Here is a 494,948-nt window from a genome sequence, read left to right as displayed (position 1 = left end):
ATCCACTTTGTGAAATGATGGTGTAGGATATTCTTCACAGACCGCCCCTTATTCTCTGAAGACGCATCTTGTATCTAGACTTAGTATACTTAAAAGTAGGGAGGAAATAGGAATCCTTAGAGCTGCTATAACTCACATTATTTTCATGCTAAGTTTAAGCCGTGTTCTCTTTGCAGATCTGTATTGATTTTTCTGAATGTTACACTTCCCTTAGCTAAACAGCTCCCTGGTGGTATTTGTCATCTTCCTTTTAAGCTGAATTAAAAGAGAATGAACAAGTTTGTGGATGGCATGAATAAAATACTCTTTGGTAGATATACTGCTTGTCTTCTGAACAAAGAGGAGTACATCCAGCTCTTTGTACTAAGGAAGAAATATTTTCCCTAATCTGCCTCTGTACAAATTCCTCATTTAAGCCTAAATGGAAATCTCTCAGAAAAGGAAAGGATATTTGTGAAACTTACTTCTACATTTACCACTGCAGTATCTTTTTCATGTTGGATTTAGGATTCAGTGGGGTGCTTTCTTTTTGGGATTTGAAAAGACACAAAAATCCCAAAGGAGTCAGTAGGAGGTTACGCTTGATTTTGAGCCTAAAACAGGCCAAACATTAGATTCTGTTGTTTGTTTTCTTTCTACTTAAAGCTATAAATCATCCCAGATTCATCAAACTGTTTGCAAATCTAATCCAAGCTGGAGCAAGTTACAGACTGGACCAAGATGTACGTTTATAGTAATGCCCGAAAACAGGAAAGACTTTAGATCAGAAAGGAAAAACTATCTGGTTTCATTACATGTGGCTTCAAGTTTCATTACAAAAGGTTTTACATGGCTTTGATCCCCTAATTTGGCTAAAATCAAAAAAACCCCAACAACAAAACACCCCCAAAAAAGAGAAGTGATCTCCATGTGCACACAGCTATTTTAGTGCATGCATGTGACTAAAACAGATATGCTGTGCCCCAGTAAATTACAGTGTGTACCACGCAGACATGCTGTGTTTGAAAGTATAGAGAACGAAGTCAAGATATATTAGGTCAAACTTCCTCGCTGCCAGCTACCTTGAATTCTTAATCATACCTGCTGTTGTTCGGAGCTGCTCAGGGGAACCGAAAAGCATAGATAAGTTCACATCCTGAAAAACAAAAAAACAGAAGGTATGTACTTTCTGCCCTTATATATGTGTGTATATATATACATGCGCACTAAAGATTGTGCAAGAGTCTGTTTTCCATAATGCTTTCTTATGGAGCCACAATTAAGTGGGTCTTTAAAAGTGAGTATTAAAGAAATAATGACTTCACTAGAAGCGGTTTTACTACAATAGTACTCCTTTTTTCTTTTTCTTTTTTTTCTTTTTTTTTTTTTTTTTGGTTAAAGACCTCTTGTCGTCCATTTTTGATTGCTATTGCAGAAAATGATTTGCCAATTCTCTTCAATCCTCTGTAGTCTGGAGAGCAGCACTGGTAAGCAAGCAAGCTCCTTTCCCACAAATCCTCGGCACTGCTTACATGAGAAAAAGGGGCAGAGCCGAGCGAGAGGGGCACAAAAGGCTTTTCCAAAGTAACACAAATGATGGCTCCTGTAGTCAACACGCTGGAGCGTGGACTGCAGTTGCAAACCCAGGTTTGGTGCACTGAAATCATTAACTCCTTTTTCCAGCAGATAGATGTAGTGGCTCCAGGCCAGCTGCGCTGGGTTTACAGCTGCTTTGCATCACTGAAACAGCATGAAGCAGCATAAGCCTACAGTGAATCTGGCCCTAGATGTCTTAAAACTGTAATATTTTCTTCTCTGTGCTCTAATACCGTTGTTTTTCTGCATTTTACAAGCCTGTTCATTACCATGTGAAATTCAGATGGACTGTGATCACTTCTGCTCAAAGAAGTTATTCCCAAACGGTTCTTTCATGTCAGCATGAATTAACAGTAGGATGGCTTGTGGCTGGCCCCTACTTTCTGGGCTATAAGTTCCCTTTCTACAGAATTTTGGAAATACATGGCTGTACTTGTTACCCATGAGGAATTACAGGTGTTAATTCCCTTGTGTGTTCACTGCCCAGCATTTTGATGTAGCCAGAGATGGTTCATTTTTAGCATTCTTATTTCCCAGGCACTTGTACCTTACCTATTTGATTGTTTGTTCTTTGTTCTCTTAGTTAAAACAAAACAAAACAAAACAAAAAAAACCCCCACAAAACAAACTGGGGCATAATTTTTGTTTGTTTATAGCTTTTGACTGTGGTTGCTGAGCACATTTTCAGTTAGTGCTCAGTCTCTTTCTCCTTCCTTCCAATTAACCCGAAGTTACACATGCTTTTCAGAATGAAAACGAAGAGGCTGCGTTCTCCGCGTCACACACAGAATGGGAGTTCTATTACTTACACCAGCCACCATTCCTGCTGACTTGTACGAACACATTGCTGTTACAGTTTAATAAATAACACTGGATTTTTATATGCTCAAACATTAATTAGACAGAGACCGTTCTTTCCATCACCAGTGTGGTGTTTTGCCCCCGCCAGATGCCTCCAGTTACCTCAGTGAACGCACATGCAGGAAGGGGATTGCTGTGACTTACTGGGAAGGGAAGGAAGAAGTGTCTCATCAGGGATGGCTGTGGGAATGGCAGGCACAGCCGGGTCTGGAGCCTGGTGGGTGAGAAGCAAGGAGTGTCTGGAGTGCCTGGAGCTTTGGGGAAGGGGTGAATGCCAAAGGCTGGTCCGTGCTTTGTGATAATGGATGATGAGCGCTGCTTTAATCAAGCCAGACTTAACAAACCTTCTGCTTCTTGTTTTTAAGCTGCTTTGTAAAGTTTCTCATTAGTTTATTTTTTTATTTATTTAGGGTAATTGTAAACATTTTTCTGCAGTGGAGTCTATGCAGTGCCACATGGGCTCACCGTGGATATTCAGACCCAGAAATATGCCCAAACCTCCCTCTCCACAAAAGGTGTACCAGAATTAGATAACTCTTAGGCCCCTTTTTCTTCCTTCTCCAGCCCTGGACACACTGCATTGATTATTTCTAGGAGTGTACTTGGAGGTTGCTTAATGTCTTTGTTCACTAATCATATAACAGTTTGTTCAGCAAAAACAAAGGTAACAATTAATGAATAGTAACTTGTGATCTCAGTTTAGAAACTATTTTTTTTTGGTAGATCAATGTATCTTCTGCGGTCGGTTTTATTACTGTTGACAATTCATGTTTTACCTTTCCTTTACAGAATAATCATAAAACTGCACAAAAATGGGTGAACTGATATGGAAGGCAATCCAATTGCAAAAAAAAAAAAAAAAGAAAAAAAAGAAAAAAAAGAAAAAGGAGAGAGAACAGGCAAATATAAACCTCTTTAAACTTGCTATTTCAAAACAGCAACCAACTTCTAAAGCAGAGGTCAGCTGGTACTGCTCTTATTGCTGTTACCATAGCAGAAACACAGAAATGTGATTAAATAAATAAAGCTAATCAGAAGCAAAAAACCCAAATTTGCAGTCAAAACAGCTCAAGTTAACTTATTCTCAGAGGACTTTGAAAGAAACATACTTCTGAAGATGTGCTGTGAGAGATTTTAGGCACAGCTGCAGGAAAAAAAAGGTATCCTTTCTCTCTCTTTAGAAGGATTAAATCTGTCCTGGAAATTAAACAAAGTGGACAAAGTTTCATACAGAAACAACACACTGAAGCCCAGAATATGAAAAACTATGAGAAAGAATAAAAATGTCCTGGAAAAAGGGCTACTGGATCTTTTTAAAGAACTTCAATGACAGAGTAAAGCAACCCAGGCACATTAATTCTATCTTTACTTGTCTCTTATGATACGGAAAAGTATCCTAAAAAGAATGAAGACAAAAAAAAAAAGTTATAGCTGACAAAAACAGATAACAATTCCCCTTGTCTGAGTCTATAAATCCACAAAATATTAAGTTTATATCAATCTGTGGATGTCAGACTGCTCCGGGGGCGGGGGGTGGGGGTGGGGAGGGCGGTGTATGTAACATTTTCCAAATTATAAAGGACATGAAAATATCTGATCTCTGTAACTGGATGTATAACCTCTCTCTTCTTCTTTAAGGCAGGTCTTCTGATCCCTCTACCAAAGTTAACGAATACCTAAAAAAGGAACAGAAAAGAAGTCTTAACCTCCTGTATGTAGTATAGGGCAGCAACTGAGAGTACTGAGGCTTGACGTTCAGAATTAAAGGAATTTACCTCTGAACTGGAATGAAATAAAAGGATGGAGTTGTAAAGATCAGAAAGCATTACCAAGATCAACATTTTGAAATTAAGCTGTGGATCTGGGAGGCAGTTTTAAAGTCTGTTCCCATGGCTGAGCAAAATTCCTGCAGCATGGGTGTCATGCTGTAGAGCTGGAGCGTATTTGCTGGGACCGTGGATAGCCAGAAGTCTTGCTGTTCAGTGAGACTGTTTTTTCTCAGCTTGACAAATGACATGCAGCACTGACAGAATACTTCTTTGCTGGCCATCACCCCTACGGACACTGGCCAGAACAGCAGCAGCAGGAACATACCCTCCAACTCTGATTTAATCACATGGAGCCCAGGAGACTAGTGAATAGAGCTGTTAACTCTGTGTTTGGTTTGCTTTTCCCATCTGTGTTTTATTAAACTGAGAGCAAAACTTACTCACTTTTTTAACGTCATGAACTGTTGGTGTCCAGGATGATGGCTGATATTAAGGTATACATACACAGTTTAACCTGGCTGAGGGCCAAAGAGGCCTATGATTTCCAGCCTAGACAATTTATTTGCAAAAGGACACAAAATCCCTCTACTCTCAGACATTTCTGAAAGGATGAGCACAATGACTTCCCGCTCTCCCAGGAACACAATACATAAAGAACACAGTAAAACAGTAGGCTCTCCAGGCTGAGCCAGGCTCTCCAGGCGTGCAGGCAAACACTTCAGTTTTACTTTACTCCTGACAGCCCCTACATAGTCACAACTACCAACAATTTTCTGATTTCCACTCTAGGAATCTTAAATAGATTGGAGATACCAGCTCAGTGCATAGGTATTTCTTCTAAAAGCCAAGAATCCTGAATGGCTCAAATGGGGATTTGCACTTTATGGGAACTGAAATTATGTGCCAGGCTCTCCACTGTAAGGTGGCATAGCTGAAGCACAGACACTTGCATGTCTAATGAGCTACTGCAAGAATTAACACTGGCTTCTAAAGGCAAACAAAAAGGAACCAAAAGATGGGATTCTGAATTGCTTTCAAAAGATAAAACTTTTCCTCAGACAATAGGGTTAACTCCAGATAGAAAGATCAAGTGCACATTTTTCAGAACTGTAAAGAGGTTTCTTTTAAAGACATAAGTTTCAAGCAGTAACAGATAAGGCTCCCAAAATAGAGCTTCAATGCAAACAGCCACCAACACTCTGACACTTTTCCAAAACTTCTGGGCATTTTCTTCTTAACAGCAAGCTCCTTTCCAAAACATACCACTCTCCCCCGCATCTCTTAATCATCACTCATCTCATAAAAATTAAATGGTGACATCCACTTTCTCCATTGCCTTGCTACTACCCTGCAAGTACATTCATTCCACAGATCACCAGGTCTGCCAGATTTTTGTCATCTATAAAGCCTCTGCATTCCGGTCTTTCCAGGCAAATACCTTTGTAACACTATATGAATATCATATTGACTGTGGCATCTACAGAAAGCATCATCATATTACCATGATTCTTGTAATACAGAAGCTCATAATATCCCCATATGGCAATGCAAAGTATTCTGGATACAAGACAAAACTGTTACTACAATAGAGCTTAGAAAATAAACTGTATTTCTCAAAGCTTGTTCAAAGCCCATCATTTGTTTGCTTAAACCAGTATTTCTACAACTCACATATCCATCTCCCCCCGAAGCTTTAATGCAGACTGCAGAATCTGGTTCCATGTGTGATAGTGCCTATTCTGAATTGACTTTCAATGTTAACAAAAAAGCAGTGACTTGTTACTATTTAATTTGAGTGGTCTTTTTTTCATGCTTTTTCACATTTTTGTCATCTGTGAGATGACAGTATGAATTGTGCATGAACCAGTACAAATTAAGCACTATTCATGTGCTTTCTCTTTTACAGCTTTTAAGAATATTGGCAGAAAATGACGGCATTGTCAAGTTTCAGTTTTCTTGGTTCCTAATTAAAAAAGAATTTGAATTGTACGTAGTGCTAACTCAAAGGGAGCAACTTGGTCACCGTACTGATTTGTATCCTTCAGACCCAATGGTTTTTATGCATTCGATTCAATACATTCAAAGCAGACTGCATGAGTGATTCCTCTCATACATTCTCTCCTCTGACCCTAGGAGAGAAACCTAATCCCCGAGCGCTGTGTTAAAAGGTGTATAACATGTTTTTGAATGAAGACCTACGTGTCTGGAGTGTTCTGCACTGAACTAAATTCTCCACTGGTTAGCTATGTTTAAAGCTACAGTTCCCTCAGATCCCCATTTCTCTTTTGGCGAATGTAAGCAGAAGGCAGCCTATTACAGCAATATAACGAGAAACTTGATTTAGGCAAAAAGGTTTCAGGGTGACTCATCTCACTGAGAAAAGTTCTCTCGTCATGCAGAGTAACACACCTTGTTGGTGCTGAAGGACTTCCAGTGGTGAGAATACAGGGCTGCTCGGGTTTTTAAGGTGTGAGCTGAGTCACTGTTTTATGTAGGTGCCTTATATTCCTCCAGAGGGGTAGGTGCCAAAGTTGTTTTTTGTTGGGGTTTGGGTTTTTTTTTGGTTTGGTTTGGTTTGTTTGTTGGGGTTTTTCTGTTGTTTTGTTTTCTTTTTTGTTTGCTGGGGTTTTCTTTTTTTGTTTGTTTGTTTTTTGTTTTAAGTTTTTGCTTGGTTCTGCTTAAAGACCACAAAAAGGCCCTGTCTTGCTGGCCTCAGGATCCCCAGTAGCTGCTAGCATTGCCTGAATACAGCGCAAAATTCCTTTTTCTCTGTCAGTATGAGGACAGAGCAGTCCAACTCCAGATACTTGGTACAGGGATTTTGATCATACACAGAAAAATAATACTGTTTCACCAAGAATGCTATGTAAGTACTGTTATGCAAAAATGCCTTTTTTTTCCTCAAAGCTACCCGTATTTACAGAAGAATATTTAGAAGTCATACAAACTGCAAAGGTGGCCTCACGCCAAAGGCTGTTTCATTGCACATTCAGACAAATTCTAAAGCAGACTAAGTAAAATAAATACAGAATTTTCTGTAAAAATTATATTACAGAAGAGAAACCTGCTTAAGTATCATCCCATCCAATTGCTTAAATTTCAAATACTTAGTCCAAGATTAGTGACAATTAATCCCTCTGAAGAATCAAATTACTTGCTAAAAGAGCTGTCAAATTGTCGTTTGGATAACCATTAAAATATTAGGAGAGATTCAGTTTGCCTTTTCATGCAGTGTACTTATAAGAAGCCTTTCGTTAATTTTGGTATGAGTTCAGCTGTGTTTGTAATGAGCCAACATTTTCAGATGTCACCGCCTGTAGGTGTAATAATCCCAAGTTAATTCCTTCTTCAGATTTTCAGCAATGAATACACTAGATCTAGGGTTGGGTTTTATTCTGGTTTTTACCAAATATTCTATGCAACTACAAATGTTTAATTAAAGGCTGATAGACAATTTAAACTTCTCAGAAGAATACAAATAAAAGATGTTAATGAAGTAAATATCTGTTTAATTTACAAACATCAGTAGCATTACTGATATCAGTCCAAATAAGACAAAGCACACTGCATTACACATGTACATCTAACTTTTTTGTAAAAAAAATAATAAAATAAAATTGAAAAACATCTGCATTTTTACAGGGTACCCTGGGTTTTACTGAAAGAAGAACACAACCCACTATTGATTACCAATTCTACATTATAATTTAGCAGCAACATGTTAACGTGGGGAACATTAGGGCAGTGAAGTAGTTTTATTATTTGGGGAAAGTCACAGTTCTTGATAGCACAGCCTTTTTTTTTTTTTCTTTTTTATAAAAAAGGTAAAGAGCTCCATGGGAATATTAATTTATAAAGATCTACCTTCTAATGTCATTTTCTACATGCCACCTTATTTTCTGTAAGTACTGTATATAGGGAAAATCAACTTCTCTACAATTGCCACCTAGTGTAAAAACATTTTCTGTCATACATTATGGGTTCTTGGAAGGTGTCCTGAATATCTGCTGTACGTGAAAACTGCAGATTGTCATCACTTTCAGATTCAGTGACACCAAGTGGTCAGATTCTAAGGAAAAGAAAAAAGGAAGGGGAAGGAGAGGAAAAAGACCGAAAACATTTACCCCAAGACGACATGCTACGTTAGTTCTATTGCAAAAAATCCTGATTTTTAAGTCCTTTAAAAAAAAATACAAAAATACTGGGACAAATATAAATTAATATATATTAAAGCATTGAAAAACAGTAAAAGGGATCGCCTAAAGGGGTTAAGTACAATGTACTTTGATACAATAAATATTTCTCAATGAAACTGAATACTGTATAGAGTTGTTTAGAACTCATAGAAACAGAAATCCATATTATTACTAATTTATCCATCAATAATCTATTTTTATCATCCCCAAACATTTATATTACAAAAAATTAATACTGGAAAAGGGTAGATAAACACTTTTTTATGCTTCTTTTCCTAACATGCTGACATAAAAGTATACATCATCAGGAGATTTCAGGATTATAGTATATTCTCATATCTCCCATTTCCCATCCGTTAAATGGGACCCCATCTTCTCAAGATGCTTAATAATTCCAAAAGATAAAACGTATTTCATACAATTGTTATTTCTGCATAATCTGATTCTTTTCACTTGTAATGCTTCCTCATCCATAGGTAAGTGATTGGTATGGTCTGCCAAGCCAATAAAATATACCGATACGAAAGTGAAAAAACAAGCCTTATGTTCTGGTCAATATTTCACCTCTGAGCTGTTAAGCTGAAAGTCACATGTGTATAGTGTCAGTGTATCTTCAGCATGTTATAAAGAAGAATCCATGTTAAAAGCAGTTAAAAGTTTCCCATCTCTGTTGCAATGTTACCAGGTCTTTTTTTTTTTTTTTTTTTTTTTTCTTCAAAGCTCCTCTTGGTTATGAGAAGTCTCAGTTCAAGCACTTGAATCTTTTCAAATGAAGAAAAAGTCTTTATTCTCATAATAAAAATAAGTCTGTTCTGTATTTTACAATATATTTCAAATATTTCCACTATGAAGCATTAATTAGTCCGACACGGTCAATAAGTATACAACATTTTCAAAAGACAAGTGTGACAGGGACACTTAGGAGAGACAATTTGTACAGCCACACTTCACCACTTTTTCAACCTCGTCCACAAATGATGACCCATCAGTGCATTCAAAAGAGTATTTCCGTCTCTTGCTTCTTAGTGGTCCACAGCACTGCCCGGTTGAACATCCTCCTTTACATTCTAGTCTCGATACCTTCTTGGTCGTCTGGCACGCAGCATACCCTTGCTGCTTTTGGTAGTAATCTCGGATTCGTTCCCCTCGACAAGAGATTTCTGCAGAAAACAGTATTTAAAATAAGAGATGCACTTTTGAGACACAGGTCAAAGAATCGTTGATGTCGCTAAGGAAGATGCTGTGTTTCTAATTGCAGTTGGGATTGGTGTTTTAAAGTTTGACTCGGCCTCTCTATTAGAAACTAGTGGTTCTACGAAACATAATTTGATTAATGCTGAGCTTTATTTCCTATACCTCCTATTCTCAGTAAAGGTTGTATTATGTGTAGTAAACCATAAATACAAGGCTATTACAATGACAAGAAAATTGGAAGCTTAAATCTTTTCCTGTTTTATAAAAATACACATCTTCTATTCCTACATTGCTTGCAGCTGGTTCTATTTACCATAGTGAAATGTTTCAGAGAGCATGCAATTTAATTTATTAGACCTGGAGTTTAATATTATTCAAACTCTTATTTAAAACAAGTTACAGTCCACTAACTTCATAAATTACTAAGGTATAAAACCAGCTAAAAATAAGACATCTGTTAGAAGTTCCACAACCATATTCTTCTATTCTATTCACATCTATGTACAATACAAAATAAATGCCATCTGGGGTAAGGGAAAGAGAGGGAGGGGGAGAGCTTTGATAGGCAAAGGACAAAGAAAAAGGTAGGGGGAAAAGTCATCCTGTTTTCATCCATCTCACCTGCATAATTCGCTGTGATAAATCAGTTGAAGCTGAGAGGTCAAAAGTAGAGTTTGTGATAAAACTAGGAGCAGAATCATTGGATTTGGCTTCTCAGTTGCAGAAGGCAGAGAAACAATAAATACAGAAAGATACAGCAGGTAAAAGGTAACAGTTAAATATAGTAAAAATGTGTTTTTGAATAAAGGTAAAAAAGAGAAATGTTTTCAAAGCAAAACATTTGATGAAAAAATCCTCAAAATGTAAACAAATTCATGGGAAAAGTTTGATTTTTCTCTCACTGAGATAAATTCTTATGGTAAAAAAAAAAGCAACAAATGTGTGTGTTGTGGGGAAAAAAAATTGGTAATGTTTTTGGCTGTTCATGTTTTAATAAAAAAACCCTCTTTTCTAAGACCAAAACAACAACATTAACATATTTTTTTTACCTTTATCACAGCTGTCCCCCGTGTATCCACTGCTGCATTCGCAATATGGTTTCCCAAGTCCTGAAAGCCTGCATTTGCCATGTTTACACCTGATGGATTGGCAGGGGTTAAACAGCATTTCCTCTTCATCACAGAGGACTCCCCCATGTCCCTGCAGGCATTTACAACTGTATGAAAATGCATTGATCGGCAAGCAGGTACCATGCACACATCTACAGGGGAAACAAGCCCAAGAGAATAAAAATAAATTATTCATCAAAGTTCAGGCTAAGCAACATTAACTACAAATACTTTGGACTGTACTCAGAAGAAATTGCTTTTGTTTCTAATGGACTTTTTCAGTGAGATGCAGTGAAGTGGTTTATAATTGGTATGCAGGTTTACACAGAACAAGCTGCAGTACAGAGCTCTATCTCACCAGAAAACAGCCACTGTAGATGTGTTATGGAAGACTTTTATAGGCCAGTTATTAAACCCAACATTTCCTGGCTACCGAAATTTTCAGCATGCTTTTGAGAAGAATACAGCAAAATCAAGCCCAAATGTAACCCAGTGGAATTAAGTAGAGAAAAAGGATACTCCACCTGAAATTCTGGTTCTTGTATCATTTGAAAAAAAACATATTGTTACTCATGAAGTATGAGGCTCCCAGCACAAAGACAGGTCAGGCACTTCCTAACTGACACTTTATGACCAAAGCAATAGCAGTTTCAAAACTGAAGACATGCTCCCCCTTCAAACATATTAGTCTGCATTACCAACTGCTAGTAGTGTGGTCATAGAATCTGTGAGGCAGGTCTTCACGTCACTGAAAGCCATCTGCATTCATCTGGTACCCATGCAGAAACTCACACTAAATAAGGTTACTTATTATCAGGTCTCACCCAAGTGATTAAACTAGCTGCTCTCAGTTGATCTTTGGTAAACATTTATGGTAGGCTCAAATCTTGCTGTTACGACAAAAAAGGCTGTGAGTTAAGCTGCATCTGCTAAGTTCTGATGTACAGTAGTATGGGAACACCTAGCTGGTCTTCCCTTGAGAGAGAGGTGGTGTTTCCCAAAAGGAGGATATTTAATTATTCCTAGGTGGAAGCTGAAGATTAGGGCAATTCGTCTTCTGAAAACATCACCAATGACTTGGAATAAAATCACTTCCTTTTGTTCATTTATTTGGTGGCTCAGGGTCAGTAACTTTCTTCCTAGAAATAATGTTATTAACTGTTGTCTTGATAGACAAGTATCCTATCTATGTAGTGTTTCCTAGGGAGACCACAGTGAAGATTACCCTGTAGGGAGGAATGCAATCCTGATGTTCAAGGTCTCCCTTCCTAATGTTTCTCCTGTCTGTGTTGTAAGACCTCTGAGCCCACAACCTCCTTAGTAGGTTACAGCAGCCACCTAAATAAATATATAAGTAAATGAATAGCTTTAGATTAAAAAAAATATATATAATCCCCATTCTATCTAAAATAAAATCCTTTGTTTCGATGCCGTCAGTTTCAATTTCAGTTCCATCCCTGGAAGTGTTCAAGGCCAGGCTGGACGGGGCTTTGAGCAACCTGGTCTAGTGGAAGGTGTCCCTGCCCATGGCAGGGGGGTTGGAACTAGGTGATGTTTAAGTTCCCTTTTCACCCAAACTATGATCCTATGAATTTGAAGATAGCAAAAATTCATATAAAACTGCATTTCATAGTAAAAGAAGAGTTCTGTTAAGAACAACATCTCATTTTGAAATTTTTTTAGAGAACAAAGTCTGTATTTCTGGAAACTTTGCTTTTTACTCTACTCCTTCAGTGGAGTAAGATATTTGATAAAACTGAAAAGAATGCATAACAGTTTTTAACTTTGGCAAACTTGCATCAACTATTTAAAACTGTTTCATTTCATATATATCACCAAATTCCACTCATCAATGAAATCTACATTACGCTTCTCCATCTGTACCATTAATTCTGTGCAAATGCCTTAGGCATGATGTAACTTGGAAGAAAAACAGTGCAGGAAGTCAGTCTCATCACAGGATATTTAAATGGAAGGCACAACACATAGCCTCCATTCACAAACCCAGTTTGAGATTAAAAACTACAAATATAAAACTTAAATAATAGTTTAAGCACCTCCAAGTTCCCTGTTATGCAAGAGTCTTTATTTCTGAAGCAACTATGTTCCCTAAAAAATTTCATCTTGTTCCTGTGGTTGAAGTCTGATATTCCAAGACTGTTAGATTAAGCAACTCAAAATTGAAGGCTTAGACAGCATCACAGGGCAGATGGCTTTTGTTTCTTTTATGTTCAGCATTTGATCTATTCTCCATTTACAAAAACCTAGTTTTAGGACATCTGATCTATGAAGTTACTCAGGTGACGCTGACATCACGTCATACCCTATACAGGCTGTTTTAGATATCAAAGCAGTCTGTGTCAGGGTCTTTGGTAAAGTTCTGCTTGACTTAGAAGATAATTAAATCTTAGATTATGCCAACTCTTATACTTTTGCTCCCACTCATTCTTTGAAGCCCTAAATTTCATCTTCAGACTGTACTGAAAGGAACATCAGGCTAAGTGCAAACTTGGGCACAGTTTCATCTTATCTAATTTTAGGTACCTATGTCAGGCACTCAAGTTAGATGTGTAACTGCCATAAGCTCCCCACAAAGTCATGGAGAGAAATGAGCTCTTCCAGAGGGTAATTAGACCACTTGAGGTCTAATTTACTCTTTAGAAATTTTTAGAAATTTACTGACTATACAGCAGACTTTGGTCACTAAGTTCCTAAGTCAAGCACCTGGATTTAGGTAAAATAAATGTAAGCCTTATGCCTTTTCACAGTGTGCAGGGATTGCTGAAAGATCCCCTGCATTTTCAAAACAGAGATCATGACTACTCTGCTTCTCAGATAAAAGTGGAATGTTATACTGTATTAGATGGGCAAAATGCATCTATTCAATAGACTGATTTTAGAGATTAATCAAGAAATACAGAATCAAAATACCCAGGAACTAAAGAACAAAAACCCCCACCTTCACTCCAGATAAACAATTTTGATTTGGTTTTCTTTCCTAAAAGCTCACAGCACTGTCTACAGCTGAAACAAACCCAATACTTTCAAGAGCTTACAAAATACTAATGTTGTGCTCACTTAATTCTCCCTCCGATATGCCTGTATCTGATACTTGCCAAGTTTTCTAATCTACTGCAAAAAGCACTCTGTTTGGGTGCTGATGTGTGTAGTTATGAGAACCTATACAGAATCTAATTTTTCAAGGACACTTCAAAGAAATTCTTTGGCTTTTCTTATTATAGAACTTGGTGGTTCAGTTCCATGTTATTTTTGACTCCTCAAGTATAGACCTCACATTTGTATTTTTTAATCTGCTGTGACCTCCTTTATGTCTTAACTTACTGTGAAAAGAGGACAGGATAAGAAAAAGACCCACAAACAATGAAATGCTATAATGATATTCCTCAAAAATTCACTGCTGTAGCTTTGGGAAGAGTTCAAAACTTAATAGTACTGAGAGTCCATAGCCAATGTAAAGAATGCTAACTGCACTGTAAGACATGGTAACTGGTGTATAAAGCTGTAAAGGGTCAGACTCTACACCCACACTATGTGAAAAGATCACTTAAACATCATTTTATATGTGAATTGAAAATCATCTTATTAGAATCTCTTAAGCAAACTCAGGCCACTGATCCTCAAAAGTCACACCAGAGCCCTGAAAAAGCAGCAGCCAAAAGATCCAAGCAGGCTTTCTTTACTCTTAAAAAAAAAAAAAAATACATATATATACACACACACATTTGCCGAACTGTAGAACTGTAGTAAGGACAGTGGTAAGGGCAAACAGAATGACATTTTGTTGCCCATGACCAATAAATTCTGGAAAACTTTGAACTTCTGAAGTTTCTGACCTTCTTGTGCTGGGAGAACATGAGACAAAAAATTGAATCTGTCTCTATAGTAGATTTTAAAGATGAATACATATAGATATTGATACTCTCATATATACATATCTTTTGCTGTCCCTCTACACTTATACAAATGACCCTCTCTAAAACCATACATAAAATGTCCAACCTAAAATGTTCTAGTCAAATCAGCAAAAAGAATTAATACACAGAGACTTAAACAGAAGTTTACCATAAAGGTAGAAATCTGTTTTCCTGCTAAAACCTGGGGTACTGTAAAAATATAAAAATATTACATATATGTATTGTATCAAGTTTTTAAAACACAATAGAGAATAAGAATTGTATTTTGTCATTTTATACAATTATAAATAAGCAAACAGATTTTTTTCCATTTGCAACTTCTTTTAAATGATTTTTGTACCAAGTGTCATACCAACACTTGCATCAATATAACTCATTACAGACCCATACAGAGTGTGTAAGAGCACTTCCCAGGCTTGAGGCAGAACTTCAGTGAGATGTGTGTATCTGCTCCCCTGAACTGGGGCTTTTTAGTCATTAAGAATATACTTTAACCTGGACACTGTTTTCACTTTTACATGCCCAGGATATTTTGTTTCTTGCTGAAAAAAGTGTGAACTTCTATGAAAAAATACACAACAGGGGATGTATATGCATATTATACTACTGTTCTGTTTTGAGGAAGGACATACTTATTTCCAAGACATGGGTCATTAGTTTGTTGATCACAGAGGGGTCCAGTCCATCCTCCTTCGCACTCACAGGAAAAGCCTGACTGGCTGGTAGCATGGCATGTTCCATGCACGCAAACTTTCTTATGACAAGGCTCGCAGCCTGGCAGAATTCCCACTTGTAGTGGCACATTTCTGAAGTCCTGGAGTTCGCTGTTGATATATAGATTACGGATGCAACCATGGAAGCTGGTGCCGTTCTGTCCTGGAGACTGGCGTAAAGCTGCTATGTTATTTTTCACAGGCATACCTAGGAAATTAATAATAGCAAATAATCAGTGTAATCTTTGGTAAAACTTTCTGCACCATTTTATCTATTTTTAAAACATTTTTAAAGAAATATTTCTTCTTCATCAATTTTTCTTAGCTATTCAGCCTACAACCATGAGCAATGATCTAGTATTTGAAAATTATTCTGGTTGCCAAGCATGCATGTAAAACAGCTCCAAACCCTTAAGTCTCTAGGTCCAGCTAAAGAGATGTATATAGGACTTCACATAGGAAGGTCACAATGTGAAGAGGTTCAGACACACGCCTGGTTTTGACCTAATGCAAAGTCCAGTACTTTCTGAATCTTGGTAACACAAAAGCTGTTGAAATTTTGCAGCTGACAGATGATTTTTTGTAAGCTGCTAAGGTACGCAAATGCAGAACATTTAGCAGGACCAGCTCATCAATTTGGAGTTGGAATACATATTTCAAATATGAAAATTTGCTAGTGAAAATACTTGGAAAGATAAGCTCAACAGAATGAAGATCCATTAAAAAAAAAACCACATTAATAAAAAAGCCACTCAGAGTTTGCCATTATAATGTAAAACAAAGGTAGTAAATAATAATTCAACATTAACGTACTTATGTGTAGATATTTCTAGATAGTGCAAATGCCCCTGATGTTGACCATTTTCAAAATAATTCCTCTGTTGTAGTCTATAATTGTTACAAGTGTAATTAGGTATAAGTGATGCAGTTATCCTGCTGTGATCAGTTAATCATTTAAGACTAATTCAGACAAACATTACTATTAAATATTGTTTTCATGTAAAAATAAGTTTCTTCTACTCCTACCTCATGCTTTTCTTTTTCTTAACTTATTGCCAACATATTGGTTTATATTAGTTAGTTCTTAAGATATTACATTCAAATAATGAATACAAAAATGCCTAAATACCTCCTGAGACTACTAAATAAAGGAAATCAAAGCATACTGAGCATTAGAAAAGGATCTGTTTACTTGAAAATATATATGCTTATTAGCTGTACAGGTTTATTCCCAGGCAAAATTAACAATTTTCATTCTGGTACTTAGATAGCAACAGAAAGGAGTAATGTTCTGCATAGTTGCTCCTTAACCATGTAAGTTGATACTTGTAATGGTTTTATATAGTTACTCTGACCAGTTAAGTGTAATGCAGAAGTGCTATGCATCCTAATGAAGTAGACCTGTCTTTCATGTAGAGGTTATTGTAATTTCATTTGTGCTAAGCTTCAGTGATTATAGAAACGAACAATACTGCACCCACACTGCTGAAGAGCATAATCGTCGTTGATCCTATCAGCTAAGTATAGGACTATTATATTAAAGGATTCAGACAGCAAACAATCATTATTTTCAATTTCCTCAAAAATATTTGCCATATTCTCAAAATCCAGAGACAAGGAACAGTCATCAGAACCTCTTCACCATGATTTCTCCCTTGAAAGCAACACTCAGCAAAAAACGTTTAGGCAATGTGGCTTAAGATCTCTAATAGCAGAATAGATCCACTGCAAAAATAAAAGCTGAATAAAACTAAGTACACCAATGCAACACTAAACTAGATGTTATACTTGTAAAGGTCAGCAAATTTATAGATATGATTTCTGGGAACCGTATAAGCATGTATGAAATCAGATAATATAATATATCTCCCATATGATTTGGGGAATTTTTGCCTATAATCTCTAATATGGAAGACATTTGGAAACACAATGCAAGCATATAAATAAGCTTTTACCCTATCCACTTTTTGCTGCTTCTAGCAAGTTACCAAATGTTACAAGACTTAGTGTGTGCAAAACCTGCTTATATTCTTTAGCAATATTTCTTAGATAATTATTAGATAAAGGTTCTTTATCAGTTAAGAAAGAACTGCTATAGAAATGATGCAGACAAATATTTCAGCTCTGTTTTCAGGAAGGTAAGAAAGTTCCCACTCTGCTTTAAGCTTTTGGTCACTGAACTTGACTGCAGGTAAATTAACAAATTACTACTCAAGGAGGTAAATGGTAGGACACCTATTAAATAACGGTCATACAATAAAACTGGCAAAATTAATATCTCATTCTAGAAGCTGCTACAACAGAGCAGGCACAAATGAAAAGCAGCTGATGTCCTACCTGTCTCAGAAATAGTGACTTCCATGAAACAAGGTGCCACTCAGCTAGTAAAATATGCTCTACAATTTCTGAGAGAAGAGTGTGAGGTATCAGTGTATGACCCCTTTGAAGAGTTGTTGAGAAGAAACAGACTGTGCCTTAAGACTTATAGAAAGCCATGGTCTTTCAATAAGTCTCACTGAAATCTGTTATAGAAAGACTGAATATCTAGAGTGTGTTTTCTGACCACACAAGAGAGCCATACAGTTGGGAAAAGGTCAAAAACAACAACAAAAGGAGTATTAATCAATTAGGGCAATTTCTATAAAAATAAAGTTAAATTTCCTGTTTCAGATCAACGCAAATATTGTGAGCCAAGAATAACTTTGTTTTAAATAAAAAGGTGGGGGTGGGGCGGGGTGGGGGAGTTGGGGGGAAGCAGAGAGAGAGGGAGAACACCATACAAGGGCTTACTGTCAAGTCTGAATTTCATTCTGCCAGCTGAGGTGATGCTTACCAGAAATGCCATTTTAGCAGGAAGGTGATAAGAGTAAGTGTAAGCTACATGATGATATAGGTGTCAAAGTAAGACTCTGGCAAAGATAAAAATACTACATAAAATCCTAGTGAGAATTTGAGTTCTTAACTGATGAAAATGTGTGATCAAATTCTAGATACAGCTGGATAAGAAAAAATTGAATGAATCTCAAAAAGATGGGTAATATAAAGCTACAAGAGTGGAAGTGTCTCAAGGGTTTTAAAGATCATAAATAGATAAACATAGACAAAGAACAGAAAAGTTTAAGACCTGAATATCAACCTACTGGTTTCTTTACTTTGTTTTGTAATAACGTGTTTCTAATAATGGTTTTCATTCTGTTTTAGACAACATTTTCTATGACAGCAGAAACAATTGTCTGCTTGGAGCCTGAATGTGAAGAGTTGACATAGACGGAACACAGGATCTATCTAAAAAGACTCCTGTTCTTCGGAATCAAATCACTAAAGGAAAGGATTATTTCCAAAAAATATTTCTTCTGATACTTCAAAATGAGGATGCAGGTTAGGATGATTCTCCTAATGGAGACACAGATCTGCAAGGTGAAGCAGCAAGGATATGTCACAAATCAACAGGTATTAGTACTGCATAGAATAAATGATTATAGTTAGCAGTCTAGGCTCATTTTATCAAAAGATGCCCATTACAGACAGAGGGATCATTCTGCACTAAGCTTAGGTTTCAAGTAGCAAAATTGGCCTTAGCAGCCATTAAATAACAAACTGATGTTGGCAAGATAAGTAAGCTAGTAGACAGTGTCTTATTAGAATCTATAATCTAAAAAAGCCCATCATTCCTTCCAGAAAATGTGGCATAGGACACTATGGAAACGACAGAAGTGACACACATGAAAAAATGTAGATAGGCTTCCAAAAGGCAATCCTCCTTTGAAGATTCATGATATGAAGCAATTTTAAAGGCAGCTCATACATTTCATAATTTTAATTCTTTTCTCTGCTGGTATGGGGCTGATGACTAATGTTGAATACTATCTTGTACTTCCTCCCATCTTAGATGGGAGATGGCAACGACAAAATCTGAAATGATCTGACAAAAAAACTTTGGTGTTTCAAGGGAATACATTGGGGATTTTCAGAGACAAAAGTCAACTTACCCCACACCACTTGTAACTGAGGCACTTGTTATACTAGTTTTGTAGGAGAAATAGACTATTCTTGATCAGTATCAGAGAGGCTTCCTGATTTTTTTCCCATTAGAGACATATCTAAGCAACTACCCTGAGCTTTTCTGTATATTTAGAAAGAGGATAAATAGCAACCTAACTAGAGAAAATAGGCATCTCATGAACGTGCTACTGGTAGCATAGTTTTTTGCAAGGTAGCAAGATGCTCAAGTCTGAAAAACTTAGACAAAAAAACAGTTCTTAAGAATTTGTTGAAAAAGAAAGTAGATATTTTTACAGAAAGAACAGATCAGAAGGGGACTCTTTACATGCCTCCTATAAGACTATAAGGTTAAACTAAGTAGAAGATGAAGACGCGTAGAAGATCAGTAGTATTTAAAAACCATGATGAATCTCTGACCACTAAGAAATTAGACTTGCTACCAAGGACAGTAAGAAGGCACAAAATGGTGGCTGGTTTCTTACTTTTACCTACATTATGTGGGCCCATCAGATATTCAACAGAAACTGCTGATTGAAACAATGGGCTTGAATCCGTAGTTCTACAGAATAAACTGCAGCAAATAATCAAAAATTTTTCACATAGTTTATCTCCACAGTTACCTACTACTGGTTTTACTGAAACATTTTTTTCTTCTTAAAACAAACAAGAAACCCCAACAACACTGCCACATACTGTGAGGCAACTGTCCAGCTGGTTGCCTTCTTACCTAATGTCATAAATTCTATTAGCCTTAAGTAATAAGATCTCCAGACATAAATTATACTTCATGGTTTTATACCTTGCTATCATTTCCTGCAGATACCTGTACAGTGAAATAGAGAGATAAAACAGGATCGAAACAGAATGCTGTAATTCTACACTTTCCAAATAGGCATTACTGAATCTTCAAATAGCTAAACAATTGTAAACACACTTTTCAGTATAATAAAAAGCTTCATAACAGTAGAAAATTACAGAATTTTACAGTAGCCATCAAATATCCATTCTGATAAAAAAGCAACAGGTATAGTTTAAGGATATAGTATTTGTTAGAATTTAATCTACTGAGATTAACTGCTGGAGTTTCATCTAAAGGTATTGTCTCAATAAATGAGTCTTTTACCATGCGCTCATTAGCACGTTACCAGAGTAAATTAGCTATGAAACCATTAGTAAGTAAGAAGCAGTAAGATCCTCTTACCTCCTACATAGAGCGGAGAATCAAAATTCAGAGTGGATTGCTTGGACAAATTGGTAATTATCTTGGGGCTTCCTCCATCAATGGATAAGGACAGAATTTGATCCATAGCTAGGAGCTCCACAATGTGGAAATTGCCATCATTAATAGTTTCCACACTGCAAAATAAATATTAATATTAATTTTAGAAGGTTGATGGTCTGGTTAGAACAGTTTTTGAACTTCTTCCCATTTAAGAGTTCACGCAGCTTCAGAACAGAACTTCTCCAGGAGTGCAGTCTCCTGAAAAGTAGATTTTAAGGAAGGACATGCATGTACGCTTAATGGCTAACACAATATAATACCCCTTCAGTAACACTTGATTAATAATATCTATTGTAAATTAATAGCCCTTTTTCAACCAATGTTATTCCTCATCAAATAATGAACTGTATAAATATAGATGATATTCTAAACATCAATTGATGTTTACTAGATGATTGTTGACTAGGCAGGAAGCTGAACACAAAAATGTTTGTAGTTCTGCAACAATGATTACAGGGCTGGAGCACCTCTCCTATGAAGACAGGCTGAGAGAGTTGGGGTTGTTCAGCCTGGAGAAGAGAGGGCTCCAGGGAGATCCTATAGAGGCCTTCCAGTACCTGAAGGGGGCCTACAAGAAAGATGGAGAGGGACTTTTTACCAGGGCCTGTAGTGATAGGACAAGAGGTAACTTTTAAACCAAAAGAGGGTAGATTTAGATTAGATTGAATCTATAAAGAATAAAAATTAGATAAATCTATGAAGACTAAAATTAGAATCTATAAAGTAAAAGATGATGACATAAAGAAAATCTTTAATATGAGGGTGGTGAAACACTGGGACAGGTTGCAAGAGAAGTTGTAGTTGCCCCATCATTGGAAATATTCAAGGTCAGGCTGGATGGGGCTTTGCGCAACCTAATCTAGTGGAAGATGTCCCTGCCCACAGCAAAGTGAGTGGAACTAGATTATCATTAAAGGTCCCTTCCAACGTAAACTATTCTATGATTCTAATGTTATTTCAAGATCTTACTTGCATATGTGTGTGTGTGGGGGTGTCTCCTACATGTTGCATAGTATTGGGTTTACATATTTTGCAAATGTGAAGGCCTGAGTTGACTCCAGTGATATAGAAACCTACTATTTAATTGAATATGGAACTGCACCTAACCTTAGTTCTAGCAGACAAAATCACATCATTGGTCCAGATAGCTCTACTTATACTAGCAATAAAGTAATTTGTTATGTTTATTAGGCATGGTTATTTCTGTGTGTTCAGCTTCTGGATAGTACAATAAATACTGTATGCTTCCCCACCCCTCCCCCTACCTATATATACTATTTCCTTCTAACTTCCCTTACTAATAAGATATGAACCTACTAGAAGGAGAATGCCTAAAGGGTGTCATGCAGAAAAGGCTTGTTTCAAGCATGGTGCTTTTGCTGTGTAAGGACAAGCCTACACATGCTACTAAGTACAACAAATGGTTGCCTGTGCTTACCACCAGCCTTAGTGGCTACAGAGCAAATGTTTAAGTGCAGAGTAAACAGCCTGCACTTGAACACAGTTTAAGTACGTAAGAGAAAGAAGAATATTATTATTCAGTTCTGGGACTGAATATATCATTGTACTTAAATTACTTCTACCCTGTTTTCCACTGGAGAATTAAGAGCTGAATGTATGGCTGCACGGATGTTATGACAATGAGATGTAGTCCAGAGACCAGACATTATAACCATACCCATGAGAGCCTTTATTTGCTTCAGGGCACCATCAAATAAGTGAGCTTAAGCCTTTGCAAAAAGTTATTTAAATGAAGTGATTGTATGATAGCCTGAGATGGACTGAACAGTCATACAGTCAGTTATGTCTTCTCATTAGGAAAGCAGTATAGCTGAAAGGGATTAGTTTCCTAAATCTCAAGGCAAAAATCAAGCAAATTACCTTATAACATCCTTAGCAATGCTTTAATTAACCTAACTGCTTTTCTCCTGAAACAGACCAGAAGCATTCACATGGTCAGTTATAGCTGTGACACGTTAAATAGCTTCTCAGCTATTTATTACTAACTCTAACTATGTGGACAGGCTCAGCTCAATATGGATAAAAGATCTGAATAGCAGCACGCATGCTTAACATACTCAGCTATGTGAAAGCGCAGACACTGGCAGAATAAACACTTTGTGGGAGTGGGCAGGAGAGGGATCGCAAGGTTGTATGGGGAGGAAGGAAAAGGTCATCATTCCCAACGAGTAAGGTCTAATCAAGGTATTAAGAGGTTTGTTTGCTGTGATCAAGCAATCAGACTAGTGCCAGGATTCACTTGACACATTTCAACAAATCCTGTATCAAAATGCATATGACTTCTTGACTTGAGTAAGCAAGAAAACGTAATATTATGTTCTTGTTCCAAGGAAACTTGCATTATTTTACAATTTTTCAGCCTTTCACAGAATAGTATTTAAATTTATGACAGCAACACAGAACATGCATTTTCATAGCAAGAGGTCATTCCAGGGATGAATGAAACATAATGCGTAAAGGGAATGTGTCTTTTTTAAGGGTGATTATTAAAAGCTTCTAGTTTAAACTGGTTTACTGGTAAAAATTTACTGCAGAGAGAGGAGCCTTCCTAGGTAAGGGTGATTTAAATTAAAGGGGAAACAAACAGAAGGCATATATGTGCAGTATTTCCTGCCAATGCACTTACATTACTTCTAGCCCATTTCCCATTGGGAGAAATGAGAGCGGAATGCATAGATCCTAATGAAAAGCTGTAAGGAAAACTAATTCAAGGCTTTTCAAACTCTGTAGAAGAAAAATGATTTGGGAAGGAATATTCCCGTATTTCCAATAAATATATGATGAAAACTAGTTTAAAGAATGAAAAAGTTTGGGGTATTTTTGTGTAAACATCATTTAACTTTTAAAAATGGATGTCCCGACAGAACAAACTCAAGTGGATCAACTTTTCCCAAATAACTTTCTCCAATGAATTAATTTTCTTTATTGGTATTGGCACTGCCAGCATCACATCTTGTTACTCAGATTGACTGATGAGTGGTTTTGGGATGATGGTTCTTTTGGAAGCCAGTTCCTATTGGTAAATCAGTTCTCATTCACTCCACAGCTAGAATGCCGTTGCTTTTGAGTCTCCATATTTATCATGATTAAATCATATGTTTGTAACTTTGTTTTGTTGCTACTGCAAGCACCTCTGTAGGCTTTACAGCTCCCATTTGACTCCTTTTCAACATACCATTTCTTGACTGCCATTTTTATTATAAAACTTCTTTTTGAATCTCTCTATTGGAGTTTTGTTTTAAGTATTGGCCTCTTTTTCAGGCACCTCATCACTGTTTTGTGGAGCACAACTTGTCTTGCTTTTCTTCCTACACTATCCATGAATCTTCACTTCCTTAATGAAATCTGTAAATGTCTTGATAAACTTCTCCGTTTTTTTAATTTCCTTTCTGTCCTTCTCACTGTAAGCAACTTCCCACCTTAGTTTTCAAACTATCTACCCTGCTACCAAATCGTTATTAACCTCATTGTTAAAAATTATGAGTTAAAAACGCTCTTTTGTCTTCCTGATATCTCCCTGATAAAACAAAACACATTAACTTGTTTGATTATATAATTCATTACGTTTTTTTCCTGGATCTGGCTCGGATGGAGTTAATATTCTTCATAATAGCTGATATGGTGCTGTGTTTTAGATTTGTGACCAAACCAATGCTGATAATACACCAATGTTTTAGCTGTTGCTGAATAACATTTGCATGCTGTCAAGGCCTCTGTTTCTCACTCTGCCCCTGCAGTGAATAGATTAGTGGTGTGCATGAGGTTAGGAGAGGACACAACCGGGCAGATGACCCACAACAACCAAAGAGATGTTCCATATCATATAATATTATGCTCAGTAGCAAAATGGAGAGGAGGGGGGAGTTTTGGTAGGTTAGCCATCTTTTCCTTGGGAACTGGCTAAGCATTGGTCTACCTATGTGAGATAGGGAGTGACTGCAATTGCAGCATTTGTTTTGTTTTCTTTCTTCCTCCACTTTTCCTTTGGTTATTAAACTAGTTTTATCTCATCCCATGATTTTTTGACTTTTACTCTTCCCTTTCTCTTTCCTTGTCCCACTGCAGGTGGAAGGGGAGGTGAATGAGTGTCAGTGTGGTGCTTAGCCGCCTACTGGGGTTAACCCACAACACTATTTCACAATATTATTTTAGCTGTTTAGAATTCTAGTAAGCTTCAACTGTTCCTTTTAAAATTTTCCACACCAAATGGTTCCTGAAATGGATTTTTATTTTTCTAAACAGACCAGATAGTTTCGCAAGTGAACACACACACTCCTATCTCTTATGCTTCTATTAACTCTGCTTTGCAGGTCATGAGATTTGGCAGTGAGCTGGCACCATGTCTACCCATTTCTCATCCTGAAAATCGACTAAGGCAAGGTGTTAAAATCTTGAAAACATGGAAGTCTGCAGAAACTGGAGGGCTAGATCCCTAAATTCTTTATCCATGCTGACTATATTTCAACATGCAGATGATCAGCACCTTTCCTCCAGCTGTGCTTTTGGGCTGCAGTAGTATCTGCTCAATCTGGGCCTGCCCACCCATTCAAAGGGAAGGTATTGCCTTAGCTAGCTCAAGGTTACATGGACAGGGAAAGCAACTGTGTGGTTCTCATTCAGAAGAAGCAAAAGTTAGGCCTACAGAAAAAAAAGAGAAAGAGGTAGGACTGAGTAAGGTATATTTAGAATACAGCAAGACTCAGAGTAATGGATGGCAGTGGATTGTCAGGACAACAGGACTGGAAATTGAGTCAAGGAGGAGACTGAGAAGGACAAAATAGGAAAGAGGAAAAGTGAATCAGTAGGTTAATTTAGTTTATATCTGTGAGCAGTTTTTGAGCAAAGATGACCAGATCTAGCTGGCTTAAGAAAAAATGAAGGGAGGGAAGGGAGGAAAGAAACAAAATGGAAGGACTGAAAGAAGGACAGGAAACATGACAGGAAACAGCTTTAATAGGTAACAAAGGTACAGAAAGACAGCATGCAATAAATAGGTGAAAAGGTAAAAAGACCTTAAAAAGCACAGAAAATGTCACAAAGATCCTAGGAAGGTAAAACAGTAAGAACTGGAAACAGGGATGGCTGGAAACATGTTAGAAAAATTAGAATAGGTTGGAAAGGATGAAGGAATTAGAGTATAATGTGTAAAAGATCTTGTCCTACAACATACTTCTTTCTAGAACTTGAAAGAAAAATGAAATAATATCTAACTTGTACAGTGATCACTAGATGCACAAACATAGATACAAATGCGGAAATGTACACATGGCTTCCAACGTACGCACTTCTCTCAAGGGCAAAAGACTTGATTACATTGATGTCATACCATTACATGACAATTTTCAAATATCTCCTATAAAATTACCATCATGTTTATTTGAAATGAAAGGAATGATGATGATGATGATAATAATAATAACAATAATACAAGTGTGTATCTGCTTGACTAAACAACTGTGTCACCCTGTAACACTTCACTACATGACCCATCCCTTTCTTCATTGCGCCTGCATTCTCCACTTGTCACATAATTCAAAAGAACAGATCAACCATGTAGGGAAGATGCTTCTATTGTTCTGTAACACTAACCTAATTGGGACTGTTTGTTAATTGCTTATTTTGTTATTAATTCCATCTACATTTCTGGTTTTTAATTTTACCTATACAAGTATTGTTTTCCAATCAAATAAAATGGACAAGAGTGAATTACCAGTATCTGTTATATTCTAATAATATTGGAGAAAGCATTAAATTTATGAGAATGCATAAATGAATGGGAAGAAGTATTCCTGATAGTTTAAACAAATGGGAGTGAAAATAACTTGAAATTACATATGATCCTAATTCCTATTGCTTCCTATTCTGACAGCTGTACCTATCAAAATAAATATCAACAAAAATAAATGCCTGACAAAATAATCTAACTTCTTCTTTAGCACTATTCCAGATAGAAAATTAAAATAATCTTATTTTGAATTGTAGTTATCAACAAAAGTGAATATTTCATGCAATTTAAAATTTGTGGTAAATACTTTAATCTGTAAAGTAAAATCCTATTTTTAATATATGAAAATTTATAACATTAAAACCCATATACAATTTCCACATGTTAAACCATTTCATGCAATATTAAAAACGCCCTTATGAAATACATAATGGATCAGAAAATAAAAGCAACCTTAAAATGCTTATTGCAAAAGGCTATGTTTTTACTAAACAAATTTATATTGTACTTTATAGGCATGTGGTTTTTCTGTGGAATGCTTTTAGTAATCTACTAAAACCACATTTCCCTTAGTGTTATTACCTAACAAAGTTTAATATTGTTTCACTGCTATATAAACTCAAGCTTTTGATTTTATATTGCTATTTGTGTGCAATCATTTCTAAAAATCATTTTCAATGAAATGTCCCTAATAGAATGCAGAAGGTCAGCTGCTACAAACTCCAGCAAGTAGATAAAATTTTACAACACAAAAAGTGTAAATACAGCAAAAAGGAGATTCAAGAAAAACTCATTATCACTTCCCCTTTACTTCTGAATGTATTTATAGCAACAGTAGGGCAAATCAAGGCCAAAAAGTGATGCCTGTTGTCTTTTTGATCACTCTTGCAATGTCTGTCTGCAAATTCTTGAAATGTAACATAAAACCTCCCCAGAAATTCAGGTGGCATTTTTTCAGAGAACCAGAGAAATTTGACTGAAAAAACCATGAAAAATTAAGCTCCAGAAGCATATGTGGATTCTGTCTCTTAATGACTTTGGAAGCAAAAAACATTTATTTTTCAAGGGTAGTGCCTTTTTTTCAGAATCAAGTTTTTAGCTTTCTCTTCACTTGCCAGGGAAAAGTCCCACATTATATGACTGCCTAACACAGAAGAGAAGAGAAACATCCATTTGATTTCTGCTTATGCAGTATATTTCTGTACTTTACCCTGAACACTAGGAAATTATTTGGCAGTAATGACATGGAAAAAACACTACTTCCACACGTGAGCTTTACACAAATGTATAAATATTCTGCTGAAAGCTAACTTACTCAGTTTTAGTGGATCAAATAATATATTGTCTTTCAGACATATCTGCATTAGAGTTATTTTCCAAGCCAAATCATGTATTTTGGTAATAGGTTTTAGATGTCTGACAATATGTTCATTTGCATCTATTTCTTTTAAACATATATTTAAAAAATATGACTTTGATATAAGGAATTAATACATGTTTTGTTTCAGTTAAAAATTTGTTTCATCTGGGTTCACCTGTAAATAGCAGAGGCTGGATAAGATCCTGTGTCATAACTGACCCTCACTCTACCCCGGTAGAGCTCTACTGCTATACGATCCTTATCGCCTTTGTAGAGCAGGATCCCACTGTCTTCATCTGTAGCAATCTAGGTAAAAGAAAGAAACACTTAGAAAGAACTAAAAATAAATATTAAATGAAAATGCTGTATGAAATGAATCTCTGAATTTACTGCCATAGTATACGACTTCACTGTGAAATTCGTCCTTGATGGACAACCTGGAAAATATCTTTCTCTTCCTCTCAGTAAGCCCATCTACTTCAATATGAATACAGAGTTATTCCAGAGACTCTTCTAGATTTTTAGCTCAAACTGTGAAAAGCTCTTTAAGTGAGCCAATGACAACTTTGATTTTTCTTACAGCTTAATTTTTCACACCATGAAAAGTAATTTACACTCTTTTCCAGATCTGAATCTGCAACACAAACAATCTTACCTGTAGAGTGATATTGGTTTGGGGGTGTATCTTAGCTGAAGGGATTTGTAGATAGGATTCTTTGTTGACGAAGTTTATACTGATCAGCTTTTCACATTTCTCACCCTGGTAGCCTGATAAACACTGACAGATTGGTTCACTTTCTTTTATGATACACTGGGCTCCATTTTGACATTCATAATTATCGCAAGGGCTGGTGCGAGGTAGAACCATTGGTGGTGAAAACTCACAAAACAAGCCACTAAATACAAACAGGAAAAATTAGTTTCCTTTTTAAAAAAGCAGCTTTGACAGAAGGCATACATGTCTGTACTGTTCTTCAGATCTTTCTCACCTGTATCCTTCTGGGCAAACACATGTATATCCATTAACTGCATCAGTGCACTGTGCTCCATTTTTACATTTGTTGTCCTGGCAGTCATCAAAGTCAGTATCGCAATGCTCACCTACATATCCAGGTGTGCAATCACATCTATCAAACAGGAAAGCAAGTGAGATAGCACAGTGCCTTTTAACAATACAGTGTGCCTATGACAAAGCTAAGGAACTACTGATGTATAAAACTCAAGAAAAAAAATGAGTTGCTGTGACTTTGTGTGTAAACACCACAGAGTTTATTCTTGTTATTATATGGGGTACCTATATATGCAATGAAAACAGATTTGCTAGTTACACATGCTTACTCATCTTCCATTACATTGAAGAATTGTTTAAAATAGAGAGCCCTCATTAATAATTTTGACAGTCTAACAATTTATGAGTAATGTAGAGTGTTACTGGATGTTGTAAGTGGTTGCAAACACTAAAAATAATCAATATGCTTAATTGCTGAAACCGAGACAAATAATCCAAGGTTTGTATTATACTGATGGATATTTTCCTTGTCAACTGAACAGCTATAAGTGGACCAATGGTCCATTTATACAGTTTAGAGGTTGTGCATAAAGTTTTCCCTCTTGACTTTTCACTAGCCTGATGTACTATAAATACTCCATGGTTAGTGAACGGAAGTCTCCAAACACATCCTCTGCCCTCCCTGAGCCCCCACTGAACTAGAAACCACATATCCTCAAGACAGTGTGTAATGGGTTTTTTGGGGTTTTTTCCTCCCCCCCCCTCCACCCCCCACCCCACAAATGTCATCGTTAATGCCAGTGGCATTTCTTAAGGGAATTCTCATAAATTAGACTGACTGAACATCCAGAACTCTGTGAAAAATGAATGGAAAATATTACAAGTTCATGCATCCACATGATTTTATTCTTTTTAAAATTAAGGTTTATGTAATCAGTTGCATCGATCCTGTGATTCCCTCCCTGGTGTTGTTTCTTTTAGTATTCAAAATTTGCTCTAAAGTGGCAAGAGTGATTTTAAATAGCTGTGTAACTTTAAGTACTTCAATCAAGTATGTCTCAATTTTTATTCAACAACATATACAAGTAAGTGAAGTGAAAAAAGAATATAAAGCATGCTATTAAAAAGCTAAGTGAAATACATTCTTGAAGTTGCCGCATGTGCTATTTTATGATTTTAAATCTCATAAATTAACATGGAAGATTAATGAACTAGGCAGTAAAGTATAAGATGCCAAACTAGCTTTACTGAAGTGGCACGAAGAAAATAAACACAGCACACAATAACTGAAATCCAACAAGTTTTCTATTTTCCAGTTGAAAACTATCAACTTAATGTTCATTTGAATATTTAATATATTTGAATATTTTTCATGTTTTAAATAAAATGGTATTTCATAAGTAGTAGGAATGGTAATAAATAATCTGATTTTAGTACAGGAGCCTACTGTGCATAAAACAGGTGCTTATTACAACAGTTGAAAGCTGCAGGCTTCCTGTATTGACCTAAAGCCTATTAAAAACACTTTAAATTGTGCATACTAATTAATTATGATAAGGATATGATGCAATTAAAGATTAGTTTTCCTGGGGATGGACTTCTTTAGTTTATACCTTTCAGTGTATGTTCCTAATAATTTCTTTCACAATCACTTCTCAGAAAGCAGTATAATTATTCCACTTCAATTAAATGCAATTATCTTCCTACTGTCCAAGCTACTAAAAGGGTTTTGTATAGACTGTCACAAAGACTAACCGCTCTACTCTGCATTCCTATTTAAAATCTGACTGGAATTAGAACTGTTAAGGATCAGTAAAATCCAGTAAAACATATTTAAGATAATAATGTAGACCTACATGAAAATAATGGCCTATTCTTCTGTAATGCTTAGTAATAACTGAAATTATTATTTTGAAAATAGAACTTGCTTCCACTAAAACAAAAGGAAAAGCAGTTAGGCAGGAGAAAAAAAAATAGAAAATTAGATCCAGTTGGACTGGATATTTTAGACTTACTTGTATCCTTTGGGTGTCAAGATACACTTTGAGTCATGCTGGCAAGGGTTCAGGTTTTGAGCACAGAAATCTAGTTTCTCCTCACAGAGCTCACCTGAAATACAATGTATGCTATCAATTCAATGAAAATCTCACATTGATCTGAAAGTAGCCATTTCTAGAGTAAAAGTAACTCAGTTTTTTTGTTAACACGGAAATATACATACTTCATGATATAATAATAAATACTATCTTTATAATAAACACAAATAAATAAATACGATTACATAAATAATAATGATAAATACTAATCTTTCTGATAACTCCTTTTTAAAAAAATAGTTCAATCTCAATCATCTGTCCATGGATATAAATGATAATTTTGTGAAAAAAATACTTTTTTGTTTACAATATTTATCTAGCTCTGCTGTATAGCAAAACACTAGTGATTGAATCTCTTTTCACCAGGATACACAAGGCATAAATATGCTTTTCTTTTACTTATTTCTAAGCACATTACACACAGAAATGCAAAGATTTGCACTGTAAGTAATTTATTACCTGAAAAAAGCCTGTTAATATCACTGCATGTCAATACAATTCCAGTAACTCTAAAATTTGCTTTCTACTTTTTTTTTAAATATGACTCTCCAATTTTTGCATTTGTTAATGTACCAAAATTATCTGTAATCTGTTCTGTGAAAAGAAAAAAAACCCATCTGTCAAATGTCCACTCTTCCCTGCTGCTAGAAGCAGTGACTCTAAAAGTATCTGTCAAATGTCTACCCCTCCCTCCTGCTAGAAGCAGCGGCTCTAATTTCCAGCATGGGTTGTATAATCTATAAAATATTTTAATATGGCTAAAATACAATTTTATTTACAATTTTATGACAGGGAAACACTTACAGGTGTGTAAAACTGATCAGCAATGTCTTGTTCCCTGTTTAACTGATGAGAAGATACCATAAATGGTGCACTTGCAAAATTTATCCCTGGTTTGTAAGATAGCTATACTTATTCCAGCATCCATATGAAGAATACATGTCTAATCAACAGGTATAAACCCTGTGCCTGCTGAATTCAGGGACTCACAGGTCTGTCAGACCCTAAAATTATGGAAGGAGTAGGGTTACCCCTTTCATTTGCCAAGTAATAAAACATAAGCTAGTGAGCCAAGAGAACTGTACACCAAAATAATGAAGAAAGGAGATGATACTTTCACTGCTTAAGCTGAACTTTCCTTCAAAGAGGCACAATATTTGGTGTCCCTCAGTTTTACTTATCTGAGTGTGGTAGTGTCCTGCATTGTAGTTAGCTGAAGAATCAGTATCTGCTGGAGGACAGCCTGAGGTTAAAATAACATATAATGGCTTCACCTCTTTCTTGCGACTGTTAACACAGTACTGAGGATGACAGAACCACCAGTAATATGGTATGGAGAAAGAAGGACAGACCATTTAGTGACACAATTTGGGTAGGATCAGGAACAGGTAGACTGGAAAAAGGGAGAAAGGTATAGGATAACAACATTGGGATGAAGATTTTGGGGAGAGTATATGAATGAAGATATCTTCCAGAATACACACACGTGTGTGTATGTATTAGTTCATCAGCTACTACCGTCATTAAGTAATAAGGTTTCTGCATTTTACACTGCTTCTTGCCAAGTATGTAGCACAACACAGAAGCTGTCTTGTGGCCTGCATGGGCTTCTCTGAAATTACAGAATTACACATCATAATAAATGGAAAGCAACAGTAGATGGTTAAAAGTCTATTTATCTGGTGTTTTGCTTTACAGGTTTAACAGATCCTCCAGATAAATTTGTCCTTTCCACAGCAAGTGTACTTACATACAAGTGTTTAAAACTGCATGTCCTGAACATGAAAACTGACTACCCAGGATCTGAGACATTATTTCCAGGACTTATATCTTAAGGCATGTAGAACTTATTTCAAATGATGGACAAATAAACTGAAAGAGTTTGAGAACAGTCTACATTAAAGCAAGGATAGAGAGAAAGGCAAAACTGAACTAGAGCCAGAGATGGTTATGCTGGATAAAAACACATCTGAAACATGTAAGCTAAGTCTGATAAGACATGCAACTTCTACATCTTCAAAAAGGAGAGAAGCCAAAACCAGCTAGACAAGTACTTTGCAGACATCCAAAAGATCCAGACTACTTCTACACAACTAATAAAAAAAGAAAATTGATAGCACATTACCAATTTGCCAGTAGTGCATTTTCCCTACAAAACCAAATAAAGCTTTGAGTTAACACAAGAAAATGGCCTTCAAGCACAGGCTACTTAACAGTCCTCAGGAAAACTGTCAGTACCAATGTGACTGAATGAAGATCAAATGCAGGCCACTGAAGATGACTAATACAAAGGATTTTAATTCTATCCTCAAAGCCTCTTCAAACTCTCAATGGACTTATTAGTCTGGAAATGTGCAACTGTTATGACTAGGTCAGTGCACAAAGAATCCTGAAATACCAGGGATTCTTTGCATCCCACAAGATATCAAACAAAAACCAGATCCCTTTCTCTTTTCAAAGGGTTTTGCTCAAACAAATACATCTATAAGAGGTAGTAATTCTTCACATAGCATTTAGTCACTTTGCAGAACTTGCTGTAATAGCTGAAATCTGTTTAAAGACCAGCGATGTTCAAGAGTGAGATATAAATATGGGAACAGAGAATCCAAATTTTCAGGAACATGGAGTGGAATAAGCAAAAATCACTGTTGGTTTTTTTTTTTTTTAAACCTAGTTTGTACAGATTCGTATGGCTTAGAAATGTATAGATGTGCCTACACATATGTATATATATACACACACGTAGAAGTATCTTATTATGGCACATATTCTATATTAAATTAAATGCAGAACTTCAAAATATATGACACAACAATCACAAATAATGCTAATATGGCTGTTCAGTATTTAAAAGACTTGGACAAAACCACCTCTAAACATTCCCAAGACCGTTAATTCTAACAGTATATTAGAGTCTATCTGAAAGTGACATATCGAGCCTGTTTTTCAAGCAGGGCTGGAGGTTTGCTCTCTCTAGATAGAGTCTCACTAAAAGTTCCATTGAAAACCCCCAAAATACCTAGAAAAAGGCAAATTAGGACTAGCATAATAGGAGCAATTTCACTATTGCTGTCAACTTTACTCAACTGGCATTGATTTTGCTACAGGGTAGTAATTGGGACATGGCTTAGATTATTACCAGCACAAAACTCTGAAATTTGTTGTGTGGCAAACAGCTTTACTGAGTAGTGTCTAATCCTGCCCATCTTACATTTATTTTTTCCCCACCATCCAGGTACTTATAAAATACAGGATTTCTTAGTTAGAGTACCATGCATTTTTGTAGTCATAGGTTGATAGCCCTGATATCTTCTGAACTACACTGAAAGCTGTATCACCTCATGAAAGGCACATAAAAAGTCTTAATTTCCAAGTCATAGCTATGAATTGTGAACAGAGACTGAGGGTCAACTGGAAGTTTAAGTTTGAAACAGGCTTACAGTTTTGAAAAATGTCCACTTCAAATCATAAGATCAATGTTACAATGTTACCAGGCCTACTGCAGCTAAAAGACTTGCAAACATCATGAGGTATTTTTGAGATTATGGCCAGACTTTGATCTAAGTACTCTGTAGAAAAGTGCACAGACTGAAAAAGAAGAGAAACAATGATTCAAAATCCCACCTGTCTTTAAAAGACAGTACTTTCTGTGCTGTGACAGCATAAAAGGAAGGAAACTTTCCCCTTGCATTTGCGAATTATATGCACTGTCAAATAAGTTAGAATCATATCACTGGAGGGAGCTTTCCGGTAAACAGTCTGTTAGCAACTAGTCTAGGGAAGGAAACAGGAATCAAGGAAAGGACCTGGTAAACATGGCAGTCCATGTAGTGTAATTATAATGCAAAAAACCCTATGAACAAATAAGTCAGTTTTATATAAAATATAAAATTTTGTTATAAGGAGTAGCAATTCATGACAGACTTGCACACAGAATCAGTAAAAAGAAAAACAAGAAAAAATCAAGTTGGAATACAAAATATGTACATCAGACACTGAATTTCTGAACGAAATTGTAAATCCTAGAAGAAGAAGAAACCAAAATAACCCAAGTACAAGGTCTTAATTGGTACTGTTAACAGATTTATATTCTGAATGGAGTGTTCCCATCACCAAAATCTAACTGTTTGTGAAAAAAGTTACTAGAAAAGTAAATAAAAGTATGTCACATGGAATCTGAACCAATGAAGAATAGTTTTCCTGGTAAAGCAACATCTCTTTTAGAGTACTGAATAACCAACGTGTTATTCAGAATTTATCTGAGACAAGGTGAAGGGGAGAAACTAATTTTGTCAAAATGAAAAGATAGTGATGAAAGTGCAACACGCATTGAAGGAAATATCAGATTTACCAAGTTAGGCTCCTTGGCTTTACTGGAAGGAAATCTTAGAGAGTTCCCTGATTTGGGACATATAATACAATCTTTCACAAAGCATACTTCAAAATAATGAAAAAAGATTGTGAAACAAAATGTCTCAATTCAAGGAAGCTTGACACCGATGTGTGTGTACATTCTTTTATTCATCTAATATTATTGTAACTGAGTCTTCTGCAAGAGCTTTGCTAAGTAATTATGGTTTTGAAAGATGGGAACATTTTTGTATGTAGGAAAATAAGCAACAGACCAGTTTGTTTAAAAATAAGCAGTTGATAAAGTGTCAAAAATCCTAAGAAAATCTTCCGAAGTTTAATTAGAACCAGCAATAACTTTTCATAAGACGTCTTGCTTAAGTAATCTAGGGAATCCAGATTTTGGTATGGAGTAGCACTGCAGCCAGTGGAACTCTGCATGGTCAGCACAGTCCAAATGAGCACAACCCTCCAAGGTCAAGACTGGACTATATACTGACACTTTGCAGGTAGATATAGAGGATGATGCAGACAAACAGCACAACACTATTAAATACTGATGATGAATTGTGTGTAATCCTTGATTAACCAACCAAAGGTGTAAATTTGCTAGATTGACAGGTCAGTTTGTGTTTCCTCTGTGTATGTTAACTCACTCTTATGACTTGATGAGATTATAAATCACAGGATAACTTAATTGCATAATCATAGAATACCAGGTTGGAAGGGACCTCAAGGATCATCAGGTCCAACCTTTCTTGGCAAAAGGATGGTCTCGACAAGATGGTGCAGCACTGTCCAGCTGAATCTTAAAAGTGTCCAATATTGGGGAATCTACCACTTCCCTGGGGAGATTATTCCAGCGTCTGATTGTTCTCATTGTGAAAATTTTTCCTCTTCTGTCCAATTGGAATCTCCCCAGCAGTAACTTGTACCCATTACCACTCATCTTTTCCATGTGACTCCTTGTAAAAATGGAATCTCTATTTTCTTTGTAGCCACCCTTATAAAATACTGGAACATGGTGATAAGGTGTCCCCTATGCCTTCTTTTCTCAAGGCTGAACAGACCCTTAACTCTGGATTTTCCAATAGATAAATACACGTACTACAACAAATAATGAGAAACAATGCAATGAAGTGAAAAAGGATTTACATCATTGTTATTTTGAATATTTGGGCAATAAATTCAAAATACAGTCAAATAAAACTATGTCAGCCACTATATTTCTGAATGAAGAGGAGAGCTTCAACACAACTGGACATGGGCTTTTGAATATAATGTCACATTGCTAATTACAGGCAACCTTACTGAAGAAACAAGCTTAAAATCACTAGCGTATTAGCAAAACTGAGTATGATACTGGAATAAAAATTAGAGACAGAATGCAAAGGAAAGAATGGTCAGTTTTAATTATAAAAATCATGTGTTTACTTGTTTGACGTATTAACTGTTCCAAACTTAAAATAACAGATACATATTATAGGCTTACTGGTAATTGCTAGAATAGCAGGATTTTATATGTGTACATATATGTCCTTTCCAGCTTCTGAGCTTGATTGCGCTATATTGTGAGTCAACTTCTGCAGTATTTATGTTTTATCAATTAGGTGTTATTATCTGATTCTTTGACTAGAGGTCTCTGTTTAATTACTTCTGACTCAAAGAGCCAGTAGAGTGTAGGAGGGGTTGGAAAATGTCTGCCATTTAACAAACATATACAGAAAAAGGCTGCATTTTTATGATGTCTTGATTTTGATGAACAGTAGACAACATCAATTATTTAAAGTCTTGAGGTTATTATTCAGAAAAGAGAAATAAAAATATCTACTACATAAGGGACAAAGTTTCCAGCAATCAAAAAAAGTTCATAGTCATAGTAGGATGCAGCTTATAACCACAAACCTCAACATTTTTTTGGAATTTGATATTAAAGTCAAACTCCAGATCTGATTCATGGATGGACTGCTTCTATCTTTCACCATTCCTTAACTCTGTTCATCTATCCCACACACTGTGGATTTCAGTGTAAGATGGGGCTTATTTAGTTTAACATTTCTTGTGGTTTTACACCTGCTATTTGACAACAACAAAGAAATAGTAACTTTAAGGCAGGTAAGTTTTAAGACAATTAAGGAAAACAAAAGATAAGAAATAGACCAGAATCAGTAATGGCAGTGATCAAACTAGTAGCAGGTAGCTCAGCTTGCCAAGGGTGCCACGTATATTCTCCCTTTATGAAAATGCATTAAAATTACTTTTAAAGTTGAACTTCTAATATAGATTAGTCATTTGAAGTATATTAAGCTAGATGAAACAAAGTTTTACAATGAGTGATGAAAAGCAAGAGTGGCAAAAGTATCTCTTTGTTCTAAGAAGCTGTAACACTTACGTGTAGGTCTTACAAGAATGAGGATTATGATCCTGATTTAATGAAATAATTAAACTTTTAATCAAGTTTGATATGACATGATTTGCATTTGATTAGTTGCATGCTTAAATTTTAGGCAAACTTACTTGATTACTAAGAATTGAAAGTAACTCAACTCCTTTCTTGGAGTATCAGGGCAGCCATGTAGTAATGTTTTGAAACACATAAAAAAAATTAAAATCTATATCTGTCTGTGTCTATGGCTTGCCTAAACTGAGATAATTACTTAAACTATGCCCCCCTCCCCCCCTCCTTTCCCCCCCCCCACTACTACTATCACAGTTCAAAAGATATCTGGCATGATGAAATTGACTGATCCTTCAAGTGACATAGAGACCATTATTAACTTTACTGTTCAGCTGGCAAGCTAATACAAGTATGTATCACATACACATCTGCTTAATTTTGGTGCTGAACTTATTTCACATCCCCTGGGTAATTTGTTTGTGAGGAATTTGTTCTTGATATAATCAGTAATTTTAATATATTATAGTTCACACTTGTATAATACATTTACAGTCACTATAGCTCTGTTTAGGATTCATTGCCTTTCTTCCTTTAATCACATTTAGAGACATTTAAACTATCAGCAAGACTAATTATACACAGGTAACAGCTGCTTCAACTTGAAATGCAGACTTGAGTTTCTTCATAGTAGCATCTACCCTTTATATTCCATTTGAAAAACTGTTTTTCATGAACAGAGAAATTAAGTTTTTCTTTTAATTTTTGGAAGTAAAACCTAAAATACTTTCATTTACGCTACTAGAAACCAGTGACAAAGCAGCATTTTATCCATGAATCACAGATTTCAAACTAGTTACTGTAATCTGCTTGGTTTGGGGGTTGGTTTGGTTGTGGGGGTTTTTGGTTTGTTTTTTTTTGTTTGTTTGTTTTTTAGATTAAAACCAAGAATAACAAAGAACTCAACTTTTATCTATCTTTATTTATACTAGGCTTGTACTTTTCCTAGTTTTTCTATAGACAAGTACTCTTTATAAAATCAACCAGTTTCATACTGGGATAGTAACACAACAATGTAGAAAAAATAACTTAGGAAGTGAAAAGGGCAAAGAAAATCAGGAGGCTATCTTTGCTGTCCAGATAAGTAATAGTAAAATGTAAATATGGCAACATGTCCAAACAGAATACCACATAAGCACGAAACACCTTTGGATGGAATAATTTTCTGGAAATGTCTTGTTCTCTCCATCAGTTACAGAGGGAATTTAGGCTCTGAGTTTAAGCTATAAGAATTATTCATCAGATACCTAAATTAATCAACATAGATAGCACAACTGAAGCCTTACTCAACATGTTATTTCATGGATAATGAACATATTTTTATAGAATCATAAAATGTTTGGTTTGGAAGGGACCTTAAAGATCATCTAGTTCCAACCCCCCTCCCATGGGCAGGGACACCTTCCACTAGACCAGGTTGCTCAAAGCCCCATCCAGCCTGGCCTTGAACACTTCCAGGGATGGGGCACCCACAGCTTCTCTGGGCAACCTGTGCCAGTGCCTCACCACCCTCACAGTAAATTATTACTAGTGAAATATCATATTGCTTTATAGATGGCACAATATAATTATCAAATTAAATTAATGGCAAATACACTACAAGATGATTAATTTGCTTTTAAAACCAAATATTTAACTTCATAAATACGTTGTCACTCCCTATGTTAGCTATCAGATTGCCTAGGCGATCAGACTGTATAGAAGATAGTTTATCTCCATTAGTGAGATAGTTTTTAGGCAGAAACTTAAAAAAAATGTAAAAATCAGGAACACCCAAAGTTAGTGTCATAAATCTCTCCACTGTTACCTTTCTTGTACCACAGCCTCAGTTTAATGTAGTTATTTCAGTTTCTTTAGATATTTACAGCAAGAAAAGGCCAGAGAAATGATGAGTAAGATTGCCATTTTATACTCCAGCATATTTTCTAGTACCATAATCTAACGAAGAAATGAAGGCAAAACAGTGCTATAAAACATAGAATACATTAGAATGGAACCAAGGTATGTCTTTAAGGTGATGAGAATAAAGATTTGAGAAGATCACCACGTAAACTTTTTTGTTAGTCCTATCAGTGGCTGCACAACTTTTTAATACATCTCAAAAAAAAAAAAAAAAAAAAAAAAAAGACAATGAAACTAGTATTAAAGTACTCCTGCACAGTGATCTGCATCTTCAACAACATTCTTCTGACATGTAATCACAGCAAGAGCCAAGTGCCTAATTTGAAGATTTGCTGTGAGCTTTCTAAATCATATCTATATACGATTTATTTGATCATTTGTAAGAACTGAAATCCATGCACCTTTAAGGAAAGGAAAGTGAGAAACCAAAGTAAGTGAAAATAGGCTTAAAAGACAACTGACCTTTTTCCACTTCATTCAGATTAGCAGCTTGCAGTGACAAAGACAGAAGAGACAAGAGACTTTTTACATTGTAATACAACAGCATAGCACATTAAGCTAATGCACAACTATAGCAGCAGGGGGGTTGGTATAGCAAAATGAAGCAAGCTTCAGTGTCTCACCTACAGCAGAGCAAAACAAACAGAAAAGGTAAGAAGTACATGCCACCGGTGGCATAAGAAAGGTTTTACTTCTGGATCAGTTAGATTTGTGATCTAATGACTGATGATAATGAGTAAGAGAAATGATTTGTAATCTATAGAATGTACATAAAATGACCTGAAGTTTACTAGACTGAGCTTAAAATAAAGGAGATGGTAATGTTAAAAGAATAGTGAGGTTAAAGAGTGCAGGACATAGTGAGGTATTTAAAATGCTTTTATTTCTCAGGGTTTCATCAGACACCCTGAGTGTTCACTGATTTCATTTGCTTACTGTGTTTTAGTTACAGTCTATGATCTTAAGAAAGCTCATAGTATAGTACGAATACCATTCTATGCCTTTCCACCTGTAACTGTGGATGTATTTCTAAAACTTAACTGAGCTACAGAGAAATGGATTCCTGATTCTTAAGTAACAACATCATAAGCTTTTTTAATTCTTTGTTTTTTAAAATCAAGACTACATACATGAGAAGTATCAGTTCTCAAGGGATTGTATAGAAAAGTCAGAATGTGACTGTTTTTACACTGCACCATTCTTTACAACATTTTATTTAGGTTTTGTATGTATTTTCAGAGTTAATTTGAGTTCTAACGAGCCCTCCACCTGAAGATAAAGCTTTACAGAAGAATGATTTGCGTTTTATACCAGCAGGTTTCAGCTGACTTCTTCATTATACTGTGCTGCCGAAACGTAAAGCATATTCGTAGATAACCATTCACCCAGAAAAGTATCCTGGGCCGGTGCACTTCCACATTCAGTACATATATGCTGTGACATCTTGAACACAGACAATTCGAAGTATTGCCAACAGAATTAAAAGAGAACAGGACAAGCCTACAGTGGTATTTTCCTGGTATGTATACTGCCTCAATCTCCAGCAACTTACAGTTCAGGGACTTTCTGAACTAGAAATAAGTATCTCTGAATTTAAAAATACTTTCATCTACGAATATATAGCCTGTTTTCCTCACTATTAACCTACTTTTGCCCAGCTAGTACATGAACTCATATAGCGAAAAATACCTGTCATAAAAAAACCACATTAGCAACATGCATATCCGATTTTAACCTGTTAAAACAGATACCAAAATCCATATGTTACAAAGTTCCTCATGAAAAATCACTGTATCCGTACTGGACGGGGATTCTGTTATTTATCTTCCAAATCAGGCTATAGGCCAGAGCGGGAAAAAATAAATAAATCCTATAAATAATTTGGTACCTCATACACACTTGAGGCAACTGTAAGATTATATTCTGAACACTACCATTTCTAGATCCTGATGTGTCCAGACTACTGTCAGTCTAATTCTTAGCACTGAAGGTTATTTAATTATTACGCGATATCAAGGATGACAGATGTGAAGACCCCTTGCCTAGCTCAACGTTTTATATCTTCTCCTTTCAATTAATCTCAAAAATGACTTAGGGTCTCACAAATTGTGTCCTATCCTCAGATGCTTTGTCAGATAGATAGTATATTATAGAATTCTGTACTGTATCCTGTGGAATGAAAAACCTGAACTTTCGCTTCAATTTTTGCCAGACCTATCTATAAAATGAGTTGAGGCTCTAACGTTGTATGTTAAAAAAAATACATGTGTCTTTGTTTTTGTTAAGGTGTTGACAAAAATCAGATGAGATAGTGTAAATTCTCAATATTTTTTGAAAAACAAAACAGCTGAACTTATTGATTACAAGTAGATTGTTTTGATTTATTTTAGAGCTGGTGAGAAGATTCTCACCTACTCACATGACCTACTGACTTCAGTAGTGATTATGAGTAGGCATTGTGTCTGTAAAAGCAAAGCTCTTTTCCTGAAAGAATTACAGTTAGCAAACAAAAACACTTGCCATGTAAACTGATTGTATTTTCCTTTCAGAATTATGCACAACTATGAATTAAATATAAAAAACACACTTTCTTGTATAAACTAAAGCACACCTACAATAGAAACATCAACAACATTAGCATTGTTTGTTCTCTCCTTTTTGCTCTAACCATATTGATGCATACAGAAATGCTGTAATTGCTGTTTCAATTGTAAATTAAAATGTACATTTCAATTACAATACTACAGAAATGCAACAGGCACACTTAATCAAAGTTTTAGGCAGGCTAGCACTTATAAACAAGCCTTTGTATCCACTCCACAGATATTTAATACAGAACAGTACTTCCTATGGCGTACTGTGAATACAGAAAGCTATTGACTCTTAGCAATTAAATGCACCTAGAGCAATGTTTAAAATGAAGACATGAATGACACAGGTAAAAAACACCTGCAAAGCTGCAGAGGAGGAATGTATTTGCAGCTGAAGGGTCTACTACCCAATAGATAAATGAAACCTCTTAGCATGAAGCCACTGAACAGGAATACTGGACTGATGTAATTTCAGTTTTATTTCTTTTAGCCTACACACTAGAATATCTGATCCCATTTTTAAAGCAGATAGTAATTGATCCCAGGGGAGCTGAAGCTTGATTCACATATACCTGAAATATTAATTATAGGGGAAATAGCAAACACTGTCTCTACTTATTGACGCTGTTAGCTGTTATTTGTTTCTAAGGCTTGAACTTTCATTTGCTCTTGGGTATTAAGGTATCAGTACCTGGCAAAACAGTATTTTTCCTAAGCAGAAAGTATGTCTGTTCTTCCAGATGTGGACTATCAACTGATTATTAAATACCTTATTCTGGTCACTTGTACTTTCAACTTGTATTGCTATAGGTATTGTAGCTTATTCTGTATGGAGAAATTTCTGCCACACATTTACCCAGCGTAAGTACTGGATGAATACACGTATTATATTATGAAGTTATATTTCTTATACTTGCATTCAGTCATCTTCACTCACTGTGGGTTTCCAAGATTTAAATATTGACTTTAAATTTGAATACCCTAAAACATGTGAGCAATCCAATAGCCTGTAGAACTACCGATGGAAATATCTTGGATTAAAAAGGAGTTGGCTGTGTTTTCAATAAATGAAATTGATTAATGAGTTCACTTCTCCTCCCAGTTTTCCAGAATTCAAATTTGATTGATTAATGTAAAGATATAGGATGACTGAGTAGAGTTAATTCCCAACTTATGGTGGATTTTGCATTTATAAGCATTTCAAATCATAGTTTTGTGAAATTAAGCTCTGTGTTCTCCCAGTGGTAGACTAACTGACAGAAAATAGATGTCTCATTAGAAAAACTATAAAACAGATCAATGTAAAAAATAGATCCTACTTATGCTCCAGTGTTGCTGTTCTAACTACATTGCATTCCCACAGAGATGATGACAGCAAGCAAGAGACCCTCTGTCTCAAAAAGAGGGGAATGCTTTGACCTGGATCTCAACTGATAGAAAGAAATAACTAGACACTAATGAGTTGTGGGGTTTTTTTACCCCTTTTCTTTCTTTTTCCTGTGCTAGAACAGAAAGCGTCACACTCTGCATTAATGTTTCTAACGGCAGGTGGGAAAGCATCCAGGGGTGCCAAATTCAGTTCCCTACTGTCACAGATCCTTTTCTGCCCTGTTAGTAACATAACGTACACAGGATAAAAGCAGAATCTTTTTTAGCTACAGAGGTTCTTCATTGAGTGTCTGGGTGAAGACTAGGGAGGGACATATTTTGAATGATCTTTTAAACATCAAATTACTGTAATTTCAAAACTAACAGAGGAATTAATGAGCGAGTATTGTCTGTTTTTGACTAAAAACCACATAGGAGAAAAATATGGAGGGAAACCTGGCTTTAAGACAGTTGTAGAGTTGTAGAGACTAATTCACCTACAAACTCAAAAATATTACTATTCTGCTAGGAATTCTTGAATTACCTGTACTTTCTCTTATACTCCTACCTGTATATTCAGGTGGACAAAGGCAAGTATAGTTATTAATTCCATCCACACAGGTAGAATTATTTTCACAGTCATTGTCCTCACAGTCATCAACATTTATTTCACAGTTTTCACCTTCAAATCCATCTGCACAAGTGCACCTGTAATACAGAAGACAAAACTAACCACATGGACATTTTAGCTGGGGAGTCCAGACAGGAAGATCTGCAATTAATAGGTACAATAATTAATAATCATTATCCATAAAGAACATGTCTGATATAAAGTAAAAAAAAAAAAAATAATAAAAGTTACCAAATTTTTTTTAAATGTATTTTAAACTACAGAAAAAAAGACTTCTAAATTCGTGCCTTAATCTTTAGCTTAAGGAACTTAAATTAAATCACTGAGGAATCCTTCTGAAAAGTGTGCTACCTTTATATTACAAGATTAGATTATATTTTTTTATGGAAAGTGACTCCTTTGTTTTTTTAAAGCTAAACACATGGAAAAGACTATGGAATCAGGGAGTAGTAGTAAGTAGTATTCCACTATCATTCAATTAAATGTACCAATATTTAACATTCAATGCACAACACATGTATATTTTTTACAAAGCCTCTTATTAATTATTATTAATATGTATAAAACAAAAATATATATAAACAAAAACTCTTCAAAGCAGTAATTTGTTTTGCTTTTAAGCATGTTTACACAAAACAAATACACCAAAATATTAAATGTAAAAGATCACTCAAACATGACTACACATACATTTTCATGTAATATGCACTATCTATAATTTCTGCATCTTTCATGATAATTGCTTTGATTTTCAAAGTCTGTAGTGTTTAAAAGAAATAAATGAAAAAGGTCAAGTTCTGAGACATGACTGTCACTTTAAATTCTAGAGGCATAGTATTAAGATGTATACACTTAATTTTTAATAGAAAACTATTCAATCTTTGGGCAGAATTTGGATTAAAAAATAAGAATAATGTCATAATGAATTGCAAGATAATGAATAGTATCTTTTTGAAGTGTCACTTCTAACAAGCTTGAGGTGTAGATTATTAAATGACTAATAATTTCACGTAAGAATGCTAAAGAACTTTATTTCATAATTCATGAAGTACATCTGGAGTAATTGTACTGTGTGATTAAATAACCCAAGATTAAAAATGCTCACAGCATGTTTATCTGCTGCATAGTGAGTTTCAAATGAATCATTAATTTTCTGTTTCATTGGGATTTACATTTTATCATTTACATGCTGTCTGTTGAAGTAATACACACGACAACAGATGAATTGTGAGATTTTTTCAGCAGGGATCTAGCTAGCTATTAATTAGCATAATGGAGTCAATACTATGTTGTCTTGACCTGATATGCCTCAACTAATCACAATCATTTGTTATTGTCTTTAACAGTTTCAAAGCTTTAGAAGCTTTCCAAGGATGGCAACATGTTCTGAAAACTTCAGAAGCACTGAAAATCTGCCTTTGCAGTGCTCTTACCAGCAAACACAGAGAATGCAAAATTTAACACCAAAATCTATTCGCATATAAAACTCAGTAGTTTTCCATCCCACTGTTACAATTAAAAACAACCTACCAGAAACCATCTTTTTCTCCTTCTTTCAGATGACAAGTTCCGCCATGGTGGCATGGGTTACTAATGCAAGCATGGATGGGAATATCACAGTCTTGACCCTACACAGGGAACAACAATTATAATTTAATAATAAAATAAAAAAGTAGTGGAAAGGAGCCAAATAAAACTTAACGGTTGTTTAGGAGAAGCTTGCCTTTCAATAAGCTTTTGCTCTTCGTTCAGTACCTACCTTGAAACCATATGGGCAAGTGCATCTATAGAAGTCGACTGGATCATTGTTGCAGGTTCCATCATTTTTACATGGATTTGATAAACAAGGGTTACACTTAGCAAGAATATTAACATCCACAGGCCCTTAAAAATACAAATTGGATAGTCAGAAACAAACAACTATTACTTTATATTTGACAGGATACATCTTCCATGTTGCTTTAAATTTTAAAATGAAATTTATATTCTAGACTTTGTGGTGTTTCTGTATGAATGGAATGCTTGACTCTCCTTGATTCTTTTGACAAGACCATTTGGATTTTTGGTTTAATCATCACTTTTTTTTTTTTTTTTTTTTTAAATCCACAACAAAAAAACTAACCCCAAAGTGATTTCCATATCCTCATTCTCTGAAATCTGTCCAGTTCTGATCAATGATAACGACTTTCCCTTTGTATTAACAAAATGAAGAATACAGTTTCATCTTTTGTCTCCATAGGGGGTAAAAATTGCCTATGAGAAGAAGTGCTAAGTTTGCAATCCTGCCCTTGATGGTGTTAACTGAGAATGCTATTTTTAATGTGGTTTTGTTTAATTTATTTTTTATCTGCAGGATCACAGAGATGGTAAAATGAACCAGTAAAACGGACCTGTAAATTGGTTGAACATCTGTGAATGGTAATGAAATTGCATTGTCCAAGTTATCTCACTGTAAATATCTCTGTATTGTGCTTTGCTCCCTTATGGAGTCAGCCACAGCTCTGTGCGTTACTGCATTAGTTGAGCCCAGAGATAATGCAGACTGTACCATGAATCGATATGTAAATGAGGGCTGCAATCCATGCTTGCAGTCCAGTTTCTTATATTAATGATTATAATGACAGAATTCAGAAATGAATATTGACAAAATCTGACGTTGCAGAAGCCAGACTTAGAGCTTTGGCCTACGTATACCTTATCCCTATTATATAAATATTTTATATGCTTATTTATTTTCCTGTTGTTTTACAATTTTAATAAAGGCTTTTCATGGTGAATTTTCAAGTTAAGAACCATCAATTTCTAATTTTTTTTTCCAAGCAACCCAAGAAATCACTTGTTATTTGTTAAAAATTAGAAATCACCTGTGTATAAATGTGATTAATTTTCATATACTTTGTGACAGAAAAATGTTTGATTACTGTAACAGAAAATGGGTGACTTGGCCAAATGCTTATTAGGAGAATGAATATGCATTCTCTACTATCTCCAGATCTAGTGTCTGATGACATATTGCCTCCAGCTTGATTTTGGATTTCACCTATGGAAAAAACTCCTTCAGTTATCCACAGGTGATTTATATTTTTTAAGGTATAATCTGTGATTTCTTCTAATTAAATGCAAACCCCAAACTCCTGAGCCTGGTGGAACTGTCTGATTGCTCCATAACAAGCTTTGTTCAAAATGAGCCAGACTGCAAAGTCTTCCAAGCTAACAGGACATTTTTACTGAGATAGGGAGTTTTGGGTTTTTTTAAACTTAGATTCCGTAACTTACTTTCTTTTTCTTTGCAAAACTAATCTCAGATAAGTCATTGTAAAGGAGCTGGCATGGAAAGAAGACTTGATTATAAGGATTCAGTAGGGGCTGTTAGATATGGAGAGCTTGACTTTTTAAAAATTGTTTCTTTTAAATCTGCAGTTGTTGGTATCCTTCTGTGTCAAAGCTTGCAGACAAATCCAAAGGGAGGAACACAGTGATCTGTGATAAGATGCTTATTGGCATAGCCACAATCTATACGGATCATTGACTATTCTTGCTTTCATTCCATTATTTTGAAAGAGAAATCTATACCTGATTAAAGTTTCTGTTAGACCAGCAAACAGCAGAGGTAGAAGAACTGAAACAAACACAGCAGAAGCAACATCTAGAAAGTTCTGCCTGTGTACTCCAAACTATTGCTGATTATTGCTAGAGTACATTAAGAGGCTCTGTGAAAATAGGCACATATTTAAAAAAAAGAAAAAAAAAAATAACACTTTGCTGAAGCCTGGAAGTCTTTGCTTTCTTGCCTCAACTGATATTCTGAACATCGTATCCTCTTTTCTACTTCTCATGCAATAACATGCTATTTATCTGGCATGAATTAAAAAACATTCAGTAACTAAGGTTATTTTCCCTACCAGATTAGCAATCTAAATTTCATTTCCAAACCAGAGCCAGAAAATGGGAACCTAAGTCTCAACAAGATAGTAAACAACACTGTATCTGCTTTTATGCTGTAACTATTATATTTGTAGTAGCCAACAAAAACTAATATTTTGATTTATCATTCTTCAGTTGTAAGATCAAAGAATGGAAACGTTTCAGACACTTTTACTGAAGTCTAATGGAAAGGCAGTTCTGGAACCTATTTTCATTTGCACTGTACCATTCCTTTCCTTTTTCTGCTTGCATGTGTTAAAAGACTTGCATACAAGAAAGAATTGAGTTCGTAACCTATTGTTTAGTTTTGCATATTGTAGATATGTATATTCTTGAATAAGCCATAACTGGAAAGAAATCCGTAACATAAAAGATAAAAAAAGCAGTATTCTTTTGTAAACAGAGAAAAACTAATGACATTTTATTGACAAACATACAAACACACGTAGATATCTAACATTTTGGAAGAAAAACACGACACAAACTCTCTCAAAACCAGCTTCTAGAGAAACCTGTTATGAGGAAAACTTTTGAGCTCTGACATTTCATGACTCATATTCTGTCTTGCATATGGCCTCACAATCAGTACCTACACTGATTCACCTATACTAAAGCTGCTAATGAGATCAATGATTTTAGTTTGATGTAGTGGAAACAATCATTTCCTCAAGCCCAGGCTTTTAAAATAACAAAATTGTTCATACAATATATTAAATGATATATCGTGAAGAGTCAGCTGTGAATACATCAAAGGGGAAAACAGACAGTAAACATGCATGTCTTAGGAAAGAAGTCTGCTTGAGGTACACAAAAGGAAGGGCAGAAGGTCCGTTCTTATTCAGATCAGCCATTCCAGATTACTTATAACCTTACCTGGTATCAGAAAACCACACGGCCCTGGAATCTCTAGAAGCAGGGCATGGATGATAAAGGGGTAAAAGTAAAAGATCGAGAATCTGTTAGAGGCCACATCAAAAAAAAGGAAAAACCACCCATAAAAGTAGAAAAAACCCTGAAAGACGAAAATACTAAGGGATGAATCCTGGAGTAAAGGAATTCATAAAATTAGAGTAAGGTACAGTGATTTTATGGAGTTTTACAACTGAGATTTTATTTCAAAATGCTCATTTTCACTGGGAGCTATTCATTACGTAAGCGAAATTCAAGCACCCATTTCGCTTGCAATTGAATCCAGAGACTGTTAAGAGGGAATTACACACTATTCTTCCTGTAAATATACACACAACGGCAAGGCCATAAACAGACATTCCAAAACCAGTCCTGTCACTCATAGTGTAAAATTTTAGTTTTATTAGTAAAATAGCATCTTCCTAATTTCTATTCAGCAGTTCATTTTTAAGCAAAGATAAAATTACTTATCTTTGAGTAACAGACACATACTGTCTTACAGGGCCATCATGTCATTGAAAAAGCTGCTGATTTGCAATCTGTAATTATGAGCATCTTCATAAGACAGTGGCAGGAAAATTATTTTCTCTCAAAGGTATCCATAATACCAGATTTCCACTCTTGGAAGTGAAACAAATACAGTTCTTACCCTGCATAATAATATAAAGGATATTTTCTGATGGGCAAGATGGAGTAGGATACTTTTTGGATTGTCTGACAGAAACATAATGATCGCAGGCAGGGGTGATACAGTTTCTAAAACTGACAGATTTGGAAAACAACCAAACAGGCCCGTCATGTCCATGCAAATATTCTTTCGGTTATATCCCTAGAACAGTGTGTAATACGAGCATATCTGCAATAATGTTCAGTGGATGCTTGTAGAGAAAAAGATCAGACTGGCCAGCAAACATCCTACCTAAAATCAGACTAAGGTATCTTGCAACAGATGAGTGTCCTATGCAATGAACACTGGCATGACCTCAGAGATGCTGTTAAAAAATTACAAGAAGGATTTGGAGGGAGAGGCAATTCATTGACATCACAAGTAACAAAATGGGTTCCAGTGTTTTTTTCTTTACAAAAGTTTTTTGACAGAAAGCCCAAGGAGAGAAAACTAAATAGGATGAATACACAGTAAAGAACAACCTTGGTGATGCGAACTCCGACAAAGTCCCATTGCTTTTTTAAGAAAGAAATTACAAAGGGATTAAGCTCACCTTTGAAGATACATTAACAGATGAATAAATCAAAATAGCTTGAAGATTACCTAACTGTGAGAATAAGTTACTTTGACAAGACTTAAGATCATATGGCCTCAAGTTGCAGTAGAGCAGGTTTAGATTGGATATTAGGAAAACTTTCTTCACTGAAAGGGTGGCCAAGTAATGGAACAGGCTGGCCAGGGAGGTGGTGGAATCACCATCCCTGGAAGTGTTTAAAAAACGTCTAGATGTGGTGCTTGAGGGCATGGTTTAGTCGTGGACTCGGCAGTCCTGGGTTAATGCTTGGGCTTGATGATCTCAAAGGTCTTTTCCAACCTAAACAATTCTACAATCCTATGATTCTATATTTATCTGATGCCTCAGAAAAAAACTATAAGCTTAGTAATGTCTTACAAGTATAAGCACACATAAATTCTGGGGGCTTTGTTGTTTTAGTTTTGGTTTTTTTTTCAGTTGGGGATTTCAATGTTTCTAGATCAGGACCATTAAAAATTAAGCTACAGCAAAAGTCTTATGTGGTTTCAAAATATTTAAGAAGGGAGACGTGGATGGAATTGAGGATGACTGAACAGTAAAACAAACCAAGTTCTCTCTCCATGTGAGTAAAAAATATTTTTCCAAACCAGAAAAATAGTAAGTTTCAGAAAAAGAACTTAGGAATTTATAAGTTGCGATGTAAATGCCATCAATGTTGGTACCAACATGGACATAAATATTATTGGCCCAAACCCTGAGAAATGTCCCGATATAATGTTTTAGAATGAGACCTCTATAGAGGTAATCTACGGATTTTCTTGGGTTTGGGTTTGCTTCTTTTTTATGCCGTCTTCTGAAGTATCAGAGGAAGTGTTTGGGACATATTGATGCAACTAATTGCAGACTGCAAGGATTATGGATGTACTTTTTACTGTAAATAGTCTGAAAGAAAAAGATGTTCTTTGGCTAAGGGAAGTGTAGATATTTAAACTGTAGTTCATGACTGAGAGAGTACCAAGTACCTATGTACATCTGTGTACTAAGGAATACTGTACTGCAAGTCGGAAGACATTTTCCCCCCATAGATTTGAAAAGAAATAGGCATTGAAGTCTTTTTAAAGATAAAATAAATACAGTTCCTGAATGGAACCAATGGCTACATTCCTAAGCATGAGGAAGAGTGATGAAAAGGTTGAGTGAAGGTGCTATAATAAATGTATTTAGAGCACACGGGACTCTTATTTTACAGCTCAACTGTTTGTGAGAGTGCAAAACTGACACTTCAAAGAGAAAAAAACAACAGTACCTTGGCAAGTAAATTTTTTAGAAGGAGTTGTGAGAAGAAGTTTATCTGCCATTTCTCCAGGACCAGCACAACGTGCAATACCAGGTTCTTTGTATTCTGATTTTACCCAGTCAGATAGCCACTGCATGTTACAATCACAATAAAGAGGATTTGCTCCAATAGCCCTATGGAAAACAGACAAACAAAAAGGGAATAAATGATTTAAATGATTGCTTTTAAAAAGAGAAGCCAGAAAACCTTCAAACCACAAACCTGCTCTCCCTCCATAAAACTGACTGTAAGAGCATGAAATGTTTGGATTTGGGTTCTAAAACAAGAAGTGATAGTTTTAGCAGTAAACTTGGTCCAGAAACCTAGCTATTCTTATCTGCATGATGTGTGAACTTTGGAGAGCCAATACTAACTAGCTCTATTTTGCCATTGGTACGTAATGGCCAAGATCAGCTGCATCAGCAGAATGAAACTGATACTGGGAAGCTAAGTTAGCAAGAATAAAGTACTTCTTCTGAAGCAGCCAAGGCAACCCCACGGAGTTCCACCCTGGTATTTTTACTTTTCAGTTTATGGCTCCCAGGCTAGTATAAACCATCTGCTTCTAAGCTTCCAAATTTGATTTAATTATTTCCTCTTTGGAGCTCTCCCACTGAACTCACAGCTATGTGCAGAATTCTGCAAGAGGTCTGTTGCACAAGTAAATAAAACTACACTATCCTAGCTTTGTGATAGGTACATAAGAATTGCCTCGTTATGAAAGCAAAACCATTTCTTCAAATAAATTTGATTTTTTTAAAATTAAAGATTAATTTAGCTAGAATTAATTTCTATATAGGCCTTTTAAGTGTCTATTTTCTCTGCTAGAAACTATAAATACTCCTAAAACTCTTAGGACAATTATATGTTTTGTAGGTAATTTGGAGGACAGAAGCATCTATATAGATGTACTCACATTCCTTTTAAGAAATACAATAAGCATAGAATGTTCAACAGATAATCTTGACATGTGCACACACTGTTAAATAGCAGTATTAGAACATTCTCCTCCTCCAGATGTTTCAATACTTTTTTTCAAATTGTTCCACAACTTTGGATCAGTGGGTGTTCTAGAGATGCAAGGAAATCTTTGGCAGACAAGGATGGTAGAAACTACCACTGCTGGAACACTCTTTTCTGCTACGCTGAAGCAGGAAGCCCTCTCTTAATTATTGCTATATACTTCTAGCCAAACACAAGAAAATATATATACTTTTTCAGTCAGGCTTAAGTCAGAGCAGTAACAAAAATGACACCTAGTGACAGGGAACTTCTCATGCAAGGAGAAACACCCAGAAAGTGTCCACTCCGTATCTGCAAGGGTGAATGCCAAACTGAACTGAGATAACACAGTTGCTCTGCTAAAATCAGAATGTTAGTGACAATAACTGGTAGCCATTAAGAAAAAAATGACAGCAACAACAATCAAATCTGTGTAAGTTTTACTGATATTTCATGCATGTAAGCTAGTTTAATAGTAGCATTTGAATGAATTATCAATGACTTAAAGCTTAATCAGTATCAGTAAATTTCTGAGAAACGGCAAATTAAATGTAAATGTTCAATACTGAACTAGAAACAGATAATTAAGTTTTTTAACTACTGCAGCTGTTCAGAAACATAAAACCCAGATACATCTAAAGGCACTAGTCAACTTACTCCTCAATTGCAAGCAAAGATTTAATAACTATCCATAAACCCAACAGGGTGTACAGATATGTAACTTGCTCTATCTAGGTTCTCACTGAAAATTAAAAACAGGAAAAGAATGGCCTCAAATTAAGTTCTGAAATCAGATGGCATGTATTTAATGTCAACTTAACAGACACTGACACAGAATCATAGGATAATTTAGGGCACTCTGCAGGTCATCTAGTCTCACCTCCTACACAAAGCAGGGCTCGCTTCAGTCAGAGCAGGCTTGCTCAAGGCTGTGTCCAGCTGAGCTCTGAAAATCTCCAGGGATAGAGATTCTTCTGCTTCTTTGGGCAACCTGTTCCAAACCTGAACGACCCTCACAGTAAAGAATTTTTCTTTGTGTTCAATCAAACTTTCCTTGCAGCTTGTGACAGTTGACTTACTCTTCACTGTGCACGTCTGAGAAAATTCTGTCTCTACCATTGCTATAACCTCCTCAGAGGCTTAAAGACTATTGGGTCCCTCCTTAGCATCTCCCCCAAACTAAACAAGCCCAGTTCCTTTAGCCTCTCCCTACAGCTCATATGATCCAGCCATCTCCCCACCTTGCTTGCCCCTATCCTGAATTTGCTCTGTTTCATACACATCTGCTTTGTACCTGAGAAACTGAACACATATTCCAGATGTGGCTTTAGGAGGGCCAAGCAGAAGGGAGTGCCCACTATCCTCAGTCACCTGGCTGCTCACTTTCTAATTCAGCCCAGAGCATCTTTAGGCTTCATTGCCATAAGGGCACATGGCAGACATGTTCAGTCTGCTGCCCACCAGGAGGCCCAGGAATTTTTACTGAGCTGCTAGCTCTCTGGCCAGTCCCCAGCCTGTACTGATGCATGAGCTTGCTCCAGAGCAGTCCTTTGCAATTTGTCTTTGTTCAACTACATGAAATTTGCTGAATGTAAAATAAAAAATATAGTTATCATCTGAATACTCACAGGTGTGATAATGCTGAAAGATCATTAAAAGCTCCTTCAGGAACAACAGATATATCATTGCCATGTAAAGACCTTAAAAAGAAAATAGACAGAATAATACATATGAATAAAAATCTGGTAAACGTTGCAAATGTCATCTGATCTAAACAGTTTTCAGCTTTTAACTTTGGTTTTTTTTTTGTTTCAGTTCCTCAATGTTTCCACCATTTCCATTTTTTTTTAAGATCTAACTGGCAGCCTACTCATAATTTGACTTTTTTTTATTCCTGAATTTTCTGAAGAAATGTTAATAATATGATTCTTTTTAAAATGAAAGAATAATTGTCAGTACAAGTAGGCACACTTCTGCAAAGTACTGGGTTGGATTTAGGAATAGCAGAAGAGTTAGTATTTCTGACATTTTCAGCAATTCCCTAAAATTCCCATTAATTATGTTCATACTTTTTTCTAATCTTTCATGGATTTGTGGAAAATACAAGCATCAACTGTTTGTTAAGATAAGTATCAGAGTTACTGCCCTAATTTGATAGCAAAGTTAAAGAATGAAGATCTTATTAAACATCAATACAGGGAATAGGGTTCTCTCTTCTATAGCCAACCTGCATCTCTCCTTTTCTATAAATTCATTCAGTTACATGTATATCTAACACATATAGAATTACAGTTCTTGAAACTATCCATAGTTATTTAAAATAACTGAAGTTATATGAGCACACTTAAATAATGCCATACGTGAGAGATTTAATCCAACTAAGCTATTAAATCGTTATAAACTACCCAAATGGAGGCAAAAATTACATGTTCTGTTGTGGACTTCTGAGAAAGAATTTTTGCACGTTTTTTTCTTAATGACAAACTGAAGCTGTAAACTAGATTGACTGTTCTTTATTTTCCTTCCGCCCTTTTTGTGCCCATTCAACCATGTTTTTCCTAGTGGTAAAATGGAAAGGTTTCTTGGAACAAAGAAGTAGTTTTATTGATTTTTCAATAGTTAGCCATGATGTAATGTTTTTGGAATTACTCCCATATAAATGAAACAAGAAAGAAATAAATTTATTATTGGAATTAAAATATTCAAAATTCAACTGCAAACCCCCCTCATATATACTGAAGAATTCATGCATATGGCATTTTTGTTAGACTTTAACGCTTATAACAAGGAAGAACATAATACAAAAATGAAATACAGCTAAGATTAAAAAGCAGAAAAGTAAAAAGTGTATGTCTGCATATACGATGTTGTCCAGGGTCACATAACCTCTTGTGCAGCATTTTGAGGGTATACTTCCCCAGAATGAAGCCACTTAAATTTTTAAGGCTATGTAATTATCACTTCTTAAATACCTGATAGGGTTTACAATCAAGTAACTTCCTACAAATTTGTTATCTGCTGTACAAAAATAAAAATTCTGGAAAATAGCAATAGTTAAAAAATAATACTTACAACAACCTAAGTGATTTCAACCCATCAAAAGTCCTTGCAGGAATACACCTCAGGCGGTTATAACTAAGGATTCTGAAAATATATAAAATATTGTCAGCAAGTGTATCAGCCATTCAGTAAACAATGCAGAGCATGACTAAAACCAGCTTTTGCACACATAGTAGTTAGGAAACAAGTTATTTTACAGCGTCCACAACAAGCAAGCTTTAATATCAACTAAATGCCCTTTCCTTCCAAGACAAAAAACCCCACACTGTAATGCTTCCAAACAGTTACTGTTACATGTTTAAACTTACAAGGTGAGCAGCTGAGTCATGTTGCTGAAGCTCTGATTAGAAAGAGTGCTGATTCTGTTGTTACTTAAATCTCTATAAAAAATAAATTCAGAAATTCAGACCTTAAAATGACTGCCCCATTCCTGAAACAATGTAAGTCAAACTGACAGACACATTATTTTTATTAGTAGGAGTAGTATCATCATTGGTATCAAAATTTAAAGCAGCACATATTTTTATTTCCACATGCCATATAGAAGCCCAGCAAGTGTTTAGCTTGATCAATGAAAAGCATTTTCATTTCAACACAGATGAAAAAGCAGCACAATGCAGTCTTATACAACAGCAATGCCCATCATGCTACTGAGTTAATAATGCAATCCTACATGAACCCAAGTACAGAAATGAAAGTGATGTTTTAAAGTGGAAATCATTCTAGTCATTTCCCTAATAACACCTAAATAAATATCATCTAATACTCTACTTAACACTCATGCTGAAAACATCAAAGCCCAGAGCTATTATTATAAAGAATACTATCTAAGATTTACAGAGAAAGCCTTAACATCTTTCTTGGTGTTCAATATTCTAATGAATAAAATCTTAAATGCAAGTATGATGGAAGCTGGAGTGGTATGCTGGTAGCTTCAAAGAAGCTTTGAAGAAGCTATGTTAAATGTGAACAGTGCTTGCTCTTTAGTCTCACATTTTGCTGTAGTTTTCATTTTATGTTGACTGTTTCACTATTTCTTACCATATTTTATGGTGAAATAGAGTATTTCTGAGGGGACCTTGATATTTTAACTAAAAGTACTGTTGAACAGCTGTACAATATACATATTTCTCCACTTGAAATTTCATGAAAGCATGTAAGAAAACTAACTCATAATAATAAACATATTAGGCAAGTATAACAGAGCAATATATTAAAAAAAGAAATAAAAAGTTATAAATAAACGTTTTCCCTTGTTAATCTGGAACTTGGGAGACTTGTATGTAATTCCTTGTTTGGCCACAGAAGAACTATGTTTAGTGTTTTGGTTTTCCGAACACATCTGAGGAACATTTTCAATTCATAACAGCAGTATAAGGATACATTCAGAGGAGATTACAATAATGTGCTCCACAGGTCTGATAAATTGAGACTGTTAAAATTAATCTTATTTGCATTGTATTTACTATTTATCTATAATTTATTTTATTACATTTGTCTGCTAAATTGTTTGTGTGTGTTTTCTGAGTAGGAGGTAAAGTTACACGATTTCTGGCTGTGTTTGTCAAAAATAGACCATGAGTACCTCATCTCTGTGATGGAAGCCTTGTCACTATGCCTCTAATTAACCCCAGCTCTAGACATATATCCAGTGTCCACTGATACCGTTACTGCACACAATGCATTCTATACACTTGCTTCTTGTACTGTCATTCCAAAGTTTAGATGTATACATTTGAGAATATTGCAAGGGTTTTTCCCCTGTTATTTGCAAGATACAAAAACTTCTGGAAACATGTTTTTTCTAAATTTGTGACCATGACCACTTTTGTCTAGCATGAGGTAGAGGAAATCAAGTTCTTGTTTTTGAATGCAAACCGTTTTCAATTTTTGCAGCAAAGCTCTAAACCCAGTCAAAAAGAAATTTAAGGGATTTTGTTACTCCCCTCCACTTTTTATTCTGATTATAATGAAACCACAAACTGCTTTCAGAATGTTAGGCAGTTCAACTTCAGCTGGTATGAATTTTTATAGTCCTAACAAAGGCCAAGGAATTACAGCCACTTACATCAACGGTTTTCCTGTTTCTCTCCCTGTACTCTTACAAGGTACAGAAATCTTATTTAAATAATTCATGAAGTAGGGGCAATAAATTTTAGAGCAGCTAGTGATTTGCCTCAAATAACAGAGTGAGTCAGCAACAGAGTTGGGAATAAGGTGTTCTAGACAAGCTCTCTTTTTGAGTCATTAAACCATATATTGTGGGAGAAGGAGAAGGGTGTTCAAGTGTCACAACAGCTGTATGTGCTATTCTTATGTGAGGCACACCATGGAGTGAAGTGTATCACAGAATGTTTCCTTTGTCAGTGAAATAATTCTTTTTGGCATAAAAGCCTTTATGGAACTGCATAACAAAATGCTGTATTACTCTTAATACCTTACCCTAATTTCTCTAACTTTTTAAGATCTTACAGATTTCTTCAAGTTAACTGTATTTTCTGCATATTTACTTTGTGAGGTAATCACTGGAATGAAATACCCCTGTTTATAAAACATGACCAAGTATATTATACATAGGATGTGGTAAGTAGAATAAAATATCCAACATTATAAAATGTGGTTGGGTATTATATTTGCTAAAAGATACGATACGTTTTATGTTTGGGGTTTTTTTTCTTATAACGAAAACAAGGTATAACAGAGTATTTTTGTTTTTTGGTTTTATTTATTTATTTAATTATTATTATTATTCATTCCAGTAAAGAATGTTTCTCTAAAACTACTTACATGAGTGTTAAATGCTTGTAGTTGGAAAGCTCTTTAGGAACAAGAGTAAATTGATTTCCATCCAAATAACTAAAACAAAAAAAATAAAACATAGAGCATTATTTTTTTCATTAAAATAGTAGCATCTTCATCCACTAATTTTAGAATCCAACAGTAAAGTTAACAACAAATTAATACATACTACTTCCTTTTTATAAGAAATCTTGCTTACAAATCTTGGTTTTTAGAGACACAACCGACGACCTGTACCCTGAAATCCACATGCTATTGTATCCAATATTATGAATATTATAAAGTAACAGTAATAACAACCAACACTTTTTAAAAATAATAAAAAGTACTATGTAAGACTCTGCAAAATGAGGTCTCTTTTATCTCCATTTCACACACATCTACAGGTGAAAAGTAAATCTGACTTCTTCACATTAAGCATGGGCTTTGAGCTGTTGTAAATAGAAACAGATCCTGGCATTGCAGAGGCAGCCCTTTACAGTAGAAACAGCAAGGGCTGGTCCCAGCTCTAACAGCAAATTCATTTGTCATGCCTGCAGTTCAGGTCACCTTCCCTAATTTCTCCCTGTATATTTCATGATATATCAGGCATGACATACTGCAAGACTGTTCCTTTGGAGTATGTTAGGGCCTAAAGACAGTAATCAATTACCCTTCGCTAGAAAAGTTACATCATTTTTTTCCTCTTTGTAGGTTTACAGCTCCTGTATTATATTGCTTGCTCTTTTTCCATGCTCATAATTCTCAATAACAGACTTGTTCATCCTTGGAGTTAACAGGTACAGAGCCATCAAACTGTATCAGCACCTGAGTTACGGGCAAAGGAAGGTAACAAGCCTTGCCTAAAAAGTTTCCAGTGTGCAGCCAGTCATTACAAAGTGCAAGTGGAGGTGCTCTTCATGTAACCAGGGCAAGTAGTTTAGAGATTATAAAAAGTGCTGAATTTACCCAATTCTCCAAAATGGAGTAGACAGTGGCAGGAAGATTAAAGGTTTTTAGTTTCTCAACTGGGGCAAGTGACTCGCTGATGGTAGTATGGTGGTATTGTGTGTCCTGGAACCCAAGTAAAAACTACAGCCTCATTATCCCTATACAAAGATATTTTAGCCATCCAAATAGCTGGAACACACTTGAGTTAAAAAGTAGACTCTGGCAGACACATTCTCAGACCAGTTTTGAGCTTAATGTCTTTAACTATGCTGCAGCATCTTTGGAAACTTTTGTCTTGGCTAAACGGATGGGATGAAACACAGTTAAACTTAGTGAAATAACTATCTAATGAAAAAGCTTTTTCATTCTCTCTCTCCCCGGCCCAACCGCCCCCCCCTCCCCGCCGCCCCCCCCCGCCCCTTGGACTATGCCATCCTTAGGGCTGCTTGCCAAACGCAAAATATATGTCTCAATAAGTTTTATGCTTACACTATGTTAATGGCATTACATAAATGGTGGTGAATGGAGCATGGGCTCATATGCTTAATTATTAAAAAAAAAACCAACAACATTTAAACTTTTTGAAGAACTAAGTAACCTTATTCTGAGAAAAATTTTTTTTGACAGATAAATTAGGATATATTGCTTTAGCTTCATTAGAACTGAAGTACAAGTATCCACGTGGCTGATAAAAATTCCTCCTTGTTCAAATGAAGCAACTATTAAGATATTTTATAAAACACGTGAAGAGTACATCTTGGAAGGCTTATGCATGCTAATGAACAAGAAGAATCAATCAGCATGCAACTGCTAACAGGAACCACCTCTATTATGCTTTTGAAAAATATGCTAAATTGCATGCTAGACACTAATTAAAGCATACAGAATTGTACACAAATGAGTTTCCAGTCACAGTCAGGGTTCCACTTACAATTCCAAAAGTCTCTTTCTTTAGCTGCTTAATTTTACATTGCATCGATGCCCTTACACTGTCAAATTGTATTTATTAGGCCAGACTATATTTAATTAAGTTATCTTTTATTTGAGAAAAAAAACCAACACCAAAACCTAATGAAGTAAGTTATAGGTTTATATAGCTGTGTGCTAATTTGAGATCTTAGTAATTTCTCTTCATTAATGACTAAAGCCTTTTGGATGCTACTAAGCACCAAACTAGTGGTGGGCATTTCAGAATCTTCTATATAATACCAAATGTTAAAACAATAAAACTGTTTTAGTGACTTAAGAACACAGTTATGATGTCTTCTGAAAAAGCATTACATTAATCACTCATTATGAGGCATTTTATATATAGTATTAAATATTTGTCATATAGAACAGAAACTCCTTTTCTTGTCAATAATTTCTATTTATTTCTTTCAATCTTGTGACCTATCTGATCAAATGTTTACGTTTATTTTTTCCCCTTCATAATGCACAAAAATTGCCTCATCTAGTCCCGAGTAGCTTATTCAGTTGTTATCTTCAAACAATACGTGAATTAGCAAGCTCTTTTTTATATCAATGTTACTGTCCATCTGCATATTAAAATATATATCTTTTCATAAAATGCAATCTTATCACTTTTTCTCATATAAAAATGTGTCAAGAGATTAATAAACTATTCCACATTGCATAAGACTGTCTATATGAAAAGACTTTCTATTAAAAGCAGTCTTTTTGAAATATCACAAATCCATGTTCACTATGAAAATATGTAAACACATTAATAGATTGTTTTATTTTTGCTTTTTCACGTAACTGAACTTCTTCATTCCTTCCTAAACAGTGATCATAGATTAATCATATTCACCGTTGCCTGTAATTTAACCCATTGTAACATGATATCCACGTTCAGTTACATGACAGTTTAGTGTTGGGGTTATAAATTCTGAGTGTGATTACAGTTTTATATACATCTAGTTTTAAAGCTTTTCAGTAACAGATAGTTCTCTTAGAGTGTTTTGGGGCTTACAGAGCATTGCTAGCTCAAACTTAACCTCAAATTTATCAAGGTACTGGGCAAGTCTTTATAAAGTAGTATATCAATAAATTTCAACTGATCTACTGAATCCAATTCTTCATTTTCTTCTCCTCTCATTCTTGAACCTGACAATATAAGTCTGACGCTTATTTTCATAGAATGGAAAAAATGTGCCACTTACAGTTCAGTTACATCTTTCGGGATGCCTTTAGGCAAAGCTTTTAGGCCTTTGTTGCTGCAGCGAACTACTGTGTCTAGACAAGTACATTCTGCAGGACAGCGGGACAGTGGAGAGCAGCTATTGTCATCATTTCCTGATTAATAAAAATAAACAGATGTTAAGGTTACTATACAAATGTTACTTTAGTATTTGCAATAATATCCCACCTAGAATTCCTGTAAGCACACATGATATTTCTACATTATGATATCTCTAGGTAGGGAAAACATTAAGTCATCTCTGTAAACCATCACTCTTACATCGAACTTACATTTCAAGTTCATTTAGTACAATGCTGTTTTACTAGATAAAATTACTATTATACGGGGGGGTAGGGCTGGGGGGAGATCATTAAAGAAAGAGCAAAACTTAAAATGAAAGATGAAGCAAAATATATGTGGATTCTCCAAATTAATAAATTATTTTAAAAAAACAGTCTCTTTGTGGAAAAGTTACAGCCTTGAAAATTGACAAACTAATAATGCAATAAATGGAAGCATGTGTAAGAGAGATTCAAGATAGCAGCTTTTTTAAAATATATATCAAGCATCAAATAAGTCACAAACTAAGAAAAATGGCATGTTATTTGCTCAAGTAACCTGAAAGAGTGCTTGATTCAAGCACCAGCATTTGCAAATATTCTCATCTGAATTACATTTGATCAATTTATTTTATTTATATATTATCTCTAAATTCTGATTTACAGTCCTGAACATAGGCAAGAAAAACTTTTGAAAGCATATATACAATAGTCATGTGCTTGCTGATCACCCAGAAATGGGTGGAAGATTTTTAAAGTGATGGCAAAACTGAGTATGAATCACAGATGAAGTTATTTAAGGCATAAAACTTTGGGATCTGTGGGAATCATGCAGCCATACATATAAAAGCTGAAAACGTAAAAAGTTCAAATATTAATTTTCTTACCATCATCACATGTAAAATCCTGAATTGCCACATCCTGGATGGGAATCTCTTTGAGGAAGTAGGGTTTTTGGCAGCGAGGGTTCCCTGTCACAATGCGTTTCTTCCTTAGCCAGTCTCCAAGCCATGCAAGATGGCAGTTGCAGTTGAAGGGATTGGCCAAGAGGTTTCTGAAAAGCACGGGAAAGTTGACTTCGGATGACACCATTTTTTCATCCTATGTATTCAATTTCTATTTTCCAAAGCTAAGCTTAAATACGTTTCTTCAAACAATACTATGTACAAACCATAGGTGAAAGCTATAATTTAAGCTCTATGTGGTGAATCTTGATAAAACTCGTTTAGAAATAATTTAAAACTGTCAAAGACCTAACTTGTTGTCAAGCCACTCTGTACTGATAACACAATAATTTCATATAGAGATGATGGCAGATTACTTTACATTATTAGCTTTAACCTGACAACAGCTATTCCATTAATTTGTCATCTCAAGATTTCCATCTTTTATTTGCTCCAGAGAATAAGTTTCCTACCTGAAGTGACAGCTAAGTTGATTACATGCCAGTTATAAAAATGAATTTACTTCCAGAAGTCTCAGTACTTTTGGCATCTCCTTACTTCAGCACAAACCTATCGACAATTCCATTATTTATAAACATGTCATCCTTAATATGCACAAATTAGTCACTTTGTGCTAAGTGTCACTTTTGATATAAAAAGTGGATTAAGTACTTTCTTGAATGATGCTACCTACAAAAAACATTTCTTCATTAAACTGAGTGGCAGCTTTGCTCACCGTTTTCCCTTCCCTTAAATTACATATTTAAATATGTAATTCCATCATTTATCAACAGTCCTTAAGGACACGGTTTAGTGGTGGAATTGGCAGTCCTGGGTTAACAGTTGGACTTGATGATATCAAAGGTCTTTTCCAACGTAAATGATTCTATGGTTCTACTGTTCTAAATAAAAAAAAAGGATGCTTTTGATAGGAAATGAGACTAAAGCTTCATTATAAAACATGTGTGAATTAAGATCCTAAGTAGGCTGAGGAAATTTAAGATAATAATTGGCCAGCACAGGGCAGAAAGACAGAAAACACGGTGATTCAGCCAGTTGTGATCAGTGGGCTTCTGGGCTGGGGCAGGGCTGGGGGCGACACGGACATGAGCAGGACTTTTTTCCTGCCTTCTCAGGCACTTCTGGAAGGCAGTCCAATGCTGAATCAAAGGGCACCATGAAAACATAGTCTTCATGTGTCCAAGAGTCCAAAAATAAACTTTCTCAAAAATCTGCCTACAAACTCTTTTTTCCCTTATCTTTACCTCATGTTGTGAAACTATATATTAAACCATCAACAGAAATGTCATCAGGTCTAAATTTGGAGATTAGATGTTTAAATTTAGTTATGGTAAAACATGAACGTGACTTACAATGTAGAGAGGGAATGCAGTGTATCGAAGGAGCCAGGTGCCACGGTGGTGATCTGGTTGTCATACAGTGAGAGCAGGCGGACTGAGCTTAGGCCTGTGAAGCTGTCGTTTCCCACACAGCTCACACGGTTGCTCCTCAGCATCCTGAGAAAGGAAGGATCAGAATTTCTTAGCTTAGCCCAAGCAGGGGTTGGAGCTGAAGTGGCAACCCAAGCAAGGGCCCAGAGGTATGACTCCAAAGGGACTGCATCTGGTGGAGGGACCACGTGCAGTGATCCTGTGCCGCCTGTCCCCTCACTGAGGGGACTGAGCGCGATGTGTGTGGAGGAGACTGGAAAACAGAAGGATGGGTAGGGTAGGGTTCACAGAGGCAAGGGGTGTTTACTTTAAGTATTTGTGCATTGTTTTTTTTTTCTTTCAATACTAGAATCAGTGATTATGAGTCTTTTAATTGACAAATAAATTGATTGAAATTCCTCAAATCGGAGACACAGTGCAGCCCCTCCTCATGTTTCCATGCCTAATGACCTCAGAACTGCTATTTACATGGAGCAGAAGGTTGTACCAGCTGACCTCCTCCTCCTCCTGAGCTCCCTCTGACCTGAATTTTCTTAAGATAAATTCTAGAAACCACTTCTACTACATTCTCAAGCATTTCAGTTAAATGAAATCGGGCTATCCTGACTCCTCATCAGCATGCCTCTTAGGTTTAGTAAAAATTTCAGAATACTAAGCATGAAGCACCTATTCTAAAATCTCATATTTCTGTAAAGCTTACAAGCTTTGAAGTTTGCTGTTCTCCTATCTGTCAATCAATAAATTAATATTTTTCCCCTAGCTCTTGTCTAAGAATAGCTGCTTCTAAAAATTTTAGCAGCTTTAAATACAAAGTTAGAAATTATAGGCCTGGTTCATTAAAAATACTTAATATCTATGGACAGCTGAGACCCCAAAGACCATTTAATCTTTGCTGGGCTTTGCTGATCAGAAAGACAGGTTCCCTGAAGAAGGCTAAAAAGCTGCAGATTGTATAAACATCTTTTTTTGAGTGGAAAGAGCTAAAATGCCTTCATGGAAAGAATTAAATGAGTTCAAGCTATAGTGCTTTTACTCCTCCCTTTACTGTTGAAATAACATTAAAATACTTAGGAGAGAATAATTTCCTACATCTCAATATCCACCAGAATCCCTTTTCCTCTAGCAAAATTCCCAGCAATGGTTGACCTGAACTGAATCAGACTCCATTATGTAAAAAGTGTAATTTCTGTGCACAATTCAGTTACTTTGAAACAGACTATTATTCCCATTTCTGTTTCTGTACTTGGATGTTTACCTATTCTCAACCGCTTCATCATTTTAGAGGATTCGTAATTTCTGTAGTCAAGTAACCACAACGAAAAAAATTCAGCTACATTATATCCGTAATTAATAATTAATGAATTCATAAAATGTGTTATCACTTTTTGTAAAATAGGAACAAAACCTAAGATATACTTGAATAATCCATACCTAATCTTCCAAAAAGAAAATATTTTAGGACAGACACAATGTTACGTTTAAAAATACCTGCCAGAAATAAAGAATAAAAATACCAAAACAATTATACTTACAGTGTTTTAAGACTCTCTAGTCCTTTGAACATTTTGTGTCGAACACTTTCCAAGCGGTTGCTAGTGAGCAATAGTTCATTCACACCAGAGGCTCCATCAAATGCTCCTTCTTCAATATCTGTAATCTTGTTATTGCTCAGGTTTCTATTACACAGTAACAGAAACAGAGAAAACCATGTTTACATTTTTAGATACCCAAATTATCTGTTAAATGCTGTAGACTGCATAGATTTCAAGATACTGAGTTATTGTGTAAAAGCAACAAGTATGTTATTCAACTTCAAACCAATAAAAGCAAAATTTAATGCCTTGCAAAGAACTAAGGATTTTTAAAGCAATCTTTGGAGATATTTTAAAATAACGGCAATTTCCCAGTCCATGCTGGCTGCCACAAAAGAACAACTTTTCATAATTTTGAATATTGTCAGTGACTACATTTTTTTTCATGTCTCCAGTCCTTGTAGTATTATTAGATGAATTAATAAAAAATGATACTGTATGAGTACCAGCACAACTAACCACTCCAATGTCTTTATTTCATCTTGGTAGACACAAATATAAGAAAAAAGTATAAACAGCAGCATATGTAAATGAAACGTGTGAATGTAAACAGTACATGAAATGTTAATCATTTATGACACTACTTAAAAAGAAAGGTTTACAAGTAACATAGTGTATTTATCTGCAATTTGCATGCAAAGCAGATCAAAATGTGGGGAAATGACCTAAAATACTGCCAAAATATGTAGTGTTTATGGATTTTAGTTGGAACACAGAAATTACATCCCAAATGTGTAGTATCTGTACGACGTATACAAAAGCATATATACACAACACACATTTTCTTAAAAGATTTTTCATGGTATTCTTGCCTTGTTTTGTTTGTTTCATAAAAATATATATATTACAGAAATACAAACCTACACACTAACCAGTGTAATAATACACTAGTGATTTTTCAAAAGCTCTTAAAAATGCACTGAGACAAAATGAAGTGAAGCTAAAACCATTTTATTTGATGGAATTAATTGTGTTGAGAAGAAAATCAAACATTATTTAATGTAACTTCTAGAAAAGCATTTTAATGGTTCAAATCAAGAAAGATACTCTTTGTTAGAATAAAAATTCATACACTTGCCAGAATGAACAGTTGCCTTTATCTAAGATACAGAAACCAAGGAGTTGTGGCTTAATCTTGAGTGCTGATCACTCATCTCTAGACTAGCTGTAATTTAATGTACACCTCGCCTGTGATGAAGGATACAATCACAGAATCATAGAATCATTTAGGTTGGAAAGGACCTTTAAGATCATCCAGTCCAACCATTAACCTAGTAGTGCCAAGTCCACCACTAAACCATGTCCCTAAGCACCACAACTAGCCATCTTATAAATATCTCCAGCGATGGCGACTTCACTACTTCCCTGGACAGTCTGTTTCAGTGCTTGATAACCCTTCAGGTGAAGAAATTTTTTCTAATATCCAATCTAAACCTCCCCTGGCCGTTTCCTCTTGTCCTATTGCTTGTTACTTCAGAGAAGAGATCTACCCCCACCTGCCTGCAACAACTTTCAGGTAGTTGCAGAAAGCAGTAAGATCTCAGGGGAGCCTCCTTTTCTCCAGGCTAACCAACCCCAGTTCCCTCAGCTGCTCCTCATAAGACTTGTGCTTCAGACCCTTTGCCAGCCCCATTGCCCTTCTCTGCACATGCTCCAGCACCTCTACATCCCTCTTGAAGTGAGGGGCCCGAAACTGAACAAAGTACTCGAGGAGCGGTCTCACTGGTGCCGAGTACAGGGGGACGATCACTTCCCATGTCCTGCTGGCCACACTGTTTTGGATACAAGCCAGGATGCTGTTGGTCTTCTTGGCCACCCAAGCACACTGCTGGCTCAAGTCCAGCAACACTCTCAGGTTCTTTCCCACCAGGCAGCTTTCCAGTCACTCTGCCCCCAGTCTGTAGCGCTGCGTGGGGCTGTTGTGACCCAAGTGCAGAACCTGGCACTTCTTGTTGAACCTCATACAATTGGCCTTGGCACATCAATCCACCCTGTCCAGATCCCTCTGCAGAGCCAGCCTACCCTCAAGCAGATCAACACTCTCCCTGTACTTAGTGTCATCTGCAAACTTACTGAGGGTGTACTCAATCCCAGATTGCTGATAAAGATATTAAACAGAACTGGTCCCAGTACTGAGCCCTGGGGAACACCACTTGTGACCGGCCCACCAACTGGTTGTAACTCCATTAACCACCACTCTTTGGGCTTGGCCATCCAGCCAGTTCTTTATCCAGTAAAGCATACACCTATCTAGGCCATGGGTAGCCAGTTTCTGTAGGAAATACCGTGGGAAACGGTGTTAAAGGCTTTACTAAAATCTAGGTAGACAACATCCACAATCATAACTGTCACTTAGTTTCACAGTGGAGCTGCTCAGTCTGCTGTAAGGTGCTGCAGAAGACTAGAAGCAAGAAACTCATTATCTCTCATCTCAGCTGGCTTATCCATGTGAAGCCCTTAGTTTCCTAAAATCTTATCTGTTCCTGGCGTAACATGCATACTGCTTCACCTGCTTCTCAGGGATATTTTGAAAATTAATGTTGCATAGCTAATCAATGATGTAGTGCATACACATGCTTTATTACTGATGAACCATCAAATCAATTAAATATTTAGGCCCCAATTTTTCAGTGTTGTCTTTGCAGAAAGTCCTTTGCACCTATTTGAACCTCCAGAAAGAAACATGAGCTCCACAGAAATACAGAATTAATTCGCATTGGTTTCTCTGTAACATCACTACCTCACTGCTTTCCAGTCACGCTTAACCAGTCACTGTATTATTCTCTGAACTGAAGAAAGTTGTAACAATTGATAACTATATTAGGAAGTTATAGAGCTGTATTATTAAAAGCATTAACTTCTCATTAACATTTTCTCAATTTTGTCCCTCCTCAATTATCCAGATTTCAAAGCTCTTGGGAATTCTAGCAGACAGCTACACTGAGACTGATTAATATACTTCCTTTTCTTTCTTTCATCCTGAACACTCCCTCAACTAAAAAGTGGCAAACTAAACTTAGATGACATGGAATGTTTATTAAGTTACCTTTATAGCCTGAAAATATATAATTAATGACATTATATTCCCTTTTACCCATTTTTCCCTAAATATGAAGAGCTGCTGTATGTGTGTGCACACGTGTAAGTATGGAACATCAAGTATCCTATTTATTTCAGAGGTGCTTTGTAGCTGTAAAACGTGCTAATGTGGGATACTTGAGGAATGCAGAAAACTGGGTATCTACCATAGAGCAGCACAGCACTGCTGTGCCAGACACTTCTACATTCTTTCATTAAGTATCTCAGCCCAATTTGAAGTGTCAAGGTGTAGTCAAGTGGATAGGTCAAAAGCAGTTAATTTTTGGTGGTTTTTTGTGTGTTATGTTTTGGTTTTTTAAAAAAATCTTTATCTATTAACTAAAAAAAATAATGGCAATGACTATTTAAGTAATTGTGATCTTGACAGCTGCCATTAAAGATCCAGATAAGGCTAACAATAGTTTAAGTAATACTAATACTCCCCTTGAGATTTTGGTCACTAGTAACATAGACTGATATTTTACAAATGATACTAACTTGGTGACTACAAAGCAGTGTGTCATTTTCACTAATCTTACCTATTTTTACTTGTATTTTTCTTCACTTACTATTTATGTTTGGATGTATCCTGAAAAGACTGAGTCACTAAGTCTAAATGATCTACCCTTAAAAATGCCTTTTATATAGGCAAAAGAAAAGCTTTTCACAGATTTATTTTTAGTAACAACTGCAACTGGTAAGAATTATAAACTCCTGTTAGAACACGAACGGTGAACATGGACTTACATGGATGAGCTATCAAACCATTTTTTTCTCAGTCATTTAATCTTGGTATTTCCCTCATCTAATGACAATTTAATGAAGCACAGAATCAAAGCCATGTCTTGAATGTGCTGAAAAAGGTAAAATTGCTTCGTTAGGGAGTAGTACAGGAAGTTAAAAAAGATTACTGGAACCTTTTTTTGAGCAGCTTACACTGTGAGCTCCCTGCTGTGGCTGAATAACAGGCCAGCTGGCTGGACACTGCAGTGAAGGTGCCTGAGCTATAATACCATGAGAAGTTGTTGCTGACATGCCTAGTCCCACAGAGAAGAGCTGCCAACTCTGACCTACCTCAGTGATTAATTTAAACCCATTCTTGATTTTCATTAGAATATACTGAATCTTTTATAGGTAAGAACTAAAAAAGGTGGAGAAACACAGCAAGGACCTAACACGCTATCTGAATAGACAAGGTCACGGAAGTTGCACTTACATTTTACGCAGCTGAGGAAGTTTCTTAAAGATTCCAGTAGCTTCCAGGACTGAAAATTCATTGTTATTTAATCGCCTACAAGAAATGACATCAATTTCAGAAAACCATACTCAGGCACTGGTACAGAATGTTGCACACTAAGTCAACTTTTCACACTGATTTAACTGAATTGCTGGTGCTTAACTGGTAATTGAAGAACAATTCCATATATCTACTGACATTTCTAATTCTGATAATATCTGGGAGTGAACATTCTCATTAGTTAAACTTAGGCATACATAGAACATACAAAATCAAAACCAGATCAAAAAATATCATCTAACTCAAGTTGCAGAGGAATATAAGAAGATGTTTTTAATTTTTCTTTTAAGGGAAGAAAAACAAAAATGTAACTAAAGAAGGATTCCATGGCAACTTATAAATAAAAATCTTTAAGTAGTATGTATAAACCACTGAAGATTAGTTCACTGTTCTTTAAAGGATATCAGGTGGGGTCTGCCAGACATCTGGAGATGCTCACAGAACACTATTTACAGGAATGAAATAATTACTTTATGCTCAATGCTTCTTTTTAATAGAGACTAAAAAACACTGCATAGGTCTTCCCAAGAATTTAAAAACACTTCTCTGATCATAGTTTATCTTCAGACCACAACAACACAAATATATTAGGTAAGGAAGCATTAAATGCTGATTTTTAACACTACAAGAAGATACACAATAAGCAACAAATACTAGCTGGATAGTGATCTTTCCTGCCCAGGTATCAAGGCTGTTACAGGACAGTATATCTCTAGCAACTGCTAGGTTAGGGGACCATCTGTATTTCAAAAAATGTCTGCGCTGACCCAGTATTCCCTATTTCCTTTCTTGAAAAGAAAACATAAATTACAATTCTTAGATTCTTTGTATGTTTTTATGGAGTCATCTTACTAGGGAAGGGAGTCTGTCCTGCTTTTATTTAGAGATTTTCAATAGGAAGGAAAAGAGATGACTGACAAGATCACTGTGAAATGAAATTCACCGTAATTCTAACTCAGAATGCTTTTCAGGATAGCCTTATTGCAAGACAAGATTAAAAAAAAAACTAGAAAAGAAAGCTTCTTATTTCTGCATGGTAGCCAGAAGGGAAATTAAGGTTGTAAATTTGAAGGTATGGCTGTATGACAGATTCAGCACAGAACCAAACTAAGAGAAAAGAGGAGGATTTTTTTGGATATACAAGGAACATTTGTATATCACACTGAAATAAAAGCAACATGAATTTCAAAAGATGTTACTACTTTTGAAAAACAGCTCAATGACTTAGTATGATTTTTAGCGGGACCATATAAAATGAATTTTTGCACAGTGTCAATTAACAAAGTTACTTTTAATTGCAAACAGCCTTTTTTCCCTGTCCATCAACAACAGAAGCACCAAGTGTTCTATAAATGCTGACATTTTGAAATACTTTTCAAGTGCTATATCATCTAGTAGAATGACTTGTTTATGAAAACATGTATTGATTCCAATAATACTTCCTTGCTGTGCTTTACTGCAAACATTTCTAACCCCATAGAAAAAGGCAAACAATTTGATCCTTTCCTCTTTGCCAGAACCTTGTACATATTAAAAATAATTTACTTTGTCTCTCTCTCAAGTTTCTGTCACACAAATGCATTCAATCTTTTCAGTTTTTCCTTTGAATCTTCTTTTCTAGATGATTCTTTTGTTTCTTAATTTTTTTCAAGTGATCCGTATCCATCTTGAAAAGTAAAGTCCTTGACACAGTATTCCAGCTGATATTTTACTAGTTACATACAGTAAAACAGTTATTTCATATAGCTTATATACTACACTCCTGTACATACAGCCTAGAGTTAACTTTGTAGCAGTGCCCACTGGAACTCCTACATATTTAAAATGTATGATAACACCACTTTTATCTTGAACTACTTGCTGGTTATTCCTCAATTTTGTATTTCTGATGCTTATTAGTCCTACCTAATGTCATATGTAGCATATGAATTTTTATTTTATTTAAAATAGTCCTAGTCTACTATTAATATTACAGAACAATTGTAAGAATTTTCCATGTGTTTCCATTTTCAATGTTTGAGAAGTTTCTCCATACTTCTTTCTGATGGAAAAGAAGCATGGGTTAATCACTGTACTGTATTTTGTTAAAACTGTAGCACCAATCACATCTTCTATCTAATTTTGTGTATATGGTGGTATCACAAATCATGCACCATCATAAGGGCACATCCACAAATAAAGGGACATCAAGAGTTACAAATTATGGGTTTGTGGTCAGAGGAATGACCACATGGATCACATGGCATTTCTATGGCTGGAGATTGCTGGCTTTAGACCTAGAATTGTTAATTGTGCAAGAAGTTTTCATTCTATTATCATAAGTAAGTGATGCCACACACAATGGAATGAAAATTATTACAGACGACTGGAAAATTTACAGATGTGGTGGCATCTTCCTTCTGGATCTTAACAATAATGGTTTTTTAGCCCAGTGCTTTTTACTGATAAAGACAATAATGACAGTTATTAACTGTCAATCACTAGATCAATCTCTCACTACAACTACCTGGAAGCAGGTTGCAGGCAGGTGGTGGTCAGTCTCTTCTCCCAGATAACAAGCGACAGAACAAGAAACAGCCTCAAGCTACACCAGGGGAGGTTTAGACTGGATATCAGGAAGGGTGGTGGTCAAGCATTCAACCGGCTGCCCAGGGAGGTGGAGGAATCACCTTCCCTGGAGATGTTTAAAGAATGTGTAGATGTGGTGCTTAGGGACATGGTTTTGTCATGGACTTGGCAGCCCTGGGTTAATGGTTGGACTGGATGACCTCAAAGGTCTTTTCCAACCTAAATGATGATTCTACGATTAAAAATACTTGTGCCTGGTTTATTCAAAGAAAAGTACTGAAATCATAGAATCATAAAATGTCATTCCTAAAACAAAAAGATAAGGCAACATTATATGTTGATGTGTAAATATTGCTTCTGTTTTATTTGATGATTTTTCATGCTTTGTTAACACAATGGGTAAGATATTTGCATGTTTTGGTACAATAGCTGAACCCTCCTGGAAGGCTACGTACTGCAGTGATATTCATGCTTTTGAAAACTATCTTGTTAGGATCTGGTATTATAACAGCTATTGTGTAATCATTACAAAAACTGAACATATAAGACTGAAATTGGTTTTATTTAGCGTTCTTCCTGGACACTCTGGCTTTAAGTGATTTATCAAATAGTTCCTGATTTTTCCTATATATTAGAATGCTGCCCCAAAAATATTTTATTTCTGGGGTGCATCTACAGGGTCATACTTTATCTCAAGTACTTCAGTGGCAAATTAGGACTTTCACTGGTTTTCTGGAAGACTGTAAGCAAGTGACAAAACAGAAACAGAACAGCACTTGGCTTATTTATAAATTTGTTCACCTTTTACAATTAAGTGTCTATCTCTAATTGTATTATTATTATTTTCAGTTTTTTTTAAAAAAAAAAACAAAACCACTCTGAAGAATTTTTTCTAATGTGATATTACTGTTGCAATCTACACAAGCAATAATCTTTTTCCTCACTTTTGATCATTTCCAAGCTGTGTCTCAGCTCCAGACACCACCCTGCAGAAAATAATCTAGCCTTCCTCATCACTGCAATAGAAGCATCAATGTAATTTGATGCTAACAAGTACCTTTATCTGAAACGTGGTGGGTAAAAGAAAAAGGCTAACTAGCTGCTCTCGGATATGCCAGTAAACGTTGTGAACTGGAAATCACAAGAGTGGCACTAGAGCTAGACTGGGAAGTCCCAAGAGGAGTAACAAAGGCAGTGCATCAAAGACCAGGAATAACAGGAGGAAACAAGAGAAAGGGCTGTAACTTTTGCATCAGTGAGGCAAATACCAGAAAAAGTGTATTTAGCTAGAGCAATTGGATTTTTCGAGAAAGTAAAAAAAAAAAAATGTAGAAATAATTCCTCTATCCCCTTTAGAATACTTGCAAGGCTATTACATTTTTTTATTACATCCAAAGACTTGAAGAACAATCTGTACAGCTCATCAAGAAGGTTGAATAGTGACTTTGTCACAGTTTAAGACCATCTTACTTGGACAAACGCTGGACAGAAAAGGACTCTAACAGCAAAATTATAAAAGAAGCAATGATAGAAACCAAAGAGGCAGATTCCATCTGAAAGTAAAAAATCCCATTGTACAAGATTTTAACAGAAGTGAAGAGAGATGATTAACTTTTGTAACACTTTCAGGGAAATGGTGGAATTTTAATCCACTGATATGTGCAAGGAAGACTGGATGTTTTCTGCAAGAAGCACTGTAACCAAACACGAATCACATAGTCAAACACAATTTTTTTGTTGATCCAATTAGGATACACAGCAGATGAGACTTTGTCACAGCACTCTCCAAACTAGCTGGCTGCAACAAGGTCTTTTACCATCACATGCCAACATACTCTTCATGCTAGTCCCTCTGCTCTTTCTCCTAGTCTCTCCTCATGCAGGACATGCTCTCTCTCTTTTCTTTCTGCTTCTTCCTCCTCTCTCTTCCTCGGCTGCTGCCTCTTTGTTGGCTCTCAACCACTTAACAGAACCAGCCACAGCTGCACCTTTATCTACATAGGCCAACCCACCACCCCTAAGACAGCCCACAGTTGTATATTATCAATGCTAATTAACCCAGCTTCATTCCTCGACAAGACTTAATGATTTAGTTTCTTCTGAATTTAATATGTATGAATCATAATTATAGAAAGAAAACATTTGATAGTTTAACTTCCACATGTAAATAAATGAATATGAAACCGAACAATTAAAATACTAAATTAAGATTATTACTTCTTCAGAGCAGAGAGAATTAAACATGAATCCTGCTAAAAATCAAAACAATTCATGCTTGTCACTTCAACAACTCCATTTCTCACCTCGTGGTTCAGTTACTATGATTCTTACAACTATTACTTTATGATCTCTTCCTCCACTTTAACCTGTTACCAATTCCATCAGTTTTTATTCTTCAAGTAATTTCACCTCAAAATATAGCATAACAAAAAATTTATTTCTCCACTGAAATATCTCTTTTTACCCAAGACTGTGTATCAATTTTTACTTCTCTGACACTACTTTATGAATCAACAACATGAGGATGGCCAAAAGCTGAGCTTAGCTTTTGCCACATATGCCACTTTTTCAACTGAATTTGCCATCATTCTTGGCACAACTAGAATTACCACTTCTAATTAGAACTTCACTAAGATCAACTCCTTCTCTCAGCTCATAAACAGGCAAAAATCTACATCTCTATTTACACAATGTTTCAGTTTCAAATCCCTATTCCTGTCCAGCTATTTGAAATCCTTAACCATGGTCTCATTATTTCATACCTTCACTGCTGTACTGTGGCTTTGATGCAGACTGACTGTCTTTTAAGAGATGTGCCATACTGTTGCTCATCTCACCCCTGTGGGTCACAACTTGATCACAGTACACCTGTCTCCACATCTCTGTCTCTGCTTTACTACATAAAATCAAAGTCCCTCTCTTTTGTCCCACAACATTCTGCCTTGTTCTTTAAAATGAATCTCCTAGGAAAAACAGCTATTTCCTCCTGCTTTTGCTCTGCCAGTGGTGGCCACTTTCATCTGCCTTTCTGCTGATCCTTCAAGCATCTCTGCATTCCCTTTCATACTATGCTTTGCACATGGGAAAATCTTGTAAAGCTGTCTTAATTTTATCTTTCAATCCCTCCTTGAAGACCACTTCAGTTGTAATGCCTACAAATCATTCCCTTATGGCACTTATTAAGCAAGTAATAACCTGTGACTTCTCTGCTCATCTCTGTTCATTACATTATTATCTCCTTAACTCAGCTCTGTCTTGTTTGTCTGCTTTATCTTCCTTTGGTCTCTTCCCTGACACACATAATGTGTGTTTTGCATAAGAAGAATCAGCTCTGTTTCATTAAACACCTAGATAGCACTTTTTAAGACAGACCTCTGGCTACTGGATGTCCTATTTGCTCTTATAGTTAAAAAACAAAATAAACCCCATTACTTTTCAAAAAAATCCAAGTGGACAGCTCAAACTGGAGAACTAGAAACATAGAATTGTTACCTTATTTACTTAACCTACGTTTTTAAGGCTACACAGTACTGAAGTAACACATATATGATTTTTATTAATATCCTGTCCTTTGAAGTGCACCATGGAGGTTACATTTAATTTTTGTTGTTCAAAAAAGTAAAGTTGTGATTTTATATTTGAAAATTTTAGTTAGTTTTTCCATAAGCAAATAATGCTTTATTATCAATTCAACTTACAACTCTGCTGTGTACTGGGGGATGTGATCAGGAATTTTGTTGAGTTTCTGATTGGAGCAGTCCACTGTGGTCCCTTCACAGCGACATTTCTCAGGGCAAGCCAAATCTGCAAAGCAGTCTCCACTTAATTTGGATCTGTAATCTTCAGTGCCTGTGGAAGAGCCAAGTCAAAATACAGATACTGAGTCAATAAAGTATAAGATTTGATTCTTGTGAGAAGGTTGAAAAGATGTCTGCAATGCAGATAACGGGTGGGCAACTTGGGAAATGTATGATAAATTTTGTGATACTGAACAGACACAAGGGCTTCAAGAGAGGGTTAAATATAGGGGCTTAAGATATGCTGGAAAAAGAAACTGTGACCAACTTCACATAACAGGATAACATTAACTTGAGCTTTTCACAGCTGTACTTTCTGCTGAATATGTTGTCAGCCAATCTCGTCTTGTTTACAGCTAATCACACAAATGCCACCGATTCTTTTAGAATTTGTTTTCTTTCTCTGTATCAAGAATAAATAGATCCTGAATGCCACCTTTTCTCTTTCTCTTGTTACAAATTTGTGTTGTTGACTGGACTTCATTAACCTCTGTGATTTTTATTTTTTTTTATAGTCCTGATACTCCACATCATCTCAAACACATAAGATTGAAAGCCCTGTTTTCAGCTTTAATTTAAAAAATGTGTGATCCTGACTTAAGCCTCAGCAGCTTGCCATGCTGTAGAAAGCTGCGTGACGTTCCATGGTGCTTGACAGAACCATGTTTTACTCATACCTCACAACCACATGGTTAGATCAAGCACAACAGAAAATCTCGCTACATTACCAAAACTGCATCCATTAGGCCAAGGATAAGAGCAAGGGAAAAGAGGAAGGAGTAGGTATAAGTTACAGAAGCATTTGAAATTTAATACTTGCTTACATGACATGGCATTCTTATTACTGAATGTCCAGTGCCACAGTAACAGTATTACTGTCACAGATTAAATAAGTATAAAAAAGATGAACCACATTGAAAGTTTCCTCCACCATTTCCCAGAGTCAGTCAAAGAAAACATCCTAAACATATCAGGAGAAAACATCCAGTAAGGAACTGAGGGTGGGTGATAAAAAAACAAAGAGAAGCTGAAAGGACCTGTGGGTTCTTCTTGGACAAAGGTGAAAAGACTGAGACTAGCAGAAGGTGCATCAGGGCTGGGAGGTACATTGTGATTTAGCTCAGACACTGAACTTTACTTACAGCCAAAATGGTGAACTCCTGCAAAAGTAAAGATAGCCAAGAAGGAAAGAAAGACAGAGTAATCCCAATTAAGACAAAAAAAGAACTAAGCTCTCATTTTCTCAACTTTAGTTTGATTAGATGTTGTTAAAGGTGACCCATCTTCAGCAGAGAGAAAGAATATATCATTTTAAGTGGCATTAAAAAATGAAGAAAAGACTGGTGTTAATTACAGATTTTGTATAGGATGATAATGCCTCCCATGCATTATTCTTGTGATTCGAATGTATTCTTTAAAAGCTACTCCCTTGAACATATATACATGCTATGCCACTTAAAACCTTAATAAACCAAAGCAGCACAGGAGAAGCAGATTCCTCAAGGGAGGTGAAAAAAGCCCCAACAGTCATCACATATTATGTTATCTAGTGTTTGTAAATGTCTAAGTAACACATATGATATAACTACATGGTCTATTTCTGTGAGCTAGCAGACAAAAGATGTTTTTCCAAATTATTGATTTAACATAATGAAATTCTGAAACTTCCTGGTGTCTGCAGAGCAAGATCTCCCAATGACATATTTTAAATAAATATTAAAAAAATTTACGTTTTTAAAGAAAAGCTACCATTATTACAGTATTTAATGAAGCGTAAAGAAGTGTCTTTATCACCTTAAAATACCCAGTAAGTGAGGCTACAAATACATTTGTTTTCCTGCTGTGTCCAGAATAAATCACTGCTGGCAGTGTAAAGTAAACAACTAAAATATTCAGGGCCAAGTTCTTCAACAACTAAAATAATTTTATGCAGCATCTCCCTGACAACCTGATAGGAAGAGAAAGCACAGAAGCTGTATTTCAAGAAGCAAGTCTGTAGCACTGTTTAATTTTTTAATACTCTAATTTAAATTTTTTTTCCCCTCCCTTCCCCCACCCCCCCCCCGCCCCCCGCCCCCAGGAACAGCATTTTTCAAAGGGTACATAAACAAACCTAAACTGCATGTGTGGCCGTATTATAAACAGGCTGTGGAGACATTTGCTGGCAAGGAAACACTTCTAACTCAGAGACAAAAGTTGTGCTGGCAAGGTTGAGTAGAAGTCACTCTGTGGCAGGAATACAGCTGTTCTACTCATTAAGGAATTGTGTAGTACTACAGGTTTGAGAAATTGAATCCCCCTCTGTTTTATGCCACTTAAAAACACATTTTTGCGGCTGCCAACGCTGACAAGTTGCTGCCTTATTTTGAATTTCGTTTTGTCTTTTCTTCATATTCAAACTAACATATACTAATAAGTATAAGGGCATCAAGAACTTCGCATGATGGCTGCAAATTTAAGTGATACATCACACAGCATTAGTAGGACTGTTAAACATACCAGCTTAAAAGACAAAGATTAAGATCACTGCAGAATGACAATATACCTGTAGTACTTGAAAGAACAAGTGCACTGGTGTCATAATCAATTATTGTAGATATTTTTCAGATATTAAAGTATGGTAGAAAACCCTACTTGCAAATCACACACTGTAATTCATCAACAGATTAATTATTCCCCTGTTTATTTTGCCAATCAATAATTCATAATCTGTTATGAACATAATGGAAGTGCATTTTTTCTTTTCATGATTATTAAGAAATCAGTGCACACACCTGACAAGCAAGGTAAAATAAATAAAGAAACATATTTCAAAGAGCTAGGGCCAACATCAGTAAATCTTTTTGAAAATATTATAGACTTATTACAGCTTAAAGCAGTGTGTAAATTGCTGTTTGAATCCAACTCTAAAGTTGTATTTTCTTTAATGGAAAGCATTTCTGATTCATTGTATGTGTGTGAGCACAGAATGCCTTTAATGAAGAATATCAGCTTTCTTTTCCAAGCATTCCACTGTGATTTCGTAAACACAAGGAGGGTGAGCAAGCAGTAACTGCAGCCAGTGTAGAGCAAGAAAGCAAGGCAAGAAAACATTCATTTGTAAAATGTTTATTTTTTTAAAGTTGTACTAGCTCTTTGATGGTAGTATGGTTTCCTGTGTTTAAAAGCAGCTCAGGAGCTACATTTTAAAAACAGTAGCAGCAGAAAGGCAAGGTACGAGGTAAGTAAAGGTGTCAATTGAAATATGAACTAGCAGGTGCAACCTTCTAAATAATTTAAGTAAAGATAAAATTTTGGTAGATTGTGTTGAAATTTGTGAGACAAAAAAAAAGTAAATGGAGCTGCATGCTAAGCTCTTATATTCAGAAAAAAACTACTAGTAATCTACAAAGGAAAACTATGTCTTGCTACAGGTATTGACTAATGTTAAAACACATGCATCAGTTTCCTAAAAGGTATAACTTTGCTTTTTCGGGGAAAGGGAGAGAGTATCTGCAGTTAGTCAATCTTACTGCAGAGCCAAACCTACCTGGAATGAAATACTGTTCTTTAGCTAAATAAAGAGAAAAAAATAGAAGATGCACCTGAATGTCAGCAAGCAAAGAATGAGTTTTATTAGATTAAGTATGGACTACAGTTAACTACAGATAATTAAGTGAAAAAGTGTGTATTCACAATGAGAGCTGATAAACAACAAAGTGTGAATAGTCATAAATGTATCCGGAACACGGATAACAGTTCTCATTTGGCTTTTGCACTTGAGACTGAATAAATTGTAGAATGTAAAATGCACCTGGAACAGCTGGATACCATATGACAAAAGTTAGGATTTAGAAAAATGTAAGAAGGAAATGGATTAAGATTAGAAAAAGAAAAAGTAAATTTCAGTATGAGGTAAGCTCCCTGTATAAAATGAATATGTCATGTTTCCATATTTAGCTAGAAATTTGCAGATCTTTTACATACTCCAGAGCCTTGTGGAAATTTTACAAAATTATTTATGTTGGTGATACTTATAGTGAATAACTTTAGCATTTCATTCTGAAGTATTATATATTGCATTTCTTTTGTTAGATTTTATTCTACTCAGAAATAGTGCCAAATGTGTTAACTATAGTAATGCTCTGTGATCCATTAGCCCATGACCTCCATGATTTCCCCCCCTTCAGTCAAAGAACTAAAAAAGATTCTGCAATGTTTAATAATTCCGTAGAGAGCCAGGTGCCTTCATTAGAACTTCTATAACCACTAGTTTTGCCAATAAAAGAAAAATAGCAGCCAAATTAAGAAAATTACCTGAGCAGCGGAATTTCTTGCTTTTGATCTGGCCGATCCTTTTGTTTGCCAGACGGCGGGGGCTGGTGCAACGGGCACCACTGGTCTCAATGGGGTTTGTATGAAGATAATCCGCCAGCCACTTCAGATGGCAGTCACAGATAAATGGGTTCTGAGCCAAATGTCTTTCATAAAGAAAAAAATGATAATTTCACACATTATTTCCCTTTGGTCTCAGCAGTTCCTGTTATTTTTAGTACATTGCAGAATATGAAGTCATACTGAAGACAACCATAAACAAGAGCATACATACAAGGTCTGAATTGCACGCAGGGGTGAGAAGGTGCCTTTTGCAATGGTCTGAAGCTTGTTGTCATACAAAGAAAGAAGATTCAAGTTATGCAGATCTTGAAAAGCATCAACTCGCAGGCAATTGATCTTGTTGGCATTCAATAATCTGTTTAATGGAAGACAATTACAAAATTGAAAAAATTCTCCTACTGTCCCTGCAGCTTCAGCATTTTTCACAGATAACTCTCTGTGTGCATTTGTAACCAGAACTAGAGATGTAGTAACAAATATTAATTGACAGTGACATTACACATTTCAGTGAAATATCTTATTTAGGTGATCTGAAATTATTCCTAAATATTTGCACCTTGGAGTTAAATATGTGGGTTTATTCAGCTAAAATCACATTTCTTGTATGCACTGGTAGAACGTGTGTGTGTGTGTGGTATTTGCCTGTGCAAAGAAACAAGCTTAAAAAATCAAATATCTTCAAGGAAAACTAGTTCTTTGCCAAATAAATAAACAAACAAAAAGGGAACTGAACACTGTGTTCATTAGCTGGAAGAGATGTGCAGTGGCACTTTTAATTATATGTTACTAATCAGCATGCTGCCGCATTAACAGAGTTGTAGTAAAAACTGGTGGCATGGAATATATCCAAATTTGTCTTGGATCTTTTTTGGTCTCCATCTTCAAAGGGAACCTTTTCTTCCCTGTACCTCCCAGACTTTTACAGTTAAAACAAACAAGCCAATCTAAACCAATTCCTTCATGCTTTTCAAGAGAAAAAAAAAATAAAATAAAAATGTCATTCAACTAGATACATTTTTATAATAAAGTGTGGGTTTTTTCCATTTCCAGCCAGAAAAGGAATGGAATGGTGGATTTGAAAACCAGTGTTCTGATAAAAAGTTTCACTACGCAAGTAGAAATTTACTTAGACTGAAATGTATTGGCTATGCAAAGTATATCGAACTATGGACTTTTTAAAATACAGAATAAACAGAAGTTCAGAAATGTCTCTTTTTTTTAACTGAAAATCTGAAATATGTTTTTATAATTAAAATCTCTTTAAAGGAAAACAGGAATGCATACCTCCCACTACTATATTAGTTACTAAAATCAAAATGTAAACCTCTAGGTGGTGCTAGAACTTACATTTTCTTTGTATTTACTTACTGTTTTGCCACCTTCGTTGAATTAATAAGAGATTTTGCCAATCACTGCACTGTGAAATCTGGACATTAAATACTTCTAATAAGTGGGAAGATGGTTTAAATTCTTTCAGAAAAAGTTTTAAATCAACAAGTCAGTTATTGTGGGACAATTTCTTCCAAAAACATCACTGTTGCTTTATGGCCTATTTCACAAATTTCTTTTCACAGTACAACAAGTGCCCAGCCTTTTCTGCTAAATATCGACAATATTTGATAAACATATTACCATGAAATCCTTCTTTATACCCAGTATTAAATCTAAATATAAATGTTTTATAAGACAACATATGGAAATTTCCAAAGTGTTAAATGAAATAGCAGCTGGAGTTCACAGAGTCAAAGAATTGTACAGTCAGAAATTGTATGTCAGAAAATATTAAAAGTCATCCATGAAACTATACTGCAACTTTGTTCTTCCATGGGTACAACTAGAAAGAGAATTACATAGTATTTCTACTACATATTTTCTCTGTATAAAACTCACAAGTTTTCCTTCTATTGTTCCCACACAACTTTATATCTAGTATTTGTTGTACACAGGGCAAGGCAGTATCATATCTTGTGTTTTACACTTATAAATTCCACACAAAAGAACAGTTTCATTTTAATCATTTTAGGCTGAGACATTGACCAAGATATGATCAAATTTGTGGATGAATGGCAAGCTGGCCTACAACAGCCTTAACTCCTTTGGCTTTAACATAATTTGTTTTTATTATGCTCTGATCTTACACATGGGATTTCCTGCCAGTTCTCCAAGCATAAATCTCTCATAATGTTTACCCTTCTGAGTTATCCCAAAATAGAATAAATATTAAAAAAATACTCACAGCAATTGCAGAGAAAAGAGTCCTTCAAATAGACCCTTTGGAAGTTCTGTAATTTTATTGCCATAGAGGACACTGCACCAGGAAACAACAAAGCAAACAAAGCCGTCGTTATCAAAGGCATATACTGTGTGATTTTGGCTTGAAAAATAAAGAATTTTCCATTTTCCTGAGGGAATTTAACAGCAACAACATACCTGCAAGATCCTTGTGGTCCTGTGAGGTACCAGGATCACAGGTTTTCCCCAAAGGCTTGTTGCCCAAAGAGCTGCCAAAGAGCTCTCAGCAAAATCAGTACCTCGCTGTTTACAGCCTTAACAAGGACCTTGGTAAGTGTATTTGCTGTTTGTAAGAACAGCTAACTGGGAAATAAATTATTTTGTTCAACTTTTTGCCATGAACATATTTATGACCATGTGTCCAGCTGTGATACAATATTGAATTATCACTCTAATGTTCTGAAATTCTTTTTACAGCTTTCATAATTGATCAAATTTATGTGAAAATTCTTCAGGGAGCCAAAAATTCAAAAGAATTTCACCATAAGAATATGAGAAATTTGCTTCTGTTTTTACAGGTCAAACAGATACCTACAGTGAATTGAGTGAACGTAAGCCCTGGAAAGCATCTGGAGCTGCTTCAGAGATCTGGTTATTGCTGAGGTCACTGAAATAAATACAATTTGATTCAAGTAATTCAAACTATTTTCAAAATAGCAAACATTTAAATAATACATAATTAGAATTAGGCATGGAAAGGAGAGAGAAATTACAATATTAATATGGATGTTGCCAAAGAATTTTAATATAAAACTACTAAAATTGCCAGTACACTGAAACAAAATGCATGGTTAAGAATAGACCTTTCAAATGCTTGAAAAATTATGAAAAAACATTTACTTTTCCTAAGTGGTTAAGTACATTTTATAAAGAATTCTCTGTTTGCTATGGCCACAGAACTCTACAACCTCAAAGATGGCTTATCCCCATTAATTAATTGTTTTTATAGGGTGTTCACTGCACTAACATATTGCTTCTATGCAGAACCATATGAAATAATGTCAATACTTGGTAAAAAACAATTATTATTAGTGTGACAAAGATACTATACGGTCTTAATAATCAGGCTGACATATCAGTTAATATTCCAGCAGTCAAACTTTCTTAGATAATCAGTCATTGACTGCAGTTCCTCTGTATGACCTTGACTTGTTTTTTATTTTTATATATAAATATATATATATATGCATATATATATATGAAAAAAATAATCTATATTATTGGGTACGTACATTCTTCGAAGCTTTTTATATGGTGAGAATGCTCCAGGAGGTATGACCTTGATTGAATTTTGTTCTAACCGTCTGCAAAAGAACAGCATCATCATAAAAATACAAAACCCAAACCACAACAACAACCTAAAGCCATAACAATCTAGAAGGGACAGACTTTAACAAAGGCTGCTTTTGCTTTCTTTTTCAGTATAATTTCGATCTTGAAAGACAAGGTCATTTTCCTCTCAGTTTTCATTTAAAAACCCCTCATTTTTGTCTGTAAACTCAAACCTTTTAACCTATAGAGCGTAATGTTGTAAATTAAAACCCAATCTTGATTTTATATCATTTAATTAACATTTAAGCTAGAATTGTCATTAAAAAATTCAAAAGGATTGTTGTTAATTGACTCCCAACGTATTATTCACATACAGCAATTATTACACTAAGTTTTATTTAGAAATGTCTAAAGAATTCTGTGAGTTAAACACTGAAATATGCAAACCATAAGAAAGGGCAAAGGAATGTTCCTACAGAACAAATAACGTATGTTGCTACCTGCAATAAGGCAAATGCCGTATTTTTAAATATGCACACATGATTTATTTAGATACAGTACATAATACATTTTCTTTAAGATATAATAATAGGATTGCACAGCCACACTTCTAACTTCTTTAAACAAGTATTTTATTCTAAAAATTGTAGTTTATGTTACTGGCTATCTTTGCTTTGTATATATAATGACTGTGACTGAAACTTGCCATTCTGCAAAATGTGAATTTGCTAATGGACAGAGTTTTCCAACAATTTTTTTAACTTTCAGAGCTTTGCATATGGGAAATCTATGCTGATACAGACCTGTGGCCCACTTGCCAACAAGTCAAAACAGGTTCAGCAATAAATACATTTAAAAGATACGTCTTTACACACCACTGTATTTCATGGCTATGGCAGTGCAAAATTTGTTATGTAGACATAAGGATTGAAACTATTTGTACTAAAAAGTACAACCGGAAAAGGCAGTATTATTCAAACTACACATCATACCTACCTAATAAGCTTTCTATTTCCCTCCTTCATGCACTTAGTATAATCTACATAGATAAAGACAATGCCAAAAACCTATTTCATATAAGGAATCAAAATTCTGTAGAATTTACTGCACTATTTTAAATTACACATAAATTACATTGACTCAGAATCTAAGGTCAAAAAGCCTTTTTAAATCCAGATGTAGGGATATTAGCCTGTTTTCTTCCTTTTACCCGTGTCCTATTAACTCTCTTCTGGTTTACTTTTGCTCTGATAAAGAGACATGAGTCCCTGTGTGTGCAGTGTAACTAATAAGCTCATATATTCACTTTGAGTAAGTCTTTCCAAGAAACAGTTCTTACAATTGTTTCTTTTTGTTAAGTTTCTCCAGAGATCACAGTATAACTGAATTGAAAAAAGATTTTTTCCTGCCTTTGTGACGTTTTGTTCAGATGGAGATACTTATACATTTAATACTCAAAATCTCTTAAGTGTGACCATACTTTACCTTAGCAGAATTTGTTCTTGAATGGCTTATAAAGAAGCCGGGGGAAAAAAAAAAAAAAAAAAAAAAGTGCCTCAAAAAGTCTTCCTGACACAAAAAATCTCACTTCATCAGAACTGTTTTAGACAGGGTTCATGCTTTAAAAAGTCCTTAGTAAGCAAAATGTTGCTACCTTGCTACAGTTTTCAGGTATATTTTAAACACTGCAGGGGATCCTATGGCACAAGACTGTTAATTTTTTCCTTAAACAGGGTATTCTTTCATATGCTTTCTTTGCCTTCGCTGAGCCTTCTGGACCCATGAAACACATTTTGCATCAGACCAGGAGTACTGATTAGGCTATAAAGGAACAAGGTCTCTCTTCTCCAGTACACTTGAGTAGATGCAGAAGGCGAATATCTGAATAAGTAAAAACTTGCTTAAGTTAAAAGGCAACACCTAAATAGACCAAACTGAGGTATTTACATTTTTAGCTTTTTCCCCAGAAAATAAAATTATGCATGCTTATCATCTAGATAGGTTTCTATTCAGCTGGCTAGGTCAAAGAGAGTTAAAACCTTAAGATAATAAATTTCTAAAAATTGTCATACTTTAGCAATGGGAAGGAGCTGAGAAATCAAATCAACCCAGCCATGAAGTGAATGGCTGCCATCCATCCATTCCTGTTACACACTCTATTTGGCAGCAACCAACTGCCTAACCACCAGGGATAGCCTGACCAGACATTTATCAGATGTGTAGCTTTGAGAACCACCCAAAGAATATCTTGCACAGGGAAACACATAGGACATACACAGAGGTGTCGAAAGGGGAGGGAGGGTGAAGATGAGAGGGCCGTAAGGCCATATTACAGAAGAGGACTTGAACTTCTGAAGAGACACACAACTGGGGAAAAACGTGTATATGGGAAAGACAGAAATTGCAGTGGCAATGCTCCCACGTGAGGCTGTTACAAGCCTCATTACAAATGCTGCTTATTAGCCTATGATGTAGAGATTTGTAACCTAGTGCTGGAGGGGCTCCAGTCTATGTTCACCTATCTTTAAACATATAATGCTCTTCACTAGGCTTGATATAGCATGTAACTCAAGAAAGACAAGGTCTAGTGTTAAATTAAGACACAAAGTATTTTCCAGTTTATTCTTTTAATTTAAAAATATGTTAGTTCTGTAAACTGAAGTACCTTACAGGATACATGCATGCCATTTTTTATGAAACAACGGAATAGCAGATTTAATTTACTGCTGTCCAATTTGTCTACAAATTATATGTGTCCAAAACCTGAAGAAGTCTTACTGCAGTATATCTCTGAAACCTAATTTTCTAGCAGTTCTAATAGAGTGAACAACCAATTCACTTGTGGATAAGAAAATGAACTCCATGTCAACTTTACCTAACATTTCCTTTTAGTGAGAAATATATAGTCTAATAGACAGACTGTAGTGCTGGGTTAAATTTACAAGCTCTTCTGGATAAATGATTTGTTATAGTAGCATCATCTAAATATGTCTTTTCTTAACTCATGCCAAAGTGTAGGCACTAAAACACGTCACATTTCAAAGAATGATTAGCATAAGAAAGGAAAAATAAGATTATATAAATACAGAAGAAAAATCTTTATATCCCACTTTGTCTGTAAAGAAAGTAAATCAAATTCACATTTTCAAGCTTTGTTATCCTCTAATCTTCTCTTTATCTTCCTAGAATCAGCTGAATTTTACAGAATGCAAATTTGCATCCACTATTCCAGAGAAAATCTAATTAGATATATTCCAGGGTCACAAAGCACAGATAGACTAATATCTAAAGGAAATTTGCATTCTACTGATAAAACCCATAGTAATTAAAAACTCTTTTATATTAATTCCTCATATTAAATGAAACATTTTTAATTCTGGAATAGGATGGGTTGTAGTTATCTATTACTGAAAAAATCAACTATTAAGTGCTCACAAATGACATGGCCAGAAGCACTATTATATTACAGAAGAACAAAAAGCTAGTATCAGTATTTTTCCATGGAACTTGTATTAAATTTTGTGCACAACATCTCCTTTCAAAGTCATCCCAGAAGTCAGTCTTTATTATAAACGATGATCTATGTATCATAAACAGTGTCTTGGTGGTTTCTTTTTCAAAAGCCATAGTCAATTTCAGTAGCATATTTAATAAGATAAGATAATGGAGGAAGACAGTTAAGTACATGCTTCATCAAAGCCTGCACTGTCTCATATATAAGTAGTACTCTGCCCATCACCACACAAACGCTAATTAATGCTCTTAGTATTAAGTCTCCTGCTCCATTTCGTGTTTCACTTCAAAGAAGTCCTGCATTAATACATAAGTGTTTTACTCTTTTACACAGCCAAAGCAGCTGAAACCTTTCTTGAAGACTATTCCCTAATCTTTCCTATCTAGGAAATATACTGTGGACATTTCTTTTCTAAATCTTTTCCCCCTGCTTATCACTGAAGACACCATAATGTACAAACACCTACTATTCTAAGAAACAAAGGTGCTTTCTGCAGTTGTTTCCAACTTCCAACCTAATCAAATCAAATCAAAGGTCCCCAGACAGTAGATAGAGTCTTCCCACCCTGTCCCCAAAGAGCCCTGTGACATGTAAATCACTTGACACTTTCCAGGAGGATGCTGTTCTCTACTATAAGCCTGCAGCACACCATTACTGATTACTACTTCCGCACTTACAGAGACAGACAACATGCTTATTTATACTGACACTTTTAAACTAGCTGATTTTCCCACTACAAAAAGTCATTTCTGTGAAAGATTTCTGCACCAGGAAAGAGGGCAGACTAGGAATGAAGAACACCCTGTTCTCTACAGAATTATTTTTATTTTAAATCATGCAGATGGGTATAATATACTAAGCCTGCTTTGTAGAGAAAGGTAAAAAATACTGCACAGAGATGTGCTGCACCTAAATGCATGTTAATGGATCAGAGATATATCTAAAAAAAAATTAAGTATTTTGTAACAATAAAATAAAACATCTTCCTTAAGAACACACAGATTTGAATATGGAGCAGCAAATTACCCATATACTTAAACAATCAGAACATAACATCTCAATTAAGTAAATTTGGTCAATACAATAATGGCTTTAGCAGTTAATTAATCTATACTTTTACTTTCAGCATCTCCTAATTTACAAAAAGACTGCAAGAAGCTTATCAAGAAATCCCAGAAGAATTTTTACTACAGAGAAGAAAGTGTAAGCTGTGCAATGAGTCTGATGTACTGCACAGATGCTGATTATACATGGTAATAAAATTGACAGTTCTTCTTTGCATTTTCCCCATCTGCTTTTAAAGTAAATGGCAAAAACAGCTGTCAGAAAACAAAAAATAGATTTCAGTGATGGGATTCAGCACAGCTCCTGAATCCGAAGAACTGCAATACACAGCCAATACATCTCTCATCATATGTAACATCTGCCAGGTTTGAGAAGGGGTGTGTGTGTGTGTTATGGGGTTTTTTTGGTGTTTGTTTTTTTTGTTGGGTTTTTTTTGTTGTTTTTCAAATAAGGAAAATGTAATGGTCTCGCTTTGCTACAGAAATCCTTGAGGCTATTAAACAAAGTACCTTTTTTTCTTTCTCAACAACTGCACCTCCAGAGTGCTTATATCCACTAAATGTCACTTCTAACTTTAGCAGCAAGAGAATTCTGTTGAAATCTGTGATAACATCCATGTCTAACAAAACAAAGGATGTATTTTGAATGACTATATTACTTGCACTTTAGAATTTCAGGCTTTAATTCTGTGTATTAATAAATCTGTTTGACAGTTTCCTAAATAGTTGCATATAAAGAATCACTGTCAATGTTGCCCTAAAGCTTGCCAAATTGTTAACAACCAGTCTAATTGTTGTATCACATATTTCCTCATGGGTTTGATTGTAAATGACAGATGACTCCTTAGTCTGCATTACATCAAAAAAGTAACAAGAATTGTAATTCTAAAGCTATTAAACAATTCATCACATTTACTCAAAAGCAAGTCCCAAACCTGCATTTGTTTAATTTTTCATCACAGAAAGGGCCATCTCATGCTCTGAAGCTTACAGCACCATTAATGATGATAGGCTTTACATTCCTTAATTGTTACAGATTCGGGTTGTAGGGAAAATTCACCACTTCTTTAAAGAATTATTTGCTCAGTGCTTTGGCATCTGTCAGAGAACAGCTCCAGTGCAATTAGCCTGAGTCACCTAGAGTCAAGTTAAAGCCCCTCTAATTAGCCTATTTTTGATGAGAGCTGTTATACTACAAAAACTACTTGAGCTGTTCAGAGTAACTGTGTTAAGTTCACAACAAAATAGATGTAATCCTGCTACTCTTGGCTCACCACAAGCAGTGACTTGTCACCTGCTCTCATTGAGCAGACACACTTGCTTGAGAATCGCACTATTATGAGTCCAACAGTGTGGCAGGAGTACTTAGTACCTGTTAAACAATACATTGATTTACACCCATAAATTTGCCACTAAAATCTAAGTGAAGGTTTTTAACTAAGAATACTTTTCACAGGTGGTTACTGCTTACTAGACATGTATTTAGCAACAGTAGTAGTAAATAATGAAGAAAGCATTCAATTGACAAAGAATCACCAAATAGTGAAAAGTCAGTAGCCATAGTTTCGTTTACAGTAACTTCACTCACATCATTGCTGAGGGAAAACTATCAGCAGTGAAAAGCCATATGTGAAAATAAAATGTAAGAGTAACACCACCTTTGGAGTGTGGCACAGCTGTCAGAGATCTATGAGGGTTTTTCTGGAAGAGCTACATGGGCCTTCTCCAGCTTCCCTTCATGCTGTATGAAATATTCATTTATTCCATGCCTGAGTTATTTTCTTTCCCTTGGCAGAGTCACAGAGGTCCCTCAAGGTGCCTCTTCTACTTCAATACCCACCAGAAACTTGTACAAAACCCCAGAGGTGGAATGGTGTTCATTTGGGCCAGTATCTACTTCCAGTGTCTCTGGAAACCAGCACTGGTTTCACACATTTTTTGTCCAGTTGTTTTCTGTATCTCTACATCCTCTTGACTGTTGAAATTGTCCTTTGTCCTCTGAATTTAATTAGTTTTTAAAGACAGGACACAAGGGCATGAAGAAAGCCAAAGATGTCAACAATGGCAGCACAGAACACATACTAATAAAGAACAGATTAAATATTCTACCTACTGTCTGACAACTAAAATAAGAAAGAACAAAAAAAAAGAAAAAAAAAAGGCATAAAGCCACATGATTTACCAGTCATTTTCAGATTAGGAAGATACTTGAGTAGGAGCATGACAAATCATTTCGCTTGCGTATTAAGCAGACGGGATTAGCTATCAAATTAGCAAAACCATCTATTTTTGAGGCAGTCAAAAGGAATATCTTTCAAGTTTTGCCTGAGAAATATTAAGGTAGGAATCCCCAATATAAGTTAACTGTAATTCAGTGAAATCTGCATTGGGAAATTAAATATATTAAGGTAAAGAAGTTAATACCTCAATAGAATACCCTTTACCCATTTTTAATTTGTTTCGCATTTATTCAATACATTGCCTCACAGATAATGCATTTTTCATTATTCACATGTAATTATCATGTGTTTATATGTATATATCATATGAAATAAGATTTTAGCAAATTTCTATATTTTTGATAAAGCAAACCATTCGGTTTTATATTGCAATGGACATACAGTTTTTGCTAAGAAATAATGACCTTCCCAAAGAAAAGTATATGGAGAGAATTGTATTCACATCATTGTTGCCACAGCTGAACAGTCTAAACTCACTGTCACTTACAACATGGAGCAGCGAGTCATAAAACCTTTCTAGTAAAATTATGAAATAGTATTAGGATTATTTTCATGCAAAGATTTTCAAAGTTAACAGCTATATTTGCATTAACAGACTCAGCAGGGCCGGGGATGGCATTTAAAATTAGGTGCTGCAGAATGTGGGAAAGTTCAGTCACAGTGTATATTGATACAACAATTTTAGTTTCACGTCAGCTATTTTGCACCGGATATTTCCATTTCATTAGGAACCTTTTTTGGTCCTCCTCCCTATGTAAAGCCATACTCTTATGAATTCTTTTGAACAAACTTCTAGGGAAAAGATAAGCATATAACTAATACATTATAACTAATAATAATGTATATAAAAGTCAGGTAGTCTTATTTGAGGTATATATTTCTGGACATAAAAGTGCAGTAACTTTTAAGCAAAACAGAAGCAAGAGCTCTATATTTCACTGAAAAATCAGAATGCCTCTCCAGTCTACTGGTAAATAAATAAATAAATTTGAATATCAAGTCCAGTGCGTTAGTCAGGAATGGCCTTATAAACCTTTGGAAAGGGAAGAACATATGAGAAGATTTGAAGAAAAGTGTTCATGAAGTACAGTCGAAGAGAAGCATATAAGAGAAGAGTTAATTTTAAAAACATGGCAGCTATATGAAGTTGCTCAGAAGCTTGGAATGTTAGATTAAGAGCTGAGAAAACATTAGCCAGATCATGGAAATTTATCAAAGAGGCATTTAGGAAACAGCAATATCTCTACAAGGTACTTACTTATGTATCTTTACTGCACTATATTTCAATCCACCAGTTTCTGAAAATTCAAAAACTGGCACATTTTTCTGGATTAATACTGACCAAAATATGTATCAGTATTCATAAGCAACTGAATACTAAAATAATTATTTTAATTTTTTATCCATAAGTAGACATCATCTTTTCACTTGACACCTCCATACACTGGCAGTATTGCATGTTGGGAATTAAAAAAAGATTTTGATCAATCAGAAAGGTTTCCAAAAGAGCCATAAGAATAATTAAATGGCTGTGAAACATTTTATAGTGAGACTAAAGAGATCTATTTAGGGTAGCATCAGAAGTTTAACATGTCTTTTCTGGAAAAAAAAAAGATAGATACAGTTATAGAGGATTCTTGCAGCCTACTAAAAATCTTAACAATACGTACTGAAACAAGACCAGTGACTACATATGTATACGTATAAATAGAAATCAACTTGACAAAACCTTTCCAGAACTTCACTGGATGTGCAAGACTTCTGGCTAACACCCTAACTGCTTAAGAGGTAAACTATATTTATGAGCTGACATTCTGTCTAAGTCCTAAAAAGACCAACATTTTGATTTAAACTAGAGAGCAGGAACAAGCACAGACCCTGGAAAACAATTACCAGTTTAGTCTTGTAACTTATTGTATCCTCCCCTCAGCATTCGGACCCATTCCTTACAAGCTGTGAAGACGCAGCGTTTGCTGTCATTTCCGTCAGGCTACCTTAGATAGCCAAATCACACTTCGAGCTGCTAAAAATAGAGAAAGCTGCCTTATCTCTGACATTTCAGAGATTTGCTGCTATATGAGTCTTTGAAGCGTCTTCAATAAATGTGTCTAAATCCTTCTCAGGTTACTTTTCTCTGTAAAGGGTCATTCTTAGAAGCATCTTTGCATCTCAGTGTAAGAATCTCTCTGTTCAAAAGCTATTTATTTGAGGCTGTACTTTCAAATTTTAGCTAAGGATGAATCCTAAAAGACAACAGAAATAGTGAAACTGTACACATGCCAAGCTTAGCTTGGAAAGATACATACATGAGCTCCCAGTTCTCAATTAAAATTCTGCATTTATGCAAATCACTTCCCCAGTTTCTGCAGTGTGATCAGGTCACTTGTCACTCTATCTTGGTTAAGTCCATCTATTAAGTTCAGTTCTCTCAGATCTAATTTTGTTTCCACTCTTTGCCTTCTTCTTTTCCCCTTTGCTTTGCTTTCCCTTTCATTTGTTCCCCTTTCTCCTTTACTATAATTTGAGTGTTACTGTGAGAGGCGGTCTCAGGAATTTTTAATCCTGCTCGGTATCACATGGCTCACAAAGTTGTAGTCGAGAGCTTGGCATAATACACAATCACTAATCAACAGACTTATGAAAACAAAGTATGAGGGAGAATGAGATGGAGGAAGATGAAAACATGAAGAAAAATAGTAGAAACTAGGAAGGTAAGATCAGACGGGTCTGAGGGGACAAATTAGAAAACTCAGGGGAAATGTAAATAAAGTCAACATGAAACAACCATACAGGTTCTAATTTTGGCATTCCAACATTAGAAATCTCCATTTGCAAGAAAGAACAATTTTATCTTGAAGGCCACAGTAATTAAGAAGTCAGTGACTTTTCACTACACTGGATTATGAAGGTGTACTGTTAAAATTCCTTACTCCTGTATGGCTTTTTCATTTCATGTATTACATGAGGGTCTTTTCTGCCCCTTACAAAGACTAAAATGATTTATACAACTGTTGCTTAGTTAACAGTGGCAACCCTCCAGTTACCCTCCCCTCCAACAAACCTTTCCCCTCCCCAAAATGGCATCATAGTGACTGTTATCCTTCAAAAAAAGAAGGAAATGTAATTAAGTCCTTCCTTTGATTACTTAAATGTTTTTAATATGAACAAAAACAGAGGAAAAACAATCACTTTAATTCCATGCATTTTTGCTTAAATAGTCATTTATACAAAGCTGTGGTCATCACAGCAAGTAATTCTATCCGTGCCCCCCTCCCCTTTAGAAGCATTTTTGCAATCATTTACTGCAATTGTATTTTGCAGTTGTATTTATTTTCTTTTATTCATAATACTACAGTAAGGAAAGAGGTTTTAGAACCACTTTGACCGGTAGTTCAAGCCACAGAAGAGAAGAGAAAAATCAGAAGAATGTAAGAGCAGCATTTTCACGAGGTAGTCTAGCTCATTAATGGCTTTTTGGCCTCTTCTTTTGAAATAAAAGCCTGTCACTTACTCACACCATTCTGAGAGAAGGTACCAGTACAATTAACAGAATTGCTGCTCGGTCGCTATTTGTAAGGTTCCTGATAGTCTGTTTGAACACGTGCCAAAAAAGTCTCTATTCAAAGGGACCCAGAGTTATTTCTGCCAATCATTCAAAGAATTTTCACACAGAAGGTGAATTCTAAAATGCAACCAAGTGAAAAGAGATTAATGGTGCTGAAAAACTAAAATGTGGAAGGAATGCCTGCATAGAGGCTGATAAATGCTATCGCCATTAGAAAGGCTATACTTTCTAAAACCAATTAAAGTAATAGTTTTGAACCTTAAGAATGACCTTTAATGCTTTTAATATATGAGCTGTATGACAAAGGAGGAAAGCACTAGGTGCATTAGACCACTGCAGTTGGTTAAGCTCAATAGACTGAACATGCCAATGAAAGAGCATCCCATAAAAATTTCTGGAAAGGGGAGAGGTTTAAACAACAAATCTAAATCAATTTAAATTATGATGTTTCTAATGAATGAATAATGTGTCATGCTTTGCTTAAGTCAATGGAAAAAGGCTAAAGGAAGGCACACTAAATAACAAAAGTTGGAAGACAGTTAATACATAACATTTATTGGCAAAGTATTTTACCTCCTGTTTACAATAGAGACATTACAATAATAGAGCTATAGGAATTTTTTTTAAGTTGCCGAAATGTTTCCTACAGGTCACTAATGGTATGAAAACTTTCCATTTGGCCCAGAGGCAAAGGTGCAGCTACGCACCTTATTAATTCTGTGCTTCCTGCATAATTAGTAGGTACACTAAAACTGGGGAAGTCTTCGTGCTCAACCAATTATTTTGTTTTTTAAAGTATTTATGTATATGAGGTATTTTTTTCTCAAATAATATCAAATTGATTGGACAGATCTTAAAAAAAAAAGCGTAGGTATTCTTATTTAGCTGTGTGTGAATTTATAAGAGGAGAATTAATTTTGCAGGAAGGGTGTAACTGGTACAGATACAATTGTACTAAGTCAATAAAGATCAAGCACTACATTTACTGAGATGCCGAATACTTAATTTTGCTCTGAGTTTATCACACCAGAAAGGAAAAAGAGAGGACACCACAGGCTTTATTCTCCTTCCATTTTCACTGGCAGTTACTTGGAGATAAGCAGTCCTGCTACTGAAGGCATCTCCCCAAGAGGCTCTTGGCAGACAGTGCGTTGCCTGCTAATTGACTTCACACAACAGGAACTGCTAGTTTTAGCCAACTGACTTCTGTACCAATTGAGAAGTCAGACAGAGCAGTATGACAAGACCCTCTCAGCAACACCCTGATGGTTACCAGTAAATCCAAATGCACTGGAATGAAGTAGCATTTTGGCAACAAGCTCTGCTTCCTCCTGCTCCCACCATCACAGAACATTCCTTAACCACTTCAGCTTCCAGTGCAGACTCATTTTTCTCAGTGGTTTAGGCTATCAAACCAAACTCAAGAGACAGGAAGGCCGCAGTACAGTGCAAGCACATACCTCTCCTTGCCAGCTCTGCTACAGAAGCAGTATCCATCAGCAGAGAAGACAGCTCCTATTGTCTTAAATTTTCATCCCAAAACAATTGTCCAGCAGAGCTATCAAGGTGATGCAAAGTCGCAATATCAGTATTAGGCTCTAAACAGAAAGCCTTTTCTTTTACTTTTCCCTAAAAAGCTAACCAGGAGCTTTAACATGCAAAATTTTACTTAATTGAAACTGCCAATAATTAATATTTAAGAAATCCAATATTCCATTTAAAGGGGTTTTTAGCACATTATTTAGATACAGGGTAATTTATCAACCCCCTTGGGGGGGGAGGGGCTGTGTGAAGCATAGAATTGTCAACATGGAATATGCACTTTAAACCTGCAGTTTAATTATATACACCAGAAGGACAGACATTAATGCCACTTAGATTTTATGCAGCATTGTCCCACATGGACTGACAATGTAATGGATACAAAGTATTTTCATGCGGAAACAGGTCAGCCTGCGTTTTATTTAAAGGAAGTTTCTGTTGAGCAAAGAGAACGAAATCAGCACTTCATAAGGTACTGAGGAGCTGAATGAGGTCAGGCTTTCCACTGAGAGAAAGCATGGAAGAAATGAATGGAGAACATGGCAAAACATCACAAAACCATAAGCATGTGTTGAAGGCAAATGGAAGAATCTCAAGAAAAAAATAATGGATTATGTACCTTCAAAAACTAAATATGGATTCTATTCTTATTAAAAGTAACTTTCTATCCATATGAACAAATAGGAGGCAGAAATGGATTGAAAAATGAAATCTCACAAAAATAAGTTGTCAAATTTCAAGCAACTCTGTAAAGGATGGCTGACAAAGTTTGATGTCAGCTTCATGGAAAAAAGTTATTCACATGAGATACAATAAAACAAAGACAAATGGCAGGAGAGATGTAAGCACCAGAGGTGTTTGTGAAACATGAAGTCGGCTGAAGTACATGACAGGCTGGTAGTATTCAGAACTGGATTCTGCAAATACAGCCTATAAACAAGTGACAACATTGTAGGGCAGATAAGTCCAAAGTAAGGGAATTGGAAAATATGGATCTTTCAAATGTTCCTGTCAATGAAGTATGTTTAGAAAATCAGACAACATTCAGTTGAGAACGCAGAAAAAGATTGGCAAATACGGAAAATTACTGAAAAGATTGGACATCATCTGGCACATGTAAAACAGAAATATAATGCCAATTTTCTGTTGGTGTGCACAAGACTCTGGTGATGGTAGTATTATAAAGATGAGTGAATAATTAATAATATGGATATTAAAGCCGGTACATCCTTCAGAAAACAACAGGGAACCAGCACATTTCTTTTTCCCTCTCTCCCTGAGAACTGGCGAGCTCCTGCCAAAGCATGTGCTTAAAATGCTGATTACGATAATAAACTCATGTGTGTGTGAACTGTGTAATGGTGGTGGAAATGCAGTGCTCACTGTGACATTCTGCCTTGCATTCAGCAGCTCCTTGGCATTCTTAATGCTGCTGTGACAGCATGGTCTCATCTCTTCAAATATTTAGTCAGCTACCATTTTGGCATACTGACAACATTATCACATAAGGAGTAACTGAAAAACCAGATTATTTTATGGGATACAATCATTCTTTCTAATCTAATCTCAAGGGGCTGCTATAAGCAACTGTTGTAAAGTACTTCTTTAAAAATGAAGCTTTAAAACACTGTTTATTATATGATAACAATATAGGAATGTCAAAATCTTTCTGCATGTTGAAGTTAGTTGAAAGCAGAGAAGACTAAGAATTTCACAGAGCAGCTTTAAAAAATAACATAGATTCAATGTTCAGAAATGTCTGTGGATGGAATAATAAGATTATGTCTATGAACTTCTGGTTCCTGACAAAACTGTAAGAGCTAAGAAAAAAGGCCCAGGACTCTTCATGGATAATTCAATGGAAAACACGGTGCAACATGTACTGGCAGTTAAAGAAAGCAAGTAAGGATTAGGTTGCAAAACACAAAGGAAAGAAAACTAAAATTCCATTAATATAAAGTGATGGTTCACTACCATCTGGAATATTACATTCAAGTCTGGTCATTGCAGGCCAAAAAAAAATTAAAAAAAAAACAGTTCAGAGAAAAAGGAGGAGATTAATTAAAACATGGAAGGTTTGGAATCCAAAAAGATCGAATGCACTTGGAACAGTTAGTTTAGAGAAGAGATGAATCACAGTGGCATGCAAAACAGAAGATGGCAGGACGAATTATGAACCTGAATGCATTTTCCCTCCCTCCACAAAAACAAAGGAAAATTAATGAAATTTTAAAAGACTATATTTTAAACTGAAAGGTTTTGAGCACAACCCCCTCAATCAAAAAAATTCTTAGCTTAAAATAACATGAAGATTAAGAACACAGTAGCATTTAAAGCAGACGATGTTTCAAAGAAAACCTTTTTTTCCTGAAAGCTATGCAGATTTTCAGGTTTCAGAAAATGAACCAACACACACGTTGGGAGCAAGGAAAATATTTGTCCTATTGGTGTTTTACTTCTGAAGTTGTATACTGCTGTTCCCAAAACATTCTTCAGGGACAACTGATGTGGCCAGGGTGGACTTCTGGTTTGATCCAGTCTCGTAGGCTTCCCTCATTTCAATAATGGTAAAATCTTTTTTATTCCATAAACCACTCATTCTCTTATCTATCTATCATTCTTTTTGATGCTAAGACGGTGAATATACCTGCCACCCATAACAATAATAAAAGAACTATCACTCATTATTTTCCTCACATCAAAGCAGCCAGTACAGTGTAAAGCTTTCCCCATACAACCATTAAAATATACTTATTTGTCAAACTGCAACTCCTCTTCAAACTATTGACAAGGAAGCAGCAAAGATCACGCGATTCTCATAAAATACTCACAGAATCCTGTACTCTAATTCTTCGACTCAGTTTTTCCATGATTTTCAGAGCCTTTCATGTGTCTTACTTTATTTCTTTATTTTCCTGTACCTTTCTCTCCTTACCTTCCACTCAGCTGGAAATTTTTGTTCTCACTGTACAGTAAGTGCAGCCTACCACTGGCTCAAATCACATCTCAGCCCTTCTGTCTGCTTTACTCAAAATGTCAGTCAAACACTAAAGTTCCGTTTTCTGGTCACACTGGCATTCACTGGTATGTGTCTGTTTAATATAAACTAATTAGTAAAGTTTGGCTTTCTAATGTTTTATCTCTTCTTGCACCCACTTTTGAATAAATGTACGTTCACATGTCTTATGGCATCAGTGTTGTTATTTAAGTGTGCAAAATACTGTGATCTGCATTATATTTAGCCAACATTACAAACTAGATAAAATACAGAGAGATAACAGGTAGTTTGCGCTGTATCACTATCAACTATATACACTGTAGCATAGTATAGATACTGTACATATTTATATGAGCACACACATACATATTTATCTATATTAATGTATCAGAGATCTCAGAATGTGAAAAGGCCTCACTCTGGAATTTGAACACTGCCTAGCCTAGCAGGAATCACTGAGCTTCAGTTTGCAATCTGTCAAATGCTTAAAACTCAACAGCATTTCTTACATAGAAAGTACAGTGGACCAATTAGCGGAAAGCATCTTTCCTTTCTGTAAATTCCCATTTGCCTTTGCCTTATGCTCACTTCCTTTAACAATGGATTAAGTCAGCTAGTAACTACCACATCCTATCATTTCTTTGGGAGTGATGACCTTTAATAAAAATTTAGAAACACCCTTGCTATCACTGAATTTCTCAAGGAAGTACAGATGTTAACAGCATGTATCCCTACTAAACTGCATAGGTCTAGAAGATGATGATGTAAGAATTGGTCTTCCAGTATCTGTAATCACCATTCAGTGGTTAACTCCAGTGGTTAGCAGCAGAAATATTCTGGGGAATGTTTGAGATGCACTCCCTCTTCTTTCCTGCAGTATTTTTCCTCCTCTATGCACACAGAAGTACATATGCAACTAAAAAAGACAGTATACAAGCAATTAAATACTGAAAACAGACTGTGCAGCCTTCCTAGGCACTATGTATGGATTTTCTGAAGTAGTCACTTTATTTGCAAGCAGAGGGATTTTTCTGAGAGGGGTGAAATGTAGAAGAGGTGTTTGTATTATATAGCAGAATGACTGAATTGGATCAGGTAGGGTCAGCCAGGTCAGTATTAACAACAGTAATAATGAACTGACAGATTATTACTCACATCCTAAGAAGCAACCACAGTAGTTCCAATTCTGTGAAGTTCAAAAACACAGGTCAGGTATCAACAAGCCATGAGATTGCCTTAAAATTGTTAAGTTCTACTTCCTCTTGTAAAATCTCATTGTGGAGGCCTGTTTTCAAACTTTCAAGAAAATGTACATCCTTATGTACAACAGGATGTATGTTCAGGACACCTCTTCCCTTTCACTTCAGGCATCTGTTCCCCTCACCATCCTTATTGCAAATCCTTAACATAATCTTTTATCACCAACGTGCTCACAACCTTTTTATTCTGAATACTCTCTCCAAGTAATTTACTTCTAGCCAGACCCTTCTCACCAGGTTGTTGGCACAGCTACTCTCCCACTGTTTCCCTAAAGGGAACTCCCAGCCTCCCTTCCTGAACACTGTCTCCACCGTCCCCAGCACAGAGAGATCCTCATGTTGCCAAGTCCTGCTCGTCTTGTCAGAAAGTTGACCTTTTGTTTTAGTTCCTCCCCTGCCCTGCAGACCAGGCAGCAGTAACTTTCCTTCTGTGCTCACACAACCTCTCAGCCACATTGCCCTTGAGGCCTGCAGGTCCTATTGCACCACTGATACAACCCTGCTCTACAGTTATGACATGGTTGTACTTTTTGTCAATGTTTCTGCTGTTTATGTCATGTCACACAACCTTACCAGCATGCATGCTCTTCTGTCCACAGATATATGGTATCAACACAGTGACAATACCACAGATCCCATTCAACCACCTTACTTTTGCCTTCTCAGATTGCCCTCTGAGGGTAACATTTTAGCAGGACACTTATTATGGGTGGTATAGGTTGCTGATCTTTCATGCAAAGATATGCTTCTCTAATAGGGAGTCTGATGAATAGTGACTGAAGGTGGGTGTCATGGTTTAATCCCAGCCAGCAGCTCAGCCCCCCACCAGCCGCTCAGTCACCATCCCCACAGTGGGATGGAGCAAAGAATCAGAAGAGTAAAAGTAAGAAAACTCGTGGGCTAAGACAGTTTAATAGGTAAAGCAAAAGCCACCCATGCAACCAAAGCAAATGAGGGGGATTCATTCCCCCCTTCCCACTGGAAGCAGGTCCATCCACCCCCAGGAGAGCAGGGCTCCAGCACAGGTAACCGTGACTGGGGAAGACAAACGCCATCACGCCCAACGTGCCCCCTTCCTCCTCCTTCCCCAGCTCTACCCGCTGAGCATGGCGCCATACGGTACGGAATGTCCCTTTGGCCAGCCGGGGTCAGCTGTCCCGGCCGTGCCCCCTCCCAGCTGCTGGTGCCCCCCAGCCTGCTCGCTGCTGGGGGGTGAGGGGCAGACACGGCCTCGGCTCTGGGTCAGCGCTGCTCAGCAGCCACCGGCACCTCCCTGAGCCACCAGTGCTGGCTCCTGCACAGATCCAGAACATGGCCTCGAACTGGCCACTCACTGGGAAGAAAATTAACTCTAACCCAGCCAAAACCAGCACAGTGAGCAACCCTGAAGCAATGGAGTTTATAGCCTGCAGTGAAACTCCACTCACTTGCAGAAAAGCAAGAATTTCCAAACTCTTGTAAAACCAACTCAGAATGCAATTTTAACTATGGATTTTGAGTAGCGCATACAAAACTAACCGATAAGAGAACATAAATGTCTTAAATATTTTCATATACCTTCAAATTCCTTTATTACTGTATTGGAATGTATATTCCAAAATTCATACCCTACATAATGCATGAACTTATGATATAAATGAATGTTATATTTATGATATAAATAAAAATGAATACATAGAAAAAACCTGTTTTCTGCAAGTTCATAAAAAAAAAAAAGTCAGATTACGCACATTTCAGTAATAGTTTCTGGAAGGTTCGTTGGGATCTCAGTGAGGCCTTTCCCACGACAGTCCACAATGTTGTTACTACAGGTGCACGCCGCAGGGCAATGCAAGACACTGCAGGATGGAGCCATGAAGGACTGGTGACCTGCAAAAGAAAAGTTTCTCCTAAAATTGCACAACACAGTCAAACAGTAGTTCAGTCTACCTCAACAGTAAAACATCACATTTTACACTTCCTTAAAAAATTTAGGGCAGAACTGCTAAAATAAACATTGTATCCTACCAGTACTTTTGTATTGCATTAATTTAAATACCCATATAATAGCAACATGTCGATACAATACTGAGAGATGAAAGACAAATGCTCAGTTACTGTGCTAGAATTACATCATTCTTCAACTTCTTCAGCAACTTGCAAAGTCTTATTAAAGAAGACAGTGTCTTCGCCATTTTTCAGGTATATTTTATTTATTCTGTGGTTTTAAAAGTCAATTATTTATTTAATTTTCATAATCTTGTGTACTATTAAAAATGCATGTCAACAGAAATGAATGAACTTTGTTACAAAAACTGAAGGTGTCCTGCTAGTTATGATCTGTTCTGCAATTACTTATTTGAGTACAGTCCTTCAGTTACATATTGGTTACAGATACTTTTGGAATTATGACATTTTTATTTAAAAATAAATCCAACGTTGACTTCACAGCTCATACTCTCACTATCTGTGTTAGCTCAGCAGACTTCTTGCTCCCACACTCTAGCATTCTTATTAACTCAGGTGTCTAATTTACACGACTTCCCTGCTCCCCTCCCCCCAAGCTCTTGTGCTATATGTCAAACTTGGCATTTATAATTGTATTTAAAAATAATCTTATCATATTTAGGTATGTTTTAGAAAGTAAACAACTTATTATATTTTCCTGCAAATAGAAAGATTGCACATTTTATAATATATGAATGCACTCTTTCTTGTATCAATTTAATGATACAGAATTGCTGTTTTGTAATGATACAGAAAGGCACAAAGAGATGAGAAAGGCATGAAGCCTTTTTTCTTCTTTTTTTTTTTTGTTAAGGTAAAAAAAGCTGCTGACTGTTTTGAAATTCTCAGGGGAATACAACCTTCTTGACTGTGAAACCACAACTTAATCTCTCTCTCATTACGTTTAATGTCATATATTAACATAGGAAGGTTGCATTGACAATGTAAGTTGCAGCCAGTGCTGTTCGTTCTTACAACTTCAAATAACTGCTCATGTTTTAAATTACTGAAAAGGTTAGTCTTTTGAGATAGTAGTTTACAATATAATAACTTGATTTCACATTTATGTATTTGTTACAAAATACAAACAGCTGACAAAAAGTAATAACACATACTACTTTTTCTGTATTAATGGGCAGGAAATACTTCACCTACTTTTGTTTAATAAAAGTACAGCGATCCAGGGAGAAAACATGATTATTCCCCTTCCTCAAAATCAGGGTTATAATGACCAAGTTATAAAACTGTTCTTGATCCTTGGGCTCTGCAGCCATGCCATTTACAAATAAGATACATGAGGTGATCTTGTTAGGAGCCCTTTTAAGTGTTCATAAAGGCAGAATTAATGGTAAGAATACTGTTAGCATTTGCTATGCAAAGATGCAAGTGCCTTACACTTTGATGTCAGAGGCTGTTTAACAAGGACAAAACATTGTGCTCCCCATAAAACTCTTTTAAAAGCACAGATCTGTGAAAATTTTGGGATACTTGGCAATAGGCTTCTGGGGTTCTGCAGAATATCAGTCAGTAGAAACGACCCTGCTGAATCACTGAAAAGATAGAGAGCTGTATTCCAGCTGTTTTTTAATGGTTTTGAGGAAACTTGAAACAGTAGACAAAGTTTACAGAAAATTTTCAATCTGAGTCTAAAAATATTTAAATAAGAAAGATAAACTTGCCTTCTTCCTCATCTAGAAGATACAAATAAAGGAAAAAAAAATTGAATAGAGAAAATGTGATTAGTAACGAACTGTTAGTCATTTCATTATTTCATATCAGAAAATAACCTGATGCACTAATAAAGCATGCCAATAACATTCAGAAAGTTACTTAGCGATTCAGATTATTTAAACTGCAGAAAATAACAAGAAAAAGCAACAACCTGTAAAGTTAAAAAATAATAATCCCTTATTACTAAAGGCCCTATGTTCTCAGACAGTACACCTTTTATTTCATTTTCTGTATGTCCCCCCCATAATTATACTTTTAGAAGGTTATATAATCTATGTGAATGCATCATTTACACAAATTTTGTAAGGACAGAAGCACACACACACACTCCCCCCAAGATACAAATCACAATAAAAATGATTAGTTTATTTTTTTAATAAACATTAATGCTTGGGTTATGCAAAAGCTAGCAGAACTCAATATGCAGCACTAGCTATCACTGATGAGCTGTTGGTAGGTGTGTTGTAAAACAGGACTTGGTGCATGAATCTGTTTCCCTTACCGCTGCAGACAAACTCCCGTTTTTGGACCTCGGCTACGTTGTGTCCCCGTAGGTGGGACGGCCCCATGCACTGGGTGTAGAGGCCGACCCGTGGCCGCTGCCGCAGCCAGTCGGACAGCCAGGCCAGGTGGCAATCACAGTAGAGGTTGTTGGAGTGAAGACGACTGCATGGAAAGAAACACATCAGTACCTTTAAGCTAGGAAGAACGAACAGAAAAGCAACTAGTTTCCCCAGCCGCCACTTCAGCAAGCAGCTATACCAATCTATTAATAAAAATTGTTAAGTGGGGAATTAATTTTTCGCATCTTTCATTGCAAGTCTGGGAGTTAAATGCTAATACTTAAAACTATACAAGCAACAAAATTACTTTTTATTTGTGGTCTAATTAATCAGAAGGAAAAAGAGGACTTCCTAGTAAAGCAAGCTATCTGTAGTTTCTTTTCTCTTGTCTAAAAGCAAGAAGTAAATATACAAGAGCTTGAAAGCTGCCGTGGGAGCCTTTAGTCCAGATCTGTACAAATAGTGAATAAGACAAAAATGTCTCAAGTAAATTGCCCTATAGTGATAATATACTGTCAGAAAAAAAGACTTAATAAAAGATTTTGTTTCCAATTAGATATATCTGTAAGTCTGGCCATTATTAGTCTCTATAGAAACAGCCTGCAAAATCCCTTTAACAAGTCATATTCATTTTCTGCTAATCAAGACAGAGTAATAACTCAATATAAAACACCTTCTTCCACATCCTTTTTCTGATTTCCTCTCTTTTTGTTTAATCACAGAAAGGGGGATTAGCTGCTTTTGGCTCCTAGGGACCTACATTCTAAGCAATGCCTGAAATTAAAAGACCAAATGGCAGCAAGCAATGGAATTAAGTAAGTTGCCTCTCTGTTGGCAGGCTCCGAGACAAGAGCCTTGCCAAATGGCAAAAAGCACTTTGCCATTGACAAAATATCAGACAAATGCATTCACTAAATTAGGTAAATTACTTTCCTCTGACTCTTACTTTTCTCTGGCTCTTACATTTTCTCAAACTACAGAAAAGGATGCCCACAGCTATAAATCAAATCCTTACTCAGAATCATGCATAACATAGTAATGTAATTTTGGTCCTTTTTAGCTGATGCGCTCTACCCTAACCAAATAACTGGAACGGAAGTGCAAGAAAATCAGCGTTTAGACAAGGAGTCGAATTAATCCATTAAAAAAATATCTGTAAAGCAACATGAAATGTGTAACCAACATAAAGAAATGATTTTATTTAACTCACTTCCCGCACCCCCCACCCCCCCATAAACAACTAGAAATTAAAGGCAATGTATTTTCTGTACCAGTTCTTGGGTAGGTGCTTTGCAAATATAGCTCACAATACAGCACACTCATTCAGTACAATCTGTGGCCAGCTGTAGGCAAGAACACCATTGCAAATCAGAACTAATGCCACTGAAATCAATATGGTTATACAAGCATATTCTGACTGCAAATGGGATGTTACAGCTATAATCTAGGACTCTATGTGTCCATTTTCTTTTGTTGCTAATTTGATTCACTGTAATTCGTGGTTCAGAATATAAACTGTATTTGAAAGAGTTACGGACATTCATGTTTTCAAGTCTCAGACCTGAAAAACTGGAATGAAATTCTATTATCAAAATATAACCAAGGACACCAAAAGCCCATGGCCAGCACTGTTTAAGTACCCTTGCGTTTGTCCAAATAAGAATAGTTACAATTCTGTTATGAAATCAGCAGGACTACTCACCTGCATGAAGTTTCTTCAGTTATGAAAGGTATGCTATATTGAATAGCCCTACTGATATCAAAACAGTTGTGTAACCCAACATGCTTAAAAGAAAATGGGCAGGCTCTTTGTAAAAGTAATTTCTGAACAGTAAGAGCTACTCTTGAACTCTGATAGAAACACCCTGTTCATTTTTGATTCCCACTTCACTGGAAAATCTGTTTGAACGAGAGTCTCCAGACTAAACCTTGATATATTCTGGTTTTGCCAGTCAACACAATATACATTTATTCTTAGTTCAGTATAAACATACAAAAGAAATAACAGCACACTCTATCACTAGCATACACACTCTTTTGACTGTGTTTTGTTTCAGAATGGTGAAGTGTTCTTCTGTGAAAGTCATAACCTCTAAAAATGGGGACCTTATTGTAAATGCTGACACAACTTTAATTATAATAGCACTACCGGATGATGCTATAATTTTATGTTACAAAGAATGTTGGAGAGCCAGTTTAGTTTAATTAGGTCTGCTAGCAATACAGTAATAAAAGCATAAAGATTTCCCATTTATCACATCTGACATCCAATCAAAGATTCTTCCATGTTCCTAAATGAAATGTGACCCATTCAATTGCTCAAAGTAAAACAAATTTTTGACTTTCAAAACCCATGTATTTCCTTCTCTATAGAGCTGTAATATATAACAGAGAATCCCCCCTGCCTTCATCTTCTTTGCTAGAAGGTGATGCTTTTCTGTGACTGAATACAGCACTGTGGAAAATCCAGCTGGGAAAAGGCCATGGAACCATTTTCATAGGCTTATTCATCCCAAATCCTAAAAAAGCTAATGGAAAAGGATGCAACTGCTTCTTTATCACCCGAGCCCGAAGTATCAGCCTTGGGGTCACTTGTTAGCTTTACCTTTCAGAATTAGCCGCCATACATGCACACACAGATTTCATGCTCGTCAGCCTCATGATACCTCAATATTTTTTTTTTAATTGAGCTTATGCTTTTTTTTTGCCTATATACGTGTCTGTAGACCACTGAAAAAAATTGGTAGAGATAAAAATTATATACTGGACCGACAAAATGGCAGCCAGTTTCAGTGGGACTACTTACAATGTTCTGAGTTTGGGCATATGGTTGAAACTTGCCACCGACAGTCGAGTGATGTTGTTATTGTTGAGAGTGCTGCAAATACAGGAAGAAGCATATCAACATGTTACAGTTATATCATACCTACTACACTTTTAAAAAGGTATAGGTAGTGAAGACCTTGGTGTACTGTGTTTAGGGATAGGTATCAGGAAAAAGAACAAGCTTTTAGATATGCTTTTCCTCCCTGTTCAATGCCTGGTAAAACACTATGGTTTGACTGTTTTAATAAACCTAAGTAATATGAGGTCCCAGTAACCTATGATTCACTCAAATGGAGCTTCCACCAATGTTGAGAACATCTAGCAGGGGTCCTCAAACTTTTTAAACAGGGGGCCGGCGCGCGGATGAAGTGGCAGGCAGTCATCTGCGGCTGCTTGGTTGGCGGGGGGGGTCTGTAAATACCAGGGGCCGGATTGAGGACCCTGGGGGGCCGTATCTGGCCCACGGGCCGTAGTTTGAGGACTCCTGATCTAGGGCATTCAAGCTAAGCTTGTCATCCCAATGTAAAAGCGAGAGTTCTTGGAGAAAATTACTTGATTCTAGGACTCAGTTTTCCCTTTCTAGCTTTTGAGAGTCCATATTTGTTGACAGAGGATACAAATAACAAGATCTGCCTGTTTTTTCAAGATTTTTAGGAAAACAACTATGGGATGCAATTAGGTTTTATATGGAACAGGATTCCTATAGATGATCCAGAGCTGCATGAACAATAGGGAGAGTTTCTGCTCTACAATGGAAGGAGTCACGAATTTTAATATTTCAGCAAACTAATAATTTAAATTTTAGACAAGATCCCTGGAACTTGATAGCAACTGGGAATAAATCTTAGCCAATTTTTGGTTAGCACAGACCAGTCATACTCCTTAAGTGTAATTTGTAAAGATAATAAGATTTATGAACAATCCTACAGCTAAATATTGCCTTTAGGCGGCAAATAAAACACATACAAGCTTGACTCCAGAACAAGTGATACAATTTACAGTTTTGACTTAGAACTTACTCATTTGAGTAAAAAAGAGTATGTGCTCTGAGATTTTAAGAATATAACTATGACACTAATAAGTAAGTCCTACTGCCCAAACCTTTTTTCCCTTTTGAAACAGTGTTTTACATTTTCCTTTTTTTTTTTTCTTTTTTTTTTCTTTAAAGTGTGATTTATGCTTATTTGGAAGAAACTTTTTAGTACTTTCTGATCCTGAAACACAGAAAGGTAAATTCACAGCACCCCGAGCAGGATTGGTCTATACACCTCCACATTAACCAAGCAGTTAATTACTGCTGTAATGTACTGCATTTCACCTTTGTGTGCTTACTCATTCCATGTCCTAAATGTTTTCTTCACTGTGCATAAGGGATCTCCCCTGTGTGCTCTTAGGGCTACATAAAGAAAGAAGAGAAAAATAAAAAGAAGAAGAAAAAGGGAGAATCATGCCCTTTTTCAAAACAGAACAAAAATGAAGCAAAAAAAATGGCCAAGTGGGTATATCTGCAAAAGGTGTCTTAATGAATAAATGACAATCGGTAAATCTTGGCGGGATTTTCTTACAGTGTCCACATAGTATATGACAGCTCCCACAGTTCTTCTTGCACAACTTCTTACAAGGTTTTAAATCATGTCTCTTCAGTGAAGGGAATGGAAATTAGTACATATTTCCATAGCTGTTAGCTGTTTAAAGAAGGTGTATCTACAAATGGTTTAATTCTCTATTTCAGATGTTTGATGTTTGCCTTGCTATTTTTTATATGTGAGCTATTACTTTACTTTTTGCAAGGGTACAGAAAACTATCAGTAGATGTAAGGGATACATAAGGAATTAAATAATTTTCTTAACTATTTCTGTCTAATGATGAAAATGCTTGACATCAATGGAGAGATATAATTAAAAAAAATTAGCTCGTTTTCTCTATGAGTTACATATGATTGCAAAGAATGTGATGACTGAAAGACTTTTTTTTCATTTGTTAGATACTTTATTTGTTCTAATGTCCCACGGTTTGTTTCCCCACTATAGCAGATTTTCTGTTCAAAAAAAAAAAAAAAAAAGAGAGAAAAAGGGTAAATAAAATTTCACAGAAATTCATAGGGAGGATCATATCTATAATTGCTTTCATCTTTCAGAACTGTCCAGAACTCAGGTTGATTTTGTAATCTTTAACACTAACAGCCTCTAAGATTCTGCAATTATTTAACCAATATATAAGACCTATTACTTTGGTAAACATTTCAAACTGTCACTAAACAGTATACTTGTAGTTTGAAGTAATATACACATTCTGTGCTTAGATGGAATCATTAAGTCCAAATGAAAACAAAATAAGTAGTTTTATTTACTACTCAGTGAATATAGTATGGTCTAAAATACATATCTTTTATTCTTTAAGCCAAATTGGAAAGGAAGCTGAATTAGATACAAAATCTTCAGTACTGTTTGAAATATATGTCTCCATTTTTAAAAAACTTAATCTTTACATCATTGCTTATCACATAACATAACTGAAGATAGCAAACATTTATATATTTGAACACGCTAATAGTCTATGTATATTCATTCAGAAAATTCTAATTACCTGCTTTTTCAGTAGACTATTATTTTAACATTTTTTTTTCCCTTTTTTTCATTCATTGAAATAGATGTGAAAATTTTACCACTGACTTCAAATACCAAGGATTACCTTTTTAGAACACTAAAAATTACAACCATTAACAATGCAGAAAATACTTATTTTTTAAATAGACATTTAACACTTTCACTTGTAAAGAAGATCTTATATTAAAACCCATAATAACTAGACTAAACCATCACTGGGAAAGTTATTTTGTCGTATTTATGAGTTCCGAAGATAAAAATCTCACAGAACATCAGGTTTACTGACAGACCACCAACAATTGATCAACTTCGCAATTAGATGCAATATTGAACCTACAGTACATTTAACATGGATTTATACCAGAAAGTTAACAATAGGCTTGTTATTCTATGATTATGGAGTAAAAAAAATTAAAAAAACAAATTTAGCTGTCAGATTCATTCACTCATAAGTAAAACCAATTATTGCTTAATAACAAAAAACTCTACCAGCAGTAGTTCACATATTCTTTAGTTTCTTGGACATACAGACACTATCTATTGCCAAAGAAGCTTCTTCAGAGTCTTAAAAAAACCCACAAAACCAAAAGCAACAAAAACCTGTCCCTCACCCCTCCCAAGTGATTTACCAACTGTGATTCAAAGTAACATGAGGTAACTCACTGATACACAGTCTTTCACTTCTCTTAATGTAGAAAGCCCAGCAAAAATATGACATTTGACTGACAGAGCAGATACTTTAGGAATGTGTCCTGTGCCTCAGATTCTTTGGGAACTGAGACACTTTGCTCATTACAGTAACTATTTTCAGGTCAGGGGTCACTAATGATAATTTTGTTACCTTTTACCTCATTGATGGCTACTCTAAGACGGTGAGAAAAAGTATGCAAAGGAGTATTGCAGTACTAACCTTCAGTGACATAAAGACATTTTTCTAGACATATATATATGTATCTTTTTATTCACATAAAATTTAAAATGTTTTAAAAAAAGCAATTTATGTGGACATGTTAAATATCTTAACACATAACGGTAATATTTGCTAGAAAAATGCCTCTTTGAAACCATCCAGATTGTCAAATATATATATATATATAATATTGTTCTTTAAACGGCATCTGAAAGATTAAATTGATGTCAGAGTATACAACAAAGGCAATCCTGAAAATGTCCAGCATTTCTACAGTGATGGATAATTTACAAAATTCATTGGATTCATTAATACTGCCCCCCCCATTTTGAAAGGAAATATATTTTTTTCTTACAGTATCTGCCACCTGCTTTTTTTTTTTTTGTTTTGTTTTGTTTTGGTTTTTTTAAATTTTGTTTAATGGCTGTCTTGCAGAGTAAAGGAATATCTCTGCCTCTCCACATCTTTTTGCCATTGTATAGCATATCACAGTGGATTATTTTAAGACATCTTTTCACTAGACCAACCTGACACCAGGCTGCAGCTCCTAGATAAGCTTTTACATTAGCACTCCCCAGATACCGAGCTCCCGCTACAAGTAAGAGATACAAGGAATACTTACAGCACTTCCAGGTCACGCAGAGCCCTAAATGCCCCGTCTTCAATACAGCTGATCTGGTTGTAATCCAGTTGTCTGTTAAAGAGATTAGGAAGGTATTCTTAAGGGAGATGAGCGCTGGCAGCGCTGGGTGCAAAGCCAGCCTGCTGAAGGGCCAGCAGAGCTAGGCCAGGCAAGCTGAAACACCCTCGCAAAGACGCTGGTAAGCTTGAGACTGTCACACGGCATGCTGGCCTGGGTGCTGCCACAGAAATCCCTTTTTGTTCTGAACTGTCTGCGCAAAACAGCAGCGCTGGGAAAGCTCCAGTAAATAATAACTGCACCTTATATTAAATGCCAAAGGAATGCAATTTCATTACATCAAGAAAAGCTATCCATTAAAAGCTCTCAGCGTCATCTTGCTGAAACAATTTCATTAAGGTAAAGGACGGTAAATCACTTAATGTCACACACATCCCCTCAGTGACCTAACAGAATCCATTTATCAGAGCAGCCCAGCTGCATGTTAATTCCACCTGCCGTGGCAGTGGCCGGCAGGAGACACAACTTTTCGGGGTCTCTCTGCATGCCTGCATGCCTGGACCAGGTGGAGGTGCAGGGGCACTGCGGGGGTGGTGTGTGTGTGTGGATTTAGAAGAATTGCTTTCTAGAATATTTCTGTATGTAGACAAAATAGTGCCCAAGGTATTTACATACTTGGTTATGTATCTCCTTTAATTCTGCTCCAAATTAAACTAGTATTTCTGTTGTAACCTTCAGTACATGGTTTTCTACATACTCTGTGCTCTCCACAATTATATGCAGATAGGATGTTGGAATGGAGCACTTGAATTCTGGACATAAAACTCAGCAATCCATCCCATACATTATAAATCTTTAAGTATTAAGTTATGAAAAATTTACATGCTTTTCTGTAAAGAATGTTGTTACCTTTTCAATTCAAAAATTGATACAGTACACACTGCCCAATTAAAAAAGTCTGCTGAAACTAAGAACCATGCAAATAGAAAATCCCAGTTTCTCTGCTGACAAAAGCTTTTCCTATAAATACTGCCACACATCATCTGCATTTCAGTGCATGACTTGCAAAGCAAAAATGATACAACCTCACTTCAAACAACCAGATCTTCTCCAAGCCGATAACTTGTCAGTGTCAGACAATATATATGAGTAAATGTGTGTGAACAACACTAAGAAAATGAACAAAATACAAATGAACTCTGCCCTTCTGTCTTCAATTATATATTAGCTAGCAGGGCTAATGAGGCTTTTACTAAAACATTTTCTGCGATTCTTCTGAATCTATGATAACGTTTTACTTTATTAATAAATCATCACACCCACTGTTGAATGTAATGTACCAACTTCTATAAAGTTCTTTAGTTTCATCCATATTTTTCATCTGAATTAATACTATGCAAGAATAAAATATTGTCATAACTGTAACAGTGTCTGTGCTTCTGTGTACTGAAATCTAAATGCAAACTATCATTTCCTGAATATGATATTTAATCATTTTGATGCAATGTTACAGCACCAGTGCTGCAGTGTTACTTTCTCAGGCTCCTTCAATTTTTATTAATGAATTTCATTTAACAATTAAGTTAATAGCCTTTTTTATTTTAAAGAGGTAAAATACATACACAGTAACACTCTCTAACCTCTTGAACAATTTATCAAAGCTATTTAAATTAGTACAATGGCATGAAATGTTACCCTTGACACAATACAAAAGAGAAATTGTTTCCAGACAAATTGGAAAAATCTTTTAATGCCATCAAATTTGCCTAATGCAGTCTGCAGGTTAATCTGTAAAAGGGTGAGCTGTATGTTTGCCCATATCTTATTATCCTTAGCTGTCAATGTATAAATCAGTGCTGACACAGCTTCTTCTAAATCATCCATATTATACACAAAGGAAAATCTTTTAACAGTAGAGAAAGCACTTGAGCAAATCTTGTCCTACACAAACTGAAAGGCAGATTTCTTCCACTAGACTGGCAGCAGTCGTGGTGTACCTGAAAACTTTTGGACTTCTTCCCTTAATGAGTCACCATGACCACTACCTTAGTGAAGGGTGAGTTGTTTTAATTTAATCTTCTTACCAGAAAGGTTACTTCGTTTGCACTGAATTAATTAGTTGGGTTTAGTTTGGGGGAAGGGAATTTTGCTGGTGGGAAAAGAGAAATATGTCCTAGTTTTATAAATTATTGTCTTTGAAAGATACTACCATCTTTATGTTTTAGATGATCTTCCATCCGTTATGACCATGATATAAACCGATCAGACACACACCGTGAAGAACAATTGGCATGATATATGGTTTTTATGCTATGAACGGTACACGACTTTGAAGATTGTGTGTCTGGCTTGAATAGCAATTTATGATATTTGTGTTAGGGTAAAGATATCCAATGCATATATAATCCAAACAGAAAGTTAGACAGTATTTCACATTAACTTATGATGTCCCTCTAATAGATATACTGAAGCAGTATGAATATTTTTGGATAAGGCTGGTTCCTGATAGCAAATTGTGTGAGTGCTATGATTTAAGACATAAGTAAGAATACTAGAGAAAAAAAGCACATACTGCTCTAAATTTAAGTTATGTTTTATAATTTGGTTTTAGCATATCGGCTTTCAAACCACACATAAAAACCTACAATCCTATAATGAAACTTTTCTCATCACTAAGTTATTGAGCATACCAGTAATTCTAAATCCACTTTAGAAAGCTTTCTTTTTTTTCCCTCCCTAAGAGTTTCTTTTATTCTTTTCAAACTATTAAAGCACCCCGAGAACTGAAAGTGATCAGACATGGACCAGCAACTCTGGCCCATCCTCATCCTTCCCCTATCCCCAATTTCTTTATCATCTATCCCCCCGCCCCATCTCCATTTTGGGTGTTTTCTATGTGGGATCTCTCCATCCTTTTGGAAAGTCACTATTTGCTCCTGCCTCCCCTTCCACAAAGCAGTTGATTACCTTCAGCAGTGCCATTCCTGTGGAGCTTATAAAATGCCAAACAGCAGCGGTCACAATCAAAATCTTTCCATTGTCACAGAGAATTAATTGGGTTTTGCACCTATATCTGCTGCATTCTCTGGGTATTTCATATACTTATTAATCTACTGCTATTTAAAATGTTAATGTTTATGTGAGTTCAGCTATAAGAACTAGTAAAACCTAAATAAAAAGCATTCAACTAACAAGAAAATGCCCGCTTTAAAGTATTTTTTATTTATTGTTTTTGCTGATACATCTTACACTGTAGAAACATGTTGCTAACTTGTATTTTCTTCCCTTTTAGCATATGTTGTCTACCAGGCAATGATAAATAAATATCTAAAAATAAACCTTGTCATCCCACAAGAAGAGCATTTAATGACTAACAAGATGTTGCATACATTTGAAAACTACTGCCCTCATACAGGAAAAACCCTGTTAAACTGACTCTGACAGAGAAAACTTTCTTCACTCATTCCTAGAGGCTATGTTAAAAGTTGGGGCAGTTTCAGTCAATCTGCCTGCTTCACTCTCCTGTTCTTCATGGCTTGACAACACTTTGTGACCCTGTGCAAGAGAGGTACTGTGCAGCTTTACCACCTTCTCCTGTGTTGAGAAACAATTACATTCTCCACTTGTATCACCTTAATAGTAAACATTTTTTAAGAAGTCATCAGGAAAAGTCAGAAGCCTTTCTAGATCCCTACAGGAGCTTCCTCCCCAGTAAAACATCTAGAAAATGTTTCTAGTTTTAGCACTGTATGCTGGATTTCATATCATTAAAATTTCACCCTGGGAAAAGAACAGAGTGCATGATATTTATCACTGCAACACAACTTTTGGGAACAGTCACTGTTTTTAGTGTCACTTTGTATTTTTTACAACAGAACTGAGTTTCCTATTTCTCAATTCACTTTTCAATTTTAAGAGGAATCAATAATTTCAGAGGCATTAGTTGAGAAAGATGTAACAAAATAATGTAAGAATTTATTCAAAGGTTTTTATCAAACTTCAAAGAACTGCTTGTTTCCCATGACTTACTATTTATTCTGATTATTCTTTCCTCTGGAAGTCAAGTGCTTTTTTTATACTTGTTCGTATTTAAAAAATGAAGTTCATTTTGTTCTTTATTAAATTTTCCCTGTAAAACATTTTCAATGAATAATATTTTTCCTAATATACATAATATAGCAAATGATTAACCACCTTCTTTTATCCCAAAATTAAAAAGCAGGACTTGCAATAACTCCAGCTACGGCATACTTGCTGAATAAACTAGAAAAAAAGGGAGAACAGATCTACAGTTCACTTGCTCCATTCCCTCAAAATTGTTTAGCACTCTACTTGGCTCAACTCATTAGTATCTTCCATGAGCAAAGTAATAATAATAAAAAAAATCAAAATTCAACAGAAGAATGCTGTGAAAAGGGGGATGAACACAGAATGAAAAATCTGTAAGTTACTGATGTAAGTCACATCAGTATGACTTCACAGCAACAACACAATTTAGCAATTAGAAGACAAACAGTATCAAGACCATAATAACATGAAAAATACACCAAGTCTAAATTATTAAAGCATGGGTTTGACAAGCAATGCATTTGGATAGCACTTTTACAGATGAGCAGAAAAATATACTTCCAGCTGTAGTGGAATTTTGTGCATGATCCGAGAAGAAATCAGCAACTAGAACATCTTCAGCAGGACTCTGTGTTTTTTGACTGCTAACAAAATTGAACTTCAGAAAAAGTCCAATCATTGCCAACAAAGATTAACACAAAATTCAGTCACGCCTTCAGTGACAACACCAGTTCTAATTCCTTCACAATCAGCACAAAAGAGGCATCAAGGCAACATCAAGTAATACTAATGAAGGTTTTGGACATAGTTTAGCGTAATGGGATGGTCTTTGATTGGATGTTGGTGTCTGCCTCTCTCTTCACTAATTTTCCATTTTCCCAGCCAATTTGATCTGTGAAGCTACTACGCTGCCCTGCAGCCTTCATCCTTTGGGTGACAGCTAGAGTGTCCACCACTTGTTGGGAAAAAGCGAAACCAAATGAACACAAAGGCACCGAGGAAGACACGATTTGAAAGTAAGGCTACACTGTGGCAAGACAAACGGCATAAGATACTTGCAAGAGATACAATTAAAAAGTTTCTTGGTATTTTTGGTATCATTTGATGTTGCATATATTTAGCATCTTAATTCTGCCATGATGTTGGTGTATTCCCTTCCATCCTCTGCCAAATACTGATTACGTAGTGGAAGAGAGTTGGAATCTTAGAAAATTTTACATACTTCAAATGGAAATGTCATATTATAATTCGATAAAAATCATCAAACTGAAGCCAAAACCTACTTCTCAAAAATTGAGCATAGCACTATTGTTCTTTCAGTGGTGTTTCACATTTGTTTGCTTGTTATTTCCAGTTATTTTTCTTCCTAGTAACCAGATTCAAACAACAATCCATCCAAATTTATAATTTTGGCCGCTAAACATTTTCTTACTATCTTAAATACAAATAAAATTCCTGAGGTTGGTGAGATTTTAAATAAATTTCATATCCAGTGTGAGTACTTGCATCACCAGGAAGGGTTATGAAGCCATCATTAACATGTATATTAGAAACCCTGTGTTTAATTTCCAACTTATATGATAATTTCTATTTATTTTTTTTAAAAAGTGGGTGCCACTGTGTCCTTGGAAGAAACTAACTTCTTATTTTTCTCCTTGAAAAAGTAGCAAGCTAGGAGTAACTATCAGAATTATATTTCCAGAATTTCCACCTTAATTTTTGTCAAGTTCCAGATCAGCAGCTATACTAAGTGTGAATTATTCTTCAAGTCATTGCCCTTAAACAGGAAAATCAAGATTTCAAGGCAGAGCAGCCAGGTTTTTTTCCTACATGTGAACTGCTAAAATACTGGACACCGGGCTTCCAGACTGGGGAACCTGCACAAAATAAGCTTCCCTGTTTTTTTGTTGCTTTTTCTGAACCAGTTTATCAACAATTGGGCTGTATTGGTGAGAGTGAATCCAGAATGCTCTGTCTGGGATTTGTGAGATGACATCCAGGCACTGCATCCAGTTTCAGCCTCCCCAGTAGAAGACAAGACACTGACTGTGCTGAGTCCAACCAGGGCCACCAAGATGGGAGGCCTGGAGTAGGTGACCGCTGGGGAGAGTCTGCAAGAACTGTCTTTGTTCAGCCTTAAGAAGAGAGGGAAAAGGGGCTATCTTATTATTGCTGCCTACAATGGCCTGAAGGGAGGGTGTAGGCAGAGCCAGACTCTTCTCTGTTGTAGTATGAGAGGCAAGAAACAAGTTGGAAAATGGGAAATTCCAATTAGATATAAAGTAGGTTTGTGGGGCCTAATGGTTTTTCAGGGTTTTTTTATTCTTCTGATTATGAGAGTGTGGCAGATAGCCTGGGTTATTAATTCTTGTAATGCCTTCCCTATTTTGCTTTTGTCTTCTACAGAATCTATCCTGTGAACATTACTAAGAAGATGTCCAGGAAGGAAATACCATGGCCATGTTTTATGGAAACTAGACCAGTTCTGAGAAACACCAAGAGGACTCTAGAGCTAACATATTAGCAGGAAATCAAAAGATCATAGGGGTATCATCAACCTTAAAGGAAGCAATTTCCTTTAGATAATCTGAGTTAATACCTAATTCCTTTTTGCTCTGCAAAGACTACCAGAATATACAATAAGATGTTTTGCAAAATATTCCAACTCTTGATTCAGAAGGGGAGTGAAAGAATGGTGAGTCTCCATTCAGGAACGTAAACTATGTAATGAGGTCAAGTTCTGTAGGACTTGTTAAATGTCTTTGAAACGGTTTACTAAAGCTACTGTATGGCATGGGTATAAATCATTGCATTTTATTTTAAAGTCTAATTTATATTGAAATTGATGTAATTAATGTTGTTACACAAAGCAAATCTTGACTTTATAGTGTGTTCTAATACAAGTTTCTTTACTCTTTGTGCCTTCACCTATCTCTTCCATAAGTTTGGTTAACATTTTTAACATTATGCATTAACTGGGCAATTACAGAAGAAATGTGGAAATTAGAACAAATATTGAATTCTGTTCATGACAGTTCTCCTTAACTATATACAAATATTTGGTTCCTGAATGTTAGGTTAATCCCCTAATAGATGGCAAATTCTTTCATAGAATCATAGAATTATTTAGGTTGGAAAAGATGTTTAAGATCATCGAGTCCAATGGTTAGCCTAACACTGCCAAGTCCACCACTAAACCATCTCCCTAAGTGCCACATCTACACATCTTTTAAATACCTCCAGGGATAGTGACTCAACAGCTTCCCTAGGCAGCCTGTTCCAATGCTTGATAACCCTTTCAGTGAAGAAATTTTTGTTAATATCCAATCTAAACCTCTCCTGGCACAATTTGAGGCCATTCCCTCTCATCCTATCACTTGCTACTTGGTAGAAGAGACCAACACCCACCTTGCTACAACCTCCTTACAGGTAGTTCACTTGATAGTTTCCTTTGTTTGTAAAGTGATGTTTTCTATACCTATCACTTATAAACTGTCTCCTTAATTTTCTTTAACAAAAAATAAAAATAGCAAAATTCTTGCCATCACCCTTCTCTAAGTGTAATGTCCAAGGTGAGATGGAAGGCTAGGGTTCACATCTCATTCTTGTCTAAGCTTCTGGGAAGGCAAACCAGCCTGATCTAGTTACATAAATGTGTGCTAGAATCCACTCAACTCACCCCACAAACTCACTCATCATTCTGATCCTCACGCCTATACCTCACAAAATATAAGGTGCTCTTCCTTGTAGGAATTTAAGTAACATTTACAAGACCGAGAAATATATTTCTTAGTATTTTCAACTGCAGTTGGATCATAAAGATTTCAGTTTAGGGGTCTGGTGGGTTTTTTTCCTCTTTTTTCATTCTCTGGGATCACCAATAAAGGATATCTGTAGCATATATGCTATCACGATAAAATATATACCACAGATATGATTTGGACTTCATGACAATGCTATGGCTTTTATGATTTTTTTTAAAATTATGTCCCAAAAGAGAGAGGTTTTAAAGAGTAGATTTAAAATACTGCTCTGCCACTAGAATACTCTCAATGATGCTGTTATTTTTACTATCAAATTTCCTTTCTGAAGCTGTATCAATTTTCCAATATAAAAGATCATGCAGAAAAATGCAGGCTTCTCCTTGTAGCCAAGTCTCTGTTAGGCCATGAGAAATGATGGGAGCAGTTCTGAGTAGAAACTCATAAAACATCCATTAAACAAAGTAACAAAGCTACTTTGAGTAGTGCTTGCATGTTTTAAAACACAATAGATTTGAACATAATAGTTTTTCCACTGAGATGTGGTAGGATTTCACTGTGGGGAAGAACTGTATCACAAACATGTTTAAATAAGAAAAAACAACCCATTCTTTTTAAGTATCATATCAAGTAGAACAAACTCTTGGGCATTCTGTTATATCTTCAAAAAAGAGTCCCCCTAACCAATTTGTTTGCAGTGCTGCGGGCAGTAGAATGGAGTCCACCATAGGAATACAGAAATGCAAAGGGTTTCCCCTCCAGTTGCCTCCTCCTGGGGAAACAACAGCGTGTCATCCCCTTTGTAATCACTGAGCACTCCATTTTCAAAGTAGTACAACTAAAAAGTTCATCTTTCTCGTGACACTGGCAGCTTCAAGTAATAAAAAGCATTTCAATAGAAATTACATTAAAACCTCATATAATGCCCTAATACTTCCCTATTTTTGTTGATGCCACATAGAATAGCAATTATATTTTTTCACAGCTGCGTCACACTGGCAGCTCCATAGTCTTTCTGGAACCCACAAGTGTATGTCCTCTCTTTGTTGGTTGTTTATAAAAGATGAGCCCTCAGCCTACAGCAGGGGTTACAGCTTCTTAGTGTATGACCTAAACATTTTGTACTATACAACTTCATCACAGTTTTCAAGTCATTCCAGCTCTTTCAGTCCACTAAACTGATCTATCACTCTAAACAGAGAGTCGAAAAGTCACTGCTTTCCTTTGTCTTGGAACTCACATATTTTCACATTTAGAAGCCATAAGAATTCAAAACCTGCCCATGAACTTCAGGGTTACTATCTCCAGGAAAGTAAGTAACTGTCTTTTCATAAAATACTTACTTTACCATAGAAGAAAACTGTGTAAGAAAAGTAGTCACACAAGTACAAATACAAACACTAGCAAAACTAGTTAACAGCATGATTTTTTTCTTTCTTTTATACAAAGGGCAAACTTAGAACCAAGGCAAAATGATTTTTCCACATGAAAACAAAATGTTTAAAATAGCCTGACATTCAAATATTAAACTCTGGTTACCATAAACAAATAGTTATAATGCCTCGTTGCACTTAACTTCATTTCAAAGTTTTAGATTTCATATAAGGCAATTTTAGGATGCTTAAGATTCTTTAAAGTATTTTGACAAAACAAATGGTAAGCATTGGTTTTATGCAGATTCCTTGAGCAGCTATAAAAGTGCTCAGGAAAAACATATCTGATACAACAAAAAGACACTGTACTGACAAAGCCTTATCATCAGAATATATAGAAGATGAAGGAAAATACTTACAGATTTTTTATGTCTACTGCTCCTCGGAATGCCTTCCTTGGTATCGCTTGAATCTGATTTTCACTAAGATCACTAAAAAAAAAAAAACAAACCAAAAAACCAAAACTTAAAGTCTGCCATATATATTTAGTTCTGTGTATAACAGAAGAACATACAAGAAAATAATTTAAACCATTACAGTTCAGTCAATTTCCAATGAAGCTTATTTTATTAGCTTAACTGATTTGTAATTGAAGAAAAAGACGCAGCAATAATAGTCAAATAAGTTTATCTATGTTGCACTAAGTAGGTCTTTTACAAAACAATATATGCCAAAGAAAACCCAGAAGCCTTACATAGTTTAACAATGAAGGCCAAACAGATTTAGTTTTTACCTAAGTGATTTCATTTTCCAACCCATTCCAAACCCATAACATCAAATGTTTGACAGTATGTCCAGCTTTGTGCAAGGAAGACTGAAACTGGCAAAAAGAGCAAGTAGTGAGCTCTTGAGAAACAACTATCAGGCTGTATAACATCTGAGATCAATATATTTGTGAATTTTGTTTCAGATTGGCAAGCAACATATATTTTTAAAAGCAGTAAAAAACATCCTGTAGCAGATATCTAATGCTCCTTCCCCAAATCCCCACATAACCAGCTGTACTGCTCTATCTCAAACTAGCATCTTTTCCAAAAGAGAAATTCAATTAAGATTCTTTCAAAATTCTTAATCAGCAGTATTTTTTGCTATCAGTATAAACAAAAAATTTTTTTTCCTGAAATTTAGAAATATTTTTGGCCTTTACAGTTCCATACTGGAAATAAAATCAGGAGAACTGAAGTAAAGGCAGCAGCAGAAGAGACAGGAAAAAACCCAAAACAACCCCCAAACCAAAACCCAAAAACTAACCAAAACCCCAAACTAGAATCCAGGGCTTTTCATTCATGCTATACTCCATTAATAAGTAATGCAGCGCAATAGGAGATGATCAATATTGTAAGTTGGTTTTGCTTTATCCACACCATGTAGTTTGGAAACTTCCCTTCAGACAATAGTTTTATACCCTGGACCAAACACACCTACAACACACATGGTTCATAATTGTCTGAAAGCCTTCAAAGGGACATATCTACTTTGGTGTCTTAAAATTACAAAATCAGACCTTCTTTTAGAAGCCTTCAGAGATGCATGTATCTATAGACAACGTGGGGTACACAAGAAGTTACATGAAGAGGCTTGCTTGAGCACCTGAATAAAAGTTAGAAAAAAATCAGATGCATAGAGGCTGTTCTCTACACCGGGATTTTCAGCCCACTTGCAGAGCAGTTTTGTTGTGGCTAACCAGATTTCATTTTGCTAAAACCAAATCAGGAGCTTCAATCCAAAAGCACATTGAATGTAATCCAACCCCTAACAGGAAAAGTAAAGTTTTGCCATGTCTTACTTTTTAGAGACAACTTTAGATGGCCTTTTCAGAGACAGCTTTTGGAAGAAACATTGCAAAAGGGTGCGTAGAAATAAGAGATCTAGCTCCAATGATGTGAATAACCAAGAATCATTTAGTTGATTAGACATAAACAGTCCTTTCCCTAAAATGTAATCTAGCATAAGCTCATATTTCCAATTAGTAATCTCTCCTGAAGATCTCTTTCAGTTTTATGAATTTTAAATAATTTGAGGACTTTACAACATCCCACACTGCCTGACTTTAAAAAAAAATAAATATCAAATCTCTTTTTTTAAGATAATTCTTCATACATTGACAGAAACTTTGTTTTATCCAACTCATTGTTAATTTATGGAAAATCACGTTCTGTTTACTAAATCGTTCATAGTTTGTGCATCTAACTGCATTGCAGTATCTTGCAAAGTATATTTAAAACTGGACCCAATTTTACTATTATTAACCGTGTGTGAAAAAAGAGAATCTATGAGCTGTGATTTAATTTTCAAGCCTCCTAAGTAATCTTGAAATGGGATATGACTGCACTGCTCTGACAATAAATTCAATGGCAATGAATGAAAAAGCCGTCTTCAGCATTTGTTACAGAAACATGATTTAACAGCCTACTTCCTTTAAAAAAATTTCCATTATAAGTATAAACAGCAAACATCTATATTTACACTTCTGTTTGACCAATACATTTTACCTATATAACAACTGTGTATAAATTAGTTAAGTTAGCAGTAGTAATTTATATCATGATCAATGATTAGTTTATAATACAGATATAGGTATATATCTATGTAAACCACTGCCATGCTCATAAATATATAGTGCAGGAGGTAATGGGTAATGGTGCATGATGTTTTTTATGACAGTTAATAAATTATCGTCATTCACCTTTTTACATAATTAAAAAAAAGTGGAAGATGAACTAGACTGAGACAGAATGTAGATTATTTTCTAAAATCTAGTAAAAAAATATCAATGGTCAAAATCTTTCTTTCCTTCACTAAATGCAAATCTTGGCACAAATGCAGGGACTTACATGTAACAGCTATTAAGCCAGGTTCCTCAATAAACAATGCAGCGGTTGTATGTGTGCATATGTACGTCTGTGTGTATGCGTGTGCAAAAGGCAGCAGACTAACTAACTGCATGTTGGATTTACCGCTGGGTCCACACAGTCAACACCATTTCCAGGTTGCACAGGCTCATGTAGACTAAAGTGTTCCCTGCTAATTTTAGCACATTTCAAATGTAAATTACTTGACTGCAAAGGTTCCCCACCTTGCTGTGCAAGGCACTGTTTAAAGCATCCCTCTAAACATGAAGAGCTAAGTAAGGCTGGCACATGTAATTTTCCAAAAGAAATTTTTTTGCAATGCATCTGTTGGTTTGCAAAACTTTCTTGTAACTGTTTATATAACAAAAGTGTAAGTTACTCATTCATGTCTTCACTGCAAAATTCTATGTCTCATAAAAAAAAAATAAGATTTTCAACACACAATTTATACCTACTTCACCACTACAGGTTTTTAGTAATTATTTATTGATTGCATCAAGTTTTCATCTGCTCATGTTAAAAATGTTTCCTTATAAAAACCTTGAGGGGCTTAAACAAACAGTGAACTTTTTCTGTTTGCATAAATTACACCTACATTTCACACTGCAGACTTAGGACTCAGAAGTTGCTGTGTGGTCTTTTTTTATGATGTTTTAACTCATTCACTACAATTCTTAGACTGCTTGCTAAAGAAGGCCCCAAGCAGCACAGGGTGCCTTGTGACTTTTTGGGGAAAAGATCTATTTTATAGATAAACCCAGACAATTTTGTAGACCATTATGTTACATTGATTTGACTTTGCAGCTTACATTCTGCAATTAATTAAGGTGTAAACCTCCTTTTAAGCCTGATTGTCATTGTTTTCCTGCACTAACAACTGTGTGAACTTTACCTCCCATTTCAAAACCAGGCAGCATTTGAATACCAAGTATAATTTATGATGTCACTATTTATAATGAAGGAGGCTCAAAGCATTTCAATACAATTTAAGCCACTAAACAACAGAACATCCTACTCTTACAAGAACAAATCTGTATTTTTGAAATAAAAAGCATAAGCCTATCTTCACATTTGAAACAAGCAATGCTTTCACTGGAACAAATTATTCTCTATTATTATTACAGCCCAAGATCTTACATCAAAATCCAGCATACCTCTGGAACAGTAGAACTGACTAAAAAATGTTTTGTACACAGTTAGAGTGAAAAAGCCAAGGCTCTCCTAGAGATATTTTACTTTTTTTTAATAAATCACAGCAGTCTTGTAAGATGTTTTGAATTCATCTTTATGTAGATTCTAGTCATCCTACAGGTCTCTTTCAACTAAATTATTCTTGACTCTATTATAACATTCCTAGAGAGATATATTCTAAATGATTAAGTCTCTAGTAGAGTACCTTAGACATTGACCCTTCAAGAAAATTCCTTAGTGCAACTTTGTGGGCTTCATTCATTTCATTCACTGGCCGGCAGGTCACCTTCAGCCACCCAGCCTCCCTGCACCCCTCCGCTCATACATCATCAAACCAGTTCTTGGGGCCAGAACCGCCATACAGAGCTTCAGTCTCTTCTAGCATGAGATGTCCTCAAGGAGAGCTCTCAGGCTTTTCTCCTCAAGCCAAAGGGTGTGACATTAATATTGGGGTTAAATAGCAGTTTTTCACACAAAAAGCCATGTGGACAAATTAGGCTGGCAGCAGATGAAAGAGGCTCTTCTCAGAGAACAGAGAGATGAGCGCCTGTGCTGCTCTAGATGCAGCTACACCATCCTGCCTATAGTGGTTTGATTCAGATATGTTTAAGCTGTGTATATGTCAAGCACTCTTCTGAGTTGTAATATTCTGGCAGTAACCCCATTTTCTCAAAAGTGAAACAAGAAAACCAAATCCACGTACCAAAGCTGAATCCCACTCTGAATGAAGATACACACAGAAGAATGCACAAAAATTTCTAAATTTTTGCCCAATTATAGTGATTCTTTGAAAGATGTGCATACTTTTTTTTCCCCACACAGAAGGTCAGGTGTGTGTTTCTAAATCAGAGACTAATTACGATGCAGCTAAATATTTTTTTTTTTTAACATAGTCTATCCAAATACTCAAACTCAGCACTAAAACCAGAGAAATACTATAGCCTCTCTAAGCATCTATGATTAAGTAAGTCCTGGAAATATTATGCTTACATAAAATACACTTTCTTTTTAAGCAAATCAGGCCAAGGCAAAATACATGCAATGTACACAGATAATGACATATGCCTCAGTTTTTACACTGATTTTTAAAGATTAAGGATTTAATTCTGATATTTTAAATAACACTACAGTAGAACTTGTCTAATTTGAAATTATGCCTGAAAGAATGTAGATATCTGTATTTCACAAACCAATGACATAGAATAAAAAATAATAGCAAAAAATTCCAATCAAATCTCTCACACCACCCTCCTCTAAAAATCAGCTTCATTTTATGTATTCAGTTCTTTTTTTTTTTTTCCCCTGTTTTTTTTCATCCCCCTCCAGAATGTATTAGTAATCATAATGCATTGTGCTTTGTGGAAATAGCAGAAAGACCTTGCCAAAATTTTGCTACTACCGAATCCTTCCTCAGAACAGAATGGAAATGCTACATTTCTATTTATTGTATTTACTGGTTAGTAGATAGGCATATATCAGGAAAAAAAACCCCACCAACCTAGAATCCTACTAAATCTGAAATTCATACCAATACAATATATAAACCTATTCCCACAGAAAACCTCAAAACCTTATAAATTCTGTTGCTTTTTTATTTGAGGATAAAGCCCTCAGATAACCTGATATTAATAAGCCTGATAGAGTGCTTCAGCTCTTAAAAAATGCAGACAGTACTGCATTGCAGCTATTTTATTACTCACCATGTATGGTTCCCAGTTGAATATCCCATTTACCCTCAAAAGGAGTGCTAAATTTTTAATTATATAAATTGAAACACCACATATAATATCTATATCATACACTGTTAAGGCTGTATCACAGGTTTCTTCTGTGGCTAAAACCATTGTTTGTTCTGAAATAATAAATCTTTTGAAGATGGCAAACCTGCTTGTAAATTTAATTACTTGTAATTTTATTTTCCTCTATGGTTTAACCTCCCTCTGTGTCTGACCAGCGATATCATAAATCTACACTGCCATTCCCTACTTTGTAAATACTGAGTACTGAGAATGAGTAATGTGTCCTGATTTTTAAAGGAAAAGGCAGAAATACTGAGTCAAACTAAGTATTGAATACTTATCAGTTTATTTATGCCAGCTCATAAAAACAGCTCAGAAGGTGGCTATTCCATGATCACATCCTTAATAATTATTTAAATATATCTGACATGAATACAGTAAGCCTTGCTTAGTCTTTCTCTCTTACTGGAAAAGAGTTTTAACACTAGCTAACTATATTCTGCATTAAATCGCCCATGCCGATACAAGGTGCAAATTATCATCATAGTTGATGAGACTACAGGGCATTCAAAGAAATAAACAGAAGGAGAATTTCTTTACTTTGTTTGACTTTGAATCAAATATATGAATTTGGACATGGGGATTTTCACTTGGAATGCAAAACTGGTGAAAAAAAATATATACATATTTTAGAACAGGATAGGATAGTTCAGTTGCAAGGGACCTACAATGACCATCTAGTCCAACCGATGATTTTGGTGGAACAAGTCACAGCTTCTTTTAATGAGCATAAGCATCAATTAGATATGTATCCCAAAAGGAGAAAACTAACTAAACAATTCATTCATTAATATCAAATGTTCCTCTCCTTTTCAGCTGTTTTCACTACGATTTGCTTTTCTCTCAGTCCTATCCAGTGTTCCTACAACACATTGGTATCTGAGTACACCTTAGAAAGTAGACATTTTGGTGGCAGGGAAAAAACAGGTGCTACTTGTTCATTAAGGACCTCCTTGCAGATAGAGCTTGTGAAGGCTGTTTGCGGGATGCTGGACATTAAGATGTCTATGAGGTCCTGCTTTGCCCCAGACACTTCTCCAGCCACAGTCACCTTAACGGGGCATGCCATCTAAAACCTTGAACCTATTGCAGAGCAAGATCCAGGTTTGCAAAAGCTGTTATTTATTCCCCTGGCTTTGATGTTAGGGAAAACAAAGTACTCTGCCTCAATGGGAGGTACTGAAGACATCAGCAGTAAAATCTGGGCTTCTGGAAGGTGAGAACATGCTGCAACATGAAAGCTTAAGAGAAGTGAGCCACGGCCCCAGGTTTCAACTGTGTCTTGATAGGTCTCGAGAGAAGGATGGAAAGAGATTATTTCATGTTACCATTAATGCTGGCAGCTGTCTCCATTTGCAAAAGCTGCTATACATAAATTATATATATATGTATATATATAATTTATATAGAGAGAAGTAGTGGGCTTTCCAATGCAAAGATGACAGAACGAAATAGCAAAGTAGGGGGTTTTTTTTGTGTTTCACTGGATCTCTGATTTGGATCTCACTCCTAAAATGCCAGTTTTCTACTTCCTAAATTTGAGTAATAAATATGAATTTTTACTCTCTATTAGGTGCCTCACATTATAATGGAAAACTTTTGATCAGATTGTTTTTACTGCTCATGAACCTTCATTTGTCATCACACAACCATACTCTTAAATTACAAAGTTGCAGTATGACTAGGAATTTAATCTAAGACCTTTTATGAACGCTACAGAGGCATGCTTTGGCAATCTCTAGATTTACTGTATTAGGATAAGGTATGTAAGCATGAAAATTATTTTCAGAACTATGTAATGAGAATCAAACCAAAGTACAAAGCCTTCAAGAATATAGATGCTGCAAAACTACTACACTATGGTGTAAATGCAGGGAGAGTATCCTGGAGACATAGTTCCTCTAAAATTAATAGCTAAGGTGAACTAAATCTATTGAAGCATATTTGGAATGCCATCATGGTAGAAACATACCATATTGTAGTATGAGCTTACTAAAAAAACATGAATGTTTTAGTCTATAACACAACAGGTTTTTATCCTATTGATATATATATATAAATATATACAAACAAGTACGTACCTTTCCCATTAGTCAAATGAGACTTACCCAGTTAATTGTTACAATACTGACATATGTTTGGCTTTATAGAGCTACTGTATAACAAGTTACAGTAATGCATCATTTATATATGAAGATAATCTTACACCCAAGCAGTTAAGCAGTTTCTCATGCCCTTTTAGCAAGGCATAGATTTTTGGACGGTCTATGGATCAATTAAGACAGGCAGAATAAGGAAATGTTTAAAAAAAAAATATTTTTATGTATATATAAACAAATCAGTCCAACCTCTTGTTCTGGAAAAGAAACCCCAAAACCAAACAACAACCAAAACACCAAAAAACCCAAAAGAACTCTGCTGCCTCATTATTATCTAGATATGAAATAAACAATTCAGCCTTCTATGAGTTCAATGATTTTTTTCTGTTCTTCAGTTAAATATCCAATGCAGCTATTCCTCTTCATAATCAAGATACAAAAGGAGTCCAATACTAGCAACAGTAACCAATACGTCTCTAGGCACATATTTATCTCCTTGTGAAGATCAAAAATACGAATTACAAATTCTATCATTAGTTCTGTAAATCATTATCACTGTTCATGTCATCATTCCAACCCACTTCCCATAAGAGGAATAAAACTGCATGTCTGAGAGAGGTACTATTATCCTCCTTTTACAGATGGCAAAACCAAGGTAGTATATATCAGTGGTGGTATATATCAGTACCATGCTGAGACGCATAAAGCAGATGAGAAGAATTCAGATCACTGAATTGCAGGTTCTCTCTGCATCACTAATTTCCATTTGCTCTGTTGACTCTCCAGAGATTCAGATGTTGTACATAGTAGACACATAATCTATTCTCACAATAAACCAGGATCACGCCCTATGCCATGGTATGCTACATTGCCCAAGTGAATATTTCATATTTCACAATATAGGGCAATCATCACTGCAATATGGACAGAATTATGTGAGTCACAGCAATTCCTATGGTAAGGAATTAATCTCTTTTCTAAGAATATTCAGACCAAATTTCCCCCGTCACTTTCATCTCTCACTTTTAACGGTACCACTTTTAATGATATCACTGAAGTTGTTTTTTTTTATTCTTAATTCTACAGGTTTTTTTAAATGCCATCCAATTATAAATCTGTAATTGAATCAGAACATACTTCTTATTATAGCTTTTGATATATTATTATTTGTATTATTAAGCAGCAGGTATTTTTATCAATTTTATCTACTTATTTGTTAAAGCAGAGGTGGAGGTTTTGTATGCATACAGTACAGAACATATGCAGCAGAAGAGAAAAAACAATGCACTACACAATAGGAGTACTGGTAGCCCGGTTACCTCCAGAGATTATCAGCACCATCAACCTTAACATTTAGAATAAGTCATCAAAGAATTAAATCATGGCAGTTAATGCTAACCATTTTTTTTTGTTTCAGAAACAGCCTGACTCCTCATGCCTATCCAATATAACGTGGTATCAACTTGTTTATAATGTTGCGTATTAGTAACTGGTAATTTCTGCAGAATAAAAATAGCACAACGCACAAGTACTGGGCCTTCTTACATTTTAATAGAATCATATTTTGGGTTTGGAACAAGCCAAAACCTCCAGTCTCACTCTTGGCATAAGAGCTAATCTACGGGCCGCAAAATCAATTCTACTCTACAATGTCTCCAAAAGTGCACTTAAATCAATTTGTATACTCTGGTACCATTTGAAAATAATTGCTTAAGGAGAATCACCATTTATTCTTTATTGTGCTAGAATGTCCTAGTGTGGCAAACGCTAATTCTGAAATAAAATAGGAGTATTAGGACCACACATGTAATTTACTAGATTCTTAGAAATGATTTTTGAAAAGGAAAGCAGTCTTTATTAGTCTGTTCCACTAAAATAATATGTAATTCTCTTTTGTTTAGGAATAATAAAACAAAAAATAATTACACGTTGTAGCTCCTAAAGAGGAAAGGACCACCCACAATTTCAAAGAGAGAGAATTGCAATACTACTTCAAATTTGGCTTCAATGTAATCCTATTGATGGAAAAAACTTTGAAAGAAAAACTTGAAGCTCTTAAGAACACCCCCACTCCCCCAATGAAAAACTCGCCAATTCTTTATCCCCCATAGAGTCTCAGTTTGGTCAAGCTGAAGAAAGGTACTGAACAACATTTACTGACTGCTGTTCCTCATGCATTTCTAATAGCGATACCATTCCCCTAACAGTGCCCGAGACAGCAGCACAGCTGTGAAGTGTGAAGGCATCGCTGACCTACAACCCTGCTTGGAGTTCGCAGAGTGGGAGATGACTTTTAGCCATATGGATATATAGCTTGCCTTTATTATTAGTTTCAAAAATGGTAATTTAGTCCAGCCAATAACTTGCAAAGCATATACGGGTTTTGTTCATGCATTTTTCCCTCCTTTGTATTTAACCAGGTTGCAATGGAAGGCAAAAATAGAAAATAACTGTAACCTTTATATGTTATTATTTCATACAAGGTCACAAATGACCATTTCTTTGTAAGGAAACAGTGAAGATTCTGCTATTTTAATTCCACTAAAAAGTTCTGACAGGTGATTTGGTGATGAATTTTTAATCAACTATTACACTTGATAGACCTGAAAATGCACTACAAGTTAAGGACTTAAAAAGGATAAAGCAAGATGCTGCCAGGTAACTTTCACTTCTTCTGGTATGTTACACACTCAGCATATGCATGGCTGAAACATCCATTTGGCTTGGTTTGGGGATCCGCTCACATAAAGAATAGATGAGATGGCGTACTTAACTTTCCAAAAGACCTCTTCAACAGTATCTGAAAAATCTATCACTACTTTTCCCTGTAACAAAGCTTCTTTTTTAGCAGGAGTTTTCAGCTGTCAACATGTCTTTAATATTTAATATTGTTTCACCTGCTTTGGAATTGAAACCGTAAGCACTTTTAGGAAGTGATTGAAAGGTTGTCTGGTATGTTGTCTAGTTTCACTACACAGTCTATAAGCCTGTATATTCTCTTCTGAAATATCACTCAGCGAACCATGACAATTTCTCTCTTTGCTCAAAACTGAGCAGAACGGATTCCTGATCCAGCCCCACTACGCATAGCTGCTATTCCAATACAGGCAAGTAATAATTACATGCCCGGACACAGCCATTTTTCATCAAGTATAGCTCCAAACTGTTAGCTTAATAATAAGCTGAATACTCCAAGTGCTTCCTAACAGTAAAACTAACCTTGAACAATTTGTCAAGGGACAGCCAAAATTTGGAAAGTAAACTAGAAATGATCTTGCAGATCATTAATGTTAAATGGCACTGTGCTCGCTCTTCCTTCACTTGAGTTGAATGATGCAATTTGGGGATTGTCTCTTGAGACAGGCTGATTGCTTAACAAGACAGATTTATTGTACAGTCTTAGCTTTATACAATATGTGTGTAGTCACATAATATATGTTAGGCACTGACGCTTCAGGCTTTGAGGCTGTTTCCTGTCAGTGCCAAAAAGTACGTCAAGAACAGTGAAAGGAACCAAAGCAAATTAGAAAGGCATTACCATGGATGAATAAAAAAACCTGACAACAGCTAAGCTACCATAATAATTACTGCTTATCAAGATGACCAATATTATACCATTGTTTTCCTGGGCTTCACCCATCTGGTTATAGCCATCTGTCATTTCTGATACTGTAATATTTTTCACAGAAACTGTTTTTACGGGGTGCTGGATTTTTTGGTGGTTTTACTCTGTGTTTGTACAGTGCTCAACACCACTGAGTTTCCAACCCAAAGCACTAAGACTTTAAGCAGTTGTATGAGTAAACTAATAAAGGAAAGGATGACAAACATGTGTGTTCATATCATCCTTCACTTTACTGATAACAAAATACAAAACAGTAAGAACAACCTGAATTATGTAACTGGATCGTTTGGGGGGACTGGATTTTTTTGTTTATTCTAATTCTAGTGTGTCATGTATGTTCTGGTTAGTAAAGTTCAATTAAATTCTCTTCGGAGAAAAGGGAAAAGAAATTGTTGGGAAACTTCAGGGCAATTACTGATATGAATATTCAAGTATTCTGGATCTAAAACTTCCCACTGACCAGGATTAAATGACATTAATACTCTAGCTGAGCACCTCAGAAGTCTCAAGTTCCTGTTCAAGGGCTCCAGGCTTCTCTTTCTTCTTGAGCCTGCCTTCTCTTTCTGTGCCTGTTCCAGCCACTTCCTCCAAACTCTTTTCACCAGTTGTTTTCCTCTTAATGCCATGCAAAGAATCAGAATTTCAGGAGATGGTTTCCTGTTGTAAAAGGAGCTGAGAATACAGCAAAGGCAGTACAAATGGTCTGTAAAACAAGAGCAGTGTACCCTAGCTGAACACTGGAGCCATTCAGAATTGAACACCCTTGTAAAAATGGTAAAAAAGCGCATAAGCAATGAAAAGAAAACTGGTAATTCCAGAATGAACTGATCACAACCAATTTCTTCACAATCTGCAAACTAAAAAGAACAATCCAGGAAAAAACCTGGAACAGTGCTCCCAAGTGTAAGAATGTGCAAAATCCCATTTTATGTTATTGCCCTAGGTGTACACTATTGCCACAATACCAGTATGTAAACTACATTTAGCGTGGAAACTACATTTAAATGTTCTAGGAAAACTCATCTATAAAATAATCTATGCAAAGCTGGATTTAATATTATTTAAAGAAAAGATTGTATTGCTATTTCTGCCATATTCATCCTTCCCCCCTACCCCCATCAAAGTCACAAAAAAGCGCAGCTGCTTGCACTAGTATTAATTTTCATTCAGATATTTTTTTTTAAAGCTTGAAGTCCACAAAGCTCAGATTTTCTGTTCCAGGACTGCACTTTTTCACTGACAGTATCAAAGAGTGTCCACTCTTAATGGCACTTGAAAATCTCATCTCCCCTCCCTTCAGACCTTTTTCCCTAGCTGTAGGTTTTCAAGTTGTTTTTTTTTTCCAAATTGCTTCCACGCCAAATTCTTTCTATTCAAGCATTTTCTAGACTCTTCTAAGTAGCTGATGGAGCTTCTGCTCAAGTAAATATCCAGAAAATTCTACTGACAAGTCCTAATAATTAGGATAAATAGCAACTGTGCATGTGGCATGAGCTTTTTTTAATTAAGGAGGGGGGTTTTGCTTTGTTATTTGGAGGCACAAAGGTAGTTGGATGGGATGGATATCAGCTAAGTAATTGCAATGAAATGAGAGCACAGCATACCTAGGATAAATGAGGGAGGCACTGATGTCTCCATTCAAAAGCTATCATACACTCCTTGTGGTGTGTAAACAGATGACTTCAGGACAGAGAGGTCTAGGTAACCATACAGAGACTAACGACAGTTACGGTAATGGAAGCAAGAAGTATTAAATGCACTTAAGAAAACACCAACAAACAATGCATAAGCTTCCCTATTGCTTGCAGACTAATACTGAAATATACCACAAAACATTTAAAGACTTAAAATGATTGCATTTTTTTAAAGCACAAATTAAAAAAAAAAAAAAAGATTTAAGAAATAAGCCTAAATGTCAAAACATGTTATTGCACTGATATCAATAATAGCCATTAAAGGGAACTATCATCTTGGCACTACACAGCCAGGCCTGCTGCTAAAGCTGTCTGTGTAAATCCATTTGTACTTCTAAGGAATTCAGTAAGAGTTTCATTGGCTCAAAAATCCCAGGACATGTATCTGTACTTACTCTTTTAGCTGAGTAAGAACAGATCTCCTCTGAGAATGGGACCAGCTCAGAGATCTGAGATGATCAAATTTAAATGATATTTACACAGATTGCTGAGAAGGTGTGAGTATTTGCTTCTACACAGGCTCCACTGCACTTGCTATCTACTGCAGTGTGGCTAATTCCCACTCATGCTTATTCTTCTGTTGCAGTTCGTATTACAGCACACAATTTTACAGACCTGCAGCTTGCAACATCTGTAGCAAAGGTCCCAGAAATTGATTTAGAGGCTGAAACACAACCATATCCAACCCTGCCTCTACGCACGGCTATATATCTTTGTTGGAAGACTGACACATGGTCCCCATATGCACTGGTGATAACGCAAACCTGCCAGGCACAGGTGTACTTACAGCTCCAGATGCAATCTAATGATGGATAGGAATAACCCAATCATACGAACATTTGTATTTGTAAACCCTACCTAGTGCTACAGACAATATGTCTACATTTCAGTGCCACATTTCTTCAAGGATATCAAGATGTTCCTAAGGTATGACAAGCACATGATGAAACTTAATGGTATATGAGATACAAAGACTGCTTTCTGAAGCACAACTTAATAGTTGGAAGTTTTAAAAATTAATTGCTCTTCTGGCAAACCCAAAGAAAATTAAATTAAATTAGATACTGGAACTTTTTCATTACAAGGCTCTGGCAAAATACAGTTAATAGATGGAAAGCTTTCTGCAATTAAAAGTGACAGGTGCATTGGTTTCTCTAAGCTTTTAAATCACATCTGTCAAAAGGCCTACTGAAATGCATTTTTTAAGCCAATCTATTCAACATTTATGAATCAAAACACTGTAGAATTATTGAAGATACATCACTTAAGAAAGTTACAGCTTTATGGCGGTAAAGAGCTAAAATTTCTATAGAGTTATACATCTAAGGTATTTAGGACAATGTAGTAAATCACAGAGTAACTCTATATCCCGTTCCCATTCATTTCATTTGTCAGCATGATTTTCGGCTTTAATTCTTAACCAGTGCATGACAAATACACAACTTGATTTCCCTAATTTAAAACCAAGATGTTTGTAGTAAATTCAGGTCAGTCAAAACTTTGTTTTAACTATCTACTCTGCACATTTAAGGTGATTTGGAAGTGAGATGGATCTCACAGAAATTACCTGTCTTGAAAACAGGCAGAAAAGTTTGATTTCAGCTGCCGCTGTGCGACAGAAATCTGTTTTCCATAAACACATATTCCAACAATGTGAGCAAAACCACTTATTGCACAACTCTCCCCCTATCCCCAGACATGCCCAAGCGCATCCTTGACTTCTCAATCCTCACCCACAAAAACAGGGAGTAATTAAATCACTGTTATTTTTTGACCTTAAAAGAAACCAACAAAACCAAAACTCAAAAAAACCCAAATCCTGCGCCCCCTCCCCCCCCCCCCCCCCCAACTTCCTAATGATCATTTCAGGGTTTTTTGGTTTGGCTTTCGCTTTAATTTTATTTTGCAGGTTTTTTGGCTTTTTCTTTTTTCTTTTTTTTTTCTTTAAAAAAAAAAACAAACAACCAAACCAACAAACAAAAACAAACAAAAAACAACAAACTAATCAATTACCCTGATTTTGATAGGTTAGGGATGATGTATTTTTCAGGGAAAGATCCTCATCCCCACCAATTCTGAAAACAAACAAAAGCATTACTCTTCAAAGCTCTTAATTATTAGATAAATTAAAATCTACTACACTCTCCTAACATGGACTGTCACAAGATGAAGTGCCTAGGTTGTGGTACAGCACCTTCAGAGATGTAGGATCGAAAAGTACACTAACTGTGCTGAACATAGCTCTTACAAACTGCAAACATACAAATAATCATCCCAATTCAGGAAAGCACTGAAATACAATTTAAAGTATTCATTTAAATCCCATTGAATTCATTGCAACTACTCACATGCTTAGGGTTAAATATGTGATCAAACGTATCTTTGAATCACAAACTACTTACTGAAAAGCAGCAGTGAACACATTTTAATTACAGGTTTCCCTAATTTAAGTGCATATGAACAAAGACAAAATACACCTTAGAGGGAGAGGCAGAACAAGAAAGTAAGAAAATAGTTTTCTTCTCCATAATCATTCTATAAATTATCCTCTTGTCCCATGACAAACTACATATAATATTTCATATTTATATTAATATATAATTAATGTATTTAATTTATAGATTTATACTTATATAAATACTTAAGGTAAATAATACTTCAGGCAACTGGACCACGTACGTGTCCTTAACAAAATAATCTTTTATATTTAAAAAAATTCAGGGGTTTGTTGCCGCTTTTTGTTTTTCCTTTGGGAGGTGGGGTTGGATCTTGCCAAGTTCTCAGTTACCCCCCGCTACAAAAATAACTTTGAAATTGCATAGTCCTCACACGCTTCTCCCTAGCACTCCTTATGACAATATTTAAAGGATTTTTCTCAGAGACAGAAATCTCCTCCAGCTCTTGGCCAGATAGAAGAAACCTTTGGGGCAGAAGGTCAGTATTTCAGGAGGACTGACCATTCAAGACAATACTATATTTTAAAATTTTGTGTCAGGTCTATGTCCTGGCAGAGTAACACAGGAATTGCGCTACCCAGGACAGCATGGTAGGTGGTAGGTCTTCTGGAAAGAATCAAAAATACTTAAAATATACACTGGAAGAGCTACAGTAAACACAGATAAGGATTCATCCCTGACTTACAACTGAGTAAGCCTGAGAGCTGGATTACAGTGGTACTGTATGCTTCAGATATGCAAACTAAAAATACACTAAACACCAAAGGAACCAAGAAGTCATGAGGATATGTCTACAAATGTTTGCTCCAAACAGGGATAAAAATATTCAAATATTTTCCCTTAGTATCAATTTTAACTAGATTATGGGTGAGAATGAAAGGTCTGCAATATGTGAAAATGAAAAGATCAAATTCAGCATTCAGTAGTGATACAGAATATCTAATTCAGTTCCTGATTTGCAAAAGAGATGCTATATAACCCCATCCTAAACACAACTTAAAATCCTGGTACTCCAAGGAAAAGGACTTACCAAATTCAAAGCCAGCATTCAAAACAGCATGGCCATACAAAATAAACCATAAGTTTTTGTCAGTCACATTCATTTTATTCAGGTGTTAAGTCTACGCTTAAAAATAAATGGTCTGATGAACTTTAAGATATATATTTTTTTATCTTGAATTTCTGTTTTAAATTTCCTTTCTCTTTAATCTAGCTGAAATTTCATTATGGATACATATTATTTGTAATACTGACTAACAACTCTTTTTATATAGAACAGAAAGAAGAATCTTACATAGACTTCTGTATACCTCCAGCAATTTCTAGTTGCGGGGGTTTCTTGCTTTGTTTTGTTTTGTTTTTTCATTAGGGACACACTTCTCTTCCAGTGGAAATTTACCCTCCATGTATGTAAACACATGTGTGGTAAAATGCCTGACCTGAAGAACCAGTAAGTATCTCACAGGGCCTGTTTTCCACAGTATTTTCAATATTCATTATTCCCTTTTTACATACATACAGTAATAAGCAACACAAAATAGAGAATCCCAGCTGAGGCAGAGGTGACATCTTAGCTTGCAGTTGAACAGAGAATTGCAGAAAAAGCATTTAAATAACAAAGGGAAACTGCCAGATTCTTTAAAAAATAAAACCAGGATAAAACTCTGGGGTAAATGCATTAATGAAGAAAATCACAACAGCTAGGATTACAGTATAAGGATTTCATATTACTACCAGGTATGTACATGTCTAGTAGTGAACGCTTTTGTCTTTTATACATTTATGAGCAGATGAAGATTATAGTAATAAATCCCTACGCTGAAATAAAAGTGAGCTTAATCCTAAGATTAGGAATCTAATCTCCATCAGAAATAAGATATAGGAGGTCAATTTGCTATAGGCAATGAGACATTCTGTACTGTACTTAATGCATACTCCTGCACTGCAGCTGAAGTATTTAAAATTTCCAAGCTGACACAAAAAGCAACAGATTGAAAGGAAAGTTTCATTAAAAGAAACAGAAGATGTCAGCAACCATCTTTGACTTCAGGTTGAATTTTGGTCATACAACTCCCTGGTATTCTTCACTTCACTTTCCTAACTAGTTCCCCTATGGATTAACCTCTTCTCACCTCTGGTTGTATACACACTGCAAGATGGAGCTGCTGGCCAGTTCATTAGAGCAGCTCCTGCTGTTTCTTCCACAGAAGAGGAGGCACCTCTCAGTTACCATACACAGGCAAGCCCAGGTCGACATGTCTCCTAATAACTTCTGGCAGCTTTGATCAGGCTGGTGGGTCATACAAGTTTCACAGGCAAAAAAAAAAAAAAGGGCAGGAACTTTGAAGTATTTCCTGCTGCTCCTTTGGAAACTGAGTACCATCACTTAGTAATTCACGCACCATAGTGGTATTAGCAAGGGGAGAGAGTGGGGGGCTGGATTTGGGGGCTTTTTCTGTGTGGCACGTCTTAAAGCAAGAAAAGATATTTTTAAATGGAATGCTTCAGCCCACTGCTAGAAAATTTATGTTTTAAATAACTCTGCTAGATAGAGGTTCAAACATAATAATAAAGTAAGTTTCCTGATTCAATACTTCAGTTGCCTGTCTCTTTCTGAGGGCACAATCAAGCCCAAGGTTGACGAGAAGCTTTGCTTTTACAGCTTCAGCTTTGTAAAGCACTTGAGGCTGTGTGCTTCAATTTTCCAGTGTTGCTCTGTGTGGTGTGGTGGCAAAGAACGTGAAACTGCATTTAAGCATTTGAAACGGATTCCTTGGTGTCCAGCAACACTTCCCACTGCTCGGCTCAGTCTCTTTCCTTGACATCTCTGGTGGCCAAGCCAAAAAAGTCAACAGTCTGCAGTAATGAATGAATACTCCAAGACCCTTTCATACTGGTATAGCTGATTGTGAGAGGCCTTACCTCATTTCCCACACATTTTCTGACCCATTTTGTCTGCCTTTTCTCAGAGGGGTTTTGCCTGTTATATTGTAGGCTAAGCAATAAACTAATTATCTTGTTCAAATCCCTTTGCAATGCCTCTAATCCTATTAGTTATAAGAATGTGTGAATACTGATTGCACAACTTTAAAAAGGAAGCAACAAAAAAGAGACAGGGGGGAAAAGCCAAAAAGCAGGATCCAGGAGGATCTGCCAGCCACTTCACCCTTTTGAGAGCTGTCAGGATGCTCAAGACTCCTGTCCGTCACAAGACTGGACACTAAACAGGACAATTTGTAAGCTTCATATTTCCATTTTCCATCTGTCTGTCGCATCTGCCCCAGAGCTGCCGCTATTATCTAAGGCAGCTCCAAGCCCTTTGCTCACAGCAGAACTTGCTGACCCTTGACTCCAGTTAACAGTTACATTTTCTCTCTTTCCCCTTTCATAATGAACATTTTAATGAAGGGGATGACAATATTACAATGTGTCAAAGAAGCCATATGAAGTACAGGAAATGAATGGATCTTAGTGTAGGAACCTATAGGCCCTACGAGTCCTATTTCTTTTCTTCAAAGAAGCCTCACAAGTCTTATTAAAGAGCCCTCTCGCCCTCTTCCTCAGCTGAAGATACCGGAGCGGTTGCCTCCTGCTGTCCAGTACTGAGTGAACTTTAATCACTTTTCCTATTTTGTTCACACTGGGGAAGGAGCCAGGCTTCAGTGAAAAGCCTGCAGTCACAGTCGATGTTAAAGAGCATGAAATTTATCTGACTTCCATAAAAGATGAGCTCTGCCCTTCCATTCCTGCTTTTGCTAAGCTGGCTGCTCCGGGGACAGCCATTCTCTCCTCCAAAAACAAATATTTGCTTTTAGTGTGGATGGATGCTGCTGCCTAGGAGCGCCTTTTCCCTTGCTTTTTAAACTGTAAACTTAGTTGTTTCCACCTACAAAGAAGACTTGTGGTCTTGGGAAAGAAATTTAACTTTATCATTTAGACATGCTGTTTTGCAAGTGAAGGTTTTGAAAATGCAAACAGTTCCTGTTTTACATGAGTAATAAGCTCTGGCTAATTGGTTACCATAGAAGCAAAATCACCAGAATTCTCAGAGAGCAAGAGAAAGATTTACCTTTTTTTTTTCCACTCCCTCCCTGCAGAAGCCTGCATGTCAGTGAATATCTAGCCCTTAGGATAAAACGCAAACTTTGTTTTCTCACATACTATACTTGGAGATTTGAGACACTGTTTATCTAATGAAGATTAAAATAAATTGTATTATTACGTAGTATTCCATTATTCAATTTAAAAGCCTTAACGTTTGGAATTGGCTCTACCATCTTTGGAACTCACATTTCCATTATTTGTGCAACGCTTGCTTCCCTTACAACAGCAAATTAACAACACATTTGTGAAGATGTTGGAAGGCTAATTCTTACAATACATATCTTTTCTAAGGATCAACACATTATAAATGAGTATTTTCAAAAGAACTGTCTGTGTGACTTTAGAAATGCATATTTTAGAAATGGCACCACTTTTGTGTCATTTCATTGCTTATATATTTCAAATACAGTAGAGAAAAGGAATGTAAAGAACCCCAAGACAATTCCGGAAGTGATTTACACCCAAAACATTCTATGTATATAAAAACCTGAAAAGCAGTAACAAAATTGTATCCATGGGCTTGATAATAAAAAGGTTGTGTTAAAAAGAAATGAAAAGTGGTACTGACCCACTGACCATCCGCTCTGCATCCCATAACCCCATCTAATCCCCAATTGATACTGACAACTGCAATGACAAGGGCTAAATTGGAGCCATAAGTGGGAGTAATGATAGACTGCCACTTTAGTATGTCAGCAATTTCCAGATTAAAATTAATACCACACAAACACTCCTCAGTGAAGCAGAGACTTAGTAAAGCAAGAGCAGTGCTTCTTTAATAGTAATGCCTCCCAAAAATGTGCCACAGAAGCCAAGACCAGCACCCAGGGCCAGCAAGAGGTTTGCTGTCTGACAGCAGGAACAAGATGCGCAGGGGAAAACCGTTCCTGCTGTACTTTTAGTTGCGACCACCTAGGGGCACTCAGCGTCCTAGAAATGTATCGCAAATACCAGATTTTGATCCAGCACCGTTCTGGTGTAGAGCACAAAACATATTCCCTGTTAAGCATCCTGCCCATATTCTACTTAACAACAACGATGAGTATTGTTTATTGGTACTTTATTACTGGCAGATAACCAGCCAGACAGCCTTGTCCCCTCTAAATGCTTCTAAAGAACTTTTTTTGATAAAGGCTTTAACATACCATGAAGTTTTTCAACTAATAGGCAAAAATACACAGACCATATCTTTTGAGAAAGTGATTTCACATTTTGAGTCTGGACTTCTTCCAAACTGCAAAGTAACTACAAACTCCATGGAAAGCTGTCTGGAGGGAATTCTCTTAATTGTAATTCACTACAGCTTTGAAAAGAACATGGCAAAAATGGAAATGAACATAAAACTGAGAAAGCAGCACAAGGTCAAGAGAATTGCAATTCTTTCTTCTTCACATACATTCTTCCCTTTCTACTTCATATTGTATATATCCAAAATGTAAACACAAACAGAACTGTATTCCTATGTTTCGGGATCCTCTGAATTCTTTCCAAAAATATTATTTGGTATAATAAGTCTTCCAAATTTTCCTCAGAAAAACCTTATATATGTTCATTCATGCAATCATCAAAATAAAGTTTTAGATTGAAGCGAATGGTTCATTTAGGCTAAACTGCAGCAGCCTACTAGGCAATCCTATCTGATATTTTATGGTCAAGTTTTATAGCATGAAAATTCTGACTTTCTGCCACATTTTTTTTCTGTTCAAACAGGGTTCACTTAACAAGCAGAATGCAGACCTGCTGCTTTCCCTTGTGGCCAACTTCACTTGTTCAAAGTCTTTGAGAATCTTGGAACATAGCAATAGCTCTTAAAGGAACTTTGGCCTGCAGCTGTTATTAACTAGCTTTGGACGTATGGACCTCCGTTGACAAGCACCTCATGTGGAGAGGTTAAAAAATTGCTACCATATGCTTTCAGCTTTTCTAACCTACCATGTAAACGCTGAAGAAGAAGAAAAAAAAAAAAGAAAAAAGTGGCAAACCCCCCTTTCATTACTTTAAAAATACAAATCAATTTACACATAAACCAACACTTCTTTCTATCTTATACTGCCTTACAGTTATGAAATATATATTTCATTTTTACAGTGGTACTGTAGTGTTTCAAAGGCAGGAGCTGATTCCAATGAAAGGAACAACCGGTTATAGGTATAAAGATCTCAACAGGCTTTATTACTGGACACAAATTAAAAGCCACCACACTCTTAAAACCAGCATTATAGAACAATAAAAATCTGTGTCATGAGAACTTTTCTACTGCACAGAAAAGCATTGTCTCCTTAATGAAAGCTAATGCTAGCACTACTTATTACTTTAGCCTTACATGCGTGTATGTTACGTTAGCTTTCAATTATGCAATCCAGCTCAGATTTGAAGGAGGATCTGTATACCCAACGCTTTGTCCCTTTTTTACAGACAGATCCACTGCTTTACCAAAAGGTATTATCTCCCTGGAGAAACACAGCCTTATCACGTGAGTAATACTTTCCAGAGAACCCTGCTCACTCCCTGAAGTACTTGTACCACTCCTTGTACCATTCACAGCCTGAAGTGGATATTCAATATTTTTAACCTTCTTGAAATGAAAAAAAAAAAAAAAAAAAAAAAAAAGAAGAAAGAAAAAAGTTTGATGAACTCTTACATCTCTGTTGTACAGATTTCCACGTAATTCTCTAAATACCTTAACAGTGTTTAGTGAAGAGCTCAGTGGGTCTCAGTTCAGCATACATAAGAGCTGAGTCCACAGATTTCAGATTCTACAGCTGCTGTACAGATTTTCTTAGTTACTGGAGAATGCCACTCAATATCAACAGAAATTTAGGTTTTAAGTTGAAGTTATCGGTGGATTAAAATGGCTATCTAGACAGGTAAAAATACTAGCATGTAATCAATCACCTTATGCCGGACGGTTTTCCCATTCACGCTGTAGCCAAATATTCTAAGCAGTAATCAACAGTAAACCAGAAACAAGTTTATGAATCCAAGCTACTGTTCTAGTGGATGACAAGAAAAGCCCAAGAGACTTAACTTCTCTTCTACCAAAATGAGCCTTACCTTCACGTATTTAAATCCAGGCCACATTTCCCAAAATCCAGGGATATTCCATGTGTCAGGCATGCTATTTCTCAGATAACAATATTTGCATTAGGAATATTATTAGAGCTACCAAGAATCATATTTATAGGTGCAGAAATACAGCATTTCTGTCCAACCCAAGAGCAAACTGTAGATCTATATGAAATGTAGCCACTAAAGGATAATTTGCTGTCTGTCTTGAGTACCTGATGAATCCCATTATCAGGTTGCCCAAATACATATTTAATACTTTTATAGTAAAATAATAATAAAATAAACATTCATCCCGCGAAGTACATAAATACAGTAATTTCATTTTAAGAGAGGAAGAAATGGGTCAGTGCCAAGGGACTAGCAGTGGGGATCATCTCACCTCTCTTTAGCCAGCTGAAAATCAGAAATCTAGTCTTAAACCAATGTCTACAGAAAGGTGAAGTCACCTTTAGAAGGCTAGCTTTGTCTTTATCTCTGCATTTCAGAATACAAGAAGTTTTGAAAGTGAGCTTGAACTCAGCACTTCAATTTCAGGAAGGTCAAGCCAGAAATCCCCACAGAGTGACCCTGGCACGCTGCCTGGCCCAGGTCACGAAAACACCCCATGTCAGTCATGTACTGAACTGATGTCTCCCAAATACCAGGATAGTTCCCTAAGTGTTTGGACGTTATGATATGGCATTCTCTAATGATGCTGGTTTATCCAGAATTTTTCTGAGTAGTGGAAACAAACCAGCACTTCGCCCTCCTCTAACCAAACTACAGGTGTCTCCTGAACTCCACAGACTGCTCCAAAATACGACAGAAGGACAGCCCGTATTAGAAAACCCATGACCGCTCAAAGCTAGAGACCTTGTCAGCTACCAAAAAGTCTTACTCCCTCCAAGACATTTATTTGATAACTTTTAAATAATAACAACCAGCTCTATATATCTTAGTTAAATACAAGCAACACGACCTACCCATTCCCCAAGAGGTGGCCAGGATTAGCATCCTGTAGCATTTGATACTGTTTACAATTTAGGCTTATGCTTTGGTCACCAATACAGCCGATTTTTTCATTTGAATTAATAGCTGGATCAACAATTAGTGCTTGAACTTGCAAATCTGCTTATCACTTCAGGCTCAAAAACATTCCTTTCCCACAAATTAATTCTACCCATATAATACAATGAGAAATTGCTAAGACTTACAAACTATAGTGCTATCGAATGTCCACGTAAACTTTCTTGTGAAGCTGGCCAAAAGGACTTCTTTTGAAAGAGAATCTGCTACCTGTTATTTATTAATTTATGGAAGCATTTCTGAAGAAATTGCAGTAAAATGGGGGTGGGGGGACGTCAGTCAGTTGTGCATTTGGTTGCTTTTGTGTGCTTGTTTAGTTGTGGGTCTTTTTTAATCTGGCATTTGGACAAATCTTAGACAGCCCATGTCTTCCAGGATTACACAGCTTTACCACAGAGGTACCCCAGAAGGGAGCAATCCCCATTCTCCACTACCTGCAGGAAGACATAACGCAGGAGGTTCATGGAAATACTCCGTCTCTGCCAACGCAACATTCCCTGGCACACGGCCAGCAGCCTGACTGCCCTGGCCCAGGGGAGCTCTGGGGTTGCTCTGCTGGAGCCCTCCCTGCCTCCAGCTACCCCAGCCACAGCCCAGGAAACCTGCTGGGAGTGGGGCAGCCATGGGAGCCTCCACTCTCCTGCAGAAGAGTCAAACACAAAAGTTTGAATATTTTCAGTTTGGAAAAATGTTCAGGGTGGACCTTCCAGGAACGACTTCAAAACCTCTAGCCTATGGTTTTCTCTTTGAGAAAAAAATATATATAATTAAAGTCTTTCAAAATAGAAGATTCAAGAAGTTCCATTAACATAAAAGTCTTGAAGTGAAATTTCACTTACTGGAATTTTCCCAGTATCTACTGGATAATACTCTAACACACTTTTCCCTTTATTTTGGATCTCTGTACCATCAGACCATTTAAAAATTAAACCGCACATACTCAGAAAAGAAAAAGATACATTTTCATTTAAAATACTAACAGTATTTCAAAAATGTATAGGCAACTCTAACAGAAAAAACGGAGATACTTTTCAAACCTTTCAATAAATCTCCTGTCATTTTCCAAAAGAAGTATCGGCCAGCTAAAGTAACCAATTAAAATTTATCTGCCCTCCCATGCTGATGTATGGAGGCTACATCATCAGTAAAAATACCATTCATATTCTGATTGGCATTCCTCCCCATATAGTATAAGGATTTAGCTGATAGTACATGGTGTAAGTTATCTCCCTTTATTTTTCATAAACACTTCATTGGTATTGGAATTTTGGAAGAGGGGCCTTTGTTTTAACAAAAGTTAAAAAAAAAATCCTTTCTATACTGCTATCTTCATATGTTTCTCTATGTAACACTATTGAGTGACTCACAAATATTTCAGCCTAAGAAGTTGACAGTATTCACAGTAGTCCTTTACAATTTCTTCAGTATAAGTAACCCAAGAATTTTAATTAAGCTTGGTAAAAATAGGCCACAATTCTTTACTTAAAATTCAAAGTATTTTGCCACTGGTAATGAGAGTGGGAGAGCCACAGAAGGGCAAAACAACATCTTGACTAGTTTCATAATATTTTTATATTTTAACTTAATGTAGGTTTTAACTCCATAATGGAAGTCTCCGTGACCAAAATATTCTAGGTCTTCAACCTACTTGCAGACATAAAACAGAGCACTCAATAACTACATTGTACATCAGATGTAAGACGTAGTAAGCAAATAGCCAGCTTCTTTAGAGAACAATGCCTTTTTTATTACAATGAGAAATATAACACATTTCCTACATATCATAGTAAAATGTATATTTGGACAGCATCAGAGCTAAATATAGGAGAAACTTCGGATTTAGGGGGAACATTTGTTTTATCTGAAGTTAATAAAGACACCATGGCCAAGATACAGCTCTGTTTTCATCAGTGAAAGCCGCAATAAGTTGAAGTTCAGTTACTGTAAATTTAACAAATTTAATGAACCCATTCCATTACCTGAAATACCTGGATTTTTTGACAAAACAGGATTGTCAGTTTACAGCATTTTTTTTAAACTTCTACCTTTCTGTTCATGTTCTGAAGTAGTAGTACCATTTCTAATGAACTTATGAAAAATTCTTTAATTCATGCATGATTTAACATCAGCACAAATTTGCCAATATGAACAGTTCTTGAATGAGATGAGAAGACATAGCTCTTTAAAGAACCGGCATTCTTTAATGGATTATTCCTTTGTGTTGTGTCCTAGGTTCAGATTTAAGTCAGGGTGACTATTACAGCAGGCACCTCCATTACTGGCGGATGTTAACTCTGTCTCATGCAGCTAACCACCATGCAGGCTTAGCCTATTTATGTGAATGTCAATAGCATCGTACAGTGTCACACAACTGACTAAGCAAAGATTGAAAATCCACTATTCAGCAATCATGACTCCATGGTCACTTGCACAACTATTATGTTTCATGTCACAGATATTATAAGAATTGTGAGAATATACTTTATGGATAACCAACAGCTTTTTAAAGTAAATGCATCCCAATTTCCTGTTCCAACAAGCAATCGGAACTTATTTCACAGAGAGGTGATGAGTAAATATCATTACGAAAATTTATGAGGGTTTTTTTCAATAATTATTGTTTTCCTATGTATAATTCTTTTGTTACTTATTACATGTTAGCAATCAACTTTTCAAGGATCCTGGCATGAAAGCTCTTTGGAGATTCCAGCAGTACTTCAAGGCATAATTATCCCTTGTATCTGCACAATGTTAAACTAATTGCCCTCAAATTTCAAATGCAGTATCAGAAGCCATGTGATGGTTTAAATTGAGCTCTGCCTTGTGACCGTAGCTCTTTCCAAAGATATTGGCAACAGTGTGCATGTGTCTTATTCCTTGAAACTTGCTTTCATAGCTCCATGAAGTATGTTGATTTGACTGTTTATGAGAGAGAAGGAAAAAGAAAACAACAACTAGAGTCATACTAACATGTTAAACAACTGTCAGGGATATTCTGCTTCATAGTAACAAAAGTCTAATTTCAACACATATGTCCACAGAGTTAATTCTTGAGAAAAACAACATTTTTAGAGGAGTCATCACTCTGAAGTTGTCAGAGAAATATGAATGACAAATAGGCACAAATGAAAATAACAAAACTCCAAATTCTGACTTTATCCTTTAATGTGCTCCTTTAACAGTCATAGACTTCGATGGGATACCAACAGGAACACATTAAGAACAATTTCTGCTGGATTCTGATAAGTGTGATCTGTCCTGCATTTGAAAAGCAAAGCAATCATGAGTTTTGAAATGACAGCAAAGATGTGTCATACATGCCATGAGGGCACACGCAAGTTCTACAAAAACAGCAGAAGAAAAAGGAAACTATGCCAAGGGGAATTTCAGATGGCTTCATGTCAACTTTTGTCAGCAGTAGATTTGATATACTGCATTACTGAATCACAAGATGCTTATCACCTTAAATCAGGTTTTCTCTTTCCTGTGCACAATAGAAATAAATAATCTATTTATCATTTTTATTTCTGAAATCTTTGGAAAAAATTACACGACTTGAAACAAATGGAAAGCTAAATGATAAACTGTAAAGGAATATTTCTTATTTCAGTACTTAACATCTCCCTTTCCAAGAATGAGAATAGAGTGTCACAGACATTCCTTTACATTAACTTAATTATAACCTTTTCACATGCAGGGGCCTAGAGACAGACTGCAATCAGTACCAAGGTTTCTGATCTCATCTTTATGTCTACCCAGTCAACCCTGTTTCCCACATACTTCAACCCAAGAGTATTTCTGCTAAAACATTTTCAACTTAAAATTTAGTGCAGAGTAGAGCAGCAGTAGCCAGCCTAGCAAGCGCTGACCTGAAGGATTCAGTTTCTAGTAAGATAAATGGTTTAAACTGCTAAACATTAAGAAAAAAACAGAACTGTATGGTTTGAGGCTTGATAGTGATTCCAAGGACAGCATGTAAGCATATGTAGAGAAAAAAAAAAAAACCTAAATAAAAGTAGTTTAAAAAAATTAATACCAAACTCTTTAAACACTTGCAATCTAGCAAACTATAGAATGCTTCAGCAACAGATCTCTCAGCTTTATTCTCGTTTACTTAAAGTTAGTTTAAAAACTATTAAGAGATTACATAGTACTGAAAAATTCCATGCAAATATATTCTAGATGACTGTGATATGCTTCTCTATTTCACAAATTCAGGAAATATTAAGATGCATTATGTAACTCCAATCTATTTTAAAGAGCACTGTAACACCAAGAAACAGCAGGTTTTGAAATTGTAGTTGAGGGTGGAGGAGAGGAAGGAATAGCATGTATCTGCTTCTCTAAAAAAGGAACTTCCATGCAACAATTTAATTCTCGAGTGTCTGAAGTGTAACATGGCGAGAATGTAAGTCACATGAGAATTTTTCATCATACAATTTTGTGCATGATTTCTAGACATGACGTATTATTTTACTGAACAATAACTTAAAAAAAAAAAAAAACAACCCAAACCTCTACTGCATGTGAAGCCATTGATAATTAGCCTGATTACTTATGTCGGACCCTTATTTGGTTGAGTTATAATCATGACTTATGGCAGTATATAGATCTGCTGAATACTGACTGAACTGTTTCCCTCAATCTCATAAAAACTGAGACAGAAAATAGAAAGTTAGACTATAAAATGCATATTTCAAATCCATATGAGATAGTCCACCAGCTCTAACAATTAAGAAGATGCGGAAGACAACAGATTTGAACGGTGTTTTCAAAAGTTTTTAGTGTTTTAGTAAGTTGCATGAAGTCTCAAATAAGGAGATCCCCTCCCTCTCACAGGCTATAAAAAGGGCTGAGTAAAAAACATGGATGGAAAACCAGAAGACTCTGGAGAACTGTCTTTCTGGCTTGTATTGTTAATGAAAGCCTGCTCCTGTGATGCAAAATTTAGAAGCAGATCTCTCCTCCAGCCTTCGAGTCTACTAGTTCTAGTGGTTAAAGTCTCTTCTACCTGGGAAATGATCTTGAATGGAAAACATCTGAACTGCCAGACACCACATAACTCTTGAAAGCACTGAGTTACTAAATCAGAATCATATGGGCTATTGGTGTTGAACTGAAACCAAGCCATGCCCGAATCTGGCACCCAAAATGGCAAAGAGATCAGACAATTATTGACCAGCTCAGAGAGTCTGAGAAAAACATTCAACAAAGTATGATTATGCGTCAACACATGACCATAGTTAAACTGCCTACACACGTAATCAGCAGGGACCTCATACATCTTATTTGCATCAACTATAAAACAGAGACCTGACCAAACCTGAGCTCTTAAAAGATGCTGAAGTACTACTAGTAATTTGTAGGAGTTACTCAAAGAATCAAGACATTACATGACTGCTATTGTCCCAATAAAACTTCGGAAAACAATCTGAATCAGTATTTTTATGAGGATGTAATCAAGGTAACTCATCAAAATGCCATTTCAACAGAGCATTAGGGCTCCGTTGACATTTCCTTCAGGAGCCCCAAGATTGCTAGGGAAGAGGCAAGTGTACCACATTTCAGTATTTTCTCCTTGAAGCCTAGATTACAACTCCTGGAAGCGCCTGACAAAGTAATTGACTGAAAGTAAATTCAAGTTTCCTGTATTTGTTTAAAGACACCTAAACAGGAAACATGGGAAACAAATTCACAAACAAAATGTGTCCGAGGGAGAGAGGCATAGATTTACCCTGGAAGAGCTGCTGAGGACCACAAAACACAGAGAAAAGGGGGTCTTTGAGCAGGGCTGTGGTTTGTAAGCTCTCAGGAAACTTCTCAGGCCAGAGATGGAAAATGTCAGGACCATGGATACCAGGGTCCTCAGAAGTAACAACTCTTTGGAGGATGCTTATGCATCCTGAGCCCCTGAGCACTCTTCAAAAAGCTGATTATCTTATAAGGGAAGAAAGTCTTGCAAAATACACACCGTTCCCTAAAACAAGCCTCAACTTCAGATTTCATCATGCTGTTGAGATTTCCCTTCTCCCTTTCCTGAGGGTGAAATGAGGAGGAAGGGAAAATGGGGAAAAGCACATGCATCCTTTTGCAAAACTTTCCATGGAAATCACTTAAGGGTAGCTGTCAGAGTGGCTATCTGAGTTGTCAGAATGCCTCCTCGTATATCAAAGTAGGAATGAAAGCAGGTAGCAAGGAAAACTGTAACAAATTCCTACTGGGTCAAGCTATAAATTTCCATACTAAATCACACAATATTTTTAGTATTATTTTCCCTATTACAAAGAGCCGTCCCTTAAAATAACTAAAATATAAAATAAAGTCCTTTCTTGGCCATTATTAACAGTCTTCACAGTTATGCTCAAAAAAAATAATATATTCCACATGGATTTATTTTACTATTTAAAAGCAAAGATTTTAGTTCAGTAAGAGAATACTCATCAGATCCTACCTTAACTTAAATAAAATTTTAAAATGTCATGCCAGTGCAGAATGGAAATGAGGATTAATTTCCCCATGGAAAATACTTAACATACATAAGATAGCTAATGGAAACAGACCTGCACTAATGTATTGTACGTTCTGAATACACATACATATGTTATTACTTCACACTTCCATCGTGCCTCTTATCTGATAATCCTCAAATGTGTTTAAAACATTAATGACTTTATCCTCACAGAAGCTCTACTATGCTGGAAATATTTTCCTGTTGATTTTATGTCCCTCATGTGAGCTTTCTGGGCACACACTACTTCATTGTATCTGTCCAAACAGTGCCTATCAATACCATGGAGAGACCATCATTAGCAAATTCACAATAATTAATAAGTCACTCTGGAACACTGAAATTATGCACTGTGTAAACACCCAAAAATTACTTATATGCCACGGCTATTATAAAACCATACCATATTCCTTCCTGTTTCTACCTACTTCTATCCCTCCATAACTCTACACCAGAGCTCGTTTTACTGTGTTACACACCACAGAAAAACTACCACGGGAAAGAATATGGCCACTACTTCAAAGAATTTACAGCTGAATTTAAAGCAAAAAAAAAAAAAAAAAAAAAAAAAGGCAAGAGAAGGAAGACAAAACATGATGTGAGTATAAACCCGCACATTAGTGGTATTTATAATTAAAGCTATTAAGACACTGGCAAGTTCTCTTCTGTCCCTCTTACAAAGATCAGTTATGTGTGAAAGCCACTTAACTTGGCCTAAATGGCTGACTAACACAAGGGACCTTGAACAAGACAATAAAACCCACTTTTTGACAGAAAAAAAATGCTTTGGGATGATGTAAATTGTTTAATTATATATGGTCTCATTATATGGGCATTATATAGACTAGAAAAGGAGTTTAAATATTAAAAGCATGACAGTTTCTCAGCATATAAGTAAGGCTTTTCTAGAATTTATTAGTATATTTAAAATTTACATTACTCCTCACAGGATATCTACATAGGTAGAAGACACTGGAAAAGTTGGAATTGATGAACACAAAATTTCAGTCTCTAGGAGGTTATCTCACATCTGGCTTTCAGTGCACTTCTTGGAAACTGGACATGGTTTCAAGCAGCACTTGGAAGGCTTTGTTGAGCAGCAGCTCTGGTCAGGCTTTGTAAGATAAGCCTTCATTCTCCGCTCATGGAGTCAGAGAATTCATCATCTGAATCTGGATCCCAAAAAACTAAAAAGCTGAGAATCATCCAATTACATTAGGTTTGCACTACCACAGTTACCATGAGTATTGCCATGCCTTCAAAGAACAGGAAATAGTATTACGCCAAGTATTCAAAGCAAGCATTTCATTGCCAATCCCTGCAAGCTACAGCAGAGTTATTTCTCTGGCTCAGCAAACTTCTATCGCTTATAAATATATGTGAATTAACTGGAGTAGTGCTCATTATGTTATTTAGATTGCAAGTGCGTACATGAGCACTTATTGGAAATAAGAAATAACACATCTGTTTTATTAAAGATTAGGTAAACAACTTCTAAAGAGAAAGAGCTTAACACTTTCTAATGTCTGTGCTGTATTGTCTTTGTGCTTCCGTATCAGTTACTGCATTTTCAGCTTCAAAATTTCTTCTCGTTTCCTACACTACAGCCTCACTATATCAATTCCAGCAGTACACATTGTGACAGATTTTAACCATGTTATATTCCTTTTGCTGTAAGTTTATAAGACACATCAGTTTCTAAGACACAAACTGAGGCACACTGCACTTATCAAACCCTGGTCATTCAACGAAATTCCAAAGACCCTTCTTTGCTGAGGCACTGAATAGGTAATCAGTATGAGCTACTGTCAGGAACAGCATTGCTGTGTGCTAGGAGGAGGCAACACTTGTATTATAAATGGACCAAGTGATAGCAGGAGGCAAGGAAGGGACTTTGGGGAAAAAAACCAACCACAGAACAGCCACATTCCCATGTCCTCAAAAAAAACCCAAACAACAAAAAAACACCCAAAAAACCCACCACCAACAAACTCAAAAACCCCACATGAACAAATAATCCAGAATCTCATTATTTAAGAATGATTCTGCACTGTAACACACAGTCTTAAAGTTCAATACACTTTTATATAAGATACCCAATAGCCTATACTGACAACCGTTCACAGACTGTGAATCATTATGGTATGCTTTTCCACAAAGCAGCACACAGGCTTTGAAGTGCTGCAACTGTTCACCACAGCAGTAGATCCATGACCAACTAAATCATTTAATCATATACAATATTTTCCTATACATGCAGGTGCATTAGCACATTTGTATTCAGCATGTCATAGGACATGGATATGCCTCCAATGGCTTTAAGATATCTTGCTCCAAAAACTCATGAGAACACACTTGAAAATTTAGAATTCTTATTCTTCTGCTTTCTATTTCTAATCTGCCCAGACAGAACTGTACTTAAATTATTTAATCAAATGAATATTCTACAGCCCTTGCTAAGTCAGTCTTCAGCCATGAGTCATTTGCTCCAGTTTTCTTCAAGCTTGTTCTTGGCTTCAGCTGTTACATAATAAATAATTTACATAATCCATAAAACTGCTTACCTATAAACACAGTTGCATGAAGGGGTTTTAGTAAAGCCTCTGCAACTGCCCACAAACTGAGTTTGGTACAAATACAGGAAAACTGTCTATAAAATTAATTCCTGTGGAAGAAGAGTCGAAGAATCCTCTCAGAGTTAAAGCAGAAGCGAAGCTCTGAAGCCAGAATCTGTTTCTATACAGAAACTACTTTGACAGCATTTGTAATCTTTAGAAAGTTATTTAACACATACAACTTTGCACCATAAGCAACTAAGATGCTTAAGTATTTGAGGTTTCAATAGTGTGGGGGGAAATGGACATGCAATACGTACATAATGCTTTCTTCATTATATAGCTTGTCAATGTTACCCTGGAGAAGATTTACAAACTGATGTCCTAAGAAATGCAGAATCTGCATATTCTGAAGACACCAAAAAGTATTTCTTTAAAAAGGAACAACATAGGCAAGGATGTGACCATATGGTCTTTGGCAATCATCTACAGAAAGAGAGGAGTTTTAGAAATATTAATGACCTAGGTGTCTTTTGAGATGTACACAGAAAATAGTTCTGACATAACATAAATATATTTCACCTAGAAATTATTACTTAAAATAGTTTCAGCAAAGAGAAGCCCTCACCTGGCAGTGAAATGAGTTAGATGACTTAATACATTCTCCACTGCTGTTTTCTATTATTTTAATTTATAAAAATATAGATTAATTTGGACAGGAAGGGATGTTCAGAAATCACTAGTCCGACTCCCTGCTCAAAGCAGGTCTAATTATATCAGGTTGCTCAGAACTGCACTCAATTGGGTCTTGAAGACCTTCAAGGAAAGAGATCCCACAACCAGTCCGGGCACCTGCTTGAGTGTTCAGCCATCCTTCAAAGTGATTTTTTGCCACCTAATATATAAGCAGAATTGCATATCTTCAGCTTCTCTATTGCCTCTTGTTTTATTGCTTTGCATCTCTGAGAAAAGCATGGCTGCATCTTCTCTGCGTCCTCCCATCAGGTTGCTGCAGAAAGCAGTAAGGTCTACCTTCACCTGCTCTTTCCTAAGCTAAACAGCCCCAGTTCCCTCTACCTCCTGTGCTCCAGCTCCCAACCACTGCGGTGTGATCTTTTTCTAAGGAGAAGCCCAAAACTGAACACAGGTTTTGGATTATTTAAGAATAGATATTGAAAAGACTGCTGACTGAAGTACAGCTTTAAAACATATCCTAAAAGGAAGACAGCATTAGTATCCCACATTTTTTTTGAAAATCTGTATCATCTTCCAGATTTTCAAATACAGAAAATCTGTATTTTCATAATTAAGCATTTTAAAGATTCAAAACTTATCTAAAGAAAAATTAAATTCTGATCAGAATTTTTGAATAAATTATAACATACAGTCACAAAGTATACCGTTCCAAACAACGCTATGGATGGCAACTTGTCAGTAGAACTCAAATAAATCCCAATTCTACATCTTTTGGGCACTAGGAAGTTAGACATTAAGATGACCATTCCACAAGATACTATGGATGACACATAGAATCTCTATGGAGACCACTTCAAAGGCCAATTTCCCACATCCATAAAATCAAGTTTAAATTATGTTCTGTGTGGGTCTTTGTATGTGATACTGTTACCATGAACAATCAAATTCCATTACAGATCTTTGAGCAATTGTTTTCCATTTTTTGAGTGAAAAAATATGCTCTCTAAATAGTTCTTTATTTTTCTTTTGATTTTACGATATTAACACTGATAGACATTAAAGATTAGCTGAAAAGGACTGATAGAGCATTTCTATGCACTTTTATTTCACCTCAGACTTCGGACATGACCTTTAATCCTTGTACCTACAAAACTTCCCTTTGCAACTTGTTATTTTGTCCATGATCAAAAATTGCAGAATCAGATCTATTTTGAATTTATCTGCATTTTTTTCCTTGCTATATCCAGTTTCACAACTGTGATGAATTCTCTTTAAAGCAACTAGTGAAAGCAATGCATCTGAGCTGTCACTTCCTTGGAAGTCAGCTTACATATTAACAGAAATTAAATTAAATTTATTGAATTACAAATTACTTGTTACCAATTACAACTTACTATCATCTCATAGATGAAAGTAATGCTCAAGCCTCATTGTTTGTACATTTTGGGATTTGTTTTTAAACTGTTTCCTCTATTGCTCATGATAAGTCAACTTAAATGGAAGTAACTTCTCAGAACTGCATACAGTCATGAAACAAGATGGAAAACCTGAAAGCACGTGGGACTTGCAAGACCTTTCAGCACAGTTCAGTTTTCTTCAGGGCTCTGCTGAAGAAAATCAAGACTGATCTTTGACATTACTTTATATGAATTACACCAAGAACTTTCTGCAAGAATTGTCAAATTTTGCAGATTTTCAGATGTCTTTCACCCCAAATGATGCATTTCTTCATGCACCTGGAACGTAACTAGGATTTAACTTTAAAAGGTCACTGAAGTTTTATACTTCAGTTAGGCCAGACAAGGATAAATTAAAAAAAATTAGCTCCTTCCACCTTCAGTGGCACTGGCACTGTTTGCAGCAGCATAAAGTACACAATTTTTCTAAAAGCAGTATAGAAAAACTAGGCATTTCGAGTGAGTCTGGTAAAGAGACTGGTGAAGAGGCCAGATCTGCTTGCCTACTGACAAGCTTGTATGAAAAGTGACATATTTTCCATGTGATACTTCAATGTGTTTGCATTTAAGTTTTGTAAACAAGAAAATCTTTGCTTCTCCTGCTCTTAATGGAATAGTTTTAACACTAATGTCCAGGCAACATTTAAGGTTTCAGTGAAGTACTGCAGAAGTTCTATTGAAAATGACAAAGTTTGATCATGGAAGTGGAGTGTTTCTTTTAACTCCCATTTAACTTCAGTTGTTTAAAATGATTTTGTCTTTTTTTAGGGGGGAAAAAAGTGTTGAAAAAGAAACTGTATTTAGATTTTGTTAACTGGATTACTTCTTTACAAATGCTTACTCTAAAGAATGTTGGACACCTTGTTATGGCAGTCAGTCACTCACTGAGAGCCTGAGAGCTGCAGCTTTCTCTGAGGTCAACAGGAACAGTGAGTGATCAGTTCTTTGAAACTCAGGTCAGGTTTTTCCCTTTATTGTTGGATAGCTTTGAAAATGTTTGCTAGATGACAGATACATATGACTTGATTTATAGCACCTTCTTCCCAAACAACCCCCACTTTTTTTTCCCTGCAGTACGATTTCTTTGCTCTCCCTCACCTCCATCATTCTATACCCTTCCTCAGTAAACCAGCAATTTCAATATGCAGTTCTCAGAGCTACAGAAAATTGTTAACTTGCATGTGGTACTATGGTGACTATAGGCTACAGCAGATTAAGTAGATCTTCGTACAGTAAAACATTCAAATACATGCTAACGTTGACATTCTACAAGTGTGTCATCAAATGAAACCTTACAGAAAGATGTTCACCTTTCCTAAATATTTTTGGAGTGTACTAATCCGGTAACCATTTAATTGTATGCACCCAACAGGACTTCTATTACTAATTTCAATAGAATCAAGATTTTATCCTCTAAATTCACAGCAGTTACACTGGATTAATCATAGCAGCTATTTTAGGCACCTACACATAACTTTGCAACAACAATATACTCATTAGTATTTAATAATGCAAATTTTTCTGCATTTTTTTTTTTTTTAAACAGGAACAGAATAAGGAAAAAGTGCATTCACTCTTGCTTCCTCATTCTCTTGCTGGTTTAGTTTCAGTCACAGAAATAAATCACTTTCAGCAATACTTGTGTGACTGGATTTGTGCAGGTGTAACAGGTCATGACTTGCAGAAACTCTATTATAGGAAAGGATGAGAGAAGAAATGTACAACATCTCTTTTGCAACCTAATTTCAATCTTCTAATCCTTATGTTTTTGGAAACTGTTCTAAAAAATGAACAGATAAGCGCATACTACTTTTCCTGCCCCCCACCCCCCCCCTTTTCCTCTCAAAATAATGGAGTAGATTGCCTTTCCAGTCAACTGAAGTTTTTTCACCAATTCATGTTGACTACCTCTTCCTTTTTTTCCCCAGAATAAAGTTACTATCTTGTAGATCTATATTTGCTAATGTGCTCAGCTTAGTAAACTTCAAATGCATGTATTTCTTGCACAAAAATGATTTTCAGTTTTTCCAGTGACTGTGTTCAATGCATATTTTAAGATTTGCAAAAATTTTATTTCCTGAAATCTAATAAGCTTGTGATGTTAGTATTCTCCTAGCCAATTCCTTGGAATGCCAGTTTTCAGCTGCTAGATCCACATTTTCCTATTCTCACATTCTCAAGTTTTAATAGTATGCAGAACTAAAAACTAAACTTTAAGTTCCTGTAGATCATCTCACCAACTTTATGCTTAAATCAACCTGTCACTGGGGAACACTACTGATCTTTTTGACTTGCAAAATACAGAGTCTAAGTATTATTTCAATTGTTAACTTATTAATTTTCACACAGGTGGGCCATTCTTGGGCCAACATTTGTGGCACACTCATCTGGTGTCATCTTGAGGGTTTCCCACTCAAGATGTAACTTTGCTTGCTCAACATATTCTTTCATGTTTCCTCAAGTGTTTGCAGCTCTCATTCTATCCAATACCATTTCCAGGGCCAAATTTTTCACTCTACTCATACAACCACCTGCGATATCTTACTGATACTTTCCTTTACCCTCTATGTATGTATGTAGGCCTCAAACTGCTACTCTACTCACATATGCCAAAACCCACATGAACTTTCCAGAATCTTCCTCCTGATCTGGTTTCTGTCTCCAGCTGCAGGTTAAATTAACCTCTTCTCTACTCATTTATGTTTCAAGAAAGAAGTAAGCAGTAAGCAATCCCTGAAAATCTGCATGAATAAAAGGAACATTATTTTCACCCATTTTCAGATGAGTAAATGAAAAGAAATTTATAAAATGCATCAGTAGTGTTCTTCTTTCCTGCATACTCGATGATCTCTGTGGTTGTACTCATCTGAAATCACAATACTATCATTTACAGGAGTAGATGGTTATAACTATTGAAATGTCAAAAATTTGCAGTATTTTTTAATACAATATGAATATGTTCATTTCTTCCCTGGAGCTAATTAGCTTTCTTATTTACAAGGAAACACCATGTTCTATTACCATGAAAAGATTGTTACTTGGGTAAAATATCAAACAGAATAGATTTGTAAAGGTGTTGTAAATGTTTTCTCTAAAAATAACACTGGATAAGTTTATCTTGGATACAGCTAAAAGCTTAAATGGACATTAAATTAACATTCTCTGAAGAGTTACACAAATGTTAAAATTTCTTTCAATTCCTGTGGGAAGCAAGAAAATAAGCACTGTTATTTCTATTTTATGGCTAAAGAAACACAGACAGAAGTTAGTGACTTGCCCATAGCAATACTGCGAATCAAGGTCAGTGCCAGGACTAAAATTTATGAGTTCCTTTTTCCTACCAAGAATGCTAAGACACACATCGCTCTTTAAAATATATACTATTTAATATTTATTACTATAAAAATATGCAGTATGCACCTGGAATTGGATTAGTACAAATATAAGTTAATGGTTTATAGTCCTTTGCTGTTAGGTGAGTTGGTAGATGGATAGAAATACTAGTTTGGCCACTGAATTACAGTTTTACAACTACGCATTTTAGGCCAAATTAGTATTCTGGTAATTATTTGCCTTGCCTTAAAGATTCTCCCCTCTTAGCTGAATGAGGTTCAGTGACAATCACTGGCATTTGAAAATTGCTGCACTGGGTGGTCTTGATTCCTAATGTAGCTATACGTATATTGGATATTTCAAATGTAACCCTAAGGTATCTCACTTCTGCTTAGATCAATATTCCTATTTATTAATAAGGTTGTTATATTTTTTTCACCTGGATCCAGTTGTATTTGGAGGCCACAACTGAAAGGAAGGCAGAACTTCCTTGAAGCCCTTAACAAATGCACAGCAAGAAAGGGATTGAGGTAGAAAAAAGCGTAAAGTAGCAAGAGCAAAGAAAATGGAACTTGTTCATGCCAGGAGTCTCAATGATGATTAGGAATTCAACCCTACTTTTTATTGATGCTACCACTGCTTAACAGACAGCTTTGCCCCTAAAGTGTTATGCATACTTCTCCCCTGAAGGTCCATGTTTCAAAATTTCTGTTTGACCTAGGATGGCCCTCTCCACAGGGTAAAATACAGAAGTTCAAAATGAAGTTGCCTTTGGCAAAGTTGTGCTTGGGTAACTCTCTAGTGCTGGCCCAAAGCATATGTGCAGTTCAACACATGTATAATGAATATTAAGCAGCAAGAAGAAATTCATCAACAACGCAAAAAATGCAAATCCTGGTAAAAATGTAAAGGAGCCAACAAAATTCTACCAGTACAGGAAAAGGTAACACGAATTGCTATGTCCAAATTAAATCTACTTCACTGCATTATCCTTGTAATACTTCCCTCAAACGCACTCTTAACACAAATTAATCTCCAACACTGAATTATTTCACATAGCAACTGGCACTTAATGGTGTATGAAAATGTAATTTGGAGTTTAAATAAAACCTTATTAAAATGCTTATCTGAGTAACTTACCCAATCAGCTTGAAACATCAGTTAATCAATGAATTTGTGATAGCACTGTTCTGTAAGTACAGAACAACCAACCAAAAGTACAGAAAGCATAAGATTGAACAATCTATGGGAACTACCTATTTCAGCAAGAACGAGGAATATTTCTGCAGGAATTTGATCTTGCTACAGGCGACACTGCACATGACATGTAATATATTCCTGCAGATCAACTAAGGAGGATCTTGTCAGGACAAAACAGAAGGAAAACAGGAGTTGTTTAAGGAGGCTGAAGGAAGAGATGGCAAAGAAACATGTTCAGTTCAAACCAAAACATGCAAGAAAATCACAACAAAAAGTCTCAAACAAAAACACACACACCGAGTCACAAATTTCTTTCCTACAGTATAAATGCATTTGAGCAGTTTTGCCTGTCCATGCTGCTTTGCGTGAACTCAGGAATATTTCCTGCTTGAGCACCACACCTTCTTACACAACGCAAACTCTAAGTAATGACAGCAGTAATATCTATTTGTACTTAGAACAAAGCAATTTAAAACAGTTGCTAACTTAGTAAAACATGGATTTAAGCTCCTTTTGCCTTTATATCTCTCTCCTCCATTTCTAAACCCATTCTCTTTCAATCATGCCAAAAATCAATAGACACCAACTTAATATAAATATATAGACACATAAGAATAAGTACTCTAAGAAGCAGTACTCTCATCATCATTACATCAGTAATGACATTTGGTTTTATTTGTTTATGAAAGGTTAGCCAAATTGTCTATACATCAAACATCTAAGAACTAAGACAAAACAATAAAGTATCATTTGGGTTTGGTATATGAGATTTGACTTAATACTTACAAAGTTCATAGAAGTGAATAAAAATTAGCAGATCATTATATTCAAATGATTTGAAGATGACCACTCAATTTGGCAATGAAGTAACATTAAAGAAGCACCTACACAAAACATAGATTAGGAAGATTGCCCACTCTGGTGTGGGGCTGCTTCTGTGGGTCTAAAGACTCCCAAGCAAAGCCAGTGGTAACACCTCAAGGGAAAAGATTTGTCACACTACAGGGGTGTACCTGAATGAAGACAGCATGACTGTGGTGGAGTTATTCTGACCAGTCTCCAAAGACTTCACAATTCTCATGAGTGTGGTAAATTCACAATACCGCTGTTTTATTATATATAAACTATTCACGATGTTGCTAACCTTTGGCCAGTGAGGCAGGAGGGAAAGTTCAAGGCAAAAAAATTAAACAAGGTTGAGGTGGAAGAGGGGAAGGAAATTCTGAACTAAGAATTAACTTGAAATTAATAAGAGAAAGGCAATTATTTGGGAATTCCCCTGGATTGAAAGATTCTCTTATCTCCTGTATCAACTACAGGAAGAATCAATTACAGGAACTCTGCTAGCTCTGCACACAGATGATTCACTTCAGAACCACACAACTACATTAGGATGTGAGTTACGATTAATGCTCTCTATGAAAATATTTTAAAATTTCTTGAGGCAGAAAGCTATAAAAAACAGAGCCCAGTAATGACAGGTTACATTGTACAGATGGTTGTGTAGCATCTTGAAAGTCCTCTCAGACACACTAGCACTCAAACAATTTTATTATTTTTTTTTTAAATTACATCATAGGGTTTTTTTAGCAGGAATGCAATCCTGTTTTACAGATGAGCTGGTCAGGAATGTAAAAATATTTTTAAAAGACTTTATATGAAAGGACATTGCAATTTTAATACATTTTTATACATATTCTAAATTATGCTGTCCCTTTTGACTTCTCTCTTTCAAACCAGCAGCATACTAATCCTCAACAATACTGTTATAAAAAAAGAGAAAGAAAATATTAAACATCTGAAACAAAAAAGTGTTGGCAACTTTTACTGTTACTGACACTGACCTTACCGGAACACAAATGCATGCCACAGAAGGCAATGCAAGTATCCATGAACATGAATAATTTATTCTTTTCACAGCACCTCTTGAATACAGTTCTTCACCTCATTATGAGGTGCTTCAAATTTAATTACTTCATATTTTACATTATTTCTTCAGTTATAAGATAAAAAGGTATTTGGCAAGCCACCTGCTTGGATCAAAGTATCTGATTTAAGAGAAAAAGAAAATTGAATGTGAAATTCTTTGGCAACAAAACTTCTTGTGTGCATAAATGTACTAGATTTCTTAATAGCATCATTTACATTAAAGTCTGTTCTTATACAATAGCAAGTATTTGCCTTTATTTTTCCTTTGTAATTTTTTAAGCACCGCTTATGCTGGCACCTGAAAATTACTGGCATAAATTAAAACACAATTACATTGGAATTTCAACTACAGATTTCTTCCGTGCCAGGGAAAACAAAAAGCAACAACAGCAACAAAAAGAGACAGTTTAGAAAATTCCATCACATGTGCAAACAATATTAATACCTCTCAAAGCTCTCTACACAGAGGTTCCTTGTAGTTTAGTGTATGTTTATTTTGCACCTCTATAAACCAGCCACGCTGAATGCAGCACATAGACTGAACTAATTACCAATGTCCCTGTGGCTCAATCAGGGTATCATAGAAGTGACATACAAGATTTTAATTTGAAACAGTGCAGTACTGCTAGCCAGATTCTCAGTCTCATTTAAGATTTTCCAGCACACAGAGACAGATGTATTAGGAATACTACTGCCTGGGACAGAAGCACGGCCAACACATCAGTAAGGAACAAAACGGCTTCCCAAACTTTCACCAAGACCAGTCATGCCTTGGAGTATCCACCAGGATAATTAACTACATTATAAAGACATCACTCCACATTCAAATGTCTAACAGTTCACCCACAGACTAAGCCTGAGGATCTGCTGGTCTCAAAGGGGTATTTTGGAATTTATTTGCCTGGGAACTTAGATCATTTATTCTATTTGGCAACACAAAACCTAGAGATAATGAAGTTTTTTATGAAACATAAATAACTTGATATAGGCAAAAAGTTTTAGCTCCACATGTGTGGTGATGCACTTGTCCTCCTTCTCCAGGCTGTTCTACCACCCCAGGAGATGCTGACTAGGACTTGGTGCATTGAAGAATGGGTAGGGCAGTTAAGCACCCCTTGGCTGTATTATTATTATTATTATTATTGTAAGTAATTCTTACTTGGCTAAGGCAGAGAATGGTCCTGTCTGTACTGGAACTCCTGTTGACCGGTCAAAGCAGGGAACAACAATGGAGACAACCAGTTACTCCCCAAGAACCCTGGAAGGCTCCTGCCTGCATCATAGTCTGAGTGGAACAATACCATTGGTCTTGGAATTTTTGAAAAATTACTGACTTAGGTTGCAGCCAGGATGGAAATTTACTGATGACTATAAAGACAATCATCTTGCAGCCTTCTAAACGGCGGTCCTAAAGTGACACCTTCTTGAGCTCTCCTAGACCTCAGTGGGCTGTGACCAGCATCTCCCTCTGAGCGGGATGCTGCTCACAGCTCACAAACCACCAAGTCTCCGATGCTACGGGGTCTGTCACAAAACTGACAACGGGGTCTCGGCTGATACCCCTGCTCCTCGAGGCTCAACTCTTCGCCTGTTGAGGAGTGCAAGACATTAGATGTATTTCACTGAACTCGAGGGCAAGTTTTAACAGGTATACCTTTGTTACAATATGCATTGCAAGCTTAAAGTAGTTAGGCTATTTTTGTGATTTAAAAGAAATTTTATTGATTTGCCTTGCTGCTAAAATCCTATAGATAATCTTGAATTGTGAACAAGCTCTCTCCCCCCTCTAGATACAAACCATTTTCCGAGTCTGAGGCTAAGACTGGACCTAGCTGCACCTAAACTCTGTGAGACTTTAGAAAGCAAGGGGGTCTACTCCAAACCTCGTGACTCGGCACAAGGGTCTCCCTTATTCTTTACCTCACTCACTCTCTCTCCCATTAGTCATAAACCACTCTCCAAGTCTGAGGCTAAGATTGAACATAGCCACACCTAAACTCTGTGAGAGTTTAGAAAACAAGGGAGTCCAGTCTAAACCTCATGACTCAGCAGAAAGATCTACTTTTCCTTCTCGCACCTTTGACTCTTGTGCAGTCGCATTTCCACAAATTCATATTAAATCTATTTTGCTCAAACCCTTTTGGTGGTGATTCTTTAAGAGACCTGACCTAAGCTACTCCTTTCACAACAACCTATTTAAAATGGTGTGCATATATATATATATATATATTTAGATGTAGGTGTATACACACATACACAGACATCCACATACATCTGCCTTCTCCACAAAAAGTCTCGATTGCCAACCTTCCTAAAATGAAAAAAAGAGATCTGATATAAATGCATTCTCAGTCTAGGACAGATATGTTTACTAAGCTTCTAGACATGCTTGCTCAACTTTCCTGAAATGAAAATCTTGGAAGACATTCAATGAATTGATCTAACAGGGGACTTGCTCAGTTTTGAAGCTTCTCAAGAAGGGGATGAGAAAAACGAAGTTGTAAGAATGAAAACCCCTTCTAGTATTTACAAAACTGAAGTGAATTTCCTCCTACAACAGATCCACTGGTTTCAATAAGATTGCACTTATCAGTATAATTTTCTACATGCATAATTTCTGCAACCTATTCCTCACACGGAAGACAAAGAAATGTCGTATTTTATGAAACTTCCATTCAAACCTGAAGAAAATGATAGGAAATGTTTTTTTAAGAACATGATTAGTGGTCCACATATAATTCTGTGTAACTCAGGCAGGGAAGAACTCTTTCACTGTGGTCAAAGATTACCTTCTTGAGTTGTTTGTCTCCTTTGAAAAGAATGTTTGCCTGTGTGATGTATTCATAAATCTTTGTATATACCACATTATGGAATAAAAATCTGTTTAGCCAAAAATCCCAAATATAGGAGGAAGTGGCATAACCCTAACCAAAAGCTGTCCACTATATTGTTGGAGGGTCTTTTGGTAAGTGTTGAAACCCAGCAGCATAGACACAACCAAATGGAATAACAAACAAGAAAAAGAAAAAAAACAAAAACCATACACCTCAGCACCGCTAAATTACACTCAACAAAATTCTAATCCCGTCTTCTGCACTACAGGCACTTTTCCAGCCTTTTCAACCAAAGAATTTTTTCTGATATACTCCTGCTTTGAAGTTTCTGTATATTTTATGGATGAAAACCAGGAATCCAAGGGAAAGAGAATGAACATGAAACTCATAGAATGGCTATCTACAAATTTCTGGAAATAGTACTCCTTAAGCTATAACATCCAAATAAGCGCATTTCATTTAGAGCCATGACCAATAGGCATGACAAAATAATGCTGTGGTCCAGAAGCTAACCCGTATCGTTATTCATTGCCTTTGAAGAAAGTCGTTTTCTGCCTTCTCCAGCAATATTAAAAAAATGTAAGACCCTTTCAGACGCAAAGATGAGGCGGCCTTGCTCACCATCTTACCCCTTCCTTCCCTTTTGCTTTCCTGCACCCACAGTGCTGCATTGCCCCACTTCCTACCTCTCATCCCCACTGCCTGTCTCTTGCCCCCAGCACAGTGGCTAGCACTCTGCATATCATCTTTATGGTGATGGACAAGTCAGTTAAGTGCCCACTGGAGACATTTCAGTATTTTCTGTTTATGTTCACACCTAACATTCGGAAATAATGTGGAAAGATTATAGAAAAGCATAGCAAAAATAAACGAAAAGAAAGGGGAGTTTAGAGACGTCTGTGTTTTATAGTTTTCTGAGAAAAATGAAAGCATTATTTCACTTCAGAACTCAACATCATGTTGGCAAAGACCAAATTCAGGGCCAGAAGCAAACAAAATTAAGATGGCTGCTACTGTCTTTCTACTGATGGAGGTAGGATCTGCTCTCTTCCATGACAGCAAAGCCTTCCCTCAATAAGCTGTAGGGAATATCTTGCTGTTCATACCATTATCAGTCCCAGACCCTCTAAAAATCAGCACATTCAAAATCACACAACACTGTAGATTATTTTTACTTCATAAACTTAGTAATATGTACTTGTGTCAAACAAATGTAAAATCTGATTCCACCCTGTGAATTTCATTTTATTATGAAGACAGATTTGTATATCATGGATATGGTCTCTCTATTGACATCTTTCCTTGGCCTGCAGCTTCCTACAGTAGATCTAAAGCTATTACTATTTCAAAGTTTTTATTACTTCAAAACACTAAATTTCACAAGAACACAGAGAACATTCACACTGAAGACACTGCCTCCACATCAAGATATCTTTCTGTAGTATAATTTTTCCTGTGCTTTTTGCTTTGGAATGTGATATCCTGAAAATCCTTGTCAACTTTAAACTTTGAAACAGCAGAATTTATTCACTGTTTCCTTAAGGAAAAGCTAGGAATTCTTCCTTTCAGTGAACAGCTACAAAATCACTCTCTTCCACCTGTACACAAAAGTGAACTTGAAAAGTCTGGGGAAAAATAAGTCTAACAGTGCAAAGATAAAAAAATTATACAGATTTATTTTCAGCGTATTTAAACAGAATATAGTTTGGGGCCAGGAGAAATAAGAGATGTGCAAATATGTGTTCTCCGTTAAAAAAACAAACAAAAAAACCACACCAACAACCAAAAAACCCCAAACCACGACCAACAACAACCCAAAAAAGCCAAAAAAACCACCAAAACCAGACAGCCTTTTTAATAATAAGATCACATCACTCTTTTACGATGTCAGCACACAGAAAACTCCAAGGGCTGTATCTTTTCACAGATAAGTATAAACCGCTCCAAGCAATTAGTGTTAATTGATGTTACTAATTAAAAGTCTAGACAAGCCAGCCCTCTCACCCTGGAATGTTTTTGCCAAACAGTGAATACCTGCAGACTTCAGCCTTGGTGATGGTCTAGTAACACTTGACAAGTCCCCCTGAATACAGCACTTCCAGCTTGTTGAAGCTTTGTGTTAACTTTGCACCTGCGCGGGCCCCCAGCCGCCAGGAGGCCGTGGGGATCAAGTGCTCCTATAACTGGGGTTAGTCATCTGTATCAGAATCACAGCAGACTCCCTCCTAACAAAGTCTCTTTTTTGTTGTTAATTAAGACAGTACCAAAAAAATAAAGTTACTTATTCAGTCATGAGGGCTGAATGCTCCCAGTAGGTAGTCTTTTCACAATTCAGTTTCCCTGATGGGACTCGAAGAGGAAATGAAACAACAAATTGTACTCCTGATGATCTAAGCAGAAGCTGCAATTCCACGGGGAGTCCTGCTAGGTCAATTAGTTCATCATGCTAACAGAACAGCAATCCAGAAACCAGTGTCCCACCAAGAAAGGTTTGAAAAAGTGAAGTTCAATGCCCAGTTTTAAGGCAGTCTCCAGTAGATATTATTGTTAGGTTCAGCAAAAGCACATTTACTGAGTATAAAAATAGGGCAGCAGTACTGAAAAGCCAGGGGGATATTCTCATACCGTTAGATTCATTCATGTGAACGCAGCAGAAGCAGTCCACCTTTGTAAGATCTCTAATGAACGCTCCTTGTACAAAAGAAGTTCATCTCATCAAAATGTTTCCCTCCTAAACTAGTTATTGAAGAGGTAAGTACCTTTAATAAAGCTTTTTTACTGAAAAGTCAAAGTGTAGTGCTGCACCTGTTGTGTTTTTTTTTTTTTCTTTTAAAGCATTTTGGTATTCTTCAACCTTAGTATTATTTTATGTTCTGTGCTTACTGCATAGTACTCTTTTGCAAATACGTAGCAAAAATTATTAGCAGGACCTTTTTCTTACAGTGACATCCAGTAATCCTGTAACGCAATAGACAGCATTTACATTTCATTTTTAAAGCAGCACTTGGAGCAAATATATCCATCTGTGCTTAGTTTTTGTACTTTATAATTTGAATAGGAACTTGATACACCAATGATAATTTTATAAATGGCAAACACTGTTTTTGATGCCATAAGAACATGTTTCAAAAGAAAAGATGGACTAATAAACTGCTTAAACTCCAAACTTTCACCTGTAGTCCTGTGAATGTCCCCAAAATATTCAAGGACCCATTTTGTTTTCTTAACCTACAGAATCTGAATTATGGAACGAATTTTTACTAACCCTGCAGTGGGACTCTGGGATTAACAATTCTTCTGAGTTAGGGAACAGAAAAGACTATAAATTCCAGGCAGCTGTACTCTTTCCATCTGCATATATTTATGCAAAATAGCTGATTTACTCAAACAGGTCAAACATGAGGTAGTTAAAGTAGCAGATTGTTGTCAATCCTGTTATGTTTATAATCAACTACTGCATTTCCTCCTGCAAAGCCACTTTAGATATCCCAAGGCTTTTTTTTAAAAAAAACAAAACAAAACAAAAACACAGAAAACTTACATTTTTTTCGCCATACACTGGTCACAGTTGTGAACGAGCAAGTTGTGTAAAGAAGAGCAAATTATTCAGTTCTAGCTTACTTTATTGCTATCAGCTACTGCAATATTAGACCTTGATGCTTTATTTACAGAACTCCCCACTGACAAAAGATAGCACTGCATAATGAGTACACAAACGCATTTCAAGAGCACATCTTGAAAGCTGTTTTTGTAAAACACCTTCTGGCTGCAATACTTGAATGTACTGTATGCTGACAGTCAGTAGGGACAACAACACAGATGTGCTTTGTTTGGCTCCTAATGGATTCAATCCCGAAGAGCATTAAAAAGAGAGAGAGGGAAGAAAATTTAAGCTTTACCTTTTTATGAAACTCTGATCAAGCACTCTCTTTCTCTTTGGCCACATGGATTGAAATATGATGGAAAAATAAAACAGTCTATTTAGGAAAAAATGAATTCTTGTTTCTTTTGAAAGAATGATTAAAGCCACAATTTCTATTCACAGAAAATTATCATTAAATTATTATATGTAATTTTATGATCTTAAGAATAGATTTAATTTAATTTTTGTTTAAAAGCATGCACTGAAATGTTTAAGTGAAGACTCTGTGTTGTTTGTCTAGAAATAACACTTCTAATTGTTTATCAGTCCTGTAGAGGTTTTAGCATTTGTTTTACTTAATTAGCTTATTATAATTTTAAAAGCAATTATTTACTTGCGTAATAATAACTTGAAATAATTTAAGCTTTCCTACAGGGCAAATATATGTAACTGTTTAAAAGAAGTTGGAGAAGATGATGCATCTTCAACTTGGCACTAGCAGTTACAGTATTAATGGTAATGCTGTTGCTGGTAAGATCATCATATAGAAGATATCAAAGCAGCACCTTTGGACATGATTATTTTACTGCAGAAATCTGCATTTTGATCTAAACACAACCAGAGTATCACCACAGAGATTTGATCAATATACAGCTGTTATGATACAAAACTGAAACTAGAAAATAAGATAACCTAGTGGGAACAACTGCTAATGATCACGTTCCTTGAAAAACTGGTCTCTCTGAAGTCATTTGTTGTTTAGAACAGCTCTTACCTTTCAAAGAGGAAATGCTGCTGACTTCAGTCTCTTTGTAGGATGCTCTGGCAAGAGAACTGGTGTGACAATGCATGCAAGATAATGAGTGGAAGGTAGGCCTGAGCTAGACTACAAGGTTAGCTCCTAAACTTACATGCTGTAACAATTTCTTTTACATGCCTAGGCACCATGCTCTGCTGTCAACTTCAAGAGACTGAATTAGGTGGGTCTGTGAATAAAAGCCTGAAGTGTCTCACATGTATCAACAGAGAGTATGTAAATATAATACAAACATCATAATCACAGTCCTAAAGCTTTCCAGATGCCAGCAAAGAAGCAGAAATAATGCCACAGAAACTTGTTTGAAACATCTTGCTAATAGCAGGTTATACCAATAATTCATCAGATGATGGCTTACACGTGTAAATATGGATATCTGATCTTTTTTCATACAGTGCAGTAGAAAGGATATCTGATCCTTTTTCATATAATTCAGTAGAAAGGATGGAAAGTGGATTAGTAACCTTAGGTTAGTTACATTCATCCTGATAGAAACAGTTCTCTTCAACTAAAAAAAAATCCAGTACACAAAACCTCAAGTTCTCTTCTCTACTAATTTTCTCAAATCTTCTTATAAGGAAGAGAGATTCAAGAAACTACAAAAAGGTGGCCCTCCTTACTGTAAGAACATGCAAGTGTCCTTTACAACTGATGATACTTTCCTATGACAGCTGCCAGGGCACTAATTATTGCCCTATAGCCTTCACATTTGTGTGCCTATTAACAATTATTAGCTCACCAGACTTCACACGATTGCTTTATTTCTATCTACAATAGATTCCACACTCAAAAGCTTGGTCTGAGAACCACTCAAACAATGGTTTGAAAGCATCTCTCATAAATTTCAGACCAACATTCAATTGCATTTGGCATAATTTTAAATGACAGTTAAACCATGCAAGTGGATAGTTGCTCTAAATAATGAGATAATCATAGGATGTTGGCTACTTAATTAGAAAACACTTTCGGTCCTAGATTCTCTGCTGTTTAACGATGACCACAACTCCACCTGATTGGACTTCAAATCCAGTCTAACACACAGAGAAATTGTATATGAAGAATGCAAAATGATGAATGCCCCCAGCAGCAGACTTCCCTGGAAAAAAGTTCTTGTCAAAACATCCTGCCTGATGGATTCATCAGATCAGTTGACAAAGATAATAGCATTAATACAGGAGAATTCTCTGAACTCTGTGTAATGCAGGCAGTGATATTACTTTGACCTGGAGCATAAAAGAAACCCTTCTGCAAATACACTATTTCTGCTTCCAACATTTCTAAATAGCATTGAAAAAATGGAAAAGAGAAAACTAAATGAAGTGAGATCTAGAAAGCAGGCTCTGTAACAACAATACTTCAGATGTTCAAATTGCATACTCAGCGGAAGTTTTGAAGGTTAATTAAACATTGCCACTATGAAAAATTTTAAAAAAGATCCTATACTTAGAATGTGAAGATAGACAATGCATAGAACGCAAGGAACATTTTTAACAGTAAACAGTAGAAATTGGAAAGTCTACCAGGGGAAAAGCAGTTTTTCATGAAGTCCATACATGCACAAAGCTTCTTTTTTTATAACATTTATTTTTAACATCCCTTTTGAAAACATGCTGAGAACCACATAGGTACTTCAGAACACTCTGCTAGCTGATTCTGATATTTTATGCTCCTTGCCTAAAAATGTCCAGTGGAATTGCCTTCTATAAACAACCAATAGTGGACATATAATGAAAAATGCAATTAAATTCTTCAAGAAAATGTAAGCATTAGGCCGAAATGTATTATTTGTCATGTTTTTTGATTTTTGGAGCAACGAGGCTAGTGGGATTTCACTTGGTGGTCTCAGCTTTTCTCTATTTTCCTGTCTGCTACATGTCCATATCACACAGTGTTCCTATAGTTCTAGCAAGACATTTCATGCATCAAGAACATTGTGATGGTTCTTGGATGATTCAGTACCTTATACTGGTTTACTTTAAGAGAGGACTGAAACATTGACATAAATGACAACTTGGAATACAGATATGATTTAATAATATAATTATAGAAAATACCTGCCTTTGTTATATGATTATCATGCTACTCGTGTGTGCAAAATACATTTCAACAAAGGGTCCAGAATCAGAAATTTTTTAAATAGTCTTGTATTTTAAATTTTGAGCCAAAAATACTTCCACAAAATTAGGTGTGTCAGAGTAGAAGCAGAAAAGAACCAAAACCCACTGTAAAACCTGAATAACATCTACACTTTCTGCAGCTAACAATGAAGGAAAGTGACAATTGATGTGCTTTTTATGATTTCAATGCAAATAATATGGACCACTGGATATGCCACAGGCAAATTTCACATCTTACTCATGCCCATCTCAAACTGGATTTATGCAGTCTTCCTGCAGTGAATGATAGAAACACAGAGCCATGTAATTCAGGCCCTTGTCATCTTCAGATAGCTTTACTGTATGGAATTGGTAAAACCTCCCTCCTCCTTGGTTTTCATATACATACTTGTATTTTCCTTTCCCCTACAATATAATCAGAATTCTTTTAAATGAATGCAGAAGATTACTACTTTTAAGAGGCACCCACACTGCCTTTCAGAAAAGGAACTAGTGCATCGATCCAAAACTTTTCACAAGATATTTTTAAAGATGCAGAAGGAAAAGAAAAGAAGTCTAATACTAAGTGTTTGACTTTGATTTTACTTTAAAAGAGTTAGAGCAAAATGCTCACCACTAATACTAAGTAGTGTTTTAACACAGAAGTGTCAAAATACTTTTAGAATTCAGAAATGTTTGTGGGTGAAGAATTGCTGAACAGAACACTACACTAGTTCCTTTATTCTATGCATAAGTAGCCCCTGCAGTGCCGTAGCAACTTTTTGATGTATTTTTCAAAAGGTTTTCAACTCAACCTACCAGGTGGTTTTAGGAACTCAAATTCATGTGCTGAAGCTGTGTGCCAGTAGTTATCAAAGAATGCGTGGCATGCATCCTAATATTCTTACTGTGCGATCAGTCTGTTTCTATATTTGTGTGCATATGTATGCATATTTCCATATTCATGGTCCAAATTTTGTGACACTGCAAATGAAATGGTGTAGCATTTTACTACATTTATGTATATACCAGTTTCTCACCGACTTTTTTGAAGATTTTCAAGGAAAAACATTAACTGAATTAATCAGAATGGTTCAAAAAGTAGGCTTTTCAGTGTCGACTGGTATAACAATAATGCTTTTTCCAAAAGAGAAGTGAAGTTTGGTTTAACTCCAAAACAATCGGTGCATGTAGTTAAACAGAGCAATTGTCGCAGGTTTCTAGTGGTACACCATGGGAGGTTTAAGTTAAAAATTTATTTACTTCAGGTATGTAACATATTGAGGAAAGTGCCAGCAGACATGAGTATTTGTATACAGACTTTAGACTTTACAGGAGATTCTCTAATTCTGCCTGGCTTTTCTTTCTATCAAGAAATGGAAAAGGGAGAGAGAAAAAAACCCTAAACTGCTTTTCCTCCACTAAGGGAAGTGGGTGGAAGACTATCTCTGCTCTCTAATTTTAGTCTGTTGTTGACAGAAAAGAAAAAAAGTTTGATCTTTTCTTTCTCTGTACCTGAAGTAGTCTTAGCAGCAAATGGCAACTCAGTGCCCTTCCCTTAAAAGAAGAAATCCTATTATTCATGTGAATCAGGTGGTCATTACATACCATCACAGAAAGGCAGCACAAAAGCCAAAAAAGAGCTTCCTGTGAGATGAAGCCCTGAGAATTAAGGAAGAAAAGGGCTAACCTGTCCTTAGTGGGAATCCCCAAATAGAAATTTCAGCCAAAGCCAAAACTGAATATACTTACCAGCAAAATTTGTATTTGCTCTAAAACAGGTTATAACATAAATATCATGTTACCATTAACTAAGGCTTGTGTATCCTTATTTAAATTATTAAAAAAAAAAAAAAAATCAAGTAGTCTAGTATTTAATTCTTGAGTTCATGTAGTTACCCGAGTTTCCAATATTTACAGACATTAAAACATTAATGACACTAAACATGAAAGGAAACCTTCGTCTATCACTGGATACTGATCAACTTACAGAAAGTAATTATTATAACCTACTTGCAATGGGTTGTATTATCCAGTTACAGCCAACAATCAAACCTCATACAACAAATACCTAACTCTCCTCAACTTCTATCTGAACAGGAATGGGGATGGGGGAGAGCTCCATGATGTCACGTGAAGGGCATTAAAGGTTGTAAAGCTTCTTGTTGCTCACTCTCTACAGATTCAAGAAACTGAAAAACTGGGTATATTCCACAACAGTGCAACCTGTGGTAGTGAATACAGCACCTCTACAAGCAGCAGCAAGTACACCAGGCAGCTTTCTCCAGCAAAGGTAAACTCAGCTCCTTGAATTTCTTGGAGAACAGCTCACAGTGAAGCTACACCGTAATACCTGTGCATTTGCACTTGAAGCTGTAACTGCATGACTAAGCACCTGGGATCAAAATTTACTGCAGCACCCATGTATCACTGTATGCCAGTTGTGTCTTTGCGGTTTCATCAGTTGATATGAAAATCCTTCACTTTAGTTTATCCAAGTAATTTAGTTCAATGACCAGCTCTGGACAACTAGAAAATGCTTCTTTACCTCCAAAGCTGCATAAATTTGAGATGCTGGAGGATAGCACTTGCTAGCTCTAAAAGCTGACAGGACAGAGTATTCAGCACCCAAACCACTATGACTAAAACACCTTTCTTTGCCAATGTTTACTTTTCTTTGTAGAGCCAGTATAAGGTTTCTACTAATATTTTTTTAAAGCTAGTTCTCTGCATTTTAATACAAATAACATTTTATCAAATGTATTACAATCAGGTATATCTATTACTTAATGTGTGCAGAGTTAATGCATCGTTTTTGGCAAAACATGTACAACTGTAAAGATTGAGTACTACATTCCATATAGCGTGAAATTCAACGGGTTTGAACTATTACTATCAAGTAGTTTCAAGGAAGACAGACAAAACCCATACACTGGAGAATAAAGTCTCCACCTATAACTGCAAGTAATGCCGCTCAATCCCATCCACCTGCCAGCCATGCCTTCTGTTGTTTCGGGCGATTGCCCATAAGATTTTTACTTCTTGCCAAAGTTCACTAATTATCTCCAAGTATTTTCTCTCACCACTGTAAGATACATAGTCATTTCAGGCTAATGACAAAGACTTCATGAAAACTGTCTGAAGGTTGGTGAAGGTACACATAGCTGACCTAGGGGAATCTCCACTTCTAGCACATAAATCTGCTTTTCGCTATAAACATTTTGCTTGCCTGCAGTCAGCTCTTAAGAGTTGCGAAGCCAGAAGGTAGTTTGGAGGCCATACTTAGGAGTAATGATTTCTCAATAGGTAATAATTTGAGGTCTGTGAGGGTGTGCTCCAGAGCCAGGTTGAGTAATTAGATCCAAAAAAACAACCACTGTTAAGCCTCTTCCCAGTGTTCTTATCTGTGTGCAGTCATTCTGGCTTACAAAGCAGCATGGAACAGGAAAATGGAAAAATCTAATGCAAACCATGACTAATGCAGTTCTTAAGAAAGAAAAATCTAACTATGGTTAGCAGAAAGAACAGGCTTATAGGGACGTGTAGGCAGAAATACAAAAATTGAAAGTTGTGTGCAAGACTGCTTAAACAATTAAGTATCTTAAAGTATAAAAGTACATTAGTCTAAAAAAAAAAAGCTCAAATAGGATTAAGTCAAATATTTTAGTGGTTAATTCCAATTTATAATAGGACAGAAGCAGGATGATTTTTTCCTTGTTTTTTAGCAGCCTGTCCACCGTACAGGTCCCCCTAACTTAACACCAATCCTGATAAGCACTTCCACAAGGAATCATTTAGTTCAAATATTACCACATACGCTGTAACATATGCTCTGAAACCAAACCACACAATTTTTAAAAAAATAACACAAAAGGCAGCACACACGTACATACTTCAAAAACATGTTGAAAAAGTAGAGGTGGAAAATTATGTATCCCACTTTCCCTTTTTTGCTAATACATCAACTGAATACCTATCAATATGCAACATTAATTAACATAAAATTCAGGGCCATTTAGAAGTGGCTCAGGATCATCTCCTTTCAAATGTCTAATATCCTTTACCTTGCTTTTTAAGCAGCCTGAAGAATGAAACAGGCACATTGAAAATTCTTAAAATAAAAAGCAAGTTTTTGAAAAGCAATTGTTCAATATTTATACACTGACCTCTGTTGAGAGAGTGCAAAAGACCTTGAGATCCATTTCAGTCTTATTTATACAGTAGAATTAAAAAAAAAAAAAAAAAAAGTCATGCTTATTTGAGAGCTCTCTGCACTGGATGACTTTCACAGCTATGCAATTTTTTTGAGTATCAGTCTTGAAACCCTATTCTCACCTAAATCATTGCAAGTATATATAGATGTATACAGTCTGTATGTACAGCTGTGCATATAGATATCCACAATCACCATCCATTCAGATTTCACATCAGTAGTGCAAAACTGCAGGAAGAGACACATGGATGCACAAAAATGGCTTATCTGCATGTTTACAGAATGCTAATAAAGATCGTAATTGTTACACCGGGATGTAATTATTTGCAGCTTTTGTTTAATAACAAACAGAGAGCAAAGTTTCATGGTACGCTTAATCCAGTCTCACGGTGGACTGCTCCCTGAAGTGTCCACCCATACACATACAGCCATCTCCCCTACATCACACCTAGCAAGTATGTGGTCAGTCCCATCAGATTGATGATCCTGACCCAAACGAAAAATAATCATGTTTTCTTTAGGGTTGTCTGCAGATCCAGCTCAGTGTGTGCCAGCTTTTGTGTGCCAGAAGCACAGCCACAGGCTCCAGAAGCAAGAGGAACAGCACTTTTTAGAAGCAAAATGCCTTTTTTTTGGATCCACCACCACAGGAAATTATATCCCCAGCAAAACTGAACCGAACAGCAGACCAAATCTGTCCACAGGAATATGTGGTAGTAAATCACATGAACGCAGGATCAACTACAACGATGTGCTAATGCACACTGTGCTCATAACGTTATCCACTGAAATGCTATCCGTGTAAGCATCCATTAGAACAACACTATCCAATGTGCTTCAAGACCACACATACTTCCATCCTTTCCTTTCTGAAATCAACTGTAAACCACATTATTCAGGTAATACTAGCAGACCCGATTCTCCCGTGAGTGCCTAACTTGATCCAGCTTTTACCTTGCTTATGCTTTACTGTCAGAACCTCTAACAGAATTTAGCTTTTTTGCACGAGTACCTACAACGGATGATGTGAACTGGTAATATCAATAAGCTAGAACAAAATACCACATTAACTTCGACCCCAGATTGTCTGGATTTAAGCCAGTATACTCATGAGAAAGACGTTATGGAATAATCAATAAAAAGGAGTAAAAGACAGCACAGCATCTCCTCCAGGGGTGAAAAAAGAGGGCACACAGTAATTTAAAAACCATGCCAATAACAAGAAAGGAAAAACTGAAGTGGAAAAGGAAACCCAAAACACAACCTCTCAACTGAGCTCCCAGCAGAGTAGAAGACGAATCCACAGTTTAATTTTTGGTATCCAACTGAGGTGCTCTAACAAGTTCTCTCTAAGCACTCGGCACTCCCCATCAGCTAGCTACAGAAGAAACATAGCTGTTCACAGTCATCCAGACAGACCAAGTGAATAGTAACCAAGTATCCAGCGATCTGCAACACGATCAGCTACCAGCCTATTCTGCTGAAGGAACAACCAGCATGTCCTACTCCCCACCTAGGCAGGTTAGCCTCTAATCGCAGAACATTTCCCCCTCTTAACAAACCGCACAGGAATTCTGAAGCTTTCCGTCATGCACATCATGTTATTCTTAACGGAGCTGCCCCCAGCTGTAACCCCTGCCCACACCCCAGGCATTTACCAAGGGCACGCAAGAACACAATTCCATTACCACTACTGCCCTACCTCTCAGAAACAGAAAGGTCATGAAACTACTCATGTAACGTGCACACAAAACAAATATGTGAAATGACAGAAAAGCTTATGAAATCATTCTGATTACAGAAATACACCAGGATGGTAATAGTCATTCAAGGCTGCTAAATATAAAGAGGATCACACTGCAGTGAAATAACTAACTTCAAAAATGTTACGCTTGTTAATACGTACCGTAGCAAGCTTAGTCTGTTTTGCACTTGCAGAGTTGAAAAAAGGAAAGCCATGACGGACTGTCAGAGCCTAACGGCACACAGGCACAGCAGTGCTGCAGCAGAGGCCTCATCCTGCCTCCAGTTACGTTGTGACACAGCAACACTGATTTTAATGGGCTCAGGGTGGGACCCCAGAAAGAGTTCCTGTCACCGTTGACCCAAAGTAGAACTCAGTTGCTTTGCTGGAAGCGAAAAGCTGGTGTCCACTAATTCCAGAAGCCTTACTTCCTACACTAATGAGATTTTCAGGGACATTTTCTATGGAAATATGTCTACTCTTCAAGCTGCACTGCTCTTCAGATGTCTTAAAAAAGATCAGCAAACTTTCTCTATACATAAAATGATAATCTTCCTACGAATGTTGTAAATATTCAAGTCTTATATTTTGAAAATATTCTGCAGGATTTAAACATACACCATAAATTATTTGAGAACGCAATTCTAAAAATAAACACTATAACAAGACATTTCAATCCATGTATACTTTAATATAATTTCTCCAGAGATAAGCTTTCAATGCACGCAACACCTACACAAGACCGGTGAATGAGAAAAAAAACCAACAATACTTACTTCTCTGATTTTGGCCATGTGTTTAAACAATCATTACCAGTTTTCATCATTTAAAGATCTAAACTCTTGAAGAGTTACAATGGAAATACCCAGTACTCAAATGTAATCATCAGTCAAGTAAGGATTTAACAAACTGTATTTCAATGATTTGACGTCCCAGTACAATGAACAAACAAAATGAAATTATTAACGGAGTTTTTCACAGTTATTTGTTAATTAATCATTGTATTCAGAGACGAAAACCAGTGCCACAGGACATTACCAGAATACTATATCTGATGCATATGCATCTTTTTTTCATAGATTCCTTGTGGCAGTGCTACCTTTTCAAATCCTGCTCATGTTTCATATCACTGCACACCAATGCACAACCACAATTGTGCTATTCTTTGTACACACTAAAGGACATAGATAAAGCCTATACAGTAATCTTCTGGTATTTTTTAATATTACAAATTGTAGAAGGAAAAACCCTACTGTGATCATTGAACCATATCACAATCCTTCCTAGGAAATGTCTGCAGAGATAAAGATAACACAAACTAACCTTTAGAAATCAGATGAGGGACACAGCTCTCGTAACAATGGTAGCCGAGTTCAAATGCTTAGTCTACAGGGAATAGGAATATAGCATACTCTACAAATAATTTTTATTTCTGTATTTATTTAATCCAAGTGGAAATGGCCTTTTCAAGCCTCCAGCTGAAAACTGAGCAAAAAAAAAAAAAAGCAGATATGCCCAATAGCTTTAGTAGCCTTTGCATTTCCTGATTTTTTGGAAATGTAAATCAAAAGATATTTCTAAGATCTCCATTCAAATTAAGAGATCATTGCTGTACTAACACACAACAGTTTTTCTCACTGTGAACAGCAATTTAGGAGCAATTTGTACTTAAACATTATTATGCTGGAGACTAGAGGCTTGCAGCAGAAGCACAGACTTTGCCTTCTACATACTTTCAGAGACCAGATGACACATCAGCAAGTATAGCAGCTCTGCCTGACCTTTTTAAAGCAAAAAATGGCATGGAAAAAACAGCTAGTTGATTCTGATTTCCAAACAGGAACTGTTCTCCCCACAAGCTGGTCCCCTGAAAATGCAAGATCCCCAGAAAGAACACATAAAGTAGGCAATCTGAGATGTTTTTGTACGAAACACCCAGGGGTGGGGTATTAGGCAACCATATGAATGTGTTTGTGTTACACTTACAGACAGCCAGAATGAGCATATCAGCAAACATAAATTGCTGCAGCTACATTACTTGACTCTCAGTTGTGTTGTGTATGTGCGTGCAATGAATGCAGTCATAAAAGATGTGACATGAGAAGACACAAGCAGTTAAATAACTTACTTGGCATAAAATGGCAAAAAAATTATCTTCCTGTAAATATGCAAAGTGTCTAATAATTACATTCTTGAGATTTTTTTATGTGTTACCATAAATTAGAAATGCTTTGCCTTGTCTTAGCCATGATTATATTGACTGTCTCCGATTCAAATCCAAAAGCTACATAAAAACCTGCTTTAATATCTTAACCTTTTACCTTTATTAATATGTTAATTTAGCTTAGAGCAGTGAAAGATTTTTTTATGCATGTCCATCAGCATATTTATAGCTGCCTAAATATAAGCAGCTTCAGGGGCTTTTTTTCCATAGCACCAACAAAGTCCTTTGTCAGCAGCAAGAACTCAGTGTTTAAAAGATAAATAACTAAAAGATACCTAAATTTGGTTTCGGAAATAGCTTTCATATTGAAAAAGTCACATTACTCTATCTAGAAGCATTCATTTGAATAAAGTTTTCAATTTACTGTACAGAAATGCTTTCCCCCTGCAATCTTCTGCTAGTAAAGGATATAGATAGACCATGAGTAAAACATGAGCTGCCTGTTACGTGCCTGGGACTCTTACTGACTGACTCGTGAATGACTACACCTAAAGGAACCCTCTTTAGTGAGCAAAAGGAGATTGCTTTCTTGAAGAAAAAAATATCATTATCATAGAGCAGAGCAGTTAGTACAAGTTTTAAGAACCTTCGGCAAGGATAGGTATACCTGTTTATACAGCACATGTGAATGCCTTCAGGAGAAAAGATTAAAAAAATCTGAAATTATACACGTGCAAGGTCTTCTGGTTAGGCATTTCTACTGTCCTTCTGTCCTTTTTCCTGAAATTATGATGTCATGGGTTTTAAAATTTTCATAGAAGTCAAAATGACTTAAGAAATTGAGCATTACTGCCGAAAAAATTATGACAGTTTTTATTCATTTCTTTGCAAGATCTCACTTGCACACTTATGAAGGAGCTTATGGGTGTCTCCACTGCATTCATGAATACATAAACGATGTATTTAAGATCTCAGTAGACAATCTGAGAGGAGCTAAAACAAAGCATGAAGCAGGAAAAAAACAAACTGCATCTCATGTTACCGTGATGCTGAAGAGGCCTCTTGGCTATCTGAGCATTCTGAATTTTATTAAATTTGAGGATGTTTTGTCAATACAGTTTGCTGATAACATAAAGGCTGTAGACACTTGGTGAAAGGAATCGTACTATCTTTTAAACAGTTTAACTGATGCTGCTCTACGAGTATTGCAAATAATGACATTTTCACTGGTGAAAATGCATTGGATTTTTTTCCTCAGGTCAGGCAAGAAGCTCAGGTCCTATAGGAAGACTTATCTTAATCTCATAGACTTTTCTGGAGCTATGTCAATTCATACACTCTAATGATCGGGGGTGGGGTGTTCACTGCCTTTTTTTTTTTTTTTTCCCCCGCTGTGGTAAAAGAGTTTTCAGATACAAAATTGCTTTTAACCCCAAATTATATTTTTGGGGTAGAGTTTATCTCTTCTGCCATACTTTTCATCACATTGTTATAACGTTTTGTAAGGCTGCCAGATCCACACAGAGATGAAGATCAGACAACCATTAGACAATTAAGCATTCTTTGAAACACCATTAAATAAATTAACTTAAATTGACTTTGAGATAACTATAGGACAAAGATCCACAAATCATTAGCAGGATAGTTTCAGGTATCAGATCCTTTCTAATTCTCTTGTTCACTCTTCATCAGAATGAAAGGAGTTAATAATTAGTTTAAGTGCTTTTATTTAAAAAATCAAGTCTTCCACATTCTGGCTATGATCCTGAAGCACAGCCTCTCAGAGTATAAAGTGAAAAGGACCACTGTTGTCATCTCTCACTCTGTTCCATCACCATCACAGGATTTACTTGCAAACTGCATAATCCTAAGGAGAAATGCCACATAATTTTAAGTGCAAATCCATTTATCCTTTTAAAAATCAGCTTGCTTACTGCAACTTCCTATTATTTCATGAGGTATCCAAAAGCAATAAAGCTCCTCAGCAAAATAATAAAAAAAAACACCTTAGATGCAAGTAATCTGTACTTGAAGATTTAAAATGCCTACTTTTAGCAGCTGTAGCTTACTACCATCCTCAGGTATCAATGAAATGAAAACCAGGTTGTGATCATCACTGATTTTTTTGTGCTTAATGAACAAGGTAAGACATTCTCAGTTAGGATTTGGTAGGTAGTAGCAACCATTGACCGCTGTCTAATATGACCTGTAGCCATTTAAAGCACAGATTTATACACTTTTAAGATTATTTGCTTCTGAACTGTCTGTGACTTGTAAACGTGCAATGTCATTTTAGATTTAGAAGGCCATTTGCTGTCTCTTTTGCTGACTCTATTCTGGGTCTCTATGGATCATGGGTGTTAAGTTTTACCAGGACAGAAAGATCACTTACAAAGGAGCTGGGATGTGAGGAAAGTAGTAATCTCCTTTTGTTTCTCCCCAAACCAGTCTTCAAAAGCAGCAGCAGCCAAAAACTCTCGCAGTGGAAGCTCCTGTGAAATAAGCTCCTCACCCGGCCCCATTGCAGTGTTAAGAAGCGCAAAAAGATGAAATTAATGTGTCTAGCCTCTGTAAGCTCTTTATCAACAGCATCAACCTACTCACTGTTGAGCAGGTCGATGATGACTAGGCGAGGATGTAGTAAAAAGTCAGTCATCACTTACAAACCTTCCTCCCTCCCCCAAAACTGCTGGCAAAGGGGTTGGCTAGTTAACAGCTATGAATCCCATAACAGAAAAATGTTTTTGAAATATCAATAATAAAAATCAACATACAATAGCCATGAAATGGAACAGAAACCACATTAGGGTTAAAGGAAACTGGATTTTGCTGGCACAATATATAGAGTGTGGAACTAAGAGCTGATTAAGTAAATTAATCACTTATGCAACCAAGTGGAACTTTAACTATGGAGCAATAAAAACACCTCATATAAAGGCAAAGGCATTCGGGATATCCACTAATTCAAAGACTGTTAATCTTCAAACTTGATAGTTAGAATGAACCTCCCCTCTTTAAACCCTAGGGGTTAGACATAGCTCATATGAACTGCTGAAATGAGAAAATGCAAGGCATGTATTAAATATCCCACAGGCAGCAGTACTTAGTCCTCTAAGAGGCATTCAGACTAGCTCTGTATACCTGAATGCTCCAGTGAGTTCTTTGTGTGTGCTATACTAGACAGTATTCTTAACGTGACATCAACAACTATATATCATCCCTCTTTTTCTCTTCCTAGGTGGACTCCAATTTTCTGCACTCAATACAGATTAATCTGTAAACCCTTTTCTAAAACGGTTTTCATTCTCTTCAAGAAGCAAAACAAGGAAGTATTGACTGTGCGCTTTTTATACATTAAAAAGGGAGTAGTTTAAAACAAACTTAAAAAAAAAAGTCAATTTTATACAGAAACTAAAAACTGAAGAGTTGTATGTCAGATCAGAAACCCCCCCACACACACACATTTATAGAGGGAAATATGACATCTAAGTTCAATAGGACGTTTGGTTATGAAAGGAAGGGAGCAACAAAGGTACCTCGCTAAGCTTCCAGTGTATGTAATGTGGAACTTCTACAGGGTAACTAAACTATGCTTCTTTTATAGTCAGGAAGCAACAGAATATATAGGATGACCAAACCATTTTCAGATTTTTTCAGTATCAGAAAAATTATACCCATTATTCATGTGTACCTTTGTATTCACGTGTACCTTTGATTCCTTTTTCTACCAATTTACTTAAAGGGAGCTTAGACGAATAGCTTTAATTCAGACGTCTTCACCACAAAGAACAACTCTGTTCCTTAGGTTTCATGGGAGCTTGCCTTTCCAAACCAGCATTTAAATTCAGTTGCAAAGGACAAAACATTTAGTTATGGAACTTTTATTTGATTTCAATAGGACTTTGACATCTATGTGTCTCAATGCAACCACACTTCCAGACCACTAACTTTATCAGCTCCCAGATCTGTTCAGTGCCTTGCACATACAGAAACAAAGACAGTACTATTCAGCTAGAGAAAAGTGCTAAGAAGGAAAAAACTGCCAACAAAACAAACATCTTTATATCACGTTTTACCTACCACTCATCTGGACTAAACAGAAGTTTTACATCCACTTTGAAGGGTAGATAAGAGGATATATGTAGAGTACATTAATGACCAGAGGTTCTCCTTTATAACCTGCAGATACAGAAATTCCTTAAAATATTTGAGTTCTGATGCACTAATCCTAGCAAAATCTCAAATAAGTTAAATACATTTAAGCTCATGGATATTTATGCTATATTTTTTTAAAATCAGTAAAGAAAGGTAGGTCTTAATGCAACAAATTCTCACAGCTGTTTTAGCAGCAGCCAAATCTGAAGAGACAGAGAATTTTAAAAATGCCCTAAAACTCTCTCAAGAGGCATTTGCTATTATCTCCTATATGAAAACACAAACCACAAATACTTAAATATAAAAATATAAAAACTTGGAAGATTTCAAGAGTAAGGAGAGACAATAATATATAATTTCTTGCTTAAAGGCAACTTCAGCTCATAAAAATAATTATCAGTATAACTGATACTTCCCTCATTACCTTCTCAGGAGGTGCAATGTCCTGTCATGCACAACTTTGAGTACAATTAATTACTTATCGCCTAATAACAGATAAAGATGTCTACATAAAGTATGGCACAGGCAATCAGATCTCATCCTGTAACAGTTACCCTCAGCTACCTCCATAAAACCCCTCTGTAAACTCACTAGAAAAGATGGGAGGGAAATTGTGGGAATTAACGGTATTTCACTGAGAAACTCAAGAATTTCCAGTCACCAGCCCTACATAGATACACATCTGTAAGGATTAGTGAAAGTAAAAATCACTCTCCACCAATGCTGTTCATGTTTCTTGTAACCCACAGATTAATCCAGCAAATAAAATTATTAGTTGACCAATAATTCTCCCCATAAAACCACAACAAACAAACAAAAAAAAAGCAACACCCAAACCTTGTATGTTTACTTAAAATTTAGGTGAGCAAAACTGGAATAAAAAATTTCAGCAAAATGGTGTGTGATCATAAGTATCAGTGAAAATAGAGTTTAAATTTTAGCATTAATCAAAGATGCCATGTTTTAAATGACATTTATCACCCAAATAAGAATTAGTATGAACTTTAAAGATGACTGTTGGCTTTTCTGAAATGTTTCACTATGATTTGCAAATGCAAAAATATATCTGAAAGAAAAGCAAATTGAATAGCAATGTACAAAACAGAACAAAATGGAAGTTTTCAATGTTACAGAAAATTTTGACATTTCAACATGTTTTACATCTTCATATTCATGTTTAGGTAAGCTTCAGAATTAAAAAAAAATATGAAAACCATTCACAAGTATTCTAATGTTCCCAGTTATCGAATGTTTGCCAAGTACTTCAACATGAAGAAATTAATTTCTTCCGAATTCATGATTTTTTCCACACATGGCTAATCACAACATCCAGTCCTGAGGACAAGATCCTTTCCTTCAATGATCTGCTCACCATTACTCATCGACAGAAAATGGTGTCATGAAAAGAGTGAAATGCACCAACTGGCTGAAGCTGGTACCTGAGCAATTTCTATTAGCTACGCTGCAGCTGCCTCAACATCCTCTATCTCATCTGATGCAACAATTAATCAAAAGGAACCTTGTAAGAAAGATGGAGGGACACTTTTTAACAAGGCCTGCAGTAACAGCACAAGGGGTAACAGTTTGAAACTGAAAGAGGGTAGATTTAGACTGGATGTAAGGAAGACTTTTTATGATGAGGGTGCTGAGAGAAGTTGTGGATGACTCGTCGCTGGAAGTCTTTGAAATCAGGCCAGATGGGGCTTTGAGCAACCTGATCTAGTGGAGGGTGTCCCTGCCCATGGCAGGGGAAGTTGGACTAGATCATCTTTAAAGGTCCCTTCCAACCCAAACCATTCTGTGATTCTGCAGAACTACAGAAACTGTGATCCTCCAAGGAATGACAATTGTAGGACAGAATGGGAACAAAAACTGCAAAAAAACCCCTATAAGCTAAAGTTTGAATTTAAAAGTAGTTTTCAACAGTATTATTTTAAACTAAAACCAGCTTTATTTAAAATAACATTTGAGTGGTTTTGATGGGTAACTCGGATTTTCAATGAAATTTCAGGAAAGTTTCATACCATACCACTGGTGCATTTTTGCATAGCAAAGTTCTGTTTTGCCATGTGATGGGATGATCAATCCCCATCTTTTTAAGCACAGTAATTTTGAAAATTATGTTATTTATAATATTAGGAAAAAATAATCTCTCTTTCAACTCACAACAATTTATCTTTTTTCTACCTTTAACTCTTCCTGCTCTCTTCCCTCCCTCCATGTTCATGACAGTAGCACTACCTGACTCCTTGAGCTTCTTTCTTTCCTTTGAAAATGATGCCCAGTGTACAGAACTACCCTGCAAAAAAGAGGAGCAAAAGACATGCATGCGGTTGACTTGGAGTTCCTCACATAAACATAATACACATATGACTCCTCCTCCTTTTTATTTCCTCAAGGGAATGGTTTGTGTTTCAGACTACCAAAAGCTCTCTTCAACCATTGTCATTTACATAGCTTTAATTTTTAAATAAATATATGGTTCTATATGAATTCTTACATAGGCCGTGTAAACCTCCTGGAACCAGATCAAGTTCTTCGTTTTCATGAGTGATTTTGTAGTAGACTGCCTTTTTTACGGAGACTTCAGGAGATGAGAAAGTTGTTTCTTCGCTGTGTTGGCCAGGAGAAGCCTACCATCCATACCGCAGAGTGCCAAGGAAAGCCTTTTCTTGTACCCACTTGCAGCTCAGATAGCCAGGAAACACAAACTACCACATGATATACCAGGAATCCTCTGAATGTTATCTGCCCAGCCCAACAGCATTCCCAAACAGCCAACTTTCTACCCAACATCACCCCAAAATATACCCCATTGTGTTCAGCAACTCAAATACCCAATGTGAGGTTTTGTATGGGGGACTCCAAACCTCCCTCCCCAAGTCTTGCCATTTTGGCAAGTTGTGAAGGCTGAGCGCTTCACATTATACTCCTGGCAACATAACAGCATACGAATCCAGGCCAGTAAAACAGCAGACTTTGACAAAATTTTTAAAACACCCTGAATCTTTTGTATGCCACTGAACAGGTTTTCTTCCTGAGACATCACTGGTTTCCACCATAACCTAGCCATTTTTGTAGGGTTTTCCTTGCCACCTAGAAAAAAATAGCAGTTTGTTATTTCATTTATTTATTTTTTATTAACTCACAACAGCTTGCCCAAATAACTAACAGGAATACTTGCATGTTGTATTACAAACTTACAGAAACTAAAATGGGCCCAGTGGAGAACAGGTGGCCCCAAATTTACTCATCACCCTGGGACACAACTAAAACTCAAGAGAAAAACAAAACAAAATTAAGAAAAGCAGATACGAATTTTTCCCAGTTTATTTTCTTTGCTAGCACAAAATCTAAAGCAATGATGATACATATATGACCCCAACTCTTTCCTAATTTTCTTTGTACAGACTGGAATATTACATATTTTTTCCATTTTTTAAAAACCTACAGAGTATGCTATACATTATGCAAGTGTTTTACAATAAAAAAAAATTACCACACATATTGGATTCTGTTTTATAGTATCATGGTTGTTTAGTCTGTACAGCTAATAGTTCTCTAATATTTCTCTCTCACTTAATAAAAAACCTAATCCTAAAGATTTCCTTTTATTTTTAAGCGGAACATTTCATACTCATATAAGACATCTGAGCAACAGCTATCCACAAAGTTTCACTTTATTTCAGTGTTCATAATATCCATTTTCTAGTTGGTTTATATTCACATGCATTTAAAGAATTTTTTCCAACGAATCTGCACTGCTTGTATTAATCACCATCAGAAAGCTTCCTTACTGTACCAAAGCTGACAATAAAAAACAGAAGTATGAGATTAAAAAATTCAAATAGGCTCCAGCTAATGGAGACTAAATCCAACAGCAAAATCCGTGGCTCAATTTTTCTTCACTACTATTTGGAATCTATATTAATGTATGTTATTGCCCCCCCACCCCCTTACATCTTTTGATGGCTGAGAATCTTGCTTCCCACTGTTTCAGACAATGGAGGCTTAGAGAGCAGAAACAGTTTCAAGGGGTGGTGCACATTTAACTACTACTTCCCAGCCCTAAAAGCACACACTGGCTTTTCTCTTCGTTTGGACAAAAAGACAAGGAGGCTAATTGAAAACTCTTATCTTGGCCCATTTCTACTGCTTTATCTCAGTTAACTACAAAATATAGTTTAATGCAGGAATCACTTCATAAAATTCTGGTCTCTGAATACAGTTATACTTAATGACAATTCTTTGGTCTGGCCTTCGACATCTATTGCTCTATTTAAAAATGAACATTTTAATTTGGCACTCAATGAATCTGTAACTGCAGTTGTATTTTAGAAACAGAGCTTTAACGTAACTTCATTCGTAACTATATACAGAGTTGTTATTGCCTGCCATTAAACTCTTCTCCCATAAACTCTATGTTTTTGGGTGCAGAATGACTCATTTTTCTTGCAGAAAGATTTCAAATTTTTAATAAATAACCTAGGGTTTAGAAGATTTTATTTCTGAAATGGAATTCGTATGTGATTCTATTTTATTTTTTACGCTTTTTGGTGATAGTCTGATACTTTCATATGACATTTTATCCCCCATGGTGTTCATACTAATCTGATTTTACCTTGGAAAGGTATGTGACATATCCATTTAGAATTCAAACTAGTAGTGCAGGTTCAAGCTCACTAGTAAATTCAACAACAAGGAAAACCAGGGGTAGATTCTGCTTCCAAGGATTTGTGTGTATGGGAAGAAAATAAATGCACTAACTGCAATTCCCTATTTTCCATGTTGCAATATTCCAGCTTTTCTTTGTTAATTGACAAAAAAATGAGCATTTTTTTTTTAATGGGCTATCAGTGATTTCACTCCCGTTTACAAAACCATAATGGATTTCTTTTCAGCAGATTTTTTCATATACATAAGAAAATTATTAACTGTTTTGTTCAAAGTATTGCTGTATTTATCCTTGCCAGATTTTTTGTTTGTTTGGATTTTTTTTACCTCGGCATGCTTAGGTAATCCTACTGGAATCAATGGAATAAGACCTTGTGCAACATCAGTGCAACAGGACATTTACTGAAACGCAAGACTAACCGACAGACCTCTCTGTGCTCAGGGCAGCGGCCCTGATGCTTGTTCCAATCTTTGCTGAAGTTAAGGACTGAAATCTGCTTGTGTCTACTTGTACTTCAACTAAAAAGCATTACATATCTATTCCTGCTGAACTCTGAGCTTGTCTGTGGATGCCATGAAGCACATACCACGTGAGAATTTCACAAGTGTTCATAAAGTGCTATTGAAGCCTCCTTGCATATTGTTAAAACTTTCCTATGTCTTGATAAATGACGAGAAACAAAGTTGGCTTGTACAAATATATACAGTACTGCTCTAAAGGTTGTATTTGACAATAAAAGTAAATTCATCGAGGGACTATATGTCATTTAATACCTAATGCCAGAGAACTAAAGAACCTTTATGGCAGGAAATTCTTAAGGAAACTCAGGAACACACATATATATATATATATGATCATATAATACATTGCACATTACCGTGAGAATTATAGAAGCAAGTTTTTAAAATAAAAGACCTAAGGTGTATGAGATCATGGCTGAAAACAATCACCCAATGCCAAGATATTTTTGGGGTAATGGCTAAGTTATGACTGAAAAAGACCACCTTAAAATACTGGTTTATCTTGCAAACAGGACTTCATTCCTATGCCATACAGCTGGGCAAAAAGAGAGATTTTCCTGCCTTCTTACACAGATGTGCTGCTTTTATTCTTAAGTGTTTATACTGCATACAAAGCAATAAAAGGAAATAATGGTCAATGTTCAAAGTGTGAGTCTGGGCACTGGAAACTATAGTTTCCTTTCTGGGAAGTCATGACTGACTCAACTCCCAACATAAAACGGTACTTCTCCCCCCAGCACTCACAGGGTTGGCTATATTACCTCCTTTTTCTAATTTGTAGTTTATTAATATCCTTCCTGTATACATATACTATCATTCTTTCTGAGTCTCAGACTTCTTTCATTGTGTTCTCCTATACTCTCCTATATAAATGTCCTTGTCATTTTTCCTCCTGTACCATTCCTGTCTCAGTTGTACCTCGGTCTCATGCACCATCCTGCCTCTCTTGTAGATACACAAGGAACCTTCTCTTCTCACCCAGGGCATGACTAAACTCTGGGGTGAAGCCTTTGATACCGAACGCATTGGTCTGACCTGTTTATACAATCAAGTCATCCCAGATATTCTTTTAGTAATTAAAAATAATAAAGATAGATCCTGAACCTTGACAATTAGTTCAAGAATGACAACATATACAATGTGTCAGGTTGATCAGAGGTCTGGGGATATCTCCCCCTCTTTCAGTTCTTGCTTCTCTCTAAAAGTGAATTCTTGAACAAAGATACTTTATATAAGCATCTAATCTGTAATGTTTGGAGCAACTCTGGAGGACAGAGATGCCATTTTGGTATGGAATCTCACAATTGCCAGTTTTTTACAAAGGTCCAAATATAGCCATTTACCTGTACTGTATTTAATCTGAAAGGTTTGGGGATTTTTGTGAAAAATCAGGCATACAGCTCCACTCTTCTCACAGACTACTTTTTGTGGAAAAAAAAAACCAAAAAGAAAACCTAAAAAGACAAACAAATACTCAAGACAGGAAATGTTGCTGCAAAAACCTGAAATTATATTCTTATATTTAGCTTTCCAAAGACTTTTAAACAAAAAGGTAATGAGGCAAAAGATATTTGTGAACACAAATTTAATTTTAACAGCAGTGGACTTAATACAAGAATACTGTTTTGAGAAAAAAACCCCACTGTTTTGCAATGCAACAATCTGTATCACCTTAAGTATTTAGTGCAAGAAAATTATATTTCTGATTTTCCATGTCTCTCTCACTTCCTCAATTTTAGATGCATGCTTTGACATCAAGAATTTGTTTCCTTGTTGAATGACAAAATCCTCTGCATCAATTATTTCCTTGTTTTATGTCTTCTGTTTTATGTTACAGTATTATCTCCTTTGACTAGTGTAAACGCTACACATACGTTATGCTCACTGCTCCTTGACAATCTTTCCAAATTCTTTGCCTGTTCTCTGACAAATTTTCTATTTTCAAAACAACTAATGGTTCAATCCCTGTAACTCTGTGGAATCTGAACTAATCTTAATGGATGACAGGATTATACTACAGTCTTTGTACTGTCCTCCTGTCACTACAGTTCTTTGCACAGCCTCCAAAGCAGCAATGGAAGTACAGCAAATGGAGCTTCCATGAGATGCCTGCAGCTCATATTTCCCACTCCCAGTAAGACCTGTCAGTCTACATTTCACGTGTAGTTCTCTTTTTCCCCTCAAGAGTAAGCCCGTTTCATAATAATGGAGTAGATTTCCCCCCTTTTAGCCCAGCTTCTCCACGACGGTTTCTGGGTCTTAGAATTACTGTTTCACATTTTATGTACTAAACTGCATTTAGCACCTGTGGGTTCATGCAGCTGGAGTGAACAAATACTTCCGAGTTTTCTCACACTGTTACTGTTTTCCTACGATCAAAGAATTATCCAACTAATTCAGAAGAAAACAGAAATATAGAAAGGCTAATCTAGATGCTGAAGTAAACATGGTTACATCCTATAAATACACAAAAACAAGCAGAGAGAAATAGGTGACTATTTAGGTCTTAACAAGCACCATTTAAGAACAAAGAGGTCCCAAATTTTATAATGTCATAGTTGCTCTTTCAGCTACTCTATTCACAAAGTTGTCTACAATGCTACACTGATATATCATTTTCACAGTGCCTAAAAGAACACGAAAAGGACTTAAGTAAAAATTTTGTGTGCTTTTATCTATAGCAAAACAAACTATGAAGATGCTACTACAGTTATACAATAACGACACTAAAATCAACAGTCAAAGTTAGCAGAATTAAACAAAAAAAAAAAAAAAAGAAGAAGAAGAAAAAACAACGAATGGCATTTTATCCATACACATTTACAGAAATTGCTGGTTATCCTGGTAACCTGGAGCTATGCTCCAGGCAATCTCCCAGGCAGTAGATAACAAAATCACTTTGGGATTCTTACTGACACAAAAGATGTTCTTATAAGACAGCCTTTTGATTTGAGAAGTTAGAAGTATTTGATACAACAGTGTAGTGGTTTAACCCCAGCTGGCAACTAAGTACCATGCAGCCGCTCACTCACCTCCTCCCCCCATGGTGGGATAGGGAGGAGAATCAGAAAAAAAGGTAAAACCTGTGGGTTGATATAACAACAGTTTAATAATTGAAATATAATAATAATGTAATTATAATTATAATGGTAGTAATGAAAAGGGAGGGAAAAAAGAAAAAAAAAAAAAGGAGACAGACATAAAACCCAAGACAGAGAAGTGATGCACAATACAATTCTTCACAACCCGCTGAATGATGCCTGTCCAGTCGCCAGGCAGCAACTGGCTCCTTCTGGCCAGCTCCTCCCGGTTTATATACTGAGGATGACGCTCTATGGTACGGAATATCCCTTTGGCTAGTTTGAGTCAGCTGTCCTGGCTGTGCTCCCTCCCAGTTTCTTGTGCACCTGCTCACTGGCAGAGCATGGGGAACTGGAGAAGTTCTTGACGTAGAGTAAAAGCACAACTTTGCAACATCTAAAATATCAGCATGTTATAAACATTATTCTCATACTAAATCCAAAACCACAGAACTGTACCAGATACTAGGAAGAGAATTCACTCTATCCCACCTGAAACCAGGACAAACAACTGTGAATCTTATTCTGTAGCAAGAGTGAACCTGTTCTGCTTATGGACCCCCATGTATATTAAATTACATCATAGGACAAAGTTTCCAGCACACTAGCAGTGGGACAGGTAGCAGTGCTGTATTTTTTTTTATTATTATTATTCTAATATTTTTAAAAAATCTTTTGTTTCTCTTTTATATGGTTATTGGCTTACATATGACTAGACTTTACATGTGACTATGTAAACATAGTTTACTTGGGTTAGTCAGTTTTCTCACACTGTTACTCTTTTCCTGCAATCAAAGTATTCTCTGACTAATTCAGAAGAAAACAAATATTAAAAGGCTAATCTAGATGCTGAAGGAAACATGGTTACATCCATAGAAAACATACTTAACTTGGGTTAGTAACCCCAAGTCACAACCATTATTATATTAGGTATGATGGAAAGAAACAAGCACATCCTAGAGTATAGTTACCTCTTTCATGTCATGCAGTGCTTATAACCAGGCCAGGAGCTCTGCTCTTTCTTTCTGTCCTGGAGAAGTCTTACTGTTTCAGGTCAACTTGCTATCTTAGATTTACCACTGGACTTAATTTCTTTTGGGAAAAGACTCAATCCCCTTGCTTCTGTGAACTAATTGAAAAGTCTGTGTGCAATAACTAATTTAACCTGTAGTTCCAATCCTTCAAGTGCTACTCATTTTTTTATAAGTTCAGACCTCAATGCACAGTATCATGCAGTGTTCCTAAAATATTAAATTAGGGAAGCATAACAAACACACATTTGCCAGTTAGATCAGTAAAGGTTTAGCCTTAAGAGGAAAGGAGAAGGTTGGGTGTCAGGAAGGAGAAAAAGGCACAGGGCAAATATATTCCAAAGAAACCAAAACTTCCTGAGGTCTGTGCCAACATGAAATTATTTCTGAAACCTCATGGAGCCAAATCTGCAATGACATCCTGACACACAGGTCAATGTATATTTATAATGTAACACCTAAATCACTAAATCAAACTAGTGGGAGAGAAAGAACTGAAAACCATCAGAATAGAAAACAGATTAAATTATCAGGTAGGAATAGCAATCTTTTTTTCCCCCACAGATGTTTATCTCGTGCTACTTGGAGACCAGCAATACCCTGGCAAGAAAATACAGTATCAGCCAATGCTTTACCTAATAACACTACAACACAGACTCTATATTCTTTGTATTAAGAGGGTATCTACCACGAAGAAGCCATCATCTATGCTCAGATGGTGTACCTCAGCATTTATCTCATATATATATATAGAACATTTTTATAAACCAATTGAAAACATTTAGCATACTGGCTGCTAGAAACAGCCATTGGTTTAACACAACAGACAACAAATGATTGAGGTTACTCAGATGACTTAGAAATGTGGGTCAAATTAAATGTTACAAATAAGCATGGGGTTTGATTTGTCCTGTTGACCAGCTTGCTCGAGATAATAATGACTGATTCACTCTGAAATGCTGTATCAAATACAATTGATTTCTGCAATCTGAGAAAAGGAAACAGCATTATAAAAGGAAATGCATGTTAGGGAAAACCTAGGTATATTGAGCATTGGGACCAGACTACTATGGTGGTTTAATATTAATTACATGCCACGTAAGACAAACCACCATAGCAGAACTTAAAGGTAATGCTTTTCTCAATGGTAAGATCTAAAGCAGAACCTACTAGTTAGGCTTTTTCCTTATTCCAGGATTTTTTAAATCATTAGCTAACTGCCTTTGTGGGCATCTGATGACATTACCTCCTGGCTGGTGTGGTGTTTGTTTTTTAGTTAGATAGTCCTGCACGCTACAATATGCAGCTACATTGCTGCATTTAAGAGGTCATTGGTTTAGCATCAAAAAGGTCACAAAAAGCAACCACATGGAGTGTGATCCTCCTCTGAATCCCTAAGCACTCGACTGGTATGACTTGGGAGGTAAAGGAAGGTGACTGGAAGGTTTTACTCAGTAGAAGGTTTCCAAGCAACCTTGCACAGTTGAGCAGCCTCAGGCAATGGGAACAATTACTATCTCTGGCAAGGATCCATTAAAGGGAAGCCTGCAGCAACACCGTTGTATTCCCACCACCAGCGGCTATAAATACAGGCTACATTAAATAGGATAAGAAATAAAAGACAAACAAACCCAGGAATGGCGTGAGCAGAGGGCTGTGCAGACTGACTAATTTTTGGCATTGTTTTAACTCCAATTCTTGCAGAACATAGTAAAAGGATGAAATAGCATTGCTTAAAGCACAAAACTTTGTACTGTAATATTTCTAATACATTTGACGTTTTGGTCTAAGCACTATCCTGACATACAGCAAAGATAACTAGTTGTTGTGAAATTGCCAGTCTCACAATGCATTACCAGTTCAACCCCCTTAAAGCTATAATTTAGATCCTTGCTGGGACATTTTAAGGTAGGTCAGGTTTGGATTTTTTCACATTCTTATCTCATGCATACAGAGGATTTCACAAAATCTAAGAAATCCAGCCCAGACAGATGAGTGAATTGGTGGTGGGTCTGAAGAGATGCAACTTGGATGCCAGGCAGCTACTCAGTGGTTTTAGACTGCAAATTGCAAGACAGGTGGAAGAATTAAGAATATGGTGAAATATTTTTTTTATTATTTCTTACAGCCATGTTTTTAATGAAACTGCTAAGAAGCAATTCCTTTTAAACACTGCATTCAAATTATTTATGTTATGTGGGGCAACCTGATATGAAATCCTATCATCTTCTACCATTAGCATTTATGATCAATTTACATAAGCCTTAAAGCTTGTCTCTTTCTTGTTAAAAAGCAACCTGATGTTTTAATTGAAATGTTTGTAAAGGAAATTCAGTATGTAGAGAAATAATTTAGAAGATTTCATTAAATAAATTAATCTTGCCATACTTCCTTTGAACCATGCAGCTTCTATGCAACTGATTTTCTTTTCAGCAAATACCCGGCCATAATTAAGGATTTTTTAAGCTCTGCAGAAACACAGACTCTTGTAATACCAAACAAATTACTCAAAATTTGCAATATGTTTGGTACTACTGTTAGTTTCATATTTGGCATTAAACAGTGTAATTTATTTCCTACAATGTCAATGAAATTACATTTGCAAGAATAAACCATCATATGTCCTGTTTTCAGCAGATATTTTTGTGGTACATCTTACCAGAGCACAAAAAAAAAAAAAAAAAAAAAGAGTTGGGAAAAGTAGAGATTGTAAAACTAAAAATATCATTGATTCTCCTTTGAAAATAAAATAGTGGACCGTCTGTCATGCTCTGACAGACTTAGAAAAAGCATAAAGGAACAAATTACTCAGTTGCTGTGCAGCAAAAATAATCTATAGATAAGTGAGGCCAATTTACAAGCCACGGTTGAAGCATTGTACTTCTACCAAGAGAGGTGTTGAGCAGTACAATTCAACATTAAGTCATCCAAAACAAATAAACCAAGACATGTGCAATGCTGAATAATCATACCTGTTGCCATACAATTTTTTGAAAGTTCAATAAACTTTAAAAATTTCCAGAAGGGAAAAAATCAAGTAATTTTAACACCTATTTTCTTATTTTAATCAAATCAAGATAGTAGTTTATCAAATATTTGTCTTAGCTTTTTAGAAAGATACTGGGCAATAAAAAGCATAATTTCTGATGAGTTTTCCATTATGCAAACAAGCTTTCTTGCATAATAAATGTAAAATAATGATTTTTTGCAGTATTCCAAATAAAGGTAGAATGTATCTTTCTCTACCTTTCTATTATCCTGCTACAGCAGATGGTGATGACGCATAATCAGATTTAAGAGTCTCATTCAGATCAATTTCTGGTTTTTCTACCATCATTTAACCATTTAGATTGTTTGCAAACTGACTTTAATATACAGAAAAGACATTTGCATCAAGCTGTGCTCATTCAGGCACACACAGAAAAGCTTTACACAACCTGAAGTTATTGTACAGCCAGTTGTTAAATTATTATACTTGAAAACTTGTATAAGTTTGTACCTAAGTTTAAATCTTTGTCTAAACTTAGGACACGGGGCTTTTTTTTTTTTAGTGTCTTTCATCAGCATAAATGATTATTGCACAGTTGGATTTCCCCCCCCCCCTCCCCTTTTGAGCTCTTACCGTCTAATCAGCCCAGAACACAGATTAAGACTGTCATGTTGCATCAGGAGTTCACAGTGAGTGCTCACTAGAGTGCCTTTAATCCTCCAAGGTTTACTCAAATGTCACAACCATCTGGAGGAAAAGGAGACTCCTTGCTGGGTTCTACTGACCACAAATTATTTGTAAGGAGGAAAAAAAAAAGACAATAGAAAGCAAAATGCTAAATATTTTCTCCCCTCCCCCTCAAACACACCGAAACACACCCACAGAACTACTTTTGATATCATGAATAAAACCAGGAACAACCTCACAACTTCACTCTAACTACTAAAACTTAGTAGATGTATAAAGTCATTTTTGTTATCACAGACCCAGAAGAGCAGATAATGCAATATAATTAGAATACTTCAATGAAAACTCATCTTACATGCTTGTTATTATTTTAACAATATATAAACATCTTATTTGGACTACAGACCCATTATATCACGTTCTTTGTCAAACACTCTGAAGTTACACTCCATGTTTGGAAAAATTATAGATTTTTTTACTCCATACTTTTTATTCCTTTGTAGCTCAGAGATACTTATAAAATCACTGTGAGAAACTTAAAATTATATAAATATATGTTAAATAACAGGGAGCTCATAGTCTCTTAATCAAATTACAAAAATATAATGGCAGCTTTACCACAGCTTTTATCAGAAAGTAGAAATCTGGCAAAGAATAAAAATACATGGCATTACAGCTTTGCTCATAGCTTTTACTTCAGGGCAGGGCAGTGGTGGTGGGAGGGTACACCCAATGCAAGCTCTTGCTGTCTATAAGGAAGAAATCTGGATCTAGTTTTCCCTTCTCTTTTAGAAGATACATTTCTAATTGTCTTCTCCAAGGAAAGCCACTTCCTTATCTGGCATGGACAACACTGGTAAGCCAGCTGCATCTCATTCTTTAAATAACTGCATCTGCAGCTGTACTTACCTTCTATGCACCACTTAGAAGCACTTGCCTGTGTTCAAGGTTAATCTTCCCTTTTAAAAGTTAGGGAAAAATAAGGAAAGAAATAGGTATTGTAGGCACTTTTGCTCCACTTCTGCTATACTTGTCAAAATGTCTGGCATTCCTGTCACTACTTGCTTCCTCTGCACATTTCATGGTTTAAAAGTTAAACTGGAGTGTGAAAGCATAGTAATAGAAGTGGGGAGCTTCCCATGGTCATCATCAGAACTGGAAGGGCTTTTTTCCAGTTAACAAGTCATTGTCCAAATTTTGCCTTTTCACCCTAATAAGTTACTTTAAAAAAAACCACCACAAAGCAAGCAAACAAAACTACAAAGAAAACAGCAAACCTTTTCAGAAGTACATGCCTTATTGCTTACAAAGTGTATGTCAACAGCATCTTTAACCATTGATTTTCTGTAAGCTCACTTTCATGTTTGCTCATTTAGATGCCATGGTATTGTTTCAACTCCAGAACTGACTAGCTAAATATTAGCGTTGATTACTCAAGGTGTCACTGGATTACTTGTAATGGCAATGAAGTGCCCTTGTTTCATATTAATATACCTATTTAGCAAAATTTCAGCCAAACCATATACCTATTTGCAATAAGTCCATTTAGTCATCTAAGCTTTTATTCTTTTAAGTGGAATCCTTGATCTCCAATATTTACATTCATGTGCTTGTAAATACTGCAGCGAAAGAGAAAAAATAACTCGTTTCAGAAATAATGACAACTAAGTCTCACCAATTCTGTATCTGATTTTGCTATACAAGCTGTAGGCACTACTTGAAATTAACTTCTGATACTTCACAATGAACAGTCCTTATGCACTGTGTAGGGCAGAAAGCACAATTTCTTTTCTCACAGACAGATGACATGTTCAGTTTTCATTATAAAAGAAGACAAGCCATTTTCATTCTGGCCCATACTATATTACTTACTTTACTCATAAGGAAGTACTATCTTCAGAACTGAATTTAAATTAATCATTAAAGCCAAGAAGTGTTTTGTTGTAAGAAATATGAAAATGTCAGCTGAATTCAAAACAAGAAAAACCAGGGTAATTACTGCAATGCGCTTTTTTTTTGCCCCTTTTTTTTTTTTTGTACTGAATATGGGAAGATGACAATTCTGTCCTCAGAGCCTTCAAAATAAATAAAACAGAGGTTTACTTTGAGTTTTAAATCCTATCTTGCAAAAGTCAGTTTTATTTATATTCCATATTCTTTCCCCAGGAAGGAAGTGCTATTCTTCACTCCCTTGCCTTATACCCACCTACCAAACATCAGGCAGCCAACTCAACCTGAAGAGTAAGACATGCTAGGCCATCAAAATTGTTCCAAAATCTAAATCTCTACAAATGCACAAAATGTATTTTCTGCTCTTTATAAAAAACATTTTTTGTTGTGATGACACTCCTGCTTCCCTGCTTCTTGCATGTGATGTGGGTTGGCAAAGGGTGCTTGAGCCCAGTCAGAAGTCGGCGGAGTTAAGTAATGAGAACTGATTGATACTTGGTCATTTCTGTTCTCAAACAAATTTACTTTCTAAAATTGAGTAAGCACTATGACAAGATACCATAGTTCTCAGAATTCAATAAAGTTATTAGATGTTATCAGCAAGCTTTTAAACTGTGTTAAAACACTGAAATATTCTATCATGCATGTGAATCACTCATTTTAAGAATAATAAATTTTCTTTTTCTAATTTGACAAATTTGTATAATAGCCATTATCTTTAGGCACAATAGCCACAACTCATTGCACGTACTAACAAAATCACACAGCCTCTTTAAACTTTTATCTAGCAAACTTGTGGCTATCTATAGAAAAGGTAAAAAAAATATTTTCATCAGAGAAAAAATATGCATTAAATAACCCTTAATCTGCTGCAAAAGTAAAAGCAATAGAAAAAACCCTTTCCACTACATTCTGAGCAGGAACTGGCCAGGTTCAACAGAGGAAGAGGAAAGTGAGCTATAGCTATGTTATTTTTCAGGTCTGTGAGCTGACACTAAATACTGATCACTCTGAAACACTGGTTCAGTCAAGCACCAAAAGCTGAAAGGAAATCAACAGAGAACAAGCAAACAAAAATCTCACACAGGTATCATTTCTATGTGACTATGTTGTGCCAGCAGCAACTGGGAGATCATTCAACAGATAAGAGCAGATAAGTCCTTTGAATTTTGTACTAAAAAGTTACAAGCAATACAAAAGTGATAGCCCAACATAATGATAGATATTATTGTCATGTTCTCAAAGAGGCAGTAATGAAGAAGGTTCAGAATCTTCTTCCGTGGATATGTCAACATAAAAAGTTCATCATCTTTTCTCTAAAGCCTGGTGACAGCAATATCACTATTAAGATGTGCTGTAACCCAAACAGTGTAAACAGAAATTACATCAAAAGTTATTTTTGTAGTAGGGCCCTTTGCACATATAATATAAACATTGATTACAGGGATCTCAATTTAAGCAAAGTCAGTATCTGCTTCATTTACACTTTACTAGAACAATGTAAGGCTTTGGACTACTTCATGACAGAGTACAGGAGATTGTGAAGCCTCATCCCCCAGACTTTTAGTTGTTTGGTCATGCACTGGGCCCACAAATGAGTAATTAGGAAACAAAGATCCCATTTTACAACATGTCCAAGTAAGTACTGACATTTCAATACCAACTTAGATGCTTGTCAGAAGGGTTGCATTGAAGGACAAGGTTGTGTTTGCACTCACTAAAAAGCAAACTACAAGCAACAAATATTATGGTTATTTTTCACAGGATAGATGACAGTGTGTTCTGCCTTAAAGTAAGTTTAAAATTTCCAGAGAGAGAGATGGGGCAGCTATCTCTAGAAGTCAGAAAGCAATGCTGCCAGGGAGCTGCTAATACAACCCAAGGAGATTAAAAGAGTATGCTTTTCAACAGGTCTCCATATTAAAACAACCAGTAATAATTAATGAAGTGATAGGATGCTTTAGAGGATGAAGCAGCACATTTCATGTCGAGGGCCTACACTAATGAAGGTTCTTTCTACATGCTACATTCATAAAGAATGTGCATTCCCCAAACATGTACCAACAGCAGTAGAAAGCATCACTGCTCACAGCCTCCATGACCTGAATATAGAAAGACAGAGCAGTCAAGAAATTTAGAGAAAAAGCTGTCTACTGAATCCACAAGAAACACTTGCTGGGTGCTGGGAGAGGGGACTCAAGCTGAATAACTTGATACAATTTAGGAAGCTTTATAATATTTCTTTGAACAGGTGAGTGGGAGGTATGCATGTTCCTACTATACTTCATACTAATATGATTTCTCTTTTGAAATCTATATCAGGGACTGCATTTACCTGCATATCCCAGATAAACCAACTTGTTTCTACTGTAAAATTCTTCAGTTTCTCCACTTGAACCATTGTTTCGGAATGACTTGCTCAATTGCTTGAGAATCAGCTGTAACTATGATATGATTAAGCTTCATACACTGAAAGCAGATGATAAAAACACAAAACAGTGCACACGCATCTTAATATTTACAATAATTAATGCATAATATTGAACTACATTTTAAAAAATACTTAGTGTCAGAAATGTTCAAACATTTTGCTAATACGTCCTATCGGCTTTGACATGGAAGTAATCCCAGATGTTTAGCTTTTGATAATGCGCATCTGATATAAATGAAGATCAGTCTTAAATGTAGTATTTTCATACAAATGGTTTAATTAGATTTTTTTATAAATCTTTTGAAAAGGCAGAGATCAACAATCAGGTTCATATCATCAGTCATGTTCAGATGATTACAGCATTAATACTTTTAAGTCTGTTTAGTCACCACGTTCACCATACAACCTATCTGCTACTTCAGGTGTACAATAAAACACTCAATCATGTCAGCCCCAGTCATACGCAGTGCTCCCTTCCAGCTGTCTCACCTTATATAAATAGAAGGCATTTTAAATAAGAAACCAAACAATGTATCAGTGTGAAGATATTTCTACAGATGTCTATTAGAAGACAGCAAAGATATACAACATTAAACAATTAAGGCAAATAAGGATAAGCACACTTGGGATCTATATGAATGCAGAAATAAAACAAATATGGTTGGCAACTATACTGACACACCAAGTTACTATGTACTATAACCAACTCCTCATAAAAAGCAATTCAGGATTCAAAAATTCTTAGATCTTTTCCACACTGCAATGAAAAAAAAAAAAATGTTGCTAGCACAGACTTACTGTCTCTGTGATAAAATGAAAAGATACTGAGAGGCATCTCACAATACGTTCTGTAGCTATCTCCTATTTCCATTGCATTTTAACGTATAATAACTATGCATAATGTGTAAAACCTATACAGCAATTTTATTTTTTTTTTTAAAGAAATAAAATGCTTACAAAAAGAGGTTGGTTTGTTTACAAAAAACAGGGCAAGAACACCAAGCAAAGAGATTCAAGGCTCCTTGCTCAGCTGCTGGAGAGATGTCACTTGGGGGCACTCTGGAGAAAAAAACATATTCCCTCCTGAAGTTCTCGCAGAAAAAGCCATCTGCTCTTCACTAACTGTTAGCCTGCACTGTCACTCAGCTCTACCTATTTAAAATGGACGATAGGTGAAGAGTAAAGGAAGTGCTTACATACATTTTCTTTATTTACACAACTTTTTAGTGTCATCTAATTCACATTACTTATATACACATTTTTCATTTATCACAGCTTTCAAATGTGGGAAGAAAAAAAACTTTATGGTTTAGGAAAGACTGTGGTGGACTGACCATAGCTGCATACCAGGTGCCCAGCAAAGCTGCTCTATCCCTCCCCTCCTCAACTGGACAAGGGAGAGAAAATAGATCAGAAGAGATCACTCACCAGTTACCATCACGGGCAAAATCAATTCAACTTGGGGAAATGAGTTTACTTTATTACCAATAAAATCAGGGAAAGATAACGAGAAATAAAACTAAATTTTAAAACACCTTCCCCCCACCCCTCTATTCTTCCTGGGCTAAACTTCATCATAACTTTCTGCCGCTCCTTCCTCTTCAAGGGAGGACTCCTCACACTCCCTGCTTCAGCATGGGGTCTTCTCCCATGGGAGACAGTTCTCCACAAACTATTCCAACATGAGTCCTTCTCACAGGTTACAGTTCACACACTGCTCCAGTGTGGGTCCCTCCCATGGGGTGCAGCCCCTCAGGCACAGCCTGCTCCAGCCTGGGTCCCCCACAAGGTCACAAGCCCGGCCAGCAAACCTGCCCCAGCGCAGGCTCCCCTCTGCATGGGGCCACAGGTCCTGCCAGGAGCTGCTCCAGCATGGGCTGCCCGCGGGGTCACAGCCTCCTTTGGGCATCCACCTGCTCTGGTGTGGGCACCTCGCTGGGCTGCAGGTGGGGATCTGCTCCACCGTAGATCTCCATGGGCTGAGGGGCACAGCCTGCCTCACCGTGGGCTTCACCACAGGCTGCTGGGGAATCTCTGCAACAGCACCTGGAGCCCCCCTGCCCCTCCCTCTGCACTGACCTGGGTGTCTGCAGGGCTGCTGCTCTCACACAGTCTCACTCCTCGGCTACTGTTCTGCAGCAGGTTTGGTTTTTTTCTCTTAAATGTATTATCACAGAGGCACTTAGTTGAGCTTGGCTTTGGCCGGTGGTGAGTCATCTTGGAGCCAGCTGGCATGGGCTCTGTTGGACACAGGGGAAGCTTCTAGCAGAAGCAACACTTGTAGCCCTGCACTGCCAAAACCTTGCCATGCAGACCCAATACTGACAGGCAAAACTGCAATCTGATAAACAATTCCAGATGATATTTATCCATCACCATTTAATCAGGTCATCAGCTATTACTTCTGAAGCACAATGGCACTCAAACACAAAAAGGGGTGCTTCACCTTACGACTTTTAAGTGTAACTTCTTGAATTAAGGAATATATATATATATAAAGCTCTTCTAAATGCAATTTGGCTCACTGACTTCACATCTCAGAGTGAAAAGCTTCTTTTGTAATCTTGAGCGCATTTCATCTTTGTACAAATTTCCTCTGTTTTCTAGTAAAATAGAACTTTCACAGAACAGAAAAACACCCTTCAATGTAAAGATCATTCCTCAGACTACAAAAAGGAAAATACAAAAACTGTACAGAGAAAATGGTTTTAACTTCATAAGAAGAAAGGAACTTTGTTTCTTTAGGTATGTTAGACAAGAAGTGAATCCCAGTTCTTTCACATTACTCCTACTGACTTAAATTGTTTGATTTGGGCTTTTTTCTTGATCTTATGCATTACTTTACTGCAACAACAAGAGTAGGTAATGGATTTACTGATGTTACCATCTCCTGGAATCACTTCACAGGTGCTAAATTCCTTGTACATTTTGATTTCAAGAAACAGACCAACAGCACAGAGTGAACTGGCCAAGAGGCACAATATGCTGGGCTATAATTAAGACAGCTCAGATGGATAAACACTAACAACACAAAAGACTACAACAGGTACTCACAAATCACGCAACAGAAATGAAATATTGGTTGGAAAAGGGAAGGGAAACAGAATAATGACACAGTTGGTTTTGATTAAAATGGAAAAAAGCCTTAAAATTTTGGGTGCTCAACACACAGGCATAATTTCAGAAATCTATGCGACATCAGTTGCTATAAACCATAATGGTATGGTTGCCTAGAGAGTATCAGATTCCACTAGGAACTTCGATTTTATTTTTAGAATATTACAATACAAAAAGGGCCAAATTTTTGCAACAATCAACAAACCTTTATTTTATGGCAGCATGGCAGAAAGAAACAACATACCTTTCCTAAATATAATTAATAACCATGTCAAGTTAACGCTATCAGTAGTTCCACTAGATTAAAGTTTTGGCTGGATGACAACAGGTCATTTTATCAACTTGCTATTCTACTGAAGTTAATGCCTGTCTAAATGAAGAATGACAAACACTGAGACCACTCCCTATTTTCCAAACTCATGCAAAGAAATATATTAAAATACAGAGAAATCCAAACAAGGAAAGGGAACAATCAGTTGGGCAAAAGTTCACAATATTAAATCTGAAGGTGAATATTGAATTTTTAACTGCGAATATATTGATGGGGACAGGGGTGAGTTAAAGACTTGGAAGTAGGAAAAAAGATGCAGGATCATGAAACAAAAGAGATATTTATTAGCCAGATTTTGAATGTGTTTCTTTATGAGTCTAAAATATAAATATAGCATTAGATTTAATTTAAAATTAATTTAACGTTATTTGTAGGGAGGCAGTAAGAAGAGTTGAGATGAATGTGTACTTACCCTTTATTTAGAGCTATATAAATATATATGTAAAAATTTATATATATAATATTTATATTATTTTTATGTGGCAAACTAGACTGATAGTATGTACCTTCTTCATTTCCTACTTCTCTACAGGAATTAGTAGGTAAGCACAACAGTTCTGAGACCAGTAATGCTAGGACCTGCTACGTGAGTACAAATAGCTGACAGAGACAATCTTCACTGAATGCATTTTTTCAAATGTTCTATGACATACAGCATTGAAGTCCATTTACATAAAAGAAATCAAAACACATGAATAGTCAACAGTTTCCAAGGGAGGCAGAGAGAATAAGGTGGACATGGATACCTCCTGAAAGGCTACCAAGTTGTTTAAACCAATCTCTAGAAAATGGATTTTTTTTAAAGCAATCAATCAAGAACATTCAGAATTAGTAGGGTAGGTGTAGATACTAAAATCAGCTATTCTCATGCCAGGTACACCGCCTAATCACTACGTGCAATTGTTTAACATTTATTTATATTGTTTATTTACTACAGTTTTAGACCTTTATGATTTGATTGTATTTTAAAGGCACAGATCTGCTTTATAAGATGAAAATGTGTTGGAACCAAGAACCCCAGAAATAATTACCCCATGCAATTTCCAAGGAGCTCAACTTGTAGAAATAGCTCTGTTGTCCTTGAAATTGGGCTACCAGGCAGCCATGCCAGAAGCTGACAAATACTTGAAATCATGAGTGTGTGATCAATACAAGAAAAGATACTGTTGGCTCAGCTGAATGAGCTAATAATTTTGCCCATATTCCATGCCATCTTTTCCAAGCAATGGGCTATGATGATGAGAACGTGAGACTAGCCACCAGCATTCAGACAGATTGAAAGCCCCATTTAATTCCTTGCCCCATGGACAGCACCAAGGATACCTGCGCACCACCTCTGTGATCTGTTATACAAAGACTCTAAGCCAATTTACCAGAAGACACTTAGGTTGCTAAAAAAGGAAAGAAAACACATTGATTTATTGATAAAAGGCTATGCTTGAATGTTTTTTGTCAGAAGTTGTTCTTCCTATGAAGCAATAAGGAACATTTGATCAAAGAGAAAAAACTAATGTAGGTCAGACTGAATCAAAAGAAATATTAACCTCACCCAAAGAACTTCACCCTTCTTTCAATTTAGGTGATTTTTATGAAGCAAGAGTGCAAATGAATGTTGTTAAAAAAAACAAGTAAAAACAGCTGGTTACAAAATTGACACAGTTTGGCTAAGAGTAAGAAGGCCACGGGGAAAGTTATAAACTTAACACCTTCTACTGGCAGTCTCCAAATCCCTTAAGTTCTGTAGGAAGACAGCATTAGTGGGGTCATTCTGACCAATTACTGTCAATTGACAAGACAAAATATTTATAGTTTGATTTGTTGCTCCCTAAATAAGAGTAAGCCGAGAGCATTAATGCCACTATTAGCACTTATTTAATTTAAACAGCAGTTTTTTGTCTGTCTCTGGACATCAACTTCAAAAGGGTACCTTAAAAACTGTTACTTCCACCTCCTAACCATTTTTCATCCTTCAGGAAATAAAAGATTTAGATCCATCAGGAATGGCAAACCTATCTGTTAAGCACAGCATTGCTAATTTCAGAGATGAATACAAAACCACTCAAAAGGCAATTATAATTTTTCTTTAATGTGATATTTTAAAGGGGGTAAATTCTGCCACATAATGCTTTTCTATCAAAGCCTGCTTATTTAACACTCCATTTACTAGAAAAAAAACAAGATATCCTCCCCAGCATTTAGTTTTTCCTTCTTGTAATAAAGACTGATTACAACCATTTTTTCATGAAACTTCACAGCAAACATATCAAATATAAAAAGCCTTGTTGAAGAGGTACATGGCTGAAGTATATTTTCTCAAGAAAAAGGGTATGCTAGAAAAAAAAATTACCGAAATATGCCAAAATCAGATACCAACCCTCAACTGTAACCATCAAGCTTTATCTGAGTAAAACACTGAAAAATTCATTGTCTTTCAAAAAGGAAAGAAACATATTCAAGAAATATTATCACTTTCCAAATTAATAAATTACTATTTGTTTAAAACAGTTCTCATTTGTACCAGATGAAATGCTCACTGCTCTAAGAAACAAAGCATAGTTTTATATAGGCTGGCCTTCTTTGTGCCCTGGTTACTTCATTGATTTTAAATTGAGGGAATTTTGACATACCTCTCACAATCAAGACCTATAAAAATAAATCTAAGGCAATAACATAGTCCACCCGTAGCAGTGAAAGCATATTTCACCTAAGCAAATCAAAAGTTTATTGGATTGTTGTAATAGCAAATGTGAACATCAGCCTTAATTGGTTATTAAAGGCTAATATGCTTAAAGTGATAGACAGGAAAATATGCCTGTTTCAGTGACACATTAAATTACAGTAATTCTAATAATCACTAATGTTTTATATTAGCCTTTTCCATCCTGCACTGATGAAACCACTAGTATAACCAGGCCTGTTCCTGAGGTCCTCAGAAGATCCTGCAAATTATTTTGTCCTGAAACTAAGCACAGTGGGAGATTAGGTTAGGTTAAATTATTTCCTGAATAAATTTGCTAGGATTTAGATCAAAGAGGATAATCTAGAAGAAGACAGAAAATCAGAGTTTCCTTCGTCCATGCAAGAAAAGGAGCACTAACACAGAGAGAGAGGAAAGAGTACATGGGCAATATGTTCCAAAAAGAAAAGATAATGAAAAAAAAGTTTGGTGAATCAGAATAAAAAGATTAAAAATAATAATGAGTTGAGGATTCAGAGCCATGTCCCTAAACTGCACAGCTATGATAAAAAAACACCCCACCCCCCAAAAAAAACCACCAAAAAACAAACCACAAAACCGTGATCATAAAGAAAAGGAAAATAAAAAAAAAGAAAAAGAAAAGGAAATTCATTAAGGGTAACTTAGTGTTAACAATATCTGCATTCCACAGACTCAGTCATTGAGATTTTATCAGTTGCGGGAATCCAAAATCAGGCCCCTGTAAAATTATGCAATTAGAACTCGATGATCTCAAACATGTCAAACATCTGGACAAACCCACTGAGCTGGGTGGTTTTGGTTGGTTGCTTTTACTTACTTATTTATCCTTAAACTACATACTTGCTACATCCAGATTTTTATTAGTTAGCTCAAGACATTGTCATAAATATATTTTTGACAAATATCAGACCAACTTGGCCAACCTGCTGGAAGTCAATGACTTTCCTTCAAGGTGCAATTAAAGACCATCTCCAACAGACGCTGCAGTCACCACTGGTTCACAAACCATATCAAAACATGAAGCATGCAGAAGGACAGAGATTAAAATCTCAGAATACAGTCATATTCCAAGCTGCATGTCCAAAGAAAGATTAAAATGATGACTATAGCACACAAAAAAAACCAAACACCAAAGAAAAAAAAAGAAGTCTTAGAAAGCATCTCAGACTCTACGGACGGTAAGAAACAAAAACTGAGAAGAAATACCTTTTTAACTAGTGAATCGCTACCATCCAGGTGTCTTGAAAACCTATGAATTCCCACCTCCAAAGTACCTTCTCCCTGAAGAGAAAATAGTCCTTCAACTTTCAAAAGTGTACACACTAAAGCTCTACTGTTTCTATTCGCACATATTTTTTCAGACCCTTAAGTTTCATCACATCAGCACAGCTGCATTATTTAAGTTCAAATAAATTGTTTTCAGCCCCAAAATCTGACAACATAGCAGACTGTCAAGGTAGTAAACTGTGAAGAACATGAGTACTTCTGACCAGCACAAGTAAGCGGCATGACACTGAACAAATCAACGTATCTCCTTGGGCTCTTACTTCCCATATTATCTATGCGTGCTCTTGAGATCATGGACTGTCTCACTGTATGGTTGTCAAGTGCTCAGAAAAGTGGATTGCTCTGAAAACCCACTGGCATCTCTAGCATAATACAAATAATACAGTAATGACTTGTGCTTTAAAAAGGGGAGAAAAACTGGGTTGCATTCTTGGAATGCAAGGGAGAGTAATTCTCAGTAGCTCCAGATAAATTAGATCTGACAAAGCAGTACTCATGCAAATAAAAGTCACCAACACATAGTCTCTTCTGGTATGCCACTAAGACAGAAACATTTTTGGGTTGTGTCCAAATCATCCAGTTATTACAGTTATGGTGGTGTCATAGTTTAATTTCTTACTTTAGGAAATGTGCTGGCTAGCATGAAAAGTCACCAGCTTTACAGTTTCACTCTTATTTTTTGAGACAGTAGAGTCTCAAAGTGAAGATTATACACACTGTCTAGCAATTCATTGCTGAAACTTCCGCATGTCATAGAAATATGCAATAACTTCTTAGCAAACTGACCTATATTATCAAGAGAACATCACAACATTGTTCTGAAAATGCATTACAAAAACAAATTTAGCACTTGTTTCACCTCATATGTATGTTTACTAACAAATGCAGACCAAAGAACTAGATCAGAAGAATAAAGCACACCAAATATGTTATTGTCTTACGGCCTATACTTTCTAATAAATTCTCAATGTAGCTTCATTTATGACCAAAACATCCTAGATAAATAATGGTTCTTTTTCAGACCCACATATACAATTACCTCTGTAAATGAACCCTAATCCCTGGCAGATAACAAGAACTCAGGCACATTTAAGAGCTTCGTTCTGTCTTCCATTTTCCTGACACATCTTTGGTAAACAGAGTTAAATTTCTCTTTAAAAACATTAACATACAAGTCAGCTTTAGCAAGCCTTTGATGCTTATGCCTAACTCTTCACTGTCTTTAAGGTACATCTGCCACCCACCTGATAAGGCTTTTCCTCCTCTGTGTGCCCAGAAATTCTGCTTGACGCTTCTGACACGAAAATTAATTAATAAGGAATGCTAGGAGAGACTGTAGTAACTTTGCTATCCTGTAGTTTACTGGCACTTATTTCTTAAAAGCATAATGTACATAATCTGAATTTATCATAGTATTGTATTTCTTAGTGAAGACTTAACTCTCTTCTCTGTGTTCATTCACTGAGTAACAAGTGCTGATACAGTCATTCATTGTGCTGCATGTTTCTGCTATATTAGATCACTGCATCAGATGCACTAATTCTTTGTCTAAAATTAGCTGGTTTGGTTTGGACAGATTAGAGAAGTGATCAAAACCTGTTCCTGTTGGATGAAAAAATTAATACAAAGCAATCTGGGAGTCGTCCAAAATTGTTCAAAGTCCAATAAATAAGAAGTGTTGAGTAGGCACATGACATTATTGGAAACAATCACACTGATCCAGACAGAAGAAAGGCTAGTAATTAATTTAATTTAAAGTATAAATCAGTGAGATGCCATATTCCTCTGCTGAGTTTATGCCACCTGAAGGAACTACTCTATCACACTATTACAAAACAGACCTTTTCAACTTTACTACAAGTTTACTGTGATACTTTTTGTTCAGAAAATATGAATTGAATTGATGATCATCCTTCCTAATGGTGTACAGGTATGAGAAGCTATTTTATCAATGTAATTACATTTATCATGTTTCAGTGTATTAATATTGGTAACACAATACTTCAACAAGGAAATACACAAAAAGGTGTATTTGTTTTAAATAAAGCTGTACAGCGTATAAAAAAAAAAAAAACAAGCGCACAAAAAAAGACAAGACTTTTCAATGCATTGACACTTTACCCAACCTAGCCTAAGAACAACCATAAGCAGGAGTTCTCACTATAATGCCTTATGCAAAATCCACAACTTTCCTCATGTCCATTCCATGCCACTCATACCTACCCCAAGATAAAGAATGGCAAGTGAAACAACAGCAACTTGCCAGCTTTTGACACAGAACATACAGTACTAAGCTATACAGGTTATTTATATTTATTTATATATTTAACTAATGCAACCTTATCTGGCCCATTTGTTACTTAACTCTGTATGAAGTTGGTGGATACCTATACAATAGCGGTGACACATCAATACTTCCAACCAAGTTAAATTCCTATCAATGGCACACTGTGATGGGCACAGATTTTGAACTGCTACAGTCCTCTATCCCTTCTACTGGAATATTGATCTCTATGGCATGCGAAGAAAAAATCTATACTCAGTTAATGAACAGAGTAACACCACATGATACACAGGATTTAACTAAATTTACAATATCTGTACTCTCAAGTGAAACTTGAACAGAAGCAGTGATAGCAAACAGGATCTCATGGTAGCCAAACAGACTGAAGCAACAACAGGAAAAGAAGATAGATTAAAAAACTGAAGACAACAAAAGTAGTTTGAGAGGAAAATGAATGACAAAGTTTAAAATCTAAGGCTGAAACATCCAGCCTATTACTTGCCCTGATGATTCCAATTCCCTCAAATAGATTTAATACCATCACATGGGTTCACAATCTTTTAAACTCCATCTATTCTTCAACATGACACTATTTTTCATTCTTCAAGAAGGAAATCTTAAAGCCACAGGAACAAGCTGTGCCCATGTGCCGAAAGACAAGCCGGCAGGGTAAGAAAACCAGCATGGATAAACAGAGAACTTTGGCTGGAACTCAGGGGAAAAAAGGAGCATTTATAACCTTTGGAAGAAGGGACAGGCAACTCGAGAGGACTACAAGGATGTCATGAGGTTATGCAGGGAGAAAACTAGAAGGGCCAAAGCCCAACTAGAACTTAATCAGGCTACTGCCATAGAAGACAATAAAAAATGTTTCTGTAAATACATTAGCAACAAAAGGATGGTTAAGAAGAATCTCCATCTTTTATTGCGTGTGGGGGGAATCATAGTGACAAAGGATGAGGAAAAGGCTGAGCTACTTCATACCTTCTTGCCTCAGTCTTTAACAGTAAGACCAGTTGTTCTCCTGGTATCCACCCCTCTGAGCTGGAAGACATGACTGCCCCAGTAATCCATGGGGAAATGGTCAGTGACCTGCTGTGCCACTTAGACACACACAAGTCTATGGGGCCAGATGGCATCCACCCAAGGGGACTGAGGGGGATGGTGGAAGCACTCTCTGAGTCACTTTCAATCCTTTATCAGCAGTCCTGGCTAACCAGGGAAGTACCAGCTGACTGAAAGTTAGCAAATGTGATGCCCATCTACAAGAAGGGCTGGAAGGAGGATCTGGGGAACTACAGGCCTGTCAGGTTGATCTCAGAGGCAGGGAAAATTATAGCACATTAAGTTAGAATACAATACAAAAAATTATGAACATGAAGGAGTTGGAAGAAACTCAAGAGCATCCCAGTATATCTTACCCATTCTAGAGAATTCCTGTTTTCCTAGCATCCCTAAGATCAGCTCTACTGAGAGGAGTTTACTTTCAGTAATCTTGAGTAGGTAGTCCTCACAAGCAGCTTATCTCAGCAATAAACTGAGCATTTGCTCTTATATTTAACTAAAATGTCCTTCCTACTTCCTCTTCTGATCAAAGTACTAGCCTTCCCACAAGATTTCATGTCTGAAAGCTGCTATATTACCATTGAACCTTCTCTTTTCAAAACTGAACTAGTTTTTTCAAATTTATGTCATTCACTGCTTTTAATAAACTTTTCTGACTTGTTTTGTTCTCCACTGGACCCTTCTTAATTTGTCCACATTTTTCTGCAAAAGATGGACTGAAACTGGCTATAGCACTCTGGCCAACATCCCCCCAGTATCAACTTGACTCCTTCTGTGTCTACTCTGTGTCTGAAATGCACATACTGTACACTATAGTCTTAAAACACAATTTACAGAAAACACATTGGACTTCTGAATAATATCCTGGCTGAATACTGAGCAAATACCCAGCAACGCACTAATATCCTGGATACTGTTGCTGCATAAATTACTATCTCTTGTTTTAAGTGTATTTGATGTTTCCCTCTTAAACATAGCATTTTTTATTGAATGCATTTCAGAATAGTATTTTCCCCCATTTGTGAACATTATTAATAGTTTCAGTTGATCTAGATCTGTTTGTACTGAAGTATTGTCTCCTGAAGAATTTTAGGCAGCAGAAGAAAGAGGCCTCTATCAAGCAGCATACCAGTTTTATGGTTCTCTGACTCCTATAAAATTTCACTCTTTTATTAATGCCTTGAGACAAATTTCCCAAAGACCAACATTTTGCTTCTTATTTTATACCACCTATACTTAGCTTCAACTAAAAACTTAATCTCCTGCACCTAGATTCCTTCTCTGGACTCTTGTCCTAAAACAGCCAGTGACTATTACTTTCTTTTAAAAACTCCAATAATTTTTGCAATATTATTTAACCTTTGCAATATTATTTAACCGCAGATCATCACTTTCCGGTAACGAGATTTTCTCAGTGGGTAATCCTTTGTTTGTGTGGGATGACAACTAAACAGAGCAATCTGCCTAGGCAATAACTAGCAAATCATACAAGGCTGAATACATGTAACCAAGCCCATAAAATTTTAAGTCTTTCTATTATCATCTCTGGGTAACTGCTCTTAGAAATTACAATACAGAATGGATGTTAAAAAAAAGCAGAAAAGTGCCATATTCCTTTGTAGTGTCCCTTACACACAGAGGTTCTGACAAACATACACACAAAATCAGAAACAACTCACAACTCATCACCCCTTGGCTATAATTTTCAGAAACATCCCTATGTCTTGGTTTTGGTTGGAATAGAGCTGATTTTCTTCCTAACAGCCAGTACAGTTCTGTGGTTTGGATTTAGTATGAGAACAATGTTTATAATATGCTGATCTTTTAGTTGTTGTTATGTTGTGCTTACTCTAAATCAAGGACTTTTCCAGTTCCCCATGCTCTGCCAGTGAGTGGGGCACAAGAAGCTGGGAGGGAGCACAGCCAGGACAGCTGACCCGAGCTAGCCAAAGGGATATTCCGTACCATAGAGCATCATGCTCAGTATATAAACTGGGGGGACTTGGCCAGGGCCTGCTGGGCAATATTCAGTAGGTCATAAGAAATTTTATTGTGCATCACCTCTTTTTATCTTTTGGGTTTTATCCCTCTCACTCTCTTCCCGCCACCTTCCCCCTTCCCCCCCCGCCCCCCCCCCCCCCATTTTCATTACAATTGTTGTTTTTATTATCTTTTATTTTAATTATTAAACTGTTCTTATCTCAACCCTTGAGTTTTATCTTTTCCCCTAATTCTCCTCCCCATCCCACTGGGGGCATGGGGCGTGGTAATTGGTTGCCAGCTGGGGTTAAATCACAACATCATATCATCTCCATCCTTCACCACGGGTAGTAACAGTTTATGAGACTTTCCAGGACAAAAATCCATTTGGAGAGGTACTCCATAAATCTTTATTCAGAATTCATAAGATCTCAGAAACAGGATGGAGCTTCAAGAGACAACATGCAAAATATCCACATTTAGTGGGACAGTAAGATCAGAAGTGTCCTATCATACATATTCACACAGATCCACAAACTCCAAGTTTCAATCTTTCTCATACTGAAGCTGTTCTGTACCTGTGCCAACCCAGACCTGAAGTTCTTCAGTACTTCCAACTACTGACAAGGTTTCCATAATCTATGTCCTTTCAAGTTGCGTTGTAAAACAGGCTTGGCACCTTTATCTTAACTAGTCTTCAAATTACACCTTTCAAAAATAAGCCTATTCTGAAAAAGCATCAAATACAAGCACTAACAAAATGCTTAAAATACGCTCTTGTTTTCTGACATTAAATCATGAGATTCAAACAACTCAGAGCTGCCCATCAACATTAATTACTGCATTTGACGAACAGCATAAAATTAATACAATTGATCCAGTAATGCTTGCTTTGACTGTCTGTCCTCTTAGAACTAATTACTTTTAAAGAATAAACAGAAACAAAATTTACTGACACTTACACTGTAAGGATTCTTCCTTTTCCATAATCATCAGAAGGCTTAAGTTTCACCCACTGTGAAAGTATAGAGTTGTTGGTTTGTTGTTGTCTGGGTTTTTGTTTTAATTAAAGGCTAAACTGTAAGGGAACTTGAGTTTTATATGACCAAGTAGTAAATACTCAGCTCACTTCACGTAGACATAGCTATGGGAGAACAAAAAATTTCTCTGTAACCCAGGCAGTAATCTCCAACTGGTTGTATTACAGAGCAGAGTGTTACACATCTCCCTCTTTCTGCCTTCAGCTGTTCCAGTCACATAGGCTGTAAAATAAGGCCTATTAGTTAACTCTATTGCAGACCCCTTCATTGTTTGATTATCGTATGACGACTCCTTTTCTGTGCAGTCTGGAGGGAAAAAAGTAAGAAACTGCATTTTTAGTATGTCTTCTCAATTGTCTAGTTGTTTTCAGGTACTGTAAGACTGGAGCTGCTTGGGCTGGCATGGTCCTCGCTAAGGATCTATGCTCATTCCCAAAAATGTTATGACAATGTTTTTTCTTAAAGTTTTTGAAGATGCATGCTATTTTGAGCTACTCTTTACACTGTAAGACCATAATAATAAACTGCACTACATGGGTTCGTTTCTCAATGAATCACTCTTCCCTCTTGCACTGGTCCTAACCTCTTACTCTTACCTCCCAAAACACACAAAACATACTAAACTGAGATGTTCAACAAAGCCAGATGACTTTTTTTGATTGTGAGATAGTTCAGCTTACAAAACTGAACTAATTTTGCAGTGAGGACGTTTGCTAAGTTATTGACACTGTTAATAGTCCTTCAGTGATTCCTCATAAAACCTGGGTCTCAATAAATGTGGAGTAGTTTTCCCACAGTGCACTGAAACAGAAGAACACTCTTCATTTTAGTGCCTCACAAGAGATACCCAAAATACTCCAAAGGGAGACAGTAAGCACAGATTGACTTTGACAGGTCTTTGCAGTGGGACTACTGATACCCAGGGCAGTAATTCTGATTGCTGAGACACAAAATCCAATCACCCATGTTCTTTTCATAATAAAGGTCATACACACTGTAATCAAGTCAGTTGTTATTTGGCTGATCAGCTTTCCCGAACAAGAACAGAGGTAAGGAGAACAGTCAATAGGTAAGAGAAAAAAATATAGAAATAAATGGCATTTAAAAAATTGCATTATTAGGCATCAAGAAAAATTTCTGATCTGCTACTAAGATGTAACAGGACTAATTAAAAGGAAAAAGAATACCTTAAGTATTTTTCCTAATTTTATACAGAAATTGTTTTCAAATAGCTTGACAAATACTTCTTGCATATCCTTTTTCAACAGGATATTTGTATCTAGTTTAAAGAAAAAGCAAGTGTTCTAAGAAAAGTACACTACTGATTTAGTTAAATTGCAAACAAAAGCAAGAGACAGAAGAGTCTTCAAGTTGCATTTAATTTCAAAGGACATTTCACGGATTTTTTCATATTTTCTCAAAGAAATCCCCTGCAAAGTTGTATTTCAGCATCAACTTCACAATCAGCTATTTCATATTGAATACAGTACCAATCAAGTTCAACATCAGTTCTGCAATTCATTGTGACTAGACCAAGGAATGTAAATGTCACTAAGTGTCCTTCAAGGCTTATGTTAAGCTTGAGCACCAAATTCCTTTGTAGTTCTTCTAGGGTATTACCATTAGTATAGAAGGGTTAATAGCAAAGGCTGATGATTGTTTAAAAATTCACATTACCAAAGTGGATTACATTGCATCTACTGAGGGGATCAACAATGTAAGCCTACACTAAGCCATTATTGCAGAAACAAAGCTTGCATTTTAAGCCTTTGGAAACAAGCATAAAATGGACAAAAGAAAAAATTCTTCTGATGTAAGAACAAGGCAAACACTACATGCTTTTCATACAGACTCACATTTTCAGAGCCATACAGAACACATGAAAATGGACAAATAGCCTCCCCAAAAAGCTCATCATGAACTCCTGACAAGATCAGCAAACTTGGAGAAAAGGACAGAACAGATAACTGTAAGTGATCAAGTGGTATAAAGAAGGTCTTGTCTTCTCTTTTATTCTAGACAACCAACTTAATTATCTTGAATTTTGGATTGAAGACTGGAAAAATCAAGCATGCTTGTAAAATGCCAGGTTTTTACATCCTCAGCAAAGTGCATGAAGTTCAAAGATGCTAGAAGATGCAAATTTCTATTAATGTCAGTGGAATCTGAGGTTTCTCCACATACCCATTTATCTGGCCAGTTAGAACTCTAACCTCACTAACTCAAGTCTGAAAACATTAACAGAATCCTTTGGAATTGCTGCAGTACTTCCTCTTATGCTCCTCAAATCCATCACTAAAACTTATCGTGTTGTACAAAATTAAACACACACAAATGAAAAAAATTAACAAATCCCATGCTTTGTGCATGCTTTGTGATTTGGAATGCTGTTGTAGATTGTTTGCAAGTATGACTTCCCAAACACTCCTATGGATGAAGATGCCTATTATTATTTCCAGTTGCAAATATGAGTTCAAGTTTTCTGACAAATTACTTGGCACAGTGGAAAATTCTGGTGTTAAAAAAGTAAATTGCATATAATGTATTCAATCTAGTGCAAGCTCATGAGTAAATCATTGCACATGCTAAATTACAGAAAACATTCTAAACTTCTTCAGAGATCCTATTCTTCAGCAGTGAAGATTATTTTATATTAATAGCACAAACTAGCTTATTTTAAGTATCATGCTAAGCTTGTCCAAGACACAACTAGAATGGAAAGGATCATTCAAAAATTCTACAATTTAGATTTCTAAATATAACTTGCTTTTGTTTTTATTCTGTCTTGATTAATTGAAATTGGATCATCTATTAAAAGTTGCACAAGTCTAAGAGTTAATCACAGCAGAAAAGACTACTGCAGACAGGTTCTGTTTTTCTGAAGTGTTTTCAAACAGTTAACAGGAACAGGCTTTAGTACAGTTGTCTTCTGTGTTCACCTCAAAAAACATCATTATTTAAATTATGCTTTTTTATGATTGGACAAATAGTGAAGTTCATACATGGAACACTAATTTTCCTAGCACAGGAAAAATTCATTCAGTGAATTTTGTTAGTTTTTATAGGTTAGTTTTGCAAGGCTCAGACTGAGTTCTGAGAACTCACAATAGTTATGCAAATTGTGCAGTTAATTTAAATAGGGGTAGTTATTTATATCAACTTTGATTCCAAAACTTTTAAAAGTCAGACAGTCTTAGTATCTCCCATAAAATTTTGCATCTCAGACTTTGGATACTCTGAAGGAGGGACAGGAGAAGGCAGAATAGGTTAACTCCTTCCACACCGTCCCCCTACTCATTCAGCAAGTCAGAACAGATACAAGTTTCTAAAAGTTTTTCCTCCTCCTATCTCCAGTGAAGTGGCATGGCCTCATCTTCTCCCACCCTCCATCCAAAAGCTGGTCTTTATTTTCATATTTTCAAGATATATAACAAGGTTTCCCTTTCTTCTGCCTGAGGTTTTTTCTTCCTTAATGGAGGGGAAAGAATACAATCACATTTATAAGTCTATCTTTTTTTTTTAAGGATGTTCCAGTATTTTCTTAAAATGTTAGCTCTTCCAAAATTTCTAAAATGTATTTATCAGAGCAGCCAAAAAACCCAAAAGCTCTGCAGAAAGGTCGTATACAATTAAATTATATGTTTGACTACCCTATCATCTGCTGATGAGATAAATATTAACTGTGATAATAATCCACTGAAGAAAACTGGAAAGTCAGAATATTACATCTTTAATTCGGCTTAATTTCATTGGCTTAAATTTCATGGCTTAGAACATAGCCTTTTTGCTAGCACTTCAAGTATAGGTTAAGCAACATGGAAGACAAATTAAAAAAACTTTTTATTTAAAAAACAGAAAAAATGCCATTTCTTAAAAGCTAGTAAGTTTCTGACAAACAGTATGAAAAACTTTGTCTACACTGTATTCTTTTTCCCTTCACACTTGCTACATTTTCTGAAAAGCCAATCAGAATAGAGCAAACGGGTTAAAGTAGCCAAAAGCATTTTTTCTGACGTGTAATCAATTATTTGCCCTGTGGACCACTTTGACATTTCATATGCAGTACACCCAAATAGGCCAAGATATGTCACTGGCACTGACCTAATACCCTCATTTTTTCAATCACAGACCCACTTTCTGTTGTAGTGCTATGCCACATTTTTTGCGGGCAAGCAACTCAGAAAAGTAACAAGGAACAGAAATTATAAGGTGTCTATGTTCCAGTAAGTAGGAGATGAAAAGCAGAAATGCAATATTTTTCTAAAAGAATAACACCTAAACTTGGTTTTCAAGGACTTTTTAAAGTACAATCATGCATCACAGATAAGAGGTAATGCAATTATTTTGTATTTTTCAAAGTTAATATGTTAGTAAACAATTACCAGAACAGAAGTTGTTCACAGGTAAGTTAGGAGACTTACAAGCTGACATCCAGAGATCTTCAGCTAGCTCTGGGCTTTTGCTGCAGCTTCCCTATGAACAGAACAAGCTAGGACTGATGGTAAGAGACATTGTGAAGAGGCACTCCCAGCCTCATTGATATTCCCTGTTATGCTATTCCTCTTCAATATACCTAAGCAGTCCTGTTCTTTTGTCTTTAAACCACATAGTAACTTTCTCAAAGTAACAAGGAAAAGAGCTAAAATACATGAAATCATAAAGGTCCTTCTAGGAAACTTCTGTAATTATTTTAGTTTTACAAACTCTTCACCTCCTTGCCTCAATTTTAGTGTATTGACTAATCTTTTAGTTATTTGTTAACATCAAAAAAATCCAATTGTGTAAAAATAAACGTAAATATTGAAACATGAATTCTATACTAGAAAAATTTTCACTCATCTGACTTTAAAACAGATTTATAAGATGATTTTTTTCTTTGAAGTGTCCCTATCATCCTTTTAAAATATTTTCTTCAATACTTGTACAAACAAATCTACTTCTCTTGTCCAATTTCTTTCAATCAGAAAAAAAACCCAGGAAGCAGCAGTAGTACAAGATCCATCTATTGCACCTCAACAGAATCATTAATTGCTTACAAGGACCAGAAGAAAGGCCAAAACTAAAAAATTTTCAACAATAGTAAAAGGAAGCAAAATTAAACATTTTTAATAATTCATATTATTATTTAGGAGAAATGTGACTCCATTTTAGTATGCTGATCTCTGAAGGAGGTAAGGGAGAGTACACTGAACTTATATACTAGAAAAAGAACAGGAACTAACACGAAAGATTTCTTCTTTTGGAAAATGAATATTAGATAATTGCCTGTTATTTTAGATATCTATCAAATACTTGATATTAATTCTTTGATCTAGAGAAAGTTCTGTCCCTTGAACTGGCAATAGTGTGAAAAGGAACCTACTAGGCTTTGTGAAATATTCAGCACAATAACTTATTCCTGACAAAAGAAGAAAAACCAACAAGCTTTTCCATAGGCCTTGGCATAAATACAAGAAGTTCTACATGCAAAACGTCTTTGAAATCAAAAAATGACTTGTGAAGGGAATAAACAATACAGGCACAAATCCATCAAGAAAAAACATTGCAGGGCAGAAGAGCAAAAAATCCTTGTAACACTGATATGTACCTTGGCACAAGACACCAAATTAGCTCAATAACTAGACTGAACAGAAACAACTACTGCATGACTCTTCCCGGTACCCACAGAGCCAAGTGACAAGTCAGTATTAGAAAGAATAGGATGGAAATAACCACGTATCCTGAAGTCTAAGGAGTTGGACCTCTTGATGCACCTGACCATGAATACAAGTTGGAACACGCACCATGCTCTTGGATGAAGGGGAATCAGGAAGCTATCAAGTCAAACTGTATCTTCTCTACTCTAAGCTCAGGATTTTGTTAAATGAAGACCCCAGCCCCACCCTGGCTAGTGTGTACTGGCCAAAAATCTGAAGCATTCATAAAGTAGAGGCTTTCCTTACTGCCTCATCTCAAATTCAGCATACACATGCATGAGTTTAGGATTTTGGTTCGTAGTGCACTCACATACTGAAGTAACAATTTACATGCACCATAGCAAATGATGCAATAAATGCAATTGGTAAACAAGTTACGAAGAAAACAGAAGCAATGTTAGCACATTTAATCACTGATAAGGAACCCAATCATGTCTGTGGTAAATCTGAATGATTTTATTTCAATATGCAGTTTAAAGCAAATAAAAATCTAAAAGTAAAGGTACAAAGTCTTCTCAGTTCATAACTTCGAACTCTGTATCAGAAATCAAGTAGCAGTCCAAAGTGTTAAATGAACAAAAGACTCAAGTCATGCAGTCCCATAGCAAGGAATAGAAAAATAGCAGGAGAAAAATTTCTGAATGGATTTCATCCTCCACCATTCAGGTTTATTAACCTCTACAGTATTTCAAACTGAATGATATATTGATCAATACATTTCATGAATAGAGACATACTGCTGCTGCAGGGGAGGAAGTAGGTCCCCTGCTCATAGTGTAGCAATTCATTTTACTGAATTATTATAAAGTGAAATGAAACACTGACATTAATAGTCAGGCAGATGAAATTAGGGCAAACCTTAAACAGGGTATGTCACTCATGCACTATGACTCGCAGCGAATAAGAAGTTTCTTTAAACTCTGTGTAGGCAAAGCCTCTGGGGATGAGGCTGGTGAAGCACTGGCCCAGGCTGCCCCAGGAGGCTGCTGGATGGCCAGCCATGAAAGCTCTCATCACCTGCCTGGATAAAACCCTGAGCAACCTGCTCCAAATGCAGTTTGTTCTGCTTCGGGATAAAGGCCTGCCCGATCTATACTATAAATTCTGTGAGTGCTTTATCACTTGTGGGCAGGATTTGCACAACAGTTAATAAACCTTTACTCATTTGTTTTGCTTTGATTTTATATTCAGCTTATAGCCTTTAAATATTACTTGGATTGTTTTTCAATAGCAGCAGAATGTATAATACAGAGATTACGCACAGATTAAAAAGACAAAATGTATTTGAGTACAACAGAAATTGGTGAATTGCAGTTTACTTCACTAATGCTATCTTTATTCTAATTATACTGTTCACTTCCTTCCTAAATTGGTATAATACCAAAATAAGTTTGGATTTCCTTTCAGTCAACAATAAAATACTTATGGAAAACATTTTCCACTAAAGTAACACAAAGTATTATTCCTGAAATACAGTTCTTGTCTGAATAACTAATGGTCCTCAGAGCATTCCATTGCTATGGTGAAGAAATAGTTACTCTAATTGTTACTCCGCCTTCACAAAGCAAGTCTTTATTACAAACATACTTTATAATGGCATTGTATAAGCCACAAATGAAATGTGGTTTAGCTTGATAAAAATGTAAATGTTTAATTAAAATAGATGAGTTAAACACAAAACAAGATTGCCTATCATGGAAGTAAATCATTACTTTATAAATAAATGTGCATAAATTCACACATTTTTTATTCTCAGTGATTTCCATTTTAATGTTCATGCAGCACTAGGACTGACTGAAGAAAAAACTGAAGTTGTTCTATCGTCAACATTTACTGCTTTAAGACATTACACAAAATAAAATTAATAGCTTAACATTTTAAAATTTCCTTTTCGCTTACACTGAAACTCCTTCAAGTCTAAACGATTCTAATTAGGCATCTACTATTTAATATAAAGGAATCTCTGAATGGAGGCATCTGCCAAAAAAAACTGATAGTGTTTAAAAGACCAAACCACCTAGAAGCATTAGTGTTTCTAGAGCACTGCTTAGACTGTTGTAATCAAAATGCTCACGTCAGACTGAAAATATGATTTCTTTCATATGCATATAGTAGAAATAACCTTTTTTTTTCTCTGTTCTTCTCATCCTTTACCCTTTTCCCCATAACTGTTTTTGAGCTGCTTAGCCTCTGAACTTGAAATGTGTTGTCATAACCTCCCCGCTTCCTACCAGTGCATGCTCTCCAGTTTTGTGCTATATTGACTGAATATAAACTGATTTATGGCAATGTATCCAAGTCAGCAGTACTCCTGAAAATTTTAGTCACATATTTACTGACTAATTTGAAAAAGGCACATTAAAACACACTTGCTGTTAAGAGACGCTGTGTTTTCCGGAATACAATGAACACCGTGTGTGGATACACACATATACATGCATACAATTTTGAAGGCATTATTTTTATTATAGTAGTGATTTTAATCAGGCAACGAACACTACAATTATCTTTCAAGTTTTCAACCTAGTAAGGAAAATTATCTGACTCTTCCAAATAATTATGCACAACTGAGTCAATGTATCACCTGGCTGCTGGCCACACTGGCCAAGAGAAAGATTCTTATCTCAAAGTTACAGCAATTACTACACATCTCGATCTTCCAGTGCATCTGCACACACATAGTGTACAAGTCTGCACACAGTGCAAGGTCCTGCATCTCAGCTGGGGCAACCCCTGGTATCAGTACTGGCTGGGGGATGAAGGGGTTGAGAGCAGCCCTGCAGAGAAAGACTTGGTGGTACTGGTGGATGAAAAGCTGGACACGAGCCAGCAACGTGTGCTCACAGCCCTGAAAGCCAACTATATCCTGGGCTGCATCACAAGCAGCATGGCCAGCAGGACAAGGGAGGTGATTCTCCCCCTATACTCCATTCTGGTGAGATCCCACCTGCAATACTGTGTTCAGTTCTGGAGTCCTCAGCACAAGACAGACACGGACCTGGAGCTGGAACAGGTCCACAAGAGGGCCACAAAAATGATCAGAGGGCTAGAGCAGGTCCACAGGCTGGAGCAGGTCCACAAGAGGGCCACAAAAATGATCAGAGGGCTGAAGCACCTCTCCTGTGAGGAAAGGCTGAGAGAGTTGGGGTTATTCAGCCTGGAGAAGAGAAGGCTCCAGGAGGAGCTTACTGTGGCCTTCCAGTACTTAAAGAGGGCTTATGAAACAGATTGGGGCAGGCTTTTCAGTAGGGCCTGTTGTGATAGGACAAGGGCTAATGGATTTAAAGTAAAAGAAGGTAAATTCAGACTAGATTATAAGGGAGACATTTTTTACAACAATGGTGGTAAAACACTGGAACAGGTTGCCCAGAGAGGTGATAGGTACTCTATCCCTGGAAACGTTCAAGGTCAGGCTGGATGGGGCTCTGAGCAACCTGATCTAGCTGAAGATGTCCTTGCTCATTGCAGGGGGGCTGAAACTAGATGATCTTTAGGGTCCCTTCCAATCCAAACTAGTCCAGAGCTGAAAGGAAAGATTCAAGCCGCATACCACCAGCAAGAACCTAGCCCTGAATATGCCAATGACAAATTGCATTCATGTTCTGTGCGTGCAAATTAGTGCAGCCTGCATGTGGTCAAAAGGAAATTTCTGCTTTACAAGTCCACCACAATTCCACCTGAATTTGTCAGTTACAAATACAGAGAAAGACATCCTTCTTGTCAGGGGTATCCAGCATCCAGACAGATCTTCATTATTTATATAAATACAATCTAAACCACTATAAGTCACTCTAATCACAGGAATAATCTGTTGAAGAAAAAGACTGGATAAAAGACAACACAAATCACAATGTTTATCTAGACAGCATTTACATTTCTCCCCTGCTTCCTCCCCCCCCCCAAAAAAAATAAATTAAACAGTCCCATTGATCTGACACACAACATTACAGGGCACAAAGATACACATCCATTTGCAAGTTTCAACACTACAATGATAAAATATCCACAGCTGTGCTCAGACACACAGAAATAATGCATTCCCGTGTAAAATATAGGAAAAGTAAAACTTAAGAATAACAATTTTTTCCATTCCCTTAAAGCCTTCATAGAATTCATATTACTCTTCAAGTATATTCTTATTTGTACTGTGCTCTTGACAACAGTGCAGAAGTGAGGATTTAAAATCAAAATAATTTGAAGGCAACACTTAAATTTTGAATTAAAAATGCAAAAATTAGACAAAGACAGCCACTGAATCTCTGGCATATAGCAGAGCAGAGGGCTGGAAAACAGACCAGACATATAACCGGCTCTCAGAAGCTTCAAGACTTTGGTATTACTCATCTTACTCATCCTGAAATAGATCGAAATTAACGATTCAACCTGGCAAAGAAACAGCAAGTATTTACTGAGACCTACAAATATTCATCTACTTGTACAACTTCCTACTAACTGAACAATCTAAATAATCTCACAAGGAGACATATATTCAGCTACGAGAAAGCAGTTATATTAAGACTACTAAGTATTATGCAAGTTAGTATTTCTATTTCTCAGACTGCCATATATTTTTTTCTTAATGTAAACGAAGACTTTATAGCAGACTCCAGTACATACATGTTTTCATTGTCAAATAGAAGTGAAGGTGATATCTGAAAAGTAAATGTATCTCTTACAATATTTCCTTTAAACAAGGCTCCATGGTGTCATGCTGAAAAGTTACAAATACCTGAAAATAATTTTGATAGCATTTTCAAATAAATAGTATCAATTAAACATTCTGAGTTAATTTAGGAAGAGAATGGTGAGCTCTCAGACCAAACCCACTCATCTTTAACTAGAAGCAGGCATATCTCTTATAGCTGTCTCTCTCTGGACACAATACTGGATTTGAAGCACATCATTTCCACCTGCTGTACTTCTACGCTTCAACCCCTCACTTTACCCTAGAATGCTCTAGGTATTCTGGTGGGTTCTTTTGAGGGGGAGTCTTACAGAGGACAATTTTACAAAAATTCTTTAATCTTATGCTCCAGAGAACAAAACAGAATCAGACAAAATAACACTACCCTATCAACATACAATTTTAGTTTGTCCTACAGAAAAAAGCGCTCTTTTTTTCTTTTTTTCTGTGTGCAAAGGTTGAATTTGCAATGATATTCCAATGAGGAAAAGCACATTATTGAAGCCAGATTACCACAACTTCACAAGAAAACATAATCTGATACCTTCAAATAGCTATGCAGAACCAGCAAAACGCTGAAAACGCACTAACCTAAACCTTCCCATCAACTCAAATCTCTTAAAATGGGCAGAAATCTATATTCTAATGGCACTGAGAGGGAGATGTCAGTAACACTGTCATTTACATCACATCTCTGCTGGCTTAGGGTTATCCAAATAGTACCGGAACGTACACCTACATTATTTATATAACACCTAAAAAATTCCTATTAAGACACCAAAATACATTCCATTCAAGTCAAAGCAACATATCCAGAAATATCTATTGCAAAACACTACAATTTAACCTAGACAGCTGAATAAATCACTGAACTAAATTAACTCTGAATTTTCAGGTGTGCCACTAACCACCATCGATCTATTCAGAGGAAACCTCTTTCAGTGGGACCAATCCAGAGAATCAATATTATGACAAGCCACCACTTGTCAAGCCCTACTAAGAGATGTACCCATTTTCCAGGCATGAACCCACTGGGACTGCTTGTTAACCATGGTTGCCTGCTTAGACTGGCAGTCACATGTCAACTGGTTTACTTCTTAAGTTGGTAGCTGTTTTTTTAACAAGTGCTTTCACTAACATAAAAACAGACAAAAATCAATGCATCTGTGTGTAGTCTAATATGGTTTTCCCAATCCTGGAAGCTGAAGTGCTGGAAACTGCACTTTCAATACTTGAGAAGCAGGAACACTCCAAAGTTCGTTTGAGAACACAAAAGGAGTGATTTATTACCGTTACCTACATCAATGACATGAATGCTGTGAGGCTAACGTTGCTTCTACACTCGAAAATCCTGGGATGAAAGGCGCAACATAAGTACAAAGTAGTAGTAACATAATTAACTGTTGAGTGTAAAAGCTATCTTGGGCTTTGAAAAAGCTATCTTTTCCTTTGAAACGTGTGAATATCAACCCATTTGTGGATTAACTGGCTCTGCACACTGCCATAAAAATTCCAGATGTGATACAATACTTATATTCAGAAATGTTACCCGTTGTCAAGAGTATTTCCAATTTGGGGAGGAAAAATTACATTGATACAACTTTGCATAAGACAGCTTTCATTAATAAAGAGAGTTATTATGTATGAAGGTGGACACATGGACAAACTTGCTCACATAACAGAACGAACTGCAATTTAAAGACAAAACTTAATGGACAGCTACACCAAGAGAACAGTTGGTGCTGAGTGAAGATGGAAGCTGCTGCCTACTTTTGAAGTCCCTCCAGATTAGTGTACCTGTGAAATGCACAAATCAAGTATCAGGACTGGTCCCTGTTTTTGTGATGTCTTTTCTAGTGATGCTATTTAAAAAGTTGTGAGGGGTGAAGTAAGGAGGGAAACTATGCCTTTTCTGTAAGTCCTCAGACATTATAAAAAAAAAAAAATCAGACACTGAATTTCATGCAAAATCTCAGATACTTAAAATTATTTATAATATATGTTAAAAAAAACCCCACCTTTCAATTCCTGAAAAATACACTAAGACATTTTTGCTAGTGGTTTTATTCTAACACTGCATCACAGATATTACATCTTGGCTTGACTGTAACAAATTTCTCCTCATAAAATTCAAATGGCCTTCTTCCAAAATTAGCCTTCAAAAAAAAAAAAGAAAAAAAAGAAAAAACCTCCTAATAAATCTAGCACCTGAAAGCTCTCTGTCAAATACCAGTGTTTTATTAGTAGTATAAAAACAGAGTGAACTGTTATTACAAATAAGTTCTGTATGTTTTCTTTGAGAAACGTTCATATTAAATATGGTTAAAACCCCTTACTCCTGTACAACATCTCTAGTCTAAGTTATTAGATCATGAGATTTTTCTTTTAAAATATATTCTTCCAAAAGCTGCTGAACATATGATATGATTTTAGTAAGTCATGAACTCCATAGATACCAATGCCATTCCATCTCAATAAATGAAAATGAGTATGACAACAATCTGGGTGTCCTAAAGCTATGATATATTCAGATGTCATCATCTTTCAGGTTAGCCATTTAAAGTTTCTAACATGACAAACTGCAAAAGCTCTTTTAATGTTAACAACAACATAATGAAGATTCCTACATACAAACAAACTCCAGCTGCTGGGATTTAATGAATAATGTCAGCTAGTAAGAAACATGAAGAGCTAAAACTGTCTGAAAACTACCTGAAAATCTTCAGTGGCACACACTGCATTATTTGTGAGTGAGATTTTAAAAATCAGAGGCCAGTAGGTATGAAAACAACTGGATACTTTTTTTTTAATGGTTCTAATGCCAATTTAAATATTCCATTTTTTCTGGTCCTAATAAAATCTTAAAGCCATAGCAGAAAAATATACACTTTAGTAGCAATTTTTAAATAAGGAATAGTAAGAAATTTCAGGAAAAATTCTAAGCCTTTTTGTGGTTTTGGGTTTTTTTTTGTATTCATAAAGTCTTTCTTTCTGCTTTTACCCTCATTTTCATTATTTAAGGTATTTCAGAAGGTCTGCATTTCTGCACTACCCTGAATAAAACATTTTTCTTTATTAATGATGTTTTCCCTGTCAAAACCAGGAGCTTGATGAATGGATTGAAAAGCTACCTAACTTCACTGTTGCTACTGGAACACTATGTTTAGCTTTGTCAAAAGCCATTCTATAGCTTTTCATAGTTATAGTCAACAAAAGAAATGTTCCACCTACTAAACCAATTACTACTTCAGGAGGGTAGTAGTTCAATGTATTCAACAACAGAATTAAAATATGACAGATCAAAGTACTTAATATAGTGATGCTGTAACCTATATATAGATCAAAAAAGGAATAGTTTATTGAGGGGAAAAACACATTGGTTGAGACCTTTAACAGCTCAAGAAAATTTGTGTTCTTCTGTTACATTATTAACAAGAGAAATAGGAATGAAGTCACAATAGTATAAATAATTTAGGGTTTTTTAGAACCTAGTTTGTGGCTTAGCAAGATGAAACTAAAAAAAAGAAAAAAATGGCTTATCTAAATGATTTCATCTGAATTAACCAAGCTGGTATAAGAAAATATTTCATATTAAATATAATTTCATATTAAATACAGTAACATCAATAATTATTAAAATTACTATATTTTTTTTACAATTAAAGAAAAAAATGTTGAAAAGATCTCTTCTGATGCTTATCTTGGGAAAGCATCTCACTGCCTCAGAATATTTATAGCTAAACCATCCACTACTAGATGCTTATCAACTCATTCTTTAAATTATCAACTGAAGTCTATTTTTCAAGATCCCTAGCAGCCTTTCACTAATTCAGACATTAGAAAGAGTTTCCTAGTTTTCAACCTAAATTCATCACTCCAAATGAAGTTGCTGGTGAGAAATTAAAAAAATAATTTGCTGCTCATAACTTTGTAACATCCTATTGTTACTGCATTTCATTTCTCCTCAACAGTAGTTCTCACTGTTTTACGAGTTGATTGCAGATCATCTATCCAACATACCACAGACTTCATAAACTCCAATTTTAATCAAGGTGTTTGCAGCAGCCACTCACTGCCCGCATGGCCTCATAACCTTGTACATTACTACAGTAGGCTAACTCCATTACCCAGGCAGTTAAAACATAAGTGGACCTAGAACTGCACATGAGATACCTTCTCAGCCCAACATGAATGGTCAGTAAAGTGTTCCCAAGAGAGCAGTTTCAGCTCTGAGAACAGATGATAATGATTTATCTAATCCTATTTCCTTATATCAGTGATGAGAATGCTATAGGAAACAGAAGAAAAACATGGTACATAGGTCACACTCATTGCTCTGCCTTTCTCCAGAAGGTCAGTCTTCCTGTCCCATTCTCCCAAAACACACACTTAAAAATAGGGCATAAACTACTGATGCCAACGACTGTACATTGGTTTACTGAGTGCAACATAGCCTTACACTGTTAAGCACATATGTGAAAAACATTAAGCTGCATCTCACTGGAAAGAAAAACTTAGCAGCAACATAGGTTCTCAGCAGCCCTACCCATATCCTGACTGCACTGCTGAGCTTCAAGTAGAAATGCACACTTACATCTAAACACTAGCAGACTAGAGCTACCAAACTCACTTGAAGTATTTGAGTTCCACAATTTCTTTTAAAAATATGTCATCATCTTTTAGATAGATGGTGGCAAAGACAGCTTGATCAAAGTAACGTAATGTAGGGGGTAGCCCATTAGTCTCTGCTTCCATCTCCTTAAATCCATTAAGGGAATCGGAAAGAAACTTTTATGACATGACCCTTCCAGCCTTGCCCTTTTCATTTGGATCTCTGAAAACAGATTCCTCCCAGATAGGGCAAGATTTCACAAATACCTATCTAAATAGTTTAATTAGCTAACTCAAAGCACAAACTGGAAGTGAGATACCACTGTGGATAAGGAGAGAGGGGTAAGGAAAGCTAAATTTAGAGCAATGTCTACAGAGATATTTTTCTTCTGGCAGTAAACCTCTAGACTTCTAAAGAGGTGGCCTCTGCAATAGACAGGAAATAGGGAACCCTGAAGGCAGAAGGAAGTGCAATGATTTTTTTTTTTTACCCTTCCCCCCCCCCCCTTCAGAACCTTTTTCTATAGTGGCCATTACAATAATCTGCTTTATTATCCACCTCTTTAGAATTCAGAACATTTTTCCCCAAAAACTGTGACTTACATACAGATCTTAGAGTACTCCACTGGAAAAAAAGTGCAGTTTTAAAGTTATGTTTTATTAAAGATACTTTTACAGCACAGACAAACTAACAACTGATTAACACAAGTTATCAAAAGACTAAATACTATTGCAATTGCTGCTACCTTCCAACAAAACACCTAAAATCACTACAACACAACAAAAATACTTTAATTAGAAATCAGACAGGTACTTACCTGAACATTACAAGATAAAATAATTTTACATTAATGTATGCAATTAATGGGACTTGTGATACAGTCAGACAATTTTCTAATTTTAGAGAAGAACACCACATACTACCTACTAGACCTTTTCCACAAGTAAAAATACAGACTACAAAAACAGCATAGAATGAGGAACACAGTTCTGAAGAGCACATTTTCGCTTACAAATTCTAGATCTAAAATACTCTAATCTAAATGAAATAAAGCACATTATTTCACTCAGAAAGCAGCTTGTGGTGACAACGTATCAGGCAACCTGATTCTACTAACTCAAAATGTTTCTGAAATTCTTTTTTTAATTTTGTCCAGTTTTTAATTTTGAATTCATTTATCAATTAGATGTCCAGCTTAACCAATGCAATGAATCTAATAGCATCAAGGATCCACAGTATTACTCACTATCATCTGCATTCACATACATTTTTTCAAATGTTAATAGTTCCTAAGGTTTTTTATTACAGGTTACAGATAACTGAGTACTTGGCGTAAAACTTTAAAAATTTGGTTATTTTCATATTAACTTATACCTTTGGATGGTAGAGGCATTAATGCAGATAAAACTAGAAAAATTTATACAAAAATGCTTTTGGAGTTTTCTCTTTGGAATTTTCTAAATGAGGAATTTTAAAATTTTGGAAAAGGAGCATATACCTTTGCAAGTCAGATTATTGAAGCAAGCATAGCAATATTTTCATTAAAATACTTAGGTTCTGTTATAAAAGATTCAAATAAACAATGCTTGAATAAAAATTCTCTATCTACTGCCAAAGTAAAAAGTACTCAAGTTGCTGAGACTCTTGCCAAAGCATAAAAAATAGACCCAGAATTTAACTGCCACATGGAAGTCAGTAAATTCTTAATTTAATAATTTCTAGGTGTGATTTTATTGGTCCCATCTATTTTATATCTCTTGTGAAAAGTCCCTTACCCTATTACCAATTCATTTATTCAATCACTCTTCTTTCTTGGTGTTTACAACTATTACAGCCTTGTATCTGAGTAAGTAGGAAGAGGATCAAAAACGTCTGAAGACAACACTCAACATATCCAAATGGCAATATAAATGAAAAAAACCTAGTTTTTAACAACAGTGACTTTTAGGAAGAAAGCGCTAGTATTTCTCCTTCAGCTCCCTCTAGAAAGGTCTTCTCTCAAAACTCCTTAAGAACTAGTAAACTAGCAGAGAAGTAATTGAATAGAGTTTGCCATCCTCTTCCCAGTTGCCAGAGCATCCCTGCTCCTTCAGGAGTGGAAAGGGCCTGAATTCTAGTGTGCTCCTCTTCCACCTTCAACTTGGCTCCCTCATCCTCCTGAGACTCCAGACACATCCGCTGTTCCTCAGCAATTTCCTAAGAGGCAGCAGAATGAGCCTGACCCAATTACAGGTGACGCTGCTACTTGACAAAGCACTTGGGGAAAGTAACAAACAGGTCTAATGGAAGACAGTAGCATATACTGCGTAAAGTTTTTATTCCATTCCACAAATCCATTTTCCCTTTAACTTAGCTGTAATGTGTTTTGCAGCTGTAAATTCCGCACAGAGCTCCCCAGCCTACGCTGGCTCATTTAACACAATCACAAAAGCTGTACTTTCAGGCTGAAGTCCACTATGGAGGTGGAGATGTCTTAAGTTGTATGTCAAGGTTACAGCAGGACACTGACATTTCATGAAGCAACAAAGTGAAAACATTAACTATATTTAACAGAGATGCTTAAGGGTAAAAAGCTAAAGATACTGCTTTAAAAAAAAAACCCAACAACAATTAAACAACAGTAGCATTGTGAGAAGGTTCTATTAATTTGGCATTTTGGACATCTGTGCACTAAAAAAAAAAATGTGAAGAGCAGTTTTCACCCTGACTGCAATACCTCCTATCATAGCCTTAACCCAGTTTAACACACTTGGCCATTGCCTATTCAGTTCAAATTCAGGAGAAAAACAGAAGTAATTTGCAAACTGGATGAAATCTCCAGGCAACATGGACATGGGGGCTACTTGTTTGAAATGAGAGCCTAGTCCGAGAACAGATGAGTCTCCTTCACAGCAAAAGATCCAGTCAGCAAGACAGTATCACCAGCCCCCATCACCTCAGATGCGAATGATGTAACAGATGCATGTCTATGTGATTCACATAAAACACCTCAAGATTAAACTGCAGAATTTCCCCAAAATTTCTACTAGCTATCTTCTGACACCCTAGAAGACACAGGTATTAAGTTAAAGCTGCAAACCCTTCAAAATCCGTGTGTTATCTTTGCCCATGTGTCAATAATCATCTTCAACCACAAAACAAAGTATTTGTCCTGATGATACTTGGATCCTGGAATTTACCAGTCTTATCTTTATGTTACAAAGCAAAGATCTTCAAGGGTGAACCAGTGAAGTTATTTCTTTTTCCGGAGGGTTTTATTTTTGTTTGTGTTTTTTGTTTGTTGGTTTTTTTATTATTATTTCTCCTGTGTACAGCAGAGAGGGGCAAGCGGGGAGAAGAGAGAGAGAGTAGTTAAACTGTGCCTGGCTCTATTAGGGAATGTTAAGAGCTACATAAACTTGATAGCTATTTTCTAGGTGGGTCTTCTTTTGGAGGTAGAATAGGACAATAGGTGTTACTCTAGAGTTACTACACTACACAAGGCTTTTGTCATTTAACTTAATTCTCCTATTCTTGTAATTAGGAAAATCGTTATCAGAAACAAATATGGTAAAATGCAATGTCAGAACTTCCTCTTGCTAACACTGCTTTTATTAATACAAAAAATATATCTACCACTACTAGGTTATATCATGCTAAGGCTTTATAGGAATGCAACATCACAGTGAAACTTTCTGAAGAAAGGAAAGACATTAATTAGTACAAAGACAACATTAGTACATTTAGTTTCTTAATTAACAATAATGTCACAACACATTGGCAGTAAAAGTTTAATAAAAATTGGATTGCAGCTACTTCCTGAGGCTTATGTGGTACCTGTAGCATTGTAACCACAGCATAAAATATCAGAACACAGTAGGACTGTTTATCCTATCAATCAGTTGTCAATCTATTCAGCTTTCTACAAACAGCCCTTGTCTTTGGGAGCAGTTCCACAAAACCCCATAATTAAAATTTTTAATATGGTGATAGACACATTTAGCAAGTCTACTGAATTAAAGCCACTAACATGTATAAGGAACACAAAGTAATGTCATGGTTACCTTTCTGCAGTTAGGAAGGTTACATGTAAAAATCTCCTACAGTTACTTTTATTTAAAATACATGTTTATTTTTCAGATATTATTTCCACTTTTAAAAAAAAATGTATTAATAAGCATGTCTGTGTGTCTTCAAAGTCAGCAGGTAATTTTCATTTTTCTCTTCCACTGTATGTTTCCCACAGGAAAAGAAAATACTTTTTTATATATATATACAAAGAATCTTGGAATCATTTATGGTAAAGAAAACTAGACTAACCAGATTTTCCATGAAGAATTGCCGTAGTTTTGGCTGGAATAGAGGTAATTTTCTTCTTAGTAGCTGGTACTGTACTGAGTTTTAGATTTAGTATGAGAACAATGTTGATAACACACTGATGTTTTCTGTTGATGCTAAGCAGTACTTACCCTAAATCAAGGACTTTACAAGTTTTGCACACTCTGCCAGTGAGCAGGTACACAAGCAGCCAGGAGGGAGCAGAGCCAGGACAACTGACTTGAACTAGCCAAAGGGATATTCCATACCACAGATAATCATCCTCGGCAGATAGAGCTGGGGAATGAGGAGGAAGGGAGGACGCTGGGCATGATGGCGTTTGTCTTCCCCAGTCACGGTTACCCGTGCTGGAGCCCTGCCCTCCTGGGGGTGGCTGTGCCTGCCCGCCGGTGCGGAGGGGGAATGAATCCCTTGTTTTGCTTTGCTTGTGTGCATGGCTTTTGCTTTACCTGTTAAACTGTCTTCATCTCAGCTCACGAGTTCTCTCACTTTTACTCTTCTGATTCTCTCCCCCATCCCACTGTGGCAGGGGCGGGGGGGGGAGAAGCATCTCTGTGGTGCTTAGTCACTGCCCAGGATTAAACCACAAAAAGAATGCAGAAAATTGTTCAGGAGAAAAAGTAATCTTCTCCAAAAGGCAGAAATGTAGACATCACAATGTCTTATCAACTGAGCTCACAGTGAAAGTCACAGACAAGTAAGGTCACACCGATGTTCAGGACAGCGATGACATATGCTGAAGAAACCAAGACAACAAAAAGCTTTCGCTTCTCCCAAGAATTTGATCAAGTTGGTAACTGAAGAATGGAAGAAGCACAACTGATCATGATATTCCCTGGGCTCTGACAACTTATACAAGAAGAACAAGTGTCATCAAAAATGCTGATACCTTATCCATTAAACGATCCTCTATTTCTCTGCACACAATTTTTTCTGTCATTGATCCATGACATTTAAAAAGTGGTATGACTAGCATAAAGTTCCTCCTGCCTGGAACACTGTCAAATTACAAGTTTGACTGCAATATGCAGACAGAGTTTCTATTAGTGAGGAAATACAAATTTCTGTACTGAAATATTCCCTGTCCTGTGACTCTGGGTTCATGTTTGGCAATCTTGCATTTACAGAAAAAAAACAAAAACCCCTGCAACTAACAGCTGGCCAAAGTGTTTGTGAAAACAGGAGAAACCATAGCATCCTTCTCAGAATATAAATCCAGTAATAACTTTGTACGTAAGACTCATCATAATTCAGACATGTAAGGTGAATTCTTAATCTCTGGAATGTTTTACACATTTTATATCTAAACAATATTCCTGGGAATTATAATCTGCATTTTCTAGTGACCATCCACAAAGCAAGTTATACAATTTGCCAATTTCTTGGTCCTGGTTCACAATGCAGGCTACACTGTTTGGTGGTACAGACTCTTACAGAGTCTTCTCACCCATTTCACACTGCAAAATGCATGAAAAGAACAAACAACTTCAGTAATGAGAACAATCGGAGGAGAAAGAACAACTAGCTCCCTCAGCCAGGATGCCACATATGTACATTGTAAGAGTACTGGTTAGCACTGTGATAGGAAAAAAGGAATCTGGAGGGATCAGAAGAATTCTGAATTTCAAAAGATATGCGTATTACCACCAGACTGTCATTCACTTCAGAGACAACATCCAAACACTAGGACATTGCATTGATCAATTCAGACCAATTAATTGTAGGCCATAAAGAAAACTTCAAGGGCTAGAGCTGGCACTGATGGAAGTGGAAAAGTGGGGAAAATTGATTTCCTCGTCATTATGAAAAATGCACAACATCTTTTATCTACAGACAAATCACTATTTTTCAAGATTCACATGCAATTTACAGTATTGTTTCCTACATTTTTCATATGCTTCCCTTGGCACCAGATTTCATTAAGACGCTGGCAGTGCCATCTGCAGCTCCAAGAGCATCTCCTCTGTCAACAGCTTGATCTCAGATGAGTCATACAGCTTGGACTATCAAGCAAGAAAAACCTTTTAAAGCCCATGTAAAAAAAGTCAACTCAGTGAGCTGCATTAAACACCTTGCAAGAAACACTGAGCCAAATGAAGAGAGCAGAAAAATTGTCTTTACCATAGTTTGAAATTCTAACCTTGGAATTCTGAGTTTTAAGTTCTGAAATTCTAAAACCTGCCACAGCCCAGATTCCATTGCAAAATTCTGCATCATCATCATTAAAAACAAAAGATGTTTCATTCCACCCAAGCAATATAGCACTCCCTAATCTTTGGCAGAGGAACCTGGAGAACCTGATGGAAAATAATCTGCCAACCACCAGTGCTGATACTCACCACAGGTATCGGTACCATATGGTAGACATCCACTACAGGACATGAACCTATTTAACTGAGAAGCTAAGCAGTACATTTAGAAAAAGCTAATATATCAAGTTTATATGGGAATTGCGTATATCCAAAAGCAGCAGACGGGGTTGCATCAAAACCAAGAACAGTGAAAAAAGTTAGACCTTTGTGATCTGGCAATGTCTTTCCCACTCTATAAATCTTTCTAACTTAAGAGTTTTCAGGCCAATCTGGCTTGAAAGCTACTTGAAGACACAAAAAAAATTTGGAATTATAAACAAATACTAAGTAAAAAAAAAATAATAAAATGAGGTGGAATTACAGCTTAAGTTAGCTCAGGGCTAGGAAACTCATGGAAGGCTGGGAAGTAACCAGCTCAGTACCCACAAGGGGGAGCCTTCCCTCGAGAATAAACCTGAACTCTTGCACTTCATTAGTTAGTGGTTAGTTCATGGTTAGCGAACAGCCCACCAGTCCACAATTCAGTACAGACAATTCTCAACAAGCTTTAGGCTTTAATCAGCACTAATGTTTGCATAAGAGGAGAGTCACAGGAGAGGAAGAGCAGGAAGGAAGTTGAAAGAAATCAAGAAATTGGAATGTGACCTTTACAAAGGGAATACACGTAATCTGTCTAAATACACTGAGTTTTAAAAAGGAAGAACCAGCCCAGGGAAACAGGAATGGAACACACATACTCAGAAGATATATTTTCTATTTATCTCATTCCTATAGCATGCCTGTTTTCACTTCTAATCTGCTTGGAAATAACTAAATATTTGTTAGTATTTCCGCTTTAGAACTATTTATCTTCACAGCCATGGTAATGCATTCACATAAAGGCATCAAAGCTGCCAAATTCCTTCGTTACAATTTGGATCATGGTGTAGAGGCTGGGGTGTTGGCACTTGCATCTCACTGGACCCGTAACAGCAGACACTCATCATCATCAAGTCATTATCACATTTTCCCTTCATGGCTGTGTTTATTTTAAGAAATTCCCATGTGTTCAAACACTACCTAGGCTTATTTCAGAGTACCAGTTCCTTACAGAACTTCAGCACAAATAACTGCTCCAGAAGGTATGAACTGTAAAGCAAAAGTAAGGAAATACTTTCTACTGATTCACATCTCCAAGCCAATATCCAAGAACAGAAGAAAACCAGCATAAAACAGACAGAAGAATATATTTATCATACATTCTTTAAGCCCCCCCAAAAAAATAATCTCACCCTGTTCCTTTTCAAATCTACAGTTAATTCACACCACATTTCCTTTAAAAAAAAAGGGAAAAGTCTCATATTTGGAAAGTTTTACGTAGTGTAATTCTCTCTAAACATTACACAATCTCAAAAGCACTGCTGATAAAACTACACCCAGCAGGATATTCTAATTAAGGATATAAAGCAAAACAAAGCATCAATTAAAATGTGATTTCTGGTTATATAATATTTTCTTCTGGTCAGGAACTGAAACCAAATTCAGAACATCCTTCTAATCCTCTTCTGGACCACCCAACTTCAACTAAAAATTTTTCCAATTTTATTTGATTTTTTCTTTTCTTTTTAATTACTGGTCAGATCTTTGTACACTGTTTCTTCCCCTGTCTATACTCAAAAAAATAGACCAAAAGTTTTCCTTATCTTGATTTAGAAGGGAAGATATTCCTAGCAGATTCAGGCAAATTCATTAACCATGGCATACCAAAACAATGATGAGCAAACAATTGAGCAGTTGAGATACATTGATTATCTATGTCTGTATCTTCCTTTCAGCATACCAAAATACTTTCTGTTTAAATACTTGCCAAATTCACATGGGACCTGCACTATTCTTGTGCACAATGAAATGTTACACCATTAAGAAGAGTTTTATGCAACATTCACATTTAGCAAACTAACTGGAAAGTCATCCTGAGTTCAGAAGCCAAAATAAAACACAATGGACAAATACAATCATACAACTATAATCTTTTTTGTTCACTTGCATGTTTTAATTAACAGCAGCAGACTTTCTTACAAAACAATCCTACCCACAGCTACATCATGCAAAAACAAAAAAAAAGGCAATGGATGCTGTTACAGGAATACAGTTTACGTTCAATTTTCAATAAAGTATGTAGTCAAATAGCTTTACATTTCCAAGGAACTATAAACCAGAACTATACAGAACATACTCTTTATATGAGGATATTACGTTCCAAATGCATACCTCTAATTCATCAGACAATAATGCCTCATTTAATGGATCCAGATAATATTTTCCTTAACTACTTTATTTTGGGCCAGCTCAAATCTTTTGAAGACAGGCATCTATCTCCAGCTCTATTTCATTTTCATTTTGACTACTTCTCAAAGGCTTGGGTTTCTTTTTGGTTTTCTGAGGTTTGGGGTTTTGTTCCTTTTGTTTGTTTTAATATGTTAACATCTTAAACACCAGTAATGAAGGCCTGAAGAATTATCAGTCCTAATGCATTTGCATACCCACACATCCCACTCTAAGGCCTTGCTGTATGCATGAAAGGCAGAGTTATGAACACTCAAATTCCTATTCCAGTGAAAACACAAAACTAAGCAGTTACGCTCATAGAGCTTTACTTCAGGAAACACACTTTTAAAGTCTTACAGCAACAGTAACATAACTGTATAATTTTTTGTTCAATATAAATACACTTTTGTTTATTAAAATGCGCAACAACTTTTGTGTATCTTAATCTAGATTTCTTTCAAGTAAGCATGTGAATTAATACACTTAACACTGCAACACTTCTGCTTTTATGAAAGGCTGTCTAGGCTGCATCCTACATTACAAACTACCACAGTGATCTACAGGTCTTGTAAGACAAATAGTCTTCCCTGGACAAAAGACAAATCAGCAGATCCCTAATACAGCATTTGCCACTTTCAGGTAAATGTTAGCTTTTTCATGTTTCAGAATTTTCTCTGTATTACCAACTCACTGTCTAAGGCCTATCAAGGTATGAGAACTACCACTTGTCGGCAATACTTGCTCCATCTGACTCCATTTCACCATCCTAGTCAAATATGTTACATGAAACACAATAGCGCAAGCTGTCATACTGCAGAACAGAATTAGGCTGTTCTCCCCACTTGGCGCCTTTGTGGATAAAATCCCTATGAAGACAGCTTGTAACACAGTCGTTAGGAGACCAGCAGTGAGGCAAATTAATGACCAAAAAAGCTTTGATTTTCTGCTATTACAGTGAAAATCCAGCATCCACTGCTACTCTTAAATGTTAAATCTTGTGAATTTATAATTCCAGACTGTCTGTCAAGTCCCATTCTTTTAATAAGTATTCATATATCTGGAAGCATTACCAGTATTTTAACCAGAGTACTGAATATATGCCAAATGCTCATTCTTAGGTGACCCATCTCACCTAACTCAGCAAGTTACAACTTGCTGCAGAAATCTTTTCTTGACCAATCAACCTCCTAATTCAATTACATTTCTCCCAGTTTTGCTCTTTGTTCCCCCCATATATGCGCACACACAATACTGCCATTCTTCCACTATTCCACTCTTACATAACCAAGCTAACAGCACATACACAGTTTAAAGCCTTCCCTTCTAACTCAAATCCAGTTCAGTTTTCTTTCATTTGACCGAAGGAAAGAAAAGTCACACAGTAGGTTTTGCAACCTGATTACAAGAACAGATAAAAATTCAGTTTAGCCAAAATTCTAGTGAAATATTTTTAATGTTGCAACAAAATGGAAAAATTGCATTTGAAGTGAGCATCCCACAACACTAGCTAGAAAAGCAACCCACTCTGCCATTGGTTTTGCAAAGCTACATAGTGTAGATAAAAATATTTTCTTTTTTATTTCCTTCAATGTCTTTGATACATATGCACAAAATTGCATGATCTTACTGTTCGATGCTGCACTGTATATTTACAGCTATTATTATCATTAGGTCTCTTACAGTAGTTTTTTCCCCAGCGATCACAATCTTGAATTTGCTGTAAGTACTTTGCATTTCCCATGTTCTCCAGTCCATATCCACAGGACAAACAACTCTGGCATATATTATTTATTTTTATTTACATACTTTAGCATTATTTCCCCTAACAAAACTTACTGGTATGCTGTTTACACAGTTTAGATCAGTAATCAACAGGCTACAAAACAATGGACCCAATAATAAATGCTTTACCCCAGTGCCTTATCTAAAATTTAAACTGTGTGGCACAACTGGCCATACCCCAGCAGCTTTCAATCCAATTCTGTATGTGAGATTTCAAAGGTGACAGTACACTGCACATTGTAAAATTCTTTCATCTTAAAATGGTATGCTACCCAAACAAGTTTTACTAATGGTAATCTGTTTTAGATCCTAAAACAGTTGTACAATTTTCTGATTATTTCCAACCCCAAGAAGCCTTATAACATAGTGAAAGATTCTCTTCTTTTGCACAGATAAAGCCAGTTATCAACCAGAACACTGAAGATGACCTGCTTTAGCCGTTAGACCCTAAAATGTGCACGTGTCTGGCTACTCTCATTGGTGAGTCAAAGGAAGTGCAACACTATGGTTATGATTCTTTTTTCTAGATAAAATTAAGTTTGTCATCTGCCAAACCTACATACATAATTAAAACTTAACCATAGAACAAAATCTCTGCAGTCTGTGTCAAATGAGGTATTTTGGCTTCTGCACCTCTGACATGAACACTACTGGAGATCAAGAAGCAAAGCACTCCTATGGATTGGGTAGGCTCTCCACTTTGTAAGAGTTTTTGGGTTTTTTTTTTTTTTCTTTTTCAAACAAAATCACACTGACCTAAAAAAAAAAAAAGGTTTTTTTTAGTGGTATTTTTATTTTGTTTTTGTGTGATACAGGCATAAGTGATGAGGGGAGTACCATCGCTATAACAAGTTATAGCATAGGAGAGTTACACAGAAGTATTTGCTCCACTGAATTTACAGACAGATTACTAAAAATCAAAAATTCAGTTCTCTTGCCTTTTACAAAGAATGCACAATTCATAAAATACCAGAATATAACAGAACCAATTAATCATGGACTAGATTTAACATCAATGCAGAAGTAGCAAGGACCAGACAGGAATTTTCTCCAGTCTCAGAAGTGATCACTGCTTTCCTGCAGCATATATGTGTGTTTGAGCATGTAATTTTAGTTCATGTAAGTAACTGTCTTTAGTTCTGTTAGGCTTTTCAGATTTTTTTTTCTTCCACTAAGACATACATTTATACTCTTTTCTCTCCATTTAGCCTTCCATATCTTTACAGTCTGAGAAGCAGCTACTACAAACATCCCTTCATTACATTAGCTGTTATTCTATCTTTGCAACCCTTCCCTGTGGGCCTTATCAAACTTGAGATGCAACCTTTTCAGTTTCGAGGTGAATCAACTATCTAAATCCCTTCCAGCTATCCACCACCACTACAAAAACCCACAGAAGGGGTGGGAGCCCGTGGGAAGAGCTGATATTTCTTCTATCTTTCCTGTATTAAAGCACCAAAAGCACTGAACAGCCACCAAACCTCTCCTCATACATACGCCTTAAAAAGTACGTGCAGCCCTTCCTTACAACTGTGTGGATTACACATTCACAGTAAAAATAAAAATGTCATTGAACAGTCTGGACCGAAGGGGAAATGAAAAGAAAGAGGCCAGGATTTTGTCTCTTGTACATATTACCCTGCAAATCCTCAAGCAGTACTTAACCAAAAGATTCCCCCCCACCCCCCCACTTCAGCCCGTTTTTTTCTTCCCCCTAGAGATTAAGGGCCATGGAAAGAAGCCTTCAGAACATGGTCCTTTAAACACCCTTGAGCCAGGGAGGGCCTGCACCTGGGCTTGGCTGTAAAGATGAAAAGAGTTCAGTAAGTCCCAGCTTTATTCCCCATGAGGTGGGTCTGAACAGCCATTAGCAGAGCAGGCCCCTCAAGTGTCTGAGGGAGAGAATAAACTCTGCTCGGTATTCATAAGCAGCCTTTCCCAAATAAAACCGCCAGCCCTGGCTCCAGTATCTTTACAACAGCTACAAGGATCAGGACAACAGTCTGGGCTGTTCATCGCTGCAGCCCTTGCCTCAGCTCTCCTCCAAGGACCAAATATTGCACTTTGTATATTGGCACTTTTCCTTACCATAATGAGAGTCGCTTTAATTGGTATGTAGGTAATTGATGTGACTTGCTCACCGGGACTCTTGAATTCCACACAGTTCAACATAGTTTCGGATGAAGCCTCTTGGTCTGCGTATGGAAAATTTAGCCTACGTCTTCCTGAACGCACCACTCATCTTAATCACTCACCAGCTCAGCAAATCTAAAATCTCTGCAAAGGACTGCAAAGTGAAGAGAGTAATCCAAGTGTGGTACAGGGTAAGCTTCTCTTATCTATCCTAAGCATACCCTAAGTACTCCATCTGACACGTCAATTCAAGAAATGGATATTGCAGAAATTTTTTTTCAGTTAAAAATACTGAAAAATGTACTCAAATGGTGATACACTGCATTAACTGTAAACAGTCAAATATTTCAGAGAAAAACAAATGCAAGTACCTCTGACAAGTCTCTATCTGAATATTAAATTTCAAGTTAATAAATATATTCACAGAAGTTTGAAAAACATTGAGATCCCACTGGCAAATAGACCCCTCACTGCAGCTGTAATATTTCATCAAGTGTTGGATGGCTTATGTCATTTGTGTGGAGAAAAGGAACATTCACTGTATCAGCAGATTCCTAAGTTTTCCAGCTCAGATATTGACATGTGTAAATGATATGATCATCAGTAAAACCAAAAAAAAAAGTACACCAAAAAATTTGTGTGTCATCAATAACTGAGTTAAGCTGTGCTGGGTTTTTTATTATTAACCTATTAACATGCTCTAAAGAAGTTGAGGGGTTTATCCCCTAAACAGAGACTGATTAAAAACACAGCCCTAGAAAAAAACTACTAAAACACACAATCTCTAAACCTAGCTGTAATTTCAGTTTTCACTACAGGGTGTTTATAAAAACACATCAGTTGCACAGTTGCTCTTTAACAAAGAGCATTCCATCTAGCTTTAGGCTCTAGGATGCAAAAAACTATTCAAGCATGCTTTGTAGGGAAACATTATTGCAAAAAGCATTTGTAGATCAACATTACAACAAAGAGCATTATGAAGGACCAAAAGCAAATTAAAGCTTTTAGATAGCCTTGACTTTCTTTCATACAATGGAACATATGAAAGTAGATTTGTGCCGGCTAAAGGGGATATGCATTTTTTTAGTAATGTTTCCCTTGCCAATTTCCTATTCCTTTTGAAGAATGCAGGCAGTAGCTACTACAAGCAGTGCACAATGTTTCAAACTTTTTTCTTATAAAAGCTTGTATATGTTTATCAAGAACATATAGACAAATCTGGCAAAACAAGCTTCTTTTTTTACTACCATGATTCTTTTGTTGATACATTCTATGTATATTAGTAATTTCTTAGGAAAAAAACCCCAAACTATGCTGTTTTTAAGAATGTACACTTTGGGAAATATTTTTGAAAGAAAAAATACACGTGTTGTTTGAACGCTGTGTGAGTAACTTTAGAGAAGCTTTAGCACAAACTCAATGCATTTAAAATGCTATATAAATCAACATTGAGGATGAAGGGTCAACAGGGGTTAAACTGTCTGTCCTTCTTGACTACATTCATAAATGTCTTTTCTAGCTGTACTTATAGAAGCAACTGCAGCGTAACTTGGATATTAAAACCTCCAAGGAAACCAACAATAAAAGCTGCTAAGAATTTCACAAGGTTTTTTTTTTCTTAGGTGTTAATTAAATGATCATTTAACACTGAAATGTAAACACAACATTTTCATCTACTGACAGCACAGCCTATTATAAATCCAGGGTAATAAACGTCCTGGTGTTAATACTCTGAACCAAGTTCCCACAACACACTAAGATGCCTTGTCGTGTCTAAGGTTAAGCATCTAGACACAAAACAAAGATTGTGCCTACTCGACTTCCAGTTCAATTTTCCCATCGCCTAGTGACCTAGGTAACACTTTGAGCAATAAAGAATAAATTTAATTTCTCCAGCATTTTGTGAGGATTAGGAACAATTGTTGGCCTGCAATGACTTTTTATCCTTGGATTCTTTCTCTTCCAGAGCATTCCCCAAGTTCTAAAAGAAAATTCTGATGGTTTAAGACACAGAACAAACAGAACTTTAAATTAGGCTTTTTTCAATCAATTGGAACAGTTGGAGGGGAAGCAATCAACCTTTCTTTGGACTTTTCTCAGCTATTCAGTTACTTCAGGCTTTAATCTTCCACTTGCAGAAGAAACCTACCATCATAGGGACAAGCCTCTATACTTTCACATTTTCCCTTGGCTTGATTTATTCCTCTTTTTCTGTTCTTTTTTCAATCAAGATGACACGGCTGCACTTAAATGTCCACTCTGTGCAAGCCGAGACTTACAGATGTCCTCTTTATAATGTTTCACACGATGTTTCTGCACCACATAATAATGGCATTTCCTCCGACATACCTTTTTACTTTTCATTACTTCCTTCGCTGAGATTCAGTTTCCTACTTAACTCCTGCCTAAAAGGCTTCCTATATAACAATTTATCAAAGCTTTCAAGGTTAACCCTCCAGGAACAACCCAAGGACTGATTCAGATGGGACATGAATATGGTTACAGGTGACCCAAATCCAGCTTCTTTAATTTTCAGATTAAAAGGCAATTATCTTAGTTCTCTGCATTGACAACTATCATGTCATCAAAAATACAGAAGGTAATTATTTATGCTTGGGGCCAAACAGGTCAAGGTAACAAAGCCGTAATAGCGAAAGTAGATCTCTCAATTACTCTGAATACCACCACATTAACAAAGCTATGGCTTGAGTAATTATTCATATGATTCATGTTTTCACATTAGACTTATTTGAATACCAACAGCTAATAGCACAAAAATTTTTGAATACCACAAATATTTATGTTGGTGCAGAAGAATCGCCTTGAGACAGTTTTATTTGCTTGGTGTTTAACAATTTTCTAATTAAGGTTAAAAGTGACTATAAACTGTTTTGGAGTGTTTGTTCTAATGAAAAATCAATAGTTATAAGTACCCATACAGAGCTGTTTTGCTCAAATTAGTCAACTATATCACTTGGTAGTGCAGATTACATAAAGATTTAGTGATCTGCCCAGCAGCAGAATTGGCTTACAGCCCCAGAAGTCCATCCAATTTGCCATTTTTTCCCATAGCAAAGGAAATATTGCTCGTAAAAAATACACGAAATTATGGTTTTATTTAAAGAAATAAACACAAATTTAACTGCAATTTAAAGACAACTCCCAATTATCTCAAAATTAAAAATGCAAACATCCATCTTGACAGCCATTTAATAAAAATTTTAAAATTGGAAATTATTACTTCAAGTAACAACTTTTAACCTATTTCTGTACATTTGATACACCATTTTTTTCCTCGCACAGCATCATGGCAGATACTGTGAAAATACAAAAGCAAGCATAGCTCAGGAAAAGAGTACAGCTTAAGAGATGCTTAAACAAAAGGGCAGGAAAAGTAATGTAATGAAGTTTGAAGTCCAATAATTGCCCAGAGTGATAATACTTTTTTTTTCCTGATTACATTTCAAAAGTTCCTTCTGGTTCCACCAACACTTCCACTCAGCTAGATCTAAGCCTGAATGTTTGCTGTTGCTAGGATATAACCACTGCAAGATGTACACCACATGCGTGTATATATATATATAATTCTTGGTTTTGTGCTCCAAAAAATGTATTACCTGATGAATTGTACAGGCTTTTGCAGCACTTCCAAAATACCTAACATAAGTCATCTTGCCATCTCTAACCCTACATAAGTAGGGCTTACCTCTGAAATAAAGTTACGTTGGTATTTTTGTTTTGCTCACTACCATGTAAAGGGTGACTGAGTTTTCAATTCTGAAACATTACAGCAGAGAACAAGAACTGAAGGTAGAAGCAGGTAGTGGCAGGAACAAGAGAAAAGATCCACACACAACTTAAGTTGCATACAGTATGCATGCTCCTAATTAACTTCTCTTTCTAGATTAAATATCTAGATGAAAGAAGCAACAGTCTTTATAATTGTCTTACAAGTTTATATCCTAGATTTTCCATATCAGAAATGAGTGCCAGAGAACAGGCAAACCTAGCACGGAGTCAACATGGGTTTAGTCACTTTAGTTTCTTACTAAATGCAATTAATTCACCCTGAAAACATTCTAGACTGGGGCAGTAAGACTTGTATCAGTAACTGCACCAACACAGCAAAGCAATGATAATGATGTTTCCACATTGCAAGAAAGAGTAGTAATTACTTGTATTAAATTAGAGATTTATTTTTAATTACTGGCTTACAATACCACAAAGCCAAAACTCTACACTCATTTTATACATACACAATATGCAGTATCTCTTCATTAAATAGTAATTTTGAAAGACAGTTATTTTCCAAGAACTAGTCACTGTTCAAAAATAATGTTAATAAAATAATGCTAGGAATTAAAAACTAACTGGTATTAAAATTGGTAAGTTTTTACCAGCTTTACTGTTCATGTGCCAATTAATTGTTTAAATAAAACAATTTAAACACTTTTTGTATTTTAACTAAACCACTGTGATAGAAAGAGCCACAAGCAGTCAAACCAGAACAGACACAACATATGGAAGATTTATTTGTTTCTATTTACCCCTAAAAGGGTAAGATTCAAATCTATCACCCCCCCAAAAAAAAATCAAGTTGCCTTGTATGCAGGCTGCTAGAATGACCCATACAAATCACAAAAACAGAAAGAAATTACTAAAAATAACTCAATACACTTTCCTGGGAAGGATATAGCAACAAGGTGGCTTCACAATTCACATTCCAATAAATCTTTAATTGTTGCACATCCAGCACACTTCTGCAACAAGGTGGAGCGCAGTGTAATGTTATTGCAGCAAATACAGCAGTGGAAACCTACCCACTACCCTTATCTGGCAGCGGTTCCTTTAACAGTCTGCTTGCAGAAGCAGAGAGATTCACTGATACTGCCTTTTGAAAAGGGGAAACTCATTCTTGCTCCTCATTGGATTTAACATCCAGAGCTACCTGTTTGCAGCTGGAATGAGATTTCAGAGGCTTTGGAATAACCAGCATTTTTCTAATGAGCTATTTCTCTATTAGAGTTGTTAAAACTGATTCAGACTGAAGACAAAAATCTTTTCTATGAAATTGTGACTACAGTCTCACTTGCCACCATTAGTGTTAAAAGGGGTAGGACTAAACCATAAATTAACCTCAAATGCAGCTATACCTTAGCAAGACCAGCAGTAAAAATATTTTTCAAGTTGCTTTTTTAGCATCTCGCATACAGCACCTTTTAATCTTTTTTCTCATTCCCCTGACGCACTTCCCCCCACCCCCCTTGGCAAAGGCAAAACCAAAACAACGCTCAGCAAACTGTGCAAGTCACGGGTCCTCCTGCTGCAGTCGAGAGGCAGAGCCGCGAGCCGCCGGGAGAACTTTCCGCCCGCCGGCGCCCGCAGCCTTCCCCGCGCCGGGAGCGGGCGGCAGCGCTCGGGCAGCGGCCGGGTGAGTAACGATGCCGGGCCGGCCGGACAACGGTAACCCTGGCAACTGTAACCTGCAATTCCTGCCTAACCATTGTCGGATTTATTGTGGCAGAGGCCAAAGAGGCCAAGAGTAAAATGAAGCAGAGAACTATGGTGTCTGACACATCTAGTACCACACACTTTAATCATAGCTGGCAGAAATTAATTCAGGAGGAATTTTTGCAAGGGCCTCCCATGCAGCGTGTTTTGTTGTTGTTGTTGCTGCTGCTGGTTCTGGCCTAAGATGAATTTTTTCTGAAGGTTTTTTTTTTATGTTTTCATTATTAGCTGTTAGGAATTTTTTTTAAGTGACTAACAAACATGTCAGAGTGTTTATTAATCAGACAATATTAAGATTTTTTCCTTTAGAGAAGAAACATCTTATTCACGGTGTCTGTCTTCTCAAGTACATACACTGGAAGGAAAACACATCTAATATCAGACCACATCCACTAGAAAAATTGTTTTTTCAAAGCTAATATTACTTTACTTATGCAACAAATATTGGTTAGTAAAGAAACAACCTTATTCCAAGCGCAAGACATGTATATTAAAAGGGACAAGCTTTCTGCATGGAATTCAATAGCCTTTTCATGCCACTGATTAATACAGGTATCTTAAAACTGAATTTTCAAACAGCTTTGGGTCCAGTACTTGGTATCCTGCAGCAAACAGCAATCAATGGACTGTGATCTAACCAGCCAAAGCAAGCAGTCAAAATCTATTTGCCTCAGACAAGCACTCACTGGGCTGTAGGAGTTCCCCATACTTAGGTAGCATCACCAATGCTAGATGAGTTAGTGTAACTGGGCATACAGGTTACCAAAAACAATGCATCCCCTTACTGCAGGAAAAGTACTTGTTGAACACTGACTTATATTACCCCAGGGGATTTACAACAGCACTTTAGCAGTATTGGATCAAAACAGAGCTTCATGTACATTGTGCTTTGAGAGATGCCTTGCAAAGTAAGATTAGTATACCCTACAGCGCTACTCATACTATTTTTAGCATTAACTACTTCCTACTGAAATATTTATGTCAAAACACCTTTGCAGATAACTCTTAATGGGAAAAATCAGTTTCTGCTTTGACTAAAATTACCCGTTTTAACTAGTGCCAGGAAGGCTGCTAAACTGGAAAGAAAGTAACCTGAAAAATAATTTGTTTAATTACCTTTGAAAATCAAGTGTCTTTAGACACAGAAAATAATGCACTGTCTCTTTTAAACTCTCAACCTATCACTTTCTTTTACTTACACTTCGCATCTGTCAACAAGTGCTTGTAATTTTATTACACTGTCCTGTAGTTTATGCAGAGTTGGTATTATTTTACAGAGTTCTGTTAATGGACTGGATAAATGGTAATGCTATTTAAACTAGTCTCCTGCTCCAGCAAACACAGCTGCAACTGTACTACTATTTCTAGGCAAACATCTTGACCTGAACACACAGTGCTCTCTCAACCCGTCCAAAGAGAAATTGGAGCAGACAGCAAAGGAAAAGCATAGCTGGCCGCTGGCGGCAACCAACTGTGTCTAATCATAATTCATATACAGTGTACCCTCTTTCTTTTATATTGCATTTAGGCTACACAACAAGCATATGTGCTTCTTCACCTGGCATCTCATTTACAGCCAAGGGTCAAATGGTAATTACTATTCACAGAAGCTCAATAGTATGTTGAAAACTCACAGTACACACACTGTTTGATTAGCTGTTAAATGCCGAAAATAAATACTAAAACCAAAGCATATTATATATTATATTGATCATGTTTAGAGAACTAATACTCCTGATAAATACATTTATTTGGATGTAAATAGCTGTTAACATATACAATGATAAATGTAGAAAACCAAATCATTTTATACTTTTCATAGTGATCAAGCTGCATATAATCTGAAAACTGACCACAAACATTTAACTAGCATCAATCCCTTTGTTGGCCTGACATTTTTTAATTATGAATTTACTGTTAAGCAACTGTAGATTTTCAGTATAGTACATATTTTCTTTTGAACATGAATACATTATAACCAGACATTCACTTTCATGGTCTGATCAACAATAACCCTTAGGCAGAGGAAATTTAATACTGTGAAGCCAGTGATCTCTTACTTTCCACCATATATGCTAGGAGCACTTGTGTGCTTTATGTCAAAGGACATTGTAGATTTAAGACTAGCATCTATCAACTGCACAATTCTGAATTAAATATGTTCAAGTATGATTTTGCCTGAAGTGTGCATCCATTTTTTGCCTCCAAATTATGGCTCATTTCTATTTTATATGAATTTAGATGACAACCATTACACTATAGGTAGAATAATAAAATGATCATAAATCCCTTTCATTTTCCTTCCTGACGGAAGTAATATCTTTATCATGGCTGATGGAAATTATAAAAATGACTCAATTGTTAATACATAAAACTATGTTTGAATATATTATAGCAAGTAAAATATTTTTGTTCGTCTGAACAAAAGCCTTCAAGAGCTTCCTGGGCTAGTAATTTAACAACTCATTGCATCTACAGGGAATTTCTGGAAACAAAGCACACATCCAAAGCAAAGGAAAGAAAAACACACAGAACTAAATGTTTACAGTAATAATAATTTTCCATTTTTCATTTTAATATTACTATAAGGAAAAAAACTATTATCTTACAATATTAGAACAGAAATCAACTCCCAAAAATAAAAGCTTCATTACACCATTTGTTCTCAAGAATATATCCATATACTAAAATGGAAACAAATTAGAGGAACCCCACCTTGACTCTCTTTTTCCCAAGTACACAAGAGGTGAAACTCAATAAAATCAGCAATATCAACAGCAGAAATCTCACCTGAAGCCTAAAGAAATGTGTCAAATGTGTATCTAATTAAGACAGGGCTGAATTTGTACAAACTTTTCTAAGCCTACTTAAGCATGTCATGTTGTATCCTTTCCATAATGTAACTTAAAGGTATCTTAAATTTTATTTTGTTACAATAACTGATCATATACATAAACACATAAATAGTTTCTAAATTTCATTCCGCGTTTTTACTGCAAGAGAAATAAGTGGATTCTTAAAAAGGCCCAGCGGGTCAAAACATTAACTTAAAAATAGTGCCAAGAACAAAACTTTATCAAACCAAAGAATACAATCAAAACAAAAACTCATTAAGCAATTCGATACAGTTTTTATTTAAGGTAAAACATCGCATTTTTTTATTCCCAGAGCTTAAGTTACTACCTTTGTCGTCTTTGTGAGGGGACATAGAACAGCCATCTCCACAGACCTACCATTCACCAATGCTATAATTTTTTTCTGGTCAAGTGTGTACAGCCACAAAAAACAGAGTATCACAAAACCAAAGTGCTTATACAGTGCATTATCTCTGGTCAGAATCTGCACAAGCATTTTTTATTTCTTTTAACACAAAAGCCAAAAAAACAAGCAGAAAAAAGGAAAACCAAAGTATTCTTTCAATAAAACTTCATTACAGAAGTGGCAATGAATGAAACAATATTTTGTTCCATACAACTATCAGTACCTAACCTAGATAAAAAAAATCTTGCAAAACAATCAAAGCACTCATCTTAAAACATCAGTGTTCCCAGACACATTTTAGCCCTGTTTGAGGCAAAAGACAAAAAAAACTAAGGTAAGAAAGAACCACAGACCAAATCCAAATTTTCCAGAATAATAGTGAGTCATGCCTACTTACAGCCTGTATAACTTCGGCGTCCCCAGAAAGAGCAGTTCAGAAAGCAACTGGAGGTTATTTCTGTTTAGGCGCCTTCAGAAACAAAAAGAAAAAGTTGTGTTAAATTACAAGTGCTGCACCAATGCAATACAACCACTTTGAGCAGGCATCCCAGTGCTGTAACAAGCTGATTTTAAAGACCAGAAAGGTTATGCAAAGCTGGTCCATTAGCGGAGACATGGTCCAACAGTAAATTTACCATGGACTAATTACATTTTCTGGTTTCCCCCACAGACCACATTACCTATTTTATGAAAGATTTTGAATCTCTGTAATGTGAATCAATCACTAACTCAGGACTCTCTCCTTCATAAACAACCAGAGAACTAAAAATACGAGGTCAGTGTAACTTCAATTCCCTACCAGCTCTGTGTTCCTCTTAGCATAACAAAGCAGATGAACCTTTTCATGGTCACAAAATGTCTAAGGGAACATGTATCAAATGCATACACTTAGTTAAGTAATGAGGTAATGTATCTAAAGATCCTTTATAACCTATTTAAGTAAAAAAACAAAAGGAACCTGTTACAGAAACCCTCATCAAATAAAAGTCAGAAAAATCAAAAAGTCCCAATTTATTTTTGGCATTACAGAGGTTTTCTTGCCTATGTTTTTTTTTTTTCTCTTATAGTTGCAAAGGTACATCAGAAGGAAATAAAATAAAAAAAACCACCACACAAACAGCTGTAAATAAGACAGTACAAAAGAAAAATTGTGACTGAAATCTGGAAGGAGCCTATTTGTCTATGGAAGTGTCTCACTGAACATGCTGACCAGAGTCAAAACTGCTTAGTTTAAGGTGACAAGTTCAAAGTCCACCCTATTATAGCCATAGGCAACTGAGCAAGATAAATATATTGCATCTTCATGATCTTTTTTTAAACATGCAATGCAGATCATTCTTTCTAATGTGTAGAAGTAACTGCCGTGGAGCGTACAGTCAAGAGTTCAAGCTCAAAACAAGTTTTTGGTTGTTTTTAAGCAACGCACCACACATGCCATCTGCCATTCAAGCAAAGCAACGTACTGAAAATACTGTTTTGTCCCATCATCCTTATCCCAAGTCCCAGTTTCTAATGCAGTGCTTCTCAATATAATAATTCAAGACATTCCTGTAGACCAGACTGCACAGTATTTTGTGAAATTTATTTTATCCTTTACAGTGGTTACATTACGTATATCAGTAGACTGCTTGACTAAGACATGCCAGAAGGTGAAAAAAAGCTATTGGACAGCAGTTTTGCAAAGTTAAATTTTAAAATTTTATAAAGCTTCAGAATTTCTTGCTTGTTAGTCTTAGGGGTGAATTCAAACAAATAAGACTGTTTAGCCTTTCAGGGCTCATTTTTCATAAACAGTGTTCCCTCTAAAGGTCTTTCCAATTTAAAGGTTTTTCCATAAATCCCACTTAGATACACAGACACTCAAGATCCAGTTTTAGTTTTACATAGCTCCATGGTTTAGTACACTTAGTTATTGCTTCCTTAAAGCTCAATGTGACTACTGATGAAAGCAAAATAATCCAAGAAATATTCTTATGTATGCACAGCTTTGCTCCCACATCTCAAACCATAAGCAAACAGTCAGCTTTTTGAAATCTAGATATCCATAATTCTCCAGTTTTAATGTCAGGTTCCTTTGTTAGTCAAGCACCAAGAATCCTAATTTTAAGCAAAAGACATTTAAATCACACGTTTAGAAGATTACACAGACATGTGTCTGTGTATCTAAGTGGGATTTATGGAAAAACCTTTACATTGGAAAGACCTTTAGAGGGAACACTGTTTATGAAAAATGAGCCCTGAAAGGCTAAACAGTCTTATTTGTTTGAATTCACCCCTAAGACTAACAAGCAAGAAATTCTGAAGCTTTATAAAATTTTAAAATTTAACTTTGCAAAACTGCTGTCCAATAGCTTTTTTTCACCTTCTGGCATGTCTTAGTCAAGCACCAAGAATCCTAATTTTAAGCAAAAGACATTTAAATCACACGTTTAGAAGATCAAAAGAATTTACAGTAAAAGAAAGAGATCCTAAAAAGGATGGACTACAGTACTGGGATAAATGATATGAGTGAAGATGCAGTTTAATAAGAAATAGGAAAAAAAAATGCTTAATCCAGCAACAAGAAATCTGAATTGTGATCTTAAAAGACATTTCAAAACCAGTAGAAAGAAAGTTTTAAATATAAAAGAAAGAGCTATAAAGAAGTTATGACTAGTGCAAAACACCTGGTTTGAACATTGCTTAAAAAGAAAACCTTACCTACATAAAAACAAGAAAGTGATAGATTTCAGTGTTTGTGGACCTACTGCATTTTCAAAAGAAGGTCATTTAAAAACAGACATTTTCTTACCTTTAATAAACTTATGTATAGAAGTATATACTAAGAGCACAAATCTGAAGCAGTAGGAAGAAAATTGTTTCAAAGTTACATTTGTGATCAGAAGAGAATAATTTAAACATGGAATCCTTAGACATCAAATTTTAATAAATGGTTAAATAAAAAGAGAAAGGAAATTGATACATCCCTTTGCTAAATAAATTTTTCATACTTAAAGAGTAAAGTGTGCAGGGTAAAGACTTTGGGAAGTTAGTCTCTAGTCAGAAGCTACTCAAGACCAAAATTTCTGTTGGTATTTAAGGACTCTGTTAGGTTCAGATGCTAGACAATAACGGTGAGCTGTAACTGAAGGGGGAATGAAATAACTTAGTATCTGTATTTTTGTAGAAGTCCTGTATAATACAAGCAAAAGACGCTATAGTACAATGACAACCGACAAAGTTCTTCAGGCAGACTGCCTTTCACTAAATGCAACAGGCTTACACGGGCACACTTACCATCCCTTTACAATATTTCACAGGCAAAATACTTGTGCTAGTACCTAAAACTTTGCATACAAGCAGTTAATTGCTTAGATCAGGAGTTTCTGTAACACCTGTAGCTCACATGGCCCACACAATTGAGTATACTGTTAACATACTGATGCATGTGCTGCTGTACAGACTTTAAAATCAAAGTTATAGACAATAAATGAAGTTCATGAATTGACTTAATAAATAGCACTACCCTCATGACTCAACAGTTTCTACCAAGCCATCTCAGCACTTAGAATTAGTGTTTCAACCTACATTGTTACTTGCCTTTCACAAAATTAAAACATTTGTTCTTTGAGCACTAAGGGAATTGAGGGAATGCACAAGTTAAATTGCTGATCTTTCATGAATCCTGTATTTTGTAGCATCTACTTTGAATAATTTCATCCCACTCATTGGAGTTTCTTTTAGAACTAAGATTTCTCTACCAAATATCTGGCCATTCCTTATCACCCGTGCCTAAGAATATCAACCCTTACTAATTTTTCACAGAGGCAATAATAGGAAATATGTCCTTTATCATACTTCAGAAAGAGGCTTCATCTACACTTTACATCTAACAAATCATAACAGATGCTTTCAAAGGGATCAATTTGTTATTCCTCAGTTTCCTACACTATTTTATGAAATGGACTTCACTGAAATTATATTTTTCAAGATTATAATAGTTCTGGTTTTTAAAAAAATGCTATGAAATCACACAAGAGTGTGAAAAAGGATGCAGGACAAATCTGGAATACACAGACTAATAACACAGCACACAGTTTTCAGTTCAACAGTCACTATGAAGAGTTTTCAATCTTTGAGACAGCCACACAAGGAGTCCAGAAAAGACAATCTTTTTAAAAATGCCACTAGTATGCAAGGTTCTCCAATGTTTCTACTTTTTCAGGTGATGTCATGCTTAATTTTGTCTGAAACAGTATTACTTATCCAGAACATACAGACATAAAAGGAACAAGACAGGCATGATCTCCTTTCTCCCCAGAGCTGAAACTTGAGGTAAGCAGAGATGGATCACAGAATCCGTAACTATAGATTTCAAAGAAGGAAAGCTACTGTAGAGTAAAAACCACCAGAAAAATTCCTCCACATTTTCTTTCAATGTGTGTTGACACAGCTACCTAGCAGGCAGTGTTTTCCCTGGGACATCAGAAATTTCAGTTGCGTCAACTGAGCTGCTCTCCCAGAGCTGGCATGAAGTTCAAATTGAAGCAATGAGGAAACAGTGATGAGATGTTCCTACTGCTACTGTTCAGTTTCCCCACTGAGATAGAAATATTTGTTTCTCTCAAACAAAGGTACAGATTAGTGGTACAACAGAAAAAGTACTGGAGAATCTCTTCTAACATTGCGATACCTCGGACTGTTAAGTTCCTTGGTAGTGGCCAGAAATAAATGGATGGGGGTCCAACATCACATAATTCTTTCATTTTAACAAACCTGAGGCACAGTTGCAAATAAAATAGATGTAGCTTTTTTCTGTTACTGAATGTGTCTTTAGGAAGAGATTGGGCAAACTGACAGACTGGTACAGGTAAATTCTTGAGCTCTTCACGATTAATTTAATCAAAGTCCATATACTACCTGAAGTACACAAAGTATTTAAAATACTTCAGCTTAAAGCTCCCAGAGCTCTGTCTTCTAAACACAGTAAAGACTAGAAAAGCATCTTTGAAGGGACACGATGGAAGGAACATACAGAAGGATCAATTTAAGGACAAAGAAGGAAAATCTTTGGCAGACAGGCAGGTGAAAATACTTTTTAAAGAAAGATCAATACCAATAGGCAGATAAAAAGTAGGTACAGACAAGCAATAGGTTACACTGTGAAGCAGACAACAGTAAGCTAAGCAAAAAAAATTGGCTTTGAGTTTCTGGTTCTAGAGAACAAGCTAGCTTTGCCAAAATGGGCGCATGTCTGGGTTTTACTAGTCTTCTGCATGCAGCCAGAGGATATGTAGAGGATGACATGAGTTAGAGGTAAACGGTGGAGAGAGCACATTACACTCCCAGGGACAGTTATCCTTAACCCACTGAAGCCTGGCCATGCCACCCATTCATTCTGATGTCTGTCCCAAGTTTTCATGCCACAGTAACTGTGATTCAGTATCAATCATGCATGGCAGAGGAAGGGAGAAGGAAAAACCCACCTTAATTACACTGTCTATAATGTAATGATCTGCAATTGCTATAATTCACAAGCTGATCTATATGTCCCAGGCTTGTTACAGCCTTCACTGTAACTTGCTTCTGATCCCATTGTAATCAACTACATACAGAGAAGCTGCATGAGACTCACAGCCTCTCTTGGCAGCTGAGTTGTTCCAGTGCTTGACTGTCCTCACTGTGAAGAAGTTTTGCCCTTATATCCAGTATCCAGTCATAACCTCTCATTTCAATTTATGGTTGTCTCATCACAGCAATGAGCCTGGCTTGAACTTTTTTATAACCACCTCACAGGTACTGGAAGGCTGCAATTTTGTCCCCCAAAGTAATCTCTTTCAGTGGGTTTTAGTTCAAGTTGATGCAATTCTAGCCATAGCCCCCCTAAAATAACAGAAGTCCTCAAAAATAACTTGAGAACTGACTGAAGTTGAGCTGTGCCAAGTAAATTATAAATCAGCTGTAGTCTTTAATTAGAAACAGCCTATCCCATTGGGTGCATAGAGACTGAGTGCCTTCCAAAGCTCTATTTACAAAGCACAGATGCATCTTATTCTACCACTTTAGGAAGGACAGAACACTTCCAACTCACACAAAGTTAACAATAGCAGAAGTTATTATTTTTCATTCTTCCTTCAAAGTTAGCTGAAAGAAGTAAATACACTATCTGCACACAGTAACACACAGTACTGTATAGCTTAGAAATCATACTGTTCAAAGGAGCACATCTACACTTACTGTTTGTCAGCAAAGACATTACTATCAAACCCATCTAAAAATACCATGTAATATCTTTTCACTGAAGTTCGTTTGAAAAATATTCATAAACATTAAAGATACACATGTTTTCATTAAATTTAATTCTAAATGAAAGGACATGTCACTAAAACCATTGTGTGTTCATGTAACAGCACTTTCTACTCATGACAAATAAGCCCACCATGCTCCTCAAGTAGTTCCAATAGGTTACAGCGATATGCATCTGCTGGGAAGGTCTAGTATCAATTCAGGCTTTATGAGCCCTGGAAGTACAGAATAAACCTACAAAATTATCCAAGTATCTTAAAACAAAAAAACAGTACACAGAACCCAAATCATCTCCATGGACTGGTTTAACCATTAAGTCCTAAAAACCTGACCCTAGATATACAGGGTCAGAATAATAGACATCAGAATAAATGATGCCTATGTCCTCACCAGAGAATTTTTACATAAAAGCTCAACATAGGCTTACATCTGCAAAGGCGGCAAGCCTTACAGCAACACGTTTTTTGTAGGGAAGTAACATCTGCCAGAGGCAGAGAACATTTGCATCCATGCCATCCATGTGTCCAAGCCACAATCTACTGAACTTCAACACATCTGGCAACTGCTGACTGTGAATGTGAATTGCATGAACATGTCATCAAGTGAGAAGGCAGCCCAAGAACTAAGAGCTAAGCAAAAGACCGTGCCAGTTTTTCCATTAGGAATTCTCTGCAAAGACCTTCTCATCTCTAGTCAAAATATTCATAATCTCATTAAACCTAGCAATATCAAGTTTACTGACCACATGAATAGAAATTGGAATCTGAAAAGTTCAGGGCTCGTCTGACAGCATTTGGGTGCCTAAGTCAAAATTTTCCTGAAGTCAAGAATCATTTAATGAAGGCTCCATTTTCTAGGCTAAATAGTGACTAGCTAAGAAAGATACCTAAGTTATTTTCAATTTAATCTCAAATACTGATTAGGTATTTGGTTTAGTACAACAATTTTCTGAAAGGAAGCAGAACAGCCACTACTGCAAACTCAGTTTCTTGTGTAGGTAGTGGCAAAAGTTACTTTGCAAACTATAGTACTACATTGTACTAGATACTACTTGAACCCTAAAATATTTTCCGTTCTCCATTTTCTTTTCACACAGGGTTGATGGCAAGTCCACAAGTACCACATTCCTCCCCTACCCCAAACAATTCTCCATACATTATGCAGAACGCTATTTTGCACAGAGAATTGGGCATCTATACTCACTTTGCCTCTTTTAAGAATTTTTCCAATATAAGCAGAGCTAGGACAGGCTCTTTGTTGAGTTGTGGCTTTTTTTCTTAGCACAAAAACAACAACAAAAAAAAAAAAAGAGAGAGAAACTAAGGCTGTTGTTTCCTGGAAAATTCTGTATTCCTTACTGTTTCAACAGCAAAGATAAGTTTATAAATAGCTGGTCATTACTCTCACTAATTCTGCCTATGGCACTAAAAAAAAAGTGTAAGAGCAGCAAAAGCCAGGTGACTACAGGTTGGACAGACTCACCTCAATGCCTGGGAAGGTAACAGAGCAAAACAGAAGCTATTTCTAGACACAGTAAGGACAAGATGATGACTGGGAGTAGTCAGCATGGATTTACAAGTGAGAAAATCATGCCTGACTGGGCTTATAGCCTCCTACAGTGAATAAGGAATTGGCAGATGAGAAGGCGGCAGTGGACGGTGTTTGTGTTGACTTCAATAAAGCTCCTTACACTGTCACTCATAGCAGTTGTCCTCATAGACAAACTGATAAAGTACAGGCTATATAAGCAGACAGTGGAGTGGACTGAACATTTTCTGAAGTTCAAAGGGCTGTGATCAATGGCACAAAGTCCAGCTGGAGAACAGTCACTAGTGGTGTACCCCAGGGGTCAGTACTGGAGCCACTGCTGTTCAACATCTTTGTCCACACCCTGAAAGATGGGAGAGAGTGCACTCTCAGCATGTTTGAAGATGGTACAAAACTGGAAGGAATGACTGATGCACCAGGTGTGCGCACTGCCAGTTGGAGGAACCTGGGCAGGCTTGCAGAACTGGTCAAAAAGGAACTTCATGAATCTCAACAAAAGGGGAGTGCAAAGTCTTGCACCTGGGGAGGAATAACTCCCCAGCACACACCGGAGAACAACCAGCTGCAAACCAGCTTTACAGGGAAAAGCCTGGGGTCCTGGTAAACAAGAAATTAAACTGTAGCCAGCAATGTACCCTTGCAGCAAAGGCCAACAGCATCCTAAGCTGTATTAGGAAAAGTGTTGCCAGGTGGTCAAGGCAGGTGATTCTTCCCCTCTACTCAGTACTAGTGAGACATCTGGACAGCAGTGCCCATTGCTGGACTCCCCACTACAAGAGAGACACAGACATACTGAAGCAAGTCCAGAGAAGGGCCATGAAGATGATTAAGCAGACAGATTGAAGCACCTGTCACAGCAAGAGATTCTGAAAGAGCTGGACTGTTTTGCCTGGGGAGGAGAAGGCTCAGAGGGACCTCAATGTGTATAAATACATCATGTGTATAAATAAGTAATGCACTTCCTTCCCAAGTAAGGAAGACTGAACCAGACTCTTCTCAGGCATGCACAGTGAAAGGGCAAAAAGCAATGGACACAATTCAAAATATAGGAAATTACATTTAAGCATTAAAAAGTCTAAGACAACATAAAAGTAAAAGACAAAAAATTCTTTGACTATGAGGGTGGTCAAACAGTGGAACAGGTTGCTCAGAGATTCTCCATTGTTGCAGGCATTCAAAACCCGACTGGGAACAGCCCTCAGCCACCTGCTCTGATCAACATTGCATTAGTCAGTGGCACGGGTCTAGAGAATCCACAGAGGCTTCTTGCAACCTCCACAATCCTGTGAAGCTAATTCACTGGATTTTATTCTATAAAGTATACCACAAAGAAGGAAACAGAAGTAATAAAAGCTCCATAAAGTAATATAGAATCAAATGTCAGATGAAGCAAGGATGATCTGTGACACTACCTGGGACAACTTCCAAGGGAAAATAAAAGGCAAAGAATGAGGGGAGGGGAAGTTGATCTGTTAGATGGAATTTAGCTAGAGTTTGATCAGATTGTTTAGAAAGGCAAGAAAGGCCTGCAGATAGTCTAGATAGGCTTGTAAGTGTCTTTCTAGCACTGATCTACCACAGTAAGTCAGCCTCTCTTAAGCATTTTTCTGTAGCACCTGTACAGGCATCCTGCCAAATTAAAGTCTGAAAGGCTGGTGTGTCTCAAAAAAATACTGGAGACTTTGCCACATTTTTTTGATTATTAGTCTAGACTAATATTGAAAACAAACCAGCATGATGCACTACATACTACAAAGGAAAATAAAACATTTCTTCTGATGAAGTTTCAATCAGACTCTTCAGAGTAAATGAGATAATATAACAGTATGAGTCACTGAAGTGACAGCCATGCAGCCAGATCTCTCATACATTTTGGAGTTTAACTGTAAAATTCCAGATAGAAGCATGGCTTCTGCAGTTAAAATAAGGAGCATCTTAGATGTTCTTTTAAAATATGCTATCTTAAAATGTAATGACAACTTAATTTTCACCTGTGGCTATCTAACATTAAATCTGTGGTTTAAAAAAAAATATTAAACTGGCTTTGCAACAGATATATATGATTTTTACAAGGTAAAACTGAAATGTATAGCTTTAAGTTTAATATCAGTGCTCTACAGCACCAATTTAAAATAGCTTCCAAACACAAAATGCTATTTGAAACAAAAACATTGACACAACAGTTCTATAGAATCAGACTTGGTTTCAACATTTTGCAACAGTGCAAATTACCCATTTCAGGAGGAAGCAAGAAAGAACAGCATCCAGCAAACAATGTCACAAAGGATGAGCACAAAACAGATGTGGGAAAAATAAACAGCCTTCCTGCCCTGGAATTTGTAAAAAGGTCTGCAAAGAGCAAACAGGACTTCTCACTGCAATTTGACTTCTAGACCTATAAAAGGAGTCCCATGAGAAAAGACACTCAGATGAATAAAATACACTAAAAATAATAGCAACATTCACAAGGCTTTTAAAAGAACATTGCTCTTGGACTTAAAAGTTTTACCAAACATTCTGTAGTATTCTGCAATCAAAATATAGCCATAATCTGCTTTTTAAAATTCCCTTAGAACACTACATCTTTCTAAATACTGTCTTCAAAGACATCCTTTGTCTACTTCTGATTTAACAGGCATTTATAGAGAAGATATTTGAAGTTGCTTTGACAAAAGTCTGTTAATACAAAATAATTGCTGCAGTTTTGGGTTTTTTTTAAACTATAAATACCAGTACAGTGCCACAGTACAATTCATATAAGATGGTCTCACATTCCTTTGTTAAGTGATTAGCACCGCAGGCTTCATGGTCTCCTCCTTGTTCTAAAACAAGGAATGTGCTATGCATTGCCCTTAAACTATGTAGGATTAGCTAAGAGAAGGATTTTTCACATGTGATTAACAAGGAGTAACTGTTCAGCCCCTTTAGGGCTGTTCAAAAACATGTTCTCTACCTGAACTCTTCCACTACCTATCACACATGTGTGAAAGTATTAACCCTTCAAATGCTCATCTATTCAGACCGAAGCCAGACAGGTGATTAAATATCAATGCTTGAAGGGGCAGAAAATCAAAACATCAAGTAGCCTTAAAAAACAAGCACATGCACTAGTACCTAAGGTTGTAGGCAGTCCAAACTACACCTTCATGGCTGCAGTAGCCAGAAACTGTTCTGAATGCGCCCCAACTGAAAAATTAATTCTCAGGCTTCAGTAATGAACTTGCACATCAAATGAACACCAAGATCCAGCAAGAAAAGAAACTGGAGACTAACTTCTAGTTAAAAAGCTAAGAAACCATGCTAAGACCTCAGTACAACTTCCACAATACATAATACAAGGTCTTGCCACTAAAAAAAGCTCCTTTCATCAAGACTACCTATAGTCAAGCACAACAAGATGTTTATTTGCTGCTTTTTTAGCTATGATAGTGAAACAAATGATTCCTAGAACTCTTGACTCCACTGCTAATGTTGCATTTTTCACCAGGGGTTCTAAACTTCGGCATTAGCCTTTAAACTTCACATCTAAGTCTCTGTAAATTGGGGGTGGGAACAACAGATTTTGTTTCAGTTAAAGCTGCAAAACTACATCATAAAAATAGGCAACATTTAGCATTTCTTCCAGATTTTTCCATTTTTCCCCTGCTCTTGAACTTTGATCGCATAGCTCTTCAGAAGTGAAACCTAGGGCTTTTAACACCTTTTCTGCAATTGAAAGGGCTACATTCTGTCAGAGATTCAAAACCCAGAAGGAAGTTCAGACAAACTGATTATTCTGGAATTAATTTATTGACACAGCTCACATTTAAAGAACCATCAAAAATCCTGCTATTCCTCTTTTTAAAGAGTTACTTTTTTCCTACTTGGAATTTACATTTTATGGATAGAGCTAGTCAAATAATTGAAATAAAACTGCAATCTCATGCCACACCAATACATAACAAAAAGTTAGCACATAGGTTTACTTAAATCTCTGGAAAGCATGTTTAATCCCATCAGCGATACAGTAAGTCTGCACCCTAAGAAAGAACATATACATAGTACAGTGTGGCCCTTTCCTAGACTAGACAAAAAGAGCAATACTATTTCATGTAGTCTATTTTGAAACAACTGCTAATTCCCTCTGAAAAATGCCCAGGCCTGGTGAGCAATATTGTCCCAGACAAGCTGTATTTGTTTTCAGAGATGGAACATTTTATTTCTTAGTCCATGCTGCTATGCATATCTTTCTAAGATGAGATGCTCTGTAAAACACCATATATTCCTAGATCATGGTAACTCATAAGTGAGGTTTGGTTTTATAATTTCAGAACTCGTTAATATAGCGTAATAGTTTACCACATGTATCAGACTAAGTTAGAGCCCAGACAGATAAAGCTAACCATGTATTATGTACAATACAACTAAACCACACTTCATTCTACTAAATCCCATTTAATATCTTTGACAAAGATCGACTCCTATATAGAGGTTATAATTAAGCCCTTGCTGCAGAAGCTGCAGTTTCACATGTAGATTTATATCCAGAAAGGAAAGCCGTATAGTACTTGTTTACTAAGTTGAAAAAACTTTTCCTTGAAACTATGCAGTTGAAACATACTTTTCCTTCTGTGCTGCGACACATGTAAATTTCAAGTTGTTCACACACAGCATGCACAACATTTTAGTATCTTTCAGTACTACTCAGTCAAACACTTGTAAGTATGCTAAGTAAAAGCTCTATTCATCTTAAGTTTTAGGAACTTGTTTTAATGTACTTGTGGAGATGGAGCCCCAATAAATACCAAGTACAGGCAATCCTTCAGTTTTTTTAGAAGTGCATTGTAAAAATGTAAAAAATGCATGAACTGTAATAAAACATTTAATTCTTGAAATATTTTCTTCTCCATCATTCAGTAATACATTGTAAGAAACATGAAAATACAACATAGATAGCTTTCAGTTTCAAGTACCAACTTGATGTTCAACCCTTACAGCATTCTTTTCTTGAACTCAAGATTTCAGCCTATGTACACCATGTAGCTCAGGGGGGCTGTTTTTTTGGGATGTATTGAGGGAGGACATTCAATATTTAGCTCAGATACTAACTTAGAAGTTGCAGTTGTTCTAGAGTCTGTGAAAGTAACATTTTACCTCCATGCTAGTTTCCAGCCAAAATAGGTTTCATAGGGTTTGGGTTTTGGTGGGTTTTGTTTTGGGGATTTTTTGTTATTTTTTTTTTAAGTCTGCATAGATATCTCTTTGGAACTATTAAGATAATAAATAAACATTTTAGATATAAATTCCATTAATTCAAGTATCAGAAGTGTAGGGGTTTGGCCTGGAAACTTATTAGGCCACACAAGTAACTTTTTTCACAAGAGTAATCAGTGGGACTACTCATGCAAACCACGTTATTCACATGGTAAATGTCTGCAGAATCAGACTCCAAATTAGCATTTTAGGGGCATACTACTGCCTCAATGGATTATTCACAAATACAGGAAGAAAAATGTGGGTAGTTTTCGAATGATTGCTGTAAACTCTTCCTATCCTGACATCTTTTGGATGTTTAGTGTAGCCTTAGAATGAGGATACCTGGCATCTCAACCACTAGACATAGAATATTAGGAAAAATTACGATTAAAAACAATGTTTCTGGCAGCAAAAAAAAATATTTCCTAAATGAAAAGGTAACTGCTCTGCTACATAAACAAGTGAAGAGTATATTTAGCCTTCAAAACCTGACTCCATTGTATTTCTGGAATACAAAGAACTGTAAGGAAGTTTTAGGCTTAAGTAGCTTATAATAGAACTGTTTCAACAGTCTATAGCAGCTGTCTTCAACCAAATTTTATGCTTCCCTCCAGATGACAATAGCTCGCAAAAACAATGAGAGACAGAACAGTAGGCACAACACCACAGAAGAAGGTGGTCTCAGGGATAACAGCCGACTACTCTGTTTAAAAGTAATTTTTTAAATGTGTGTCTAGTAATAGTGTTAGTTTTCAGAAAGAGATTTTCAGTTATCTTCATCTTGTTTTCTTAAGACACTATTTCAAACTATTGTCAACATCACACCCAAGATACCAGCTTCATAAAGAAAGAAGAAGCAAATGTTTAATATCACATTCTCATTAGGAATCATTTTAAAAGGTTTTGTCTCCCATAGAAAACAGTGGCCTCTGGAAATTCTTAAATGTGGAAATTCCCCTTTTGACCCTTTCTCCCTTCCTGCCACGAAGTATACTGAAACCCACCACTGATACATGACTGATCTATGTAAGAGGTTCAGACAACAGGTCACATCCCAATCTTTCATGGTACCTACCATGTACTGAACGGGCATATACACTTCAGTGGCCCTACACATAGGAACATGGGCTCATCATACAGGTTACTAGTTAATATAGAAAGTCTTGCAGATGTTAAATACAGGACAGATAAGACCATAACTAATCCAAGAATTTTTGACAGTGCTTCAAGATGTACACAAGGGTACAAGTTGTTCCATTGACTGAAAAATGGGCTGTACATATTGAAGTTTAAGGAGGGTTGTTTCAGCAGACAGTATCTACACAACACAGCAGACCATGTGATTCAGCCATTGAAGAAACAGGCTGAAAAGAAAGCCATGTTCATGGCAGACTTACTAGCTCAGGCAGTATTGTACCAAATTGCTTTGGTCCAGAGCTAGTGTCCCCTTAAGAGCTGAGCCTTCAAACGAGACTGCTGGAGACTAACTACACGAACACTGCAGCACATACCCACATTTAACTGGAAGTATCCAGCTAAAAGGCTTATAGCAAAATCACCTTCAGATTCACCAGGGACTCTCCAGCAACTAAAGTTTCCACAAACCTAAAACGTATCTTAAAGTTGTTAGTTTCCAACTTGTTTTCCCTCCAAGTTCTTATGTAGTAGGTGCTACTATACGATCATTTATTCCTAACTGAACACTTCTACTTTAAAATTACAGCAGGGCTGCTGTAGCAACAGTCACTTGTTACAGGAGTATTTATTGTGGCTTTGGTTTCCACTGCACTTCTACAGTTACACTGGTGTGATACAAATTCCCATTATAGGGCATATTAGGTCTAAATAGCTCCATGTACATGCTACTACATGTATCTAGTGTACTAAGATTTGTTGTTGCTTTACTAAAGCATAGGAAAAACATTTCTGTCCAGAGGTACACATAGCTTTAATCAAATCTTATCTTAAGCAGCTCCCTTCTGAAGAAAAGGTTGAGAGTTTCTTCTCTCAGAGATCAATTTTGCAAGGTGCTTCAGGTCTTCACTTCCGTTAGAGGGAGCTGAGGATATTCAGCATTTTGCATGAACAGATGTACAAATAAGTATTCACAAGTAACTCACTGATCAACCAAACTGTTTCTTGGAAAACAGTAACTGGTCTAAAAAAATTTTGTAACTGAAATTCTAGTTCAAAACCAAAAATACCAAAAGCACTACTTATCCTAGAGAGAAGTTTTGGGTTGTTGTTCCTCCCCGCCTCCTCACACCCCCACCCCCCCCCACCCCCCCCCCAAAAAAAAAGAAAAAGAAAACTACTGTGAAAGTATGTTCTTCACTTTCTTTAAAGAGAGTACTGAACTACAGGGAACCCTTTTTAAAATTCAGCCTGTAGCTGAATTTTAGCTGAACTAGTTGAACTAGCACAAGATATTTCAACATAAGATATATCACATGTAAACAATCTTACAAACCAAATAGACTTAATTTAAGTTACACTAAGGTTCATTTACACCTTCCATTGGCACACTAAAGAACTGCATCAGGTATTCTTTGAAAGTAGCTTGGCACATTACACTTACAGTAGAAATGTGACATCCTACACTTACACACTGAAAAAAAGCTTAAAAAGCTTTAAAGTGCTTGCTGTTTAATGTATAAAAGAAAATATTTGAAGGAAGTATTCACAAGTTTCCTGAGAAATCATTTTGAATTTCAGAATCCCAAGGAGATGAATTGGCTGTCAGATAACAATGCGCCTTCATCAGATGGACTTGGCAGTTGTAAACAAGAGGAATTTTCTCAGCTTTTCCTCACAAATATGAAATATTTGCTCTTAGCCAACAGCTGGGGCGGTTTAAAGACATCCTGCATATCTATTCAAATTACAAGTCACCCACACACCTAACACTACTGAATTCCAGCAAATTAAAGAAACCCTAACAAGTACCAGAGCAGAGGCAAAATAATTCTGAAGGCAAAACAGAATCTAACTTTATAGGTCTAAATAACTAAACTTTCAAATGTCATAGTTTGCCTGCTGAAGGGTGAACAAAAATAGCCCGCAAAAGTAGCCACAATTATCAGAGTTTCTCTTCATAACTAGTACCTTATGTACCTGGAAAACATCTATTGTTTTCCAAAGATTTTAGATTTATCAAAAGACAAATAAATAAATAAAAAAAACACAGAAAAGGCAATGGCAAAATGTGAACACACCAGACAAGTAATGTTTATTAATGTTTCATGTATGTGTACTTAATTTTGCAGTATGAAGTACACTGCTGTTTAATTTTTTAGCTATACCCTATAAATCAAATTTAGGAATGTGTATATATTATTCCAATATATCCCTCAGCAGGAGAAGCTGTACTAAATCCCTATACTTTGTACAAAGTTTAAAACACGTTGTAAAAAAACATTGCATTAAGGATTTTAACACAACTCTCAAAAAATCTAGCTATGCATTTCTGGGAGTAATCAATCTCATTAAAAATTACTCAAAAAAGGTTGCACTATACAGTAATATATTTTTTTTTTTAGGTCAAAAAGTTACTTTGGTTTATTTGAAAAAAATGAGGTAACTATCTCAAGTACATGATATTTCAACTATTATGGAAATAATCATAATCACACTGGTGGTTACTAAGTCTCTTGAATAGCTTTGTATGACCAAATCAACCATAATGGTTTGTGGGGTTTTTTTCATTTTAAACACACAGCAGCTGTGGATACAGAGCTCCACTATAACAACACAAACAGAATGCTTAGGCCAATGCTGCTTTTCAATGGAATAAAGTAGAAATACTTTTAGGAAGCTAAAGAAGCAGCAAATGAAAAACTATACAAGACCTCAAATGCATGCTTAAAGAAAAGATGATATAATGAAACTGCAGCAACTAAGATGCCTAATAATGAAGACACTGCTCAAAACCTCTGCATGAACACACATCAATACGGTGGCATTCTTAGACCTTCCTAGCTCCAAACTATATCCTTCCATGAGCATCTTGCATTTAAGAAGTCAGATGTCCCAAGTTGTACAATACATTTTCAAAAAAATGCGGCAAAATAAGAAGGCACATACTGAAAATTAAGCAACTATTACAAAGAGCTAAACCACTTTGGGAAATACAAATTTTCTATGCCCTACTGCAACCAAGCAGGTGTTTGCACTTCACCAGACAAGATCCCCTCACCCCCACTCCACCCTCTCTCCCCACAGTACTCAATCCTTTTTTTAAAGTCAAAATCCAATTATTTTTTGAAAGGTAACAGTTCATATTTTTTCTAAGCCTTTGTAAAAGCTTTAATCGTATAAAAACTGGAGCAGAATTCAATCATTGCTTTCATACTACGTAACAAGACAACACTGTACCTAGTAGTTACCTCCATTAAGATACTATATAAAACATCCAACATCTCCAAGATTAACTTCTAACACTATACCTCAGAGAATAGGCTTTTCTAGGCATATTCGTGTTTGAAAAAAGTCCTTGTATTTTCAAAGGAGAAATATTTGATAGCATTCAAGCTATTTCCTACATGATAACAGCAGTTTACACTTCAAATCTATACTGCTTAGGAAAGCTTCCCCCCGCCCCCCCCCCCCCAACTCCCCATACATACTCCTTGAGAATTTCTTGTTTCTCTTGTGTCTCAATAAGGGCAGATGTCCCAAGTTTAAAAAAAAATAATAAAAAATCAGAGGCTCGAGTACCTTAACAGAAACTGATTTGAAAAAAAAAATAATTCATAGAATTAATAGAATGTAATTAAGAGTTAAAAATACTTACAGCCTCTCCAGTTCTTTTAAATCCTGGAATGCTCCTCTCTCGATAGTGCTAATCTTGTTCTCCATGAGCTGACTGCAATAGAGAAGTTTTTATAGAAAAATTTTAATAGCTCTAAGATAACTTGTTGCATTCACAGTAGTCATCTAAAGGCAACCACACCCTCATCAAGACAGTACAACATTTATTCTAGAGTGACATACACTTTAATCTTCTGGACCCCCGTCATCAACACTTTACATGGGCTCATGTACTCAAAAAGGGGAAAAATAATCCTTGATAAAAGAAAGAGGAATAGATACTACATTCGCTCATTTACTTTAAGAGTCTCAAGTTAGAAAGTTACACATATGCAAATGTGCTGTGCACACACACACACATCATTGCTCTTTAGCAAGTTATAATACTCTAGCTGAACAGTATGAAGGTGCTACTAAGCTCACATGAGAACAACAAAACAAATATTTAACTGTGGCATTGGGAAAAAACATCAGTGAAAGATTGCACAGAGATTATAACTGTAACAGTAATTTTGTAAAAAACTTAAGAATTACTATAACACGATATTCTGTTTCAGACAGAAACAGAAAATAATTTTATACAACTACTTGCTCAAATTAAATAGCCTTAACAAATACGCTAAGTAAATACTGCAGTATTTTAAACCTGGTATTAGATTCCCCACACACAAAAAAGCCACCAAAACCCCACAGAATTTTAAAAGCTTCATAATACTAGAAACAAAAGTATTTACAAAAATATACCCAAACCAAATCATTCCTTTCTCAAATTCACTGCTGAAGTGTTTCCTTTATGCCCAGAAACTGCAGAAAAAGAATAACCATCACCTGAGACTTGCTTCTAAATTCACTAAAGGTGTAACTTTTTCTTAATGAATTATCTTATACTTCAGGCTGAGAGTACCCATTTTCAGTGTGAACTATAAACTTCCTAACCTTATATTGAAGTCATTCCAACAGTTACTCAACAAATTTTAGCAACTTTTAGTTGTAAGATACATGCAAAATTAAATTCTCAAGTTCTCATAACCTTAAGGAAAGATTAAAAAAAATTAAACAAATTATATTTAACACAATTGCTAACTTATTTATATCAGCATATAACACATGGGGGAAGGACGGTAAGTTCAGATGCAGTAGCACAATAGTTAAAAAGTGATAACCCATCCAGCTGATAAACCAAAAGATAACTAGTTCAATGCTTTTTATAACAAGCTGTAGCATCAGTCCTAAAAGCTATCAGTGATAGAAAGAGAAAAAAACTTACAGAACTCGAAGGTGCCTTAGACCAGCAAAGTCAGTCTTGGTGATTCTTGTGATGTTATTTCCATTAAGATCCCTAAGAAGAATAATTTATAAGCAGCAAAATTAAAACATTCAAAAGTTACTTTTAAATTGCTCTGTTTTCATGGGCACAGCACTTTCAGAAATTAGGAGATGTAAATGAACCCAACAAACAACTCCTACAACTAACACTGAGTTCCTGAACTCCAAGAGACTGAACGAAGGTTTATCTTGAAAGTAGTAGTTTCAAACTTTGTAATAAGAGACCCTTACAAAGTCAGTTCTGCCTGCCATTATAAAGCTCACATTTATCTTTAATATAGAACAGTCAAAACCTGTCTGAACATGGTTATAACTGCATCTAGAAAACCAGTAAAGCGACTATATCTATATATATGCGCTGCGTTATTTGTTCGACTGTTAGAAAAACAAAGTGACTGCAATTGAGACAACTTTCACCATTTTTAAGCAACTTTCAATTTCCATAGTATTGCCACAAAGGCAGAATAGGTCTTAACTTCCTATAGCAAACCTGAGCTTTCCGAGAAGTGTAAGACTCTTGGAGTGTAAGTGATGGGAAGAACGGTTTTATGAAAACTAAACCCTTCACTTGCTGCCCAGGAAGCTTCACTGACTGCAGAACGCAAAGCACATTCACAAGTGACGGAAAACTGTATTTAGGCCCTGGCATTTCTATTCATGCTTCAGCACTACTTTCTCTTCTTAAGTTATATGGTCCTTTTTCATCACATTTTGGGGTCAAGACAAACTTCTCTCAATTCCAATCACTACAAATAAAACCAGACTTTACCATTCCTGAGGTAAGCCATTAGGAAGCGGTATTACACAGAAACTATCCTAACAATTACAGCTCGTTCGCAGCCTACTTCGGGGGGGGGGGGGGGGGGGGGATAAGTTGGTTGGTTTTTTTTCTGCGAGTGTTTATACCGCATGTGGCCAAAACACCACTGTATGGAAACCGCACAAGCCTCAAGAAACACATCCCTGATACTCTTCCTGAGTGGCATTCATCACTCGAGATGTGTGTTCACACACCAATATTTAAATGACTTAGAGTAAGAAATAAAGTGTTCACCTCTGCCACTCCCGAGACCCCACCGAAGGGCAGCCCGACACGATAAATCACCGACCACATGCTTGCTCTCTCTTAAGGCTAGAAAATGCCCCAGCCGGAGGGCGCAGAACGGTCCCAAAAAGCGGATGGCAGGGGGGAGGGGGGCAAAGATCACAGTTCAGGCACAACTTAGCGCCGTGCGAGCGGGGAAGAGGCTGAAGCACCCCCGCGCCCTCGCCCACAGGCGGATGCGTGCCCGCGCCGCGGCAGAGCCCCGCCGGGCTCCGGCTCCACGCCCGGGCGCAGCGCAGCGCGCCCCGCCGCCCCCCGCTCCCGCCCCGGGGCCTGCCTGCGCCCGCGGAGCGCCGCGGCCCGCCGCCTCCCCAGCGCCTCGGGAAAGAGCTGCGGTAGCGAAGTTTGCCGGGAAATGGGCGCCGGCGGGGGATGGCGGGGAGGGGAGGGGGGGGGGAAGGCCGCTCCGCTGTCGCCTCGGGGCGCCCCCCGGGCCGCGGCGGTGCCCGCCCCGCCGCCCCCGCTTCCCCGAGGCGGCGGGAACCGCGCTCCTCACCGCGCCTTCCCGGGATGAAAGGCAGCGGCTTGGAAACGGCGTTCACCTCTGCCGTGTCTCCGCGCATCGCCGCGAAACGGGAACCGCCGGCAGCAGGGGAAGGGAACGGACCCCCGCCCCCCAAAGGGCGTCGGGACCCCAAACCGGGCCGGCTCCGGGGGCCGCCTGTGCCCCGCCCGCCGGCGGGAGCCCTGACAGGAGACGGGGGCCGGGGGTGCTCGCCGCCGCCCCGGTCGGGTTACTTACAGTCTCTCGGTGTTGCGGGGGATGTTCCTCGGGACGCCGCGCAGCGCCAGCCCGTGACAGTCCACGGTGCTCCCCGAGCAGGAGCACTGCGCCGGGCACGGCTGCGGCACCACCGCGCCCGCCATGGCCAGCAGCAGCCCCAGGAACAGGGTGAGCTTTCCCCAGCCGCACATCATCACCGCCCGCTGCCGCCCGGCCGGGCCCGCCGGCCTCGGCCCCGGGGAGGCGCGGGGCGCGCCGCCCTCCTCCTCGCCGCGGGGAGCGCTCGGGCAACTTTCAGGGTGCGGAGAAAGAGAAGTCCTGTCTATCCAAAGCCAAGCCAAGCAAACAACCCCGGCAAAGTGAGGTGGGTGGCACCGCTCCGCGACTGAAGACAACTTCGGCTGGGAAGGGGGCTGGGCCCAGGCCCTCCCTCGCTAGCCCGTCGGGTGGCGGGGAGAGGCAGCACTCGGGTCTCGTCTTCACACGCGCCCGGCGAAGGAGAAGCAAACCCACGGGCTCCGGCTGCGGCGGAGTTGGTCTAGCTACTGATCTTCCTCCTCGCCCCTTCCGAAGCCGTGACTGCCCTCGGCGCCCTCGGTCAGGGGCCGCGAAGCCCCGTCCGCCCACGGAGCGCCACAGCCGCTCCCACGCGCGTCCCCCGCCGCGGGCCGCTCACAGCCCCACGGGGGGCGGCGGCGGGGCTGACACCGCGCACACACCGCCCTGCCGGAGGCGCCTCAGCAAATCATACCCCTCTCGCAGGCATTCATCAAACTGTCTCACGGAAGGAGGAGGGAGGGGAAGAAAAAAAAAAAAAAAAAAAAAGTCAAACACACAAGATGATGTTGGGCTTGGCTTTCCACCCCCCGCGCCCCCTCCTGCTGTAAGCTCCCAAGCCAAGTTTAGCAGGAAAGGGCTGGTCTTAGAGCACGATAATAATAAGCAGCCGAGAAGTGATTCGTTGCCCTGCTGCAAGGGAGTTCATCCACGACCTCCTTCTCCTCGGTGACAGATCACAGCTATAGATCCTCCTGTGATCCCGGGAGCACGGCGAGACGGACCAGATAACGAGCGGTGTACGGCGAGGGAGGGGCGGGGGGTGTGTGTGTGGTATTCTGCTCCCCGTGGTCTCCCGGATACCGTGGCTTTGCTGCGGCAAAGGCACCTGATGGGAAAGGTAGGAACTGTTCAGTCCTTCCAGGTGAGGCCAGTTCAGCAGCTCCTGGGGTTGCTGCAGGAAAGGGAGCAACTTTCCTCCTCTCCTGGCACCCGCCGAGGCACAGCGCCTCGGCAAGGGTTTGCGCCCCTTCCCCCGGTCCGGCCGGTGCACCTGAGCTCTCGGTGCTGGTGCCAACAGCCCCGGCCCTCGGTTCGCTGGCGGCGGCGCTCCCCCGGCGCAGAGGGCGCGGGAGGGAGGACGGAGGGGGACGGGGCGGGGGACGGGCAGCGGGGGAACGGAGGCCACGCGCCGTCTCCTTCCCTCGCACCCCGAGTCTCTCCGCTTGAACAATAGGATGGCACCGCCGCACGCAGGCCGGGCTCCGCTCCCCTCCCCGCCGCAAGGTGCCTGCCGCCGCCCGCGGACAGTGCTTCCCGAGAGCTGCCGCCGGCACCTCGCCCGGAGCCCCCCACGCGGCCGCACGGCGCCCGCCGCCGCTCGCCCGGCCCGGCGCGGCGCCCCCTCGCCCCGCTCCCACGGAGCCGGGAGCGCCCCACGCGCCGCCCTATATAGGGCCACGGGGCCGCGCCTCCCCGGCCCCGCCCGCAGCGCCCCGCGCCGCGCTCACTGGCTGCGGCGCCGCCCGGCCCGGCCCCGGCCCGGCCACCGCGGGGGCGGGGGGCTGCGCGGCCACGCCGACAATGAATGAAAGTTGGGGGAGCGCGGAGGCGGCGGCGGCGCCGCGGGAGGCAGCTCTCCCCGCCACCCCGCCTGCCGGGGGGCGCGGCGGAGCTCCCCTCTCCACCCTCGGCCGCACGGAGCGCGGAGTTGCGGCGCGGACTTTCTCCCGCAGCCGTGGCCTGCGGGTGTCCGGCGCCCCGCGAGGGAGCGCAGGGAGCGGGGCCGGGGGCCGCCGCCGCGCTGCTGCGGGTCCTGCCGGCGCGGGGGGGCGCGAAGGGTCGCCCGCTGCGCTTGTAAATATCATCTGTGCAGCGGTCGCTACGGCGGGAGAACGGGGGGTCTCTCGGCGTTCGTTTTAGTGTGAAACACACCAGAATCGCTCATAAATTATTTTCCCACATACAATAAAATGGGCAAGTGTTATTCCCTGCGTTAAAATATGTCGAGTAGCGGCATTAACGCTGCTGTGCTCGTTCAGGAAACACCTTCCATCTAAAAACATTGCATTCTAAATACACACAATGTTCCTGATAAATTTTCCTGAAGTGCTGTTTACTGTCAGTGCATCCTCAGCATCCTTAGGAAAAAACCTAAGTGCATCGGGCTCTTCCCAAAGCCTTAGCTGGTTTTAGTTTTCCTTTGCCTGCAAATCCAGTTCCCTGCGGTTTATAACAGCTCTTGAGACCCCAGCGATAGGTGAAAGTGATTTGTCTTTCATAGATGGCAACCCCCAGTAGGGATGACTAAGCCTTCAGCAAGGTGTAGTTTGGAAATGCTCAAGGGAGTCCATAGTTTCTTCCATATGGCTGGGTCCAGCTGAGTCTCTTCATCCCTGGGGTCCCTGCTGCACAATCCCCGCAAGAGGTTTACTGCCTCTTTTTGCCCGTTACCAAGAGGACAGATTCTGTTCTCAGAAATGCTATTCTAGATCCGAGTTAATCTGCTAAAGTGGAAGCCAGCAAAGTTACTCCTGACTTCTCTTACTGTAGAATGTGAGCCAAAATAAAAACTGCTAAAAATACCTACAAAAGCCTTCCATTTTTTGATCCTTTTGTTTAGACAACACCCAGCAAATATGATTATTGCACTATTTTCAAATGCTGATAATGGCATCTCAGGTCTTACAGAGATGCAGAGATACTCTGGGTTTTTAGATTGATGCAGGAAGGAGAATACAGTGACTGTAAGGGGAATACATCAACTTACATGTATAAATGCTTTTCACTCTTTCCTCCCATTTGATTGTTTCAGGTCTTTACAAAGGATTTAGAAAGGATTTTGCAAGTTTCTAACAAGCAACAGAAAAGGAAAAAAAAAATAATCTAACATATTGCTTTCATGCCTCTACTAAAATCCTTTATCTTATAATTCCAGACAGAGAAAAAGCAGAAAATACAAATTTTAACCATTCAGTATTTTTCTTTATTTGTTTCAAGTATGAGCAATGTGCCCAGTGCTGCAGAAGACATAAAGAGAAGAAATAGTAAATCTTTTTAATACAGTAATTCTCAGAAAATCTGCATCAATTCTTAATGTGTTAAGCATTGCTAAACTACTCTATGCAGAGCTGATTCAAAATCTAAACTGGCCTTAATTTAATATACTTTGTTTTCAAAGAGAAGTATACTAAGTACAAGCAAGATCAATTTTTACTCCTGTTTGGGGGGTTCATTGATTTTTAAGATGCCCACCTTTGAAGCATACCTTTCATTCATTCAGATTGATTTTCCTGAGTGCCTTGCCTGCCAGCACATTGAAACTTTCTCTTTGTGATCTAAACTCTTCAATGGGAGTGCTCCCGACTTCTGAAATTGTCTAAGGACAAGGCCTTCTGTCAGACATGGTACGGTATCATTGCTGCAGCATGAACCTTGCCCCACAGAGTGCCTGGTGGCTGCCTCAGTTGCCTGCAGAATTAATTTAAGCCGCTTCCAAAGTTATGAAGGAAAATACTCCCATAGAGGAAGAAGCTGGGGAAAAATTCTAACAAGAAGATACGTTAAAAGAAAAGCAAATGGAAGCACTCATCAGTGGAAGAGCAAAAACTTTGTTACAGCCGTTTCAGAAAATACTGACAGCAGCTAAAGCAGCTTTCTGTTCTCCAGATTTCATTGTACAACATTCCACCTCTGGAGGGTAATCTAAAAGGATACTCAAAAAGCTAAAGATCAGAACTGTTAGCATAAGGAGATCAAAGTTGATAATAATAGGTAACACCTTCAGAACAGGATCTGGAACATGGAAATAGAAAAAGCAGCTACTCACAGCTGAGGTTGGTAACAGTGATGACAGCTGAGCACAAAGCTATGTGCTGTGTAGATACATCTGTGAGAGCTCAGTGAACATCAGCAGCTCTATGACGACAAGCATCACTATAGCTTTATAAGGACAGTACGCCTGAAAGATACTGAACCAAATGACTCATCAATTTGTAAATAACTGAAGGTCAGTAAGGTGACAGAAAAATGGCCAATAGAAGTATATCAAGAAAAAACAGTACAATCTAGTCTCCTTCTTCGACAAGGTAACTAGCTTCTGGGTAAGGGGAATGTATGATAGATGATGATAATAGCAGGTCATTTGCCACCATGCACATTAACATTCTTTTAAGCAATCTTCTTAAATGTAGTGAAAATCTAATTGCTGAAACATGGACATTTAACTGAGTAAAACACTCCAAAACCTATATTCAGAGTATGGTTGATGGTCAGTCTGGACATGTATAGAAAGTAGACTCTTTTAAAAACCTGTTAAGACTATTATACCACTGAATTATTCCATTACCGATTGAATATTAAATATAACTATTAATAGATTATACCAAAATGGAAAGGGATATAAGGAGTTTTCAGGGCAGAATGGAAATTCAAAATTATTTTGATAAACTGGAGAAAACACATGGAATTAGTAAATCTTAAGGAAGACATGAACATAACATTGCACTAAGAAAAGAAATTCAAATGCATATATGCAAAATGACTAGCTGGGCTACAGCAGTCTGGAGAAGGATATGTGGTTGAAAATGTATCATCTTAAATTTATGATAAAGGAGATTCCATTACAAAAAGGGAAACATCATTCTGATGAGGTATAGATTACATAAGGGAGGTAAGCATTCTTAAATGCTTACCAATTCCTAAAGCTTCACAAAAGCTTTTGTCAGCTTTCATGGGTAGGGTGAAGTATTCCATTTTGGACACCATTCCTAAAACATGCTGTAAATAAAACAGAGAGACTCCAGGGGACAAAACTAAGAATATAAGTTTTAACAAACATGAATAATGAAAGAATTTTGAAAGTGTGCATTTACCTGGTTTAAAAGCAAACAAACAAACCAACCCACTCTTCCACTCCTCCACCCTTCCACCCCCACCCCCCAAAAAAAACCAAACCCCGAAAAAGCAAAGACATAATAATACTTCCCAAAATTAAAATGTGTAAGCAGCACAGTGGACAGTTAATATTCACAGCCAGTAAAGGGCTTCATTTTCAGGAAGAAAGTTTATGAATCAGAAAAGCTGGTAGTAAAGAAGGCTGTGAAACCCAAAAGACGATACTTGTCTTTGCTTTATGCCTCCTAAGTCGAATTTTTATGGAAATTTTAAAACAGATTAAACACATACTGCATAGGAACTATCCAGATGTACTACGTACAGCATCTCAGTAGGAACTTTAGTTAATTGGCCTTTCAGGTTCTTTTTAGGTATGATTTTCCATGGGAATAAAATAAGTAACCTTCTAGCAGTAATATTTATTGCCAAAGAGGACATCTGACTGTGTGTATTAGTTGCTTATTATTTATTATCATATATTTATGATTCAGGATCATCTAGCATTTCCACTCAGAATTGTGCTCAGAAGTGAAGTAGTGCAACAAAAATATGATCACAACCCCCTGGCTTTTCCTTTTTACATAAACATGACGTGTGAAAAGCAGAGGGAAAGCAATACCATTTTTAAAAACTGTCAACAAAGTCCTTTGGTCTATCAAGCTAATGTGAAGTTTGTTGGCTCTTTACCTGTAAGCAAGTGTAGATTTTGTGGATCTAGCAATGCAGAGATGATGCTAGCATTCAGATCAGAACAGAGGAAGGTTGTGCTATAATCAGTGCAAAAGAAGTCATGAGGAGAACCAGAGCAACAAGATAGCATCACATACATGATAGAAGTGTCATGGGGAAATAATAATAACAATAACGTCAGAAAGAAAAAGGATGCTGGAGGAAAATAGAGACGTACAGTGAGAACAAAAAGTGTAAACTTGCAACAGAAGAATGGAGAAATCACGTATTATGTAGCTGAATAAGCGTAAAAAAAAAAAAAAAAAAGAGACTTTTCTGTAATAATCTATTACAACCCAGACACAAAGGACAAAAGACACAAAGGAATAGGTGCAACCCGCTGGAAACTGTGCTTAAACAATATTTAAATAGTATTCTGCTGTAATGTAATCCTTCCAAACATTTACTGCTTATGACAGTCTCATTGGACGCATCCGAGCCTGTATTTTCTGAGCTTTAACTGTTTTTGTATTTCACAGTAGACTACAGCCTAAAGAGCAACTTGGAAATCAGAAGTGTATCCACATAATATTTTGGCTCAAAGAAAGTTTTATTTAGTTGCCAGCTATCTTCTCTAGCTAGCCAAGTTTAGAACAGGTCTGAAATGCCTCCAAATTAAATACAAGATTAAAGCAAACTGTAGCTGGCAGGAAAGGGGTATAGGACCATGTCTGTGTTTGTACAACTTCTCCAAGGGAGCTAGGGATCAAACTTCTTGACTTCTCTGAAACAACACCCATAATAAATATTACAACTGGTAGTAAATATTTCAGAAATGTATCCTCAATCTAAAGCTGAGTGACCTGAGGTTTATCCAATATCAAAGGGACACTATCAAATTTTTAAGGTCATGAATTTTACACATGTAAAACCTTTGGGCTCCTGTGGAGCTATCTAGAGTCTCACAATGCTTTACCATGAAGTAAGGTTGGAAATCTATTTGAAAAATTTCCTGGGTTTTAGAGGCTAAAAATGAAATCCTTGAATAATTTCTGCAGGAAATTTCTGAAGGAGCTGAAAATTAATCCATTATCATTCTAACGGAATTGAGTGGATTTATGCCAGTTTCTCAGAAAAGCAGAACTTGAGATACTTAGTGCAGATCTGTTGTATAGCAAGACTCATTAGTATTTGCTTCTTTATGAAAAAATATTTAGAATGCCTTGTGGCTAGGTCTGGATAAATCTGGGGAGGGAGGAAATGGAAGTGTCGGTGTTGGGTGAACACAGTCATATCACATGACCCAGACTACGCACACTACCTTATTTGGGTTCTATTTGCTTTACTTATGCTTAGATTGCACATGGCAACATGGGATTATGTCAAGATAACTAGGCTAAATTTTATTTATGCTTTCTAGTAAATTATGGAGCTATATGGAAGGTTGTCCAGACAGCAATAGTCATGAGACATTACATACATTGATAAATATACCTAATCTGAACTAAGGTGATTAATTTCCAAAGAATAGACAATTGGGATACTGAAACTTAAAGAGAGAATGCAAGAAGCACTTCAGCAGAGAAAATCAACAGAAGATAAACTAGTCTAACATTGCCAGTCTTTTCCCGAAGTTCTTATGCAAAATATAAATCACTTCATTTCAATATTTACCTGAAACCCAGATTTAAGTGTTTTATGGTCAGTATTTATTATGGTGTATCTTCACCTACCAGTAAAAGTCCCATAATTTGTGCTAGCAGTCTTTAAACCTTACCAGTGACCTCTGAGGTGCTATCAAATGTAAAAATTCTGATTGCTGTTGTATGTTCAATACTCCTATGACATAGATTAATGAACACACTATATTACTAATCTTGCATGGGATGGCACAAGGGACCTCATCCACCTCATGCAGTTTAAGAACATCATCATTTAAACTAAAAAGACACCTTTTTACTTTGTAAGGAATCTGTAATTTGAGAATCCTAATGCCCAATTTAGTGTATGTGAATTCTTAGGAATTCATTACACTTTGGTGTAAAAAGAAATACTCAAGTATCGAGTCTTGACATTTTGCATGAGACAGACCACTGAAGCTGATGTTTCTGCCTGAAGGCTGATAATTTGTGTTAAGATAATAATTTCCTTGCAGGGTGGAGGATCTAGTCTCTTACCATTGAAAGTAACCAGGAAAATTCAATCTTTAATCAATTTGGTTTTGGCTTAATTTTGGCTATTTGCAAACAGAGACCTCTTTTTCACAGCAAGCGTGGTCATGCTACTTTATACTCATTTGTTTCGGTGTTAATGTCTAGTCTATAAGTTAAATAGTTATTTTCCTTCCCTGGGGATTGGCACCTTGATGTAGTTACAAACTGAGAATGTATCCTTTCTCGCAACTTTCATTTTGTCAGACTTCCTCCGTTGTAACTGAATGTGAGGACAGAACGGCATTCCTTCTGGAGATTAACTGTGACCTGTTCAATCAATGCGACTTGCAACTTGCTTTCACTGTTATCTAACAGCAGAGGTAGAAGAACACTTAGTCCTGGCACAAGGGAATAAGCTACAACTGATTTTTAAAATATTTTCATTAATGGCTTTTCCAAGTCTTTCTTAGCTTCCCTTCAGACTTTTATAGAAATGTATCTGTCTCAATGTAATGGGAAAGGATTGCTGCATGTTCACCTCATGGCTGTTAATATCACTGGACTTAGAAAACAATAGATTTTAGATTTTATGTAGTTTTTCCTTCAGTTTCAGGGTGCATATGAAATGGATGGATTTGATAATAGTGCAAAGAGTACTTTTTTGCAATTTCAAGTTAAGATGGCCGGTTCTCTTAAAAATAAGGAAAAAAAAAAAAAAAAAAGAAAAGAAAAAGAAAAAAGAAAAACAGGAAAATATTGTGAAGAAGCATGGGCAGTCTGTGTCATTCCCCTTTGCCTCTCTGTGAGGGAAAATGGAGTCAGTTCACTGTTAACTCTTCTCTGGGACATACCAAGGAAACCAGAGCTGTGGTGCTTTCTGTCCTCTCTTTGAAGACTATTCTAAATAAAACCCCAAAAGAAAACAAACAAAAAACCCCAACAGTTTGAACTCTTTCAGTACATATTTCAGTGGAAATAACTCTACCGACTGGTGTTGCCATAGCCTAACATGCACTGGACATTTCTGTATTTGGGGTTTTGTATATCCTGTGAGAGAAGAGAAGAAAGCTGGGTTTGGGGAATTGTTGTGGTGTTTGTTTTGTTTGTTTGTTTGTTTGTTTTTTAAAAAAGGGAGGAGAGGCTGCTCATAAAATGTCTGAGTTGGTAAGGATACTTTGAGTGCTGAGATCTCTCAAACTTTTCTGGCAGTTTTCCTGGAAGAAAAATAATGTTTTAACCTGCTTTTGTCTAAGCATACAAAAACTTCCTAGCACATATTATTTTATTATATATGCATTCTTTATTTCTGTTTCATTATCACCACATAGGATGGGATAATGTATTTCAATTGTATCTGATTAGAACTGAAACTATATCAGTCCTAGAGAGAACATTGCTGAATCTTTGTTTCCCACTTACTGCTTAAAAATGAGTATGTGACAGCATATTTTTCCTGAAAGGAAGTGGTTTCTCTCTGTAGATAACGTAAAATACATTTTCTAGAGAAATGAGATTTAGCTATAAAAGCTGGTAGGCATTTTCATCTGGGTATATTCTATTCATAAACAAACTTTTACTCGTTAGCCACAACTTTTGAAGAACAATGGTTTAATATGAGCATGACATACATTCCTCCTAGCTATCTTGGTGACTCAGTGTTTTCACCAAACCATTTTTGCCTCTCGCCTTCCCATTGTTTTTGTGTATGTGGCACTTTGCTCTGTTGTCTGAAAACACAACGCACAAGCAACAGGGAAGAGTGTTGCAGAAGCAGTTCCATTAGGAAAGGGTTCTGGAAAGGAGAAGATGTTTGAAACAGAGCAAGAGGGTGACCTGCAAATATTTGTTTTAAACCAAGTAACATTAAGGATGCATGCCCTTTAACACTTGCATCTTGGATTACTGAACAGCTTGTATTTGAGAGGAATGAAGTAGACTCAGATGTCCTGCAAAGGACAATAAGATGCACAAGAAGAGGAACTGCCAGTCTGGCATTCAGCTCTTCTGAAAAAAATTGTGTAAGAGAAAGGATCACAGCCATTTTTTTTTCTTCCTCTTCCCCCTCCATTATACCTGCTGGATAGAAGTGAAGACACTAGGAAAAAAAACAAACCAAGACTACATGGGAGAAGAAAGGCAGGAATATATATTCATTTCCTAATGGAAAGGGTAGAAATTTCTGCCTTGTAAAATTTTTTACTACCCCAATCTCTATTTCTAACAGCATATGTTAAGGGTATAGAGTACAAGTTTCACTGCAGACCTTTAGAGTAATAGATAATGAAAGATATTTAGTTTGTCCATATTGCATATCAATGTTTTTCCATAGCTCTAGCAAGAATCATGAAGTTAATTCTAAGAAAACAGAGTAGTGTGAAGATTAAAAGAGACAAGGAAATTTTTTCAGATGAACTGTTCTCTCACTGAAAAATGCAGTTTCTTATCAACAAATGGTGTTTGGGAATTCAAGATGATTTTATAAGCAGTGTTGGCTGAAATAACAAGTGATACTTTATTTTAGTTGAAAATTTTATTTTGACATCGTCAAACATAAATATTTTGATTTTTTCATTTGAAATTATGATTGGCTGCCTGATTTTTTAAATTTTTTCTTTTTTCTTTTTTTCTTTTTTCTTTTTTTTTTTTTTTTTTACAAGAATCAGAGACCAAAATCCTCACACTAACTCAAATTTTCATGTGAAATATTTTCTCCAATTTTGGTATAGTCACAGAACTTAAAAATAATTAGTCCCATCAATCCAGTCTGCAGTTTCCTGCAGCATCTATAAATAGAACTTGTGGATAATACCTGGGATAAGAACGTAAAGAAGGAAGTTTTTACTACATTAATGGTGGGAATTTGTTACAATCACCTACAGTGGTAGTCAGAAATGGATAAACGTCTTCAGCACCATGATGAAGATTACTACTGAGAACTATATGATTCTCGTTTATTTTTCCATGAGTATTGGGAAGAACCAGATATTCCTGAACGCAATAGGTGGCAGATTTCATCGTCAAACAATTCCTGAACCACTAAGTGGTGATTCACCCTCAGCAAGTTTGCTGATGACACCAAGCTTTGTGTGCAGTTGATATGCTGGAGGGAAGGGATGCCATCCAGAGGGACCTTGACAGGCCTGAGAAGTGGGCCCATGTGAACCTCAAGAAGTTAAACAAGGCCAAGTGCAAGGTTCTGCACCTGGGTCAGGGCAATCCCAAGCACAAATACAGAGAATGGATTGACAGCAGCCCTGAAAAGAAAGACATGGGGCTGTTGGTAGATGAGAAGCTCAACACATCCCAGAAATGTGCACTTTCAGCCCAGAAAGCCAACCATATCCCAGGCTGCATCAAAAAACGTGTGACAGGCAGGTCAAGGGACGTGATTCTCCCCCTCTACTATGTTCTTACAAGACTTCACCTGGGAGTACTGCTTTCAGCTCTGGGGCCCCCAACGTAAGGACATGGACCTGTTGGAGCGAGTCCAGAGGAGGGCCACAAAGATGATCAGAGGGCTCCAGCACTGCTCCTGTGAAGACAGACTGAGAGAGTTGAGGTTGTTCAGCCTGGAGAAGAGAGGGCTCTGGGGAGACACTACAGCAGCCTTCTAGTACCTAAAGGGGGCCTACCAGAAATCTGGAGAGGGACTTTTTGCAAGGGCATGTAGTGATAGGACAAGGGGCAGTGGCTTTAGACTGAAAGAGGGTAGATTAGATATAAGGAAGAAATTCTTTGCCGTGAGGATGGTGAGACACTGGCACAGGTTGCCCAGAGAAGCTGAAGATGCCCCATTCCTCTCAGTGCTCAAGGCCAGGCTGGATGGGGCTTTGAGCAACCTGGTCTAGCGGAAGGTGTCCCTGCCCATGGCAGGGGGGTTGGAACTAGGTGATATTTAAGGTCCTTTCAACCCATACTATTCTATGATTCTATGATTCTATTATTCTTTTAGCTTTGTTTGCTATTTTATGAAATATTTCGAGAAAAAATGGTCATATAACACCAGATTGAATGGTCAATTCTTTTAAACTTAAATGAAGACAACAAAACCCAACTGCATAAGATATATATTGCATAGATATATGCAATCTGATATATTCAGGAAACTAGTTTATGAACCTGGTTGGTCTGAGAACCCTGATCCCTTAAAGAGAAGGCTTGAAATTGCTTTAAGCGAACAGCTTTATTTTGATCTGTATTCCAGGGATGTAGGAATGAGCAGGAACAACTTCAGATCGAACTTTAGGTTTCAGATCGAACTTTAGGAATAAGCACCTGAAAAAACATGAGGTGAAAGCAGAGACGTCAGAGTTCAATATGTTTCATAATTCTCAACTAAGAGCAAAATGTTTATATCAATAAAAATAAAGAACATAGGAAGGAAGTTCCACTGAGAGTGAGGTGAAACTGAATATATTCTAGACCTACTTGAAAAAGGTCCTCATTTGCTGTGCTTGTACAAGCTTGATCATAGAGAAAAGGTTAACACAGGTGTGAAGCTAGACATTTAGGTACACTTACGATAGATACACTTATGATAAGAACTTACGATGTAAGGAAAAGAACCAGAATGATTGTGGAACCACAATTCACTGTGAAGTAAAAAATCAGGTAAAATTCAAAGATACATCGGAAAAGGTAATTTGAAAAAAATCTTATGTTTTTTTGGTTGAACAAGATTATTTATTTCTGTATGTTAACTTCTAAGGATAATTTGCAGACATACCTAAAAAATACTTAATTTTCGCCAAAGTGGATTACAAGTAATTTTAGCAATTTGGGTTAAGAAAATGAAGATTATTGCATCCACTTGAAATTCAAACTTTTTATTTATGTTTTATAGGTGAGAACAGTGGGTTTGAACATACCTTCAGTGTTTCAAAGACTTAAGATACTTGTATAGATCTAAATGTAGGAATACTTTTGTTGAAATTATAGAGATTCTATATTTTTTTTGCTGAAAATATAGACAAATCTGATTCCTCTCATGTAGGATTAGAGATCATGGAATAATCTCACTCATCATTTGAAATACTCCAGTGTCCTGGTAACACGGATACTACTCACCAGAATTCAGTTATTGAAAACAATGTGTCTCATCTGAAATAGATCACTTCCACCAGCCCAGTGGGCCTGATACTAAGTCAGAATATTAATTCAGTTCTTAGTAAGAGGCTTTTCTGGTTCTTCTGCTAACAGCCACAGAATCATAAATGGTCTGAAATTGTCTTTGTGAAAAATATGAACATAACTTTATGTAAGGTTTGAAAGAGGAGTTTAACAACTTGGAAAGAAATACTTCAGGTTTCTTTTGATAAGTCCATAAAGATTGTACAATTGAAAGCAAGTACTACTTAACCATACAGTTTATTTGCAAAGAAATTCACATTGTCCATGGCATCAGTGCAGCATACTTCTTTGCCTCATAAGAGAAATATTTAGCGCTCTATTAACACAGTGTTGAGGAATGAAAAGAACTTCACATCTACATCTGAAACAGGAAGGAAGTTTTATGAAATACAAGACATTCTTTACTGTGTAGAAACAGCAAATTAAACACTGCGAAGTATCTGCTCCCCTAATACCATTTCTAATCATTTCTGCGAATGCTGACTTCCCCAGAACCAGTCTTTCTTTCAACATCTACAAAACAAACAATTCCTTTGATCAGGACTTAGCTTATTAGAACAAGAGTGAGACAGACTTGAGAAATTATTTTCAAACTGTTAAGAGTCCTGGATTATTTCAGCCTGGAAATTCCATTTTACCACCTCTCTAACTCTCATTTTGCAATCTTAGCCGTACTAAATAATTTCCTCAAGCTAATAAATGCTGAATTTATATGGCAGTCTTCACCTTGATCCTCCTCTCAGTACGGTAACTGCTGCTCTTGCAGGGGCCTGCTGGGTCGTTGTGGTTTCTCTATCCTACTGTGGGTTTTATGTATTTAAACATGCTGGTTTCTTGCATTATTAAAGTCTCTCGTTGGGGCAATATTGTACAGGAGTGTTGATTTAAAGAGAAGCCTTTCTGAACATAGAAATTCACTGTCAGTAGCCAGCAGAAGGCAGAACAAAATATTCGACACTTTGTAGTCAATTTGAATGCAATACTCTGATATTCTATCTAGCCCAGAAAACCACAGTGGGACCCATGAATTATAGATCACCAGTACAGAGGTTAACAGCTGGAAAAAAATACATACTTGCAATCAGTAGTATCTGAATCATCACATACATTTTTTGTTCGAAGCATAGGCAAAATCTCCAGTGCCTCTGTTACTTCAGTCCTTGGGGTATATGTATTGTGATAATAAAAGCAGAGACATTCTCCACAGGGCTCCACTTTCAGTACACAAAATAAGTGGTATTTAGTTGGTAAACAGTATTTCGCTTTTTCAATATTGTTCGTTGTACGGTTGGTGGTATTTCTTAGCCCCATGTTGGTTTTGGATGTACAGAAATCATATCCTATGCTGAATGGTGAAGTTTGTCCTGAATTTTTGCATGTTGCTTGTCACTCTAGCATCTGATGCACTTCATAAATATTTACAACAACAATTTGAGAAGCTGTTATTTAATCACCCTTTTATATGCACAAAGAAATTAAGATCTAAAATTTTCACTAAATCTTAGGTGCCCAACTTGAGATGCCTATAACCTGATGATTTAGTCATTGGTACTATACAAGTTCTGCTCTACATTGTCTGCACATGGTTGCAGTCCCACACAAGACATGAGCCCCTCTTTCCATTTAGAGGTTCAGAATCTAAGTGGACAAGGTTTGCAGAAAGTCAGTGTTGTCTGAGGAATAAAAAAGCATTTTTCTATGATTTATCATGTCTGGTTCCTATCCAGTTTCAGAGACAAGAGGATATATATATTCTTGGCATGACTGACAAGGACTACTCCCACCAAGACTGAAATTCAAGACAACTCTTCAAATCATGGATGACAACATTTTTCAGGAAAGATCAGGCCTTATTGTCCTGCATCCCATCAAAATAAATGAATGGGGAGGAGAGGGGCAAGGGAAAGAAAAAGCCACAACCCAAAATCCTGAACCACTTTGAAACTGCTCCTAAAAATGAAGTGTGAAATAGTCCCATAGAGCTCCTGTTTGGTGTCTGGAGCCTGGTAAAGTTTGTAAGGCAGTGTAAGGAAGATCTTGCAATGATGGATGGTACCATTAGTCCTGCCTGTAATTCATAGTTAGCGTTCGCTGCTTATAAAGACAGCTCTTTTCCAGAAACTTCAACGTGCTGTTCCTCAACTAATCATGGTACCCCACCCAAATCTCGTTCCTATGGAGAAGTGACCTACCTCATTCTCTCATCATCCATTCCTGTTTTCCTTTTACAGGCTGTCCTGGCAGAGGACTGTGGACGCAGCTAAGAGGGCAAAAGGGCATCAAACTGCTGAACAGAAGTATTTAGAATTCAGGTAAAAGAGGATATCTGGTATAAAACAGATCATTGCTTTTGCTTATAAATATAAATTTTCCATTTTCCCTGTAGCTTCAAAAACAATTACATTGATCCTCAGCCATCACGACTGATAAGAAAGGAGTGATGTTAGAAGGACAGAAGAACAAAAATAAGAACTAAATACTGGAAGAGGAGGAAGAGGTACTGAAGAGGTAGCTGTAAAAGGAGATGGGCAAGGCTTTCTTTTTTTTTTTTAATCAGGCTTTCCAGCAGAAAAAAAGCATAAGAACTGATTGATCAGCTGAGGAACTGACTAGCCCAAGGGAAGAAAAGAGTTGAGCCAAGTGTTATGTGGCTGTAGGAGGCGCACTGGATAGACCATTGGCTCTCATTTGCCCTGTTCCAGTTAGACATCGCACTGCCTGTTTCAAACAAACCAAAGTCAGCAAACCCTGTAAGCAAGCTCCTAAGTTCATTTTTATTCTTCATTTAATAAAGATTACACCACATTGAACAGATACTATGCAACTTACTTCTATTTCTCATACTTAAATGTAAATGTAATTCTTACCTGCTTGACTTTACAGGAGTGTTTCAAGGTTATAACATAGAAGGATGTAAATTCGTGATAGAGTCAATTCTTGGCATCACTGAAGCCAGTGGTAAAACTCTTGTTGTCTTTCATGTAAATGGATATCATCAGAGTACTTAGCTTAATTTCTAGCTCTTTTTTATATTCATGTGCATTTGAGATGTTTCACTAGTATAGAAATGTCCTATAAAACAATTCTGTAGTAAATTATTCACACTCAATCTTTATTTTAAATGGAAACTTTATAAGGAACTACATTAATGCCACAAAGTAAAATAAAATTAAATGAAAAATTATGTGCAAAAAGACATACTAAAACATGGGAAAATGTTAAAACATTTTAATAATTTCAAAACCTCATGAAGGCCACAGCATAATTTTTAGCTAGAATATTTCTAAAACTGGCAGCCCACAAAAACCCTGGAACACCCATGTGGAAACGTGTTTTTAATTTTGGAGTAAATATTTTTTCCTTATACACAGAAGCCTTTTCTTTAAATAGTGCAAGACAGCCTAAAATAGGGAGGAAGTTAAGCATTTTTGTTGTGCAATTAAAAATGAATTATACATAGCTAAAATCAAAGCTATTTCTATGCTACATCTGAAAAGTTTAGAAAAATAAACATTTCAGAAAGTGAAGTGTAGAAAGTAAGGCCTTGGAAATCTCTTCATGTCGAAGGTTTACTTTTCTAAGTGCCATTCATCTTATCACACCTGGAGGTGTGAACCTACTGACTGTGGACCTTCAAATTCCATTATTACAGACTTGCAGACAGTCAAATGTGGAGACTTACCGGTGTCCTGTGTCATCAGGGATGTCACTGGGAGCATGACAGAGGAGGTCTCTCTCAAAGTATCTTTAGAACATTTAGTTATTTTAATTTGAAGTTACAAGCTGTTCTGAGTCTATGTTGTCTCACCGTGGCTGTAGCAAATGTCAGGATCAGCTTTCAGCACTTCGTGTATACTCTGTTGCTGAGAACAGATTAGAAGTCCTGAAAACAGAAGTTAGTTTCTAGAAATTAAAATCAGCATCAGGACAAGAAAAGCTAGTGAGTAATATTCCATTCTCATCTTTTTCACTTCAAACACATAAAAGAACAACACCTATTTCACACATCCTTCCTGTCATTAACCTTTTATACTCTACACATCTTGGATATGAAAGGCATATCTCTGTCTCTCACAGCCCTTAAAACCGGCATTTTCTACCCATGCAACAAGTAGAGCAAATCAATTAATAATATAATCTTTCACCAAGCAGCAATATCAGTTGTTGAATCTTATTTGTCATCTTTCAATCTGATTTCTATACTGTGCTTTTCCTAGAGGTAAAATGATGCATATCTTATTGTATATGTTTTCTCTTCTCATTTTCATGTGGGGTGCTATGTTGGTTTATATGATAAGAATGTTTGGTCACAAGTTTTCCAACTATATGCCAGAAAATGTTCAGAGAAAGCTAACAGTAGTGATTAAGAGTACGAAAAAATGGACATGAAGAATGGTTTAAAAGATTGCCTACTTAGAGAGTAGTACATAAAAAGGCTTATAATAAAGTAGAAAAAAATAATGAGTAGTATGAAGAAAGGCATACTGGGAGTTTCTTTTCTAGTATAAGAAAATAGCATATTCAACGGAAGTTAAAGTTGTCAGATTAAAAATCAGTGAGAAGTATTTTTGTAGAGTACATAATTATTCACCAGCACTGTTAGTCACAGAAATTTCCAAGGACATGCAAGACTGAAAACTCTTCACATATTTGCATATATATTTCAAGATAGTCCAGAATAAAATTTAACATCATAATTTTGGAAGGCATTTCAAATTACTGGCTTGATGTCTCTACAGATCACATCTACTTCATAAGGAAGGTTTGCTTACATTTTCCTTCAGCAGAATTTTGCTGAATGTTTTTGTCAGTAAATAAAACAGGGCAGTGATGAAGACAAAATAGTGGTCTAAGCTCTCTGTTGGTCTAATCCAGCACAGCTTTTTCTTTTTGTGCCACCAGTTGTTGATAGATATGGTGCCAGCATGTTAAATTATGTGACAGAAAGCTGGAGGCACGCAGAGACACCACAGCAGGGTTGTGGGGAACCCTAATAACGTAACCAGAGAAACAAACCCCGGCCCCACCAGAGCAGCTGCCAGGTGGGGGTGACACCCATTGGGATGAGTTAGTGGAGGGTCTCCGGAGCACTTTTGGACTGAGGGAGTTACTGCATATGGGACTCGTTACAGGGTGCAGGGCAGGGCATTTGGGGATTGTACCAGCCAATGGGATGTTTAGGGGAAAGATCAAAGGTGGGAAAAGATCAAAGGTGGGAAAAGGGAGGAGTCATGGTGGTTTCAGGGGGGGAAAGCATAGAAAAAGAGAGAAAGAGGATAAAAAGTATGTACGGACAGGCTGCTGGTCACTATGCTTGTGTGGCCGTGCCCTGTGCCTGATCATTGCAGTCCGTCCTGTCTTCTCATTAAAACTCTTTGTCTGGAGCTGCTTATCCTGTGTACATGAGTGTGTGTGTAGGTCTAAGTGCCAGGACCTGGACTGGGGACCACAGGTCACAGTTTCCCTCCACAACTGGAGAGGCTAGAGTGCAATGTGCCTTGCACGGGTGTGCACCTCAGTGTGCGATTGCTAGTGAAAACAGGCTGGACTCAGCAGTGGGTAGGGTAAGAGGTCTGGGAGCCTGGTATTGGAGCAGCCACAAGTCTGAGCTGGGTAGCGGACAGGCAAGAAGGTTTGAGAGATGGCTGCTGGGGGAAGTAAGAGGTCCAAGCCAGATACTGGAGGGGCTGGCTCGGGGTCAGCTACCAGGGGGGTCTTGCGTCTAGATAAGCTACAGGAATACCCATTTGCATCTGTGTGCTTGTGAAGCAACTGTGACGCAGCCCACTACTGACTGGAGCTGGGCACGCGGAGTGGTGACAGCCTTGTCTGTGCTGAGCTGTGGAATTTAGTGACAGCCAGCAGGTTCAACAGTAGATTTTCACAAAGGCAGTAGAAAATCCAAAGTAAAAATAGTTTTCTCCCATGGTGTTCTGTGTAAACACTGACCAACAACTAAAACATGCTGTTGATCATAATGATTACATTCTGCTTTTACCATATTTTTTATATCAAATCTCCATATTCCTATGCTGAATTATTCTTTGGGTGTTATTACTTTTAATAACAACTTTAGTTTCATAATGCTCTGCTAACATGAAAAAATACTATAATTGTTTCTGAGAAGAAACCTGTATTTACATCTTAACGTTGCTTTTATTTGTAATTGCTGTACCTGCCTCTGACATTCTGAATCTTTTCATGGCATAAATTAGCAATATAATTTTAAAAACTGAAAGCTGCTCTGGAGCTTTTCAGAGGAGATCACATTTACTTTACAGTTGCTTGTTAATTGCTTTAGTGCCTAAGGATGTACAACATATGTCCTGCAAAGAGACACCCATATGGTTGTACAGTGTATGTCCTGGCACTCTGCTGCCACAGACTAGAAAACAGACTTCTGTTTAAAATGCATGGCCCATTGCATGATTGAAGGTGTGACATATAAAGGATTATAACTGACAACATTGAAGCCCTACACCTGTCACAGTGCTGCGTTAGGAGGATACGTACGCTGTTTTGCTGAGAAGGGGAAAGAAGATTGCCTTCAGTGAAGAAACAATTAAAAGATATATTTTTATTTTGTACAGGGGAGATTTTCTTTCTCAACTGTCTGATTTATTTGTGTCAGTATAACAGCTATAGCTGAGTTTTGATTCAAAGGTTACAAAGTTAAAGAAGTTATTAGAGGAAAATGTATAAGGGCATTAACTGGCCACATGTAACCAGATTCTAAAAGGTAATGTAGCTTTTAAGGCAACAGGGAGGTGACTAAGGATATCTACTAAAAGTATCTACATTTTTAGAGGCCTAAACACTTCAAATAATCTAGCTTCTAGCCTTTCAGTTTTCTGGTGAGTATTATGACCATATTTGAATATTTGGAAAAATGCAAGAATATGCATGACCCTCAGAAACTCAACAGTCATTATGGATGACCATCTTTGACAAAGTCAAACCTATTCCAACAAAATAATTGCACTCTGGCATTTGTATTGCATTCGAGGTTCGTCCTCCTCAGCTTTAACTTTCTCAATGAAATACTTAAGGAACTAGTCAAAGTCAAAGATTACTTTCACCTAACATTAGCTGTTTAAAGTACAGGATTACTAGAGCCTGAGGTAGTCATCTAGGCTTTTGGTGCATGACTGCAGAGAGAAAAGCATCTCTAGAATGTGTTTTAGAGATCTCTCTTAGGGTAGAAGGAATCACTCTGTGGAGATACTCAGCAATATTCACTGACTGACTAGACACTTAAGTAAGGGATTTCTCTCATCTAAATTTAGACAGCCAATTTACATGCCTGCTGTTTCTAAATAGTTAATAAAAAGTGAAAGATGTCTCTTTAGAGTGAATCATCCTAGCTGAAACCTGAGTCATGCTTCAGTGGTGCCTTTGTCTTTTCATTGACTACAAAGAAAGTGTAGGAGCACTCCTACGCTGGAATCATCTCTTACCTCAGGTAATTTAAATGCTTAGGTTATGTGAGAATAATTAAGGTTTATCAGACATTTGACAGAACCTCAGTACTTTGGTGGAGTACCTCTGTGTCCTCCATGTTGCAATATCTTCCACATTGCAATCCTGTCTGAGTTTTTACTCACAAAGAGAACAAGAGTACATGACAGAATTAATTTCTTCTGCTTAATTTTCCCTATTAGTGTAAATTTTCCAAGGTAGCTTATAACTGTAACAAATTAACCCTACTACTTTCCATTTGAATTGGGGCTGAGTAGCTAAAAATCACAAACAATGTAACAATATCTCAGGGTGCAATAGTGAAGCGAGCCATTTCCAAATTCTCCTGTTAATCCAGAAAATTAGATTACTTTTTTTTTTTTTTTTCCTGTTGTCCTCAGGGTTATAGTAATTTGCTAATTGAAGAGGTGGAGCATAGCTGAATTAGAAAGATTTCTTCTGAAAGGTTATTTTAAAATTCCATGCAGAAAATTTATTTATGGAAAAATATTTTCACCTTCAGTTTCCAGAATTTTAAAGATAACAGGTCTGATAAAAATCAGAGAACTGTATAAGAACAGACAGGTCAAGTAGGAGGCACTTAAGAGAGCTATGACTTAAACCATCAACTAATTGTCTTCTTCAGGTCCTTTGCAGTCTTCCTACATGAATGTTTATTAGAACAAACTAAGTCTTCAGTTTTATTCAGATGCTCTGACTTAAAAATAATTTCTTTATTTAAAAATATGCTTATATTAATTATAGGTTATATAAATATTTCAGTCACACATAGAATAATGGCATGGTCACTATACCGTGTTTGTCTAGGAATTTTTCCTCTTTCAGACCTACAACAGGCAAAAGAATACTTTCTTACTTAATTGTTTATTACTTTTACACAACATCTCTCTTTTAATTTTCTCTGTTACATATAAAAGCATCATTTGTCCTTTCAGGAAGCCTTATTTGTTTCTAGGTACAGTAATTCACTGGTGTAATACTTTTCTGTAAAGGATTTTTGTTCTTATATTTTTTCCATTTCATGTAATTTGTGAAGCCTTTCTCAGATGATGTCACTAAAATTATTTAATAGAATTCATAGGAACTGGTAACAAGAACATCCTATGCTAAATGTTCAGAGGAGGCTTCTCATATGAGCAGATTATTCTATCACCTCACTCTTAGTCATATGGTAATACCTGCTGCTAGACATAAGATTTCTAGGAATCTCATCTAGCTCAGTAAGGATGCTAGAAGCACATGGGGTTCAATGTTTGTGGATTCAACACAGCTCATGCAAAGCAAACTGTGCTTATACCTTTCCTGTTGGGCAACCTATTGTCACCCAAGAATCTTTGTTGAACAGTGGGCCTAAGTGGTTGGGAACTCCATTTCCTTCTTTTTATGCTAATGGCCTCTTGCACAAGAAGCTGGAAGGAAAGAGACAGGTGATTTAAAATGAGTGTTCCATCCATATTCCCATATTTTTATTCTTGAAAAATATGTTATTTACAAATATTTCCTGTGAAATGCAACTTAATCATGTTTACAAAACCAGTGCTGCTTTGATACTTGTAATGATCTCATGATAACAGTTTTAAAACCTCTGAATTCAGCATTTATGATTATTTCTGTTTTAATAGAAAAACAGATTTTCAGTTCATCTGCTTTGAAAGCCCATTCTCCTGGTGCTATCGCAGACTAACATTTTTGGCAAGGTTCACCGTAAAGAGCAAAGCAGGGTTTCACAACTGCTGGCTCCAAGGAAAGCCATCAGTAAACAAAACTTTACTCACTTAATTTGAACCAAAGAACAGTGAAACAGAGATATGACAAAGTTCATACATGGCAATGGTATGAGATCTATGTCTACTTTTTATCTAAGTATATGCATTCAGAATGGCTAAATTTTACCTTGAAGGCCACTAACAGGTGGCCAGTTTACTTGAGAAGAAATGTAGTGTTATTTAGTTCAGGTCAGAGATTTAGTTTCAAAGTTGGTCTCGGGTAGTTTTCAGCAGAGAAATTCTGCATAAATGTGACACCAGTGCTAGAGAAACATAGAAAGGGGAACTTTTCTCCCATCCTTTCTTCAAAGTTGTTTTGACCGATTTAAAGCAAATACATACATGTATAAATATATACATATCTATCTATCTATCTATATATCACAGTTTAGTGACAAAAGTAAATACAGAAATTTGTTACCCATCATAATTTCCATTCATTTTAATGCCTGTTTGGTTTTTATTTATCCAACCCAAGATGGCTTAGACTATATTTTATTCCTATTTTCCCATGCTTTATCTGTTTTAGTTACACTATTTAGGGTTTTATTAAGAGATTACAATCTACTAAAGTTAAAATTAGCTGCTAGGCTTACTTAGCTGCTAGACCTGTCTGCAAAAGGTTCTAAAACTATACATGTTGCTTGTAGAAACTTAAATTAACTTATAAGGCAAAGATATATTGTTTTCATGGTGCATATTAAAATTGTGTAAGTTTCTACCATTAGTCTGGGATTTGCTTTTACACAGAAAGAACGATGGTCCTTACTGTAATTTTGAGCTGTACTATTCTATAGAGCTGGAAGTTCTACACAGTATTTTATTTTACAGCACCTTACGTATGAAGAACAGGGAGGCAAGGGAAATAATCAGCTGCAACAACAAAATCTTAAATATAGACACAGGATTTTTATTAAAAGCCTACCTTTTTGAAATCAGATTTATTATATTTGAAAGTGGCATGTATATTTGCAGAAAAGCTGTTTGAAATGATTTATTAAAAGATCTAGAATTGAATTCTTGAATTATTAGCAATAAGGTATTGCTTTGATAGGACAAAAAGGAATAGTAATTGTATACAGCAAGATATACGGTTGAATATGATATATTTGTGATTTTGAACAAGTTTCAGTTTATAAACATACTTAGAAGTGACTTTAATTAGGTTGACCAACATGAGCCAATGGAACTACTTCTCCTCCTTTAAATTATGCAGGTGCTTAATCTCAGCACACAGTCTCCTAGGAATAAGAAATGTTTTGGTTGTGAAACAAAGCTAGATCCTTGCTTTATTTATGTCTTGAGACAAAGCCTCAAGTCATTTATTGTAACCCATATAATGCTCCGGTAAAAATACACTAATGCCTGCTAATATTTACTATATAGCTGCAATTGACACATCGTATTTTAGTTTATGGTTTCACAACTTTTTCAATACAGATTTTATATTCCATTTAATTATTTTCATTTCAAGTATGGGTGTTTTGGGTTTTTTTTTCTGGGAAACTAAACATAATTTTTAGCAAATTTATCTCAGATCATGGGCTTGCAAAATAAACTGACTGTCAAGATATATTTTCCTATTTTCTGCAAAGGATAAGTTTCACAGTCACTAAATGGCAGGTGGTGAAATATACATCTGAAGACATTGTCTAGTCCTTCTGCTTAGGCAGGGTCATCTAAGCAGTTAGCCCGGGAAAGTGCCCAGTTCGGTTTTGAGTATCTCAAGGATGGAAACTCCACAACCTCTATGGGCAACCTGCTCCAGTGTTTTGTCATCCGTACAGTGAAAAAAAGCTTTTTCATCCATCTAAATGGAATTTCTTGTGCTTCAGTTTGTGCCAATTGCCTCTTGTCCATTCACTGGCCATCGCTAAGAAACAGATGGCTTCACATTCTCTTTTCACCCCATGAGGTATTTATACACATTGATAAGATTCCCATGAGCTTATTCTTCTCCAGGCTGTACACCCAGCCCTCTCAGCCTCGCCTCATATGACAGAGGCTTCAAGCTCCAAGCTCCTTAATCATATCCATGGCTTTTTTCTGGACTCCAGTATGTTTATGTCTCTCCCATCATGGGGAGCCCAGCACTGGACACAGCACTCCAGATGTGAGTAGAGGGGAAGGATCATCTCCCTTACCCTGCTGGCAACTCTTTGTGTTGTGGAGTGCAGGATGCTATTAGCTTTCTTTTGCATGACACATTGCTGGCTCATGACCAACTACTTGTTCTCCAGAACCCCCATGTCCTCTTCTGCTAAGCTGCTTTTGGCCAGTTGGTTTGCAGCATGTACTTCTGCAGAACTCCTGGATTGCATGTGCTCTGTTATGTTGCTGCTCCAGCAGATCACAAGGTGGTTAAAGGCTCCCATGAGGACCAGGGCCTGTGAATGTGAAGCTTCTTCCAGTTGTCTGAAGAAGGCCTCAACTACTTATTCCTGATCCAGCAGTCGGTAGCAGACACCCTCCGCTCACACTGTTCTGCTTGCTAATCCTGATCACCCTTCCACAAGCAGAGCTCCATGCATCGCTGCTGCTCGCTCTTGTGAAGGGTGAGTCCTCATTCATGCCATCCTGGCCTGCCCTTCCTAAAGAGCCTATGTCCAGCTATGGCAGCACATGTGAACTGTCCCACCACATCACTGTGATCCCAATGAGATCATTGCTCAGCAACTGCACACAGACCTCTGATTCCTCCTATTCATTGCCCATGCTGTGTGCATGACTATACAGGCATTTCAGATGAGCTCCACTCATTCTGATTTCCTGGGAAAAGGGCAACTGAAAATGCTCTCCTGTCTGCATTTCCTTATTTGTGTGCAACACTCAGGATGCCCCGTTCTCAGTGTTGCTTTCTTGATTACAAGGTCTCTCTTGTCCACTCTCGCAACCTTTGCTTGCCAACCCTGTCCACCACTTCCTTACTGAACTGAGCATCTTCATCTGTCTCTCCCCCCATTCCCAATTCAAACCTGTCTTCACCAGGTAGGATAACCTATTGGCAAAGATGCTTTCACTGTCACTTGGCCAGATAGATCCCTTCTCTTCCTAGGAGTCCTTGATCATCAGAGATGTGAAAACTAAATCCCCGCTGTTGACATAAATTGCACAACTCTGAGAAGTTATTGACCCATAAGATCCATCCACTCCTCCTCAAGCCATTCCCCTTCCCTGGCTGGAATGAGGTGAAGACCACCTGGACTCTCTTATCCTTGGCCCTCACTCCCAGAGCTGTGCAGTCCCACTTGAAATACTGCAGGTCCCTCCTAGCAGTATTGATGGTGCCCAAGTGGAAGAACTGAAGGGGGCAATAAGGGGTGAGACCATGCTTGACAGTCTGTTCACCACATACCAGATATGAACCACCAGCAAGCAGCAAACCTCCCTAAACTATGGGGTCAGATTGGCAGGCAGGGATCTCTACCCCCCGCAGCAGTGAGCCTTCCACCGCATCCCCCTCCACTTCCTCCTGGCATGGCTGTGTGGCTCAGGCGCAGCTGTCTTAGAGGCTTTGTGGGACACAGCTCCCAGCTCCTTGACTGCTACCACGACAATGACCTTTTCTGTAGTTACAGATCTGCAGGTGGAGCAGGCAGGTGGAGCAGGAGTCTTAGAGAAGATCCACTCAATTAAACAGCCAAGCTAATTAACATTAACCAGCCACCAACATCCTCCCACTTAAACTTGTAGGCTAGAACTAACACTGGAAGAAACAGGCACAACTTCTGTTATCCATGCAATTAATTCTCAGCTCTATTAAAGCGGTGTGCTGCTCTAACACTACTGCTGTAAGACTATTATTCATTTAATGATGTGAAAACTGAAGCAAACAAGTGGGAGATTGTATATGTGGAACCAAAAATGTAATTTAGGTTCTTAGAAACAATTAGCTTCTCTTCCCAAAACACGTTATAATTTTAAACAGCTATGCAAATTCTATCACCATTGCATTTTTTCCCCCTCCTAAGCCATAAAAATGTGAATCATAAGGGAAAAAACTAGATAATATCCAAACTATTTTAAATCCCTTTTTTAAATATGTAATCAGAAGCCATGTATATCCAAGTACAATGCATGAACATTGTATTGAGTAGAGTTTTATTTCGACAGTGTTTACCAATCTTCTGACATCCTCGTAAAGGTGGACTAACATTCCTAGGAGGACCTTGAAATTACAATGCATTGCAATGTATTGATAGGGAGTTATTGTTTGATCCACAGTCCTCATTTTCTTTGTATTCTAAAAGCATAAAGCATATAATCTCACTCAGGTATAGCATGTAAGGTGTTTTGTTTTGTTTTTTCTTCTTTTAGTTTCTCATAGGCAGAGGAGTTAAAGGATCTAAAAATGCTAGGAGTATCTTCACAAGAATTACTTTTCAATTAAACATAAAATCACATATCTACATTTTAATTAAACAATCCTGTTGTACACTCAAGAAAGAAGTCATCCTCCCCAGATGTAAACATTCCTTCAAAAGTCAATGCCATATTCTATCAGATTTATTGAAATTACATTGGCTTTCTCTGTAGTGCAAATGGAAGGCAGCCGTATTAATTTTGTAGGAATTCTTATTTTCAAAGTTTAACTCAAGTAGGGGAACCTGAAGTCTCTTTCTGTCTGTTAATCTGACACCACACTGCATATCAAAATAAAACTTTCGTCTATGGGGACACATAAAAGAAGAATCACTATTAATTCATTGTCATTCCTTATGGTTTAAATTTTTTCTTGGTGATGAGTATTATTAATGGCAAAAGGCAGAAGTCAAAGACCTTTATGAAAGAACAAGAGATTTTCTTGTGTTCATCAGACAGAGAAACAAACACAAAAGTAGAACATTTCATTGTGTTTCTTCCATACAAATGCATGTCCATGACATTCTTAAAAAAAGTATAGTTTGGACTATGTACAATCTCATGTGCTTTTATACAGTTTTGGCTCTGGGGGACTTTATTGCAAATTGGGACTTATTACCAAAGAAAAATATTGCCACACAGTAAACAGGTGCCAGGTAAAAAAAAAGGGAATTCAGGTTAGGCAAGCAGGTGGTGTACCATTCACAGAACATAATAATTTTGTCACAAAGGGAAAATTTCCCAAGTAAGATAGTATAAGAATGTTTTGTCCTGCAAACCTCTGAAGACTTGAAATAAAAAATGAGCTCAGAATTGAAAATATAAAGTAGTAGGAAATCAAATTAAAATATTTAAAAAAAGTTTTTGAGGTCAAAGGATTAACCCACTAGTCCCACAAAAAATATTTTCTGTTTCACTGTATCTAAAAGCCATACTGTAGATTAAGTACCCCCATTTGTTATCTTACACAAAATTTATGGATAAATCACTGCTCAAAATGGGGAAAATTGCTTATGGTCTAAGTAACGATAGCTTACCTAAACCAAATGTGAACCCTGCTTCGTGGAAAGAACCAGCATAAAATATGTCAGTCTGAGGGAACTGCACTGCTTTCATAGTATATATAAATGTGATATAGTTGAGGCCACTGAAACCTATTCAAGATACAGGAAAAATGTTAGTCCAAGTTAAGTCTTAAAAATCAGGCAAACGTACCAGAATATATTATATTGTGAACTTGCAGGAAAGCCCAATAATGAATAACATGACCAATTATCCAAAAGTAGAGCTAGCAAACAGTAATTCCCATCTAAAAAATCCCAAAGTACTTTATAATCACTTACATAACATAACAATCAAATACAAACCCTTTGATCAAAAGCTGATACAGCACACCATTTGAAGGAGAGAAGCTTGATATTAATCCAAAGTTTTATTTTTAGGAATAGGTCACAGGACAAGATCAGACATACATTGAAACGCTATTGTACTTTGAAAAGAGATTTTAAAAAAACCATTTATAATTCCTGTTATGTGCACATGCTGTTCAAACTTTAGTTTAAGCACTTTTTAGGGGAGCAGAGACAATACGAGTAGGAAATGGATAGATACCTTAATGGTGTAATTGTTAAGTGCATAGAGTTACAAATGAGCATCCATGCTGAAGAAGGTCTTGTCTAAGTGTCAAAGCCTTCACAGGTAAGATGGATGAAAAGCAAAGAATCCAGTCTGACTTTTTCAGCCTGCCTTGATTTGCCCTCAGGTACCAATTAAAGCAATTTCTTGTTTTTCATGGAAATGTAAGTTATGTTACAAGGGAGCAGCAAACTAAAAAAAAATTCTAAACTGCACAATACCTATTTTATGTCCATGATACACCTTTAAGACCGTATGTGAGAGGCACCCTCAGATCAAGTGGTCAACCATTCTTCTCAAAGGCAAAGTTTAAGTTTAGACAGAACAGCGTAACAGTGGGTAACACAGAAGCTGAAGCTGTTCTTCCCAAGACTGTCTGAGCCCTAAAGACCACAGAGACAATTAAAGACATTGCTCAAGTCAGGGAGTGAGGAAAGCTTGTACAAAGGAGAGGTTATGATGGTAGAGGAAATGACTTTCCAGCTGAGAAGGAAGACAAGAAAATATCTTTGGTAATGATAAGTCTTTGACTAGGTTAGAAATAAGTTAATTTAAAAAACAAAAAAACAAAAAACCAAAACAAAACAAAAATCCAAACACACAAAATCCACAAAGTAATAATCACATGAGTACAAAAATATGATTGAAATTTTCAAAGACAAACCACTAATGTTATCAAATGTAATGCCTGGGTCAAGTAAAACGAACACAAATGGACTATCAGCAAGGTGCTTGTACTTTAGTGTGGATACTGGGCCCCATATTTTTCCAACATTTTCATCAATTACCTGAATGATCACTATGAATTTTAATTTAAGGCAGGAGCTAATGTGACAATTCTGAGAGCCTTAGTCCAGAGTTACCCTGAGAAATCTGAGGTCTGCACCTGTGGAAACCTGAAGTTTAACAAGATTTTCAAGGGCCTGCATTGAGCACAAAACAAATCCCATGCATCTGTGCATGTTTGAGAAGTGACTGGCTGAAAAGAAGATTGCTGATAAGGGCCTGGAGGATAAGGCAGCCTCCAGGCTGAGTATCGTAACACAAGGATGTGCTCTTATTGCAAGTGAAGCAAATCACATACTAGGCTCTGTTAAGGAGGTATGTGGCCAGTAGACTGAGGAAAGTTATGGTCACGTTGATTTGGCACTGGTGAAGCTCCATCTGGAAAAATGTGCCTAGTTTCCCTCCAGTCCCCTGCTCCATAGGACTCCTGGAAACTGGAGAGGGTCTAGCACACGGGTCCTCAAACTACGGCCCGCGGGCCAGATACGGCCCCCCCAGGGTCCTCAGTCTGGCCCCCAGTATTTACAGACCCCCCTGCCGGGGGTTGGGGGGGGAAACCAAGCAGCCGCAGATGACTGCCTGCCACTGCATCCGCGTGCTGGCCCCCTGGTTAAAAAGTTTGAGGACCCCTGGTCTAGCAGATGCCTACAAAGACAGTTACAGTCTTAGACCATATGGGCCAAAAGGAGAGGTTGTGGAAGCTAGGCTTGCTTACAGGAGGAGTAAGGGTGACCTAGTAGCTGCCTGGAATTAGTTAAAGGGCTGTTACTACTACAAAGGAGTCAAGCTGTTAGTATTAATGTGTAACATGGTTTTGATAGAACAATGGGAAAAAACTCACTTACCGAACCCTGGAAATTCAGATCAAATATTAGGAAAACCTTTTCTTTAGAGGGTAGTACAGCACCAGAAAAGCAATGAGCCTAGATTATTGATTTGAAAATTGGAAAAGATTACAAAATAAAACTAAACTTGAAACTATTCTTTTCTTCAATCTATCATTTAGTGTTTTGAGACAGCACTTAAATATGTTTAACCCTTGTGGCAAAAGGTTTCTCCCAGAGACATCTCCCAGAGGTTACTTTGAAACTGATAACTTGGTGCTTCCCATCCTGTAGCTACTTAACTGAAAGACATAGATCTATTCTATTCATTCAAGAAGTTTTAAGTTATCTTCTGATTATTCTTTTTTTGTTGTCTCACCCCTAGTCTTCAGAGTAGTGGAAATTTACTTGTCTGTAGTGAACCTAGGTTCTGATTTCAGGCTTAGGGCTGCTTACAAGTACACATTCCCCCTGTCTGACACAGCTGTGCAGGGATTCAAATCAAGCAGTGCATTCAGAAGAGAATTCCGAAACCTTTATCTTTCAAAAATTATACAAAATACTTTAAAGCTAGGCTTAATATGAGCATAGCTTGCACAGTTAGAGAGAATTTGGAGTAAGAGAAAATAGGAACAAAAGGATTAATACCCAAGTCTCTCTTTTGCTTACTGTTACTGTTCCAGAAGATAACTATCATTCCATAAACCTTTTTGTTTGTTTCTAAGTTATAAAAAACTCCAGATTCCTCTCCAGGCTCCTAGAAAAAAATTTATATTCAGGTTGTGAATATATAATCCCCAATCTTTTATTTTGCCAGCTTGCATGACACCAAATTTTGAAAATTTATTTCCCCAAATAATTTTCTATGCTCATTTGCTCTCAGGAGGGGACTAATCCCTCTCTTCCTTTCAGGGCGTTCTATCCTCCCTATAGAGCACAACATAAAAAAAAAAAATTCAAAAGACAACTTTCCTCTCTGTTTCTCCCATCTTTAAACATAACAGACTTTACAAGCAGAATGAGTATCATCCATCACAATACCTGAAAAATTAAGTCAGATCTGGTAAAAATTCAGAAAACCTAAATATAAATAATGTTAGGAATCTTGCCTATTGTACATTGTCCTTGTGCAAATGGGCATATCTAGATCCTCGCAGGTATGTATATGCACAAGTTAGTATCAATAGTTTACCTGGATTGCAGATTAATTGCTCCATAGGTACAGAAATTGCTACAAAAGGACTGACTCCATGCAAAACCATGCCATCTCCACTGAGGCTTATTAGCTCAAGCACAGCACTGTGCAAACAATGAGAACCATTTCAGATACTCTTCACTGGATGTTGAATTTGGGATTGAGGTCAAGCATACTGAAGCATTGCCATTAATTCCAGAAACTGGTGTCCCAGCTGAGTTCAGTACCTGATTACAAAAAGAGGAACTCTCTCTCTCCCATCTGTTTCTGGTATCAGCTATGCAGCAGTGATTAACAGCTGAAAGGCAGTTAGGAACAGATGCAATTTTCTCACTGTAAAAATTCATGATAAAAGCAAGCCAACCCAATGTATCAAGGTCTGGCTCTATGTCCAATGAGTGCTTCAACATTGTTGTTTGTGTTCAAATAAGTAAACACATAGTATGCCCTGAATCAGGCTTAGTGTACAGTATAATGTATATTATGTATGGGTTTAAGGAGCCAGCTGTAGCCTGACAGGTCTAGTACTGAGCCAGAGCTAATATGTTCAATATATAAAACCAGGAACTGGGTGGGAGGTAACTAAATTGGGAATATAATGAACATGTATGTTGCATCACCTTCTTTTCTTTTCTCACTAGTGTTATCAAAGCTATAATCAGATTATAAGTAGTTTCAGTAACTGAATTTATTTTATGTCTTAACAAAATGACTGGATTTCCTGTGTTATAAGCTGTATCTAACATCTTTATCATTTGCATGAGAAAAATAAGAATTCTTCCACATGTTGTGATAGTATCTGTTATTCTCCTGGGTATATCTGTCTCAGTGTTGAAGATCACAGCCTCAAGCCACCTCTGTTGTCTGGATAAATATAACCAGTTGGAGTGGTACTGAAAAATATCAATTCTGTTATCATTTGATGATACTATAATGCAAACACTTCTGGAGAATATCTTACTCCATAATTTTCCTTCCTAAATATTAGCTTTTCCTCCAAGAGAAATCATGAAAACTGAATGTCTACTGAATCACTTAGCAGTTTACCTAGAAGAAAAAAAATAAATATATTAGCAACATGAGTTTGATACAGACCATCATATTTTGCAAAATTACAGCAGAAAAATAAAGCCTTTAGGTCTGTGTAATTTGATTATGGTGGACTAATTTTGTTGATAACTGATAAAGGTGGAGTTTTTTATCTACTTTTTGACAGGTTTGGACCAGCTGCATTTTAACAATGTTTCTATGAGTGCTTCTCCCATTGCTTCTTTTCATTGAAGTGCTTTGTGCTATTAGCAATCCAGTCTATGTGTATGGAGGAAACTTTTAACTATGAAATTGGGTCCTGCTTGCATAGTTTTACTGTTTTAATCACATTTTTATTTGAATTTAGAAAGGTTAATGACATCTTAAAATCAATCCTTAAGAAAAAATAAATGTGAAGTAATTATTCTCCCTCAGAAGAAATAAGCTCAGAGTCCTTCAAATCCTTTTTCCTTAATCATGCTGTTAGTTGGAGTTTGCCATACAATAGATTAAATAAGGATGAAAGGCTTCTGCCAATGGTTAAAATGTTAAGGTTAGCTACTGTAAGATGCTCAAAGTTAGTGTGTGCTAGAAAGCTGTGTGCAGAGTACGTTTCTTCATTATTACTAATTTTGAATAATAATGCTTCACATAAAGCTGTAACAAGAATGCTATGGTTCTGTGGGTTTAATATGTGAATTGAGTACTCAATAAATAAGAAAGATTAACTGCTTTTGTGCATACTATGCTGTAATTTTTTACTATGTAGAGGTGCATTTATTCAAATGTTTGAAAAACACCCTTATTTCCTTGAAGGAATTACAGAGTATATCGATCGCACAGGTAGTGAAAAGTTATAGACCATTCTTACCTTTGGCAGTAAGGACTCTAGGCAACTGAGAAGAAATAAGTGCCAGCCTTTTCCCCTGGTGTTTGAGATTCTTTGATCTGAGTAAGTGGTGTAAAACTATAAATCAGAGAAGAAAAAGATAGCTGCTACCCACACTTGGAAATGGCGCTTTTTGACTACACCAATTTTTCCTGAGCTCCCCGTAGAGTTTTTATTTGCAGCAAATGTCTAGAACACAACACCACACTCTCTTGCTACTGTCTCTGCCATATTAGGCCATTCGTATGAACAGATCCGTATCCCTCAGTGGCATATCTGGCCATACATATGATAAAATACTTGTTTATTATGGACCTAGTCCAGCTTTGACTGAAATAAGTGGAAAGACTCATGTGGACTTCAGTAAGAGTTGGTTCAGACTCCTTGTGAACGCTGAGATTTATGACATCCTTAACATTTCATTTCCTCAATTTTAAGCACTTGGGTTTTGTAAATGACGTGCTGGATAAATACACTGTTGTCACTTAGCAGACTTAACTGGTGTGTGAAAAGAAGTCTTTTACTTTCAGATAAACTGAGGACTGGGGGATTAGAGTCAGTTGCTCAGCTGGCATAAACTTGCATAGTTCCATGTATTTCAATTGGCTTCCCAATATCCAATCTGTCAGCAAATGGAATTCAAGAAGAAAGTTTATATTAATTTGAAGAGATATGTATGGAGGTGCAGGTCACTTACCTGAGGATATAGCCTGAGCAAGAGAATATTAGAATACAGGTTTTCTAGGCAAAGTACTTAGTTATTTGACCCAAGATTTTCCTCTGTAAAGCACAGAATTCACAGCTATAAACATTATAGAGCAATTTCAAGAACCTCATGAAAAACTAATATTTATTGCATGAAAAAATGGTGTTTAACTTTTGGCTAATATCTGAATTGAATTATTATTATGAATTGTAACACCTAAATGTCAGGGCATTATTGAAGTAGTTTCTGTGCTGTTGTTGTTTTCTTCATCCCAGAGAGACATCTTATTACATTGACCAGAAAAATAGAGTTAAGTAATTACTTCCATTCAAAACTGATGCTTTTAAGGTACTGAAAAAATTCAGATCTAAAATGCAGTTTTTAAAATCTGGAAGGAAATCTTCCTGAAAAAAAGTTTTCAGCATAATAGTTTGACCAGATTTTTGAGTTATAGGTCATTAAACAGACACAAGGAACAATTGGTTTATTGCATTTTAAACAATTATTTTTACTTTATAAAAGCTGATTCAGAAAGAAAAGTGGATGTTGCATGATGCTGCTTCACAGTCAGGACTAGGACCCTTTGTTACAAGAAAGTATCAGAAAAAAAGATCTGGAATTAAGCAATCTAACAGTTATTTCCTTCTTCCATTATTTTTCAAAGGAATTTTTTTCATCACCTGCCTCTATTGCTAGTTGCATAATAGAAAAAAATCAAAGAAGCCAATATGACCCATCAGACAGGCTAACAAAGTTACTGGCTTGGCTCAGTAGTAAGAGGTTTCCTTGAAAGACTCAGGCAACCAGTGCAGCAACATTGTTACAAAAGGAGACATTGTTAAACCATTTTCTTTAATTAACAACAATTTTAATAATGTTAATATAGCAACAGTGGTCAGATAGCTATTTTTGATAGTGTGCCTGCCAGGTTTTGATGTAATTAAATTAACTATATGTTCTTAAAAATATATATTTAGGCTGTAATTTTTACTTCATTTCAACTAATTAGCATAAGTATTGACAGGATTTGGTCAACAGTGCGTGCACATTTCAGAATCTAGGATCAGAAACTTTATATTTAAAACAATTATTTCTGTGTTTTATCTTCACCTTTCCTTTATTTAGAGACAGGTTAATCAACACAGAACCATGAGTAACGATGACTATAATGGATAATATTAAGGACTTAAGACTGCTTCCCCAGAACTTGGCAGAAGTTTCTTCACTGAATTCAGCAGAAGCAGGGACAGATGCTAGGATAGCTACATACATTGATTTAATCTTTCATAAGGACACATGCAATGCTCATTGATTTGACTTGAAGAAACCGCCTAATACTTCTCAAGTTGTAGGGCAGAATGTTATCAAAACATTTGCATATGGCTTTTCACCCTCAGTTTCATTACCTGTACAGTCTGATAGAGCAAAGTGAGGTGAAGCTTAGCTCAGTATTATTTCACAGTTTGTCCTGAAGTAGTGTTACATTTTGTAAACCAACCAATTTTAAAGCAGCAGGGTATGTTTTAGACCGTGGGGGGAATATCTAGTCAATTTTGGTGAAAATGGAAAAGAGGAATGTATGCAGCTTTTGCACATGATTATCATAGCCATCTGTTTCACTTACCTGCATAATTGTCAGCTAATCAATTGTTAATTGTAAATGTCCAGTTTCTTAACAGCATTGTATCTGCTACTGCAATTCATTATCCCAAACACTTTACAGACCTTCAGTCCCTGAATTATTTATTTCCAGGAAAAACAGTGAGGGGAAGATGTCAAAGAAGAGCAAGGAATGGAGATAGGGGTAAAAAGGGAGGACTGCAGGGAGTCCAGATGTGGATAACTATAAATTGTGGATATGTATAAGATATATGTGGATAAGTAAAGCACAATGGCATAGGCATTTGTATAATGCATTGATGAAATAGGGATATGAGGGAGAAAATGACATATGGAAACTGGCAGAGGGAAAAAAGCTCCTATCAAGAGTAGACAAAAGAGCTGAGGGTTTAGTAAAAGGGAAATTGGGAACTTGGGCACACAGGGAGAAGGCTGCAGAACATGCAGTGAATGTGATCAGTGCTGGCCAGATTGCTAATGCAATTATCACAATCACTTCTAGTAGTAATTCCTTCAGAATCCTAAATTATAGATTTGGTTTCTTAAGTCTTTTTGGTGTATAGATGGTATAGCATACATGGTGTAACACTATATTTCACTGGTATTATAAGACCAATGACCTTTGTACCCCTGAAATATATTCTTCATAGGTGCCATTATCTCAGCAATCTCTTGTAATGAGATTCTGATATATTAAAAGAAGAATTTTGACATTTTTACTCTTGAAGACAGAAGAAAGTAAAAAGTTGAAAGAATAAAAAAGGAATTTAATCTGTGCTTCACTATTTAAACACATATTTGAAAATAAAGCTTAGGAAATAATGCATCTGTGATTATTCTGGTGTAAAACATTTGTGTATTTCAAGAGATGTCATTTTCTTTATACTAACTTCTTTCTCTCAGGCATTTCTTTATAAATTTAACAGCATGGATAAAGCAAAGAAAACAGCAAGTCCATGTTAAGTTCATCAGAAAGATACTGGATGAATATTTAAAGAAAATCCAGAAATAAAGAGTTATATACAGGTTGTTAGAAAACCAACTGATTCAACTGTGTTTGAGTACAAAGAAAAACTTAGAGAAATATTAGTAAGAGAACAATAAAAAAATAATCTCACACTTATAATAGTTTTATCAGATATTCTCATTATATTTTCCTCACTTTGGAGATAATCCATGAACTACTCTTCTGATTCACAATTTATTGGTACTTACTTGTATAGAAGGGATGCTACACATACAGTTCCGTGGTACAAGGAATGAAATAACTGTATTATTTAGACAGTCACTTCACTGACCAGCTTAAGTGTAAAACAAGAGACAGCAGAGTCAATGGACTGTGTCAGAAAGTTATATGGAAAAATCCATATGATAGGAAGTAGCCCTACCCTGAAAGAGGTCTAGCATTTGTTGAAAAAGAAAGAATTATTTCCATTATCTATACCATTGCATATAAGATACATGTATGGGAGGTATGAATTTGAGAATCTTTATTTAATTTCTTACCCTTATTAATTTTTTTGTCTTAATAACCCTTCTGAATTAGAATAATCTCAACATGTCTTACATTTTTATGGCTAGCTTCTAGAAACAGCTTCCTCAGAGATAAAGTATTTCTCCAAAAATGCATTCTTTATTCCTGAGATTAAGTATATTCTGGTTTCAAATATATGTAGGATGTCTAGTTTTGAATTTACTGTGTGGAACTACGTAGTGTCCTCTGGAAAACACTGGACATGGCAACTATTGCCTAGCTCTATCTTAGTTTTCACATTTCTGGTATGTTGCACTTCATTTTGTAAAATGATGTGCAATTCCTTGCAATTTATTTTGGTTTAGGAACAAAGAATTAGTATTTAAAACCTTTGCTTTGGGGTAAATAGGAATGCCTAAGCAAATTTTGTCCCCTGTACTCATTCTAATTTTCTGGCATTTTTTGAACAGCTATTGTGAAACCATGGTTTGAATAATTTAGTAGAAATTCATTTCATTAATGACTTTATTTGCTTAAGCTTTAAAGAGTCAGTTCAAAGACAACAAGGATCCTTTCCTGTGATTCAATTGGGCTAATCAAGTTTGGGAAGACAAGAAAATATGGGCGTGTATTTCTCACCAGCTCTCTTATTTCTAGAACCTTTCACCAAATATGTAAATGTCAGTTTTTAATGATGTACAATATGCAGAAGAAAGAAATTGTTGCCACACTTTAACTGCAACAATAACCAGAAGTTGCTTATGCTGTTCATTACTAAAGTGACTTTATGTTGGCACTACCATGTGTCAGAGAAACTTCCTACTTACCTACATACTATTCTTCCAAGTATTTGATAAAAGAACATTAACAGTAGATCTGAGCCAGTGGCCTTAACAACAAAGTCTTCACGAGGTGTGAATAAGCGAGTGAAGACAACTTGCATTCCAGGATGTTTTTCTTTCTCCGTTTATGTTGAAGACATTTTTAAAAAGGATTTTATAAGTGAGACCATTAAAAGATAGGAAGATATCTATGAATATCAGTGTGAGAGCAGAGCTCACACAAGGAAGAAAAGATATAAAGATATTTCCGAACTGGTGGTTTTCCTACACAGCATTCAGTGTCTGGGATCTCTAGTTGTATGCAGATATGAATAGCCATCCCATGAGCTTGGAGCCTTCAGGGCAATGTTACCATGTCTGAATCAAATCAGTCTCTCCTGGATGCAGAACCTGAGGATCAGGGGTAGAAATGGCTGTAAATTACTTTTACCTTCCCGATTCCAGAGGTCCTGGAACTATTTAATCTTCCCGGTCTAAACCAGAGCAGCCTGGAAACTACTTTAAGTTATGTTGACTTTTAGTAGTCTCTGAGGTGCTATTTTGTCATCTTGGTCAATGTAACAGAGCACACAGTATCTTATATCCAGCCATTCCTCATTTGGATATGTATATGTAGAGAGAAATTATATTTGGGCCATTTGCTCTGCATACATTAATAACCTGATCAATAAGAAGTACTCCATAAAAACAATTGTAATGATGTATAAGAGAACATTAACATTAATTCCTCTATAATCTAATAGTGAGCTGTTGCAATTGTGCTCTAATTAGTTCTTGATTTTGTTGCTATGTCTGTATCTCATTTTTTTCTTTCTCTCTCACTCTAATTATACTAACAATTTCTCTAATATTTAGTTTTAAAGCTACACAGATAATAGATAATATCTACCATTATAGATCTGAATAGAAAGAATTAAAAGTTATCCTATTTATCACAAAGTTTAGGAGCTGTCCAGGTTAACTGAGAACTATGAAATTTTTGTTGGGTTTTTTGTTTGTTTTTCAAGATTAACCTGATGATGTAAGGACTGATTTCTAAATACAAAATGACACCAAAAGAAAATAAACTTGTCCTAATCCTATACATTTAGTACTTGAGAGTTATATATTTATCTTTGGTCAATGCAGTAACAGGATCAACAAAGCAGACCCAGAGGACACTGCTAGGGTTAGAACCGGAATGTTGCATTTTGTGTGAGTTAGATGTGAAATGGCAACCTTGGGGGAAAAAGTATTTAATATCCATTTCCCTTCTACTTTGTTGGAGTAATTTAGGACCTGTTATTTCTTCTTTAGAAATACTGAAAGTAATGCAATAAGACGAGTGAAACAGAAGAGATAAAAGTCTCTGTGTATTAAATATTAACTTTATAATGAGATTAGATCAATTGGCAAGAGTTTGCATTCTTTTTAAAAAAATCTTAATTACCCCCATGCAAATCAGGTGAAATCACAAGAGAACATGGCTCTTTGCAGGTGTAATACATAGCTAGAACTTCTTTCTCCAAAATGGGTGAACCAGGATAAATTCATAAGCCCTAATTTATTGACAATGCCTGGCCTGATCTGGAAAGCAACCAGGTCTTCATACCTTCTATTGACATCTGAAAGATATTGAAAAATCTAGTAATTTATTTAAAAGCTTAAATACTGATATGGGTGGCTAAGTGCTAAGGGAAAAATGAGGAGGTTTGCTAGGAAAAAAATTAAGAGGAAAGGAGACTGGAGAATACTTTCTTTACAAAATAATAGTGAAGGAGCTGAAGTTTATCTAAGAGAATTTTCCAAGGTGGGCTCATAGCAATAGAAAAATATTTAGTGGGGAAAAGAATTTGATTACAGTGTTCTTTATCATATGAATGCATAAAAAATTTCTATGCCTAATAGTTTAAAATAGACAAGTTTAGACTAGAATAAGAACTGTATTTTTTTATAGCACTGAGAGCAATTAAGAATTGGAATAGTTTATGTATGTACATCTCTGCCATGCATTTTTAAAAACAGATTGAAGTTTTTCCCTCTAAAAAGCATAGTGTTAAAATATCAATTAATTAAAAAAAAAATCTTCCAGCTTTTGTCAAGCAATTAAAGACTGGATGACAACAAAGTCTTTTTCAAGCCTTGGAATCTGTGACAAAATTTGAACCCCAGTTTTCCTTTGTACAAACAGTCTTCTATCTTTGTGAGTTACAAAATTTTAAAATATTAAATTTACTATCAATTCTTTGATCTAAATAGTCTGGAAGTTACATTTTCACATCATATTCACTCTTGTTCAAGTGTTATTTTCAGGCAGAACATTATACAAATTTCTAAAAAAAGCAATAAAGGGATTATACTGGGAAAATAGAAAACGTGCAAAGGAAGAGACCAGAACAAAGGGTTAAAGCAACAAAACAAATGGGTAAGAGCAACAAAATGGCTGGGATTATGGCAAGCCAACGGCTTCAATAGTGTGAAAGTCTTTCTATAAATTGAATGTTTTGATTATAGTTTTCAGGGAGGCAAAAGAAGAGGAATGTTAAAGAAATGATCAGAAATTAAGTAATAGGGAGAGGGATTAAGAGAATGAGGAGGGGGTTGGGAAAGGCCTAAGAAACTGGGAAGAGGGAAGAGGCAGCCTCTGATGATAAGAGAGGGCTAGTCACCAGTGGAAACAGAGATTAGCAAAAAAAATCAAGTGGTTGGGAAAAAAATCCAAGAGATGGATTCTACCAGTGAGATTAAGGGATTACAGGTGCTTCCTGGCTCCTGCTTTTCTCTGTACAGAGGCAGGACATTAAGCTAGTGGCCACAGTTATTAAACAAGAGCCAGTAGTTTCCATGTCTGAAAGTTTCACTGTTGCACTTTTGCAGTTTCACCCTTGGTCCATTTTCAGAATTTGAAACTGCCTCAGTTATCTTTCAGCAAAAATTTCTTCCACCTGGTTGCTTGTTATACATCCCATTTTAAAGATGTATGGGAGTACTTCAGTTCAGACATTAATCAGCATTGGAGTAAACTTTGTTAACTTCACAGCCTGATTGAACAGAACATCTATCTGTAAAATCCAAGGTCCATTCCTTGTTATTTCCTCTGGCATTTTACCACCAAGACTCTCCTCGTCTCTTCTCACTGCAGGTAATTCCATCAAAGTACCATGCACCTGCTAGTAAACATCTCCTCCAGTCATCTCCAATATTAGGCCTCATACAACCTTGTTTTCTGATTAATTTTAGTTGCTGTTTAGTGCCTGTAGGCTGATTCCTTCAATCTAAAACATTCAGTTTGGCCTAAATATTTCAGTGTAACTGTATTAACTGTAATGAAGATAATCTCCTTTTCAGTGTCATCAGAGCCTTTGATGTAGTTTCTTAGTTATAGAACAAGCCAATTCCTAATTAATTTATTGCTGTAGGAATTTGGGCACTATAAGACATCATAATAGCAAATAGTAGCTATAACCATATAACTCCACCATGAGACGGTGGAGTTCAGGATCCTGCATGGAGGAAGCAAAGCAATAAGCAGGATTGCAACCCTGGACTTCAGGAGAGCTAACTTTGGCCTCTTCAAGGACCTGCTTGGAGGAATCCCACGGGTTAGGGCTCTAGAAGGTAGGGGGGTCCAGGAGAGCTGGCTAATATTCAGGCATCACTTCCTCCAAGCTCAAAATAGGTGCATCCCTATGAGCAAGAAGTCAAGCAAAGGGGGCAGATGACCTCATGGATGAGCAAGGATCTTCTGGCAAAACTGAAACAGAAGGAAGTTTAGGAAACATGGAAAAAGGGACAGGCTGCTTGGGAGGAATATACCAGTTGTCAGAGCATGCAGGGAGGTGACAAGGAAGGTTAAAGGTCTGTTTGGAACTAAATCTGGCAAGGGATGTCAAGGATGACGAGAAGGGTTTCTTCAAGTACGTCCGCAGCAAAAAGATGACAAAGGAAAATGTGGGCCCACTGCTGCTGAAAGAGGTGGGTGCCCAGAGAAGGTGGAGTAGTGGAATGCTTCCTTTGCTTCAGTCTGTACTGCTAAGGCCACCCCTCAGGAATCCCAGACCCTGGAGGCAAGAGGCTGCCTGGAGAGGCTGTGGAGTCTCCCTCTCTGGAGACATTCAAAACCTGCCTGGACACAATTCTGTGCCACCTGCTCTAGGTGAGCCTGCTTTAGCAGGGATTTGGACTGCATGATCTCCAGAGGTCCCTTCCAGCTCTCAGCATTCTGTGATTCTGTGTTTATTTTATTACTTTTTCAAGAATGCATTAATACATTTTTGTGATGTAAGTATAACACCTCTACCAGTTTTATTATGCTTTTAAGGCAGGTAAAATTATTTTATTCCCATTTTGCTATAGAACCCTTCCTGCACTTTCCCATTATTATTGCTACTAGACATCTGAAAAATCTGCATATTTTTGAGAAATGGATCAGTTATTAAGGTCAAAGCATTCTTGTATTGATTATAAGACAGTCTTATCTATTAGTGTAATTAAACTAAATAATGTCATAATGTTTAAAAATCAGTGCTTACCAAAGGAAAGTGAGCATGCCCATGGTATTGACTTTGATATCTAAATATATCCTAAGGGCACACTGTTGTCAGCCAATATAGAATATTTTTCATATGTAAATAGTTAGACTGATGCTATAGCACCTGACAAGTAATGAAAATACACCAAAATATAAATTATATAGTAAAAAAAAAGTTACAAGTGCATTCACTATCATTCTGAGGGTCTTGGGGACTGATATGAGTTCAGTATGAATTCAAGGGCTGAATATTCTAGGCAACATCAACACAAATTCATCAGAAAATTCTGTCTGGTTTTCAAAAAGGAAATATAAATGATTTAAAATATTTTAAGAAATTAATGTAATAAATGCATGGGGAAATTGTCTGCAGGGCTGGACTAGGGTAGATGGGATTCCAAGGTGCTAGGAGAGTAAACAGAAAAAGGAAGTCATAAAGTCCTTCTTTCCACTTCATGTTCATGAAGTATGTAATTTGGCAGTGGTCTGTAGTTAGACAAATATCAGGTCTACGGCTGAGCTAATGAACACTCCCACTCTTGAAGACATTTAAATTCAACCACTGGGGCTATTGTTCCTTTCAAGAAACAAGATCCCCAGATCTCTGTCAGCAACATCTAAACTGTCCAGACAGCATAATGTATATTCGAACTATTCTGATATAATACTTCCTTTTAATACTTCATTCCTCAGTCTGAGCTGTTTAGAAATCTTCTGAGAAGCTAGCCAAGCTTGAGTTTGATAATCTTAGTATACTGTCTTTACATTAGGAATAGCTTTTTCTACTCATACTCACTGTTGTAGGCCATTTGGTATCTCTGTCAGAAGTGTGTCTAATGAGGTTAATGAAACACACCTTGGTTTACCACTGGATTGGTTTATTAATAATATCCTCAAGCATCAGGTAAGCCTACCCGGAAGTTTAAATCTGTCACAGGTTCTCTATGTCATACCTTCAGAGATTAGCCAGATAGGAGGGAACGCATCTCTAGTAGAAGCTTCACAAATGTACTTGTCACTGTGTCACTCTTACAGTGAGCTAGGTCATGTTTCAGCTTAGACAGCTTTCAAATTATCACATTGTCTTTGTAATACATCTCCAAGCCAAATGGGTCAAAAGATCCCTCAGAAATAGCATTACATAAAATATTGGCTTATTCCTCAGGAGTTTACTGTGGTTAGTTCCAAGTTTAATCTGTCCACCACTGAGCTCTTCTTGCTTTTCTTTCTTTCTCTCATCCTCTTGTCCTGAACAATTTGAGCTATTGGCAAAAACGCATATTGGATATTGCTGACTACAAGTCAGCAGTTACCTCTCCTGAAAGTCCTTTACCTTACTGCATTTGCCCAGTCATCATGGTCAGATAGTCCTTAATATAGGAGAGCCAAAAAAATAGTGAGCTTGTTCTTGGCACCTGAAATGGAATGAGGAAAACATTGCTTCAGCCAGCTTTCAGAGAACTTCAGAGAGTACTGTGGAAGCTACTTTGCTTTTGGTCTTTACAATCCCTAGACTTCTTGGAGTTAGCATCTCTCCATTCCTGCTTTGATCCATCTCCAAGGCCAGCTCTGGCAGTCTGTCTATGCTGGTGCTTACAGAATACACCTAGAAGCATCCTGGATATTTAGCAAACTCCCACACTCACCTGCTCTCACTAGCATTGCTCCTGTAGGTATCCTGGGTGTGGGTTGAATGAAGATTGTCAGCCAACCTCATCTGCTGGCATAATTAGGATCCTTCTCAGAAAGTCATCAAAAGTCTAATCAGAAAGCAAAGTGAAACAAACAAAAAATTCAAACTACTCCCCGTCTCCTCCCCCACCTCCCCCTGCAGCCAAATGCAGGTTGCCCCAATTCCAGGTCTGAAGTAGTCTGGGCAGCTAGTTTAAATTGGGACTGTGTGGTGGGTTAACCTTGGCAAATGGCCAGATTCCCACCCAGGCACCCACTCACTCACTCTTCCTTTTAAGCAGGAAGGGGCAGAAAATAGGGTGAGAAAGCTCATGGGTTGAGATAAAGACAGGGAGATAGCTTACTGCTATTGTGGGCAGAAGAGGCTCGGCTTCTGAAGACTTAATTCAGTTCATTGGCACTTAAAATAGATGCCACTGGGATGGTAGGTCAGGAAGTCTGGATGGAAGTCTAGGTAACCTGATCCCACTGAAGGTGTCCCTGCTTATTGCAGGGTGGGTATTGGACAAGGTGACCTTTAAAGGTCCCTTCCAACCCAAACCATACTATGATTTGGGTAGTGAGAAATGAAGACAACCATTAAAACAAGAACTCCTTCTCTCTTTCCCAGACTCAGCTTCACTCTAAGTTTCTTTGCCTGGTCCTGAGTGGTGCAGGTAGAGCAGGGGTTATGGCCACGATGTATCAGTTCCTTTCTGCAGCTCCTTCTTTCTCACACTTTAATCTGCTCCAGTGTGGGCTGTCCCCAGGCTGCAGTTCCTTCAGGAAACATCCACCTGCTGTGGTGTGGGGTCTTCCATAGGCCACAGTGTGGATATGTGTTCTGGGGTAGTCCCCTCCATGGGCCGCAGGGAAATATCTGCTCCAGTGCCTGGAGGGCCTGCTTCCTTCCTTTCACCTTGAGGGTTTGTGCTGTTGTTTTTCACTTTTTATTCCCTCCTTCTCTCTCTGTGTAGTGTATTTTGCCTGTAGTGTGTCCATTGCAGAGCTGTCTGGCACTGGCTGTGCCTGGCACCGGGCAACCCTCAGTCTCTCCTCACAGAGGCCACCCATGGCCATCACCTCACCGCAGGTGGGCTGCCATGGAGGGCACCATGTGGCAGAGAACCTGCTGGGTGTGCGCTGCTGTGGTGACAGGAGTAAAGGGTCAGGTAAAATAATTTTGAGGATGATAATTTCTCTTTATTGAAATTTTTTTAAAATAGCAATTTAAATGAGTGTCCACACATATTTACTCAGTGTAGTAACATTAATAATTGCTGCTGTAGCAGTGCTGCGCAGGCCTGCAGGGGAGCCCAGCTGCACCTCATGAAACACACTCTCCACTGGTCCTTATGTGGGCCACAGGTAGTGTGTGGTGCAGGCAGGCCCCACGTGGTGCTGGTGTTAAAGACCATATCAGGTTGAAAATTTATGTGAAATTTATGGGCTAGCTGTCTTTACAAAGAAACTGTATTTCTGCTGAATGACAAAAGCAACTGAAGGGCTCCAGTGGTGCTCCAGGGTTTTGAAGTGGGGATGCAGCTGAGGTAGTTCAGCCTGGGACCCTTCACAGGGACAACTTCTGAAGTAGCAGGTAGGTACAGCTCCAGTGTTGACTGTTGTCATGTGGAAATCAAAGGCATTTTCTGGTGATTTCAATGGGAAAAGGAGAAAATCCTTAATTACCGCTCAGGTCTTGGGGGGGGGGGGGGGGGGGGGGCGGGGAAAGAAGTGTTCAGAATGAATCAGTACAGAGAAGATTAAAAAAAAATTCTTCAATTCTGAATAATGTTTTTTTAATACTACAATAAGATAAGACTTTGGAGAGAAAAAAGGAAACATTTAGATAAAAGCTTTTAAAATGTTAAAGAATGGTGAGTATAACTGCAACATGAAAAACAAAAGGCAGAAAGAACAGATTTAACAGTGGTATCCTTATTTAAAACTGCATTTGTATAACTTAAGATTTTTACCCAATTCCTCTGTCAGAAAACAACATTAGACATATCTGTATAAAACACATTTTCCGGTTTAACCAGTTTAGAATGTCCACATTCATTTTCTAGTTCACTGCAAGGTTAAGTAACAGAATAAGAGCTCTCTAAATATAATAATTCAGCAGAGTTATATTTGTGAACTAGCTGTTACCAGCTACATTCCATTGGCTTTTTGATTCTTGATATTGAATATGCCAACTGGAATAATATTTTGTAGTTTCAGATCAGAACATGATTATTTTTTTTCTTAGTTTAGAATAACTTTTTTCCAAATACCTAAAATGGATACAAACTAGAGGTAATACAAATTTGCACAATGCACAGTGTCTGGGGAAGAATAAAAAAAAAAAAAAAAGAAAAAAACCCCTGATTATTTTTTTAGTATAACCGAAGGTAAGCAAATAAAGTTAAAATAGTAGTCTATTTAAAATTAATTATCCTAGCTGACATGTTTAATCATTGGTGGAATGTTTTAAGAAAATTATAATTTCTCCCCTCATCAATTTTCCACTGAGATGATGTGAATTCTTAATCAGAGAAGAGTGAGGAATGCATCTAGAATCAAACTTCTAATGATATATACATACAGAAAGGGAAAGAGAGAAAGTGTGTATGACATGAAATAGTCTAACATATATAATTAGTCTGCCACAGATATTGAGTTGCTTTTAAATTGTATTATTCTAATATCAGAAATCATATTCCATAGAGATGTGATCTGTCATTTCCTTTGGAGGTGTTTTTGGGTGCAGCTGAAGGACTCAGTGTTTTAAAAAGAAACAAACTTGAAAATAAACTTTGTTAAAAAGATGTGTAAGTTTCTTTTCCACAGGTTTCCTGTTTCATCTTTGATGTTTGTTTGAGTTTCAGGAGAGACAGAAATATAGAAAAGTACCAAGTATGTTAACAGTGTTAAGTAGAGAACAAAGTGAAGTGTTTTCAGTATTTTCAGTCTCAGGGCTTATCTGAATCAACTAAAATTACCAGAGATATTAAAATAAGAAGAACATTTTCACTTACTCTTAAAAGGTACGTCAGTAAACTCCTCAGTCTCTGTAAATGTTTAGTCCTATGCAGACATCCTAAAGCTGTTGTTTTATTTTCCATTTTTTTTTTTTTTTTTTAGGAACTATTCTCCTTGCCATTCTAATTGACTAATTCTGTAAAGCTTCAGATTACTCTGCAAATTATTTCCCCAGAAGTAAAATGTACACACAAAGTGTACATGTTTGTGCAGATGTTGACCTTTTTTAGGTATTTGACTTTGGGAGAAGAATTGCTGAGAGCACAAGGAATCGTTACTGTTACTGAACACTGTTTATCATATCCAAGGTCTGTCTTCAAATAATGCACGGGAAAGTAAAAGCTTTCAGTAGCTGTCAACATTCTATTAAATTCAATAGTTCCATCACAATCAATGAAACAAGAGTGGTTTAGAGATGCAGAGAATTACTGGATTTGGGATAAAAAATAAAAATAAAATACTCATAGAAGTTCAGGGAAAAGCAACCAAGCATAATTTTGTTCTCTATATTGAGTTAGTGTATCTGAGTCTGTATTGTGAGTACTATTGTCTCCATCAATCCCGCTGTAGCTCTACATTTAATTACAAATATGGTTCTGAAGGCTTCATTTCAGTTTTGAAGTTTTCCATAAAAAAAGAGTATTTTTTTTAAGATGTCCACAATAAATTAATATATGAAATTCTTTAACTGTGATTTTTCAGGAATCTTTCCCCATAAATATCCTACCTTTGTCAGTCTCAGAGTTCCCTGAAGTTCTACTGAAGTCAACAAAGCAAAGCTCATCTTACTCTACATTAAGGCATTAAGCAGTGGTTGCCTCAAGAGGCAAGATGCCTTGTGACAGATCACTACCATTTTTTGCAGTATTTATTAGATTTTGTGTAGTCACCTTCTTTGCTATTATCCTTCATCCCTGTTTAACACACAAGATAGCTTTAACTTACTCTATTTGTATTGGGATTTTAGGATATATAAATGTAACCAAGCAACATCTAAGCTAACAAAAGTTATTTATTTTTGCAGTCTTTGCGGTTTTATATAGTCAAAGATATTACATTCAAACTGTCACAGCTGATTTTCTGTGGGTTTTCAAATGCTGGGGCTCACCTAGAAAAGATGAGTCTTGGGGCATTTAGAGTTTAAAACCCTTTTCATAATGAGAAATCATGAAAGAAAGAGTTCTAGCCTAGCTTCCTGGAACATCTCAGGCCCAGCTTTGGCTGGTTTTTGTGATGTTACATTTTGTAGTTTTGCAGTCTGGTAGCTAATACTTGTAAGACCTTTGGTCCTGGTTCTGTTCTCATTTGAACTTATGTAAACCAAGAGCGACCTCAAGTTATCCCTGCTTTACAGCATTTTCAAAGAGAGAAGAGATAAGCTGGTATGTATCACTTACCAGGGATCTGAAAAACAAAGAGATTGTTTGGTGCTATGAAGATGCTATGCTATTATGCATACCAATCTCAGGCTATTTAAGTTGACTAATCAGGGAAAAGTTGAATACTAAAGAAATTCTCTAGGCCCTCCTAATCTGAAATAATATCAGGCTGTGCTTTATCAACTCACTGGGGCCTGTTTGAACATTATATGCATGCTCCTAACTGCTTTGGAGGCGGAACTGAGCCAGAGCTGGGAGGATAACAGAGCTGCACTCTTTTTGTGAGCTTTTTTGTGTGCTTTTTGGGTGATCTGATTCAGATTCCTTTAATGTGAAAATATCTATTTTTATATAAATACAAGGAGAAACAATCTGTCAAAATATCTGTTCCATCCCCATAGTATTTATTTCTTGTTACAGTTCTAGTTCTGTGGAGGTATCTGGGAATTTCAGAGCTTACATGTAATTTGTTAATTGTCTGAATAAGTTTAAAACCTAAAAAAGGGTATTAGTGCATTTTCTGTCTTGCTTCCTTTCACATCTGAAATGTGTTTTTAAGAGCCTATAGACTTGACAAATCTGATATTGGACTTATTCTAAAACACTCTTTGAAATGTAATATTTTAGGCATGGAACACGTTCATATTACTTTGCTAACCTGCCAAAGGCATGAGTTGGTCTGGGTTTTGTTTGGATTCTGCAAAGTCTCACAGGAAGCAATTGGAGAAGACTCTGCTGGAGGACACCCACATTCAAAAAAAGTATGCTGCTGTGAGATAAGTTCTCTGTTTCCTTATTCTTCCCCTTTAAAGCTTGTACGTAAATGAGAAATACATTGTCATTCAGGGCTGCCTCAATGCAACCACAAGCTCTATGAGTGACACTTATGCAAAATGTTGATAGACAAATTCCTTAGTTATTTATCAATACTAAGCAGTCCCCACAGACATCACTCAGCAACCATATCCCATCATGCAAGCATTCCTATTTCCTTTCAAATCATTCATCTGTATATGGGAGCTATTTAAACAAATAAACTTAGATATGAAAACACTTGCCACATTTATAAAATAAAAAGGAATACTTCATTTAATAAAAGACTTCCATCTGGATATACGAGAAACACCCTGCAGTATGTGAAGAACCAGAGAGATAGGAATACCTCCCTCCCATATATATCCCTTGACTTATACAGACCATTAAAAGTTAAAAGTGTTAGCATTTATTAACCTGTGCACATACAACTTCATCTGTTTGTGAGACTTAGGCATAAGAAAAGTGCCTAATGACTTGTGTTGCCTATTTGCTTTTAAGAAAAATCTTTTTGTATTACCACAAATATGGTTTTAAAACCAAAGTTATGTCTACCCTGTATGGATTTGCTAGAAAAAAAATCCAGATATTCTTCTTGTGAAGCAGTTACACACCAAGTTTTACAGGAGCAGGAGGCTGTGTGGTTTGTTTTTTTTTCTCTCAGGATTAAATAAGATTTCAGATTTTAGACTAATTTTTAATGCTTGGAGCATTTAGGACTGAGCAACACTGCATTGTGTGTTCCATCTATTTGTTAAAATACAAAATATGTATTTTTTACAATGTTTTTTAGTACTATGGATTGGCACTTACATTTGGAATATATTCATCTAGTAGTTATATGTTGATACCAAATGAAAAAAAAGGAAGTAAAAAAATGACAAAAAAACGACAAAAAACCCACAAAGCTTTCCTGATCAATTACTTGCTGCCAAGCTCGACTTCTGCTGTCCTAGTACTCCTCAAGAGCAGATTTTAATGTTCCTGGATGATGATTTTGTTCATTTATTTTTTATGAGATGATTCATTTCAGGGTACATAAGACATTCGTTCACTATCTACTTTTAAGACTCAAAAAATGCTGACCTCGGTCTGAATCAGATACACATATCCAGGGGCTGAATCTATCCCAGAAGTCTTCATTGAGGGACCCTTTTTAGGTTTTCAACGTTAGAACAGCTGTGGGAAGTAGCTTCACAGGAAGGGTTCTGTGTTATTCTCTATAAAAGCAAGTGTGAAGGAATGTTGGGTACTGTAGTCATTTACAGGGGGCATGTTATAAGACCTGCCTTATGTCAGCTGAGCTCTAGCAGGCAGTAGGTTCTTGTCTGCTCCTCTAATGCAGTTAGAATGGCAGCTCTGGGGCAACAGCTGCAATTTATCATTTCAGATGTCCTTAAGTCCCTGAATGTGGCTACCTGCAGCTACACAGCTATCTGGCCTTTAATCAGCCTTGCTATCAACTTTTTCATGGAGAGCATTTTTGATCATTACAGTCAGATGCCTGAAGTACAGAAATGAAGCCCTGACAGAATTTTGGAGAATTGTGAGAAGGAAATCCAATTCTGTTGACAATAGGGTAAATAAGGAAAGTTTAAAGAATCTGCCCAAAGAAACCAATCTATTCAAAATCAATTAGCTTAAAAGAAATTTGCTACAATCTTGAACATAGAGCAATAAAATACAAATAATTTTTGAAGAATACATGCAGTACGATAATAATTAACTCGAAATGGAGAAACAAACCTCAAAATCTAAAATATCTAAGTCCTAATGTCCCATAAAATTCAGTTGGTCAGCCTACTAAGACAAGCTTCAGGGTCCTAAGAAATTAAGCATTTCATGTTACCTGCAGATGAGAACATCTGCAAGCAAAGGCTATCGGTGCCAAAGGAACACAGTTTCAAGACAGAAATAGTATTTTATGTTTTTGTCATTAGAATGAAACCACACTACTACAAATATATTGGGTAGTTGTACCAGTTTCATTCATGGTTAAAACTGGGTGCAGTTACTTTCATTTAGTTCCTTTTGATTAAATAATATCTGACATGGACAAAGTGTTTACTGCTTGTATGCTGTTTTTCATAGCAGTATTTATCTTTCTTCTGTTTCCCTGATAACTTCTGGTTTGCTTTGTGATAAAAATCTGAAGTTATACTTGGAATATCTATACTTAGAAAACCTATTAGAGATCTACATAATTTTCACTGTCTTATGAATTAGAAGAAGTGCTGTAAATCATCTACATAGACATCAGTTTTTATCGCTTTAGTCTCATCACTGTTCATAAATCATGATGCATATAGCTTGGATGAACTTATCTGAGTTTTAAAACAGAGAAGTCCACTAATACAGCAGAACAATATTTCAATTGCTTTGCCACGTGCAACATGTTTTACTTAGGAAGTATACCAGATTATGTCATTACCCAACCATTCTATGGGATGTTTATCCTCAGCCGGGTAAAGGAAACACACTCAAATTAGCCTGCATCTTTATAGCGGCCAGCCAGTTAACATATATATTGTTCCAGACCAGTACTGCTGCTCCTTGATCTGCGAAAGTTTCATCGGTGATAGGGTGGAAAGATGTACTTACTGTAATAGACAAAGAGATGGATTTTAGGGGAAAAAGGGCAGAGATATATCAGAAATTGGGCTTCACTAGTCCTGCTTTTGGGGGTACAGCATACATATATATAACCATATATAGTCTGTCTGTATAGATAGATAGTAGGGCAACAAACTTAGACTAGAACCCTGGTGCTTTACAATTTCTTACTGCTCTAAAAGATGTTGTAATGTGTCTGTAAATTTATTAACAGAAAAACCCCCTAGTGAGCCAGCTATTTTAGTCTGACCATCAAAGAAAGAAACCCTGAGGCAGAGAGACATAACATACTCCGTACTAATGTGTATATATATATAATGTATATATATATAAAACAGATATATATGAGTAAGAACTGGCATGATTCACATATATATGTTGTATTAGAAAATATGAAAAGGAAGTCCCCAGAGAAATTAGAAAACAGACCAATTCATAATAATCTTGATAATTAAAATCTGTGATCTTTGGAGACAATGATTTTTGAAGCCTGTCTCACAGTTTTCAATTTTGTGCTGTCAATACACAAATATTTACTACATGGGCTAGCAAGCCAATATGTGATAGGCTTCCATCATAACAAGCTTGCTTTCATTCACTTCTCACTTTGATTAGCAAAACTGCTGTCTCCCAGGTTGAGGATGAAACTCCCTGCTTTGGCTCACCTGATGTTTTAATTCCATCACAGACAGGTGCAATACAGACCTACAACCTCTTCCTTGTTATAGGATCTCATCTGTGAAATGAAACTGTTAGCAAATCTGCAAATATAGTGACTGTGCCTGATGAGTTGGGTCCTTCTCCAAGGAGAAGCATTGCTACTGGGCTGCATTTGGGAAAATGTGGGTTAGAAGGTAAATTTCTCAAGAGCAAGCTAATTCTTGTGAGCTCAACCTTTAGCACATGATTTAGGGCACGCAAGGCAGTGCCAGTCTTATGACAGCATGTTCAAATACAAATTTTCCAGGAAAACCTTTTTGATCATGTACTTGGATTCGTAAAGCTCACTCTTCAGGTTGCTAGAACTTAATAAATCTGATTTTCTTATGCAATTATACATTTTAAAATGCAATGGTACATGAAGTTATTTTCTTTCTCTACCTAAACTCTTCCCACACTTCAGATAAAATCAAGTATATTAATTATAACTGTATATACTTATGCTGCTGGAAAATATCTGAACATGTAAGAAATATATGATTCATTCAAATCTCATCAGTTCATTAGAGAGCATGTGAATTTCACCCAGAGGGCAACAAATGATATGTTGATAAATCCAATTATCATAGTTTTGTTAGATTGACTGTCACAATGGGAAAGTACCTTACTAAAAATACAAGACTTTAAAAGAGAAATATAAAGCCATTCTGTTATAATGAGGCTATAAAATATGTATGTGCAGTTTAGGAACCATCCATTGCCCCTGTGCAGACATGCAGTGTACTTGTTATTTTAGGAAGTTAGTGATGCATACATATGTCAGAGAAACATGTCGTGCCATCTTCTCATTTCAGTCCACAGGAGACAAAATCAATTCAGCACTAAGTGAAGAAAATGACGTATTCAGAGAGTGGATTTTTTAATATGGATGGTACCACAGAGTACAAGTGGGTCCCTTTGCAGCTCACAGCTCAGCTATCTCACAGATAGCAGCAATTCCCACAGCAAGTTTACTCACAGATTACCACTCTGATTAATGTAGTGCATTCTTCAGGATGATATTGAATAACTATTGCAAGTGGAAGCTGGCTATTTGTTAGCACAGCTGTCTAAGCCCCAGTCATTCACTTTGGGGGATGGGGCAAGTGGAGCCTTAAGGCAACTAGAGTTTCCAATGTCTGCCTCTGTCACATCCTCTGCCTGTATAGCATACATTTTCCTGGTGCATGAAATTCTGTCTTGGGGCAGATTGAGTGATGGAGGGAAGAAAGTTGACTCTAAATTAGTGTTTTCCTCATCCTCAGTCAAGCTGGGACTGAATATCCATGAAGTAACCTAAGAGTTTCATTGTACATTCATTGTACAACTTCCTGTTCGGTTAGTCACTGATTTATAGCTCCTTTATGGAGCAAAGATTTGATAGCAAACTTCAGTGGGAAGGTGTGCACAAAAGCAATGGTCAGAAGTAGCACAAATATAATTTTGGTAAACTTCATTATTTCTACATTTCCTTTTCGTTTGTATTTGGATTAAAAATCAGGACATTCTCATGTCATTCAGAAAAAGGTATGAATACACATCAGTATGTCTCATGCATCTGTGTAGAGTATGACATACTATGGTTTATATCCTTGTTGCAAATCATTAAGAGCTTAAACTGGTGTGTCCATTACTGAGTGCAAATTTCTGACTTATCAGGGTTTTGGTTATTCTAAAGTCTTCTTACCCTGCACCTGAAAACCCTTCCTAAGAAAAGAAATAGGCCTCTAAGAAAGGTTCTGGCTTTGGCAAACTGCCATTTTCAATTAAAAAAAGAAGTATTTCACTGGAAAATTTCCAGCTAGATTGAGACAGAAATTGAAGAAAGACTAACTGTGGCTAAGTTCTTTAGGTGTTTTATTTTCCTTTTTTCTTTTTACTTTTTTTTTTTTTTTAACTTATTAACAATTAGAGATGTTACATTTTAGACTAAATTTAGATAAGGAGATTGGATTTTCTAACACCTCAAGTCTTCTGTCCATGTCAGGAGGTTGTTTTGAAAGCATGTTATATATCAAAATAGAAGATAAGGTCTGTAATATTTTTCTGATCAAGAATCAGATACTTGTACTGAACAAGAATTTGTACTGTAATAAAAATAGTTCCTCTGGGTTTAATATATATGAAAAATGTTGCAAATTTATTTTGCTAAGTCTTTGAAATCTCTTATTTAAAAAAAAAAGGTAGCAGAGAAACTACTGATTTTACAAAAACTTGAGGCCAGTATGTCATGTATTTAATTTTTACAAAAATAGTTGAATTTCACAGTCCTGAGCTTGACCATATAACCTGATAAGTAGTATTTGTCCATTCCACACATTGCCATTCACCTGACAGCAAATTAAAGCCACGGTTGAATGTTATGATCTTCATTAATATTGATTGCCACGAAAACAATCACTTTATTCTCTGCTTCTTGTACTGGCTGTTGCAGTATGTTTATAATTTTGAAGCTTGCTTTATGGTCTGGCTCCAGAAATTGTAAACCTGTCTAAAATAACACAGGAAAAGACAAAAAGAAGCAACAGATGAATGGTGGATGCCAATTCAAGTCCCTTGTCACAATGAGATTGCCCACCATGTACCCAAAGATAATTTGTTGAGAATCCCACAAAGGATTATGGAAACAATTTCTGCAAGATCTCAAACTGCAGTATGTTTCATTCATTGTCACTCAAATAGAGTCTTGCTTTGGCCTTCCACCCCCCACCCCCCCACATATCTTGGGACAATATATTTTCACATCTGGTTTCTTCTCTGTAGAGATAGACATGTCTGATGATAAACATCATGTTTTAATTTGTGCTGCTGGAAAATGTTCTTATACCATGTTCATAAGCATAATAACGTGAGTAGCACAGAAATATAAGTCAACAAAAGGTTAAAGAAAAAGCAAAGGCACAAATCTGACCGTGATAATTGTCATGCTGGAAAGCAGATTCCAAAGGGAATCATTTAACTCCTGCAGTTTCCAAGCCTTTCCCGTGAATGACCACAATGGTTGATTTCACTGATAAAGGAGCCAAATGAAACCATGCTCCTTACTGAGTCAAAGAGGGAAGATTATAAACGTTTGTTCATGGTCTGTGGCATTTAAATATTAATAAGCTTGTCATGTTCATGCTGTCTGCAAATATTGTGCATATTTATCAAATTCATAAATGCCTTATAATTCACAGGTGGAGAGGGTGTCTATACAGTTCAACTCAGTGCATTACTGTACTTCTCACCTATCTGGACGTTTTCTGCTTCATCTGCTCCATGAATACCAATTTCCTTACCAGAACATGTTTTCTAACTGTCTAAATCCCCAACACCTTCAAGCAGTTTTCTTTTAAAAAATAATCAGTTTGCCACAGAGCCTCACATCTCCTTGGTGCCCCATTAGGTACAGATATGGGCCAGTGGGAGCTTTTTTGACATTATGACTGTATCATTTTAAAGTCCCATACCAGCTGCACATGCTAGAGTTGAAAATGAAACTTAATTCAGTGAGGCAGAGAAGTTTCCAGAAACTAGCTTCCAGTTTGATGAAGTTTTTAAATTTTGAATTTAAACTGAAGAAGAAAATAGCTACTTCAGATCATGTAAAGTTTTATGTGGCCTTTGTGTCTTGTACAATTTGGATTGATGTTAGCAATTATAATATTGGGATTTACAGGCAGGATTGTTATTCTTATCTTTCTTTTAGCATTTTAGAAACCTTATAAGACATCATAAGATGTCATCTTTCTAGAACGTACATGACACATATGGAATACAAAATGGGCTGTTCCTATGTAATATGCTTTCTGATATTATTTTGGCATTCTTGTTTAGTTTAATTTTGGTTCTTAAATAACCTTTTTTTGACAAAAAACAACCACCTATCAGTTATTAATGCATACAGTGACATGGTTTTAAGTTTTCAATTATACTTCCACACACACTCACATAACATATATCCCATTGTATATAAATGTTAGCATTCCAGTACATCAGTGCACCCAGTTTTGCTTACTCCTGTCAGTTATAGTCATGCTCCAAGCAGAGATGACCAAAACTGAGGAAAGTGAGAAAAGACCCCATAAAGTCCATTAGGACTGAATTATAAATCAACTAGATGCGTTTATGAATGTAATGAGCATGGATGGGAAGAAAATAATTCTTGTGGTAGATATTAACTTACATATGCATTAGCTATGCCTTTTGTTTTGAAAGATTTTCTTCAATTAGATTGCATTGCTTGTTATTATGCTAAAAAAAGCTACTAATATGAATTGTAACGAAAAAGGTTACTGGCCTATTAATATTTCTTTCCCTCTTGCCCCGGCATTGTACTGAGGTTGACCAGAGAAATCTTTTTCTATGCAGCTCAATCTTGGTCTCACCAGCAGTATAGTTTTCAGGATCTTAAATAGCATGCATATTTGACAGAATTTCTTTATAAAATGGAACTGAGTACCAGTATTCCCTTACCTATGCTACACTAGAGAAAATAGTATTAAGGGCATAATACAATATTATATTTAAAATCACACATAGATAAAAACAGGAACTTCCTATGACTAGAAAGGGTAAGAAACTCTAGTTGTCTAACAGGAAATTCTTGAGGCATCAGACAGGAGGTGTCACAATTTTCTAGAAAAATTATAGAAGACTGCAGGGAAGGAAGACATTTAAAACACTGTCCAGTGCCATTCCCTTTAGGCAGTATTGTAGTTTAGACACAATATTACAAGTCCCAAGGAGTATGCTGTTAATTTGTCCTACTGAAAAATGTTCATAGTTTATTAGCAATTGCTGTGGACTTCAGAATTGAGCACACTCTAAACCAGATCTCTAAGGTTCACTTAGGAGAGTAAATAAATATTGAAGATAATGCTGACTGATGCAGAACTCAAAAAAAAAAAATCTCAAAATGTCAAGAATATAATTTCCTTATGTACTTACTAGCATTATTAATATGTGGCTAGTATATCTAGAGGATCTGTTCCCAGTAGAATGGAACACTGGTCTGTGAAATAAGGAAGGATTAGATCTTTTATGGACAGACACAGCTGATAGACTCACTTCCTAGCATGCTATTGAGACAATGGATAAACGTATGAACAAGATTAATATTCCCTTTTCCCCTCACTTGAAGCAAAAGTCTCAATAAGATCAGGAAATACCACTTCTCTCAAATTCAGCCCTGACTCCACTGATTTCATTATAGTCATAGAATACCTAAAAGTATCCTCTAGAGGGCATGTAGTCTGACATCCTACCCAGAGGAGGATCTGTGTAGATCAGGTTACTTAGGGCCTGAACAAGGCCAAGCCCAGTCAAAGTTTGAATGGGTTTCCAAAACCTCTATGGACAACCTTTCTCAAAGTCTGATAACCCTCACAGTGAAAAAATGTCCTTGTATTTAACCAGAATTCCCGTCTTATGACTTGTGGCTGCTGCCTCATGTTCTGTCAATGCACATCTCTGAGGATGTCACCGGCTCTGCCTTCCCTACACACTCTGTTAGGAGACTGAAGTTCTCTCAGCCTCTCCTTGTGCATGGTGTGCCATGGCCTTCACCCTCTTGGAGGCCCTCATCTGCTCTGACTGCTGTATGGCATGGTCCAGCTGGTACTGGGGAGCCCAGAGCTGGACACAGAACTCTGGGTCCTCTCTCACAAGTGCCAAATGAGGGGGAAAGATCACTCCCCTTTGCATGCTGGCTGCATTCTTGCCAGTACAGTCCAGTACGCTGCTGGCCACCTTCACTGCAAAGGCAAACTGCTGACTCAACTGTTAAGCCCCAGGATACCATGTCAACATATACCAATATACTCTATACTCAATATACTTAGTCAATATATAATTAGGTGTACAAAAAACCTCTTTTCCAGTAACTGGGTGGTGTAACACAACACTTTTTCTCCGTAAGAGTGTAGGGTATCTGAATGGCCCAGTTTATTTCCCACCTCCTGCTCTTGATGCATAAAGCTGCTATTTGGACTTGGGCTGTTTCTGTACTCTGTGCCTTTGAGTAAGATATGGATTTAAGGACACCCTGAAAGAAAAATTTCCCTGATCCCTAATTTTAAGGAAAACAGAACCAGTCTTAATTGCTTTCAGGTCTGCAGGAGTCTTTCCATTGGCTTGGGATCAAGATCTACAGATTTAATAGGCATTTACCACAGATCCCCAGGCACAATCTGATATTAGGTTGTTACTAAATCAAACTGTTGTTCTTTGTTTATACAAAACTTTGGAAGAAACATTGATGAAAAAAAAGTATGCTTCATTTTCTCCAAAAAAACACAACAGAGTTATAGACTTCTTTGCGACTTGCCTTAGTCTTTCAAAATAGTCTATATTATGTCCCTTCTATAGTCTCAAGAAAGCAAAACAGAGGAATGATTAAAAATATCTCTAGGCATAAGCATTAATGAAATACTGATATCTAGAAATAATTTACCAAAGGTATGATAGGAGGCAAACTATGTCTACTGATTTTCAGAAGCTATTAACACTAGCCAAAAGTTGTTTGTTTTGATTTTTTTTTCTTTTTCAGTGTGTTTTAAATACTGTTAAATTAGGAAAATACTAAGGAGCTTTTAAAATTCTACTTTAAGATACAAATCAAGAAAATATTCACTTTCACATTTGAATAATTTAATCAAAATTTTACCAACAGTGACAAAAATCAATAGGTATGCAGCCAAGTAATTACACAGTACAGAAATATTTCAATTGTATTTTTATGAATGGTGAACAACAAAGTCAATATCAGGCACCTAATCAAATAGATCAATTTCAATTTACTTATATCTTTGATACAGCATTCTGTTCTTCTACGTTTAATTTTCAAAAGTGCAACTGACCTTAATGCCATGTTTAACAGCAACACGATGGGACAAGAATAGGAATTTGTCACGAAGTTGCCACATCTCAAAATGTCTCACTGGTTACTGGAAAGTTCCAGAAAGAAGAAATTTTTTTTAGATTAATTATCCTACCTACCAGCCTGAAATGACAGTGAGCGAGGCAAAGTTGCCATTAATAAAGATCCGTTGGATTATTTAATGTTAAACAGAATTTTAAGAGTCTTTTAGGCTCAGCTTAACCCTGTTGAAAATGTTGGCCATAATACAGTAAAAGCCTGTATAGAAATTAATAGAAGTAAATGCATTAATTTGTTGATAACATAGTTTGACTTACACATGGAAGAACCAGAGCTACACACTCCGAGGATGCTGACTCAGGCAGATCAGCTGAGATTAGTCACATATCTGGAAAGGCAGTCACCGATCACTGTACCATCATACACTGAGGACCACAGTCATAGAGTATGAGGCAATTCATATAGACTGCTGTCCTTTAACTTTGATTGTGAGACTACTCCTTGCAACACTACCTGTGCATGAAGGAGTAGAATTTGGTGTACGTGACACATTAGAGAAATAGGAAAGGGAAATAACAGAATATAATAGGACTGAAGCTTTTGAGAAACTTTCTAAGAGATACGTGCTTCAAAAGATACCCAGAACAGTCAGCTCATTGAAAGGAAATGGGTCACAAAGCTATGCAGGCTTCTTAGGTCTGACCTAACACATTTAAAATCTTTAGACTAGAGTGCAGTGAATATTTTCTTGTCTATTTATGCCTGAAATTCTGGTTCCTCTCTAGATAGTCTCTTACACGAGCCAGTCTCTTTTTCAAGAAATGCAAGTACATATTTTTAATCAATGAGTACAATTAAATAAAAGTTTTCTAGCTTTAAAATTTGTAATTTATTTTATTTCTGGGCAGCTGAACTCTAGAACAACTGAAATGCCAGTGCACTTGTGACATGTTCACTTATTGCATGGAGAATTTATCTGTATGAGCAATATTTTCTGGAAACTAACCATCCTAAGACATTAGGCATCAGGAAAAAAAGCCTTGTAGCTTTGAAAGCACAGGCAAAAGCATGTGCTCAATTCTTTTCATGATAGACACAGGCTTTGATATCTGGCAATCCTGTTTCAACTCAAGGGTTTTATATATATCCTACAATTTTGGGAAATGCCTTATCACTAGATTAGAGTTTATTTTGCCTGTAGAAGAATATCCAGCTGTATTTCTTAGTTCTGTTAAAAACAACAACAACAAAAAAGGCATTGATCCTATAGTGAAAGATTAGCTGAATGATGGATGGATGAGCAGTTTTTTATATATAAAAAGAGAAAACAGTGGGATTCAGATACTGTTCAAGGTCTGTGTATGAATTACATGTAAAATAGTCACTGGAAAAATTGTAGAAGCAATTCTTTCAGAATGAATAAAACCCAAAATTGTTCTTTCCTCTTCCTGTGTTGCTCAAAGTACCCTCACCACTAGGCTAGACTAATGCTTCCTCTGACCAGGAATCCTCAGCTTCTTCTTTGTAACATGGCAGTTTTAACAGATGGCATGAAGTTCCTCAAAATAGTCTATAGCCAAGTACATACATATTGTCATGCTAGATCCGTCCCTGAGAAATACCTGGTGTTTCAAATACTCAGTTTCTGACTGAAACTTTCCCAATGCAAAGGTAGAATTGCAGGCATCCAGGTAGCTCAAAGTGAAAGAAAAAAAGGACAATAAACACAAGTTAGTAAGCAAATAAACAAGAAAATAAGCAAAAAGGAAATGTCTGGACTTCTAGAGAGAAACGGCAGCTTCTGATTTACTGAGAGCCAGTAAATGTTCACCTATGAAAACCTGGTATTAAATAGATTGCTCAAGTTCAACCATTATTTGGACATAGAAAGAAATTCAGGCCTCCAAAATCCTGTATGTTCTCTTAACACTTAATCCAACTTCCTCTGATCATCAAATATTTATGGATTAATATGCACTAAGGCAGGCATCCATACACACTAATTGACATATGCTTTTAAGTTTGTCAGAATGTATATTATGTGAATAAACCATATCATCTCTTATTCAGATTACACATACAAGTTATTAAAAAACCTTAAAAAGGTCAAGTATTTGCTTTAAATGTTGTTTTATTCATTCATCTTCTTAGCTTATGCAATTTCTCTTTAAAATATATTAAATTTATTAACATTGTGATAAGTTGTGGTACTATTGTGACCTTAGTCTCACTTTGTTTTTAAATTTACATAGTATTTTAAAAATAAAAAATCCAAATTGTATCTAGAGCAAAATTACAGAATAACAAAAAATCAGGATCAAGGAATCAAGGAAAGTACTATTTCTCACTATCCTACTCTGATTTGACTGCTAATAAATTAAATTAATTTCCCCAAGTAAAGTCTGTTTTGCCTGAGACAGTAACTGGTGAGTGATCTCCCTGTCCTTATCTTGACAGATAAACCTTTTGTCATATTTTTCTCCCTCTGTCCAGTTGGGAAGGGGAGTGATAGAGGGGCTTGGTGGGCACCTGGCATCCAGCCAAGGTCAACCCACCAGTGTGCATGGGGTTGTTGCTAGTCTGAAAGTAAGTCAGCAATGCTCACATACACACCGCATACACAAACTTAGAATTTTAGAGACCTATATTGGTAGAAAATTGTCCTGCTTCAGAGTATGTATGATTCCCTGTACCACCACCAAAAGAAGAAGAGAGATGAACAGTATCAAATGACAGGAAATAACATTTCTGATGTTCCGGAGGGAAAAAAAGGAAGCAATGGTTTACAGAGGACAAGGTAAAGCACGCATTTGCTTGGTTTTTTTTGTTTATCTATCAAGGGAACAATAGTAGGAAAAAGCTCAGGTTGTAATCACAGATCTATCGTTTGATCATCAGTTTTCCAGTAACTTCTGCAGGGTTCATATGTGCAAAAAAATTCCTTTCAAATGCAAATGAAAAAAATCTCTTATCTGCAATTAGGGTCTTGCACAACATCATGTTCTGTGAATGATTATCAAAAAAGTACCAGGAACGGTCAAAAGATCTGATTCTCAAATTACCTTATTCAGTGCTTAGTGACACGGAAAACTATCCCATCAGATCTTTCCAGGTTTGCAGCTCTGCTGTTTTAGTCCTCAACAACACAAACTGGCATCCCATCATCACTTACACTGAAGATGGGAGCTCAATACTCAAAACTCTTCATGGATTTGGACAATAACAGTATGTTCTCATGCAGTCAACCAATTTTAGAATCACTTCAATAAGCAGAGACTGCGCAGCTGGAAACAGAATAGTAAAGCCCTTCACAGAAAAGAAATATGGAATCTGTAATGTGTTTACTTACATGAATAACAAGATGTTTTCATTTGGATGAAATTATTCAGAGGAAAGTTTATACAACCTCTTTCCAAGGACAAGATAAAAAGTGCCAACAAAATTATAGGCAGTACCTGGATAATCAGTGATACTATAGATGGTTTTGGAGATATGTAGACTCTTTCATGGGTCTAAGAGTTTCAAAGTCCGGGAAAGAACAAAAATAAGTCTTTTTGCGATTTTCCATTGAGATTTTTAGAAAAAAAAAAAAGGTTTCTCCTTTTTTTAGGCAGGTTTTTTGTTTTTTTCTTCACTGCCTTTATCTTCCTCTCCCCCCTCCCAACACACACAACCTCCACCCTCAAAGCAGAAGAGAAATAGTTGTTTCCTCCTCAAACTCCACCAATTTTCCTGACGTTGTAATTAAAGAGCTGACAGGGAAAGTGCAGTACTTGCTGTGAAATGAAATTGTTACACTAAAGAGAGTCCTAGACAGCTCAGTGATAAGATAATTTAGATGGCAAGGGAAGGCAGCTAATGTATATGTGGGTATAAATGACAAAGAGTGGAGATTTGAGCTTTTGAAGACGTGGTTCAGACATCTCCTCCTGAGGCTGTGGGGAAGAAGGTGCAGAGCTGTACTTAAAGCTTTCCTGCCAGTCATATAGGAACTGAGAGCTATTGAACAGGAGCTGCATCTGAATGAGAAAGTAAGAGACAGAAGGAAATTGATGGCAGGTAAGTGTTGCTAAAGCAGAACTGTATGAGGGAAAGGTAACAAGCAGAAAGAAAAAAACATGGTGGTTTCCTAAAGAAAAGGAGCCAAAGCATTTTGAGATTATTTCTTTTCAGATACAAGAAGGGATAATGAGAATACAGTAGCTGAACTGTAGGTATAAAGTGAACATATTTTCTTCTCTTTTTCAAACAAAACATGATGAATTACATAGAAATTACTTTTGACTTAGTTTGAAAAAAGACCTAAAATAAAAGACATAAAGCCCACTAAAAAAGGTGATTCAGGAGTACTGGAGAATGTGGTACAATATACATCTAAAAGGAGAATATCAGAAGAAAGGAATGACATCTGCAAATTTCCTGCCAACATAAGCCATTTGGACTGAAGTGAAAGATAGAAGTGCCAAGAAAATAATTGCAGGAAACTTTTGAAGACTTTGTAGGTCTGAATTACAATCTAATTCAGGAATTATAAGGTACTATAATGCCCATGATAAAGGATCTCCATTAATCTCACATTTCAAAATATGAAAAACATGCAGTGTTCATGAAAGGGGTTAATTTAAGAGTCACTGTAATGTGTACTACTTGAATAGCCAGAGAGACCCACAGCTTTGTTTACTTCAAAGAAAGGAGCCATGTAGATAAGTTATTGGTATGTGAATGGTCAGTGGTGATGAAAAATTGGACATAAGATACCCTAAAAGTTTACTTCAGAAAACTCAATATTTGAAGTATTGAGAGTTTGTAAAATGCTTAAAGATTATAATTTGAAAATGTACAGAGGTGAATGATGTGGTTAAAAAAGAAAGCTGACAAGAAGTATCAGCAACAATTTAAACTAAGCATAAAAAAATAATTGAGAACTTTTGGGGTTTTTTTTGGTTTTTTTTTTTTTTTTTTTTTTGTCAATATTTTAGTTTCACTTCTTTGCATGACCAGAATACTTAAGGAGTATCTTTTTTTATTACAGCCCAAGTAAGGACACACACATCTTTTAAGAAAGCTCACTTATGAGAGATTTCTCATCTATAATTTTGTAATACTGGGCTTGAATAAGGTTCAAAACGAATTCTGAGACTCTTTTAGGTCATGTCCAAACAGATTTTTACAAATTGACTTTAATGAAAGATGATTATAAATATCACAGTTGAATCATGGCCTCCTCACCACATGTAGCTAAACCTCAGTTCTGTATACAAATGATAGATCAGTAAGTATGAATGAATGCAAGCTGTAAAAATCATGGCAATGTCTGCTGGACATTCATAAAGACCTGCTGGAGAACTGAAAGGCTATTAATGAACTTGCATGCAGAGAATATTAGTGTAATATCCACAGGCTAATGAACAATTAAATGTTGTTGAAGAAATCTGTGAGTAAAGGGTAAGTGAATTTCCACCAAATCATTTTTTCTTGTTAATGGAAAATGCTTGAAGACAGAATCATGGTTTGTTTCTTATGTTTGTTATCTATCATTTGATAATGGTTTCAAAGTCAAATTTACTGAAATAAATTCCAAAGTGCAATCAGTGCCTAACATCTTTGCTTTTTCACCCATCTTTCTTTGCTTTTATTCTTCTTTTTGTAATTTTAACTCACCATTGTATTTCTTTTCATTTGACTGTTGAAATTCATGGTACTTATTTGTTTAGAGTCTCTGCATTATTCTTTTGTTAATGTAGTGCAATAATCCTGAAATATTCACTCATTATAGTTGATGGCATCAAATCAGATTACCTTACATAGCAACCGTTACCAAGAAAGTCAACATCTCAAACTATATAATCTGTGTTAACATTGCTAAATGCTTTTTTAAATTCTATTTTAAAGCCTCATCTAACCTTCCTTCTTCAGTGGGAAGTATTTTCCCATATAGTTATTTATGATCTCTTAGCAGTAAAAAGAAACACAATTTAGAGAAGTGAAAGACTGAACAGTTCTCATGCTCTCAAACAATTCTGAACAGCAGTCAAAAGAGAGAAAAAGCATGTTTCATTGCCAGGGTGGCTTGTTTATTATCTCAGAAAATTATAGGAAAAACTAATCTGTAAAATGTTTACTGCATTTATAAGCAAATTTAGATAGATGTCTGGCATGGACAGTTCTGCACCTATAAAATAGCACCCATAGAGAAGACAGAAGAGAAAGAAGAACAATTAATGAAAATCTTCTCCTTTATACCTGTCACTTTCCTTTATACCTATCAGTACTCCTGAAAGATGTTGGACCAACAGCAATGGAAGCAGGCAAAAGAGAGGCAGTAACAAAGCTTTCTGACACTAGCCTATAGGAGCACCTAACTGGCATCTCAAAATGGTAGTTATCGTTCTTTGTTTAGGCTTTGTCCTGTCTGCTGCAAGTTCCTCCCATAGGTCTAGCCAGTTGTGATAGCAGTTTTGAGACATTGTTCAATCTGTCAATCTGGAAATTCTTAACTTTTTCTTCAATTTGGTGTCCAGAGCTCTTCTAATTCCTGCACGTGTCCAGGTTAGGCCTTTCTAGTCTTTTAAAGAGGCTTTTTTCCCCTCATGCTGCTCACACAGAAAAGTAAACTTCATTATGGCTCCCGTTACCTAAAGCATATTTTTGTCTGCAGACAGCAGCGTATGGACTTAGCACGTGGTTAATTCATTCAAAATAAAATGTAGGCTAACTGAATTTCTCCAAACCTTGGCTTGATTATCGTTAGAAAGTCACCTTATTTAACACTGTATCATACTTACTAACCTTGTGATGGTGATCTTGAGCTACAATCTTATTCAGGAATAGCCACTTCTTACACACATACCACTCATCTGCCAATCCATGTAATTTCTTAAAAGTATGGGTACTTATTCGTGGTTCTATTTAATTCATTTAGCCTGCAATAAGCAAAAGCAATATGTTTAAAATTGTTTTATGGTGATCTCCAATTTTTCTACCTAGTGAATAGAGATCTTAGCAGAATGAAATGTAATATAGTGCATCATAAGCAATTTTATATCAAGAAATACAGAAAAAGACAGCTGGATTCACCAGCAGATTTCAACATCACTCAGAAAAAACATTGCAGGAGACAGTGGCTACTTTCACACACAGCCTGTAGAGCTGCTGGAGCACTTATCTGCTGTGCTGAAGTGCTGAGACCAAAACTTTCTTTACACTTGATTTAGAGCAAAGACTTGAACTTGTCTCTTCCACATCTCAAGAGAATATGATAACTCTGGGCTTGTAGGATACTCTGGAATGAGCAAATATCAATTTCCTTTTGAAGAGGCCCTACTTCATGTAACTAAATTCAGTTAATTCAGGAAAAGAATGAGAATAACATTACATAGGTAATTGTTAAGAGTACTCAACTGGATGGAAAGAGAGTTGGATTCCAACTTCTTTCATGAATGACATCTGCACCCCATTGTTTTGTTTTTACTTGATTTTGTATTTAAAAACTATGAAATCTCTAATGCCTGAATCCCCTTGCCTCTTCAGAAACATTTATTTAAAATTCTGAAAAGAACTTCTTTGACATTACTGCAGTTTTTCTCCATATTTTGCTTTGCTGAAAATGTGAAAATAATATTTGAAATACTTTTAACTGTTTCAGAGATGTAAATTTCAGCAATAAATGGATGCCCCAAAAGGTTGGTTCTTTGCATATTTTTTTCTTTTCAAAGTTTATTGAAGAGTTGAAATACAAATTAGACTACAGATGTTTGCAATTAACTTAGCAAGAGGTTTTGGTTTTGTTATTGTTTTTGTTTTTCATTCTTAAACACCTTAGCCATTAACTGTTTGTTTGGTACAGGAAGTCCACATGGATTCCTTTGACAGGAGAGAAAAATTAAAACCATAGTTGTTTAGGCTTTCGAAATCTTTAAAGATATTTGTTCTAGTTTAATTAAATGCAGATTAGATTTAGGCCACAAGATTCAAACTTGCCTATTTTAATTTGTTAGAATACTGAAAAATGTCCTAAACCTGGACTAGCAAGAAAAATTCCTTCCTCTTTCTTCCAGATTATTAGTAATTTACTAAAATGTCTTTATGGAATTTGAAGATTTTCTAGGCCAGATTAATAAAACCAGTCCTTCTGGTACTGGAACTCCCTCACAGTTTACTCTAATTTCTTTGCTCTATGAATTTGCACTTGACTGGTCTGAATACCACTTCCACTTAGTTTGGAATATAAGGAGATTATTTAAATTTACGTGGCTCTCAAGCATGCCAATCTCTCCTAAGGCTTTATACATCTTTTGGTACATATTTTGGCAGCTACAGTATTAAATACGGTAAGCAGATACAAAGATGATTAAGGACTGATTTGGCATTTGTACAACATATTTTAAATGTGTATTCACTTAACAGGGCTCAAAATCTCTCCTTTTACTGTATATGAGAATGCATTTCCAATTGAGTTAAGTGTAAAGATAAATCACTGTGATGAAGAGTTTGTCTTTGCTTCAATTCTTATGCTGAAGAGTGAGAAAAAGCACAGGAGAAACTAAAGAGATTAAGAAACTTCTGTGGCTGCAGTAGAATTTGAATAAAGCAGCAGTTAATTATAAAAAATTTTGTTCCCTCTCAGTGTTCTCTTTGACAGTGGTAATTTCCTAATGCTAGCACATGAGAGAAGATGGGGTGGTCTTCCTTTATCATTACATGATATTTCATTTTGAGTGGTTTTTTCACATTTTATCAACTATAACTTCTCATTCCACCACTTTATTTAAGAATAGTGGCTATCTGAATCACATATGTTTTTATCAACTTTTAAAAATGTTAGCTATTAATAATATGATCATTGTGTAGTCACAGAAGCTTTTAGTCCTCTCCTTGTTCCATGTAAATTCCCAGCAAGATTTGCAGAAACTGCTTGCACAATTGAAGGATGCAGAATGACAAAACAAAGACAAACATTTTGTGACTTTTAAATTCTATAAACACAGAGCTTTTGCAGACTTCAAAAACCACGCCTAATTACAAGTGCACTGAATTTAGAGATTCCAGCTGATTTTAGAAATCTTTGTTTCCTTTTATATTTCCTAAATAATTTTGGCAATCTTTACTGGTGTTAAAAAGAGGGTTATCATCTCTTAACCAGGAATAATTGTTAATTGCCATGTTGTAGCCTCACTTTTCACTACATCTGGTATAAAGAAACAGAAAAAAAAAAAAGAGAAGTGTTCAGTAACTTTTCTCTGACTAAAAATAGGGCACTCTTCAAAGCTGGATTTATGGTTCTGGTTTTGAGAGTCATTTGAATATGTCTTTCTCTAAAAGGGCTCAACCTTGCTCTTCCACTATCACTAATTATTTTCTGCCCATACTGCTGGACCTTCCAGAGTTTTCATTGTGTTGTAGCTGAGGAGTAACTTCAGCATTTCCAAACCCGTGAAATAGCAGTTTGTGCTAAAGCACCCAAGTTTTAGCCTTACCCTTTGGGCTCTTTTCCTACCAGGGTCTATTTCTGCAAAACCCTTTACCAGTTTCAAGGTATCCACGATAGCTTGCCTATCTCAGCAACAGTACACCATGTGCTGTGGCAGAGAGTAGGATTCAAGGTATATTTATCTTAGTACAACTTTTCTAGTATAGCTAAATATTTTACTATTGATATTCCTCAAAGTAGATGCTTTGGGTTAATTTCAAAAGCATTTGAAGCATTACCTGGCTCAGAAAAGTATTTCCTGGGAAATTATTTCATTTAGAAAGTAGAACAAATGTTTCTCTTCTGCATCTTTCCCATTCAGCTTTGTCACCTTTTGCATGCTAATTCCCCAAAGCTTCCCCACATCAATCGATATTTTAGATAACTCTCCTCACAAGAATGAAAGGACATAACTGAGCAGTAACAATGAAAACTAGGATTTTATCATAGTGTGGTCAGATCCCTTAAAATCTTGTTTCTCATTTCCAGAACATAAGAATTTTTAAGAACTAATTTTATTACCATTAAAGTCAATGGTATCTTTACTGTCACCCCAAGGGGAACAAGATTTGCAGTGAAAACTAAAAAGAAGTATCTTAGCTTACCTGATCAACATAAACCAAAAAATCCAAGACAATCCTAAGGCTTATTGGAAATATTTGGGCAAGGACACGTGAATATTTTTCTTCCTCTATTATGTTATGTGAATCTCATCCTTTTTTTCATAATACGGAGGTCTTAAAGTGAAGTAAAAAGTTTTAAAAAGAAAGATTTTAATTTTAAATAGTCATCGTTTTTATACTAACGAATGAGGTCATAATAATCTAATAAAATAGCTTAATTGGCTAGTTCAGTGATATATGCTGAAAAATTACTACTGAAAGCTGATCTCCACTGAAACAAGAACAGCACAGAGAGGGTCCTTGGAAAAATGACAAAAGATTTGCTAATTTTCATGATACTTTGCAAATGTTATGGCTGCAGCTGGACCCATTTGTTCAGATCTATATGTGGAAGGGAACAAGCCTCACCCCCAACACTGCCTTTCTGACAAGACACTTTAGGAAAAATATCTTCCTCAAATGTGCTGAGACTTTTTATACCAGCTGGTACGTGTGCAAGAATACACAACCACTGACTGGATAATGCAGCAAGAGTATGAAGTGGAGAAAACGTGAAAAAGCAAAGGAGTAGGTAAACCAAAGGGGAAGCAACATAACTACAGATCTTAATTCTCTGTGTTTTTTTTTTTTTTTTTTTCTTTTCCACAGAAGACAATGCTGTTATTAAACTACGGATTAATTTTGTTGCAAGTATGCTAGCCTTCAAATCATCTTAGACTTCTGTTACATCATGTTATTTGGCAGAATTAGTATGATTAACAGGATGACAGAATTACAGACTTTTTAAAAAATACTTGTAAAGTATTGAGCATTATGCTGAGCAGTGACAAATGGGTGCTTCACTTTGGAAACTAGATAATCTTTAAAAATAGTTGTTAATAAAAATAATCTAGAAAAAATGCCATCTTAACTCTTCTTAATACTTTCAGAATTGTAATTTTTTGGTTTGTTGTTTTTTCTTTCCAAGATGAAGACATTTAGACATTTGACTTTTAATATACTCAAGTTACTTTTAAGGTAAGAAGGATACGAATATTTAAAAAATTTTGAAAATCAAGGTGACTAAAGATGTCTTAAGTTGAGCATCAAAGATCATTATTTATGGAAAAGGGAGAGGCGAAACTAGTATATACTGAACAGTATAATATTTACAACTATTGAAACTCACAGTTATTGTTTATATTTCCAATATCTTAGCAATAGTTTGACTAAGACAAATCGGACTTTGTTCAACCTGAATAAAATTCAGGTAACTTAGAGGTATTGTTTAGAAAAAAAATCAACTTATTTTATGATAAAAGTATGAATGGTCTATAAAAAATTGTCATGTCCCTATGCCTTTAATATAGGTGGAAAGGAAAGGAGACAAAGAAAGGGAAAAATCTGCCATCACTGAACATCTAAAAGCCAATGCATGGTTTGGTGTTCCAGTAAGTCAGTGCCTGAGTACCTGCAGGACAAGTGAAGAAATGGTAGGTCCAGATCCTAGGATACTTAATCAGCTGCAAACCTCCCAAGAATGCATAAACACTATAGGAACTGGTTAGTAGACAATAACAATCAAAAACAGGGGTAAGGGAAAGGAAGCATTCTTTAAAATTACATATTTTTTTATGCCTGTAAGGGAAAGTTGCTTATATAAACTGCACTGAGACAGATCCAACGGTGGTTCCAAAGAAATCTGCATTGCTTTTTAAAAATGGTTACAAATTAAATTGAAAAGATTGATGTTACCTTCATGTTGCTAGAGAACTATCAAGTAAAAACAAACTTTAAGCATTTAAAAGCTCTAGTGATAGAATCAAAGAAAAGATAATATATAAGATATTATTTGCTTTGGTGAATCTCAGCTGCATTTTATATGCCAGTTTTTATGCCTTTTCCAGCTTATTAGCACACACTCAATATTTCTTGATATTCATGACAAACCTAGAAAACTCAGTGAAACTTTTGTTCCATTAATTCATAAACTCCTCTTAAAATGCTTATTTCAGTTCTGTGAATAGAACTGTAGCAAGTACCATTACATCTTTAATATTCATTTTAGTACAATACAAACTGTGAATTTATTCCAAAGATCCAAAGTCATATAATCTACCTACTTTTCAGTTACTTTGAATTTAAATGGTATAGAGGTCCAGATAGCTCTACATATTTTTTTGTTTGAAATACCTTCTGAAGAGAAGTGGTAGAAATTCCATTAGTAATAATACCCAAAATTACAAGATCAAATACTATATAACTGGCCTTTAATGGGTTGAGTGACTAACATAAGCGTATAGTTTCTACGTGGAAAAAGTCAAGATATTTTGGAATACACTGCCCTTCTTTGAATCCTTTTTCTAAAATCCCTGAGACATTATTAGTAAGCTTTCTTTGAAATTTTAATGTGAAAATAGTCATGCAATAGGGTAACTCTTTCTGAAATTGTAGGTCAGACCATGAACTATTCCTCTCAGCAGCTTTTCTTTCCCATGCCTCTTTTTTTGATGAGTTTCTCCTCCCAATAAAATTAACTGCTTTGTACATGAGAAAGCATTTACAACCATTGTTTTGCTAAGTTTCTCCACTTTTTTTATGGAGAAATGATCTGCTTCTCCCAGTTTAAAATATTTTTGATATTTTTCTTAATTCAGCTTCATGTTTGGTTTGGAGTAGAACGAACTAATTACAGCTTGGCAAAATTATACACTGTGAATTTGCTTTTCAACTTGTTGATGAAGGGAAATTCAAACTGAAATGTTGTTCTGCCCTGGTTTTTCACAGCATTCTTCAATATTTTTTATTTTGGAGGCATGATATTTTAAGTAGGAAAATACCAAAGGTATTAATTTATTTACAATATATCTTTTTACCTGTGAAACAAATAGCATTTCCCCACCCTGACCCTACAGCAGCATCTAAAATACCACACATCTTTCTCAGTGGTAGAATAGGAAATGGCAATTTTGTCTCAAATACCTTTGTTTATTACCTATCACCAATATGGACACAGAAAGATAAACTCCTCCACTGCCACATTTTGATTATTCTTTTAAGCTTCAAAGAGATCTATCTAATATAAGTTTTAGTATCAGAATACAATGAAATAATGCTTCTGTCCTTCCTCCCCATCTTTTGTGTTTCTTCTTTCAACTTTGCCAGAGGAATATATCCAGGATATCACTACCTTAACAGTTAATCAATTTTTTAGAGTAATGGTTTTCATGTCCTTTTGTTAGTGGTTCCCCCTCCTTTCCCTTGAGCAGCTGCTGTTTTCTCTGAACCATAGCAACCAGTCAAGCAAGCAGAATAAGTAGCTGCCTCAGAAAGCAACACCAACTCTGCTCCATACACGATCTAGTGAAGAGTGCTTCATAGCAACCATTCCCATCCTCCCTTACTAGGCTTATAAATATTATTTCTCATTAATAAGGAGTATTATCAAGAAAGGCAGTTCTCTGTGATCTACAGGCAGACGCAGCAGAGAAATTTTCTCAGTTGTGTTCTCTGTAGCTTCTATCCTAACGCCGTAAGAGTGTTTCCCTTTATCCTAGGAAGAGGCCAGCTTGTAGTAGCAAAGAGTTTTTAAAAAGACCATACAGCTGGAAAAGAGTAGTCTAGCAGGGCTCCTCTTCTTTGGTAGCTTCCAGCTGGTATTGCAGCAGCCTAGCAGAAATAGGAGCACTAGGAAGTAATTATTAATAGTTACTTCACATGGCCTGGCACCAGCAGACATTTCCATACCTTTTCCACAGTATGTTGAAGCTTACCTGTCCCGCCTGGAGAAGATATTGCTTTAGTTTCACACTTTCCATCAGAGGCAGGTTAAGAAATATTGGTGAGTTTCTGATTTTCCTGCCTTGTGAGGACATGTTTGTGTGTAAAAGTAATAGAAAATTCCTAAGAATGTTTTTGAAGAGAAGGAGGTAAGGATAAGTGTGTTACGTTGTTACTATTCCAGTCCATCTCTTCCTTAAGCAAGTGTTTGAGACCACAAGTCTTTAAAAAGCGCAAAAAGAGTAATGTACCTTATAAAATCGGGATCAAAAGTTAAGTAAAACAAGAATGATGATTCACATATGCTTCTAGAATGGCTAAAATACAATTCTAATTTTTTGTTTACTAGCTATCATCACTTCTTTTTCTAATTCCTAAAATGATTAATGATACTGAAAAAGACAGGTAGATATTTCAAGGATTTGGAATGAAATCAACTACCTACCTCAAAAGAACAAGCATTTCTCTGTTTTGTATTTTTATCCAAACTGTGACTTAAAATTTATAAGAATAGATTTGTACTTCATTTATACTGTTGAGTAAATGTTATATTACTCCTCAGGGACAAGGCTTGTATGCCTTATTGTCTAACTTGAATTTCCAGATTGGAAGAATAAGAAAAATGTCTTTCTATTTTAAAAAAATTTCAAGGAATTCTATCAATGAAAATTCAAGTACCATCTGATTTAGGGTAGGAGAAACCTCATTTTCAAAGCATACAATAAAATCACCCTCACCTGAAACCCCATTATTATAGGCAATGAACATCAGGTGAATATATTGAATTAGCAAAAATACTGCAGATTCCCTCTGATCAAATAAATTGATGGTTTTATACTGGGAACTTCTGACAACACTTCATTGAGGGAGCATTAATAGTTCATCAAACCCAAGATTAAGAACTAGAACAGTTCACAAGATGTTTGAATTTTTACATTTACGCTTTCCAACCTTTGTTTTCTCAGGCTGAAATCTTTTGGACAGTGAATAAAATGTATTCTTCAAATACTGCATTTTGGATGTATTGATGTATTCTGACATTTTCAATGCAAGAAGCTAATGAACCTCTAGAGTAGAATCTTGTTTCATTATGAAATTTTAAAAAAAGAAAGAAAAAGGAAAGAAAAATAGAGACCTAAAAGCCAGCACCATGCTAATAGAAATAAAGTTTGGGCTCCTTAGAATGACTTTTTTGCTGCTAATTCTCACTAGAGAGACCTACCTGTTCTGGATAACTTTGCACAGTTTAAGGTTTTCAAAGCATTGAGCAAAGAATAATTAATTATGGAAACTTTCAGTGAGGTGTAGCTTTGTTCTTCAGTCAGCTGTTTGTGAAAATGTTCCACTATATGAAGACAAGCAAGAAAGTAGTCTCCCTTGGTTACTGCAGCTGAGAAAGATAACTGTCATTCACTGAGTAGTATTGTTACAAGAAGTTTCAACAGACTACAGCCATATTTTCAAAGCTGCAGGAAAACTACATGACATTTTAATTAATATATAAAAAGATATCTGGAATGTGAGATAGTAGGAATAAACAGTGCAACAAAGTATTTTATTCACATATGAAACATTATTTTGCCTTTACCTTAATTTTCAGACTAAAAAGCAGTTGTGGCTCTGCAGTTTTCCTCCAAGATTTTTTTTTTTCCCACTGACATTTGTGTTTCAAGTTTAATTAAGCTTTATGAATTCCTGTAAAGCTGGAAGACTTAGCAAAGGCTTAGATATGCCTGCCTGGCAAGAACACTGTTATTTTCAGACTAGAGCTGGATTTAATTGGATGGTGGAAAAAACACTATTGCAATAAGTGAGTCAAATTAATGGTAGAAGCTACTAAAATATTTACAGCATAAAGAAGAAATAAATGATCTGGCAAGATGCACTTGATGTGGATGCAAGTCTCAATAAGAGGGACAATGGTTAAAATAAAAAAGGAAGTGAGAAAATAATTTAATAACTCCTAGAATAGATCTTAGACCATCTATATTGTGTTGCCTTTACTCAGTAAATTACACATATCACCATGATGACATCACTTCAAGGACCTCAGTTAATCTACCCCTTTTTATGATCTTTCACACCTTTCATTGTGGTCAAGAACCTTGTGAAGGCTGGAGTGGATGCTAATATTTATACAACATTTAATGTAATTAGGTCCTGACCTAGCCAGGCACAACAGTTATATAAACACATATTAAAAAAAAATAAAAGGACAAGTGCTGCAGGGCTCAGCATGCATTGGTTCCTAAACCTGAGGTTTTGTTGGTCCTCTGGGCACAGGAAATATCAGATATATTATGACACAATGAGTGTGGTCTGTCAATAAACTAATATTTAACAATCAAGAGAGATTAAGAACTGAATGTTAGCTTTAGAAAAACACTTCAAAATTCCAAACTAAGCTGCTTCCTCAAAACCAATAGGCAAAGTCTAACAGAAACCAATTAACTTGAAGGGTTAGATAGACATTTGCAGAAGTACTATACTTAAGGTTTCAGAAATACAGGTTTAGGAAGAGGAGTGACCTAATATAGAAATGTTAAACACACGGGTTGAAAAAAAACCTCAGCAGCTGAATGGTGAAGGTGTAGGAAGGGGTACTTTTTTCTCTCTAGATATAGAATCTAATTATAATTCTGACAGAGAGCCAAGTCTTGATCTCTCTTGGGAAAAAAAGGAAAAATGTAGGATAACAAACAAGTATAGGTTAAAGAGGTATGTAGGTATCTCTTAAGAAAGTTGTTGTTTTCCTAAAACAGGCTGTTTTAAGGAACTGTGCAGCCGTTTGGGGGTTTCAAAAAAGTTTTTCTATAACTCTGCAGCACCACCGTAGAAATATGTGGGTGATGAACTTACAGAAAAAGTGTCCTCTGTCTCATTCAGAAAACTTTAAGTTAAATATGTCAGTGAGGCATATTAAAAAAAAAGGCTGCAGCTGGCAAGTGCAAGGAGAGGGTGAGAGGTACAGGTTAAAGTGTACATGCAGAAACATCTCAAATACAATGCCTGAGGTGATCAAGTGTTTTTTTTGTAATCATCCAAACATCTTTTCATCTCATCACTGCAAGTGATATATTCATCAGTGTATAAGTGACTGCCTCTCCTTTTTTTTGTTCCAGAAATTTATACTTGCTGTTGTTTTGCCCTTTTGTTTATGTATGTTTATAAAAATAAGATTGAGTGAATGCAGAATCGAAGATGGATTATTGAGAGTGGTATAAGACTGCTGAATATCTTACCTAATGATTTTCAAAACTTTTAGTATTTGTAGTTGTAAAGCTTTATTAGATCAATGATAGTTTGTGTATTGTATTACCTGAACCTTTGTGGAATGCCAAACTTACCTCATTTTTATCAGTGTTCAATATAGGAATATAGCAGTCTATATTAGAAAATGTAGATCATTACAATAATCTTTGAAGGTGAAATCTTGCTAATTCTTCCTGATTCTAAAGATGGGTTTCTCTCGCTTGAGACTGCCCTACACTGCTGCCAGAAAACTGATTTAGGTTTGTCAAAAGTTGATGGCACTGGCTTCTCCTTTAATAAATACAATGGATTTTACCAGAGAAGTGATTCTCCTCATTTATGTGACTTTATGGACTACTTATTCTATATCCGTTTTGATCTTAAAGATTGAAGTATACTGCCATTCTTTTCTCCTGTCCCGATTCTGTCTTCCTTCTTAGATCCCTAACAGATCACAAGGCTTTCTGGAGTATGTCTCAGGTTTAACTGCACGCTGATCAGTTGGCCCAGTCAAAACCAGCTTTTGTGCTGCACTGTGCCCACTCTTTGCCCCTTCCCTGGAAGATATAGGAACATTATTGTCTAGCAGGCTTGTGCAAAAGCCCATCATGTTCAGCCTGCATTGTATCAGCTAGCATCATAGACTAGGTTTCTGATCATGACTGTCTTAACAGCATCCAGCTGATGTAGAGCTCCCCTAATAGCTGAGGAAAAAATCCAAGGACACCTGAGGGCATGCAGCATGGGAAAATTAGCATGAGGATCTAGAACTCCACAGTAACAGAACTGTACATTGTTGAATTTCGTGGAGGGGCACCTCGTATGATTGGAGTGCTACAATGTATGGGAAGCTCAAAGATGTGTTTCAGGTATAATTTTTACCTTCTGTATCAGTGAATTGTTTTTCATAGATATTAATGTCCTTAAAGAGTGAGAGGTTAAGAGCCAGAGAGCACGCGTACCACCTCACCTTAGCTTCACCCTTAAGCTGCATTAATCAGCTAAGTGGTCTGATCCAGACTGAAAAGCTGTTACAAGGACCAGATGGTGTCAGGTGTATCAGAAGGCTCAGCTGCCAACATCCTGAATCCAGTGCTTTACATTCCTACCTAAATGGCACATTCTAACAAACAAAAATTTGCTGAAAGAGCACTTTGGAAAAAGCGTAAAAGAATTTGTGAGAAAATTTCCCCAAGTTCCTCTTGCAACAGCTATTGCACTGCTGGGGTATTTGTTCTGGTACACTGTATGGAAAAGTTTAAGGGAAGGTGGAACACTGAAGAAGAGAAGCTTTGTGTAGTTAAATTCCTCATCTTCATGTAGGATTATTCCCCATCTTACAGTGGAAGGAGTTTGGAGAGACTGTAAATTCTGCAGTGTAGGTTTATCTACAACTCCTTTGTGCTAAGGTGCCAGCCATTCTATTAGTCTGATTTTTCACTTGTGTTCAGTCATGTTATACCGGCTAGATATCTTCCTCTTGTGAGGACAAATTAAGAGGAGATTCAGAACAAAGAGGGAGAGCTGTGCTACCTGACAGCTGAATTTTCTGTGCTGAAATCTATGAGTGAAGGCATCCAACCCTATCCAGTCTTTGTCTCTGCTCCTCAGGAGGAGGGTAACCATCTGGAAAAAGGAGGGGGAAATTGTGCTTGCAGTAGAATCATATTTTTCTAAAAGAATATTAGATCTGCAGAGGGCTATTTTGAGACACACAGAGGAGTCTAAGCTTTAGTAAACAATCATATTTATATAAAATCTGCCTGTGAAAGTATTGCAGGGTATAAAAATTCCTAGAACAATAAATCTTCTTGTTCTTCCTGATGGAGATAGATTCTAAGGTCATCAGCTATAAGGATCAGATGAGTCTCACATGAATGCTTTGGCCCAGAGCTGCAATGGTAATAAACAGGATTTTTATTACATTTCTAAGTGCTCCATGACATGTGTTAAATTACTGTAGGCTTCACAAACTGCAGCTCAGAAGTATTGTACGATTGGATAGTTCAAATTTGTTCCCTTTGCTCCGTTTCAACACAGTGTCTCACCTTCTCTTACAGAAGAAAATATGCTTTTTGTTTCTTTTATTCACTGTCTGATCAGGCCTGTTCAATTTTGAAATGATTATGGTAAAGGAACTTAAGAATTTTTCATGTTGTCACAGAGTGAAATACTTCATTCATCACTTAAACTTTGTAACTGTGATGGACCCTTCCATTTTATATGTTTGTCTATCATTAACCTAAGTTTACATCTAAAGTGCAGGATGTAGAAGCCCTTCCTAGCTTGTGATAACTAGCTACATCTCAGTTTTCTATCAGTTAGGATGATGACATGCATTCACCTCCTCCTGGCCATTCTGTCTAGGCAAGATCAGGGCTTAGTGTACCAAGCAATACATACGCATCTACAATATACCCCTATCCTAAATGAGGTCTTTGTTCAATAGAAACAGTGATAAATTAAGAGATACTAAGCCCAAGATGCTTATTCTTTTAGTTTTTAATTTTTATTAAAATTGTATTAAAATCCGTGAGTCTAGCTTTCACAGGGTGTCATTATCTGACACATGCTTCAAGGACCAGTGAATTGGTGCATGTATTTGAATCAATATTGGGTCAGAATCTTAACTCCATTTTTGTGTTTGGAAATTTTCACTCTATCACAAAAATCAGGATTGAAAAAATTATTATAATTATACATGAATCAGAGCTTCTACCTCTCAACCAAAACTTTCAGGAAAAAAACACCCAACAATAAAGTATTGTGGATAAATTCAGTGAAAAACTAAAGTAAAGGGGTTGTATCCTTTTTATTTTATCACTACAGGCATAGCTAAGGACAGATCCAAGTCTTTTAATGAACCATGTCTGAGTTTTCTCAGCAGAGCTGATTGCCTACTCCTCAGCTTATGCTTCCATTTTATTCAGTATTTGGAATGAATAACAATAAAAACAAAAATTAAAAGACTCCTGCATTTTCTCATTTGAAATCTAGATCTCTAAAGGTTAAAGCAGCAATATTACAGGGTGAATGTTTTGCAGGTGGGTATCTACCAGCAAAGAGAGAAGAAACTTAAGATGCAGAACCATAGCCAGTCAGTGCCACTCCCTGTAACCGAAATACTGAGAAATCTTCAAAAACATTTATTTTTCTTCACTTATTCATGGTAGACATGTACCTCCACACCCTTGTAGAAAGAATTGCAAAACATAATCTGACCTTGAGGTAGGTGGTGCCTTATTCTGGCTAAGCTGTTCTTGTGTGACAGAGCTGAGTATGTAATTTACTAGTTTCATCTTCTAAGAATTTTGAAAACAATTGCAGAGGAAACAACCTCTATAATTTTTATTCAGAATAGCAACTCAATAATTAAAGGTTAAGGGTTTAGGTAAATTAGAATTAAAAAGCCTTAGGAAATTGTTAGTGAAGTAACTGTACTAAAGTGAATCTTTTTATACTTGGTGCTTGTTTAAAAGGAGAAATCCTGGAAAGTTACTGAAAAATAACTAAGGTGAGAATTTAAAGTAAAATAGCTGTCTTTAATAGCTGTTCCATACACACACGCCCACCCCCGGGAAGCAAGCAAGCTTTTAAGCTTAGCTGGCACCATAGTAGATCAGTTAATTTGGCATTATTTGTAAATGAAAATTTGTAATGTTATTAATGGTTTTGGGGTTTATTTTTAGTTATCATTAGAAATTTTTTTTACATTAAAAGTTCAAAATACTATCATGTCATTTATCTTCTATATCTATTATCTGCTTAATTTTTCAAATTTCATCCCTGTTTAGTAATTTCTTCTATTTGAACTAAACAGAATTAGATCAATCTCATTACCATGTTTGTGTATACTTTTTTTCAGGAACAAAAAAGTAGGAAAGTTTTATGTGCTCATCATTCTGTGGTCTTTTTCTTGGCTTTTAAAGTTTTTCTTTAAATTTAGGATTTAACTTACAAAGATGCCATAGTTTTTTCATGAGAGTCGCAATAGCTTCAAGGATGCTTCTGTGATAGCGTCCTTGGGCAAATCTATATTTCTCTCCACCAAACCATCTCTCCCATATATAGGCTGTTTGACAGATGCTTTAGCTTCCATGGCAGCCTTCCCTCATAGCCATATTTTGGTCATGGCTCATATTGTTTCAGCTATTTGTTTCCATTAAAGAGTTCAATATCTCTTTACATTTATTCTGAGAAGCAACCATTATACCTACCAGCTTCAAAGAGATTTAACTCAACTATTAGCACAAGGGGGCTTCATAACTACAGAATTATGTTTCATTAGTCCTATCCATCAAAACATGATTGTTGGCATCATGGGGAAGTTAAGATACTCAACATATCAAGTTCTAAGGTCATACAAATAGATTCTACTCCCAGAGCTTGTCAAGTGCATCCAGCTGGAACATCCAAGGGTCAGGGACAGTACTACATCTATTATAGGTTGGAAAGAAATATCTGCTGTTGTGTGTAGAAGGAGCATATATTTGGGAAAACAGAACATGTATTTTTGAAAAGAAGGAGAAGCAAATTACAAAGAATTCCAAACACACTGGATTTTTACCCAAGGTAAAAGTGTTCCTCTGCTATAGGCCAAGCAGCCGGTAGGAGGCAGTGTGATATTTGCAATAAAATTCAGTCCCATATTCTGAGTAAAAAATCATATCCTGTTTTTCCTTGTGATAATCAAAATCTTTTGCATTATATGTGCTCTATAACAGTTTTGTAGGCCTGAGGCAGATTAATCTAGTCACTTGTATGGGACCACTTATTCTAATAAGAAAATTGTACTTCAAGTTATACAATAATTCTTACAGCTTTTTATTGTTAATATTTTAAAAAAATCAGAGTCCACCTGTAACTAAATGCAAAGAATAGTAGTAAGATATTTCAAGCAGCAACTGTACACCGCCTGATTAAATTTTCAAAGGCAGGCTATTAAATTGGTCTCTTGCATCCTTTTATATGTAATTTTAACTCATAAACAACCTCCACAGGTACGTAAAAGGATTAAGTGTGAATTGAACCAAACCAAAATTGCACTCCATCTACTGAAAAGGCCCAAGAAGAGGTGTTGCTATGTAATTTTTGGCCAACTTCACAAGCACTCGTGCCTTCCTATCAAGTAAGAGCATTTCTAGCTGTCTGCCATGGGCAAACAGGTTATGATTAGAAGATGCACCATATTACTCATTAGACCTTAAAAACAGATGGAGCCTGTATTTGCAGGATATTTTTGGTCAATTTATTTGGACTTTGATATTTGATATAAACACTGTTCAATTGGAAACAACACAGAAATGACTGATAGGTGCTTGTGATTTTTAATCTGTGATACAGAGTCAATTCTTCATAAAAGGAGAGTCTTTTATAACATCATATATACGATAGTAAGAATGACTAGAAATTGCTCCAAAAGGCCAATGCCCAGGTATTGCAAATCCTAGGTATTGCAAATACTGAAAATTCTACCAATACACACAAAATCAGCACCACATAGAAATCAAATAAATAAATAAATAAATAAATAAATAAATACATAAATAAATAAATAAATAAATAAATATGTAATGCCCCAAAGCTGTTACTCTAAAGTGTATTGTTCAGTCTGGTACTGTGTCTGAGTTTACTGATACCATGACCAATTTCTGGTTTTCTTCATCCTAATTGTTAGAAGTATTTTATTTTTTAAAGGAAACCTAGTGGACAATCTTCTTAGGTGTCAATTTGAAGACTTACACCATTATGATGTGATGACTAGAGTTTTTCCCTCTTTTTCTACCAGTAAGTGCTCAAAGTTATATTTGAAATTAGAGATATCTTTTAAATTGTTTTCATACGTTAATGAATATTCCACCATCCCATCAAGAAGACTTTGTCAGGAGCATGTAGCTTTCATTCTACTAAGCAACATATTTTTAAGGATACTGAATATCACTGCAGATCTTATCAGTGCCACCTTTCTTACATAGTTTTGAGTTCTTAAGGCCCACAAAGACACTGTAGTCTTCAAATATTAATGGCATCTATACAACTAAACAAGAATTGTAACGGATGGAAACAAACCTCGATTTGTGTAGCAGTTGCTGACTATTCTAAATATAGCCAATTCAGAGACAAACCCCGGGATTTCCATTTTCTTCACTACAGATCAAAGACTGATATATGAAGTGTTAGTGCAAACAAATATCTGTGCAGAATTTTCAGGGGTATTTTGCAGAAAGACTGTCTTATTGCATAATAAAAAAACTCCATTGAAATCTGGGCACTTTGGCATACTACCTCAAATATGAAATAAATTCAGGCACTGTTATATGAAAATCTGGGATTATAAATTTTAATGATCCCCTGTTAAAGATCTAAGGAATAATTAAATATATTTACAAAATATTAGTGATAGAGCAGTCTTTGATGGTTTGATATCTTGATCTCTTTGAATTTGAATATTGTAAGGTTTTATGTTAAGTCTTGTTTCTGAAATGGAACAAAATTATCCTAAGATGCGTGCCAGACTCTCTTCCCATAGGATGGCTGTGAGTAGGTTTTCTGAAGAAAGATGGTAATTATGCTATATTTACTATTTTAACTGTTTATGATGTTACTGGTGGGTGGGTGCGAGGGGAATAGCTCCATGTGATAATGCCTGTATTTTTTTATATAGACAGCTTGTTGCACTAGCAAGACATCTCCCTGTTATAAAAGGATATTGAATTTATAATCTTTCAGTCAACATTGAATATCTGTTCCTCTCAGTAGCTGAATTTGTTAAGGAAGTTGGTAACCCTCTAGGTCCCTGATGAGGGCATATGGTGCACCACAATACACTGCTTATGTACAGGCATCGCTATGCAGACAGAGGTTTTGAGAAGGATTTGCTTCTCTGACTGGGAGAAGACTGAATGCAACAGTCATTTAGTGTAACATATTTTAGAACCTATTGCTGCTGTACACAGAGCAAAAGCTGAAAACAAGATGATGTCTGAGTTCCTGCAGTGGTCCACAGTCCTGTTAGAATGATGGGATAATTAGCCTGGCTAGATTATTTTAATTTGCTAGCCAAAGCAAACTTCCCTCTTCCAAAATCAACAAAGAAATAAGTAACTTTAAAAAATGTGAAAGTCCTGTCTTTGAGGGCTTCTCTTCATCTCCTGCTCACAGTGTGAGGGCCTTTTTGCCAGTTTCACCTGCTGCAGCCAAAACCCCAGGGAGTCCAGACACTCTGCTCCAGGCTGGAAGCAGAAAAACAACCGTTCATTAGGACCTCAGGCTTCTGCTCTGACCCTCTACTCTCCTGAGGCCCTACTGCACTATGTGCCTCTCTTTTTCACTGAAAATTGAGTTTTCTCATTTCATTGAACTTCAATGAGCCTTTATGGTGGTTTAACCTTGGCTGAATGCCAGGTGCCCACCAAAACTGCTCTATCACTCCCCTCCTCAACCAGACAGAGGAGAGAAAATATAACGAAAGGCTTGTGGGTTGAGATAAGGACAGGGAGATCACTCAGCAATTACTGTCACAGGCAAACCAGATTCAACTTGGGGAAATTAGTTTAATTTATTACCATTCAAATCAGAAAAACACCTTCCCCCCACCCCTCCCTTCTTCCCAGGCTTAACTTAATTCTGGATTTCTCTACCCCCTCACCTCGAGCAGTGCAGGGGGATAGGGAATAGGGATTATGGTCAGTTCATCACATGTTGTTTCTGCCACTTCTTCCTCTTCACACTCTTCCCCTGCTCGTGTGGGTTCCTTCCCATGGGAGACAGTTCTCCATGAACTTCTCCAGTGTGAGTCATTCCCCCGGGCTGCATTTTTTCTACAAACTGCTGCAGGGTGGGTCCGTTCCATGGGGTGTGGTTCTTCAGGAACACTGCTCCAGTGTGGGTCCCCACCAGTCCACAAGTCCTGCCAGCAAACCTGCTTCAGTGCAGGCTTCCCACAGGTCATGGCCTCCTTCAGGCATCCACCTGCTCTGGCTTGTGGTCTTCCATGGGCTGCAGGTGGATATTGGCTCAACCGTGGACGTCCGTGGGCTGAGGGGCACAGCCCGCCTCACTGTGGGCTCCACCACGGGTTGCAGGGGAATCTCTGCTCTGGTGCCTGGAGCACCGCCTCCCCCTCCTTCTGCACTGGCCTGGGTGTCTGCAGGGCTGTTGCTCTTGCAGTCTCACTCTTCTCTTTTGCTGGTGCAGATAATTCCCGCCACCCCCCCACCCCCACCCCCCAATATGCTATTGCAGCTGTGTTACCACTGTTGCTGATGGGCTTGACCTTGGCCAGTGGTGGGTCCATCTTGGAGCTGGCTGGCATGGGCTCCACTGGACACGGGGGAAGCTTCTGGCATTGTGTCATAGAAGCCGCCCCTATAGGCCCCCCACTACCAAAACTTTGCCATGCAAACCCACTAAAGCCTTTCATATTCCTTCTACTCAATGGTCCCCAATTACATTATGCCTTTCTGTTAGGTCCCAGGATAAGTAAAAAAGACCAAAATAAACACATGTTCTTCTTAAAGACTACACAGATATTATTGGTGAATTAAGTATACTATTTTATGTATTTATGCTACTTCCATTAATTAAAATGGTAACACATCTTTCTCTAGGAAGTCTACAATCTGTGCATTTTTCCCCCTAAATTTGAAGTTAAATTAAATTGAAAGCAGAAAACAGATGAACAGCTGTCTGTAATAATAGGGTTTTAAGTGTTTTACTAGACACATCAACAGTTTTTGGTATACAGATAGGGAAATGGGACATATGGCAATGGTGAAGAGCAATTACGACATTTCTTGAACATGCTAATAGCACGTACATGTAATCACAGTCACTTTAAGGCTTCCTTTATTTGAAGCTCTTCATCTTCAACTTGTTTTTCTACAATTACATCCTAGCAATGATGCAATATATTACCATGCAAAGTGTGACTAGTATTGTACCTCTTAGATGTCTATCAGAGGCAATGCTTTAATAATATAAATTACCTCAGGGTTGAAAGCATATTTTGCAATGACTCTGTCTAGCTGTCAAAATCTTTATTGCTACACATAAAAAATAATGGAATTATATTTGCAAGACCATGGCACTTATGAAGCCTTTGTAGTATGTTCATTAAATTTTCTGCATCAAATATTCATTTTATTGTCAGTTCTTACCTCATTTTCTGCCAGTGCTATTCCCTTAAAGCTAACCATGTTAGTTCTTCAGTCTCCCCTTATATTTTAGATTTCTGTACATCTTGACTAAAAATATGGTAAGAAAGTATTATGTGCATTTCAGATTCATGTGTACTTGCCAGTGTTCTCACAAAGACTGATTGTGCATTTTTTCTTGTGATTATCCCTGTAATGATTCCTCTTTGTTGCTGCCAGATAAAAGCTTGATCACAGTTCAGAAAAGACGGGTGAAAGAGTGATGAGCTGAGTTGCCTGCACATGAATTGTGACCATTCTTGACTCTGGGAAAACAAGATTGATTATAAGCAGTAAACAATCCTGTCCTTGACAGTGTGACACATTGAGTGAAGGCATTATCATATTAGCCAAGCTGATTAATTTAAAATATACTATGCAATGTTATATGTTTTCTGGCTGGTATCCTCTTCTTAAAAAGCCTTTCTCTTTGTTGTGATCACAAGAAGAATGAAAAATAAATTATTCTTTATAAATTTATATCTGTCTCTTTCAAAGAGATAAACCCAGTATGAAATAAATTGATGTTGTTTCAGTGATAATCTGTAATAACAATCAATTACAGCAGTGATAATTATCAATTACAATTGGTTGCATTCATCTGAGGCAGAAGACCCTGGAACTGATGAACTTGCTGGTTTGTACACTGATTTAAAGAGCTGACAATTTAAATACACAAGGCAGACAAGCGATATCCTTTTTACTTAGAAAGATTTTTTTAATATCCTGAAGCTTCATGTAGATTAATGAATTGGTGCCTGTGTGTCAAGGAAGCTTCTTCATTTATTTTATATCAACCTCTGATCTGGGTTCATGTAGAAGCAATATTATTTGATGGAGTTTCAAGACGACCAGTTGGTTTGGTAAATATTACCAAATGCTGTAAGAAATTCTTTTGCCAGCAAACTATAAAATCTGTTATATTTTTTACTGTGAATCTGTGAGGGAGAAAAGTCTAGTTTTCCAGGGTACCAGTTCTCTTGATACTATACAAATACAGTGCTCTGCTTCAACAGAACGCTCCACTTCAGAACAGAAAACTGCATGTGAAGCTAAGGAGGAGAAATGGCACTTTCTTTTCATTCAAGGATATTTTGGGGAAAAGTAAAGGGGGGAAAAAAAACCCCATTTTTTCCCTGTCAATTTATATGGTTTCTCTGTGATATTAAAACTATCTAAGAGTAAAAAAACAATGAAAAATACATTGGAAGGAAAATTTTGTCTGAAGGAAAATGTAGCACGTAAAAAATACAGTGTTACCAAAAATACAAATGAAAGAGCATTACTGCTGCTTTGACAACTTTACATAGATGTAGTGCCTTTAAAATTTTTGAAGTCTTTTCAAAATTAGCTTTCTGTAAAATGTTTGCAGATAGGCAAACATAAAGGTAGCTCAATAGATCACAGAGTTGTCTTAAAAAAAAAAAAAAAGTTCTCAAAACCTGCAGGGAAATGTGTTAGTGGTTTTCAGGAGTTCTTTTATAAATTATGTGCACTACTTATTGTCCAGAATAATAGGAGACAAGCAGTTATGTTCCCTGGCAGGAAAGAAGGTAAAAAACTCACTCTCTTTTTTAGTAACAAGAAAGACGTCATTGGAGAAAAATACTCCCCCCAAAAAAGAAGTGTAAAATATTAAATTCTTTTATTTAACTGAATCCTGAGCTATTTGGGTTATGGTATAGTTGTGTTTATTGTAACAAAGTAGAGTAACCAAGACTATGTTTATCTATGAAAGTCTATATATAGAATTCATTCATGAAAAATCATGGTAATCTTGATTTTTTACACCCTTATTTAAGGAAGATAAGAAGAAAGTCTGCAAATAGGTGCATGTCAGAAATTAAAGTGTTTCTAACACCAATTGAAACAAAATATCTAGTGAGTATTAAAAAGGAAATTGATTCGTTTCTTAATGGAATATTGGCCATCTTCAGTTACAGTAGGAGAGGCCTGGATTCAATACCTCAAAAAGTTGTCCTTTCCTAATAGAAATTCTTAGCTAATGAAACCATTGCTGATTTTGTTATTTTAATTCTGGCAGTACAAATACAGAAGCTATTCTTAGCATTTCATCAGGAAACATATATAAATCAAAAGCTCTATACTTTTCTCTGTGTATCTGGTATTTGTAACCCTAAGTCAATGCTTCTGCTGTTTGGAGAAAGTAATAAGTAAACAAAGCACACACTGCAAAGAGTCTTATCCAGTTATGAAGATGTCATTAACTGTGCAATTTCAGGAATAGAAGATGAAGCTTCTTTTTCCAAAAATTATTCCGTATATATTGCTGAAAATATTTTTTCTGAATTTCTAGGCCATCTGGGTGGATTATTTCTTTGCACCCTCTAAATTTTCTACTCTAAATGACTATATTTGTAATCTTAAATAATTCATCTATTATTTATGTCATATAGATCTATATCTTTTTTTATAATTAATAGGCATAGTAATTTGAAATTCAAATGTGTTCATGTGACTTCCTTGTATTACAAGTGTAGTATACATCACAGACAGAGAAGGTGAGAATCTATTCTAGGAAGATAGCAAAGAAAAACAAACACAGAAGTGTGGGGCTAGAATTTATACAACTACGACATGTAACACTTGAATACTCAGTGAAAAGCTTTAAATGTCTTTGCTGGGGGAACACTGGATTATTGACATCTGAGTGAAATACTTGTCCATGTATAATGAGAGGTTTGAACAAGAATAGCTAATGAAATTACTGATGGTATAAAAAGCAGGCAGATTCTGTTATAGGTTAAAACCTATAATCAGCTGCACATCTTAATGACTCAGTTAACCAAGAAAGCAAAATGCTTTCAGAGATTGTAGGAATCCTGCAACACAACTTGTCCTAAGGTACTCATGCTAGCAGAAATTTGTAAGTTTTTACAGATAGTCTGGAGAAAAATGAAGCTGTTACTTTACAGGATTCAATTGCAGAAAGTAATGAAGTCCATGACTGTTTAAAGCACTGCACAGGCAAAAATGGAAAAATCTGGTTTAAATATATCAATTAAAAAAAACAGGTGTTAGTGATTGAGACTGATGTGACCCTAAAACAAGCATGAGATAATTACTTTTGACTAAATAAATCAAAGAGCTGCAACAGTGTTATGAAGCCTCTGCAGGAGAAACATTATGCTTTTACCAGAAAGTTTAAGGTATAAAACCTTTACTGACTGTATAGTTGAATGTTAGGCATGGTTTCAGAATACATGCGGTTCAAGAGCAAAAATGTCAAAAAATGGGGGACAGAGTAAATGTACAACTCTCTGTAAAAGGTATTTACTGCCCCCCTAAGAAAAACACTGGAGATCTGGAGATCCAGCAGTTTGCAAATGACAATGTAAGGGCCCCTGAGAATACTATAGTCATCTCAATAGTGGTGGGGCTACTAGCTACATCAAGAGTTAACCCTTATATATCTCCATCTTGTTAATAAACCAGTATTTGCAATCCAGTTATTTCAGCTTAGTTTCCTCACAGTCTTACTAACATGTGCAAAACAAATATGCATTGTTATGCACCATTTTTCATTCACTGGGAATGTGTGTGATTGGTGATAGATCAAAATTCTACACTCCACCTACTAAAAGCCATAAGAAGTCCTAACTGCAGAGAATATGTGCCATAATTATATGCCATAAATCTTACTTGTCTAATAATAGCCTCCATCTTTCCTAGGAAACGTTTTTGGATTCGTGGATCAAAGATCATTGAAAATCACTGCCCAGTGATATAAGACATACCTAAATTCACAGCTGATGTTTCAAAAATGGGAAATTCAAAATTAGGAAAGTGTAATGATTAGATAATGTTAAGTACACTGTAATAGGCTCTTTTGCCAAAAAAAAAAAAAAAAAAAAAGAGATTATCATATTAATGTCATGACTCTATGGCCAGCCACAGATAGCTTCTTTACTTTCTAACCAATCTCTAACTCCTAGGCACACAAACATGTCCCACCACCACTCCAATCTCAGTGCTTTTTTTTTTACAGAAACCTTCTCTCCCAAAACACCAAACCTGAGAAGAGCAACTAACTCTCAATCTTTGGCATTGCCTTTCCTCATAGTTTCTTATTGCCTCCAAGCCAAAGCATCATTTCGAAGCAGCTATTCACTGACTGATTGGAAGGAAGAGTTTAGCTATCTCTGTTGTCTTTGGGTGGCTGGAATCAAGGTACACTCGGACTTGTTGCCTTTATGGACATATCTAGACTGTGAGCTACTACCTGTGTGTTGGGGTTTCTTTCCCTTGAGAAACAGATGACTTGATCCATTGTATAGGCAGAGTTTGAGCTGACCAGTAAGCAGCTTGAACAGCTATGGACATTTCCTTATGTCCCAGCATGTTGGTACAGACGCAGGCATAATGTACAGACAGATTTAATTCCATCATCAGTATCCCACCTTGTATCTTTCTGTAACCTTTAGCTTCACTTATGAAAACTCTCAAATACAAAGGTCCTGGTCTGAATGACCTCCCTTCCTTTCTGCCTATGGAAAAAAAAATATGACATTGCTGGAGGAAAGCAACTTGCCTTACCACATGCAGTTCAATCTCTTCATGGACAATCCAGACAAAGGGCTTTAGAAGTCTATGGTAGGACCTATGCTCAGACAAATATTCTGCACTAATGTTTGAGGGGTGATTTAAGATTACAGTGTGTATACAGCAGGGAATCGCTATTTTATCTGGAATGTAGGTAATCATATGCTTGTGTCTTCATTTTCTTGAGAACATGCTATCAGTATAATCCAGGAACATCTGGTTTTCTGCAATCTGTTTATAGTCAGCCATCTAGGTTATTGATTTCAACGAGAAGTGACAACAGTGCTCACTCTAGGACACTCACTGTACTGAAGCAGGATTTCTTCAAGACTCTGGATAGAAATTACCAGGCTGTCACCATTTTATCTATTGTTTTCAATAACATTATCACACATGCTAGCAGATAGACATTGTTTAGAATGGATGAAATTATTGCATAATTTATTTATTCATCAATTCGTTACTTACTCTTTGCCAGAATCTTTGCTGTTTCCTAAGATTTGATCAGAAGATTGTCTGACTACACTTTTATGCATCAGAACTGAGGTATTACACAGGCATATTAATAGACATATAAGGAAAAAAATCTGAATGAAATTTAATTTTAGTCTTTATATGACAATGAACTTGCATGTGACATTCTGTCAGTATTCTGACTCTGTTGGGAGTATTTGTTTTCCATTTTTACTGTAAAATTTTGAACTTTCCCACTTTTTTTGCATTCTGCACACAGAATTGTCTTTTCAGATTTTTTGGCTGTTTAGAGTCACTGGGGCTGTCCTTCAGAAAAAACCCAGAGAACTGTAGTTGCTGAGAGCTGCCCAGGAATACAACTGCTGATCTTGTAAGCACATGGACCAAAAAGCACAACGTAGTGCCTGCTTCTGTATCTCTAGCACAAAAGTCCTGATAATTAGTTCTGAAGCTGAACATAATCCTAGGATCCCAGTTTCCCAGAAAATGTTGACACACTAAGAATGTCAGGATTAAAAGGAATTCTTTAACTAAGTTCCCGTTGTGGAACAGGAATAAAAATAGAAACGTATTCTAAATATTTGGCACATGCAAACTAGGACCTTCATATTTATTTCCCTTCCAAACCAGATTTTTTCAAACTAGCCTATAACTATCTTCATATGGCATAAGTTGCTGTTTGTTTGGAAAATTTATTTTCCCCACTTATTTTTAGAGAAATATCTGCAATCAAATTCTTATTTTGTACCAAAATTCTTAAAAATAATGGATGAAAAATAACTATATTTTAGTTAGATTTTATCCAATGCCTCTGGTTTCAGTAGACTTCATTCCCTAGACTTCTTTTTAGGCTATCCTTTTATAACCAATGTCTCTAAACACAATGACAAAGGAGCCACAGTGTAATTTCCAATTCTACATCTAATATAACTATTTTCATTGTCATCCTATATCTTTGAATTGATTATGAAATATTTTGTGGATTTTAGGGAACAGTTCGGGTTCTCACTACTCATTAAGAGAGCAAAAGATTGAAATATAGATGGATGCCATAATAACTAATAGTTATGATACATTATTTTTTCATACTAGAAAAATATGATAAATGTCAATATGTGAGAAAATTATTTTTTAAACCCCAAATTAATTCATAGCAGACATTCTTATAATGTTTTCATATGCTTCATTTTCATAGGTTACATGAGTAAAACAAATATAACTGAAAAAATTTCATCCAAAGTTTCTAATTTGACAGTGTCTTCCAATTCCATTATATAAGTAGAATATCTTTCGAAACACTTCCAATCTGTTCTGGTTTTTGTATCTCCGTTCATTTAAGTTCAGTGTCTTGAATTATGTAAAAATATATGTCGTCTAGTTCTTCATACTAGGTATTCTGAACAGCATAAATGTATTTATGGGCCATAAACTTCTTTAGTGGAGAGTATTATCCAAGCAGTAATGCAGAAGAAAATAAAATATTTTATTCCTCATCTTTATTCACTTTTCAGCTTTTGAGTGTTTATTGATTAAGGTGCTGTACTTACAGTCCTAAGGGAAAATCCCTCTTTTCATCCTCACAGCTTTATAATTTTTTCCATACTGTTTTGGGTAGGACCTAAATCTAGGAAATCACTTTAAGCTTGCGAGTAGTCTCTTCTGAAACAGATTATTCACATGCCTAAAATTCAGCAGTATAAAAGGTTTCCGGTTTTAATTGTAACAATCTCAGGATATCAGGCATGGAAATCGAGAGAGAGTTTAATTTCAAATTCCCTTCAACAGGAATTAGAGTCTGATCAAGGTAGTTGCTCTCTCCTCTGTGAGACTACCCACACTAGCATTGCTTCCACTGACAGCTCTGCCAGTCTGCTACCAACATCACCTTCGCAGGTATATTAAACAATTAGGAAAACAGTAAAGGAAGGTGTGAAAGAACTAAGTACACCTTATAAAACTAATACTGGGAATTTCTTTCCATTAGTCTGTATCATTATTTATCACAGATCTTGCAGTGATTTGGTAAGAAATTAGATAAGGAACTCAAACATCTTTTACTTCAAAGCAAAATATTGATCAAGTTTGTGATGCAGCTACATTGTGACTGATCTAATATAATTAATATCCAGTGTATATTAATGATTTGCATCTGTGATTGAATTGGCCATTAAAGTTTATATAATGTAAGTAGGGAAGGCGCTGCAGCCTTTTATGCCCCCTCTGAGGTGTCCTGTCCTCCGTTTCCTCTCATATTTTTTTCAAAACAGTTATCAGAGGGTCTGACACTGATATCCGCATAATCTGTGTGTGTATGTGTGTCTGTCTTTCTGTCTGTCTGTCTATCATCTTTATACACAAATAAATAGACAAAAATCTACACATATTTGTGTGTGAAAAACCCCCACATATTTCTATAGAGACATATACTGGGGGGTGCAAGGATCCACTTTCAGTTAACTAAAGGGCATCAGAACTGGCCTACTGTTTAGATACTTTCTAATTCACACCATTTCCTAGAAATCACAAACCATAATGAGCACAGCGGAAGCACATTAAATTTGCAAAGCTTTTCCTTTTCTTTTCTTTTCCCACCTCTTTTGTGAAGAGATCTTTATTTTTTTTTACTTTAATTGACTATTTTTTTTCTAATCTGAAGAAAGAGAATTGCCTTTAGAGAAGACAAAATCACCTGAAACACATTTCCATCATCAAAACCAAAGAGTGTATTTGCTGCTTATAACTGAGCTACAGAATCCAACATGTGAGCTTTGTTATGGGTCTTGCTAGAAAGTCTTGCTTCATTCTAGGCTGATATTCTGACTAGGAAAAGTTTTGAGGAGACTAAATTTACTGATGGAGAAGTGACAGATTAAAAAAAACATTGTGTAATTTTTTCCTTTCAGAAAAGATAGATTTACAATAAAAGAGTAGTATTTACATGTTACATGTATTTTTAAAAAATGACCAACACTTTTAAAAACTGAGATGTAAAGAAATATGATGATTCCATTTCTCTTTCTTATTCCCATTTTGCACTCACAGACTCAATATTATATATCTTTGCAGCAACAAGAAAATGCTCACTTACCATATATTTTTGATTCAGGATCCATATATCCAGCTGTCATATAAATAAATATAGGACTATGACACATTTGTTTTTGATTGTCACTTCAGTATCCTTTTCACTAGAAAGCTAATCCAGGTTTACCAAGAAACTCAAATTTTGGTTAGGCTGGGCTAACATTAGCATACCAGTAAATATCATGTGAACTGTACTTGCACGTTTTTTCTTAGCTTTCAGACTACTACTATGGTTTCTATTATTTCCAGATGAGAGGACATGGTGCTGAAAAGTATGGGAAAATATGGTTAAATTAATGGGTTTCCTGCAAACTAAATCATTCTGAATCATTGAACGTGGCTTCTGCATTATTGCATTGTTGCTTAAAAGCAAAAAGCCAAACTATAGTGCTGGCATTTCCTTAAACAGATTATCTGATGAACTGATTCCTGCAGAGGTAAAGAAATGTCATATATTCTTATGCTTGATGTACATGCCTCCTCAAGAAGATATTTATATCTGTGACAAAGTCATAGGCAGTTAATTTATATTCCCACTGGTTATGTTACCATTATCATAACACTTGCTTTGAGGTTCTATCTAGACTGAATGTTGTTCAGCTTTCCTCATCTAAAAGAGCTCATATGTTCTTCAATAGATTAAAGCTCAGAATCAGAACACCTTTGGAAAGAGACGTTTATTTTCTTCACACAGGAAATTAAAACTGGCTGTTATTAATTTTCAGATATCAGAGGGATGCAAGAAAAAGACATACTGGGTCTTGTTAATTACTAGGCCTTGGAAGTGTATTCACACTAAGTGGCAGCCTGTAACAGATCTATCAAAAAGTCTTTTAAATACATTTTTAATTATTTGAACATTTCTTGAGGAATATATCTCTCCTAATTGTGATAGATAAATGGGTCCTTTCTGTTAGATTTGGCATACAAATCTGCATTTAGAAGAAATGCAAACATATTCCTATAATTTTTTGTCTTCTCATATTGCTGCAGATGCTAAAACTTACTGATGTTCTAATATCTTTAAAAGGTGTTTTGAAGATTATAAGGATGCCAAGGAAAATGCATGTTGTGCCTGTGAGAACATTCTATCTGTACCTGGATTGACTGGGAAAGCTCTGCACTTGCTGCAGTTTTTCTCCTCTTTCATTAGTATATTCTTCTGCCTTCAGCTTTTGTATGGACCCTTGTATCTATGTGAACTTACCTAACCAGTTTGCTGTATTTGGTGCTTGCACATACATTACAAAATCCCAAATGTAAAGCCAAATTACAAGCAAGTACTGAAGGCATCATCTGCTGAAACCTATTGGACTAGCCGTAGGGTGTCTCCTTATCAGCACTCTGCCTGTGCATATGGTTTATACAGAAGGAATGAAGTATACATTAGAGCTGGCAGGAAGGAGCTGTTGTCAATACTACTGTGAGAGAGCAGAGCATATGGTGATCCTGTCATGCATTCCTGCATCTCAGCTGGATTCTCACGTAGGAAAGCAGTATGCATTTGCCTTTTAGCTGCTGAAGGTGGCTGCAGTAGCTTCTGGGTAGATACAGAATTACAAAATTGTAGGAAAGTAACCCCAAGACATCATTCAGCCTATTGATTTGTCCAAGGCAGAATTATATAGGTCAGTGATGACAGACATTTGCTGAGATTGAAGACACTGTTGGTGAAATTGTGAAGATACAAGCTTCTCGGACAAATTAGATTTCAACGCTCTACTATTTGTACCTCTCTAAATCTGCTTTACATTAACTCCTTTTCTACTTACAACGAACACAGAATACTGTCAACTCTGCTACTCCCTACAGCAAAATTCCATATACTTGAAAATGATTCAGGAAAACGGCTATTTACTGTTACTGCCTAACTGATGTTTCCCACTTGCATTAATACCTTGCACTTGCCATTAAATACCTTGGTTTTCTTTCAGATGGTGCCTCCAATGTGTCTAGATTGTTTTGAGTTCTAGGTGTATCCTCAGCTATACTAGCAATCTTCCCACACATGTACTATCTACACATTTAACAAACCTATATGACATAACTGATGAGAACACCAACTCGGGACAGACCCCAGCAGATTTTCACTAATTACATGGTTTTGTTTTGACACAGGGCTCACTACAACTGCTTTAAGGATGTGAAAACATAACTAGCTTTGTATCTTTCTTCTGATATTTTCACTGAGGCCATGCTTTGCTCTTGAAGATTATACTTGCAGTGCTGAAAACTTGCTAAAGTCAAGCTATGTATCAGCTGTTTCTCCTCTACCCATGTAGTTTGCTATCCTGTGGGAGAGAGAAATTAAACTGATTTGGCATTGTTTCCTGTTGATAGCATGCCAGCTGTTATTCATTTTTCGGTTTGTTTCTAGGTTTTTAAAAACAATTTGAATGGCTCTTCCACTATTTTTCTAGAAGCTTGCATTTAAGCTGGTTAGCCTGTTATTTTCTGGCTTCTCCTTTTCCTATTCCCATTTCTTCAAAATATGTGCTTGCCTGTCTTCCCATTCTTGCTAGTTTCTCAGAGATAACAACTAATGATACTGTGATACCATCAGCCAGCTTTTTAATTACACTGCAGTGAAGACCAGCTGTTTCAGCTGTTTTCAGAACATCCAACGTTTAGATGTTGTTTGACCTGTTCTTTCCTTATTAGAGAAAGAGATCTTACCCTCTGTGACATGCTAATTATGACAGCCCTATGATATTTGGAGTAATAACCTGAAAAAAAGTATCGAACTCCTCACTTTTCCTGGATCAGTCTGTAATAGCTCCCCACTACAATAAGTAGTCAAGCAACTCTTTCCTCTTATGAAAAGATTTCTTCTTATAATTTAGCTTCCTAGTTAAAGACTTTTGGTTTTGTGTTGTATCTTTTTCTTCCTCTCTCCCTATGTACTCATTTTACTTTTATGCCTGACCTTAGTAACCAGACCTAGTTTCCACTTTTTTTTTTTAATGTGTGAAATTCACGCAAAGACCATGATTTCGTCAAGCTCATCTCTTATTGCACCTTTACTCTTTCCTCTGTAATAGTATATTTTGCACTCATGACCTTAATATTGTTTCTTTATGGAACTGACAGTTCATTTCAATTTCTTTTTTCTCTCCTAGGACTCCTTGTTTACCAGTTCTATGAATTTACAGAGTCTACTTTCTATAAATGCCTTGGTTTGGTTTTGTTATAGTTCTTCATTTTTTTCCTAAGGATCATGAACTCCATCATTTCAATCTCTCCCAAGGTATTTTCTATTTAGGTTCTTTTAAGTATTTCCTGCTGTTTGAGGCACTTTCTCTCCCCAGATGTCTCCAATTCTTATATTTAAAAGTTGGTACCTATGTGTATGAGTTAACTTGAGAGTCATCACCTTTGTTACTTTCCTTTTCACAGAATTATGGGTTATTAAAATTCACATTTATTTGTATGCCCAGTGTTGTTGCTCACAAACCCCCTCATTCATTTCTTCTGGCTTCGGTGAGTGGAATAGGTGGATAGGTTCCATTACAGCAATAGCATACAGTGGATGGGTTCCATTATAACAATACAGTACTTTCACCTTTGCCATCACCCATGATTTTCTCTGCACTGAAGAGACAACATGCTTTTAAGAGATAATGTATATTGCCATATCTCCACCACTTGCTTTTCCCCCTCTTTGACACTGCAGGATGTTCCTCCCTTTTATAGTATTATTCCAGTTGTCTTACTGTACCAACTCTCTGTTACACCTAAACTCTCAGGCTCCATTTCCTTCTGCTTTACCTGCCTGCTCATGGCAGACTTGAACAGCCAGGTTACGGCTGTCGCTGGTTTAAAGCACAGGAGCAGCAGTACAAAACGAAGGTTTCTGTAGTCCCTTCATATCTCATTTCTTCCACCCTGCTGACAACTGGCCCAGGCACTAGGCACAAAAGCTTAGCTGCTGTAATGTCATTTCCCTTTCAACAGGAGTCTCATGTTTTACATGAGTGGTCTCTTTTGGTAGCTTTCTGTCATATATTCCCAAGTCCCCATCTGCTCACAGTGAGTTAACCTGCTCCTTAGCAATCCTTGTATTGCCTAGTCTTTGACTCACATAATTCACTGACGTGACTCAAGCTGCTGACTTTGCCACTGACCTTGCATAGTTGAACATGTACTTTATTTATTGCTAATGTTGTGGTCCTTCTGAAGAGGGACTGTTGTTCATAACCTTAAACAAATAGTCATATGTAAATTAGCTCACTATCTTTGAATTTGGTCCTTATATCATATACATCTGTCCAATGGCTCCAGCCTAGCTATTTGCACCTTATGACGTGAATCCCAGGCTTATTCTTGAAGAGTACTACATACTTTCCTTGTAAATATCTTTTGCTCTTTTTCTCCTTTTCCCGGACCTTATCCTGGCTAGTGGTGCTGGTGCTGTGTTCTTCCAGTCAGCTACCTTCTTATTGACCCCTAGTTTTGTAGGGAATTACACAAACAAACAAAAACCCCAAACAAGCCTAATGCTTGGTGGATTCATCATGTTGTATTACATTCCTTGTCAGAACAATTCACTTCTCTGTATCTCTTGGCCATCATGAAATAGAAGTGCTTTATTAAATAAAATGAATATGTATGTGAATCAGGGACAGTACTGTTTTTGGCAAATGTATTAAAAAGAAATATATATGTGAAAGTGACATCATCCTAATGTGATGTGATCTTACCAGTTTGCACTGGAATCAAGAAGTCCTTAAAAAACAAAATTGACAACTTTATTACACCTTTATATCCTTACTTAAAACTCAACCAAGGAATTTAAATGGACTGTATTGCAAGCGAGTGGTGTTTAGTAGGTTTTTATTAGGATAGCCGTAAAATGTTCCATCCTCTATAGATTTTGTTTTCTGCCATCAATTATAGATTTCCTAAACACATGCTGCTTAGTGATATCCCTTTCCCCTTTTTTCCAGTGGTTTAGAATGGACATACTTTCCTCAGCCCACACAGACACTGCAGCAGAAATGATACAGAACTCCTCTCCATCCCAGAGGCTGATTTATTAGAGGATTTAGTCTGGGCAGAAAAAACTTTAGCTACTTCTCCACTGGGGAAAATCAAAGTGAGAGAGCTAAGAAGTCCTATGTCCTTTTTTTCTCTTCAAACTCTCCATTGGTAGATTGTACTGAAACTTGAGGCACTGCACATATATACATACTGGTAGAGAAATAGTAACATCAAAGACTCAGCTCTTTGGAAGAACAGACTAAGTGCATGCAAATCTGAGTTTTCACTCTGAAGTTTTATATGGCAGGACTGCAGGTGTGGCTGAGGGATGAAGAAAAGATGCAAGAGGTTTGTGTCACACGGAGAATATCTTTGAGTACCTTGAAGGCGTTATCATTAATGACACTTCACTTGTGTCTGTGTGGCTGAGAGTTTTTAACAGATTTGTTGGAGTTGTGCCAGTCTGAATTCTTACCCTTTCAAAATCTACAATGGAGTTTTATACTGGAGGGCAGCATGATTGTACAGCAGAGGAAACAGAGGAGAATTGCATTATAACTGCTCTGGTTTTAGCTATTCTGAAATACTGTTTCAGTATCTCCTTTTGCATCTGTTTGATTTTCCATGAAGGTAAGATCATGGGATGTTTTAGAAGAAAGAGACAATGGCACTAAGGGGCACCCGTATTCCACACAAAAACTGGGAGCAACTGACCACTAGCTTGCTTGCACCTGGCTTTGATGAGAGGCTGCATCATGGATCCCATGAACCTTTTATGATAAGAGTTTTGAAGAAAATAGTTCTAGATTTGTAAAAATTGATTGATCTCTTTATGGGAAATGTATTTAATAAAAAAGATTCTGCTGAGCTTAAAGGAGAACCGTTACTATTCCAATCTCTCATGAAATCAAATTGCCACAGACTTTGAATGCTAAGAAAACAATTGCAGATCTAGTGGAACTGCACATCTGATGGTAGCAGCATTTATTTTTTTTAACAATATTTTGAATACTTTCAGACACATCAGCCTCTAGTTTATGTGTTAAAAGGTTCTGTCTCTATAAATTCCCCCAGGGATCAATCATAATGCTAATTAATGATATAATGTAATGATATGTGCAAATGAAACTGAGGTGAAATTGTCATACAATTTTGCTTGTTAACAGAACTGTGCCCCTCCTTCCCTCTTTAAGTCTGAACTTCTGCCATAATATTTAGCTTAATTCCATTATGAAACTGCTATTGAATTGCTATTTTAAAATAAATTTTATGGCTTTTGAGAACAAATTGTGTATGAAAGAGACTATATATAGAGATAGATAGATAGATGAGACTATATTGTTTTGAATTCTTTTTCTTCATCAGGATAAACTCAGATTCAGTGCTGCTGGAGCAAACATAGGCATACGTCTGCTGCTGCAAGCCATGGAAGTCTTTTACTGCTGATTTACATTGAGATCTTATGCAAGTGACAAACCATAATGATTTAGATGAGGTCTTTACTTCTACAGTTTAAACAAATAAAATATTTTTGGGAATTTGTTTAGTTCTTCCCTTCATAATGACATCTGGTAGCATCTAATGTCACCTGGACCTTAGCAAAGACTAAGAAATAACTGTACTCCTTCTGTATTGTAAAATACTGTTTCAGAAGTGATTGTGGATGATGTTCAAACACCTGAATACTGGTTAACCGATACTAACCCTTCAAAAGGAGAACAGACCATTTTATTGTAGAATGCGGAAACTGGGACAAATGGCAGTAATGTCAAGTTGCTGTTTCCCAAACCTGATTTTGCAAGCAAGAATTTTAAAAGAAGAAAAACTTGATTTCAGATTCTCATTGCAAGCCTGGTATAGTGGGTATAGTAAATCTCATGCAGCTCAGCAGGGATTCAAAGTTATTTCTGCCTCATGTCCGTTTGTTAGCTCTACTGAACATTCCAGGTTTAATGCCATAAACTCTCTCTGATTTTGCATGTATTTGCATATTCTGTAGAACAGCTTTGGCAGCTCAAAACCATTGGCAATTCCAAGAGGGAGACTCCCACAAACCAGAATGAAGGTAAAGTAGCACAAGAGTATGTCTGGGAACCTTGTCTACTGTCCCTCTACTTCAAAAAAATCTCAAGACAACATTAATTAGAAACGTCCTCTAGAGGAAGATTCCTGAGCTTGTAATGACGTACAAGCTTGCTCTGCAGAGCAGCATGAAAGGACCATCATTCAAGATTCTACGCAGGAATTTGTAAGATCAGCAAGAAGGACCATTAGAAGATATGTTGATACCAAGAAATAAGCTGTATAATACAACGGTTTGAACACAAAATTATAAATACTACCTATACAATCTTGACAGGACATTCAAGAAGTGCTTTTCTCTCTCTCTCTCTCTTTTTTTTTTTTTTTTTTTTTTTTTAACTTATACCAGTAGCTATGATTTTCCGCCTTCCCCCTGAGTTTTGAGATCTGCTCTGTCTCTTGTCAAGGGCTGTGTTACAATCTGCAGCAACAAAACTAGGTTAATCAACATATGGAAATAGTTTAGCTAACATGTTTTCAACAACAAAAAAGCACCATCTGTGTTACTAAGACCTACTTACACGCTAAAACAATTCATCCACTTGCTAGCTTTCCCTCAGTTGCAATACATCAGTCTTATGGACTGGGTTCAGATCTTGTTTGTATAGACAACGTGATACAGTTTATGAAGACGGCAGCACCCCTGTCTGTGGTACTGCTACATGCTCACTTCAGGCCCATACCAAATATGCTATACACCTTTTCTTCTAGATGAGACTGCTGTTTAAAAACCCACACCTGTGAGTGCTTAACTTTAATGAAATTAATTTCCATTTTATCTTTAAGGTTAAGACAGCCTACTAATAGGCAAGGTATCATTGTAAAATTTATAGTAAGAAAATTACACCTCAAATGGATGAAGAGTAATATGATCTGGCCTTCCAATCATATATTCTCCGTATATGTGTGTTCATATATCATTATAAAAGTGAAGAAAAAAGACAAGGTTATAATCTGGAATCACTGTGCTTAATTATTTTGATCTACATTTTGAAACAAAGTGACAAACATTTAATGCATTACTGGCTTCTTTAAATTTTTTTTTAAATAAATTAATAGTTAATTTTAGTGACTTTTTAATATTTTGCAAAAGTTTTATTTTTTTTAGAATGAAGGTTAAAATCTTGATTCTTATTTCTATGGAAATGATCATTAAACTGTCTCACAGTTCTAAAGCAAAATATTCAAAAGTTAAACTGGGTATGCAAAAGTCATAAAATTTTATTAACATATATATCAAGGGTTGTTTTTACTTTCCTGTTGATTTTGGATAATTTAGATCTGATTAGCTGATTGCAACTGAATCACAGTTAAAGTTGTAATGTGAAAATTTTTTTTTTTTGAGTTGGGAGCTGTGATTCTTATGATATCATTCCAAAAACTGAACTTTAAAATTCAAGTCTTTTAATATTAATTTAAATAAATACATGGTTAATATTAAATAAATATTAAAAATGATAAAAACTTCAGAGTTGAGAATATTGCTCATTAAAAAGAAGCTTAGACCTTTGTCAAAAGTGTCTGCAAAATATTCCCTTCTTATGAACACTATGATAGCTTCAGATTGTTTTAATTTGCATCTGTTTAGAACAGAAACCACCAGCCCAGTTTCTGACTGGAAATTGGGACAGAAGCCCCACAGTCTCACATCTGCACTTAGAAAACATTCTTTTTCCTTATCTTTATGCTCTTTGTCCACCCCAAAACTGTAGCCGTGGCAAACCTTAGTAAGCTTTCTACTGTATATTCACCCTAGAAGGCTTTTTTATCTAATCTAAACCAAATTTCTTTGGCTTGCCATTTTTCACCAGTAAGAGAATGATAATACACTGGAACAATGAATAGCAAGGGCCAATGGAAAAAATCTTTCCCTTGATAATACTTCATGCTGAAGGCTTTTGAGCAAAGCAAACTGAGACAAAAACCAATAAAGTTGCACCGAATACTCTAAGTAGCCCAAGAGACTACATCAAGCCCAGTGAGTGAAAAATTTCCATTACATGATTCAAGTTACATGTTGCATGAGAATTTACATTGCAAATAGTAAAAGTCTTTTGTTCTTTAAGATGAGGGTGATTTGGGAATCTATAGTGTTAACTGAACCTGGTGAACCACAGCATTCACAGTTCTGGTAAGGGGCAGAGACCGCTTCCATCTGACCTCGCATAGATTGGTGTATACTGGCAGAAGCGAGCTCCAGGGAAGATGCTCCTATAAAATGGACAGAAGATTTTTTTTCGAATAGCATGATCGTAAATGGTCTGACAGAAAGTGTCAAAAGCTGGGTTCCCCTGTGTCTTTCATAAAAGAAACTGTTAATTTGATTTTGTACCAGCTCTCATTCCGAGCACTTTGACAGCACCGTCACTACAGATAGACCCACTACAGACAGTCTGGGTACGCAGCCTCTGGCATTAGCCTACCAGTTCCAGAAGAAGTTTCTTATTTACTGGTGTCATCTTGATGTCCATTTAAGGTGGCAGCTACAGTTAGTGTTGCTAGCTGTTTTTTATTTTAGCTTTCATATCAAATGCATGGCCTGTTATATGCTAATGAAGCATGCTGACTGAGGTATAAGCAATGTGAAACCAGTGAAGTAATTCAAGAAAAGAAAAAAAAATAGGCACCTAGAGAAACACATCAGCTACATCTACACAAGACTACCTTGATCTGTGGCCTTGACACCAGGTCTGCCAACCTGTCATTCCTTATCATCATGGTTTAACCCCAGCTGGCAACTAAGCACCACACAGCCGCTTGCTTAACTCACCTCTACCCAGCAGGATGAGGGAGAGAATCAGAAGGGTAAAAGTGAGAAAACTCATGGGTTGAGATAAAGACAGTTTAATGGGACAGAAAATGAAGAAAATAATAATAATGATAAAAGAATTAGGATATACAAGTGACGCACAATGCAATTGCTCACCACTCACGGACCAATGCCCAGCCAGCTCACAGGCAGCAGCCCCTGGCCAGCCTTTCACCCAGTTTATATATTGAGCATGATGTAAAATGGTATGGATCATCCCTTTGGCCAGTTGGGCTCAGCTGTCATGACTGTATCCCCTCCCAGCTTCTTGTGCCCATCCAGCCCTTCTTGCTGGCAGGACCAGAGAAGCTGAAAAGCCCCTGACTTAGTATAAACACTACTTAGCAACAACTAAAAGCATCAGTATCTTATCAACGTGGTTCTCATACTAAATCCAAAACACAACACTTTGCCAGCTATTAGGAAGAAAATTAAGTCTCCCAGCTGAAACCAGGACACTTACCTGCAGGATTGCCTGCAGGTTGCCACTAAGATGATTAGATTAGTAGGTATTGGGGGGGGGGGGGGGGGGGAGAATGCTGAAGGTACTCTGGTCATTGCAGCATAGAGCTGTGAAAGGAAGTGTGGATGTGAAATAACAAAAGTCAGAATCTGCCTCTCCCAGAAGAGCTGCAAGCAGACTTTAAGTCTTAACACTGTTTTGTCAATATGTCTTCATGCATCTTTAAAAAAGTAGCATTGTGGTACCTTTCTCCCATTGGCAAGGAAGGATGAACAGAATTAAGAGGCTTTCAATTCTTAAATTTAGGTTTTATTAGCTAAAATACTAAAAACCACTAAAGCAGAATGAAGAAAAACTCCTAAACAGAAAGAAACTCAAACTTTTTCGTTCAAATATATAAAGTAAGAACCACTGTAAACAGACCTGTGTCTTGTCCACTGTACCCTTAGAACAGAATCCCTTTTCTTCTAGTCTGGCTTTCCAGCAGACACATGTGGCTTTCTGAGGTTATAAAGCTTAAATAGTCTACTAAGTGTGTGGAAGAATGTGTCCTTCTCTCTTACTGCACTGAGGCTTAGCTGTGACTCTATTGCAAGGTTACTACCAGTGAGCTCTAAAACGTGTCCTTTTTTTCATCCTGCTTAGCAAATCCATCAGGTCCATTCTCAAATTCAGGATCTCCCAGGTTCTCAGGTAGAAGCCCTCTTCCTTCCTCCCAGAATGGCTGACCTGAGCCAAAGTGCAGCAGCCCAGGTCACATAACTAGTCCGCTTTTCTTATTGCTGCTCAGCACATCCTTTTATAAAACATAATAAGCTGTTGCTATATATAGCAAACTGTGTATTAAAAGAATTCTACTCTCTGGAATGGCCACTCATCTTGGCTTACTCTCATCCTGGTTTGGAGTTGTACTATGCAAATGTAAGGTGAAGTGGTGGTCTCTTGTTGCTTTCAGAAAGCTACTTTACTCTGGATACAAGAGTTGAGTATCTTGGATACACAGAGAAAACATAATACTTATTGTATTGCTCTTGCTACCTTTCTGTGAACTACTGCTTCTAAACTGCAGAGGGACTGTTCCCGTGATCTTTGGCTCTACTTCAATGTTCCTCTTTCCATGGAAACACCACATCCAAACAGCCAGTCTAAATTACCTGAGAGGTATTTTCTGGGGATCTGCTCATGACAGAGGAGATGGGAAGCCCTGGATTTGTCACATACTGCACCTGTCTGGCACTCAGACTGTAACTGTCACCGTGTAACAGAGTCTGTGTGAAGCTGGCCTTTGCAGCAGGTTCCTCAAAGGTCTTTGGAGAAGTACGCCTTGGCTGGAATAGGCAGTCTTCAGCAGTTCAAATATATTGTCTATTGATGTCAATAAAGCATTCACACAGCAGAATTACTAAACAGACTTTTAGAGTGTGTTAATATCCAGATCATCTTTATGTAACACGCTCAGCCGCTCTGGGATTGGATTTGAAGGGGTAAAATTATTTGGTGCAACAGGTTCAGTGTCAAAATGGTGGCTACTGAGGTGGTAAGGCAGATCTTTGCTTTCATCTAACAGTTGTTCATTCCCAAGTGGGTGGCCTGGAAATATTGAGTAATGTCATGGCCATCTGCAGCTTGACTCCAAAAAGAGATAGTGCTGGTGTGCTTGTCTCTGCTCCAGTCAGCTCACCTTTCTCCAGAATGCAGGGAGGCACGTCTGCCTGTGTGCTCAGGTCACTGAGTCTGACCCTCATCAATTCAGTGTGTGTAGGAATACACACATCCTTCTCACTTGTTTTTGCTTCTATAACCAGGCTGTCAACAGAGGCATCGGCTACATAATTCTTGGTGTGAATCTTGCAAGTTAGTGCCTCTGGAAGAAGAAAACTGATAAAAGCCCCAAAGTGTGGTCTATTAACTACACAAAAGTCATTGCCTTAGGATGACCATCTTTTGACCTCAGTTTCACAACTCAGTTATTGTAAAGTCAATTCAGAATTTAAACACATAATGTTTTCAGTTTAAAGGTCTAATAGGTTTTTGTTTCTAACAATAAACATGTAGTGGAAAGATCCATTAAAATATTTTCAGATAGAAGGGAAATAACTTTAATTAGACCTTTAGCCTCAACAGAATATTTAGTAGGTTTCTGCAATCTCATCAATTCTATTTTTATAAGGAACATAATTATGTATGTGTTTTTATTATATATATTCCACTGCTAGATTTGTGACAGCAGTGAATATAATACCACAAGTTTTAAGGTATTGAGAGAACATTTCTATCATTAAGCTGCTGAAGCATACACATATACGTCCTTAAATCTTTCATGAAACAATATTCTTCAAACATTCCATATTCAACTTTCTGACAAGTTTCAACCCTTTTATAATATTTATGATTTCTTGAAAAAAATCATGCTTTTCTTGCAGAGGAATTGGCTGAATCAGATACAAATAATTTTGTTTCTTAAAACTGAAACATGAAGTTAGATGTTTGGATAAGGATATGTAATAATGATTGGAAATTCCTTATATATTTCTCCTTTGATGTTACATATCCTTAATTTAGTTAGTTATGACAAATCATAAGAATACACCATCAATACTTTTTTGTAATGTTTTCCTTTTGTGAAAAAAATAACAACATACATTTCAGTGCATTCAGTATTATATTGGGGTTTTTAAATTTCTAATAAGCAAGCTTGTTAATGAAATACTAAACCCTGAAAATGTGTCTTTAGCATCCCGCTTTTTGTCATACATAAGGAATCCGAAGCTGCAGCTGGGAAATTCTTACCTTAGATCCAAAAAATAGTTCTAATAGCTGGAAAAGATTTTAGGATCCTTTCATCTGTAGGTTACAGAGACATTCCTCAACATTTCCATACAAGCCTGACAAAATGCAATATAATTCTGAAACTTTTTTGGCATCTGAAGCAAAGAGAAGAAAACCATTTTCCTCAGTCTTCAGATCAAATGATGATATAGCTATGACATATTCTCCTATATTATGCATTCTAAGGAGCTTTTTATACTGCAATATATTCCTAATACCATTTCATTGCTCTCATGAAGATAATCAAGCTGACAATAGATTATTCTCTATTCAATAGTCCTGCAACGAATAGCTAGCAAAAATATGTTTATATTTCCATTATTTGACGTCTCAGTGGCCACAGAAAAGAATTTGTCATATCTATCTAGGTGATATCCTGTCTTTGATAATGGTCGGTGGGTTATATTTGGAGAAACAGTTTAAGAACAGAACAAATACAGTGATGCAATGGAAGTGTACAGTGTTTCTTCCAGCATAGGTTCTCGTATTCTGTAGCTAATAAAGTTAGTACACTAAAAACTTTGTGTTTCCTAGACAGGCTCTCAATAGGTCATTCCTCCATGGATTTCTGTAATTTCTTTTGTATCCTTTTCTTTCTTCTGGTATCCATAAAATCCCGTGGCAGTGAGATTCATATTAATTATGCTTTGTGTGAATAGCCCTTCCTTTCATTATAAAAATTCTGGCATCATGTTTTTCAAGTGTTTCCTCTTTCTTTTTCTTTCCTTTTTCTTTCTTTTTCTTTCCTTCCTAGTGATAGGGCATATCTAGGCTGATGATGCTGAAAAGTTCAGGGAATGCACAAGGAAGCTGGGCATACTGATACAAATTAGCATATGTACTGCTGGCAAATAAGGGCTACCCTAAAAGACAGAATGGCTGGGAAGCAAGAAGTTGTAGTATCCCTGTGCTCCTAAAGGTCATGATTTTATGAAGTGGAGGCATAAAGAATAACAAAGAAATTTGTACTCTTAGTTGGAAAGTGGAAACTTTGGGATAGATTGCCTTGATTCTGCAATAAATTAGAGCATGTACAGTTAAAGCTGAATGCCTTCTGAAAGGCCTTGCTTACTGAATGACTCCAGAAGACCCTCCACATGGGTATCAAAAGGGAACAATGCGATCGTTGGCTAATATCATGCTAGGGAAGGTGCAGTATGCTTATATCATTGAACAGTTTTGAACTGGGTGAGCTCTCTGCCTAAAAGGTGGCTAATGAGGCTAAATATCCTAACAAGGAATGATAGAAAGCTGGATCCCAATTTGTTCCAGTCTCTAATCATCTATGGAGAAGGTGAAGTCATTCAAATAATAGTGTGACTGGAGAGAAAAATCTCCCAAAACCTAAAGAGCAGTTAAGTATGGAGAGACTTATTTGGCATGGAAAATAATTCTTTTTTCCAGCCTACTCTGCACTATAGCAACAATAAAAAGCTAAATCTAGCTTTTTCAGTCCCATTCTCTAAGCTTTATCACAACTATGACATTATAGTGGGGGTTTACTACAGGTCACCTTAACACTAAGACTGAGCAGATGAGGCCCTCTATAGACAAACAGGCGCAGCGTCACATTCACAAGCCCTTGGTCCTCATGGGGGACTTTAGCCACCCCGATATCTGTTGGAAGGAAAACATGGCAGGACACAGCCATGCTGTACTGGGACCAGTGCTCTTCAGCTTCTTTGTCAGTGATGGGGAAGCGGGATTATATGCACCCTCAGCAGCTTTGCTGATGACACCAAACTGTGTTTGCATTTGACATGCTGAAGTCTGGATGCCACCAGAGGGACCTTGACAGGCCTGAGAGGTGGGCCTGTGCAAACCTCACAAAGTTCAATAAAGCCTAGTGCAAGGTTCTGCACCTGGGTCGGGACAATCCCAAGCACAAATACAGAGAATGGATTGAGAGCAGCCCTGAGGAGAAGGACTTGGGGCTGTTGGAAGATGAGAAGCTCAACACGTCCCAGAAATGTGCACTTTCAGCCCAGAAAGCTAACCATATCCCAGGCTGCATCAAAAAACGTGTGACAGGCAGGTCAAGGGACGTGATTCTCCCCCTCTACTTGACTCTCATGAGACCCCTACCTGGAGTGCTGCATTCAGCTCTGGGGCCCCCAACGTAAGGACACGGACCTGTTGGAGCGAGTCCAGAGGAGGGCCACAAAGATGATCAGAGGGCTCCAGCACCGCTCCTGGGAAGAGAGACTGAGAGAGTTGGGGTTGTTCAGCCTGGAGAAGAGAGGGCTCCAGGGACACACTACAGCAGCCTTCCAGTACCTAAAGGGGGCCTACCAGAAATCTGGAGAGGGACTTTTTGCAAGGGCATGTAGTGATAGGACAAGGGGCAGTGGCTTTAGACTGAAAGAGGTAGATTTAGATTAGACATAAGGAAGAAATTCTTTGCTGTGAGGATGGTGAGACACTGGCACAGGTTGCCCAGAGAAGCTGAAGATGCCCCATTCCTGTCAGTGCTCAAGGCCAGGCTGGATGGGGCTTTGAGCAGCCTGGTCTAGCGGAAGGTGTCCCTGCCCATGGCAGGGGGGTTGGAACTAGATGACCCTTAAAGTACCTTCCAACCTAAACCATTTGATGATTCTGATTCTGTAACTACATTCAATAAATGTTATTGTCCTTGTTTATTTTTTAAATAATTTCTACTGATTAATGACTTTCTCAAAGTAACATATAATTTTAGGAAAAAGAAAACAAAGGAGCCCTGCCCTGTCCCTCTGTGGAATATTATATTCCAGAAGTACTTAATGAAAATAAATATAAGATTTGGCAGTGTTCTGATTAAGGACAATGTTTTTCATGTGTTTAGATATATGATTAGATTATTATCAGGAACGATGACATTGCTATGTGAGGCTTTTAAAACAACAAATTCTACAAAATACTTCATAACTAGTGAAAAGATCATCAGCTGAATTAAATAACAGTGATTTGGAAGCAGCAGTTTTCATATTGCTTTTGGAGCCAACGTATTTTTTTTCAACTGAAGAAAGGGGAAAAATACCATTTACCAAACAGTAATTCTTCTGGAAAAGGCAACGTTCGAGTTTTCAAAACCTAGATCTATATATGAAACAACACAAACAAAATCACACCTTGAATGCAGAAGTCCTGACATTTTTAATGGAAATGGAGATCAAAAAAAGGAGAGTGGAAATACCCTTCTTTATGGCTGAATGTTTCAGAAGCATCAGCTGGGAAATTATACAACTGCCCTATACTTAAATAATGGAGAAATTCTTACGTTCTTGCTGCTGTTTGCAAGAGAAAAAATCTACTATCATGATGGTAGCTAGGATAAGGGTACAAATCCTCAGCTGCCAAGAGCTTCTTGCAGTACTATGACTGACTGTATAACATTTTGAATACATACTCCTCATGAAAATGTCCCTGGAGTTAATATTTTTCTGACCATCTTGTTATTTATTTTTTCCTCTGCTCTAGTTGGTGACTTATGGCTAATGCTTATGATATGGCAGTGAAATATCATTAACATCCAGTTAAATAATTTTTTTCTCTAGCCAAAAATTTCGTGTAATCTCACGGCAGACCATTATGCTAAAATGGATGCTGTAGTCCTGAGACATTCCTCGCAGGGAATGGAATATGAATAAAGAAAACATTCATTGAATCAGCTCTAACATGTAGATTTGTTTCTCTTTTTAAATTATCAAGCATTCTGGGACTGGTTTGGAATGCACAATCAGTTTACATCCATTTTTACTCCAAGCACTTAGGATATGTTTCTTTGTCTTTATTGCAAGTCAAACCATAAATGTATTTCCAAATATTTTCCTTAAGGTCATTGCTTATTAGATTTTTTTTCCCACATCTATCTTGGATACTCCCTGAAGTGGCACTAAATTAATATCTAAATCTCTGTCTCTAAATTAATTGACAGCAAGTTTGGAAAACTGAACTATTGTACAGATCAATTTAGTAACATATTTTAATAAATTTTTAGTTTTCTCATATCAAACATAAAAGCTTAGTGACCTGCTAGAGATCAAATTCAGTTCATTGTCTTAGAAGTACGATTATGGGAATGGATAGTATCAAAAGACAGCACACTGTCTTTGGACTGACAGAGAACTTGGCTTTGATTTAGTCTTTAAACAGTATTATTTTCCAGAAAATACATATCAGTCCACTTCTCTGACAAGCTTTATTATTAGAATATTTAGTTGTTGTTTTATTTTAGCTCCTGGGAGAGAGGGGAAGAGGACTGCATGAATTTGAAATAAAACAGAATATGTGCTTGTGAAACTTACACTTTCAAAAGCAATGAGATATATAAATATTTGTTATGTTAATCTACAAAATTACTTTTATTATTTGACCCATATGGCTATGTGAATACCAGTGCATATAATTCAATCACATATCCCAGTATTACAAAAAATGCAGCCTTAGAACTAAACACATTTTTCTCTTGTGTCAAAGGTGAATCATTTCCTTATGTCTGAGATATCAGGATATGAAGGAAGATTACTTTCACAGACAAACAAGAGACAGCTGCCCTCGATAATGTAAGATTTATTCTTAACATTCTTTTCAAAGGATCCATTTCTGTCCAAATTTTCAAAATGAAATGGGACTTTTCAAAACTGTGTGTGAATAAGAAAGGCAAGGCAAGGCAAGAATACAATCTTTTTGTTCTCACTTTTGGTGAACTGAAACTCACTCATCACAAAGTGAATTCAGCTACAGCCAAAAGTGATACAGAGTTTAGAAAGGTAAAATCCACTTTCTCAGTTTAGGGCCAGAGCATCTGCCTGCTGGTTACGAGCTAAAGGTACATGTACACACAAGCTTGATTTTACGAGAGCTTGGTTGGAGTGGGTTGGCTGATAGTCTGCAGGAGTTTTGGTCAAATGCACACAAGAAATCTGTGCAGATTAATTTATACAGATATATTTTCCCTGCTAATATGCAGCATATAAGAGAAATCCATTTTTTCCAAGTCACAGAAAACAAAATTGAACATTTACAGCTTTTGTCTTGTTTAATGATATTTGAACAAGTCCTAGATACAAGGAAGTCAGTCCTTAAGTCTCAACACCACACTGTGATGACAATGATCTGGAATCAGAGCTGAATGGTTTATGTCTCCTATAAACTTTTCTATGAGAATAATGAAAGATTAAGAAGTTGCAATATTCCTCTAATAGGAACAGAGTGATAGACAGTCATAACATGCCTGTGTACTAATTTTTTTGCTAGCTACATATGATTATGTATCGTATGTTTGTGGTCTGTGGTCAGTTTATGGATAACCATGTAAGAACATATAACTAAACAACATGTAACAATGTGTAATTAAATCTGCATTGGTTTTGTGACTATTAATATTAAATAAACTTTTGAAATTGTCTTCTGACTGTTATTGTTGTCCGAGAACCATACACTGCCTCCAGCTGTGGGACATCTTTACATTGTCCCCAGGAGCTTGCAACTGTGTCCTGTGGAGCTCACAAATGGAAACGTGACTCTAGTGATATTCATCTCAGTGATGTTCTAAACTTTAAATTGTTTCATTTATTCTAAGCACCTTTCATTTCGTGATCATAATATAGCCACTAGTGACTTTTTAAATGCCTGAAATAAGTCACTTTGGTTAAGTATCTTAACACTCCCCTCTGGTTAAGGTTGCTAAAGGCATTTGTGTGTTCTAACATCTTTATTGCTATTGATGGTTTCTTTCACTCCTTGATACTACAACGGAACAACTGACTGCCTTATTAATATTCTTTTTATCTAATTGTTTACGTCATCATCCTTATAATATTAAAAATATGTTTCAGATATACCTTTGGTTGATAAATATACTTTAATTTAAAAAAAAAAAACCACAAACCCACCTTTGACCATGTCCCTTACCTTTTGGTAAGGATATTTAAGAGCTTTTGCTCTTAAAGTGATCTGCCATGGCATGAGAGTGTCATGTGGGATAGTCCCAAGTAAAAATAGCTGTTTAAGAGGTAGGAAATAAATGGTGGGAATAAAAGGGCAATTTTAATAGAGGGAAGACTGAAGTCCCACAGGAATCTGTGCTGGTTATGTGCTCTTCAACATCTGGAAAAGTGAATGAATAATGAGGTAAAAAAATTTGTCAGCAATACCAAGTTATCAGGGTAATAAATTGAGGTATCATGAAAAGGTTGCAGAAGAATCACACAATTCTGAATAAGTCATAAAATGGAATAAAAAATGATAAATAAATGTGAAGTGACAGAAACAATCTTAATTTTATGTACACAGTAATAGAATCAGAACTGATTGTTATCATTCAGGAATGAAACCTTGGATTTATAATAGTCCTATAAAAATTAGCACAATGAAAAATTTTGATAATAATGCAAAACCGGTAATAAGTAAAGAAATGAAAAGAAAAAACAACAAACCAGAATAGGAAACATCGTCATTTCACTGAGTACATGGATCAGTATGTGCACATCTTCCATACTATGCACAGTTTTCATTCCACATTTGAAATATGTAGGTATGAAAACTGAAAAAAGGAAAATAGGAACAATTAGAAGGAACAGGTGAGTGGACTTGGGCTCTATTTAGCTTGCTTGGATGTCCTATTTTAGAATAACAAAGAAATGACCAATGGAGAATTTAACAGATGTAAAAAAAAAAAGTGGCATGGAGAAAATATGTAGGGAAGGATCATTGCTGGGCAGCCTAGACAACAAGAGCTAAGGAAGCACCAAACAAAATCATTAAAGAGCTGTTTAAGGCAAACCAAAATAAATTTAAAAAAAAACAAACAAAAAAACCCCAAAGGAGAGGTACCTTTTTGCACTAAATTCACTGCAGGATATAACATATATTAATAGGTTTGTATGGTTTAAAAAAGTGGCCTAAAATTTTATTAAAGAAACATTCTATGGCATCCACCTTGGGTCTGCAATTCACTGGGAGAAAGCTCTGGGAACTTGCCCTGTTCTTTTGCTCTTCCCTATGTGTCCTTTACCAGTCACCTGCTACAGATGTGCTTCAAGTTTACTGTGACATAAAAATGTTGTAATAATTTTCTCAAACATTTATGAGATATATAGGTAAGCAATCATCCCATTTTAAAAGCAGAGTGCAGAAGTGACCATATTCGGCCAAGGTCTCCAGGGTAGGGCTGAAGGCCTGGAGAAAAGGATCACTGGTTGTCCACCTGCACATTGACTGTTAGACATCATCAGCATGTTTACCCATAATACCACCCTCTATATGTTCTCAGGTGCACTTCTGCCTCTAACCTTCAAGGTTATTGAGGTATACTGAGTCATATCTGTTTTGCCCGTGGGCTTGTCTGTTCTGCAGACTGTACTGTAGCTTAAAGATACAAGAAACAGTTTAGCCAAAGCAGCAAAGAATGCAGTGTGGGTTAATTTATTCTGCTTCTCATGTGGGCTGGGCATCTGGTTTTGAAGTTCATGTTGCCTCAGCAAACCTGCTTCTGGTATCTCAGCTAATTTGAAGATGGCTTTGCAGTCTCTCTGCATCACAGCCAGCAGCACAGATTTAACGTGTGTCTGCTTTTATTCAAAGCTTCTATCCAAATCCCAGAAGGTCCAGTTTTCACTTCACTGGTTTGCACATCTTGAACATCTATTTGCTCTAAGAAGGAATCCAGCTGTTTTACTGGGACTGTAGTTTTTAGTTACAATCACAGCTGTACCTACTGTTTGGTCCTGGTGAGCCATAAACCAGCAAACCAATGGAGCTTTAGCCTGTGTTTCCACAAAACACTCAGAGCTGATGAAGTTAGATTAATTTGAATTCAAAGCTTTTCATGTGTTTGTGTTGGCTTTTTTTTTTTTTTTTTTTTAATATCTCCTAGATTTTCCCGTGAAAGCAGGAGAAGTATTAGAAGAGAGAAGTGACCACCTGCAGCTTTTCTTCATCTTATGAAGTACATGAAAGGAACAGCTCCACTGCAGGGAAGTTGAAGTGGTCCTGCTAGCAGCACGAGGGAGCTTGAAGGCAAAAGATCCAGCAGATATTTTGACTACCAATTTCCCTGCATCCTCTGTATTACCCAACTCTGTTGTTGGCCATATAATTTAAGAGAATAAATTTTTTATACAGTAAATATTGTTGGTTTGGGGTTCTACCACACTGAATTTTCAGGCTAGGCCTGGAAAGCCAGAAAGCTACGCTGTGCCTCTATCTATTTTTAAACAGATATTTCCTATATGGGTTCTCTGATCTCACAACACATAACATTATGCTGAGTAAGAGATCATACTGCAGTGCACCCTGTATCTCCTACAAAGTAAAGATATGTTCCATATTCATAACTCAAGTAGATTTTCAATTGTTTTCCACTGTAGTGACCAGTAAAATGTAATTAAATGTAATTTATTCTACTTTCGTGTTTTATTCTCCCATCTTGTCTTATTTGTAAGTCTTTCTCACACTGTTAGTTATATCGACAAAAATCACATGAAAGACATAGCTAAAGAATTCAGCCTGTTTTAGCAGCAAAGGAAGTTTCCAAGTTGTGGTTTGAGGTTTTATTTTTTTCATAAATAAATTTAGATGACAGCTTACTTGGTAAGTGACATGACGAAAAGATAATTCAATACGGTAATTCTTTTGATACCTCATTCCTTCCTCAGTGTCCTCTAATGAAAAGATGGTAGAAAATATCTGATATATTAAGTTATTTTATATATTAAGTAAGTACTCAGTTTGGGGAATTCCCTATCAGCAGTTTCTTTGTGTTATGTTCTAATTTATTGTTATTATTTCTAATTATATATTTTCAACTATAGGACACACACACACCATTTTATCAATGTTTATAATTTCTTTCACTCTGCAGTGATTACAAATGTAAAATATTTGCAGTTTCTTACCATGCTCTGCATTAATATATTGCTTGGCTTTCCTATGCTTATTACTTCTGTGCCGTAGGTTGTCTCACTGCTTCCAGAAAAATCTGTATTCATTTTGAGTGAGGATGTCAGAACTCAGCCTTTTTAATCTTCCTTACATTATATTTTAATGCCAAATAAACAGTTTAGGAAATTGAATTGGTACAATATATAATATAAATAACATTCTTGTCAGTGCTGAATGGTGACTGCAGAACCTTGTCACACTTTTGAATATTTTGTTCTTGGACAGATTTAATGAATCAAATTACCTGTAACTGGAAATGGCTTACAGTTCTCTTCTCTTATGCATCTTCCTGATCAATAGGTCCACAGTGAAGGGGGCATGATGAATGATGGTAAAAGGCTGCTGTTCATACAAAGATCAGAAGAACGACTTTCAGCTTCAGTGTACAACTTTGATAATTTTTCAATGTAAAACTTACATGACATTTCAATGTTTGCTTCTCAGTGGCAAAGAAACTACATGGGTACAGTAAATGGCATTCTAGAGACATGGGAATGACAGGGAATGACATTGCCACCATCGATCTGTTCCAGTAAACACGAACAGAAGACATTCATTCTTTGTGATCACAATTTCAGCTTCGTACTCACAAATTACTTCTTTAATAAATACTAGAAAACCATCTTCATGTTGGAGTAGTAATATATCTAATTTTTTTGTTTCTGCAGATGCTGTGTGCTAAAATTTAGTTCATTTGAAGAATTATTCTTTTTATTCTTAAAACAATTTCAATTGAATGAAAGGTGGAAATGCATGCCACTTTTATATGAAATGGAAAAAGGATTTTGAAATGTGTTCTATGATAATGGTTTACTACAATATTTACTACATACCTCTTGCACATCTCAATTTTATGGTTTCTAGTAACTGCAGACAAGAAGCAGAAAAAAAAGACGTTTTGCCCAATGATATTCTGCTGTCCAACAAAACTGTTAATAAAATGGCTTTAATTAAAAAAGAATTCAAAATCTATTTTTATTAATATTAAAAAAACTTTGATTTTTTTTCCCAGACAGAGATGAAATGATAGAGAATGATTATGTTTCTCTTTGCCGATGTCTGAATTTCTGAGCTCAGTGAGCAATCTAACATCTCATAACTATGGTCATTAGCAACACGCTTTTTCCTCCTTAGTATTTAAAACTTCCATTTATTTTTTTAAGTCTTCAATAATTGTTCCATATGCAGATACAAATGTTGGATTTAAATTTAACTAGCCTTTCATAATAGCAGGGGTATGAGGTAAGAGTTTTATCAAGTGCCCTGTCAAATGGCACTGTAAATACTCATTCAAATACCAATGCATGGGGGGGAAATGTCAGGGTACAATGGATGATGCTTAAAGAAATCAGCTTATTTTTGTTCAGTATTCTGAATAATAACCATCTGATTAAAGACACTACAGGTCAGAAGTGATGTCAAATGTCTTAGTTAAACAATGATTATTGAATTTTTATTTAATTATAACGTCTACTAATTTTTTCTCCTAAATAAGAAAATTTTTCTCCTATCCTTAAAAGAAAAAATGCCCTGGTAAGGCCTGGACAAAACAGCTGCACTTAGAAAGAAATTTTACTTTACATGTTTTCCAGTGATAGATAGAACTGATGACATGTCTGTTAAAATGAGCTTTCTGCCATAATCATGGGACTCAAGAAAGCTGCTGTCTTTCTAAGGAAGGAAATATTTCAATCTCTTTCTTTCTCAGTATGCAAAATTATCATAGTACAGCAAACTTCTTATGTACATATATGGAGACAAGTTACAATACAGATGGTCCACAATGGGAAGGTTCATTGCTTTTTATAGGTGTGCTGTCACTTTATAGGATGTCACTCCCTTTTGTGAGTCAATGTTGTAGCCTGTTATTCTGTTCTTCATGCAAAACCTGGAATATAGAAATATTTTTGGTTTATAAAACCTAAAGCTCTAAGAGATTGCTTGATCAGAGACTGCAACCTAAATCCAAGCTTATGTCGATATTTTGACTTTATATTTGTTCACATCTTTTGCCTTCAGGACATTTCTTAAATAGGAAGGTACTAGGACATCAGTAGTTAAATTTTGGAGGTATCCTTTCACGTATTGGAGGGGAGGCAACTATCAGCCTTGTCAAGGCAAAGATGAAAGACAACACTGTCTCTTACCTGGAGGAGAGATTACTCTCATGTCAGACTATAAAGAAGCTCTTGCTGCTGCCAATGTCCATAGAAAAAATGTTGTGGTGAAAAGTATCACAATTATCCTTCTGTGCTGGACAATTATCGTGGAAGACTTAATTGCTAGCTTATGCCTATTAGCTAGGACAAAAGACCGGCACTGTGCTTGCTCCTCGCAGAGGTGATATTCTCACAGGGTGGACATCCACTGTTTTCTCATGGGACAGATTTTCAGAGGTGCTTGTAACTGTGCCTGAAAGAGCTACAGAACATTTTGGTTTCAAAGAGAAGGCATTACACTCAGACTGTGTTGTTAGCCAGGCATGATAGTTTTTGTTCCTTTATTTAAAACTCTCCTTGGTTGCATCTTCTTTGGCATAAAGATCTGTTTAAACACCATCAACAAACACTACCAAGTTGAGTAAAAACAATTTTAACTGAAGTTAATAGGAACTGCAATGACTTTAGCAATGAGGTCAGTGTCAGAAGTGATATATAACTGAAGACATTCAGGAGAAAAATCAGTATACACTTGTAATTTTTAATAGATATTTTTCCTACATTTAAAAAAATGGATTTAAAACCCACAATTCCTACATCATTTAGGCTCCCAAAGTGGTGCTATGTCGCTGGTGATATTTAATCTGATGATCGTACATCTGCTTGTTCTTTCTTCATGGCCTTATTGCTTGCAATGCTTTGTACACTTATTTCCCACCACTCCCCCACCCCTTGTTAGAATACATCACTGTTTCTATATTTCTTTGCAGCATCTTTACATTGGTATGCCACCTTTTACTTTAAAAGACTTGCTCCCAATACGAAAGAATGAGAAACCTCACATTACTTGTTTACTCATGTGCGTATTTGGGTATAATAAAAAATTATACAAACTAGAGACCTCAGGAGGTCATAAAAAAGCAGGGAAGTTGCTTCCTCTTTCTCCATGATTAACATGAGTTTTCAGAGCTATTTGTGGAAAGGACATAGTTACCTTCAGTGTGAATGAGGAGCAAAACTTCTAGGAAATGAACTTTGTTTTCTTTATTCATGTCTGATGTATTGTACTTTATTTCTTCATTTTCATAGGTGTTTTGGGTGAAAATGTGGACACCAACTCCAGGGGCAGAATTCCCATTTATTTCAATACAACAGGTCCAGAAACCTATCAATGACCATTTGTTTCCTGATTTTCTCTCTCATTTCAGCTCATTTACAGTTTGTTCATGAGGGGCTGTAGGGAACATCCTGATTCTCTCACCAGACAATGCTGACCCTTGGGCCCATGGGACTTTACCAGCTGTTTTAAGTGAGGTTAGTCAGAAAGTGGGGTGTGTGCTTAAATGGCCATGCAGACAAAAGCCATTTCTTTTTTGAGGATCCCAACCTATCCCTAACCCAGTAACGGGAAAAGAAGCTTCTTACACTGTATGTCTCTCTCGTTAAATCTTCCAGTCTGAGGAACTTCATGTGGGAAAATGTGATGCTCACCTGCCTCTTTATTTTAATCCAATAGTGTCAAGAGAACAAATACTAGCAAAGGAATCCAGTGATTTTGCTTTTTCCTCTACAGGCTATGACTGGAACTGAATGTGGTTTGTATTTAATATGAAAATCTAACAGCTCAGCCATACAGCAATACAATGCTTCTGAAGGAGGAGATTTCACCCCTTCACTTCTACTTATTTTTCCTAAAATAAAGCAATTAATATCTAGGTTGCAGGAATAAATGAATCACAGCCATAATATGATATCCTAGCAAATATTGTTTGGGACATATGGATCTCGATTCAGACTTTATGTTTAGATCTGCCCTTAGGATTTGAGTGGCCTTTAGGCTACTAGTCTGACTTCAGTCATTGTAAGGGAATTATTCCTTTCTTAAACTGGCAATCATCAGGCTTAGGAACTGGCCTGAATGCAGGCCAGGACACAGCCTTGCCGTATGATACCATGCAAACATTTATTTTTTCTGTCTATGCCATTTTGTTTGACGGCAATGTATCTGGTTTTTTCTTGTTTCATTTACTGTCTCACTGTTTTTCCAGTTATTGCAGTGTTGGGATGCTTTAACAGTGAAGAGGAATGCAGAAAAGAAAGTCCATAAGGTCTGTGCTGTAATGTTCTTTGAACCTAAGTTCAGATATTTTCTTTTAAGAAAGACAAACCAGAAAGGACGTTTTGGATGGGGGACTTGGTATCCAGAAGATGCTAGTTTTGAATTAACCATGGGCAGTTTGATTCACTGAATAATTCACTACCCATGCTGTACAATGGCATTAAAAAGTCTGCAAGAACTTGTACTATTATTCTGGCAAGTTTCTTAGAGATAACTTCCAGTGCTTGAGAAGAACGTGTGATTACTTCTTTCTCCAAACCCAAAGGTATATTTAAATGTTTTCCCAAGTGCATTTGTTAGAACTGTATTTTAATTTGCACTGTAGCACATACCTAAAAATTACTTTTTCAGCATAGAAGTTTCTTCAAGTCTATTATTTTTATGTGAAACTGGCATGAACATTGCTATCTGCTCAACATTAATATTTATTTACACAATGTGTTTAAAATTATTTTTAATTAGTATATTTGTTTACAAGTAGTAGTATACATATCTGTATATTTGATGAAAAGCTGGTACCTCTTCACATAATCTTCAAAATCCTCATAAAATTAATTTTAAAAAGTAGTGGGTGATGTAAATATATTTTCATTTACATTGTCTGAACGTACATCTAGAAACTTTGCTTTTATTATTGGGACCTTATCCAGGGAAACTAACTCAAGCTTAGCAACTTCTCTTACTAGGATCTTTTTATTCCTGGGAATCTGCAGAACAAAAGTAGGATTCAAGCCCAATTATTTTTTTTTCCTTTTCCTCCTTTATCAGACTCTAAAAATGCAGTCTTTAGAACTGTGCATGCCTCAGTAAGATGAAAAATGTAAAAGCAAAGAAATACCCAATTGAAAACAGTGTTTTGATGTGGTTGTTTTTTTGGTTTGGGGGTTTCAGGGAGGTGTCCTTTTTTTTTTTTTAACAAAACATACATAAACAACTTTGACAAACTGAAAACTGTTAACTAACAGAAAAAAAAATACACTTTCTGCTGTGCTTTTGTTCAAAATAGATGATACATGACTAAGGCTACTACAATAAGACAGGCTTAGTATGACTTAAGGCAAACAAAGAAAAAACTTGTTATCTATTAGACAGCAAGATCAGTGGCTACTTGGTCAGAAATGTCTACCTCAGCAGATACTGAAAGAACCTTTGGGAAATTTAGCTTTAGATAATGTAGTAGGATCTGTTGGAAGCTGCAGCTGCATTACTTCAGAATTCTTACCTAGCTATTGTCCTGGTTTCAGCTGGGATAGTGTTAGTTTTCTTCTTAGCAGCTGGTGCAGCGCTGTGCTTTGGCTCTGATGTGAGAACAATATTGATAGGACACTGATATTATTAGCTGTTGCTGGGTGATGTTTATACTAGGTCAAGGACTTGTATATATACAAGACTTGTATATATATACAAGGACTTGTATATATACAAGACCTATACTAGGTCCTCAGGCCCTGCCAGCGAGAGGGCTGGAGAGGCATGGGAAACTGGGCGGGCACACAGTCAGGATAGCTGACCTGAACTAGCCAAAGAGGTATTCCATACCATATAATGTCATGCTGAGTATATAAACTGGGGGAAGAAGAAGGAAGGGGGGGACATTCAGCATTATGGCATTTGTCTTGCTGAGTAACTGTTATGCATGATGGAGCCCTGCTTTCCTTGGGGTGGCCAAACCTGTCTGCCAGTGGGAAGGGGGGATAAGTCCCTTGTTTTTCTTTGCTTGCGTGCACAGATTTTGCTTTACCTATTAAATTGTTCTTATCTCAACGCTTGAGTCCTACATTCCTTTCCAATTCTCCTCCCCATCCTGCTGGGTGAGGGGGAGTGAGCAAGCAGCTGTGTGGTACTTGGTTCCCAGCCAGGGTTAAACCCTGACAGCTATGAACACTGCATGGCTGTAACTCTTGCCCTTAATGACTTAGACTTTTACTTGATATTGCTCTCAAGAATAAAGGTGGACAACCAAGAAGTCCCTGTTACTGAAATGTTTACTTAAAAATTCCATGTTCCTTGACATTTAACTGGAATGTCCATCATATTGTTGTCCTTTTGCTCCTTTTGGAAATGTTCCAAACATTAACTTTTATATTAAGGATGAGTGTCTTTGTGTCTAGGCTGGTGAATCAGAGAAAGCATGGAATGCTTTCCACCGCTGCTTGTTTGCAATCTGTAGAAATCTGTAGGGTAGGTTCAATGACACTTTACTCAGTTATAAACTACAAGCTGTAGTGCAAGCTCACTGCACATGGAAATCTGTCCCTCTTTTGCAGAAAGACCTGGAGGCAGAAAGGCTTGGGAAAGCTCTTGTAGGATCTTTGCAGTTAATCGACTACATATAAGATGGAAGAGTCACGGGGTAGGCCTTGGATGATCCATGGCTTTAGAGTATAAAAGATTTTTCATGAAAGAACAAATGACATTGGTGTTTTCAACAAATAATAAAGAAATGTAAGAAAAGCTGTGGGTCCTGCTATGAAAGCTATACCTCTGCTGCTGACTGAATGAACGCTGGCAGTTTGGCCTTTTTGTGATTCTAAATATATTGAATTCCTACTTTCCTTGCCTGTTCCTTCAGGCAAGAAGTGAAGATCAAGTCCTCACAGGGAACCTTGCAGCAATCATCTGAGGACTTCTGAAGGTTTTGTCATTACCCAATTTGCTTATTTGGTGCACTGCTCTCTGCAGGTCTAACACAAACTCATTGGACAGTATCACTCAGTGGAGTGTATTGGGTTATGAACTATAATGTCACATTGAGTTATGTCAGATGTGACACAAGATGACTCCAAAAAATATGATGGATAGTGATGAGCAGAAAAGGACATTTCAAAAACTTCTGTCAAAGTAAAGTTTTTGTATTATTATTTTTCAAACTAGCCTTGAAAAGAGCAATTTTTAGAAATTAACATTTAAAAAGGACAAGGATTTCCCCCATAGTGACTTTTAACATCTGATCAGATGTAAGTTATTAGTGGAAACACAAGCATTTCCCATTGTGGAATATGTTCCATCCACAAACAGCAGAACTATGACTATACATATCCAGCTGCTCTGTCTTCTAGAGAAAACCAACTTCCCTTCAGTCTGATGTGTGGGGTTTTTTTTTACAAATCTGGGGAGATTATGTTCGATATATATCATATGCTCCCTCTAGCTGAGATTTTTTTACACATATATATGTATGCTTTTTCTTAAGTTCCCTTCTTTAAATTGATGACTCCCTAGTGGGCCTTTTAACACTTATGTGGTGTTTATCATCTTTACAAGATCTTTTAAACTGTACTTAGCTTCATGAGGTGAGAGTGAACTGAATGGACAACAGATCTGTCAATGGTGTTTAAGGTTAGTTTTAGAGGTCTCTATTTTTTGATTATGCAGTGAAACTTCCTACATGTTAACATCTGATATAAATCCCATGACATGTGTTTCAGGGTCAGGCTGCTGGATGATATAAATGCTGTATATGGAATCAATGGCTCTGAGAGAGGTAATCCTATTTGCTGTACAGTCGTTACTTGTAACGCCAAAGATTGATATGTGATTCATGGTGCTATAAACATGTTAAACTGTATTTATTATTATGAAGATTACCTTTCTAGAGTTCCTATAAATGATTACATTCTTGAAATAGAAGTTAGAGTTATAAACTTTCAGCTGTAGAGTTTTCTCTGTAAAGGTTTATAACACTATAGTAGTAGACGGGTGCATCCAGTGTGAGCCTTCTGCTTTATCGCAAGATGTGGAAAACCTGAAGTGGAGGAAAAAAAGAAAAGGGAAGGCGCTCTGCAGAAGCTATGTGAGGAAAACAAAAGTCTGTCGCGGGGAATATGTGGCTTGTGGAAGAATGAAAGGTATTGTGTTACCAGAATATAACCCCCTACTCTTGCTTCTTCAAGGATTTTTTAAACATCATTATAATATGAACCCACAGACTTTATAACTTTGTTTTTGTGCATTGGAAAGTAGGTTCCATTTCCTATCCAGTTTGTTTCTGTTTCAGATACATTTCTTTAGATTATCACTGGAAGTTTTAAATGCCTTGGTGAAACAACAGGCCACCCAGGGAAGCGGTTGAGTCAACATCCTTGGAGCTATTTAAAAAGCACGTAGATGTGGTTTAGTGATGGACTTGTAAGCTCTAGGTTAACAGTTGGACTTGATGATCTCAAAGGTCTTTTCCAACCTAAATGATTCTATGATTCTATGATCTAAGTCTTAAGATGTTTAACATTTTTTTTGAATCAGTTTTTTTGCTGAATTTACTTAAACATTTATGTTGGTCTTTGCTAGCAATACGTGGTGAAGGATAAGTCAGAGATCAATGCAGTGTGGAAAACTATTGCTGCTTCCTTCATAATCAAGCATAGCAAGTTAACAATGAGTAACAGAAAAAAGCTGCTTTCCTGTTATCAGATTATTCAGAAATAGAAATGCTATGCTTGATTTCATTGAATTTTGGATCACATTAAAAATAATAAAATTCTTAAGTGCACATAGCTTTTACAGAAAGGTAGGCACTGTGGTTTTAAATGCCATACATTTTAGTATGAAGGGACAACATTTCTCCAAAGTTTTGGGTTGTCAGTATGTTAAAACCAGTAATGTCCTCTGATGTTTTAGCACATAGTATATATACTGTAGGTATATTTTGCTCCTGGAAGTGAGGTCAAGAATTCCCACATAACTTGACTGACATCTGTAGTGAAATTGACATTATTCATTCTAGTTCTAGGGTTAAAAAACAGTTTTGGGAAGCAAATGTGTATTTTATGCCTTGGATTTAAATATCCTCAAAGGAATTCTCACTATTTGAATCTGAAATGATTTGTCAAATTAGCACATGACTGACATTGCATGAAACACATTCTGACATTCTGCAATGTGGAGTACAACAGAGTCATTGAATTGAATTACTACTGCTAGGTGAGGCATGAAAAGGCTTGAACAACATTGCATGAGTGTGAAGTTACTAACCCAACGGTAGAACATGAAGGAATTGTTTCAACATTATTCTTTTTTTATGAGAGAAAGGGGATTTAATTGGCATATTCCTCTTGCTATAACAGAGTTTATAAAGTATTGCTTTCACATGTACATTTAAAAGAGCCACAAACATGAAAACTATGAAGACTGTTTTTGCTTTACTGTTTAGTTTTCAAGAGTAAAAACACAGTACTGGTTTAGTTTACACAGAAAAATAAATCAGGTGTCTTTTATGTTAGTGTTTGTACTAACAGATCTGGTGCTTGCACTAACAGATCCAGTACTCAGCTGCATGGCTTGGTCTGACTGTCATGGACAATATAGAGAATAATTTTTTTTTTTTTTTTTTTTTTTTTTTTTTTTTTTTTTGTGAAGAATACATAAACCAGTGTCAGTCTATGCCTTTTTTATCTGGTCGTGTACTGAGATTAAAATGGTTTATTTATTTCTGAAGAGAGAGAGTGATACTAATAACAGTGACTGCTCTAACGAGAATCATCACTTAGTAATCAAGTAATTTTCCATATACACTATAAGATGATATGATGAAACATGAAATAAATTGAAGTATCCATGCTCAACATGAAAAAAAAAGAACAAAAGAGTTGGCAATGAGCATTAATGCTTCCTATAGTGGAGACCATGAAATTCTGGTTCTTTTGGCCTTGGGGACATAGGTTGTTCCACTTCCAGGAGATGCACAGAAGTTTTGTTACTTCTCTCTGGTTTAATGTTAGATGATATTTTTTGAATGACCAAGAAATGCTACCATGTTTTGTAAGGTATTTCTCAAACACCTGGTAGAGTTGTTAAGTTGTTAAATTTCTAGCAAATTCAAAACAACAACAAAAACAAAACAAAACAAAAAAACAGAATTAAAGCTGTGATACTGAATCCAGTAGTGACTCTGACAGTCTCCTGGAAATAATGAAACCGAGTCTCTCTTTGCATGAAAGGATTACCTCCAGACTAATGCACTCTGTAAATACTGAAATAGGTAGTCAGGTTTACATCTTCCACTTTAGTTTATGGTCCATCTGTCAGATGACAACCACCATCGCTGTAGCTTTAAGTGTTTTAAGATCATTTGGATTTGTAGTACTGAACATTGAAAGCTGCTGCTCTTGACTAAACATGGTTTTCTGCCAAAGTGAATGATGTCTGTAAGTATGTGATGCAACAGGACCAGGTCTGTAAGGGTGGGTTCCAGTCAAAGGAAAATGCCAGTTTAACTAGCTTTTGCTGGCTTAAATTAAAGAAGCCTGATAAATTAGTAGCAAGACCAACTTCCCTCTGGGTACACAACCCCCTAAGGTGGAAGACAGGGATGAGAAGGGGCAGAATGAAGTCCCTAGAGTCCAGGAGGAAACAGTGACCTGCTGCTCCACTTAGACATACACAAGTTTATGGGCCAGATGGGATCAACCTGAGGGTACTGAGGGAGCTGGCAGAGGAGTCCTGGCAAACTGAAGAGATCCCAGCTGACTGGAGGTTAGCAAATGTGACACCCATCTACAAGAAGGGCCAGAAGGAGGATCTGTGGAACTATAGGCCTGTCAGTCTGACCTTGGTGCCGGGGAAGGTTGTGGAGCAGATCATACTGAGTGCCAACATGCAGTATGTGTAGGACAACTGGGGGATCAGGCCCAGCCAGCATGGGTTTATGAAAGGTAGATCCCACCTGACAAACCTGATCTTGTATGACAAGGTGATCCGTTTAGTGAATGAGGGAAAGGCTGTGGGTGTTGTCTGCCTGGACCTTAGTAAAGCATTTGGCATCACCTCCCACAGCATTCTCCTGGAGAAACTGGCATCTCATGGCTTAGACGAGTGTGCTCTACTTTGGGGAAAAAGCTGGCTGGCTGGCCAAGCTCAACACATGGTAGTTAATGTAGTTACATCTGGCTGGTAACCATTCACAAGTGGTGTTCCCCAGAGCTCAATACTGGGGCCAGTTCTGTTTAATATATTTCTTGACAATCTGGATGAGGGGATTGAGTGCACCCTCAGTAAGTTTGCAGACAACCCCAAGCACGGGAGGGAGTGCTGAGGGTAGGCTGGCTCTGCAGAGGTATCTGGACAGGCTGGATCAATGGCCTAAGGCCAATTGTATGAGGTTGAACAAGAAGAAATGCTGGGTCCTGTGCTTGGATCACAACAGCCCCATGCAACGGTACAGGCTTGGGGAAGAGTGGCTGGAAAGCTGCCTGGTGGAAGAGAACCTAGGGTTGCTGGTTGACGGCTGGCTGAACATGAGCCAGCCGTGTTCCCAGGTGGCCAAGAAGGCCACCAACATCCTAGCTTGTATCAGAAACCGTGTGGCCAGCAGGACAAGGGAAGTGGTTGTCCTCATGTACTTAGTACTGGTGAGGCCGCACCTTAAATACTGTATTCAGTTTTGGGGCCCTCATTTCAAGAGGGATGTATAGGTGCTGGAGTGTGTCCAGAGAAGGGCAATGAAGCTACCTGGAAGGAGGTTGTAGGCAGGTGGGGGTTGGTCTCTTCTCCCAGATAACTAGTGACAGGACAAGAAGAAACAGCCTGAAGTTACACCAAGGAAGGTTTAGATTGGATATTAAGAAAAATTTTGCATTGAAAGGATGGTCAAGCATTGAAACAGGCTGCCCAGAGAAGGTGGTGGAATCACCATCCCTGGAGGCATTTAAAAACTGTTTAGATGCATTGCTTAGTGACATGGTTTCGATGCATTGCTTAGTGACATAGTGGTGGACTTGGCAGTGCAGGTTAAAGGTTGGACTTGATGATCTTAAAGGTCTTTTCCTTTATTATTTCCTTTTCTTAAATGACTCTATGATTAAATGCACAAATCAAAAGTCAAATCCATAATGAATTAAAAACTAGAACTAGATTAAACTCAGGCAGAGGAACCTGCAGCAATCACCATTCCATATATCCTAGTGTGGGGGTTTACAAAATCAGCCACACTTTTTGGGTTCATCTCCTGATTTTCAAAACTTCTTAGCAAGCCCTTTCAAAGCAAAACTTCAGATGACCTAGTGGTAATTTCAAGCTCAAACAAAGCAGTCTGACTGTCAGAAAAGTTCATGACTTCAGGTATTAGTCTTCCTAAAAATCTGGCCTCAAGTATGTGTATTGTACGTGTTTAAATCTGTCCTTCAGTGATGCTGAACAGTGACTTGTCTTGAAACTGCATGCTGTTGATATTGAAAGTGATTGTTTATCTTGCAGGTAACCAGCATATATATCCTTTGGAGGCAAGCATCTGGTAATGTTTGCAAAATCACTAATTTGTTATAAATTTTATACAAAATGCTCCCTTTGAGTGGATGCGTTAACTCTTAGAGTGTAATGAGCAAAATTTGAAAAGACAGGTTGAAAACATTTTATTCACACTGATGAATAGTTACCATCATAAGCAGCTGCATTAGAAATCAAAATAGATGTCTAAATGAATAAAATATCTTGTGATGCCTCTGCATACATTATTAGCTAATAACTGTCCTGAAATTGTTCTACAACACGCATTTTCAAAGAAAGTCTGTGAGACTGGATGTCATCTTTTCCATTTTTAAATCAACTTTTTGTTTGTGTGTGTTTGACAAGCACTAGATTACATCATTGCTGAATAAATGTTTAATTTAGGTGTCCTCCTTTGTGTTGTAATCTTTTTGGTCCATTTGGTCCTGAATGTTTCATGTATGTACTCCAGATCCTCACAAGGTCCCTAGTGGATGTAAAAACAGAAACACATTGAAACTGGATGTTCTTTAAAGAACTAAAAATGCAGCTAACAGAAAAAAATCCATATTTGACTGAATTGTGAAAGGCACTGTGCTGAAACTTTAATGTGTTTATCATGAATCTTCCAAAACAAATTGTCCTACTTTAATGCTGGTTTCTTAAAATATACATTAGGAGTTTTAGTGATTAAATGGACATTGTCAGCTAGGTAGCTATGTAGTTTGCTACTCTTTTTTTTTTTTTTTTTTTTTTTTTAATTCAGTTGCATTTTGCTATCTATTGCAGAGTTTTTTCATTACAGTTACTACATGAAAGCCCCAGCTATGTTAATGGCCCCAATAGTAATGCAGGCTGCTTTGAGGAAAATGGTTGCATACATTGGGCAAGAATATAATCTGAGTTGCATTACTACCCTGAAGAGTTTGCAAGTACTAGTCATAGAGCCCATCCAAGCATGTGGATGGCACTACTCTTCTCTGAAATAGGTAGCTGGTGAGTGGTCAGTCAAATAGCTGGGCAAAACTTTAACTTTCTTTACTAGCCAGTTGGGTGAACCAACATAAGGAGTGATCATTCAGTACTGTGAAGAGCCATCAGAAATGACTGATTCCTTTCACAGACAACAGGAAGAGTGTTTCTCACCAGCTTAGAAATCTTCATGGGACTACACCTGTGTGTGTGCTGCTTATTCAGACTATGAACTAATGGCCAAATTAGATCCATAAGGATGCCAAATCCATAACATACTAAATCCTGCAGGTTTTACCCAAGACACATAGACTTGCAGCTGTTCTTTTCTGTAGGCCTGCTGCAGACACAGAAGGCTTGGGCCAGCGAAGAGTTATGGCCCAGTAGATTGAACCTTACTCCTCAGTAGTTTCTTGACATCAGTGACAACTGGACAGCAGAAATTGCTGCTGTGATAACCAAATAATGAAACAGCAATAATTTTGCTACCAGATCTTTCAGGCATGGTGATTTGAGGTACTTGTCCCACACTCTAATTTCAGGGCTTTAATTGTGATTCCCCAGCCATATGGTACGGTTCTTCACAAAATTAAAGATTCAGATAGATAAACTTTCATCTTGTTGTACTTGGGAGCAATGGTACGAATCTGTGATGCTAGTGGGATTTTTATTGGTTATATGTCCTTTAAGGGATGAAACCAAATTTTCTAGACATTGGGAAAGAATGTGAGTTTTGTTGGCTTTCTCATCCTTACATTTTTTTCCCCATAGACAGTTTAGTTAACGTAAAACTCTCTTACCAGTTTGCATACAGGCTATACTGAATACGTACAGTACTTCAGGGTAAGGAGGAGAGAGCTGAGATCTAATAGGATTGGGGGAAAATAAGAGAGTTCGGATCAGTTTGACCTGTGGAGCAGTTCATGCAAAGAAATACTGGCAAAATTACACAGAACAGCTTTATAACTGGTTACTTAAATTTCCTGTGTAATCACCCTATTGATCAATATAGGATAACATCAATATTGAAAAATTGCTCTCTATTTTTTTGCATCTAATTATATAGTTCAGAGAACAAAAAATCCTCAGAATGTAAATCAAAACATTGATCCTCTTGTGACACAGTTACAGTTTATAGTGTGTTAAGGCAGCAAAAGCTGCCTGTACTGCAGTATATCTTGAGGTTTGAAGAACCATCATTCCTTTTCATCATTTTCTCACCACAACATAGAATATATTATTCAATAGTGCCTAGAGGATTACATACCTAAGTCCCACCAACTCCACTGTACTATTTTAAACTCTAACTCAATTATGAAAAACAATTTTGGGATTATTTCAATGCAAATATAGACATTATAAGATTGATGTTATAAGAAAACCATGTTAATTTATTTTTAGAATGGTGCATCAAAAAATGTATAAAAACTAGCATGGACATACTCTAGTCCATAGATAGACCTCTTCTGCAAATATTTCAGTGACCCATGCAACTTTGTCTCCACTATATTTTATAGTATGAAGGAAAGCAGATTGACAGGAAAAGCTGGACTGTTCACATTAGAGACCATAATGGGATGGCATATCACTTCTTTCAAACACTTCATCTCATGTGCTGTGTCTTTGCCTTCCCAGGAAATACTGAAAGTGTTTCTGCAGACTAGCTTTGTCTAGGGCTCTGGTTGCTGTGGTTTGATGCATTGCAGCAAGAACACTTGCTCCTCTTTTCTTTCCTCTTCCCCAGCCCGTGGCCTGGCTGCTTATTCCTATCTTTGCACCACCATTCCCTCGCACCAGTGCTGCTGTCTCTGCAGCTGTGCAGGGAGCCAGCCTGGGCAGCTGACTGCAAAGAAAAATGCTCTAGCAGGAGGACACTAGGGGAGTAGTAACAGGGAGGAAACAAGCCTCATGATACAGACCGGGAGAGGGGGAGGGCTTGCTCAGCTGATGCTGCTGCTGACATCCATTTCATGCTTTCTGGTTATCATGGGCAGTGTTCCCCCAAAAAAAGGCTTTGAGAAGGAAAGACCGGACAAAACCATCTGCTGGAAAGACAAAGATATCTCTGCAGCATAGGACAAAGTAAATGCTCCCTTTTGGTAATTCACAGGTTAGGGCTAGTCAAATCACAATTTTAAATCTATCTGTGATAAATGTCCTTTTTCTCTGCCAATCTTTTTATTTCTGTTTTTTTCCCCTGCTGAATTTAGATTTAATTTGGACTATTATAGGTGTACAAAGTTACTGCCTGCTCTTTCAAGGGAGTTAAGCTGTCTAATTCAGCTTTCCAGAATGGCATAAATAGGGAAACATAGTTACTGTATGCATGGAAAGGATATGAAGACCATAAGGTTATGAGCCAGGTTTATGAATATTGGTCTAAATCTAACAGAATTATCCCTTAAAAGAATTAATAGGAAAATATTTTGATTTTCAGGCAAGGAATGCTTTATTATACTCCTTATGTAATGTTGAACACATAGGCAAAGGAGTCCATTACTTCTGAGATTTCACTGCAGTAAAATCTAGTCAAGAAATTGGAAAAAAAATGGACAAAATTATTGCTGTTACACTCTGAGTTATTTTCAGAAAGGAAAACAACAGGACACAGGGGACCACAGACCTGTAAATTGCATTGTCGTACTGAGCAAGCTGAGTGATTAATACACTGGTAGCTGTCAGTCTGTAAGCAATTAGAAGAGGATATGTTGATCAGTTCTAGGCACTGTGGATTTATGAAAAATAAATACAATACATAAATATCCCTCTCCAAACTAGATCTGTCTTTAAGAATGGAATAAGCATATCTTCTTAAAAAAGTGGACATTTGGGAAAAAAATAGGTTGTAAGTTCAAACTTGTGTCCATTTTAACAAGTAGGATCTATGCTTGAAGGTGATAAAATGGTTATATTTTATCTTAAATGACTACTGGATGTGGGAAACCTATCAACATGTTGAATTACTTGAAAAGTTCATGTATGTCACATTCCCGGAAGGCAGTGATGTGTTGACAGGAAACCAAAAGGGGTCAAATCATTTTACCTTGATTTAAATTTCAATCAGGTTAAATTTTCACTTCTTATTGGGGCAAATTCCCATAATTTACTATGGTGTGTTTTTTTTTTCCTAGGGTCACATTGTGAATTATGTTAACATCTGCTGATATATTATAAAACACTTAAGACATAAACCCACAGTTTTGAGGCCCTTCTCCATGTAACAAAATATCTTTTCTCTGACGTTTTAGCCCTTTTTATGCTCTGAGAGAGAACATGGACTATTTTTTCCTTTCCATGTTCCTCATTTATGAGAATAGTTTTCTCTTTTCCCCACTCCTGCCTGTGGGATAGCTACAGGAATTCTGCTCTAATCTGCTTCTCATTGTACAGTCTGTAAAATCTGCTGGTTTATTATATCATGGAACATGGGAAACTTTTGCCACAAACAGCTCTTTACTCAGTCTGCTTTCAGTGCCAGCCATTCTCAGATTGATTTACTATTCCCAGTTCTTGTGAGTTGCTTATGACATTTATGTCTTTCCATAGGTAGTTTAAAAATATGTTGCATCTGCATTTCACAACTGAACTGAGTAGCCTAGTGGCATTGTCCTTACTATGGTTTATTACTATTACCTATTATTGGTATTGTTAGCATAATATACAGAAAGAAGCATTTTTAAACAAAAGAAATATAACTACATGGCTGGACACATTAAAAAATCAGTGTTGGGGATGATTTAGAATTTTATTTTCCTGTTTAATTACCGTAATAAAATCAACGAGTGCAGGGTGGATTTATTACATATCATTGTTAATTTATTTTTGGAGTATTGGATCACTGAAGCTTAAAATTTATTTTTGCCAGCAAATTCAGTCACTAACATTTTAATGCAAAGTGGAGAGGAAAGGTCTGAGAACATGAACAAATTCAATGGCTTTGAAATTTGAATATGTGTGCATAGAAAATGTTTATTTCTACTTTTCCAGGAGTACCTATTGCACAGTTCTGCCGAACTATGTGGTGGAATGAAGAGGCATGGTTTGTTACAGAGTAACTGACAGTGCAGATACTGAAAACAGCACTGGAAACAAAATTATGAGCAATGATTTTCTGAGCCAGAGCCACACTTTATGATAAACTTTATCAGTGTATGCCTATGCACTTCAGAGGACTTCGGCACGGATTCATAATGCAGTGAGTGAGCCTGTAGGTATCTCTTCCAGTCTAAAAGGTTCTGCGAATCTTGAGAAAGAGTGCAGTCTTCAGTGAAGTCCCACTCCAATGGCAAACATCCTGTTAGAGCAAAACCAGTTTAATATTAAGTGTTTGACATCATTTAAAAGGAAAGCTGAGGTTTGTTTAGACAGTTTAGCACAAGTGGTAGAAGTTGCCAAGCTCACATAAACATTTACCTTTATGTAGTGATAAGCCCATAGCTGAGAGGCTTATGGGTATTTATACTTGGCTGTGGCAGTCTTGTAATTATTTAATAAGGCACACTGAAGATAAGGTTATCATGATATAAGTGCCTGTAATCCCTCTGGGGTGTAATTGCTTCATGATAACCTCATCCCTTGAAGTTGTCTCTATTGCTAATATGAAAAATGTTTGTTTTCAATGGGAACATATATTTTGTGATGGAGCAGCATTAAACTGTCAGATCAAAATGTTAAACAGCAGTTGGAATGAGCAGAAGGGTTCAGATGGATTAACTCAGCCCTCATAGATGGTTCAGCTGATGAACTGAAATGATCCAAAGCCATTTCATAATGAGTCAGGATTTAGGTCTGGAAGTATCTGAAAAGAAATAGCTGTTTTCCCAGAAACATGCTTTAGGTTTCTTAAGACTGTATTCGTGAAGTCTGAGATTCATGAGAATGAGGAAATATGTTTCAAGAGACATAGATTTTGCCATGGTAACATCTGTGTCTTTTCTTTGAAATTCAATGTTTTGACTAGTAGATCGTCCATCCGGTAATACAGCATTTTGTATTGCATTGTAAATCATGAGATAACCATTAATGAAATGCACGTGCTTCACAAATAGGTCTTGGAGGGCATCTGTTAAACTTATTACTACAAGGTACTTTCAAAGCACCAAAGTACATGAACTCACTTGAAATGTACCACCTGAAAGCTACGTGAGTCTGTCATGAAGCCTCAAAAATATATAAGTAGTGCTTTCCTCAAAATTAGAGAAGTGTATGGGCAAGAACACTCCTAAGAGAGGCAGAGACAACTTTCCCGAAAGACACAAGTCCAGGTCAGGGAATCCACCTTCCTCTTGCTTCAGGTATCAGCTGGCATAGATTTGTACCTCTGAGCAGTTGCTCACAAAAAAGCGTATGACAGGCGTGCACGTTTTGTGTCCCAGTTTGCTTTCATAGGAAGTCCTGTGGCCTGCTTCTACAAGCTGTGATGTACAACCTCGTAACCAAGCCAATGTGAGGTCCAGCAGACAGCCCCTGCAGCTCCAGAGGCTGGAGGGACTGCATGGGGAAACCTTTCCCATCACATGAAGGGTGTTACAAATGGGAGGTCAGCGTGGCAGGCTTAATGTTTAGGTTTCCACACTTTTTATAGGCTCTGGCTAGCTATGTGCCTGAAGATGGAAAATATTTGGAAGTAAACCAAAAATTTCAAAACTAACCTTATATTTCCTTAGGATTTTTGGCATCAGTGGCTCTTTTGGCTGTGGCTGAGTGGAATAAGCTGTGACTTTGAGTTTAGTACATTATACAGTAACATATTACACCTCTCTTTTTTTTGTGCCTGGGAATTTCACCTCATCCATCTTTCACAATGTTCATCAGAGACTTTTAAAAATCCCTGAGCCAGCTTTATGCAATTAATTGGAGACAGGGCCAAACCCTAGATCTTGGTTTCAAACCTAAATCCTTCCTTGTCCAGCTCGAATCTGAGGCTATGCTGGGCCTAAATGAAACAGAATCAAAATACTCAACATTTAAGAAATCTTCATTTTAGATCTTATTTGTTTGGCAGAGAATGTATATCCTAAGTGTAAATTCAGGTAATTCACTACCTACCCCTGAAACAAATCTTCAACTCCATAATAGTAGAATTAGTGGGAAAAGACGGCATACTTTAAAAGATTCAAAACAATTGTCTCAACTGTTATTTTGGTTTGGTCATTAGTTAAAAACTATTCAAATATCGTATATGTTTATATGAAGCCCTCTATGTTCCCTCTTTCCAGTTGTTGATGAGCATAGACTATAGTCTAGTTATGTTCTTCTCACTTAGAAGAACTAGACATCTTCTGTTTGTACAGAAATGGCTTAGAAAAATACCTGGGTGGTAACACTTTTCTTATTCTATAGTATATAATTAGATTTTAGAATATTTGTACTTTTACATTGTTGATATATGTATATTATACTACTAAAAAATCTAATGAGGGTTTATTATTATTTTCTCTTTTTTTTTTCATATTTCCATTTTTAATATGGTTCCAAGTCAAAACATTAACACCCTATGTTAGCTCATAGCTTTCATTTTTCCATCTTAGTGTAGGACACACTCAAATTTTGAGACAGGTCATGAGCCCTTTAATTAACCAGTAATTAACTGTTTCTCAGAGCAGGACAATGACAATCAGGCAGTTTCCCTGGAGTACTAGTGTCGCTTTGGAGCCCTCTCCTGGAAACTGTACTTGTGAATTACATCTTGGGAAGCAATTCATGAGTTGTTTTGCATTTGGAACTTGCTTTAAGAGAATGAATTGGAAAGCTTACAGCTGTGTGAATAGGGGAATAAAGGATTTTTTTCCCTCAGGTTTGCTTGTTTTCTTATATCTTTCTGATTAAAACTGGGAAGCCAGTAATAATGTCATGATAATGATGTTGACTGGATAGTTCTTTTTTTGATGCTTGCCCTATTACTTTTGTGTTTCCTGATCTGCCCAGAGACACTCCAGGAATGCAAATTCTGGTGGATTCTTTAGCTTGATCCATTTCTTCTCTAACTCTGATATCCTGGGTTCCAATACACTCAAGAAAACAGCTTTTTATAACTTTTTCTTGTAGTATTTCTAGGAGTTTCTTTCCAGTGTTTCATCCTACTTGATTGCTTCTGTAACTGATCAGGTAATGTATTACTATTTTACCCCAGGCTTAAGACTCATTCTGTGTACACAAAATGTATTACTGGTATCAGTTTACTCGGTGTTTAACTGTCTATTCCCTGATTGCATATTTTCCAACACATAAAAAAAGCAGTGATTTTGAAAGACAGATATAGTGGATTTTTTAAAATAAAAAACCACAAAAGATTGTGTGTTACATTTCAGTGATAGTTAAAGAATTTGTGACTTATCTTTCTTTCTAAACTAAACCAGGAAAACTAGCAAAATTCACCAAATATTTAGATATCAAATTAACAATTTTTGAGGTTCACAGAATGAGAAGATCCATGACTTCATGTGAAGAGAACAGAATTAATCCTGTCATCGTGCTGTGTCCTTGCCATGCACAGAGTGGTCATTGTGCTGTCTGCACCTCTCAGGTCTTAACGCCTGCTCATAATGCTATTGCATCTCTTTCCAGCCTCATGGAAAGCAAGGGAGAGTTAATTATTTTGTCAATTTTCCTACTTCCTTTGAGTCAAAACTGAGCAGAAATGTAGCTCTCATCAGGAAAATATGAACTGATTAGCGTTCCATCTGTGGCACGCCTTGACTGCCAAAGGATTTTTTAATTATATTAAAATTATGTACTTTGTACTTTGATATGAGAAGTGATATAGGAAGCTAATTTCTAATGATTGCTTTAAAATATGCTTTGGAGGAAATACAGAGATATTAGCATTACCAGTAATACAATCTGAGTGAGCTAAATGGGAGGTGTAATGAGAAGTTCAGGGCAGGAGGAAGCAGGCAGAAAGGTTGAAAATGTCATCTTGTGCTTGCTGAGGTATCGTTTCCCAAATGATAGTTTGGCTGTCCCTGCTGTATCTGAATACCAAACAAATGCCTCAGCAGTGGGTCTGTGGTATTACCCATGGATTTACCCATCGCCGTTGCCCCTACTGGTATATAGCCATATCCTTGTTATGGGTTTACAGACAATATCCACAGTATAATTACTTTAATATCTAAAGTAATATTCATGTTTCCTAATTTGTGCTATCTTCAGGAATGTTCTTTGCTCCTAGCTTTACTATTTGAATTCTGCTGCAACGTACAGTGCATAGCCCATGTTATTTTGTTCTAAATAGCCACAGTCACTACAAATATACAGCTTAATTAGCATTTTTTACAAAATACGCTACAGCAAGAAAAAGGAAGATCTGTTTGTTGATCTGTGGAATTAAGTCCTCCAGTCTCAGGACAAATGCTGTACATCTGATTGCCACAGGAGGTTGTCTTGGTGGTTCCTTCAGTGGGGTTCTTTCCAGCATTTTAACTTCTACAGATTTTACTTTTTACTTGAATATAGCTTTGTGAAAAAAATAGAAGATGTGTGTATTTGTTTTCATTCCTGTTCCCTTGCTATGATCTTAACTCTAAACACAGTACTGTAATTAGTCAGGATCATTTTAGCTGTTTAAAGAACACTAATAAACATACAGTTGTATGGGTGATTTTGTATACTTATAAAAACCCCCAAGGAATTAAAATTAGGGTCAGGCATTTGGAGAATAAATGTGTCTGATTATATGTAACAAAAATAAGTTGCTAAGGAATTGCCTGTTTGTTACAAGACCTGTGCTGTTTTCATGTTTGTGTGACTGTGTCTATATGTGTGTGTAGGACTAAATTCATGAAAGTATCCTGTGTTACACGAACTCAAATAGTTTATCAGACACAAGAGAATCTGTGTGGGAGAAAACTACTCTGAACATTCAAACCTTGTGAGACAAAGGATAGGCCATCCGCAAGATGTAAAGCTGCAGGAAACTTGGCTTTGCTAGTTTTGCTGCCCACAGAAATACTTGTAATTGTTATAAACTCTTAAAGTTCATAATCCTCCTTATTGTTTCTAGCTGTGTTTTTGACAACTAATTCTTAATTTTCAGCTTTCTGAAAATTATATTTCATTGACTCCACTGAAAACCAGATTCAAGACAAAAGAAAGGCTTCAAAATGGTTTAAGAAATAGCTGCATGTAAAAAAATCTCACAGTTAAAACATTTTTGGTATTTAATACTTTAATACCACTTCAATTCTTATTATTTTAGATAAACAAAATGCATCTCCAAGAAACTACTTTATTTGGATTTATATATCATCTTCATTAAAATCCCAAACCCAAATTTTCTGGCAGTCTATACCAACTTTCAGAGTTATGGACATATTTAATCCAGGCTTGTTTTTGTCAGTTTAACACTTAAAATCCCTGAATTGTTCACAGGAGGTTTTGAAAATTTGATGGACTCTACAATTTCTGGCATGAAGAATAAAGACGTTGGAACTGAAATAATTAATTGCACAAAACCAAGACATGAATAGCATCCATCTTCAAATGCCGAGAGGAAACTTCAACAGACCACATCTGTCCCAAATTTTCTGATCATTTTCTAAAACTGGATACTGAGCACTGCAGAACATAGATGGGTTTGTAGTGTTATTCACCTTTTAATGCCTATAGTTCTGACTGGCCCATAGCCAACCTGAAGCCCCAATTAGCTAAGCACAGCATTCTATTCGTGCTTCAAATTTATAAAACTTACAGTACATATGTTGAAACTACAAAAATGGTGTGTCTTACTTTTATTACGCCCTGACCTCTTGTTTTCTACCTTCTATTGCTGTCACTTAGTGCCTTTATGGGTAAGTGACTTACTGATACTTTATCTGCAAACAGTTCTCTTGTGTCTTATTTTACTTTTACTAACATAAACCTTTCTGTAACTGTGGCTTTCTGTTTTAGTCAACAGAATCCTACAGGACTGTCTGATTATATGACCTCCTAATGCTGGAAAATTTTTGGAAGATTGACTGTAAAGAGACCATGAAGGTTCCGTTTTATTAATCAAACATGGTGAACCCCATGTTAGTGCAATTCCCTGTTTTATTACTTGCACTAGTATCTATGTCATCACTGACATCACCGTTAAATTTGATCTGGGAATTCCATAGGGACCATATTTCCTTAAATAAGGCTAAAATCTGAAGAAACAGCAAAGATCCTTAAAAATATAATTACATGTTGCAAAACAGACAAAATTATGGCACTATGTATTTTCAGCAGGGGAGTCAAAAATACGTGTTGCAACAAAACAATCTGGGATGTTGTTTCTTCCTTAATTTAGGATTTTCCTCTAAGGATGTGTTGACTCAGACCTCCATCAGACACTCCAGAAAGGCATGGGTATCCAGAGGGGCCCATGCTCTATCTGCCAGCTCCTTGCAGATATTCTGGAAACCCTAGAGGGTAAAAATGACATGAGATGCCTGCATTTAGGCATCTGAACCTGACCTTTGATGAAGCCCATTAACATGATTTGATCTTGGGTCAACATTCCCCAAACAGAATTATCTGAGCAAATGCCAGAAAAGTGGCAACATGAAGCAGGAAGCCAAACATTCAGAAAAGAAACTCACTCTCACACTGTCAACTCACAGTAGTTAATGAATGGAAAGGCAGAATTACATGTAAAGAATTGGCAAAAGGTTACAATTAAACTATGGTTTTGAAGTGCTGGTCTCAACATTTGAGTATGTTGAGATTTTCAATCTATGCAGACATTCTCTATGGAGTTAACAAATTGATACCTTCTGAAAGAAAGCATTAGTAAAAGGAAATCTTTCTCGTCCATTGCATGTTACTGACGGAGCAGTTTAAGAAAAGTCTAGAAAGCAGACATAAAAGATTCTCAGAAAATAGCCTAAGCTGCAAAACCATGGAAACAATACAAGATTTATGTGGCACTTTACAGGATGAAAAAAAAACCCAACAACAACAAAGCAACTTAAATTATATCAAGTCCACAAAAAAATTCTTTGGTGAAACAAATGAAAACATTTCAGGCATAACAAACTGAAATGTAATTGAGTTTTTAACTCTTGAAAATTAGCTGTAGGCAACCTTACCGATGAATATATACTTTGAAATGAAATGACAAAATGATGTTTTACTGACAGATGTTCTTTTTTAGCCAAAGTTATTTAATAATTTTTACATGAATCTATTACTAATTTCAGCTGACTCAAAGCTGCAGTTTTCAGGAAATAAATTATCTGTTTAAAAATTGCATTAACTCAGATGCAATTGAGTTAACATTTCTGTTTGAAATCATAAAAACGGAACACTATTTTAGAAGGCAGAAGCCAGTAGCCATTTTTCAGCCAATCATACAATGTAAACATATTTACTAACTCATTAAAATGTCTTGGGAAACCAGATGAATATTTGTAAATAATTATTTCAACAGAAATTAATGAGTTCACTGTTGCATATCTTTGTATACATTGCCTTACCAAATTAATTACATTTATTAATAATGTTTTTCTCTGGGGAGACTTATATCAACCACTGAAGTGATTTAGGCTATGTTTAGGCAGTAAATGTTTCACAATTTTACAAATATAATTCCATATTTTAAGATCTTTGCTAATAAAGGTAACTACAGCTGTGACAGTTTTTTAGGAAGGTGATGAGAAAGTTTTAAAATCTCATAACTTGCATCATGTTCTATATTCTTTATTTATAATCTTACTGTTGGCACCTGAAAATACAGGTGAAAAAGGAATATCGGGCGGAAAGGTTTCTACGTACTGAAGAGGTACTCATCTTTTTTTCATTGGTTACTGTGTAAGAAGTGTGCTACTAGGGCAAAGAAAATGGATTTCTAGGTGATTAAATAATTCTGTATCTATAGTAAAATTGGTAAGAAAGCCAGATGAGGTACCCTAGAGGTCTCCCACTTTTCATTACTAGATGAAATTAGATCTTTTAATATATATGTTTGTCTACAAATGCACCTACACTGTGTTTCTGTGTGATAGAGAGCGTGAGTATGCATGTGTTAACGTGGGATGCTAGCTGTGAAGTGTATATATGATTTGAACACTGAAAAAAAATGTAATATCAAAGAATTCTGTAAGAAATATTCACCTAAGAAGGGGCTGTTTTAGAGAATGCAGACATGAAAGATGTTCACAGGAAGGTGATTGTAACCCTAATGAACCACCATTTCTTAATTCCCATTCTGAGGATCTGGGAGAGGTGCTTGATTCCTGAAGTACAAGGTTGCTGAAAGGGTATAAACCCACTGCTGTGCCTAATGACTGAAAAAAAGTCAAAAAAGCAGGGAATCAACAGCATATTTTGTATTAGTAGTGTCATTAATAAATAGTGAAAATAAACTGTGAATAATTTATTAACTAATGTCATATGTCCACCTTTCTTATTCTACTCCTGTGCCCCATTATTATGTCATCTATTACTGTGTCATCTATTAGAAAGAGATAAAATAATGGACACTGCTTCCCCTCACCCCCAAACTGACCATCTCTAAACATAATTTCATAAACAGGAAAACTAAATTATTGAGAGGGCAAGGAATTGCTTTTCAGAAATGGCAAGTGATCACATCCCAAATGAAGTCACTGGGATCCCTGGACACTCACCTTTCAGAGGCTGCAAGTCACCCATGGCTGCTGAAGAAGTCAGTGCCCAGACCAAAAATAGAAAATGCTTTTCCTGTGTTCTAGGTCTATGTTTCAACCACAAGTCCATTCCTTGTGCTTATCTGCCAGACAACTACTGTAGTCATTTCTGGTTATAATGTCTTAAATTACAGAGCAAGCCAGAACTGGATCATTTCGGTTTTGCTAAATGGGTTTTATATAGATTGTCAGACTGGCCAGACAAATCATGTCTTCTTTAGAAGGAACCTGCTTTTTACAGAGTTCCTGTGGATGCTACATTTAAAGCTGATAATTGACCCAAAGGACACTTACTTTCAACAAAAATACATGTAAGATCAATCATGCTTTATTGTGGCTATTTCACTTGTTTATATAGTAAGGGGGTTATTTCAGGTTAAAAATTAGGCTAAAACACATTTGCTTTGAACAAACTCAGAGATTCTGGCTAAGAAAGCGATGCTGCCATGGCTAAAACAATACCTTGTGATAAACACAGTTAAGATTCAAATAGAGACAAATGAGCTTAAAATATGAAAAGTGGTGGCAGATTTATTACAGTTTTAGTAACATTATTCAAAAAATATTGCCGGTTTTGTATGCAATCCACTGTACATCTCCGAGTGAATGTGCCACCCACCTACTCTTGAGAATATTCATGACACTGCTGCTAGACTGTATAGTCACTGTCACTAAACTACACCGGGGAACAAAGAAGGTTGACATTCTCACGTGCAGCTCTGCAAATCACATTGTATTTGACAGAGACTTCAGTTGATGCAATCATTTATACTTTGAGTCCAACAGAGGATTTTAACTCTTTTCTTCCCTGAGAGGATGTTTTACAGTTATCGTGCCTGCAGTAGATTATTGAAAATGTTTACCCAGCTTTAAATGATATCAAATGAGCAATTTGAGATCTTATACACAGAATATCCAAAGCTGCCCAAGAAGGAGTCGAGAAGGACAGTAAGGAATAACCTTTTCTTTTGAAATTTGATGATACAGCTAACTGTTATGACATTATAAATCTCTGACATCATGATGCATTTTAATATGCATTCTAATAATTCAGGGTCTAATAACACCTTTTTCTTAGGATCATTTTAACTAGTTCCTTCTAAGCAGACCTCAGTCCTTGTGCCGAGCAGGTCCTTGCTGGGGTGGGCAGAGATGCCCAGAAAGACGCTCAAGTGCAAGAAGTAAAAGCTCATACAGCAGAGTGCGGAGGGGAAGGGGAGGTGCTGTGACTGAAGCCCCTCTGCTAGTGGGCTGCAGTCCTCTGCAAATCCTCACTGATGTAAAAAAAATCCTTTTAGAGGACATTAATATTTCACTAATCTGCTGCCCTCAATCAAAAACTAATCATTTTTTTGTTTGTTTCTTTCTTTTCTTCAGTTTTAATTAAGGTTCAACAACAGTGTCAAATACAGGCTTGGTATTTAGTTATATCTTGAAAAAATGTTTTGAATAGGTTTTAGGTAGCATTTAGGTCAGCCCAACACATTGTAGCTCTGTTTAAATGGGAATGCTGCTGAGGAAACCTATGCCTCGCTTCAAATTCAGCTCTGAGTTTTTCAGTTTGACTTTGCCTACAGTTCAAGACACTGCTGACAATGAAAACAACACTCTGCACCCCGCACCCCCCCAAAAAAACCAACCCCACCCCACCCCCCAACCAAAACCAAACAAACAACAAACAAAACAATCCCTGGTCTGGAATGCAGCTACCTGACATGCAGTGGATCATCTTTCACAATGTCACAGCTTTGGGGAACAAAAGTCTCGCAAGATCTTGTCATCTGCACCTGACATTTAACTCTAGACTTACCAGCAGGGCAACTGAAGGATATCTCTCATCTTTAAACTCACAAAGGGCTTATCAAAATATAACATATGTGTATTAAGATTAGCCTACAGTAAACTCACAGCTCCTAGTCATCCTCATGAAAATGGAACAAGTGCTCTGACTGAAGCAAGTACTAATGTCTTGCAGTATGTCCTTAAAAGTAATTGTGTATCACTAAACTTTCCTGCACAGGCAATCAAAGTAATGAAAGTTAATACAAAACAAAACAGAGTTACTGGAAAGAATGTGAATCTCCAGGCTGGATCTGTGAGAGAAAGAGACCCTTTTGAAGGGCCGGGGAGAAAGAGAAGTAGGAAAAAAAGGTGATTCATGCAGTCTTGTCTAGAATGCAGAATAAGCCTGTAGTTCAGTTGATGTGTATAAGAAATCGCTCCAGAAAGCATATTCTTACATATAACTGACCAAATTATCAGAGTCAGTTGCAAAAAATTTGGATTGCTAGAGACAGAAGATTATAAATCAGCGTTCTATTATTCTTCAGAACATCAACTGAAACATAGCCCAATATGGCTTTAATTTGTAAAGAATTTCAGAGACAATTACCTTATTGTTTTAAAAAATGGTTTTTCTTTTGCACATCCAAAAATGGGATAAACTATTATCTGACATAAATTATTATCTACTGGCTAATACAATTTATTCTTGAGAAATAACAACCCAGGAAGCATCTAATGGCAAAAGAGCCAGTCTTCAGCTATGTAACTTGTTCACTGAAGTCTTGGAACCTTGTCATGCTCTATTAATCAGATACCTTTAACCTGTTTTCCAACCTGGTAATGGATGGTTGTTTTGTTTTTTTTTTCAATAAATAGCAAGGAATAAAAGCTTTAGTATAGAGCTACGTTTAAAGATCATTTGAAAAACATCATATTTCAGCAGGAAACGTAAAATAGGGACAGGACTCATCACACTTAACTCTCAAGCACTCAACAGAGGCAGATAAAGGTGCTTCCCGTTCTTAGGTTCATTTAAAGAGATAGACATCTCCATAGGGCAATTCAATTGACTTAGGTTCTCCCTCTATACTTCCACAGTTATTATAGTGTTTTTAAACATTACATGATATTTATGTCTGTTTACATGCATTATACAAATTTCTTTCTATAGATTTGGGTACCAAGTTCTTCTCCTTATAAACTGGTCTGAAGACACAATCCGGGAAAACCAGAATGAGCATTGATGACTTTTCCGAGTTTTCAGAGGAAATGAACTGTGATTTTTTGTTTTGAACAAGTATCAGTAAGACTGGAAGTTTCAAAATAAAATCTAGGAACTTTCAGACTGGAAGGAGTATGAAGTGGATTTGTTAACAGTAAAACATAAGAAAAATGGAAGAACAATCAACCACTGTATAGAAAACAGAAGTTACTCTCACTGAAACAAGCAAGTAGAGAAATCTGTGGCTTTCTGGTCTTTTTTAATTTTTTTCTTGTTATAGTGGGGAAAAACCCTAGATTATGAAATCTAACTCTCTCATATATGACAATAAGGTTGCAATATTTTTCTTTCCCTTTCCTAATTCTTTATCATCCACATCTAAATGCTAGATCAAAAACCTCAAAAAGTCTTACAAAAATGAGTTGTATTTACATTTTGTAAGCTAGTGATAAAAAGTCACTTACAGTCAGTAACTAGTTTGTTTGGGCATTCTGTCCTTCCTGTTCAATTTGTTTTCCCATATTTTTTTGACAATATTCTGGAATAATTAGGAGGCTTTGGAACCCTTTGGATGCCAGGTTAAAATCCCTGGGACGCCCATCTTCCCAGTAAGTATTGTAAGTAAATTACAGGGCTCAGTAGGTGGTTTATGGTTAAAGATTCCCATAATACAGCCTTCAGCTTCTTGCTTCAGAAACAGTCAGGTTTTTTGTCTGTCATTTAATTTCAATTTTTAAACCATAATAAGAGAACTGGAATCATTACAAAATGACTGCTTGGCTGTTGGTTTTTTTTTTTTTTTTAATTACAGCAGATCTTGCTATTCAAGTAATTGGCAGTATGCAGACAGAATTTCCTTTTTCTGTATTAATGCTCTGATATTAATGCTCTGATAGTGTCAACACATACAAATCCCAGTCACACTGTTTAAGTCGGGGTGACAAGTCAGTCACTCGTCAAAGTAGGTTAATAGTAGCTCCGTTAAAAAAAAAAAAAAAAAAGTCTTCAAAATAAAATAACAGATAACATAGCTGAGTTAACAAAACTACAGAGGTTTGCTAGGGATATGTGGAGAGTGGGCAACTTGTCATTTGTTATTTATGTTACCAAGTGTAAGTGAACAGGAGGTATGAAAGCCTTGTGAGAATAAAGAGTCATTGCTGATGATATGAAGATCATTATTTGCAGGGTCTACTGTTGGCCTGGGCACCTAAGACAAGCGAAGATCTGTTTTCCACGCATAAACAACATATCAAAATATACGTGACACAAACTTTTCAGTGTAAATTTCATTTTTTTTACACTAATAGCTCAGGCATCCCTGTCTGAGTAATGAGAGATGTGAGGATAGGTACTGAACATGAGCAGCTCACTTCCGTGTAAAGAGAAGTGAAAGGAAAACCAAGCAATGCCCCATTGGTTTCCAACCAGTTCTTGGGCTGTTATTGTAGTTCTCTATGAGCGCCTGCAGTTTGCTGAGGCTAATCAGATGTTAGAGGGGCATCTGCAGTTCACAGAGAACCCCTAGAAGCTGAATAGAGCTTATTTCCTCACGCTTGTTCTTAACATTTGTGGATTAGAGTGTTTGCATGTTATTTCAACGTGGCATTTGAGTGATTTCATAACAAAATGAATCATTGGACACCATCATGTCTATGTGTTTGACAGATTTAAACAAAATTTGACAGACAAAAGTTTCAGATGTATTAGGTTTCTCCAAGTTTCATAAAACCTAGGTTGGATGGAGGAAGGAGACTCTTTGGGCATGATCTACTTGCCTGAGCATGGGCTGTACTACTATTTGCACCAGCCTAGAATTATCTGCCTAGCCTTCAGCTACCATATAGAAGGGTAATCTCTGTATCAGATAAAAGGGTATCTCAGGAAGCATTAGATGATTGTTTTTAGGCATACTCTCTAAATCCTCACCACAACTTTCCGAACTGATGCAAAAAAAATTCATAACTCAGATATTATTAAACACTAGAGAATCTACACAGAACAGACTCCTTAGAAGTGTCCCAACTACACAGAAAAAATCTAGTTAGAATTTTCAGCTAGCTAGAATAAAATTCTATAGGTAATCCTGCTTCATGCTTCATGCAGAACTTTGCAAAGGAGGTTAATAAATTTAAAGATATTCTCTGGTTTACAAGAGAGTATTATCAAATTCCATGACATTTCTAAGTTCACAAACATGTGTTGCTTTCTGGAATGGGTCATTTCCATAAAAAAAGTTTAAATTAATTTGTTTTCATAGAATTAGAGAATCATTTCTGTTGGAAGAGGCCTTTGAGATCAATCAAGTCCAACACTTAATCCAGGACTACCAAGTCCATCACTAAACCATGTCCCTAAGCACTGTATCTATGTGTTTTTTAAACACCTCCAGGGATGGTGATTACACCACCTCCCTGGGCAGCCTGTTCCAGTGCTTGATCACCCTTTCAGTGAAGGAATTTTTCCTAATACCCAATCTAAACCTACCCTGTGGTAACTTGGGGCCCATTTATCGAATACAACTGCTCACAAAACTACTTTTTCCTTCTCAGTTTCACTACTTGACAATAGTATTTAACTAAATTTCTTATGCGCAAGCTCTTTTTGTTTTTGTTTTAATTTGTAATTTACAGGCAGCACGTTACTTTTATATTTTTGTCTGAGTTGAGACTGCTTTATTTAATGACATCTCCAGTTTCCCTGATTCTATTATGTGCAATTCTCAGCAAGGACTGTCTGAATGTATAAAACTTAACTGCCTTTTTTCACATTGTTCTGAACAAATACACACACATACACATATGCATATATATATATGTACGATACATATAAATCTCACATACACATACACACACACACACACATATATATATATGAAAAGTGAAGATTTCTGGGGAGACTGACAAAGTGGAATCATTCCATAAATCCGGCTTTCTCCATAACACCCATAGTGAAGACGTTTTGTAGACAATTCCCTCTATTCTAAATCAAATTAAGAACAGCTAAGGTGAAAATTCCCAATGTAAGATTTCTTAATAAATATAGAACTTTCCCAATTTTTGCAATGTTCTGTAAGATGTGGTGACTGTTAAAGAAATTGAGAAAAATACTCTAGATTAAGATATAGTGAAAAGGTTTGTGAGTTTTTTCTAAGTTAGTATTATTTGTAAAATCTTTTTAAAATGTTTATTAAATTATGTTGCTGTTAATGCAACAGTTCTGTAAAGACACTCCAACATCAATTTGTGTCACAACACAGGGATTTGATACTGTTTTTACTCTGATGTCAGAGAACATGCTTGGCATTGTTACCACCTTCAAGAAAATGCAACAAAATTTTGCTGAAATGCAAGCTCCTAAGGAATCTCGGGTCACACATAGTAAAAGGACTTTTCTTCAACCCTGATGATTAAATTTTCTTCGGTGGAGTATTTACACTTCTTATTCTCTATTGTGACTGATCCTATACGCCAATAAGACTTTAAACATCTTTTTTTTCCTTCTGGGAAATTTAGTGTGCTCTGTACCAGAAAGGAAGGGTTTGATTGGGACTTTCATTGTAATGATTTTCCTTGCTTTCTGTAGGCTGCTTTGGTTCTGGGTACAAGAAAGGAGACATTTTACTTGCATGTTTCAATGTTCATACTGCTACTTTTAGGGAAAAGGGGAAAGGATAGGATGTGTCCTACCTGGAATACAACAAAATAACAGACAAAGATAGGAAGCTAAAGCAGACTAATGAAAATGTGACAGATTTAAGGCTAAAAGACACTCTACTCAGTCTTTATTCCTTTGAAGTTCCTCAGAGATGCAGATCACATTGGCACCTATGCTGACACAGCACTGGGTTTCAAGACAGGGGTGCTTGCATTTCACATTGATTTTTTCTGCTCACAGCAACAAAATAGACAGCCAGAGCAGAAAGGCAGTGTATTATCCTTTCAAACCAGATGAAGGTGGTAGATTTAATTTTAGGTTTACCAGTCTTAATAGTGTGCCTTCAATATTTATAAGGCTGGTACAAGTTAGGACAAGTCAAAGAAAAAGATATAGAGTGGAAATTTGTCCATTAAGCTTTTTCTGTAATCCATAACTTTAGGGAGAGGAACAAGCTCTCAGAGCAGTTATATCCTGGAATTCTTGCACAGTGGTAATGTTGTGACATGAAGAAAGAATTATTAACAAGACCTGTGAAAGAAGTTATCTTTCTAGTTCTCTATACTTTAATCTTCTATTAACTGCTGCAAATGCTACCTTGGCATATATTTCAGCCACATATTAATTTCTTATTTTGTCTCTTGCAGCACCCCCACTGGGATATACTGCAATATTGCTATTTTACATGACTATGGCATATGACAAGGTGGATCATACCCTTCAGTTGCCTAAAAATCCTAAAATGATGAGCAAAACCCCATCAATAATTCATTGCCAAAGTACCCATGAAGAGGAAGCAGATTGGCGTGTTACACTGGATTGCTTCTAGTTCAGTACAGAAGAGAAAAAAAAATACCTCAAGGATTCAGATTTGGTCTTTTAGTTTCTTCTGCTTTGTGCACAATGTCTCCTTTGTTGCTGGCAAATGATATACCATTACTGGAAAAAAATCACATGGTCTACAACTTGATCTTAATGAAGGACAGATTCGTGGTGAAGCGGTGAATTTTACAGTTAAAATGCAAAACAATATGACTTTCTTGAATCATCTAATGAACCAGATTCTTTCCTCAATTATATATTTACAGATAAAGATAAAGCTCAAACTGAATTTTCTGTACCTTAGTAATTTTTAAAATAAAGCCATTGGATTGATTTTTTCTCTAAGTCCTTGAATTGAATGAAACTTTCAGGTAATATTTGTAACAAATCAGCATTTCACACAGCTGATTTTTACGTGATCTTTTCCTTGTAACATGTTAAAATTAGACAGGCATTTCTTGGATTCTTTCTAAGTGCTTCTGAAAAGAAAGTTAGGAGACAGTTGTATACTCACTGAAGTAAAAGGTGTTAGGTGTGTGCTAAGAACATTCACCTGCTTATTTTGAAGGTCCACCGATATCCATAACTAAAATGTCTAAAATGTCAGGGTTCAGATAATACTGTCTATTTATGTAACATAATTAAATGTTTTGAGTAAGGTTTTGTCTCATACTGGTGTTCAATGATGATTTTAGGTGAAGATTATTCAAACTTGACAGTGAAGAAGGATCCAAAATTGGTATCTAGAGACTAGAGATGATGATCATGATTTTTCTGAGGAGCTGTGAAATGTGCTTTTATGAGTACATATTGTTGTATGTGCTTGTGTGCATACACATATGTGCAAATACATTGCCTTGCTAGCCATACAGTATAGCAATTATGTGGACATGATAATGAAAACTATCTTATCTTTCAATATAGCAAGATATTATTTATATGGCATTTTTATGATCTGTGATGTGGCTGATAGAGATATTTATTATTAAATTTCTGAATTCTGTGGGCCTTCTGAGTGACATAAGTAACAGTTTAAATATCTTATTATGAATAGTCAAAGCTAAACTATGAATGAATTTGAACTAATTGGAATATTCCATATCCTGCATTGCATAGCTGTGACAGAGTATTCTAATTCTACTGAGGACTTTCGGTTGAAAAGCTACATTTGTTGCCTGCATTTTTTATTGGGCCTAATTCAGGATGGTGTTTCAAATGAACAGATGAGGGCATAGCAGGGAAAAATGAAGAGTTGAAAGAAATTAGTAGAACTATATGACTCAAGGAAGATAATGAGGGGTATAAGATTTATAAACTTAAATAGCATTGATTCAATATCAGTACTGCTATCTTTTTCCCTTGGAATGTCAGCATTAGTAGGGACATATATCTTTCCTTTTACAAGTTCAGGTTTTAGCCACGCTTTCAGTCAGAAATTCACAGAAGTTGTACCTTAGGAAAGCCTTCCACTTGGTTTCACCAACTTTAAATTGAGCAGCTATTTCAGCGTGAGGAACATTCTAAGCAGTTCTCCCCCAAATTAACTTGTTTGCTGTAACATGACTTGTCCTTTTTTGTTTTCATTCAACACAACTTCAGGAGACAAAGTCCTTATATTTTTGCTATAGATGTTCGTTGCCTCAAACAGACAGGGGTAGAGTCATTAGAATCTATACAAATGATAGATATAATGATCGACACAATAACAATAGAATTACAAAAGTATGTTTCAGGATCTTGGTGGAGAGAAAAAAGGTGCAAAAATACAAACAGAAAAACTTTTGCTCAGGTCTATTCGTACTGTTTGGAAAGACATTAAACATCTATTAGCCTAAAATTAATAATTAATACATTAATAAATAAGAGTTCAGTCAGGAGAGAACAAAGTAATTAATTCTACCAAGGTAAATTATTACGGTTTGCTTTTGGTAGCCTGGAGGAAGCCTTTTAACCACAAGCTATCTCTTCTTTTTTCTATTATATTTGAACATTTTATAATGAGCATTTATGTCTCCACAGCCAGCATACTAATATGGTCACTGTTGTTTTTCCAAAGTTACTAATTAAAGACACAGATGCATTTTACAGACCAGTGACATCTCACTCAACTGATATGGCTTATAGTGGGTTTGGGCTGAGCAGGCAAAGCCTGCTGATGTGCTCGAGCAGCCCTTTTCCCCCTGCTCCCATTAGTTATCATTCAGAGAATGGCAGCATGCCTTGAGGAAGGCAGCAGGCATGCCAATCCTACTTGCCATGGTTAGCACAACAGCTGTTTACCTCATAATTCATTGCACTGGCTCTGGCAGGCTTTTCAGGACAGAAAATGAAAATCTGCTTTTGCACACTGTGTGTGTGTAGGAATAGTGGGAGGATCCGGGGTGGAACTCAGGACGTGAGGGCCACTGAAGCCACCATTTGGAATAAAGATGGGCTTGAGGTTTAAACTTAAAGGCTGAGTTTGAATTTGACTTTTCCTCAGTACTGAGTGCTCAGGACAGTCACTTTTGTGGATTAGAACATCCAATAAAAGGAAAAAGAAAAGCTATGTTTTGTCTGTTCTTAAAATTATATTTTCGCATTTTGTTCCTGTCTTCCTTTCTTCTGTTAATGGTTTGCTTTTCTATGCTACTCCTCCTTCTGCCCTGCAGTGTAGCTTTAGGGAGCATTACACAAGTAAGACTTTTCAATGAGATACAGGTGAATATAATGTATTGTAAACTTTACCAGAAGTTTTGAATTTAGTCCAGGATATGGAATTTTTTTTGGTGGCTAAAAAGATTAAGAGGAGAAAGGCAGCAACAAAATTAACAGAAGTGCAGGATAATGGAGAGTTTCCAGGATTCCAGTTAATATTTTTCTAAGACGAGAAGCACACAAGAAAGCGTTCAACAGAAAGATTAGAACTTTCTGCAGTTTTTCACTTTTCTGATCAGGAAAATATTGGTGTTATATACTGCAATATCTTACTTTTGCTACCAAGCCATACTTGAACTAGAAAAAAATCTCACAGATCATCTTGTTATTTCAGTGTTGTGCTTTTAATATACTAATTACTTCATTAAACCAAGGACATACCTCCTGGCTCCCTTCCAAGTTATTAGTATTGTGCTAGGAAAGAACAAAATTGAGACATGGAAACAACAGCTCGAATGAAGAGAGGAAATCCACCACTTGGGAATCATTGAGAGTGATTTCAAAGAAAACTGTATTCAACCAGAACATGTTTCCTGAGTGTTTAGGTAAAGAATCTCCAAACCAATAAGTTTTTAAAATTTATACTTTTTTTCCTTTGGACTTACCATGATAACACAAATAAGAAATTATATATTTTGGAAAAGTATATTTTGTTACACTGAAAGATGTGGAAAAAAATCTATTTCTCTAGAGAAATAAAAGTATTACAGTAACACTAGAATTTCTTAAGTTTTTCTTAGAATATCAAATGGTTTGCTAATTGAACATTTTTGCTTTTTACATCCCCCCACCTTTTTCACTTAGTCTCTTGCCACACCTACCGTGACATTATGGCTAAGAAGGGTCGTTATCATCCTTTTTAGCTAATAAGCTGTGGGTCAGTAGAGACATCTTCTCTAATCAAGTTGTCTAAGTGTTAACTGAATATGTATATTTTTAACTTTATGCCTCATGGACAAGCACAATGTTTTCAGAGTCTACTAGGTATTGAATTAAATATATTGAATTTACTCTCATATACTGTTGCAGGTTTGGGCCTAAGTGGTGATTCATCTAAGTAAATAACAGTTCTCCCATTTACTCCAATAACCGAAGGATCTGCCTGCTGTCAAAAATTATCTTTGATTGCCATGGTTTTTCCCCCAAGAGCACTTAAAATTTCTATTTTTCTATTTAAATACAGATTTATATTGCTTTTGGTTAAATCAGAGGTTTCTATAGCATGCATTTGCAGGTTCTTTTTACTATACTGCGAGTGTCAATTTCTTATTTTAGGAAAAGCATAATTAGATAATTAGGACAATCAATATCAGAATGTTTACTGTTCCACATTACAATCACCAGGCTATTGAATACTGTTGACAAACACTGACACATGAACCCTTCACAAGGTTTGCTAGACCTATAGTGTTAAGTATCAGAGCTTTACAGCCTCTGATCTGTCCAGCTTTTGGAAAAAAAAAAAAAAAAAAAAAAAGCCAACACTTTCAGAAGTCATTTGTATCTGAGTTTAAGTTTCTGGTAGGTTGATCTTGGCTGGCTGCCACATGTTCACCTAGCTACTCTCTCAATCCCCCTCTTCAATAGGACAGGGGGAGAAAATAAGATGGAAAAGCTTGTGGGTCAGGATAATGACAGGGAGATCACTTACCAGCTATTTTCATGGGCAAGACAGACTTGCCTTGGGGAATATCCATTTAATTTATTGCCAGTTGAAGGTGGATGGCAAGAAAAAAAGGCAAACTTAAACCACTTTCCCCCATCCCTTGCCTTTCTCCCAGGCTCAACTTCACACCTTTATTCCCATCTCCACTGCTTCCCCCTGCCCTGAGTAGTAGAGGGGGACATGGAATGGGAGTTGTAGTCAGCCCATAACAGTTCCTCTCTACTGCTGCTTCCTTCTCACACCTTTCTGCTGCTCTAGTATGGGTCCTCCACTGTATGCAGTCCTTCAGGAAAAAATCTGCTCTAGCATGGGTCCTCCATAACATCACAGCTCCTGTCAGAAGAATCTGCTCCTGCATGGGTTTTCTACCAGATGCATCTTTCTGCAGGGAATATCCATCTGCTCTGGTGCAGGGTCCTCCATGGACTGCAGAGTGGGTACTCAGAGTTGGTACATGCTGCATCGTGGTCATCTCTACAGGCTGCAGAGGAACATCTGCTCTGGCACCTGGAGCACCTCCTCCCCTTTCATCCTCACTGACCTTGGTGCTCCCTCTGCAATTCTCACACTTTTTTTCCTCACTCCTTACATTGCTGTGCAGTGTTTTGCACTTTCTTAAATATGTTTTCGTAGAGGCACCACCCACTTCGCTGATGGGCTCAGCTGTGTTTGTGGTGGATGCATTGGAGTCAGCTGGAACCAGCTGTGACCAGCACAGGGCAGCCCCTGGTCTCTTCTCTCAGAGGCCATTCCCCCGCCCCTGCTGACAACACCTTGCTGTGAAAATCCAATGCAAAGTTCTCCAATTAACATGAGAAACCTGAAAAGACTTAGCCAGTGTAAATCCAATGTCCCAGAAAGTGTTTTCAGATTAGCCAAGCTGTGAAATCAGAGACAACTTTTGTGGTCACTGATGAACCCATATTATGTTAAGAGTATTGCAGTTAAATTATTATATTAGCTATTACACAGTGCTAACAATTTGCTTACAGCTCTCAATAGGGTACTAGTTCTGCCATGCGTTGACTTTGAGCTCTGCTAGCTTTCACTACAGAAATGGCTCTTACTCGTGCCAGCCACCAGGCAAGGTGGGAATTTCATGTCATAAGGTAGACCAGAAGGCAGATAATCTGTCTTCTAAAGCACAGATCTCTAGCACTGGTCTCGGAGAATTTCAAACTATCGACAAGTCTAAGACTTACACTTGAAAAGTCTTGAAAGCAGTGATGCATATGCTTACAAATTTAGTAATTACTGTATAGCTGATCAAGTATTCCCACTGGATAGTAGACGTCTGAGGCAGCTTTTCTGTAAGCCTCAAATATTTTCTGTCTTATCTTTGTGCTTATAAACAACAAATCATTGTGATTATTTTTTAAAAATGTGTTTAATTTATAAAAATATTTTGTCAGGGTTTGGTGGTTTTTTTTGTGGGGTGTGTGGGGTTTTTTTCAGGGGTGTGTGGGGTGAGGCTGGTAACATTTAAAGGAATATACATTTCATTCACCCTTTGCACTTGTGCAAAATGAAATACTGTAGGAATAACGAAGAAATTCAGAATGGGTAAGTAAAGCTCTTTTCCCATTTCTGCATAACATTATTGGAGATATATACTTCTGTAAATGCCTCTCTAGCCATAAGGATGCACATTTGCCTTTTGTTCTCTCTCTTCAGCAGAGATTCTGACTTCATTGTTAAGTTCAAGTAAAATGAACATATTTACTTATCTGCAAGTAAATGCTGACAAGCAGTGCTGAAGTGCTGAATAAAGTTAATAGCTTCTATATGTCAGAGATGATTTACCTTTTGTGTATTTAAATATGTAACAATTCTGAGTGATTACAGCATTTTCAAAATTGTTTAGGCTATGAGTAAAATCATCTGTTATTCTTAGACTCCAAAATCTACTTGTTCCTCAGGTAACACCTGAGTAAGGATTTCCAAAAGTACATCTACTTTGTGAAAAATAAAATAAAACAAAATTGAACTAGACAATATCTCACAGTACCACTTCTTCTTGTGTTCATATTTTGTATTTTTGTTAGAAATTTTTTTGAAGAGGTACTGGTTTGGGGACAGGGTCCTAGGCCATGCGTAGTAACAGAGAACTCCTGATCTGTGGTCTTATCTCTTTTAGTGCCACAGTACAAATAATAAATAATGTCAATAAAGTATTATATTGATGAGTATTTAACAAAATATCATCTTGGATAAAGAGATGATATTTTTGTTTTCATGTGTTACTTCCTTGTAGCTGGGAAACAACTCCATTACATGACACTATATTTGACAGATGATGAGCTTGATAGCGTTTGATACTGTTTATGAACTTTGGAGATAAAAGTATGCAAGAAAGAGAGAACCTGCATCGATGAGTTTATCAGGCATAAACCAGCAACCATACAATATATCTAGTTTAGAGATAACCACAAAACATCTACTTTATTTAGCATCTTACGAGAGTGGTCAGGAAGCATATCCCAGTATCCTACAAGATATTTAAACCTGCAGTAAAAAACCAAAGTCGCAACTCCTACATGTCATAGAAAGACAGAATAGATAATAGTTATCATTAATTTCCTAGGTCCCCAGAAAGGTGAAGAATGTGCTAATAAATCTCCCAGACTAACTGAGGAAGCAGATCATGCTCTACAGTCAAATGAGATTAATACCATCTTCCAGTAATTCCTGTTACACCAGTGTCCCAGAGTCTAAATCAAACCTCTTGACTAAGATTTGCTATCTGAAGCCCATACCATACACTTAATTTCTTACTTCTTTTCACCCTTTTCATAAGCATATCAAACTCCATCTTGAAATCATTCAGATTTCTTGAATTTGAACACTTTAGCATATCACTCTTCACATGGTTAGAAACTGTCTTCTAATTTGCTGTCTAAATATATTCATGGCTAATTTATTTTGATCTTGTACTGGTGTTATGTTGTAACCTAAGTAGTTCATCTGTACCTTGATGTTTATCCTCTGAAAGTGTTTGAAATGCCATCACACTGTCTTCTTAAGGCCTTTGCTTTAAGAAGAGAAGCCATGGAAGCCTGTAAATCTCTCTCCACATAAAAGAGAAAATGCATGACTTTTCACTTTGTACTATTAAATTTCTAATTTGTACCACATTTTGTCTACAATTTTTACTATTAAATTAATAAAAATATTCTATTTTGCACTAGTAAGCAATGTCATTTATTTCCTCCTACACAATGATCCTGTCATCTTCTGTATTAGTGGAAACACCCAACTAGTGTAGTTCACAAATTACAAAAGCTCTCACCTATTCCCCTTTCTGCGTTCCTTCTCTGTTTCATAGCACTTATATTAGTTCTGACACTTTTACTTGAAATAAGAACCTCCTACAGGGCACTACCTAATTTTTGTACCTAAATGTAAATAGATTAATGCCACAGCATTAAGCCATCTAACAAATCCTACCAGATAAAAATAATACTATTTGATCAAGTGTAAACTTCATAAAATAATTCTGCAAATGTGTAATACTTTATTTACCATAAGATTCTAAATTATTCTTTCCTTAAAAATTCATTGTATGACTTAAAATAGTACTGAAGGCAAGCTAACAGACTAATAGTTGCTTGGAACACTTACCAATTTCTTTATTTATTTATGGTTAGAGGTACTGCTGTTCTGCAGTCATAGGATATTTATTGATTAGTTAAAAATCATATAACTCTGGCAGTTCAGTCCTGACCAACACCCATCCAGCCTCACTGTGTACATCTTTTTCAGGACTAGAAGAAAAGAGAAGGTAGTGGAGAAGACTTGTGGAGTGAGATAAAAACAGTTTAATAAGGAAAACAAATTCCAGAATATTTGTGTTGTAAGCCACAAGTAGAAAGCACAGCACCACACAGGCTATTCTAAGGAAGTTAACCCAATCCCAGCCACAGAAGCTGCACAGAGTAAATTCTCCAGCAAGCACAGATCTAAGAAGAGGGGTATTTGTGTGAACAGCCTTAGAAACTGAGGGCTTGAACCAATTAATTTCATATTCTGCAGTTTACTATAGACTGATGGTGGATTGCACTAAGAGAGGTTTAGATCGGATATTAGGAAAAATTTCTTCACTGAAAGGGGTGGTCAAGCATTGGAAAAGGCTGCCCAGGAAGGCGGTAAAATCAGTATCCCTGGAGGTACTTAAAAATGTGTATATGTGTTGCTTAGGGACATGGCTTAGTGGTGGGCTTGGCAGTCCTGGGTTAATAACTGGACTTGATCTTAAAGGTCTTTTCCAACTTAGATGACTGATTCTGTGATCCTATGATTATATAAATGTATTTGTTCATTATTCTTAAGAAAAATGTTCTTTGCCTAATAAGTAACTCACCTTTGAGTAGCTGGAACTCAATTTCAAAGCTTATGTTCAGCAGCAAAAATTGTAAGATTGGTCATATATTCACTGAGAAAGGGACTTAATCATTATAAAGAGAAATGCAAGTGCAAGTTCATTAGAAAATGCAACATAGCAAGTGATAAGCAGCACTTGGACCTATCAGAATATTTAAAATATGTTCACATCTTGCTTTGCTCAAACAGAAATATATTGCAATAGTAGTTTTTTCATCACATTTAAACATATTTGTATGCATTCTTGATTAAAGCAAATAAAAAGTAATCATTTGTATTCAATTTGATTATTTTGCATTTTCAATTTTATAGAAAATATACAGGTAAGTACATTCTGCTATGAATACTCTCACAGAAATGTACCTATTCATATATAAATACCACTTATGAATAACTGCAGCCTCATTTGTAGATGATTTTGAAAAAAGCAAATCATTTGCACAAATGTAACTTGTAATAAAGGATGAGAATTTGTTTATGGCAAATACCTCATGAGCTAAAATAAATCAAAAGAACTGCTACTTTCACCTTTGTCATTCAGCAGAATATTTATTATCTTTTTTACTCTGCATTTGACTGACTCCTATTAAATCAAAACATATTTCACAGTTAGGATTTTACACTACTTATTACTAACGCTTGGCTTCTATGTTTCAGCTGTGTTCGTGGAAAAAAGTGTTAATGCTTACCATCAATTCCCTTAGTTTAAGGTGTAGATAGCTCTAAAATTGCCTACAAATAGGAAAAAGAAAACTGAATTCATGTGTTGATTATCTATTATTCAGAAAGGGACATTCTCAGGTAAGCAGCTCTAACTTGCAGGAAGAGCCCTTTAAACTTTGTCTTTTTTTGTTTGTAAAATTTCCTAACCTGACAGACTACAGATACAGGATTCTGGATTTAATAGGCTTTACTTTCCTTCAGCTAAAAACTTAAACTTCTTCAACTGTATAGCATCAATAAAGTAATGAAATGTATTGCACGTTTGTGTTGCATTAAAACAGATTAATTTTGTTTATTTTCTTCGTAACATTTATCACAAAGCTTTGGAATAGTGACCACCTAATACATTATCTGTTTAGTGAAAATTCTGTCTCTGGGTCACTGAATTTCTAGATTTCTTAATGCAAGTATCCTGTTCTGTCTCCTTTTATGACTATTCTTTCTGAACCAAGAGTTTCTGAGGTTTGTATTAGAAATATTAGATTAGAAGTGAATATGACTGTGGCATATCAACACAGTGTCTATTTGACAATAATTTTTCTGCAGTAGATTATCATGAATAATGTATATTTAACATATTTAGCATAGCCTGAAAAGCTATGCAAATCACATTAATAAATTACCTACAATTTTAGTTGTTTTGACAGAGAAGGTAAACTGTCTCAGCTGATACCACACAAAGGTGATATGCCGGTTACCCACATTAAATCTTTATGATTATTTATAATTAAAAGATCTGGATTTTCCATATTAAAAGCTATTTTTATATAAAATGTATATACAGTTGGAAACTCCATGCTCTTAGCAATATGTTAACTATGAGGAGATTAGTGAGAGAAACTATGTAAACCGTCTGTTATCTGGAAATCAGGATGGTAGTGGGGATGGGAAATGTGGAGTTACAGTATGGACATGTGTGGTGTGTTGACTGAGGCCAGAAGCTAAGCATCACACAGCTGCTTGGATACTCCCCTCAGCTCCAGTGAGACAGGGAGAGAACAGGAAGAGCAAAAGCGTGAGTCAAAATATAGTTTCATAAGTGAAGGGAAGAGGAAGGGGGAAAAAAAAGTGATGCAAAGGTAATCACTCATCACCTCCCACAAGCAGACTTATGCCCAGACAGTCTCCAAGGAGTGGCTACCTCCCCCAAAACGCCCTCCCCTCATTTTTTGTTACAAACCATGACATTATATGGCATGGAATAATTTTGCCAGTTTAGGTCAGCTCTCAAGGTTGTGTCCCACCACAACTTCTTGTCCAACCTAGGCCTACTTGCCAGGGGGTTAGCGTGGGAAAAAGGAAAGCCTTATTGCCGTAGAAGTACCGCTCAGTAATAACCAAAACACTGATGTTTCATTAACACTTAGTCCCATATCCAAAACACAGCACCCTATGGACTTCACCGAAAAAAAATTAACTCCATCCCAGCCACACCCAGCACAACATCCTTAAAATCTGACTTATCTGTCTAGTCACTTCCTACAGTAAGAGAAATAAAACCATGTTAAACATGATGCATCTATACCACTTTAGATCTCTGTCTCAGTTAGAGATAAAAAACCTTTCCCAAGGAAAACTAGGTCACCCATAGATATCTACCTTTCACAGACCAGGTGGACAACAAGATAATCATGAGCCATCAATGCACCCTCATGGCAAAAAAGTCTAACAGTCCCCTGGGCTGCGTGAGGAAGAAGGTTGTCAGCAGCTTGAGGGAGGTGATCCTGTTCCTCTGCTCAGCATTGCTAAGAAACATCTGGAGTGCTGTGCCCATTTCTGGGTTCCCCAGTACAAGAAAGATTTGAACTCACTGGAGTCCAGTGCAGGGCCTCAAAGATATTAAGGAACTGGAGCACCTGTCATATGAGAAGAGGTCGAGAGACCTGGGACTGTTCAACTTCCACTCATAAGTGTTAACTGATGATTAAAATGTATGAAATTCCATCTGAACACAAGGAAGTTTGGTGTTTTTTTTTTTAATGTGAGAGTTGTCAAACACTGGCACAAGTTGCCCAGAGAAGTTGTGGAGTCTTCACCTATGAAGATATTCATACAGCCTGTTTTAGCTGGTCTTGCTTGAGCAGGGAATTGGACTAGATGATCTCAAGAGGTACCTACCAATCTAAATGATTCTCTGATTCTCTAAATTCAGGTATTGCCAGGAATTCCAATAGACAAATAATTGTTGCTCAGAGCATCAATACAGAACATAAAATTATATTTTTTCATAAATTAAAATTAAAATTTAATGTTTGTTTTGCTGTTATTCCTGCTGTTCTCTAGAATCAAGTACTCTAAAATAATGTCTGAAGTATATTAGTTTAAGGTATTAGGAAATTTGCTTTAGATGTGAGATATATTCTATATGTACATGATTTTTCTGTTACAGAAATCTGAAGTCTATTCCAGACATGAAAATAAAAATTGAAATCTAAAAAAAAAAGAAAAAAGAAAGAAAGGAAGGCAAAAAATTCCCAAACCCACAGAGGTTTACTTTTGTTATCAAGGAGAAAAAGTGACCATAATAAATTGGAAAACATAGTCAGAAATAACTCCTGCTGTAACTCATTTAATGCTATTACATGTGGAAAAAAGAACCATAGGCTGAAATCACCTTTATTCTTGCTTACATAAAAACTAGCTATTTTAAGTGGTGTTGAAATAAGCATAACCAATTGTAGTGCCAAGTATTACAGCACTAAATTTGGCATATAGAGTTATTGCCTGTGATACATAATCCAACAAATTTCCAAACAAACATTCTGGAAACAATTACAAGTAAGCAAGCAACCCTGAGCAAATACCATTGAAGTTTTAAATTGCATTTTGGTCACCCATGACCATTTAAAAAATGTTCTGCAGAATTTTTATGCCTAGAGCAAAAAAAGGGAGTTTTGGCTGTCTTGCCCAGTGAGAGTTTAATGTTGTGAATCATTAGGAAGCATACACATTAGTCTCAAAAATAATTGTTTGGTTTATAGTCACTTGAGGCTATAGTCTCAATCAGACCTCAGCTGTGGTGGGCTAGGAGAACATACAATGCAGTATAAATACAGTTTGTTGATATATCATTGACAGAAGCATATGTTACACCATTAACTTCCAAAACACATGAAATTGTTACCAAAAAAGGACAAAAGCTATAACAGTTAAAAAATGTATTTCAAGTTGCTTAAAAAAAATCTAGGTTCATAAATTCAGATTTAAAAAATTTACATCCATGTGACTTAAACAAATACTGATTAAGAACTATGTTAACAATAGATAATAATTTTCACAGAACTTAACCTAATAATTTTTATCAGGGTTGGGCATGTTCCTGGGAGGTCTAGAATGATGTGTATTCCTATTTATTCAACATGTAGTCCTTCAAATATATAAAAGGCTATTAGTAAAGAAAAACATAAAATTAATGATTTCTTTGTTGTTTTGAGTAGGCGTATTTTCTTTGTTCTGTAGAAAGAGCTTGCCTCTTTTTTTAAGCCATTAGGCTCAGAAGACTTTCATCATAGGAAATGTGAAATCATCACATGAAGTGGCCCAAGAACCTCACAGCTGAATTCCAGCATATAGAATCTTGGGTCCCTGCATAAGCTGAGCAATAACCAAAGCTTTCTTAAGGTTTAGTATCTTCATCAGTACAGTTCTGAAAGAAGACACTTTACCAAACTAGGGAGAGTCAAAATTATTATTTTAAAATACATATGAGAGTTCAACAAAAATCCCCAACCTCATACAGTACTTGTACAAATCAAAAGGTAATAGTGTCAAAGCCACAACCAGTAGAATGATTTTCAAATATAAATTCAATCCCGCTCTTGTAACCATTGAGTTCAGTGGGAGTAGGACAAGGCAGTCGTTTATGCTATTGCATTTTCTAGTGACGAAAATCCCTCTATGAATTAAGAATAGACTATCAGTATGTCTCCTAGTGAATTTAGTAGAAGGAATGAAGAAGATCTTTCCTCTGAGTGGATATTTTGGCTCTGGTAAACCACACGATTGATTTTGGTCTTAACAATAAATGCATGGTTCATTTCCGTCAGAGAAACTTTTAAAACCCCTCCATCAGTTCCCAGTATGGAAGCAGAAGGACTAATATCCACCAAAATAAACAATCATACTCCCCAAAAAATTTTTAGTTATCTTATGAATGGAATTAACTTTTAATCCACCTTGGCTTGAACAGGAAATGTAGTGTTTTCCTTCTCAGATGCATCAATAATTGAATGATTTTCTTCTCTTGCCACTACACTTCAGTAAAACTGTCTGTCATCTATATTAGTGTACCAAAATAGTGAACAGCAGAACATGAGAATGGAAGGGAATATAGGAATATCAAACCTGGTTCCTTCACAGCTGCAGGCAATCTCATAGTAGCCACATTTAGTCTATTGTAATATATTAATAGTCCACAAAGATTCAGACGATAATCATTTCATGTTCCATGCCTTACAGGCGACAGAATATTTCCTAATAATCTATAACAAAGTCAAGTATATTAAAAGGTATAACCACTAATAGGCACAGCTGTTAATTCCATAGTTCTACCAGCATTTAATATTCCGTTGCAAGTATAAACAAACTGCCAGCAATACAAAGTACAATACACTATAAACAGATGGCATTAATTTGCTCATTGTAAACTTCACCTTTGTATAGGAAAGACTAGGCATAATATATTTTCCCTTAAGTTTAAGAAAGTGTCTTGTGGAGTGAACTAGAAGTCAAAGCTAGTATCCATTGTTAATGCAACACATGTGTTTATATCTAAACTACTTCTTTAAAACTGTAATTTATTAGTAACAAACATGACTGGGTCACAAAACTGTAATATCATTCACTGTAATGCCAACAAGGTTTTTCACTGTTGTCCATTTTTGTTTTCTCCTTTTATCTTGTTTACTCCCCTTTTATCTTGTTTACTTGTTCTCATTGCTGTATACTAAAGCCAAGGTTTTGGTTCCTGAATCTTAGCCCTAAGAAAGGAAGGGAAATATGTACAGCGACATTTAGAGGATTCCCCCCTCCACCATTATCACCCTGCCAGGCTCATAATTATTTAATTTTTTTTTTAACCATTTGATGTTAAATTTGCAGTTAAACTGATTTTTTCAAGAACGAAAGTGTTTGGATTAAAAGGGGTCAGCTAGACAAACACAAAACAAAAATGGGATTGCTGAAGAAGAATGTTTTTGTTGAAATACGTGACTTTTTATCTGCATGTCCTATATTCTACCTATTAAGAAAAGAAGATATAGGGAGAGAGAGAGGGAAGCTTTATGGCCATTGTAGAAAGATCCACCAGCCCTTGGAACACAGAATCCTCACTGGCAGTGCTTGGACACTTCACTTCTCAATAAGCCCTACTGCTAACCCAAAGGTGACACAACAGCGGAGAAATGTTCCCTCCTCAAAGTACAAATTACTTCTGTTCATCTCAGTGAGCATAATGGCATAGAGGGCAGGTGAGAAGATTATCTGGCATTTTTTTTTATGAGCTCTCATCCTAGCCCTTCAAAGTGAGGGGAAGTTACTTCTTTCTTCTATTCATTCAGCACAGTGGAAAGCAGTCTCTTGGTGCTTACGTATCCAGAATCCAGTAATGTGTCTGTTCTCTGTTATCCTTGGCTGAAAGGAAGTCTCATTCAATCTTTTTTTTTTATTTTTTTCCAAACCTCTCCTCTTTATAAAACTACAAGATATGCAGTCTGAGGGTTTGCTGAAGAACAGGGCTTCAGGGTGCTCGGTGTTCAGCAGCTGCTGGAAACTGTTTGAGGTAATGTCATTCCTTTTTCTCTCATCATTTCTCTGGCATACCTTTGGACCTTTTATCATGCAACACTTTTCACATATAAGACTATTTATGAAGTAACAGTTCATCTTAGTCATGTAGTTTAACCTCATTTAAGAAAAGTATACCTCAAGGTTTCTCACAACTATAGCAGAAACACTTGCAACAAATATTTCCTCTTAGTCCAGCAATCACATACCAATGTCAATAAGATACCTTATCAGATGAGTGTTTTTGCAGTTTATAATGTTTTTGTGAATTGTAATGCAGAGAACATGCATCTTGGTTGGAGGAGGAAGCACATTATAAGTAAAATGGTTTACTAAAGCATAATCATTGATGAATCATAAGAAAAATATTCAAAAGTACCAAATCTTCCCACTTCCCTTTCTAACAAAAAAAAAAGAAAAAAAAAAAAAAAAAAGGAGTTAAAATGACCCCAGAAGATCGACGATCAAAATGAAATTAATAATCCTACAGGTTACTGAAGAGCTGTATGAAATTTGATGGATGTATCACCCAGTCCTGAACTCAGATTTTTCTAACTTCTCACAAAAGCAACTTGAATCCTAGTGGTTGGATATCTATGCTTCTGGTACCTGGACTAGTGTGCCATGGAGCAACAAGTCCTGGGATTCTATGTGAGGGAGGATGAGCCAGGAGCCAAGGGTGACCCAGCACAGGTGGTGCCCTCTCCAAAAAGCACCTGACCATGATGAGTAGAGAAGGGTGCCAGCAACAAGGTCCTACAGCAGACACAGCAAAGGGAGAAACTAAAGCCAGGATCCATCCAAGAGGAGCAGAAGACAAGAATCAGACACTAGCACTCCTCCAGCATCACTGCAGCAGGGACTGATGGCCCCAGCTGGGCTGAAATGGGGCCATGGGTCATAGGCAGGGTGAGGGGAGGCCCAGGTGAGACTGGCCATGGACAGTTGGCCCATAAATACCTTCATTGTTGATACTATGGACCCGAGGGTTTAAATGGGATTTGAGGGCTACAATAAGGTGGTGTTGATTCTGTTGAATACCATGTGTGAGCAGCTGGAGTGGTAATTATGTGCTCTGTACAACTATTTTTAAATTAATTGCTTTTCTTCTTAATGTAATGATACTTTAATGTAAACCATCTTTTAAGCTTGGAGTTACATATAAATATATAGAATAATTAATCTGAAACAGACTATGCACACTTCAGTTGAAGATTTGCCACAAACCTCTAAAGGGAGATCTTATATTCCTTACTAAATTACGTTGCTACAGAGCCACGCTACACTCACTTATACATAGATAGGAGGTGTATGTGTAACCTTGCTAAGACCTTGTATTCTTTCTGTTATTTCCACTACACTCTCTGTGTTAAATGCTACCATGGCTATCACGCATAAGAAATTTGTCTTTGTAATATTACACCTTGTAAGTGCACACCAGATGAAAGACCTGGGAGAGCAGGAGCTTTTTGTTTACTGTTGCTCAAAGCTTTACTGGCTTACCTTGGCATATCCTCATATCAGGCATTATTGAGACAAAGATCAATATATTCTCTCATCAATGGTTCAAGAGGTGGGAGAAAAATTAGTTCAGCTTGACCTTTATAGAACTGATGTGATCAGGATGGTTTGGGGAAGCACATGGAGGATGACAGGCAGAACATCAATCATTTTACCGAACACGTCTTCCGCATCAGTTTAAAGTTTGAACTCAGGAAGCCTTTTGCCTTTAATACTTTTGCTGAAGTTATATTGCCATACACCTAGCTAGCTTTTGGAGCTTCTAACTAGAAATTATTGTCTGTCAGTAACTTTGCCATATTATTTATGACTTTCTTATTGCAAGATTAGAAAAAAAATCAACATGGAGAGACAGTTTTAAAGCATTCTCATTTTTATGCTGATCCACAATGCAGTGTCTTGACCTTCAGTTAAGCACTCCTATGTCAGCATGTAACACGGTGCTTTGGTATCCAAGCTAGATATCCTTTTGTCAACAGCTGGTTTTATTATGACCCATAAAGCATATAACCTGATTATGGAGTAGTCGTTCTCCTGTTGCCCAATTAATATAGCCATATAGAGCCCAAACAATCAAGCTATGTCACCTCTCTCTGAAGTTCAACATATTTGAGCCCTTTCCCCCCTCCTCCATACACTACTAAAGGGCTCTTCTGGAGATAGTGTGAAACGTGTTGTCTGGGAGTTTGGAGATGGATGGAAGTTTTCCGTTAAGTCTGAGGGTGGCAGTGAGCTATATTCTTTTGTTTGCAGGTAGCTGGTGAATAGTTTCTCTTTGAATCATTGTTTAAGTGCTACTGGGTGTTTTTTATATCACTGGCTGTATGCTAAAGAGCCTCAGGTCTTGTGTAGATGTATTTTCAGCGTTATTTATATGAAGATAAGTGTTTTATCATAAAAATTACTAGGCTGGCCTAGCTATCTGAGAAGAAGCTGCATATATGAAAGATACCTGTGAATTTAGTAGTTATGGGTTTCTCAGAATGGGGTCAGTCACAATTGACTGAAACTAAATTTGGAAACTATGCTCTAAGATAGTATTTTCTCAGGCCTGGATCCTCTTTTTGGCTTTACTTGCACAAAGTAAAATCAGCCCCATGACAGCAAAAAGGAGGATAAAAAAGGAAATAAAGTTTCTGAGTTGCACAGTAAAATCAGATAAAATCAAGGACAATTTTGGCTTGTAATTTTACTGCCTATATAGTTGAATTATATATTTTGGGACTACTGAGCTCATAAGGTCATGAGTCATTTGAGCACTTCCTACAAATTATAATATAAATTCTGGGTATTTTTGTATTTTCAGAATATCTCCTTTGCTTTAATTTTAGATATTAAGCCTTGTCATGAGAATTAAGAAACACAAGTTCAATTAGTCAGCTCAATTACTCTATACAAATGTAAAGTGGTGCCAGATGTTAATTGTGTTAGTCATTATTATTACGGATTTTCTAATACTATTTTACTTTTCCTATTTAATTACGTTCTTACATGATTTCATTCTCTTTACTGGCAATTATTGCCATGACATCTTGATCCTGGGCCAACAGGAAAAACAGATGAGTGTGGGTCTTCTGGTCCCTCGTTTCTTTTTTTGAAGCATTACAAGATTGCTTGTGGATTCCCTTGCAGAAATAATGCAGTGCAATATAAGTAACAAGGACCTATCAGGCTTCTTCTCTCTTTCCCCTCTCCTTTCCTTCATCTTGGGGCAGAAAAGCCATGGCCCTTCCATTCAATCTACATAAATATTTTCAGGTCTAACTGATTTCAATGCTGATCTGTCAGGATAAAGCTAGTCAGTTTAAATCAAGTAAAATGCAAGATTAGAGGCTACATTTCTAATCTGTGCTTAAGAAAACTATCACCAAACTGAAGCAAAATTCTGTGGACCTTAATATAGCTGCAAATTTCCTACTCACTTGAAAAATTAGTGTATCTACTCCCTCACATAACCTGTCTAATATGAATGCATGCTTTACTTGAAAAATAGTAAGTCCACTGCACTTTCCACTCCTCCATGTAATACCTTTGATTTTGGACTTGTCCTTGAATGTCAACGGACCCACTCTGGCACATTCTGGACATTTCCACAGACATATATATTTTTGTCATTTTATTATTTCTGTTCTTGGTGTGTCATAACAAAGCACTAAAGGATAAAATATGATCTGTCCTCCAACATGTCTTCCACCTTTTTCAGTGGTGTCTCTGGATTTACAGGTTTTTATTTTTTACCAACAGCAAAACCTAGTATTTCTTCTATTCTGTCATGAGGGCATCCCTCTAAGAATCTGTTTTTCTTTTACTTACAACCAGGTGTTCATGTTAATTACTACTAGCTGCAAAATTTTCATAACTGAGTCATTAGATTCCTCTAGATTTTTAATGTAATGGGCTGTCATCAAACGAATGATACGAGATAAAACAGTCACAAGGTTTATAATTGAGTACTCTAAAAATGTTCAAAATGATTTAATGCCTTATATCAAACGTCTGACATAGTGATAAGTGAGGTATGAGATCTATCAACAGAAAGAAAAGAGATTAATTCATGACCAGTCAAATTACTGAGTGTTATTTAATATCCTATTAATCAAAGCTATATCCTGGCACCTCAGTAAAATCTTACAACCTTCTCCTCACAGTCAATTAGTTTCCACAAGTTTTTATTGAATGTGGTTTAAACAAAACTTAACATTGATGTTTCTGTGGAGCAGATTACAGAGAAATTCACATCATTCACTTCTATCAGTTTTATACACTACCTTGGAAATCTTAAAAATAAAATAAAATAAAAAAAGGTGTAATGACTAAAGTGTGCTTGGTCTGTGCTCTACAGCCTAGGTGACTACTGAAAGAATTGTTTCTTCCTTCATTTCCCCTCTCATGCAGACAGTTGCACAAGACATTTTTCTGTTCCTATACTCCCTCAGTTTCTTTGGATTTAATATCTCTCTCTCTCTCTCTCTTATTTTATACTGGAAAGCTTTTCTGATTTTGTGTTATGCACATTTTAAAATGCTTTTTAAAACATATCCCAAACTCATTAAAATTCATCAAACCCCCATTAGTTGTTTCACCCAGGTGTGGTTCAATCTTAGTTCTTTGATCATAAACAGCTCAAGCCAGACAAATTTAGTTCTCATCTCCAGTAGCGCTATCTTTTGGTTTCATTCCATATGCCTTCCAAAAAAAAATCTCCTATCCTTCAGCAAGCCTTATTAAACGACATATTTTAGCATATATATTACCAACACTACAATTTTGTTAGTTTTAACAATTTCTGTGCTATTACAGACAAAATCATTCAAATCTTTACGTATATGTCTATCCTACTTCATTCTATGCTCTTCACCTTGTTTCTACTTGACTTTGCTAAGCTACATCTTCCTGTATAGGTCTATTAGGTACATAATCCTATACTTTCTGCACAGGTCTATAGGTGCGTTATTACTCTTCACTTTTCTTTCTTCCTTACTCCTCCTTACTTGTATTCACCTATGCTTGCTCAAAACTTCTCTGTTTATTCTTATTTTCAATTAATTTTTTAAATCTTTGCTCAATTGGACTGTGTTCCACAAGTAATAAAATGTGTCATACTTGTGTATTTCCCAGGTATTGAGAATAAATTTTTCGTTTCTGTATTTGCCTTCTTTTGCCTTCTTGGAAAAATAGGTTCTGGACACCCTCCACTACCATCAGGAAGACATTTCTTACATGTCTTATATGGTACAGCTCATGAATTCCCTTGACTGCCAACAGTGACCTGTTTTCAAAAACTAGATGCAGAAATAGCTGGATAATGTTTAGTAGAGAAATTCCTGTCTACTTTGGCTTTTAATTCAAAGCTGCTTTGGTTTCTTTCTTTGAACAGCCTCAGTAGATACCTCTCTTGACTTTTCAGTCAGAATAATTTTAAATACTCTTTTTTTGGTTTGGGTGAATTCCATTAAATCCTTACTGTTTCATTATTCTGTTCACAAATATTTTTATTTGTTTTCTAAGAACTTTGTATTTTCCGTGATCTTTTTCCATTCCAATCCCATTTACTTTCACCTATAATCTTTGTCTCAGCATTTCCTCTCTTGTTTTAGGTAATGCCTGTCAATTGAAGCACACTGAAGAAACTTTGGCATATGTAAAATATTTTAGTAATGTAAAATTAAGTTTAATGTAATAACTTTTTAAAATAGAATGCATTTTTTTAATTTTAATTGGTGCTGATTTGATAATGTGATACTAAGTATCATATGAGGTTGACAGATAAAAAACCCAAATAATGACAGGTTATTCCACCTTCTCTTTACAACTTTATCTCACCACTCTCTATCCTCCACAAACACATGAGTTTAAGATCAAGGTGTAACAATAATTCATTTAATGATCAGTATCACCATGTACTTTCGCACTGCAATGGAAGTGCCTACCCTGAAGAAGCAAGTCCTTGGCGTGCCCTCACCCCCTGCTTCTGCTCATGTTGAGCCTTGTGAGCTGCCTGGTGAATGTGATAGGCAATGCACCCAAGTACCCACATCTCAGCCTGCTCTGAGGGGCAGCCTAGGAGCAGTGACACCGAGTGCTTCACAGATACAGAGGTAATCTGGCAATCCCCACACCCTTGCAACTGTGCTTTCTTGACAATATAGAGGCAAAGAATGCTTAACTTTCTTCACAGCTTAAAGCACCAACAATGGTAATTAAACTTGGTATTATTTGAACTTTTGTAATTATTTTTTTTAATGAACATGGAGAATCCAGAATTCATCTTTAAAGGTATTTGTGTGCTCTACCAGGGGGTACTTAGGTTTCCCTTTATATTTAATCGTGAGCTGTGAGCAACTTTACCCAGATTCCTCTGATTTAATGTTATTTCCAAAATGTTACTTTATCAGTTAGTAGCTCTCACAGACTATAAGGCTTTAGGGAAAAAGATATACCAGACAAGTATCAATGAAGCTTAACATTTATATACTCTTTCTGAGTGTTGCTATTGCTGTATTAGACACCCTTTCAACCATGTATCCCTGTAGAAGTAGCAACTACATTTACTTATTTTTCATACACATGAATTGCATAAACCTGCTTCCTACTGATTTGATTATCATAATCTAAACTCTAGGAGATATACTAGAAATACATAAGCTGAAAAATCTGTATGCACTTTACCCACTCTGTCTGAAATAAAGCAAGTTGTAAATGAGTTACAGAAATCTGACAACCTAACAAAACATGCACTGAAGCAAGCATTACTGAAATGCTTGAGAGACTCTTTGACCAGCAAAACAGAAAAAAAGTGCAGTCATGCAAATAAGCAGAAGATAAGAAAGACAGATGTTACATTGACCTCCCACTCACTGGAAATAGGTTGCCAGGTTTTTACTTCTCTGCAGCTGTTGGTGATGGTCAGGTGGGAAGTCAGTGCCTAGGAGGCATCACTGTAGGTACTGCCATAAATCAGACAACATCTTTATGGAAGAAGTCCAGATATGATTTGAAAATGTAGGGAACATCACCCTCGTCATATAGGGAGATGATTTCAATTTCAGTCATTCCACAAAAGGCAAAATATGTTGGATATTTGGCAGAGAAAAATATGTTCTGGCGGCATTTTATGTTTTGTGATAGAAAAGAAAAATCAAAGGCATGTTTTTACCAGATTCTGACAGTGGCTACTGAAAGACAAATTGTCTGGTAAGCAGTTTATGACCAAACATCCTGTCCCCCTTTTCACTTCCACCTTTTCATCTTCCCCATACCTTCAGCCTTCTGTAAGCAACAGGCAAAAACACACAAAGTATGTAACAGGGTAAGAAATCTACTAAATCAGAATGCAAGTAATGCTTTACGCAGAAATACACTAGACCATACAACAATCTGGTAGGGTTCCTCAGGCACTGAACCCCACTCAGAAGCATTTGCTCTTCATTAAAGTGCTGGAGGTGGAAAATGCTATATGTTCGTTCTGATGTCTAAGATTGGTCTTCAGGGTACTAGTTTCCCCCCTTCACATCAGGAGAACGTTAAAAGTTCTTCCTTTTTCTGTCTGAGGCAAGTTCTTTATTTTTGTCTTGAGCTGTCAAATGGCTTTACTCATTTGAGATGCTCTGCAAAACTCCAAACTTAAGTGAAACAGCCTAATTTTCCTGCCTAGCAGAGTCTAGCTGGTAGTCTTCATATCCTGAAGGTGGGCATTGCAACCAAAGCATAAAGAAAGAATATTTTCAGGACATCCTTTTATCTCACTTCTTTTGCTGTGGTTACTGTGATATTCAAGGAGCATTATGCTATAAACTGCCTTTAATGTCCACAAAGACTTAACTACACACTATGAAATTATGAGGAAGGCAAGCAATGCTGAAAGTCAGACTTGGAACATCATGAACAATGAAGAACATTTAAAAAATGGTGGTTTTTAGCTTTCAGATACCAGGAATCTGAGTAACAAGTGAGACAAACTGGAAATTCTTGTTGTCAAGAAGAATGTTATGTGGATGGAATCATTAAAGCCAGTTGGGGTGACTCATACGATTATCTTAAAATCATGAGCTGTTTTATAGAAGAAACAGAGCAGACAGAAAGCAAAACAGGTGCCATTCTTTTTGACAGGTATTACCTATTGTAAAACTATAAATAGTTTGGATGGTTGGATCCTGGAATAGTTGCAGATAAACATGCTTGTGATCATTGTACAGAAAGGCAGATCTGCAGGGGTGTGTGACAGACCACAGGCACACCAAAACCATGATGTGCTCATTGTCTGTCCATGTTGTGCAGAAAGAAAAAAAAAACCAAACCAACTGTAAAATGGAGGAGACTCATTCAGAGGAATGTTGAAGGTTTCAGGCAGGCAGTCATAAACCAACATTAAAGTATTTAAGGAATTGTAATTTTCTAACACAAAAGGTATAGTAACACATGACACTATTTTGAATTTCATCACAAGACATAACGACAATATAATAATCAGTGGGCTAGAAATTGATGGTTGACTAGTGATCATAACTTCTATTCAATGTAAGAAAATAAAAGAAAATCAGTTGAAGTAACTGAAACAGGCCATGATTCAAAGGAGGCAGTTTGTCACATCTGAAGAAAATTAGGAATATAACTGATACAGAGGAACACCTAAATAGAAAAGCGTGAATAAGAAGTAATTTTTTTTTAAAGATGAGTTTATTAGATGAATGAAAAGTTATAAATCCATAATAAAGAAAAAGGACAACTTTGGTTATACAAACAAAATTAGCTAAGAATAAGAAATGCAGTCCTACCTGCAGACATAGGGAATATTAATTCTGAAAACACTTGTGGAACAGCAGGCTGGGAGGTCTTGGGATGCTTGTGACAATAAGGATCAATAGAAGCCTTGGAAGAGTGAATTAGGAAAAATAAACAGTAACCAACCTAGTGTGCACGAGCCTTATATTAGAAAATAAAACTAGCACCCAATTTTTTGAGGAAAATCTAGAAAAACTTGCTTGGAATTGTTAGTACCTTTGAAAAACAAATTATCAAAATAAAACAGTGGATTCTGCACTGGACTTCTTTATTGTCTTCAGATCAAGGCAGGATGTGTTTCTGGATGAAATACTTTATGAAAACACACTTAAATTTCAGTTAAAGAGAAGTGGCAGGGTTCAAATTAGAGTAATTATATGAAAGCAGTTCATACAAGATCACCTTTTGATTCCTACTAGCGTTAATATCTAGGAATCTATGAAAAAAATAAGGGAAATACAATAACAATCTACTTTATTACAACATTTTTTTGATATCTGCAAGCACAAATTTCCAAAGGGGTGGTAAGTCTGCACTGATGTCAATGCTGCTGCAAACCTTGATTGACAAAGCTGACAGGAAAATAAGAATTCTAATTGCTGAAGTGCTTCCACGAAGTCTGCTCTTTTCTCTCTCTCTCTCATGAGAGCAAAATTTAAAAGAAAATTGTATCTACAGGGAAACAACATGAAATACTTAAGTACACTGGCCACTTGTTTCATTTTCCTCCCTGCTATATTTCCTTGACATGAGGGTAATTTGTCTTTTGCTTAATAAATAAGATGGAAAGTGAAATTCTGCAGTGACTTGGAGCAGGCACAATGAAAACACTTCATGTCTTTCATCCCTTTTCTTTGTAATCCCCTTTAACCCATGTATATTAATAATAAAGTTTTATTGACTTTATATCCCTTCGCTATGGAATTCATGGACCTAAGACAGTAAGAGAGAAAGAAAATATTTATTTTAATCACTTATTTAAGGTGCTGATTACTTGTTATTAATTGATTAATTTAGTGATTATTAACTTTTTACTTAGGGCACTGGTATTGATCAGAGACTAAAATTACTGTTTAGTTATTAAAGAAATATTAGCACTAAATGCTTATATTGTGATAGTAAGTGAGGACTGCAGTAAAAGACACACAACATAACTAAGAGCTAGATGACAAAATGTCCTTTGCCTTGAGCAGTAAGAAGTTCAGAAGATACCAATGCAATAAAGGCTAGAGAAAGAGGAGTTTATATAAGAAAACAACGAGAAAACAGGAAAAAGAGGAACAATGAAGTGTATATTTAGTGTTTTGTTTATACATTTAAGTTATTGTTTATGTATTATTTTTTTTTAATTTGAAGAAGAATCAAGAGAATTAATTGTAAGAGTGAGGAGAGTAAGGGAGACAAACAACAAAGGAAGATTGATAGTTGATACTTACCAGTTGCTGAGTAGCAATCAATAATTAGGCTAGTCTCAAGGAAAAGTCTGGAGGAAATATTTGAAGAAGCATATAAGAAAGTGGGACACCTTTCTATATCTTCTCTCTGTGTGAGAGAAAATATGAAGTTGCATAATATTAAAAGCTGGATTAATTACTTAAATAATGGAAACAAAGATGAAAGACAGACATCATTGTTCTTCGAAGTTAATTATATGTGTAAAGTTGATAAGCATGTAAGTATTAAATTCATAGTTAAAATTAATGCAATTAAGCTTTGAGGGGCTTTAAAGAAAAAAGTCAAGTTTGGGCAGGGGGTTGTCATGAATGAAGAATCAAGGAAGTAAATCAGAGAAGAGGCAATTACAGTCTGAATGGCGAGCAGAGTGGAGAACTTGAGATTTTTTATCTTACAATTTTGGATCCTAAGATTTTAAGTTAGAAGAAGCACTATAATTTAGAGGAATGCTATTGAAATAAAGTTCATCAATAAGAAAAAATATTTATTCTAAACCAAAAATTCCCAGAACACTGACTAATTTTTTTTCTTCCAAAATGTGTCAAGTAATAGATACATATATGTGTATATGTGTATATATATATGAGCATATGTTTGTCTGTATATACATGAAAACCACAGCTGTCTCTATTTGCCCTGTGGAAGTGAAATCATCCTTAAACAAAGTGTTTTGTTTAGCTTTGATATAGTCTTTCCTAAAATCTACCCCCTACCTTTATATATTAATTTTCTATCTCCTGTTACTGATAATCTTTTCAAACACAAACCAGTTTTAGCCTATCTATAACACTTCTCTTTTCACAAAAATAATTTCTTGAGTTTTCTAACTACACACATTCTCATCTGTACATTTTAGTTTTGTTCCCAGTCCTCAACATTTTAAGGTCTACCTTTAATGCTTTCTGTAAATAATTAGATATTAATAGATATAACCCCATACATTTTTCAGTTGCCTATTCCAAACTATTGACTAAGAATTCATTACCACCAACCGACAGGGCCATATTACTATGACTTTATCAAGTCACAGGTAGATGTAGGTATCGTTCTATGGTAGATATACATTTCAGAAGAAAGCTGCTGCCCCGTAGAGCTGTAACATACCGGAAGGCAAAAGACAACATTGGGTACAACACACAGGAAAACATAAAATATATAACTCTTTTACTGGAGTTTACTTTCCAGTTCCATTCCGTTTATGTTTATATTACCATGGTACTACAAATGCAACAATCTGGACAAGCTCATAACTTTGTGGCATCAGCAGTTTTTCACTAGAAAACAGACTCAAAATAGACTATTATGAAAGGAGTAGTTGTCCATTAAGAGTGAAAACCTTCTTCCTTCTTTTTGGCATTTAGAATAAGCTGAGAGTAGTTTTACCAACAAATTGCTGTTCCTCTTCAATAAACATAAAGAGGTTTAGAATTGCATGTTCAGATGAAATACTTGTGCTATGGATATCTGTGTTTTGGTAAGGTAAATATGTCCGCCAAAAATCCAAAAGATACAAAAAAATTACAGGATGATCATTTGGCCACATTTCTATGTTATTTTCCCCATAGATTTCCATAGAGATGTTTAGCTTAAAATTCAGCATTTCTTAGTGAGTAACTGAGTGTTTCAATCCTAAGACAACCCTTTTTTTCCAACTTTTTTACACAACAGGTTGGCATAGATAGAGATATTGCAATAGTTGGTGTAACAGTTGGAATAAACATTTCAACTGTTCAATAGCTGGAAGAGATTGCAGAAGTTATAAATAAAAGAACAGATCACTGGCCTCTTCTAAAATACCTTGCCTTTCTCCTTCATGATCCACTTAGAATAGTTACAACATTTTATATTAATATCTCAACTGCTATTTTGACATGGAAATATTCCCATATGTCTCCCGCAAGCACTAGGAAACAACTTCCTTTTCTACCAGCAGCTCAATGAAATAACTTTCATAGTACAATTTTAGCTGACTGAAAAACACTTGTATTGACTAAGAAGTAGACAGGCCTTTCAATTAAAAGAATGAAGGAAAATTTCTTTGTTTCCAATTATTTCAAATGACATGGAGATTCCAAGATTCAATGATCCTCTCCTGTAAATCTTTTTCCAGTGTTATTAACCAATCAGCTACGGAGAAGACCAAAGTAGGGAAAAGTTGTCGAGAATCAAAGAATTCAAACTGAAGAGGGAAAGTATTTTCTACATTGCTAAATTATTCCAGGAAGAAGCCAGAATTTGAATGAAATAAAAAGAATGATTCTGTTCCTACTGTGTAATTCTGATACTCTTCCAACACAGTCAGAGGCATCAGTTTCAGGGACCCATTGGTCTGCATCTTTTCTTCCTGTTTTCTTAGCTTAGTCCTCAAGACTGAAGGTCTTTGGAAAGGGTGATTTTCCTTTAAAAAAATTTCTAACCTTCCTCATCACTGTCTTTCATCATCATCTCCTTGGGAGGGCTACTGGGGGCCCATCAAAGGCAGAATCAAAGAAAACTCCTGGAGCTCTTTTTAGCTGGAAAGAAATTCTTGAACCTGGAGCCAGACATCTCTGTAACAATGCTTTGGGTAGTGATGAAGAGAAATCTGGCATCTCTTTCTAAAGTCCCCTTGTTAATATCTTCAGGCTGTGTGGACAAGTGCCAAATGGAACTTTCACCTACTGTCATTATCTTCAATGTGTGCGTTTGTGTTCCTTCTGCTGGAGCAATCCTGGATGTTTGTATGTAGCCCTTTTTGGGTAGCAGCTATAAAGAACCATGTGTATAAATAAACATTTTTGTTCTCTCTTTACATAGATGAAGACAAGGCTCCGACTGAAAAGCAACTTAAGGAACAGCCTTTCCTTTGTTACATTACAGTAATTTGTTTGATACACAAGGAGAAGACAGACAGGAATGGGAGTTGCCCTTGTGAAATGTTTATATCTGTGGTCTGTGCATATATGTTTTTGTTCTATTTGTAATGTATTTTGTTAGGCAAGTATGCAGGACCTCCTTGAGAAAAGACTTTAATCCACATGTCGACTTTTCTTAGTGGATGCAATGAACTGCAACGAACATGCTGTTCTAAACTGATGGAAATCCACAAAACACATTAATCCTTTTGTATAAAAATGCACCTTTGAAGAATTCTAAGTAAATTCCCTTAAAGAAAGTAAATAAGAAAAAAAATGTGCAATTGAGATATGAATTTTTCTTCTCAGTTCTTTCTCAGTTTTCACTTTATAGTCAATGTACTCAGTGCTCAAGGATAGGATATTGAATATATTTATTGATCTGTATATAATTGTTTCCAGAAAGGAATTAAAAAAAAATTAAATGCGCTCATTTCACCTTGTGTTTTTGTGTCATACAAGTTTTGAAGGAGGCATAATCAACACTTATGAGATGTAACTTTACAGAGCAATTTTGAAAGGTTTTATAGTTTTAGAAGTCATATAACCATCAAGCAAAAGAATTCCATGTGAAATGAGTGACCAAAACACCTGTGATGAAATTGGAAAACCAAGTTTTTAATGTAACTGTTATAAATGGAAAGTAATTTAGGTGCTTGGAGTTGCACATATGAGTATTAGGCACTTGCAGAACAGTGTATATAGAGATCAGTCTGTTTGGATTCATAGTCTTAGACATATCTGACCTAAAAATAAGAAAATATGATGTCTGTTTAGGGACAATTAACAGATAGAAAAAGAAAATAAGCTAGTGTCAAGTCAGGAACAGAAAATGTGCATATAAGAAATCACAATGGACAGTCAATATTCCGAGATCATCTTTCCTATAACGAATGAAAATTTCAAGAGGAAGGAGTACATTTCTAGAGTGGGATGCTTTGACAGGGCCCAGCTCTTGAGTCATGACTTCATGTTTCTTAATCTTGGCAGTAGAATAAAGTCCTTAGCAGAAGAACATTTTGAAGTCCAGTTACATGACACTTTAGAGTTCTTATCATAACTTCTCTTTTTATGTCTACACGATTTACAGTGTTTTCAGATGGAAGTAATTTAACACCATGGTGATCTTCCATCTATCCTGTTTCCTTCCAGTGACCTTATGTTTACTATAAGAAAACACCAACATCGTGTCTGATTTCTTCATGGAAAAAATGGTAACTATATAAAACAAAAAGATTTTATCCAACAGAATCGTAATTCTTCCACTATCCCCATGCTTTAACAAAAGTGCTCATTTGTTCTGGAGGAGTGTTTTAGTAGGAGACAGAGCCAGCTTGGCTTTGCTGCAAAGGATGCATTTAAAATAAAAGAAAAAAAATAAAGCAATAGTAAGAACCACAGGTTTTATGTTTTAAATGGATAGAGTTCTAGTTGGAAAGGAGTTGATTACATATTTCATATCACGACCTCACATTCAACCAGCCGTTCCTCACATGCACCCTAAAAACATCCTGCTGTGGTTCCTGGCATCTATGAAAGGTTGGTTGAAAGTTGCAAGCTAAGCATATTTCCCAAGAGTTTGGACAGAGAAAAGTGGAAATAGGATCTCAGAATCCTTTTACCCATCCTGGAGCTGCAGTCCAGAGCCTGAAATGAACCAATCCCAATACTGCAGTGTGCAATTTTAGTAACATAGTATGTTTTTGTGGGACATCTCTAGAGCACTTTACTGTTGATAAGAGAGCAAAATCCTTTAGAAAAATATTTGTCAGACTTTTTCTTAAACTAAAGCAAGCCCCAGTTTCACATTTAACATAAATGTAAATGTTTTGTAAATGAGACACAATGAATGTCCACCTATTCATTCAAGCACTGTAATTTTGCTGAGAAATTAATACCGTAACTTGTAAAGGAAGAAAATTGGCAGAGGGAATTATATAATTGTGCACAGAGCCAACTTCACAGCAGCAAGGCTGTAGGTATCTCACATACCGCATAAGTTCTCTGGAATTCAGTTGGTACTTAGAATTTTTATTAGAATAGATTATTATAGAATATTCTATTAGAATTATAATAATATAATATTCTAATTCTATAAAAATCTAGAATAGAATATTATAGAATTTTAAATAGAACTTAGAATTACTCAGAACTTTAGTAGGTACAAGTTATATCAGTGGCAATGTATCATACTATATCAGCTGTGATTATCCCCCATATTTTAGTTGCTATTTAATTATAAGAATACATTGGTATTTTTGAAAGGAAAGTAGATCTATATGTAGCAATTATAAAAATAAAGTGCCTATAAAATAAATATTACTCCTCTAAAGCTTTCCTTTTTTAGGAAGGTTTAAACCTTTTTCCTTAATCTTTCTTTATTGGTCTTGGCTAAAAGTGTTCTTGTTCTTAGGTACACACAGTCTAGGAGGTTTCTGCAGACCATTGATGACAACTTTTTGATGCATATGGTGGAGGAGCCAACAAGGTGAGTTGTGCTCCTGGACCTCGTACTAACAATCAAAGATCTGGCTGGGGATGTGAATGTTGGGGGTCAGCCTTGGCTGCAGTGACCATGAGACGGTGGAGTTCAGGATCCTGCATGGAGGAAGCAGAGCAATAAGTAGGATTGCAACCCTGGACTTCAGGAGAGCTAACTTTGGCCTCTTCAAGGACCTGCTTGGAGGAATCCCACGGGTTAGGGCTCTAGAAGGTAGGGGGGTCCAGGAGAGCTGGCTAATATTCAGGCATCACTTCCTCCAAGCTCAAAATAGATGCATCCCTATGAGCAAGAAGTCAAGCAAAGGGGGCAGATGACCTCATGGATGAGCAAGGATCTTCTGGCAAAACTCAAACTGAAGAAGGAAGTTTATGGAATACGGAAAAAGGGATGGGCCACTTGGGAGGAATTTAGCAACATTGTCAGAGCATGCAGGCAGGTGACAAGGAAGACTAAAGGTCTGTTTGGAACTAAATCTGGCAAGGGATGTCAAGGATGACAAGAAGGGTTTCTTCAAGTACGTCCGTAGCAAAAGGATGATGAAGGAAAATGTGGGCCTGCTGCTGAATGAGGTGAGTGCCCTGGTGACAAAGGATGCAGAGAAGGTGGAGTAACTGAATGCTCCTTTGCTTCAGTCTGTGCTGCCAAGGCCACTCCTCAGGAACCCCAGACCCTGGAGGCAAGAGAGAAAGTCTGGAGGAAGGAAGACTTTCCCTTGGTCGAGGAGGATTGGGTTAGAGACCACTTAAGCGAACTTGACACCCACAAATCCATGGGCCCCAATGGGATGTGTCCTTGAGTACTGAGGGAGCTGGCAGGTGTTCCTGATAAGCCACTCTCTGTCATCTTTGAAAGGTCATGGAGAACAGGAGAGGTGCCTGAGGACTTGAGGAAAGCCGATTTCACTCCAGTCTTCAACAAGGGCAAGAAGGAAGACCCAGGAAAGTACAGACTGGTCAGCCTCACCTCCATCCCTGAAAAGGTGATGGAATAGCTCATCTTGGAGGTCATCTCTAAGCATGTGGAGGAAAAGAACTTTATCAGGCGTAATCAACATGGATTCACCAAGGGGAAATCATACCTGACAAACCTAATAAACCTAATTAGGTATACCTATACCATACTAATTCCAACCTTCTATGATGAAATGACTAGTTGGGTAGAGGAGGGGGTAGCAGTGGATGTTGTTTACCTTGACTTCAGCAAGGCTTTTGACACTGTCTCCCACAACACCCTCACAGGTAAGCTCAGGTAGCGTGGGTTAGATGGGTGGACAGCAAGGTGGATTGAGAACTGGCTGAATGGCAGAGCTCAGAGGGTTGTGGTCAACGGTGTAGAGCCCACCTGGAGGCCTGTAACTCGAGCAGTGTTCCTCAGGGTCAGTACTGGGTCCCGTCCTGTTCAACTTATCCATCGGTGACCTGGATGAAGGGACAGAGTGTGCCCTCAGCAAGCTTACTGATGACACCAAACTGGGAGGAGTGGCTGACACACCAGGAGGCTGCGCTGCTGTTCAGCGAGACCTGGAAAGGCTGGAGAGTTGAGTGGAGAGGATCCTAATGGAGTTCCACAAAGGCCAGTGTAAGGCCCTGCCCCTAGGGAGGAGTAATCCACACACCAGTACAGGCTGGGGCTGACCTGCTGGAAGGCAGCTCTGTGGAGAAGGACCTGGGAGTTCTGGTGGGCAGCAAGTTGCCCATGAGTCAGCGGTGTGCCCTGGTGTCCAGGGCAGCCAGTGGGATCCTGGGCTGCATTAGGAGAAGCATGGCCAGCAGGTGGAAGGAGGTGATCCTGCCCCTCTGTTCTGCCCTGGTGAGGCCACATCTGGAGTGCTGTGCCCAGTTCTGGGCTCCCCACTTCAAGAGAGAGAGGGAACTACTGGGGAGGGTCTAGCAGAGGGCTATGAAGATGATGAGGGGCCTTCAGCATCTCCCTTGTGAGAAAAGGTTGAGAGAGCTGGGCCTGTTTAGCCAGGACAAGAGCAGACTAAGAAGGAATCTTGCCAGTGCATGCAAGTATCTTAAGGGTGAGGGCCAAGAGGATGGGGCCAGGCTCTGTTCAGTGGTGCCCAGTGACAGGACAAGGGGCAACGGGCACAAACTGCAACACAGGCAGTTCCATCTGAACATGAGGAAAAACTTTACTTTGAGGGTGACAGAGAACTGGAACAGGCTGCCCGGAGAGGTTGTGGAGTTTCCTCTGGAGACATTCAAAACCTGCCTGGACATGATTCTGTGCCATCTGCTCTAGGTGAGCCTGCTTTAGCAGGGGTTTCAACTCTATGATCTCCAGAGGTCCTTTCCAACCCTGACCATTCTGTGATTCTGTGATTCTGTTTCTATGGCTTCAGCATCATGAAGCTGAAGTATATGTTTAATGACTCTAGTTAGTGGAGAATAAATTATTGAATTGAGGAAGCACCTGCTTTGAAGCAGCTGAAATTCTCATGGCCTCCATTCCAATGCTTTATAAAAGAGAAACCAGGTAATTCCAGAATGATTTCTGTATTTTCCCCACAAAGCAGAGCAATTATGTGTGGCTTGTTTTAAAACTGTTATTCAGATGCTTCCCTGGAGAGACATGCTTTCTCTGGACATTCAAGATTTTAGCTATGCTGAGAGAGGCAGCCTGAAGCTTTCTTTTATGAACACACTCAGATATTCAGTAGATAAATTTTGGGCTTATTAAAAAAAACGCCTTACCCCAAGTTCAGCCATTGTCCAAGGGAAGTAATATCTCATTTCAGAACACTTAAACTGCCTGGCTAGACTGGGAAGATGTGTGAATCAAAGTGTTTTATAATCCAGTCACTTGTGGACAACTAGAGTTTGCCTGAGCTACAGCAGATCGATGACAGTGACAAGGACAGGGAGTTCAGAAAGCTCCCAGCATAAATAGGATAGCGTATCTTGATGGTTACATAGCTAAAGGTTGCCAAAACCTAAAAACATTGCTTGCTGTAACACAGTCATTATTTGCACAGATGATAAAATTGTAGTTTTGTAATTTTTCCTGAAAGGTGAAAAGAAAACTGTAAGCTTACCCTTTTTTTGTAGAAGATAAAACCCCTCCCCTTTCCCTATTTTCCATTTCTCTTTCTCTCCACACATTTAAATCAACACCATCATTCTTACAAGAAGAAAAATACTTTGTATAAATAAGACAGTAAGGCCCTCATACTTCACTTGTAGCCTTTTTTCTGATATTTATTGGGTTAACCATCACAACTTGAGATAAGAACCACATTCCACTTCTTGCTCTTTGCATGACACACTACAAGATCTCTGCCGATAAGAGCAGGGATCTTGTAGTTTGACAAAAGACCTAGAAAGTATTAAACAATGTTTTCATATGACTTTTATAAACTGTCTGAGCATCTTCTTCTGCCAAACTATTTTTCAATCTTTTGCTTTTCATGGTCACTTCAGTGCTATTTATGTTTTCATATTTAGAAGTTTTCATAATCTTGGTATAATCGATTTTTCTGGAATTCACCTACCCCCATAATCTACTTCTTGAGAAAAAGTCCTCACCTACCTGCCCTTTTGGAAACATATTGTGTGGGATCTGGAGAGTAACTGATTTTCATAGTCTCTAGTTTCACTTCATTTGTTTATAGTGATTTTGATTCCATGGACTTCGGCAGGCTTGAAAGAAAAAAAGAAGGTCATAGGAAATCCAATGCATTTTAGCATTAGAAAGAGACGAGTTTGACCCAGATTACCGGGCCCAAATGCTCTAAACAAATTCAGATCTGATTTTTAACTCTGTCTTAAGAAGAGTTACCCCCCAGATTCAAATCTGGAAATGCATACATTCAGAAGTATGGTGTAGGAACTACCCTTTATCTTGTTTGTTTATCTTCCTTAGCATGAGTTATACTGTTCTTTTTGAAAAATCAGACCAGGCCTGAAGTCCTCAAACAGCCAAAATTCCCATTATTCATCTGTAAATTTTGCCTGAAAACTGGATATAGATAACAGCATTCCAGTTACTTGCCAAGGAACTGAACACAAAACTGGGGCCTTTCCCATCTTACAACTTTTATTGCTTACGTTTGAGAGATAATAATGTGCTTTTATTAAGGACCTCCAAAACCTACACTTTGTAAGCTGTTGTATAGTGCAGAACAAATGAGGGATTGTTTCAGTCAAGCTCTAGAATTTTAAATCCACCTTGGACTCAATCACCTTGGTCATCAGATACTCAAGTTAAAGATGCTTTGGACAGTTGCTTGCTGAGAAGCACCATAAGAAGCATAGCTGAGGATGCGTGTTATTTCTTTAATATGCTTTATCGAATGCATGTGAGTAGGTCCCTGCACAATCACTTTGTGTGTGCAGGAAGAGTCATATTTAGAGGTGGTACTCCCTGGATTTCATCTTATTCACAGTACAGGATTCACATGTATTTTACAACTACACAGAGAGGTTTTTGCATATACAAACAAATACAGAGTATTGCTGAATAATAAGAGAGAATCTTTCCTACACTTTCTGTCTAAATCAGAAACAAACAGCCTATGTTTGGATTCACATATTGCAGTGTTTTGCTACTGATATTATCAGTGCTTATCTCCCTGAAGAATGGGACAAAACCAGGCATTTTTATCCATTTCTTCCCACTAGTTGGAACCACCCGCCAGTTAAGGCTAATGCATTTCCGATGACCTCTGTTGTACTTCATGATGCTTTTGTGACCTGTGTTCTTATATAAAAGAATATATGAAGGGCCGATGGAAAAATCAGTGTAAGAAAAGGGTAATTATAATTTATTACATATAGGATCTAAATCAAAAGAAGGAACCTTTATTACAATAAAATCTGAGCAAGAATGAAAAACTTACAGTTCATCATGGTCCAAAAGAGGTCTGTAATTATATTGTATCTTGATGTTTTGAGCAAACTGTATTTTAATGTTTCATGTTACCTATACAACTGACTCATATTATATATGATAAATACAAATCAGAGTTGAATATGTCTACTAATTTTGCTCTTTGATTGCATCTTTATTGAACAAGTTCAAACACAAACTAATCATGACTATTGTTCAGATGCTAGATTTCTCCACAGTAGTTCCAGGCTATGTGATCTCGCTGGCTTTACACTCCCTCAGTAGTTTAGAAATAGATTACATGACACAGGAAAGACATAAGATCCTCAGTGTAAATTATATTTGATTAATTCAGTGTGAATACTACACTCTCATCCATACATGTATGCAGAAATGCACAGAAAAAGGGAATGCTTCCTTATTTCTTAGTTGCGTTTTCAGATGAGCACACTAATGAAATGGTTTCATTATTTTCAGTGGTATAATGGACTAAATTTGGCCACTTCGATACAGTAGACTGAAGACAGATTTTAGAAAATCTGACTCTGCTTATGGTGCTGGTATGGGAACTTCATATGACAAACCCTGTTGGAATGTACTTCTATACCTGGTAATTTTTAGACTTTGAAATAATTGACATTGCCCAACTAATATAAAATAAACCTTTCTTCCATTGTTATACACAATATAAAATCTAGTGACAGATTTGACATTTATCTGACAATTGATTTAAATCAAAAAACTTAAACTGATTTATTTCACTATTATGTTTCCTTTTTGTCTGTAGAGATACAAACAAAACAAAAAAAACCCTGTCCAATTGCAAATAAAAAAACCCTATTCCACAATCAGCTGCCAGCAGAGACCTTGGAAGGACTGGTGTTTCTTTGATGTAGGAAGCCTCTGCTAGAGCCTTCTATTTTTCTGTAATTGTTGCATCTTGTCAGCTTCAAACAAGGAGTCCTTCTAGGACTGGGTAAGTGCAGATTCCTCACCCTTGTCATCTGGAAGAATTCCACTGACTGCATGAGAGTTAGATCAAGAGCCATTCAGCTTTCATAAAGACTGAACAAGTCTACAGCATCTTCACCCTGGTGATGGCATGAGCCTTTCACAGATTACATCACCACTCCTGTTACCGTTCACAACTAAAGTTGAAAAAACACTGGAAAGAAGTGTGTAAAAATGAAATAATGCAGCAAAGCATCCTTGTAAAATGTCTTGTGGACATAATTTTCTTTTCTTTTCATGTCAGCACCATTATTCTCAAAGATTCCTCAACATAAGTACCAACAGCAAATATTTTTTTTAATATAATTTTAGCAAGTTCCATAATGGTTGTGCTTTCTGCTCAGAATCAAACTGAGAAGCAAATCCATATCTGAGAGACAATTTTCTTTCCAAGATATGCTGGTAGAAACTTAGAGGGTTTTCCACACAAATGAGATTGACATACTAATATGCAATGTCCTACAACCACACAGGTTCCAGTTGATGGACTTTAGCAAGTTCTTTTACATTCTGTGGTTTTGGTTAAAACGAAGATGTACTGGTTTTTCTCAATATAATCCAGTGAAAAAAACTCAAAATGGAAGCTGCAATGATCAATACTAAGGAAATAAACTTCACAAGGCAGAACAATGTGAAACCAAAAACATCTGAAATGAGAAACAAATGTTTCTAGTAAAATAAATGTGTTGGTTTTGTTTTTTGTTGGTTTTTTTTTTTTTAATAGGCATTTTTAGTTATTTTTTTTAGGATGAGAATTTACATGAACATTTGATCCAATAACTCCTAATCTTAATAAAAACTGCATGTTGCAAGGAATTCCCACCAGCAAGCAATGAACCTATGGTATCTGGAACACACACACACAGGTCAGATTTGGCTCAGAACAGAAAGCATTTGACTCCCAGAGGCAATATTTTTTACTTTGAACATGATTAAGCTGTTCAAATTTTGTTAATAAAACTGAAGTAAAAATGTGTGTCTTAAGTAAGAAATGTCTGTATCAGTTAAAAGTTGAAAATGTCTCATGATGTCTAGCAGAGTTTTAGGAAGCTGAGACACTTATATTTTTCCTTGTATCAGACACATGAGGTCGTGCAATACTTTCCTGTGACCAGTTAGGCAAAACTCCAGCTTGTCAAGTAGACAAAGTTCTTCTCAACACACCATCCTTCAGAACCATCAAAAAGACAAAATACACCTAATTTTTTAAGTGCTATCTCACTAAGAATTGTCCTGTCACCGTTACCTTAAAAGGATAATTTCTTTGAATTTGGAGAGGAAAGGATGAGGAAAAAAAAAATTACATGCTGCTACAACTTCACTTAAACTACATAAAAGTTTTGATTTAGATCTAGAAAAAAAACCAAAAAAAACAACACCACACCACACCAGAAACAAAGTAGTGATATACATCCGTGTCCAGTGAGCATTAACTTGGAAATTCTGGGCAGCTTTTTCTGAAAGCTACCTTATTCCCACTGGACTGAAAACCTGAAGTCTTTACAGCCCAGGGTGGGTACTTTCCACCATCCTCAGAAGGAAGATAAGCCTGGAGCCAGCACCCAGCTGTGACCTTTCCAAGGTGCGAGATCTAGATCGCCAGCTGTGTTTGAAATCCAAAGAGGGCAATGCAGCTGCTTGAACAGGGGTACCTTGTGCCATCCAAGCTGGCAGATACAACACAGGGCCTACCCAAGACCCAGCGGCAGCTGGACCCTTGGTGGGATATACTGGAATATCTCAGATGCCACAAACAGACAAAACTGTTTTGAAAGTTATTCTTCCCTGCGCACCCCTGCCCTTCTGCCTTGCTACAGTATAAATATATGATGATCTCATACTTCCAGGAGGCCAGTTCTTCTCTCATCAGCATACATGTGTTAAACTGAACTGCATCACTACTCTGAACTGCCCAGGAAAATTACAAGCCTGTTCATGTCAATGTTTATGTAGGTTTATGTGCTTTTATATATTTCTGTAGATATCAGCTAAACACGTTTTCTCACAGATATGTATATATCACACCACTTTAAAAAAAAGATACTGGCTTTCTTCTTATTCATATTAACACATCAAAATGAAAATATTACTAGATTTTTAGTGCACCCTTATTTCTGGGATGAAATAAATGCTTCCTTACTGCTATTTAATATGTGAAAATATATTCCATTAAAATATATTGCATTTTGAAATATACACAGTAGAGCATTGTATTAAACTGTCCTCCCCCACACCTTCCACTTGAAGACTAAGCAGAAGGAAAAGAGACCATAGTACAAGAAATTCTTCCTCTGGAAATTAGCAAGCCAGACAGAGCTTCTCTCAGACAAAACTCATCTGTGCCAGGTTTTCTTCTGAGGGAGGGAGTACCACCCATTCACTAGCTCTTCTTTTCAACCTTTTCTCTGTAAGTTTGTACCTCACACTACTCACAAAATCACCTTTTGTTACCAATAAGGCTTGCTGACATTTCTACAGTAAAAGAACACACCCTGCTATCAGCACCGAATTTTGGTCATGCTTTTGTGTGCTTAAGTGGTTTGGGACGGCTTTTTTTTTTTTTTTTTTCTTTTTCTGCTCCCCCCCCCCCCCCCCCCCCCCCGAGCATATTACTTTGCTCTGATGGTAAATTTATGAAGATTCAATTCTGACAAACTTCTAGGTAAGTAGGTAAGGCACACAGTTAAACCCACTGTCTTTTATTTTCCATGCGACTAAAGAATATGCTTTATGATGGTGAATTCATGGTTGAAGAGCTTTTTTCTTTCTCAGGGCCTGAGTCAGATGCAGAAACTCACTGATAATTTTATTGGCTCTTGACAAATTCAAGAGTGTAAGGTCAGCTACAACCTGTCTGTGTCTGTGTAACTCACTGGTGAACATGTATTACAGGTCTCCATCTGTGCTTACTCTCCACAGGATGTGATTGTACTAATCCATACCAAAAAGCTTGATTACAAGCTTCAGCAGGTTTTGCTCTGAGTGCTAAAGCTCCTGTTCCAGTCCCCCGTATGACAACTGGGATAGCAGCTGTCACAATCGGCATGTAGTACCAGCAGATCTCTGCAGACCAGTTAGCACTTCTGACGAAATACCAGAGGCTGGTTTCTGAGGTGTCCTGTGTCCCCCTGCATGAATCTGCACAGGATAACCTGCAGAAAATCCAATGGCATATTCTACATCCACTCTTTTCGGGGGCCACTTGAAGGTCCACCATTCTCTCTTAATGGGCCACCCTTTGACCTTTATACTGACAGGGCATGCCTTCTTCCAGGCTTGTGCTTTTAATTTGTTCTCCCAGACCTTAAATCTCTTCAAAGCATTCCCACTGACTTCAGCGGGCTATAGATTAGGCACTGAAAGCATTACTCAGCTATTTTCTCTTGCTGGACAATTCTTAGTGAACAAATTTTCTGCTCTCCATCCACACCCTTCTCCATGACTCCCTCTTTGGCTACAGGTTTGGCCACATTTTTATACCTTTTAGTTAATTCACTATGTTCAAATCAATTAATTTTACATGCATCTGGGGCCTTATCATCACCACTTCTCCAGACAAGTAGACAGCAGCTATCTAGCCAGGCTTGGGTGATATTAATCTTTTTTGTCAAGGCTTGCAGTTTTTCCCTGCACATTCCCACATTTCTTCAAAGCTCTCTGCTTTTGCTTTTAATATTCTTTCCCTGAACTCAAGGCAACTAACGCATCAGAGAGTTGATACTACTGCTCTGCACCTGGAATAGGTTATACCAAACTGTCAGCTGTGGAATTTTTCATGATGGTGACAAGCTCCTGCTTCCAAACACATGAACAAAATGCAGAACCTCGCTACTGAGCAGTAATTGCAGACAATTCACATTTTGTATGGCAAGTACTATGCAGGGAATTGCCAAAGACAGCCCAAGACAGCCCATCCTTGTGAGATTTCTTGTTCAACTATGTAGATCCATTAAGTCTGGCTGCATTCTGAATAATTATCCTGTGCTAGTTTACAGATAGTTTACATCTCAAAGCTTTTGAAATTCTTTTCATATGCAAGGTAGAAATGACAATTCCATATCATATTGCATTTTCCTTCTGAAAAACATTTTTTTCTTTTTGTAAAAGGATCAGAATAGTCATTCTCACATTTATTGTGTCTAATTGTGCTGGAGTGAGCATATTATTCTGAAGTTCTAAGCTAAAGGTTACCAAGGAAGAATATTTTTTTTTCTTTTATTCTTGACAGTGCCTGGATAATTACTATGGTACGAGCACATGGATATGCTATAAATTAGAAATGAAAAATTGTAGGCGTTTTTTGTTTTGTTTTCCTGTTGAAGATAAGAAAAATTGGCATTAAATTACTAATTTGATGCCATGGTTACTTCTAGTTATTCAGATTGTTTTAATGAACAAACATGTTGATTTTGCTTTAATCTGTTCCTACTCTGCTACCACTGTAACTATGGATTTTGGGGGGATTGTGGGAGCTGGGGTTTTGGTGTGTTTTGGTTCTTATATTTAGATAATTTTCATGGTTCTAGAGCATGTCAGCATTACAGAGGTTACAGCAAGAATTTTTTACTAACCATGTAAATGGTTGAAAATATGATGGCTATTGGTAGTAAAGTAGTTTTAAAACCAGTGGTCAGAGGCTATAAGCTAAGGTCAACATATTTTATTTTGATTTTCAGAAAGCCTTTGGTAAAATCCTTTGGAATAAAAAGCTATTCAGTATAATTCCATTGGCATAAGACTACATAATGAAGAAGAGAATCAAGTTCACAGACTAAGAATGTATTATTAATTTCCAGCATGGAAAATGGTCAACAGTGGGAAATCTCATGCTCCTGTTTTAGAGTACAACGTTTTTTGTTATACTGAGCAATCATCAGGGGAAGATGGTGAATAGTATAATAGAAAATATCTCAAAATTATTTAAGCCTTAAGAGAAACTGCATGGTTTCTCAGCATTTGGCTATGGTCCAGTAAAGCTCTTAGCACTTGCTTAATTTTAAGCCCCTGAGTGGTCTCATTGCAAAAATCCTGGATATGCACCATTCTGTTGTGTTCTTGTTAGTTGTTATTAAAACTGAAGATCTTTTCTTGATAAAACCTTGCTGGCAATTTTTTTTTCTTTTGTTAAAATGTGATTAGTTGTACTATTTATTCCGATGATGTTTTTTACTTCTTTGAAGTTCCCTCCTCAAAAACAGAAGTAACCTAAACACTTCCTAAAATGTTCACACTATCAAAAGTTATAGGAATGATTTAATTCTTCCAAACTCCCTTTTTTGGGATGGAAAGAATGCTGATAACATTATCAGCAAAAGCCACAGTTTGAAACTGTCTTCCACATTAAATGATTGTAGGAAAAGGATATGTAGTGCAAACAATATCATCATTCATTTGGAAGGCTCTGTAGCACTATTGGTCTATCACAGACCTAATTCTGGCCTCATTTACAGCAGCATAACTCCACTGATGTCAGTGCAAACAGCACCGCTGGCATTACCAAGGAGACTGTTTGTAACTCAAAAGAGTAAAAAGACAAAGAACACAAATAAGAAGTTAAAAGTAAATGAGATAACAACTATTAGCTCATGAATAATATCACTTGCAAAGGTTAACCTTTTTCTTTTACGGTCTATGATTACATGCTATGATGCAGACCCAGAGAAAAGGCCTCATCTTCTCAAGTCCTGCTCAGTCCAGATGGTAATACATGCATATTCTCAAAGATATCACAGGATTTGGTCTACTATATATCCTGCCACAAATACTGGTTTTGGCCCCATGCATTGACATGAGTTTGATTTGGAAATGTCAACAGTCAGTTGTTTTTATTGTTTCCTACTTTTAGTCTGTTTATCTAGAGTGCAAACACCTGAAGGGAAGCAAGGGCAAACACATATTGCTTAATCTCCTTACACAACCTAACAAAAAAGTCTTTTGCTATCACAGCTATGTGATAGCATAGCTTTTGCTATGAGACAGCCATAGCAGGGTCAGATAAGTTTTTAGGAGCTTCTGCCCTTAGTATTGCTGAGCATGCTGTGTAGGCACAACAAAGGACGCTGTCTGCCCTTTGCAACATCCTCTAAAGTTGCTGAAATTTGCCCACTCATTACCATGGAGTTCTTTGCGCAGATCAAACAAGACTCCATACTTGCATAGCCAAATTTGGACTGTAGTAAACATAGTGATGGTGTTACACTCTTGGCTTCCTACCAAGGAGAAGTATGTGAGTGTGTGTGTTTGCAAGTACGAATGTTTTAACAGAATACATCTCAGTATATTTCATAGCTATATCAGTATGCAAAATAAATGGGTGCTGAACTCAGAAAACTCAGAGGCCAGGTTTTTTGCATGACTGTAAAAAAACGTCTTACTCTCCAGGAGATCCAGATAGGCTCCTTTGAAGTTTCATTTATTGTTAGCCTCAGGGTCCAGTTTTTTATTTATTCCATTTTGAAAGGAGTTGACTTGGAATTATCATTCTATATTAAAAGATCTTGCAAAAAAGCTGGGGAACTTTATGTATACTCATTTTCCTGTAAAATTGTTTTCAGAGCTCACATACCTCGGTGCTAAATGCCATAAATTTTCACACATTTCTGTACTGTGAAATAGGTTCTGAGATAGCTATAATTTTCTGCTGCCACAGATTCATTTCTTGCATGAGATCCTTTGAATGCTACAGCTTTCTCATAACACTAAGAACTTTACATTTCAGTTGAGGCCCATTATTTTCATCAAGTAGTCAGGTACATTGCCATATAGCACACATTGTGTGTCTGCTGATAAGGACTTATGAATTACAGTTCTTTAGGTCTCTCTATGTCCTGGCCTTCTTTATAGCGTAGTGTTACACTGTAGGTTATGATCATTCTACTACCTGCAGCAATTTAATTTTGCATTGGCGTGTATCTGTATTGTGTATGTTAACTAGTAGTTTTTCAGCCAATTATAAAGATCAACTATAAGGATATATAGGTGATTTCAAAGGTATTAAATGGAATCTTATTTAGCACCAATTAAATGAGTGTAAGGAAAAATGACAGCTAGAAATACGAAACAGAACTTCAGTGTGATTCTTTCTTACTAGCACTTTTTTACTAGCACTCAGTTGCCTGAACTATGACTATGGCCCAGTTATAATAGTAGTTCTAGGGTAGAAGTTCCTTAAAATGCAGGCTGGAGACATTCCTTTTATTTACATACTTAGTGATGCCTATGCTTTCAGAAGAGCAAATACTATTGAACAGTCCTTTCAAAGATCTTCATATGTTCATGTATATAAATCTGTTACAGTATTTCATCTGCCTTTTTAGTATACAAAACAGATACATAATTCCTCACAGGAGGGGGGAAAAAAAAATCAGTGCATGGAATCTAGTGAAGGTCATTACTTCTAATTGCAATTTTAACATTTCAAGAAATACGGCCTACTATTGAGCTAAAAGAGTAGATTCACAGTTTCACAGCTGACCTAAACTTACCAGTAATTTTTGTCACTCTACATAAATAATGTTGGAAGTTTTTTAGCATTTTCAAGATTCGGGCAGATAGTATGGCAAATACCGAAGTTTTACTGGAGGAAGTTTATATATACATTAAATAAATATTAACTTTTTTTTTTTCCTTAGCTGGTATTTGGCAACTCAGAATTTACATTTTCTTTAGTTCTTGTTCAAATGTTTTTAAACACAACTGGAAGAACACATTAATTCAGCCTTCCTTTTCTGCTGAAAGAGCTTTATGTAGCCAGCAAGTACTTTAGTGCTATTTTGCTGGGCAATGGATGTCAAACATCAAGATCTTCCTCCCTTTCTTATGACTGAAGGTGAAAAGTCTTAAATACACAAAAAAGTTCTAAATTTAACAAGTGTAAAGCTCAGGAATCTCTTCTTCAGCAGATGGCTGAAAACTAGGAGTTCATAAAAAAATGTTCCATTATTACCATTGTATCCGATGTAACATACAGTCTCATAGATATTTTCTAAGTTTTTCTTGATGTAATGCATTTAAATAGTTGGTTAATGTTGATGCTGTAAAAGGAATTTTATCAGAGATCCCATCAAAAATTCATCTTCTTTTTTTTTTTTTGTAACTCTATGACACCTGAAAAAGACCATATAATCAGAACAGCATCAAAATCATCATGAGAATGTATTTGATGTTTACCATTTATTCTTCTCTTTTCAGCCCCTTTTCCAAGAATGAAATTAATGTTGTGTGATTTCTTGGCCTCAGACTGTCATGAGAATCTTGAATCAAAACTGCAAGGCTTAGAAGCTAGTGTTAACAAGTAATCCGACAAAAAGAAATACATGAAATTTATTCACTAATTTTGGTTGCTGCTTTAGGGGAAACAGCATATATATGAGCAAAAATCCCTGTTAACTGGTTGGTTGCATTCTCTTTCTCTCTTAAATTTGTTTTGATGATGATTCTTAGTAACTATATTCATGGTTGTATAGAATTATAGCTGCTTAACAGTGTGAAAGTTCTCATACTAGTAATAACTAACCAAAACTGTATTTTGCTTCAACTTCATGAAGTAATTTCTGTGCTATTTTCTATCAACACCACAGAGACAGCCCATGAAATAGTAGGAGGCTCCAACATATTCTAATGTTTCTTCCTGGTCACCTGAAACTTCCTTTAATATTGTCAGAATAACCTCAGCAACATTTTGTATGCAGAATGATGGCTCTTTTAACCAAGGATGATTCATATGTGTTCACCCGGTCAAAGTGTATAGCTTTACTCAAAGCAGAAAAACTATCTTGATTTATACCAACTGAAGGTATTGCTCAAAACAAAAACAAAGACACAAATAAACACACAAACACACACACCCCTACTAAGAAAGAAAACTCCAAAATAAACTAACTATTTACCTATTTCATATATAAGGTTTGCCCCTTTTTGTTTTTTAATTTCTCTGAAGTGGTAAGGTTCATTTTGTCTAAAAAGACCATTTCAGCACTGAGCAAGTTTGATGGAAAGCCAGTAAGATACTAGCTGATGAGAATACTATTTATCTTCAGCAGGATGATTACAATTAATAACCAGCTGATTAGGCCACAGGGTATTCAAATGTTTGGCTTGAGGTTTTTTATGTGTTTTTAAGAGTTACCTCATATGTTTGATACAAAGGACTGCTTCATATTTTTACTGATGTAAGTACTGATGCCATTAAAAAAACAAAAAGTAAACACCCAGTCTATGTCATGGAAAATATAATACCTTAGAGATTATTTTCCCTGCTTACATTATGAAGATAAAGCATTCTCACAGCCTGCCTCTGCTTTCCTGACTCAGGGCCAGGTTTTCAAAGGTATCTCACTGCCTAAGGTTTCAGACTGGCACTAAAATTCATTGTTTTCCCTTCTAGCTATATTCTTGTGGAAGATAAAGCATTCAAGGAGTCACTCTTCATGAAATTATTTCCTTAAGAGGCTAAGAATTTCCCAAATCAAAGAGGTTCTATAGTAGTTACGTGATACCCATACAAACCATGGGTATTCAGATACATCAGTCTAGCTGAGCTGATTACTCTACAAGCCCAGGACACACTAATATCAACTGTCTCTGTGTCTCCTATGACAATATAATCAATGTATAAGGAGGAATTTCTAAGCCTGGGACAATGACGTTTTCATTTGAACTCAAAGGCTAAATGTGTGTTCTTTGTCCACTTGCAGCACAAATACATTAAGAGTGCCCAATGGGATGGGGTATCTAATGGTCTCCCATAGGATACCTGGTGATAATAGATGTAGCAGACATAGCAGTCAATATGCTGTACTGGTAAATGAGTTTTAGATCTGTTTGCTTCCACTCAGTTCCTAGCCAGTGTTCACAACCCACATAAGTGAAGTTTGGTTAATGTAAGTAGATATAGCATGATATTTTACGCTTGCAGTTAAGAGTTATTTAATAAAGAAAATTATTTTGCTTTCAAATAGAAAAAAAAATTGTTGTTGGTTTTGCTTTCAGTTAAATCCAGAACGTGCTTGTAAACTTAAGGGTCCTACATGATAGGCTTACATACTTAGTGTGGACAGAAGATGTTTTAAATCTGTTGTGATAGAAAATAATGGAGAGACTTAGGTAAATGCATACATTTGAGAGTGTGTTTTGATGTTTTCTCAATTAAAGAACAGAGATGAAAAATAAGAATGATTGTGCATCAACTACCTACATTTAAAAAAAATAATTTAAATCATTATCTGACAACTAGCCAGTGTCAACATTACAGGGGTCCTCAAACTTTTTAAACAGGGGCCGGCGCTTGGATGCAGTGGAGGCAGTCATCTGTGGCTGCTTGGTTTCCTTCCCACCCCCCGGCGGGGAGGTCTGTAAGTAATGGGGGCCAGATTGAGGACCCTGGGGGGCCATATCCTGCCTGCGGGCTGTAGTTTGAGGACCCCGGTCAACAATATATCTCCAATATGTTTATACAATTGATTTGATAAACAGTTTTAATTAATACATATGAAAATCACTATGTAGAAAAAAAATAATATTTTCACCAAGTGCTATAAATCTATTAATCAACACTGATCGATAAAGTACATCATTTTTGAAACTATCCCTTTCTTTGTCAGGAAAAGCCTTTAGCTTATTAAAGACATAAATCAGTACACAGATTTGTCTCTGCACCACTACAATGTACACCTTTAATAGAAAATGTTAAAATAAAATATTTACTGTTGGTGAAAGTGCATGCTTGGCATAGTGTATATGATTAGTTTCTTTTCCTACATGTTTTGCTAATACCTGAAAGAAATCAATAATTTCCAATATATTTTGAGACAAGTTTATCCATCACATGTTTTTGTATATGCTGTCTGGTGCAATGTTATCACAAAACATTCCTTTGCAAATAAATATCTTCCTTGTAAAGACCTATTCTTAGCAGCTAAGTGCTTTGATTTTTCATAGAATCATAGAATGGTTTGGGTCAAAGGGACCTTAAAGATCTAGTTCCAACCCCCCTGCCATGGGCACAGACACCTTCTGCTAGACCAGGTTGCTCAAAGCCCCATCCAGCCTGGCCTTGAGCACTGACAGGAATGGGGCATCTTCAGCTTCTCTGGGCAACCTGTGCCAGTGTCTCACCACCCTCACGGTAAAGAATTTCTTCCTTATGTCTAATCTATCCTCTTTCAGTCTAAAGCCACTGCCCCTTGTCCTATCACTACATGCCCTTGTAAAAAGTCCCTCTCCAGATTTCTGGTAGGCCCCCTTTAGGTACTGGAAGGCTGCTATAGTGTGTCCCCGGAGCCCTCTCTTCTCCAGGCTGAACAACCCCAACTCTCTCAGTCTGTCTTCATGGGAGCGGTGCTGGAGCCCTCTGATCATCTTTGTGGCCCTCCTCTGGACTCGCTCCAACAGGTCCATGTTGGGAGCCCCAGAGCTGAACGCAGCACTCCAGGTGGAGTCTCAAAAGAACATAATATAGGGGAAGAATCACGTTCCTTGACCTGCTGGTCACACTTTTGATCCAGCCTGGGATATGGTTGGCTTTCAGGGCTGCAGGCATACATTGCCAGGCCGTGTTGAGTTTCCTATCCACTAACACCCCCGAATTTTTGTCCTCCAAGTGGTTCTCAAGCCATTCTCTGCCCAGCCTGTGTTTGTGCTTGGGATTGTCCCAACCCAGGTGCAGAACCTTGCACTTGGCCTTGTTGAACTTTGTGAGGTTTGCATAAGCCCGCTTCTCAGGCCTGTCATGGTCCCTCTGGATGGCATCCCTTCCCTCCAGCATGCTGACTGCACAACACGGCTTGGTGTCATTGGCAAACTTGCTGAAGGTGCACTCAATCCCACTGTCAATGTTGCAGACAAAGATGTTAAACAGCACTGGTCCCAGTACCAACCCCTGAGGAACACCACCTGTCACTGATCTCCCTTGGACATCAAGTCAACAACAACTCTTTGACTGCAACCATCCAGCCAATTCCTTATCCACTGAGTAGTCCACCTGTCAAATCCATGCCTTTTCAATTCAGAGACAAGATCTGTTCCATGAATTTGCTGGGCACAGAGGTGAGACTGATGGGCCTGTAGTTTCTCAGGTCTTTCTATCTGCCCTTTTTAAAAACAGGTGTTACATTTGCTCTTTTCCAGTCAGTGGGAGCTTCATCAGATTCTTTTGACTTCTCAAATATGATAGATAGTGGCTTAGCCACTTCATCTGCCATTTCCCTCAGAACCCATAGATGCATCTCCCAGGTCCCATGGACTTGTGCACCTTCAGGTTCTTTAGATGTTCTTGAACCTGATCTCCTACAGTGGGCAGTTCATTCTCCCAGTCCCTGATTTTCCTTTCTGTGACTTGGGCAGTGTGACTGGAGCACTTGCTGGTGAAGACGGGCAAAAATTTTTTCAAATACCTCAGCCTTCTCCATATCCCAGGTAACCACATCTCCCGTTTCCTTCCAGTGAGGCCCACATTTTCTCTAGTCTTCCTTTTGTTACTGTTGTACCTATAGAAGCTTTTTTTTTTTGTTGCCCTTGATGTTCTTAGCCAGATTTAATTCTATCAGGGATTTAACTTTCTTAACCTGATCCCTGGCTGCTTGGACAATTTCTCTGTATTCTGCCCAGGCTACCTGTCCTTGCATCCACCCTCTGTAGGCTTCCTTTTTGTGCGTGAGTTTGTCCAGGAGCTCCTTGTTCGCCTATGTAAGCCTCCTGGCATTTTTGCCTGACTTCCTCTTTGTTGGGATGCATTGCTCCTGAGCTTGGAGGAGGTGATCCTTGAATATCAACCAGCTTTCTTGGGCCCCTCTGCCCTCCTGGGCTTTATCCCATGGTGCTCTAGCAATCAGATCCCTGAAGAGACCAAAGTCTCCCCTCCTGAAGTCCAGGGTAATGTGCTTGCTATGCACCCTTCTCGCTGCCCTAAAGATATTGAACTCCACCATTTCATGGACACTGCATCCAAGGCTGCCCTTGAATTTTGTGTTTCCCACAGTCCCTCCTTGTTGGTGAGAACAAGTTCCAGCATAATACCTCTACTTTTTGGCTTCTCTAGCACTTGGAAAAGGAAGTTATGGCATTCCAGGAACCTTCTGGATTGCTTATGACCTGCTGTGTTGTCTCTCCAACAGATATAAGGGTGGTTGAAGGCCCTCATGAGGACCAGGGCTTGTGAATGTGAGGTTGCTCCTATCTATCTGTCTACAGAGGGTATTTTTTGGTAAATGGATTTCACTACCACCCTACAGTTCAAGTGAATTCAATACTAACTCTAACAGATACAGAATCTTAAGAAAAAGAAACAAAATTAGTCTTACCACTTTAATGCAAACCTTTCAGTCACTCAGCCAGATTTACCAAGTACTGTTGAGATGTATCCACTGGCACTCTTAGATAATGGCAAGAGCTCAGAAAACAACAAATTAAAAACCAACAAGACCATATTATTTCCTTCAACTTGTAATTGGACAAACTTCTGGTGCAAAAAAGAGGTAATCCAAGAAAGGCATGAGGATGATGACCTGACAGATAGCCTATTCCTTTTCCTTCCCACAGACAATGCAATGAGGAACAGGAAGACAGTGAAAATCTGCTGGATTCTGTGAGTACACTATCACCTGGATTAAAAAAATCAAACCACAAGAATTTCACTAAGTACATATCTACCCTGATGATCACTCAAGTCAGGGTAGTCTGTAGCCCATACAGACATGTCTGAATTGTTGATTTCAAGGGTCATATCAAATGCACAAACTTGCTGAAACACTCAGCTGATGGTGTTGTCTGTACTGTTATTCATACTCAAGTATTGTTAAAATTAACTCAGGTTTGTCTTCCTGCTATGATCAGAGATCTCAGAAGCAGAAAGACAGCTAAAGAATTGAACATCTGTGAAAATTAAGTGTGGAGGCAGACGTTTCTAATCAATCTCAGGGCTTGTCTACACTGGCGGACTGTGTCATGGTAGAGAGATATTGAAAATAACAAAGGTTCTGGAGTAAGAATTGTAACAGCATGTGAGAGTTTCTGCACGAATGTTAAGTGCCTAGTAATGCAGCATTTAATTCATGATTTTAATTTCATCCTAACTGTATTTTTCTGTGGATGATAAATCAGGAAGTAATGCTCTGGTGAGGAGAGTTTTAAAAGCTACAACAAGTTAACATCTAGAAGAAAAAAGGTCTTGGGAAAAGTAGAATCTGAATGTTGGAGAATTTGGTCCAAAAGTGAGCTGGGCCCTGGCTCCATTAAAAAAAGGCTCTGGGCTCTCTACAGTGGAAGAAGGCTAAAAATTTTTGCAAAACAGGTTTTCTGGGAAAGCTTGATGAAAAATAAATAGGTGGGAAAGGGAAAGGGGAATATCATATGTCTTTTCACCAACTAGTATAGTCTTTGTTTCTTCCTCCCCTTCATTGTTCCTGTGGTGATTGGGTCACTGGTCCACAAAACAGTAACTTGATGACACTAGTAATGTAGTTATAGCTTCCTCTGGAGGCTTTATCTGGCTTCCTCCAGCAAAACTTTCCATTGGAGGGATGCCCTTTTGGCATTTCAAACACTTCTTGCTACTTTCAGTTTTACAGTTCGAAATGGTTTAAATTTCTCAAAGGAAGTTCACAAATTTGAATGATTTACTTGCATACTGTAGGCTGAGCAGGTATTGTTTCTGAAGTATTCTTCCGCTGAAACTCTGGATGTTCAGTCATATTATTAGTGAAGTTGGAACTTTTATGAAGTCCTAATAATCAGTGTGGGCAGCTGGGTACATGCTTGCAATACTTTCAGAACTGCTGATAAATCTTACAGGTACTCCAGGATCACTGCATATTCTGTGCAGAGAGAAAAAAATAAAGGTTTCCAGGCAATTTTCATCACACATGCAGCAAATAATTTCATTTTGAATAATCAAAAAAACAGCTCAAAGGCTGGCATATTGAAGATTTTATTTTTGCAACTTTGAAGAGGTAAATGATTAAATGGTATTTTTAAAAAAATACGGCAACTCACCTATTTTGTCCTCCAAGTCTTCATTAACTTCCAGAGGAGTTACTAACCCCTTGCTGATCACATTTATGAGAAAATAGGCCAGAATTCCTCTAGCCAGATAGTCCTATGAGATGTCAAAGGCCTAAAAGAGGAGGTTCTAAACAGTCACAAGTAAGAAGATTATTTACAAAGACTTTCATGCTTCCTGTCCAACCATACTTGCCAAGATTAGTTGGAGAAGAGAAAATTCTGTCTTCTAAGTCACAAAGTCTTACTCAAATCAGTGCCATGGGACAACACACATATGTGAGACCATTCTTTCATATGTGCTTATAGGCTTAAAGACAGCAACTATCAAGCTCTAGGGATATTGCTTAGCATTACCCACCCCAATGCATTTGCTCTGTATGAACCGGCACAGAACTATGTCATGAAAATTAGGTTAAGAACTAAAAAGCTTTAAATTTAATGCATTACTTTGGTTAACATACTCTTCTCTAAATGTACCACTTCGTTGATGTTTCCAAGTAACTTCACAGATGGGCAAACCATTTGCACTGTCAGGGATTTAAGTGCCTGCAACAGTGAATCCAGAAGGAGAAATCATACTTCAGGGATGTCACTGAAGTAATCTTGAGGTAATATTTTCAAAGAAGAAAGACACCAGAAAGGAATCACAAGTGATGTTTCAGACTTCTGTTTCTTCTGTCGTAAACTTTTTCTTAGGTTCCTTAGCTAGCTCTTTCTGCACTGTTAATTAATTTATCTTTGCCTGTAAGGCTTTATTCTCTTTCTGGGTCTACTGCAGCCCACAAGTGCTGCTTAAAAACTTGCCTATTGTCTCTCCTGCTACAGATGTAAAAAAAATGATCAATTATTTTACTAGGTTAGCCACCTTTTAAGAGATTCTGTAGAATGACATTCTTTATCTTGGTTAAGAAAAATATACAAAGAAAATATTTTCCAAAAACTTGGCTAGATTTGTTTTTGTTGCTGTTTTTTTGCACTGTGTGTAGGTAGAGGTTGGCTACAATATGGCTGAAGTGGCAATCTGAGCATTTCCCCGATTTGCTTTTGCTTGCCTAAACATGTTCTCTAAAACAGTGGAAGCATGCTGGGCCTGTTAGCAAATGCGGGTTTTTTTTAATGAATGGATGAATTCTGCCATGGTCTAGCAATCCTTAAATGTTACATCTTCAGGGAATAAATCCACCTCTGCTATTTTTTATAACCTTCAGTCAAGCTGTACGTAATGACCTGGCTAGTTATTTCTATGCCTCAGAGGGGAAAGAAGTAACAACCTAGAGAACTTTCATAGAAAAGGTTTTAATGCATCAAGACACTGTACATTTTACTCTACCTTGTTCTCATGCAAACACTACTGTAATCCATATTTTTCATTCCCTGATAAACCGGAATATGGTGCATGGCTCCCAAAACCTTGTATGAAGCTCTGTGAAATCAGTCACACAGCAAGGCACCAGGCTCAGAAGAGCTGAATACACTGCCTTACAGCAACAGGGGGTTTGTCCATCCTTCACAGAGCCCTACACAAAACCGTCTATGAAACTTCCAGATATTCAGCCATGACCAGAGTCAGAGCCTGCCTCACCTTCACAAGGATTGCCAGAGGACTGCTCAAGTGACAAACAGCACAGCTACAGCTCTCAAAACATGCTAGCCCTTAAGCTTTTCAGTCATAGGTGCTTCTTTCATTTGGAGTCTTCCCTCTGACACTACTGGCACAGCCCAGCTATGAGCCTGGAATGGCCCTGCCAGGCCTAGTGCTCCAGCTGGCTGCTCCACACACATGAATGCTCCTGTTGTCATCTGTTTGCATGGAAAACCACCCACTGTGGCTGTGCTTGCTTATCCAACCAATTCCTGCCCTTCCTTTCTTGCCACAGTTAAAACAGGCTACTTCAGACAGCAGCAATGGTTCTGAGCTACTAGTGCCAGAAGAATATGTTACCAGAAAGGGGGGGGGGGGGGGGGGGGCACAATACCCCCCCCCCCCCCCCCAACCAAAACCAAATCCAAACCCCATGAGCTTCCCATTTTGCATCTCCGTGTCTCCTGAATACAAAACATTCCTCAGGCTCTTCTTCTCTAATGCTGAGCACCTCCCCCCACCCCACCCCTGGACCTTAGTTACATCTTTAGCAGCCTACAAGAAAATTAAGACAACTCCTGCAAGCTGGACCAGCCACTGTTCCGCCTTTGTTCTTGCACAGAAGAAACACAATTCACTGCAGCCTAGGTTGTCAGTAAGGCATAGTTTTAGGATGGACATGGACAACCCCCCAATACCTTCTTTCTTGTAAGAATGCTTTGTTACCTTTGTCTTGCCATTACATCTTTGGTCTCTGCTGTGAACACATCCACTCATAGGCTAGTCCAGCTTTTACATATATCTTAGCCCACTGAAAGTAAGTTTTTAAGGAAGAGGTGGGGCAGTGATGTTGATCCAGTGTGAAACAGGAAGATCAGGCAAGCATCTTGTGCTGACTACATCTTGCTTTCTATGCTTCGATAGCAGGAGTGACTGAACCTTTACTTGCAGTGTTTTCAGAAATATGCCCAACAGCTTGATAGGGGCACTGGCTCTACTGCCTACCCAGTGTCTCTCCCCATGGAAAGATACCTGCAAAGAGAGAAGCAATAGCAAACTAGCGGCTAGAAAGTGAGTGAGATCTAGAGGAGAACAGAATGCAAGAAACATCTGCTCTTTCTAAAGGAAGGGTGGACACGCCGAAGGATTTCTCTCACAGGTTATCACAGCTACTCACATAGTTCTTATTTTCTCAGCAATCTCAAATTTAACATTTTTGAGGCCAATGACCTCTGGAGCACCCTTTCTTGATGACTGTGAGTGCTCTTGCCAGAAATAAAGCAGTAGGAGGCTGATGTTTGCCTTGTGATTTGATCTCCTGGGGAAGAAACATTTTGTGTCCATCATACTCAGATGCTAGAAGGATCATTCTTTAGCATCCTTGGGTTTGGGTGATTTTGGGACAAGGAAAAAGCCTCTGAGACCTGGGGTGAATGGTAAGGAGAGGTCAATAATAGCGGTCAGGGTGTTATGTGTGTGTACTGCGGCTGTGGACTTTCCTGGGAAAATGAAGAGTCTTATTTCCTACCTGTTGTCTATCCTCAGAGCCACCTGAGGAGTAGAGGGAGAGGCTGATGACTAAAAGGTTTGACTTTGGTCTAACTCAGGCTAATTTTCAGCATGTGTCACAGGCCTTCCCTGTGTCACAGCCTGGGTTCTCTGTCTGGCCAGGGTCGATGATGTTGAATTGGAAAAGCCCAACAAATCCCCCAAGGAGTGGGAGCACTGTGTGCTGCCAAAAGGGGCTGAAGGTCTGTAGTGAGGACAGGGAAGTAAGCTGAGATTCCTGTGCTGGAATTTGTCTCAGAAACAAAGTCACAGATTAGTATACGTGTAAACCTACTTTTTCCTATACCCTGGATTGCACAATGGATGGTCTAACCTGCAATACCTGACACATTTTGAAAGACTAAAAGGTGTAACAGCTTTAGGAAAGTTTCTCAAGTGATGAGGTTTTTGGTCTTCCAAATGTGAGCAAATCCCAAACTCTGGCGATTTGGGCATTGCTAATTATGAAAGATTGTAAGGCAGTACAAACACTTAAGGTAATGCTAGTCAGTGACGGACAATACTATCAATAGGGATAATGTTTAGCAGCTAAATGAAATTTGATTCTGACAGGTAGTCAGTTATAATGTCAATTATAACTGTTTCAAAATGTCAAACATAAGTAAAGAAAAGCCAAGCAGAACAGCTATCATTCTTGAAAACTGCATGACATTTTTAATGAGAGCTATTGCCTTCTTTAAATTTCAGCAGCATTAAAGTACAGAACAGCTGCTCAGTCTCAAAGTGTACTGGTTTGTTAATATTCTTGATAGTTTTGAACTGTGGAGGTGTTTATCTGTCTAGCTGGAGCATATGATAAAAAGTATTCTTCCAGTTAGTTGCTAAATGCAGGAAGCCCAATCTGAAAGTGAACTCACTAGGAGTAATCACCATCTGTATCTTCCCTTTTCTTAAACAGAAAAAAAACAACCCATTCCATGTTGCAATTAAATCATTAATTTGTTTTACATGATAGTAATGGATCCCTCTTGCACTTGCTTTTAAGTTTCCTCCTCTGCAAGCTATTACATTACTCAGAACAGAATCTACTTCACTTTATATGAAACTGCTGTTTATGAAAGTGATGCAAAGGTAACCTGCTTCCTATTTCCAAGCACTCTGACACAAAGCAGACGAACACAATACACAGCTGATAATTTATCCAACGGTAGAGACTGAGCTGGTAATAGCTGTTGCCAGCACTGTGTTGTGTTTTACAGAATACTGCCACTTCCTCTAGGCAGTTCACAAAAATGGGTGAGAGAAGAATGAGATTATTATCTGTAGGGATTTTTTTTTAGCAATGAAATTGGTCCTCAGCTTGTTGTAACATGTCATCTGAAAGCTGCAAAGAAGGTGTGATGAAATGGACAATTTTCTTCCTATTAACATAAATGCTCTGCTTCTAAGGAGCTTGTAATGATCAAAGCACAACAGAAGGAAGATTTTTGGATGAGATCTAAGGATCTTAAAGGTTTGAAAAGAAGGCAGGTGGCTAAACTGGGACTTGCACTGAAGTTCAATATATTAGTCAAGAAACACAGTCTAAAAATTGTATCTTTATGTGTCTTTTTTTTTAAAGTTTCCAAACACCCCAGTTGTCAGAAGCAAGCAGCCCAGTGTTTATCCCCAATTGCTCTGGTTCTGCTCCCGATCCCTTGTCCAGCCGCTTCTTCTGAGGTTCATTGTGGCAGGCGAGCTGTTTACTGTTTCCTCATTTTAGTCCAAGCCTATAGCTTTCACATGCTGTTAGATTCAGCAGTTATACAGGTGAGAAAGTTCCAGCTCATGTCTCCTTTTGTTGTCTTAAAGGTTCAAAACTCTGTTCAGTGTTTCCCTGAAGAAAAGGGTATTCATGTTCTCATGAATGGCATGCAATTCTCATGTGTTTGGGGTTTTTTTTTAAGTTTGGGTTCAGTGCAGAAGGGAATTCAAAATCTGTGAGTTGAGAGGGAAGGATAAGAATCCTCCTTTATGTAGCCTTCAGCTTAGAGTATGTGGCTAGAATGGAATTAAGGAATTTTACTGAAGGACTAGTTACAGGCTTCCTTCAGTTCCAGGGTCTTTGTCAATCTAGTAGGATACCTGCAAGGAGTCTCCTAGTTGTGTTGTTTCTGATGCAATTAATTTGATAAGTTGTATCAGAATGGAAGAGCTCCAGTAGGAAAGTATTTTGTATTCACATTTACCCACAGATGTGATTAAAGCAATACTTGTAAGGATGTAACAGACATTAGTCTTAGTCCTTCAAGAAGAAAGGGGAATAAATAGCAACAAGAGCCAGCCAGAGCAAGCAGCTCTGGAAAGTAAGTAAAAACAATTGTTCCATTCCAAGGATGATAACTTATTTTAGTCTCATTACTTTGCAGCAACATCCACTATTGTGCCAGCAGCAGAATGCTAATGAATTTATACATAATTTTTAATCTGTGGTGTGATGAAAGCTGGGTGAAATTGGGAGGAACTGGGGAAATTTCCACAACCAGTAGAGGTAGGAAAGCTAGATCAGGGATATTTTAGGGGGGCAGTGAATCTTTTATTCAGCTACATTGCTCTTCTGTAGTCAGTTTGAGCCCATTTGGTGGACACCTTCATTGGTGCTATTATACCTGTGTAGTGGAGCAGGCAATATTATGAATGTGGGGTTAGAGCACAAAAGTATTTCCCTACAACCCTGAGCATGTCATCTAAATCCCATAGAAAAGTGGATTTAAGACACACCTGACCCCTCAGCACTTCTCTATTGCTTAACAGCAGGTTGCCCTCCTGCTTTCTTGCTATTTTAGTTCCTTCTTCTGAACTGCTTAGCTTTCTACATGCACTGTGAAGAGAACCTTACACTAGATTCTATTACTGCTCTAAGGCCCAAATATCCTTTCAGTATGTCTTTTACTTTATATGCTATAGTATTCAAAAGTAATAGATAAATAATAAAGTAATATATAAATAATAAAGTAATATAATCCAGGTTCCTATGAAGTAGCTAAGAAGACGTTGAAGAGTGTGAAGTCCTTCACTCTCAGTGATCTACAAATATATTGGGAGCAGAACTTTCCATTGCAAAAGAACCCTACTCCTAAAATATCTGTGAAGCCAGGAAAAGAAAATCAGCAGATTAACATCTATTAGGATGAAGTAAGTAGGAAGTATATAAGTAAAGAGACAAAGCATGTCTCTGAAAAAATTCTTAAAAAGGGAAGAGCATTCCCTTACAAGGAATGGAAAACTTGTTAAGAGTTTTCACTGATTCCCTCTTTGGCCTCTTCTGGAAAGAAGTCAATAGCATAAAATCTAGACTTTGAGGGTCCCTATAGATCTTTTTACAATTGTTCTTTAACAAATCTAAACTCAACACTGTAATAAATTGATGTCTTCCTGTCATCTAGCCAAAGGAAATCAACATAAATTCCCATTTTTTATCTCAGAATGGTAGATCTGACTAAGCTTTCCAGGGCAAATTAATACTGGTTATCACAGTATAGTATTTTTCTTCTGCACAGCTGTTATTGTTTTCATTGAACTACTACAATACCTCTGGATATCCACCCAGGAGAGCACAAATTCATCCATCCATACAAAAAATTACAGATTTTTTAAAATACAACAATTCTGAAGATGCATATTTGGCATTTAATGGACAACTTGATCTCAAGTGCTATGGTATGAATCTTATATGGGGAACAACCTATGCAGACATGATTTACTGACAGATGAAATTAAAATGTAATAGTTTTGTTTGTTTTTTTCTTAATTGCAGCTGGTAAGAAGCTGAAGAAGTTAGCACATTTCATCATTCTAATGGTCTCCTCTGACCCAACAATCTACCCAGTCTAACATTTGCATAACATGACTGCAGGTTTTATCTAGCACTTCTTGCATTAAGCTTAGCTACTTTTGGATAAATTCAATCCAGAAGCTTTTTCTTTCTGCATATGAGTCTTTGTATCTGGGTTTAGTCCTCTTGTGTAAATAAGCTCATTGATATTATCTTGGCTTCTAGTGGACACTTACCCGCACTGCAGAACTTGGCATTGTAACATATGATTGGCAGCCTGATGAAGAGAAACCCAGAGCAGGAACAGCAGGAGCATTGGAAGGTCAGGGTTTGTGGTGGCTGAGCTGTGCTGGAGAGTTTGTACAGCACATTTGCATAATTTGCTGTGGAAATTACTCAGTTCTCACAAATATTTTGAAAAGAAACATGATCTCTGGATATTAATGGATTTACAAGAAATATTCACTAATCTCATGCTTTGAGATTTAGGTTGTCCACAAAATGCTGGTTGAATAAAGAGGTTGTCCACAAAATGCTGGTTGAATAAAGAGATTTTACCCATTAAACCCAAGAAACAGACCCTGAATAAAAATATAAAGGGCTGTGTAAAATCAGGGGGAATGGGACATCTTTCCAACCTGGAATTATGATGTGCGGATATTATTATAAAATCAGGACTTTTTATTTTTTAATAATTATTTTATTAAAAGATGAATAACAAGGGAAAACTAGAAGGAATGAAAATTAGTAAGAACAAGACAGTGGGAAGCTAGCTTATAGCTTTTTGCTGCCACATAAACTGCTTCTGGAAACTAAGGTAGGCTTTTTAAAGCTAGCACAGTGCCTTATTTGGTACACTCTTCAGGAACTAATCTGGGTACAACTGATGTAGGGCACATGAAGGAATGGGAATAAACAGTCATTAAAATTGAAGAATCTGTTGCTATGAGATGCTTTGAAGGGCAAAATACAAATTAACTCAAGAAAATGGTAGAGAAAAAAAGGTAGAAAAGTGTAGTGGGGATATTAAAATACCATGGTCTAGATGCAAACTCCAACTCAGAAAGTTCTTAAATGCATGATTACCTGGAGGTCCAGCAACAGTCTTGGGGAATGGTTTTATTTCCTGTTTCTAATAAATTTTTGCTAATCATTTGCTCCTGGCCACTATTAGAGAAAGGATACTAGGCTGTATGCGTCTTCGTTGTGACCTAATATGATAGTTCTTGTGCTTTCTATAGGTTTTTACCCGCAAATCAGGGAGTTTCCTAGTTAAGCTAGTGTTGATTTCTTGTTTGTTTGTGACTGTCTCTGCAGATACCTTTCAAGTCACACATACCACAATATATTTACAGACTCAAGACAATATGCTCTGTTTATTTTGGGGTAGTGAGAAAATCATACTTCCCCAAGAGCAGAATGAGTAGCAGGGATAAAGGCTATTAACCTGAGGAGGACTTTCAAATTATTTGATATATTTTGTCATTATCTATCCACAGCTCTGGACTCTAAACAACAAGAAGAGAAGGTGCTAAAGGTTTCTAAGTATATAAAACAATACCATCAAGCAAGCCCTAACAGGATTCATTGGTTGTGAATCAATCTGTCCAGAAAAGGGGAAGCACTTTGCAAAACAAAGCATGATCCCAGAGTTTGTTCTGCAGCAGAACCTGGAAATGATGGAATAACTGATGTTAGTGGTGTGATAGAAGGTTCAATATGGGCAAGATTCTGGGCGTTGTTTCAGTCTTTGTGAAAACTTGTAATTTAAACTTTCCTTATACAGTTACATATTCTCTCCTGTATGCTACAGCAGGCTCAGCCTGGTTTTTTTTCCCCTCCATGGTTACAGTTTCTCCCTGTTTAGAGAAGTCACTTGGAATTTCAACCTCTTTAGTTTTTTCTGTTTTGTGTGGTTTTTTTGTTTTTTTTTAAGGAAGTTCTCCTGTTTAGGAGCTGTAATTCTAACTAGCTTCTGTACAGATACTTACTTAGAAAAGCCTTTCAGACCATTCACTTTGCAAACCTAGTCTTTATTTATCACAAAGCAACCACAGAAAATGATTATGAGGTATTATAAAATAACATGTAGGACATCAGAAAAAAGAGAAATTTGAGCTACACCAAAGACACTATATGAGCAGCAGTGCCTTAAACACAGGTCTTTTCTTATAGTCAGCAGCAGTGAGCATTCTACATTTGCCCTCTTACTGAGTATTGTAAGATTGTTTCTGTGCAGTTGACATTCACAAAAAGCTTTTTTCCAAGGCTGGAATTTTTTACCTTCTTCTACAGCCTTGAAAGTAGCTTTCCCAGATGATCCTAGAAGGCATCTCTCACCTAATCAATCCTCTAGCACTAGAGTAGCCATGGCAATTAATGGCACATTGATTTATCCTGGTTTTGCCTGAGAAATATACTTTTCTAATCTTCCAAAGGCTAAAAATGGCTTTTGTCTCCCTAAAATCTGATTCTGAATAGAGGCAAGTAAGGGATAACAGTCTGTGAAACATAGGAAGACAGATTTGTGGCCCTCGACACTCTTGCAACTATGCTTTGGGGAAGAGTCAGTGCAACATTTTTGTTTGTTTATTCTCAGGCACAGATAGTTTACACAAGAAAAAGAAAAAGTTGTTATTTTGGGATAGGTAAAAGAGAAATAGAGCTGTGGGGCACCTGAAGTGTCAGCAGATAAAATCCTTATGTTTATTGTGCAGATGGAGGAGTATAGTTTTGACTACTTGACCTTTTGGATTCTGGATCTGAGAGTTTGATAAACAGTCATCATAAGCAGAAAGTGCCTCTGAGAACACATGGTGAAAACCACTGATGAGACACAATATATTTATTTAATCATCACGGCTTATATTGGATATCTAGGCTGGAAACCGTAGCTTGAAGAAATGCCAAAAGGAGAGAAGTATATTTATTTAAAGTATTTATATATGCCAGGGGTTCACTGCAGACATGACATTCTTCTGTGGGAGTGGAAAGGCAAATTGTAAATTATATATTCTAACCCTGTCACTGAAAAATTGTAACCCTCTTTCAACTATCTGGCTTTAGAATAGGGAAACAATGCAGACAAGGCCTCCTTTGAAGATGAGAGTGTGTCGTGTTATGCAATGTCAGGGGAAGGTTGCTTATCAGACAAATTTATATAAGCTTTGACTACTGGGAATACACAAAATACAGAAATTAAGTACAAAATTGTTTAATTTGAGGATTTTTTGTCCTTTTGTGTGATTTAGAAGTGCATCTATTTTTTTATCCTGATGTTTTCCTTAAGTGTTATAACAGTTTAAAGCTAAAATAGCCCTCTTATTTCCTGAGAATTCAGATTAATTTTCAAATAAAAATGCATCTAATTTTGAGCCAAAATAATCACTGTTTGGGGGCAAAAATATCTTGACAACTGAAATTTGCCAATTCCCCTAGTCCAATACTAAGAAAATTGTAATGAAATTCAAAAACTCTGCAAACCATAGAACATCACATGATACATTTTGCAAGACAAATGTCATAAAGAAAATATTGTACAGCTTTATTCATTACTTTATGTGTAAAAGAATTGAAAACCAGCCATGAAGTAGATCATGTCTGGTTACTGGATAAAATGTAGACTATGCCTGGTGGGTTTTTTTATGCATTCAGAAATCCAACAAGGTAGGTGATCATCTGTTCATTCTTTACAAAGACCCTAATTCAAAATACTGTACATCTGAGGCTTGTGTGCATATTTATGAACAGAATGAGATTTATATTTGCAACTGCTATTATTCCATCCCCAGTTACCTGAAAATTATTCTATTCCACATTAAAATGAGTATTTCATGTCTCATATTAGTACAAGGTCTTGTGTCCCACTGTTTTGTTCTTCAATGTTATTTCTGTATGTACCATGTAAACGACCACGTGACTCGCACGGTATAGTTATCATTTCAAAATGCTGTATTGTGAGTGCTCATGTTTGGTTCTCATGGGTTTAATTATATGCATAGTAGAAATGCTTTTTTAACTTTCTTTGTGGAGACTACCGTGATGAAGCAAGAGATTTTATGTTACTTGTGGAATGCTTTTTGCATCTTTTAAACAATGGTGATATGCATTACTGGAAGAGTTGTCATTTCCAGTTGTAATTGATTTGCATGGCTGCCATGGTGTAACATGTAAAATCACGACAGCAGGGAAATATGGGAACAGGCAAGTCACCACTGTGCTTAATCTGCGACTGTTCATTCATCATATTTTAAAGTTTAAGTTGCACTTGTAATTTGGGATCATGGACTGTCTGATCCATTAACTATCCCTGACTCTTTCGCTTTCTAGAGGCTGATGGCATTGGTGCAGTGTAGTGAATTTACTGGAGGACATTCATGCCCTTCAGGGTTATGAAGACTGCAGGAAACTGTCCCTTAGTTATTCTTGTTGAGTGTTAAAGAAAGGGGAAGTTAGAGTATATTTTAAATACCTTAAAAGAGCCATGGGTGTGGCACTGGCAATGTTCTTCCTGCTGACATGTCAGTCATTCCATGAAGTTTCCTGCCTTGTTCCAAAAATCACCCTATTTCCCACACATTCTTAAATACCCAAACTGATCCTGCACTTTTCAGTACTGAGTCAGCCTGAGCCAGTTTTTCCTAAATATGCAATCCTAATCTGTTTGACTCCCTGCTACATTAAATATCATTCTGGCACATTAGCAAAAGACAGTAATGTCAATCTTCTTAGGGTCAAAGTGTCACTAGCTGGTTCCATTTATGGGGACACATGACTAACAATAGCATTGGTAACATCAAGCTGTCCGTGCAAGGCAGATTAAAGATGTAAACTATTTATACACATCTTATGTAGCTGTATGGTTTCTTACCCAGGAGATCAGAGTACTTTCTAGCCAGAAGTCAGGCACTCCCAGTAATTTGGCAGAAAAATGTGGAGGAAAATGAGACAGATGAGTACTGTGAAACATTCTGTTTCACTAATTCTATACAAATATAAAAATTCTCTGAGGGAAAAACAGGAGGAACAATTAAAATAGGGTGATCCAAGCAGTACTACAATATTTGAGTTATTTATGCCTTTAACTAATGTTTTAGACAACTTCCATGTCTTGTGGTGATGGACTTATTGGAAATAAATGCATAGATAACACAGCTTAGACCTACAGCCTAGCACGTTTTCATTGCCCAGGTAGCGGTGACTTTCATTCCTTTCCAAGCTCCATGTTCGCCTGTTTGTTCAAGTTTCTGTACCACAGCTGAAATCTGTTGATGTGAGTTCATATCTGGCTGTTTAGTGACAATTCAGCCACATCCCCACTGACCTGAGAATCCATCAAGAAAGCCTCCAGCCGCCAGCAGCACTATGCATGGGGAGAAGTGGGCTGGGGACAGCAGGGGCTGCTGTGGGCCCTGGGTGCCCACCTGGGCATCTGGGCTGCTGCCCATTCTGCTGCAGCCTGGGTTTGGTGCTGGACTGCACCTGGCAGGTGTCCCTGGTCCTCTGGCAGCCATGTGGCTGCTCTGGTAGCACACAAAGGACATGTGTCATGGGTCAGCCAGACACTTTGGGGGTGGCTGGGGCAGAAGCAGCAGGAGGGTGAGTTTATGGAGGCTTAGGATAACCTGTTGTTCCCCGCTTTGGAACTTTTATGGGTCATGCAATACAACCCAATAACCTCTGTTTTCCACCTGTGGGACACACAAGTTTTGATGTCTCCTAGAGTCACAGCTCTGCCCCAAGGAGCAAAATGAGGCAGGGCAAATGGGAGCAGCTGGAGATTTGCAGGCACTTGGAGATGCCTGGTTTACCCACTGTCAGCCTCCTTGCATCACAGCTGAAACCCGAGTTCACCTCTGGGAGGAGCGCAGAGAGGAGACCAGAAGGGAATCAGAGCTGGCTGAGAGCTGAGCGAGACAGGAGGAAATGGCAATGGATGGTGGCTGAGTTCTCAGCAATGGGAGGCTGTCCTTCCAAAGCATTGCACACAATAAATGGAAATTAAAACAAAACCCAGGAGCTGTGCATTCCCGCTTTTCTAATTCACACTTATTTTGCTTTTGTCTTGCTCTGTGTCTGCTTATAAACAGAAAGAAATGCAGGGCATAAACCACTTTTTTTTTTTTTTTTTTTTTTAATGTAGTAGCCTAACACAACTTTTTCTCATGTAAGTTTAATAGTTTTAATGAATATAAATGACAAATGAGTTGATTATGACATCCATACTAGAAAAACAGTAAAAATCCAGAAGCACAGAGATTAAATACAAAATATCCTTCAACGCAGGAGCCAAGGAAGAGAGGAAGGACAAATACTATAAGAACTTTCTGTTTCTTATGAAAGGAAGAAACAAACATATTTGAAAATATTTTATTCTGTTTATTTCAATTTATATCAAAAATTCAACAATTACATTGCTTTAAAATAATTGGGTACAAAATATTAACAATAAAACCAAATTTTATATTACTGTTGAGTCATTAAACAAAATGTTGCGCTGTGCTCAAGGACAGTCATTACTACAATACTAAAATCCCTGCATTTTACAGACTCATCCTTACACAAGTCCACCCAAAAAGTTAAGTCAACTGTGCTGCATTTTTGCCAGGTTCAACAAATCAAAAGATCTGGACCAGAAGCAAGTTCCAGAGCTGAGGACACTAAATGGAATTTCTTCTTTTGGCCTTCTCCAACACGGAGTGCAGAATCACGCGAAAAGATACACTGTCTCCCACATAAACAAATTTCAGAATTACTGTGTCTGTGAAATTCAAAATCTGCACTCTGAACTGCATCTAGAAAAATGAGTGGCATCCAGTGCAGAACAGGTAAATTTGTTAAATGGACATGGTGGGAAATATGGCCTGCAGCTTCCAGATGACAGCAAGAGGTAACTGCATGTAAAACACATTACAACAAGTTAGTTAAATGGTAACCAAGACATGGGTAGTTTATAACATAAAGAATGAGGTGCAGATGTGTCACTCAACACAAATGAGCAAGCTTCTGGCTGAAAGAGCTGTGGTAGCTGAACTTCCAGGAACAATCAGTGTCTTAACAGGAACTAAAGTTACTTGGGACTTGATAGTACAAATCTGTATCTGTGGAATCCAAGAGATACTATAAAAAATGTCACAGCTCTCTCTAACCCATCTTCAGGTTTGGGGTTTGTATTTTTGTTTTTGTTTGATATTTTTGTTTTTTTAATGAGACATCAGGCAGAAAATCAGAAGATTACTTTCTAAAGACCTAGTGGAAATTACTGGTTTCCCTTTCCTTTCCTGTCTCTTCCCTCTTCCAAACAAATGGCCAACCTTTTTAATAGTCTCCCTTCCCCTGTGAGCTGTGTTTCTTTTCTGACTCATCTCTTTTGTCTTTACCTCATGCATATCCTTTGCTGGTTTTCCCAATATGAATTTTGATCCCACCCTGCAGACTGTGAAGTTGTACTCAGTCCTAAGTGTCCTGGTTTTAGAGCTGGGATGGACTTAATTCTCTCCTTAAGATCTAGCACAATGCTGTGTTTTGGCTTTGGTGTGAGACTTTGCAGTTCCTCAGGCCTTGCTAGCAAAAAGGCTGGAGGGGCACAAGGAATTAGGAGGGGACACAGCCAGGACAGCTGACCTGAACTAGCCAAAGAAATATTCCATAGGAGATAGCATGCCTCCGATACAAACCTGGGGGATTGGCTGGGGCAGACATGTCGTTGCTTGGGGACTAGCTGGGCATCGGTCAGTGGGTGGTGAGCAGTTGCGTTGTGCACCACGAGTCCCTTTCTTCTCTTCTCTCTGGATGTTATTTCCCTTCCCCTTTTCATTATAACCGTTTTCATCATTGTTATTATTATTATTATTTCATTGTTATTCTGTTTCAATTATTAAATTGTTCTTATCTCAATCCTTGAGTTTTACATTCCTTTCCAACTCTCTTCCCCATCCCTCTGGGTGAAGGGGGAGTGAGTGAGTGATTCTGTAGTATTTAATTACCAGCCAGGGTTAAACCACGACACTAAGGGAGTTATGAAGGATGTGGATGATCAGAGTTACAGTGGACATTGTAAAAAAATCCAGAAATTATTTACAATAAAAGAAATGAAAGAGATCTGAGGGGGAAAAAAAAAAAAAAAAGGATAAACAGGTTAAACATGAGTTGAGTAACTGCAAAAAAAATCTGTAGCCTTTCTGACTAGTTTCATAATGAACCAATGTGAATTTCTCTTTTCTTCTTCCCTCATTGCAGCTTGTGCACATCATTAACACACACAGAGGAAAAAAAAAACCAAACCCAACACCCAGTTCTAGTTATATTTTCTTCAATTCCTTCTTTTGTAATCTGTCTGCCTCCTTGCTGATTGGTCTTTGGAGATGCAGAGGTGACAATCAGGCAGACAGCAGAACAGACTTTTTAATTAGGCTTTGGTACTGTTTTCCTTTGAATTTGTCTGGAATCAGTGTTTTGTAAAAGATGCCTTTCTTTAAGAATAAATTAGCTCAGGAGATTAATGTTCCTTATTTCTTTCTAATATGTGCTTTTTCTGTATAAAGTCATGTTGTCATCTGAGAAGTCACAATACAAGGTATGATGTGAGAGGGCAATGAGACAGTCAAATGATACCACATTTGCTCTCAAACAAATTGTTTCCAATATTAAGTTCACGTGTTTATCTTCATTGGCAATGAAGGAGTAATAAGTATTTCAAGTCACATGCACAGCCTTTCACTAAGAGTTTTGAGATGATTAAGCAATTCAGATTGCTCTATGCAAGAAAAGCACAATCAATAATGGATCAAATGGATTCTGGTTAATGGTTATTCAGTTTGACTACATTGTGTTATGAATTCATCTCTTTTCTACAAATATTGGTGAAGGGATCACAGTTGTTTTTCAAAGTATTTGATTGTCAATGTTATTCAATGAACTATTGAGCTTTTTAATTAAACTTCTTTGAAACTTTCTTTTCCAACTGTATTGCCTAACTGAGACTGGTTCCAAAAATTTTGAGCTGTTTCCTGAATAATTACAACGAATATATATTTTCTCAATGTGGATTTGAAAATGAATAGTCAAAGTAAGTGGTGTTGGAAAGTGACCACATGAAAATCAACATATTTCTGCCTAGAATTTTTAGAGTAGAATCGTCCCCTTAGGGGAAGATATTATAAGGAGAATAGGCAGACTAAGAATTTGGGGATCATATGGACTGTCTCTAAAGGCTGATGGTTTACTCTTCAGCAGGTTACAAAAGGCACTTGGCATTTTGGGAAATCAGAAGTCTGGCTAGAGGAATCCCTATTCTGCCAACCAGTCTTCTGACTTGGAAGAACCAGTCAAACAGTGAATAAACCTTTACATTTTCTGGGATATACAGATATTCAAAAGTAGGTAGACTCAAAAAACTACTATAGAAATTGGCAAAAAAACCCCAACAAACCTTTGCTACATGAAACTATGTTTTAACAAGAATCGAAATTCTATCATTGGTGATTCTTGGACTTTGACCATAGCATTTGGTGGTCTAAAAATATTACAAAGTGCAGAGTGTAGGTAGACAAAACCTTTTATGGGACCAGCAGGTGTATAGATAAACTCTTAGGCTTATGCTCTTTTAATTAGGTACTCTAAATCCAAAAGCCTGTCTATTTTTTAAACTATAACAACTGATCAAATAATAGGCATCAAAATTACAGTTTTAAATTGAGAAAATCAAGTAAAAGCATACAGTGTGCAAATAATTTTTAAATGGATTACTTTCCAATTTTCTGATAAGGTATGATAATGTGATGAGATTTCTTGAACTATTAGTTCTTACTGTTAAGAGATTCAAGCTAAAGGACTATAAATTGTAAATTAAAAATGAATTTTATAAATGCCTGAGAAAAGCACATCTATTATGAAAATGACAGATTTTTAGCCCGCTCAAAAAAGAGCTGTTTCTGTTGAAAAAAGCGTCCATTTGAAATCACATTACTGATTAAATTAGCTCTTTAAGTATCATTCTTACTTTTTATTCAATTTTCTTGAAAAAATATTTTCATAACAATATAATTTCAATAATTTTTGATTATTTGATTTAAAAACAAAAAAATAATTTATGATTCACTTTTGAAAGTAACAAAAAAATTAAAAGGCAACTTTTCAATGGACCTGAAGTATGTCTTTGATGATTGTTTTTTACTACTTTGTTTTGAAACTGTTTTTTTATTGTGTCTTGAATGGGGAAAGCAACTGAAATAATTTCTTGTGTGAGAGCACCTCTTTTACTTTCTAAAATAATACCAGGTAATGAACTATTTTCTAATGTATTAGGTTGTATTTTAATTTCTACCTGTCTGACAGGTGTTTCTCAAAGAACATTCAGAGAAGTTTAAAAAGAGATATGCAAAATCTAATAAAATAATTAGGAATTATGTCCATTATGAAAATGACTGCTCAGATGGTTCCCTAGTTTTCAGGATGAATTCTCCTGTAAAGTTTTTCTGAGGCAAGGTGCATTAGGATGTCTTAAAAATACTGATTCTCAGAGTGGTGTCTCTTAACAGCTTCAGCTTCATCATTCAAAAGAATCGAACTTCAGGCATTGTTCCTAACTTACACGTAAATCCCTATGGGCAGTGTTTTATAATGACTAGGAGCCTCTTAAGGCCTATGTCATGGGTTAACTCTGGCTGGCAACCAGGCCCCACGCAGCCACTTGCTCCCTTTTCTCAGTGGGATGGGGGAGAAAACTGGAAGAGTAAAAGTGACTGAACTCATGGTTTGAGATAAAGACAGTAACAGGTAAAGCAAAAGCCATGCACACAACCAAAGCAAACCAGGGGATTCATTCCCCCCTTCCCACTGGCAGGCAGGTCCATCCACCCCCAGGAGGGCAGGGCTCCAGCACGGGTAACCGTGACTGGGGAAGACAAACGCCATCACGCCCAACGTGCCCCCTTCCTCCTCCTTCCCCAGCTCTACCCCCTGAGCATGACGCCATACGGTATGGAATGTCCCTTTGGCCAGCCGGCGTCAGCTGTCCCTCACAGTTTTCTGTGCCTCTCCAGCCCTCTTGCTGGCAGGGCCTGAGAAACTCAAAAGTCCTTAACTTAGTATAGACACGACTTAGCAACAACTAATAACATCAGTGTCCTATCAACTTTGTTCTCACACCAAATCCAAAACACAGCACTGTACTAACTACCAAGAAGAAAACTAACTCTATGCCAGCTGAAACCAGGACAACCTAAAACCTGCCATTTAAAAACTAATTGTATGATTTGGGAGACTTTAGGCTGTGGGAATCCAAGCTGTAGGGTCTAGATGATACTGAGGTATGGGTAAAGGCTCAGTGACAAACAGGCTTTAAAAAGAAACAGGTAGAAAAACAATGAAACAAGGTTGTTCTGGTAATAGGGTGGTTGAGGGTTAACCCTGAGTTATTTGGAGTTGATGCTGAATTTTTTAATATATTAATGTGGGAGAAATTGTAGTTTCTTCCAAGGTCAGTGGTATTTGCCAACAGTTTACTGGTACCTGTCACCATTCTAGTATTTGCCTTCATGCCCTCCTTCCCCTTATCCCTCCTCAGTGCTAGTGTTCCCCAGTTGCATGCATGGGTAAAATCACTACCTTGCATTTGCATTTGTTGTGGTGGTTATAATTAGCTCCCTGATACCTGTCATTCCAAAGTTACCCTTGTCTTTGTAACCTCCATATTCTGTTACTGTAATTCATTCAAAGTGGGATTACCTTGAAGGCCATTCATAAGCCACAGCTGGTGTGCTATGCAAAGGCCAGGTTCCTTGGTGATAATAGTTACAGAGAGAATACAAAACTTCATTGGCTCCAGATTTGCTTTCAAGATGTTGATGTGGTCTATAAATGGGTTCTTGTTTTAAGTATGTAGTGTCTGAGAACTTTCATTCTCCTTTTACACTGCTGCCATAATTAAGGACAACTGTCTGTCTTTGGGGACATAGTTTTATGCAGCTGTCCTTTAGCAGGGACCACACATATCTTTGAACACTTGCTTTTTATACAAGTACAAGCATACATGTTCCCGAAATGCTGCCTATTTAGCTGATTTAGGAAAAATTTGTTTCTAGGAATTCCAGACTTTATTAGTGCAAGTTTTAATTTTTGCTTGTGCTCATAGGAACAAAATAGTCTTTCTTTTTTCTATTTTTTTTTCTTTTTTTTTTTTAAATATCTGTGATTGGTAAACTATGCCCTAGTGGTGTTGGCATTATAATGTGCTGAAATATAAACTCATTAAGGCTTATCAATGGAGAAAACCATTTCAGTACTGTTAATCTTCATGATTAACATGTAATCTTAAACATGACGTTCTTAGTTTAACTTACAAGAGTCAAAGAAAGCAGCGCTAACTGATGCAGACAAATTGCTGTATTATATTATACTTGGTAACATTTTTTTGCATCATTGGATTATACTGATAATTAAAAAAAAAAAATCCTCAGAACCTTAATATGATCAGGCAAGCCATCAGCTTTCAAATCGCATGTGGGTATTGATTTCAAGTTTCAAACCAGTCCATGTTTTGAGACTAATTTAGGAACTATTACACTTGAAAAACAACAAATTGGGTAGAAGTACCCCTAAGTCCCAGTCTGCTTATTTAACTAGGCACTCATGCATTCCTGCCAAATCTGGTTTTCATGAAAGTCAATTTATTTGTTCATTATGTGGCATTTGAAACCATTCAAGCAATTGTAAGATGGGATTAAAACCTCTGCTGAGATGTTTCACTGATTGGAGTGTTTTGGCCATTTTTGGAAGCAACATAAGACATGGTGATAGGGTGTAAAAATGTCCTGAAATATTAAAGCCACCTCATTGATAACACTGTAATTTTCTTGTGTTGGTACATTGTAAGGATTTTTTTAGGGGGAATGGCCCTGACTTACTTAGAACCTGTGGATCTGGAAGACTGAAATTTAAGCTATTTTCAAAAGAAAATTATCTGATAACATTAGCTCTGTTCCCCTGCCAAACAAAATTCCATTAACCAGCTGAAATGGGACTTAATAACAATCACGTAAACCAATTAGTTTCAATTTATAACTCCATTAGGAGCGTTATTCATCACCACATGGCTTTATAGAACTGTGCTTCCTTCTGACATTAGACAGATTAAATAACAAATATGGCCTGGGGTGCTAAACAGAAATGTAAATGCAGATTGCCTAAGAAAGATTTACATGTTTGAAAACAGATAATTTTGAAATCTCATACTTTTTACACTTTGAAAAGAGATATTCTAGACTGGACAACCAAAATATATCTCTAAAAGTATAGGCAGCATCTAGATTAATAGTTTCACAATATTTAAGATCAGAAGGATATCTAAATCATCTGAATGTTGCCTAAATCACAGGCCATTCACTCAGCTACCAATACGATCCTAACAATACTAGTAAAACCCAAACATTCATGTCTTCAGAAAAATGGTTTCTGTTGTGTGCATAGAGACAGTTGCTACCTCTGCCCCTGGGAATTAATTAGTCTTACTCTGGGATAATCCTACTTAGTGGATTGTGATCCCTGTTACACTAGAAGGTAAAAAAATTACTCTTTATGGATTCTTGCCAAACTAAGTTAAGGACCTGGTGATCAGTTTCATTCTGACTGTATGACTTAGATGGCTAGATG

At 36.7% G+C, this 494,948-nt stretch overlaps 1 protein-coding gene across 15 annotated transcripts; it reads right to left on the bottom strand.

Moving 5' to 3' along the window:
• Positions 1-7,601: 7,601 nt before the first annotated feature.
• Positions 7,602-274,051, bottom strand: SLIT2 (slit guidance ligand 2). 15 transcript variants are annotated; one of them, XM_056326298.1, is made up of 41 exons: positions 273,295-274,051; positions 271,389-271,460; positions 270,105-270,176; positions 252,642-252,713; positions 121,285-121,356; positions 111,646-111,717; positions 107,487-107,558; positions 104,620-104,783; positions 102,131-102,269; positions 84,179-84,250; positions 83,482-83,553; positions 82,891-82,962; positions 80,866-81,009; positions 80,574-80,737; positions 79,807-79,830; positions 77,420-77,437; positions 76,179-76,329; positions 69,832-69,906; positions 65,478-65,621; positions 63,868-64,011; positions 62,438-62,604; positions 61,472-61,604; positions 58,365-58,433; positions 55,886-55,957; positions 55,590-55,661; positions 54,146-54,217; positions 51,486-51,649; positions 48,942-48,974; positions 45,904-46,028; positions 45,675-45,772; positions 44,082-44,221; positions 40,017-40,043; positions 30,767-30,860; positions 28,732-28,869; positions 28,398-28,638; positions 27,918-28,048; positions 20,556-20,710; positions 15,272-15,560; positions 10,645-10,795; positions 10,217-10,305; positions 7,602-9,561 (listed from the first exon to the last, which is right to left on the bottom strand). In XM_056326298.1, exons 1-41 carry the CDS (start codon positions 273,468-273,470, stop codon positions 9,462-9,464), a joined length of 4,551 nt encoding a protein of 1,516 aa, XP_056182273.1. In that variant the 5' UTR covers positions 273,471-274,051; the 3' UTR covers positions 7,602-9,461. The 15 variants fall into 15 exon arrangements, 14 of the variants coding, with proteins under 14 accessions (XP_056182273.1, XP_056182274.1, XP_056182269.1 ...); XM_056326294.1 differs by having other exon boundaries at positions 7,603-9,561; positions 10,645-10,856; XM_056326299.1 differs by lacking the exon at positions 10,217-10,305.
• Positions 274,052-494,948: the final 220,897 nt, after the last annotated feature.

The sequence above is a fragment of the Falco biarmicus genome, chromosome 1 (assembly GCF_023638135.1).
Source record: "Falco biarmicus isolate bFalBia1 chromosome 1, bFalBia1.pri, whole genome shotgun sequence".
Lineage (NCBI taxonomy): Eukaryota > Metazoa > Chordata > Aves > Falconiformes > Falconidae > Falco > Falco biarmicus.
The sequence above is the reverse complement of the archived record's forward strand: the minus strand, read 5'-3'. Positions and strand labels throughout refer to the sequence as shown.

Excerpts from the sequence above, each read along its gene's own strand:
- SLIT2 (XM_056326284.1), bottom strand. The coding sequence starts at position 273,470 with ATGATGTGCGGCTGGGGAAAGCTCACCCTGTTCCTGGGGCTGCTGCTG. Across the intron at positions 82,963-83,481 it reads TTACGTTCACTCAATTCACT|TGTCCTCTATGGCAATAAAA; the intron begins GTAGGTATCTGT and ends TTCCTGGTGCAG. Across the intron at positions 15,561-20,555 it reads TTCTCCGCTCTATGTAGGAG|GTATGCCTGTGAAAAATAAC; the intron begins GTAAGAGGATCT and ends TTAATTTCCTAG.